Raw genomic sequence first — 576,716 nt, forward strand, 5'->3', positions numbered from 1 at the left:
ATGGACTGCATCCCAGAGTACTTAAGGAGGTGGCCTTGGAAATAACGGATACATTGACAGTCATTTTCCAACATTCCATTGACTCTGGATCAGTTCCAATGTAACCCCACTTTTTAAAAAAGGAGAGAGAAAACAGGGAATTTATAGACCGGTCAGCCTGACATCGGTAGTGGGTAAAATGATGGAATCAATTATTGAGGATGTCATAGCAGTGCATTTGGAAAGAGGTGACATGATAGGTCCAAGTCAGCATGGATTTGTGAAAGGGAAATCATGCTTGACAAATCTTCTAGAATTTTTTGAGGATGTTTCCAGTAGAGTGGACAAGGGAGAACCAGTTGATGTGGTATATTTGGACTTTCAGAAGGCTTTCGACAAGGTCCCACACAAGAGATTAATGTGCAAAGTTAAAGCACATGGGATTGGGGGTAGTGTGCTGACGTGGATTGAGAACTGGTTGTCAGACAGGAAGCAAAGAGTAGGAGTAAATGGGGACTTTTCAGAATGGCAGGCAGTGTGTAGTAGGGTACCGCAAGGTTCTGTGCTGGGGCCCCAGCTGTTTACATTGTACATTAATGATTTAGACGAGGGGATTAAATGTAGTATCTCCAAATTTGCGGATGACACTAAGTTGGGTGGCAGTGTGAGCTGCGAGGAGGATGCTATGAGGCTGCAGAGCGACTTGGGATAGGTTAGGTGAGTGGGCAAATGCATGGCAAATGAAGTATAATGTGGATAAATGTGAGGTTATCCACTTTGGTGGTAAAAACAGAGAGACAGACTATTATCTGAATGGTGACAGATTAGGAAAAGGGGAGGTGCAACGAGACCTGGGTGTCATGATACATCAGTCATTGAAAGTTGGCATGCAGGTACAGCAGGCGGTTAAGAAAGCAAATGGCATGTTGGCCTTCATAGCGAGGGGATTTGAGTACAGGGGCAGGGAGGTGTTGCTACAGTTGTACAGGGCCTTGGTGAGGCCACACCTGGAGTATTGTGTACAGTTTTGGTCTCCTAACCTGAGGAAGGACATTCTTGCTATTGAGGGAGTGCAGCGAAGGTTCACCAGACTGATTCCCGGGATGGCGGGACTGACCTATCAAGAAAGACTGGATCAACTGGTCTTGTATTCACTGGAGTTCAGAAGAATGAGAGGGGACCTCATAGAAACGTTTAAAATTCTGACGGGGTTAGACAGGTTAGATGCAGGAAGAATGTTCCCAATGTTGGGGAAGTCCAGAACCAGGGGACACAGTCTAAGGATAAGGGGTTAGCCATTTAGGACCGAGATGAGGAGAAACTTCTTCACCCAGAGAGTGGTGAACCTGTGGAATTCTCTACCACAGAAAGTTGTTGAGGCCAATTCACTAAATATATTCAAAAAGGAGTTCGATGAAGTCCTTACTACTCGGTGGATCAAGGGGAATGGCGAGAAAGCAGGAATGGGGTACTGAAGTTGCATGTTCAGCCATGAACTCATTGAATGGCGGTGCAGGCTAGAAGGGCCGAATGGCCTTCACCTGCACCTATTTTCTATGTTAAATCATGAACGGTTTTAATAGACTAAATAAGGAGAAACTCTTTCCAGTGGCAGAAGGGCTGGTAACCTGAGGAGATAGATTTATGGTGATTGGCAAAACCAGAGGTGACATGAGGAAACATTTTTTATGCAGCGATTATTGAGCAATCTGGAATGCACTGCCTGAAAGGGTGATGGAAGCAGATTCAATAGTAACTTTCAAAAGTGAATTGGATAAATACTGAAGGGAAATATTTACAGAGCAATGGGGAAAGTTCAGGGGAGTGAAACTAACTGGATAGCTCTACCATAAAGGTAACAAGGAGGGTCGATGAGGGTAGTGTTTGATGTGGTGTATATGGATTTTAGCAAGGCTTTTGGTAAGGTCCCACATGACAGACTGTCACGAAAGTAAAGGCCCATGGGATCCAAGGGAAAGTGGCAAGTTGGATCCAAAATTGGCTACGAGGCAGGAAGCAAAGGATAATATATTATGTCTGTAATGCACTTATGAATGACTCCAGGAGGCAACATTGTACACAAACTGTAGTGACCTTGGTCCTTTATTCGTAACTCCAGAGTGAGGCACGAGCATGGTGGGCAGCCTTTTATACTGGGCACTGCACACATAGAAAATAGGTGCAGGAGTAGGCCATTCGGCCCTTCGAGCCTGCACCGCCATTCAATGAGTTCATGGCTGAACATGAAACTTCAGTACCCCATTCCTGCTTTCTCGCCATACCCCAACATAAGAAATAGGAACAGGAGTAGGCCATACGGCCTCTCGAGCCTGCTCCGACACCTATGCAGGTGACCCTCAGGTCTCCCACCGCAGTGCCCTCTGGTGGACAGCCTCTACCACACGTGCAGGAAACCCCGGTCTCCACCAGTTGCACCCTCTGGTGGTGCCAGCATAGTATATACACTGTGTAAACATTATTGATGGTATCCGATGTACTAAGTCTCTATCTTATGCAACTAGGCAGTGACTACACAGAGCATATCTATGGTCTGCATATATAACATAATGGTCGATGGGTGTTTTTATTACTGGAAGGTTGTTTCCAGGGAGGTTCTGCAGGGCTCAGTACTAGGTCCCTTGCTTTTTGTGATATATATCAATGATTTGGACTTGAATATAGGGGGTATGACTAAGAAGTTTGCAGATGATACAAAAATTGGCCTTGTGGTTGATAATGAAGAAAGCTGCAGACTGTAGGAAGATATCAATGAACTGGTCAGATGGGCAGAACAGTGGCAAATGGAATTCAATCTGGAGAAGTGTGAGGTCATGCATTTGGGGAGGGCTAACAAGACAAGGGAATACACAATAAATGGTACGATACTGAGAAATGTAGAGGAACAGAGGGACCTTGCAGTGCATGTCCCAAGATCCCTGAAGGTAGCAGGACAGGTAGACTTGGTCTCCTTATCAAAGGAAGGATATATTTGCCTTGGAAGCGGTACAACGGAGGTTCACTACATTGATTCTTGGGATGAGAGGGCTGTCTTATGATGAGAGATTGTGTAGAATGGGCCTATACTCTCTGGAGTTTAGAAGAATGAGAGGTGATCTCATTCAAACATGCAATATTCTGAAGGGGATTAACAGGGTAGATGCTGAGAGGTTGTTTCCCCTGGCTGGAGTGTCTAGGATTAGGGGTCACGATATCAGGATAAGGGGAAGGCCATTTAAGACAGAGATGAAGAGGAATTTCATCATTCCGAGGGTTGTGAATCTTTGGAATTCTCTTCCCCAGAGGGTTATGGACGCTGAGTCTCTGATTATATTCAAGACAGAGATAGATAGATTTTGAGAGTTTAGGGGAATCAAGGGATATGGGGATAGTGCAAGAAAGTGGAGTTGAGATCGATGATCTTATTGAATGGCTGAGCAGGCTCGATGGGCCGTAGGGCCCATCCTGCTTCTATTTCTTGTGTTCTTAAAAGAGCCTTAATAGATAAAGGCTCTTTTATTTTAACAGTTTCTTTATCTATTATCTTATGGTGAGTGAGTCCAAAACAACAGGTCATAATCTTAAAATTAGAGCTAGGCCTTTCTGTGGTGATGAAAGGAAGCACTTTGTCACACAAGCTGGAACATATCCATGAGAGTAACCGAAGGTCTGAGGACTGAAATAATCGAGAGATAGAAAGGAGAAAAGGCCCAAAATGGAACAATCTGTACGAAGACATCAGGTAGTTTCCTCTCATCTTGGAGACATCAAATACTCGACACACTGTGTGTTTGAAAGAAAGCTGATTTATTTGACATATCAAAATATTAAACTCCAGCCTAGTTATAGTAGTTATTATCAGCAGAAACAAACGGCAACTGACAGAATGAACATGGTTCAGTCCTGGATGCGATTAACAGCAGTCATATGGGAATTTGATGGGTGTCTCAGCGGGTGGGATGAATCAGGTGAAACTCTTCCCACACACGGAGCGGGGGAATGGGAATGGCCTCTCCCCAGTGAGAGTACGTTGGTGTCTCAGCAGATCCTTTTTGCTTTGAAATCTCTTCAGTCAGACATTTAAAAGGTCTCTAATCAGTGTGAACCCGCTGGTGTATCAGCAGGAGGGATGACTGAGTGAATCCCTTCCCACACTGAGCAGGTAAACGGCCTCTCCCCAGTGTGAACTCGTTGGTGTGAAATGAGGTTGGATGACTCTGTGAATCCCTTCCCACACACAGAGCAGGTGAACGGTCTCTCTCCAGTGTGAATTCGCTGGTGTTTCAGCAGGCTGGATGACCGAGTGAATCCCTTGCCACACTCAGAGCAGGCGAATGGCCTCTCCCCAGTGTGACTGCGTTGGTGCATCAGCAGACCCCTTGTGCTTTTAAAGCACTTCTGACAGTCAGAACATTTAAAAGATCTCTTATCAGTGTGAACAAGTTGGTGTGAAGTGAGATTGGTTAACTGAGTGAATCCCTCCCCACACACAGTGCAGGTGAAAGGCCTCTCCCCAGTGTGAACTCGCTGGTGTATCAGCAGGTGGGATGACCGAGTGAATCCCTTCCCACAATCAGAGCAGGTGAACAGCCTCTCCCCAGTGTGAACTCGCTGGTGTCTCAACAAGATGAATGAGTGAGCGAATCCCTCTCCACACACTGAGCAGGTGAACGGCCTCTCCCCAGTGTGAACTCGCTGGTGTGTCAGCAGGTTGGATGGCTGAGTGAATCCCTTCCCACAATCAGAGCAGGTGAACGGCCTCTCCCCAGTGTGACTGCGTCGATGAGTTTCCAATGCTGATGGGCAATTGAATCCCTTCCCACAGTCCCCACATTTCCACAGTTTTTCCATGCTGCTGGTGTCCTTGTGTCTCTCCAGGTTGGACAATCAGTTGAAGCCTCGTCCACACACAGAACACATGTACGGTATCTCCCCGCTGTGAATAGTGCGATGTTTTTTCAGGCTGGGTAACTGGTTAAAGCTCTTTCCACAGTCAGTGCACAGGAACACTCTCACTCAGGTGTGTGCGTCTCTGTGCTTTTCCAGTCACACTGATGTTTGAAATCTTTTCCCACAGACAGAACAGACAAACATTTCTCCTTCCACAGTCAAAGGCTGACGATATTCAGATCCTGGTCAATTGAGTGACTCTGTCTGATCTTGACATGATGTTGGGTTTGAGTTTCCCGTCAGTAAAGCCTCCCCTTCTAATAACCTGTAAAAAGAGTTCACAAAAATCATCACCGAGTACAGGACAGAAATTCAGAACAGACAATTCTAGTTATCATAGAATCATACAAATTTACAGCACAGAAGGAGGACGTTTCGGCATATTGTGCCCGTGCCAGCTGACAAAGAGCTATCCAGCCTCATCCCACTTTCCAGCTCTTAGTCCGTAGCCTTGTAGGTTACTGCACTTCAAGTGCACATCCAAGCACCTTTTAAATGCTATGAGGGTTTCTGCCTCTACCACCCTTTCAGGCAGAGAGTTCCAGAACCCCTCCACCGTGTGTGTGAAAAAGTTTCTCCTCAAATCCCCTTTAAACCTCCTACTAATTACGTTAAACCCCCTGGTTATTGATCCCTCTGCTAAGGGGAATATGTCCTTCCTGTAATGTGGTGACCTGAACTGCATACAGTACTCTAGCTGTGGCCTAACTGGTGTTTTATACTGTTCAAGCATAACCTCCCTGCTCTTGTATTCTATGCCTCAGCTAATAACATTCTTAATCATACCCCCTACATTCGAGTCCAAATCATTGATTATATACCACAAAAAGCAAGGGATCCACAGGAAACAGCCTTTCAGTCACAAAAACACCCATCAACCATTACCCTTTACTCCCTGCCTCTGAGCAAATTTGATTCAACTTGCCACTTTGCCCTGAATCCCATGGGCTTTTACTTTCGTGACCAGTCTGCCATGTGGGACCTTATCAAAAGCTTTGCTACAATCCATATACACTACATAAAATACACCGCCCTCATCGACCCTCCTTGTTACCTCCTCAAAAAATGTAATCAAGTTAGTTAGACTCTACTTTCCCATAACAAATCCCATGCTGACTGTCCTTGATTAATCCGTGTCTTTCGGAATGAAGATTTATCCTGTCCCTCAGAATTTTTTCCAATAATTGAAAGTTCAAATTACTGAACTGAATTTTATTTTGTCATTCCATCGAGATTGGGGCTGGAGGGGCAATAAATAATATTAATATATTATTTTAAAACTCAGTGAGCAGACCTGTAATATGTACAATATCCAAGCTGACCAAAATCAGGCTGTATGGATTGGATTTGGAGACCAAATTTGGGATTACGGAGACATGGCTCCAGGATGACCAAGGTTGGGAACTCAAAATCCAGGGGTATTCAACATTCAGGAAGGATAGATAGAAAGGAAAAGGAGGTGGAATAGCATTGCTGGTTAAAGAGGAAATTAATACAATAGTAAGGAAGGACATTAGCTTGGATGATGTGGAATCTGTATGGGTAGAGCTGCGGAATACCAAAGGGCAGAAAACGATAGTGGGAGTTGTGTACAGACCACCAAACAGTCGTAGTGAGGTTGGGGACAGCATCAAACAAGAAGTTAGGGATGCATGCAATAAAGGTACAGCAGCTATCATGGGCGACTTTAACCTACATATAGATTGGGCTAATCAAACTGGTAGCAATACTGAGGAGGAGGAGGAGGATTTCCTGGAGTGTATAAGGGATGGTTTTCTAGACCAGTATGTCGAGGAACCAACTAGAGGGCTGGCCATCCTAGACTGGGTGATGTGTAATGAGAAAGGACTAATTAGCAATCTTATTGTGCAAGGCCCCTTGGGGAAGAGTGACCATAATATGGTAGAATTCTTTATTAAGATGGAGAGTGACAGTTAATTCAGAGACAATGATCGTGAACTTAAGGAAAGGTAACTTCGATGGTATGAGACATGAATTGGCTAGAACAGACTGGCGAGTGATACTTAAAGGGTTGACGGTAGATAGGCAATGGCAGACATTTAAATATCACATGGATGAACTTCAACAATTGGACATCTCTGTCTGGAGTAAAAATAAAATGGGGAAGGTGGCTCAACTGTGGCCGACAAGGGAAATTAGGGAGAGTGTTAAATCCAAGGAACAGGCATATAAATTGGCCAGAAAAAGCACAAACTTGAGGACTGGGAGAAATTTAGAATACAGCAGAGGAGGACAAAGTGTTTAATTAGGAGGGGGAAAATAGAGTATGAGAGGAAGCTGGCTGGGAACATAAAAACTGACTGCAAAAGCTTCTATGTGAAGAGAAAGAGATTAGTGAAGACAAACGTAGGTCCCTTGCAGTCAGATTCAGGTGAATTTATAATGGGGAACACAGAAATGGCAGACCAATTGAACAAACACTTTGGTTCTGTCTTCACGAAGGAAGACACGAATAACCTTCCGGAAATACTAGGGGACCGAGGATCTACCGAAAAGGAGGAACTGAAGAAAATCCTTATTAGTCAGGAAATTGTGTTAGGGAAATTGATGGGATTAAAGGCCGATAAATCCCCAGGGCCTGATAGTCTGCATCCCAGAGTGCTTATGGAAGTGGCCCTAGAAATAGTGGATGCATTGGTGATCATTTTCCAACAGTCTATCGACTCTGGATCAGTTCCTATGGACTGGAGGGTAGCTAATGTAACATCACTTTTTAAAAAAAGGAGGGAGAGAGAAAACGGGGAAAATCGCTACTGGGGAAAATGGGGAAAATTAATTATTAAAGATGTAATAGCAATGCATTTGGAAAACAGTGACAGGATCGGTCCAATTCAGCATGGATTTATGAAAGGGAAATCCTGCTTGACAAATCTTCTAGAATTTTTTGAGGATGTAACTAGTAGAGTGGACAAGGGAAAACCAGTGGATGTGGTGTATTTGGACTTTCAAAAAGCTTTTGACAAGGTCCCACACAAGAGATTGCTGTGCAAAATTAAAGCGCATGGTATTGGGTGTAATGTATTGACATGGATAGAGAACTGGTTGGCAGACAGGAAGCAGAGTGTCGGGATAAACGGGTCCTTTTCATAATGGCAGGTAGTGACTACTGGGGTGCCGCAGGGCTCAGTGCTGGGACCCCAGCTATTTACAATATACATCAATGACTTAGATAAAGGAATTGAGTGTAATATCTCCAAGTTTACAGATGACACTAAGCTGGATGGCAGTGTGAGCTGAGGAGGTTGCTAAGAGGCTGCAGGGTGACTTGGACAGATTAGGTGAGTGGGCAAATGCATGGAAAATGCAGTATAATGTGGATAAATGTGAAGTTATCCACTTTGGTGGCAAAAACGTGAAGGCAGAATATTATCTGAATGGCGGCAGATGAGAAAAAGGGGAGGTGCAATGAGACCCGGATGTCATGGTACATCAGTCATTGAAAGTTGGCATGCATGTACAGCAGGCAGTGAAGGCGGCAAATGGCATGTTGGCCTTCAGAGCGAGAGGATTTGAGTATAGGAGCACGGAGGTCTTACTGCAGTTGTACAGAGCCTTGGTGAAGCCACATCTTGAATATTGTGTAGTTTTGGTCTCCTAATTTGAGGAAGGACATTCTGGCTATTGAGGGAGTGCAGCGAAGGTTCACCAGACTGATATCCAGGATGGCAGGACTGGCATCTGAAGAAAGACTGGGTCGACTAGGCTTATATTCACTGGAATTTCGAAGAATGAGAGGGGATCTCATAGAAACATATAAAATTCTGACTGAACTGGACAGGTTAGATGCAGGAAGAATGTTCCCAATGTTGGGGAAGTCCAGAACCATGGGTCACAGTTTAAGGATAAGGGATAAACCATTCAGGACTGAGATGTGGAGAATTGAGAACCTGTGGAATTCTCTACCGCAGAGAATTGCTGATGCCAGTTTGTTAGGCATATTCAAGAGGGAGTTAGATATGACCCTTATGGCTAAAGGGATCAAGGGGTATGGAGAGAAAGCAGGAAAGGGGTACTGAGGTGAATGATCAGCCATGATCTTATTGAATGGTGGTGCAGGCTCGAAGAGCCGAATGGCCTACTCCTGCACCTATTTTCTATGTTTCTAAAACCACAACAAACCCTCAGTGTAGAATCACCCCCCATTTAGTAAACTCCGGAAGATATTTTTTCCAGTGATTTCTATTCATTTTAATTTATTGAATGTCGTTACTGAAGGGTTCAATTAATGTTCATTTCCCAAATGCAGCTCTGGACCCTCAGACTGAGCATTAATCCGGCCCTGGTGATTGATGGGAGCTCCGGACCAATAGGAAGAGTGGGGTGGAGCTGGAGGAGCGAGCGGTTGGTGCTCCAACCAGTGTGCGCGATGGGTGGGGCTTGCACCACCCAGTGGGAGGAGCTGAGCCCGGATCTCCCTCATTGGCTGTAACTCTGCCCCATTGTTAAAACTGATTTATCTCAAACTCCAGGAGAAAACTGGAGCTTTCTGTTGTGGCTTTAAATAGATGGAACCCTGTGGGGTGGAGCAAACATTGCAACATTTGGTAGTGAAATGGATTCATTCAGGACAGACAGCAGGGATTATTTCAGGAAATAACAGTGTAGTGAGAAAGGAAATGCAGTGGATGTTGTGCAAATGGATTGTCAAAAAGGTGCTAAACAGGAGGCTTGATGATACCATGTGCTTTAATTTTGCACACTAATCTTTTGAAAGTCCAAATACACCACATCGACTGGTTCTCCCTTGTCTACTCTATTAGTTACATCCTCAAAGAATTCTAGATTTGTCAAGCATGATTTCACTTTCATAAATCCAAATGCGCTGCTATTACATCTTTAATAATGCATTCCAACATTTTCCTCACTACCAATGTCAGGCTAACCGGTCTATAATTCCCTGTTTTCTCTGTCCCTCCTTTTTTAAAAGGTGTGGTTACATTAGCTATCCTCCAATCAATAGGAAGTGATCTAGAGTCTATAGAATGTTGGAAAATGACCACCAATGCATCCACTATTTCTAGGGCCACTTCCTTAAGTACTCTGGGATGCAGACTATCAGGCCCCGGGGATTTATCAGCCTTCAATCCCATCAATTTCCCGAACACAATTTTCTGACTAATAAAAATTTCCTTCAGTTCCTCCTTCTCACTAGACCCTCGGTCCCCTAGTATTTCTGGAAGGTTATTTGCGTCTTCCTTAGTAAAGACAGAACCAAAGTATTTGTTCAATTGGGCTGCCATTTCTGTGTGCCCCATTATAAATTCACCCGATTCTGACTGCAAGGGACCTACATTTGCCTTCACCAATCTTTTTCTCTTCACATATCTATAGAAGCTTTTGCAGTCAGTTTTTATGTTCCCTGCAAGCTTACTCTCGTACTCTATTTCCTCCCTCTTAAACAAACACTTTGTCCTCCTCTGCTGAATTCTAAATTTCTCCCAGTCCTCTGGTTTGCTGCTTTTTCTGGCCAATTTATATGCCTCTTCCTTGTATTTAACACCATCCCTAATTTCCAATGTTAGCCACTGTTGAGCCACCTTCCCAGTTTTATTTTTACGCCAGACAGGGATGTACAACTGTTGAAGTTCATCCATGTGATTTTCAAATGTCTGTCACTGCCTATCCACCGTCAACCCTTTCAGTATCATTCGCCAGTCTATCCTAGCCAATTCACGTCTCATACCATCGAAGTTACCTTTCTTTAAATTCAGGACCCTAGTCTCTGAATTAACTGTGTCACTCTCCATCTTAATGAAGAATTCTATCATATTATGGTCACTCTTCCCCAAGGGGCCTCGCACAACAGGATTGCTAATTAATCCTTTCTCATTACACATCACCCAGTCTAGGATGGCCAGCTCTCTAGTTGGTTCCTCGACATACTGGTCTAGAAAACCATCCCTTATACACTCCAGGAAATCCTCCTCCACCGTATTGCTACCAGTTTGGTTAGCCCAATCTATATGTAGATTAAAGTCGCCCATGATAACTGCTGTCCCCTTATTGCACGCATCCCTAATTTCTTGTTTGATGCCATCCCCAACCTCACTACTACTGTTTGGTGGTCTGTACACAACTCCTACTAGCGTTTTCTGCCCTTTGGTGTTCCGCAGCTCTACCCATACAGATCCCCCATCAACCAAGCTAATGTCCTTCCTTTCTATTGCGTTAATCTCATCTTTAATCAGCAACACTACCCCACCTCCTTTTCCTTCCTGTCTATCCTTCCTGAATATTGAATACCCCTGGATGTTAAGTTCCCAGCCTTGGTCACCCTGGAGCCATGTCTCCGTAACCCAATTACATCATATCCGTTAACAGCTACCTGACCTGCGCAGTTAATTCATCCACCGTATGACGAATTCTCCTCGCATTGAGACAGAGCTTGTTTTTAATTATACTCTTTGTCCTTTTAGAATTATGTTGTAATGCGGCTCTTTTTGATTTTTGCCTTGGATTTCTCTGCCTTCCACTTTTCCTCATCTCCTTTCTACCTTTTGCCTCTGCCCCCATTTTACTTCCCTCTGCCTCCCTGCATAGGTGCCCATCCCCCTGCCGTATTAGTTTAAACTCTCCCCAACAGCACTCCGCCCAAGGACATTGGTTCCAGTCCTGCCCAGGTGCAGCCCGTCCGGTTTGTACTGGTCCCACCTCCCCCAGAACCGATTCCAACGTCCCAGGAATTTGAATCCCTCCCTCTTGCCCCATTCATCAAGCCACGTATTCATCTTAACTATCATGCTATTTCTACTCTGACTAGCATGTGGCACTGGTCGCAATCCTGAGATTACTACCTTTGATGTCCTATTTTTAAAATTTAACTCTTAGCTCCCTAAATTCAGCTTGTAGGCCCTCATCCTGTTTTTTACCAATATCGTTGGTACCTATATGCACCACGACAACTGGCTGTTCACCCTCCCCCTCCAGAATGCCCTGCAGCCGCTCCAAGACATCCTTGACCTTTGCACCAGGGAGGCAACATACCATCCTGGAATCTCGATTGCGGCCACAGAAACGCCTATCTATTCCCCTTACAGTAGAATGCCCTACAACTATAGCTCTCCCACTCTTTTTCCTGCCCTCCTGTACAGCAGAGCCACCCATAGTGCCATGAACTTGGCTGCTGCTACCTTCCCCTGATGGGCCATCTCCCCCAACAATACCCAAAACAGTATATCTGTTTTGGAGGGAAATGACCGCAGGGGACCCCTGCACTATCTTCCTTCCACTGCGCTGCCTGATGGTCACTCATTCCCTATCTGCCTTTGTAACCTTTACCTGCGGTGTGACCAATTCACTAAACGCGCTATTCATGACATCCTCAGCATCGCGGATGCTCCAGTGAATCCATGCGCAGCTCCAGTGCCGCAATGCGGTCTGTCGGGAGCTGCAGCTGGATACACTTCCTGCACACAGTAGTCAGGGACACTGGAAGCCTCCCTGATTTCCCACATAGCACAGGAGGAGCATGACACGGGCCTGGGCTCTCCTGCCATGACTTTAACCCTTAAATTAACTTAATTTGGCATAATGCCAAAGGTTTCTTTCTGATAAGAAAAAGATAAAGAAAAAAGAAAAACTACTCGTCAATCAACCAGCCAATCACTTACCCGCTTGGTTGTGATGCCACACTTCGATTTCTTTTTACTTCTTTGTTTTACCTTTGGCCTTGATCTCCCGAACTGCCGCTCCTCCTCCCGAACTCCGCGCCCTTTTTATGGGCCTCGATCTCCGATTGCCGCTCCTCCTCCCGAACTCCACGCCCTTTTTATGGGACTCGATCTCCCGACTGCTGCTGCCGCCGCTCCTCCTCCCGAACTCCGTGGCCTTTTTAAGGGCCTCGATCTCCAAGGGTAGCAAGGGCACACAATGTACTCTGGATGGGGGACTTCCATGTCCATCACCAAGGAAGGCTCGAAAGTACCACTACTGAGCGAGCTGGTTGAGTCCTGAAGGACATATCTGCCAGAGTGGGCCTGCAACAGGTGGTGAGAACCAACACAAGGAAAAAAACCTACTTGACCTCGTCGTCACCAATCTACTCGTCACAGTTGCACCTGTCTACGACAACATTGGCAGTGATCACCAGACAGTCATTGTGGAGACACAGTCCCATCTTCATACTGAAGACACCCTCCATCATGTTGTGTGGCACTACCACCATGCTAAACAGGATAGATTCAGAACAGATCTAGCAGCTCAAAACTGGGCATCGGTAAGGTGCAGTGGGCCACAAGCAGCACCACAATCTGTAACCTCATGGACCGACATATCCCTCACTGTACCAGACTATCAAACCTGGTTCAATGAGAAGTGCAGAAGAGCAGCACCAAATGTACCTAAAAATGAGGTACCAATCTGGGGAAGCTGCAACACAGGACTACATGCATGCTAAGCACCGGAAGCAACATGATATAAACAGAGCTAGCGATCCCACAATCAACGAATCAGATCAAAGCTCTGCAGTCCTGCCACATACAGTCGTGAATGCACACAAGAACATACATAAGAACTAGGAGTAAGTCATTCGGCTCCTCAAGCCTGATCTGCCATTCAAAACAGAGAGTCGGGATAAATGGGTCACTTTCCGGTTGGCAAACAGTAACTAGTGGGGTGCCGCAGGGATCGGTGCTGGGGCCTCAACTATTTACAATCTATATTAATGACTTGGATGAAGGGACTGAGTGCAATGTAGCCAAGTTTGCTGAAGATGCAAAGAATGGTGGGAAAGCACGTTGTGAGAAAGCTGTTGCAAAGGGATATAAACAGGCTAAGTGAGCAGGCAAAAATTTGGCAGATGGAGTATAATGTGGGAAAATGTGAGGTTATCCACTTCAACAGAAAAAAAATAGAAAAGCAAATTATAATTTAAACGGAGAAAAATTGCAAAGTGCTGCAGTACAGAGGGACCTGGGAGTCCTTGTGCATGAAACACAAAAAGTTATGCAGGTACAGCAAGCAATCTGGAAAGCAAATGGAATGTTGGCCTTTATTGCAAGGGGGATAGAGTATAAAAGCAGAGTAGTCCTGCTACAACTGTACAGGGTATTGGTGAGGTCACATGTAGAGTACTGTGTACAGTTTTGATCTCCGTATTTAAAGGGAGGATATACTTGCACTGGAGGCTGTTCAGAGAAGATTTACTAGGTTGATTCTGGAGATGAGGGGGTTGACTTATGAAGATAGGTTGAGCCTATACGTTAAGAATGAGAGGTGATCGTATCGGAACATATAAGATAATGAGGAGGCTCGACAAGCTGGCTGCAGAGAGGATAATTCCATTCATAGGGGAAACTAAAACGAGGGGACTTCGGGCTCAATTTTCCCCAAAGCATTTTTTTGGTGTACTTGAAGAGTTACGCCCGATTTTTTTGGGGGCCCACATACGCCAAAAAAAAAAATTATAAGTTTCCCCATTGGATTTGTTCATTTTGGCGTGGCCTAACCCGACCTTTAGTTTTGGGGGCAGAGCCTTGATCTGCGCTAAAAAGATCGGGCTGCCATGGTAACCAGGGACACAATGCGAGCTGAAGCATACAGCCAGCTCCCAACACATTAAAATTGAAAACACATAGCAGCAACTTCTCGCTCTTGCTTGTGAGTAAACCGGGGACCAAGAATGGGACCAGACAGCCTTTGGGCAGGGTTGGAGATAAGTTGCTGCTGTGTATCCGGGCAGCTGCTGCACCAATTTCCTTAAATCTAGGGAACGTTTTTCAGCAGAGGCCACATACGCTGGCCTAAGCAGAACTGAAGTAACGCTCAGCTGGCCAAGCTTCCCTAATTGGCATAGGTGGCTGGTTACGCCCCCTTTGGCTGAAAGAAAACGGACCTAAAAAAATCGTAACTAGCTGACTTACATGTGCAAATTGATTGGGGAAACTGTGGTTTTTCAACTTTGGTCAAAAAGAGCAGCCTGCTCCAAAAAAACAGCACAAATTACTGGGGAAATTGAGCCCATAGTGTCAGAATAAGGGGCTGCCCATTTAAAATTCTGAGGAGGAATTTCTTCTCTCAGAGAGTTGTAAATCTGTGGAATTCTCTGCCGTAGAGAGCTGTGGAGGCTGGGTCATTGAATATATTTAAGGCAGAGATACAGATTTTTGAGTGATAAGGGAATAAAGGGTTATGGGGAGCGGTTAGGGAAATGGAGCTGAGTCCATGATCAGATCAGCCAGGACCTTATTAAATAGCGGAGCAGGCTCAAGGTGCCAGGTGGCCTACTTCTGCTCCTATTTCTTATGTTCAATAAGATCATGGCTGATTTTCTACCTCAACTCCACTTTCCTGCACTATCCTCATATCTCTGAATTCCCTTAATATCCTATGCTGGGTTCAGTTCTACACCTCACCAGTTTCTCTCCAATGTGACCCACGTGCCCAATCTCCCATCTGTGAACTTCGACAGGTTATTCCATTATCCTCATCTGGCACCTCATAGGTGCATTTTCCAGCAGGGTCAGTGGGTAAAGGCAACGCCCAGTGTAACAGTGATAGGAACAGGAGGGGCCCAGGTTTAATTCCTTCTGCATATCCTCCCAATCTAATCCCCTATAAAAGCTGTTTAGAAAAGTCAGAACATAGGAGCAGGAATAGGCCATTTGGTCCTTGAGCCTGTTCCGCCACTCAATTCTATCATGGCTGATCTGTAACTTAACTCTGTCCACCTGCCTTGGTTCCATCATCCTTAATACCTTGCCTAAGAAGAATCTATCAATCTCAGTTTTGAAATTTACAATTGGCCCCCAGCCTCAGTTTTATGAGGAACAGAGTTCCGGGTTTTCACTACCCTTTAAGAACATAAGAAATAGGAGCAGGAGTAGGCCATATGGCCATTCGAGCCTGCTCCGCCGTTCAATAAGATCATGGCTGATCTTGTACTTCAGCTCCACTTTCCCGCACTATCCCCATGATTCCTTTAGTGTCCAAACAGCTATCTATCGCAGCCCTGAATATACTCGATGACTGAGTATCCAGTGTCCTCTGAGGTAGAGAATTCCAAAGATTCACAACCCTGAGTGCAGAAATTTCTCCTCATTTCAGTCCTAAATGGCAGACTCCTTATCCTGAGTTTAAGAGCCCTAGTTCTAGACTCTCGAGCCAAGCGAAACAGACTCTCAGCATCTGTTTGAGGAAGTGCTTAACATTACCCCTGAATCTCAGTGGTGGGAAAATTATTGGAAAACATTTCTGAGGGACAAGATACATCTTCATTTGGAAAAACACAAATTAATCAAGGACAGGCAGCATGGATTTGTTAAGGGAAGGTCGTGTCTGACTACCTTGATTGAATTTTTCAAAGAGGTAACCTTGAGGGTTGATGAGGGAAGTGTGTTTGATGTAGTGTATGTGGATTTAGCAAAGATTTTGATAAAGTTCCACATGGCAGACTGGTCACGGAAGTAAAACCCCATGGGATCCACGGCAAAGTGGCAAGTTGGATCCAAAATTGGCTCAGAGGCAGGAAGCAAAGGGTAATGGATGATGAGTGTTTTTGTGACTGGAAGGCTGTTTCCAGTGTGGTTCTGCAGGGCTCAGTACTGGGTCCCTTGCTTTTTGTGGTTGGACTGGAGTGTTGGGGGTATGATTAAGAAGTTTGCAGATTACACTAAAATAGGCTGTGTGGTTGAGAATGAAGAAAAAACCTGCGGACTGCAGGAAGATATCAAATGTACTGGTCAGGTGGGCAGAACAGTGACAAATGGAATTCAATTCGGATAAGTATGAGGTAATGCATTTGTGGAGGTCTAACAAGGCAAGGGAATACACATTAAATGGTACGACATTGTAGAGGAACAAAGGGACCTTGGAATGCAGGTGCATAGATCGCTGAAGGTAGCAGGCCAGGTAGATAAGGTGGTTAAGGCAGCATATGGAATACTTGCCTTTATTAGTCGAGGCGTGGAATACAAGAGCAAGGAGGTCATGCTTGAACTGTATAAAACACTGATTAGGCCGCAGCTGGAGGACTGTTACAGGAAAGATGTGATTGCACTGGAAAGGGTGCAGAGGAGATTTAGAAAAATGTTGCCTGGACTGGAGAATTTTGGCTATGAGGAAAGATTGGAGATGCTGGGTCTGTTTTCTTTGGATCAGAGGAGGCTGAGGGGAGACCTGATTGAGGTGTATAAGATTATGAGGAGCCTGGATGGAGTGGATAAGACCTGTTTCTCTTGGCCGCGAGGTCAACAACTAGGGGGCATAGATTTAAAGTAATTGGGGGAGTGGGGGGGGGCTATAGAGGAGATATGAGGGAAAATTTATTTACCCAGAGGGTGGTGAGGGTCTGGAACTCACTGTCTGAAAGGGTGGTAGAGGCAGGAACACTCGCCACATTTAAAAGATACTTGGATGTGCACTTAAAGGGCCCAAGTTTCCACACACGCCTAGAACGGCGCAGTCCCGACCTGGACGCCCGTTTTTCGCGCCACAAAGTGCGCCTAAAAAAATCCTTGGTATTCTCCACCTACTTGCAGGTCCTCTGGCCCTCGGCGCAGCCAGCACGAGCTGTGGGGGGGGCGGAGCCAGGTCCCTGCGTTGAAAACAGTGCCGGGACCTCTGCACATGCGCGCTACAGTGCAGTAGCTCCAGGCGCCGAACTGTGAAGGAGGCGCCCGAAGCACGCAGCCCCTAGCCCTGGCAGAATGGCCTCACTGGGGCTGCGTGAATAAGGCTCTTCCCACGGCCAGCTCCTGCTCCCCCCCGCCCCCGACCAGACCCGACACTCGCTCCCCGCCCCCGCCCTGCCTCCGTACCAGACCCGACACTCACTCCCCGCCCCCACCCTGCCTCCGGACCAGACCCGACACCCGCTCCCTGCTCCCCCCCACTGCCTCCGGACCAGACCCGACACCCGCTCCCCGCGCCTCCGGACCAGACCCGACACCCGCTCCCCGCCTCCCCCTGCCTCCGGACCAGACCCGACACCCGCTCCTCCCCCCACCCCTGCCTCCGGACCGGACCAGACCCGACACCCGCGCCCCGCCCCCCCCCCGCCTCCTCCCCCCCCCCCGCCTCCTCCCCCCCCCCCCGCCTCCTCCCCCCCCCCCCCCGCCTCCTCCCCCCCCCCCCCCGCCTCCTCCCCCCCCCCCGCCTCCTCCCCCCCCCCCCGCCGCCTCCGGACCAGACCCGACACCCGCGCCCCCTCCCCCCCCACCCCAACCCAACCCAACGCCACCTACCTGTAAATCTGGTGCTGGGGACTCGCCGGCAGCCTTCGGTCCCGAAAGGCCTGCCTGAAGCACTTTCACACAGGTAGGAAGATGGTTTATTTAATCTTTTCTTTGCTTATAAATGTTTATTCAGGTTGGATTTATTTGTATAATATTTGTAGAAGTATAAATAAGGATTTATTGTATAATTTAATGACTTCCCTTCCCCCCCCCCACCTCGTTCTGGACGCCTAATTTGTAACCTGCGCCTGATTTTTTAATGTGTAGAACAGGTTTTTTCAGTTCTACAAAAATCTTCACTTGCTCCATTCTACTTTCGTTTGGAGTACGTTTTCACTGTGGAAACTTTCAAATCAGGCGTCAGTGGCCGGATATGCCCCCTTTTGAAGAAAAAATTCTGTTCCAAAGTAGAACTGTTATACCTGACTAGAACTGCAGAAAAAAAAATGTGGAGAATTGCGATTTCTAAGATAGTCCGTTCTCCACCAGTTGCTCCTAAAAATCAGGCGCAAATCATGTGGAAACTTGGGCCCAAAGTGCTGTAACCTACAGGGCTACGGACCAAGAGCTGGAAAGTGGGATTCGGCTGGATAGCTCTTGGTCAGCTAGTGCGGACACGATGGGCCGAAATGGCCTCCTTCCATGCTGTAAATTTCTACGATTCTAGGATTGAACGGCTTAGCTCTAATTTTAAGGTTGTGTCCCTTTGTTGAGGACTCCCTCACCAGAGGAAACAGTTTCTCTCGATCTACCTGATCAACTTATTGAATCATCTTAAACACTTCAATTAGATCATCCATTAATCTTCTATATTCAAGGAAATACAAGCCTAGTCATCACTGCAAGTACAAGATCATAGAAATTTACAGCACAGGAGGCCGCCATTCGGGCCATCATGTCCGTGCCAGCCAAATCCCACTTTCCATCTCTTGGCCCATAGCGTTGTCGGTTATGGCACTTCCAGTACGTTTTAAATGCTATGAGGGTTTCTGCCTCCAACACCCTTTCAGGCAGTGAGTTCCAGACCTCCACCACCTGCTGCATGAAAGTATGACTCCTCAAATCTCCTCTGAACCTTCTAATTACTTTAAATCCCCGATTATTGCCCTCTCTGCTAAGGGAAATAGGTCCTTCCTATCCACTCTATCCAGGCCCTTCATCATTTTATACACCACAATTAGGACTCCCCTCAGCCTTCTCTGTTCCAAAGAAAGCAACCCAATCTTTCCTCATAGTTAAAATTCTCCACTCAAGGCAACATCCTCGTAAATCTCCTCTGTACCCCCTCTAGTGCAATCACATCTTTCTTGTGATGTGATGACCAGAACTGCACGCAGTACTATAACTGTGGCCTAACTAATGTTTTATACAATTCAAGCATAACCTCCCTGCTCTTATATTCTGTGCCTCAGCTAATAAAGGCAACTATCCCATATGCCTTCTAAACCACCTTACCCACCTGTTCTGGTACCCTCAGTAATCTGGTGACACACAGTGGCAGGTTCCTATGTTCCTCTACACGTCTCAGTGTCCTACCATTTATTGTGTATTCTCTTGCATTGTTAGTCCTTCCTAAATGCATTCGCTAACATTTCTGCGGATTGAATTCCATTTGCTACTGTTCTACCCACTTGACCAGTCCATTGATATCTTCCTGCAGTCCACAGCTTTCTTCTTCAGTATCAACCACACGGCCAACTTTCATATAATCTGGAAACCTCTTAATTGTACCCCCTACATTCAAGTCCAAATCATTGATGTATACCACAAAACGCAAGGGACCTAGTAATGAGCCCTGCGGAACCTCACAGGGGTCACAAAACACCCATCAACCATTACCCTTTGCTTCCTGCCTCTGAACCAATTTTGGATCCAACTTGCCACTTTGCCTTGGATCCAATGGGCTTTTACTTTTGTGACCAGTCTGCCATGTGGGACCTTATCAAAAGCCTTGCTGAAATCCATACAGACTACATCAAATGCACCACCGTCATTGTTACCTCCTCAAAAAATGTAATCAAGTTAGTCAGACACGATCTTCCCTGAACAAATCTATGCTGGCTGTCCTTGATTAATCTGTGACTTTTTAAAAGAAGATTTATCCTGTCAGAATTGTTTCCAATAATTTTCCCACCACCGAGATTAGGCTGACTGGCTTGTAATTACTTGGTCTATCCCTTTCTCCCTTTTTAAACAAAGATACAACATTAGCAATCCTCCAACCCTCTGGCACCACAACTGTAGCCAGAGAGGATTGAAAAATGATGGGCAGCCTTTGCTATTTCTTCTTTTGCTTCTCTTAACAACCTGGGATACATTTCATCCGAGCCTGGGGATTTATCCGCTTTCAAAGATGCTAATACTTCCTCTCTCACTATGTTTATTACATCTAATATTTCATACTCATCGTCCCTGATTGCAATGTCCGCATCGTCCCTCTCTTTTGTGAAAGCAGACACAAAGTTATAATTATGAACCATACCCACGTCTTCCGCCTCCACATAGGTTTACTTTATGGCCCCGAATAGGCCCTACTCTTTTAGTTATCCTCTTGCTCTTAATGTATTTATCTTTGGGTTTTTCCTTGATTTTAATTGCCAATATTTTTTCATGCCTCTCTTTGCTTTCATAATTTCCTTTTTAATTTCACCCCTGCACTTTCTATACTCCTCTCCGGTTCTGCAGTATTGAGCACTCTGTATCGGTCATAAGGTTGTCTTGATTTCCTTATCCTGTTTGAGAGTGACTTACCCAAGTCTGAAACTAGAGTCTTAAACTTAAATAAAGCCAATTACATAGGTATGAAGGGCTAGTTGGCTAAGGTAGTTTGGAAAAATAGATTAAAAGGTATGGCAGTAGATAAGCAGCGGCTAACATTTAAAGAAATATTTCATAATTCTCAACAAAAATGCATTCCATTGAAAAATTAAAGCTCCACAGGAAAAGTGATCCATCTATGGCTAACTAAAAAAGTGAAGGATAGCAATGGATTGAAAGAAGCAGCTTCTAATGATGCAAAAAATAGTAAGCCTCATGATTCGCAGTTTCAGAAATCAGCAACAGATGACCAAAAAATTGATAAAAAGGGAAACAATTGAATGAGAGAAAACTAGCCAGAAATATAAAAACAGATTGTAAGAACTTCTACAAGTATGTAAAAAGAAAGAGTAGAAAAAGTAAACATTGATCCCTTAGAGGCTGAGACAGGAGAAATTATTATGGGCAATAAGGAAATGGCAGAAATGTTAAACAAATATTTTGTATTTGTCTTCACAGTAGAAGACGTACAAAACATACCTAAAATGGTGGGGAACCTAGGGTCTAATGAGGGTGAGGAACTTAATGTAATTAATATTTGTAGAGAAAAAGTACTAGAGAAACTAATGGGACTAAAAGCGGACAAATCCCCTGGACCAGACGGCCTACATCCTAGGATTCTAAAAGAGATCGCTGCAGAGATAGTAGGTGCATTGGTTTTGATCTTCCAAATTTCCCTAGAGTCTAGAGCAGTCCCAGCTGATTGGAAGATAGAAAATATAACATCGCTATTCAAGAAAGGAGGGAGAGAGGAGTGAGAGAGCAAACAGGGAACTACAGGCCAGTTAGCCGGACAACAGTTGTCTGGAAAATACTAGAATCCATTGTTAAGGAAGGACACTTAGAAAATCATAACATGATTAGGCAGAGTCAACATGGTTTTATGAAAAAGGAAGTCATAGTTGACAAATTTATTAATCTTTTTTGAGGATGTAACTAGCAGGGCAGATAAAGGGGAACCAGTGGATGTAGTATATTTGGATTTCCAAAAGGCATTCGATAAGGTGCCACATAAAAGGTTCTTACAAAAGACAAGGGCTCATGGATAAACAGAACTAGGAGCAGGAGTAGGCCATTTGGTCCCTCGAGCTTGCACTGCCAATTAATATCATGGCTGATCTGATCTTGGGCTCAGCTCCACTTCCCTGCCCACTCCCCAAAACCATTCACTCCCTTATCGTTCAAAAAATGGTCTATCTCCACCTTAAATATATTCAATGACCCAGTCTCCACAGATTTACGACCGAGAGAAGAAATTCCTCCTTATCTCAGTTCTAAATGGGTGACCCCTTATTTTTAAACTATGCCCCCTAGTTCTAAATTCCCCCACGAGTAGAAACATCCTCTCTGCATTTACCTTGTCGAGCCCCCTCGGTATCGTATATGTTTCAATAAGATCACCTCTCATTCTTCTAAACTCCAATTAATATAGGCACAACTTGCTGAAGCTTTCTTCATAAGTGAACACCTCCATCTCAGGAATCAACCAAGTGAATCTGCTCTGAACTGCCTCCAATGCAAGTATATCCCTCCTTAAATAAGGAGACCAAAATTGAATGCCGTACTCTAGGTGTGGTCTCATCAATACCCTGTACAGTTGTAGCAGGACTTCCCTGCTTTTATACTCTATCCCCATTGCAATAAAGGCCAACATTCCATTTTCCTTCCTGATTACTTGCTGTACCTGCATAGTAACTTTGTGTTTCATGCACAAGGAACCTCAAGTCCCTCTGTACTGCAGCATTTTGTAATCTCTCTCCATTTAAATAATAATTTGCTTTTTTCATTTTCCTGCCAAAGTGGATAACCTCACACTTTCCCTTGAAGATAATGTATTAGCATGGATAGAGGATTGGTTAATGAACAGAAAACAGAGAGCAGGGATAAACAGGTCCTTTGCAGGATGGCAGGCTGTAGCTAGTGGGGTGCCGCAAGGAACAGTGCTGGGGTCTCAGCTATTTACAATTTACATTAATGACCTAGATGAAGGGACTGAGTGCAATGTATCTACTTTTGCGGATACAAAACTAGGTGGGACAGTAAGCTGTGAGGAGAACACAAAAGTCTGCAAAGAGACATAGATAAGACTATGTTAGTGGGCAGTAAGGTGACAGATGGAATATAACGTAGGGAAATATGAGATTATTCACTTTGGCAGGAGGAAAAGAAAAACAGAATATCTTTTAAATGGTGAGAAACATTTAAATGATGGTGTTCAGAGAGATTTGGGTGCCCTCATGCAAGAAATACAGAAAGTGAGCATGCAGATACAGCAAGCAAAAAGGAAGGCAAATGGCATATTGTTCTTTATTGCAAGGGGGCTGGAGTACAACAGTAAGGAAGGCTTGCCACAATTGTACAGGGCCTTGGTGAGACCACATCTGGAGTACTGGCACAGTTTTGGTCTCCTTACCCAAGGAAGGATATACGTGTCTTGGAGGCAGTGAAATGAAGGTTCACTAGATTGATTCCTGGGATGAGGGGGCTGTCTTCTGATGAGAGATTGTGTAGAATGGGCTTATACTCTTTGTAGTTTAGAAGAAATGAGAGGTGATCTCATTGAAATACACAAGATTCTCAAGGAGATTAACAGGGTAGATGCTGAGATGTTGTTTTCCCTGGCTGGAGTGTCTAGAACTAGAGGGCAGTCTCAGGAAAAGGAGATGACCATTTAAGAACGAGATGGGGAGGAATTACTTCACTCAGAGGGTTGTAAATCTTTGGAATTCTTTGCCCCAGAGAGCTGTGGATGCCGAGTCTCTGAGTATATTCAACACAGAAAATAGGTGCAGGAGTAGGCCATTCTGCCCTTCGAGCCTGCACCACCATTCAATATGATCATGGCTAATCATGCAATTTTAGTACCCGATTCCTGCTTTCTCTCCATACCCCTTGATCCTTTTAGCCGTAAAGGCCACATCTAACTCCCTTTTGAATATATCTAACGAACTTGGCCTCAACAAGCTTCTGTGCTCGAGAATTCCACAGGTTCATAATTCTCTGAGTGAAGAAGTTTTTCCTCATCTCGGTCCTAAATGTCTTACCCCTTATCCTTAAGACTGTGACCCCTGGTTCTGGACTTCCCAAACATCGGAAACATTCTTCCTGCATCTAACCTGTCTAATCCCGTCAGAATTTTATAGGTTTCTATGAGACCCCCTCTCATTCTTCTAAATTCCAGAGAATAAGCCTAGTCGATCCAGTCTTTCTTCATGGGTCAGTCCTGCCATCCCGGGAATCAGTCTGGTGAACCTTCGCTTCAATCCCTCAAAAGCAAGAATGTCCTTCCTCAGATTAGGAGACCAAAACTGTACACAATGGTCAAGGTGTAGCCTCACCAAGGCCCTGTACAACTGCAGTAAGACCTCCCTGCTCCTATACTCAAATCCTCTCACTATGAAGGTCAACATGCCATTTGCCTTCTTCACCGCCTGCTGTACCTGCATGCCAACTTTCAATGACCGATGAACCATGACACCCAGGTCTCGTTGCACCTCCCCTTTTCCTAATCTGTCACCATTCAGATAATATTCCTGTTTTTGCCACCAAAATGGATAACCTCACATTATACTGCATCTGCCACACATTTGCTCACTCACCTAACCTGTCCAAGTCACCCTGCAGCCTCTTAGCATCCTCCTCACAGCTCACACTGCCACCCAGCTTAGTGTCATTTGCAAACTTGGAGATATTACATTCAATTCCTTCGTCTAAATCAGTAATGTATATTGTAAATAGCTGGGGTCCCAGCACTGAACCTTGCGGTACCCTACTCGTCACTGCCTGCCATTCTGAAAAGGATCCGTTTATTCCTACTCTTTGCTTCCTGTCTGCCAACCAGTTCTCCATCCACGAAAATACATTACTCCCAATACCATGTGCCTTAATTTTTGCACACTAATCTCATGTGGGACCTTGTCAAAAGCCTTTTTAAAGTCCAAATACAACACATCTACTGGTTCTCCCTTGTCCACTCTACTAGTTACATCCTCAAAAAATTCTAGATTTGTCAAGCATGATTTCCCTTTCATAAATCCATGCTGATTTGGACCGATCTTGTCACTGCTTTCCAAATGTGCTGCTATTACATCTTTAATAATTGATTCCAACATTTTCCCTACTACCGATGTCAGGCTAACAGGTCTATAATTCCCCGTTTTCGCTCTCCCTCCTTTTTTTAAAAAGTGGGGTTACATTAGCTACCCTCCAATCCATAGGAACTGATCCAGAGTCTATAGAATGTTGAAAAATGACCACCAATGCATCCACTATTTCTAGGGCCAGATCCTTAAGTACTCTGGAATGCAGACTATCAGGCCCTGGGGATTTATCAGCCTGCAATCCCATCAATTTCCCAACACAATTTCCTGACTAATAAGGATTTCCTTCAGTTCCTCCTTCTCGCTAAAACCTCGGTCCCCTAGCATTTCCAGGTGGTTATTTGTGTCTCCCTTAGTGAAGACAGAATCAAAGTATTTGTTCAATTGGTTTGCCATTTCTTTGTTCCCCATTATAAATTCACCTGATTCTGACTGTAAGGAACCTACATTTGTCTTCACTAATCTTTTTCTCTTCACATATCTATAGAAGCTTTTGCAGTCAGTTTTTATGTTCCCAGCAAGCTTCCTCTCATACTCTCTTTCCCCCCTCCTAATTAAACCCTTTGTCCTCCTCTGCTGAATTCTAAATTTCTCCCAGTCCTCAGGTTTGCTGCTTTTTCTGGCTAATTTATATGCCTCTTCCTTGGATTTAACACTATCCCTAATTTCCCTTGTTAGCTACGGTTGAGCCATCTCCCCCATTTTATTTTTACGCCAGACAGGGATGTACAATTGTTGAAGTTCATCCATGTGATCTTTAACTGTCTGTCATTGCCTATCCACCGTCAACTCTTTAAGTATCATTCGCCAGTCTATCCTAGCCAATTCGTGTCTCATACCATCGAAGTTACCTTTCTTTAATTTCAGGACCCTCGTTTCTGAATTAACAAGGCCGAGATAGATAGATTTTTGGACTCTAGGGGAATCAAGGGACTTGGAGCTCAGGCAGGAAAGTGGAGTCGAGGTCGATGATCAGCAATGATCTTATTGAAGCAGGGCCGAGGAGCCGTACAGCCTACTCCTGCTCCATGCAACCGTTCAGTGACAACCTTGACCCTGGCACCAGGGAGACAACATATCATCCCTGGAGTCACGTCTGCAGGCACAGAAGCGCCTGCCTGTTCCCCCAACTATCGAATCCCCTACCACTATTGCTCTTCCACTCTTCTTCCTCCCCTCCTGTGTAGCTGAGCCACCCATGGTGCCGTGGACTTCATCATAGGCAGTCCCTCGGAATCAAGGAAGACTTGCTTCCACTCCCAAAGTGAGTTCTCTGGTGGCTGAACAGTCCAATACGAGAGCCACAGACCCATTCACAGGTGGGACAGACACTCGTCAAGGAAGGGGGTGGGGCTGGATTGCCGCCCGCTCCTTCCGTTGTCTGCGCTTGACCTCCTCACGCTCTTTGCGTTGAGACTCGAAGAACTTTCTCCACTTCGGGCAGTCTTCACTTGGGTGCTGGCTGCACTCCCCAGAGTAACCATCGCTCAGAGGAAGAAATAAAATGAGGTCGTGAATCGGAGTTGAAAAATAAAATTAGTGAAGCATGATTAAATGAACGAGGAGAAGCAATATAAAATAAAGGGTACAATCCTAAAGGGGGTGCATGAACAGCAAGGTATGTGCACAAATCGTTGAAGGTGGCAGGACAGGTTGAGAAATCGGTTAAATTTAAAAAGCTTACGGGATGCTGGACATCACAGAGCCGTAGAGTTCAAAAGCAAGGAGGCAGTGATGAACCTTTATAAAACAATGGTTAGGCCTCAACTGGAGTAGTGTGTCCAATTCTGGGCACGGCACATTAGGAAGTGAAGGTCCCAGAGATGGTGCAGAAAAGATTTACAAGAATCATTCACGAGATGAGGGACTTCAGTTACGTGGAAAGACTGGAGAAGCAGAGTTTGTTCTCCTTAGAGCAGAGAAGATGGTGAGGAGATTTGATAGAGGTGTTCAAAATCATGAGGGGACTGGACAGAGTAGATAGAGAGAAACTGTTCCCATTGGCAGATGGGTCAAGAACTAGATGACAGAGATTTAAGGTGATTGGCAGAAGAACCAAAAAGGACAGAAGAAAAAAAATGTTTGCGCAGCGAGTGGTTAGAATCTGGAATGCACTGCCTGAAAGGGTGGTGGAGGCAGACTCAATCACAGCTTTCAAAAAGGGAGTTGGATAGGTATTGGAAAGAAAAACATTTGCAAGTGTAGGGTGAAAGGTTGGGGAGTGGGACATGCTGGGAGCCGGCCATGGGCTCGACAGGTCAAATGGGCTTCTTCCGTGCTGTAACCATTCTATGATGCTGTGAGCAGAACCACTCTTGTTCTCTGACTCAATGAAAAGCTGTCATAATTGTGAGCACATCATTTAAACCTGCCCTGCTCCAAGGAAAACTACTCCAGATGCTGCAGCTATGATTTTATTGAATGATGGAGCAGACTCGAGGGGCTAAATGGCCCACTCCTGGTCCTATTTCTCATGTTCTTATGTTTTCATGTTACTGGTCACCATCCTGTACTTGATGGCCTCCCTGCAGTAAGATGGACGCTACGCATGCTTCCTGCCCTGTGGCAGGACAATGGCGAGCGTTGTGACGTCAGAAAGCCCCGTCTTTCTCGCCCTATGTGCAGTCGGCCTTGTCCTGCCCAAAGATGGCGGCCGAATATCTTCCCTCCCCCCCTCCTAACCCGCCAGTAACCAAGGCCCGTCCACGCCCGAAGTTTTCCTACAGCCACCACCCGCCGACAATTCTGCCGCCAAACCTCACCATCCGTGCGTGTGTCCGCAGGAAACCTGGACGTGCTTACTTACCTCCTCCGCTGCGAAACGACCCTCTGCAGACAATCTCCCCCAATGGGCTGGCCCCGCGCCAGTGCCCATCTCAACCATCCGGGCCGCGAGCTGAGCCCGCCAAACAACCGTCGTCCCGCTTGCGCGCCGCCGCTACTCAGCCCGCAGCCAATGGCGAAGCCGCGCGAGGCATGAGCCCACCCAGCGCGCGCCAATCAGCGGCGGGGCTGCCGGATCAATCGGCGAAAAATACAGGGCGCGCCTTCCTTAAAGGGGCAGAGTCTCTGTGCTTGTTAAAAGGGAGAGTTTCTTTGAATTTTTTTATTACTTCAAACAGGTATGCCCCGCTTTGTGATTTGAAGAACGCACAGGTAATGAGGTCAGCACCAGTGACACCAAACCTCAATGCTCATATCAACATCTTGGAAAAGGTAAATGGAAGGCTGCAAAGTACTAGATGACGCCGTTTGAAGAGCAAGAAGCAACGGACAATCCTCAAAGGGGACTCTATCAGCTGGCACACAGACAGCACCCTTTGTTGAGGTGAGGTTTTATAGGGGGCACTTGTAAATTATATGGTCTTAATGCCCCCAAAAAAATCACAAAAGGAAAAAAAAACAAAAAAAAGGGCAGGTATAAGTGCCTGGAGTGTCCCCCAGATCGGGGGGCACTTGATTTAATGTTTATTTTGTCTCCCCCCCCCCCCCCCCCAAAAAAAAGAGTTGTTGAGGTAAGGCTCTGTCAAGAGCAGTTTTCTGTCTTCCAGGGGCCAAGGTAGCTGATGTCCGGGTTCGTGTGGATGAACTGATGAAAGGTGAGTGTCAAGATACTGTAGTAGGTTTACATATTGGAACTTACAATATTATGGATAGAAGTCCATTTGTTTTTGCAGGATTCCTACAAAAGCCTCATAGATGTCCTTCAGCAAAAGGGTGCAAGGGTCGTAGTCTCCGGGCTATTACTTTCTGAGCCATACAGGAGGGTGGGTATCACTACGGCCCTGTAGACCATAAGTTTGGTGCCAGATTTGAGGGCATGATCTTCGAACACTCTCTTCCTCAAACGGCCGAAGGCTGTGCTGGTGCAGTGGAGGCGGTGTGGAGGCGGTGTTGAACCTCGTCGTCGAGGTTCAACACCGCCTGGCTCCTGAGATATGGAAAGTTGTCTAGGGCCGTGGCATGGATCTTGATGACTGGGGGGGCAGTGCTGTGAGGCAGGGTCAGGTTGGTGGACCAAATACAATAGACAGCTCAAATCGCTGGAGAAATACCACCAACGGTTCCTCCGCCAGATCCTGCAAATTCCCTGAGAGGATAGACGCACCAACATCAGTGTTCTCGATCAGGTCAACATCCCCAGCATCGAAACACTGACTGCACTCGACTAGCTCCGTTGGGCAGGCCACATTGTCCGCATGCGCTCTACTCTTAACTCTTAGACAGCAAGCGAGCCCCAGGTGGGCAGAGGAAACTTTTCAAGGACACCCTCCAAGCCTCCTTGATAAAATGCAACATCACTACCGACACCTGGAAGTTCTTGGCCAAAGACCGCCCTAAGTGGAGGAAGAATAACTGGGAGGGCGCTGAGTACCTCCAGTCTCGTCGCCGAGAGCATGCAGAAAATAAGCACAAGCAACAGAAGGAGCGTGAGGCAAACCAGATTCCCCACCCACCCTATCCTCCAACGACTGTCGCACCTGCGACAGAGACTGTACTTCCCATATTAGACTGTTCAGTCACCTGAGAACTCACTTTTGGAGTGGAAGCAAGTCTTCCTCGATTTCGAGGGAGTGCCTATGAATGAATGAATGATCAGTCATGTCCAGATCGATGGAGAGGAATAGCCAAATCGTTGGATTCAGCATCTGGTTTTGGGACCCCTGCAACAAGAAGTTTCATTTCATCAATAATTGGGAGATGTTCGCTGGACCTTTAAATTGCTTTCATGTAAATGCAAGGAGTGTTAGAAGCAATTTGTTAGAATTGCAATCCTATGCTGTGGTGGAGAAGTTAGACAAATTGTATATTTCTCAGACATGGCTAGATGATGATGATGGCACAGACATTCACCTAAAGGGCGACAAGGGTTTCAGAAAGGTGAGGGTAGGTCATGGGGAGGTGGGGTTGCTATTTTTATCAGTAAGAATCTAATAGCTAGAGAGAGACTTGATCTTGCCTCAACAGGCACAGCTGAATCTATCTCGGTTCAAGTGGGCCAAACTCATGGGCAGGGATTAATTATTGGTAATTGTTACAGGCCCCCAGATCACACACTTAGAAACATAGAAAATAGGTGCAGGAGTAGGCCATTCAGCCCTTCAAGCCCTGCACCGCCATTCAATAAGATCATGGCTGATCATTCCCTCGGTACCCCTTTCCTGTTTTCTCTCCATACCCCTTGATCCCGTTAGCCGTAAGGGCCATATCTAACTCCCTCTTGAATACATCCAATCAACTGGCATCAACAACTCTCTGCGGCAGGGAATTCCACAGGTTAACAACTCTCTGAGTGAAGAAGTTTCTCCTCATCTCAGTCCTAAATGGCCTACCCCTTATCCTAAGACTATGTCCCCTAGTTCTGGACTTCTTCAACATCGGGAACATTCTTCCCGCATCTAACCTGTCCAGTCCCGTCAGAATCTTATACGTTTCTATGAGATCCCCTCTCATCCTTCTAAACTCCAGTGAATAAAGGCCCAGTTGATCCAGTCTCTCCTCATATGACAGTCCAGCCATCCCTGGAATTAGTCTGGTGAACCTTCGCTGCACTCCCTCAATAGCAAGAACGTCCTTCCTCAGATTAGAAGACCAAAACTGAACACAATATTCAAGGTGAGGCCTCACCACGGCCCTGTACAACTGCAGTAAGACCTTCCTGCTCCTATACTCAAATCCCCTAGCTATGAAGGCCAACATACCATTTGCCTTCTTCACCACCTGCTGTACCTGCATGCCAACCTTCAATGACTGATGAACCATGACACCCAGGTCGCGTTGCACCTCACCTTTTCCTATTCTGCCTTTGTGTTTTTGTCCCCAAAATGGATAACCTCACATTTATCCACATTATACTGCATCTGCCATGCATTTGCCCATTCACCTAACCTGTCCAAGTCACCTTGCAGCCTCTTAGCGTCCCCCTCACAACTCACACCGCCACCCAGTTTAGTGTCATCTGCACACTTGGAGATATTACACTCAATTCCCTCATCCAAATCGTTAATGTATATTGTAAAGAGTTGTGGTCCCAGCACTGAGCCGTGTGGCACTCCACTAGTCTTTCCCTGCCATTCTGAAAAGGATCCGTTTATCCCGACTCTGTCCTTCCTGTCGGTCAACCAGTTCTCTATCCACATCAGTACATTACCCCCAATACCATGCGATTTGACTTTGCACACCAATCTCTTGTGCGGGACCTTGTCAAAAGCCTTTTGAAAGTCCAAATACACCACATCCACTGGTTCTCCCTTGTCCACTCTGCTAATTACATCCTCAAAAAATTACAGAAGATTCGTCAAGCATGATTTCCCTTTCATAAATCCATGCTGACTTGGACCGATCCCGTCACTGCTTTCCAAATGGACTGCTATTTCATCCTTAATGATTGATTCCAACATTTTCCCCACTACTGATGTCAGGCTAACCGGTCTATAATTACCTGTTTTCTCTCCCTCCTTTTTTAAAAAGTGGTGTTACATTAGCTACCCTCCAGTCCATAGGAACTGATCCAGAGTCGATAGGCTGTTGGAAAATGATCACCAATGCATCCACTATTTCAAGCACCACTTCCTTAAGTACTGTGGGATGCAGACTATCAGGCCCCGGGGATTTATCAGCCTTCAATCCCATCAATTTCTCTAACACAATTTCCCGCCTAATAAGGATATCCTTCAGTTCCTCCTTCTCACTAGACCCACTGTCCCCGAGTACATTCGGAAGGTTATTCGTGTCTTGCTTCGTGAAGACAGAACCGAAGTATTTGTTCAATTGTTCCCCATTATAAATTCACCTGAATCCGACTGCAAGGGACCTACATTTGTCTTCACTAATCTTTTTCTCTTCACATATTTATAGAAGCTTTTGCAGTCAGTTTTTATGTTCCCTGCAAGCTTCCTCTCGTACTCTATTTTCCCCCTCTTAATTAAACCCTTAGTCCTCCTCTGTTGAATTCTAAATTTCTCCCAGTCCTCAGGTTTGTTACTTTTTCTAGCCAATTTATATGCCTCTTCCTTGGTTTTAACACTATCCTTAATTTCCCTTGTTAGCCACGGTTGAGCCACCTTCCCCGTTTTATTTTTACTCCAGACAGGGATTGCTGAAGTTCATCCATGTGATCTTTAAATATTTGCCATTGCTTATCCACCATCAACCATTTAAGTATGTTTTGCCAGTCTATTCTAGCCAATTCACGCCTCATACCGTCGTAGTTACCTTTCCTTAAGTTCAGAACCCTAGTTTCCGAATTAACTATGTCACTCACCATCTTAATAAAGAATTCTACCATATTATGGTCACTCTTCCCCAAGGGGCCTTGCACAACAAGATTGCTAATTAGTCCCTTCTCATTACACATCACCCAGTCTAGGATAGCCAGCTCTCTAGTTGGTTCCTCGACATATTGGTCGAGAAAACCATCCCTAATACACTCCAGGAAATCCTCCTCCACCGCATTGGTACCAGTTTGGTTAGCCCACTCAATATGTAGATTAAAGTCGCCCATGATAACTGCTGTACCTTTATTGCACATATCCCTTATTTCTTGTTTGATGCTGTCCCCAACCTCACTACTACTGTTTGGTGGTCTGTACACAACTCCCACTAGCGTTTTCTGCCCTTTGGTATTCCGCAGCTCCATCCATACCGATTCCACTTCATCCAGGCTAATGTCCCTCCTTACTATTGCATTAATTTCTTCTTTAATCAGCAACGCCACCCCGCCTCCATTTCCTCTCTGCCTATCCTTCCTAAATGTTGAATACCCCTGGATGTTGAGTTCCTAGCCGAGGTCACCCTGGAGCCATTTCTCCGTGATGCCAATTACATCATATCCGTTAACTTCTGTCATCGCAGTTAATTCATCCACCTTATTCCGAATACTCCTTGCATTGAGGCACAGAGCCTTCAGGCTTGTCTTTTCAACACACTTTGCCCCTTTAGAATTTTGCTGTGATGTGGCCCTTTTTGTTTTTTGCCTTGGGTTTCTCTGCCCTCCACTTTTACTATTCTCCTTTCTATCTTTTGCTTCTGCCTCCATTTTATTTCCCTCTGTCTCCCTGCATAGGTTCCCATCCTCCTGCCATGTTAGTTTAACTCCTCTCCAACAGCACTAGCAAACACTCCCCCCAGGACATTGGTTCCGGTCCTGCCCAGGTGCAGACCGTCCGGTTTGTACTGGTCCCACCTCCCCCAGAACCGGTTCCAATGTCCCAGGAATTTGAATCCCTCCCTTTTGCACCACTCCTCAAGCCACGTATTCATTTGAGCTATCCTGCGATTCCTACTCTGACTAGCACGTGGCATTGGTAGCAATCCTGAGATTACTACTTTTGAGGTCCTACTTTTTAAATTTAGCTCCTAGCTCCCTAAATTCGTCTCGTAGAACCTCATCCCATTTTTTACCTATATCATGGGTACCTATGTGCACCACGACAACTGGCTGTTCACCCTCCCTTTTCAAAATGTCCTGCACCCGCTCCGAGACATCCTTGACCCTTGCACCAGGGAGACAACATACCATCCTGGAGTCTCGGTTGCGGCTGCAGAAATGCCTATCTATTCCCCTTGCAATCGAATCACCTATCACTATTGCTCTCCCACTCTTTTTCCTGCCCTCCTGTGCAGCAGAGCCACCCACGGTGCCATGAACTTGGCTGCTGCTGCTGCCCTCCCCTGATGAGTCATCCCCCTCAACAGTACCCAGAGCGGTGTATCTGTTTTGCAGGGGGATGACCGCAGGGGACCCCTGCACTACCTTCCTTGCACTGCTCTTCCTGTTGGTCACCCATTTACTATCTGGCTGTGTACCCTTTACCTGCGGTGAGACCAACGTGCTATTCACGTCATTCTCAGCATCGTGCATGCTCCAGAGTGAATCCACCCGCAGCTCCAGTGCTGCAACACGGTCCGTCATGAGCTGGAGGCGGTACACTTCCCGCACACGTCTTCGTCAGGGACACTGGAAGCGTCCCTGACTTCCCACATAGTACAGGAGGAGCATAACACGTGTCCGAGCTGTCCTGCCATGACTTAACCCCGAGATTAACTTAATTTGGCAACAACAATGCTAAATGTTACTTACTGATATAGAAAAGAAAAAGAAAAACTACTCACCAATCACTTACCCCCTTGGCTGTGACCTTTCGATTTCTTTCTACTTCTTTTTGCCTCTCTGCTGCTGCTGCTGCTGCTGCACCAGCTGGGCCTTTATAGGCCTCTGCCGATCCCCGGACTCCCCGCTGCTCGCACTCCTGCCTCCGACGACTGCTGGGCCTTTTATAGGCCTCCGCCGATCCCCGGACTCCCCGCTGCTCGCACTCCCGCCTCCGATGACTGCTGGGCCTTTTATAGGCCTCCGCCAATCCCCGATGGACCTAGTGCGCACACATATCGCAGTGTGGGCTGGCCCGTGCTGCCCCTGGGCCCCTGGCCCCGATCTCACGCCTCTCGTGGCCCCCGATCACATCCCTCTACAATCTCTCGCCGCTCCTTCGCCCCGACCTCGCCTCGCCTGCTGTATCTGCCCACGCTTCAATCACCGAACTGGACCTTGATGACGTCAGTCTTCGCTCCCCCTCCTGCACCAGCTCGCGCTGCTCCCTGAAGTAGTATGCCTCCAAACTGCCCATGGCCGCCGCTCGCCGCACCTTTTATGGCCCCAACCTGCCACTGATGTTGGCACGATGGTTTACCTGCTGTTGTGGTGGAAAATGCAGCTGAAATATTTATTGAAAATACACAAGACTGTTTCCTGACTAAACATATTAATGAAGTAACGAGGGATAATCATATATTAGATCTTGTTTTTAATAGTGAGCCTGACCTCGTATCAGGCTTCCATGTGGGGGAACATCTGGGCAACAGTGATCACAATGTTATACGGTTCTAATTGGCTAGTAGAACTAAAGGTACTGAGAACCTGCAATTCATACCGGATTTCAGAAGAGCAAACTTCTCCAAAATGGCAGATGATTTGGAATGAGTAAATTGGCTAACCCTCCTTGATGGTGATTCGACCGATGTTGAATATAAATGGAAAGTTTTTAAGAATAAGATTAAAAAATGTGGAAAACAAACAGGTACCCAAAATCAAAAGAAGGAAATGTGGTAAGAAAAAGCCAAGGTAGCTGACAGGTTATGTACAAAGACAAATAAGATATAAACAGAAATGTTTCTACAAATTAAAAACATTTAATACTCAAATAAACAGAGTTGAATACAAGGAACAACTAAAGAAAATGAAGGCTGATATTAGATCAGGTTCATGGGGCTGTTACATTTCTTCAAGGAGGCTTTGAGTGAGAACATAAGAAATAGGAGCAGGAGTAGGCCATACGGCCCCTCAAGCCTGCTCCACCATTTAATACGATCATGGCTGATTTGATCATGGACTCAGGTCCACTTCCCTGCCCACTCCCCATAACCCCTTATTCCTTTATCGGTTAAGAAACTGTCTATTTCTGTCTTAAATTTATTCAATATCCCAGCTTCCACAACTCTCTGAGGCAGCGAATTCCACAGATTTACAAACCTCTGAGAGAAGAAATTCCTCCTCATCTCAGTTTTAAATGGGAGGCCCCTTTATTCTAAGGTTATGCCCCCTAGTTCTAGTCTCTCCTATCAGTGGAAACATGCTCTCTGCATCCACCTTGTCAAAACGCCTCATAATCTTATACGTTTCGATAAGATCACCTCTCATTCTTCTGAATTCCAATGAATAGAGGCCCAACCTACTCAACCTTTCTCATGTCAACCGCTTATCTCCAGAATCAACCTTGTGAACCTTCTCTGAACTGCCTCCAAAGCAAGGATATCCTTTCTTAAATATGAAAACCAAAACTGTATGCAGTAGTTCAGGTGTGGCCTCACCAATACCCTGTATAACTGTAGAAAGACTTCCCTGCTTTTATACTCCATCCTCTTTGCAATAAAGGCCAAGATTCCACTGGCCTGCCTGATCACTTGCTGTACCTGCATACCATCCTCCTGTGCTTCGTGCCCCAGGTCCCGCTATACTGCAGCACTTTGCAATTTTTCTCCATTTAAATAATAATTTGCTCTTCGATTTTTTTTTTGTCTGCCAAAGTGCAAAACCTCACACTTTCCAACATTATGTGCCATCTGCCAATTTTTTGCCCACTCACTTAGCCTGCCTATGTCCTTTTGCAGGTTTTTTTGTGTCCTACTCACACATTGCTTTTCCTCCCATTTTTGTATTGTCAGCAAACCTGTTACACTCGGTCCCTTCTTCCAAATCGTTACTATAGATTGTAAATAGTTGGGGTCCCAGCACTGATCCCTGCGGCACCCCACTAGTTACTGATTGCCAACCCGAGAATGAACCATTTATCCCGACTCTCTGTTTTCTGTTAATTAGCCAATCCTCTATCCATGCTAATATATTACCCCCAACCCAGTGAACTTTTATCTTGTGCAGTAACCTTTTATGTGGCACCTTGTCAAATGCTTTCTGAAAGTCCAAATACACCACATCCACTGGTTCCCCTTTATCCACCCTGTTTGTTAAATCCTCAAAGTATTCCAGCAAATTTGTCAAACATGACTTCCCCTTCATAAATCCATGCTGACTCTGCCTGACTGAATTATGTTTTTCCAAATGTCCTGCTACTGCTTCTTTAATAATGGACTCCAACATTTTCCCAACGACATATGTTAGGCTAACTGGTCTATAGTTTCCTGCTTTCTATCTTCCACCTTTTTTAAATAGGGGCGTTACATTTACAGTTTTCCAATCTGCTGGGACCTCCCCAGAATCCAGGGAATTTTGGTAAATTACAACGAATGCATCCACTATCCCTGCCGCTACTTCTCTTAAGACCCTAGGATGCAAGCCATCAGGTACAGGGGATTTATCTGCCTTTAATCCCATTATCTTACTGAGTACCACCTCCTTAGTGATTGTGTTAAGTTCCTCCCCACCTATAGCCTCTTGACTATCCACTGTTGGGATATTTTTAGTGTCCTCTACCGTAAAGATTGATACAAAATATTTGTTCAGAGTTTCTGCCATCTCCATGTCACTAATTCCCTGATCTCATCCTTTAAGGGACCAATATTTACCTTAAGCTACTCTTTTCCTTTTTATATACCTGTAGAAACTCTTGCTATATGTTTTTATATTTCGTGCTAGTTTACTTTCATAGTCTATCTTCGCTTTCATCACCATTTTTTTTTTTAAAGAGAAGGTTGTGGGTTGACATCACACTCCAGAGACTTGAACACAAAATCTAGACTGACACTCCATCGCAGTGCTGAGGGAGTGCTGCTCTGTTGGAGGTGCCATCTTTCAGATGAGATGTTAAACCGAGGTCCTGTCTGCTCTCTCAGGTGGATGTAAAAGATCCCACGACACAATTTCGAAGAAGAGCAAGGGAGTTATCCCTGGTGTTCTAGGGCCAATATTTATCCCTCAATCAACATCAGTAAAGCAGATTATCTGGTCATTATCACATTGCGCATATTGGCTGCCGCATTTCCTACTTTACAACAGTGACTACATTTCAAAATTAGGTATAAGCGTTTTGGAGCCACCAGTGATCGTGAAAGATGCTATATAAATGCAAGTCTGTCTTTCTTTATCTCGATGTTCAGAGAGGCCATTAATGGCCCTTTAGAATCATAGAATCGTTACAGCAAAGAAGGCCATTTGGATTTCGAGCACATGCCGACTCTCAGCTAGTCCCACTTCTCTGCCCTTTCCCCGTAGCCCTGCAAATATTTTTCCTTCCGATACTTATCCAACTCTCTTTTGAAAGATAAGATTGAGTCTGCCTCCACCACCCTTTCAGGTAGTGCATTCCAGACCCTAACCACTCCCTGTGTAAAAAGCTTTTACTTACATCGCCTTTGCTTCTTTTGCCAATCACCTTAAATCTGTGTCCTCTGGTTCTCAATACCATTGTATATCTTCCTCCAGTCTGAAAAACAACCGTTCACCACTATTCTGTGTTTCCTGTCACTTAGCCAATTTCATATCCATGCTGCCACTATTCCTTTTCCATGGGCTTCAACTTTGCCGGCAAGCCTATTTTGTGGCACTTTGTTGAACGCCTCTGGAAATCGATGTACACTACATCAACTGCATTACCCTCATTAACCCTCTCAAAAAACTCGATCAAGTTGGTTAAACATGATTTGACTTTAACAAATCCATGCTGGCTTTCCTTAATTAATCCACACCTATCCAAGTGACTGTTAATTTTGTCTCTGATCATTGTTTCTGAAAGCTTCCCTACTACCGAGGTTAAACTGACCGGCCTGTAGTTGCTGGGTTTATCTTTACACCCTCTTTTGAACAATGGTGTAACATTTACAATTCTCCAGCTCTCTGACACCATCCCTGTATCTATAGCGGATTGGACTATTATGGTCAGTACCTTTGAAACAGAGGAAGCTGACGGGAGATTTAAGTGAGGTATACAAAATTATGAGGGGCCCAGATAGATTGGATAGGAAGGACCTATTTTCCTTAGCAGAGGGTTCAATAACCAGGGGGCATAGATTTAAAGTAATTGGTAGAAGGATTTGAGAGGAGATGAGGAAAAGTGTTTTTACCCAGAGGGTGGTGGGGGTCTGAAACTTACTGCCTGAAATGGTGGCAGAGGCAGAAACCCTCATCACATTTAAAAAGTGCTTGGACATACACTTAAAGAGCCTTGACCTACAGGGTTACAGACCCAGTGCTGGAAGGTGGGATTAGGCTGGTAAGCTCTTTTTTGACCGGCACTGAATGGCCTCCTCTGTCACAATTTTTCTATGATTCTATCTCTGCGATTTCCACCCTCCATTCCCTCAGCATCCTAGGATCATCCCATCCGCTCCTGGTGATTTATCTAATTTAAATACAGCCAGCCTTTCTAATACCGCTATTAATTTTTAACCTATCAAGTGTCTCCACTACCTTCTCCTTCACTATGTCTATGGCAGCATCCTCTTCCTTGGTGATGACAGATGCAAAGTACCCTCAGATGCCATACCCTCAGCCTCCATGCATAGGTCTCCTTTTTGGTCCCTAACAGCCTCACCTTTCCTTTTACTATTTATATGCCTATAGAAGATTTTTGGATTACCTTTTATATTAGCTGCCATTCTATTCTCATACTCTCTCTTTGCCCCTCTTATTTTCTTTTTCACTTTTCCTCTGACCTTTCTATATATAACCTGATTCTCAGATGTATTAGCAACCTCACATTTGTCATACACGCTCTTTTTCTGCTTCATCATATTCTCTATCTGTTTTGTCATCCAGGGAGCCCTGCCTTTAGTTGCCCTGCCTTTCCGCCCGAGTGGGAATGTACCTCAACTGTACCTGAACTATTTCCTCTTTAAAGGCAGACTATTGTTCCATTACAGGATTGCCTGCCAATCTTTGATTTCAGTTTACCAGGGCCAGATCCGTTCTCATCCCACTGAAAATAGCCTTCCCCCAGTTAAACATTATTACTGTCGATTGCTCCCTGTCCCTTTCCATAGTTAATCTAAACCTTATGATACTATAAAGAAAGAAAAGATAGACTTGTATTTATATAGCGCCTTTCACAATCTCAGGACGTCACAAAGAGCTTTACAGCCAATGAAGTACTTTTGAAGCGTGGTCACTGTTGTAATGTGGGAAATGTGGCAGCCAATTTGCACGTAGCAAGATCCAACAAACAGCAATGTGATAATGACCAGATAATCTGTTTTTGTTATGTTGATTGAGGGACACCAGGGATAACTCCCCTGCTCTTCTTCAAAATAGCTCCCTGGGATCTTTCACATCCACCTCAGGGAGCAGAAGGGGCCTTGGTTTAACATCTCATCTGAAAGACGGCAACTCCCTCAGCACTGCACTCCCTCAGCACTGCACTGGAGTGTCCACCTAGATTTATGATCAATGTTCACCTACTGACACTTGCTCCACTTGACCTATCTCATTCCCCAGAACTAGATCCAGCAATGCCTCTTCCCTCATCAGGCTGGAAACATACTGATCAAGAAAGTTCTCCTGAATACCCTTCACAAATTCTTCCCCTTCTCTGCCCCTTACACTATCACTATCCAATCTATATTAGGATCGTTGAAGTCCCCTATTATTACTACTCTATAGTTCTTGCACCTCTCTGTTATTTCTCTGCAAATTTGCTCCTCCATATCTTTCCCACTATTTGGTGGTCTATAGAATACACCTAGTAGTGTAATGGCAACTCTATTATTTCTTAACTTTAGCCATATAGATTCTGTCCTGGACCCCTTCAGGACATTCTCTCTCTCCAGTACTGTAACATTCTTCTTAACCAATACTGTCACATCACCTGCTATCTTTCCTTTCCTATCTTTCCTGAGCATCTTATAACCAGGAATATTTCATACCCAATCCTTCGCTTTTTTGCGCCAGGTCTCAGTTATTGCCACAACATCATATTCCCATGTGGCTATTTGTGCCTGCAGCTCACTTACCTTGTTTACTATGCTTCGAGCGTTCACATAAATACACTGAAAACCCATCTTAGACCATCCTGTATTCTCTCTTAGTTGGACCCCATTTAATACCTTACTATTTCTTACTTTAGTGCTCTCTGCCTGTCTCAATCCTTTGAGCACTGTATTTCCCCTTTCTAATGTTACATCCTGGTGCCCCATCCCCCCTAGTTTAAACCCTCCCCAACAGCATTAGAAAACCTGCCGCAAGGATATTGGTTCCGGCTCTGTTGAGGTGCAACCTGTCCGGCCTGTACAGGTCCCACCTCCCACATAACCGGTCCCAATGCCCCAGGAATCTGAAGCCCTCCCTCCTGCACCATCTCTCCAGCCATGGGATGGGGGGGGGGGAAGGGGGGGGAGGAGGGGGAGGGGGGGAGGAGAAGGGGGGGAGGAGGGGGAGGGGGGGAGGAGAAGGGGGGGAGGGGAGGGGGGGAGGGGAGGGAGGAGAAGGAAGGAAGGGGGGAGGGGGAGGGAAGGAAGGAAGGAGAGGGGGGAGGGAGGCTGAACGGGCCCGGCCAGGCCCAAGACTTCGAGCAGGGCCCGTCCCCAGCACCAGATTTACAGGTAGGTGGCATTGGGTCGGGTCGGGAGCGCGGGTCAGGTGGGAGGGAGCGCAGGTCGGGTTGCGGGGGGTGGCGGAGGGGGGTCGGTTTGGGTCGGGTTCGGGGGGGGGGGTGCGGTTGGGACCACGGGTCGGGTCGGGGGTGGAGGGAGGTCGGGTCGGTTCAGTTGGGGGCGGGGGAAGGGAGGTCAGGTCGGGGAGGGGAGGGAGGGAGCGCGGGTCGGGGAAGGTCGGGGGCGGGGGGTGGGAGGTCGTGTCGGGTCCGGGGGGAGGAGGTTGGGAGCGCGGATCGGGTCTGGGGGGCGGAGCGGGAGTCGAGTCGGGTTGGGAGGAAGCAGGAGCTGGGCGTGGGAGGCAGCCTTATTCACGCAGTCCCAGTGAGGCCATTCGGCCAGGGCTAGGGGCTGCGTCCCTCGGCCCCTCCCACACAGTTTTGGGCGCCTGGAGCTACTGCACATGCGCGCCCACTGTAGCGTGCATGTGCAGAGGTCCCGGCACTGTTTTCAGCGCAGGGACCTAGCTCCGCCCCCTACAGCTTGTGCTGCGCCGCGCCTGACTCAAGAGGACCAGCAGAGAGCCGGAGAATCTGTAAGTTTTTTTTAGGCGCACTTTCTGGCGCGAAAAACGCCGTTCTAGGTGCGGCCCAAAACTTAGGCCCATAGAGTGTGGAAATTATGATGAACCTGTATAAAACACTGGTTCGGCTCCAACTGGAGTTTTGTGTCCAATTTTGGGCACCACACTTTAGGAAGGATGTGAAGTCCTTAGAGAAGGTGCAGAAAAGATTTAAAAGAATGATTCCAGGGATGAGGGACTTCAGTTACGTTGATTGACTGGGAATCTGGGGTTGTTCTCATTGGAGCAGAGACGATTGAGGAGATTTGATCAAGGTGTTCAAAATCACAAGAAGTCTGGATAGGGCAGATAGAGGGAAACTGTTCTCACTGGCAGAAGGGCCGAGAACCAGAAGACACAGATTTAAGGTGATTCTCAAAAGAAGCAAAGGTGACGTAAGAAAAAACTTTTTTAATGCAGCGAGTGGTTGGGATCTGGAATGCAATACCTGAAAGGGTGGTGGAAACAGACTCAATCTTATCTTTCAAAAGGGAGTTGGATAAGTATCTGAAGGAAAAAAAATTGCAGGGCTACAGGGAAAGGGAGAGGGCCTAACTGAGAGCCGGCATGGGCTCGTCGGGCTGAATGGCCTTCTTGTGTGCCACTGTAACCATTCTATGATTTTAATTTGTTGTTTCTCTGTTGGTCACTGAGCCCTGAAGCCCAGATGTTAGAGCAGATGACCAAAAGATTGGGCGAGGAGAACATAAGAATTCGGAGCAGGAGTAGGCCATTCGGCCCCTCGAGCCAGCTCCGCCATTCAATAAGATCATGGCTGATCTTCTACCTCAACTCCACTTTCCTGCACTATCTCCATATCTGTTGATTCACTTAAAATCCAAAAATCTCTGTCTTGAATATACTCAACGACTGAGTTTCCAAAGCTCTCTGGGGTAGAGAATTCCAAAGACTCACCACCCTCTGAGTGAAGAAAATTCTCCTCATCTCAGTCCTAAATGGCCAACCCCTTATTCTGAGACTGTGACCCCTGGTTCTAGACTCCCCAGCCTGGGAAACATCCTCCCTGCATCTACCCTGTCAAGCCCTGTAAGAACTTTGTATGTTTCAATGAGATCACCTCTCATTCTTCTACACTCGAGAGAATATAGGCCTAGTCTACTCAATCTCTCCTCATGGGACAATCCCCCACATCCCTGGAATCAGTCTGTTGAACCTTTGTTGCAGTCTCTCTCTATGGCAAGTATATCCTTTCTTAGGTAAGGAGTCCAAAACTGTACACAATACTCCAGGTGTGGTCTCACCAGAGCCCTATATTCGGATGTCTTACTCTTATACTCAAATCCTCTTGTATTAAAGGCCAACATACCATTTGTTTTTCTAATTGCTTGCTATACCTGAATGTTAGGTAGGTTTTAAGGAGCCTCTTCAAGGAGGAAAGTGAAGTGGAGAGGAGGAGCGATTTAGGGAGGGAATTCCAGAGCTTAAGACCGAGGCAGCTGAAGGCACGGCCATTGATAGTGGAGTAATTAAAATCGGTGATAGTCAAAAGGCCAGAATAAGTTGAGTACAGAATTCTAGGGGGACTATAGGGCAGGAGGAGATTACAGAGATTGAGAGGGGCGAGTCCATGGAACGATTTGAAAACAAGGATGAGAATTGTGAAATCGAGGTCTTGCTTAACTGGGACCCAATGTAAAGAAAGAACGAATTGCATTTATATAGCGCCTTTCATGACCACCAGACGTCTCAAAGCGCTTTTGAAGTGTAGTCACTGTTGTAATGTTGGAAACGCAGCAGCCAATTTGTGCACAGCAAGCTCCCACAAACAGCAATGTGATAAAGACCAGATGATCTGCTTTTTTTGTTATGTTGATTGAGGGATAATATTGGCCAAGACATCGGAGATAACTCCCCTGCTCTTCTTCAAAATAGCACCATGGGATCTTTTACGTCCACTTGAGAATCCAGACAGGACTTCGGTTTAACGTCTCATCCGAAAAACGGCACCTCCGACAGTACTCCCTCAGCGCTGCACTGAAGTATCAACCGAGATTTATGTGCTCAAGTTCCTGGAGTGGGATTTGAACTCAGAGCCTTCTGACTCCGAGGCAAGGGTGCTATCGACTGAGCCACAGCTGACACTGTTGGTCAGCAAGCACAGGGGTGATGGGTGAACGGGACTTGGATGAGAGTTAGGATATGCCAGCAGAGTTTTGAATGGGCTCCACTTTATAGAGGGTAGAACTAGGCCAGCAAGCCTGGAGTGTGTTGGAATAGTCAAGTCTAGAGATGATAAGGACATGGATGAGGCTTTAGGCAGGAGTTAAGTTGAGGTAGTGCGGAGACGGGCGATATTATGAAGGTGGAAATGGGCAGTCTTAATGATAGAACGGATATGAGATGGGAAGCACAATTTGTGATTAAATATGACACCAAGGTTGCGAACAGACTTGGTCAGCCTTGGACAGTTGCCAGGGAGAGCGATCAAATCAGTGGAAAGGGATCAGAGGTTGTGACGTGAACCAAAGACAATTACTTCAGTCTTCCCGATAATTAATTGGAGGAAATTTCTACTCATCCAGTGCTGGGTGTCGGTCAAGCCCATCATCACCATAGGCAGTTCCTCAGAATTGAGGAATATTTGCTTCTACTCTTAGCATGAGTTCTTAGGTGGTTGTACAGTCCAATACGAGAACCACAGTCATTGTCACAGGTGGGACAGACAGTGGTTGAAGGAAAGGCTGGGCAGGGAGTCTGGTTTGCCGCATGCTTCTTCCTCTGCCTGCACTTGATTTCTAAGTTCCTGGGCAACTATGGCGGTGTGGCATTCTGGTCTGTCGCTGTTGGGGTTGTCCATGAGGGTCCTGACGTTCCAGGTCCCGAACTTCATGTTAGAGGAGTGGAAGATGCCTGTGCGTGTGGTCAAGCAGTCCAATAGTATATATATTATATATTCAGGTAGCAGAATGGACGGAAAGATTGCTACAAAACAGAAATCCAAGTGTAGAAGTTTAAGAGATCTGTCATGATCTTATTGAACGGTGGAGCAGGTTCGAGGGGCCAAATGGCCTCCTCCTGTTCCTATTTCTTATGCAAGAGTGTTTCTTGTACTGGTGGAAAGTGAGAAGTGGTCTCCCACAGGGATCTGTGCTGCTGGGACCAATGCTGTGAACTTGGAGTATGGAGTCTGCATTTGAAGATGACACCAAATTGGATGGCATAGCTAATAATGTGGGGGGCTGCACTAATATACAGGAAGTCATAAACAGGCTTGTTTGTGGGCAGATAAATGGGGAATGAAATTGAATATTGTGAAATGTGAGCTGGTTCATTTTGGTAGAAGGAATAAGGAGACCACTTATTCCTTAGAAGAGAAGAAATTAAATGGACTAAGGTGCAAATAGACCTGGGAATACAGACACATAAAACTAGCAACACAAATTGGACAGACCATAAACAGCGCAAAGGAAATACTAGGGCTCATTTCTAGAACAAAATACAGAAGCAGGGAGATGATGTTCAATCTATATAGAACCTTGGTTAGACACAGTGAGCAGTTCTGGTCTCCACACTACAAAAAGATATTGAAGCACTGGAGAAAATGCTGAAAATATTTACTAGAATGTTACCAGAATCGAGAGGATGCAACTCTTAGGCAAGATTAAGCAGGCTTTTTTCTCAGGAAAAGAGGAGACTAAGAGAAGACCAGAGAAATATGAAGACGTTTGATTAGGGTAGTTGTGGAGAAACTTTTCATTTATGGGCGAGTCAGAACAAGGGGCAGAAACATAAGACAGTCATGAACAGATTAAATAAAGAATTAGGAAGAATTTATTTACTCAGAGTGGTGAGAATGTGGACCTCACTGCCATAAGGAGCAGTTGAAGCAGATTGCATTTAAGGGAAGGCTTGATGCATCCATAAGGGAGAAGGGAACAGAGGGATATTGGGGCAAGGAGGAATGAGATCATTAGAGTGAGAAGAGATTCGTATGGAGTATAAACACTGGCACAGACCAGTTGGGCCGAATGGCCTGTTTCTATGCTGTAAGTTCTATGTCTGTACAGCAGGGGTGGTTTAATACTTGGGCCGACGAGGCCCTGGGGTGCATTAATGCTCAGAGCTATGAGGTGGATTAATGCTCAGAATTATGTGGCCCTTGCCCATTGGGTGGTTTAATGCTCGGGCTGACTGGCCCTCCCCAGATTGGCTCACCAATTGGTGCATTCAATGGCGGAATCTTTACCTGGAGTCCCCCGCACGGCAGAAAGTGCCCTATCAATGACAACAGGAGCCCAATGCGCAGGCGCGGATCGGGCTGTGCTCTGAGCATGCGCAGTGCCAGTGGTGGAGATGGTCTGAGGCAGAAGAGACATTCCGCGAGGCGGTAGGAGCTTGTGGACGCAGGGGAGGAATTGGACACCTGGTTGGGCCGGGAAGCTTCATAATCACCTGGTGAAACATCAAGCCCCCCCAAAAAAGCCCACAGGCCTCGAATAAGAGCCCGCAGGTCCTGTGTCTGCACTGCAGTGATAGGCTCGGTCGCCCGGGGTAACTGGCCACCACCATGGACAGAGAGAGATCAGGGCACCTGCATGGCCATCTTGCTGAAGGCTTTCTCCCCGGGGACAGGCCAGGGCTACAGCGCCTACGTGTTCATCTTGGTACAAGAGTAGCGAGTGGGAGGGGCTTCAGGGTCCCAGTGACCAGAAGAGAAAATCATTGACTCATTGATTTTATTCTCAGTCTGCACACAGTGGGTGAAGAACTGAACCCAATGAGAACAGAGGGAGGGAGAAAACTGGATGGAGGAAAGAAATGATGGAGAGGGTGCGATGGGTTTGGGTTTCAGCACAGGGAGGAGGGAGAGTGTGTGGGACGGAGATTTACAGCTTTCGGGAAACAAGAGAGGAAAGAATGTTCCATAGAAACTAGAATTGTCTGTCCCCAATTTCTATCCTGCACTTCCAGTGCTGAGCTTTGTAAATTCCTTTTACAGGATATTAGAAGGGGAGGATGCGCAGATGGGAAACTCAAATTAAACATGATGTCAAGATGTGACAGAGCGACTCAATTCATCAGGACCTGAATATCAATGGCCTTTCAAAGTAGGAGAAATGTTTGTTTGTTCTGTCTGTGGGAAAAGATTTCAAACATCAGTGTGACTGGAAAAGCACCGAGACACACACACCCGAGTGAGAGTGTTCCAGTGCACTGACTGTGGAAAGAGCTTTAACCAGTTACACAGCCTGAAAAACATCACATCATTCACAGCGGGGAGAAACCGCACACGTGTTCTGTGTGTGGACAAGGCTTCAATTGATTGTTCAACCTGGAGAGACACAAGGACACCCGCACCACGGGGAAACCGCGGAAATGTGGGGACTATGGGAAGGGATTCAATTACCCATCTGAGCTGGAAACTCATCGACGCAGTCAAAGCGGGGAGAGGACATTCACTGAATTGTCCAGCCTGCTGATACACCAAAGTACTCACACCGGGAAGAGGCCATTCACCTGCCCCGTGTGTGGGAAGGGATTCATATGTGCATCCCACCTGCTGACACACCAGAGGGTTCACATTGATGAGAGACCTTTTAAATGCTGTGACTGTGGGAAAAGCTTTAAAACCTCTCTGGTACTAATTCAACACCAGTGAGTTCACACCGGGGAGAGGCCGTTCATCTGCCGTGTGTGTGGGAAGGGCTTCACTCGTTCATCCCAGCTCACTGCACACTAAGTTGTTCACACCAATAAGAGACTTTTTAAATGTTCTGACTGAAAAGAGCTTTAAAAACAGAAATGATCTGATGAAACACCAATGCACTCACACTGGGGAGAGGCTGTTCACCTGCTCCGTATGCGGGAAGGGATTCACTCAGTCATCCAACCTGCTGAGACACCAGTGAGTTCACAAGTGATTGCAGGGTTGGATTCTGCTGTTATTGTTGCTATTAGTCACATCCAGGACTGAACCATGTTCACTGACAGTTGAGTTTTGTTGCTACTGATGTAATTAATCACTATAACTGCACTGGAGTTTAATTTTCTGGATATTTGTCAAATAAATCAGCTTTGTTTCCTACATACAGTGAGTTGATTCATTGATTTCTCCAAGAGGAGACTAATTGGTGTCCTGTTACCGACTGTTCCATTTTTGAGCCTTTTCTCCTTTGTTAAAGGGAGACTTGTACCTGTATTTATAAAGTGTCTTTCACAACCTCAGGATGTCCCAAAGCGCTTTACAACCAACGAAGCACCTTTTAAGTGCAGTCGCTGCTGTAATGTAGGAAATGCAACAACCAATTTGCAGACAGTAGGCTCCCACAAATAGCAATGTGATGATGACCAGATAATCTGTTTTAGTGATGTTGGTTAAGGGATAAATGTTAGCCAGGACACTGGGGTGAACTCTTTTCTTTGAAATAACGTCATGGGATTTTTTTTATGCCCATTTGAGGTCAAATGGGGCCACGGTTCAACGTCTCATGTAAAAGACGGCACCTTTGACAGCGCAGCACTCCCTCTGGACTGCACTGGAATGTTGTCCGAGATTTTATGTACCAGGCTCTGGAGGTGGAGTTAAACCACAACCTACTGACTCAGAGACAAGAGTGCTGCCACTAAGCCACAACTAACACCTCATTACTCTGGATTATTTCAGTTCTCTTACAGTTGGTTACTCTCCTGGACAAGTCCGAACTCCCCATACTTTCCAGAACGCCTCACCTAGCCTTGGGATCCAGGGAAGGTATTGGTACACGCCGGTGTACCTGCCCTGGGAGTGTTTGATCGGATAGTGGATCATAGAAATTTACAGCACAGAAGGAGGCCATTCAGCCCATTGTGTCTGTGCCAGCCGACAGAGCTATCCAGCCTAATCCCACTTTTCAGCACTTGGTCCTAGCCCTATAGGTTACGGCACTTTAAGTGCACATCCAAGTACTTTTTAAATGCTATGAGTGTTTCTGCCTCTACCACCCTTTCAGGCAGTGAGTTCCAGACCCCCACCACCCTCTGGGTGAAAGGAATTCTCCTCAAATCCCCTCTAAAGCTTCTACCAATTACCTTAAATCTATGCCCCCTGATTGTTGACTTCTCTGCTAAGTGAAATAGGTCCTTCCTATCCGCTATATCTAGGCCCCTCATAATTATATACACCTCTGTTCCAAAGAAAACAACCTCAGCCTATAAAATCTTTCCTCACAGCTAAAATTATCCTCGTAAATCTGCTCTGTATCCTCTATAGTGCAATCTTTCCTGTAATGTGGTGACAAGAAACTGCATGCAGTACTCTAGCTGTGGCCTAACGAGTGCTTTATACAGTTCAAGCATCACCTCCCTGCTCTTATGTTCGATGCCTCGGCTAATAAAGGCAAGTATCCCGTATGCCGCCTTAACCACCTTATCTACCTGTCCAGCTACCTTCAAAGATCTGTGGACATGCATTCCAAAGTCCCTCTGTTCCTCTACACTTCTCAGTGTTCTACCATTTAATGTGTATTCCCTTTCCTTATTAGCCCTCCCCAAATGCATCACGTCACACTTCTCTGGATTGAATTCCATTTGCCACTGTTCTGCCCACTTGACCAATCCATTGATATCTTCCTGCAGTCTACAGCTTTCTTCTACATTATCAACAACACAGCCAATTTTAGTGTTATCTGAAAACTTCTTAATCATACCTGCTACATTCAAGTCTAAATCATTGATATATACCACAAAACGCAAGGGACCTAGTACTGAGCCCTGTGGAAGCCCACTAGATGGAGCTTTACTCTGTATCTAAACCATGCTGTACTTGGCCTGGGAGTGTTTGATGGAGAGTATAGAGTGAGTATCAAACCCATGTTGTACCTGCACTGGGAGGATTTGGGACACCGTAGAGGGAGCTTTATTCTGTATCTAACCTGTGCTGTATCTGCACTGGGAGTGTTTGAGTCAGTGTAGGGGGATCTTTATTCTGTATCTAACCTGTGCAGTGTTCGATGGAACAGTGTCGAGGGAGCTTCACTTTGTATCTAACCTGTGTTGTACCTGCCCTTGGAGTGTTTGATGAGAAAGTGTAGAGGGGGCTTTAATCTGTATCTAACCTGTGCTGTACTACATACCTTATTACATTAATATACTTGCAGAATGGGCATATAATTAGCAAATGAACTTCAACACCGATAAATTGTAGTACAGGTGCAACACCCCGAATCCGGAATTCCAAAAACTGGAATTGTCCAAAAACCAGACATTTTGCGCATCGCAGATGGAGTCATCCGGAATTATTGTCTGAAAACCGGACATTTTTGAGGCGGCCAAGATGGCGACATCGGGAAGCGAGGGATGAGGAAACCGGTAAAAAGCACAGCGCCGAGGGGCCGCGAGAATCAGCGGGTGGCGAGGAGCAGAGGATCGGCGGTTATTGGTGAGCGTCGTGAATCAGCGAGCGGCGGGAATCGGTAAGCGGCGAGGAGCGGAAGATCAGTGGGTGGCAAGGTCTGAAATCCGGTAAAACCCGAAATCCAGCACTGATTCAGCCCCAAGGATTCCGGATTTCAGACATCGTACCTGTATTGCATTTTGGTAACAAAAATAAGGAGGTCATTATTTGGAAAACAAGAATCTAAATGGGGCAGAAGAATAAAGTGATCTCGGAATACAAATACACAAATAACTAAAAGTAGCGACGCAGGTTAATAAGGCTGTAAAAAGAGAAAAGCAAGCACTTGGGTTTATTCCAAGAGAGATTTAATTGAAAAGTAGTGAAATTATGCTAAACTTGTATTGAACCTTGGTTAGACCACACTTAGAACATAAGAAATAAGAGCAGGAGTTGGCCATTTGGCCCCTCTCGCCTGCTCCACCATTCAATAAGATCATGACTGATCTGATATTGGCCTCAACCCCACTTCCTTGCCCGCTCCCCATAACCCTTGACACCCTTATCATTCAAAACTCTCTCTATTTCCACCTTAAATATATTCAGTGACCCAGCCTCCACAGCTCTCTGGGGTAGACTTGGGAGTACTCTATACAATTCTGGTCTCCATATTATAAAAAGGATATAGAGGTACTGGAGAGGGCGCAAATTAGATTTACAAGGATGATACCAGAAATATGAGTTTTTGACTATCAGGAAAGGATGAACAGGCTTGGGTCTCTTTTCTCTTGAAAAGAGAAGGTGGAGGGGTGACCTAATAGATACAGAGTGTTTCCACTTGTGAGGAAGAGTAAAACTATAGGCCATCAATACAAGATAGTCACCAAGAAATCAAATAGGGAATTCAGAAGAAATTTCTTTACCCAGAGAGTGGTGGGAATGTGGAACTCCCTACCACAGGGAGTGGTTGAAGCAAATAATTTAGATGCATTTAAGAGGAGGCTAGACAAGTATATGAGAGAGAAGGGAATAGAGGGTAGTGCTAATAGAGTTAGATGAGGAAAGACCGGAGGAGGCTCGAGTGGAGCATAAACATTGGCATCGACTGGTTGGGTCAAATGGCCTATTTCTGTGCTGTATTTCCCATGTGCCTGCCCCAGGAGTGTTTGACAGGACAGTGTAGAGGGAGATTTATTCTGCATCTAATCAGTGCTGTACCTGCCCTGGGCGTGTTTGATGAAACAGTGCAGAGGGAGCTTTATTCTGTATTTTACCCATGCTGTACCTGCTCCAGGCATGTTTGAAGAAACAGTGTAGAGGGAGCTTTATTCTGCATCTTTATTTTTATTCATTATGGGACGTTGGCGTTGCTGGTAAGGCCATCATTTATTGCCCATCCCTAATTGCCCTTGAAAAGATGGTGGTGAGCTGCTGCCTTGAACCGTTGCAGACCTGGTGGTGAAGGTACTCCCACAGTGCTGTTAGGGAGGGAGTTCCAGGAATTTGACTCGGCGACGATGAAGGAACGGTGATATACTTCCAAGTCAGGATGGTGTGTGACTTGGAGTGGAACTTGCAGGTGGTGGTGTTCCCATGCGCCTGCTGCCCTGGTCCTTCTAGATGGTAGAGGTCGCGGGTTTGAGAGGTGTTGCTGAAGAATCCTTGGCAAGTTGCTGCAATGCATCTTGTAGATGGTACACACTGCAACCATAATATGTCGGCGATGGTGGGAGTGAATGTTTAAGGTGGTGGATGGGGTACCAATCAAGCAGGCTGCTTTGTCCTGGATGGTATTGAGCTTCTTGAGTGTTGTTGGAGCTGCACTCAACCAGGCAAGTGGAGAGTATTCCATCACACTCCTGACTTGAGCATTGTAAATGGTGGAAAAGCTTTGGGGAGTCAGGCAGGGGGGGGGGGGGTGGGAGACATTCGCCGCAGAATACCCAGCCTCTGGCCTGTTCTTATTGCCATAGTATTTATGTGGCTGGTCCAAGTTAAGTTTCTGGTCAATGGTGACCCCCTGGATGTTGATGGTAGGGGATTCAGTGATGGTAATGCCGTTAAATGTCAAGGGGCGGTGGTTAGATTCTCACTTGTTGGAGATAGTCATTGCCTGGTATTTGTGTGGCGCGAATGTTACTTGCCACTTATCAGCCCAAGCCTAAATGTCGTCCAGGTCTTGCTGCATGCGGGCATGGACTGCTTCATTATCTGAGGAGTTGCGAATGGCACTGAACACTGTGCAATCATCAGCGAACATCCCCACTTCTGATCTTATGATGGAGGGAAGGTGATTAATGAAGCAGCTGAAGATGGTTGGGTCTAGGACACTGTACTGAGGAACTCTTGCAGCGATGTCTTGGGGCTGTGATGATTGACCTCGATACAACCACAACCATCTTCCTTTATGCTAAGTATGACTCCAGCCAGTGGAGAGTTTTCCCCTGATTCCCATTGACTTCAGTTTTACTAGGGCTCCTTGATGCCACAATGGCTCAAATCCGCGTCGAATTCCTGGTCAATCAGGTGGTTAATGGTGGCAGCATAGCCCTCCAGTACTGTAATCCCTTTGACTAAGCTCTCTGCTGCCCCATCGCCTTCTCGAGCAGCCCCTTTGGCTATGTCTGTCTGTCTTTGCAGCAACTTCCTGACTGTGTCTTTAAGACTTTCCGATTGTTCCTGTATAGCTTGTATGTCTAGGGCATGAGGTTCCCATGTTGACCCCTGTTAAGACGTCATTGATTAGACCCCGTTTCTGTCTGTGGGTCTGACCCGCTCTCAGAGGGCTCCGGTATCTGGAAGCCCCTGAGGTGTCTCGGGATTCTTTCAATACTATCTTAAGCATTCGGGTATACAATGCTCGCATCTTCGGGTCACATTTCTCTGGTAACCCTATGTCCATTAGGTTCACTATCACGGGTAATATTTCATGGTGCACATTTTCATACAATTGGCTAGGGACATGACCCGTCTTTATAAATGCAATTGTAATACCTGGGTCGAAATGTTCGTCCTGCCCTGACCCATACCATACTGGCATCAGGCTTATGATTTCTAACGTGTGAATCTATGTCATAGTATTCTTCCATTCTTTTTGTATAACATTCCTCAAAGTCCTTATGGTCATAATAATGATCACGATAATAGTTACGATCGCTAAGGGGTGTCCATATAGAGACACTAACAAGGTTACAGGATATACATGCCGTTCGGTGGGATATCACAGAGATTCCTAGCATTTTCAGTTGGACCCCCTTGCATCTTCGGATGGTGCCATTTGGTGGCAGACCAAAGTCCACCAGATCTCCTTCTGTCTGAAAGATCCCCAATATGTGGATTCCATCCCCCACAATTATTCGTCTGAATTCAGGATCCGTTGGGTCTTCCTCATGGTGTTGAAACGTTGTCTGGATCATCCATAACAGTATCATCATCCGCCAGGCCATCCTGTAAAAGGGGTGGATGCCCTTGAGCTGACCACTACATGTCAGTGTAGCTTTTCAACTGGGACCAATGTTTCCACCATCCTACTCCATTCATATTCACACATGCACACGTATCACCTCTGATCAATATCTCGTATGGTCCCGACCACTGCGGCGCGAATCTGGTTCATCCCGGTAACCCCTTAATCATTACTTTCTCCCCCACTTGGGGAAGGTCTGCCGGGAACTCTATCTCTTCTTGTTCGTCCCGGCCTGCCTATTGTTCTCTTACTTCCTGTCACATATCCTTAAGTTGCTTACTTAACTCCATTACATATCTTTTATTTGATCCCGTAGTGGGCCCACGTCGGACCCTCCTGTAATTATACCTTCGGGCAGTCGCATTGCCCGACCAGTCATAAGTTAATACGGAGTTAATCCTGTCATCCGGTTAGGGGTTGCCCTTTGTCTCATCAGGATAGCAGGTAGTAGCTCAGCCCAAGCCTGTCCAGTTTCTTGGATGGTTTTTGACAGGGCTGTCTTTATTGTCCGATTCATCCGTTCTACCATTCCCGAACTCTGTGGGTGGTAGGGGATGTAAAATTTTTGTTTGATGCCCAATATAGTGCATAGTAATTTCATCACCTGTCCTGTGAAGTGGGTTCCCTGATCGGAGTCTATTTGAGTAGGGTTGCCCCAGCGATGAATCACTTCCTCGGCTAAGATATGAGCTACTGTAGGTGCAGTACAGTTTCGGGTAGCAAAAGCTTTCCACCCACCGTGTAAACAAATAAATTATTACTCGACAGTATTTCTTTCTTCTTGGGCTTGGCAATGGTCCTGTGAAATCAATTTGTATATATTGTATACAAATATTGTACCTGTCTGTCTGATCTGGGCTTTCTTGGGATTGGCTTTAAATCCCACCCTTTGTAGGGTTTCTAAGATTTCTATGAGAGCTCCCGTGTGTCCCCGTTCATCCTCTGAGGCGATCAGCAGATCATCCACATACTGGAGGACTGTACTCCTGTAGGGCACTAGATCCACCTTCTCCAGGGCTTGACCTACAGTCCGGTTAAATATTGCCGGGCTATTGTGGAATCCCTGGGGCAGCCGTGTCCAGGTATACTGCCGATCTCCTACAGTAAAGGCAAATTTATCTTGGGATTCTCGTGCCAAGGGTATGGACCAGAATCCATTGGCTATATCCAGTACTGTGACTATTTTGTGTTCTGGTTTCAGCCCATTAAAGATTGTGGCCAGGCTAGCCACGATAATGTGCTGTCGAGGTGTTACTTTATTCAGGGCCGTGTAATCTATGGTCAGCCGGTATGAGTCATCTGGCTTACTGACTGGCCATACAGACGAATTGGTGGTACTTTCATCTTCCTGGAGGATGTCACTATCCAATAGATCCTGTACAATTTGTTTGACTGCCTCCTGGGCTTCGGGTTTTATTGGGTATTGGGCAGTCGGAGAGGCCTACAAAAGGCCAGCTGGTGCAGCTGCAGCAGGGAGAGAAGGCAAAAAAGTAGAAAGAAATAGAAGGGTGACGTCACAGCCAAGGTGGTAAGTGATTGGTGAGTAGTTTTTCTTTTTCTTTTCTTTATCAGTAAGTCACTTTTAAGCATTGTTGTTGCCAAATTAAGTTAATCTAAGGGTTAAGACACTGGAAGCGTCCCTGACGACTACATGTGCGGGAAGTGCATCCGCCTGCAGCACCTGACAGACCGCATGGCGGCACTGGAGCTGCGGGTGGATTTACTATGGAGCATCTGCGATGCTGAGGATGCCATGAATAGCACGTTTAGTGAGTTGGTCTTACCGCAGGTAAAGGGTCCATAGCCAGATAGGGAATGGGTGACCAATAGGAAGAGCAGTGGAAGGAAGGTAGTGCAGGGGTCCCTTGCGGTCATCCCCCTCCAAAACAGATACACCGTTTTGGGTACTGTTGAGGGGGATGATTCATCAGTGGAGAGCAGCAGCAGCCAAGTTCATGGCACCGTGGGTGGCTCTGCTGCACAGGAGGGCAGGAAAAAAAGTGGGAGAGCTATAGTGATAGGGGATTCAATTGTAAGGAGAATAGATAGACGTTTCTTCGGCTGCAACCGAGACTCCAGGATGGTTTGTTGCCTCCCTGGTGCAAGGATCAAGGATGTCTCTAAATGGGTGCCCGGCATTTTGAAGAGGGTGAACAGTCAGTTGTCGTGCATATAGGTACCAACGATATAGGTAAAAAATGGGATGAGGTCTTACAAGACAAATTTCGGGAGCTAGGAGCTAAATTTAAAAAGTAGGACCTCAAAAGTCGTAATGTCAGGATTGCTACCAATGCCACGTGCTAAACAGAGCAGGAATCGAAGGATAGCTCAGATGAATATGTGGCTTGAGGAGTGGTGCAGCAGGGAGGGATTCAAATTCCTGGGACATTGGAACCGGTCTGGGGGAGGTAGGATCAGTACAAACCGGACGGTCTGCACCTGGACAGGACCGGAACCAATGTCCTAGGAGGAGTGTTTGCTAGTGCTGTTGGGGAGGGGTTAAACTAATATGGCAGGGGGATGGGAATCTATGCAGGGAGACAGAGGGAAGTAGAATGGGGACAGAAGCAAAAGATAGAAAGAAGAAAAATAAAAGTGGAGGGCAGAGAAACCCAACGAAAAAAGCAAAAAGGGCCACATTACAGCAAAATTCTAAAGGGGCAAAATGTGTTAAAAAGACAAGCCTGAAGGCTCTGTGCCTCAATGCGAGGAGTATTCGGAATAAGGTGGACGAATTAACTGCGCAGATAGCAGTTAACGGATATGATGTAATTGGTATCACGGAGACATGGTTCCAGGGTGACCAAGGCTGGGAACTCAACATCCAGGGGTATTCAACATTTCGGAAGGATAGACAGAAAGGAAAAGGAGGTGGGGTGGCGTTGCTGGTTAGAGGAAATTAATGTAATAGTAAGGAAGGACATTAGCTTGGATGATGTGGAATCGGTATGGTTGGAGCTACGGAATACCAGAAGGCAGAAAACACTAGTGGCAGTTGTGTACAGACCACCAAACTGTAGTAGTGAGGTTGGGGACAGCATCAAACAAGAAATTAGGGATGCGTGCAATAAAGGTACAGCAGTTATCATGGGTGACTTTAATCTACATATAGATTGGGCTAACCAAACTGGTAGCAAGGCGGTGGAGGAAGATTTCCTGGAGTGTATTAGGGATGGTTTTCGAGACCAATATGTCGAGGAACGAACTAGAGGGCTGCCATCCTAGACTGGGTGATGTGTAATGAGAAAGGACTAATTAGCAATCTTGTTGTGCGAGGTCCCTTAGGGAAGAGTGACCATAATATGGTAGAATTCTTTATTAAGATGGAGAGTGACATAGTTAATTCAGAGACTAGGGTCCTGAAATTAAGAAAAGGTAACTTCGATGGTGAGACGTGAATTGGCTAGAATGGATTGGTGAGTGATAATTAAAGGGTTGATGGTGGCAAACATTTAAAGATCACATGGATGAACTTCAACAATTGTATATCCCTGTCTGGCGTAACAATAAAACGTGGAAGGTGGCTCAACCGTGGCTAACAAGGGAAATTAGGGATAGTGTTAAATCCAAGGAAGAGGCATATAAATTGGCCAGAAAAAGCAGCAAATCTGAGGACTGGGAGAATTTTGTAACACAACAGAGGAGGACAAAGGGTTTAATTAGGAGGGGGAAAACAGAGTATGAGAGGAAGCTTGCTGGGAACATAAAAACTGACTGCAAAAGCTTCTATAGATATGTGAAAACAAATGTCAGTCCCTTCAGTGAGATTCAGGTGAATTTATAATGGGGAACAAAAAAATGGCGGACCAGTTCAACAAATATATTGGTTCTGTCTTCACGAAGGAAGACACAAATAACCTTCCGGAAAAACTAGGGGACCGAGGGTCTAGTGAGAAGGAGGAACTGAAGGAAATCCTTATTAGACAGGAAATTGTGTAAGGAAAATTGATGGGATTGAAGGCCGATAAATCCCCGGGGCCTGATAGTCTGCATCCCAGAGTACTTAAAGAAGTAGCCCTAGAAATAGTGGATGCATTGGTGATAATTTTCCAACAGTCTATCGACTCTGGATTGGTTTCTATGGACTGGGGGGTAGCTAATGTAACACCACTTTTTAAGAAAGGAGGGAGAGAGAAAAGGGGTATTATAGACCTGTTAGCCTGATATCAGTAGTGGGAAAAATGTTGGAATCAATTACTAAAGATGAAATAGCAGCACATTTGGAAAGCAGTGACGGGATCAGTCCAAGTCAGCATGGATTTATGAAAGGGAAATCCTGCTTGACAAATCTTCTGGAATTTTTTGAGGATGTAACTGGTAGAGTGGACAAGGGAGAACCAATGGATGTGGTGTATTTGGACTTTCAAAAGGCTTTTGACAAGGTCCCACACAAGAGATTGGTGTGCAAAATTAAAGCACATGGTATTGAGAGCAATGTACTGACGTGGATAGAGAACTAGTTGGCAGACAGGAAGCAGAGTGTCGGGATAGACGGGTCCTTTCAGAATGGCAGGTAGTGACTAGTAGGATGCCGCAGGGCTCAGTGCTGGGACTCCAGCTATTTACAATATACATTAATGATTTGGATGAGGGAATTGAGTGTAATATCTCCAAGTTTGCAGATGACACTAAGCTGGGTGGCGGTGTGAGCTGTGAGGAGGACGCTAAAAGGCTGCAGGGTGACTTGGACAGGTTAGGTGAGTGGGCAAACGCGTGGCAGATGTAGTATAATGTGGATAAATGTGAGGTTATCCACTTTGGTGCCAAAAACATGAAGGCAGAATATTATCTGAATGGCGGCAGATTAGGAAAAGGGGAGGTGCAAAAAGACCTAGTGTCATGGTACATCAGTCATTGAAAGTTGGCATGCAGGTACAGCAGGCGGTGAATAAGGCAAATCGTATGTTCCGGCCTGAAACAGAGGGCCGGTTAGCAGCTTGTTGAGCCTGCGCTCTGGTGGTGAGAAGCTGCTGCGGTCCCGAGGGAAGATCTGTGGCACCGCCCAGGTTTGTCAGTCTGTTCATTGGCGGCAACACCCAGGTCAGCCCCGCCCACTGGGGGCCCAGCCCCAGCCCTCACGCACACCGATTGGTTGGAGGACCATCATCACCTGCCCCGAGTTTGCAAAGAGATTCACTAATTTATCCAAGCTGCTGAGGCACCAGCGAGTTCAGGGGTTGGTTTCTGCTGTTATTGTTGCTGTTAATCATATCCATTGACTGAACCATGTTCATTTTTGTACTTGGGGTTTGGTAAAACTGATATTAGTAACCCCGAAAACTGAGCTGGAATTCAATCTGTATCAATGTCAAATAAATCAGATTTGTTTCACAGTTTGTGTCGAATCCTTGATGTCTCGACAATAAGACGAACTGATTGAGGACTTGTTGCAAACTGTGTGGAATTCATCTGAGAACGGAGTTCCCGCAACTTTTTAAAAAGATGGAGCTACAAGATGTCCAAGTCTGACGGACAGAAATTTCTATTTTATCACAGGATCCACTCCAACCATCCAGGGCAGTGAGTCTCTGTAATATTGTTTTTTAACCTATGGGAAATGTTCTGTATCTGTTATTGTCACGGGCAAAGCGGCATGGTTACTTAAACATCAATTTAATCAAACTCAATGGGCAATTGGTCTCCAAAGGCAAGAGTCTCCTTAAAGCTGACGGTGTCGGCAGTTCTGCAGCTCATTTCTCACTGAGAGCGTGACAGAATGAGAAGCTTTAACAATAGCCGATGTTTCACAAAGGGAGACCTCAGCAGACCAAAGGACATTGGTGGAGTTTAATGGGCTATTTGTAACAGAAGGAAAGCTTGTCACTGCAAACAGACAGTTTAACAGTCTGCCCATGGCCCACTCTAACCCCCACCTTCTCTCGCTCTCTCTCTCTATTTATGGACACTGCTGCAGTAATTGCTCCTCTGACCTTTCCTCTCTTGTTCCTTCTGCACTTCTAATATATGGCCCTACACAATTTTGCTCCCTCTACATCCTCACTGTGCTGGAATCTACACCAGTCTCCCCGTTCTCTCCCTATTGAACTCAGTCTTCCCCTCCTGAAGTGCACAGGCTCCAAAATTGAAGGTTGGTGTCCCTTAGTCCCTACTCCTTGATTTACCTGCCCTTCTAAGAACATAAGAAATAGGAGCAGGTGTAGGCTATTTGAACCCTCGAGCCTGCTCCGCCATTTAATATGATCATGGCTGATCCGATCATGGTCTCGGGTCCACTTCCCTGCCCGCTCTCCATAATCTCTTATTTCCTTAATCGGTTAAGAAACTGTTTATCTCTGTCTTAAATTTATTCAATGACCCATCTTCCACAGCTCTCATGCAGTGAATTCCACTGATTTACAATGCTCAGAGAAGAAATTGCTCCTCATCTCAGTCTTAAATGGGTGGCCCCTTATTCTCTCCTCTTTTCCCCCTTGGTTGTGTTGCACACTCTAGGCCTTGGCCCTTCCCCGAGGATTTTCAATATGAACAGGGGGATGTGTGTTGAGACAGGATGTCCCAGCTCTCCACCTTTAAAGGAACAAGGAGAGGACCAGCTGGGCTGAATGGCATTGCTTTATGACATCACTGCAGTGCCTAGCAACCAACCTCCCTGAGCCCTGCTCATTATGGGCTGGGTTTAGCTCAGTGCTGTTACAGGAAGGGAAACAGGAGCAGGATTCGACCCGTGTGGAGCACAGGATTAATGGGGAGAGGTACAGGATCAATTTATACCTTATTGAGTGAGGAATATCATTATCCTGGATACTCCCTGTCTCTCAGTATGTGTTTGAGGGAGAAAGATGTCAGTAAAATTCCCTCTGTATCTAACCAGTGCTGTGCCCAACTGGACAGTGTTTGATGCTGGCACTCGGATGGCTAAAGATAACCCAAAGATGATCTGATAAACCCATCAGCTTCTCCCCTGGGCATAGATCCTGAAGGACAGGGAGTGTCTCTAATATTTTGGCCAGTGTCCTTGATCAAATTTAAACACCTCACTCACATTTCTTTTTTTATTCATTTATGGGATGTGGGCGTCGCCTCTCAACTCTCATTCTTCTAAACTCTAGAGAATATAGGCCTAGTCTATTCAATCTCTCCTCATCGGATAATCCCCCTATCCCAGGGATCAGTTCAGTGAACCTTCATTGCACTCCTTCAATGGCAAGTATATCCTTCCTTAGATAAGGAAACCAAAACTGTACACAATACTCCAGGTGTGGTCTCACCAGGGCCCTATGTGATTGCAGTAAAATGTCCTCACTCTTATACTTAAATCCTTTTGTATTAAGGGCCAACATACCATTTGCTTTCCTAATTGCTTGCTGCACTTGCATATTAACTTTCCGTGATTTGTGTACAAAGACAACCAAGTCCTTCTGAACACCAACATTTCCCAATCTCTCACCATTTAAAAAAAATGTTTTTCTATTTTTCCTACCAAAATTGATAACTTCCACATTTATGCACATTATATTCCATTTGCCATGTCCTTGCCCATTCACTTAGCCTGTCTATGTCCCCTTGAAGCCTCTTTACATTCTTCTCACAACTTACATTCCTACCTAGCTTTGTATCATCAGCAAACTTGAATATATTACATTTGGTCCCGGCATCCAAATCATTGATTTAGATTGTGAATAGTTGGGGTCCAAGCACTGATCTTTGTGGTACCCCACTAGTTAAAGCCTGCCAACTCAAAAATGAACCATTTATTCCGACTCTCTGTTTTGTGTCCGTTAATCAATCCTCAATCCATGCTAGTATATTATCCCCCAATCTCATGAGCCCTAATTTTGTTTAATAACCTCTTGTGTGGCACCTCATTGAATGTTGTGAAAATCTAAATACACTACATCCAGTGGTTCCGCCTTATCTATCCTGCTAGTTATAACCTCAAAAAACACCAACAGATTTGTCAAATACGATTTCCCTTTCATAAATCCATGTTGACTCTGCATAATCCCATTATTACTTCCTAAATGCCATGTAGCCACATCCTTAATAATAGATTCTAGCATTTTCCCTACTACTGATGTGAGGACTCCCTGTACAGCATGGGTTAGATACAGAGTAAATCTCCCTCTACCCTGTCCCAAACACAGCCAGAGCAAGTGTACCACATTTCCTACATTGCAATAGTAACGACAATTCAAAAGTACTTCATTGGTTGGAAAGCCCTTTGAGAGGAGCTGAAGGCAGGAATGTCACTATATAAATGCAAGTTCATGCCTTCTTCACAGCACAGGTTGCATACAGAGTAAAGGTTCCTTTACACAGCCCATGATCGGGTCACGGCGCAGGTACAGAATGGGTTAAATACAGAGTAATTTCTCCCTCTACACTGTCCCATCAAATAATCAAGGGGCAGATACAGCACAGAGTAAACCTCCCTCTAAGCAGTCCAGTCAAAAGCTCCCAGAACAGGTATTGCACAGGTTAACATAGAAAATAGGTGCAGGAGTAGGCCATTCAGCCCTTCGCACCTGCACCGCCATTCAATGAGTTCATGGCTGAACATGCAACTTCAGTTCCCATTCCTGCTTTCTCGCCATGCTCCTTGATCCCCCTAGTAGTAAGGACTACATCTAACTCCTTTTTGAATATATTTAGTGAATTGGCCTCAACAACTTTCTGTGGTAGAGAATTCCACAGGTTCGATACACAGTAAAGCTCCTTCTACAATGCCCCATCAAACACTCCAGGGCAGGTACAGTACGTGTAAGATACTGAATAAATCTCCCTCTACACTGTCCGATCAAACACTCCCATGGTAGGTACAGCACAGGTCAGATACAGAGTAAAGCTCCCTCTATGCTGTCCCACTGGACATTCCCAGGTAAGGATACAACACAGGTTAGATACAGATTAAATCTCCCAGGGTAGGTCATCATCATCATCATAGGCAGTCCCTCGAAATCGAGAAGACTTGCTTCCACTCTAAAAGTGAGTTCTCAGGTGCATGTGCAGTCCAATATGGGAATTACAGTCTCTGTCACAGGTGGGACAGAGAGTCGTTGGAGGAAAGGGTGGATGGGGTGTCTGGTTTGCCGCACGCTCCTTCCGCTGCCTGTGCTTGTTTTCTGCATGCTGTCGGCGTCGAGACTCGAGGTGCTCAGCGCCCTCCTAGATGCTCTTCCTCCACTTAGGGCGGTCTTGGGCCAGGGATTCCCAGATGCCAGTTGAGATGTTACACTTTATCAAGGAAGCTTTGAGGGTTCCTTGAAACGTTTCCTCTGCTCACTTGAGGCTCACTTGCTGTGTAGGAGTTCCGAATAGAGCATTTGCTTTGGGAGTCTTGTGTCAGGCATGCGAACAATGTGGCCCGCCCAACGGAGCTGGTCGAGTGCGGTCAGTGCTTCGATGCTGGGGATGTTGGCCTGATCGAGAACACTGATGTTGTTGCGTCGATCCTCCCAGTAGATTTGCAGGATCTTGCGGAGGCAGCGCTGGTGGTATTTCTCCAATGCTTTGAGGTGTCTACTGTATATGGTCCACGTCTCTGAGCCATATAGGAGGGCAGGTATCACTGCAGCACTGTGATAAGCTTGGTGCCAGATTTGAGATCCTGGTCTTTGAAAACTCTTTTCATCAGGCGACCGAAGGCTGCGCTGGCGCACTGGAGGTAGTGTTGGACCTAGTCATCGATGCCTGCCCTTGCTGATAGTAGGCTCCCGAGGTATGGAAAATGATCCACGTTGTCCAAGGCTGCGCCGTAGATTTTGATGACCGGGGGCAGTGCTATGTGGTGGGGTCAGGTTGGTGGAGGACCATTGCCTACAGATGTTTAGTATAAGGCCCATGCTTTCATACGCCTCCGTGAAAATGTTGACGATGGCTTGGAGTTCAGCCTCTGAATGTGCGCAGACCATGTACTGTAGTTCGATGACAAAGGATAGGACGACCTAGGATCTAGCCTGGAGACGACGAAGGTTAAACAGGTTCCCATTGGTTCTATAGTTTAGTTCCACTCCAGCGAGGAGCTTGTTGAGCGTGAGATGGAGCACTGCAGCGAGGAAGAGCATTGGCGCGATGACGTTGCCTTGCTTGACCCCGGTCTGGACGTGGATTGGGTCTATGGTGGATCCGTTGGTCAGGATCACAGCTTGCCTGTCGTTGTGGAGCAGGCAGAGGATGGTGACAAACTTTTGGGGGCAGCTGAAATGGAGGAGAACACTCCATAGTCCCTCACGGTTGACAGTGTCAAAGGCCTTTGTGAGGTCAAAGGCGGCCATGTACTGGGTTGATGCTGTTCCCTGCATTTCTTTTGTTGTTGTCGCGGGTGAAGATCAGTGGACGGAATCCTGTATTGTGACTCTGGGAGGAGCTCTTCAGCCACAGGGAGAAGATAGTTGAGGAGGATTCTAGCAATGACTTTCCCAGTGGCCGACAGCCTGGAGATTCCTTTGTAGTTTCTGCAGTCAGACTTGTCCCATTTTTTTGAAGGTGGCCACGATTATGGCATCTGAGATCTCCCAGCATGCTCTCCTCCTTCCAGATAAGAGAGATCCCAGGGCAGGTACTGCATTGGTTAGATACAAAAGAAAGAAAAGAAAGACTTGGATTTATATAGTGCCTTTCATGACCACCGGATGTCTCAAAGCACTTTACAGCCAAGGGAGTACTTTTGGAGTGTAGTTACTGTTGTAATGTAGGAATTGTGGGAGCCAATTTGCACACAGCAAACTTCTACGAACAGCAATGTGATAATGACCAGATAATCTGTTTTTTCTATTTTGATTAAGGGATAAATATTGGCCATGACTCCCCTGCTCTTAGAAATAGTGTCATGGGATCTTTTAATTCCACCTGAGAGCGCAGACGGGGCCTCAGTTTAGCGTCTCATCCAGAAGATGGCACCTCCAACAGTGCAGCACTCGCACAGCACTGCACTGGAGTGTCAGCCTAGATTTTTTTTTTGTGCTCCGGTCTCTGGAGTGGTACTTAAACCCACAACCTTCTGACTCAGGCGAGTGTGCTACCCACTGAGCCATAGCTGACACTGACAAAGTAAAGCTCCCACTACACTGTCCCATCAAACACTCCCAGGGCAGGTACAGCACTGGTTAGATACAGAGTAAAGTTCCTCTACACAGTTCATCAAGAACTGCCAGGGCAGTTATATCATGGGTTAGATACAGAGTAAGGTTCCATCTACACTGTCCTACCAAACATTCCCATGTACAGCATTGGTTAGATACAAATTAAAGCTCACTGTACACTGCCCCAAAAACTCCCAGGGCAAGTAAAGCGTGGGTTAGATACAGAGTAAAGCTCCATTGACACTGTCCCATCAAATACTCCCAGGGCAGGAACAGCACGGGTTAGATACAGCATAAAGCTCCTTCCACCCTCTCCCAAACACTCCCAGGGCAGGTACGGTATGGGTTAGATACCGGGTAAATCTCCCCCTACACTGTCCCATCAAACACTCCCAGGGCAGGTACAGCATGGGTTAGATACAGAGTAAGGTTCCTGCTACACTGTCCAACCGGACATTCACAGAGCTGGTACAATATGGGTTAGGCAGAGAGTAAAGCTCCCTCTACACCTTGCATAGGTTGGATACAGTCTAAAACTCTCTACACTGACCCATCAAACACTCTCAGGGTAGGTACAACAGCGGTTAGATACGGGGTAAAGCTGCCTCTGCACTGTCCTAAACAATCCCAGGGCAGGTACAAGAAGGGTTAGATACAAATTAAAGCTCCCTGTACACTTACCCATCAAACATTCCCAGGGCAGGTACAGTACAGGATAGATACACAGTACAACTCCTTCTATGCTGTCCCACCGGGCATTCCTAGGTGAGGATACAACACGGGTTAGAGACAGACTAAATCTCCCTCTACCCTGTCCAAAATACTCCTAGGGCAGGTACTGCATTGGTTAGACACAGAGTACAACTCCCTCTACACTGTTACACCGGACAGTCACAGGGCAGGTACAGCACGGGCTAGATACAAAAGAAAGAAATGAAAGACTTGGATTTATATATCGCCTTTCCCGACCACCGGACGTCTCAAAGCGCTTTACAGCCAATGCAGTACTGTTGGAGTGTAGTCACTGTTGTGATGTAGAAAACGCGACAGCCAATTTGCAAACAATCAAGCTCCCACGAACAACAATGTGATAATGACCAGATAATCTGTTTTTGTTATTTTGATTAAGGGATAAATACTGGCCAGGATTCTGCTCTTCTTAGAAATAGTGTCATGGTATCTTTTACCGTCCACCTGAGGGAGTAGACAGGGCCTCGGTTTAATGTCTCATCCGGAAGACGGCACCTCCAACAGTGCAGGACTCACTTAGCACTGCACTGGAGTGTCAGCTAGATTTTTTGGTGCTCCGGTCACTGGAGTGGGACTTTGAACCCACAACCTTCTGACTCAGAGGCGAATGTGCTACCCACTGAGCCAGAGCTAACACTGGCCCATCAACCAATCCCAGAGCAGGTACAGCACGGGTTAGATACAGGGTAAAGCTCCCTCTACACTGTCCCATGAAATTCTCCCAGGGCAGAGACAGCACGGGTTAGATACAGAGGAAAACTCCCTCTACGTTGTCCCAGCAAACACGCCCAGGGCAGATACAGTACAGGACCGATATGGAGTAAAGCTACCTCTACGCTGACCCACCGCTCAATCCCAGAGCAGGTACAGCACGGATTCAATAGAGTAAAGCTCCCTCTACGCTGTCCCAAACACTCCCAGGGCAGGTACTGCATTGGTTCGATACAGGGCATAGCTCCCTCTACACTGACCCATTAAAAAGTCCCAGGGCTGGTACTGCATTAGTTAGATACAGGGTAAAGGACCCTCTACACTGTCCTATGAAAGGCTCCAAGGGCAGGTACAGTACAGGATAGATACAGAGTAAAGCTTCCTCTACACTGACCCACCGCACAATCCTAGGGCAGGTACAGCATGGATTAGATAGAAAGTAAACATCCCGAATAAACAGTCCAGTCAAAAGCTACCAGAACAGGTACAGCATGGGTTAGATACAGAGTAAAGCTCCCTCTACACTGTCCAATCAACCACTCTTATGGCAGGTACAGCACAGGTTAGACACGGAGTATATCTCACTCTCCCCTGTCCCAAACACTCCCAGGGCAGATGCTGCATTGGTTAAATACAGAGGAAAGCTATGCTGTCCAGCAGACATGTCCATGGCAGGTACAGCATGGGTTATATACAGAGTCAACCTCCCTAGAAACAGTCCAATCAAAAGCTCCCAGAACAGGTACAGCACGGGTTAGATACAGAGTAAAGCTCCCTCTACACAGTCCCATCAAACACTCCCAGTGCAGGCACAGCACAGATTAAATACAGATTAAAACTCCCTCTACACTGTCCCAAACACTCCCAGGGTAGGTACTGCATTGGTTCGATACAGGGTAAAGCTCCCTCTACACTGACCCATCAGACACTCCTAGGGCAGGTACAGCATGGGTTAGATACAAAGTAAAGCTGCCTCGAGACTGTCCCAAACACTCCCAGGGCAAGTACAGCATGGGTTAGATACACAGTAAGGATCCCTCTACACTGTCCTCCTAGATATTCCCAGGGTATGGAGAGCAGAGTTAGATACAGAATATGGCTCTCGATAAACTGTCCTACTGGACAATCCCAGGGCATGTACAAAGTATTGGTTAGATACAAAGTAAAACTCCCTCTACACTGTCCCATCAAACAATCCCAGGGCAGGTACAGTACAGGATAGATACCAAGCAAAGTTCCCTCTACACTGCCACATACACTGACAGGGCAGGCACATCATGGGTTATATACAGAGCAAAGCTCCCTCTTCACTGTCCCACCGGACATTCCCAGGGCAGGTACAGCACTGATTATATACACAGTAAATCTCACTCTACACTGCACCATCAAACACACTCAGGACAGGTACAGCACAGGTTAGATACAGATTAAAACTCCCTCTACGTTGTCCCAAACACTCCCAGGACAGGTACTACTTTGGTTGGATACAGGGTAAATCTGCCTCTGCACTGTCCGATCAAACACTCCTAGGGCAGGTACAGCATAGGTTAGACAAAGAGTATATCTCCCACTACCCTGTCCCAAACACTCCCATGGCAGATACTATATTGGTTACATACAGGGTAAATCTCCCTCTACACTGTCCAATCAAGCACTCCCATGGCAGGTGCAGCACGGGTTAGATGCAGAGTAAAGCTGCCTCTACCGTTGTGTACATGCCCAGGTGTGTTTCAAGGAACAGTTAAGGAGGCAGTTTTACTCTGTATCTAACATATGCCGTACCTGCCCTGGGAGTGTTGAATGGGAAAGTGTAAAAAGTGATTTATTCTGTATCTAAGCTGTGCAGTATCTACCCTTGAATTATTTTATAGGATAGAGTAGGGGACGCTTTAATCTGAATCTAATCACTGCTGTACCTGCCCTGGGAGTATTTAACAGGACAGTGTAGAGGGAGCTTTTTGCTGTATGTTATCCATGTTGTACCTGCTCTGGGAGTGATGGGGCAGTGTAGAAGGAGCTTTACTCTGTATCTAACCCATACTGTATCTACCCCATGCTGTACCTGCCCTGGGTGTGTTTAACGGGACAGTGTAGAGGGAACTTTGCACTGTATCTAACCCGTGCTGTACCTGCCCTGGGTGTGTTTGATGGGAGATTTACTCTGTATCTAACATATGCTGTACCTGCCCTGGAGTTTTTGATGGACTGTGTAGAGGGAGCTTTACTCTCTATCTAATCCGTGCTGTGAAGAAGGCAGGAACCTGCATTAATAGAGTGACTTTCCTGCCTTCAGGTCCCCTCAAAACGCTTTAGAACTAATGAAGTACTTTTGAAGAGTCGTTACTCTTGCAATTATTTTAGTGAAAACAATAAATCAAATGCCCCCTTATTAAAGGGGCACTAGAACCGATAAGTTTCCCAATAAAACTTTGTAAAGAATAAACGGAGCAAATTAAAATTTGGTTGCTGGGGGTGATGATGCACGCCAGTCCCTCCGGCGCCCATCTCTTGCGGAAGGCTGCGAGCGTACCGGTGGACACCACGTGCTCCATCTCCAGGGACACCCTGGCTCGAATGTACCCGTGGAAGAGAGGCAGACATTCGGGCTGAACGACCGCCCGCTGCCTTGACCGGTTAATGGCCACCTTGGCCATGCCCAGAAGCAGTCCTACAAGGAGGCCTTCCGACCTGCCCGCTCCCCCACCCCCGCACAGGATGCCCAAAGATCAGAAGCGTGGGACTGAAGTGCAACCAAAATTTAAGGAGCAGCCTCTTCAAATAATGGAAGAGGGGCTGCAACCTCGTACATTCCACATATATATGGAACATGGACTCCTCTAGACTCGTTACTCTTGCAATGTAGGAAATGTGGTACACCTGCCCTGACAGTGTTTAGGACAGGTTAGAGGGAGATTTACTCTGTATCTAAACCGTGCTGTATGGGTAGTCCTAACATCAGTAGTATGGAAAATTCTAGAACCTATTATTAAGGACGTAGTAACATGGTACTTAGGAAATAATAGGATTGGGCAGTCAACATGGATTCATGAAAGGGAAATCGTATTTGACAAATCTGTTCGTGTTTTTTGAGGTTGTAACTAGCAGGATAGATAAGGGGGAACGAGTGGATGTGCTGTAATTGGATTTTTAGATCGCATTCGATGAGGTGCCATGCAAGAGGTTATTGAACAAAATTAGGGCTCATGGGATTGGGGGTAATATACTAGCATGGATTAAGGATTGGTTAACGGACACAAAACGGAGAGTGGGAATAAATGGGACATTTTTGGGGTGGCAGACTGTAATTAGTGGGGTACCACAAGGATCAGTGCCTGGGCTCCAGCTATTCACAATCTATATCAATGATTTGGATAAGGGGACCAAATGTAATTTATCCAAGTTTTCTGATGATACAAAGCTAGGTGGGAATGTAAGTTGTGAGGAGGATGCAAAGAGGCTGCAAGGGGATATAGACAGGCTAAGTGACTGGGCAAGAACATGGCAAATGGAATATAATGTGGAGAAAAGTGAAGTTATCCACTTTGGTAGAAAAAATACAAAAGCAGAGTATTTTTTAAATGGTGAGAGATTGGGAAATGTTGGTTTTCAGAGGGACCTGGATGTCCTTGTACACAAATCACTTGAAGTTAACATGCAGGTACAGCAAACAATTAAGAAAGTAAATGGCCTTTATTACAAGAGGATTTGAGTATAAGAGTGAGGGCATCTTACTACAATCACATAGGGCCCTGGAGAGACCGCACCTGGAGTATTGTGTACAGTTTTGGTCTCCTTATCTAAGGAAAGATAAACTTGCCATAGAGGGAGTGCAACGAAGGTTCACCAGACCTGGGATAGGGGGATTGTCCGATGAGGAGAGATTGAGGAGACTAGGCTTATATTTTCTAGAGTTTAGAAGAATGAGAGATGACACCCACATTCCATGAACAAATTTTAAAAGAGGTGTTAAAAGTTGATCAAGGACACCAGCCAAAATATTAGACACTCCCTGTCCTTCAGAACCTGTATATAGGGGAGAAGCTGATGGGTTTATCAGATCATCTTTGGGTTAAATGTTGTGCTCATCGAGCTGAGCACTGAGTGCCAGCATCAAACACTCTCCAGTCGGGCACAGCACAGGTTAGATACAGAGTGAACCCATCAGTTGCTCCCCGACACAGATACTGAGGGACAGGGAGTGTCCAGGACAATGACATTTCTCGCTCAATAAGGTATAAATTAATCCTGTACCTCTCCCCATTAATCCTGTGCTCCACACGGGTCGAATCCTGCTCCTGTTTCCCTTTCTGTAACAGCATTGAGTTAAACCCAGCCCATAATGAGCAAGGCTCAGGGAGGTTGGTTGCTAGGCACTGCAGTGATGTCATAAAACAGGGCCATTCAGCCCAGCTGATCCTCTCCTTGTCCCTTTAAAGGTGGAGAGCTGGGACATCCTGTCTCAAAACGCATCCCCCTGTTCATACTGAGAATCCCCGGGGAAGGGCCAAGGCCCAGAGTGTATGACACAACCAAGGAGGGAAAGAGGAGAGAAGGGGGAGATAAATCAAGGAGACGGGACGGAGGAACACCAAGCTTCAGTTTTAGAGCCTGTAGACTTCAGGAGGGGCAGACTGAGTTCAGTAGTTTCAGGATCCAGGGAGAGAACAAGTCGCAGGTGGGGAGACTGATGTGGATTTCAGCACAGAGGATGTAGGGAAAGTGAGATTGTGTAGGGCAGTGTCGGAGGGATAGGAGAGGAAAGGTCAGAGAAGCAATTACTGCAGCAGTGTCCATAAATAGTGAGAGAGAGAGAGAAGGTGGGGGTTTGAGTGGGCCATGGGCAGGCTGTGATCAGCATTCCTTCTGTTAAAAATAGCCTCCTGTAGCCCAGTGACACAAACAGCCCATTAAGCTCCACCAATGTCTTTTGGTCTGGTGAGGTATGTTTTGCTGATGATCAATAATTCATCAATAATTTCTGTCTCCGCAAATGAGAGAGACAATGGCCTCGAGCGGCTCTGTTTAACCCTTCACCAAGTTGCGGCCTTTGGGGGATTTTGGTCTGGTGAGGTCTCCCTTTGTGAAACATCAGCTGTTGTTAAAGCTTCTCATTCTGACATGCTCACAGTGAGAAATGAGCTGCAGAACTGCCGACACCATCAGCTTTAAGGAGACATTTCCCTTTGGAGATCCGATTGCCCATTGAGTTTGACTAAATTGATAAAGTAACCATGCTGCTTTGCCCTGTGACAATAACAGATTATCAAAATATTTCCCATAGGTTAAAAAAGAAATTACAGGAACTCACTGCCCTGAATGGTTGAAGTGATATAATAGAATTTTCTGTCGTGTTAGACTTGGACATCTTGTAGATCCATCTTTTAAAAAGTTGTGGGAACTCAGTTCTCAGATGGATTCCACACAGTCGAGACATCAAGGACTCGACTCACTTGACATTGATACAGATTAAACTCCAGCCCGGTTTTAGGGGTTACTAGCACCAGCTTTACAAAACCTCAACTGCGAGATTGAACTTGGATATGATTAACAGCAACAATAGCAGCAGATTCCAATCCCTGTACTCACTTGTGAATTCACTGGTGCCTCAATAGGTTGGATAAATTAGCGAATCCCTTTGCATGCTCGGGACAGGTGAACAGCCTCTCCCCAGTGTGAATTTGCTGGTGTGTCAGTAGATCCTTTGTGCTTTTAAAGCTCTTCTCACAGTCAGAACATTTAAAAGGTCTTTTATCAGTGTGAACAAGCTGGTGTGTCCTGAGGTTGGATGACTGAGTGAATTCCTTCCCACACATGGAGCAGATGAATGACTTTTCCCTGGTGTGAACTCACTGGTATGTTGGACACAGTAGGCTGGACGAGTGAGCAAATGTCTTTGCACAGTGAGAGCACCTAAACAATCTCTCTTCAGTGTAAATTTGCTGGTGTTTCAGCAGGTTTGATGATTCTTTGAAAGTTTACAGACAGTGAGAGCAACTGAACGGCCTCTTCCAGGTGTGACCGCGTTGATGAATTTCCAGCTGGGACAGGTAATTGAATCCCTTCACACAGTCCCCACATTTCCATAGTTTCTCCATGGTGCAGGTGTCCTTGTGTATCTCCAGGTTGGACAATCAGTTGAAGCCTCGTCCACACACACCGAACACGTGTACAGTTTCTCCCAGCTGTGAATGGTGCGATGTTTTTTCAAGCTGTGTAACTGGTTAAAGCTCTTTCCACAGTCAGTGCACTGGAACACTCTCACTCGGATGTGTGTGTCTCGGTGCTTTTCCTGTCACACTGATATTTGAAATCTTTCCCAACAGACAAACATTTCTCCTTCCACATTCAAAGGTCCTGATGAATGGAGTGACTGTGTCAGATCTTGATGTGATGTTGACTGTGAGTTTGCGGCCTGTAAATGCTGCCCCTCTCACAGCCTGTAACAGCAGTTTACAAAAGCCATCACAGAGTCCAGGATAGAAATTCACAACATTCTCTCCTCCTGGTTCCTGCCCAAGGGGGCCGCACATGCGCCCTGCTGCCCCCGGGGCACCCAGTGGGCGGGGCTGAGCCCGGATCACCCTCAATGAGCATGCGCGGGCGGTGCGACCTGCAAGAGGCAGAGCGGCAACAGCAGGTGAGAGAGGGGTGGAGGGAGGGGCTTAATAAACCCCGGGGGTACGCGGGCTTCACACACCGCGTGCGGCCCAAGCCCGAGAGAAAACTCCACATTATCCGCTTTCCCACAACTACCCGCAGGTGTAAGACACAAACTCCGGGACAACCCGGAAGTGCTGGGAAATCCCCCGCGGGTCAGGGAGTGTCTGTAAATGGGGGAGAAATGGTGACTGGTCAGGGAGCGTCTATAATGCACTTTGGAATTGTAAAAATAGGAATGGCAATATAAATGAAATGGTACAATTTTAAACGGGGTGCAGGAACAGAGACACCTGGGGGTGTATGTACACAAATTGAAGGTGGCAGAACAAGTTCATTTTAAAATAGCATTCAGGATCCTTGGCTTTATTAATTGAAGTATGGAATACAAAAGCAAAGAAGTTATGCCAAACCTTCATAAATCACTAATTCGAGCATTGTGTCCAATTCTGGGCACCACACTTTAGAAAAGACCTCAAGGTCTTGGAGAGGGTGCAGAGGAGATTTACAAGAATGGTGTCAGGGTTGAGGGGTTTCAGTTGCCTGTATCTGGAGACGCTGGGGCAGCGAAGGTTATGGGGAGATAATGTTCAAAATTATGAGGGTTTTTCATAGAGTCGATAGGATAGCAGATGTTTCCACTGGCAGGAGGGCTGGTAACTAGAGGAGACGGGATTAAAATAATTGGGTGAAAAGCCAGGGAGGACGGGTGCAGAGATTTTTTAAATCAGTGACTTATGATCTATAATGTATTGCCTGAAATGCTGGTGGAAGCAGATTCAATAGTAACTTTCTAAAGGGGGTTGAATAAATACTACCAAAGAAATATTTTCCAGGCTTATGGGGAAAGAACAAGGAGTGGGCCTAATTCAATGGTGCTTTCAGAGAGCTGCACAGGCACTGTGGACCGAATGGACTCCTTCTGTGCTGTATGATTCCTTGAAATGGTGACGGTCAGAGAGTGTCTGTATGAGAAGGTGAAATGGAGAGTGGTGAGGGAGAGCCCATCACCAAAACAGGGAGATGTTAGACAAGGAGAGCCAGTGTTGTAAAGAGGGGGAAAAAGCAGACACCCAGCAAAAGTCAGCACCCTTCAAGGGAGGAGAGGGAGGGGAACCAGTGAGTGTAGAACTGAACCCAGCCAGAGTCAGCACCTTCAGGGGAGGAGGAGGAGGGGTACCATTGAGTGTAGAACTGAACCCAGCCAGTGTCAGCACCTTCAGGAGAGCAGAGAGAGGGTAACCAGTGAGTGTAGCACTGAACCCAGCCAGTGTCAGCACCTAGAATTGTCTGCATTCAATTTCTATCGTGTATTCAGTCATGACTTCTGAAAATTCCTTTTACAGGATATGACAAGAGGAGGATTTGCAGATGGGAAGCTCAAATCGGACATCACGTCAGGATCTGACAGAGTAATTCGATTTATCAGGATCTGAATATCATCGACTTCGAATGTAGAAGGAGAAATGTTTTAACCAGTTACACAACCTGAAAAAACATCGCACCATTCACAGCGGGGAGAAACCGTACATGTGTTCTGTGTGTGGATGAGGCTTCAACTGATCATCCAACCTGGAAAGACACAAGGACACCCGCACCATGGAGAAACCGTGGAAATGTGGAGACTGTGGAAAGGGATTCAATTACCCATCCCAGCTGGAAACTCATCGACGCAGTCACACTGGGGTGAGGCCATTCACCTGCCCCGTGTGTGGAAAGGGATTCACTCAGATATCCCACATGCTGAGACACCAGCAAATTCACACAGGGGAGAGGCCGTTCACCTGCCCCATGTGTGGGAAGAGATTCACTAATTCATCTGAGCTTATGACACACCAGCGAGTTCACACTGACGAGAGACCATTCAGTTGCTCTCACTGCGGGAAGAGGTTCAGGCATTCATGCAACCTCATGTCACACCAGCGAGTTCACACCAGGGAAAGGCCGTTCACTTGCCCCATGTGTGGGAAGGGATTCACTCACTCATCCAGCTTTCTGAGACACCAACGAGGTCACACTGGGGAGAGGCCGTTTACCTGCTCCGTGTGTGAGAGGGGATTTATTAATTCATCCGAACTTCTGAGACACCGACGCATTCACACTGGGGAGAGACCATTCAACTGCTCCGTGTGCGGGAAGGGATTCACTCAGTCATCCCACCTGCTGAGACACCAGCGAGTTCACAGGTGACTGCAGGGGTTGGATTCTGCTATTATTGCTGCTGTTAATCACATCCAGGACTGAGCCATGTTTATTCTGACAGTCGGAGTTGTTTCTGCTGATAATAACCCTGTAACTTGGCTGGAGTTTAATATTCTGAATATATAGCTGATTGTGTTCTCGGGGCTGATGTGTCCTTTTAAGAACCATTGTCTGTGATCTTTCCCCTTAATTCAGGGACTCTCGTCAGAAATTAGTTTACAAAACATTATCAACTTTTACTAAATCTTTGGTACCAAATTTACAATTCAGTGTCTGAAAAATTCCACTGATTAACATCTCCAATTAGAAATGCTGATTAATCCTTGCTGACAATTCTTACTGACTTGCACATTACACACAGTGGCCCCTCCATTATCCACCAGAAAGAAGTGGAATGGAATTGGTGGGGAATCGAGAGTTTCCAAATGCTGCTCCTCCGTCTGATACAGCAATCCCCTCGGCACAGGAATGGAGACAAGTCCAATCCAAGTAACGGGCTGAGTTAAATTTTTCTGGGCCTGTGGGGTTGGTTCATATCAGACAGAAGGGCATTGATGTCCGTGACTGTGGGGCTAGTTTATATCAGACAGGAGGAGATTGGTGTCAGTCACTGTGGGGTTACATAACAAGGAATGTTACATAACCTGGCCCCTCGAGCCTGCTCCACCATTTAATAAGATCATGGCTGATCATGGACTCAGCTCCACTTCCCTGCCCGCTCCCCATAATCCTTTATTCCCTTATTGCTCAAAAATCTATCTATCTACGCCTTAAATGTATTCAATGACACAGCCTCCACCACTCTCTGGCGTAGAGAATTCCATAGATTTACAACCCACTGAGAGAAGAAATTCCTCCTCATCTCAGTTTTAAATAGACGGCCCTTTATTTTGAGACTATGTCCCCTAGTTTCCCCTATGAGTGGAAATATCCTCTCTGCATCCACCTTGTCGAGCCCCCTCATTATCTTATATGTTTCGATAAGATCACCTCTCATTCTTCTGAACTCCAATGAGTATAGGCCCAACCTACTCAACCTATCTTCATAAGTCAACCCTCTCATTTGCAGAATCAACCTAATGAACCTTCTCTGAACAGCCTCTAGTGCAAGTATACCCGTCCTTAAATACAGAGACTAAAACTGGACGCAGTACTCCAGGTGTGGCCTCACCAATACCCTGTACCATTGTAGCAGGACTTCTCTGCTTTTATACTCTATCCCCCTTGCAATAAATGCCAACATTCCATTTGTTTTCCTGATTACTTGCTGTGCCTGCATATTCACTTTTTGTGTTTCATGCACAAGGATCCCCAGGTCCCTCTGTACTGCAGCAGTTTGCAACTTTTCTCCATTTAAATTATAATTTACTTTTCTATTTTTTCTGCCATTATACTCCATCTGCCAAATTTTTGCCCACTAACTTAGCCTGTATTATATCCCTTTGCAGATTTTTTGTGTCCTCACAATTTGCTTTCCCACCCATCTTTGTATCATCAGCAAACTTGGCTACATTACACTCGGTTCCTTCATCCAAGTAATTTATATAGATTGTAAATAGTTGTAAATGGCTCAGAGACATGGGCCATGTACAGTAGACACCTCAAGTCGCTGGAGAAATACCACCAACGATGTCTCCGCAAGATCCTACAAATCCCCTGGGAAGACAGACGCACCAACTTTAGCGTCCTCGACCAGGCCAACATTCCTAGCATCGAAGCACTGACCACACTTGATCAACTCCGCTGGGCAGGTCACTCGTTTGCATGCCAGACACGAGGCTCCCAAGGCAAGTGCTCTACTCGGAACACCTTCACGGCAAGCGAGCCAAAGGTGGGCAGAGGGAAAGTTACAAGGACACCCTCAAAGCCTCCCTGATAAAGTGCAACATCCCCACCGACACCTGGGAGTCCCTGGCCAAAGACCGCTCTAAGTGGAGGAAGTGTATCCGGGAGGGCGCTGAGCACCTCGAGTCTCATCGCCGAGAGCATGCAGAAATCAAGCTCAGGCAGTGGAAAGAGCATGCGGCAAACCAGTCCCACCCACCCTTTCCCTCATCGACTATCTGTCCCACCTGTGACAGGGATTGTGGTTCTCGTATTGGACTGTTCAGCCACCTTAGGACTCATTTTTAGAGTGGAAGCAAGTCTTCCTCGATTTCGAGGGACTGCCTATGATGATGAAATAGTTGAGGACCCAGCACCGATCCCTGCGGCATCCCACTAGTCACTGATTGCCAACCAGAAAATGACCCATTTATCCCGACTGTTTTCTGTTAGTTAGCCATGCTACTATATTATCCCCAACCCTGTGAGCTTTTATCTTGTACAGTAACCTTTTATGTGGCACCTTATCGAATACCTTCTGGAAATCCAAATACACCACCTCCACTGGTTCCCCCTTATCCACCCTGCTCGTTACATCCTCAAAGGTTGATTTATATCAGACAGGAGGAGATTGGTGTCAGTGACCGTGGGGTTGGTTTATATCAGACAGGAGATTAGTGTAAATGCAGTGACGTCTCTTGCAAGGTTTTGCCCTGTGAAAATCCTGGTGGATAGTTGGGAATGTGGGTAATGGGGATCTCCAGTGTAAATAATTACAGAATCACAGCCCCCTTATCATGCACAGCGGAATTTTTACTCAGTCTCTAACCCATGCTGTACCTGCACTTGGAGTGTTTGATGTAGACGGAGCTTTACCCGGTATCTAACATTATCCGCTCCCACCCGCCGGCTCCCAGTTTCTCCCATTTTGCTCCAGCCCAAAGCTCAACAAAGTGGCCCCACGACAAACTCCAGGACAGGAACCAATTCGGGGAGCGTATGGAACTGAAGGGGAAATGGTGACTGGTCAGGGAGAGCCCATCACCAAAATTGCAGAGGGAAAGCCTATAGCGAATGAAAGGGTATTGGAAAGAGGGATAGAGCCAGAGTCAATACCTCCTGCGAAGGAGAGGGAGGGGAACGAGTGAATGTAGTACTGAACCCAGCCAGAGTCAGCACCTTCAGGCGAGGGGGAGGAGGGGACCAGTGAGTGTAGAGCTGAACTCAACCAGAGTCAGCACCTTCAGGGGAGGAGAGGGAGGGGAACCAGTGCATGTAGAACTGAACCCAGCCAGAGTCAGCACCTTCAGGGAATGGAGAAAGCTCAGCTGGAGGAAAAGAAAAGTTGGAGATGGTACAATGAGTTTGGATTTCAGCACAGTGGGAGGTAGAGTGAGTAAGATGATTATTTATATCTTTGGGGAAGAAGTTCAGAATTTCTAACCTGTACTTACAATGATGACTTTTGTAAACTCTTTACGGATCTAGCCCTGATAAAGGTCTTTAAAATTATGATAGCATTTGACAGGGTGGATGTAGAGATGTTTTCACTTGTGGGGCATCCAAAATTAAAGGCCATAAATATAAAATAGTCACCAGTAAATCCAATGTGGAATTCTTTCCCCAGTGGTTAGAATGCGAAACTCACTACCTCATGGAGTGGTTGAGACGAATAGCACAGATGTACTTCAGGGAAAGCTAGGTAAGTACATGAGAGAGAAAGGAATAGAAGGATATGCTGATCGGTTTGGATGAAGAGGGGTGGGAGGAGGTTCGTGTGTAGCATAAACATCAACACGGACCAGTTCAGCAGAATGGCCTGTTTCTGTGCTGCAGACTATGGCCCCTATTTTTGCCACAATTGTGCGCCACCTTTTGGCGTGAAATGCTCACTTTCCAACTTTCACCAAAGTTTGGATGCCGGCGCCGACCATGTGCGCCAGTTTAAAAATTTTTGCCGCAGACACGAGTCAAAATGGGATCGGGCGCTGTTTTTGTGAATCGATTTTGGCTGTCCACGATTTTTTTCAGCGCGGCGCACACTGCCCAAAAACCTCACAAAAACAGCATACGTTAACTTATGGAATCGGCGTGGCGCACTGGAGGACAGGAGCGAGGCAATAGAATACAAAATAAAATACTTTTTTTTTCCCACAGGGAACTCTCTTTGGAGCAAGGGAAGAAGATTTCCCGGGCCGAAAGGACTGCTCCCTCAGTCCCGCTGCAATCCCGGGCCGAATGGCCCCCCGCTCAGTCCCGCTCCCCCTGCGAGTTGAAGTTTGGGAACGAAAGGACCATTCGGCCGGGGATTGCAGCGGGTCCAGCTGAGGGGGGAAGCACTCCTTTCGGCCCGGGATTGCAGCGGGTCTAGCCAGGGGGTGGGAGCAATGGCCGCAAATCCACAGTGCGGGGGGGGGGGGGCGGTAGGCGGGGGGTGCTTGCAGTGGGGTAGCAGACCTTTTGGAGGAATGGGCTTCAGTTTGCTTCAGCGTCTATGGTTGCCCTGGCAACTTCAGCTTTTCGCACATGCCCAGAGGCACATCTGAGTGTGTCATAGGAACATTAGGAACCGGACGAGGCCTCAGCTACACCATTCAATTAGATCAGGGCTGATCTGTACCTTAACTCCATTTACCAGCCTTTATTCCACATCAGTAGAACACTTACCTAACAAAATCTATCATCTCAGGCTTGAAAGCTCTAATTGACCTCCAGCATCCACAGCCTTTTGGAGGAGAAAGTTCCACATTTCCACTACCATTTGTGTAAGAAAATACTGCCTTATTTCACTCCTGAATGACCTAGTTCTAACTTTTTAAGAATATGGTTTTAAGGTGTTTCATAAAGGAGCAGATAGAGGTTTAGGGAGGGAATTCCAGAGCTTAGGACCATGGCAGCTGAAAGCTCGGCCGCTGATGGTGAAGCAATTAAAATAGGGGATGGACAAGATGCCAGAATTGAAGGATATCCAGAATTGGATATCTGAGAATTGTAGGGCTGGAGGAGGTTGCAGAGATAGGGAGGAGTGAGGCCCTGGTGGGATTTGAAAACAACATAGAAAATAGAAAATAGTTGCAGGGGTAGGCCATTCGGCCCTTCAAGCCTGCACCACCATTCAATAAGATCATGGCTGATCATTCCCCTCAGTACCCATTTCCTGTTTTCTCTCCATACCCCTTGACACCTTCAGCCATAAGGGCCATATCTAACTCCCTCTTGAATATATCTAATGAACTGGCATCAACAACTCTCTGCGGTAGAGAATTCCACAGGTTCACAACTCTCTGAGTGAAGAAGCTTCTCCTCATCTCGGTCCTAAATGGCTTACCCATTATCCTTAGACTGTGACCCCTGATTCTGGACTTCCCCAACATCGGGAACATTCTTCCTGCATCTAACCTGTCCAATCCTGTCAGAATTTTATATGTTTCTATGAGATCCCCTCTCATTCCTCTAAACTCCAGTGAATACAGGCCCAGTCGATCCAGTCTCTCCTCATATGTTAGTCCTGCTATCCCGGGAATCAGTCTGGTGAACCTTTGCTGTACTCTCTCAATAGCAAGAACATCCTTCCTCAGATTAGGAGACCAAAACTCAACACAATATTCCAGGTGAGGCCTCACCAAGGCCCGTACAACAGCAGTAAGACCTCCCTGCTCCTAAACTCAAATCCCCTCACTATGAAGGCCAGCATGCCATTTGCCTTCTTCACCGCCAGCTGTACCTGCATGCCAACCTTCAATGACGGATGTACCATGACACCCAGGTTTCGTTGCACCACCCCTTTTCCTAATCTGTCACCACTCAGATAATATTCTGCCTTCATGTTTTTGCCACCAAAGTGGATAACTTCACATTTATCCACATTATACTGCATCTGCCATGCATTTGCCCACTCACCTAACCTGTCCAAGTCACCCTGCAGCCTCTTGGCATCCTCCTCACAGTTCACACTGCCACCCAGTTTAGTGTCATCTGCAAACTTGGAGATATTACACTCAATTCCTTCATCTAAATCATTGATGTATATTGTAAATAGCTTGGGTCCCAGCACTGAGCCCTGTGGCACCCAACTAGTCACTGCCTGCCATTCTGAAAAGGACCCGTTTATCCCGACTCTCTGCTTCCTGTCTGCCAACCAGTTCTCTATCCACATCAATACATTACCCCCAATACCATGTGCTTTAATTTTGCATAACAATTTCTTGTGTGGGACCTTGTTGCAAGGTTTTTGAAAGTCCAAATACACCACATCCACTCGTTCTCCCTTGTCCACTCTACTAGTTACATCCTCAAAAAATTCTAGAAGATTTGTTGAGCATGATTTCCCTTCCATAAATCCATGCTGACTTGGACTGATCATGTCACTGCTTTCCAAGTGTGCTGCTATTTCATCTTTAATAATTGATTTCAACATTTTCCCCAGTAGCGATGTGAGGCTAACCGGTCTATAATTCCCCGTTTTCTCTCTCCCTCCTTTTTAAAAAAAGTGTTGCGACATTAACCACCCTCCAGTCCATAGGAACTGATCCAGAGTCGATAGACTGTTGGAAAATGATCACCAATGGATCCACTATTTCTGGGGCCACTTCCTTAAGTACTCTGGGATGCAGACTATCAGGCCCTGGGGATTTATTGGCCTTCAATCCCATCAATTTCCCTAACATAATTTCCTGACTAATATGGATTTCTTTCAGTTCCTCCTTTTCACTAGACCCTCGAACCCCTAGTATTTCTGGAAGGTTATTAGTGTCTTTCTTCGTGAAGACAGAACCAAAGTATTTGTTCAATTGGACTGTCATTTCTCTGTTCCCCATTATAAATTCACCTGATTCAGACTGCAAGGGACCTACGTTTGTCTTCACTAATCTCTTTCCATTCACATATCTATAGAAGCTTTTGCAGTCAGTTTTTATGTTCCCAGCAAGCTTCCTCTCATACTCTATTTTCCCCCTCCGAATTAAACACTTTGTCCTCTTCTGCTGGATTCTAAATTTCTCCCAGTCCTCAGGTTTGCTGCTTTTTCTGGTCAATTTATATGCCTCTTCCTTGGATTTAACACTATCCCTAATTTCCCTTGTTGGCCACGGTTGAGTCACCTTCCCCATTTTATTTTTACTCCAGACAGGGATGTACAATTGTTGAACTTCATCCATGTGATATTTAAATGTCTGGCATAGCCTATCCACCGTCAACTCTTTAAGTATCATTCGCCAGTCTATTCTAGCCAATTCACGTCTCATACCATTGAAGTTACCTTTCCTTAAGTTCAGGACCCTCATTTCTGAATTAACTGTGTCACTCTCCATCTTAATAAAGAATTCTACCATATTATGGTCACTCTTCCCCAAGGGACCTCGCACAACAAGATTGCTAATTAGTCCTTTCTCATTACACATCACCCAGTCTAGGATGGCAGCTCCCTAGTTGGTTCCTCAACATATTCGTCTGGAAAACCATCCCTAGTACACTCCAGGAAATCCTCCTCCACCGTATTGCTACCAATTTGGTTAGCCCAATCTATATGTAGATTAAAGTCGCCGATGAAAACTGCTGTACCTTTATTGCACGCATCCCTCATTTCTTGTTTGATGCTATCCCCAACCTCACTACTACTGTTTGGTGGTCTGTATACAACTCCCACTAGCGTTTTCTGTCCTTTACTATTCCGCAGCTCGACCCATACAGATTCCACATCATCCAAGCTAATGACCTTCCTTACTATTGTGTTAATTTCCTCTTTAACCAGCAACGTTACCCCACCTCCTTTTCCTTTCTGTCTATCCTTCCTGAATGTTGAATACCCCTGGATGTTGAGTTCCCAGCCTTCGTTACCCTGGAGCCATGTCTCCGTAATCCCAATTATATCATATATTCGTTAATAGCTGCCTGCGCAGTTAATTCGTCCACCTGATTACGAATACTTCTCGCATTGAAGCACAGAGCCTTCAGATTTGTATTTTTAACACACTTTGTCCCTTTAGAATTTTGCTGTAATGTGACCCTTTTTGACTTTTGCCTTGGGTTTCTCTGCCCTCCACTTTTACTTTTCTTCTATCTTTCTTTTGCTTATGCCCCCATTTTACTTCCCTCTGTCTCCCTGCATAGGTTCCCATCCCCCTGCCATATTAGTTTAACCCCTCCCCAACAGCACTAGCAAACACTCCCCCAGGACATTGGTTCCGGTCCTGCCCAGGTGCAGACTGTCCGGTTTGTACTGGTCTCACCTTCCCCAGAACCGGTTCCAATCTCCCAGGAATTTAAATCCCTCCCTCCTGCAGCACTCCTGAAGCCACGTATTCATCTGAGCTATCCTGCGATTCCTACTCTGACTAGCACGTGGCACTGGCAGCATTCCTGAGATTACTACCTTTGAGATCCTGCTTTTTAATTTAACTCATAGCTCCCTAAACTCAGCTTGTAGGACCTCATCCCGTTTTTTACCTATATACACCACGACAAGTGGCTGTTCGCCCTCCCCCTCCGAAATGTCCTGCAGCCGCTCCGAGACATCCTTGACCCTTGCACCAGGGAGGCAACATACCATCTTGGAGTCTCGGTTGTGACCGCAGAAACACATATCTATTCCACTTACAGTATATCCCCTATCTTATAGCTCTCCCACTCTTTTTCCTGCCCTCCTGTGCAGCAGAGCCACCCACAGTGCCATGAATTTGGCTGCTGCTGCTCTCCCCTGATGAGTCATCCCCCCAGCAGTACCCAAAACGGTGTATCTGTTTTGCAGGGGGATGACCTCAGGGAACCCCTGCACTACCTTCCTTCCACTGCTCCTCCTGCTGGTCACCCATTCCCTCTCTGCCTTTGTAACCTTTGCCTGCAGTGTGACCAACTCACTAATCGTGCTATTCACGACATCCTCAGCATCGCGGATGCTTCAGAGTGAAAATTAAGGCGTCGCTATTCTTTTCTGTTAGTCATTAACCCCCACCCCCCATCCTGACTCTGTTAACCACGGATGGGTTGTGCCATGTGTTGTCATGTATTTCCTTGGCTGACGGAACAACATGTCCCACGTAGGAATGTGAAAGCTTCTGCTATCAGAATATGAACTTACCATTGGCCTAGCATGGTACCGACAAGTCTACTGCTCGAGCAATTTCCAGTGTTATCGGGTCTTTAGATATGTAGGTCTCTTAACAACTGCATAACTTATCTAGGAAAAGGCCTTCTCTTGACCTGAGTGTTTTATCATTTCAGTATCCTCTGACTTTGACTTTCCAAACTGTCTTATGTTCACACACGCAGACAAGATTCAACTTCCCCTTTTCTCCATTTTCGCTCTTTGGCTAAATGTTCAAGCAAAGCACGCTGGGTTACCCCGACTATTTGGGCCACTTTAAAATATTCTAACAGTGCAGAGTGGGAAGAGAAGCCATTGCAGGGGATAGATAAGAATGGAACGAGGTGAGGGCAGTCCCAACCAGAGGGACAATGGAGGAGAGGCATTGGAGGAGGCTGGTGTGGTCAATGGCTGCAGCCAGGTCGAGAAGGCTAGGGAAGGTTTAGTTTACCATGGTCACAGTCACTTAGGATGTCATTTGTGACTTTGACAAGGGCCGTTTCAGAATTGTGAAAAGAGCAGCAACCTGATTGGAGAAATTAAAACATTGAGTTGCAGAAAAGATGGGCCTGGATTTGGGAGGTGACAATACGTTCAAGGACTTTGGAAAGGGAAGGGTGGCTGGAGATGGGGCAGTAATTTGAAAGAACAGAGGGGATAAGAGTGGATTTTTGAGATGAGTGATGACAGCAGATTTGATGGGGAGGGGGACAGTACCTGAGGAGATGGATCTATTTATAATATCAGCTAACATAAGGGCCAGGAAGGGAAGTTGGGTGTCAGCAGTTTGGTGGGAATAAGATCGAGGGAGCAAGAGGTGGGTTTTATGGACAAGATGAGTTGGGAGAGGGCATGATTTGAGAAATCAGAGAGCGATGTAAGTTCAGGGCTAGAGCAGGGGGAAACTTGGCGGAAGTTTGGTCCAATGGGATAGGTACTATCACCTCCTCTTTCACCTCTACTCTGCAATCCCTCTCACCCCCAACTCCCCTTTCACACCTACTCTCCAACCCCCTTACCTCCAACTCTATTACCTCTACTCTCCAATAGCCTTCTCACCTGCAGCATCTCTTTCACCCCTAATCTCCAATCCCTTACTTACCCCTAATCTACATTAACTTCAATTGAAAGGAAACTGACAGATTGTAACAGTCAGGATTTGAAAGATATTTACAATGGTTTCATGATGTTCTTAGAGTTGGGATCTTTATTTTGTCCACTCGTTAGATAACAGACTTTCCCCTGTGAATGTAGAGCTGGATTATTGGACACCCTCAAAGCCTGCTTGATAAAATGCAATGTCCCCACTGACACCTGGGAATCCCTGGCCAAAGACCGCCCTAAGTGGAGGAAGTGCATCCGGGAGGGCGCTGAGCACCTTCAGTCTCATTGGCGAGAACATGCAGAAACCAAGCGCAGGCAACAGAAGGAGCTTGTGGCAAACCAGTCCCATCCATCCTTTCCTTCAACAACTGCCTGTTCCACCCGTGACAGAGACTATAATTCCCGTATTGGACTGTTCAGTCACCTAAGAATTCATTAATAGAGTGGAAGCAAGTCGTCCTCAATTTCGAGGGACTGCCTATGATGATGATGGATTATTGGGCCATGATGTGTTTACTTGTTCACCTTGTTGACATTAAACCTTTGCTAATTGTTTGATATGATCTATTTACTTGTTCTTTTTTTGCTAAATACATTTGCTGAGTGGAATTAAATTGAAACCAAGTTTGCAGGCATGATGCTCTATTCACACATCTGAGGTGAGAGAGATGTTGTGGGGCATACGCTAAGTCCAGTAGTTGAAAGAGATTAACAGACTGGGTTTTGTGTTAGTGATCCCGGGTGTGTTACTGATACCTTCCCTGGTACCAATGCTAGGAGAGGCACTCTGGAAGGTATGGGGGGCTGGGACATGTCCATGAGAGTACCGAAGATATGATATCTGAAATAATCTAGAGTTAGAAAGGAGATAAGGCCCAAAAAGGAGCAATCTATATCAGGACATCAGTTAGTCTCTTGTCTTGGAGAAATCAAATACTTGACACACTGTGTGTTTGACAAAAACCTGATATAGTTGAATAAACATGTTAAATCTTCGTAGAATAATTACCAGTCATTTTTAGACTGGAATCTTAAACCTGCCGTTTCACTTTCAGTCAGGACTAGATTACAGTTTTACTCCAATCTCTAATTTGACAGCACGTTTCTAGCATTCACCGTTGTTCTTCCAGACTCTAAACACAGTTGTAAAGGAGCCTTCTGTTCCATGCCTAGGAGCTCTGAACCGTGGAAGAGAGCGGCTGGGACATATTCCTTACATGCCTCAAGATTAACACGCACGGCGACTTTGCTGTCAGTGAACAGAGACGAGAAATCTACAACAATATGTTGAAAACAAAGCTGATTTATTCGGAAGATACCCAGAAAATTAAACTCCAGCCCAGTTATAGGGGTTATTAACATCAGCATAAACAAACCCCAACTGTCAGAATGAACATGGTTCAGCCCTGGATGCGATTGACAGCAGCAATAACAGCAGAATCCAACCCCTGCTGATACGTCCTTACTACACAGTATAAATGCACAGGAGGCCCATGCTTGAGAGAAGGTCAGTCTGTGACCTGTCCTTTATTCCTTAGCACTCAAGTGATGAAGGTGGGTGGAGCTTGCCCTTTTATACCTGAAGGTCCAGGTTAGGAGTGTCTCCCACCTAGTGTTGTTCTCACAGTGTACAACTTAGGTCAGTTTATACATGGGTTACAATGCTGGTTGAATACATGACATCACCTCCCCCCCCCAACGTCTTATTGGGATCACAGGTTGAGTCTCTCTGGTGGTTTACGCTCCCTTGTAGAGCGCCTGAGTTGGGGCTCCGGTTGTTGGGCGCTGGCCTGAGTGTCTGCTGTTTGCGGTGCCTCAGGCCTGTCTGGACTGCCCACAGTGACTGGGCTCTCCTCCCTTTGGTTCCGGTGTTCGGTCACCTGTGGTGGAGTGAAATTCTATATCGTGTTCTTCCTCTGCTTCTTCTATGGGGTTGCTGAACCTCCTTTATGTTTGATCCACATGTTTGCGGCAGATTTGTCCATTGGTAAGTTTAACTACCAGAATCCTATTTCCCTCTTTGGCAACCACAGTGCCTGCGAGCTATTTGGGCCCTGCAGCGTAGTTGAGGACAAAAACAGGATCATTTACATCAATACATCGTGCCCTCGCATTCCTGTCATGGTAGTGATATTATGACTGGCGCCTGCTCTTGACAATTTCTTTCATGGTGGGGTATATAAGGGATAATCGGGTTTTGAGTGTCCTTTTCATTAGTAGCTCTGCGGGTGGAACCCCTGTGAGCGAGTGTGGTCGGGATCTATAGGCCAACAGGAGGCGTGATAAGCGGGTTTGTAGGGAACCCCCTTGGAATCTGAGCATCCCCTGTTTGATTATCTGCACTGCTCGTTCTGCATGGCCGTTTGAGGCCGGCTTGAACGGTGCCGTTCTAACATGGTTAATTCCATTGCCTGCCATGAAGTCCTGGAATTCAGTGCTTGTGAAGCACGGGCCATTGTCGCTGACCAAGATGTCCGGTAGACCGTGGGCGGCGAACATTGCCCGTAGACTTTCTACCATGGCAGAGGATGTGCTTGAATTTAAAATGTCACACTCATCCATTTGGAGTAGGCGTCTACTACAACCAAAAACATTTTCCCCATGAAAGGATCTGCGTAGTCCACATGGATGCGTGACCAAAGCTTGGCGGGCCATGGCCAGGGGTTAGGGGGGCTTCCCTGGGCGCATGGCCCAGCTGGGCACACGTGTTGTACCTGCGAACACAAAAGTTCCAGATCTGCGTCTATCCCTGGCCACCAAACGTGTGACCTGGCAATTGCCTTCATCGTGACAATGCCCGGGTGCCCATTGTGGAGTTCTCTGATGAACACCTCTCTGCCCATCTGGGGCATGACTACGCGGTTTCCCCACAGTAGGCAATCGGCCTGAATCGAGAGTTCATCCTTGCGCCTGTGAAATGGTTTAAATTTCTCAGGGCATGCCCTGTATGTGGCTGCCCAGTCCCCATTCAGGACACATTTCTTGACTAGAGACAAGAGCGGGTCTCTATTTGTCCAGACTTTAATCTGACAGGCTGTCACGGGTGAGCCTTCGCTTCCGAAAGCTTCAACAACCATCACCATCTCAGCACCATGCTCGGTAGCCCCCTCAGTGGTGGCTAGTGGGAGCCTGCTGAGTGCATCGGCGCAGTTTTCGGTGCCCGGTCTGTGCCGAATTGTGTAGTCATAGGCAGCTAACGTGAGTGCCCACTTCTGTATGCGGGCCGATGCGTTTGCATTTATGGCCTTGTTGTCGGCCAAAAGGGACGTTAGGGGTTTGTGATCTGTCTCCAGCTCAAATTTCCTGCCAAACAGGTACTGGTGCATTTTCTTTACCGCATATACACATGCGAGCGCCTCCTTTTCTACCATCCCGTAGCCCCTTTCTGCCTGGGACAGACTCCTGGAGGCATAAGCTACCGGCTGTAACTGACCCTTGGCATTGACATGCTGCAACACACACCCGACACCATAGGACGACGCATCGCACGTTAACACAAGTTTCTTACATGGGTCATATAGCGTTAACAGATTGTTGGAACATAACAAATTGCGTGCTCTATTAAAAGCCCTTTCCTGGCTGTCCCCCCAGACCCATTTGCGACCTTTGCGTAGGAGCACATGTAGCGGCTCTAGCAGCGTGCTCAATTTGGGAAGAAAGTTACCAAAATAGTTCAAGAGCCCCAGGAACGAACGCAGCTCCGTTGTGTTACGGGGTCTGGGTGCTCTCTGGATCGCTTCCGTCTTGGATGCAGTAGGGCTGATCCCGTCTGCTGCTACCCTCATCCCCAGGAATTCTACCTCTGGAGCTAGGAAGACACACTTCGCCTTTTTCAGTCGCAGACCTACCCGGTCCAGTCTGCGTAGCACCTCCTCCAGGTTGTGGAGGTGTTCTTCAGTATCGTAACCTGTAATGAGGATGTCGTCATGAAAAACCACCGTCCCTGGAATCGACTTGAGGAGGCTTTCAATATTTCGTTGGAAGATCGCGGCAGCCGAGCGAGTCCCGAACGGACATCTGTTGTACTCAAACAACCCCTTGTGTGTCGTGATGGTGGTCAGCTTCTTCGACTCACTCACCAGCTCCTGGGTCATGTAAGCTGAGGTCAGGTCCAATTTTGAAAAAAGTTTGCCACCGGATAGCGTCGCAAAGAGATCCTCCGCTCTCGGTAGCGGGTACTGGTCTTGGAGTGACACCCGATTGATAGTGGCCTTGTAATCGCCACATATCCTGACCGACCCATCCGCCTTGAGCACCGGCACAATCGGGCTCGCCCAGTCACTGAGTTCGACTGGCGAGATGATGCCTTCCCTCAACAGGCGGTCCAATTCGCCTTAATCTTTTCCCGCATCACGTACGGCACTGCTCTGGCCTTGTGGTGTACTGGTCTGGCGTGCAGGTTTATGTGAATAACTACCTTGGCCCCCATGAAAGTGCCAATGCCGGGTTGAAATAATGAGTCAAATTTGTCCAGGACCTGTGAGCATGATACTCGCTCCACTTCCAGTTCATGACAGCAAGCCAACTCCTCCTCAGTAGTGCGGGACCGACCCTGGGACAATCCAGAGTGGCAGTCTGTTCTCCGAATCTTTGTGGGTCACGACTACCGTGGTACTGCCTAGCACCGGAATGATCTGCTTTGTGTAAGTCATAGAAACATAGAAAATAGGTGCAGGAGCAGGCCATTCAGCCCTTCTAGCCTGCACCGCCATTCAATGAGTTCATGACTGAACATGAAACTTCAGTACCCCATTCCTGTTTTCTCGCCATACCCTTTGATCCCACGAGTAGTAAGGACTTCATCTAACTCCCTTTTGAATATATTTAGTGAATTGGCCTCAACTACTTTCTGTGGTAGAGAATTCCACAGGTTCACCACTCTCTGGGTGAAGAAGTTTCTCCTCATCTCGGTCCTAAATGGCTTACCCCTTATCCTTAGACTGTGAACCCTGGTTCTGGACTTCCCCAACATTGGGAACATTCTTCCTGCATCTAACCTGTCTAAACCCGTCAGAATTTTAAACATTTCTATGAGGTCCCCTCTCATTCTTCTGAACTCCAGTGAATACAAGCCCAGTTGATCCAGTCTTTCTTGATAGGTCAGTCCCACCATCCCGGGAATCAGTCTGGTGAATCTTCGCTGCACTCCCTCAATAGCAAGAATGTCCTTCCTCAAGTTAGGAGACCAAAACTGTACACAATACTCCAGGTGTGGCCTCACCAAGGCCCTGTACAACTGTAGCAACACCTCCCTGCCCCTGTACTCAAATCCCCTCGCTATGAAGGCCAACATGCCATTTGCTTTCTTAACCGCCTGCTGTACCTGCATGCCAACCTTCAATGACTGATGTACCATGACACCCAGGTCTCGTTGCACCTTCCCTTTTCCTAATCTGTTACCATTCAGATAATAGTCTGTCTCTCTGTTTTTACCACCAAAGTGGATAACCTCACATTTATCCACATTATACTGCATTTGCCATTCATTTGCCCACTCACCTAACCTATCCAAGTCACTCTGCAGCCTCATAGCATCCTCCTCGCAGCTCACACTGCCACCCAACTTAGTGTCATCCGCAAATTTGGAGATACTACATTTAATCCCCTCGTCTAAATCATTAATGTACAATGTAAACAGCTGGGGCCCCAGCACAGAACCTTGCGGTACCCCACTAGTCACTGCCTGCCATTCTGAAAAGTACCCATTTACTCCTACTCTTTGCTTCTTGTCTGACAACCAGTTCTCAATCCACGTCAGCACACTACCCCCAATCCCATGTGCTTTAATTTTGCACATTAATCTCTTGTGTGGGACCTTGTCGAAAGCCTTCTGAAAGTCCAAATATACCACATCAACTGGTTCTCCTTTGTCCACTTTACTGGAAACATCCTCAAAAAATTCCAGAAGATTTGTCAAGCATGACTTCCCTTTCACAAATCCATGCTGACTTGGACCTATCATGTCACCATTTTCCAAATGCGCTGCTATGACATCCTTAATAATTGATTCCATCATTTTACCCACTACTGAGGTCAGGCTGACCGGTCTATAATTCCCTGTTTTCTCTCTCCCTCCTTTTTTTAAAAAGTGGGGTTACATTGGCTACCCTCCACTCGATAGGAACTGATCCAGAGTCAATGGAATGTTGGAAAATGACTGTCAATGCATCCGCTATTTCCAAGGCCACCTCCTTAAGTACTCTGGGATGCAGTCCATCAGGCCCTGGGGATTTATCAGCCTTCAATCCCATCAATTTCCCCAACACAATTTCCCGACTAATAAAGATTTCCCTCAGTTCCTCCTCCTTACTAGACCCTCTGACCCCTTTTATATCCGTAGCTTTGCGTCAGTCGGCGATAATTTTGGCCTCCTGGCCTTGGATGGCCACAACTTTTCGAACTGTTTGATACCCATCAGGGACTGGCTGGCACCCGTGTCTAACTCCATTGATACTGGGATGCCATTGAGGAGCACTTTCATCATTATCGGTGGCGTCCTGGTGTATGAACTGTATACGTGTCCACATGAACTCGCTGAACTTCAGCTTCCAGTGATTTCCCCCAGTGTCCATTTCTGCAATTTCTGCAGGTATTTTACTCATCTCTGCAAACTCCGGCTGAATGTATGCCTCCACGCCTCCAGCATGAGTTGCAGTTTGAAACAAAAGGTCCCTTGCCAGTCGATCGTCGTTGACTGCCCCTGTTATTGTCCTTGAGTGCACCATTAACAGGTGTTGATGGCCCCATTACTGGCTGCATTGTCCCTTGCAATGGCGTGAATCGCTGTTCAGCTTGCCATTGTCTCTGTTGAACTGCCCCTCTGGGTTCAACTACATGTTGGGGCATGCCTGACTGCCCTTGTCTGCCTGGAGAACTGTGTGCTGCTTTAACAATGTTGAATCTCTGTCCCAACCATTCCTTAACACAGTACCTCTCGTCTGTTCTGCTAGTGGCCATGCTCGCGTGGTTTAAATCCCAGTTTCTTGTCGCCATTGATACATCCTTACTACACAGTATAAATGCACACAAGGCCCATGCTTGAGAGAAGGTCAGTCTGTGACCTGTCCTTTATTCCTTAGCACTCAAGTGAAGGTGGGTGGAGCTTGCCCTTTTATACCTGAAGGTCCAGGTTAGGAGTGTCTCCCACCTAGTGGTCAGTGTTCTCATGGTGTACAACTTAGGTCAGTTTATACATGGGTTACAATGCTGGTTGAATACATGACACCTGCAGTCATATCTTGTTGGTGTTTCAGCAGGGTTATTGACTGAGTGAATCCCTCCCCACACTCAGCAGATGAATGGCCTCTCTCCAGTGTAAACTCGCTGGTGGATCAGCAGGCTGGCTGACAGAGTCAATCCTTTCCCACATATGGAGCAGGTGAACGGCCTCTCCCCAGTGTGAACTCGCTGATGCACCATCAAGCGGGAGGAATGAGTGAACCCCTTCCCACACACGGGGCATTTAACTGGTTTCTCTCTGTGAACCCACTGGTGTTCCACCAGGTTAGCAGACTGAGTGAATCCCTTGCTACACACGGGGTGAATGGCTTCTCCCTGGTGTGACTGTGTTGGTGTCTCCGCAGGTGGAATGAGTGCCTAAACCTCTTGCTGCATTTAGAGCACTTGAATGGTCTCTCGTCAATGTGAACTATCACGTGCTTCTGCAGACCAGATGAATTATTGAATCGCTTTCCACACACGGAGCAGGTGAATGACCTCCCCCTGGTGTGAACTTGCCGGTGTCTCAGCAGGTTCGATGAATGAGTGAATCCCTTCTGTTGCCCAAAACTCACTAGGTTTGTAGACAGTTTACTCGGTGGGTATTTAGTCACTACAGTCGCAATAATTTGGTGGGACTTCGAGTATTGAAAGAAAGTTGTCGACAAACGTTACGTTTAAACCAAATAAACTTTATTTCCCAAAGTAGAATTAAAGTAAAAACAATGTATAAAATAGCATATAAGCCTCACTATTTGTGCTCATATCACCCATTAACAGAGGTGATCAATCTCCACCACTGGTGCCCTGCTTTAAGCTCCTAGCTTAAGATCTGGTTTCTCTCGAGGGTGGTTCCTAGGTTCTCGCTGCCTAGGTGGGGTTTTCCCTCCTGGTTTATACTATTCTATAATCTGTCCCATCTCTTTGATTACACATTCGTCTGTGCCCTGATGATTAGTTTATACTTGTTACTGGCTATGCTATGGAAGGATTGACTAAACTTCAGTTTCAATTGGTAATTCAAGGCACCTTAACCTTACTCCCGGGTCTTCCCATCTTATGTTGCCATAGCCTGCATATTTCTACATTCCTTCCTTTGATCATGTTAAATCGAAGATTATCATGTCGTCATAAGGCCTCTCTCATCTTGATTTGTGCAAAGCTTGATAAACCGCTACATTCTCAAGTCTCAGCTTCAGCCCCTTTTCTAGTTTCAACATACATCTCCATGTGAGATATAAGCATACGAACACCACTACGATTAGGATCACTGCAACGTGAGAGAATATTCTGATGCAGGGATGGATCTTGATGTTGTTTCCCCATTTCCATATGTCGTCCCACCAGGTGTCTACTGGAATATTTTTTATGTCTTTTCCTATTCCTTTGGTATTTGTTCCACCTTTACATAGGTTTGATGTACTAATTCCAGCTGGCTGTGGATCCTAACAAATGCTCCTTTTCCACCGCGATATCATTATATTTGGCAACGAAGTCTCTCAGATGTTCCCTTAGTTTGTCGGTCACATTGATTTCCACAGCTGGCCTTCTTTCTATGTTGATGATTTCTTCATTCCCCAGTTTCATCGGTATTTGGGGATGTAGACAGAAGGTGGAATCCTTTATGGGGCATACTCTATTCCCTTTTTTCATTCGTGGTGATGAAGTAAGCCCCGTTTCCTTGGTAACTGGGGCAATTTACGGGTAGATTTCCTTTGAACCCACACCTGGCGGTGTTGGTGGAATAGATTTTGTATGGACATATCACCACTTGCTCTGTTTGTTCGCATTGATCAAGTCTGGTGCCGACCAAGGTGTCATTCTGTTCTACCGCATATGGCAACAGATATACCTTACCCAGACTCCTCCATGTATTCTCCCTATATTCTGGACCTCCACCAAATTCATCTTTCCTTGCTACCATAATTGGTATACCTATAACTGGACCCAAGGCGCTACTACTGTTACTGCCCTTGCAGTCCTTGTTGAACTTTACTAAGTTTCCTCAGTTCACAATTCTTAATGTGACCACCATAATAATCCTTGCTTCTGACTAGTCTGAACAGTTGGGTATTATTTATGCAGGTTGGTACTTTCCCCTGGTTAGCTAACATCAAATTTTCTCTTAGTTGATTCAAAATCCAATCCCCATAAACACTACATAACGTTCGGCTTTGTGTTATATTGTCCTGTCTCTGAGTTACCCGGATTATTTTATTGATGGTTTGAGCATGTCCTTCTAAAACTCTCACTATCCCTTCCTGTGTCTGAGCATCTTCCTTGCCTGCCTGTGATGAGGTTCACTGATTGTCGTTCAAATCCTTTAGGACTCCCTTGATCTGATTAATCAAAGTTTTAATCTTATCGTTCAAATTTGTTATATTCAGGGTATTTACAGTAACCATACCAGCACCATATACGGTGCCTATAACATTTAGTAATCCTCTCTTCCTTCTCATTTTTCCCTCGGTGGTACTATCTCCTACTTCTTGCTTGAGCAACACCTTAACTAAATTCGCATAGATCTGTTTCTGCTCCTTTGGACATCAGTCGGGCAATTTCATATTTAACATATTTAGCTCAAATGGTACTAGTTCGTACCGTACATTGTCATGCACAACCTTTCTTGCCGGTCTTATAACAACATCTCCCCTTATACCTGGCTTGTGTTTGGGGCAGTCCCAAACCGGAAGCGGGGTCGTAGTGATCGGGGCGATGGTCTGAACAATGAGTGGGGTAGTTGGCTCTGGGGTAGTAGGTGTCTGTAATACCCTGAACCACTATCTTCCCATGGTGTTTACACAAGCGCGTTGGTTTTAAGCTCTTCTGTGGGTTACTGATTATGTTTCTTACAGTTGGACTGCTGATAAGCTCTTAATGAACCTTCTTAAAATATTATCATTCCAAAGAGCAGTCCAATCCGCAAGAACACAACAGACTCATCTCCCCCAAAAAACATCCTTTTAAATACAGTTTAAATGGAATCACATAGACTGGATCTTTTCAAAAAATAAGATTGAATTATGCCCTTAAATTTATGATAAATTTCCCTTCCCGAGTGCTTGAGCAGCAACTCAAACCAATTTAGTTAGTCAATTTTAATTTCACAATAAGCTATGTCCAGCCTTTGTGATTTAACAAAACAAAAAGGTATCTGCACTGCATTTGGATGGAAGTTCTTTATCTTCCCTGTCGAGTATTGTGGAAGATAACACATGACTCCAAATCATTAACTCCAAGCATTTTTTTTTTAAAAGCAAAGTCTTAAGTTCAGTTTTGTCACCATGCTGCGACATTTGAGATCCATCATTGCAGATAAGGAGTTCAAACTCTTGAACATTACTGGAGCTTTTCTCCTTTGTTCGAGCAGAAGTTCAAGTTCGGTAACACCTTGAAGTCACTTCCATATTAAAGGTCCCTTTTGGTAATCAACACTCCTGCTTAGAAGAAAAGAAAAACATCCATTATGGCTTTCCTGCCATTCCAATGGGTTAATTCATCAATTCTGATCCCCTTTTTGATACTGAGGGAAACATCCACTCAAATTCAAAACTTAAAATGTTCTTAGCATTTTACAAATGCTCAGAATATTTACATTCAACTCTGCACAAGGTGTTGCTTTATGAAGTCTTCCCTTTTTTCCCGCATTTTAAAAGTTGAGACACAGACCATTACTTATTATAATCATTCTGTAAAGCATTCCATGCCTATCAATCGCATTCGCCTTTTTTCCCCCTGGTCACACATTCTTGAAATTGGTCAGAAATTTTTATTTTTAAAATACCAAATATATGTGATTGCCTCATGTCTGGAACTAGAGGTTTTTTCACACAATTTAAACCAACCAGAATTTCACTATGGCCATAAGAAAAGTCTGGTTTTAACAGGTTAATTAGCCTCAATAACTCCAATTAATTCAAACCAATCTCAAATTAACCAGTGCCAGTTGAGAAAACCTCTACAGACACACTTAAAGACAAATAAACATCCACATGCCTTTTTAAAAACAACTTTAAACTTTCTCGCTGAAAACATCAAAGATGTAAAGTCCTGTCCCCTCAGTACAGATTCACACGAGGCATGTAGGTCACTCTGGACCTGCACCTTTATTTCACAGCTCTGGAATGCTGCACTTGCTTGAGACCTGTCCTTATATACCTGTCTCTTAAGTGCACCCCTGGTGGTAAGGTATGCTGGTGGTTACAGGTCATATCTTATTACAGTCATGTATAGCATGTTAGGATACAGTTATATATAATAATGTGAGATACATGACATCACCCTCCCCCAAGGTCTTATTGTCTTTATAGGTTCAGTCTGTCAGGTGGTCTACACTCTCGCGTGGAGTGTCTGAGTTGTGGTTCAGTTGTTTGTCTTGGTGTCTGTTTTTCTTTTGGTGTGGTTGCTGGTATCTCGCCTGGGCTGTCTGTTTCGATTGGTGTGATTGTTGTTGACTCGCCTGGGCTGTGTGTTGGGATTGCCCTTTCCTCAGGTTGTTCCCTCTGTCTGTCCACCAGGTGTGGTGCGAGTTCCACATTGTAGTCTGCCTCTGGTTCCGCAGTGTTGTTGGTAAATCTGCTTTTGACTTAGTCGACATGCCTCCGGCAGGTTTTGCCATTGTCCATTTGTACTACCAGTAGCCTGTTTCCTTCCTTGCCCGTTACTGTCCCTGCAAGCCATTTGGGACCCCTGCCATAGTTTAGTACAAACACTTTGTCCCCTATCTCATTCCATCTCCCCCTCGAATTTCTGTCATGGTACTCAGTCAGCTTACGGTGCTTTGCCTCAACGATTTTGTGCATGTCTGGGAGGATTAATGAGAGCCTTGTTTTTAAAGTCCTTTTCATCAACAGTTGCGCTGGGGGGATCCCAGTCAGTGAGTGCGGACGAGATCTGTATGCCAGCAGCAGTCACGACAGGCAACCCTGCAGCGTGGGACCTTGGATTTTAAGCATGCTTTGTTTAATGATTTTCACTGCTCTCTCCACCTGGCCATTGGAGGCCGGCTTGAATGGTGCCGTCTTGACGTGATTTATGCTGTGATCAATTATAAAGTCTTGGAATTCTGCGCTGGTGAAGCACGGACCATTGTCACTGATCAATATGTCAGGGATTCCGTGCGTTGCAAACATGGTTGCGAGGCTCTCCACAGTGGTGGAGGTTGTGCTCGAGTTTAAAATGGTGCATTCGATCCACTTTGAAAATGCATCTACAACTACGAGGAACATTTTGCCCATGAATGGGCCCGCATAGTCTACGTGCACCCGCGACCACGGTTTGGTAGGCCAGGGCCAGGGACTCAGTGGAGTTGGGCATAAATGGTACACCTTCGGACGCAGAGCTCCAAGTCCTCGTCAATACCAGGCCACCAGACGTGGGATCTGGCTATGGCCTTCCTCGCGGTGGAGCTCCCGGACAACTGCCTCTCTGCCTTGCAGATGCATGACTACTCGACTGCCCCACATCAGGCAGTCTGCTTGTAGTGATAGCTCATGCATGCACCTGTGAAAGGGTTTTAATTCCTCGGGGCAGGCATCACGAGCCTCTGCCCAGTCACTGGTTAGGACACATCTTTTTAGTAAGGATAACTTGGGGTCGCTGGCCGTCCAGGCTCTGATTTGGTGAGCCGTCATGGGCGAACCTGTGGACTCAAAGGCATTGATTGCCATGACTATCTCACAGTCCTTTTTGTCAGACCCTTCCGTGGTCACCACAGGTAGCCTGCTGAGCGCGTTGGCACAGTTGTCTGTGCCTGGTCTGTACCTTATGGTATAGTCGTAGGACGCCAGCATGAGTGGCCACCGTTGAATTTGCATCGAGGCGTTGGCGTTTATTGCCTTGCTCTCGGATAGGAGGGACGTGAGGGGCTTGTGGTCGATTTCTAACGCGAACTTGGCCCCGAAAAGGTATTGGTGCATCTTTTTGACACCATACATGCATGCGAGCGCCTCCTTCTCTACCATTCCGTACCCGCGCTCCGCCCGCGAAAGTGACCTGGAGGCATAAGCTATGGGTTGCACTATTGACATGTTGCGCATCGTTGACGCATCACATGTGAGAACTAGCTTTTTACCTGGGTCAAAGAAAGTCAAAACACTGTTGGAACACAGAAGGTTGTGTGCCTTATTGAAGGTGCATTCCTGGGCGTCCCCCCAAAACCAATCGCACCCCTTCCTGAGTAGCACGTGGAGAGGCTCCAGCAGCATGCTTAAGTTCTACATAAAGTTCCGAAAGTAATTGAGTAGTCTGAGAAAGGCACGTAGTTCTGAGACATTCCGGGGCCTGGGTGCCAGGCGAATTGCTTCTCTTTTGGACTCCGTTGGGCGGATTCCATCAGCGGCAATCCTTCTGCCCAAAAATTCAACCTCGGGTGCGAGAAACAGGCACTTGGATTTCTTGACTCGTAGGCCTACCCGAGCCAACCGCTTTAGTACTTCCTCCAAATTACGGAGATGGGAGTCGGTGTCCCTGCCCATGATAAGTATGTCGTCTTGACATACAACCGTCCCCGGGATGGACTTGAGCAGACTCTCCATGTTGCGCTGGAATATGGCAGCTGCCGACCTGATGCCGAATGGGCATCGATTGTACATGAAAAGGCCTCGATGTGTGTTGATGGTGGTGAGTAGCTTGGATTCCTCGGTCAATTCTTGCATCATATCTGCAGATATGAGGTCTAATTTTGAGAAAAGTTTACCTCCAGCCAATGTGGCAAATAAGTCCTCTGCTCTGGGCAGTGGGTACTGGTCCTGTAGGGAGACTCTGTTTATGGTAGATTTGTAGTCCCCACAGATTCGTACGGATCCATCAGGCTTCATGACTGGGACGATGGGACTTGCCCAGTCGCGAAATTCCACAGGTGATATAATGCCTTCCCGCAGAAGCCTGTCTAGTTTGTGTTCAATCTTTTCCCTCATCACATAGGGTACAGCTCTGGCCTTGTGATGGACTGGTCTAACATCCTGTGTGATGTAGATTTTGACTTTGGCCCCTTTGAAAGTGCCCACACCTGGCTGAAAGAGATGTTCAAATCGCTTTGTAACTGTTGAGCAGGAAGTCCGTTCCTCTAATGACATGGCATGGACATCATCCCATTTCTAGGTTAGTTTTGCCAGCCAGCTTCTCCCCAGCAGTGCTGGGGGGTCTCCAGGGACAATCTACAGGGGAAGTCGGTTCACTGTCCCTTTGTGTGTGACAGAGAGCATGGCGCTGCCGAGGACTGATACGATTTTTTTGGTATAGGTCCTTAGTTTGGTGTCGACCCTTGTGAGTTTTGGTCTGTCTCTTTTATGTGGCCACAGTTGCTCAAATTGTTGCGCGCCCATGAGAGATTGACTTGCTCCCGTATCCAGCTCCATGTTGACAGATATCCCATTGAGTGGAACCCTCATCATTATAGGAGGCGTCCTGTTGTAGGAGCAGCGGCCATTGATCGTGTTGACCCGCTGTACATCGGTGTCCCGGGTACTGTCCACACCATCTTCTGGTCTGCTTTCCGTCCCATCCGATTCGTATACCAGCCGAGCTGCCGTTTTTTTGCACATGCGGGTCAAATGCCCTGTATAGTCACAATTTCTGTAAACAGCCTGCTGAAATCGACATCCCCTTGACGAGTGCCCACCCCCACACCTCCAGCACAGACCTGTTCCATTCTTCAAAGAGTTCCCAAAGAATGAGCTGCGACTGGCTGATCTCTCTTGAGCTTCTCTCAGTTTGTAGTTGATTGCTCGCATTGTGGGTTGATGAGCTGTGAACGGCCGTTCCTGTGGCCCTTGATGGCTTCTGCCTGCTGTCGAGAGCCTGTTCTCCTGGTTTTGTCTGTGTGTGGGAGTAGCAGCTTGTTTAGTGCTATGAACTTCTTGTTCCAATATTTTGTTAGTTGTCGTACCTGCATTGTAAATCAACCTCGTTTCTTCTTCCCCTACCAAGAATGTCTGTGCAACCAGTGCTGCTGCCTCTAAGGTCAGGTTCTTGGTCTCTATGAGCTTTCGGAATATGCCTGCGTGGCCTATTCCTTCAATGAAAAAGTCTCTCAGCATTTCTCTCCTCAGTTCATCGGAGAACTCACATAAACTAGCCAACCTCCGAAGTTCCGCCACAAAGTCGGGTATGCACTGGCCCACACAGCGTCTGTAGTTGTAGAACCTGTGTCTGGCCATGTGTAGGCTGCTCGCTGGCTTCAGGTGGTCTCTTACCAGTGTGCTCAATTCTTCAAACGACTTGCTTGCTGGTTTCTCGGGTGCCAACAGATCCTTCATTAAAGCGTATGTTTTTGAGCCACAGCTGGTCAAGAGATGGGCTCTTCTCTTGTCTGCCTTATCGTTGCCTAACCAGTCTTTGGTTACAAAGCTTTGCTGGAGCCTTTCTATAAAGTCCTCCCATTTGTCTCCCGCATTGTACTTTTCATCTGATCCGTTGTTCGCCATTCTGTGGATTCTGTAATCCCGTAACTCGTCGCCACTGTAAAGTCCTGTCCCCTCAGTACAGATTCACACGAGGCATGTAGTGAAGTCAAGGTCACTCTGGACCTGCACCTTTATTTCACAGCTCTGGAATGCTGCACTTGCCTGAGACCTGTCCTTTTCTACCTGTCTCTTGCAAGTGCACCCCTGGTGGTAAGGTATGCTGGTGGTTACAGGGCATATCTTATTACAGTCATGTATAGCATGTTGTGATACAGTTATATATAATAATGTGAGATACATGACAAAAGGTTTTTGCAGACAGGCTTACACAGACAACACATGTCATGACTTCTCAAACATCCATAGCAGCAAATTCTATGTTTTATTTCTCTTGGCACAACAGTTAGAAGCTTAAGTGTCGGGTTCACCTTCTTAGACACTGAAATGCTTTTCTATTTTTTTTGTCTCAAACAAACGGTTTACTGTTGTAAACACAATGCTTCCCTTCCATGCCTTGTACTCCCTTTTGGATCCCGCAGGGTCCTTCTTCCCACCTTGCTTCACCTTTTCCTGCAGCACATTACTGTCAGCTTTCAAATTTCTAAAACTGCTTTTGCAGCTGCTGAGGAGGATCTGCTTTAAGTTCACATCCCTCAACTCCGGGTTACCCCTCCAAAAATCCGTCCAGTGTCTATTAACATCCATCGGACCATCTGTGGAGTTAATGGGGCCTATATCCCAGCTCAATGCTGCCAATTCATCCTCATCACAGTTATTGATTGGTCCCGGGTGCTTCGGGAGCCGGCCAACCCTTATTATACTGGGCCCCATCAACGGGCTCCTTTCTCTCCTCATCCTAGTTTACCCCAACTTCCCCCGATGTCATAAGACAAGTGATACCCCTGGCCCCGGATAATGCTTGTGTCAACTTACTGATTTTTTCATTACAGGGCCAGTGATCGGCTTCTTCATATAACTGATTTTGAGCTACCCTGTATGCCACCTTTATATCTTTATGACCCTCAGTCTTGACAGCTCTCTCTGAGTTCCTATTTCCTTCCTGTCGCTGAGCCTGACACTGCCTTCTACTTTCGGTGGCCTGAAATTGCAGGTACTCGATCGTGTTTCTAGCCGTTTCTTCCTGCGCCTTTCTCTCCTGCTTTTTAATGCTCAAAATTTCTGTCAGCCGGTTCACTACGGCCTCTCTCTCTCCTGCCCTACTTTCTGATTCCTGTTTCTCCTTTTCTAAACGCTCAACTTGCTCCATGAGCATTTGAATTTGTTTCTGCATACATATTAACCAAATCACCTTTTCCTTCGATTTCTTATGTACGCTACTACCCGTCCACTCTACCGCTTTCTCATACGGACAGTCAGAGTGTAACATTTCTAGCACCCAGTGATCAGAAATGTTTACTTTTCCAAATACATACGAGGATATCCTATCCTCCATCGCGGGTTTCTTGCCCTTAACCCTGTCCATAATTATTGTTCTAAACCTTGAACGTCCTTTTAGTCGCCATACTGACTATCCTTAGTCCTGGTCGCTGACCAGTTCAAACACTGACTATCCTTAGTCCTGGTCCCTGACCAGTTCAAACACTGACTATCCTTAGTCCTGGTCCCTGACCAGTTCAAACACTGACTATCCTTAGTCCTGGTCGCTGACCAGTTCAAACACTGACTATCCTTAGACCTGGTCCCTGACCAGTTCAAACACTGACTATCCTTAGTCCTGGTCCCTGACCAGTTCAAACACTGACTATCCTTAGTCCTGGTCCCTGACCAGTTCAAACACTGACTATCCTTAGTCCTGGTCGCTGACCAGTTCAAACACTGACTATCCTTAGTCCTGGTCCCTGACCAGTTCAAACACTGACTATCCTTAGACCTGGTCCCTGACCAGTTCAAACACTGACTATCCTTAGACCTGGTCCCTGACCAGTTCAAACACTGACTATCCTTAGTCCTGGTCCCTGACCAGTTCAAACACTGACTATCCTTAGTCCTGGTCCCTGACCAGTTCAAACACTGACTATCCTTAGTCCTGGTCCCTGACCAGTTCAAACACTGACTATCCTTAGTCCTGGTCCCTGACCAGTTCAAACACTGACTATCCTTAGTCCTGGTCCCTGACCAGTTCAAACACTGACTATCCTTAGTCCTGGTCCCTGACCAGTTCAAACACTGACTATCCTTAGACCTGGTCCCTGACCAGTTCAAACACTGACTATCCTTAGACCTGGTCCCTGACCAGTTCAAACACTGACTATCCTTAGACCTGGTCCCTGACCAATTCAAACACTGACTATCCTTAGACCTGGTCCCTGACCAGTTCAAACACTGACTATCCTTAGACCTGGTCCCTGACCAGTTCAAACACTGACTATCCTTAGACCTGGTCCCTGACCAGTTCAAACACTGACTATCCTTAGACCTGGTCCCTGACCAGTTCAAACACTGACTATCCTTAGACCTGGTCCCTGACCAGTTCAAACACTGACTATCCTTAGACCTGGTCCCTGACCAGTTCAAACACTGACTATCCTTAGACCTGGTCCCTGACCAGTTCAAACACTGACTATCCTTAGACCTGGTCCCTGACCAGTTCAAACACTGACTATCCTTAGACCTGGTCGCTGACCAGTTCAAACACTGACTATCCTTAGACCTGGTCCCTGACCAGTTCAAACACTGACTATCCTTAGTCCTGGTCCCTGACCAGTTCAAACACTGACTATCCTTAGACCTGGTCCCTGACCAGTTCAAACACTGACTATCCTTAGACCTGGTCGCTGACCAGTTCAAACACTGACTATCCTTAGACCTGGTCCCTGACCAGTTCAAACACTGACTATCCTTAGTCCTGGTCCCTGACCAGTTCAAACACTGACTATCCTTAGACCTGGTCCCTGACCAGTTCAAACACTGACTATCCTTAGACCTGGTCCCTGACCAGTTCAAACACTGACTATCCTTAGTCCTGGTCCCTGACCAGTTCAAACACTGACTATCCTTAGACCTGGTCCCTGACCAGTTCAAACACTGACTATCCTTAGACCTGGTCCCTGACCAGTTCAAACACTGACTATCCTTAGACCTGGTCCCTGATCAGTTCAAACACTGACTATCCTTAGACCTGGTCCCTGACCAGTTCAAACACTGACTATCCTTAGACCTGGTCCCTGACCAGTTCAAACACTGACTATCCTTAGTCCTGGTCCCTGACCAGTTCAAACACTGACTATCCTTAGACCTGGTCCCTGACCAGTTCAAACACTGACTATCCTTAGACCTGGTCCCTGACCAATTCAAACACTGACTATCCTTAGTCCTGGTCCCTGACCAGTTCAAACACTGACTATCCTTAGACCTGGTCCCTGACCAGTTCAAACACTGACTATCCTTAGTCCTGGTCCCTGACCAGTTCAAACACTGACTATCCTTAGTCCTGGTCCCTGACCAATTCAAACACTGACTATCCTTAGACCTGGTCCCTGACCAATTCAAACACTGACTATCCTTAGTCCTGGTCCCTGACCAGTTCAAACACTGACTATCCTTAGTCCTGGTCCCTGACCAGTTCAAACACTGACTATCCTTAGACCTGGTCCCTGACCAGTTCAAACACTGACTATCCTTAGTCCTGGTCCCTGACCAGTTCAAACACTGACTATCCTTAGTCCTGGTCCCTGACCAATTCAAACACTGACTATCCTTAGACCTGGTCCCTGACCAGTTCAAACACTGACTATCCTTAGTCCTGGTCCCTGACCAATTCAAACACTGACTATCCTTAGACCTGGTCCCTGACCAATTCAAACACTGACTATCCTTAGTCCTGGTCCCTGACCAGTTCAAATTTTTACTTTCTTTTTTTCAATACTCTTTAAATTCACAGTCCCATCTGGGTCGCCAGTTTGTTGCCCAATACTCACTGTAGGTTTGTAGACAGTTTACTCGGTGGGTATTTAGTCACTACAGTCGCAACAATTTGGTGGGACTTCGAATATTGAAAGAAAGTCGTTGACAAATGTTAGGTTTATACCAAATAAACTTTATTTCCCAAAGTAGAATTAAAGTAAAAACAATGTATAAAATAGCACTTGTGCTCATATTACCCGTTAACAGAGGTGATCAGTCTCCGCCACTGGTGTCCAGCTTTAAGCTCCTAGCTTAAGGTCTGGCTTCTCTCTCGAGGGTGGCTCCTAGGTTCTCGCTGCCTAGGTGGGGTTTCCCCTCCTGGTTTATACTATTCTATAATCTGTCCCATCTCTTTCATTACACATTCGTCTGTGCCCTGATGATTAGTTTATACTTGTTACTGGCTATGCTAAGGAAGAACTGATTAAACTTCAGTTTCAATTGGTAATTCATTTCTATGTTCAAGGCACCTTAACCTTACTCTCGGGTCTTCTTATCTTATGTTGCCATAACCTGCATATTTCTACATTAGTCCTGGATGTGATTGATAGCAGCAATAACAGCAGAATCCAACCCCTGCAGTCATATCTTGTTGGTGTTTCAGCAGGGTTGATGACTGAGTGAATCCCTCCCCACACTCAGAGCAGATGAATGGCCGCTCTCCAGTGTAAACTCGCTGGTGGATCAGCAGGCTGGCTGACAGAGTAAATCCTTTCCCACACATGGAGCAGGTGAACGGCCTCTCCCCAGTGTGAACTCGCTGATGCACCATCAAGCGGGAGGAATGAGTGAACCCCTTCCCACACACGGGGCATTTAACTGGTTTCTCTCCTCTGTGAACCTACTGGTGTTCCACCAGGTTAGCGGACTGAGTGAATCCCTTAGTACACATGGGCCAGGTGAATGGCTTCTCCCTGGTGTGACTGTGTTGGTGTGTCTGCAGGTGGAATGAGTGCCTAAACCTCTTGCCACATTGAGAACACTCGAATGGTCTCTTGTCAATGTGAACTATCACGTGCTTCTGCAGATCAGATTGAACCGCTTCCCACACACGGAGCAGGTGAATGACCTCCCCCTAGTGTGAACTCGCTGGTGTCTCAGCAGGTTGGATGACTGAGTGAATCCCTTCCCACATACAGAGCAAGTGACCAGCCTCTCCCCAGTGTGACAGCGCAGCTAATTTTCCAGCTGGGAAAGGGACTCTAATCCCTTCCCACGGTCCTCACATTTACACTGTTTCTCCCTGGAGTGACTGCATTTGTGTGTTGACAGGCCAGATGATTGGTTGAAGCCTCTTCCACAAACTGAGCACGTGTATGTTTTCTGTCCGCTGAGATTGGTGCTTGTTCCTTCCATATTCAAAATCCAATGATATTCAGGTCCTGGTGAATTGAGTGACCCTGTCAGATCTTGACGTGATTTTTGGTTTGAATTTCCCATCTGTAAATTCTCCCCTTCTAGTTCCCTGTAAAAGGAGTTTACAAAAGTTATCACTGTATGTAAAGTCCTTACTCAACATGAAACCACATGAGGCACATCTGGGGACAACCTGCTCTCTTTACTTACAGGACTCCAAAGACCCCGTGTGGGACCTCCCTTTTTATACCTGTGTGATCAGGTAAGGAGTGTCTCCCACAAGTTCACCCCTTGTGGTCAAGGTGTGCATCTAGATTGAGTGTATACAGTAGTACAGTGGTGTTACATTGTGGTTGCATACATGACATCACCTCCCCCACCCCCCCCCCCCCTGCCGCTGCATTGGGATCATAGGTTTAGTCTTTCAGGTCTACGTTCCCTCGTGGAGCGCCGCAGTTGGGGTTCTGGTTGTTGGACACTGGCGTGAGTGTCTGTCACCTGTGGTGATTCCGGCCTGTCCGGGCTGACCGCAGGGACTGTGCATTCTTCTAATTGCTCTTGTTGCTCGTTCACTGGCGGTGTTTTGAGCTCCATCTCATGGTCTTCTTCAGGTACCTCCGTGTCAATGCTGAACTTTTTTTTTACTTGGTCCAGATGCTTACGGCATATCTGATCATTGTTGAGTTTTACCACGATGACCCTATTCCCTCTTTGTCAATTACAGTACCCTCAAGCCATTTGGGCCCCATGGCGTGATTGAGGTCGAATTCAGGATCATTTATTTCTATACACCTCCCCCTCGAATTACGGTCATGGTACTCGTTTTGTGACTTGAGCTTGCCCTCAACTATGTTGGTCAGGACTGGGTGAATGAGGGACAACTGAGTTTTGAGTGTCCGTTTCATTAGTAGCTCTGCGGGTGGGACTCCCGTGAGCGAGTGTGGTCGGGATCTATAGGCCAGCAGGAGGTGTGACAGGCGGCATTGTAGGGAGGGTTCTTGAATCCTGAGCAACCCTTGCTTAATGATTTGGACCGCACGTTCTACCTGGCCATTGGAGGGCGGCTTGAACGGCGCAGTCCTGACGTGGTTGATGCCATTGCCCAACATAAACTCTTGGAATTCATAGCTTGTGAAACATGGGCCATTATCACTAACCAGGATGTCCGACAAGCCATGGGTTGCAAAGATCGCACGTAGGCTTTCCACGGTGGTGGATGATGTGCATGAATTCAGAATGATGCACTCGATCCATTTCGAGTACGGATCTACTACAATAAGGAACATCTTACCCATGAACGGGCCCCAGTGTCCAGCTCCATGCGTACAGGGATGGCGTTTAATAAAACCCTCATCATCATTGGTGGCGTTTTGCTGTATGAACTGTGACTATTTGCCAGATGGACCCGCTGAACCTTGGCGTCCATCGATTTGCCCCAAAAGTCATCCTGGCTCAAAGAACCCTCTTCTGGTCCATCCGCCTCGTATATTAGTCTGGTTGCAGGCTTCCTGCACATTCGAGCTAAATGGCCACTGAGATTGCAGTTCCTGCAGACAAACTGTTGAAATCTGCACGATCTAGCTGAGTGTTTCCCCCACACCTCCAGCATGAGTTAAAGTTTCCATTGTTGGGGACAAAGGGACTATGGCCAACCATTCCACGCTGTGACTGCTCTTAAGTACCCTATTAGTGGGTGTCAATGGCCCCATCCCAGGCCGCATTGTCCACTGTGATGGCGTGAATGTTCGTTCAGCCTGCCATTGTCTCTGTTGCAGTCCTACTCTGGGGTCTATTGCTGCCTGGGGAATGTTGGACTGCCCCTGCCTGCCTGCTGGGCTCTGAGTTGCATTGATGATGTTGACTCCCTGATCCATCACTGCGTTAAAGGCAGTATTGCGCGCGTATATTATTTTCGTCTCTTCCTCCCCCGCCATGAAAGTTTGAGCCATCAACGCCGCCGCTTCCAAGGTCAAATCTTTGGTCTCAATTAATTTGCGGAAAATTCCCGCATGACCGATGTCCTTGATGAAGAAGTCCCTTAGCATCTCCCCCCTGAAGGCGTCTGTGAACTTACAGAGGCTGGCCAAACGCCAGAGGTCCGCTACGAAGTCTGGTATGCTCTGTCCTTCACGACGTCGGTGGGTGTAGAATCTGTGTCGGGCCATATGTATGCTACTCGCCCTTTTGAGGTGCTCCCCAATCAATTTGCTAAGTTCTTCAAAGGTTTTGTCCACCGGTTTTTCGGGTGCTAGTAAGTCCTTCATGAGCGCATAAGTCTTTGGTCCGCAGCTGGTGAAAAGATGAGCCCGTCGCTTGTCGGCCGCTGCATCCCCCAGCCATTGTTTCGTAACAAAGCTTTGCTGAAGCCTCTCAACAAAATCGTCCCAGTCTTCCCCAACACAGTACTGTTCCTCTGTGCTACCAGTGGCTATTCTCGTGGACCGTGAATTCCCGTTTCTCGTCGCCAATGTAAAGTCCTTACTCTACAGTATGAAACCACACGAGGCACATCTGGGGACAAGGTCACTCTGTGACCTGCTCTCTTTATTTACATATCTCCAAAGACGATGACCCTCTGTGGGACCTCCCTTTTTATATCTGTGTGATCAGGTAAGGAGTGTCTCCCACAAGTTCACCCCTTGTGGTCAAGGTGTGCATCTAGGTTGAGTGTATACAGTAATACAGTGGTGTTACAGTGTGGTTGCATACATGACAGTGTAAGTACAGGATAGAAACAAAATAGACAGTTAAAAACATAAGAAATAGGAGCAGGAATTGGCCATTCAGCCGCTTGAGCCTGCTCTGCCATTCAATACGATCATGGCTTATCTTCTACCACAAGTCCACTTGCCTACACTATCCCCATATCCCTTGATTCCCGCAGTATCCTAAAATCTATTGATTTGTGTCTTGAATATACTCAACGATTGAGCTTTCACAGTCCACAGGGGTAGAGAATTCCAAAGATTCACAACCCTCTGAGTGAAGAAATTTCTCCTCATCTCAATCCTAAATGGCCTATCCCTTATTCTGAGTTCAAGTGTGTATGGAACATTCTTTCCTCTCTTGTTGCCCCAATGCGTTTAATCCCCATCCCACACACTCTCCCTCCTCCCGGTGCTGAAACCCAAACATTTCACATTATCTAAAACTTTTTTTCCTTCTCTCCGAGGACCGCCCTCAGTGACCATTGAACATTTGAACTAAGACTGACCCTCACAGGACCAGCAGCTTCTAATAGGACTTCACCACATGCTCAATTGGATATGTTCATTGGAATCGTCCAGTGAGAGAGCTTGAGGAAACTGTGAGATAATTGTAAGGACAGGACAACTGTGACCAACATTGGCCCTGAAATCCTTCTTCCTGCGGGAGCCTTGCTAAAAATCAGAGAAAAGATGCACACTTACCTTTTGGTCGAACGCTTGCCAGAGATCGTGGACTCGAGGCCTCCTCTTCTTGTGCAACGGAGTGCGTTCACATTGGGACGTCCATAGGAGTCACGTGGGCCTGGACACCCAATCACGATAAAGTATTTTCTCATTCATAGTAATAGGAGTTTCGTAAGTCCGAAATTCTTATTACTATGAATGAGAAACACCCCCAAACACTATATAAAACATTTAAAAAAAACACCTCACATAAATACATTATAGAAATAAAAGTTGATAGAAATGTTTTTGAAAAAAAAAATTTGCCGATTTAAAAAAAAGTGTTAATTATGGTTTAAAATAAAATTATCTGAGTGGGCAGGGTTTTTAACATAAATATTTATTTTTAAATTGTATTTTATTCATATGTTTTTGATATGTTTTTAAACTCTTACGCTGGTAAAAGTAGACTATGCGCCTGCTTTTACCAGGAACAAGAATTTTAAGGACATTCACAGGGCAAGAGATGGGCAAATAGCCCAATCTCTGCCGTGTGAACGTCTTCACTCCCAAGATGTGGCCATCTGTCAAGCCAGAAATTTGACAGATCGGAAAAGCCAGTTTTCAGCGCATACGCATTGCAAGCCGCAATCCGGCTTTTTCGATGCCTCCCCGGGTCCGTACACACTCCGGGGAGGCTGGAATTTCAGGGCCATTATCTTTCATATTATAGTTTACAACAAGGATAATGAAGCTCTGAATGGCACACAATCAAAGACAGACTTAGAATTAAATGTTTCACTTGTGGAATAACAACTAACTGACAAGAGAGAGAAATGTGCAATAAGATAATGAAATAGAGAGTTATACTGATCTCATTAGGCCAATGGGAAAAGAACACGTTGTCAAATTCAGCGAATTAATTGAGTTATTATAAAGTTATAGGTTCTCATTAGTTTCTCCTATGTGCAGTTGTTAACTTTTGATATCACGATGTAATGTGAAAAAACAAGCTGTTGATCACATATCAGGGATAAAGGAAAGATATATGAATTCATACAATCATAGAAACTTACAGCACAGGAGACCATTTGGCCCATTGTGTAAGATAAAACTTGCCTGCATGTTGTGATAATGTTTTAATAATTCTTTTGTTTAACTGTATATGAAAAAAGTAAATAAAATGTGTGTAAGCTTAGCTAACCATGGTAATAACTGAGAAGCAAACCATCATGATAGATTGAGCCATTCTTATGTTAACCATTTTTTAACATTGATACAAGCTTCATTTAGAACTAGAATGATCAAGGCAAGAATATTAATAAAGGTATGCAGCATGTACCATTTCTTATCATAATTTTGTAAAGCCAAGCTCAGTAATGAAGTTTGTGTAAAAGTTCTCAAAGTGGAAATGAAGGAAGGGAGGATAGAGATAAAGGGAGGGTAGAGATAGAGAAGGTCAAAGGCAGAAGTCTTAGAATTATGTATTGTGAGGCTTCAACAGCTGCAGACTTTTACAGCATTTGAATGGGAGGAAAAAGGCATAAGAATAGCACTATTGAACTCTGGAGGCAGCGCAAAGACAGAGGAAGACTGGAAAACGACAGTCAACAGAACACAGCAAGAGACAGTGCCACAGTCAACTCAGTGGGCTGCCATTGATGTTTCGAAGAACAGACTGTCTATCACCTTGTTAAGTAATATTTCTTTGTACTATAAGTAAACTACTTAATAAAATCTGTTGTGCTTATTTACAATATATCTGTACCCAGTGATACGTCCTTACTATACAGTATAAATGCACATGAGGCCCATGCTTGAGAGAAGGTCAATCTGTGACCTGTCCTTTATTTCATAGCACTCAAGTGCTGGAAGTGGGTGGAGCTTCCCCTTTTATCTCTGAAGGTCCAGGTTAGGAGTGTCTCCCACAAGTTCACCACCTAGTGGTCATTGTTCTCAGTGTACAACTTAGGTCGGATTATGCATGGGTTACAATGCTGGTTGAATACATGACATCACCTCCCCCGCAAAGTCTTATTGGGATCACAGGTTGAGTCTCTCTGGTGGTTTACGCTCCCTTGTAGAGCGCCTGAGTTGGGGCTCCGGTTGTTGGGCGCTGGACTGAGTGTCTGCTGTTTGCGGTGCCTCAGGCCTGTCCGGACTGCCCACAGTGACTGGGCTCTCCTCCCTTTGGTTCCGGTGTTCGGTCACCTGTGGTGGAGTGAACTCTACATCGTGTTCTTCCTCTGCTTCTTCTATAGGGTTGCTGAACCTCCTTTTTGTTTGATCCACATGTTTGCGGCAGATTTGTCCATTGGTACGTTTAATTACGAGAATCCTATTTCCCTCTTTGGCAACCACAGTGCCTGCGAGCCATTTGGGCCCTGCAGCGTAGTTGAGGACAAAAACAGGGTCATTTACATCAATACATCGCGCCCTCGCATTCCTGTCATGGTAGTGATATTGTGACTAGCGCCTGCTCTCGACAATTTCTTTCATGGTGGGGTGTATAAGGGATAACCGGGTTTTGAGCGTCCTTTTCATTAGCAGCTCTGCGGGTGGAACCCCTGTGAGCGAGTGTGGTCGGGATCTGTAGGCCAACAGGAGGCGTGATAAGCGGCATTGTAGGGAACCCCCTTGGATTCTGAGCATCCCCTGTTTGATTATCTGCACTGCTCGTTCTGCCTGGCCGTTTGAGGCCGGCTTGAACGGTGCCGTTCTAACATGGTTAATTCCATTGCCTGCCATGAAGTCCTGGAATTCAGTGCTTGTGAAGCACGGGCCATTGTCGCTGACCAAGATGTCCGGTAGACCATGGGCGGCGAACATTGCCCGTAGGCTTTCTACCGTGGCAGAGGATGTGCTTGAATTTAAAATGTCACACTCAATCCATTTTGGAGTAGGCGTCGACTATGACCAAAAACATTTTCCCCATGAAAGGACCTGCGTAGTCCACATGGATGCGTGACCAAGGCTTGGCGGGCCATGGCCAGGGGCTTAGGGGGGCTTCCCTGGGCGCATGGCCCAGCTGGGCACACGTGTTGCACCTGCGAACACAAAGTTCCAGATCTGCGTCTATCCCTGGCCACCAAACGTGTGACCTGGCAATTGCCTTCATCGTGACAATGCCCGGGTGCCCATTGTGGAGTTCTCTGATGAACACCTCTCTGCCCATCTGGGGCATGATTATGCGGTTTCCCCACAGTAGGCAATCGGCCTGAATCGAGAGTTCATCCTTGCGCCTGTGAAATGGTTTAAATTTCTCAGGGCATGCCCTGTACGTGGCTGCCCAGTCCCCATTCAGGACACATTTCTTTACTCGAGACAATAGCGGGTCTCTATTTGTCCAGACTTTAACCTGACGGGCTGTCACAGGTGAGCCTTCACTTCCGAAAGCTTCAACAGCCATGACCATCTCAGCAGCATGCTCGGTAGCCCCCTCAGTGGTGGCTAGTGGGAGCCTGCTGAGTGCATCGGCGCAGTTTTCGGTGCCCAGTCTGTGCCGAATTGTGTAGTCATAGGCGGCTAACGTGAGTGCCCACCTCTGTATGCGGGCCGATGCGTTTGCATTTATGACGTTAGGGGTTTGTGATCTGTCTCCAGCTCAAATTTCCTGCCAAACAGGTACTGGTGCATTTTCTTTACCGCATATACACATGCAAGCGCCTCCTTTTCTACCATCCCGTAGCCCCTTTCTGCCTGGGACAGACTTCTGGAGGCATAAGCTACCGACTGTAACTGACCCTTGGCATTGACATGCTGCAACACACACCCGACACCATAGGACGACGCATCGTACGTTAACACAAGTTTCTTACATGGGTCATATAGCGTTACAGATTGTTGGAACATAACAATTTGCGTGCTCTATTAAAAGCCCTTTCCTGGCTGTCCCCCCAGACCCATTCACGACCTTTGCGTAGGAGCACGTGTCGCGGCTCTAGCAGCGTGCTCAATTTGGGAAGAAAGTTACCAAAATAGTTCAGGAGCCCCAGGAATGAACGCAGCTCCGTCGTGTTAAGGGGTCTGGGTGCTCTCTGGATCTCTTCCGTCTTGGACGCAGTAGGGCTGATCCCGTCTGCTGCTACCCTCATCCCCAGGAATTCTACCTCTGGAGCTAGGAAGACGCACTTCGTCTTTTTCAGTCGCAGCCCTACCCGGTCCAGTCTGCGTAGCACCTCCTCCAGGTTGTGGAGGTGTTCTTCAGTATCGTAACCTGTAATGAGGATGTCGTCCTGAAAAATCACCGTCCCTGGAATCGACTTGGGGAGGCTTTCCATATTTCGTTGGAAGATCGCGGCGGCCGAGCGAATCCCGAACGGACATCTGTTATACTCAAACAACCCCTTGTGTGTCGTGATGGTGGTCAGCTTCTTCGACTCACTCGCCAGCTCCTGGGTCATGTAAGCTGAAATTTGTCCAGGATCTGTGAACATGATACTCGCTCCACAGAGGAAATTGCATTGACATCGCTCCATTTCCAGTTCATGACAGCAAGCCAACTCCTCCCCAGTAGTGCGGGACTGTCCCCTGGGACAATCCAGAGTGGCAGTTTGTTCTCCGAATCTTTGTGGGTCACGACTACCGTGGCACTGCCTAGCACCGGAATGATCTGCTTTGTGTAATTCCGTAGCTGTGCGTCAATCGGCGATAATTTTGGCCTCCTGGCCTTGGACGCCCACAACTTTTTGAACTGTTTGATACCCATCAGGGACTGGCTGGCCCCCGTGTCTAGCTCTATTGATACTGGGATGCCATTGAGGAGCACTTTCATCATTATCGGTGGCGTCTGGTTTATGAACTGTATACGTGCTCCACATGAATTCGCTGAACTTCAGCTTCCAGTGATTTTCCCCAGGGTTCATTTCTACAATTTCTGCAGGTATTTTGCTCACCTCTGCAAACTCCGGCTGAGTGTGTGCCTCCACGCCTCCAGCATGAGCTGCAGTTTGAAACAAAAGGTCCCTTGCCAGTCGATCGTCCCTGACTGCCCCTGTTATTGCTAGTGGCCATGCTCGCGTGGTTTAAATCCCAGTTTCTTGTCGCCATTGATACGTCCTTACTATACAGTATAAATGCACACGAGGCCCATGCTTGAGAGAAGGTCAGTCTGTGACCTGTCCTTTATTTCATAGCACTCAAGTGATGGAAGTGGGTGGAGCTTCCCCTTTTATCTCTGAAAGTCGAGGTTAGGAGTGTCTCCCACAAGTTCACCACCTAGTGGTCATTGTTCTCAGTGTACAACTTAGGTCGGATTATACATGGGTTACAATGCTGGTTGAATACATGACACCCAGCGTGGTTTGTTGTGGTCATGGACAGGTCTCTTCTGACAGATCTTATAAATCTTATAATTATGCCTGTGCTGGCCCTTTGAAAGAGCAGTTGTGCTTAGTTCCACAAACCCATTTTTGTCTGTAACCCTGAAAGTTGCTTATTCTCAAGTACCTGTCCAACTTAAAAAAAAATTATTTATGGAATCAGCTTCTGCCACCTTTTCAGTTAGAGGAGTCGAGATCCCGACCATTTGCTAAGTGAAACTAATTCTTCTCATCTCCCCTCTACATCCTTTGCCAATGGTTTTGAATCCATGGCCTCTAGTTATTAATCCACTTGCCAGAGGAATATTTTTTCTCATTCTACTCTATCAAACCTCTTGTCACCTTGAAAACCTCTATTAGGTCATCTCTTGACCTTCTCTGCTCCAAGGAGAACAGTCCTAACTTTTACATCCTCTCCTCATAACTGGAGTCCCTCATTCCTGGAAATGTCCTGCTAAATCTCCTCTGTACCCTTTCTGTACTCTTTCCTGAAGTGTGGTGACCCGAATTGTCCATAATACTCCAGCTAAGGCCTAACCTAGGATTTATAAAGTTTTATATTCTATTCCTCTATTTATAAACCCAAGCCCTGGACAGTGCTTCAGGAGTTCCTCCGGACAGTGTCCTAGGCACGACCATCTTCAGCTGCTTCATCAATGACCTTCCCTCCATCATAAGGTAGAAGTGCAGATGTTTCCTGATGATTGCACAGTGTTCAGCACCATTCGCAACTCCTCAGACAATGGAGCAGTCCATGCCTGCATCCAGCAAGACCTGGACAACATTTAGGCTTGGGCTGATAAGTGGCAAGTAACATTCGCGCCACACAAGTGCCAGGCAATGACTATCTCCAACAAGACAGAATCTAACCACCGCCCATTGAAATTCAATGGCATTACCCCCACCATCAACATCCTGCGGGTCACCATTTACCAGAAACTTAACTGGGTCAGCCACATAAATATTATGGCTACAAGAGCAGGTCAGAGGCTGGGTATTCTGCGGCAAGTGTTTCACCTCCTGACTCCCCAAAGCCTTTCCACTATCTACAAGGCACAAGTCAAGCTCAACACCATCCAGGACAAAGCAGCCCGCTTGATTGGCACCCCATCCACCACCATAAACATTCAATACCTCCACCACCGGTGTGCCGTGGCTGCATTGTGTATTATCTACAAGATGCACTGCAGCAACTCGCCAAGGCTTCTTCAGCACCACCTCCAAAACCCACAACCTCTGCCACCTAGAAGGACAAGGGCAACAAGCGCATGGGAACACCACAACCTCCAAGTTCCCCTCCAAGTCACACACCATCCTGACTTGGAAGTGTATCGCCATTCCTTCATCATCGCTGGGTCAAAATCATGGAATTCCCACCTGAACAGCACAGTGGGAGTACCTTCACCACACGGACTGCAGCAGTTCAAGAAGGCAGCTCACCATCACCTTCTCAAGGGCAATTAGTGATGGGCAATAAATGTTGTTCTTGCCAACGATGCCCACGTGCCATGAAGGAAGTAAACATGCAAATCCCACATGTCCACAGTAAATGACACGAGGTCAGCCCGCTGGGTGGAACCTCGGGCGACCTAAGCTTGAACTCCGGTGTCTTCAGTCCCGACTGCCCCCTTACATCAGTCTCCCCCTCACTTTTATCCCCTGCAGTGATCCATCTCTGGCACGAGACTCTTTGTCTTCTCTGCTGGGTTTTGGTAGGAAACTGGAAAAAGACAGCTGGAACTTCTCTAATCTGTGATTTACAAGGACACTTTCCCTGGTTCCCAGCAGTTACTTCTCTTCAGTAATTTTCTCATTACAGGTACAACGTCCCGAAACCGGAAACCTCGGGACCAAGGCCATTTCGGTTTTCGGATTTTTCCGAATTTTGGAAAAGAAAACAGACGTCCCGAATCCAGAAACCCCTAGGCCGAGTTTTGGGTATTTTCGGATTTCGGAGAAGAAAATCCGACGTCCTGAATCCAGAAACCCTTGGGCTGACTTTCTGGTATTTCCAGATTTCGGAGACAATCCGACGTCCCGAATCTGGAAACCTCATGGACGATTTTCAGATATTTCCAGATTTCGGAGACAATCTGACGTCCTGAATCCGGAAACCCTTGGGCCGACTTTAGTTGGACCTCTCTGGTCCGGCACCCTTGGGGCTTCACCGGTGCGGGAACAGAGAATTTTCCAAACCACAGGAGGTCACGCTTACCAGTACCTGTTGACAGCCCCCAGACTCCTGAGCATGTGTGTGCATGCTGGCAGCTTGTGGGCGGCTACCTCAGCTGATCGCACTCACTGATTGGCAGCCATTCCAGCCGACAGTTGAACACACGTCTGAATGTCTTTGTCCACTGTCATGTTTTACTAAGAAAATTAAAGCTGCTTTAACAACTTTGAAGCCTCTTCTACTTTGCAGCAGTGCAGATATGCAGCATGGGCCCATTCAGCCTTGACTGTACCTCCAATCCAGGGCAAGTTCTCCCTCTCCCTCTTGATTACCAAGTTTGATTGGAGTACCGAAACAATTTGATTGACAGCCATTCCAGCAGCTCGCTAATATTCAGGTCTGATGAATGGAGTGACTCTGTCAGATCTTGACGTGATGTTTGGTTTGAGTTTCTCGTCTGCAAATACCCTTCCCCTTCTAATACCCTGTAAAAGGAGTTTACAAAAGTCATCACTGTAAGTACAGGATAGAAATTCACAACAGACAATTCTATTTTCTATGGAACATTCTTTCCTTTTAGTGTGTGTTTAAGTATTATATAACCTTAATCTGTGACCTTGACTGTCATGTATTCAACTATCATTGCAACCCATGTTTCGCTGACCTAAGTTGTACACCTTGAGAACATTGACCACAAGGGGGTGAACTTGTGGGAGACACTTCTAACCTGGACTTTCAGGTATAAAAGGGGAAGCTCCACCCACCTTCATCACTTGAGGTCTTGGTAATAAAGGTAACTGGTCACAGAGTGACCTTCTCTCAAGTATGGGCCTCGTGTGCATTTATACTGTATAGTAAGGATATATCATTGACTTTAGCGTTCCAACAATCTGATTGGTTTGGGGGAATAGAAAAAACATCTCAGCATTGATAAAGCATCCTCTAACATCCCCAACTGAGCTAACCTGCATTAACTACATCCAGTATTTGTGTCAGCTGTGGCTCAGGTGGTAGCACCCTCACCTCTGAGTCACAAAGTTGTGGATTCAAGTCCCACTCCAGAGACTGAGCACAAAAATCTAGGCTGACATTCCAGTGCAGTGCTGAAGGACTGATGGAAAAGATCACATGGCACTATTCCAAGCGGAACACAGGAGTTATCCCTGATGTCCTGGCAATATTTATCCTCAATCAACATCAGTAAAACAGATTATCTCGTCATTATCAAATTGCAAATTATTTGCCACGTTTCCTACATTACAAAAGTGACCACACTTCAAGAAGTACTTCATTGGCTGTAAAGCGCTTTGCGACATCCGGTGGTTGTGAAGGATGCTAAATAAATGCAAGTCTTTCTTTTTCTTTTCTGTGTGTCTTTTATTTCTATACTTTCTCCCATTGTGCCTTCTTTTGTCTACTGTCAGTTCCTCATCTCCCGTTCCTCACCCAACTTTACAGTTCATTTCTTGTGTGTAAGAAATCTGCCATATCTCCCAGTTCTGAAGAAGTGCTCTCCCTGTCCATTTCTTGTTCCTTTATAGACAACCACAACTTGGATCTATATAGCGCCTTTAACACTGTTAAATGGCCCATGGTGCTTCATAGGAGCATTATCAGAAAACATAAGAATTAGGAGCAGGAGTAGACCATTCGGCCCCTCGAGCCTGCTCTGCCATTCAATGAGACCGTGGTTGATCTTCTACCTCAACTCCACTTTCCTGCACTATCCTCATATCCCTTGATTCCATTAATATTCAAAAATCTATCGATCTCTATCTTGAATATACTCAAAGACTGAGCCTCCACAGGCCTCTCAGGTAGAGAATTCCAAAGATTCACCACCCTCTGAGTGAAGAAGTTTCTCCTCATCTCAGTCCTAAATGGCTGATCCCTTATTCTGAGACTGACCCCCTGGTTCTAGACTCCTCAGCCAGAGGAATCATCCTCCCAGCATCTGCACTGTCAAGCCCTGTAGGAATTTTGTATGTTTCAATGAGATCATCTCTCATTCTTCTAAACTCTAGACAATTTAAACATTTGACACTGAACCACATAAGGAAATATTAGGGTAGGTGACCAAAAACTTGGTCAAAAAGATAAGTTTTAAGGAATGTCTTAAAGGAGGTGAGAGGCGGAGAGGTTTCAGGAGGGAATTCCGGAGCTTAGGGCCCAGATAGCTGAAGGCATGGCTGTCAATGGTGGTGTAATTAAAATCGGGATGTGCAAGAGACCTGAATTGGGGGAGCACAGAGATCACAGAGGGTTGTAGGGCTGGAGGAGGTTACAGAGAATGGGAGGGGCGAGACCATGGAGCGATTTGAAAACAAGGATGAGAATTTTTAATTTGAGACTTCATGCCGTCACAATTTCTCCTTCCTTTACAGATGCTCCCTGACCAGTCACCATTTCTGCTACATTTTGTGAAATATTTAAAGATTTTTTTAAATCTTTGAAGGTGGCAGGACAGGTTAACAAAGCAGTTAAAAAAGCATAAAGGATCCTGGGCTTTATAAATAGAGGCACAGAGTACAAAAGCTGGGAAGTTATGCTAAACCTTTATAAAACACGAGTTTGACCTTAGCTGGAGGATTGTGTCCAATTCTGGGCACCACAATTTAGGAAGGAGGCAAAAGCTTTGGAGAGGGTACAGAAAAGATTTACTAGAATTGTTCCAGGGATGAGGGACTTCAGTTATGTGGAGAGACTGGAGAAGCTGGGATTGTGCTCATTACAGCAGAGAAGGGTAAGAGGAATTTTGTTAGAGGTGTATACAATCAATAAGGGTTTAGATAGAATAAATAGAGAAACTGTTTCCAGTGACTGATAACAAGAAGGCACAAATTTAAGGTGATTGGCAAAAATAGAGGTCACATGAGGAAAATCATTTTCACACAATGAGTGGTTAGGATTTGGATTCCAATGCCTGACAGGGAGGGTGGTGGATACAGATTCAATAGTAGCCTTCAAAAGTGAATTGGATAAATATTTGAAGGAGAAAAAATTGCAGGGATTTGGGAAAAAAGCGGGAGAGTGGGACTAACTGGATTGCTCTTTGAGAGATCCGGCACAGACTCAATGGGCCGAATGGCCGCCCTCTGTGCTGTAATATTCTATGATTAATTACAGATGCTCCCTACTCAGTCACCATTGTATCTTTATTTACAGACACTCCCTGGTCCATTACTATTTCCCTTTGATTTACAGATGCTTGCTGAGAGTTTGACGCCGACACTGCGCATGCATGGGCCGGTCCTTCGGACCGGAACGAACCCGGGAGCTGGCAGGCGAGGGAGAATGTTCCCCGGTTTGTTTTTGGACCTGGGGCCGCACTCGGTGTTTTTGCCCTCTGATTTTCTTTAATCCGCTCCCTGGAGCTCGCTGTCCTCCTCCGTTACCGCCTGGCGCCACTGCCCAACCGCACATGCTCAGCTCACACTGCCCAGGTGATTGATGGCAGCTCTGGACCAATAGGAAGAACGGGGCGGGGCCGAATGACCGAGCAGGCGATTGGTCCTCCAACCAATCGAAGTGTGCGAGGGGTGGGGCTTGCGGCACCCAGTGGGCGGGGCTGAGCCCGGATTTCCCTCACTGGTTGTGCATGCACAGTCGGGCGGGCGGTGAGGCCGTGGGTGGGAGATAGACCGTGGGAGGGAGCAGGTTAATAAGCCCCGGGGGGACGCGGGCTTCACACACACCGAGTGCGGTCCAGGCCCACGCCCAGGCCCAGGCCCGGGAGAAAACACTCCATGTTATCTGCTTTCTTCTCTTAGGCAGTCGCTCGGAGTCAAGGATGACATGCTTCCACACTAATATGAGTTCTAAGGTGACTAATGAGACCAACATGGGAGCCACAGTCTCTACCACAGGTGGGGCAGGTTGTGGATGAAGGAACGGATGGGTGGAGTACTTGATTGTTGTATGCTCCTTCTGCTGTTTGTACTTGGCTTCCGTGTGCTTCTGGCGAAGAGACTCGAAGTGTTTGGTGCCTTCTCGAATGCTCCTCCTCCACTTTGAGCGGCCTTGTGTGGGTGGGGATGTTACATTTTTTCAAGGAAGCTTTGAGGATGTCCATGAAGCATTTTCTCTGCCCTCCTGGGACTCGCTTGCTGTGAAAGAGCTCGGAGTAGAGTGCCTGTTTCGAGAATCATGTGTCAGGCATGCAGACTATGTGGCCCATCCATCGGAGCTGATTGAGTGTGTTCAATGCTTCGGTGCTGGGGATGTTGGCCAGAGCGAGAACACTGACGTTGGTACGTCTATCCTGCCAATGGATTTGCAGGGTTTTGTGGAGGCAGTGCTTGTGGTACTTCTTCAGTGCTTTGAGGTGCCTACTGTACATGGTCCATGTCTCTGAAGCATATAGGAGGGCGGGTATCACCACTGCTCTGTAGACCATGTGTAGTTTTTAACTACTTAGCAGCTTTTTGCCGCTTTGCTAATTATAGCAATTCAACTATTCTCAGGGTTTATATTTAATTCAAACTAGGAGACTCTTGTTCAGATTATAACAAATAATTTTAATAGGTATATTGAGTTAAAAACCACAGAGATTTATCAAGTAAATTTTGTTCTGTTACACAAAGTAATTCTTAACAAATTATAGTCACAGCCTGTTCTCGATAGCGTCCTCTTGAGAGACCGTGGTGCCGACTCCTTATTCTGTAGATTCTTTCTTCCTGTTTTCTTGATTCGCACTGCCTTCCCAGTAGAAGAGTTGCTTTCTTTATACACTTTTTGTGCCAACGTGGCAAGCTAGCAAAATATCTCATGTTTTCCATGTCTGAGCTTTGAAACCTTGAAAAGGGTCCGTTCCATCTCCTAGGCAGTCCCACTAATCTTCTGTACCTCCCACCAGCCTAAACATTCTCTGATAAGGTATGTCGAGCTAAGCAGAACCCAATGAACCTTGTTATTCTGTACTAAAGTTCAACACATTGTTTTAGTTACCTAGGATGGTTCATTTACCATCAAGCTTTGCTTCTTAGCCTTTCTTCATTTTAAAACCCATTTTATGTTATACGGCCATTTTCTATCATTTATAAGCACGGTTTACATACAATCAATGCATATAAAGGAAGTTACAAACATAAAGATTATTCATTAATTAAAGACGTGTAAAATAAGCTTCTTATTTCTAACTTCTAATATCTGTCAATAGGTGATATATTACAATCCCTACCTTGAGGTCGACGAAGTTCTGACTCCTCACAACCTCCTAATACTGATAAGCCCTTTAATCTGGACCATTTTATGTGTCCGATCAGTTCACTACCTTCAGTATCCACTCTGGTGACCAAAAGACTTTATTTTCCCTTAAAGTCTTGAATATCTAAAGTTTTCATTTTTATTCTTGTCTAATAGACTTTATGTGGTTATAACATTAAATCATGTTTGTGTCTGGTGTATTAGGTGTTTTAAATAGCAGGTGTATACTATTAAACATATTAACACTGTGAGTTGAACTATTACCAATAAATGTGAAATTATTCTAATCCAGGGAGTAATTTCTATATTAATCCCTATAATTTTTGGTTCCCTACCTTGTGGCAGTCGTGTTTGACTGGATATACTTTAATCAAACTTCTAATTTTACACAGTTCCGCATCCCTGATCCTGATCTGAGTCATTATCGTTTTTATACGATTCAAACCTAATACAAATTCAAACCGAATTCCCCTCTATCAATTTAACATCCTTCGACGGCATCTGTACACCTATCCCACTTCCGTCAAGTTTGAAGTAGGTATATTTTCCCCAAGCCTTAAAGGTATGCATGGCAGCTTCATTTTCCCGGTGGGTAGGTTTAACGAGTATCCCAATCCCTTCATGCTTTTTCCACCATCTAGGCCAATACAATTGGATGTATGCTTTACTTTCTGATGCTATCGAGCCTTGTTTTTAAAAAAAATTTCTCCCCACAATCCCCCACTCTTTTTCAGAAATCTCCATAACTTTGGGCCTTCCCTATTTCTTAACGGACATCTCACACATACTCCGTATTCTTTTATTTCCCATTGATCTACACCTTCCGTTATAGCACCACAACCTGCCGTATATTATGTTGGTACATTACTACCCTTCTTCATCCAAAGTGGGAAATGCCATCCATAGGGTTCATTATTAGTCTTTGTTTTTTTTATGTCCACCAAGAACCAGTGGTTTTGTTCCAAAAAAGAGGAGTTGAGTACATTTATCGTCTGAGACTGCTCTGCAGTCCTGGCACTTCATTTGATGTTTTTCCCACACTTCCGAGTATCAATAGAAATGTATAGATCCACATCATTCACCTGCAAGAAAACAAAACATAATATCTTTTAATTCTTAACAGTTTTCACCTGATTGATTTGGAACCATTTCAGTTTTGGTTCTCCCTTTGGGCCATACGGAACATTCAATAGGTACACAGCGGGGTTTAATTTATCAATTATTTGATGTGGACCCGTCCATTTTACATCAAAAGAATGTTTCTTTTGGAGTGAAATTCTGTAACATCACTTTGTCTCTGACATCATATTCAAATGGTCTTACCTTTTTGTCAAAGTTGTGTTTAATTTGGTTTCTTGACTTTCCAATGTTCTGGGCAACCAGTCTGTTTACTGTGTCCACGTGGTCTATCAGTGTCTGCAACCATTTCTGGCTACAAGGCTGTAATTTGAGTGGTGTGTTATGTCCCAGGGTTATGTGTCCTGGTATCCGCATTTGTCTTCCAGTCATAGCCTCATATGGACTTATTAGTCAGGAAATTGTGTTAGAGAAATTGATGGGATTGAAGGCCGATCAATCCCAAAGCCTGATCGTCTGCATCCCAGAATACTTAAAGAAGTGGCCCTAGAAATAGTGGATGCATTGATGGCCATTTTCCAACATTCTAAAGAATGTGGATCAGTTCCTATGGATTGGAGGGTAGCTAATGAAACCCTATTTTTTAAAAAAGGAGGGAGAGAGAAAACAGGGAATGATACACCAGTTAGCCTGACATCGGTAGTGGGGAAAATGTTGGAATCAATTATTAAAGATGTAATAGCAGCGCATTTGGAAAGCAGTCAGCATAGATTTATGAAAGGGAAATCATGCTTGGCAAATCTTCTGGAATTTTGTGAGGATGTAACTAGTAGAATGGACAAGGGAGAACTGGTGGATGTGGTGTACTTGGACTTTCAAAAGGCTTTTGACAAGGTCCCACACAAGAGATTAATGTGCAAAATTAAAGCATATGGTATTGGGGGTAATGTATTGACGTGGACAGAGAACTAGTTGGCAGACAGGAAGTAAAGAGTAGGAATAAATGGGTCCTTTTCAGAATGGCAGGCAGTGACTAGTGGAGTACTGCAAGGTTCAGTGCTGGGACCCCAGCTATTTACAATATATAGACGAAGGAATTGAATGTAATATCTCCAAGTTTGCAGGTGACACTAAGCTGGGTGGCAGTATGAGCTGTGAGGAGGATGCTAAGAGGCTACAGGGTGACCTGGACAGGTTAGGTGAATGGGCAAATGCATGGCAGATGCAGTATAATGGCGATAAATGTGAGGTTATCCACTTTGGTGGCAAAAACAGGAAGGCAGAATATTATCTGAATGGTGACAGATTAGGAAAAGGGGAGGTGCAACGAGACCTGGGTGTCATGGTACATCAGTCATTGAAAGTTGGCATGCAGGTACAGTAGGGGCTGAAGAAGGCAAATGGTATGTTGGCCTTCATAGCGAGAGGAATTGAATATAGGAGCAGGAAGGTCTTACTGCAGTTGTACAGGACCTTGGTGAGGCCACACCTTGAATATTGTGTACAGTTTTGGTCTCCTAATCTGAGGAAGCACATTCTTGCTATTGAGGGAGTGTAGCGAAGGTTCACCGGACTGATTCCCGGGATGGCAGGACTGACATATGAAGAAAGACTGGATCGACTAGGCTTATATTCACTGGAATTTAGAAGAATGAGAGGGGATCTTATAGAAACGTATAAAATTCTGACAGAATTGGACAGGTTGGATGCAGGAAGAATGTTCCTGATTTTGGGGAAGTCCAGAACCAGGGGTCACAGTCTAAAGATAAGGGGTAAGCCATTTAGGACTAAGATGAGGAGAAGCTTCTTCACTCAGAGAATTATGAACCTGTGGAATTCTCTACCACAGAAAGTTGTTGAGGCTAGTTTGTTAGATATATTCAAAAGGGAGTTAGATGTGGCCCTTACGGCTAAAGGGATCAAGGGGTATGGAGAGAAAGCAGGAATGGGTTCCTGAAGTTGCATGATCAGCCATAATCATATTAAATCGTGGTGCAGGCCTGAAGGACCGAATGGCCTACTCCTGCACCTATTTTCTATGTTTCTACCCTCGTCATCGCATGAGGAGTAGATCGTATTGCCATTAAACATAAAGGCATCGTGTTAGCCCATTGAGCGGGATGTTCTGTACATAATTTATGTAACATTGTTTTCAATGTCCGATTACCCCTTTCTACAATTCATGATGATTGCACATTCTTTAGCCAACTGATCGGCTGCATTATTGCCCTTGGTATGGGGCGAGGAATCTTTCTGGTGGGCACACACTTTACCTATGTGACTAGAGGCGAGTCGTTTCAGGAGCACTTCCCAAAGTTTATGGAGGAGACTAGAATGCAATAGAATTTTACCATTTGACGAATAGTACACAATGTTTTGGTATTGGAGCAAGGCCATAACTGCATTGCATACATAGCTGCTGTCTGACCAAATGTTTGTTGCTTCAGATGCTGTATGAAGGGCGGCGAAAATAACGGCTAGCAAATCTACTTGCTGAGATGAGTGGGTATTGCTTCTGAATCCCATTGACCAATCGGGATTATTCATATCAACGAGGGCACATCCCGACTGGGGGTGGCCTGATAGTAATATGATGAGCCGTCCACATTCTGTGCTTTTGGAATGGCACAGATTTCCACCAGGTTTATTTCCATGTCGAATGTAGGTAACGGGCACTGATGTGGACTCCCTTCATAAGCCAACATGAGTGGTAAAAGCGTTGTTCGTTTGGGAGTGATATCCAAATCTCGTTGTAACAATTCCAGTGTCCATTTACTGATTCGCTGGGAGGAAACCTTGGTATCTCCTGGTTTCAACAGGAGGTTTAGAGCCATGTGCGGTGAATGGAGGATTACTTCTTGTCATCCAGTGATATAGATGAACTGACTAACTGCCCAGAAAGTGGCTAAAAAGTGCCATTTGCACACTGTGTATTTATTTTCTGCTCCACTTAAAATTCGTGAAACGTAAGCAATAGGATGCAGAGATCCGTTTATCTGTTGCTCTTGACTTAAAACAGCAGTCAGGATGGAAGTGGTGGAGCCAACTTCCAAATGAAATGGTTTGGTACAATCTGGGTAGATAAGAGCAGTAGCCTGTATCGTGGCTTGTTTTAAAGTATTTACTGAGTTTGTCTGGCTATCTCCCCAGGCCAGCCGAATGTCTTCCTCATATTCATTTTTCAACAGTTCATACATGTCTGCAAAATTCGGAATGAAATTCCTTTGATATCTTACCAGTCCCAAGAAGGATTGCAGCGCTGTCTTTGACGCAGGCAAAGGAAGCCTCCGAATGGTGTCGACTTTTTGCTGATCAGGGCTGAGTCTTGTGGCTGAAATTTTTACCCCCAAAAAGGTAACTTCGTCCTGCAACAGCTGAGCCTTTTTTAGGTTTATCGTCAATCCTGCTTCCTGTAAAAGATCTATCAGTTCATTTAAGAGTAACAAATGTTCATCAATGTCTCTGTGGCCAGGAGAAGGTCATCAACGTATTGGAGGAGGGCTGATTACTTGGAGAATTTTCTGATCGAGCGTGACATGTATTTGTGAAAGATTGATGGTGAGTTATGGAAGCCTTGTGGCAGACACGTAAATGTGTATTCCTGTCCCTCAAATGTAAAAGCAAATTTATACTGGTTCTCTTTTGCAACTGGGATACTCCAAAAACCATTTGCAATGTTAAGAGTAGAAAACACAGTGGCTTTGGGTGGGGGGACAGATTCTAAGGATAAGGGGTAAGCCATTTAGGACCGAGATGCGGAGGAACTTCTTCACCCAGAGAGTGGTGAACCTGTGGAATTCTCTACCACAGAAAGTTGTTGAGGCCAATTCACTAAATATATTCAAAAAGGAGTTAGATGAGGTCCTTACTACTAGGGGGATCAAGGGGTATGGCGAGAAAGCAGGAATGGGGTACTGAAGTTGCATGTTCAGCCATGAACTCATTGAATGGCGGTGCAGGCTAGAAGGGCCAAATGGCCTACTCCTGCACCTATTTTCTATGTTTCTATGTTTCAGTAAGGACGGTGCCTGACTGACAGTTGGGCTCTGCCGAGGAGTTGATTTATTTAGCGCTCGGTAATCAACCGTAAGTCTCCAAGATTCGTCTGGTTTCCTAACAGGCCATACAGGGGAGTTAGTAGTAAAAGACGCATTTTCTCAAAACACCTTGTTCTTCCAATGAGGCAATGACTGTTCGTAAATATGGGATACTCTCCCTTGGAATAGGGTATTGTTTACAAGCATGATGAGGCGGGCCATTAATCTGCACTTCTCCCACCATCCTCCCACAGTCATGTTTAGATTTTGCGTGATCAGTAATTAAAGCATTAACAGCAGGCAGCCAGTGAACTAGCAGTTGCAACAGGGCAGGCTTTTTAATAGCACATGCTGAGTTACATCACTTTTCATATTCTTCTTTCTTCAGATACCTTTCCAGATTACTGTAAAAATACTGAATATAACTAAAGAAACATTAGTTTTTGTATTTAACAAACATCACAAACATATGCTACACAAAAGACAAAAGAGAGGGAAGCTTCCCTTAGCTTGTAGCTTTGAGAAATTTATGCAAGTTTTTAAAAAAAAAGGCACTTAGTATCTTTCAACCCAATGTAATCAATTTTTAAGTTTTCTTTTGACAAGTAAGTGAGTGTGTCGGAATTTTTTCAGCTTGCAATAACGAAATTGAAAAGACTGTGCTTTGTTACAATTTGAATTGATTTAAAATGAGACCACACATTTTTTTTTACTGTAATACAATTAAAACATCCAAATCATTTTTTTAGCAACTGTAACTTCAAGGCTGAAGTTTTATCTTTTGTTAAACAAACCCATCCTTTGTGCATTTCATCGCTCTGTAAATCATAATCAAAATAAATCCGCACCTGCGTTTCTAACTTAAAATCTAGTTAAATTCTAGGTACACAATGAACATTTATTTATATTTTTCCAGATCTAGTACAGCATTCCAAAGGGTTGAAAAAGCTTTCAGCTCCATGTCCGAAAAGTGGGGGAGCTAAAACAAGCATGCAGACAATCATTTCTCTTTTAAAAGACAGGCTTTCAGACAAATGAAACATTCATTAACTCCCACCTCAACTATTCCACAGTCAAGAAAATTTCCACACAAATACTTTCATTTAAAGACAGACATTCACACCAATTTTTCATTCAACAAAGCTTATCTTTCTCTTTCTCGACACAAAAGCTGAAGCTTCTGTGTCGGTTTTATTTTCTCCTTTTTTTATTAGTTTTTTTTTCAGCAACTTATTTTCTGGTTCCCTGGTTTTTTTCTTCCTTTGCTGAGTTCTTAGATCTTCCCACTCTATCTCCTACTCTCTTTGCTGCACTTTATGCTTATCCTGTTTCTCAAGTCACCACGCTATGCGCAGAGGTGGGTTGCGTTAGCCAGTTTCTAACCGGCTTCTTTAAGTTTAGTTTTTAAAGGCTGAGAACACTCATCTAGTGGTAGGTTGGGGTGACTTCAGTTCTAGTCACGATACTAACAGGTTTTTGGATTTTCTGTTGTTTGGCTGAATTTATTTTCTGCAATTCTTCATTCTTAGCTGAATTTTGTTTTTCCAATTCTGATATTTTATCCTCTAGTTCTGTCTTGATCTTTGATTCACGTTCTGTGAAGTATGAAGCTGCATAGGTGACTAGACTCATCGCCTTATCCAGCATCCATTTCTTAGCTTTAATTTGTTCATCAATAAAAGTGACCACATCCTTAAATGATTTTTCCCTAAGCAATCTACCATCAGTGTCTGCTTTGTCACATCTTTTCCCTAACTTTTTCTGATACTCTTCCCAGAGACACTCCTTTGGCATCTTAAAATTAATTATTTTTAATTAAGCTTCCTTAACGAAGATAATAGTCACTATCGGTTGACGTAAATCAACCCACCACATGGTTTGATCGGTGATCAAACGATCTGCCTTGCGACTGCTGTTTATACACAACAACCTGTTTTCAAATGGAGAGAACTTTTTTTTACAAGAGTCCCCAATTAACTTGTTTAATGAGTATATTGTATTTTGTCCATTCGTGGTCGCCAGATGTAGTTTTTAACTATTTAGCAGCTTTTTCCCACTTTGCTAATTATAGCAATTCAACTATTCTCAAGATTTATATTTAATTCAAACTAGGAGACTTTTGTTCAGATTATAACAAATAATTTTAATACAGGTATATTGAGTAAAAATAACAGACTTATCAAGTAAATTACGTTCTGTTACAAAAAGTAATATTTAACAAATTATAGTCACATTCTGTCCTCGATAGCGTCCTCTCGAGAGACCGTGGTGCCGACTCCTTATTCTGTAGATTCTTTCTTTCTGTTGTCTTGTTTCGCACTGCCTTCCCAGTAGAAAAGTTGCTTTCTTAATACCCTTTTTGTGACAATGTGGCAAACTAGCAAAATATCTCATATTTTCCATGTCCGAGCATTGAAACCTTGAAAAGAGTCCATTCCATCTCCTAGGCAGTCCCAATAATCTTCCGTAGCTCCCACCAGCCTAACCATTCATAAGATACACTGCCTTTCTACTGATAAGGTATGTCGAGCTAAACAGAACCTGATGAACCTTGTTATTCTGTACTAAAGTTCAACACATTGTTTTGGTTACCTAGGATGGTTCATTTACCATCAAGCTTTTCTTCTTAGCCTTTCTCCATTTTAAACCCCATTTTATGTTATACGGCCATTTTCTATCATTTATAAGTGAGTTTTACATACAATCAATGCAGATAAAGGAAGTTACAAATATAAAGGTTATTCATTAATTCAAGGCATGTAAAATAAGCTTCTTAATTCTAACTTCTAATATCTGTCAATAGGCGATATATTACACGAGCTTGGTGCCGGGTTTGAAATCTTGGTCTTCAAACACTATTTTCCTCGGGTGACTGAAGACTGCACTAGCACACTGAAGGCAGTGGTGGATTTCGTCATCCATATCTGCCTTCAAAATGGGCAGACATCAATGACAAAACCCAACACTGCCTTCAGTGCGCCAATCCGCTTTACAAACACTCGGTGTGGGTCTCAGGCCCCGAACAAGAACCTGCGGGTCCAGCGTTTGCCCCGAGTGGGGTGGCAGCTGCGGGGCTTTCTCCCGGTGACAGGCCCGGGGGAATGGCTGCCATCTTGATCGGCTCAGGGGGCAGCAGGGAGTATGTGCGGCCCCCTTGGGCAGGCACCAGGAGGAGAGAATGTTGTGAATTTTTATCCTGGACTCTCAGTGATGGCTTTTGTAAACTGCTGTTACAGGCTATGAGAGGGGCAGCATTTACAGGCCGCAAACTCACAGCCAACATCACATCAAGATCCGACACAGTCACTCCATTCATCAGTGTAATACCTTCAGGGAAGCACACAACACACAACTTGTAAGATGGCTGCAGTTCCGGCAACCTCCGACCTGCTGGTCAGGTGACCTGCTCTTTATTGAACAGCACTAGCTGCAGTAACACAGTGTAGAGCTACAGACATTACACTTCTCCCTCCTTAATGAAGAATTTATTACAACAAACAATCATCATACATAACTTGCATGGTTATACATAACAAAGGAGATGGACTTATTTTGCCATATTTATCTGTTTCGAAGAGGATACCTTCACTCTGAAACAGAACCTTCCAAACATGGTGTTGAATTTAAACTCATTCGAGACTAATCCTGAGGGAAGTTTTCCTCCAAGGGATGGCCTTGATTTCCATTTGAACTCTCTCTAACTTCAGACTGTTTGTTTTCTTGACTTGGACTCAGACTTAAATTCTGACTTTCTCTTGGATTTATTTGCAGTACATTGGATGTAGGATAAGCTACTGGTGTATCAAAACTATCTGATGAATCAGAAATAATTGACTCAACTACTTCCATGTCTGTGGATAAAATATGATCAATGTGAACAAACCTAACCTGTCCATTATCTAACATCTTGACCAAATAGGTGCGAGGACCACATATCTTCACCACTCTTCCTGGTAACCACTTTAACCATTTATGGTGATGGTTCTTCACTCTCATCTACTGGTTTAATTTCACACTTCTCTCTTTTACTCTACCTCTGTCATGATTCTCTTTCTGTCTTAATTGTGTCTCTTCTACAGACTGTGCCAAGTTTGGTTTTAACAACGAGAATCTGGTTCGTGGCTGTCGTTTGAAAAACAACTCTGCTGGTGTTCTACCAGTACTTGTGTGAGGAATATTACGATACGTTATTAGAAAATTAACCAAATTGTGGTCCAATGACAACTGTCATTTCTTTGGTTTTGGATCCAACATTTATTTGATGAGGGCACGTTTTACAATTTGTACAGTGCGCTCTGCTACACCATTCGAAGTAGGATGGTACGGTGGAACCTTGGTATGTTTCACACCATTTTTGCTCATGAATTGTGCAAATTCTTTTGACCGAAATTGTGGTCCATTATCCAAAACAATTTCTTCTGGGAGGCCAAATGAAGAAAATAATCTTTGCAAAATGTTTAATGTTTTATTTGTTGTTATTTTCTACATTGGAAACACTTCGACCCACTTCGAATGGCTATCAATCACAATGAACAATTGTTGTCCTTCTAGCTCAGCAAAATCAATATGTAGCCTTTGCCACATCCTGGGAAGCCAATTCCATGGCTGTAATGGTACTGATGATGGTTGCTTGCTTACCGATTGACATGTTGTACACTGACTTATGATGTACTCAATGGCTTGAAATTCCGCTAGAGGTCTTCCTGTGGACAAACTAAAGAAAAAAGGTAAAAAACTGCGCACTTACCTGTTGCTGCTGCGCTCGCTCTAACTTCCGAGCCTAAGGCCTTCACTCCTACACGTTGGAGCGCGTGCATGTCAGGACGTGCGCAGGGCTGGAGCTGTAGTCATATGGCTCTGAGCAGCCAATCAAGGTACAGTATTTTCTCATTCATAATAATGGGAACTTTATGAATGAGAACCACCCCTCCAACACACACAAAAAAAATCAATAAAAAATAGAAAAATACACAACATATTTAAGAATCATTTAAATTAAAGTTCTTATAAAATATATTTTCCCAATTTTTTTAAAGATGCCTTAATATAAATTTACCATAGTGGGGAGGGTTTTTAACAATAAAGTATGTTTTCATGTGTGTTTATTTAATTTAATTTAAATGTTTTTATGTATTTTTAAACACTTGCACCTGTAAAAGTAGGTTATATGCCTGCTTTTTCAGGCGCAAGATTTTAAAGGACATTTGCAGGGCAAGATATTTGTAAATATTGGAAATCTTGCCCTGCAAGTGTCCTCGCTCCCGATATGCGCGAGATCTGTCAAGCCAGAAACTTGGCTTTTCCGATGCCTTCACGGGTCCGTAGGAACTTTGTACGGACCCGGCACATCGGAATTTCAGGACTGATATCTTTATCAAGACCTGGCCACCATAAGTAACTGCGTGCAAAATTCTTGGTCAACCACATTCCCAGGTGTTGGTCATAGAGGTCTTCTAATAAGTTGGACCTGAATTTATTTGGTATAACCCCACATGATACAATCTTTATCAACTGATAATTCATTCCATAAGAATTAAGAATGAATGAATATCTTTGTCTATAACCTGGTTTGGCCACTCGTTTGCAATATAATCATACACCTTTGACATAACTGGGTCACGTTTGGTTGTTCTATCAATCTCTTCAGCTGTGACTGGCAGTTCATCAATGTATGAAAAAAGAACACCTCTTCCCTATCGGGTGTAACTTGTGATGGGGAAGGCAATCTAGACATAGCATCAGCATTACTGTGATCAGCTGATGGTCTGTATTCAATATCATATGTATATGCTGACAAAATCAAAGCCCATCTCTGCATTCGGGCTGCAGCTAATGTTGGAACTGGTAACTTTGGATGGAGGATTGCTATCAGGGGCTTATGGTCCACAACGAGAGTAAACTTACGACCATATAAGTATTTGTGGAACTTCTTGACCCCAAAAATAATGCCAAAGTTTCCCTTTCGATTGCACATAATTACGCTCACTGGCACTGAAAGTGCGTGAAGCAAAAGCAATTGGTCTCTCCTCCCCACTACATAATACATGAGAGATTACTGCCCAACTCCATACGGAGAGGCATCACATGCTAGCTTGATCTCCTGAGATACGCTATAGTGAACTAACATGGTGCTCTCTACTAAGTTGCATTTACACTCATTGAATTCTTTTGACCACTTCCAATGGACCTGTTTTTTCAATAGTTCATTCACTGGATGTAATACTGTAGCCAAATTTGGTAGGAACTTTCCATAATAGTTTAAAAGACCCAAAAACAATCGAAGTTCAGCGACATTCTTGGGAGTGGGTGCATTTCTGATTGCATCCAGTTTGTCCTTGGTTGGATGTAAACCATCTTTGTCTACTCTGTACCCTAAGTACTCCACTGAGTTTTGAAGTAACTCACACTTGCGAGCAGACATTCATACTCCATGCTTCTCGAGCCGTTTGAGGATTTCATTCAATATGTTATTATGAATTTGCCTATTTGGTGCTGAAATTAGTATGACATCTAAATAACATACTACCCCTTCAATACCTTGCAAAATCTGGTTCATTACCCCTTGGAATATAGCAGGGGCGGAAGACACTCAAAATGGTAGTCTATTAAATTGATATAGGCCTAGATGGGTATTTATAGTCAAGCATGACTTGGACTCCTCACCTAGATCAAGCTGTAAGTAGACATTCGTAAGATCCAACTTTGAGAAGATCTGACCACCTGTCAATGTTATGAACAAATCTTCTATATTTGGCAATGTATTGGGGACATTACCCTCTTGAATCTGGTTTACGGTTACTTTATAATCACCACACAATCTTACCTTACCATTGGACTTAGGTACTACAACAATGGGTGCAGCCCAATTACATTGATCTATCTTACAAATAATGTTCTCAGTCTCTAGTCTTTTTAGTTCTTGCTCAATTTTCTCCTTGAGTGCATATGGTACGGAACGTGGCTTGCAGTAAACCAATCTAGCGTCCTTCTGTACCCTGACACTCGCCTTGAAGCCTTGGATCGGACTGCCCGTTTCGCAGAACACCTTCAGATAATTCTTGATGATATCATCCTTTGATGCAAATCTCGTTTCAACACGAAAAATCTCACTCCAATCCAGCTTCAGTGATCCCAACCAATTTCTTCCTAGTAAGGCAGACTTGTCTCCTGCCAATGTGGATATCTGAACGGAATATATGGAATTAAGTAAAGTAAACGGGATATATGAAGATGTATAAGCCATGGAAGAATAGCTGGGAGAATGTCAGATTGCAAATAGTGCAACATCAGCATAGCTAACAGTCTGTCTCAAGGTTTCAAGTCACTAATCCTGCCAATAATATATAATTGTAACATGAAATACATCTGCAGAATTGCAAGGTCTCAGTAAATAGTCACACCATTAGATTGAAACATTTAGAGGCAATACTTGAGCTTTCAAGAAGAACATCTCATATAGATTGACTAATGAGTGGCTGAGTTAGACTGTCAATCCATTTGTATTTTGTTATCTGATTTCAAAACTGTATAACTGTTAACGCTTTACGATGTAACTTCACCTATCCGTAGGGAGTGTGTACGCTCTAGCCAGAGAGTATATCTTCTGTCTGATAGGTCTTACTGGCCGGTAATAAAGACTGCTTTGTTCAAAGCACAAGAGGTATTCGACTCAGTAATTTTACTGAACCAGATTGAGGTAAAAGAATCCAGGAATTAACATTTGGTGTCAGAAGTGGGATCTCAACGGACGACTGCCAAAAACTTGCGAATTAAGAGCCAGACTAGCCTTGGATGAGACGAGGGGAAAATGGCCACTGGAGTGAGTATGATTTCAATACTGCTCCAGTTTCCCCCGGTTTCAAAAGTCTGAGGAAAGTTTAGCCACTCGCTGGTTCTCAGGTAGTGTCTGAACGAGATCCAGGACAATCTGGTGAATACCTTTCAAACTTAGAATAGGGATAGAGATAGGGAAATTGTGCGATGACGCAAACCAAGCGGCGACTTGGAAAGGGAAAGATAGTTAGAGCTAGATAGGGATAGATGATCAATCATGGATCCAAAAAAAATTAATAGGAAAGAAAAGAGACTCTTATGAATGTCTGTTTAAATGAGAAATGCTTCTGTGACTTTTACTGTAAAAAAAAAGCCGGGGAGTTGTGGTTTGTTTTATCTCAAACAGAATGAAAGTTTGTTTTAACTCTTCGTAGTGTTGTCCTGTATGTGGGAAGTTTAAGAGTGTGAACCTTATTGAATTACGTATATTCGGATGATAAGTTGCGGAGCCAGGAAATGCCCAAAGGATAGATTTGTTAAAAAAAGAAAAAATTACATGGTCCCGGTGGTTAAAAAAAAAGAAAAACTTGTTGAAAGCAAGCATTCAGAGAAGGCACAGCAAAACAACTGAGATGGATTCAAAAGGATTTAAAAAAAAAAATTATATTAAATAACACGACCTTGAGGCTGGAACAATTGAGATAACGAAAAGCAGTCCACAGCCTACGTGCCAGACTTCTCTCTAGTTATAAAAAAAGTAACGTACTAAATAGGTGCCGAAAGAAAAAAAAATGTTCTGAGATTTTAAATTATGAAAAATATAAAATCACTCCTGTCCAATTGGCAGAAAAACTCCATTAAATTAGGGCTTTCATTGACTGATTGAATTTAAACTGCGCAGTAACGCGAAAGGATAGGGAAATTTGGAGACGGAAAGAAATTAATTGAGGCTCATAAGAAATCAAAATTAGAAAATTAGGCTCACAGGGAATAAAATGGGGATTTAAATAGAAGATAGGTGTTCAACTCAGGTACGACGTCGACCTTGTATATCACTTGGCCCGTCTAGGCTCTGATTGAATTAAAAAAAAAAAACCCCGCAGCAACTCGGAAGGTAGGGCCAAAGCGAACACGCAGTAACGTAAACGCGCAGTGAAGCGAACGCGCAGTGACGTCAACGCGCAGTGACGTAGACGCGCAGTGACGCCGACGCGTAGTGACGCAGAGGCGCAGCAACGCGAATCGCGAAAGTCAGTGCTAATGGCAGTAAGTCTGTAATTCTTAAAGTGTTTAGAGTTTTAAGTAAAGTTAAAGTATCTTAACTCGCGCGGCGACGCGAGCCACGGGTCGACGCGGATCGCGCGGCGACGTGAACTGCGAGGCAACGCGGATTGCGCGGCGACGTGAACTGCGAGGCGACGTGGTAGTTTAGTATTGAGATCGTGCGGCGACGTGGACCGTGCGGCGATGCGGGTAAGTGTTAGAAGTCTTTGTCTATTTTGTAAATCGCGCGGCGACGCGGGTACGTGTTAGAAATCCTTGTTTACCTTTTAAAGTTAAAGTATCTTAACTCGTGCGGCGACGCGAGCCACGGGTCGACGCGGATCGCGCGGCGACATGAACTGCGAGGCAACGTGGTAGTTTAGTATTGAGATCGTGCGGCGACGCGGACCGTGCGGCGATGCGGGTAAGTGTTAGTATTAGTAAAGTTTGGTTATTTGGAGTTAGTTAAAGTCCGTGTTAGTTCTGTAAAGTCTGTGTCTATTTTTAAGTTTGTTTAAATTGCATGACGACACGAACGCGTAGCGACACAGTAATACGAGGGGCAGTGTGAAAATGGGTAATCAGTTAGATAAAACCACGGATGCGGATAGTCCGCTACAAAAGCTATGTGAGGAATTCCCTGAAAGAGCTGAAGACTTTAGAAAATTATCAGGAGCCCTGAACAAATTATTAGGGGATGACCAGTGGCCTCTAAGTGACACGAGAAGCGTAGAGGTAAAAAAAAAAGCACAGGGATTAATTTGGAGAAGGGGACGAGGAAAAGGGGATAAAAAAATTTAATTGCAACCTGGCGACATTATTGTCAGAAATTAAAAGATGCATCACTTCTATCGAGTTGGCAAACAAATGCTATTAAATTAGGACTTGCATTGACAGAGGGAACACATGTTAAAACTGTAGACGTCTTTAAAAAAAAAGAATGAATGTGCGCACGAGAAACTTGCTAAGAGATCCTCTGGGACCTCTGAGAAAGGTATTGATCAACTACAAGTTAAAATGGCTGGCTTTGTGTTAACCGAGGCTGATGATGAAATTGATGAGTGGCCACTGACTCAGCGCCCAACGGCGCCTCCCGCACCCCCTGGCCTCTTGCTCCAGTCCTCTTCCCAACACCCTCCACCTAACACTCCGGTAAAAAGAGTTAGGAACAACCACATATCACCAAAGCAACAAACCCAAACTGACTCCTCATCCTCTGATAGCGATTCGGATCCCCAGTTTACAAGCAATATAGCCGAAAGGACCAGATCTCACACTCGAAAGGGCAGAACTATATCTCAACATCACAAACAGTCCCGTAAATCTTCTAGTCAACCTACCAGTCCAAGTTGTGAAAGATATAGCAAACACCCCCGCCGATCGAGATGCAGAACTGTCAAGCAGTCAGACAGCTCTGAAATATCCACCGGCCTAGAAATGATTTCCAAGATCCCAAAGTCCCGACACCAATTCCCTGTCAGACCAATGCCAAACCCTGATGCACAACAAGCTGCAGACCACCTCTCTATAGATGTCTGTGATCTTCAAACAACTATTTGATTGCTCACGCTATCCGGACAGATGGAAAGGGCAGTTAGATATTATTGGCAGAAAAAGAAAGGGGAGGGGGGAGGTGCGCCCCCAACCCGGGTCAAGACTGAATACGTGACTAGAAAGGAAGAGCCATCTCGGGAGGAAGGATCAATAGAACCGTAGTGTGGCATACAGGATTGGATGGATAAGCAAGGATACGGTTATACTAAACAACCAAACGGCCCGAGCCCTGCTAATAAACCTCCCTATTGTCCCCGGCATGGTATGGGAAGAGGCCGGGACTGGGTAAGAGGAATTGACTGTTTTAATTGTGGGCAGGAAGGACATTGGAATAAAAATTGCCCCTACCGTCAGCATGGAAAAGGAAGAGGAGGAAGAGGAGGGGGGCAAGGGGGGAGAGGAGGATCTTACACTAACTTCTCCCAGAACAACCCCTTTGGTCAATTGTCCCCCGATTGACTACGCAGCTTGATTGTGCAGGGATCCTCCCCGGACGACGAACCCATTCTGAATGAGTGGCAACCCTTTTTGATAGATACGGGAGCCTTCATGTCTTCTGTACAATCAAAGCTTAAACTCCCTGCTTCTACTGAAACACAGGAACTTTCAGGATTCCTGGGACAAATCTCGACATTCCCAGTGTCAGAACCGGTTAAAATGGGTTACCAGGAAGAATCGGTGGAACATCGAGTTGTTATCACAACCAATCTGGACTGTAACTTGATGGCTAGAGACCTCCTTTGCAAATTCCAGTTGCATTTGGAGTGTGGAGATAATGGGATTATTGTAAAACAGGAAACCCTTAAGCGGCAGTATTATACCACTAGAACCCCTCAGTGGTGGTCTCTGGACCTGCCGCAGGCACCCTGTCACGTGACCCTAGCATACGATCCCAGTGGAAAGAATCAGGACCTGCAGAACTTTTATCAGGATCACGAAGGGGAAGTGAAGGGAATTCTATTAAGGGCTAGAGTGACTGGACTGGAAAGAGAGGCAGATTTTGTGGAAGTGGATAAGAATCTGTGGAAACAGCCCCTAACAATGGCACCGCATATTGCTCGTGAAGTATTAGCCCCTCACCATGCTAAAGATTTGGGAGTTATGGTACACAAGGCCATAGATGAGGCTGACCCTACCAGCCGGGATGTGCAAATCGTAAAACATGGCCGAACAGTCCAATTTAATGGGGACCCCGAGAAAGTATTAACAACTCTACAGCATCATACTGGCTCGGACATTCCTGACTATGTGGATCCTCATGTGTGGGCAGAGGACCCCTCCGAAGTGGGTTATACTCCCATTAATTGAGATCCCAGTGCAGGGCAATGTGGACTGGCCCTCTATCCGACAGAACCCACTGAAATCACAGGCAATCCTAAACTGACTTTTCGGCACTGAACTGCAATTAATCCGGCCTGTTTTCTTACTGAGCCACCCCAAGATGAGGAAGAACCCAGTCATGATTGCTTATCTTTAATTTAAGAGGCCACATCAGTCAGGGAAGATTTAGTTGATGGAAGATCCAGACTGTATTCTTACTGAGCCACCCCAAGATGAGGAAGAACCCAGTCATGATTGTTTATGTATGTTGACGGAAGTACTTCTATTAATCCAGAAGATACACGAATCTCAGGATACGCCATAGTAAACCAGGAGAATCAGGTCTTGGAATCTGCTGCTTTGAAACCGCCTATTCTGCTCAACAAGCTGAACTATTCGCCCTCACCCAAGCCTGTATCTTGGCCAAAGATCTCAAAGTCAATATCTATACCGACTCTAGGTATGCCTTTGGGGTGGCGCATGATTTCGGACAATTATGGAAAAATAGGGGATTCCTAACCTCACAGGGGAATGAGATATCTCATAAACAGCTAGTATCTGATTTGTTGCAAGCCCTCATGTTCCCCAAACGCATTGCCATTGTACCAAGAGGCCAAACAGGCCTCTCGTGACCAACAGATGGTAGTGCCCAAAATTATGAGTCAGACTAAAAATCCTGCGAAGGATAAGTTAGCCTCGAAAAAAAAAACCAATACCAACCATCCAAGATGTTATAAAAGCACAGGAGGACGCTCCTGAAAAAGATAAACTGTTGTGGAAATATTATGCATGTACTTATGACAATGTTTCTAAACTCTGGACCACTCCCGCGGAACAGACTTGCATGTCTGACGAGTTGGCCTCATGGGTTACAGAATGTCTGCATTTTGCTACTCATTGTGGAGCAAGGGCAACAAGTGATACGCTTTTGGCTACTTGGTGGCACCCTAGACTCCAGGCGCTCACCCAGAACATCAGTAGTCATTGCCTGATTGGCCAGCAACATATTCCAGGGAAGGGAGTCCCCTGTGATTGGGGTAAAACGCCCCTACCTGAAGGTCCCTTTGAGACATTTCAGTTGAACTACATTGAATTGCAAAAAGTTCAGTGTTACAGATATGTGTTAGTAATAGTAGATGTGTTTAGCAGATGGATTGAAGCCTACCCTAACCTGGACGATAAGACTCAGACTGTTGTTAAGATGTTAATGAGGGAAATTGTTCCTAGATATGAGATCTCAGCTAGACTGATGACCACCTATGTTCTTTCTCTGACTCAGGCTCTGCGACTAGTTCACAACCAGGTTCAAGATGCTCACCTCGACCTCCCAGTTTTACCCGAATTGTCCCTCGTGGCACCAGGGAAGTATGGATTCGGAAGGGATTAGAGCCACAATAGGAGGGGCCTTTTTAGGTGTCACTCACTACCCCCACTGCAGCCAAGGTTGAGGGGAAAAGTGCCTGGGTTCACCTGCACCACTGCAAGCTCATCACCATTTAAACAAATTTTGCTGGTTAGTCTAATTCCTGTTTCTGTTCCAGATCTCCTCCTCCCTATAGCTGAACAAGGCAGTTGAAGGAGGATCAGTTTGAACTCTTACCTGTCAAACAGCCAAACACACTGACGGAAACCTGAAGGGAAACGTGAAAACAGAACTCTTTTTATCAGCTAAATAATTGGACTATTTATAAGATGAGACTGTGTCTGTATGCTACTGTCTGCATAATAGTGTTGATATATGACAGTTTTGGTGCACGGGAAGGAAGACAAAGGCGAGAGCTCCATGTAAACACCCTTTTGTATATGTCTTACGTTTATGCGGAAAAAGGGCACTTCACTAGATGCTGGGTGTGTTCACATATCCCTATACATTCTAAAGGGGGAATTCCTTTGCGCACCGTTCCCCTGATCCTAACTGAGACTGTTAGATGGATTCAAAGAAACGATATTGGAACAGGTAGCTAACCGCACTGCTGAGGCTCTGGAGGGCATCACAGCTGAAATGGTAGCGATAAGGACCGTAGCATTACAAAATCGAATGGCCCTTGATTACCTGTTAGCTGAGAAAGGGGGAACGTGTGCCCTGATAGGATCTGAATGTTGCACTTACATTCCTGATAGTTCAGGAAACATAACCCACCTTGCCGATCACATAAGGAGGGAGGTGAAGAAGTTATCCACACCAGCAAAAGAACTTAGCAGGTTTGATTGGTTTCTGGGTGGATCTTGGAGATCCTATCTAATACATGGCGCAATTGTTCTCCTCATAATAATTACCTGCTGTTTGATTGTTGGTTGCCTTAACCTCTGCTGTAAAGCAATGACAAGGTTAGCAGACCCTCTTGTGGTCAAGGGTTCCCGGGTTATGATCCAACAAACTAGAGAACTACTCAACAATGCAATACTCATAGAATGATCCTAAATGTTATCATAGAATGATAAAAGGGGGGATGTGGATATCTGAACGGAATATATGGAATTAAGGACAGTAAAGTAAACGGGATATATGAAGATGTATAAGCCATGGAAGAATAGCTGGGAGAATGTCAGATTGCAAATAGTGCAACATCAGCATAGCTAACAGTCTGTCTCAAGGTTTCAAGTCACTAATCCTGCCAATAATATATAATTGTAACATGAAATACATCTGCAGAATTGCAAGGTCTCAGTAAATAGTCACACCATTAGATTGAAACATTTAGAGGCAATACTTGAGCTTTCAAGAAGAACATCTCATATAGATTGACTAATGAGTGGCTGAGTTAGACTGTCAATCCATTTGTATTTTGTTATCTGATTTCAAAACTGTATAACTGTTAACGCTTTACGATGTAACTTCACCTATCCGTAGGGAGTGTGTACGCTCTAGCCAGAGAGTATATCTTCTGTCTGATAGGTCTTACTGGCCGGTAATAAAGACTGCTTTGTTCAAAGCACAAGAGGTATTCGACTCAGTAATTTTACTGAACCAGATTGAGGTAAAAGAATCCAGGAATTAACACCACTACTATTAGAGGTAAGCTCTGAACTTGATCTTTGTATTTCACCGGTACGGTGATACGACCTACCACTGGAATGTTCTCTGCTCTATCTTGGCTTTCTCCAATGGGAAAACCCGCAATTTGTCGCGGTATAGTGACTCCAGTACTACACTCACAGATGCACCAGTGTCGATTTCCATGGGTATCTTGAATCCTGCAACATCGATCTGGATTATGATACTTTTCGAATCGCCGTCCGTTAACCTCGTGCTCCTGATGATGTTCAACTCTAACATCTCCTCGTACTGTTGTTATTCTTCCATGCTATGTAGTCTCTGGGGATTTCTACTCCTAGCTTTGAAAGTTGGTTTACCCTTCAGTCGGCATGCCTTCACAAGATGCCCAGTTTTCCTGCAGCCGAAACACTCTGCCTTCACATATGGACAACTTTGAGCACTGTGTTGTCCCAGGCACCGATAGCAGGACGTCAATGCTCTGTTCCCATTTCCATTTTCTGAGACTTTGGGGCCCCACTGCCTTTTACTTTGAACCTGCAGGCAGTTCATCTCGTTTGTCTGATGACTGAAATTAGTATGAAATTCTTAGGAATATTGGTCGGCCATGCTCATCGACCTCTCTGTCTGACAAGCTAAATCAAAAGTCAAGTTAGGCGTCGTCAATAACTTTCTTCTGATCACATCATTTTTCATCCCACAAACAAAGCGGTCTTGCAACGCTAGGTTCTGAAAGCTCCGAAATTACAATGAATAGATAGCTTTTTTAATGCTACAATGTACTCACTGATATTTTCTTTGGCCTTCTGATTTCATATTCTTAATGATAACTTTCAGCAATTTCTAACAGAATGGGGCTGTAATGTTGTTCTAGCTTAGTTAAAATCTGTTTCAGCGTTGTATCCTTTGGCTTGTCAGGCACAAGCAAATTTATCTGCGTTTAATACAACTCGGTCCCAGCCTCAGTTAAGAATATAGCATTTTTTCGTTCCAACACCGCCCAGTTATTGTCTTCATTACTGGGAATTTCGATGATATTATTTGCAGCGAAAAACATTTCTAGCCGATCCACATATGCTCTGAAACTTTCACGGTCACGTTGAAATGCTCCCAAATGCCCCATAACGCCCATGGGGCAGCCATTTTGACTCTGGCAGTTTAAACAAATGTGCTCGTAATTTACCTCGGATTTGTAGCTGTTTCCAAAAACAGAGAATCTCTCAAAGTCTCTCTGGCGGCTAGCTGAAGCCTTCACCAACAAAAATTTCAGCTTTGTATTATCCGATTACATCCCATTCCCATCGCCAAATGTGCTATCTTCAGGGAAGCACACAACGCACAACTTGTAAGATGGCTGCAGGTTCCGGCAACCTCTGACCTGTTGGTCAGGTGACCTGCTCTTTATTAAACAGCACTAGCTGCAGTAACACAGGCATCCACAGTGTGGAGCTACAGACATTAGTATCAGGACCTGAATATCATCGACCTTTGAATGTGGAAGGAGAAATGTTTGTCTGTTCCATCTGTGGGAAAAGATTTCACTGAGATGCACACATCCGAGTGAGAGTGTTCCAGTGCACTGACTGTGAAAAGAGCTTTAATCAGTTACACAGCCTGAAAAAACATCGCTTCATTCACAGCGGGGAGAAACCGTACACGTGTTGTGCGTGGATGAGGCTTCAACTGATCGACCAACCTGGAGAGACACAAGGACACCCGCAAGATGGAGAAACCATGGAAATGTGGGGACTGTGGGAAGGGATTCCGTTCCCCATTGAAGCTGGAAACTCATTGACGCGGTCACACTGGGGAGAGGCCATTCACCTGCTCTGAGTGTGGGAAGGGATTCACTCAGTCATCGCATCTCACTGAACATTAGCTTGTTCACACTGATAAGAGACCTTTTAAATATGCTGACTGTGAGAAGTGCTTTAAAAGCACAAAGGACCTGCTGAAACACCAACGAACTCATACTGGGGAAAAGCCATTCACCTGCTCTGAGTGTGGGAATGGATTCACTCAGTTATCCACCCTGCTGACACACCAGCAAGTTCACATGTGATTGCAGTGGTTGGATTCTGTTGTTAGTGCTGCTGTTCACATCCAGGACTAAACCATGTTCAGTCTGACAGGTAGGGCTTGTTTCTGCAGCTGTTAAACTCCAGCCCAGTTGTAAGGGTTATTAAGGGTTTTAGTGTCCCCCTCCCCTTTTATAGGGGGCACTTGTAAAATATATGATTTTAATGTCCAAAAAAACCCACAAAAAACCCCCCTAAAAAAATACCAAAAAAAAACAACCAAAAAAAAGGGCATTTGGAAATGTTTGGAGTGTCCCCCAGATCGGGGAGCACTTGATCTAATGTATTTTGTTTACTCTAAAAGAGTTGTAAGGGTTATTAAGGGTTTTAGTGTCCCCCTCCTCTTTTATAGGGGGCACTTGTAAATTATATGATTTTAATGCCCAAAAAAATCACAAAAGGAAAAAAAAACACAACCCCCCCCCCCAAAAAAACAAAAAAAAAGGGCATTTGGAAATGTTTGGAGTGTCCCCCAGATCGGGGGGGGCACTTGATCTAATGTATTTTGTTTACTCTAAAAGAGTTGTAAGGGTTATTAAGAGTTTTAGTGTCCCCCTCCTCTTTTATAGGGGGCACTTGTAAATTATATGATTTTAATGCCCCAAAAAAAATCACAAAAGAAAAAAAAAACACAAAAAAACAAAAACAAAAAAAGAGGGCAGTTATAAGTGTTTGGTGTCCCCCAGATCGGGGGGCACTCGATCTAATGTTTATTTTGTACTACCTAAAAGAGTTGTAAGGGTTATTAATATTCTGAATATAGACTTTCATCTTTCCCACCTCGGTGTTTTCCATGGTTCAGAGTTCCTAGGCATGGAACAGAAGGCTCCTTCACAGCTGTGTTTAGAGTCAGGAAGAACAACGGTGAATGCTGGAAATGTGCTGGCAAATCAGAGATTGGTGTAAAACTGCGATTTGTTCCTGACAAAGTGAAATGGAAGGTTTAAATTTCCAGTATAAAAATGACTGGCAATCATTTAATGTGTTTGACTCTACCATTTTAAGGCAGGTGTTTGTTAACCCATTTAAAATACACCTGTTTAAAATAAATTGGTTAAAATCTGCATTTAAATAGCAGACGCAGGAGTTCACAGGCGCTTGTTAACTGCTGGTACAATTATACAACACACATTTGATCTCCAGTTAAAGGCGGACCTGCAATGTGTTTAAGGATTTCCCTGTTTTATTGATGTATGCGTGTTAGACATCAGGATAACTAAAAATACACGACCCGGAACATCCACGAGGGTGCGATCCCGACAGTTACTCTGGGATCACTCCCGCTGCGAAACTCCATCACTGACCCTGCTGAAAGTTGTAGGCTCAGGGAGTGGGGCCTCCAGGAGTGGACTGTATGAAGCCTGGGTTTTATTAGATCAGATTTAATATGAAGTAGTAATGATAAAAGTAAACTCTTGTGTGTTTTATATACATGTATGTTTAATATTAGTGGACTTTGTATTAGAGACTCGTGTCTAGTGAACTATTAGCTTGTAATCAGAACAGGCACCAATTATCCCTTTTAGGATGAAGCAGAACTGAGAACTCCACCTGTGTGTGGACTGAGCGGAACCATGAAGGCTATTTCTTTCTTTAAATGCCCCAGTAAAAGCACTTTGACATTGTTCTGCCTCGCAGATTCCTCGTAGCTCCAATGAAACAGGAAGCGGCTACTCGATAAAACCTAACCAACCATTCATTAGATAAATGTCTTTCAGCTTAATGGTTTGATTGGCTGAGATAAGCAGAATCACAGGGGCTGTACCGTATTGGGCTTTAAATATATGCACAGTTTGCAGCTCAGCTCAGAGAGCATCCGGGAAGAAGAAAGCTGACGGTTACAGCCAAAGTAGAACATCCTTTGGGCTGTCCCTGGAGAGGGAGCACGCGGAGTCCGCCGGTAAGCTGGAGACCGTCCACGACCGGGGGGCAGCAGAGGGACTGGACTCAATTGCAGGAACAGTATTCTGATTTAATTTAATTATAATTTGGCATTGATTGTGCCCCTTTTTAAAAAGGGGGCTCGCTCAGTAATTTGATATTGATTGATGACAGTGTAATCCTAATTGGCATTTTAAAAGAGTCGAACATTCTTACCTTCCAGGCTCGGCAATGATCAAAGTTCATGGATACAGCTTATTAGATAGAGTCTTACATAAATATTGTATGATTACTAATATATTCCTTTGTACAAAGCACGTCTGACTATTTTGCACTCATTTAACATTTGGGTTGTATTATTGTAGAATCTACATATTAAAAATCATGTCTGTGCTCAGGGGATTAAGATGTCTGGAGTGTTTCTTTGGAGATCTGAAACTCAACTCGAATAGCATAAAAACGCATAAGCATTGTAAGCAACGTCAGTCTGACATACACTGGAGTTTGGTATCAGTGACTCTGGGGTTGGGTTATATCAGACAGGAGGAGATTGGTGTCATTGACTGTGGGATTGGTTTATAGGAGATTAGTACAAAAGCAAAATACTGCGGATGGTAGAATCTGAAATAAAAACAAAATACTGGAAATACTCAGCAGGTCAGGCAGCATCTGTGGAGAGAAACAGAGTTAACATTTCAGGTCGATGACAAGCAAGAGTCTAACCATCGCCACTACACATTCAATGGCATTACCATTGCTGAATCCCCCACCATCAACATCCTGGGAGTCATCACTGGACCATCCACAAAACTCTGTGGCAACAAGAGCAGGTCAGGGGCTGGGTATTCTGTGGTGAGTCTCACCTCCTGGCTGCTGAAAATCTTTTCACTATCCACACCACTTGCCTGGATAAGTGCAGCTCCAACAGCACTCAGGAAGCTCGACATCATCAAAAAACAAAGTAGCCCGCTTGATTGGCACCACCTTAAACATTCAATCCCTCCACCACCAGCGTACTGTAGCTGCAGTGTGTACCATCTACAAAATGCACTGCAGCAACTTGCTAAAGCTTCTTCAGCAGCACCTCCCAAACTCACGACCTCTACCACCTAGAAGGACAAGGGCAGCAGGTGTATGGCAAACCCATCAACTCCAAGTTCCCCTCCAAGTCACACACCATCCTGACTTGGGAATATATTGCAGTTCGTTCATTGTCGCTGGGTCAACATCCTGGAACTCCCTCCCTAACAGCAGCGGTTCAAGAAGGCAGCACACCACCACCTTCTCAAGGGTGATTAGGAATGGGCAATAAATGCTGGCCGTGGGATTACGGAGACGTGGCTCCAGGATGATCAGGGCTGGGAACTCAACATTCAGGGGTATTCAACATTCAGGAAGGATAGAATAAAAGGAAAAGGAGGTGGGGTAGCATTGCTGGTTAAAGAGGAGATTAATGCAATAGTTAGGAAAGACATTAGCTTGGATGATGTGGAATCTATATGGGTAGAGCTGCAGAACACCAAAGGGCAAAAAACGTTAGTAGGAGTTGTGTACAGACCTCCAAACAGTAATAGGGATGTTGGGGAGGGCATCAAACAGGAAATTAGGGGTGCATGCAATAAAGGTGTAGCAGTTATAATGGGTGACTTTAATATGCACATAGATTGGGCTAGCCAAACTGGAAGCAATACGGTGGAGGAGGATTTCCTGGAGTGCATAAGGGATGGTTTTCTAGACCAATATGTTGAGGAACCAACTAGGGGGGAGGCCATCTTAGACTGGGTGTTGTGTAATGAGAGAGGATTAATTAGCAATCTCATTGTGCGAGGCCCCTTGGGGAAGAGTGACCATAATATGGTGGAATTCTGCATTAGGATGGAGAATGAAACAGTAATTTCAGAGACCATGGTCCAGAACTTAAAGAAGGGTAACTTTGAAGGTATGAGGCGTGAATTGGCTAGGATAGATTGGCGAATGATACTTAGGGGGTTGACTGTGGATGGGCAATGGCAGACATTTAGAGACCGCATGGATGAATTACAACAATTGTACATTCCTGTCTGGCGTAAAAATAAAAAAGGGAAGGTGGCTCAACCGTGGCTATCTAGGGAAATCAGGGATAGTATTAAAGCCAAGGAAGTGGCATACAAATTGGCCAGAAATAGCAGCGAACCTGGGGACTGGGAGAAATTTAGAACTCAGCAGAGGAAGACAAAGGGTTTGATTAGGGCAGGGAAAATGGAGTACGAGAAGAAGCTTGCAGGGAACATTAAGGCGGATTGCAAAAGTTTCTATAGGTATGTAAAGAGAAAAAGGTTGGTGAAGACAAACGTAGGTCCCCTGCAGTCAGAATCAGGGGAAGTCATAACGGGGAACAAAGAAATGGCAGACCAATTGAACAAGTACTTTGGTTCGGTATTCACTAAGGAGGATACAAACAACCTTCCGGATATAAAAGGGGTCAGAGGGTCTAGTAAGGAGGGGGAACTGAGGGAAATCTTTATTAGTCGGGAAATTGTGTTGGGGAAATTGATGGGATTGAAGGCCGATAAATCCCCAGGGCCTGATGGACTGCATCCTAGAGTACTTAAGGAGGTGGCCTTGGAAATAGCGGATGCATTGACAGTCATTTTCCAACATTCCATTGACTCTGGATCAGTTCCTATGGAGTGGAGGGTAGCCAATGTAACCCCACTTTTTAAAAAAGGAGGGAGAGAGAAAACAGGGAATTATAGACCGGTCAGCCTGACCTCAGTGGTGGGTAAAATGATGGAATCAATTATTAAGGATGTCATAGCAGTGCATCTGGAAAATGGTGACATGATAGGTCCAAGTCAGCATGGATTTGTGAAAGGGAAATCATGCTTGACAAATCTTCTGGAATTTTTTGAGGATGTTTCCAGTAAAGTGGACAAAGGAGAACCAGTTGACGTGGTATATTTGGACTTTCAGAAGGCTTTCGACAAGGTCCCACACAAGAGATTAATGTGCAAAGTTAAAGCACATGGGATTGGGGGTAGTGTGCTGACGTGGATTGAGAACTGGTTGTCAGACAGGAAGCAAAGAGTAGGAGTAAACGGGTACTTTTCAGAATGGCAGGCAGTGACTAGTGGAGTGCCGCAAGGTTCTGTGCTGGGGCCCCAGCTGTTTACATTGTACATTAATGATTTAGACGAGGGGATTAAATGCAGTATCTCCAAATTTGCGGATGATACTAAGTTGGGTGGCAGTGTGAGCTGCGAGGAGGATGCTATTAGGCTGCAGAGTGACTTGGATAGGTTAGGTGAGTGGGCAAATGCATGGCAGATGAAGTATAATGTGGATAAATGTGAGGTTATCCACTTTGGTGGTAAAAACAGAGAGACAGACTATTATCTGAATGGTGACAGATTAGGAAAAGGAAAGGTGCAACGAGACCTGGGTGTCATGGTACATCAGTCATTGAAGGTTAGCATGCAGGTACAGCAGGCGGTTAAGAAAGCAAATGGCATGTTGGCCTTCATAGCGAGGGGATTTGAATACAGGGGCAGGGAGGTGTTGCTACAGTTGTACAGGGCCTTGGTGAGGCCACACCTGGAGTATTGTGTACAGTTTTGGTCTCCTAACTTGAGGAAGGACATTCTTGCTATTGAGGGAGTGCAGCGAAGGTTCACCAGACTGATTCCCGGGATGGCGGGACTGACCTATCAAGAAAGATTGGATCAACTGGGCTTGTATTCACTGGAGTTCAGAAGAATGAGAGGGGACCTCATAGAAACGTTTAAAATTCTGACGGGTTTAGACAGGTTAGATGCAGAAAGAATGTTCCCAATGTTGGGGAAGTCCAGAACCAGGGGTCACAGTCTGAGTATAAGGGGTAAGCCATTTAGGACCGAGATGAGGAGAAACTTCTTCACCCAGAGAGTGGTGAACCTGTGGAATTCTCTACCACAGCAAGTAGTTGAGGCCAATTCACTAAATATATTCAAAAGGGAGTTAGATGAAGTCCTTACTACTCGGGGGATCAAGGGGTATGGCGAGAAAGCAGGAAGGGGGTACTGAAGTTTCATGTTCAGCCATGAACTCATTGAATGGCGGTGCAGGCTAGAAGGGCTGAATGGCCTGCTCCTACACCTATTTTCTATGTTTCTATGTTTCTATGACGCCCACATCCCGGAAGGAATAAAAATAACACTGCATTTCCTTTCTCACTACACTATTATTTCCTGAAATAATCCCTGCTGTCTGTCCTGAATGAATCCATTTCACTACCAAATGTTGCAATGTTTGCTCCACCCCACAGGGTTCCATCTGTTTAAAGCCACAACAGAAAGCTCCAGTTTCCTTCTGGAGTTTGAGAGAAATCAGCTTTAACAATGGGGCAGAGTTTCAGCCAATGAGGAAGAACCGGGCTCAGCCACGCCCACTGGGTGCCGCAAACCCCGCCCCTCCCACACTCCGATTGATTGGAGGACCAACCGCCCGCTCGGTCCTCCGGCCCCGCTCTACTTTTCCTTTGGTCCGGAGCTGCCGTCAATCACCCGGGCAGTGTGAGCTTGAGCATACGTGGATCTTGCAGCAGGCGCTGGCACATTAGGTAGGCGGGCTCAGGGAGTGGGTGAATAAACCCCAGCTCCGGGCTCCAGGGTGCAGTTATACACACCGTGAACATGATCCACCCGCCGGCTCCCGCTTTCTCCCAGCAAAGGGTGAGAGTGAGCTCCGGGACCGGCAGGGAATCAGTGAGCATCTGTAACTGAAGGGGAAATGACTCGGTATTTTGGAGCTTTGTTAGTGTGAAACATAGAAATTAGGTGCAGGAGTAGGCCATTCGGCCCTTCGAGTCTGCACCAGCATTCAATAAGATCATGGCTGATCATTCACCTCAGTATCCCTTTCCTGCTTTCTCTCCACACCCCTTGATCCCTTCAGCCGTAAGGGCCATATCTAACTCCCTCTTGAATATATCCAATGAACTGACATCAACAACTCTTTGCGGTAGAGAATTCCACAGGTTAACAACTCTCTGAGTGAAGAAGTTTCTCCTCATCTCGGTCCTAAATGGCTTACTCTTTATCCTTAGACTGTGACCCCTGGTTATGGACTTCACCAACATCGGGAGCATTCTTCCTGCATCTAACCTGTCCAGTTCTGTCAGAATTTTACATGTTTCTATGAGATCCCCTCTCATTCTTCTAAACCCCAGCGAATACAGGCCCAGTTGATCCAGTCTCTCCTCATACGTCAGTTCTGCCATCCCGGGAATCAGTCTGGTGAACTCCCTCAATAGCAAGAACGTCCTTCCTCAGATTAGGAGACCAAAACTGAACACAATATTCCAGGTGAGGCCTCACGAAGGCCCTGTACAACTGCATTAAGACCTCTCAGCTCCTATACTCAAATCCTCTAGCTATGAAGGCCAACATACGATTTACCTTCTTCACCGCCTGCTGTACCTGCATGCCAACTTTCAGTGACTGATGAACCATGACACCCAGGTCTCGTTGCACCTCCCCTTTTCCTAATCTGCCGCCATTCAGATAATATTCTGCCTTCATGTTTTTGCCACCAAAGTGGATAACCTCGGATTTATCCACATTATACTGTATCTGCCATGCATTGAACAAATGTATCACTGATTTTAATGGGACTCTTTCCGTATAGAGTGCCGCAGGGCTCAGTGCTGGGACCCCAGCTCTTTACAATATACATTAATGATTTGGATGAAGGAATTGAATGTAATATCTCCAAGTTTGCAGATGACACTAAGCTGGGTGGCGGAGTGAGCTGTGAGGAGGATGCTGAGAGGCTGCAGGGTGACTTGGACAGGTTAGGTCTGTGGGCAAATGCATGGCAGATGCAGTATAATGTGGATAAATGTGAGGTTATCCACTTTGGAGGCAATAACACGAAGGCAAAATATGATCTGAATGGCGGAAGATTAGGAAAAGGGGAGGTGCAACGAGACCTGGGGTGTCATGGTTCATCAGTCATTGAGAGTTGGCATACAGGTACAGCAGGCGGTGAAGAAGGCATATGGCATGTTGGCCTTCATAGCTCTGGGACTTGAGTATAGGAGCAGGGAGGTCTTACTGCAATTGTACTTGGTGAGGCCTCACCTGGAATATTGTGTTCAGTTTTGGTCTTCTAATCTGAGGAAGGACGTTCTTGCTATTGAGGGAGTGCAGCGAAGGTTCACCAGACTGATTCCAGGGATGGCTGGACTGATGTATGAGGAGAAACTGGATCAACTGGGCCTTTATACATTGGAGTTTAGAAGGATGAGAGGGGATCTCATAGAAACGTATAAGATTCTGACGGGACGGGACAGGTTAGATGCGGATAGAATGTTCCCGATGTTGGAGAAGTCCAGAACCAGGGGACACAATCTTAGGATAAGGGGTAGGCCATGTAGGACTGAGATGAGGAGAAACTTCTTCACTCAGAGAGTTGTTAACCTGTAGAATTCCCTGCCGCAGAGAGTTGTTGATGCCTGTTCATCGGATATATTCAAGAGGGAGTTAGATATGGCCCTTATGGTTAAAGGGATTGAGGGGTATGGAGAGAAAGTAGGAAATGGGTACTGAAGTGAATGATCAGCCATGATCTTATTGAATGACGGTGCAGGCTCGAAGGGCCGAATGGCCTACTCCTGCACCTATTTTCTATGTTTCTATGTTTCTATCCCTGCTCCTGCAAATATCGTGTGTCAGTGATCTCCCATCAAGGACACCCTTAAAGCCTCCCTGATGAAGTGCAACATCCCGACACCTGAGAGTCCCTGGCCAAAGACCGCTCTATGTGGGGAAAGTGCATCCGGGAGGGCGCTGAGCATCTCGAGTCTCATCACCGAAATCAAGCGCAGGCAGTGGAATGAGCGTACGGCAAACCTATTCCACCCTCCCTTACCCTCAACGACAATCTGTCCCACCTGTAACAGGAACTGTGGTTCTCGTATTGGACTGTTCAGCCACCTAATGAATCGTTTTAAGAGTGGAAGAAGTCTTCCTCGATTCCGAGTGACTGCCTATGGTGGTGATGATCACATTAATGTGCTTCTGCTGGGTGTGTGTGTTTAACAAAGTGCCCGAAGCCCTCACTGTAACTCTCGGGGTAAGTGGTCCCTGCATTTGGTCTCTGGATGCAAGTGGTCCCTGGATTTGGTCTCTCGGGGTAATTGGTCCCTGGATTTGGTCCCTTAGTGTTTGTGGACCCTGGATTTGGTTTCTCAGTGTAAATAGACCAAATCCAGGGAGCACTTGCACCCAGAGACCAAATCCAGGGACCAGTTATACCATGAGACCAAGTCCAGGGACCACTTACACTGAGACACCAAGCCCAGGGACCACTTACACTGAGACACCAAGTCCAGGGACCACTTACACTGAGACACCAAATCCAGGGACCACTTGCACTGAGGGATCAAATCCAGGGACCACTTACACTGAGACATCAAATCCAGGGACCACTTACACCAAGACACCAAATCCAGGGACCACTTACACAGAGACACTAAATTCAGGGACCACTTACACTGAGGGACCAAATCCAGGGACCACTTACACTGAGACACCAAATCCAGGGACCACTTACAATGGGAGAAACCAACTCCAGGGACCACTTACAATGGGAGACCAACTCCAGGGACCACTTACAATCACAGACCAAATCCTGGGACCAACTACATTGAGAGACCAAATCCAGGGACCACTTTCACCCAGAGACCATTTGCACCCAGAGACCAAATCCAGGGACCACTTCTTACACCCTAAAACCAAACCCACGGATCCTAGAGTTTGTCTTCCATTATAAGTGGTCCCTGGGTCACTTCTGGTAGCTGAGCAGAACCCGGGATAACCAGGTCTGCAGGGAACCGTCCGTCATGTGTTTCAAGCTCTGCTTGATAGTTTGGATTGCCCATTCTGCTTGACCATTGGATGCGGGCTTAAACCTGACATGTTTGATGCCATTGATGAACTTGTTGAATTCTGAGCTGGTGAAACATGGTCCATTGTCAGTAACAAAGACATCGGGCAAACCATGGGTGGCGATCATGGCCCGGAGGCTTTCAATGGTGGCAGTGGACGTACATCATGACATTATTACACATTCAATCCATTTAGCTTTCCTAGAAAGTGGCCAGCGAAATCTACGTGGACGCTGGACCACGGTTTGGAGGGCCATGACCACAGACTCAGTGGGGTCTCCCTAGGTGCATTGCTCAATTGTGAGCAAGTGTTACATTGGTGTACGCATGACTCCAATTCCGTGTCAATGCCGGGCCACCAAACGTGCGATCTGGCGATAGTCTTCATCATGATTATGCCTCGGTGGGAACTGTGAAGGTCATGGATAAACGTTTCCCTGCCTTTTTTTGGCAAAACCACGCGATTCCCACATAGGAGACAGTTTGATTGGATGGACATTTAATTCTTGTGTCGGTCGTGTGGCTTAATTTCGTCTTGCATTTCCCTGGGAACAGCCGACCATCTCACATTAAGGATGCAGCTTTTTACTAGTCATAGTATAGGGTCCTGGCTAGTCCAGGTCCTGATTTGGCGAGCTGTGATGGGTGACCCCTCACTCTCAAAAACATCCATTACAAGAAGCAAGTCTGCGGGTTGTGCCATTTCACCCCGGTGGTGAGCAATGGTAGCCGACTGAGGGCATCAGCACAGTGCCTAGTCAACGGATTACATAGTAATACGCAGATAATGTTAATGCCCATCTTTGGATGCGGGATGAAGCATTGGTGTTAATACCTTTGCTTTCTGAGAACAGCGAAATGAGCAGCTTGTGGTCGGTTTCGAGCTTGAACCGGAGGCCAAATAGGTATTGGTGCATTCTCTTAACCTTGTATACACATGCTAATGCTTCTTTCTCAACCATAATGTTGGCTTTTTCAGCCTTATATAAACTTCTGGACGCATATGCAACCGGTTGCAGTTTGCCTGACACATTGGCTTCCAGTAACACACAACCGACCCCGTACGAAGATGCATCACAAGCATGTACTAAACGTTTACACGGGTCATACAATAAAAGTAGCTTGTTAGAACATAGCAGGTTTCTGGCCTTATCAAAGACTGTCTCTTGAGATTTACCCCAAACCCAGTCGTCACCCTTACATAGCAATAAATGCAAAGGTTCCAGCAAAGTGATCAACCCAGGTAGAAAGTTACCAAAATAGTTGAGGAGTTCCAGGAACGAACGCAGCTCCGTCACATTCTATGGTCTGGGTGCATTCTTGATGGCCTCCGTCTTACAGTCCGTGAGTCTGATGCCGTCTGCCGCTATCTTTCTCCCCAAAAATTTGACCTCTGGCACCAGGAAAACACACTTGGGGTGTTTCAGACTGAGTCCCACTCTATCTAGTCGTTTTAGAACCTCTTCCAGGTTGTGTAAGTGTTCGGTGGTGTCACGATCAGTGATCAGGATGTTGTCTTAAAACACAACGGTGCGCGGAACCAATTTCAGCAGACTCTCCTTATTCCTCTGGAAGATGGCTGCAGCCTAAAAGGGCATCTGTGGTATATGAACAATCCTTTGTGCGTGTTGATGCACGTCAATCTTTTGGAAGATTCAGCCAGCTCCTGTGTCATGTAAGCAGAGGTTAGATCCAGCTTGGTGAACGACTTCCCCTCTGCTAACATTGCGAACAGGTCCTCCGCTTTGGGTAGTGGGTACTGGTCCTGTAACGAGACTCGGTTGATCGTTACCTTGTAGTCCCCACAGATTCTGACCGTGCCATCGTTTTTCAACATTGAACAATTAGACTGGCCCACTTGATGAACTCGACTGGCAATATAATTCCCTCTCGTTGAAGTCTGACCAGTTCGATCTCAACTTTCTCCTGCATCATATATGGAACCGCTCGGGCCTTGTGATGAATGGTCCGTGCATCAGGGACTAGATGGATCTGCACTTTGGCGCCTGTGACATTGCCAATGCCTGGCTCAAATAGCGACGGAAATTTGTTTAGCGCTTGAGCGCACGAGGCATCATCCACCGAAGATAGTTCTTTGATGTCGTCCCAGTTCCATCGGATCTTTCCTAGCCAGCTTCTGCCGAACAGCGTTGGACCATCGCCTGGTACAATCGATAGTGATGAATTATGCACAGCTCCATTGTACGATACCTTCACTGCTGCACTGCCAATGACTGGTATGAGCTCCTTGGTGTAAGTGCGCAGTTTTGTATGAATCGGGCTTAATTTTGGTCTTTGTACCTTGTTACCCCACAGTTTCTCAAAAGCCTTCTGGCTCATTATTGACTGACTCGCCCCCGTGTTCAATTCCATGGAAACTGGAATGCCATTTAATTTGACTTTCAACATTATCGGAGGGCTTTTGGTGGTGAAGGTGTATACCCCATACATTTCCTCTTCAGTCTCGGGTTGAGTTGTTTCTCTTACCCGTTCAGCGTGATCCACGCCGGATCGGTCATCTGCCGACTCTGCCACGTGGTGAGTCGCAGCACATTTGCACATTCGCTGGAGGTGCCCCATTGTTCCACAGCCCTTGCACACGTAGTGCTTGAATCGACATTGATGGACTCTATGATTACCCCTGCACCGCCAACATGGTGTTAATGGATTTGCATTCACGCCCCATGGCAGACTCTGAGTTATCCTAGGTCTGGCTCTGCCATGTACAGTTCTGCTTGCTGAAGGCGTTATTTTAGGCGCAGTACTTGCCGGTGAGCTTCGATGCTGAGAAGATATCTGCTTAGTGTTATCGTTCATGGACATGAAAGCCTGGGCTATCGTGATGGCCTTGCTCAGATCTCGGAATTCGGCAAACAGCAATTTGCAAAGAATGACCTCGTGGCCGATTCCAAGCACGAAAAAGTCCCGCAACACTTCCCCCAAAAATCCAGCAAATTCGCACTGTCCCGCAAGGCATCTTAGGTTGGCGACATAGCTTGCCACATCCTGGCCCTCGGAGCGATGGTGCGTATAAAAGCGACACCTGGCCATTAAGATGCTCTCCTTCGGCTTGAGGTTTTCCCGAACCAGCGTGCACAACTCTGTATATGTCTTGTCCGTTGGTTTCGTCAGTGCTAGCAGATTTTTGATGAGGCTATATATCGTGGACCGCAAACAGTGAGGAGAATCGCCCTGCGCTTGACTGCGTTACTGTCCATATCCAGCTCTTTGGCCACGAAGTACTGGTCAAGACATTCAACAAAGGCAACCCAATCATCACCCTCAACAAATCTCTCAAGAATACCAACGGCAGCCATAACTGCGTGAAAGTTCGTGATGTGTTACTTGCTGCCAATTGTTACGTTCAGAATAACTCCACAAGACTGTAAGCTCGAACTGATGTGACCTTAGTCTCTTTAATCAAACTCCAGAGTGCAGAAGCAGCATGGCAGACAACCTTTTATACTTGCTTGCACGAGGTGTGCAGGTGACCCTTGGGTCTCCAACAGGTGCACCCCCTGGTGGCAAGTCTTACACTATTATAACATTTACATACATAACAGTTGGTGATATATCTCCAGCTCCTTGAGGTGTCTACTATACATGGTCTATGCCTCTGAGCCATACTACAGGGCGGGTATTACTACAGCCCTGTAGACCATGAGCTTGGTGGTAGATTTGAGGGCCTGGTCTTCAAACACTCTTTTTCTCAGGTGGCCGAAGACTGCACTGGTGTACTGGAGGTGGTGTTGAATCTCCTCATCAATGTCTGCTTTTGTTGATAAGAGGCTCCCGAGGTATGGGAAATAGTCTACGTTGGCGAGGGCCGTGCCGTGGATCTTGATGACTGGGGGGCAGTGCTGTGCAATGAAGACAGGCTGGGGGACCTTTGTCTTACGGATGTTTAGTGTAAGGCCCATGCTTTCATATGCCTCAGTAAATATGTCAACTATATCCTGGAGTTCAGCCTCAGAATGTGTGCAGACGCAGGCGTCGTCTGTGTACTGTAGCTCAACGACAGAGGTCGGGGTGATCTTGGACCTAGCCTGGAGGCGTTGAAGGTTAAACAGCTTCCCACTGGTTTTGTAGTTTAGTTCCACTCCAGCGGGGAGCTTGTTGACTGTGAGGTGGAGCATGGCAGTGAGGAAGATTGAGAAGAGCGTTGGAGCGATGAATCAGCCCTGTTTGACCCCGGTCCGGACGTGGATTGGGTCTGTAATGGATCCGTTGGTAAGGATCACTGCCTGCATGTCGTCGTGGAACAGGCGAAGGATGTTGACAAACATTTGGGGGCATCCGAAACGGAGGAGTATGCTCCATAGACCCTCGTGGTTGATAGTGTCAAAGGCCTCTGTAAGGATGAAAAAGGCCATGTATAAGGGCTGGCGCTGCTCCCTGCATTTTTCCTGCAGCTGTCACACTGCAAAGATCATGTCTGTTGTGCCCTGTAGGGGACGAAATCCGCACTGTGATTCTGGGAAGAGCTCCTCGGCCACAGGGAGAAGACGGTTGAGGAGGACTCTAGCGACAACTTTTCCAGTGGCTGATAGCAGGGAGATTCCCCTGTAATTGCCGCAGTCGGACTTGTCCCCTTTTTTAAAGATGGTCACAATCACTGCATCTCTGAGATCTCTGAGATCTCCCAGCATGCTCTCCTCCCTCCAGATGAGAGAGATGAGGTTATGTATCCGCACCAGCAGTGCCTCTCCGCCATACTTTAGTGCCTCAGCAGGGATTCCATCCGCTCCTGTAGCCTTGTTGTTCTTCATCTGTCTTATGGTTTTGCCTACCTCGTGCAGTGTTGGGGTTTCACTGAGGTGGTGGCGGGTAGCATGCTGCAGGATGGAGTCGAGAACACTCGAGTCAAAGGCAGAGTATCGATTGAGGAGATCTTCGAAGTGCTCCTTCCAGCAGGCCCTGACTGCCTCGGTGTCCTTGATGAGTGTTTCCCCGTTCTTGGCCAGCAATGGGGTGGGGCTTGGGAGTTTGGATTGTAGGTGGCTTTGACTCCGATGAAGAATCCTCGCATATCATGTCTGTCGACCAGTTGTTGTATCTCCTGTGCTTTCTCCATCCACCACCTGTTATTTAGGTACCGGGATTTTTGTTGGACCTCAGCCATGAGCCTCCTGTAATGTTGCTTTGCTGCACCCGAGTTGGGTTGTTGCTTGAAGCTCAGAAATGCTCTGTGCTTGCAATCTATTAGCTGTTAGATCTCCTGATCATTCTCATCAAACCAGTCCTGGTGTTTCCTGGTTGAGTGAACAAGTGTCTCTTCGCAGACACTGGTTATGGAGGCTTGAGGGCAGACCAAGTGCTGTGGGCATTCAGCATCTCAGGGTCATCAAGGCAAGCCAGGTTATCTGTGAGGCACTGGCTGTATAGGGCTCTCTTAGCTGGGTCTTTAAGTGCCCCAGCATTGACTTTTTTGCGGCACTGCTTCTGCTGTCCCCTCCGCTTTGGGGCTATGTTAATGTCGATGATGGATCGGATTAGGCGATGGTTTGTCCAGCAGTTGTCAGCTCCTGTCATGGCGCAGGTGATGCGCACATCCTTGCGACCCCTGGCTCGGAGGATGACATAGTCGAGCAGGTGCCAGTGTTTGGAGCGAGGGTGTTGCCATGATGTCTTGTATTTCTCCCTCTAGCGGAACAGGGTATTGGTGATGAGAAGTTCATGTTCTGAACATTTTGTCAGGAGTAGGATACCGCTGGAGTTGGCTTTCCGTTGCATCGAGTGTTGGGGTGTACGCACTGATGACTGTGGCGCATTGGTTCCGGGATAGGGTGAGTCGAAGAGTCATGAGGCGTTCGTTAACCTCGTAGGGGGAGTCTTTGAGGCGATCGATCAGCTCATTTTTGATAGCGAAGTCGACTCCGTGAAGGCGGCGTTCTTCCTCTGGTTTTCTTTTCCAGAAGAAGGTGTAACCTCCACCTTGTTCCTTGAGCTGGCCTTCCCCTGCCCGCCGGGTCTCGCTTAGGGCGGCGATGTTGATATCAAAGCGTCTAAGTTCCTGGGCAACTATGGCGGGGCGGCGATCCGGCCTGTCGCAGTTGGAGTTGTCCATGAGTGTCCTGACGTTCCAGGTCCCGAACTTCATGTTAACGGAGTGGAAGTGCCTGTGCGTGAGTTCTTTTAACGTGGAGTGGGTGGCCATTGTACACCAGCCACCACACGGGTTTAGCTGAGCAAGGACTTGGTCCAGTGGCAAGGGGGTCCAAGACGACTGGAGACCAGGCACTGCTGGATGAGCCGAATTACCTACGGCGAGATGTTGGCCGCAAGCTCGGCGCCGAGTAATGCCCTTGATGGAAGGTGGCATGAGGCTTGGTTGGGGGCAGGCATTCGGAAGGTCAGCTGTCTGCTGGAGATCCGAGTGGGAGGTCAGCAAGGAATAGGAGGGTGGAAGAGTCATAGCCATGATGCTCACCAGTAGAAGAGGCCAGGTCACCAGTGAGGAAGGAGAGATCTAGCCGTCAATGAGAAGAGGGATGTAGGCCCGCCGCAGGAGGGATGCGAGTCCTCCGCTGGAGAGATGTAGGCCTGCCGCACGAGGGCGGGGGGTGATGTCCCGGTCGCCTGGTCGGAGGCACAGCTGCTCACCAGACGTCGTCATGAGTAACCCGGTTTCAAATGACTGAAAATAATGCTAATAAAACACACCAAACTATTTTCTAGTTAGATTGAGATGCAGCATTCAATTCCTTAATAAAAAAATTTTGAAAGAAAATAATTCTTGAAAGTTCCTCCACGTTGTTTAAAAGTTTCTTCAGAAGTTTTAAAAGTTTCTCCAGAAGTTTTAAAAGTTTCTCCAGAAGTTTTAAAAGTTTCTACCGAAGTTTTAAAAAACTTTTCGCAAGTTATTTAAAAGTTTCTCCAGGGGTTTTAAAAGTTTCTCCAAGTTGTTTAAAAGTTTCCCAAGTTGATTAAAAGTTTCCCAAGTTGATTAAAAGTTTAAAATGTAAGTCAGTAGTAAGCTACCTCCCTTGGTACTTTTCCATGGGTGCTGCCAGCCCTCTGCAGCTGCACAAAGCCCTGGCCAGACCACACTTGGAGCACTGCGGGGAAGTGGAAGCCCAGTCGTCTCCGAAGGGGGCCTGAATGCCTGGACGCCGCTGAGGAAAGGTCTGGATTCCGCCGGGGGCCCGAATGCCTGGACGCCCGCCGCCAGGGGTCCGAACGCCTTCGTTCCTGAATTGGCCTTGGGATCACCCCGGACAGCTGGCTGTCGGCCACTCCTCCCCTGCTTCCAAGGCGCTTCTGATCTGATCCAGTGCAACACCCTGGGTTTATGGCAACAGTCTGTTTACAACATTGTCTTCAGCAGAAGTAAAGGCCACCTTTCACAGTTAAAAGGGGAGTAAACAATGGTTAGTAACTCGTTTCTTCTCTCTTGCATTTAACAATTAAATGGAAACTGGGATCCGATATCGCGTGGGAAACCCGGAAATAAGTTCAGCGCGTCCGTCAGTGACTTTTTAACTCAATCACCTCATTATAATTTCACTTCCAGGTTTGCCATCAAATCCGCGGCAGTGGGCGTGATGAGCTAAATGGTCCCTGGATTTGGTCTCGGGGTGTAAGTGGTCCGTGGATTTTGACTCAGGGTGAAAGTTGTCCCTGGATTTGGTCTCTCAGTGTAAGGGGCCCTGGATTTGGTCTCAATGTAAGAGGTCACTGGATTTGGTGTCTCAGTGTAATTAGTCCCTGGATTTGGTCCCTCAGTGTAAGTGGTCCCTGGATTTGGCCTCTCATTGTAAGTGGTCCCTCGATTTGGTGTCACAGTGTAAGTTTTCCCTGAATTTGGTCTCTCAGTGTAAGGGGCCCTGGATTTGGTCTCCAGATACAAGTGGTCTCTGGATTTATTCTCTAAGTGTAATTGGTCTCTGGATTTGGTCTCTCATTGTAAGTGGTCCTTTGATTTGGTGTCTCAGTGCAAGTGGTGCCTGGATTTGGTGTCTCAGTGTAAGCGGTCCCTGAATTTGGTGTCTCAGTGTAAGTGTCCTTGATGAGTGAATTTGGTGTCTCAGTTTAAGTGGTCCCTGGACTCGGTGTCTCAGTGTAAGTGGTACCTGGACTTGGTGTCTCAGTGTAAGTGGTCCCTGGATTTCGTCTCATGGTATAATTGGTCCCTGGATTTGGTCTCTCAGTGGAAGTGGTCCCTGGATTTGGTCTCCCAGTGGAAGTGGTCCCTGGATTTATTCTCTCAGTGTAAGTGGTCCCTGAATTTGGTCTCTGGGTGTAAGTGGTCCCAGGATTTTGTGTCTCAGTGTAAATGGTCCCTAGATTTGGTCTCCTATTGTAAGTGGTCCTGGTCTCTCAGTGTAAGTGGTCCCTGGATTTGGTCTCTGGGTGTAAGTGATCCCTGGATTTGGTCTCTCAGTGTAAGTGGGCCCTGGATTTGGTGTCTCAGTGTAAGTGGGCCCTGGATTTGGTGTCCCAGTGTAAGTGGTCCCAGGATTTGATGTCTCAGTGTAAGTGGTCCCTGGATTTGGTCTCAGGGTGTAAGTGGTCCCTAGATGTGGTCTCAGGGTGTAAGGTGTTGTGTACAGAAGAACTCCACGAGGCTGATTACTGTGAGCTAAACTTAGTGTGACCTTAGTCTTCTTTATTACAACTCCAGAGTGCCTAAACAACATGGCAGCCAACCTTTTATACTGGCCCTGCATGTGTTTGCAGGTGACCATTAGGACTCCAAAAGTCATGCCCTCTGGTGGCAAGTATTACATGGTTACATACATAACATCATTCCCTCCCCAAAGTCTTCGGTACAAGTTATTTACATGTTGAGGTGATCCGGAGCCCTTCACTCCCTGGTTGATTGTCTAAGTTCAAACTCTGGTGTGTGTGAGTTGACCGGACCATTGCTGCACTGTACCGCGGCTGGTCTGACCAGACTGTCAGGAACGGTGGGTTCATCCTCGTGATTGACAGCGAGGTCGATTGCTGGTTAGGTGTGTGTTGGTGGATCGTCGATGGTGACGTCCTCATTCCTGGTTGTCAGTAACTCGCAATTTGGTCTGATCTAAATGTTTCTGCATGTTTGCCCATTTAACACTTTGATTATAAACACCCTATTCCCTTCCTTGGCCAAAACAGTGCCAGCTTGGGACCATGACCGTAATTCAGGACAAACACAGGGTTGTTAACATCAATGTCACGTGAAACAGCCGCGTGATCGTGGTACATGTCTTGCCGGTGTCACTGGGTTTCCACGTGATCATTAAGATCCGGGTGGACTAGGGAGAGCCTGGTTTTGAGGGCTCTCTTCATTAACAATTCTGCCGGGGGAACCCCGGTGAGCGAGTGGGATCGCGTTTGGTAGCTGAGCAGAATGCGAGACAAGTGGGTCTGCAGGGAGCCGTCCGTCACGCGTTTCATGCTCTGCTTGATTGTTTGGACTGCCCGCTCTGCTTGACCATTAGACATGGGCTTAAACGGAGCAGACCTGACATGCTTGATGCCATTGCAGCTCATAAACTCATTGAATTCCGAGCTGGTGAAACACGGTCGTCGGGCAAGCCATGGGTGGCGAACATGGCCCGGAGGCTTTCAATGGTGGCTGTGAACGTGCTGGATGACATAATTATGCATTCAATCCATTTGGAATAAGTGTCCACAACTACTAAAAACAGCTTTCCTAGAAAGGGGCTGGCAAAATCTACATGGATCCTGGACCACGGTTTGGAGGGTCATGACCAGCCTTCCTTGGTGCATTGCTCAGTTGCGAGCAAGTGTTGCACTGATGCACGCATGACTCCAAATCTGAGTCAATGCCGGGCCACCAAACATGTGACCTGGCAATTGCCTTCATTATGACTATGCCTGGGTGAGTGCTGTGTAGGTTGCGTATAAACGTTTCCCTGCCGTTTTTTGGCAAAACCACGTGATTACCCCATAAGAGATAATACGACTGGATGGACATTTCATCTTTGCGTCGGTGAAGTGGCGTAATTTCATCTTGCGTTTTCCCGGGAATGGCCGACCAGTTCCCATTTAGGACGCAACTCTTTATTAATGATAGCTCAGGACCCTGGCTGGATGATCCTTCGCTCTCAAAAGCATCCATGACCAGTAGCAAGTCTGTGGGCCGTGTCATTTCAACCCCAGTGGTGGGTAATGGTAGCCGGCTGAGAGCATCGGCACAATTTTCAGTGCCTGGTCTGTGGCGGATAACATCGTCATAAACAGATACTGTTAGTGCTCAGCTTTGGATGCGGGACGAAGCATTGGTATTTATACCTTTGCTCTCTGAAAACAGTGAAATGAGTGGCTTGTGGTCGGTTTCAAGCTCAAACCGAAATCCAAATAGGTATTGGTGCATTTTCTTAACCCCTTATACATGTGCTAATGCCTCTTTCTTGACCATATTATAGGCTCTCTCAGCCTTAGACTTCTAGACGCATATGCAACCGGTTGCCCGATACATTGTCTTGCTGTACACACAGCCGACCCCATATGATGAGGCGTCACAAGCTAGCAGTAAACGTTTACATGTGTCATAGTGTACAAGTAATTTATTTGAACATAACAGATTCCTGGCCTTCTCAAAGGCTGTGTCCTGAGATTTGCCCCAAACCCAGTCATCACCCTTATGTAGCAACATGTGCAAAGGCTCTAACAACGTGCTCAACCCGGGTAGAAAGTTACCGAAATAGTGGAGGAGTCCCAGGAACGAATGCAACACCGTCCCATTCTGTGGTCTGGGTGCATTATTGATGGCCTCTGTCTTTGAGTCCGTGGGCCTGATGCCGTCTGCTGCAATCTTTCTCCCCCAAAATTCGACTTCTGGCGCCAGGAAAACACGCTTGGAGCCTGAGTCCCACTCTGTCTAGGCGACTTAGAACCTTTTCCAGGTTGTGTAGATGTTCGATGGTGTCACGACCAGTGATCAGGATGTCGTCTTGAAACACAACGGTGTGCGGAACCGATTTCAGCAAACTCTCCATGTTTCCCTGGAAAATGGCTGCAGCCGAGCGAATCCCGAAAGGGCACCTGTGGCATATAAACAGCTCTTTATGTGTATTGATGCACGTCAGTCCTTTCGAAGATTCAGCCAACTCCTGTGTCATGTAGGCAGAGGTTAGGTCCAACTTGGTGAATGACTTTCCCCCCCGCTAACGTTGCGAACAGGTCATCCGCCTTGAGCAGCAGGTACTGGTCCTGTAGTGAGACTCGGTTAATCGTTACCTTGTAGTCTCCGCAGATTCTGACCGTGCCATCGCTTTTCAACACCGGAACAATTGGACTGGCCCACTCATTGAACTCGACTGGCGATATGATTCCTTTGCATTGCAGTCTGTCCGGTTCGATCTCGACTTTCTCCCTCATCATGTACAGAACCGCCCGAGCCTTGTGATGGATGGGCCGTGCATTGGGGGCCTAGATGGATCTGTACCTTGGCGCCTGTGAAGTTGCCGATGCCTGGTTAGAATAGCGAGGGAAACTTGCTCAGCACTTGGTAACACGAGGCGTCATCCACTGAAGATAGTGCTTTGATGTCGTTCCAATTCTATCTAATCTTTTCTAGCCAGCTTCTGCCGAACAGCATTGGGACATTGCCTGGAACAATTCACAATGATAGGTCATGCACAGCTCCATCGTACGATACCTTCACTGCCGCACTTCCAATGACTGGTATGAGCTCTTTGGTGTAGGTACACAGCTTTGCATTAATTGGGATCAGTTTGGACCTTTGTGCTTTATTGCCCCAGTTTCTTGAAACCCTTCTGGCTCATTATTGACTGACTCGCACCTGTGTCCAACTCCATGGATACTGGAACTCTGTTTAATTTGAATTTCAGCATTATAGGAGGGCTCTTGATGGTGATGGTATGTACCCCATACACTTCTTCCTCAGGTTGAGTTGCCTGTGCTGTGTGATTCGCGCCGGATCGATCATCCTTTGCCACGTGGTATGTCACAGCACGTTTGCACATTCGCTGGAGGTGCCCCATCGTTGTGCAACCTTTGCACACGTAGTGCTTGAATCGACATTGATGGGCCCAATGATTACTCCCGCAGCGCCAACACGGTGCTAATGGATTCACATTCACCCCTGATGGCGGACTCTGAGTCATCACAGGTCTTGCAGATGTATAGGCCCTGCCATATGCAGTTCGGCCTGCCAGCGACGTCATTTTATGCACAGTACTTGCCGGTGAGCTTCGATGTTGAGAAGATATCTGTTTGGTGTTATCATCCGTGGCCATGCATACCTGGGCGATAGCGATGGCCCTGCTCAGGTCTAGGGTTTCGGCAGCCAGCAGCTTTCGAAGAATGACCTCATGGCTAATGCCCAACATGAAAAAGTCCCGCAGCATTTGCCCCAATGCAGCTCCAAAATCGCAATGTCCCGCGAGGCGTCTCAGGTCGGCGACATAATCCGCCACGTCCTGGCCACCGGAGCGATGGTGTGTGTAAAAACAATACCTGGCCATGAGGATACTCTCCTTCGGCTTGAGATGGTCCCGAACCAGCGTGCACAACTCTGTATATTCCTTCTCCATTGGTTTTGTCGGTGCAAGTTGATTTTTGATGAGGCCGTATATTTTAGGCCCACAGACGGCGAGGAGAATCGCCCTGAGCTTGACCGCGTTAGTGTCTCCTTCCAGCTCGTTGGTCACGAAGTACTGGTAGAAACGCTTGACGAAGACTTCCCAATCATCATCCTCTACAAATCTCTCCAATATTCCAATGGCAGCCATGGTTGCGTGAAGGTTCGCATTCTGTTGTGTATACAATTGTGTATAGAAGAACGCCACGAGGCTGAGTACTGTGAGCTAAACTTAGTGTGACCTTAGTCTTCTTTATTACAACTCCAGAGTGCCTGAACACCATGGCAGCCAATCTTTTATACTGGCCCTGCATGTGTGTGCAGGTGATCATTAGGACTCTAACAGTCGCACCCCCTGGTGGCAAGTATTATATGGTTAACATATATAACATAATTTGGTTTTGATGTCTCAGTGTAAGTGGATTTGGTGTCTCGGTGTAAGTGGTCCCTGGATTTGGTCCCTCATTGTAAGTGGTCCCTTGATTTGGTGTCACAGTGTAAGTTTTCTCTGGATTTGGTCTCTCAGTGTAAGGACCCTGGATGTGATCTCTCAGTGTAAGTGGTCCGGGGATTTGGTCTCCGGATGCAAGTGGTACCTGGATTTGGTCTCAATGTAAGAGGTCCCTGGATTTGGCGTCTTGGTGTAAGTGGTCGCTGGATTTATTTTCTCTGTGTAAGTGGTCCCTGGATTTGATCTTTTGGTGTATTTGGCCCCTGCATTTGGTCTCTCATTGTAAGTGGTCCCTTGATTTGGTGTCTCAGTGCAAGAGGTCCCTGGATTTGGTTTTGCAGTGTATGCAGTCCCTGGATTTGGTGTCTCAGTGCAAGTGGTCCCTGGATTTGGTCTCTCAGTGGAAGTGGACCCTGGATTTGGTGTCTCGGTGTAAGTGGTCCCTGGATTAGATCTGTCAGTGTAAATGGTCCCCGGATTTGGTCTCTCGGAGTAAGTGGTCCCTGCATCTGGTGTCTCGGTGGAAGTGGTCCCTGCATTTGGTCCAGGGTATAAGCGGTCCCTGGATTTGGTTCCTGGGTGCAAGTGGTCCCTGGATATGGCCTCTGAGTGCAAGTGGTCCCCGGATTTGGTCTCATGGTATAAGTGGTCCCTGGATTTGATCCCTGAGGGTAAGTGGTCCCTGGATATGGCCTCTGAGTGCAAGTGGTCCCCGGATTTGGTCTCATGGTATAAGTGGTCCCTGGATTTGATCCCTGAGGGTAAGTGGTCTCTGGATTTGGTGTCTCAGTGTATGTGGTCCCCTGGATTTGATATTACAGTGTAATTGGTCCCGGGATTTGGTCTCTCAGTATAAGTGGTCCCTGGATTTGGTGTTTCAGTGTAAGTGGTCTCTGGATTTTGTGTCTCAGTGTAAGTGGTCCCTGGATTTGGTCTCAGGGTATAAGTGGTCCTGGGATTAGCTCTCGGGGTTCATCTGGTCCTTGGATTTGGTGTCTCAATGTAAGTGGTCCCTCGATTTGGTTTCTCTGTGTAAGTGGTCCCTGGATTTGATCTCTCGGGGTAAGTGATACCTGGATTTGGTGTCTCTATGTAAGTGATCCCGGGATTTGGTGTCTCAGTGTAAGTGGTCCCTGGATTTGGTCCCTCAGTGTAAGTGGTCACTGGAGTTGGTGTCTCAGTGTAAGTGGTGGCTGGATTTGGTCTCTCAGTGGAAGTGGTCCCTGGATTTCATCTCCCATTGTAAGTGGTACCTCGATTTGGTGTCTCAGTGTAAGTGGTCCCTGGATTTGGTTTCTCACTGTAAGTGGTCCCTGCATTTGGTTTCTCAGTGTAAGTGGTTCCTGGATTTGGTTTCTCAGTGGAAGTGGTCCCTGGATTTGATCTCTCAGTGGAAGTGGTCCCTGCATTTGGTCTCTCAGTGTAAGTGATCCCTGGATTTGGTCTCTCAGTGGAAGTGGTCCCTGCCTTTGGTCTCTCAGTGTAAGTGGTCCCTGGATTTGGTCTCTCAGTGGAAGTGGTCCCTGCATTTGGTCTCTCAGTGTAAGTGGTCCCTGGATTTGGTCTCTCAGTGGAAGTGGTCCCTGCATTTGGTCTCTCAGTGTAAGTGGTCCCTGGATTTGGTCTCTCAGTTGAAAAGGTCCCTGCATTTGGTCTCTCAGTGTCTCAGTATAAGTGGTCCCTGGATTTGGTGTTTCAGTATAAGTGGTCTCTGCATTTGGTCTCTCGGTGTAAGTGGTCCCTGGATTTGGTCTCTCAGTATCACTGGTCCCTGCATTTGGTCTCTTGGTGTAAGAGGCCCTGGAATTGGTCTCTCAGTGTCTCAGTGTAAGTGGTCCCTGGATTTGGTGTTTCAGTATAAGTGGTCTCTGCATTTGGTCTCTCGGTGTAAGTGGCCCTGGATTTCGTCTCTCAAGTATCAATGGTCGCTGAATTTATTCTCTCTGTGTAAGTGGTCCCGGGATTTGGTCTCTCAGTGTAAGTGGTCCCTGGATTTGGTGTCTCAGTGTAAGTCGTCACTGGATTTATTCTCTCAGTGGAAGTGGTCCCTGGATTTCTCTCTCAGTGGAAGCGGTCCCTGGATTTGCTCTCTCAGTATAAGTGGTCCATGGATTTGGTCTCTCAGTATAAGTGGTCCCTGGATTTGGTCTGTCATTGTAAGTGTTCCCTGGAATTGGTCCCAGGATGTAAGTGGTCCCTGGATTTGGGGTCTCGGGTCAGTGGTCCCGGGATTTGGTCCCGGAGTGCAAGTGGTCCTTGGATTTGGTGTCTCAGTGTAAGAGGTCTCTGGATTTGGTATCTCATTGTAAGTGGTCGCTTGATTTGGTGTGAATTGGCTAGGATAGATTGGCGAATGATGCTTAAGGGGTTGACAGTGGATGGGCAATGGCAGACATTTAGAGACCGCATGGATAAACTACAACAATTGTACATTCCTGTCTGACGTAAAAATAAAAAAGGGAAGGTGGCTCAACCGTGGCTATCAAGGGAAATCAGGGATAGTATTAAATCCAAGGAAGTGGCATATAAATTGGCCAGAAATAGCAGCGAACCCGGGGACTGGGAGAAATTTAAAACTCAGCAGAGGAGGACAAAGGGTTTGATTAGGGCAGGGAAAATGGAGTACGAGAGGAAGCTTGCAGGGAACATTAAAATGCACTGCAAAAGCTTCTATAGATATGTAAAGAGAAAAAGGGTAGTAAAGACAAACGTAGGTCCCCTGCAGTCAGAATCAGGGGAAATCATAACTGGGAACAAAGAAATGGCAGACCAATTGAACAAGTACTTTGGTTCGGTATTCACTAAGGAGGACACAAACAAACTTCCAGAATTTAAAAAGGGTCAGAGGGTCTAGTAAGAAGGAGGCACTGAGGGAAATCTTTATTAGTCGGGAAATTGTGTTGGGGAAATTGATGAGATTGAAGGCCGATAAATCCCCAGGGCCTGATGGTCTGCATCCCAGAGTATTTAAGGAGGTGGCCTTGGAAATAGCGGATGCATTGACAGTCATTTTCCAACATTCCATAGACTCTGGATCAGTTCCTATGGAGTGGAGGGTAGCCAATGTAACCCCACTTTTTAAAAAAGGAGGGAGCAAGAAAACAGGGAATTATAGACCGGTTAGCCTGACATCAGTAGTGGGTAAAATGATGGAATCAATTATTAAGGATGTCATAGCAGCGCATTTGGAAAGAGGTGACATGATAGGTCCAAGTCAGCATGGATTTGTGAAAGGGAAATCATGCTCGACAAATCTTCTGGAATATTTTGAGGATGTTTCCAGTAGAATGGACAAGGGAGAACCAGTTGATGTGGTATATTTGGACTTTCAGAAGGCTTTCGACAAGGTCCCACACAAGAGATTAATATGCAAAGTTAAAGCACATGGGATTGGGGGTAGTGTGCTGACGTGGATTGAGAACTGGTTGTCAGACAGGAAGCAAAGAGTAGGAGTAAATTGGTACTTTTCAGAATGGCAGGCAGTGACTAGTGGGGTACCGCAAGGTTCTGTGCTGGGGCCCCAGCTGTTTACATTGTACATTAATGATTTAGACAAGGGGATTAAATGTAGTATCTCCAAATTTGCGGATGGCACGAAGTTGGGTGGCAGTGTGAGCTGCGAGGAGGATGCTATGAGGCTGCAGTGTGACTTGGATAGGTTAGGTGAGTGGGCAAATGCATGGCAGATGAAGTATAATGTGAATAAATGTGAGGTTATCCACTTTGGTGATAAAAACAGAGAGACAGACTATTATCTGAATGGTGACTGACTAGGAAAAGGGGAAGTGCAACAAGACCTGGGTGTCATGGTACATCTGTCATTGAAGGTTGGCATGCAGGTACAGCAGGCGGTTAAGAAAGCAAATGGCATGTTGGCCTTCATAGCGAGGGGATTTGAGTACCTGGGCAGGGAGGTGTTACTACAGTTGTACAGGGCCTTGGTGAGGCCACACCTGGAGTATTGTGTACAGTTTTGGTCTCCTAACTTGAGGAAGGACATTCTTGCTATTGAGGGAGTGCAGCGAAGGTTCACCAGACTGATTCCCGGGATGGCGGGACTGACATATCAAGAAAGACTGGATCAACTGGGCTTGTATTCACCTGAGTTCAGACGAATGAGAGGGGATCTCATAGAAACGTTTAAAATTCTGACAGGTTTCGACAGGTTAGATGCTGGAAGAATGTTCCCAATGTTGGGGAAGTCCAAAACCAGGGGTCACAGCCTAAGGATAAGGGGTAAGCCATTTAGGACCGAGATGAGGAGAAACTTCTTCACCCAGAGAGTGGTGAACCTGTGGAATTCTCTACCACAGAAAGTTGTTGAGGCCAATTCACTAAATATATTCAAAAAGGAGTTAGATGTAGTCCTTACTACTAGGGGGATCAAAGGATATAACGAGAAAGCAGGAATGGGGTACTGAAGTTGCATGTTCAGCCATGAACTCATTGAATGGCGGTGCAGACTCGAAGGGCCGAATGGCCTACTCCTGCACGTATTTTCTATGTTTCTATGTGTCAGGGTGTAAGTGGTCCCTGGATTTGTTGTCTCAGTGTCAGTGGTCACTTGATTTAGGGTCTTGGTGTAAGTGGTCCCTTGATTTGGTTTCTCAGTGTAAGTGGTAATGGATTTGGTCTCTCAGTGTAAGGGGTCTGTGGATTTGGTCCCAGGGCGTAAATGGTCCCTGGATTTGGTGTCTTAGTGTAAGTGGTCCCTGTTGTGTATCTGTAAAGCATGCACTCCCATGTTCCACCACCAGGGAGCGCATCCTCTGAAGTCCCGAGGGATCCCAGCATCCCTTGGGAGCACTGTATATAAGCCGGGCCCTAAGGCCTGTTCCTCACTCTGGAGTGTCTTAATAAAGACTGAGGTCATTGTTACTTTAACCTCCCTGTGTGCAGCCTCATCTGTGTTAGGAACACAATAACTGGCGACGAGTATACGAATCCAACACAAAGATGTAGCAAACTGTGGGCATCCTGGAGAAGTTCTCAGAGGGTGAGGACTAGGAAGCCTATGTCGAACGGCTAGACCAGTACTTTGTAGCCAACGAGCTGGATGGAGAAGGAAGCGCTGCAAAAAGGAGAGCGGTCCTCCTCACGGCCTGCGGGGCACCGACCTACAGCCTCATGAAGAATCTTCTGGCTCCGGTGAAATCCACAGATAAGTCATATGAGGAGCTGTGTACACTGGTTCAGGAGCATCTTAACCCGAGGGAGAGCGTACTGATGGCGAGGTATCGGTTCTACACGTGCCAGCGATCTGAAGGTCAGGAAGTGGCGAGCTATGTTGCTGAGCTAAGGCGACTTGCAGGACAATGTGAGTTTGATGGCTACCTGGAGCAAATGCTCAGAGACTTTTTTGTACTGGGCATTGGCCACAAGACCATCCTCTGAAAACTTTTGACTGTAGAGACACCGACCCTCAGTAAGGCGTTTATGTCCACCAGTGATAACACCAAACAAATCTCTCAGCACACAAGTGCTAGCAATGTTCATAAATTAACTGGAACTGTGTTTGCGAGCAGAAATGTACAGGGCAGAAACCATGAGTCTGCAACTGCCAGCAGGCCTCAGGTGGCCCAGATGACTTAGAGTCCGCAACAAAAGATGACTGCAAGGCAATTCATACCTTGTTGGCATTGTGGAGGCTTCCATTCAGCCTATTCATGCCGCTTCAAAGGGTATGTTTGCAAGAGCTGTGGAACAATGGGGCACCTCCAACGAACTTGCAGATGAGCTGCAAGCTCTACAAAACCTGCTAACCACCACGTGGCAGAGGAAGATCGGTCCATGGTGGATCAAAGCAATTTCGAGCCTCAGAGAGAGGAGGCAGATGCTGAAGTACACGGGGTGCACACATTTTTGACGAAATGTCCACCTATAATGCTAAATGTAAAATGGAATGGCTTACCCATAGCCATGGAACTGGACACTGGCACTAGCCAATCCATCATGAGTAAAAAGATGTTTGAGAGATTGTGGTGCAACAAGGCACTCAGACCAGCCCTGAGCCCCATCCACACGAAACTGAGAACGTACACCAAAGAGCTTATCACTGTACTGGGCAGTGCCATGGTCAAGGTCACCTACGAGAGCACGGTGCACGAACTGCCACTCTGGATTGTCCCGGGCGATGGCTCCACACTGCTTGGAAGGAGCTGGCTGGGCAAAATCCACTGGAACTGGGATGACATCCAAGCGCTATCACATGTCGATGAGGCCTCATGTACCCAGGTTCTTAACAAATTTCCTTCCCTTTTTGAGCCAGGCATTTGAAACTTTTCCGGGGCGAAGGTGCGGATCCACTTGGTCCCAGTGGTATGACCCATTCACCATAAGGTGCGTGCGGTACATCACATGATGAGGGAGAGAGTGGAAATCAAGCTGAACAGGCTGCAACGCGAGGGCATCATCTCCCCACTGGAATTCAGCGAGTGGGCCAGCCCAATTGTTCCAGTACTCAAAAGTGATGGCACGGTCAGGATTTGCGGCGATTATAAAGTAACTATTAATCCTTTCTTGCTTCAGGACCAATACCCGCTATCTAAGGCAGACGACCTATTTGCGACACTGGCAGGAGGCAAGACGTTCACCAAGCTCGACCTGACTTCGGCCTACATGACGCAGGAGCTGGAGGAGTCTTCGAAGGACCTCACCTGCATCAACACGCACAAGGGACTGTTCATCTACAATAGATGCCTGTTTGGAATTCAGTCGGCTGCAGCGATTTTCCAGAGAAACATGGAGAGCCTACTCAAGTCGGTACCACGCACGGTGGTTTTTGAGGATGACATATTGGTCACGGGTCGGGACACCGTCGAGCACCTACAAAACCTGGAGGCGGTCCTCCAGCGACTGGTTCACGTAGGGCTTCGGCTGAAGAGGTCGAAATGCGTCTTCATGGCAACAGAAGTGGAGTTTTTGGGGAGAAAGATCGCAGCGGATGGCATTCGGCCCACAGATGCCAAGACAGAGGCTATCAGGAACGTGCCCAGGCCACAGAACGTCACGGAGCTGCGGTTGTTCTTGGGACTCCTCAACTATTTTGGTAACTTCCTATCGGGGTTAAGCACCCTCTTAGAGCCCCTACATGTGTTATTGCGTAAAGGTGAGAACTGGGTATGGGAAAAAAAAACAAGTAATTGCTTTTGAGAAAGCCAGAAACATTTTATGCTCCAACAAGCTGCTTGTATTGCATAACCCGTGTAAAAGACTTGTGCTAGCATGTGATGCGTCATCGTACGGAGTCGGGTCTGTATTACAACAAGCTAACGTTGCGGGGAAGTTGCAACCTGTAGCCTATGCCTCCAGGAGCTTGTCTAAGACTGAGAGGGCCTACAGCATGATTGAGAAAGAGGCATTAGCGTGTGTGCTCGGGGTAAAGAAAATGCATCAGTACCTGTTTGGCCTCAAATTTAAGCTGGAAACCAATCACAAGCCCCTCACATCCCTGTTCGCTGAAAACAAGGGGATAAATATTAATGCCTCAGCCCGCATACAAAGGTGGGCACTCGCGCTATCAGCATATAACTATACCATCTGCCACAGGCCAGGCACCGAGAACTGTGCGGATGCTCTCAGTCGGCTACCATTGCCCACCACGGGGGTGGAAATGGCACAGCCTGCAAACTTGTTGATGGTGGCGCAGCCCGCAGACTTGTTGATGGTCATGGAAGCGTTTGAAAATGATAAATCACCTGGCATGGACATGGATTAGGACTTGAACCAGCCAAGATCCTCTGCTCTCCCTAGTAAAAAAACTGTACTGCATGGGAGCTGGGCCAGCATCCCCTTTGAAATGAAAGAGCTAATCAGGCCGTTCCAGCGGCGAAAGGACAAGCTGTCCATTCAGGCAGACTGCCTGTTGTGGGGTAACCGCGTAGTGCTACCCAAAAAGGGCAGAGAGACGTTCATCTCAGATCTCCACAGCACACACCCGGGTATAGTAATGATGAAAGCGATAGCCAGATCCCACGTGTGGTGGCCCGGTATCGACTCTGACTTAAAGTCCTGTGTACGGCAATGCTGCGTATGTGCTCAGTTGAGCAACGCGCCCAGAGAGGCACCACTAAGTTTGTGGTCCTGGCCCTCCAGACCATGGTCGAGGATCCATGTCGACTATGCGGGCCCGTTTCTCGGTAAAATGTTCCTGCTGGTGGTGGATGCTTTTTCAAAATGGATTGAATGTGAAATAATGTCGGGAAGTACCGCCACCGCCACCATTGAAAGCCTGAGGGCAATGTTTGCCACCCACGGCCTGCCTGACATACTAGTCAGTGACAACAGGCCATGTTTCACCAGTGCCGAATTTAAAGAATTCATGACCCGCAATGGGATCAAACATGTCACCTCGGCCCTGTTTAAACCAGTCACCAATAAGCAGGCAGAGTGGACAGTACAAACAATCAAACAGAGCCTTAAACGAGTCACAGAAGGCTCACTCCAAACCCGCCTGTCTCGAGTACTGCCCAGCTACCGCACGAGACCCCACTCGCTCACAGGGGTGCCCCCGGCTGAGCTACTCATGAAAAGGACACTTAAAACCAAACTCTCTCTGGTTCACCCCAACCTGCATGATCAGGTAGAGAGCAGGCGGCAGCAACAAAATGTAAACGATGGTCACGCCACTGTGTCACGGGAAATTGATCTGAATGTCCCTGTGTATGTGCTAAACTATAGACATGGTCCCAAGTGGATCACAGGCACGGTGATAGCTAAAGAAGGGATTAGGGTGTTTGTAGACAAACTAGACAATGGACAAGTTTGCAGAAAGCACCTGGACCAAACGAGGCAGCGGTTCACAGAGTGCCCTGAACAACCCACAGCAGACACCACCTTTTTCGAGCCCACAACACACACCCAAAGGGTCAACGACACCACCCCGGACCAGGAAATTGAACCCACACGCCCAACAGCCCAGCAAGGCCAGGCTCACCCAGCAGCCCTGCAAGGCCAACAACATGCCAGCCCAGTGAGGGCACAGCCAACACACCAGAACAGACATTTGTACCGAGGTGGTCCACCAGGGAAAGAAAGGCTCCCGACCGCCTCACCTTGTAAATAGTTTTCACTTTGACTTTGGGGGGAGTGATGTTGTGTATCTGTAAGGCATGCACTCCCATGTTCCGCCACCAGCGAGCGCATCCCCTAAAGTCCCAAGGGATCCCAGCATCCCTTGGGAGCACTGTATATAAGCCGGCCCCTAAGGCCTGTTCCTGAATCTGGAGTGTCTTAATAAAGACTGAGGTCACTGTTACTTTAACCTCCCTGTGTGCAGTCTCATCTGTGTTCGGAACACAACAGTCCCTGGATTTGGTGTCACAGTGCAAGCGGCCGTGGATTTGATCTCTCTGTGTAAGTGGTCCCTGGATTTGGGGTCTCGGGGCCAGTGGTCTCTGGATTTGGTGTCTCAGTGGAAGTGGTCCCTGGACTTATTCTCTCAGTGGAAGTGGTCCCTGGACTTATTCTCTCAGTGGAAGTGGTCCCTGGATTTATTCTCTCAGTATAAGTGGTCCCTGGATTTGGTGTCACAGTGTAAGTGGTCCCTGGGTTTGGTGTCTCGGCATAAGTGGTCCCTGGATTTGGTCTGTCAGTGTAAGTGGACCCTGGATTTATTTTCTCATTGTAAGTGGTCCCTGGATTTTGTGTTTCAGTGTAAATGGTCTCTGGATTTGGTCTCAGGGTGTAAGTGGTTCTGGGATTTGGTCTCGGGCTGCAACTGGTCCTTGGATTTGTTGTCTCAATGTAAGAGGTCCCTGGATGTGGTGTCTCAGTGTAAGTGGTCCCTGGATGTGGTGTCTCAGTGTAAGTGGTCCCTGGATGTGGTGTCTCAGTGAAAGTGGTCCCTAGATTTGGTCTCTCAGTGTAAGGGGTCTGTGGATTTGGTCCCAGGGCATAAGTGATCCCTGGATTTGGTCTTGGGGTGAAAGTGGTCCCTGGATTTGGTCTCAGCGTGTAAGTGGTCCTGGGATTTGGTCTCGGGGTGCATCTGGTCCTTGGATGTGATGTCTAAATGTAAGATGTCCCTAGATTTGATCTCGGGGTGTAAGTGGTCCCTGGATTTGGTGCCTCATTGCAAGTGGTCTGTGGATTTGGTCGCAGGCTACAAGTGGTTCCTGAATTTGGTGTCGGGGTGTAAGTGGTCCGTGGATTTGGTCTCTCGGGGTAAGTGGTCCCTGGATTTGATCTCTCTGTGTAAGTGGTCCCTGGATTTTGTCTCTCTGTGTAAGTGGTCCCTGGATTTGGGGTCTCAGTGTAAAGGGCCCTGGATTTTATCTCTCTGTGTAAGTGGTCCCTGGATTTGGGGTCTCAGTGTAAAGCGCCCTGGATTTTATCTCTCTGTGTAAGTGGTCCCTGGATTTGGGGTCTCAGTGTAAAGCGCCCCGGATTTGGTCCCCCAGTATAAGTGGTCCCTGGACTTCATCTCCCATTGTAAGTGGACCCTGGATTTGGTGTCTCGGTGTCAGTGGTCCTTGGATTTGGTCTGTCAGTATAAGTGGACCCTGGATTTATTCTCTCATTGTAAGTGGTCCCAGGATTTATTTTCTCATTGTAAGTTATCCCTGGATTTATTTTCTCACTGTAAGTGGTCCCTGGATTTGGTCTTGGGTGCATCTGGTCCTTAGATTTTGTGTCTAAATGTAAGAGGTCCCTAGATTTGGTTTCTCAGTGTAAAGTGCCATGGATTTGGTCCCCCAGTATAAGTGGCCCCTGGATTTCATCTTCCATTATAAGTGGTTCCTGGAATTGGTCTCTCTGTGTAAGTGGTCCCTGGATTTGGTCCCAGGGCGTAAGTGGTCCCTGGATTTGGTCTCATGGTGTAAGGGGCCATGGATTTAGTGTCTCAGTATAAGTGGTCCCTGGATTTGGTCTCAATGTAAGAGATCCCTGGATTTGGTGTCTCGGTCTAAGAGGTCCCTGGATTTGGCCTTTCAGTGTAAGTGGTCCCTGGATTTGGTCATGCTGTGTGTGGTCCCTGGATTTGGTCTCTCATTGTAAGTAGTCCCTGGATTTGGTCTCTAGGGGTAAGAGGTCCCTGATTTTGGTGTCTCTGTGTTAGTGGTCCCTGGATTTGGTCGCTTATTGTAAATGATGCCTGGATTTGATCTCTCTGTGTAAGTGGTCCGTGGATTTGGTGTCTCGGTGTCAGTGGTCGTTGGATTTGGTCTCAGGGTGTAAGTGGTCCCTGGATTTTGTCTCTTGGGATATGTGGTCTCTGGATTTGGTGTCTCAGTGTAAGTGGTCTTGGGATTTGGTCTCCGGGTGCAAGTGGTCCCTAGATTTGATCTCTCTGTGTAAGTGGTCCCTGGATTTGAGATCTCAGTGTAAGTGGTCCCTGGATTTGGCATCTCAGTATAAGTGGTCGCTGGATTTGGTCTCAGGGTGTAAATGGTCCCGGGATTTGATCTCTCGGGATGCAAGTGGTCCCTGGATTTGGTGTCTCGGTATAAGTGGTCCCTGGATTTGGTGTCTCGGTTGAAGTGGTCCCTGGATTTGATCTCTCATTGTAAGTGGTCCCTGGATTTGGTGTCACATTGCAAGTGGTCCCTGGATTTGTTGTCTCAGTGTAAGTGGTCCCTAGATTTGGTGTCTCAGTGTAAGTGGTGCGGGGATTTGGTCTCCAGGTGCAAGTGATCCCTGGATTTGGTGTCTCGGTGTAAGTGGTCCCTCGATTTGGTGTGTCAGTGTAAGTGGTCTGTGGATTTGGTTGCAGGCTGAAGTGGTCCCTGAATTTGGTCTCTCAGTGGAAGTGGTCCCTGGATTTGGTCTCTTGGTGTAAGTGATCTCTGGATTTGGTCTCTCGGGGTAAGTGGTCTCTGGATTTGGTGTCTCAGTGTAAGTGGTCCCTGGATTTGGTCTCTTAGTGTAAGTGGTCCCTGGATTGGTGTCACAGTGTAAGTGGTCCCTGGATTTGATCTCTCTGTGTATGTGGTCCCTGGATTTGGACTCAAGCATTATTGGTCACTGGATTTGGTCTCAGTGTTATTGGTCCCTCGATTTGGTGTCTCAGTGTAAATGGTCCGGCGATTTGATCTCTGGGTGCAAGTGGTCCCTGAATTTGGCCTGAATGTAAGAGGTCCCTGGATTTGGTGTCTTGGTGTAAGTGGTCCCTGCAGTTGGTCTCGGGTTGCAAATGGTCCCTGGATTTGTTCTCTCACTGTAAGTGGTCCCTGGATTTTAAGTCTCGGGGTGGAAGTGGTCCCTGGATTTCGTGTCTCAATGTAAGTGCTCCCTAGATTTGGTATTTTTAGTGTAAGTGGTCCATGGATGTGGTCTCTCATTGTAAGTGGTCCACGGATTTGATCTCATGGTATAAGTGATTCCTGGATTTGATGTCTCAATGTAAGCGGTACCTGGATTTGGGGTCTCAGTGTAAGTGGTCCCTGGATTTGGTCTCAAGGTGTAATTAGTCTCTGGATTTCTCCATATCCCTTTATTCCCCAAAATATTCATAACCCTCTGAGTGAAGAAATTCATCCTCATCTGTACAGGGAGGGGGAGGAGAAATGTCAAAAGAGCGATAGTTATAGGGGATTCTATTGTCGGGGGAGCACACAGGCATTTCTGCGGCCACAGTCGAGATTCCAGGATGGTATGTTGCCTCCCTGGTGCCAGGGTCAAAGATGTCACCGAGCGGCTGCAAATCATTCTAAATGGGGAGGGTAGACGGCCAGATACCATGGTCTATGTTAGCACCAATGACATGGGTAGAATGAGGGATGAGGTCCCTAAGGCAGATTTTAGGAAGTTAGGGCAGATAATAAGAAGCAGGACCTCAAATGTAGTAATCTCTGGGTGCCACATGCTAGTGAGTACAGAAATAGGAGGATAGAGTTAATGAATGTGTGGCTGGAGAGATGGTGCACGCAGGAGGGCTTTGGATTCCAGAGGCATAGGGACCGCTTCTGGGGGAGGTGGGACCTGTACAAGATGGGCGGGTTGCACTTCAACAGAGTTGGGACCAGTGATCTCACAGGAGGTTAAAAAGACAAGCCTGAAGGCTCTGTGCCTCAATGCGAGGAGTAAGGTGGAAGAATTAACTGCGCACTTAGCAGTTAACGGGTATGATGTGATTGGCATCACGGAGACATGGCTCCAGGGTGACCAAGGCTGGGAACTCAACATCCAGAGGTACTCAGCATTTAGGAAGGATAGACAGAAAGGAAAAGGAGGCGGGGTGGCGTTGCTGGTTAAAGAGGAAATTAACGCAATTGTAAGGAAGGAAATTAGCTTGGATGATGTAGAATCGGTATGGGTGGAGCTATGGAATACCAAAGGGTAGAAAACGCTAGTGGGAGTTGTGTACAGGCCACCAAATAGTAGTAATGAGGTTGGGGACAGCATCAAACAAGAAATAAGGGATGTGTGCAATAAAGGTATAGCAGTTATCATGGGTGACTTTAATTTACATATGGATTGGGCTCACCAAACTGGTAGCAAGTTGGTGGAGGAAGATTTCCTGGAGTGTATTAGGGATGGTTTTCTAGACCAATATGTCGAGGAATGAACTAGAGGGCTGCCATTCTAGACTGGGTGATGTGTAATGAGAAAGGACTAATTAGCAATCTTGTCGTGCAAGGCCCCTTAGGGAAGAGTGACCATAATATGGTAGAATTCTTTATTAAGATGGAGAGTGACAGAGTTAATTCAGAGACTAGGGTCCTGAAATTAAGAAAAGGTAACTTCGATGGTGTGAGACGCGAATTGGCTAGAATGGATTGGTGAGTGATAATTAAAGGGTTGACGGTGGCAAACATTTAAAGATCACATGGATGAACTTCAACAATTGTTCATCCCTGTCTGGCGTAAAAATAAAACGTGGAAGGTGGCTCAACCGTGGCTAACAAGGGAAATTAAGGATAGTGTTAAATCCAAGGAAGAGGCATATAAATTAGCCAGAAAAAGTAGCAAGTCGGAGGACTGGGAGAAATTTAGAATACAGCAGAGAAGGACAAAGGGATTAATTAAGAGGGGGAAAACAGAATACGAGAGGAAGCTTGCCGGAAACATAAAAAATGACTGAAAAAGCTTCTATAGATATGTGAAGAGAAAAAGATTAGTGAAGACAAACATAGGTCCCTTGCAGTCGGATTCGGGTGAATTTATAATGGGGAACAAAGAAATGGCAGACCAATTGAACAAGTACTTTGGTTCTGTCTTCACAAAGGAAGACACAGATAACCTTCCGGATGTACTAGGGGTCCGAAGGTCTAGTGAGAAGGAGGAACTGAAGGATATCCTTATTAGGCGGGAAATTGTGTTAAGGAAATTGACGGGATTGAAGGCCGATAAATCCCCAGGGCCTGATAGTTTACATCCCAGCGTACTTAAGGAAGTGGCCCTAGAAATAGTGGATGCATTGGTGATCATTTTCCAACAGTGTATCGACTCTGGATCAGTTCCTATCGACTGGAGGATTGCTAATGTAACACCACTTTTTAAAAAAGAAGGGAGAGAGAAAACGGATAATTATAGACCAGTAAGCCTGACATCAGTAGTGGGGGAAATGTTGGAATCAATCATTAAGGATGAAATAGCAGCACATTTGGAAAGCAGTGATAGGATTGGTCCAAGTCAGCATGGATTTATGAAGGGGAAATCATGCTTGACAAATCTTCTTGAATTTTTTGAGGATGTAACTAGTAGAGTGGACAGGGGAGAACCAGTGGATGTGGTGTATTTGAACTTTCAAAAGGCTTTTGACAAAGTCCCACACAAGAGATTGGTGTGCAAAATCAAAGCACATGATATTGGGGGTAATGTACTGACATGGATAGAGAACTGGTTAGCAGACAGGAAACAGAGAGTCAGGATTAACGTGTCTTTTTCAGAATGGCAGGCGCTGACTAGTGGAGTGCCGCAGGGCTCAGTGCTGGAACCCCAGCTCTTTACAATATATATTAATGATTTGGATGATGGAATTGAGTGTAATATCTCCAAGTTTGTAAATGACACTAAACTGGGTGGCGGTGTGAGCTGTGAGGAGGACGCTAAGAGGCTGCAGGATGATTTGGACAGGTTAGGCGAGTGGGCAAATACATGGCAGATGCAGTATAATGTGGATAAATGTGAGGTTATCCACTTTGGGAGCAAAAACACGAAGGCAGAATATTATCTGAATGGTGGTAGATTAGGAAAAGGGGAGGTGCAGCGAGACCTGGGTGTCATGATTCATCAGTCATTGAAGGTTGGCATGCAGGTACAGCAGGCGGTGAAGAAGGCAAATGGCATGTTGGCCTTCATAGCTCGGGGATTTGAGTATAGGAGCAGGGAAGTCTTACTGCAATTGTACAGGGCCTTGGCGAGGCCCCACCTGGAATATTGTGTTCAGTTTTGGTCTCCTATTCTGAGGAAGGACATTCTTGCTATTGAGGGAGTGCAGCAAAGGTTCACCAGACTGATTCCTGGGATGGCAGGACTGACATATGAGGAGAGACTGGATCAACTGGGCCTGTATTCACTGGAGTTTAGAAGGATGAGAGGGGATCTCATAGAAACATATAAAATGCTGACTGGACTGGACAAGTTAGATGCAGGAAGAATGTTCCCGATGTTGGGAAGTCCAGAACCAGGGGACATAGTTTTAGGATAAGGGGTAAGCCATTTAGGACTGAGATGAGGAGGAACTTCTTCACTCAGAGAGTTGTTAACCTATGGAATTCCCTACCGCAGAGAATTGTTGATGCCAGTTGATTGGATATATTCAAGAGGGAGTTAGATATGGCCCTTGCGGCTAAAGGGATCAAGGGGTATGGAGAGAAAGCAGGAACGGGGTACTGAAGGAATGATCAACCATGATCTTATTGAATGGTAGTGCAGGCTCGAAGGCGGATGGCCTACTCCTGCACCTATTTTCTATGTTTCTATGTAGGAGGATTTGCTAGTGCTGTTGGGGAGGGTTTCAAGTAGCTTAGCATGGGGATGGTAACCAGAGAATAGATTCCGTGGGGAGAGAGGCAAAGTTGGAATTGGGCAGCAGAAAAGTAGAAAGTGAATTTGGGAGACAGAGGAAACAAGGGCTGGAAAATAGACAACAAGGGAGTTTGGTAATACTAAATTGTATATACTTCAATGCAAGGAGTATAGGGAATAAGGCAGATGAGCTGAGTGCGCAGATAGACAATTGGGAATCCAATATAGCTATTACTGAGACATGGCTGAAAGAAGGGCAGGTATGGCAGCTCCTGGTTACAGGGTTTTCAGACGGGATAGAGAGTGGGGTAAAAAAGGAGGGGGGCGGGCGGGTGTTGCAGTATTATTTAATTGCAGCTGTGAGAAGGGATGATTTGTTAAGAGGGGTTATCAAACAAGGCCATATAGGTTAAATTGAAGAACAAAAAAGGGGCGATCACACTTCTGGGAGTATACTATAGACCCCTAAACAGTCAGAGGGAGATAGAAGAACAAATAATGTGGGCAAATTGCAGTGAAGTGCAAAAACTATAGAGTTGTAATAGTGGGGGGATTTAAACTACCCTAATATTAACTGGGAAAAAAGGAGTGTGAATGTTACAGCGGGTGCAGAATTCCTAAAATGCATTCAGGAGACCTTCTTTAGCCAGTATGTAACAAGCCCAACAAGGGAGGGGCCAGTTCTGGACTTGGTTTTGGGGAATGAAGAGGGGCAGGTGGAAGGGGTATCAGTGGGAGAGCATTTTGGTGCTAGTGATCATAATTCAGTAACATAGTAGTTATGGAAAAGGAGAAAGGTGGACCAGGAAAAAAAGTTCTCAATTGGGGTAACACCAATTTTGCTGAGCTGAGATGGGATTTGGTCAAAGTGGACTGGAAACGGCTACTTGACGGTAAATCAGTGTCAGAGCAGTGTCAAGGAGGAGATCCTGAGGGTGCAGAACAAGTATGTTCCCTTAAAGAAAAAAGGTGGAGCTAACAAATCCAGAGCCCCCTGGATGTTAAGGGACATGTAAGGGTAAGTTAAAGAAAAAAAGGGAAGCTTATGACAGATACCGAGAACTCAAAACTGCAGAAACTCAAAGGGGTACAAAAAGTGCAGGGGTGCAATTAATATATCAGAGCAAAGAGAGAGCATGAAAGAAGGTTGGCAAGTAAAATCAGGGAAAACCCAAAGATGCTTTATAAATACATTACGAGCAAGAGGATAACTAGTGAAAGAGTAGGAACTATTAGGGACCATAAAGGGAATCTGTGTTTCGAGGTAGAAGATGTGGGTATGGTTCTTGATGAATAATTTGCATCTGTTTTCATAAAAGAGAGGGGCGATACAGATTTTGCAATGAGGGAGGAGTGTGAAATATTAAACAAGATAAACATAGTGAGAAAGGAAGTATTAAGGGGCTTAGCAGCTTTGAAAGTGGATAAATCCCCAGGCCCAGATGAAATGTATCCCAGGCTATTAAGAGAAGCAAAATAGGAAATAGCAAAGGCCCTGACCATCATTTTCCAGTCCTCTCTGGATACAGATGTGGTGCCAGAGGACTGGAGGACTGCAAATGTTGTACCTTTGTTTAAAAAGGGAGAAAGAGATAGACCAAGTAATTACAGGCCAGTCAGCCTAACCTCAGTGGTGGGAAAATTATTGGAAAAATCATGAGGGACTAGATCAATCATCATTGACATGGATTAATCAAGGACAGTCAGCATGAATTTAATAAGGAAAAGTTGTGTTTGACTAACTTGATTGAATTTTTCGAGGAGGCAACCAGGAGGGTCGATGAGGGCAGTGCGTATGATGTAGTGTATATGAATTTTAGCAAAGCTTTTGATAAGGTCCCACATGGCAGACTGGCCACGAAAGTAAAAGCACATGGGATCTTGGACAAAGTGACAAGTTGGACCTAAAATTGGCTCAGAGGCAGGAAGCAAAGGGTAATGGTTGATGGGTGTTTTTGTGACTGGAAGGCTGTATCCAGTGGAGTTCCGCAGGGCTCAGTGCTGGGTCCCTTGTTTTTTGTGGTATATATCAATGACTTGTTGGGGGTATGATTAAGAAGTTGAATGAATGTTGGGGGTATGATTAAGAAGTTTGCAGATGACACTAAAATAGGCTCTGTGGTTGAAGAAGAAAGCTGCAGACTGCAGGATGCTATCAATGTACTGGTCAGGTGGGCAGAACAGTGGCAAATGGATTTCAATCTGGATAAATGTGAGGTCATGCATTTGGGGAGGTCTAACAAGGCAAGGGAATACACATTAAATGATACGACACGAAAAGTGTAGAGGAACAAAGGGACCTTGGATTGCAGGGCCACAGATCCCTAAAGTAGCAGGCCAGGTAGATAAGGTGGTTAAGAAGGCATATGGAATATTTGGCCTTTATTAGTCGAGGCATGGAATACAAGAGCAAGGATGTTATGCTTGAACTGTATAAAACACTGGTTAGGCTGCAGCTAGAGTACTATATGCAATTCTGATCACCACAATACAGGAAAGATGTGATTGCACTGGAAAGGGTGCAGAGGAGATTTACAAGAATATTGCCTCAGCTGGAGAATTTTGGCTATGAGGAAAGATTGGAGATGCTGGGTCTGTTTCCTTTGGAACAGAGGAGGCTGAAGGGAGACCTGATTGAGGGGCCTAGATAGAGTGGATAGGCAGGACCTGTTTCCCTTGGCAGATGGGTCAACATCCAGGGGGCATAGATTTAAAGTAATTGGGGGGAGATTTATAGGAGATATAAGGGGAAATTTCTTCACCCAGAGTGTGATAGGGGTCTGGAACTCACTGCCTGAAAGAGTGGTAGAGGCAGAAAGCCTCACCACATTAAAAAAATACTTGGATGTGCACATAAAATGCTGTAACCTACAGGGCTACGGACCAAGAGTTGGAAAGTGGAATTAGGCTGGATAGCTCTTGGTCGGCGGGCACGGACACAATGGGCCGAAATGGCCTCCTTCCATGCTGTAAATTTCTATGATTCGATGACTCCAGCCAGTGGAGAGTTTTCCCCCAGATTTGCATTGACTTCAGTCTTACTCGCGCTCCTTGATACCAAACTCAGTCAAATACTGCCTTGATGTCGAGGGTAGTTCCTCTCACCACACCTCTGAAATTCAGCTCTTTTGTCCATCTTTGGACCAAGACTGTAATGAGGCCTGGAGCCGAGTGGTTCTGGTGGAACCCAAACTGGGCATCGGTGAGCAGGTTATTGGTTAGTAAATGCTGCTTGATTACACTGTTGACGACACTTTCCATCATTTTGTTGATGATTGAGAGTAGACTGATGGGGCGGCAATTGGCTGGATTGGATTTGTCTTGCTTTTTGTGGACAGGACATACCTGGGCAGTTTTCCACATTGTTGGATAGATGCCAGTGTAGTAGTTGCACTGGAACAGCTTGGCTAGAGGCGCAGCTAGTTCTGGAACACAAGTCTTCAGCACAACAGCCGGGATGTTGTCGGGGGCCCATCATTGTCATAGGCAGTCCCTCGGAATCGAGGAAGACCTGCTTCCACTCCCAAAGTGAGTTCTTTGATGGCTGAACAGTCCGATACGTGAGCCACAGACCCTGTTACAGGTGGGACAGACATTCGTCGAGGGAAGGGGTCGGTGGGGCTGGTTTGCCGCGTGCTCCTTCCGCTGCCTGCGCTTGGCCTCTTCACGCTCTTTGCATTGAGGCTCAAAGAGCTCAACACCCTCGTGGATGCACTTTCACCACCTCAGGTGGTCTTCGGCCAGGGTCTCCCAGGTGTCAATGGTGATGTCGCACTTTACCAGGGAGGCTTTGAGGGTGTCCTTATAACGTTTCCGCTGTCCTCCTTTGGCTCGTTTACCACGAAGGAGCTCCACATAAAGCATTTGCGTAGGGAGTCTCGTATCTGGCATGCAAACTATGTGGCCTGCCCAGCGAAGCTAATCGAGTGTGGTCAGTGCTTCAAACTGGGGATGTTAGCCTGGTCGAGGACACTGATGTTGGTGTGCCTGTCCTCCCAGGGGATTTGCAGGATCTCGCGGAGACATCGTTGGAGATCTATCTCCAGCGACTTGAGGTGCCTTCTATACATCGTCCATGCCTCAGATCCATACCGGATGTTGGGTATTACTACAGCCCTGTAGACCATGAGCTTGGTGGTAGATTTGAAGGCCTGGTCTTCAAACACTCTTTTCCTCAGACGGCTGAAGGCTGCACTGGATGCAATGTTGAATCTCCGCATCAATGTCTGCCTTTGTTGATAAGAGGCTCCCGAGATATGGGAAATGGTCCACGTTGTCAAGGACGAGTCATGAATCTTGATGATTGGAGGGCAATGCTGTGCGGTGGTGACAGGCTGATATCCTTTGCTGTATCCAGTGCGCACGGCATTTCTTGATATCACGTGGAGTGAATCGAATTGACTGAAGACTGGCTTCTGTGATGGTGGGAACCTCAGGAGGAGGCCGAGATGGATCATCCATTCAGCACTTCTGGGTGAAGATGATTGTAAATGCTTCAGCCTTGTCTTTTCCACTCACGTGCTGGGCTCCGCCATCATTGAGGATGGGGATATTCATGGAGCCTCCTCCTCCCGTTAGTTGTTTAATTGTCCACCACCATTCACGACTGGATGTGAAAGGACTGGAGAGCTTTGGTCTGATCCGTTTGTTGTGGGATCACTTAGCATTGTCTATAGCATGCTGTTTCCACTTTTTAGCATGTATGTAGTCCTGTGTTCATTACGAGCTTATTTGTGGCATTTCAATATACCAATGCCACTGCCCATTAGTTACAAACATTTTAAATAGCTCTGTGGAGACTTGGCAGGCAGAAGGCCTAGGGCAATGCACCAGGGGTAAATTAGAACAGGATATACAAGGTGTACCTGTTATCAGGATCAACTGAGATTGGTGGAAGTCAGGAATTTTTCAGCCTAAAGAGTGCAGAAACTTTTGACTATGAATTACTGGCATTTGACCTAGATAATGCTGGACTGGCCTTTGACTGAATGTGGTACTATGAAACCCCTCGGATATTTTTTCCCTCGCCCACATGAGGGGTTCTTTGTTTGCCATTTTAGTGGAGGAAGTGGAGCAGTAGGAGACGGTGGGGGAAAGAAGGGGAGGCAGAATGAGGAGAATGCACTCTTCAAGATATTACCCTCCCCAAGGAATTTACAGGTCCCTTAGTGGGGAGGTCAGTTAGAAAATGCGCATCACCAAAGAGGCGATAGGGGAACTGTACCAGCTACTACATGAAGGATGAAGGTCACAACTGCATTAAAAGTTTATACCACTTTCTCATTTCAGGCAGCCAGGGGGTACAGTGTAATATCAGCCACGGTGCCATCAGGGCATATATTTGTAATTGACACTCTCCCCTCCCAGAGAACTGTGAATTTCATCCAATTTGGCATCACAAAAAGGCAGCAGTAAGATAGGGCCATCCAGTTTTACTGCATCGCTTAGTCTCCCAAAGTGCAGGAAGCAGTAGGTGCCATCCATTTTGCTTTATGAATTCCTATGGTTAACCTACTCAACTTCTTGAACAGAAAGGGCGACCACTCTTTAATTGTCCAGATTGTGTGTGACAACATGCGAAGAATCCTCCATATTAATGCAGGATTTGCTGAAAGTTTGCATGATGCATTCATTCTGCCTGAGAGCTGCGGCAGGCTCTCGGTACACTAATACATGGCGGAGGAGCGGCAAATGATCATAGTGGAGGTGCGGGGCCGAGAAGAGCCGAGGGCCCAAGGGCAGCACAGGCCAGCCCACACTGCGATATGTGTGCGCACTCGGTCCGTGCAGCAGAGCAGGTCTCCAGTCGTCCTGGTTTACCCTTGCCACTGGATAAAGGCCTAGCTCTGTCAAGCCCGTGTGGTGGCTGATGTGCAATGGTCACCACACGTTAAAAAAATCCACGCACAGGTATCTTCCACCCCTGGAGTTCAGGACTGGAATATCGGGTCCTCCATTGAAACATCTATGAACTCATCCCTTTTGGTGTGGAAGCAAGTCATCCTTGTTCGAGGGTCCGCCTATGATTATGATGAGTCCTGTGTTACAGCTTCGCCAGGTTGGCATCTCATTTTTAGGTACGCCTGGTGCTGCTCCTGGCATGCTCTTCTACATGCTTCATTGAATCAGGTTGGTCCCCTGGCTTGATGGTAATGGTAGAGTGAGGAATATGCTGGAACATGAGTTACAGATTGTGGTGGAATACAATTGTGCTACTGCTGATGGCCCACAGCACCTCATGGATGCCCAGTTTTGAGTTGCAAGATCTGTTCTCAATCTAGCCCATTTAGCACGGTGATAGTGCCACACAACATGATGGATGGTGTCCTCCGTGTGAAGATGGGACTTTGTCTCCACGATGACTGTGCGATGATCACTGCTACCAATGCTGTCATGGACAGATGGATCTGTAACAGGTATATTGGTGAGGTCAAGTAGGTTTTTCTCTCGTGTTGGTTCTCTCACCTCCTGCTGCAGGCCCAGTCTTGCAGCTATGTTCTTCAGGACTCGGCCAGCTCAGTCAGTAGTGGTGCTAACGAACCACTCTTGATGATGGACATTGAAGTTCTCCACCCAGAGTACACTGCTACTCTCAGTGCTTCTTCCAAGTGGTGTTCAACATGGAGGAGTACTGATTCATCAGCTGAGGCAGGGTGGTAGGTAGTAATCAGCAGGAGGTTTCCTTGCTCATGCTTGATCTGAACTCATGAGACTTCATGGGGTCTGAAGTGAATGTTGAAGACTCCCAGGGCCACTCCCTCCAGACTGTATACCACTGTGCCACCTCTGGTGGGTCTGTTCTGCTGGTGAGACAGGACATACCCAGGGATGGTGATGGATAATTCTGGGACATTGGCTGAAAGGTATGATTCTGTGAGTATGACTATGTCAGGCTGTTGCATAACTATTCTATGGGACAGCTCTCCCAATTTTGGAACAAGTCCCCAGATGTTAGTGAGGAGGACTTTGCAGGGTCGATTGGGCTGGGTGTGCCATTGTCATGTCCGTAGCCGGTGCTGAGGTTGATGCCGGGTGGTCTGTCCAGTTTTATTCTTATTATTTTTCATAGCGGTTGTGTACAACTGAGTGGCTTGCTAGGTCATTTCAGAGGGTGGTTAAGAGCAAACCACATTGCTGTGGGTCTGGAATCACATATTGGCTAGAACGGGTAAGAACAGCAGATTTCCTTCCACCTTTGATAGAGTGGATACAGAGATATTTTTCTACTTGTGGTGAAGAGCATAACTAGAGGCCATCAATATAAGATAGTCACCAAGAAATCCAAAAGGAAATTCAGAAGAAAATTCTTAACTCAGAGTGGTGAGAATGTGGAACTCACTACCGCGGGGAATGTTTAAAGTGAATTGTATAGATGCATTTAAGGGGAGGCTAGATAAGCATATGAGGGAGAATGGAACAGAGGGTTATGCAGATAGATTTAGATGAGGAAAGACGGGATTGGCTCTAATGGACTGGTTGGGCCAAATGGCCTGTTTCTGTGCCGTATATCCTATGTAATCCATGCTAGTATATTACCCCCAATCCCATGAGCCCTAATTTTGTTTAATAATCTCTTATATAGCACCTTATCAAATGCCTTCTGTAAATCCAAATAAACCACATCCACTGGTTCCCCCTTCTCTACTCTGCTAGTTGCAACCTCAAAAAACTCTGAGATTTGTGAAACATAATTTCCCTTTCATAAATCCGTGTTGACTCTGCCCAATCCTATTATTATTATTTTCTAAGTGCCCTGTAAACACGTCCTTAATAGTAGATACTAGCATTTTCACTACTACTGATGTCAGGCTAACTGGTCTGTAGTTCCCCATTTTCTCTTTCCCAGCTTCAGAAAGGTGGAATGTTAATCTTGCACATTGTGTGACATGCTGAGCACCCGGCCAACATTTTATCAGCACACCTTCTTCCAAATAGTGTTTTCAATTTTTGTTCTGAAACCATTGTTTTATGATAGATTCCAGTCCCCGCAGGGGTCTGGGTTCCCATTCCCAGTCAGTGTAGAACCGAACCCAGCCAGAATGAGCACCTTCAGGGGAAGAGAGAGAGGGGAAGCAGTGAGCGTAGAACTGAACCCAACCAGAGTCAGCACCTTCAGGGGAGGTGAGAGAGAGAGGAATCATTGAATGTAGAACTGAATCCAGCCAGAGTCAGTACTTTCAGGGGAGGAGAGGGAGGGGAACTGGTGAGTATAGAATGGAACCCAGCCAGAGTCAGCACCTGCAGGGGAGGGAGAGGGAGGGGAACCAGTGAGTGTAGAACTGAACCCAGCCAGAGTCAGCACCTTCAGGGGAGGAGAGAACATAAGAAATAGGAGCAAGTGTAGGCCATTTGGCCCCTCGAGCCTGCTCTGCCATTCAATAAAATCATGGCTGATCTGATCTTGGGCTCAGCTCCATTTCCCTGCCCGCTTCCCATAACCCTTCACTCTCTTATCACTCAAAAATATGTCTATCTCCACCTTAAATATATTCAATGACCCAGACTCCACTGCTTTCTGGGGCAGAGAATTCCACAGATTTACAAAACTCTGAGAGAAGAAATTGCTCCTCATCTCAGTTTTAAATGGGCGACCCCTTATTCTGAAACTATGCCCCCTAGTTCTAGATTCCCCCACAAGGGGAAACATCCTCTCTGCATCGACCTTGTTGAGCCCCCTCAGTATCTTATATGTTTTAATAAGATCACCTCTCATTCTTCTAAACTCCAATGAGTACAGGCCCAACCTGCTCAAGGGGTCAGAGGGTCCAGTAAGAAGGAGGAACTGAGGGAAATCCTTATTAGTCGGGAAATTGTGTTGGGGAAATTGATGGGATTGAAGGCCGATAAATCCCCAGGGCCTGATGGACTGCATCCCAGAGTATTTAAAGAGGTGGCCTTGGAAATAGCGGATGCATTGACAGTCATTTTCCAACATTCCATAGACTCTGGATCAGTTCCTATCGAGTGGAGGGTAGCCAATGTTACCCCACTTTTTAAAAAAGGAGGAAGAGAAAAAACAGGGAATTATAGACCGGTCAGCCTGACATCAGTAGTGGGTAAGATAATGGAATCAATTATTAAGGATGTCATAGAAGCGCATTTGGAAAGAGGTGACATGATAAGTCCAAGTCAGCATGGATTTGTGAAAGGGAAATCATGCTTGACAAATCTTCTGGAATTTTTTGAGAATGTTTCCAGTAGAGTGGACAAGGGAGAACCAGTTGATGTGGTATATTTGGATTTTCAGAAGGCTTTCGACAAGGTCCCACACAAGAGATTAATGTGCAAAGTTAAAGCACATGGGATTGGGGGTAGTGTGCTGACATGGATTGAGAACTGGTTGTTAGACAGGAAGCAAAGAGTAGGAGTAAATGGGTACTTTTCAGAATGGCAGGCAATGACTAGTGGGGTATCGCAAGGTTCTGTGCTGGGGCCCCAGCTGTTTACATTGTACATTAATGATTTAGACGAGAGGATTAAATGTAGTATCTCCAAATTTGCGGATGATACTAAGTTGGGTGGCAGTGTGAGCTGCGAGGAGGATGCTATGAGGCTGCAGAGTGACTTGGATAGTTAGGTGAGTGGGCAAATGCATGGCAGATGAAGTATAATGTGGATAAATGTGAGGTTATCCACTTTGGTGGTAAAAACAGAGAGACAGATTAGGAAAAGGGGAGATGCAACGAGACCTGGGTGTCATGGTACATCAGTCATTGAAGGTTGGCATGCAGGTACAGCAGGCGGTTAAGAAAGCAAATGGCATGTTGGCCTTCATAGCGAGGGGATTTGAGTACAGGAGCAGGGAGGTGTTGCTACAGTTGTACAGGGCCTTGGTGAGGCCACACCTGGAGTATTGTGTACAGTTTTGGTCTCCTAACTTGAGGAAGGACATTCTTGCTATTGAGGGAGTGCAGCGAAGGTTCACCAGACTGATTCCCGGGATGGCGGGACTGACATATCAAGAAAGACTGGATCAACTGGGCTTGTATTCACTGGAGTTCAGAAGAATGAGAGGAGATTTCATAGAAACGTTTAAAATTCTGATGGGTTTAGACAGGTTAGATGCAGGAAAAATTTTCCCAATGTTGGGGAAGTCCAGAACCAGGGGTCACAGTCTAAGGATAAGGGGTAAGCCATTTAGGACCGAGATGAGGAGAAACTTCTTCACCCAGAGAGTGGTGAGCCTGTGGAATTCTCTACCACAGAAAGTTGTTGAGGCCAATTCACTAAATATATTCAAAAAGGAGTTAGATGTAGTCCTTACTACTAGGGGGATCAAGGGGTGTGGTGAGAAAGCAGGAATGGGGTACTGAAGTTGCATGTTCAGCCATGAATTCATTGAATGGCGGTGCAGGCTCGAAGGGCCGAATGGCCTACTCCTGTACCTATTTTCTATGTTTCCATGTCTATGTTTCTTCAAAAGTTAACCCCTTCACTTCAGGAATCAACTTAATGAATCTTTTCTGAACTGTGTCCAATGCAAGTATATCCTTCTGTAAGAGAAGACCAAAACTGTACGCAGTACTCTCGATGTGGCCTCACCAATACCCTGTTCAGTTGTAGCAGGACTTCTCTGCTTTTATACTCTATCCCTCCTGCAATCAAGGCCAATATTCCATTTGCCTTCCTGATTACTTGCTGTATCTGCATACTAACTTTTTGTGTTTAATGCACAAGGACCCCCAGATGCCTCTGTACTGCAGCAATTTGTAAGTTCTCTCCATTTAAATAAGAATTAGCTTTTTTATTTTTACTGCCAAAGTGAATAACCTCACACTTTCCCACATTATACTCCATCTGCCAAATGTTTGCCCACTCACTTTGCCTGTCTATATCCCTTTGCAGATTTTTTTCTGTGCTGCTCATAACTTGCTTTCCCACCCATTTTTGTGTCATCAGCAACTTGGCGACATTACACTTAGTTCCTTCATCCAAGACATTAATATAGATTGCAAATAGTTGAAGCCCCAGCACCGAGGGAGGGGAACCAATGAGTGTAGAACTGAACCCAGCCAGAGTTGTTGGCGGAAATTGGGAGTTGAGGACAGACAGTCTTGAGACGTGTGATGTGTTTGGATTTCAGCACGAGGAGAGTGTGTGTGGGACAGGGATTTACAGCTTTGGAGGAACAAGAGAAGAAAAAATGTTCCATGGGAACTAGAATTGTCTGTTTTGAATTTCTGACCTGTACTTAGTGATGAGTTTTGTAATCTCCTTTTACAGTGTATTAGAAGGGGAGATTTGCAGACGGGAAACTCAAATCAAACATCACTTCAAGATCTGATGGAGTTTCTCGATTATTCAGGACCTTAATTGCATCGGCCTTTGTATGTGGAAGGAGAATTGTTTGTTTGTTGTATCTATGGGAAAAGATTTCAAACATCAATGTGACTGGAAAAGCACCGACACACACACACATGTTCCAGTGCACTGCCTGTGAAAAGAGCTGTAACCAGTTACACAGCTTGAAAAAACATCTCACCATTGACAGCAGGGAGAAACCACACACAAGTTCTTTGTGTGGACGAGTCTTCAACTGATCGTCCAATCTCGAGATACACAAGGACACCCGCACCACGGAGAAACCGTGGAAATATGGGGACTGTGGGAAGGGATTTAATTACCCATCCCAGCTGGAAATTCATCAATGTATTCACACTGGGGATTAGCCGTTAATCTGCTCTGAGTGTGGGAAGGGCTTCACTTGTTCATCCAACCTGCTGATACATCAGCGAGTTCACATTGGGGAGAGGCCGTTCATCTGCTCCGTGTGTGGAAAGGGATTCATTTAATCACCCGGCCTGCTGAGACACCAGCAAGCTCACAAATGACTGCAGTGTTTGGATTCTACTGTTATTGCTGCTGTAGATCCCAACTCTAAGAACATCTAGAATCTGTTGTAAATATCTTCCAAATCACATCCTGACCGCATCATCTCCATTCTGACAGTTGGGGTTTGTTTCTGCTGATGGTAATAACCCCTATAGCTGGGCTGGAGTTTAACATTTTGATATTTCAAATAATAGTCTGTCGCTATTTAATGCCTCCAAGATAAGAGAGTAATTGATGTCCTGTTACCGACTGCCCATTTTTGGGCCTTTCTACTTTCTAACTCTACATTATTTCAGGTTTCATACCTTCGGTTATTCTCCTGGACAAGTCCCAGCTCCCCATACCTTCCAGAATGCCTCTCCTAGCCTTGGTATCCAGGGAAGGTCTCGGTAACATGCCCGGGATCACTAAACACAAAATCCAGAGCTATATTCACAGGAGAAAGTCTGTTATCTAACTCCTCGAGTGGACAGAATAGAGAAAGATCCCAACTCTAAGAACATCTAGAATCTGTTGTAAATATCGTCCAAATCCTGACTGATACAATCTGTCAGTTCCCTTTCAATTGAAGTGAATGGAAGATGAGAGGAGTGTTGGCATATGGAACTTGGATATTTTTATCATAGAATGGTTAGATCAGAAATATTATGTTAGGATAAGGAAAGTCTAGAGACTAATGGTTTGTGCTTGCCACAGGAATGCCACCGTGTTTTTACATGCTTCTAATGTTGTTGATGTATGCTGAAGAAAATGCAGACTTGTGTCTCTGGACTATGCAGTAGCCAGAGGTGACCATATTATTCAATGCCAGCTCCAGTTTGATAAGAGGCTGATGGCATAGCAAGAAATCCAGCAGTTATCTCCAGACATCGAATGTCGCAGCATGCTGACAAAATTGCACTTAAGACTTTAATGTATTGGGTTAAATTATTGGGATCGATTGTTATAGAATTGAAGTGTTATACAATGGAAAAGTAGTGAAATGATGCTAAATTTGTATCGAACCTTGGTTAGACCACACTTGGGAGTACTGCGTACAATTCTGGTCACCATATTATCAAAAGGATATAGAAGCACTGGAGAGGTGCAGAGAAGATTTACAAGGATGATACCAGAAATACAAGGGTATATATATACGGAAAGGATGGGCAGGTCTCTTTTCTCGAAAAAAGGCTAAGTGGTGATCCAGTAGCGGTCTTTAAAATTATGAATGGTTTTGATAGACTAGATGCAGAGAGAGAGTTTCCACTTGTGGGGAAGAACAAAACTAGAGAGCATCAATATAAGATAGTTACCAAGAAATCAAATAGGGAATTCAGAAGAAACTTCCTTACCCAGAGAGTGGTGAGAATGTGGAACTCGCTACCACAGGGAGTGGTTGAAGTGAATAATATAGATGGATTTATGGGGAGGTTAGAAAAGCATATGAGGGAGAAGGGAATAGAGGGTTATGCTGATGGAGTTAAATGAGGAAAGACAGGAGGAGACTCGAGTGGAACATAAATGCTGGCATGGACTGGTTGGGCCGAATGGCCTGTTTCTGTGCCATATATCTGATGTAATCCTGTTGTCCCAGACACACTGCTTAAAGTGGAAGATAAATGACTTGCATCCAAACGCAATTGTTACTTTTGTCTTCTCTGTAAAATCACAGTCTGGGCATAATATGTGAAATTAGAATTGATTATACAAAATGCTAAGAGTTGCTGTTCAAGTACATAGGAAGGGAAATTTAGCTGATTAATTTTGAAAGGTCCAGTCTATGCGGTTCTGTCCAAACTATGTATTCAGAAAGAAGTTTTTGGGGGTGATTGTTGTGTTAAAGGTAATTAATATTCTTCATCTTGCAGACTGAATTGTTCTCTGGCATATTTTGGGGAATAAAACAAGAGGTTCGTTTACATAAAATTAAACAAAATGGGTTGAAACTTGGATCAAGTGGGAATGTTTGATTTATGATATTGTGTTAGACAGTAAAGTTCCTCCGGGGCTCATGAATGAAATGGTGAATACTGTATAAAATTTAATGAGAGGAAGTGAGTGAGGATATAAGATGAAAACAGGAAAATTACACCACCAGATGGGAATTTTTCTAAATTATTGTTCTTGGGTGAATTGGCATAAATCACCTAGGTGGAATCTGGTATTAATGTAAATTCTTGTGAAAGACGGAACTGTAGTACATTGAAGAGCTTTCTCTTCGAGATGTTTGTGTACATTGCCTATACTGAACAATAAGAAAACTGAATTTGATAGCCTGGCCACTACCTGAGACAGTGCGACCATGCAGACAGAGATGAGCAAAGATCTCCAGACACCCCACGATCTTTTGATAAGGTCACCTGAAAGCCCAAGAATGGCTTGGATCAGATGTCACGTGTGGTATGATATTGTGCGTGTGTGTGCGTGTGTGTAAACAAACGAGTCTCAGACATAAGAAGAACATAAGAAATAGGAGCAGGAGAAGGTCATACAGCCCCTCGAGCCTCCCCTACCATTCAGTAAGATCATGGCTGATCTTTGACCTCAACTCACTTTCCATGGATTCCACTGGTGTCCAAAAAATCTATCTATCTCAGCCTTGAATACACTCAATGACTGAGCTTCCACAGCCCTCAGGGGTAGATAATTCCAAAGATTCACAATCCTCTGAGTGAAGAAATTCTCCTTATCGCAGTCGTAAAAGGCTGACCCCTTATTCTGAGACTGTGCCCCCTTGTTCTAGACTCTCCAGCCAGGGGAAACATCCTCTCTGCATCTACTCTGTCAATCACCCTCAGAATCTTACATGTTTCAATGAGATCACCTTTCATTCTTCTAAACTCCAGAGAGTATAGGCCTGATCTACTCAATCTCTCCTCATAGGACAACCTTTCATCCCAGGGATCAATCTAGTGAATCTTTGTTGCCCCGTCGCTAAGGCAAGTATATCCTTCCCAATCGCAAAGTTTGAGGTCATCAATGGCAGAATGAGTGTTCTGAGGAATGGACACTCTGTGGTATTAAGCACTCCAAACTCAGGTATTACACAGCTCATTGAAGTGTAGAGTTCCCCTCCATATAATGCCTCAACAGCTCTCAAAAGAACACCAGCATCACTTACTGCACATAAATCAATCTAGTTTAATAGCCTACACTACTCAGAATTACCCATTTAGTGTTGAATTAGTGCCAGTTTTGTCCTATGGACTTATGCCCATTGGGAACTGTATTATGACTGATCAAACTCATTTTACTTATGACCTTTAGCAGCTATCAGAGAAGACACACTCATTCCATCTGTCGGGATGGATTTCAACCCACACTGCCTCAATTAAAGAAGTGTTCGAGCAAACTGTGCCACTCAATCGCTATAATGATCATGAGCCCTACAATAGGTGAAAGATAGAAAATACAATTATCGTAGACTTTAAGAACGACACCACAATGCATAGCTCATAAATAGATCTGCATGCAAGCATAAAACGTTCTTTAATTAATGCTTTCACAGCTCAGCTTACTGAATATAGTGGAACAGCACATCAGTCATCTTCTGTAGAAGCAATGTCTTATCGAAGGATTTTGCATAAACAAGTGTTTACAATTGGGTACAACTCTATTGTGACAGATGAGTTACAGATAGAGGAAATTGGTCTTTTTTTATAAAATAAATTTATTTACTCAGAAATTAGTGAGAATGTGAAACTGGCTACCACACGGAATGGTTGAGGTGAATAGCAAAGATGTATTTAAGGGGAAGCTAGATAAACCCACAAGGGAGAAAGGAATTGAAGGATATGCTGACAAGGTGAGAAGTATGGTGGGAGGAGGCTTGTGTGACTGGCATAGACCAGTTGGACTGAATAGCCTATTCCTCTGCTGTAGATTCGATGCATCTCTATGTAATTATGCACAGTGCAAGCGACAGACTTTCAACTTGTTGCGGTGTAAGGTTGCAAGTCAGCTGAAAACCACCCAATTTTCAATTGTATTGATTTCAATATAAATGAAAGCTGGATGGTTTCTCTAACACTTGGCTGACTTACAACACTAGCTTTACGCCTGGGTAGCAAGTTGAAAATCTACCCCGATGTATCAGATTTATTTGTGCATTTACCAGAATTGAACAATATGTTCTGATTTTCTCCACTAATTTGATGGTAATGTGGTGCCACAGGGCTGCGATGCACAAGCACCGAATGCCATTTGTGGATGTTTAGCTGCTCAACCAGTGGTCCTTAATGGGCTTGCTAGAGGCCGCTCAAAAAAAGGCCACAAAACTTCCAAACGTTTGTTTTTGTGGCGTAGGAAGGAGTAAATGTGCTCCTCCTGGTTCCACAAAACATATGCGGACCACTGCTGGCTCTCTCCATCCTATCCCCATTGTTTCCCGCCCCTGTTCTCAATCCTGGGCCTCTGTTCTCAATCCTGGGCCTCAGCATGGCCGAAAACCCTTAAAGCTCCGACAGGCTAGTGGAGGAGCCTGATTGGCACCTGATTTATTGAGGCACAAGGATGAATGTAGTCCAGTCCTCACGGAACTTGGGTCCCATTGAGTTCAGTTTCTAAAATACTAAAGTGGGATTTGAACATCACTTCTGGGTTGCTGTAAAGTAGATATCAATGATTTATATGCACAGTTCTATTTTTAAATCAAAAGCTCATCAGTTGAATACTCAGTTAATGCCGTGGGCAAAAGTAAAGGCGTGTGGTACAATGCGATAAGATCAATCCAAGCCATGCATTACTCCAAGACTAGTCAGAAAGAAAAGAACTTGCATTTATATAGCGCTTTATACGATCTCAGGACGTCCCAAAGCACTTTACAGCCAATGATGTACTTTTGAAGTGTAGTCACTTGTAATGTGGGAAAGCAGCAGCCAATTTGCACACAGCAAGTTCCCACAAACAGCAATGAGAATGACCAGATAATCTGTTTTCGTGATGTTGATTGAGGGATATATATCGGCCAGGACATGGTTGAGAATTCTTATTCTGCCATGGGATCTTTCACATCCACCAGAGAGACCAGACCTTGTTTTAACAGCTTATTTGAAAGAAAGTGCAGCACCCCGTCAGTACTTCACTGGGATAAGTACTAGATAACATGCTCAGTTATTGACAACAGCACAATATGAAATGGCTACTGTGGCTCAGGAAAGTAAGACAACTTTTTAAATCATCAGGGCCATCGCACATTCTCCATAGAGAAACTGACTTTGAAATAATCAGGATAGAGTTAAACACATTGCTACCTGTCAGAGGCATTAAAATCAAAAGTAAAGACAATGCTAATCAAATTAGGATTTCCTTACAGCTAGAATGGTCATCAGTTTCAAGGCCCCCACCAAGCACTGAACAAAAAGCTAGTAGGGTCAAAACAAAAAAAATCAGGCTGTCTCTGTCTGGCCAAGGTGGCCATGGCTGTATACAAATCAGCTACAAGCTGAAGGTGGGAGACAAGGAGGCCATACCTTACAGGTGCCATAACAAAACATGGATCCAAGTGAGAGGTGACCTCCATGAGGAAGCAGAGGACCTCAAAAGGGTTAGGTTTGGAATCAGTGATAAACCGAGGTATAGCCTCTCAAAAGCATAATTTCGGTGGTTATAGAGAAAGGGCCCTAAATCAGGCTCCTTGTGAAGATTGGGGGTCCCATATGTGGGACACTAGGAAGACTCCCCTGAACCAGGTGGGATGGGACACACCTTGATCCCAAATACTAAATTGGTCGTGGAATTAATAGGGTTCAGTTAAAGAGTTGGTATCACAGCAGGCCAATGAGTAATTCAAGAATATTGTAAAATACTTCAATACAAACTTAAAAGGTAATGATAGCAGGCTATTTTAAAGTAAGAAATGCTTAATGTTGATAAGTATTGATCTGCCAAGTACAAATGCTGATGGTGATTGAAGAAGGATTTTAAAATCCCTCTATGGGGCCCAAGTTTCCACACGCGCCTAGAATGGCGCAGTCCCGACCTGGACGCCCGTTTCTCGCGCCACAAAGTGCGCCTAAAAAAATCCTCCGTATTCTCCAGCTCCTTCAGGTCCTCTGGCCCTCGGCGCAGCCAGCACGAGCTGTGGGGGGGGCGGAGCCAGGTCCCTGCGCTGAAAACAGTGCCGGGACCTCTGCACATGCGCGCTACAGTGGGCACGCAAGTGCAGTAGCTCCAGGCGCCAAACTGTGTGGGAGGGGCCCGAAGCACGCAGAACCTAGCCCTGGCTGAATGGCCTCACTGGGGCTGTGTGAATAAGGCTCTTCCCACGGCCAGCTCCTGCTCTCCCCCCCCCCGACCAGACCCGACAACCGCTCCCCGCCCCCCCCCCCCGCCTCCGGACCAGACCTGACACCCGCTCCCCCCGCCTCCGGACCAGACCAGACCCGACACCCACTCCCCGCCCCCCCCTGCCTCCAGACCAGACCCTACACCCGCTCCCCCCCGCCCGACTGGACCCGACCCGACCCGCGCTCCTGTTCCCGCTCCCCGCCTCCCCGTCTGGACCCGACCCGACCCGCGCTCCTGTTCCCGCTCTGCTCCCCCCCACCCCCGACTGGACCCGACCCGACCCGCGCTCCTGTTCCCGCTCCCCGCCTCCCCGTCTGGACCCGACCCGACCCGCGCTCCTGTTCCCGCTCTGCTCCCCCCCACCCCCGACTGGACCCGACCCGACCCGCGCTCCTGTTCCCGCTCCCCGCCTGGACCCGACCCGACCCGCGCTCCTGTTCCCGCTCCCCGCCTGGACCCGACCCGACCCGCGCTCCTGTTCCCGCTCTGCTCCCCCCCACCCCCGACTGGACCCGACCCGACCCGCGCTCCTGTTCCCGCTCCCCGCCTGGACCCGACCCGACCCGCGCTCCTGTTCCCGCTCTGCTCCCCCCCACCCCCGACTGGACCCGACCCGACCCGCGCTCCTGTTCCCGCTCCCCGCCTCCCCGACTGGACCCGACCCGCCCCGCGCTCCTGTTCCCGCTCTACCACCCCCCACCCCTGACTGGACCCGACCCGACCCGCGCTCCTGTTCCCGCTCCCCGCCTCCCCGACTGACCCGACCCAACCCGCGCTCCTGTTCCCGCTCCCCGCCTCCCCGACTGGACCCAACCCGACCTGCGCTCCTGTTCCCACTACCCGACTGGAACCGACCCGCGCTCCTGTTCCCGCTCTGCCCCCCCCACCCCCGACTGGACCCGACCCGATCCGCGCTCCTGTTCCCGCTCCCCGCCTCCCCGACTGGACCCGACCCGTGCTCCTGTTCCCGCTCCCCGCCCCCCCCCGACTGGACCCGACCCGACCCGCGCTCTCTTGGCCCAAGTTTTAGGTAATAAACGGTGTACATTTTACTCTCAACAGACTGTGTGTGTGAGTCAGATTATTTGATCTCAAATTCGTCCACAACAGTGATCATATGTGGGACTAAAAACAAGACAACCCATCTCACAAAACGAACTGTACCTGTCCGAGCCAGCAAAAGAACCCAAATGTTCATGGACTCGAAGTAATTGAATCAGGAAATGTATTATATAACAATATGTGTTTTGAAATTGTTAATTGAAATCGAAAGTGTTAAACATGAGCTTGAATCTGTCAACTAGATTATGTGAAGGGATATATTCACAATTAATAGACAATATGGTAAGAGAATTAGTAAAGGATGTGTTAGTAAAGCTTCAGGGATTCTGGTCATTGCATCATGCTGTGTAAAGGACATAAAAAATATATGAAAAGGGAAGGCAGGGGCACTAAGGAAGTCAGGATTATTAAAGACAAAGGATATAAATCACTTTGCCAAGAGGTAACATAACTGCTAAAAAACAAAAAAAGTGGGACATGTTGGCATATGAACCTTGGTTAATTAAGCTTCAGAAAGGGGTTCATGTTTAATACATTCGATAGAGGGAAAAATGTGATTTGTATCATTAGAGAGAGAGAGGTTTCACTTAGTAACAGCTGGTGTATTGTGACCAACCTACCATCGATATTCATAATTGAATGTTTGGATTATATTAGGATAAGGAAAGTCCAGAACAAGTGGTTTATGCTCACCGTAGCAAGGTCACGATGTGTGTTGTTGATATAGACTTGTGTCTCTGGACTATGCAGTAGCCAGAGATGACCATATTAGGCAATGCTGCTCCAGCTTGATGAGAAAATAGTGTATAAATGTAAGCGTTTTCCTTTGTTGGTAGCACGGAGATACCCATGCCTCGGTCCACGTGCTCCATCTGTGACTATACTCCGCTTGTAAATTGCTTTTTATGCTGAAGTTAAAGAATAAAATTATTATAAACAGAAGACGGAATTCATTACTACTCAAGTGAACAAACAGACATTCATTTTAAGTCAACCCTTGTTTTTTTTTTAATCTTTGTAACTTCAAAACTTCCTCAGGAGTTAAAAATCTGTTAACAGCAGAAATCATTAATAAAGCTATCATTATTATCCTTGAATAAAACATAGTTTAGTTAACATCAATAATTCCAATTTAATTTGGACCAATATTTTATTAACTAAACACAATACAGAGCAGATAAAATAAAACAAAATAGCATATGCTTGCAGAAGACAATACATGATGCCAGCATTACCTTTAGGTGCTTTTCCAAATGACTGCAAAAATACTGAATATAACTGGAATGAAACCAAATCAGTGGCAGGGAGCAACTTCCCATATTCCTTGTCCCGAGCACACTCTTGTCAGGTTAGCCATGCTTAACAAACCGATCGCACAACTACTGGTAGGAGATTAGTCCTACACCTCCAGAGATTCTCCTTCCTGGATCGATAGCCTGGCCGAGAAAAATTAGTTGGCCACGGATCTTAGGACCCCAGTTCCACTGAACAAAATGTTTATAATTACTATCGGTCAAGTCGTCCTTCCGCAGTCGCCAATTTGTGGAGTTCCTGGGTCTGTGCCAATCAGCCCTTTCACTCCGAAGTTCCAAAAGATTTGACTTGACCCATATTGGTGACAGTAATTATAATTTATTCGGTGACAGTGAGACTCTCTGTATTACAGTATCAGAGCAGTAGTTAAACAAGGCGCAATCAAGGTTTCTATTATCCGTTGGGCACTGGGTGGAAGACACAATCTCCACAGGTCAACCCCCCCATCAGACCTGGTCTCCAGGTTTGATGTGTATGGGTCCGGTGTGATGTGTATGGGTCCTCCATCAACCCAAAATCCTCCTCACCGTGTCTGGTGGATGTTCCCAAGCTTCTTGCTGAATGCCTTTACAACCTAAGTGTTTGAGAGACCCCTTTCTATACTTCTTCCCAGCTAAACCTATGGGGAGCAGTTATCCCCGAAACCCCCCTGTCCAATTTCAGAGATGCCACGTACTTAATGACCTAATCATCCTGTCTGCCCCTGTCGGGTCCTCATGACACCCTGACATCATCTGTTTTTGATCATCAAGACCCATATCTGGGTTAGTTACGGCAACACAAATGGACCATGTCTCCATATGCTGTCCTTGCCACTTGCCTATGTTTTTAATTCTGTGCAGATATAAGATTCCACACAGCGGCAGCCACATATGACCTTGATGGTTGTGTTCTCACAGACAAGTTGTCTGTTTTTTACTTTTAAAATCTTAGTTAATGGAGGCCCAACGCCTGCATCTAAAATCTAACCGCTTCTACCCAGGGCATATTACAGTGGTTTTAAAAACATGATTATAAGTTTAGCAATAACATAATGAAATATTTAAACTACAATTAATAATAGAATCAACTGATTTAATCCATGTTAGTTGGTTGGGAGACTCCATATCCAACCCCAGTCATCCCAACTTCTCTTTCATTCCTCACTTACCCCTAATCTCCAATCCCCTCTCATCTTCCATTCACTTCAATTGAAAGGAAAACAACAGATTTTATCAGTCAGGATTTGAAAGGAATTTACAACAGATTCTAGATGTTTATAGAGTTTGGATCTTTCTCTATTCTGCCCACTCGAGGAGTTAGATAACAGACTTTCTCCTGTGAATATAGAGCTGGACTATTGGGCCGTAATGTGTTTACTTGTTCATCTTGTTGATTCTTAACCATTGCCAATTATTTGATGTGATTTGTTTACTTGTGTGATCTGGCGACCTGGAGGGTCTGGAGCTGGCTTAAGGGGCTAATAGGATAGTAGCATTGCTACATCATCATCATAGACAGTCCCTCGGAATCGAAAAAGACTTGCTTCCACTCTTAAAATGAGTCCTTAGGTGGCTGAATAGTCGAAGTCACAGGTGGGACAGATAGTCATTGAGGAAAAGGGTGGGTGGGACTGGTTTGCCACACGCTCTTTCCGCTGCCTGCGCTTGATTTCTGCATGCTCTCGCCGATGAGATTCGAGGTGCTCAGCGCCCTCCCGGATGCACTTCCTCCACTTCGGGAGGTCTTTGGCCAGGGACTCCCAGATGTCAGTGGGGATGTTGCACTTTTTCAGGGAGGCTTTGAGGGTGTCCCTGTAGCATTTCCTCTGCCCATCTTTGGCTCGTTTGTCGTGAAGGAGTTCCGAGTAGAGCACTTGCTTTGGGAGTCTTAATGTGCTGATGTGATGAGAACCAGTGATTATTCCATCACGTGTAAGTCAGAAAGACCTTTTAATGGATGCTGTAGCTATGTTAGTAACAAGCCATTTTAATCGCAAGGCATGACGGGAAGCTTGGCCATTTATAAGCTAAAATTGTTAAAACCATAGGCTTCAGCAGTTTAGAACAAAGGACAATGGCACAGAAATTGCAGCTTCTCCGGGTCCTTAGGAAGTTTCTAGGGACCCGGGAAGGCATTGGAAATGCCGGTTTCCAGCGCGCAACGTGCATGTGCTGAAAACCGGCTTTTCCGATCTGTCAAGTTTCTGACTTGACAGATCCTCCGTATCTTGGGAGCGAGGACATTTGCCAGGGCAAGATTGCGGGATTTACGCATATCCTGTCCAGAAATGTCCTTAAAACTCTTGCGCCTGCATAGCCTACTTTTACAGGCATAAGAGTTTAAAAACACACAAAAATATAATTAAATTAAATTTAAAAAACACATTATTTTTAAAAACTCTGCCCACTACGTTACATTTATTTTTAACCATAATTAAAACTTTTTTAAAAATTGGCAATTTTTTCTTCTTAGATCAACTTTAAATTATGTAGTGTATTTATGTGAGATTTTAAAAAAAATGTTTTATGTAGTGTTTCTCATTCATAGTAATAGGAGTTTCTGATTTACGAAATTCCTATTACTATGAATGAGAAAATACTTTACCGTGATTGGGTGTCCAGGCCCATGTGACTCCTGCGGACGTCCCAACGTGAACGCGCTCCGTTGCGCAAGAAGAGGAGGCCTCGAGTCCGGGATCTCTGGCGGGCATTCGACCAAAAGGTAGGTGCGCATCTTTTCTCTTATTTTTAGTTGAACGCCCACTGGAAGAAGAAACGGGGATTTCTGGGCCATAAAGTTGAACTTGTGACTTCAGATATGGTGTTTGACGAACCACAGAAAATGAGATGAAACTGAAACATTTGAGATAACGGAAAGTAGCTTTCAAAGCCTACGTGCTAGACTCTGTTCTAGTTATGGAAAAGACATAGGCGTAGACATTAACAGGGCCAATGGTTGAGCAGCTGTCAGTCTCAGTCATTTATGGATGTTTGCGATCTTTGTAAATTGTCGAGCTTATGCTTCCGCCCAATCATGTATAAAATCTGATGTAATTGTTCGATCAGAGAGAGTCTTTGCTTTGCTAAAGTTCTCTCCCCTGCTTGCTTGTAATAAAGTTTCTCTCATCATAGCTGACCCATGACTCCAGGTGGTTTCTTTCCACAACATTGTTCGTATTTTTTTAAAAACACTTGCTGAGTGGATTCAAATTTAAATTGAAACCAGGTTTGCAGGCATGATGCTCTATTCACACATCGAAGGTGAGAGAGATGCTGTGAGGCACTCGCTAAGCCCAGTAGCTGAAAGTGATTAACAGACTGGGTTTTGTGTTTAGTGATCCCGGGCATGTTACCGAGACCTTCCCTGGATATCAAGGCTAGGAGAGGCACTCTGAAAGGTATGGGGAGCTGTGACTTGTCCACGAGAGTAACCAAAGGTCTGAGAACTGAAATAATCTCGAGTTAGAAAAGAGTGAAGGCCAAAAAATGGAGCAGTCGGTAACAGGACATCAATTAGTCTCCTCTTATCTTGGTGACATCAAATATAGACACACTGTGTATTTTAAATATCAAAATATTAAACTCCAGCCCAGTAAAAGAGATTATTAACATCAGCAGAAACAAACTCCAACTGTCAGAATGAACACGATTCATTCAGTATGTGATTAACAGCAGCAATAACAGCAAATGCAACCGCTGCAGTCACTTGTGAACTCGATGGTGTTTCAGCAAGTGGGATGACTGAATGAATCCTTTCCCACACACAGAGCAGGTGAACGGCCTCTCCCCAGTGTGAACTCGCTGATGTGCCAGCAAGTGGGATGACAGAGTGAATGCTTTCCCACACTCAAAGCAGGTGAATGGCCTCTCCCCAGTGTGAACTCGTTGGTGTGTCAGCAGGTGCGATGACATAGTGAATCCTTTCCCACACTCAGAGCAGGTGAATGGCCTCTCCCCGGTGTGAGCTCGCTGGTGTCTCAGCAGGCTGGATGACAGAGTGAATCCCTTCCCACACTCAGAGCAGGTGAACGGCCTCTCCCTGGTGTGAACTCGCTGATGTCTCAACAGGTGGGATGACTGAGTGAATCCCTGCCCACACTTGGAGCAGGTGTATGGTCTCTCCCCAGTGTGAACTCGCTGGTGTTTCAGCAGGTGGCATGACTGAGTGAATTCCTTCCCACACTCAGAGCAGATGAACGGCCTCTCACCAGTGTGAACTCGCTGGTGTTTCAGCAGGCTAGATGACTGAGTGAATCCCCTCCCACACTCAGAGCAGGTGAATGGCCTATCCCCAGTGTGAACTCGCTGGTGAGTTTGAAGGTGGGATGACTGAGTGAATCCCTTCCCACACATGGAGCATGTGAATGGCCTCTCCCCAGTGTGAACTCGCTGGTGTTTCAGCAGATCGGATGAGTTAGTGAATCCCTTCCCACACTTAGAGCAGGTGAACGGCCTCTCCCCGCTGTGACTGCGCCGATGAATTTCCAACTCAGATGGGGAACTGAATCCCTTCCCACAATCCCCACATTTCCACGGTTTCTCCGTGGTGCGGGTGCCCTTGTGTATCTCCAGGTTGGACGATCAGTTGAAGCCTCGTCCACACATAGAACACGTGTACGGTTACTCCCCGCTGTGAATGATGCGATGGTTTTCAGGCTGTGTAACTGGTTAAAGCTCTTTCCACAGTCAGTGCACTGGAACACTCTCACTCGGGTATGTGTGTCTCGGTGCTTTTCCAGTCACACTGATCTTTCAAATCTTTTCCCACAGACAGAACAGACAAACTTTTCTCCTTCCACATTCAAAGGGTGATGATAGTCAGGTCATGAGGATAATCTGTCAGATCTTGATGTGATGTTTAGTTTTGAGTTTCTCGTCTGCAGATCCTCCCTTTCTAATACCCTGTAAAAGGAGTTTACGAAACTCATCACTTTAAGTACAGGACATAAATTCAGAACAGACAATTCCAGTTTCTATGGAGCATTCCTTTCTCTCTTGTTCCTCCAAAGCTATAATTCCCCATCCCACACAAGGTCCCTCCTCATTGAGCTGAAATTCAAACACATCGCCCATCTCAAGACAGTTTGTACTTCGCCGCAAGTTTTCACCACCAACTCTGGCTGGGTTCAGTTCTACAATCACTGGTTCCCCTCCCTCTCCTCCCCTGAAGGTGCTGACTCTGGCTGGGTTCAGTTCTACATTCACTGGTTCCCCTCCCTCTCCTCCCCTGAAGGTGCTGACTCTGGCTGGGTTCAGTTCTACACTCACTGGTTACCCTCTCTCTGCTCCCCTGAAGGTGCTGACTCTGGCTGGGTTCAGTGCTATACTTGTACGTAAGTAAAATATTGCAACTGCTGGAAATTTGATGTAGAAGCAGAATCTACTGGAAATATTCATCCGAACTCCTTCTGCAATCCACATTGAACTAAGATTCATCTCAGGGATCAGTTCTGAGCACAGGATGGCCAAATCTGGGGCACTTCTGTTACAATTCTGTGGGCTGTAAACCATAACCCCGGCACTTACCAGCACCTTCAGGAGAGATGCTGAGAAAGCCCCTGTGTGCAGAGTGAGAATAAAATCAATGAGTCAATTATTTTCTCTCCCGGTCACTGGGATCCTGAAGCCCTGTCTACCCTTTGTTCCTTTACAAAGATGGCTGCGCAAGCGTTGTACTGGCCGACCATCATCATCATAGGCAGTCCCTCGGAGTCGAGGAAGACTTGCTTCCACTCTTAACATGAGTTCTTAGGTGGCTGTACAGTCCAATATGAGAACCATAGTCTCTGTCACAGGTGGGGCAGATAGTCGTTGAGGGAAGGGAGGGTGGGACTGGTTTGCCGCGCGCTATTTCCGCTGTCTGCGCTTGATTTCTGCACGCTCTCGGCGATGAGACTCGAGGTGCTCAGCGCCCTCCCGAATGCACTTCCTCCACTTAGGGTGGTCTTTGGCCAAGGTCTCCCAGGTGTCAGTGGGGATGTTGCACTTTATCAGGGAGGCTTTGAGGGTGTCCTTGTAACGTTTCCGCTGCCCACCTTTGGCTCGTTTGCCGGGAAGGAGTTCTGATTGGAGCGCTTGCTTTGGGAGTCTTGTGTCTGGCATGCGGACAATGTGGACTGCCCAGCGGAGCTGATCAAGCATGGTCAGTGCTTCAATGCTGGGGATGTTGGCCTGGTCGAGGACACTAATGTTGGGGATTTGTAGTATCTTGCGGAGACATCGTTGGTGGTATTTCTCCAGTGACTTGAGGTGTCTACTGTACATGGTCCATGTTTCTGAGCCATACAGGAAGGCGAGTATCACAACAGCCCTGGCCAATGAATGAAGCTGAAGGCACACAAAACATCGTTTTGGGCTCCTCCAGTGTGACTAGGGCATGTTCTCCCCACAGGGCATGCTGGGTAATAGCCCCGCCATTGAAAGTCCCAATTAGTGAATGGAGAATGAATGTGATCCAATTGAGAGAAAATTAATCAATCATTCACACAGAAACCCAAGTGCATGGGCACTTTGCCATGGTTCAATCCTGGATATGATTAAAGCAGAATCCAAATCCTGTGCTGCCAGAAACCAGTTCCAGTCTCATCGTGTTTGTTGTCATTGGACAGTGAGAAGTGGAAGCAAAGCCGGACAGCAAGAATTTATACAAAGAGCCTCTATTGCAGGCACCAGGTGAGAAGTGTGAAAGACACATTTTAAACAGCGGCTCTTTGTTTTTGGTTGAACGGTTAGTCCCATGGCAGAGGGAAATAGCAATCTGAGCTGTGTAAAAGTCCGTGCTCTATCGGGTTGTCCCATTCATGAAGCAGTGCAGGGGTTGGGTTGTGTCTGGATGTCACTAAATTGCTCTAAAACTGCCCTGTACACTTGGTGTGCAGAAGCTGGGTGCTGCAGTACTGCAGTGGAGTCAGGCACTGACACTGTTTGTATTGCTGGCTTTCATTTGCGAACATTGATAATGATTACTAATTGAACGATTACATTCATCACTTTAGTATTTTCTACCTCTCCTGTTCTTGAATTATCAGAGATACATTTTCATCCTACAGGCATGTAATTGAAGGAACCGGAACAGATGTGAAGTTTCCTCCACCTGAGACATAATGAACAGTGCAACCAGCTCCTCCTCACACACAGTAGGTACGGTGTCACTCACAGAGTGCAGGTACACAGGCAGGATATCAGTTCCATAGTCACAGACAGCAGAAATAGTCAGTCCCACACTGATACCAAGTTCCAGATATACATTTTCATTCCAGCAATCCTGCAGAGCATGAGAGACAGAAGTTGTTAATATTTCACCCCAACTATTGACAGGCAATCCCAGTCAAAAAATACACAGATTATTAGATGGAAAGGGGCTATGTTAATCTCACAATAGTGCAGCCTTAGCGACAAATTAAATATCAAAGAGAACAGGCAAATAGTATCTGAGAGGCATAGAATAAATCCTCATAAAATACCCAAGACTACAAACTTATCCACACATTACATGCCAGTCTAAGAACTCATGAAGAGTCACACTGAAAGATGCAGAATGAGTTCCACACACGCACAGTACCAGACACTCAGAGATACAAAATGAATCCTACACTCACACAGTACCAGAGACGGAGAGATATAGAATGAATCCCATACACACACAATACCAGACACTCAGAGATACAGAATGAATCCTACACTCACACAGAATGCTAGAAACAGAAAGGTACAGAATGTATCCCACACTCACACAGAGTACTAGAGGTTGAAAGATACAGAATGTATCCCAAACTCACATTAAGTGGCAGATATCATCCAAAGAAGAATTAATCCCACAGTCACATTCAGAATAAGGGATAATCACATGAAATATCTGAGGCAGAGAGCTACAGAATGAATCCCACACTCATACACAGTACCAGAGACTGACAGATACTGTATTAATCGCATACTCAGACACAGTACCAGAGACTGACAGACAGTGTATTAGTCCTACATTCACAGTAGGGCTAGTGTCTTGCATACAGAATCAGACCCACACTCGCACATATTACCAAAGATTGAACAATATAGAATCAGTACCACACTCACTTACTGAGACAGCGACTGACAGATACAGAATGAATCTGATTCACACAAAGTACCACAGATGCAGCTTGAATCCCACAATCATATACTGTTCTAGAAATGAATAGTGACATCTCTTCTTCTTAGGCAGTCCCTCAGAGTTGAGGATGACTTGCTTCCACACTCAGAATGAGTTCTCATGTGGCTGATGAGTCCAATGCGGGACCTACAGTCTGTCACAAATGGAGCAGACGGTAGTTGAAGGAACGGGTGGGTGAGGTGCTTAGATTGCCATGTGCTCCTTACACTGTTTACGCTTGGCTTCACGTTGCTCTCAGCATAGAGACTCAAGGTGTTCGGCGCCTTCCCGGATTCTTTACCTCCATTTTGTGCGATACTGGGCCAGGGATTCCCAGGTGGCGGTGGGGGATGTTGCAGTTTTTCAAGGAGACTTTGAGGGTGTCTTGAAGCGTTTCCTCTGCCCACCTGGGGCTCGCTTGCTATGTTGGACCTCCGAGTAGAGCGCTTGTTTTGGGAGTCTCGTATCGGGCATGCGGACGATGACCTTGATCGAGGGTTGTCAGTGCTTTGATGCTGGAATGTTGGCCTGAGCGAGAAAGTTGATGTTGGTGTGCTTATCCTGACAATGGATTTGCAGGATTTTGCGGGAGGCAGCGTTAGTGGTACTTCTCCAGTGCTTTGAGGTGCCTGTTGTACATAGTCCATGTCTCTGAGGCAGATAGGAGGGTGGGTATCACTACTGCTCTGTAGACCATGAGTTTGGTGCCAGGTTTGAGGTCCTGGTCTTCAAACACCCTCTTCCTCAGGCGACCGAAGGCTGCACTGGCACACTGAAGGCGGTGTTGGACTTCATCAATGATGTCTGCCCTTGTTGACACTAGGCTTCCAAGGTAAGGAAAATGGTCCACGTTGTCCAAGGCCACGTCATGCATTTTGATAATCGGGGAGCAGTGCTGTGTGGCGAGCGCAGGTTGGTAGAGGACCTTCGTCTTACTGATGTTTAGTGTAAGGCACATGCTCTCGTACGCTTCAGTGAAGGTGTTCACGATGACTTGAAGTTCGGCCTCCAAGTGTGTGCAGACGCAGGCGTCGTCTGCATACTGTAATTCAATGGCAGAGAATGGGATGACCTTGGATCTGGCCTGCAGGCGGTGGAGGTTGAACAGTTTTCCGTTTGTTCTGTAGATTAGCTCCACTCCAGCGGGGAGCTTGCTGAGGGTGAGATGGAGCATTGCAGAAAGGAATGTCGAGAAGAGCGTTGGTGCAATGACACAGCCCTGCTTGACCCCGTTCCGAACGTGGGTCTGTGGTGGATCCGTTGGTCAGAATCATGGCTTGCATGTTGTCGTGAAGCAGGCGACAGATGGTGACAAACTTTTGGGGACAGCCGAATTTGAGGAGGACGCCCTCATGGTTGACAGTGTCAAAGGCCTTTGTGAGGTCAACAAAGGCCATGTACAGAGGTTGGTGCTGTTACCTGTATTTCTCTTGGATTTACCATGCGGTGAAGGTCATGTCTATTGTGCCCCTTAGTGGGTGGAATCCGCATTGCGACTCTAGGAGGAGTTCTTCAGCCCCAGGGAGAAGGTGATTGAGGAGGATTCTTGCAATGACTTTCCCTTTACCGTGTCTCTGAGATCCCCGGCATGCTCTCCTCCTTTCAGATGAGAGAAATGAGATTGTGTAATCGTGCCAAAAGTGCTTCTCCACTGTGTTTTAGTGCTTCGGCAGGGATTCCATCTGCACCTGAGGCCTTGTTGTTTTTCAGTTGATGGATGGCCTTTTCTACCTCATGCCGGGCTGAGGTTGTGCTGATGTGGTGGTGGCTATTATGCTGTGGGATGGAGTCGAGGACACTCACATCGAAGACAGTCTTAGTTGAGGAAATCTTCGAAGTGCTCCTTCCTGCGAGCACTGACTACCTCTCTGTCCTTGATGAGTACCTCTCTGTTCTTGGCCAGCAGTGGGGTAGGGCCTTGGGTGCTTGGGCTATACGTGGTATTGACTGCACTGAAGAATCCACGTATGTCGTGGTTATTGGCTAGTTGCTGGATCTCCTGCGCTTTCTCCATACATCATCTGTTCTTTAGGTCGTGAATTTTTTGTTGGACCTCAGCCTTCAGACGTCTGTAGAACTGCTTTCTTGCACTCGAGTTGTGTTGCTGTTTCCAGTCCAAGAATGCCTTGCGCTTGTGGCTTATTAGCTCCTGGACCTCTTGGTTGTTCTCGTCCATCCAGTCTTAGTGTTTCCTGGTCGAGTGACTGAGCGTCTCTTCGCAGGTATTTATTATGGAGGCCTTGAGGGGTGACCAGGCACTATGGACATTCTGCATCTCTGGATCACTGGGAGTTGTCAGATTGGCAGTGAGGCGCTGGCTGAACAGTGCTTTCTTAGCCGGATCATGGAGTGCTCCAGCGTTCATTTTCCTGCAGCATTGTTTCTGTTGCTGTCACTGTTTTGGGGCTACGTGGCCGGCAGGGAGGCGGGGCTTGGGCCCAGTGTCTTGTGGAGTGCTGGCAAAGGGACGCATGTTTGTTTGAGCGTGCATGCATGAGCAATGGGAGTTTCAGCGTGCGTGAATGCATAGTGCAACAGGAAGCTTGGCAATCTGCCAATTAAAGGGAGAGCGTCCTCAGTATCATTGATAATGGAGCATATGTAAAGGTAAGGTTTGAATATTGATTTTTGTGTGGCTGAGGGAGCGGAAAGGAGTGCTGGATAGGTGGAAGAAAGGTGAAAAGTGTGATTTATGAACATTACCTGAGTGTGAGTCCAATAGACAAATGGTGCAAGAGCGTGCAAGACGAACAAAGAATTTCCTCCATGAGGAAGTGGAGAAATTAGTGACTGTAATTGAGAAGAAATGGCTGGAGCTGGATATCAGCAAGAGTGGTCCGTCAAAAGTTTCACCCAAGGAAATGAGAAAAAGATGGAACCTAGTTGCAGAAGAATTCACCGCAGGGGTCAATACCACAAGATCTAGAAGCCAGTGCAAGAAGAAATGACAGAACATTGGTCAAGTAGTGAGTGTAAGTAATATCTTCATCTTTAAATGAATTGCAATGGAAAATGTGACCATCTGTATGTGTCCCACCCATCAGAAGTGCACCATGTCTGAAAATTAATATTTTCATCTTTGCAGAAGAAAATAGCCCACAAAAAAAGAGAAAGACTTAGAAAAGGACAGGGTCCGCTAAATCTGCACCAACTATCACCCCTGGAACAGAGGGTTGCTGCCTTGCTGAGTCGCACCGGCAGAAAAAGAATCAGCTCTGCACAAGCTGGACCCACACGCGAGGGTGAGGGCGAGTCATTAAAATAGTTACCCTTCAAATCAACCTGCTGACTGGCCTGCTAGGTGTCACACTACTCAGGCCATACATCCTGCCCCCTCCTTTGCTGCTAACCATTTGACTGTTCTGTTGTATTTTGCAGAAGAAGACAATCCTCAACATCCTGAAGATCCACCAGAGGAAATGTGTGCATGGGAGAATGCTGACGGCGATATGGATCAGTCCATAGTACAGGGCATCACACTGCCAGAAACCTCCATGAGCTCCTCGGCAACATTCCATGGGTTAACACCTTCCGAGGTCGCGGGTCCCAGTGGCGGTCGTGAAATGCATCTTGGGACACCCAGTCCCCCACCGTCCCAGCCTGCATCTCACACTGGAGGGGTGCCACCAGGCAGACCCATGGCGAGGGGAAAGAGAAGCCGATCAGTCTCTCCTGAGATTCTGCCCTCAGCAGAGGTTAATCAGGTTGTGTCATTGGGTGCGGAGACCAATACCCTCACAGATCACGCGTGGCGGTCGTCAGTGGGGTGCGTGATGAGGTAGCGACACTGTCGGGTGAAATCTCTGCACTGAGACGGGAAGTGAGGGCGAGCATTTCAGAGGGTGTACAAATGATGGCAGGATACCATGAGGGAGCTAGCTTCTACAATAAGGGCACAAAGGCCGGATACTCATATGCCACTCCCACTTCAATCCACGCACCAGCCACTGGTCAGACCCAAGCCGGGCCCCCAACCAATCCCCCACGACCATCACCGACTCTATGAGGAAGTGTACTTTCCCCGAGATGTGGATGAGGGATGGGTGCAGACCGTTTTTTGCTGTTGTTGCTGTTGTTGTTGTTGTCATTGAAGTGCACTGTAAAATATCCAATAAAAGATATTTTGCATTAAAACTGAATCAATGACCCTTAGGACCACGCAACATTTAGGGACAACTGTAAAAAGTAAAAATCCCTCACCCCAACAGTCATGCGTGCCTGCCGCCCCTAGCCCTAGCGGGAGGGCTAGCCGGTGCGTTCTGCTGTCGGCAAGGTAGGACTGCTCTATTTTCAGTAGCTGATTTATCTTTCATTTATTTTTGATGATGTGCAGCTGTTGTGCTGAAGATGTTGTAATGTTGTGCTGATGTTGTGAAGGTCTGTAGTGCTTTAGAATCCTCTAACTCACCTTCCCTCCCCCACCCCCCATCACTGCGCTGATTTCTTAAATGTAGGTAAGGTTTTTCTGTGCCTGAAAAAGTGGCCACATACACTGGCCTAAGTTAGTTTGGAGTAACTTTCAGCTGGCCAAATTTGCTTCTATGGCTTGTCACGCCACCTTTTAGAGAAAACAAACTAAACTAGAAAAAAAGCTAACTAACTGACTTACACTGGAGCAAGTTAAATGGGGAAATTTGCGATTTTTAAGTTACTCCAAAAAAAGCTACTTACTCCAAAAAAAACAGGGCAACTCTTGGGGAACTTTGAGCCCATGGGAACCACACAGCCTATTTTTGTTCCTCGTTCAACCACACAGCCTATTTTAGTGTCATCTGCAAACTACTTGATCATACCCCCAACATTCAAGTACATTTCATTGATATATACCACAAAAAGCAAGGGGCCCAGCACTGAGCCCTGCGGAATGCCACTGGATACAGCCAGTCATAAAAACACCCATCAACCATTACCCTTTGCTTCCTGCCTCTGAGCCAATTTTGGATCCAACTTGCCACTTTGCTTTGGATCCCATGGGCTTTTACTTTCGTGACCAGTCTGCCATTTGGCATCTTATCAAAAGCTTTGCTAAAATCCATATACACTACATTATACACACTGCCCTCATTGACCCTCCTGGTTACCTCCTTGAAAAATTCAACTGAGTTAGTCAGACACGACCTTCCCTTAACAAATCCATGCTGACTGTCCTTGATTAATCCCTGTCTTCACAAATGAAGATTTATCCTGTTCCTCAGGATTTTCCCAATAATTTCCCCAGTATGAGGAAAGATTGGAGATGCTAGGTTTGTTTTCTTTGGAACACAGGAGGCTGAGGAGAGACCTGATTGAGGTGTATAAAATTATGAGGGGTCAACAACCAGGAGACATAGATTTAAAGTAATTGGGGGGGAGGTTTAGAAGAGATATGAGAGGAAATTTCTTCACCCAGAGGGTAGTGGGGGTCTGGAAATCATTGCCTGAAAGTGTGGTAGAGGCAGAAACCCTCACCACATTAAAAAAAATACTTGAATGTGCACTTAAAGTGCCGTAACCTACAGGGCTACGGACCAAGAGCTGGAAAGTGGGATTAGGCTGGATAGCTCTTGGTCGGCCGGCGTGGACACGATGGGCCGAAATGGCCTCCTTCCATGCTGTAAATTTCTAGGATTCTTCTATGATTCTATATCCTTTGCTGTTATGAAATGTGTGTATATTTTAATAAGCCACACATCATTGCTCATGTCTGCTACAACTGTGGAGAAAGGTGATGTGTAAAGAGATGGTTTTTGTAAGCAAAATTAAAACAAGGAAACAGTATCAATGTATGATAGTGACACAGCCTTGTGGTCACAGTCAGAACAATGCACAGATATCCTTGTGATTAGATAGAAAGAGGGATGAGGGGCTGGAAGCAGATATTAGGGAGCTAAGAAAGGGATTGTAAAGCAGGACCCCAAAGCTAGTAATCTCTGGTTAATCTCGATTCCACGAGCTAATGTGTATTTCAATAGGAAAATAGAGCAGATGAATGCATGGCTGGAGAGATGGTGTCAAAAGGAGGGCTTTAGATTCTTGGGACATTGGGATCAGTTCTGAGGGAGATGGGACCTGTACAGGCCAGACGGGTTGCACCTCAAAAGAGCTGGGACCAATGACCTCATGGTGCGGGGCGGGGGGGGGGGGGGGGAGCTGCGGCGGTTGCTAGTGCTGTTGGGGAGGGTTTAAGCTAATTTGGCAAGGGGATAGGTACCAAGATATAGCATTCGAAAGGAGAAACAAAGTGCACAAAGGTTTGGGAGAGACAGATAGCACTAGAGAAAGAACTAATACAGTATTAGGTGGGGTCAGTCTAAAAGAGAATACTAAATATCCCTGGATATAAGGTGTTCAGGAAAGATAGGGGATATGGGAGGTGGTGTGGCAGTATTGGTTAAGGAGAATATTACAGTGCTGGAGAGAGAGAATATCCTGGCGGGGTCAGGGACATCATCTATTTGGTTAGAGTTAAGAAACAATAGAGGTGCCGTAACACTACTAGGTGTATTCTATAGGCCGCTAACTAGTGGGAAGGATATAGAGGAGCAAATTTTCAGGGAAATTACAGAGAGGTTCAAGAACTGTAGAATAGTTATAATGGGGGACTTCAACAATACTAATATAGACTGGCAGAGAGTGGGAAGAATTTCTGAAGTGTGTTCTCCAAATTTCCGGATGACACTAAGTTGAGTGGCAGTGTGAGCTGCGAGGAGGATACTATGAGGCTGCAGAGTGACTTGGATAGGTTAGGTGAGTGGGCAAATGCATGACAGATGAAGTATAATGTGGATAAATGTGAGTTTATCCACTTTTGTGGTAAAAACAGAGAGACATACTATTATCTGAATGGTGACAGATTAGGAAAAGGGGAGGTGCAACGAGACCTGGGTGTCATGGTACATCAGTCATTGAAGGTTGGCATGCAGGTGCAGCAGGCAGTTAAGAAAGCAAATGGCATGTTGGCCTTCATAGCGAGGGGATTTGAGTACCTCGGCAGGGAGGTGTTACTACAGCTGTACAGGGCCTTGATGAGGCCACACCTGGAGTATTGTGTACAGTTCTGGTCTCCTAACTTGAGGAAGGACATTCTTGCTATTGAGGGAGTGCAGTGAAGGTTCACCAGACTGATTCCCGGGATGGCGGGACTGAATTATCAAGAAAGACTGGAAAAACTTGGCTTGTATTCACTGGAGTTCAGAAGAATGAGAGGGGACCTCATAGAAACGTTTAAAATTCTGACGGGTTTAGACAGGTTAGATGCAGGAAGAATGTTCCCAATGTTGGGGAAGTCCAGAACCAGGGGTCACAGTCTAAGGATAAGGGGTAAGCCATTTAGGACCGAGATGAGGAGAAACTTCTTCACCCAGAGAGTGGTGAACCTGTGGAATTCTCTACCACAGAAAGTTGTTGAGGCCAATTCACTAAATATATTCAAAAAGGAGTTAGATGAAGTCCTTACTACTAGGGGGATCAAGGGGTATGGTGAGAAAGCAGGAATGGGGTACTGAAGTTGAATGTTCAGCCATGAACTCATTGAATGGCGGTGCAGGCTCGAAGGGCCGAATGGCCTACTCCTGCACCTATTTTCTATGTTTCTATCTTGATCAGTACGTTTCCAGCCCAAAGAGGAAGGTGGCATTGCTGGATCTGTTTCTGGGGAATGAAGTGGGGCAAGGAGAGCAAGTGTCAGTCGGTAAATGTTTTGGGAACAGTGATCACAGTATCATTAGGTTTAGACTAGCTATGAAATAGGACAAAGAGCAATCTAGAATAAATATACTTAATTGGAGGAAAGCCAGTTTCAGTTGATTGAGAATGGATCTGGCCCGGGTCAGTTGGGATCGAAGATTGGCAGGCCAACCTGTAATCGAACAATGGGCTGCCTTTAAAGAGATGGTTCGGGTAAACTCGAGGTACATTCCCATGAGGGGGGATGGTAGGGCAACCAAAGCCAGAGCTCCCTGGGTGACGAAAGAGATAGAGAGCAAAATAAAGCAAAAAAAGGGGCATCTAACAGACGTCACATTGAGAATTCAAGTGACAACCAGGCTGCATATGGAAAGTTCAACAGGGAGATGAAAAAAGGAAATAAGAGGGGCAAAGAGAGAGTATGTGATTAGATTGGCAGCTAACATAAAAGGGAATCCAAAAGTCTTCTATAGGCATATAAATAGTGAAGCAGTAGTAAGAGGAGGGGCAGGGCCGATTACGACTAAAATGAAGACCTACGCATGGAGGCAGAGGGCATAGCTGAGATACTAAAGAAAGACTTGCATTTATATAGCGCCTTTCACGACCACCAGACGTCTTAAAGCGCTTTATAGCCAATGAAGTACTTTTGGAATGTAGTCACTATTCGAGGCAGTCAGCGCTCTTTGAAGAGCTCCTTAACCAAGACTCTGTCTTCGACGTAAGTGTACTCGACTCCATCCCACAGCATGCTATGCACCACCATCTCAGTACAATCCCAACCTGGCATGAGGTTGAAAAGGCCATTTGACAACTGAAGAACAACAAGGTCTCAGGAGCATATGGAATCCCCGCCGAAGCACTAAAACATGACAGCAAAGCACTATTGGCCTGAACACATGAGGTCATTTCACTTATTTGGAAGGAGGAGAGCATGCCAGGGGATCTCAGAGATGCCGTAATCGTGACCATCTTCAAGAAAGGGGATAAGTGTGATTGTGGCAACTACAGAGGAATTTCCCTGCTGTCTACCATAGGGAAAGTTTGCGTAAGAATCCTCCTCAACTGCCTTCTCCCTGTGGCAGAAGAGCTCCTCCCAGAGTCGCAATGCGGATTCCACCCACTAAGGGGCACAATGGACATCATCTTCACCATGCGACAAATTCAAGAGAAATGCAGGGAATAACACCACCTCCGTACATGGCCTTCTTTGACCTGACAAAGGCCTTTGACACTGTCAACTGTAAGGGATTATGGAGCGTACTCTTAAAATTCGGTTGTCCTCAAACATTTGTCACCATCTTCACGATGACATTGCAAGCCGTGATCCTGACCAACGGATCCACCACAGATCCAATTCAGGTACGAACCGGGGTAAAGCAAGGCTGTGTCATTGCATCAATGCTCTTCTCGATCTTCCTTGCTATAATGCTACATCTCACCGTCAGTAAGCTTCCCGCTGGAGTGGAGATAATCTATAGAACAAACGGGAAACTGTTCAACCTCTGTCGCCTTCATACCAGATCCAAGGTCATGCCAACCTCTATCATCGGATTACAATATGCAGATGAAGCTTGCGTCTGCGCTCACTCGGAGGACGAACTCCAAACCATCATCAAACACACTCACTGCTGCGTACGAGAGCATGAGCCTTACACTAAACATCTGTAAAACAAAGGTGCTCTACCAACCTGCCCCCGTCACACAGCACTGCCCCCCGATTATCAAAATTCATGATGAGGCCTTGGACAACGTGGACCATTTTCCATAAATCGGGAGCCTACTGTCAAAAAGGCAGACATTGATGGTGAGGTCCAACACCGCCTTCAGTGTGACAGTGAAGTCTTTGGTCACCTAAGGAAGAGAGTGTTTGAAGACCAGAACCTCAAAACTGACACAAAGCTCATGGTCTACAGAGTGGTAGTGATACCTGCCCTCATATATGCTTCTGAGACATGGACTACATACAGCAGGCACATCAAAGCACTGGAGAAGTACCACCAAAGCTGCCTCCAGAAGATCCTGCAAATTCTATGGCAGAATAGGCACACCAATGTCAGTGTTCACGTCCAGGCCAACATCCCCAGCATCGAAGCATTTGATGACGCTCAATCAGCTCCAATGGACGGGCCACATTGTCCGATTGCCCGATACGAGACTCCCAAAGCAAGCGCTCTACTCGGAGCTCTGACACGGCAAACAAGCCTCACGTGGGCAGAGGAAACATTTCAAGGACATGCCCAAGGCTTCCTTGAAGAAGTTCAACATCCCCGCTGATACCGGCAAATCCCTGGTGCAAGATCGCTCAAAGTGGATGAGAAAAATCCGGGAAGGCGCCGAACACCTCGAGTGTCTTCGCCGGGAGCAAGCGCAAATGGCAGAAGGAGCGCATGACAACCCAAGCACTTCAACAAACCGGCACTTCAACCAACGTCCTTTCAACCACTGTCTGTCCAACCTGTGACAGAGACTGTAGTTCCTGCATCGGACTTATCAGTCATCTGAGAACTCATTTTTAATATGGAAGCAAGTCATCCTCAACTCTGAGGGATTGCCTATGATGATGATGAGTCACTGTTGTAATGAGTACTAAATGAGTACTTTACATTTGTCATTACCAAGGAAGGAGATGCTGCCAAAGTCAGAGTGAAATAGGAGGTAGCTGAGATACTGGATGGGATAACAATTGATAAGGAGAAGGTACTAGAAGGGCTAGCTGTACTTAAAGTAGATAAGTTACCAGGACTGGATGGGATGTATCCTAGGATGCTTGAGGGAAGTAAAGGTGGAAATTGCGGAGGTACTGGCCATAATCTTCCAATCCTCCTTGAATATGGGAATGGTGCCGGAGGACTGTTCATAATAGGGTGGAAGGATAAATCCAGCAACTACAGGCTGGTCAGTTTAACCTCGGTAGTGGGGAAGCTTTTAGAAACGATAATCTGGAACAAAATTAACTGTCACTTGGACAAGTGTGGATTAATTTGTTAAAGGCAAATCGTGTCTAACTAACTTGATTGAGTTTTTTGATGAGGTAACAGAGAGGGTTGATGAGGGCAATGCGGTTGGCATGGTATATATGGATTTCCAAAAGGCGTTTGACAAATACGCTTGCCAGCAAAGTTGAAACCCATGGAATTAAAAGGGACAGTGGCAGCATGGATATGAATTTGGCTAAGTGACCGTAAACAGAGAGTAGCGGTGAACGGTTGTTTTTCGGACTGGAGGAAGGTATACAGTGGGGTTCCCCAGGGGTCGTTACTAGAACCATTGCTTTTCTTGATATATAATGACATAGGGCTCCATTTTTCCCAAGCCCGTTTTCTGGCGTATTGCCAGAATTACGTCGGGTTTTCTAGGCCAGAAATATTTTGCCAAAATTTCCCCGATCTATAATTTAAATTTGGTGCCGCGCAGCGTGTCCAGTTGCCTCAGGGGATGGAACCTGCTGTCTGTACCAAAAAACAATGCCACACCTTCTGCGCATGCACTGGGAAAAAAGTTACCTTTTTGACGTAGTTCCAATGGAAGCAAATGCTTAGTACAGCTCGGATTTGGCAATCGGCCATTTTTAAAGAGCCAGTTGTGTGTGTCTGTGAGAAGGAGTGCTGTGAGAGCATTGGAAAAATCACAGCTGGAGCAATACAAGATGCAACGCCGAGCAAGGACCAAGAATTTTTTCCTGGAAGAAGTAGAGGCACCAGTTACTGTGATTGAGAACAGTAGGCAGGAGCTGGATACCAGCAGAGGTCACATAAAAGTTCCACCAAAAGAAATGAAGATACGCTGGAACCAAGTTGCAGAAGATTACTGCGCAGAGATCTGGAAGTAAAAAGAAATGGCAGGACCTTGGTCAAGTAGTTAGTGTCAGTAATATTTTCATTTATTCAATGCAATTATAAATGTGACCAGCTGTATATGTCCCACCCAGCAGAAAGACACCCTCTCTAAAAAGTTGTATATTCATCTTTGCAAAGGAAGGTGGCACACAACAAAAGGTAAAGAACTCGAACAGGAGGAGGCCCGGCAAATCTGCACCCACTGATACCCTTGGAAGAAAGGGTTGCTGCTTTGATGGGTCCTGCCTGGAAAAAAGTAATCAGTACTGCACAAGCTGGGCCCAGACTCGAGGGAACATAAGAACATAAGAATTAGGAACAGGAGTAGGCCATCTAGCCCCTCGAGCCTGCTCCGCCACTCAACAAGATCATGGCTGATCTGGCGTGGACTCAGCTCCATTTACCCGCCCGCTCCCCATAACCCTTAATTCCCTTATTGGTTAAAAATCTTTCTATCTATGATTTGAATACATTCAATGAACTAGCCTCAACTGCTTCCCTGGGCAGAGAATTCCACAGATTCACAACCCTCTGGGAGAAGAAATTCCTTCTCAACTCGGTTTTAAATTGGCTCCCCTGTATTTTGAGGCTGTGCCCCCTAATTCTAGTCTCCCCGACCATTGGAAACAACCTCTCTGCCTCTATCCTGTCTATCCCTTTCATTATTTTAAATGTTTCTATAAGATCACCCCTCATCCTTCTGAACTCCAACGAGTAAAGACCCAGTCTACTCAATCTATCATCATAAGGTAACCCCCTCATCTCCAGAATCAGCTTAGTGAATCGTCTCTGTACCCCCTCCAAAGCTAGTTTATCCTTCCTTAAGTAAGGTGACCAAAACTGCACGCAGTACTCCAGGTGCGGCCTCACCAATATCCTATACAGTTGCAGCAGGACCTCCCTGCTTTTGTACTCTATCCCTCTCGCAATGAAGGCCAACATTCCATTCGCCTTCCTAATTACCTGCTGCACCTGCAAACTAACTTTTTGGGATTCATGCACAAGGACCCCCAGGTCCCTCTGCACCGCAGCATGTTGTAATTTCTCCCCATTCAAACAATATTCCCTTTTACTGGTTTTTTTTCCAAGGTGGATGACCTCACATTTTCCGACATTGTATTCCATCTGCCAAACCTTAGCCCATTCGCTTAACCTATCTAAATCTCTTTGCAGCCTCTCTGTGTCCTCTGCACAACCCGCTTTTCCACTAATCTTTGTGTCATCTGCAAATTTTGTTACACTACACTCCGTCCCCTCTTCCAGGTCATCTATGTATATTGTAAACAGTTGTGGCCCCAGCACCGATCCCTGTGGCACACCACTAACCACCGATTTCCAACCCGAAAAGGACCCATTTATTCCGACTCTCTGCTTTCTGTTAGCCAGCCAATTCTCGATCCATGCTAATACATTTCCTCTGACTCCGCGTACCTTTATCTTCTGCAGTAACTTTTTGTGTGGCACCTTATCGAAAGCCTTTTGGAAATCCAAATACACCACATCCATCGGTACACCTCTATCCACCATGATCGTTATATCCTCAAAGAATTCCAGTAAATTAGTTAAACATGATTTCCCCTTCATGAATCCATGTTGCGTCTGCTTGATTGCACTATTCCTATCTAGATGTCACGCTATTTCTTCCTTAATGATAGCTTCAAGCATTTTCCCCACTACAGATGTTAAACTAACCGGCCTATAGTTACCTGCCTTTTGTCTGCCCCCTTTTTTAAACAGAGGCGTTACATTAGCTGCTTTCCAATCCGATGGTACCTCCCCAGAGTCCAGATAATTTTGGTAGGTTATAACGAATGCATCTGCTATAACTTCCGCCATCTCTTTTAATACCCTGGGATGCATTTCATCAGGATCAGGGGACTTGTCTACCTTGAGTCCCATTAGTCTGTCCAGCACTACCCCCCGAGTGATAGTGATTGTCTCAAGGTCCTCCCTTCCCACATTCCCGTGACCAGCAATTTTTGGCATGGTTTTTGTGTCTTCCACTGAAGACCAAAGCAAAATAATTGTTTAAGGTCTCAGCCATTTCCACATTTCCCATTATTAAATCCCCCTTCTCATCTTCTAAGGGACCAACATTTACTTTAGTCACTCTTTTTCGTTTTATATAACGGTAAAAGCTTTTACTATCTGTTTTTATGTTTTGCGCAAGTTTACTTTCGGAATCTATCTTTCCTTTCTTTATTGCTTTCTTAGTCATTCTTTGCTGTCGTTTAAAATCTTCCCAATCTTCTAGTTTCCCACTAACCTTGGCCACCTTATACGCATTGGTTTTTAATTTGATACTCTCCTTTATTTCCTTGGTTATCCACGGCTGGTTATCCCTTCTCTTACCGCCCTTCTTTTTCACTGGAATATATTTTTGTTGAGCACTATGAAAGAGCTTCTTAAAAGTCCTCCACTGTTCCTCAATTGTGCCACCATTTAGTCTGTGTTTCCAGTCTACTTTAGCCAACTCTGCCCTTATCCCACTGTAGTCCTCTTTGTTTAAGCATAGCACGCTCGTTTGAGACACTACTTCCTCACCCTCAATCTGTATTACAAATTCAACCATACTGTGATCACTCATTCCGAGAGGATCTTTTACTAGGAGATCGTTTATTATTCCTGTCTCATTACACAGGACCAGATCTAAGATAGCTTGCTCTCTTGTAGGTTCTGTAGCATACTGTTCTAAGAAACAATCCCGTGTGCATTCTATGAATTTCTCCTCCAGGCTACCCCGTGCGATTTGATTTGACCAATAGTTATGTAGGTTAAAATCCCCCATGATTACTGCCATTCCTTTTTCACATGCCTCCATTATTCCCCTGATTATTGTCCGCCCCACCGTGAAGTTATTATTTGGGGACCTATAAACTACGCCCACCAGTGACTTTTTCCCCTTACTATCTCTAAAGGGTAAGTCCTGCAAATTCCTGCGAGCTATGTGACTGTTCTGTTATATTTTTCCAACCCTGAAGAAGATTCAGACAAGGATGAGTCTGAAGAGGAAAGCATCTTCCAATCCCACCCTCCAGACCAAGAACATGGGGGTGAGGGGGAGGGGATGGAGTTGGATGAAGCTCCCACTGTTGTACTGAATATGGAGGAGGTGCCGCTCATGGAGGTGCCAGCCCCTTCTATGACGAGTGGTTTTAGTGTTGGTCGGACATTCCATTGTTTCACATCTTCCAAGGTCGTGGGTCCCAGTGGTGTGGTGCAGCGAGGCACACCCAGGGCCCCACCGTCCCAGGCTGCGGGTTCCAGTAGTATGGTGTGAGCCACACCCATGGGGAGGAGGGGAAGGAAAGCTCGACCACGCTCTCCTGAAATGCAGGATGTAACAGATGTGATTCAGATGATGCCATTGAATGCGGAGAGCAGAGATCTTACCCGATCACTCCTGGACACCATCAGTGGGGTGAGTGATGAGGTAGCGGGACTGTCGTGAAAAGTAACAACACTCTCATGAGAAATGGGAATGATATCCGGGACCATCAGTGAGGGAATTGTGGCCATGAGGGAGACATTGTCAGAGGTAGTGCAAACCACGCCACTGGCCATTAGGGAGGAATTGTTGCAGGCCGCTGAGACACTGTCAGAGTGTATGAGGGACGGCATGTTGGAGTTAGCTGCTGCAATAAGGGAACACGCCCAGACCCCGCGCCCATTGACTGAATCAACTGCCACTCCCACTGCAATCCCCACACCAGCTTCTGAAGAGTCCCAAGCCGGGCCCTCCAACTTGCCGCCTGACGCCTCCCATCCTCAAGAGGTGCGCAGTACCAGAGATGTTAGAAGGAATAAGCTTGGTATCAAGCCCAGAAACACTGCGCCATCGCCTGCGGGCAGTGGTGGTGGAGAGTCCAAGACCAAGTGCAGTGGACGGTGTTAGAATAAGGGGGATGAGAGATGGGTGCAGCCTTTCTTTGCTCCTGTTGTTGTTGTTGTTGTTGTTATTGTTACTGTTGTAACTGTTCTCAAATTAAAAGTTTTTTTAAGTTATGTAAATTTACAAGTTTATAAGTGATCTGAAAGTTTTTAAGTGATCTTAAAGAGTGATCTTAAAGTGAAGTTTGATACAAGAATAATTTTATTGAAGTTATTGTAAACTTTTGAATAAAATATATTTTATATTAAAACTGAACTATGTTCCATTAACACAACACAACATTACGGAATAGCTCCAAACAGTAAACATGTCCATGTGGAATGATTGTTGCTGAGCCCTCAGGGACTCCTCTCTCGCCCCCCACCCCCCTTGAGTCTTGTGACCTCTCTCCCCCTCTCCGGGCTACAAGCCGTAAGATCATCTCTCTCTCTCCCTCCCCGGGCTACAAGCCATAAGATCGTCTCTCTCTCCCTCTCCCTCCCCCTCCCCGGGCTACAAGCCATAAGATCGTCTCTCTCTCTCCCTCCCCTCCCCGGGCTACAAGCCGTCGGATTGGCTATCCCTCTCCCTCCCTGGGCTACAAGCCGTAAGATCAGCTATCTCTCCTTCCTCTCCTTTCTTCCCCCCACCCCGCCCCCTCCACGGCTTGTTTTGTAGCCAAACCCCGAGCCACTATGTCTGGACGTGAGGCCGATTTTGCCGGCCAAACCTACAACCCTCCAGGCCTTCTTCAAGACGTTCGCTGGTGGCGTGAGCGAGTAAAAAAATGAGTAAAATTGTGAAATCCAACAAATTTACACTTCTACGTTGACAGGTTAAAAAAAAGTTGAACTTTATTATTGATTTTGACAGTGTTCTTGACTTCCTCCAAAATCTTCAATTTAAAAACAATGGCGTCTTTCAGCGCAGATTTGTGAATGTGCGCTGGTTTTCTTAACTCACCTGAAGGTTTTTCGGGAGTGGCCAGATACGCCAACGTAATAGAAAAAAATGTTGGTCAAACTGCAAACAATTGAAAAAACTGGCCTAGAGAAATCGTAACTAAGCAGAGCGCAGGGGGAAAGTTTGAAAAAAATAAATACGCCAAAAATTTGACACAATACGTCAAAAAAAGCAGCCTACTCCAAAAAAACGGCACAAATCACTGGGGAAAATTGAGCTCTTAGATTTGGGAGTACAGGGCACAATTTCAAAATTTGCAGATGACAGAAAAATTTGAAGTATAGTGAACAGTGAGGAGGATAGAGATAGACTTCAAGAGGACATTGACAGGCTGGTGAAATGGGCGAAACATGGCAGATGGAATTTAACGTAGAAAAGTGCTAAGTGATACATTTTGGTAGGAAGATCGAGGAGAGGTAATATAAACTAACAGGTACAATCCTAAAAGGGTTGCATGAACAGAGAGACCTGGGGGTATGTGTGCACAAATCACTGAAGGTGGCAGGGCAGGTTGAGAAAGCAGTTAAAAAAGCATACGGGCTCATGGGCTTCATAAATAGAGGTATAGAGTACAAAAGCAAGGAAGTTATGATGAATCTTTATAAAACACTGTTTCGGCCTCAACTGGAATATTGTGTCCAATTCTGGGCACCGCACTTTAGGCAATATGCGAAGGCCTTAGAGAAGGCACAGAAAAGATTTACAAGAATGATTCCAGGGATGAGGGACTTCAGTTACATGGACAGACTGGAGAAGCTGGGGTTGTTCTCCTTGGAGCAGAGAAGGTTAAGAGGAGATTTGATAGATATGTTCAAAATCATGAGGGTTCCGGAGTGTCTAGAGAGAAACTTTTCCCATTGCTGGAAGGGTCAAGGACCAGACGACACAGATTTAAGGTGACTGGAAAAAGAACCAAAGGCGGCATGAGGAAAAACTTGTTTATGTAGTGAGTGGTTAGGAACTGGAATTCATTGCCTGAAAGTGTGGTGGAGGCAGATTCAATTGTGGCTTTCAAAAGGGATTTGGATAAGCACCTGAAGGAAAACAATTTGCAGGGTTACAGGGAAAGGACGGGGGAATGGGACTAGCTGAGTGCTCTTGCAGAGAGCCAGCACAGGCTCGATGGGCTAAATGGCCTCCTGTGTAATCATTCTATGATTCTATGATTATGGTTTGAGCAGGGTCAGGTCACGAATGTAATAAATAACTTCAACATAAATACCGCCAATGTAATCGCAGCTTGTTAGAAAGACCTGGGGAGAAGAGAGCTCTGAATCCACTGTATTATCCTTGTTCTCCGGATCAGGTAACTATACTATGTATTTTTGCAGTGCTGTTAATAAAGTCTGTTGTTGTGAGCTTGTGTCTGAAACCACAATTCAATTTTAGAGCCAACAGAATGAACAAGTAAACACATCATGACCTAATACTCTAGCTCTATATTCACAGGAGAAGGTCTGTTAACTAACTCCTCGAGTGGGCAGAATAAAGAAAGATCCAAACTCACAGAGCCCCTCAAAGCATTTATAAATACAAGAGAGGGATTGGGGAGTAGGGGTGAAAGGAGTTGGGCTGATGGGGGGTTGGAGAGTGGGGATGACAGAGGAGTTGGGGTGAGGGGGTTTACTGCTCATTAATGGACTGTTGAACTATAATGGGGTTTGTTTTTTCTTTAAAATATTTAGAATTGTGTGTTTAACTGAAGTCAGACGCAGGGCTGCAGTTACTCATGGGCACTGGGCTGTTTCTAGTGAATGAATGTGGCCAGTGTTAGTGGGGAATAGATTTGTGTGGGATCATTCTGTGTTAAACACATTGCTGGGCTGTGGGTTTGCCTCTGTCCCAGTGGAGAACTGCTGTTGAAACACAAACCCACCTGAGAGTTAAACCCCGTGGGCAATCCCTCAGTGACGTCACTGTGGCTGGGGTAAAGTTTCCTTCCCGTCTGTCCAGGGCCAGTTACACTGAGACAGCAAATCCAGGGACCATTTACACTGCTCAGGGTTAGACTTTCAGCACATCATCGCCCATTTATCGCCCACATAAGTGCTGAGATGCAGGCTATCGCCCATATTTGCTGAAAAGTGGAAACTAGCGCCCGATTATAGCCCATTTATCGCCGGCCCAACTTTTGGCACACATGAATGAGCTGCATCGCCCGGCCTATTTACAAAAAATATATATGACGTCATCCTCGTGCAAGACCAAGAATAGTGCTTATAATGGAAACTTGCGTCCGATTATGGCCCAGATTGTCGCCGAGCGCTACTTTCGGCATTTCGCTCACAATTCGCCTAAATGATCGCTGGCCCAAAAAGACGCTGAAGAAAAGCTGCAGTAACTCGGCACCACTCAGCACTACAGGAAGGATCTGTAGTAAAAGGCTGTAAGGAGAATCAATTTGTGAATGATTTTAAGGGTCTTTTTGACTCTTGCCAATCATCTAATCACATTTGTATTTGTTGAGGACAAATTAAGGACATTTATATCGATTTATAGTGATGGGCCCTGTAATTTCTCAACCAGTATTGATCACTAATCACATGCTGCAGAATAGAGATGGGAGAATAAAATGAGAAAAGTTACATACAAGTACATTGCTGTAATATCAGGGTTAATATTAATTATGCTCTGGTCCACACAAGTAGAAACAGAACTAGGGTATGTAATTCCACGAGGAAGGAAACGGAGTTCACCTCAGTTGGTTGATAGATTTTATTTTATAAAGCAACAGGGGCTGGAATAAAAGGTTCTATTATGTTATTGATGGGGACCAGGTCCCCTGTTCTCTCTGTCAACCCGTGGGAAAAGTTCTTTGCCTGAAAAAAAACGCGCATGCACAGAACGCCAGCCTTGCAATGGACGCCAGCCTTGCACGACTGAATAGATCGCTAAAGCCCATTTCACATCGCTAAGGCAATCTCCCAAATTAAAAAGGTAAAACTAGCGGTTTTTGAAATGGGCAATATTCCTGCGATCCTGACAAATAAAAAAAGCACTAAGGCCAGAAATATCGTCCATTCTTGGGCAATAGCGACCATAGTGGAAAGTCTAGCCCTGAGACTATAAAAGGGAATCAGAGAGCCTCAGTATGGGGAATGGTCATGGTGATGAATCCAGCTCTAGTGAGAGTGAAAGACGGGTAATGAAATCAGATGGCGACTGGTGGGGTCTGGTGACAGGTTATTGTCAGAAGCCTTTTTCAGGTAGGCCGATGATTGGATGTAACCAGCGCAATACCTGGATCCACCTGTTCTTGTCCCAAAGTCCCAAGGTCGAATATCTTCTTATATAGAAATGTTGAGTTGTGAAAGAATGGAGGAAATGAAAGAAAGTTCCTTGAATGAACAATTCATGAGGCTCTTCTGTGATGTGTCTGTGTGAAGTTTTAAAAAAAGGACACAACTGCTGCCAACGAACCACAAGTACTTGCGCATGCGCATTCCCAGTGTTTTTACGGACTTCCCAAAATGAGGAATAAAGAAGCGGATTTGGAGAATTCTGTTAGAAACATTTATTTTAAAATAAAATTCAAACTGTGAGTTTAATTTCAAAAGTTGTTGTTTGTCCTTCGAGACAGCGGTTCTTAAACTGGAAAAATCACCAGTAACATTAATCAAACTTGTGTAACATAAATTAATCCAACCACAGTAACATGAATGAAACTTTATTAGTGATGTGCTTCAGCACTTCTCAGATCCTCCGTCTGTTGTGGTGAATGTTAATTTTAAAATTTGGAACGTGACAGTTATGTACGGCATCCGGTTCGTTGGCAGGAGTCACTCCGTTTGGAAAATAGAAGCTTGGTGAGCTACCTTCCAATCTCGGGGAACAATTCTTAACTCTTTCGAGCTGATGAAGATACGGGCAAGGGGCTGACATCCCTTTAAACACTCCAGGGTGGATATCACCTGGATCTGGAGTGCCTCAAGGTTGACCTGCATGGCAACTTTACTATCAGTGAAGAGATAAGAAAGTCCAAAGTGCCGTTTACCCCTCTCAGTGTGGCCCTGAAAGATTGTGTCCGGGCTGAATTTCTGTTCCTGCCATATGATCCTTCCCCCAGATTGTCCTTTCTGAGCTCCAGCCAGGTGATGCTAAACACTCAGATGAGAAAGACAAAAATCTACAGCAATATGTTTAAAACAAAGCTGATTTATCTGACATCTAATCAGAAAATTAAACTCCAGCCCAGTTATAGGGTTATTAACATCAAGCAGAAAAAAACCTCAACTGTCAGAATTAACATGATTCAGTGCTGAATGTGATTAATAGCAGCAATAACAGCAGAATCTAACCCTTGCAGTCACTTGTGAACTCACTGGTGAACGTGTGAATCCCTCCCCACACACAGAGCAAGTGAACGGCCTCTCCCCAGGGTGAAGTTGCTGGTGTGCCAGCTGGTTGGATCTTTGAGTGAATCCCTTTCACACACAGAGCAGGTGAACGGCCTCTCCCCTGTGTGAACTCGACGATGAATTTCCAGCTGGGATGGGTAATGGAATCCCCTCCCACAGTCCTCACATTTCCACGGTTTCTCCATGGTGCGGGTGTCCTTGTGTCTCTCCAGGTTGGATGATCAGTTAAAGCCTCGTCCACACACGGAACACGTGTACAGTTTCTCCCCGCTGTGAATGGTGCGATGTTTTTCAGGCTGTGTAACTGGTTAAAGCTCTTTCCACAGTCAGCGCACTGGAACACTCTCACTCGAGTGTTTGTGTCTCGGTGCTTTCCCAGTCACACTGATGTTTGAAATGACAGAACACCCCAGTTTTCTCCCTCCCTCTACTCTGGGTTCAGTTCTACATCCCATATGTACAGAGTGAGAATAAAATCAAGGACGCGCTAATTTGTGCCGCATTGTCTCTGATTGGCTCTCCATTATCACATGACCTATTGCTGATTGTGCCCCTTGGAGCATAAGCCACATCCTGAAGTGCCTCTGGAATGTGCAACTGGAACCGCCCAACCCAAGTTCTGACTGATTTTGCAAAGTGTAATTCGGTCCATTCTGACTTCAGAAGCCAGAGAGGACAGATCTCCACCAACCCAGCAAAAGCCTCCCAAGTTCCAGCCGAAGTCCCTTAACCCAGCGCAAGTACTGCCATTTCTCTCTCCCCCCACCCGCCGCCTCTCCCGGGGGGATGCGTGCTTCACACACACCGAGTGCGGCCCCAGGCCCGAGAGTAAACACTCCACGTTATCCGCTTTACAAACACCCGGTGTGGCCTCAGATATCGAACAAGAAACTACGGGTCCGGCGTTTGCCCCAAGCGGGGTGGCAGCTGCGGGGCTTTCTCCCAGTGACAGGCCCGGGTTAATGGCCACCGTCTTGATCGGCTCAGGGGGCAGCAGGGTGCATGTGCGGTCCCCTTGGGCAGGAACCAGGAGGAGAGAATGTTGTGAATTTCTATCCTGGACTCTCAGTGATGGCTTTTGTAAACTGCTGTTACAGGCTGTGAGAGGGGCAGCATTTACAGGCCGCAAACTCACAGCCACCATCACATCAAAATCTGACACAGTCACTCCATTCATCAGGACCTGAATATCATCGGCCTTTGAATGTGGAAGGAGAAATGTTTGTCTGTTCTTTCTGTGGGAAAAGTGCGACTGGAAAAGCACCGAGACACACACACCTGAGTGAGAGTGTTCCAGTGCACTGATTGTGGAAAGAGCTTTAACCAGTTACACAGCCTGAAAAACATCGCATCATTCACAGCGGGGAGAAACTGTACACGTGTTGTGTGTGTGGACAAGGCTTCAACTGATCGTCCAACCTGAAGAGACTCAAGGACACCCATACCATGGAGAAACCGTGAAAATGTGGGGACTGTGGGAAGGGATTCAGTTACCCATCCCAGCTGGAAACTCATCGATGCAGTCATACTGGGGAAAGCCTACAAATCCCCTGGGAGGACAGACGCACTAACATTAGTGTCCTCGGCCAGTCCAACATCCCCAGCATTGAAGCACTGACCACACTTGATCAGTTCCGCTAGGCAGGCCACATTGTTCGCATGCCTGACACAAGACTCCCAAAGCAAGTGCTCTACTCGGAACTCCTTCACGGCAAACGAGCCAAAGGTGGGCAGAGAAAACGTTACAAGGACACCCTCAAAGCCTCCTTGATAAAGTGCAACATCCCCTCTGACACCTGGGAGTCCCTGGCCAAAGGCCGCCCTAAGTGGAGGAAGTGAATCCGGGAGGGCGCTGAGCACCTTGAGTCTCATCGCCGAGAGCATGCAGAAAACAAGCGCAGGCAGCGGAAAGAGCGTGCGGCAAACCAATCCCACCCACCCTTTCCCTCAACGACTAGCTGCCCCACCTGTGACAGAGTCTGTGGTTCTCGTATTGGACTGTTCAGCCACCTAAGAACTCATTTTAAGAGTGGAAGCAAGTCCTCCTCGATTCCGAGGTACTGCCTATGATGACTGGGGAGAGGCCGTTCAGTTGCTCTCACTGCCTGAAGACTTTCAAAGAATCATCGAACCTGCTGAAACACCAGCAAATTCCTACTAGCAGAGACCTGCTCAATGTGTGAGAATGGATTTTCTCAATCCAACCACCCCCGGTACACTAACGAGTTCACACTGACGAGAGACCATTCGGGTACTCTCACTGTGCAAAGAAATTTGCTCACTCATCCAACCTGCTGAAACACCAGCAAGATCAAAGAAGGGAGAGGTCGTTCACCTGCTTGGTGTGTGGGATGAGATTCACCCAGTTATCCAACCTCCGGACACATCAGCGTGTTCAAACTGATTGACCTCTTAAATGTTCTGACTGTGGGAAGAGCTTTAAAAGCGCAAACGATCTGCTGACACACCAGCGAATTCACACTGGGGAGAGGCAGTTCACCTGCTCCGAGTGTGCAAAGGGATTTACTAATTTATCCAAAATCCTGAGATATCAGCGAGTTCACAAGTGACTACAGGGTTTGGATTCTGCTGTTAATCACATCCAGGATTGAACCATGATCATTCTGACAGTTGGGGTTTGTTTCAGCTGATGTTAATAACTCCTATAACTGGGCTGGATTTTAATCTGTATCAATGTCAAATAAATTAGCTTTGTTTCCCACACACGCGGTGCGTTGAGTTGTTGCAATCTGTGTGGAATTCATTTGAGAACTGAGTTGCCACAATTTTTTAAAAGATGGATCTACAAGATGCCCAAGTCTGACAGGACATAAAATTCTATTACATCAGAGGGTCCACTTCAACCATCCAGGGCAGTGAGTCCCTGTAATATTGGATGTTAACCTATGGGAAATATTCTGATAATCTGTTATTGTCACAGGGCAAAGCAGCATTGTCAGTTTAACATCAATTTAATCAAACTCAATGTGCAATCTGGTCTCCCAGGGAAAACGTCTCCTTAAAGCTGACGGTGTTGGCAGTTTTGCAGCTCATTTCTCACTGAGAGCGTGTCAGAATGAGAAGCTTTAACAACAGCTGATGTTTTACAAAGGGAGACCTCAGCAGACCAAAGGATATTGGTGGAGTTTAATGAGCTGTTACTGGGCTACAGGAGGCTATCTTTAACAGAAGGAAAGCTGGACACAGCTAACGGGCAGTTTAACGTAGCCAAGTTTACTGATAATACAAAGATGGGAGGAAAAGCAATGTGTGAGGATACAAAAAAATCTGCAAAAGGACATAGACAGGCTTAAATTTGGGCAAAAATTTGGCAGATGGAGTATAATGTTGGAAAATGTGAGGTCATGTAGTTTGGCAGAAAAAAATCAAAGAGCAAGTTATTTAAATGGAGAAAGATTGCAAAGTGCTGCAGTACAGCAGGACCTGGGGGTACGTGTGCATGAAACACAAAAGGATAGTATGCAGGTACGGCAAGTGATCAGGAAGGCCAATGGTATCTTGACCTTTATTGCAAAGGGGATGGAGTATAAAAGCAGGGAAGTCTTGCTACAGCTATACAAGGTATTGGTGAGGCCACACCTGGAATACTGCGTAATTTTGATTTCCATATTTACGAAAGGATATACTTGCTTTGGAGACAGTTCAGAGAAGGTTCACTAGGTTGATTCCGGAGATGAGGGGGTTGACTTATGAGGAAAGGTTGAGTAGGTTGGGCCTCTATTCTTTGGAATTCAGAAGAATAAGAGGTGATCTTATCGAAATGTATAAGATTATGAGGGGGCTTGACAAGGTGGATGCAGAGAGGATGTTTCCACTGATAGGGGAGACGAGAACTAGAGGGCACGATCTTAGAATAAGGGGCCACCCATTTAAAACAGAGATGAGGAGAAATTTCTTCTTTCAGAGGGTTGTAAATCTGTGGAATTCGCTGCCTCAGAGAGCTGTGGAAGCAGGGACATTGAATAAATTTAAGACAGAAATAGACAGTTTCTTAAACGATAAGGGGATAAGCGGTTATGGAGAGCGGACAGGGAAGTGGAGCTGAGTCCATGATCAGATCAGCCATGATCTTATTGAATGGCGGAGCAGGCTCGAGGGGCCATGTGGCCTACTCCTGTTCCTATTTTTTATGTTCTTATTAACAGCCTGTCCATGGCCTACTCAAACCCCCACCTTCTCTCTCTCTCACCATTTATGGACACTGCTGCAGTAATTGCTCCTCTGACCTTCCTCTCATGTCCATCTTACGCCCTTAATACACGGCCCTACACAATCTCCCTCCCCCTACATCCTCATTGTGCTGGAATCCATAACCAGTATCCCCATTTGCTGCTTGTTCTCTCCCTGGATCCTGAAACTACTGAACTCACTCTTCCCCTCCTGAAGTCTACAGGCTCTAAAACTGAAGCTTGGTGTCCCTCAGTCTCGTCTCCTTGATTTATCCCTCCTTCTCTCCTCTTTTCCCCCTTGGTTGTGTTCCACGCTCTGGGCCTTGGTCCTTCCCCGGGGATTCTCAGTATGAACAAGTGTGTTGAAACAGGATGTCCCAGCTCTCCACCTTTAAAGGGACAAGGAGAGGACCAGCTGGGCTGAATGGCCCTGCTTTATGACATCACTGCAGTGTCTAGCAACCAACCTCCATGAGCCCTGCTCATTATGGGCTGGGTTTAATTCAATGCTGTTACAGGAAGGGAAACAGGAGCAGGATTTGACCCGTGTGGAGCACAGGATTAATGGGGAGAGGTACAGGATCAATTTATACCTTATTGAGTGAGAAATGTCATTGTCCTGAACACTCCCTGTTCCGCAGTGTCTATGTCTGAGGGAGAAGGATGTCAGTAAAGTTCCTTCTACATTGCCCTGGGAGTGTTTGATGGGGCAGTGTAGAGCGAGCTTTACTCTGTATCTAATCCATGCTGTACCTGCCCTGGGAGTGTTTGATGGGACAATGTAGAGGGAGCTTTACCCTGTATTTAACCCATGCTGTACCTGCCCGGAGAGTGTTTTATGCTAACACGAGTTGCTCACATCGATAAACATACCTTTTAACTGAAAGATGATACAAGATAAACCCATCAGTTTCTCTACTGGACGCAGATCCTGAGGGACAGTGAGTGTCCCGAACATTTTAAACACCTTCCTCCCATCTCCTCTTATCCTTCTTTATTCTAATCAAAAGAGTCCCCGTTTCTCTCATCTCTCCTCCGAACAAAAGCCTCTTGTCTGTGGTACAATGTCAGTGAATCTCTTCTGCACCCTCTCCATGGCCTTGGCATCCTTCCCAAAGGCTCGTCGGAGGAGGAGTTCGGGCAGTTGAGCAGCGGGAGTCCAGGGTCGGAGAGGCCTATAAAAGGCTTGTCGAGGAGGAGTTCGGACAGTCAAGCAGCGGGAGTCCGGGGTCGGAGAGGCCTATAAAAGGCTTGTCGAGGAGGAGTTCGGACAGTCAAGCAGCGGGAGTCCGGGGTCGGAGAGGCCTATAAAAGGCTTGTCGAGGAGGAGTTCGGACAGTCAAGCAGCGGGAGTCCGGGGTCGGAGAGGCCTATAAAAAGCTCATCGAGGAGGAGTCCGGCCAGTCAAGCAGCGGGAGTCCAGGGTCGGAGAGGTCAGGCGATACAACTGCAGCAGGGAGGCAAAAAAGAAGTAGAAAGGAATCGAAAGGTGACGTCACAGCCAAGGGGGTAAGTGAGCGGCTGGTGATTGGTGAGTAGTTTTTCTTTTGCTTTTCATTATCAGTAGGTAACCATTAGCATTATTGTTGCCAAATTAAAGTTAATCTAGGGGTTAAGTCATGGCAGGAGAGCTCGGACACGTGTTATGCTCCTCCTATACTATGTGAGAAGTCAGGGATGCTTCCAGTGTCCGTGACGACTACATGTGCGGGAAGTGTATCTGCTTGCAGCACCTGACAGACCGCATTGCGGCACTGGAGCTGCGGGTGGATTTGCTCTGGAGCATCCACGATGCTGAGAATGATGTGAATAGCATGTTTAGTGAGTTGGCCACACCGCAGGTAAAGGGTACACAGCCAGATAGCAAATGGGTGACCAACAGGAAGAGCAGTGGAAGGAAAGTAGTGCAGGAGTCCCCTGCGGTCATCCCCCTGCAAAACAGATACACCGCTTTGGGTACTGTTGAGGGGGATGACTCATCAGGGGAGAGCAGCAGCAGCCAAGTTCATGGCACCATGGGTGGCTCTGCTGCACAGGAGGAAAGGAAAAAGAGTGGAAGAGCTATAGTGATAGGGAATTCTATTGTAAGAGGAATAGACAGATGTTTCTGCGGCCACAACCGAGACTCCAGGATGGTATGTTGCCTCCCTGGTGCAAGGGTCAAGGATGTCTCAGAGCAGGTGCAGGATATTTTGAAGGGGGAGGGTAAACAGCCAGTTGTCGTGGTGCATATAGGTACCAATCATATAGGTAAAAAATGGGATGAGGTCCTACAAGAGAAATTTAGGGAACTAGGAGCTAAATTAAAAAGTAGGACCTCAAAGGTAGTAATCTCAGGATTGCTACCAGTGCCACGTGCTAGTCAGAGTAGGAATCGCAGGATAGCTCAGATGAATACGTGGCTTGAGGAGTGGTGCAGAAGGGAGGGATTCAAATTCCTGGGACATTGGAACCGGTTCTGGGGGAAGGTGAGACCAGTACAAACCGGACGGTCTGCACCTGAGCAGGACTGAAACCAATGTCCTAGAGGGAGTGTTTGCTAGTGCTGTTGGGGAGGGGTTCAACTAATATGGCAGGGGGATGGGAACCTATGCAGGGAGACAGAGGAAAGTAGAATGGGGGCAGAAGCAAAAGATAGAAAGAAGAAAAGTAAAAGTGGAGGGCAGAGAAACCCATGGCAAAAAGCAAAGAGGGCCACATTACAGCAAAATTCTAAAGGAGCAAAGGGTGTTAAAAAGACAAGCCTGAAGGCTCTGTGCCTCAATGCGAGGAATATTCGCAATAAGGTGGACAAATTAACTGCGCAGATAGCAGTTAACGGATATGATGTAATTGGCATCACGGAGACATGGCTCCAGGGTGACCAAGGCTGGGAACTCAACATCCAGAGGTATTCAACATTTAGGAAGGATAGAAAGAAAGGAAAAGGAGGTGGGGTGGCGTTGCTGGTTAAAGAGGAAATTAATGCAATAGTAAGGAAGGACATCAGCTTGGATGATGTGGAATCGGTATGGGTGGAGCTATGGAATTCCAAAGGGCAGAAAATGCTAGTGGGAATTGTGTACAGACCACCAAACAGAAGTAGTAAGGTTCGGGACAACATCAAACAAGAAATTAGGGATGCGGGCAATAAAGGTACAGCAGTTATCATGGGCGACTTTAATTTACATATTGACCGGGCTAACCAAACTGGTCGCAATGCGGTGGAGGAGGATTTCCTGGAGTGTATTGGGATGGTTTTCTCGACCAATATGTCGAGGAACCAACGAGAGAGCTGGCTATCCTAGACTGGGTGATGTGTAATGAGAAAGGACTAATTAGCAATCTTGTTGCGAGGCCCCTTGGGGAAGCGTGACCATAATATGGTAGAATTCTTTATTAAGATAGAGAATGACACAGTTAGGGTCCTGAACTTAAGGAAAGGTAACTTTGATGGTATGAGATGTGAATTGGCTAGAAAAGACTGGTGAGTGATACTTAAAGCGTTGTCAGTGGATAGGTAATGGCAAATATTTAAAGATCACATGGATGAACTTCAACAATTGTTCATCCCTGTCTGGAGTAAAAATAAAACGGGGAAGGTGGCTCAACCGTAGCTAACAAAGGAAATTAAGGATAGTATTAAATTTAAGGAAGAGTCATATGAATTGGCCAGAAAAAGCAGCAAACCTGAGGACTGGGAGAATTTTATAATACAGCAGAGGAGGACAAAGGGTTTAATTAGGGGGGGGGGGGAAATAGAGTATGAGAGGAAGCTTGCTGTGAACATAAAAACTGACTGCAAAAGCTTCTATAGATATGTGAAGAGAAAAAGATTAGTGAAGACAAACGTAGATCCCTTGAAATCAGATTCAGGTGAATTTATAATGGGGAACAAAAAAATGATGGACCAGTTAAACAGATACTTTGGTTCTGTCTTCACGAAGGAAGACACAAATAACCTTCTGGAAATACTAAGGGACCGAGAGTCTAGTGAGAAGGAGAAACTGAAGGAAATCCTTATTAGGCGGGAAATTGTGTTAGGGAAATTGATGGGATTGAAGGTTGATAAATCCCTGGGGCCAGATAGTCTGCATCCCAGAGTACTTAAGGAAGTGGCCCTAGAAATAGTGGATGCATTGGTGATCATTTTCCAACAGTCTATCGACTCTGGATCAGTTCCTATGGACTGGAGGGTAACTAATGTAACACCACTTTTAAAACTGAGATGAGAAATTTCCTCAGTCAGAAGGTTGTAAATCTATGGAATTCTCTGCCCCAGAGAGCTGTGGAAGCTGGGTCATTGAATATATTTAATACAGAGATAGACAGATTTTTGAGCGATAAGGGAGTAAAGGGTTAGGGGGAGCTCCCTGTGTTAGGAACACAATAACTAGTGACGAAAATACAAATCCAACGCAAAGATGCAGCAAACTGTGCGCATCCTGGAGAAATTCTCGGAGGGTGAGGACTGGGAAGCCTATGCTCAACGGCTAGACAAGTACTTTGTAGCCAACGGGCTGGAAGGAGAAGGAAGCGCTGCAAAAAGGAGAGCGGTCCTCCTCACAGTCTGCGGGACACCGACCTAGAGCCTCATGAAGAATCTTCTGGCTCCAGTGAAACCCACAGATAAATCGTATGAGGAGCTGTGTACACTGGTTCGGGAGCATCTTAACCCGAGGGAGAGCGTGCTGATGGAGAGGTATGGGTCCTACACGTGCTAGCGAAGGTCAGGAAGTGGCGAGCTATGTCGCCGAGCTAAGGCGACTTGCAGGACAATGTGAGTTTGATGGCTACCTGGAACAAATGCTCAGAGACTTTTTTGTATTGGGCATTGGCCACGAGATCATCCTACGAAAACTTTTGACTGTAGAGACACCGCTCCTCAGTAAGGCCATTGTGATAGCACAGGCGGTTATGTCCACGAGTAATAACCCCAAACAAATCTCTCAGCACACAAGTGCTAGCAATGTTCATAAATTAACTGGAACTGTGTTTGCAAGCAGAAATGTACAGGGCGGAACCTACGAGTCTGCAACTGCCAGCAGGCTTCAGGTGACCCAGATGACTCAAAGTCCGCAACAAAGGATGAATGCAAGGCAATTCACACCTTGTTGGCATTGTGGAGGCTTCCATTCAGCCTATTCATGCCGCTTCAAAGGGGATGTTTGCAAGAGCTGTGGAACAATGGGGCACCTCCAACAAGCTTGCAAACGAGCTGCAAGCTCTGCAAAACCTGCTAACCACCACGTGGCAGAGGAAGATCGGTCCATGGTGGATCAAAGCAATTTCGAGCCTCAGAGAGAGGAGGCAGATGCTGAAGTACACGGGGTGCACACATTTTCGACGAAGTGTCCACCTATAATGCTAAACGTAAAATTGAATGGCTTACCCGTAGCCATGGAACTGGACACTGGCGCTAGCCAATCCATCATGAGTAAAAAGGCGTTTGAGAGACTGTGGTGCAACAAGGCATTCAGACCAGCCCTGAGCCCCATCCTCATGAAATTGAGAACGTACACCAAAGAGCTTATCACTGTCCTGGCCAGCACCATGATCAAGGTCACCTACGAGGGCACGGTGCACGAACTGCCACTCTAGATTGTCCCGGGCGATGGCCCCACACTGCTTGGAAGGAGCTGGCTGGGCAAAATCCGCTGGAACTGGGTTGACATTCGAGCGCTATCACATGTCGATGAGGCCTCATGTACCCAGGTTCTGAACAAATTTCCTTCCCTTTTTGAGCCAGGCATTGGAAACTTTTCCAGGTGAAGGTGCGGATCCACTTGGTCCCAGAGGCACAACCCATTCACCACAAGGCACGAGAGATACCTCACATGATGAGGGAGAGTGGAAATCGAGCTGGACAGGCTGCAATGCGAGGGCATCATCTCCCCACTGGAATTCAGCGAGTGGGCCAGCCCCATTGTTCCAGTACTCAAAAGTGATGGCACGGTCACGATTATAAAGTAACTAATGATCGTTTCTCGCTACAGGACCAATACCCGCTACCTAAGGCAGACGACCTATTTGCGATGCTGGCAGGAGGCAAGACGTTCACCAAGCTCGACCTGACTTCGGCCTACATGATGCAGGAGCTGGAGGAGTCTTTGAAGGGCTTCACCTGCATCAACACGCACAAGGGACTGTTCATCTACAACAGATGCCCGTTTGGAATTCGATCGGCTGCAGCGATCTTCCAGAGAAACATGGAGAGCCTACTCAAGTTGGTACCACACATGGTGGTCTTTCAGGACGACATATTGGTCACGGATCGGAACACCGCCGAGCATCTGCAAAACCTGGAGGAGGTCCTCCAGCGACTGGATTGCGTAGGGCTGCGGCTGAAGAGGTCGAAATGCATCTTCATGGCAACAGAAGTGGAGTTTTTGGGGAGAAAGATCGTGGTGGACGGCATTCGGCCCACAGACGCCAAGAAGGCGCCCAGGCCACAGAATGTCACGGAGCTGCGGTCATTCCTGGGACTCAACTATTTTGGTAACTTCCTACCGGGGTTAAGCACCCTTTTAGAGCCCCTACATGTGTTATTGTGCAACGGTGAGAACTGGGTATGGGGAAAAAAACCAAGTAATTGCTTTTGAGAAAGCCAGAAACATTTTATGCTCCAACAAGCTGCTTGTATTGTATAACCCGTGTAAAAGACTCGTGCTAGCATGTGACGCGCCGTCGTACAGAGTCGGGTGTGTATTACAACAAGCTAACATTGCGGGGAAGTTGCAACCTGTCGCTTATGCTTCCAGGAGCTTGTCTAAGGCCGAGAGGGCCTACAGCATGATTGAGAAAGAGGCATTAGCGTGTGTGTTCAGGGTAAAGAAAATACATCAGTACCTGTTTGGCCTCAAATTTGAGCTGGAAACCGATCACAAGCCCCTCACATCCCTGTTCGCTGAAAACAAAGGGATAAATAATAATGCCTCAGCCCGCATACAAAGGTGGGCACTCACGCTATCAGCATATAACTATACCATCCGCCACAGGCCAGGCACTGAGAACTGTGCGGATGCTCTCAGTCAGCTACCATTGCACATCACGGAGGTGGAAATGGCGCAGCCTGCAAACTTGTTGATGGTGGCGCAGCCCGCAGACTTGTTGATGGTCATGGAAGCGTTTGAAAATGATAAATCACCTGTCACCGCCCGCCAGATTAGGACTTGGACCAGCCAAGATCCTCTGCTGTCCCTAGTAAAAAACTGTGTACTGCATGGGAGCTGGGCCAGCATCCCCGTTGAAATGCAAGAGCCAATCAAGCCGTTCCAGCAGCGAAAGGACGATCTGTTCATTCAGCCAGACTGCCTGTTGTGGGGTAACCGCATAATGCTACCAAAAAAGGGCAGGGAGACGTTCATCTCGATCTCCACAGCACACACCCGGGTATAGTAATGATGAAAGAGATAGCCAGATCCTACATGTCGTGGCCCGGTATCGACTCTGACTTAAGAGTCCTGTATACGGCAATGCTCAGAGAGACACCACTAAGTTTGTGGTCCTGGCCCTCCAGACCATGGTCGAGGATCCATGTCGACTATGCTGGCCCGTTTCTCGGTAAAATGTTCCTGGTGGTAGTGGATGTTTTTTCAAAATGGATTGAATGTGAAATAATGTCGGGAAGCACCGCCACCGTCACCATTGAAAGCTTGAGGGCCATGTTTGCCACCCACAGCCTGCCTGACATACTGGTCAGTGACAACGGGCCATGTTTCACCAGTGCCGAATTTAAAGAATTCATGACCCGCAATGGGATCAAACATGTCACCTCGGCTCTGTTTAAACCAGCCTCCAATGGGCAGGCAGAGCGGGCAGTACATACCATCAAACAGAGCCTTAAACGAGTCACAGAAAGCTCACTCCAAAGCCGCCTGTCCCGAGTACTGCTCAGCTACCGCACGAGACCCCACTCGCTCACAGGGGTGCCCCCGGCTGAGCTACTCATGAAAAGGACACTTAAAACCAGACTCTCGCTGGTTCACCCCAACCTGCATGATCAGGTAGAGAGCAGGCGGCAGCAACAAAATGTAAACGATGGTTGCGCCACTGTGTCAGGGGAAATTGATCTGAATGACTCTGTGTATGTGCTAAACTATGGACATGGTCCCAAGTGGATCGCGGGGATAGCTAAAGAAGGAAATAGGGTAGTTGTAGTCAAACTAGACAATGGACAAATTTGCAGAAAGCACCTGGACCAAACGAGGCTGCGGTTCATAGACTGCCCTGAACAACTCACAGCAGACACCACCTTTTTCGAGCCCACAACACACACCCAAAGGATCAACGACACCACCCCGGACCAGGAAATCGAACCCATCACGCCCAACAACCCAGCAAGGCCAGGCTCACCTAGCAGCTCAGCGACGGCACAGCCAACACACCAGAACAGACATTTGTACCGAGGTGGTCCACCAGGGAAAGAAAGGCTCCCGACCGCCTCACCTTGTAAATAGTTTTCACTTTGACTTCACTGGGGGCGGGGTGGGGGGCGGCATGGAAAGTGATGTTGTGTATCTGTAAAGCATGCACTCCCATGTTCCGCCACCAGGTAGCTCATCCCCTGAAGTCCCAAGGGATCCCAGCATCCCTTGGGAGCACTGTATATAAGCCGGCCCCCTAAGGCCTGTTCCTCACTCTGGCGTGTCTTATTGAAGACTGAGGTCACTGTTACTTTAACCTCCCTGTGTACAGCCTCATCTGTGTTAGGAACACAATACTAACTTTTAAACTTGTAAATTTACATAACTTACAAAAAACTTTTATTGAGAACAACAGTTACAATAATAATAACAGCAGCAGCAAAAAAAAAAGACTGCACCCATCTCTCCTCCACCTTATTTGAAGACTGCCCGCCGCGCTTGTTCTTGGTTACTCCACCACCCCTGTCCGCAGGCGGTGGTGCAGTGTTTCTGGGGTTGGTACCAAGCTTATTCTTTCTAAGATCTTAGGTAGTGTGCACTTGTTTGAAGGGGCGGGGGCAGGCAGCAACGTGGAGGGCCTGGCTTGGGGCTCTTCAGAGGCTGGTGTGGGGATTGGAGTGGGAGTAGCAGTTGATTCTGTCAACGGGCGCAGGGTCTGGGCATGTTCCCTTATTGCAGCAGCGAACTCCAACATGCACCCTGACAGTGTCTCAATGACCTGCAACATTCCCTCCCTCATGGTCACTGACATGGTTTCAGCCGAATGAAATATTACCTCACTCATGGTCCCGGACATTATTCCCATTTCTCGTGAGATTGCTGTTACTTCTCCCGACAGCCCTGCTATCTCATCACCCACCCCACTGATGGTGTCCAGAAGTGGTCTCATAAGCTCAATGCTCTCCCCCATTCATTGCCATCATCTGAAGCACATCTGTTAGATCCTGCACCTCAGCAGAGCGCGGTCGAGCACTCCTTCTCCTCCGCCCCACAGGTGTGGCTCGCATCCCATCACTGGGACCCGCAGCCTCGGAAGGTGGGGCCCTGGGTGTGCCTCGCTGCACCCCACCATTGGGACCATCAGCCTCGGAAGATGCGGTCCTGGGTGTGCCGTGTGCCTCGCTGCACCACAGCCTCGGGCAGTAGGAAACCATGGAATGTCCCACCAACACTCAAACCACTAGTCACGGAAGGGGCTGGCATCTCAATGGGCAGCATCTGCACATCCTCCAAAGTCAGTAAAACAGTGGGGGCTTCATCAATCTCCATCCCCTCCCCCTCACCCCCATGCACTTGATCTGGAGGGTGGGATTGGAAGATGTTGTCCTCTTCAGGCTCGTCTACGTCTGAATCTTCTTCTGCATCGTCAGGGTTAGCCTCAAGTTCTGCAACATATAACAGAACAAATGATTAGCAGCAGAGGAGGGGGCAGGGTGGGTGGCATGAGTAGGCTCACACAGCGCAGGCAGCAAGCTGATTTGAAGAATCATGATGAATTATAGCACATTGCATCAACCGAAGCGTAGCTGACGGAGACATTCCCATGAACCGAAGCATGGCTAGCCCACGCAGTACTTAACATTTAGGAAAGCCAGACTGTGGAATTTGCAGGACTTACCCTCTCCCTCGAGTGTGGGCCCAGCTCGTGCAGCAGTAGTTGCTTTACTCTAGGCAGGATCCATCAAAACAGCGACCCTCTCTTCCAAGGGTGTCAGTGGGTGCAGATTTTCCCGGCTTCCTCCTGTTCAAGTTCTTTCCCTTTTGTTATGTGCCACCTTCCTCTGCAAAGATGAAAATGTAACTTTTTAGAGAGGGTGTCTTTCGGCTGGGTGGGACGTATACACTGGTCACATTTACAATTGCAATTCCATTGAATAAATGGAAATATTACTTACATTAACTACTTGACCAAGGTCCTGCCACTTCTTTTTACACTGGCCTCCAGATCTCCTGGTGGTCACCATTGCGCAGTAATCTTCTGCAACTTGGTTCCAGCGTTTCTTCATTTCTTTTGGTGGAACTTTTGTGAGATCCCTGCTGCTGTCCAGCTCCTGCCATCTGGTCTCAATCACAGTAACTAGTGCCTCCACTTCATCCTGTAAGAAATTCTTGGTCCTTGCATTACGCTGCATCTTGTATTGCAGCTCCGATTTTTCAATGCTCTCACACAGCACTCAACGTTCTCTCACACACAACTGGCTCTTTAAAAATGGCCAATTGCAGACCCGGAGCAGTTCTGCGCATGCGCGCCCATTGAAATGTCAAAAACTTATTTTTTCCCCCGTACATGTGCAGAAGGTGTGGCACGTTTTTTCGGCGCAGACAGCCGGCTCTAGCCCCCGAGGCGGCTGGACACGCTGCGTGGTGCCAAATTTGAAAAATACATCGGGGAAACTTTGAATATTTTTGGCGCATTTCTGACCTAGAAAAACAGACGTAACTCTGGCAATACACCAAAAAATGGGCTTGGGCAAAATTGAGCCCTATATCTGTTTCTCTCTCCACAGACACAGCCTGACCTGCTGGGTATTTCCAGCATTTTCTGTTTCTATTTCAGATTTCCAGCATCCACAGTATTTTGTTTTTGTAATTTCATGGCTCTTTCAGTCAGCTGCACAGGCACAGTGGGCCGAATGGCCTCCTTCTGTGCTGTATCATTCTATGATTCTATGAAGTGTCAGTTTAATGCAATTTAAGAAGCATCAGGGGGTTTGTGTAAGAATTTAACCGCGTATCGAGCCAATATGTCTAGGTTATGTAAACTGGGCATGTTCACACTGGGAAAGAGGTCGAGAGGAGATAGGATTACTGTTTTTAGGATTCTAAAGGGACTAGATAATGTAGAACACGACAAGTAATCTCACCTTGTCCAGAACAGCAGAACCAGCGGACATGGCCTGCACTTGAAGGGGATAAATTCAAATCCAATCTGTGGAAACAATATTTCAGTCAGTGAGTGGTCAATCTATGGGACAGGATCCCTAGAGAGATGGTGGAAGCAGTTATTGTTGATTTACTCAAATGTAAATTGGACAAATTTTCATTCATAGAATAACATTTTAGGACACAGTATGTGAGTAATTTGAGACATGATGTGTGGCAAGTGTAGAATGCTTGGGAGGAACAGGTGACTTTGGTCCTATAGTTCCTAAAGCTCTCCACCATTGGGGTTTACCTCGCCTCATGTCTGGATCTGTTGTAGACTCATTGGTAGAGATTGATTGGTGTGATTGGTCAACAACTCCATTGTCATTTACCATGGGACTACCAGGATGGTATAAGGCCATTTAGACGAGAACTGAAATAATCCAGAGTAAGAAAGGAGAAAAGGCCCAAAAATGGAGCAGCCAGTAATAGGACATCAATTCGTCTCCTCTTATCATGGAGACATCACAGACTCGACACACTGTGTTTGAAACAAAGCTGATTTATTTGACATTTATCCAGAATAACAACCCTATAACTGGGCTGGAGTTTATCAGCAGAAACAAACTCCAACTGTCAGAATAAACATGGATCAGTCCTGGAAGTGATTAACAGCAGAATCCAAACCCTGCAATCACTTGTGAACTCGCTGGTGTCTGAGTAAGGAGGATGACTGTGTGAATCCCTTCCCACACACCGAGCAGGTGAACGGCCTTTCCCCAGTGTGAACTCGCTGATGAATCAGCAGGTTGGATGAATCAGCGAATCTCTTGCCACACACAGAGCAAGAGAATGGTCTCTCTCCAGTGTGAATGCGTTGATGTTTCAGCAGACCATTGTGCTTTTAAAGCACTTCTCACAGTCATAACATTTAAATGGTCTCTTATCAGTATGAACAAGTTGGTGTTCGGTGAGGTAGGATGACTGAGTGAATTCCTTCCCACACACAGAGCACATGAATGGTCTCTCACCAGTGTGAACTCACTGGTGTGTCAAAAGGTCGGATAAATCAGTGAATCCTTTCCCACATAGTGCATATGAACGGCCTCTCCCCAGTGTGAACTCTCTGGTGCCTCAACAGATGGGATGATCGGGTGAATCCCTTCCTACACATGGAGCAGGTGAACAGCCTTTCCCCAGTGTGAATGCGTTGGTGTTTCAGGAGGTGCTGTTTGCTTTTAAAGATCTTCTGACAGTCAGAACATTTAAAAGGTCTCTTATCAGAGTGAGCTCGCTGCTGTGTCAGGAGGTTTGATGAAGCATTAAATCCCTTCCCACATTCATGGCAGGTGAACGGTCTCTCCCCAGTGTGAACTCGTTGGTGTGTATTGAGGCTGGATGACTGAGTGAATCCTTTCCCACATGCAGAGCAGGTGAATGGCCTCTCCCCAGTGTGACTGCGCCGATGAGTTTCGAGTTCAGACGGGTAATTGAATCTCTTCACACAGTCCCCACATTTCCATGGTTTCTCTGTGGTGCGGGTGTCCTTGTGTCTCTCCATGTCGGACAATCAGTTGAAGCCTCGCCCACACACACAACACGTGTACGGTTTCTCCCCGCTGTGAATGATGTGATGTTTTTTCAGGCTGTGTAACTGGTTAAAGCATTTCCAGTCAGTGCACTGGAACACTCTCACTCGGGTGTGTGTGTCTCGGTGCTTTTCCAGTCACACTGATGTTTGAAATCTTTTCCCATAGACAGAACAAACATTTCTCCTTCCACATTCAAAGGCCGATGATCTTGAGGTCCTGATGAATGGAGTGACTGTGTCAGATCTTGATGTGATGGTGGCTGTGAGTTTGCGGCCTGTAAATGCTGCCCCTCTCACAGCCTGTAACAGCAGTTTACAAAAGCCATCACAGAGTCCAGGATAGAAATTCACAACATTCTCTCCTCCTGGTTCCTGCCCAAGGGGGCCGCACATGCGCCCTGCTGCCCCCTGAGCCTCTCAAGATGGCGGCCGTTCCCCCGGGCCTGTCACCGGGAGAAAGCCCCGCAGCTGCCGCCCCGCTCGGGGCAAACGTCGGATCCGTAGGTTCATGTTCGAGTCATGATGGCTACACCTGGTGTTTATAAAGCCTCCCCGCCGGTTCCATTGCTCCGCCGCCTCCTCCCCGATGTGGAATCTTCTCTCAACACTCCGTCTTCATCGCCCGACTGGCGGCACTACGCACGCGCCGGACCCGCCCCCGTGCATGCGCACGAGGCTCCTGCAGCATTGATCGGGCCTGTTCCCGCGCGCAGTCCATTCTGGGTAATATTAACCCACTCACATTGTTGTTGAACAAAATGGCGAACTGCAGGGAGGACAGAGATACCTTTGGAGTAGGGAATAGGAGGAGCAACTGTGTGGTACAGAGTTGGAGAATCTACCAAACGGAGTGGCTTGCTAAACAGAGCGGAAAGGGGAATTTGGTGAGATTAGGAATTGGATGCTGAGGGGGAAGGAGGTGCTTAGTAATTTAAACCAGGGAGCAACAGTAAATAATAAGTAATCACACTGAAGGACACAAAACGTGACGTCATAATCAACATGGCAGAACGAGCAAATTAAGATAAGTACATCTGTAAGTTCATCGAGATACCTTTGTGTGTTAGTGCCTTGGTTAGTGTTAAGCTTGACTTAGTAAGGATTTATTAGTGCAAGTCAAAGGAAAATGAGAGTAAACGAAAAAGGTAAATGATTACATTATAATTGCATTTAAAGATGCTCAAAACTGATAATAGCAAAGTAATTAATCACAGTGGAAGAAATAAACTGCAGATAACAAAATAAAAATGCATTCATTCATTAATAAACACCAAGCAGTGAGTTGGCATTGTAGTATCTGGGAGTTTGTGAACAATGAGACTGTTCCAGACTGCCACATCCACAGCAAATGTCTCTGCCTCATGACATTCCATGCCCGAGTCGGTGAGCTGGCGTCTGAGCTAGAGACACTCTGACACACAAAGAGTTACTCTATAATTTACTCGAGTACAGTCACACAACAAAAGGAAGCACAGATGCAGGAAGAGGAGAGTGTGACTGTCAGTCAGCCAGGTAAGGGGAACATGGGAGAGGAAGTGAAGGAGGTCGAACAGACTCTGCTCCTGTCTAATAAAGTACTCAATACCTGTGAGAATAAGGAGAAAGACTGTGGGAAGGACAGCCAGAATGCTACCCAAGGCACCGTGAAATAGGAGGGAATCCAAGGGGAGGAGGTGCAGAGTGGAAAGATTGTAGTTATAGAGAATTCTATAATTAGGAGGATAGAGAGTACAGGTACTCATTTGCAGTCAGGATTGAGAGTCCCGAAGTATGTGTTGTCACCCAGTGCAAGGGTAAGGGACATCTTGAAATGACTGGAAATGGAGGGGGAGGCTCCAGCTATTGTGCTCCATGTTGGAAGCAACGACAAAGGAAATATTAGGGAAGAGGTCTTGCTAAGTATCAGGAGTTAGAAGCTAACTCCTAGGTATAGGACCTCACAGTAAATAATCTCAGAATTATTACCTGAGCTACGATCAAATTAACATGGGGTCAAACAGATTTGGAAAGTCAACACATGGCTAAAGGAGTGGTGGGGAGAGGGGGGGGGGCAGGACAACTGCTAGAGATGATAACCTTACAAAAGAATCAGGAAGAGAGTAAAGAACAAACTAAAGGAAGGAATAAGAAAACATGAATGATCAGATGAAGTCAAAGAGCATGAAGCTAAAATAACTACTAAATACAAAGGGAGGAATAATAAATAAAAACAATTTAAACTATTATACAGCAATGCACAAGGTATTCAAAACAAAATGGATGAAGTGGAGGCAATAATTTGTAGAGGATCCAGATATAGTAGGATGACAAACATGGCTACATAGAGAAGAGGATTGGCAACTAAATAATGCCGGATACAGCACATTTGGGAAGGAAAGAGAGGTGGAGTAGCTGTACATGTTAAAGATAACATAATGGTGTTAGAAAAAAAAGTGTAACCAGCAGTAAGGTAGTTACAGAATCTACATGGATTGAGTTAAAAGATGTGATCCATCACCCTAATAGGAGTATTACTATAGTCCACCAAATAGCAGATGGGAATTGGAGGAAGAACTATGTAGGCAAATCTATGAGGTGGCTTAGGCATAGAATAATAATCATGGGAGATTTTAACCCCCCTTATAATCTGGCTACCATTTAAAGCATAATCTAATTTTCTACTTTTTCCTACCAAAGTAGGTAACTTCACACTTGTTCACATTATATTCTTCATGTATACATTATATTCTATCTGCCATGATGTTGTCCTTCTCACAGTTTACTTTCCCACCGAACATTATATCATCAGCAAACTTGTATACATTACACACGGTTCCCTCATCCAAACCATTGATATAGATTGTAAATAGCTGAGGCACAAGCACCGATCCTTGCGGCATCCCACTAGTTACAGCCTGACAACACACAAATTACTCATTTATTCCTACTCTGTTTTCTGTCCGTTAATCAATCCTCAATCCATTCTAATATATTACCCCCAATCCCATGAGCTCGAATTTTGTTTAATAACCTCGTGTGGCACCTTATCAAATTCTTTATGAAAATCCAAATGCACTACATCCACTGGTTTCCCCCTTGTACCCTGTTAGTTACAGCCTCAAAAGCCTATTAGATTTGTCAAATACGATTTTCCTTTCATAAATCTGTGTTGACTCTGCTCAATCATATGATTTTCTAAATGTCCTGTTACCATGTCCCTAATAGATTTTAGCATTTTCCCTTGCATTAATGATTTGGACTTGGGAATAACTAACTCAGTTTGCAGATTATACCAAACTAGGAGGTATAGCTAATACTGAGCAAGAATGTAACATAATACAAGATGACATTTAAAAACTTGCAGACTGGGCAGTTAAATGGCAAATGAACTTTAACATCGATAAATGCGAGGTGATGCACTTTGGTTGGAAAGACAGAAATATCACCTGCCCCTTTAGAAAATAACAAACTGAAAGGGATAAAAGAACAAAAGGTGAATAAATCATTTGCAAGCAGCATCACAGATCAGCAAAGCAATTAAAAATGTTAAAACAGTAGGATTTATTTCAAGGTGTATAGAATTCAAAAGTAGTGAAGTTATATTAAACTTGTATAGGACCTGGTCAGGCCAAACTTTTCACAGGCGTACTGTGCACAGTTCTGGTCTCCCTATTATAAAACTGAAATAGAGGGAATGGAGAACGTGCAAAAAAGATTTACAAGGATGGTACCAGAACTGACAGATAACAGCTATCGGGAAAGATTGAACAAGTTGGGTCTTCCTGAGAAAACAGAAGACTTCGAGGTGACCTGATAGAAGTCTTTAAAACAATGAATGGGTTGGACAGGGTAGATGTGGCTAGGGAACATAGTTTGTGGCAGGGACCAAAAACAATGGCTTTTGTATTCCCAATATTCAATTGGAAAAAATTTCTGCTGATCCAAAACTGGATGTCAGACAAGCAACAATTTAGAGACCATGGAGGGGCACTATGTACTATATGTGGGAAGTCAAGGACGCTTCCGATGTCCCTGACGACTACATGTGCGGGAAGTGTATTCGGCTGCAGTTCCTAACAGATCGCATTGTGGCACTGGAACTGTGGGTGGATCCACTCTGGAGCATCCACGATGCTGAGAATGCTGTGAATAGCACATTTAGTGAGTTGGCCACACTGCAGGAAAAGGTTACACAAGCAGATAGCAAATGGGTGACCATCAGGAAGAGCAGTGGAAGGAAGGTAGTGCAGGGGTCCCCTGCGGTCATCCCCCTGCAAAACAGATACACTGCTTTGGGTACTGTTGAGGGGGATGACTCATCAGGGGAGAACAGCAGCAGCCAAGATCATGGCACCGTAGGTGGCTCTGCTGCACAGGAGGGAAGGTAAAAGAGTGGGAGAGCGATAGTGATAGGGGATTCTATTGTAAAGGGAATAGATAGGCATTTCTGTGGCCGCAATCGAGACTCCACGATGGTATGTTGCCTCCCTGGTGCAAGGGTCAAGGATGCCTCGGAGCGGCTGCAGGGCATTTTGAAGGGGTGGGTGAACAGCCAGTTGTCGTCGTGCATACAGGTACCAACGATATAGGTTAAAAAAAACGGGATGCGGTCCTACAAGCAGAATTTAGGGAGCGAGGAGTTAAATTTTAAAAGTAGGACCTCAAAAGTAGTAATTTCAGGATTGCTACCAGTGCCACGTGCTAGTCAGAGTAGGAATTGCAGGATAGCTCAGATGAATACGTGGCTTGAGGAGTGGTGCAGAAGGGAGGGATTCAAATTCCTGGGACATTGGAACCGGTTCTGGGGGAGGTGGGACGTGGGACCAGTACAAACCGGATGGTCTGCACCTGGGCAGGACCGGAAACAATGTCCTCGGGAGAGTGTTTGCCAGTGCTGTTGGGGAGGGGTTCAACTAATATGGCAGGGGAATGGGAACCTATGCAGCGAGACAGAGGGAAGTAGAATGGGGGCAGAAGCAAAAGATAGAAAGAAGAAAAGTAAAAGTGGAGGGCAGAGAAAGCTAAGGCAAAAATCAAAAAGGGCCACATTACAGCAAAATTCCAAAGGGGCAAAGAGAGTTAAAAAGACAAGCCTGAAGGCTCTGTGCCTCAATGCGATGAGTATTCGTAATAAGGTGGACAAATTAACTGCACAGGCAGCTATTAACGAATATGATATAATTGGGATTATGGAGACATAGCTCCAGGGTGACCAAAACTGGGAATTCAACATTCAGGAAGGATAGACAGAAAGGAAAAGAAGGTGGGGTAGCGTTGCTGGTTAAGAAGGAAATTAACGCAATAGTAAGGAAGGACATCAGCTTGGATGATGTGGAATCGGTATGGGTGGAGCTGTGGGATACCAAAGGGCAGAAAACGCTAGTGGGAGTTGTGTACAGACCACCAAACAGTAGTAGTGAGATTGGGGACAGCATCAAACAAGAAGTTAGAGATGCGTGCAATAAAGGTACAACAATTATCATGGGCGACTTTAATCTACATATAGATTGGGCTAACCAAACTGGTAGCAATACTGTGGAGGAGGATTTCCTGGAGTGTATTAGGGATGGTTTTCTCGACCAATATGTCGAGGAACCAACTGGAGGGCTGGCCATCCTAGACTGGGTGATATGTAATGAGAAAGGACTAATTAGCAATCTTGTTGTGCGAGGCCCCTTCGGGAAGAGTGACCATAATATGGTAGAATTCTTTATTAAGATGGAGAGTGACAGTTAATTCAGAGACTAGGATCTTGAACTTAAGGAAAGATAACTTCGATGGAATGAGGTGTAAATTGGCTAGAATAGATTGACAAATGATACTTAAAAGGTTGACTGTGGATAGGCAATGGCAAACATTTAAAGATCACATGGATCAACATCAACAATTGTACATTCCTATCTGGAGTAGAAATAAAATTCTTGTAAACAGCAATGGCTAGCAGTAGTCCACTTGGTGGAGCTATACAATATACTTCTCCCTCCTGAATGAAGAAGTAATTATAACAAAATAGTCATCATACAATAACTTGCATGGTTATACGTAACAAAAGTTGGTGAGAGGGGAGCGACCTGTCAAAAGCCCAGCGGGAGATCGAGAGCCAGCGGCAGTTGGTGAGAGGGGAGCGACCTGTCAAAAGCCCAGCGGGAGATCGAGAGCCAGCGGCAGTTGGTGAGAGGGGAGCGACCTGTCAAAAGCCCAGCGGGAGATCGAGAGCCAGCAGCAGTTGGTGAGAGGGGAGCGTCCTGTCAAAAGCCCAGCGGGAGATCGAGAGCCAGCGGCAGTTGGTGAGAGGGGAGCGACCTGTCAAAAGCTCAGCGGGAGATCGAGAGCCAGCGGCAGTTGGTGAGAGGGGAGCGACCTGTCAAAAGCCCAGCGGCAGTTGGTGAGAGGGGAGCGACCTGTCAAAAGCCCAACGGGAGATCGAGAGCCAGCGGCAGTTGGTGAGAGGGGAGCGACCTGTCAAAAGCCCAACGGGAGATCGAGAGCCAGCGGCAGTTGGTGAGTGGGGAGCGACCTGTTAAAAGCCCAGCGGGAGATCGAGAGCCAGCGGCAGTTGATGAGAGGGGAGCGACCTGTCAAAAGCCCAGCGGGAGATCGAGAGCCAGCGGCAGTTGGTGAGAGGGGAGCGACCTGTCAAAAGCCCAGCGGGAGATCGAGAGCCAGCAGCAGTTGGTGAGAGGGGAGCGACCTGTCAAAAGCCCAGCGGGAGATCGAGAGCCAGCGGCAGTTGGTGAGAGGGGAGCGACCTGTCAAAAGCCCAGCGGGAGATCGAGAGCCAGCGGCAGTTGGTGAGAGGGGAGCGACCTGTCAAAAGCCCAGCGGGAGATCGAGAGCCAGCGGCAGTTGGTGAGAGGGGAGCGACCTGTCAAAAGCCCAGCGGGAGATCGAGAGCCAGCGGCAGTTGGTGAGAGAGGAGCGACCTGTCAAAAGCCCAGCGGGAGATCGAGAGCCAGCGGCAGTTGGTGAGAGGGGAGCGATCTATAAGAGGCGACCGGTGCAGCTACAGCGGGAGAGAAAGCAAAATAGAAGTAGAAAGTAATCAAAAAGTGACGTCACAGCCAATGGGGTAAGTGATTGGCTGGTGATTGGTGAGTAGCTTTTCTTTTCTTTTTTATATCAGTAAGTGAACTACAACATTGTTATTACCAATTTAAGGGTATCTAAGGTTAAGACATGGCAGGAGAGCTCGGCCATGTGATATGCTCCTCCTGTACCATGTGGGAACTCGGGGACACTTCCGGTGTCCCTGGGCGCTACGTGTGTGAGAAGTGTATCCGCCTCGAGCTCTTGACGGTCCGCGTTGCGGAATTGGAGCTGAGGGTGGATTCACTCTGGAGCATCCACGATGCTGAGAATGACGTGAGTATCACGTGTAGTGAGTTGGTCTTACCGCAGGAGAAGGGTCCACAGCCAGATAGGGAATGGAAGACCAGCAGGAAGAGCAGTGCAAGAAAGATAGTGCAGGGGTCCCCTGTGGTCATCCCCCTGCAAAACAGATACACTGCTTTGAGTACTGTTGGGGAGGATGACTCATCAGGGGAGGGCAGCAGCAGCCAAGTTCATGGCACCGTAGGTGGCTCTGCTGCAAAGGAGGGCAGGAAAAAGAGTGGGAGCGCGATAGTGATAGGGGATTCGATGGTGAGGGGAATAGATAGGCGTTTCTGCAGACGCAACCGAGACTCCAGGATGGTATGTTGCCTCCCTGGTGCAAGGGTCAAGGATGTCTCGGAGCGGGTGCAGGACATTCTGAAATGGGAGGGAGAACAGCCAGTTGTCGTGGTGCACATTGGTACCAACGACATAGGTAAAAAAAGGGATGAGGTCCTACGAAAAGAATTTAAGGAGCTAGGAGCTAAATTAAAAAGTAGGACCTCAAAAGTAGTAATCTCGGGATTGCTACCAGTGCCACGTGCTCGTCAGAGTAGGAATCGCAGGATAGCGCAGATGAATACATGGCTTGAGCAGTGGTGCAGCAGGGAGGGATTCAAATTCCTGGGGCATTGGAACCGGTTCTGGGGGAGGTGGGACCAGTACAAACCGGACGGTCTGCACCTGGGCAGGTCTGGAACCAATGTCCTAGGGGGAGTGTTTGCTAGTGCTGTTGGGGAGGAGTTAAACTAATATTGCAGGGGGATGGGAACCTATACAGGGAGACAGAGGGAGACAAAAATGAGGCAAAAGCAAAAGACAGAAAGGAGATGAGGAAAAGTGGAGGGCAGAGAAACCCAAGGCAAAGAACAAAAAGGGCCACTGTACAGCAAAATTCTAAAAGGACAAAGGGTGTTAAAAAAGCAAGCCTGAAGGCTTTGTGTCTTAATGCAAGGAGTATCCGCAATAAGGTGGATGAATTAACTGTGCAAATAGATGTTAACAAATATGATGTGATTGGGATTACGGAGACGTGGCTCCAGGATGATCAGGGCTGGGAACTCAACATCCAGGGGTATTCAACATTCAGGAAGGATAGAATAAAAGGAAAAGGAGGTGGGGTAGCATTGCTGGTTAAAGAGGAGATTAATGCAATAGTTAGGAAAGACATTAGCTTGGATGATGTGGAATCTATATGGGTAGAGCTACAGAACACTAAAGGGCAAAAATCGTTAGTGGGAGTTGTGTACAGACCACCAAACAGTAGTAGTGATGTTGGGGAGGGCATCAAACAGGAAATTAGGAGTGCATGCAATAAAGGTGCAGCAGTTATAATGGGTGACTTTAATATGCACATAGATTGGGCTAGCCAAACTGGAAGCAATACGGTGGAGGAGGATTTCCTGGAATGCATAAGGGATGGTTTTCTAGACCAATATGTCGAGCAACCAACTATGGGGGAGGCCATCTTAGACTGGGTGTTGTGTAATGAGAGAGGATTAATTAGCAATCTCATTGTGCGAGGTTGGGGAAGAGTGACCATAATATGGTGGAATTCTGCATTAGGATGGAGAATGAAACAGTTAATTCAGAGACCATGGTCCAGAACTTAAAGAAGGGTAACTTTGAAGGTATGAGGCATGAATTGGCTAAGATAGATTGGCTAATGATACTTAAGGGGTTGACTGTGGATGGGCAATGGCAGACATTTAGAGACCGCATGGATGAATTACAACAATTGTACATTCCTGTCTGGCGTAAAAATAAAAAAGGGAAGGTGGCTCAACCGTGGCTATCTAGGGAAATCAGGGATAGTATTAAAGCCAAGGAAATGGCATACAAATTGGCCAGAAATAGCAGCGAACCTGGGGACTGGGAGAAATTTAGAACTCAGCAGAGGAGGACAAAGGGTTTGATTAGGGCAGGGAAAATGGAGTACGAGAAGAAGCTTGCAGGGAACATTAAGGCGGATTGCAAAAGTTTCTATAGGTATGTAAAGAGAAAAAGGTTAGTAAAGACAAACGTAGGTCCCCTGCAGTCAGAATCAGGGGAAGTCATAACGGGGAACAAAGAAATGGCAGACCAATTGAACAAGTACTTTGGTTCAGTATTCACTAAGGAGGACACAAACAACCTTCCGGATATAAAAGTGGTCAGAGGGTCTATTAAGGAGGAGGAACTGAGGGAAATCTTTATTAGTCGGGAAATTGTGTTGGGGAAATTGATGGGATTGAAGGCCGATAAATCCCCAGGGCCTGATGGACTGCATCCCAGAGTACTTAAGGAGGTGGCCTTGGAAATAGCGGATGCATTGACAGTCATTTTCCAACATTCCATTGACTCTGGATCAGTTCCTATGGAGTGGAGGGTAGCCAATGTAACCCCACTTTTTAAAAAAGGAGGGAGAGAGAAAGCAGGGAATTATAGACCGGTCAGCCTGACCTCAGTAGTGGGTAAAATGATGGAATCAATTATTAAGGATGTCATAGCAGCGCATTTGGAAAATGGTGACATGATAGGTCCAAGTCAGCATGGATTTGTGAAAGGGAGATCATGCTTGACAAATCTTCTGGAATTTTTTGAGGATGTTTCCAATAAAGTGGACAAAGGAGTACCAGTTGATGTGGTATATTTGGACTTTCAGAAGGCTTTCGACAAGGTCCCACACAGGAGATTAATGTGCAAAGTTAAAGCACATGGGATTGGGGGTAGTGTGCTGACGTGGATTGAGAACTGGTTGTCAGACAGGAAGCAAAGAGTAGGAGTAAATGGGTACTTTTCGGAATGGCAGGCAGTAACTAGTGGGGTACCGCAGGGTTCTGTGCTGGGGCCCCAGCTGTTTACATTGTACATTAATGATTTAGACGAGGGGATTAAATGTAGTATCTCCAAATTTGCGGATGACACTAAGTTGGGTGGCAGTGTGAGCTGCGAGGAGGATGCTATGAGGCTACAGAGTGACTTGGATAGGTTAGGTGAGTGGGCAAATGCGTGGCAGATGAAGTATAATGTGGATAAATGTGAGGTTATCCACTTTGGTGGTAAAAACAGAGAGACAGACTATTATCTGAATGGTGACAGATTAGGAAAAGGGAAGGTGCAACGAGACCTGGGTGTCATGGTACATCAGTTATTGAAGGTTGGCATGCAGGTACAGCAGGCGGTTAAGAAAGCAAATGGCATGTTGGCCTTCATAGTGAGGGGATTTGAGTACAGGGACAGGGAGGTGTTGCTACAGTTGTACAGGGCCTTGGTGAGGCCACACCTGGAGTATTGTGTACAGTTTTGGTCTCCTAACTTGAGGAAGGACATTCTTGCTATTGAGGGAGTGCAGCGAAGATTCACCAGACTGATTCCCGGGATGGTGGGACTGACCTATCAAGAAAGACTGGATCAACTGGGCTTGTATTCACTGGAGTTCAGAAGAGTGAGAGGGGACCTCATAGAAACGTTTAAAATTCTGACGGGTTTGGACAGGTTGGATGCAGGAAGAATGTTCCCAATGTTGGGGAAGTCCAGAACCAGGGGTCACAGTCGAAGGATAAGGGGTAAGCCATTTAGGACCGAGATAAGGAGAAACTTCTTCACCCAGAGAGTGGTGAACCTGTGGAATTCTCTGCCACGGGAAGTGGTTGAGGCCAATTCACTAAATATATTCAAAAGGGAGTTAGATGAAGTCCTTACTACTCGGGGGATCAAGGGGTATGGCGTGAAAGCAGGAAGTGGGTACTGAAGTTTCATGTTCAGCCATGAACTCATTGAATGGCGGTGCAGGCTAGAAGGGCTGAATGGCCTGCTCCTGCACCTATTTTCTATGTTTCTAAAATGGGGAAGGTGGCTCAACCGTAGCTAACAAAGGAAATTAAGGATAGTGTTAAATCCAAGGAAAAGTCATATAAATTGGCCAGAAAAAGCAGCAAACCTGAGGACTGGGGGAAATTTAGAATTCAGCAGGGGAGGACAAAGGGTTTAATTCAGAGTGGGGAAATAGAGTATGAGAGGAAGCTTGCCGGGAATATAAAAACTGACTGCAAAAGCTTCTATTGATATGTGAAGAGAAAAAGATTAGTGAAGACAAATGTAGGTCCCTTGCAGTCAGATTCAGGTGAATTTATAATGGGGAAGAAAGAAATGGCAAACCAGTTGAACAAATACTTTGGTTCTGCCTTCACGAAGGAAGACACAAGTAACCTTCTGGAATTACCAGGGGATTGAGGGTCTAGTGAGAAGGAGGAACTGAAGGATATCCTTATTTGGCGGGAAACTGATGGGATTGAAGGCCGATAAATCCCTGGGGCCAGATAGTCTGCATCCCAGAGAACTTAAGGAAGTGGCCCTAGAAATAGTGGATGCATTGGTGATCATTTTCCAACAGTCTATCGACTTTGGATCAGTTCCTATGGACTGGAGGGTAGCTAATGTAACACCACTTTTTAAAAAAGGAGGGAGAAAGAAAACGGATAATTATAGACTGGTTAGCCTGACATCAGTAGTAGGGAAAATGTTGGAATCAATTATTAAAGATGAAATAGCAGTGCATTTGAAAAGCAGTGAAAGGATTGGTCCATGGATTTATGAAAGGGAAATCATGCTTGACAAATCTTTTGAAATTTTTTGAGGATGTAACTAGTAGAGTGGACAAGGGAGAACCAGTGGATGTGGTGTATTTGGACTTTCAAAAGGCTTTCGACAAGGTCCAAAACAAGAGATTGGCGTGCAAAATCAAAGCACATGGTATTGGGGGTAATGTACTGATGTGGATAGAGAACTGGTTGTCAGACAGGAAGCAGAGAGTCGGGATAAACGAGTCCTTTTCAGAATGGCAGGCAGTGACGAGTGGGGTGCTGCAGGGCTCAGTGCTGGGACCCCAGCTCTTTACAATATACATTAATGATTTAGATGAAAGAATTTGAGTGTAATATCTCCAAGTTTTCAGATGACACTAAACTGGGTGGCGGTGTGAGCTGTGAGGAGTACACTAAGAGGTTGCAGGGTGAATTGGACAGATTAGGTGAGTGGGCAAATGCATGGCAGTTGCAGTACAATGTGGATAAATGTGAGGTTATCAACTTTGGTGGCAAAAACACAAAGGCAGAATATTATCTGAATGGCGGCAGATTAGAAAAAGGGGAGGTGCAACGAGACCTGGGGGTCATGGTTCATCGGTCATTGAAAGTTGGCATGCAGGCAATGAAGGCGGCAAATGGTATGTTGGCCTTCATAGCTAGGGGATAGAAACATAGAAAATAGGTGTAGGAGTAAGCCATTCGACCCTGCACCACCATTCAATAAGATCATGGCTGATCAGTCCTTCAGTACCCCTTTCCTGCTTTCTCTCCATACCTCTTGATCCCTTTCGCCGTAAGGGCCATATCTAACTCCCTCTTGAATATATCCAATGAACTGGCATCAACAACTCTCTGCGGCAGGGAATTCCACAGGTTAACAACTCTGAGTGAAGAAGTTTCTCCTCATCTCAGTCCTAAATGGCCTACCCCTTATCCTAAGACTATGTCCCCTGGTTCTGGACTTCCCCAACATTGGGACATTCTTCCCGCATCTAACCTGTCCAATCCCGTCAGAATTGTATATGTTACTATGAGATCCCCTCTCATTCTTCTACCATCGGTGGTCCTGTCTTCTGTTGCCTAGGCCCTACACTCTAGAATTCCCTCCCTCTGCAGGTAGGAGGTTTAGAGGGGAATTCTCTTCACCCAGAGGATGGTGGGGGTCTGGAACTCAATGCCTGAAAGGGTGGTAGAGGCAGAAACCCTCACCACATTTTAAAAAGTGCTTAGATGTGCACTTGATGTGCTGAAATTACAGGGCTATGGACCAAGAGCTGGAAAGTAGGATTAGAACATAACATAAGAAATAGGAACAGGAGTAGGCCGTACGGCCCCTCGAGCCTGCTCCGCCATTCAATAAGATCATGGACTCAGCTCCACTTTCCCACCCGCTCCCCATTTGGCTGGATAGCTCTTGGTTGGCCAGCACAGACAGGAAGGGGCGAAATGGTCTCCTTCCGTGCTGTAAATTTCAGAGATTCTATATCTCTCCGCCTCAGTATCAAATTATCCTGAGAAGTGCCTTTGGACGTTTTACTATGTTAAAAGAGCTATGTAAATATAAGTTGTTATAAGGTGATTAAGAACCTATTGCCCAGGTTGGTGTGTGAGGTGATGAAGAGCCTGTTGCTCAGGTTAGTGTGTGAGGTGATAAAGAGCCTGTTGCTCAGGTTGGTGTGTGAGGTGATAAAGAGCCTGTTGCTCAGGTTGGTGTGTGAGGTGATGAAGAGCCTGTTGCTCAGGTTGGTGTGTGAGGTGATAAAGAGCCTGTTGCTCAGGTTGGTATGTGAGGTGATAAAGAGCCTGTTGCTCAGGTTGCTGTGTGAGGTGATAAAGAGCCTGTTGCTCAGGTTGGTGTGTGAGGTGATGAAGAGCCTGTTGCTCAGGTTGGTGTGTGAGGTGATGAAGAGCCTGTTGCTCAGGTTGGTGTGTGAGGTGAAGAGCCTGTTGCTCAGGTTGGTGTATGAGGTGATGAAGAGCCTGTTGCTCAGGTTGGTGTGTGAGGTGATGAAGAACCTGTTGCCCAGGTTGGTGTGTGAGGTGATGAAGAACCTGTTGCTCAGGTTGGTGTGTGAGGTGATGAAGAGCCTGTTGCTCAGGTTGGTGTGTGAGGTGATAAAGAGCCTGTTGCTCAGGTTGGTATGTGAGGTGATGAAGAACCTGTTGCCCAGGTTGGTGTGTGAGGTGATAAAGAGCCTGTTGCTCAGGTTGGTGTGTGAGGTGATAAAGAGCCTGTTGCTCAGGTTGGTGTGTGAGGTGATAAAGAGCCTGTTGCTCAGGTTGGTGTGTGAGGTGATGAAGAGCCTGTTGCTCAGGTTGGTGTGTGAGGTGATAAAGAGCCTGTTGCTCAGGTTGGTGTGTGAGGTGATGAAGAGCCTGTTGCTCAGGTTGGTGTGTGAGGTGATAAAGAGCCTGTTGCTCAGGTTGGTATGTGAGGTGATGAAGAACCTGTTGCCCAGGTTGGTGTATGAGGTGATGAAGAACCTGTTGCCCAGGTTGGTGTGTGAGGTGATGAAGAGCCTGTTGCTCAGGTTGGTGTGTGAGGTGATGAAGAGCCTGTTGTCCAGTTTGCTCCATCGCCCAGGCACTGGGACACTGAAGCCCCGCCTACTCATTGTTCCTGCCCAAGGTGCCTACGCATGCGCCGTGACCCCGCCATGTGCAAGATGGCGGCCAGTGACCTCGCTCACCCGGGCCTGTTACCGCGGGCAAACGCAGGTCCTGTGGGTTCTTATTCTGCCCCTGAGGCCTACAGAAGGTGTTTATGAAGCTTCGCAACCTACTCACGAGTCCACATCCTCCCCAGCGCCCACAATCGCTTACCTTCTCCCCGAAGCATTTGTTCTACTGACGTAATTCTTCTCCACCCGCGCATGCTCAGTGAGGAAGATCTGGGCTCAGCCACGCCCCTCTCGTACTCCGATTGGTTGGAAGACTAACCGCCCGCTCGGGCCTCCAGCCCCGCCCCCGCTTTTCCGATTGGTCTGGAGCCGCCACCAATCACCCGGGCAGTGTAAGCTGAGCATGCGCGGGCAGTGAGGCAGCGGGTGACAAGTGGGCGGAGGGAGGGAGCTAGTTAATAAACCCCGGGGGCGCCGGGGCTTTACACACACACACTAAGTGCGGGGCCAGGCCCGAGAGAAAACTCCACATTATCCGCTTCACACGCACCTTGTGTGGGCCTCAGGCCCCGAACAAGAACTTGCGGGTCCGGCGTTTGCCCCGGGCGGGGCTTTCTCCCGGTGACAGGTTTGGGGGGACGGCCGCCATCTTGAGAGGCTCAGGGGGGAGCAGGGCGCATGTGCAGGAACCAGGAGGAGAGAATGTTGTGAATTTCTATCCTGGACTCTCAGTGCTGTAACAGGCTGTGAGAGGGGCAGCATTTACAGGCCGCAAACTCACAGCCACCATCACATCATCACTCCATTCATCAGGATCTTTGACTGTGGAAGGAGAAATGTTTGTCTGTTCTGTTTATGTGAAAAGATTTCAAACATCAGTGTGACAGGAAAAGCACCGAGACACACACCCGAGTGAGAGTGTTCCAGTGCACTGACTGTGGAAAGAGCTTTAACCAGTTACTGAGCCTGAAAAAACATCGCATCATTCACAGCCGGGAGAAACTGTACACGTGTTCGGTGTGTGGACGAGGCTTCAACTGATCGTCCAACCTGGAGAGACACAAGGACACACGCACCACGGAGAAACCATGGAAATGTGGGGACTGTAGGAAGGGATTCATCTGAGCTGGAAACTCATTGACGCAATCACACCAGGGAGAGGCCATTCACTTGCTCTCGCTTTCAAAAAATTGTCGTACCTGCGAAACATCAGCAAATTCATACTAGTGAGGGGCCATTTACCTGCTCAGTGTGTGAGACGTGATTCACTCGGTCACCTAACCTGCTGACCCACAAGCGAATTCACACTGGGAAGAGGCCATTCTCCTGCTCAGTGTGTGGAATGAGATTCACTCAGTCATCCAAACTCAGGACACACCAGCTTGTTCACACTGATAAGACACCTTTTTAATGTTCTGACTGTGAGAAGAGCTTTAAAAGCACAGACGATTTGCTGACACCAGCGAATTCACACTGGGGAGAGACCATTCACCTGCTCCATGTGTGCAAAGGGATTCACAAATTTATCCAACCTACCTCAGTGAGTTCACAAGTGAGTACAGGGGTTGGATTCTGTTATTGTTACTGTCAATCATATCCAGGTTGAACCATGTTCATTCTGGCAGTTGGGGTTTGGTAAAGCTGATGTTAGTAACCCCTATAACTGGGCTTGAGTTTAATCTGTATCAATGTCAAATAAATCTGGTTTGTTTCACACACACGCAGTGTGTCGAGTCCTTGATGTCTCGACAATAAGATAAGCTGATTGAAGACTTGTTACAAACTGTGGAATCCATCTGATAACTGAGTTCCCACAACTTAAAAAAAATGTATCTACAAGATGTCCAAGTCTGACAGGACAGAAAATTCTATTATATCACAGGGTCTATTTCAACCATCCAGGACAGTGAGTCCCCATAATATTGCTTTTTAACCTATGGGAAATATTCTGATAACCTGTAATTGTCACAAGGCAAAGCAGCATTGTTAGTTTATCAATCTTCTAAGGGAAAGGTCTCCTTAAAGCTGACGGTGTAGGCAGTTCTGCAGCTCATTTCTCACTCAGTGTGTCAGAATGAGAAGCTTTAACAACAGCCAATGCTTCAAAGGACATTGGTGGAGTTTAATGGACTGTTTGTATCACTGGGCTACAAGAGGCTATTTTTAACAGAAGGAAAGCTTGTCACAGCAAACACAGTTTTACAGCCTGTCCATGGCCCACTCTAACCCCCACCTTCTCTCTCACTATTTATGGACACTGCTGCAGTAATTGCTCCTCTGACCTTTCCTCTCTTGTCCCTCCTACACCCCGAATACACGACCTGACACAATCTCCCTCCCCCTACGTCCTCTGTTTTGGAATGTACACCAGTCTCCCCACCTGCTACTTGTTCTCTCCCTGGATCCTGAAACTATTGAACTCAGTCTGCCCCTCCTGAAGTCTGCAGGCTCTAAAACTGAAGCTTGGTGTCCCTCAGTCCCGTCTCCTTGATTTACCTCCCCTCTCTCCTCTTTCCCCCTTGGTTGTGTCACACACTCTGGGCCTTGGCCCTTCCCTGGGGATTCTCAGTATGAACAGGGGGATGTGTGTTGAGACAGGATGTCCCAGCTCTCCATCTTTAAAGGGACAAGGAGAGGACCAGCTGGGCTCAATATCCTTGCTTTATGACATCACAGCAGTGCCTAGCAACCAATCTCCGTGAGCCCTGCTCATTATGGGCTGGGTTTAGCTGTGCTGTTACAAAAAAAAACAGGAGCAGGATTCGACCCGTGTGGAGCACAAGATTAATGGGGAGAGGTACAGGATCAATTTATACATTGCGTGAGAAATGTCATTGTCCCGGACACTCCCTGTCCCTCAGTATCTGTGTCGGGGAGCGACTGATGGGTTCACTCTATATCTAACCCGTGCTGTGCCCGACTGGAGAGTGTTTGATGCTGGCATTCAGTGCTCAGCTCGATGAGCACAACATTTAACCCAAAGATGACCTGATAAACCCATCAGCTGCTCCCCTGGATATATGTCCTGAAGGACAGGGAGTGTCTAATATTTTGGCCAATGCCCTTGATCAACTTTAAACACCTCGCTCACCTCTCTCTTTTTAATTAGTTCATCGGATGTGGGCGTCGCCGCTCAACTCTCATTCTTCTAAACTCTTGAGACGAGAGGCCTAGTCTACTCAATCTCTCCTCATCGGACATTCCCCCCACCCCAGTAATCAGTCTGGTGAACCTTTGTTGCACTCCCTCTATGGCTAGTTTATCTTTCCTTGGGTAACAAGACCAAAACTGCACACAATACTCCAGGTGTGGTCTCATCAGGGCCCTATATAATTGCAGTAAGACGTCCTTACTCTTAGACTCAAATCCACTTTCAATAAAATCACGAGGAGTGGCCGAGCATCGCGAGACCTGACCAGAGCGGCGGCAGCAGTTTGAAACAGCGGCAGATCGGGAGGAGCGGGCTGCAGCAGCGACAACAGTAAGGAACAAAAAGTACAAAGAATCGAAATCGCAGGTAAGTGATTGGCTGGTGGATTGGTGAGTATTTTTCTTTTCTTTAAAAAAACCTTGGGTATTGGTGTGAGTTAGGAATTGCAATTAATAGATAAGTGATTTTTATTATCTAAGGAGAACTAATTAATTAAATCAGCTGTTTGCTGAATAGCAGCTGGGTGTGTTTTGCTAAGGTTTAGAGTTTAGTTCTACTCGATAGTTGCAAGTCTAACTAGAGGGATGGCAGGACAGCTCAGTCCCGTGGATTGCACATCCTGTGGCATGTGGGAAATCCTGGACACTTCGTGCAGCCGGGACGACCACGTGTGCAGGAGGTGTCTCCAGCTGCACCAACTCGAGCTCCGTATTTTGGAACTTGAGCAGCGGCTGGAGTCACTGCGGTGCATTTGTGGGACTGAGAGCTACGTGGATAGCAGGTTTCTAGAAGTGGTCACCCCGCAGCTTAAGAGTGTGCAGGCAGAGAGGGATTGGGTGACCGCTGGACAGAAGAGGACGACTAGGCAGGTAGTGCAGGAGTCCCCTGAGTCCATTTTGCTCTCTAACCGCTACTCTATTCTGAGTACCGGTGGGGCGATGGTGGCTCTGGGGAATGTAGACAGAGCCAAGTCCACGGCAATACAGGTGGCTCAGCTGCCTGGGTGGGGTGGGGGGGAAGAAGAATGGAAGAACTATAGTGGTAGGGGATTCGATAGGGGAGCAGACAGATGTTTCTGCGGCGGCAGACGCGACTGCAGGATGGTTTGTTGCCTCCCTGGTGCCAGAGTCAAGGATGTCACTGAGCAGCTGCAGGGCATTCTGAGGGGAGAGGGTGAACAGCCAGAGGTTGTGGTCCATATAGGGACCAATGACCTAGGTAGAAATAGGGATGAGGTCCTGCAGGCAGAGTTTAGGGAGCTAGGAGAGAGATTTAAAAAGCAGGACCTCAAAGATAGTAATCTCCGGATTACTTCCAGTGCCACGAGCTAGTGAGTACAGAAATAGGAGGATAGAGCAGATGAATACGTGGCTGGAGAGATGGTGCAGGTGGGAGGGCTTTAGTTTCCTGAGGCATTGGGACTGCTTCTGGGGGAGGTGAGATCCTGTATAAGCCGGACGGGTTGCACCTCAATAGAGCCGGGACCAATATCTTTGCGGGGGGGTGTGCTAGTGCTGTTGGGGAGGGTTTAAACTAGCTTGGCAGGGGGATGGGAACCTGAAACTAGATTTAGTAGGGAGGAGAGTAAAGCTGAAATTAGAAAGCAAAAATAAAGTGAGTTAGAAGGAGAGAGGAAACAAGCAGGAAAAAAAAAATGTAAAGGCTCTTTGTCTAAATGCACGTGGTATTCGTAACAAAATAGATGAATTAACGGCACAAATAGATACAAATTAGTATGATTTGATAGCCGTTACAGAGCCATGGTTGCAAGGTGATCAGGACTCGGAACTAAATTTTCAGGGATACTTGACAATCTAGAAGGACAGACAGACAGGAAAAGGAAGTGGGGTAGCTCTGTTGATAAAGAATGGAATCACTGCAATAGTGAGAAATGATATTGGCTCAAATGATCAGGATGTTGAAACAGTTTGGGTGGAGATGAGGAATAATGGGCCCAAATTTCCCCAGGAGTTGCTCCGTTTTTTTGGAGCAACTTGATTTTTCTGGAGTATCTTTTTAATTGCAATTCTGGCCATTTAATTTGCGCCAGTGTGAGTGAGTTAGTTAGGTTTTTTAATAGTTTAGTTTTTTTTTTCAAACGGGGGCGTTCCCAGCCACTTATGCCTGTTTTGGCCACTTAAGCGCATTTTGTCAGCACATAGTTGCTCCAAACTAACTTAGGCCAGAGTAAGTGTCCACTTTTGTACGTTCTGAAAAACGGGCAGGCAGCGGCTGGTCTCTGCGGCACGCCACTTGGCCCGGGATAGGGGCTGCGAACATCGCATCGTCCTTTCGGCCAGGGATACGGTCGCCCGGAGACAGGGCGCACTGGGAGCCCCAGGAGCTACTGCACACGTGCGCAGCTGCAGGCACTCTTTTCAGCGCAGCGCAGGGCTGTGGCTCTGCCCCCCCCTGCTGCTTCTGCTGTGCTGCGCCGAGTCCAAAGCAGGCCTGATCATGGTGGAAAATACCAAGGTAAATATTAGGTGCGTTTTTCGTTCTAGAACCTCTTGGAGGTGCGCCGTCTACGAATCGGTTGAAACTTGGACCCAATAAGGGGGAAAAGTCACTGGTAGTCGTAGTCTATAGGCCCCATAACAGTAGCGACTCTGTTGGTCAGAGTATAAACCAGGAAATAGCGGGGACTTGTAAAAAGGGAACAGCAATAATCATGGATGATTTTAACCTCCATATTGATTGGACAAATCAAAATTGGTCTGAGTAGCCTTGAGGAAGAGTTCATCGAGTGCATAAAGGACAGGTTCCTTGAGCAGAATGTAACTAAACCAACCAGGGGGCAGGCTATCTTAGAGCTGGTTCTGTGTAATGAGACAGGATTAATAAACAATCTCCTAGTAAAGGATCCCCTTGGAATGAGTGATCATAACATGGTTGAATTTCAAATTCAGATGGAGGGTGAGAAAGTTGGATCTCAAACCAGCACACTAAGCTTAAATAAAGGAGACTACAAAAGTATGAAGGCAGAGTTGGCTAAAGTGAACTGGGAAAATAGATTAAAGTGTAGGACGGTTGATGAACAGTGGCGTACATTTAAGGAGATATTTCTCAACTCTCAGGAAAAATATATTCCAGTGAGGAGAAAAGGGTGTAAGAGAAAAGATAGCCATCTGTGGCTAACTAAAGAAATAAAGGACAGTATCCAATTAAAAACAAGGGCATACAAAGTGGCCAAAACTAATGGGAGGACAGAAGATTGGGAAGCTTTTAAAAGCCAGCAAAGAATTACTAAAAAAAATGATTAAGAAAGGGAAGATAGACTATAAAAGTAAACTAGCATGAAATATAAAAACTGATACCAAGCGTTTTTATAGGTATATGAAAAGTAAAAGAGTGGCTAAAGTAAATGTTGATCCCTTTAGAGGATGAGACCGGGGAATTAGTAATGGGGAACATGAAGATGGCAGAAACTCTGAGCAAATATTTTGTATCAGTCTTTACAGTAGAGGATACTAACAGTATCCCAACAGTAGATAGTCAAGGGGCTAGAGGAGGGGAGGAACTTAACACAATCGCAATCACTAAGGAGGTTGTACTCAATAAGATAATGGGACTAAAGGCGGATAAATCCCCTGGTCCTGATGGCTTGCATCCTCGGGTCTTAAGAGAACTAGCGGCAGGGATAGTGGATGCATTGATTGTAATTTACCAACATTCCCTGGATTCTGGGGAAGTCCCAGAAAATTGGAAAACCGCAAATGTAACGCACCTATTTAAAAAAGGAGGCAGACAAAAAGCAGTTAGCTTAACATCTGTGGTTGGGAAAATGTTGTACTCCATTATTAAAGAAGCAGTAGCAGGACATTTAGAAAAGCATAATTCAGTCAGGCAGAGTCAGCATGGATTTATGAAAAGGAAGTTATGTTTGACAAATTTTCTGGAATTCTTTGAGGATGTAATGAACAGGGTGGTAAAGGGGAACCAGTGGATGTGGTGTATTTGAACTTCCAGAAGGTATTTGACAAGGTGCCACATAAAAGGTTACTGCACAAGATAAAAGTTCACTGGGTTGTGGGTAATATATTAGTATGGATAGAGGATTGGCTAACTAACAGAGTCGGGATAAATGGTTCATTCTCGGGTTGGCGATCAGTAACTAGTGGGGTGCCGCAGGGTCAGTGCAGGGACTCCAGCTATTTACAATCTATATTAACGATTTGGAAGAAGGGACCGAGTGTAACGTAGCCAAGTTTGCTGATGATACATAGATGGGAGGAAAAGCAATGTGTGAGCAGGACAGAAAAAATCTGCAAAAGGACATAGACAGGCTAAGTGAGTGGGCAAAAATTTGGCAGATGGAGTATAATGTTGGAAAGTGTGAGGTCATGCAATTTGGCAGGAAAAAAATCAAACAGCAAATTATTATTTAAATGGAGAAAAATTGCAAAGTCCTGCAGTACAGCGGGACCTGGGGTACTTGTGCATGAAACACAAAAGGTTAGTATGCAGGTACAGCAAGTGATCAGGAAGGCCAATGGAATCTTGGCCTTTATTGCAAAGGGGATGGAGTATAAAAGCAGAGAAGTCTTGCTAGTTATACAGGGTATTGGTGAGGCCACACCTGAAATACTGCGTACAGTTTTGGTTTCCATATTTAAGAAAGGATATACTTGCTTTGGAGGCAGTTCAGAAAACGTTCACTAGGTTGATTCTGGAGATGAGGGGGTTGACATGAGGAAAGGTTGAGTAGGTTGGGCCTCTACTCATTGGAATTCAGAAGAATGAGAGGTGAACTTATCGAAACGTAAAAGATTATGAGGGGGCTTGATGAGGTGGATGCAGAGAGGATGTTTCCATTGATGGGAGAGACTAGAACTAGAGGGCATGATCTTAAAATAAGGGGCTGCCCGCCCATTTAAAACTGAGATGAGGAATTTCTTCTCCGAGGGTTGTGAATCTGTGGAATTTGCTGCCTCAGAAAGCTGGGTCATTGAGTAGATTTAAGACAGAGCTAGACAGTTTCTTAACCGATAAGGGAATAAGGGGTGATGGAGAGCGGACAGGGAAGTGGACCTAAGTCCATGATCGGGTCAGCCATGATCGTATTAAATGGCAGAACAGGCTCGAGGGACCGTATGGCCTACTCCTGCTCCTATTTCTTATGTTCTTATGTAAAGGCCAACATACCATTTTCTTTCCTAATTGCTTGCTGTACCTGCATGTTAACCTTCAGTGATTTGTATACAAGGACACCCAGGTCCCTCTGAACACCAACATTTGCCAATCTCTCACCATTTAAAAAATACTCTGCTTTACTATTTTTCCTACCAAAGTGGTAACTTCACATTTCTCCACATTATATTCCATTTCCCATGTTCTTGCCCATTCACTTAGCCTGGCTATATCCCCTTGAAACCTCTCTTCATCTTCCTCGCAACTTACATTCCCACCTGGTTTTGTATTATCAGTATACTTGGATATATTTGGTCATCCAAATCATCTATCTAGATTGTGAATAGCTGAGACTCGAGCACCAATCCTTGTGGTACCCCCTGCCAACCTGAAAATGACCTGTTTTATTATTCTTCTCGATTTTCTGTCCATTAACCAATCCTTTATCCATGCTCATATATTATTACCCCCAATCCCATGAACCCTAATTTTGTTTAATAACCTTTTGCATGGCACCTTATCAAATGCCTTCAGAAAATCTAAATACACCACATCGACTGGTTCCTCCTTATCTATTCTGCGAGTTACAACCTCAAAAACGCTAAAAGATTTCTCAAATATGATTTGCCTTTCATAAATCTGTGTTGACTCTGCCCAATCCTATTATTACTTCCTAAGTGCCCTGTTACCATGTCTTAATAGATTCTAGCATTTTCTCTAGTACTGATGTCAGAACTACCCCCGTACAGCATGGGTTACATAGAGTAAATCTCCCTCTACCATGTCCCAAACGCTGTCAAGGCAGGTATAGCACGGGTTAGATACAGAGTAAATCTCCATCTACCCTGTCCCAAATACTACCAGGGCAGGTATATCCGTCATCACAGTCTGAACTTGCAGCACTCCGCTCGCTCAGATCCAACCCCAACCTTGTCATTAAACCAGCTGACAAGGGGGGCACTGTTGTTGTTTGGCAAACCGACCTCTACCTTGCAGAGGCTGATCGCCAATTCGCTGACACCTCCTTCTACCTCAGCCTGAACCATGGCCCCGCCACTGAACATCAAGCCATCATTTCACAGACCGTCACTGACCTCATCTTCTCTAGAGTTCGTCCCTCCACAGCCACCAACCTCATAGTACCCCAACCCCGCACAGCCCGCTTCTACCACCTTCCCAAGATCCACACTGCCCTGGTAGACCCATCATTTCAGCCTGTTCTTCTTATCTTGACTTTCTTTTTCTCTTCCCTTGTCCACTTTCTTCCTACCTACATCTGCGACTCCTCTGACGCCCTTTGTCACTTTAATAGTTTCCAGTTTCCTGGCCCCAACTGTCTCCTTTTCACCATGGATGTCTAATCGCTCTACTTCCATCCACCACCAGGATGTCCTGAGGTCACTTTGCTTCTTCCTTGAGGCCCAACCAGTCCCCATCCATCACCATCCTCCCCCGCCTGGCTGAACTTGTTCTCATGCTGAACAACTTCTCCTTTAACTCCACTCACTTACTCCAAATTAAAGGTGTTGCTATGGGAACCCGCATGGGTTCTAGTTATGCCTGCCTTTTCATGGGATATGTGGAACATTGTTTGTTCCAGTTCTACTTGGGTCCCCTCCCGCATCTCTTTCCGGTACATTGATGACTGTATCGGTGCCGTTTCCTGCTCTCGCCCTGAACTTGAAAGTTTAATTCACTTTGCATCCAATTTCCACCTTTCCCTCACCTTCGCGTGGTCCATCTCCGACTCTTCCCTTCCCTTCCCTTCCTCGACTTCTCTGTCTCCATTTCTGGGAATAGACCTTCGACCAGTATCCACTATAAGCCCAATGACTCCCACAGCTACCTGGACTACACTTCCTCCCACCCCACATCCTGTAAGGACTCCATTCCATTCTCCCAGTTTCTCCACCTCCGTCGCATCTGCTCTGACGACCCCACCTTTCACACTAGTGCCTCTGACATGTCTTCCTTTTTCCTCAACCGAGGATTCCCCTCCACCGTGGTTAACACTCAGCCATGTCCGTTCTATTTCCCTCACCTCTCTCTCAGCCCTTCCCCTCCCCCTCAGAACTATGACAGGGTTCCCCTTGTCCTCACCTTTCACCCCACCAACCTCCATGTTCAACAGATCATCCTCCGCCATTTCCACCACCTCCAGCGTGATCCCATCACCAATCACATCTTCCCCTCCCCTCCCCTCTCAGCATTCTGCAGGGACCGCTCCCTCCGTGACACCCTGGTCCATGCCGCAGTCACCCCCAGCATTCCCTCCGCTTCCCACGGCACCTTCCCGTGTAAGCGCAGGAGATGCAACACATGCCCTCTTGCCTCCTCCCTTCCCACTATCCAGGGCCTCTCACATTCCTTCCAGTTGAAACAGCGATTAACTTGTTGTACTTTCAATTTAGTATACTGTATTCGCTGCACACGATGTGGTCTCCTCTACATTGGGGAGACCAAACGCAGATTGGGTGACTACTTTGCTGAACACCTCTGTTCAGTCTGTAAGTGTGACCCTGAGTTTCCGGTCGCCTGTCACTTTAATTCTCCGCTCCATTCCCACTCTCATATCTCTGTCCTCGCTCTCCTCCACGGTTCAAATGAAGCTCAATGCAAGCTCGAGGAACAGCATCTCATCTTTCGTTTAGGCACATTACACCCTTCTGGACTCAACATAGAGTTCAGCAATTTCAGAGCATAACCTCTAGCCATCTGGCTCCCTTGCCTCACCCCCCCCCACCCCCATCTTATGTTTTTTTTCCTCCTTTCCTGTCTTTTTTTTCTCTTTGTCTTGAATAGCTGGTGGGTATTACTATGCCATTCACACCCTATCCAGATTAACCTTTTTCTAACCTCTATCATTACAATTTCAATTCGGCCCATCATCCCTTTTGTCTCTCTAATCTCTTCTACCTTCCACTCTATCACAGACTTTCCCTTTTATTCTTAAAAATAGAAACATAGAAAATAGGTGCAGGAGTAGGCCATTCAGCCCTTCGAGCCTGCACCGCCATTCAATGAGTTCATGGCTGAACATGCAACTTCAGTACCCCATTCCTGCTTTCTCGCCATACCCCTTGATCCCCCTAGTAGTAAGGACTACTTCTAACTCCTTTTTGAATATATTTAGTGAATTGGCCTCAACAACTTTCTGTGGTAGAGAATTCCACAGGTTCACCACTCTCTGGGTGAAGAAGTTTCTCCTCATCTCGGTCCTAAATGGCTTACCCCTTATCCTTAGACTGTGACCCCTGGTTCTGGACTTCCCCCAACATTAATAAGAACATAAGAATTAGGAACAGGAGTAGGCCAGCTAGCCCCTTGAGCCTGCTTCGCCACCCAACAATGGCTGATCTGGCCGTGGACTCAGCTCCACTTACCCGCCCGCTCCCCATAACCCTTAATTCCCTTATTGGTTAAAAATCTTATCTATCTGTGATTTGAATATATTCAATGAGCTAGCCTCAACTGCTTCCTTGGGCAGAGAATTCCACAGATTCACAACCCTCTGGGAGAAGAAATTCCTTCTCAACTCGGTTTTAAATTGGCTCCCCCGTATTTTGAGGTTGTGCCCCCTAGTTCTAGTCTCCCCGACCAGTGGAAACAACCTCTCTGCCTCTATCCTGTCTATCCCTTCATTATTTTAAATGTTTCTATAAGATCACCCCTCATCTTTCTGAACTCCAACGAGTAAAGACCCAGTCCACTCAATCTATCATCATAAGGTAACCCCCTCATCTCCGGAATCAGCCTAGTGAATCGTCTCTGTACCCCCTCCAAAGCTAGTATATCCTTCCTTAAATAAGGTGACCAAAACTGCACGCAGTACTCCAGGTGTGGCCTCACCAATACCCTGTACAGTTGCAGCAGAACCTCCCTGCTTTTGTACTCCATCCCTCTCGCAATGAAGGCCAACATTCCATTCGCCTTCCTGATTACCTGCTGCACCTGCAAACTAACTTTTTGGGATTCATGCACAAGGAAAAAGAAAACTTTGCAACAACTTTATCATTTCTGCAAGGAGTTGGAGAGAGGGGGAAAAACCAACAACATCCAGTGTGGAAGGAGGGAGACTCTACAATTCTACAGGTCGGGTGGCACGGATACATGTTTTATGTTTTCGCAGGTAAACTCAAAAGAGTTTCATGCACAAGGACCCCCAGGTCCCTCTGCACTGCAGCATGTTGTAATTTCTCCCCATTCAAATAATATTCCCTTTTCCTGTTTTTTTTTCCCCCAAGGTGGATGACCTCACATTTTCCGACATTGTATTCCATCTGCCAAACCTTAGCCCATTCGCTTAACCTATCTAAATCTCTTTGCAGTCTCTCTGTGTCCTCTACACAACCCGCTTTCCCACTAATCTTTGTGTCATCTGCAAAATTTGTTACACTGCACTCTGTCCCCTCTTCCAGGTCATCTATGTATATTGTAAACAGTTGTGGTCCCAGCACCGATCCATGTGGCACACCACTAACCACCGATTTCCAACCCAAAAAGGACCCATTTATCCCGACTCTCTGCTTTCTGTTAGCCAGCCAATTCTCGATCCATGCTAATACATTTCCTCTGACTCCGCGTACCTTTATCTTCTGCAGTAACCTTTTGTGTGGCACCTTATCGAATGCCTTTTGGAAATCTAAATACACCACATCCATCGGTACACCTCTATCCACCATGCTCGTTATATCCTCAAAGAATTCCAGTAAATTAGTTAAACATGATTTCCCCTTCATGAATCCATGTTGCGATTGCTTGATTGCACTATTCCTATCTAGATGTCCCGCTATTTCTTCCTTAATGATAGCTTCAAGCATTTTCCCCACTACAGATGTTAAACTAACCGGCCTATAGTTACCTGCCTTTTGTCTGTCCCCTTTTTTTAAACAGAGGCGATACATTAGCTGCTTTCCAATCCGATGGCACCTCCCCAGAGTCCAGAGAATTTTGGTAGATTATAACGAATGCATCTGCTATAACTTCCGCCATCTCTTTTAATACCCTGGGATGCATTTCATCAGGACCAGGGGACTTGTCTACCTTAAGTCCCATTAGCCTGTCCAGCACTACCCCTCTAGTGACAGTGATTGTCTCAAGGTCCTCCCTTCCCACATTCCCGTGACCAGCAATTTTTGGCATGGTTTTTGTGTCTTCCACTGTGAAGACCGAAGCAAAATAATTGTTTAAGGTCTCAGCCATTTCCACATTTCCCATTATTAAATCCCCTTTCGCATCTTCTAAGGGACCAACATTTACTTTAGTCACTCTTTTCCGTTTTATATATCGGTAAAAGCTTTTACTATCTTTTTATGTTTTGCGCAAGTTTACATTCGTAATCTATATTCCCCTTCTTTATTGCTTTCTTAGTCATTCTTTGCTGTCGTTTAAAATTTTCCCAATCTTCTAGTTTCCCACTAACCTTGGCCACCTTATACACATTGGTTTTTAATTTGATACTCTCCTTTATTTCCTTGGTTATCCACGGCTGGTTATCCCTTTTCTTACCGCCCTTCTTTTTCACTGGAATATATTTTTGTTGAGCACTATGAAAGAGCTCCTTAAAAGTCCTCCACTGTTCCTCAATTGTGCCACCGTTTAGTCTGTGTTCCCAGTCTACTTTAGCCAACTCTGCCCTTATCCCACTGTAGTCCCCTTTGTTTAAGCATAGTACGCTCGTTTGAGACACTACTTCCTCACCCTCAATCTGTATTACAAATTCAACCATACTGTGATCACTCACTCCGAGAGGATCTTTTACTCAGAGATCGTTTATTATTCCTGTCTCATTACACAGGACCAGATCTAAGATAGCTTGCTCCCTTGTAGGTTCTGTAACATACTGTTCTAAGAAACAATCCCGTATGCATTCTATGAATTCCCCCTCAAGGCTACCCCGTGCGATTTGATTTGACCAATCGATATGTAGGTTAAAATCCCCATGATTACTGCCGTTCCTTTTTCACATGCCTCCATTATTCCCTTGATTATTGCCCGCCCCACCATAAAGTTATTATTTGGGGGCCTATAAATTACGCCCACCAGTGATTTTTTTCCCCTTACTATCACTAATCTCCACCCACAATGATTCAACATTTTGTTCATTCGAGCTAATATCGTTTCTCACAACTGCCCTGATATCATCTTTTATTAACAGAGCTACCCCACCTCCTTTCCCTTGTCTATCTTTCCGAATTGTCAGATACCCCTGTATGTTTAATTCCCAGTCTTGGCCACCCTGCAACCACGTTTCTGTAATGGCCACCAAATCATACCCATTTGTAATGATTTGTGCCGTCAACTCATTTACTTTTATTTCGAATGCTGCATGCGTTTAGGTAGAGTGTTTTCATACTAGTTTTAAACCATGATTTTTAGTTTTGACCTCTCCTGCAGCCCCTTTATATTCATATATATTGTCCCTTCCTATCACCTTGTGATTTACACTTACCTCAGTGCTACTCTGCTCTGTTGCCTCCTGCCTTTTGCATTCTTTCTTGGGTTTCTATTCATCTGCGCTCTCACCCACTCTAACTAGCTCAGAGCCCTCTCCTGGGTTCCCATCCCCCTGCTAAGCTAGTTTAAAGCCCTCCCAACCGTACTATCAAAAGCACCCGCGAGAACATTGGTCCCGTCTCTGTTGAGATGTAACCTGTCCGACTTGTACAGGTCCCACCTTCCCCAGAAGCGGTCCCAATTGTTCCGGAAACTAAAGCCCTCCCTCCTACACCAATGGGAGATTGGAGAGCACCAGTTCCAACTGACACGGGACAGGAGAGTGGAGAGCACCAGTTCCAACTGTCATAGGACAGAGAGTGGAGAGCACCAGGCTTTGTGTCTTAATGCAAGGAGTATCCGCAATAAGGTGGATGAATTAACTGTGCAAATAGATGTTAACAAATATGATGTGATTGGGATTACGGAGACGTGGCTCCAGGATGAGCAGGGCTGGGAACTCAACATCCAGGGGTATTCAACATTCAGGAAGGATAGAATAAAAGGAAAAGGAGGTGGGGTAGCATTGCTGGTTAAGGAGGAGATTAAGGCAATAGTTAGGAAGGACATTAGCTTGGATGATGTGGAATCTATATGGGTAGAGCTGCAGAACACCAAAGGGCAAAAAACGTTAGTGGGAGTTGTGTACAGACCTCCAAACAGTAGTAGTGATGTTGGGGAGGGCATCAAACAGGAAATTAGGGGTGCGTGCAATAAAGGTGCAGCAGTTATAATGGGTGACTTTAATATGCACATAGATTGGGCTAACCAAACTGGAAGCAATACGGTGGAGGAGGATTTTCTGGAGTGCATAAGGGATGGTTTTTTAGACCAATATGTCGAGGAACCAACTAGGGGGGAGGCCATCTTAGACTGGGTGTTATGTAATGAGAGAGGATTAATTAGCAATCTCGTTGTGCGAGGCCCCTTGGGGAAGAGTGACCATAATATGGTGGAATTCTGCATTAGGATGGAGAATGAAACAGTTAATTCAGAGACCATGGTCCAGAACTTAAAGAAGGCTAACTTTGAAGGTATGAGGCGTGAATTGGCTGAGATGGATTGGCGAATGATACTTAAGGGGTTGACTGTGGATGGGCAATGGCAGACATTTAGAGACCGCATGGATGAACTACAACAATTGTACATTCCTGTCTGGCATAGAAATAAAAAAGGGAAGGTGGCTCAACCGTGGCTATCAAGGGAAATCAGGGATAGTATTAAAGCCAAGGAAGTGGCATACAAATTGGCCAGAAATAGCAGCGAACCTGGGGACTGGGAGAAATTTAGAACTCAGCAGAGGAGGACAAAGGGTTTGATTAGGGCAGGGAAAATGGAGTATGAGAAGAAGCTTGCAGGGAACATTAAGACGGATTGCAAAAGTTTCTATAGATATGTAAAGAGAAAAAGGTTAGTAAAGACAAATGTAGGTCCCCTGCAGTCAGAATCAGGGGAAGTCATAACGGGGAACAAAGAAATGGCGGACCAATTGAACAAGTACTTTGGTTCGGTATTCATGAAGGAGGACACGAACAACCTTCCGGTTATAAAAGGGGTCGGGGGGTCTAGTAAGGTGGAGGAACTGAGGGAAATCCTTATTAGCCGGGAAATTGTGTTGGGGAAATTGATGGGATTGAAGGCCGATAAATCCCCAGGGCCTGATGGACTGCATCCCAGAGTACTTAAGGAGGTGGCCTTGGAAATAGTGGATGCGTTGACAGTCATTTTCCAACATTCCATTGACTCTGGATCAGTTCCTATGGAGTGGAGGGTAGCCAATGTAACCCCACTTTTTAAAAAAGGAGGGAGAGAGAAAACAGGGAATTATAGACCGGTCAGCCTGACATCGGTAGTGGGTAAAATGATGGAATCAATTATTAAGGATGTCATAGCAGTGCATTTGGAAAGAGGTGACATGATAGGTCCAAGTCAGCATGGATTTGTGAAAGGGAAATCATGCTTGACAAATCTTCTGGAATTTTTTGAGGATGTTTCCAGTAGAGTGGATAAGGGAGAACCAGTTGATGTGGTATATTTGGACTTTCAGAAGGCGTTCGACAAGGTCCCACACAAGAGATTGATGTGCAAAGTTAGAGCACATGGGATTGGGGGTAGTGTACTGACATGGATTGAGAACTGGTTGTCAGACAGGAAGCAAAGAGTAGGAGTAAATGGGTACTTTTCAGAATGGCAGGCAGTGACTAGTGGGGAACCGCAAGGTTCTGTGCTGGGGCCCCAGCTGTTTACACTGTACATTAATGATTTAGATGAGGGGATTAAATGTAGTATCTCCAAATTTGCGGATGACACTAAGTTGGGTGGCAGTGTGAGCTGCGAGGAGGATGCTGTGAGGCTGCAGAGCGACTTGGATAGGTTAGGTGAGTGGGCAAATGCATGGCAGATGAAGTATAATGTGGATAAATGTGAGGTTATCCACTTTGGTGGTAAAAACAGAGAGACAGACTATTATCTGAATGGTGACAGATTAGGAAAAGGGGAGGTGCAAAGAGACCTGGGTGTCATGGTACATCAGTCATTGAAGGTTGGCATGCAGGTGCAGCAGGCGGTTAAGAAAGCAAATGGCATGTTGGCCTTCATAGCAAGGGGATTTGAGTACAGGGGCAGGGAGGTGTTGCTACAGTTGTACAGTGCATTGGTGAGGCCACACCTGGAGTATTGTGTACAGTTTTGGTCTCCTAACCTGAGGAAGGACATTCTTGCTATTGAGGGAGTGCAGCGAAGGTTCACCAGACTGATTCCCGGGATGGCGGGACTGACCTATCAAGAAAGACTGGATCAACTGGGCTTGTATTCACTGGAGTTCAGAAGAATGAGAGGGGACCTCATAGAAACATATAAAATTCTGACGGGGTTAGACAGGTTAGATGCAGGAAGAATGTTCCCAATGTTGGGGAAGTCCAGAACCAGGGGTCACAGTCTAAGGATAAGGGGTAAGCCATTTAGGACCGAGATGCGGAGGAACTTCTTCACCCAGAGAGTGGTGAACCTGTGGAATTCTCTACCACAGAAAGTTGTTGAGGCCAATTCACTAAATATATTCAAAAAGGAGTTAGAAGTAGTCCTTACTACTAGGGGGATCAAGGGGTATGGCGAGAAAGCAGGAATGGGGTACTGAAGTTGCATGTTCAGCCATGAACTCATTGAATGGCGGTGCAGGCTAGAAGGGCCGAATGGCCTACTCCTGCACCTATTTTCTATGTTTCTATGTTTCTATGTTCCAACTGTCGCAGGAGAGTGGAGAGCACCAGTTCCAACTGTCACAGGAGAGAGAGTGGAGAGCACCAGTTCCAACTGTCACAGGACAGAGAGTGGAGAGCACCAGTTCCAACTGTCACAGGACAGAGAGTGGAGAGCACCAGTTCCAACTGTCACAGGACAGAGAGTGGAGAGCACCAGTTCCAACTGTCGCAGGAGAGTGGAGAGCACCAGTTCCAACTGTCGCAGGAGAGTGGAGAGCACCAGTTCCAACTGTCGCAGGGGAGTGGAGAGCACCAGTTCCAACTGTCACAGGAGAGAGAGTGGAGAGCACCAGTTCCAACTGTCGCAGGAGAATGGAGAGCACCAGTTCCAACTGTCGCAGGGGAGTGGAGAGCACCAGTTCCAACTGTCACAGGAGAGAGAGTGGAGAGCACCAGTTCCAACTGTCACAGGATGGGAGAGTGGAGAGCACCAGTTCCAACTGTCACAGGAGAGAGAGTGGAGAGCACCAGTTCCAACTGTCACAGGACAGAGAGTGGAGAGCACCAGTTCCAACTGTCACAGGAGAGAGAGTGGAGAGCACCAGTTCCAACTGTCACAGGAGAGAGAGTGGAGAGCACCAGTTAAAACTGTCACAGGATGGGAGAGTGGAGAGCACCAGTTCCACTGTCACAGGCGAGAGAGTGGAGAGCACCAGTTCCAACTGTCACAGGAGAGAGAGTGGAGAGCACCAGTTCCAACTGTCACAGGAGAGAGAGTGGAGAGCACCAGTTCCAACTGTCACAGGAGAGAGAGTGGAGAGCACCAGTTCCAACTGTCACAGGACGGGAGAGTGGAGAGCACCAGTTCCAACTGTCACAGGAGTGAGAGTGGAGAGCACCAGTTCCAACTGTCACAGGAGTGAGAGTGGAGAGCACCAGTTCCAACTGTCACAGGAGTGAGAGTGGAGAGCACCAGTTCCAACTGTCACAGGACGGGAGAGTGGAGAGCACCAGTTCCAACTGTCACAGGAGAGAGAGTGGAGAGCACCAGTTCCAACTGTCGCAGGAGAGAGAGTGGAGAGCACCAGTTCCAACTGTCACAGGAGAGAGAGTGGAGAGCACCAGTTCCAACTGTCACAGGAGAGAGAGTGGAGAGCACCAGTTCCAACTGTCACAGGAGAGAGAGTGGAGAGCACCAGTTCCAACTGTCGCAGGAGAGTGGAGAGCACCAGTTCCAACTGTCGCAGGAGAGAGAGTGGAGAGCACCAGTTCCAACTGTCGCAGGAGAGTGGAGAGCACCAGTTCCAACTGTCACAGGAGAGAGAGTGGAGAGCACCAGTTCAAACTGTCACAGGACGGGAGAGTGGAGAGCACCAATTCCAACTGTCACAGGAGAGAGAGTGGAGAGCACCAGTTCCCACTGTCACAGGATGGGAGAGTGGAGAGCACCAGTTCCAACTGTCACAGGAGAGAGAGTGGAGAGCACCAGTTCCAACTGTCACAGGAGAGAGAGTGGAGAGCACCAGTTCCAACTGTCGCAGGAGAGAGAGTGGAGAGCACCAGTTCCAACTGTCGCAGGAGAGTGGAGAGCACCAGTTCCAACTGTCGCAGGAGAGTGGAGAGCACCAGTTCCAACTGTCACAGGAGAGTGGAGAGCAGCAGTTCCAACTGTCGCAGGAGAGTGAGTGGAGAGCACCAGTTCCAACTGTCGCAGGAGAGAGAGTGGAGAGCACCAGTTCCAACTGACACGGGACAGGAGAGTGGAGAGCACCAGTTCCAACTGTCACAGGACAGAGAGTGGAGAGCACCAGTTCCAACTGACACGGGACAGGAGAGTGGAGAGCACCAGTTCCAACTGTCACAGGAGAGAGAGTGGAGAGCACCAGTTCCAACTGTCACAGGACAGAGAGTGGAGAGCACCAGTTCCAACTGTCACAGGAGAGAGAGTGGAGAGCACCAGTTCCAACTGTCACAGGAGAGAGAGTGGAGAGCACCAGTTCCAACTGTCGCAGGAGAGAGAGTGGAGAGCACCAGTTCCAACCATCACAGGACAGAGAGTGGAGAGCACCAGTTCCAACTGTCGCAGGAGAGAGAGTGGAGAGCACCAGTTCCAACTGTCGCAGGAGAGAGAGTGGAGAGCAGCAGTTCCAACTGTCGCAGGAGAGTGAGTGGAGAGCACCAGTTCCAACTGTCGCAGGAGAGAGAGTGGAGAGCACCAGTTCCAACTGTCGCAGGAGAGAGAGTGGAGAGCAGCAGTTCCAACTGTCGCAGGAGAGTGAGTGGAGAGCACCAGTTCCAACTGTCGCAGGAGAGAGAGTGGAGAGCACCAGTTCCAACTGTCACAGGACAGAGAGTGGAGAGCACCAGTTCCAACTGTCGCAGGAGAGAGAGTGGAGAGCACCAGTTCCAACTGTCACAGGACAGAGAGTGGAGAGCACCAGTTCAAACTGTCACAGGAGAGAGAGTGGAGAGCACCAGTTCCAACTGTCACAGGACAGAGAGTGGAGAGCACCAGTTCAAACTGTCACAGGAGAGAGAGTGGAGAGCACCAGTTCCAACTGTCACAGGATGGGAGAGTGGAGAGCACCAGTTCCAACTGACACAGGAGAGAGAGTGGAGAGCACCAGTTCCAACTGTTACAGGACAGAGAGTGGAGAGCACCAGTTCCAACTGTCACAGGATGGGAGAGTGGAGAGCACCAGTTCCAACTGACACAGGAGAGAGAGTGGAGAGCACCAGTTCCAACTGTCACAGGACAGAGAGTGGAGAGCACCAGTTCAAACTGTCACAGGAGAGAGAGTGGAGAGCACCAGTTCCAACTGTCGCAGGAGAGTGGAGAGCACCAGTTCAAACTGTCACAGGAGAGAGAGTGGAGAGCACCAGTTCAAACTGTCACAGGAGAGAGAGTGGAGAGCACCAGTTCAAACTGTCACAGGACAGAGAGTGGGGAGCACCAGTTCAAACTATCATAGGACAGAGAGTGGAGAGCACCAGTTCCAACTGTCACAGGAGAGAGCGTGGAGAGCACCAGTTCCAACTGACACGGGACAGGAGAGTGGAGAGCAGCAGTTCCAACTATCGCAGGAGAGAGATTGGAGAGCACAGCTTCTTTCTTCCCCTCCCCCATTCAGTGCTTATGAATGTGCTCTTTTTGAACATTCGGCAGTTCTGACAAAGGGTCTTCGACCTGACTGTTTTTCCCTGCACAGATGCTGCCTGACCCGCTGAGATTTCCAGCATTCTGTTTTTATTTCAGATTCCAGTATCCGCAGTATTTTCCTTCTTACAGGTATATGACGGGTTAGATACAGAGTAAAGCTCCCTCTGCACTGTCCCATCACACACATCCAGGGCAGATGTACAATATTTCCTACATTGCAACAGTAACTACACTTCAAGACTACTTTATTGGTTGAAAAGCGCTTTGGGAGGACCTGAAAGCGGCAAACTCATTATATAAATGGAAATTCCTGCTGCCTTCACAGCACGGGTTAGATACGGAGTAAACCTCCCACTATAAACAGTCCAGTCAAATGCTCCCAGGGTAGGTACAGCACGGGTTAGATACTGATTAAATCTTCCTCTACCCTGTAACAGTCCCCGGGAAGATACTGCGTTGGTTAGATACGGAGTAAAGCTCCCTCTACGCTACCCAACGGACATTCCCAGGCAGGTACTGTACAGGGTAGTTGTAGAGTAAAGTTCCCTCTGCACTGTCCCATCAAACACTCCAGGACAGGTGCAGTATGGGTTAAATATAGAGTTAATCTCCCTCTAGAGACCAAATGAACAAATACTTTGGTTCTGTCACCACTAAGGAAGACACGAATAACCTCCCGATAATACTAGGGGACCGAGGGTCTAGTGAGAAGGAGGAACTGAAGAAAATCCTTATTAGTCAGGAAATGGTGTTCGGGAAATTGACGGGATTGAAGGCCGATAAATCCCCAGGGCCTGATAGTCTGCATCCCAGAATACTTAAGGAAGTGGCCCTAGAAATAGTGGATGCTTTGGTGGTCATTTTCCAACATTCTATAGACTCTGGATCAGTTCCTATGGATTGAAGAGTAGCTAATGTAACCCCACTTTTTAAAAAAATGAGGGAGAGAGAAAACAGGGAATTATAGACCAGTTAGCCTGACATCGGTGGTGGGGAAAATGCTGGAATCAATTATTAAAGATGTAATAGCAGCGCATTTTGAAAGCAGTGACAGGATCGGTCCAAGTCAGCATGGATTTATGAAAGGGAAATCATGCTTGACAAATCTTCTCGAGTTTTTTTGAGGATATAACTAGTAGAGTGGATAAGGGAGAACCAGTGGATGTGGTGTATTTGGACTTTCAAAAGGCTCTTGACAAGGTCCCACACAAGAGATTGGTGTGCAAAATTAAGCAACATGGTATTGGGTGTAATGTATTGACGTGGATAGAGAACTGGTTAGCAGACAGGAAGCAAAGAGTGGGAATAAATGGGTCCTTTTCAGAATGGCAGGCAGTGACTAGTAGGGTGCCGCAAGGTTCAGTGCTGGGACCTCAGCTATTTACAATATACATTAATGATTTAGACGAAGGAATTGAATGTAATATCTCCCAAGTTTGCAGATGACACTAAGCTGGGGGACAGTGTGAGCTGTGAGGAGGATACTAAGAGGCTGCAGGGTGACTTGGACAGGTTAGGTGAATGGGCAAATGTATGGCAGATGCAGTATTATGTGGATAAATGTGAGGTTATCCACTTTGGTGGCAAAAACAGGAAGGCAGATTATTATCTAATGGTGGCAGATTAGTAAAAGGGAAGGTGCAACGAGACCTGGGTGTCATGGTACATCAGTCACTGAAGATAGGCATGCAGATACAGCAGGCAGTAAAGAAAGCAAATGGCATGCTGGCCTTCATAGCAAGAGGATTTGAGTATAGGAGCTGGGAGGTCTTACTGCAGTTGTACAGGGCCTTGGTGAGACCACACCTTGAGTATTGTGTGCAGTTTTGGTCTCCTAATCTGAGGAAGGACACGTTTGCTATTGAGGGAGTGCAGCGAAGATTCACCGGACTAATTCCCGGGATGGCAGGACTGACATATGAAGAAAGACTGAATCGGCTAGGCTTACACTCACTGGAATTTAGAAGAATGAGAGGGGATCTCATAGAAACATATAAAATTATGACTGGACTGGTTAGATGCAGGAAGAATGTTCCCGATGTTGGGAAGTTCAGAACCAGGAGTCACTGTCTAAGTCTAAGGATAAGGGATAAGCCATATAGGATTGAGATTAGGAGAAACTTTTTCACCCAGAGAGTTGTGAACCTGTGGAATTCTCTACCACAGAAAGTTGTTGAGTCCAGTTCGTTGGATATATTCAAGAGGGAGTTAGATGTGGCCCATATGGCTAAGAGGATCAAGGTGTATGGAGAGAAGGTGGGTGTGGGTACTGAAGTTGCATGATCAGCCATGATCATATTGAATGGCGGTACAGGCTCGAATCGCCTGCTCCTGCACTTATTGTCTATGTTTCTACATTGTCCCATCAAGCACTTCCAGGGCAGGTATAGAACATGAAAGATGCAGAATAATGCCCCCACTACGCTCTCCCATCAACCATTCCGAGGGCAGGTACAGAATGGTTTAGAATATAAGAAACAGGAGCAGGAGTCGGCCATATGGCCCCTTGAGCCTGCTCCGCTATTTAATACAACCATGGCTGATCTGGTCATGGACTTGGGACCACTTCCCTGCCTGTTCCCCATAACCCCTTATTTCCTTATCGGTTTAGAAACTGTCTAACTCTGTCTTAAATTTATTCAATGTTCCAGCTTCCACAGCTCTCTGAGGCAGCGAATTCCACAGATTTACAACCCTCTGAGAAAACAAATTCCTCCTCATCTCAGTTTTAAATGGGCAGCCCCTTAATCTAAGATTATGCCACCTAGTTCCTGTCTCCCCTATCAGTGGAAACATCCTCTTTGCATCCACCTTGTCAAATCCCCTCAATCTTGTACGTTTCGATAAGATCACCTCTCATTCTTCTGAATTCCAATGATCAATAACCATAACTCAACCTACTTAACCTTTCCTTATAAGTCAACCCCCTCATCTCAGGAATCAACCTAGTGAACTTTCTCTGAACTGCCTCCAAAGCAAATGTATATTTTTGTAAATATGGAAACCAAAACTGTACGCAGTATTTCAGGTGTGGCCTCACCAATAACCTGTATAACTAGCAAGACTTCCCTGCTTTTATACTCCATCCCCTTTGCAATAAAGGCCAAGATTCCTTTGGCCTTCCTGATCACTTGCTGTAGCTGCATACTAACCTTTTGTGTTTCATGCACAAGTACCCTCAGGTCCCGCTGTACTGCAGCACTTTGCAATTTTTCTCCATTTAAATAAGAACTTGCTCTTTGATTTTTTTCTGCCAAAGTGCATGACCTCACACTTTCCAACATTATACTCCATCTGCCAAATTTGTGCCCATTCACTTAGCCTGTCTATGTATTTTGAAGATTTTTTGTGTCCTCACACATTGCTTTTCCTCCCATCTTTGTATCGTCAGCAAACTTGGCTACGTTACACTCGGTCCCTTCTTCCAATTCGTTAATATAGATTGTAAATAATTGGGGTCCCAGCAATGATCCCTGCGGCACCCCACTAGTTATGGATTGCCAACCCGAGAATGAACTATTTATCCCGACTCTGTTTTCTGTTAGTTAGCCAATCCTCTATCCATGCTAATGTATTACCCCCAACCCCGTGAACTTTTATCTTGTGCAGTAACCTTTTATGTGGCACCTTGTCAAATGCCTTCTGGAAGTCCAAATACACCACATCCACTGGTTCCCCTTTACCACCCTGTTCGTTACGTCCTCAAATAATTCCAGCAAATTTGTCAAACATGACTTCCCCTTCATAAATCCATGCTGACTCTGCCTGACTGAATTATGCTTTTCCAAATGTTCTGCGACTGCTTCATTAATAATGGATTCTAACATTTTCCCAACCAAGATGTTAGGCTAACTGGTCTATAGTTTCCTGTTTTTTGTCTGCCTCCTTTTTTAAATAGGGGCATTACATTTGCAGTTTTCCAACTCCCTCCAAACAGTGCAGTCAAAAGCTGCCAGAACAGGTATTGCAGGGGTTCGATACAGAGTAAAGCTCCCTCACCACAGTCCCATTAAACAATTGCAAGGCAGCGACAGCATGGGTTAGATACAGAGAAATACTCCCCCTTGGCTGACCCATCAGATACTCCTATCGCAGGTACAGCACGGGTTAGAGACAGAGTATAGCTCCCTCTGCACTGTCCCATCAAAAATTCCCATCACGAGTTAGATACAGAATAAAACTCCCTCTATGCTGTCCCATCAACACAGGTACAGCACGTGTTAGGTACGGAGTAAAGCTCTCTATGCTGTCCCGTCAAACACTCCCATCACAGGTATAGCACGGGTTAGATACAGAGTAAAGCTCCCTCTACGCTGTCCCATCAAATACTCCTAGGGCAAGTACAGCACGGGTTAAATATAGAATAAATCTCCCTGTACATTGTGGCATCAAACACTCCCCAGGGCAGCTACAGTACATGTAAGATATAGAATACTGCTCCCTCTATGCTGTCCCATCAACCACTCTAAGGGCAGGTACAGAATGGTTCAGTTAAAGAGTTAACCTCCCTCCAAACAGTACAGTCAAAAGTTCCCAGAGCAGGCATTCCTGGGGTTAGATACAGAATAAAGCTCCCTCTACATTGTCCCATCGAACACTCCCAGGGCAGCTTCAGCATGGGTTAGATACAGTGTGAGTCTCCCTCTACGCTGTCCTATTAAACAATCGCATGACAGTTACAGCATGGGTTAGATACATAGTAAAGCTTCCTCTCGGCTGTCCCATCAAACATTCTCATCACAGGTACAGCATGGGTTAGATACAGAGTAAAGCTCCCCCTACGCTTTCCCATCATACGCTCCCAGGTAGGTACAGCACAACTTAGATACTGATTAAATCTCCCTCTACCCTGTACCCAAACAGTCCCAGGGCAAGTACTGCATTGGTTAGATACAGAGTAAAGCTCTCTCTATGCTATCCCATCAAATACTCGCAGGGCAAGTACAGCACGGGTTAGATACAGAGTAAAGCTCCCTCTACACTGTCCCAAGGCAGGTACTGCATGGGTTAGACACACATTAAATCTCTCTTTACCCTATCCCAAACACGCACAGGGCAGGTACTGCTTTGCTTAGATATGTAATAAAGCTCCTTCTACACTGACCCATCAAACATTCCCAGGGTAAATACAGTGTAAACATCCCTCTACATTGTCCGATCAAATACTCGCTGTGGAAATACAGCGAGGGTTAGATAGAGAGCAAAGCTCCCTCTACACTGTCCTATCAAACACTTCCCAGGGCAGGTACAGCACGAGTTCGATACAGAGTAAAGCTCTCTCCATGCTGTCTCATCAAATACTTCATGGGCAGGTACAGTACGAGTTAGATACAGAGTAAAGCTCCCTGTACATTGTCCCATCAAATACTCCCAGGGCAGATATAGCACAGGTTAGATACAGAGCAAAGCTCCTACTACGCTGTCCCATCAAGCACTCCCAGGACAAGTAGAGCATGGGTTAGATACACAGTAAAGCTCCCTCTACACTGTCCTATCAAACCCTCGCAGGGCAAGTACAGCAAGGAGTAGATACAGAGCAAGGCACCATCTACGCTGTCCTAAACACTCCCAGGGCAAGTACAGCATGGATTAGATACAGAGTAAAGCTCCCTCTACATTGTCCCATCAGACACTGCCAGGCAGATGCAGCATAGGTTTGATACATCTTAAAACTGCCTCTAAACATGTCCCAAACACTCCCAAGGCAGCTCCCGCGTTGGTTAGATACAGGGTAAATCTCCCTCTATGCTGTGCCATCATACATGCCCAGGGCAGTTACAGAATGGGGTTAGATACAGAGTAAAGCTCCCTCAACACTGTCCTACCAGATATTCCCAGTTCAGGTACAGCATGGGTTATATACTGATTAAACCTCCCTCTACACTGTCCCACTGGACATTCCCAGGCAGGTACAGCACTGGGTAGATACATATCTTGGGTAATCATTGTTATATATGTAAACCTGTAAATACCTTGTTTAACCACCAAAGGGTTCATCCCCTGGAGTCCCAAGGGATCCCACAATCCCTTGGGAGCACCAGTACATAAGGAGGCCTCACAGGCTGGAGAGGCACTCTGGAGACCTGTAATAAAGGACTACGGTCACACATTACTGTGAGCTTACAGTATCTGGTCAGATTCTTTATTCAAGACATAACAACTGGCGACGACATACCGATGACGAACCCCACTGCAACAATGCAGAGAACCGTGGGCACCTGGAGAAATTTTCAGAGGGAGATGATTGGGAAATCTTTGTGGAGCGACTCAACCAATACTTCGTGGCCAACGAGCTGGAAGGAGAAGCGAACGCTGCCAAACGAAGGGCAATCCTCCGATCCTCCTCACTGTTTGCGGGGCACCAATGTATGGCCTCATGAAAAATCTGCTCGCTCCAGCGAAACCCACAGAGAAGTCATACGATGATTTGTGCACAGATCTGGGAGCATCTAAACCCGAAGGAAAGCATTCTGATGGCAAGGTACCGGTTCTACACGTACAAGAGGTCTGAAGGCCAGGAAGTGGCAAGCTACGTCGCCATGCTAAGGCGCCTTGCAGAACATTGCGAATTTGAAGGACACTTGGAGCACATGCTCAGGGACGTCTTTGTACTTGGCATTGGCTATGAAGTAATACTTCGCAAACATTTGACTATAGAGACCCCAACCTTGAGTAAAGCCATAGCGATAGCCCAGGCATTCATCGACACCAGTGACAATACCAAACAAATCTCTCAGCACACGAGTGCTGCTGCAAGTACTGTGAACAAAGTAATGTTGTTTTCAAATCGTACCATACAGGGCAGGACTCACATGCCTGCAGCTGCATGTCCACAGATGTCTGAGTCTCCATCAAGGGTGGTGAATGCAAGGCCATTAACACTTTGTTGGCGCTGCGGAGGTGATTATCGTTTCCATTCATGCCGCTTCAAAGGATACGTTTGCAAGGGCTGTGGAACAATGGAACACCTCCAATGTATGTGCAGGCAAGCTGCAAACCCTGCTAATCCTGCAAACCACCATGTTGCAGCGGAGGACAGATCCACGGTGGATCACGATGAACCAGAGCCTCAGAATGAGGCAGCGGTATATGGGGTGCACACATTTACCACAAAGTGTCCCCTGATAATGCTGAAGGTTGAATTAAATGGACTCCCGTTGCCAATGGAGCTGGACACGGGCGTTTAACAGCCTGGGATACATTTCATCCGGGCCTGGGGATTTATCTACATTCAAAGCTGCTAAGCCCCTTGAGTATTGTATGCTGTTTTGGTCTCCTAATCTGAGGAAGGACATTCTTGATATTGAGAGAGTGCAGCGAAGGTTCACCAGACTGATTCCCGGGATGGCAGGACTGACATATGAAGAAAGACTGGATCGACTAGGCTTATATTCACTGGAATTTAGAAGAATGAGAGGGGATCTCATAGAAGCATATAAAATTCTGATGGGATTGGACAGGTTAGATGCAGGAAGAATGTTCTCGATGTTGGGGAAGTCCAGAACCAGAGGTCACAGTCTAAGGATAAGGGGTAAGCCATCTAGGGCCGAGATGAGGAGAAACTTCTTCACCCAGAGAATTGTGAACCTGTGGAATTCTCTACCACAGAAAGTTATTGAGTCCAGTTTGTTAGATATATTCAAAAGGGAGTTAGATGTGGCTCTTAGGGCTAAAGGGATCAGGGGGTATGGAGAGAAAGCAGGAGTGGGGTACTGAAGTTGCACAATCAACCATAATCATATTGAATGGCTCGAAGGGCCGAATGGCCTGCTCCTACACCTATTTTCTGTTTCTATGTTTCTATGTTAATACTTCCTTTCGCAACATGTTTATCTTCTCTAATATTTCACACTCCTCCTCCCTCATTGCAAAGTCTGCATCACCCCTCTCTTTTGTGAAAACAAATGCAAAGTATTCATTAAGAATCATGGCCATGTCTTCTGCCTCCACATACACATTTCCTTTATGGTCTCTAGTAGGCCCCACTCTCTCATTATCCTCTTACTCTTAATGTATTTGTAAAACATTTATCTGATTTTGCTTGCCAGCATTTTTTCATGCTCTCTTTGCATGCTCTCTTTTTGCTTTCCTGATTTTTTTTAAATTGCACCCCTGCACTCCTCTAGAGTTTCTGCAGTATTGAGTTCTCGGTATCTGTCATAAGCTTCCTTTTTTTTCTTTATCTTACTCTCTATGTCCCTTGACATCCAGGGGGCTCTAGATTTGTTAGCCCCACCCTTATTTTTTAAGAGAACATACTTGTTCTGTACCCTCAGGATCTCCTCCTTGAATGCCTCCCACTGCTCTGACACTGATTTACAATCAAGTAACCACTTCCAGTCGATTTTGGCCAAATCCCATCTCCCCTCAGCAAAATGTGCTTTACCCCAATTTAGAACCTTTATTCCTGGTCCATCTTTGTCCTTTTCCATATCTACCCTAAATCTTACTGAATTACAATCACTAGCACCAAAATGCTCTCCCACTAGCACCTGTTCAGAGAAGGTTCACTAGGTTGATTCTGGAGATGAGGGGGTTGACTTATGAAGATATGTTGAGTAGGTTGGGCCTATATTCATTGGAGCTCAGAAGAATAAGAGGTGATCTTATCGAAAGATATATAAGATAATGAGGGGGCTCGACAAGGTGGATGCAGAGAGGATATTTCCACTCATTGGGGAAACTAAAACTAGGGGGCATAGTCTCAGAATAAGGGACTGTCCATTTAAAACTGAGGAGAAATTTCCTCTGAGGGTAGTAAATCTATGGAATTCTTTGCCCCAGAGAGCTTGGAGGCTGGGTCATTGAATATATTTAAGGTGGAGATAGACAGATCTTTGAACGATAAGGGGTAAAGGCTATGGTGCGCAGGCAGGGAAGTGGAGCTGAGTCCATGATCAGATCGTCCATGATCTTATTAACTGGCGGAGCAGGCTCGAGGGGCCAAATAGCTTACCTTTGCTCCTATTTCCTATGTAAGACAAAATAGATAACTTTGACATTGAGCCACAAAAGAAGAAATTGAGGCAGATGACCAAAAGCTTAGTTAAAGAGGTAGGTTTTAAGGAGCGTCTTGAAGGAAGATAGAGAGGTGGAGAGGTTTCGCGAGGGAGTTTGTGCTTAGGGCTCAAACAGCTGAAGGCACGGCCACCGATGGTTGAGCAATTATAATGAGGGATGTTTAAGAAGGCAGAATTTGAGGAGCGCAGACATCTTGTGGGGTTGAAAAAGATTACAGAGATAGGGAGGGACAAGCCATGGAATGATTTGTAAACAAGGATGAGAATTTTAAAATCGATGCGTTGTTTAACCGGTAGCCAATGTAGGTCAGAAAGCACAGGGGTGATGGGTGATCGTGACTTGGTGCGAGTTAGGACATGGGCTGCTGAGCTTTGGATGCCCTCAAGTTTACATAGTGTAGAATGTGGGAGGCCAGTTAGGAGTGAGTTGGAGTAGTCAAGTCTAGAGGTAACAAATGCACGAATGAGGGTTTAAGCAGCAGAAGAGCTGAGGCAGGGGCGGAGGCGGGCAGTATTACGGAGGTGCAAAAAGGCGGTTTTAGTTATGCCGCGGATATGTGGCTGCAAACTAATTTCAGGGTCAAATATGACACCTTGGTTGCGAACAGTCTTGTTCACCCTCAGATTGATGCTATGGAGAAGGTTGGAGTCAGTGGCTAGGGAATGCAGTTTGTGGCGAGGACCAAAGATAATGGCTTCGGTCTTCCCAGTATTTAATTGGAGAAAATTTGTGCTCATCCAGTACTGGATGTCGGACAAGCAATCTGACAATTTAGATACCAAGCAGGGGTCGAGAGAAGTGGTGGAGAGGTAGAGCTGGGTGTCATCAGTGTACATACGGAAACTGACTTCGTGTTTTCAGATGATATCGCCAAGGGGCAGCATATAGATGAGAAATAGGAGGGGGCCAAGGATAGATGCTTGGGGGACACCATAGATAATGATGTGGGAGTGGGAAGAGAAATCATTACAGGAGAATTTCTGGCTATGATTGGATAGATAAGAATGGAACCAGGTGAGTGCAGTCCCACCCAGCTGGATGATGGTGGAGAGGCGCTGGAGGTGGATGGAGTGGTCAACTGTGTCAATGGCTGCAGACAGGATGAGGAGGGATAGTTTATCTTTGTCACAGTCACAAAAGATGTCATTTGTGACTTTGATGAGAGCCGTTTCGGTACTGTGGCAGGGGCAAAAAACAAAATTCAGGGAAAGATGGTTACGGATTTGGGAGGCGACAACACGTTCAAGTACTTTGGACAGGAAAGGGAGGTTGGTTAATGGGGCTTAGCGAAGTGGGTCAAGGGTTGTTTCTTTGAGGAGAGGGGTGATGACAGCAGATATGTGGCTGGAGAGATGGTGCAGGTAGGAGGGCTTTAGTTTCTTGAAGCATTGGGACCGCTTCTGGGGGAGGTGGGACCTGTACAAGCCGGACGTGTTGCACCTCAATAGAGCCGGGACCAATATCCTCGTGGGGCGGAGTGGGGTGGGGGGAGGGTTTGTTAGTGCTGTTGGGGAGGGTTTAAACTAGCTTGGCAGGGGGATGGGAACCTGAAAATAGATCCAGTAGGGAGAGGAGTAAAGCTGGAATTAGAAAGCAAAAATAAAGAAAGTGAGTTTGAAGGAGAGAGGAAACGAGCAGAAAAAAAGGGTAAAGAAACACATTTAAAGGCACTTTGCCTAAATGCACGTAGCAAATGATCAGGATGTTGAAAAAGGTTGGGTGGAGATAATGAATAATATAGGGAAAAAGTCACTGGTGGGCATAGTTTATAGACCCCCTAACAGTAGCAACTCTGTTGGTCGGAGCATAAACCAGGAAATAGTGGGACTTTGTAAAAAGGGAACAGCAATAATCATGGGTGATTCTAACCTCCATATTGATTGGACAAATCAAATTGGTCAGAGTAGCTTTGAGGAAGAGTTCATAGAGTGCATAAAGATAGATGAGTTGATGGCACAAATAGATACAAATGGGTATGATCTGATAGCCATTACAGAGACGTGGTTGCAAGGTGACCAGGACTGGGAATTAAATATTCAGGGGTATTTGACAATCCGGAAGGACAGACAGAAAGGAAAAAGAGGTGGGGTAGCTCTATTGATAAAGGATGGAATCAATGCAATAATGAGAAACTATATTGATTCAAATGATCAGGATGTTGAAAAAGGTTGGGTGGAGATAATGAATAATATAGGGAAAAAGTCACTGGTGGGCATAGTTTATAGACCCCCTAACAGTAGCAACTCTGTTGGTCGGAGCATAAACCAGGAAATAGTGGGACTTTGTAAAAAGGGAACAGCAATAATCATGGGTGATTCTAACCTCCATATTGATTGGACAAATCAAATTGGTCAGAGTAGCTTTGAGGAAGAGTTCATAGAGTGCATAAAGGACGGATTCCTTGAGCAGTATGTAACAGAACCAACCAGGGGGCAGGCTATCTTCGATCTGGTCCTGTGTAATGAGACATGATTAATACACAATCTCCTAGTAAAGGATCCCCTTGGAATGAGTGATCATAGCATGATTGAATTTCAAATTCAGATGGAGGGTGAGAAAGTTGGATCTCTAACCAGCATACTGAGCTTAAATAAAGCAGTCTATGAAGGTATGAGGGCAGAGTTGGCTAAAGTGGACTGGGAAAATAGATTAAAGTGTAGGACGGTTGATGAACAGTGGCGTACATCTAAGGAGATATTTTACAACTCAGGAAAAATATATTCCAGTGAGGAGAAAAGGGTGTAAAAAAAAAAGATAGCCATCCGTGGCTAACTAAAGAAATAAAGGACGGTATCCAATTTAAAAACAAGGGCATATAAAGTGGCCAAAACTAGCACGAAATATAAAAACCGATAGCAAGAATTTCTATAGGTATATAAAAAGGAAAAGAGTGGCGAGAGTAAATGTTGGACTCTTGGAGGACGAGACCGGGGAATTAGTAATGGGGAACATGGAGCTGGCAGATACTCTGAACAAATATTTTGCATCAGTCTTTATGGTAGAGGATACTAACAATATTCCATCAGTGGATAGTCAAGGGGCTATAGGGGGGGGAAGAATCACAATCACAATCACTAAGGAGGTGGTACTCATAAATAAAATGGGACTAAAGGCAGATAAATCCCCTGGACTTGATGGCTTGCATCCTAGGGTCTTAAGAAAAGTAGCGGCAGGGATAGTGGATGCATTGGTTGTAATTTACCAAAATTCCCTGAATTCTGGGGAGGTCCCAACAGATTGGAAAACTGCAAATGTAATGCCCCTATTTAAAAAAAGGAGGCAGACAAAAAACAGGAAACTATAGACCAGTTGGACTAACATCTGTGGTTGGAAAAATGTAGTCCATTATTAAAGAAGCAGTAGCAGGACATTTGGAAAAGCATAATTCAGTCAGGCAGTCAGCATGGATTTATGAAAGGGAAGTCATGTTTGACAAATTTGCTGGAATTCTTTGAGGATGTAACGAACAGGGTGGATAAAGGGGAACCAGTGGATGTGGTGTATTTGGACTTCCAGAAGGCATTTGACACAGTGCCACGTAAAAGATTACTGCACAAGATAAAAGTTCACGGGGTTGGGGGTGATATATTAGCATGAATAGTGGATTGGCTAACGAACAGAAAACAGAGAGTTGGGATAAATGCCAATCCGGGAATGAACCAATCAGTGATCAGTGCTGGGACCCAAACTATTTACAATCTATATTAACGACTTGGAGGAAGGGACTGAGTGTAACGTAGCCAAGTTTGCTGACTATACAAAGATGGGAGGAAAAACAATGTGTGAGGAAGACACAAAAATCTGCAAAAGGACAAAGACAGGCTAAGTGAGTAAGCAAAAATTTGTCAGATGGAGTATAATGTTGGAAAGTGTGAGGTCATGCAGAAAAAAAATCAAAGAGCAAGTTATTATTTAAATGGAGAAAGATTGCAAAGTGCTGCAGTACAGCGGGACCTGGGGGTACTTGTGCATGAAACACAAAAGGTTAGTATGCAAGTACAGCATGTGATCAGGAAGGCCAATGGAATCTTGGTCTTTATTGCAAAGGGGATGGAGTATAAAAGCAGGGAAGTCTTGCTACAGTTATACAGGGTATTGGTGAAGCCACTCCTGGAATACTGCGTGCAGTTTTGGTTTCCATATTTACGAAAGGATATACCTGCTTTGGAGGCAGTTCAGAGAAGGTTCACTAGGTTGATTCCGGAGATGAGGAAAGGTTGAGTCGGTTGGGCCGCTACTCATTGGAATTCAGAAGAATGAGAAATGATCTTATCGAAACATAGAAGATTATGAGGGGGCTTGACAGGGTGGATGCAGAGAGGGTGTTTCCACTGATAGGGGAGACTAGAACCAGAGGGCATAATCTTAGAACAAGGAGCCACCCATTTAAAACTGAGATGAGGAGAAATTTCTTCTCAGAGGGTTGTAAATCTGTGGAATTCGCTGCCTCCGAGAGCTGTGGAAGCTGAGACATTGAATAAATTTAAGACAGAAATAGACAGTTTCTTAAACGATAAGGGGTTATGGAGAGCGGGCGGGGAAGTGGATCGGAGTCCATGATCGTATTAAATGGTGGAGCAGGCTTGAGGGGCCGTATGGCCTACTCCTGTTCCTATTTCTTATGTTCTTATTTGAAGGAGAGAGGAACAGTACCTGAGGGGAAGAGAACCATTAACAATGTTGGCTAACATGGGAGCCAAAAAAGGAAGTTGGGTGGTCAGCAGTTTGGTGGGAATAGGGTCAAGGGAGCAGGAAGTGGGTCTCATGGACAAGCGGTCCTTGGAGAGATCAAGAGGGGAGATCAAAGAGAAACTAGAGAAAGATATGAGTTTAGGACCAGGGCAGGTGGGAGCATCAGATGAAATCTGGCCCTGTGAGCTAGGGGAAGGAAGGGAACTCGCAGAGGCAGCTGATGGGATGGTCTCCATCTTTGAGACAAAGAAGTCCATGAGCTCCTCACACTTGCTGGTGAATGTGGTGGAGACAGGGGAGAGGGGTGTAAGGAGATGGTTAGCAGTAGAGAATAGTAGCCTGGTGTTATTTTTGTGTTCTAGAATGATCCTGGAATAGTGAGCAATTTTTGAAGACAAGAGTAGAACCCGATAATGTTATGTGTTCGGGCCAGATCTGGCGGTGAATGGCTAAACCAGTTGTCCGCCACTTCCATTCAAGCTCTTTTGACTTGAAGGAGCGAAGATGAGGGCTGCACCGGGGGAGCGGCCAGCATGGGACAGAGTAATCTTTTTAATAGGGACTAGGGCATGAAAGGTGGTGGTAAGGGTGTGGTTGAGCAGATCAGTGGCTGCAGAAATGTCATTGTTAAAAGAGGGCCATAGGTTGGACAGTTTTGCATTGATAAGTGCAGTTGTAAGAGAGTTTGGAGAGAGTTTTCTCCAGGGGCGGATGCAGAAGGAATTAGGTTTTGATTGGGGAAGGGGAATGTGGGTCGAGAGTGATGCAAGGAAATGGTTGGAATAGCAAGGCCATGAGAAATTGCAAGGGCAAGGGGATAATCTTTAATATGGGTTGAGGAATTTACATGGACGGAGAGATTAAGGGAGGACAGGCGGGTAGTGAACTCAGAGCAGAGAGAGCATGATGAATTGAGATGGAGGTTGAAGTCATCGAGGATGAGAAATCTCTCGGTGCATAGGCTGAGGGCGGAAAGCTTTGAGGATATATCAGTGATCATTTTTATCATACTTGGGTGGGCGGTGTATATATGGTTTCCCTTTATCTACCCTGCTAGCTACATCCTCAAAAAACTCTTAATAAATTTGTCAAACACGATTTCCCTTTCATAAAACCATGTTGACTCTGCCTAATCATGTTATGACTTTCTAAGTACCCTGATACCACTTCCTTGATAATGGATTGCAGCATTTTCCCAATGACTGATGTTAAGCTAACTGGTCTGTAGTTCCCTGTTTCATTTCCTCCTTTCTTGAATAGCGGGGTTATATTTGTTACCTTCCAATCCGCTGGGACTGTTCTGGACTCTAGGGTATTTTGAAAGATCAAAACCAATGCATCCACTATATCTGCAGCCACCTCTTTTAGAACCCTAGGATGTAGGCCATCTGGTCCAGGGGATTTATCGGCTTTTAGTCCTACTGTATTCGTTTCTCTAGTACTTTTTCTCTACTTATATGAATTTCATTAAGTTCCTCAACCTCATTAGACCCTTGGTTCCCAACCATCTCAGTGTGAAGAGAGATACAAAATATTTGTTTAACGTTTTTGCCATTTCCTTATTCCCCATAATAATTTCTTGTGCCTCAGCCTCTAAGGGACCAATGTTTACTTTTGTTACTCTCTTCCTTTTTACATAGTTGTAGAAGCACTTACAATCTGTTTTTATATTTCTTGCTAGTTTTCTCTGTCTTTTTTCTATTTTTAACAATTTTTTGGTCATCTTTTGCTGGTTTATAAAACTCTCTCAATCTTCAGGCTTACTACTATTCTTCACAACATTATAAGCTTCTTCTTTCAATCTAATGCTATCCTAAACTTCTTTAGTTAACCACAGATGGATCACTTTTCCTGTGTAGCTTTTGTTTCTAAATGGAATGTATTTTTGTTGAGAATTATGAAATATTTCTTTAAATGCTAGCCACTGCTCATCTATTGCCATACCTTCTTAATCTATTTTTCCAACCACCTTAACCAGCTTGCCCTTCATACCTATGTAATTGGCTTTATTTAAGTTTAAGACTCCAGTTTTGGACTTGGGCAAGTCACGATCAAACGTAATGTGAAATTTTATCGTATTGTGATCACTTTGCCCCAGAAGATCCTTTACTAAGAGATTGCTAATTAATCCTGTCTCATTACACAATACAAGATCTAAAATAGCCTGCTCACTGGTTGGTTCCATGACCTATTGTTCTAGGAAACTGTCCCTAATGCATTCAATGCACTCGTCCTCCAGACTAACTTTGCCAATTTGATTTGTCCAGTCTATATGAAGATTAAAGACCCCCATGATTATTGGATTACCTTTGTTACAAGCTCCTACTATTTCTTGATTAATATTCTGTCCAATGGTATAGCCACTGTTAGGGGGCCTATATACTACTCCCACCAGTGTTTCTGTCCCTTGTTATTCCTCTTCACCCATAATAATTCTACTTCCTGATCCACCGAGCCGAGATCCTTTCTCTCTACTGTCCTTATTTCATCCTTTATTATCAGGGATACCCTACTCCTTTGCCATTCTGCCTGTCTTTTCAAAATGTCAAGTACCCTGGAGCATTTAGTTCCCAACCTTGGTCACCTTGCAACCACGTCTCTATAATGGCTATCAGATCATACCCATTTATTTCTATTGGTGCCGCCAATTTATCTATCTTCTAACGAATGCTGCGTGCATTCAGATAAAGAGCCTGTAATTTTGTCTTTTACCATTTTCCCCTACTCTGACCCTACTTTCTGGTACACTCTTATGTTTATATGCTCTGTCTCTTCCTGTCACACGCTGGACGCTAGCTATCATTAGCCCTATCGCTACCCTGCACTATTGCCTTGTCCTTCTCCTTTAACTTTCTAAATTTCTGCTTGCCCCCTCCCCTGCTAAACCACCACAACCACCACCACACTGTTTTATTCGTTTTCCAGGACACTGGTCCCAGCATGATTCAAGTGAAACCCGTCCTAACTGAACAGCTCCCTATTTCCCCAGTACTGATGCCAGTGCCCCCATGAATTGAAACCCAATTTGTTTTCCCCACCGAAGCCTCTCTTTGGGCACTCCGAGGCCGGTAGTTTAGCCACTACTCCTCTGATCCCGTTCTGAGTAAAACTATTCCATCAAACACTCCCAGGGCAGGTACAGCACGGGTTAGATACAGAGTAAAGCTCCCATTATATGTCAAATAAATCAGGTTTGTATTAAACACCTCGGGATGGAATTTCAGTCGCGCCTCTGTTGCACATGAATCCAGGCAGAGCGGTAAATTTGGCGCTGGGAGATGTTATGCGTCTTCAGCTGCAAACTTTATCAGCTGGGCCCCGAGTGTGGAGCAGAGCGCTAAGGGAGGCATTCCACACCTCTTTGAGGGCACTAGGCCGCTGGGCAACTGAAAATCCCAAGCTAGACCGCCATCCTCGGAGAGCCCAAAGAGAGGCTTCCATGGGAAAAAAAAATTGGCAGAAAAAACACCAAAACATTCCCAATACCTTACTGATGCCACATCAATATAAATCACAGAAATAGAACAAGAACAATCACGCTTATCTCAGATAGGCATTCCTTCCCTCACTGCGGCCAGTACAGCTTGGACCGTCAGCTTTCCCAAGTGGTCACACGAGGAGGCACTGTGGGGCGCTCCGGATTGCATGCAAAACTAATTTCAAAACTGTCACAACCAGGGGCATTGCACACCAGCTCGCCTCAGCTGAGTGGCAGTGCTCTGTGCCCCCCGCAACCCCAACACTGAACGTCCAGGTGGGGCGCTGGAAGCTGACGCCCCACCGGGAAGTGATTTCCGTCGCCATTACTGCCCCTCCAGGTAGCAAACAGGTGGATCCAGCCATTGTTTTAGATTTTGCATTTTCCCACATGAGTGTTTAGCATCACCTGGCTGGACCTCAAAGGACAATGTGGGGGGAGGATCGTACGGTGGGAACAGAACTTCAGCCTGGACACAGTCCTTCCGGGCTACACTGAGGGGCAAATGGCGTTTTGGTTTTTCTCGTCTCTCTTCACTGATCGCAAACTCTCTGTGTAGGTTAATGTTGGGGCAAGTAAGAAATGTGTCCCAGCCACACTCTTCCATGGTTCAGAGCTAGGCACAGAACAGAAGGCTCCTTTACAAGTGTTTCGAGTCGGGAAGAACAACGGTGAATGCTGGAAACGTGCTGTCAAATCAGAGATTGATGTAAAACAGCGATCTGTTCCTGATTGAAAGTGAAAGGGCGGGTTTATGTTTCCAGTCTAAAAATGACTGTGGTAATTGTTCTACTCAGATTTAACATGTTTGTGTGACAGTCCTGAATCTACCATTTTAAGGCAGGTGTTAACTCATTTCAAATAAACCTGTTTGAAATAAATTGGTTAAAATCGGCATTAAAATAGCAGGCGGAGAAGTTCACAGGAGCCGGTTAACTGCTGGTACAATTATACAACAGACAGTTGATCCCCAGATAAAGAAGGACCTGCAATATATTTAAGGATTTCCCTGTTTTATTGACGTGTATGTGTTAGACATCAGGATAACTAAAAATACACGACCCGGAACATCCAAGGGGATGCGATCCTGACAGTTACTCTAGGATCATTCCGCTGCAAAACTCCATCACTGATGAACGGGGCTCTGTGAGCTCCTTGCCTGTATCTTCAACAGTTTGATAAGTCAGGAATTGTTCCCTGAGATTGGAGGGGTCAATAACCAGGGGGCATAGATTTAAGGCTTTCGGTAGATAATTGCCCATTTAACACCAATATAAGTGCCGAAATTCAGTTTATCGCCCATATTTGATGATAAATGGAAACTAGCGTCCGATTATTGCCCATTTATCGCCGGTGCAACTTTCGGCATACAGGAATGAGCTGAATTGCCCAGCCTATTTTAAAAAAAAATCTGATGTCCTCACTCGTGCAAGGCCCATAGTACTGTTTATAATGGAAACTAAAGCCCAAATATCGTCCAGATTATCGCCGTGCTACTTTCAGCATTTCACCCAAATGATCACTCGCCCGAAAAAACGCTCAAGAAAAGCTGCACTCACCTGACCTTAATCCGACAGTATGGAAGAAATTTAATAAAAGGCTGCTTGAAGTGGATGGGTGCATTGAAGTAATTCGTGAGTGATTTTAAGGGCGTTTTAGAATCTTGCCAATCATCTAATCACATTGTGATTAATTTTGAGTATTTGTTGAGGAAAATTTAAGAATTTTGAAGACTGATTAAGGCACTTATAGTGATGGGACCTGTAATTTCTCAAACAGTATTGATGACTACTCACATGCTGCAGAATAGAGATAGGAGAAGGTTTATTGTAGAGTATTATGTGCCCAATCAAAGAGGTGGCAGACTGCTGAGAAGGAGGAGACGTTACACCCAACGCATTTACAGGGATAAACGATCGTACCTGGACTTGTCCGATAACACGTACGTTAGAAGGCTGCGCTTCCGAAAGGAGGTCATCAGTGAGAGATGCCAGCTAATTAAGGGAGATCGGGAGATCTGCAGCCTACCAGCACCATCAGAACTGTAGCAGTTTCCTTCTGCAAATTGGGCTCCTTTCAGGCCTCAGTTGACGACATTTGTGGTATCTCTCAGCACGCCTCACATTGCTGCATTCGACAGGTGACTGAAGCTCTTTACGCAAACAGGATAGACTTTATAAATTACCCTATGACCAGGGAGGCACATAGTGAGAGAGCTTTGGGGTTTTTGAGAATAGCAAACTTCCCCAAATTGCGGGCGCAATAGACCTTATGCACATCGCCCTGCGAGCACCTTTACAGGATGCAGAGGTGTTTCGGAACCAAAAGGGATTCCGTTCCCTGAATGTGCAGCTCGTTGTCGACCACAAGCAAATAAGCATGGCAGTAAATTTTCCAGGGAGCATCCATGATGCGCACATCTTGCGTGAAAGCATGTCTATGACCTGTTTAAGAGTCAGCCACAAGGTCATGGTTGGATGCTGGGGGATAAAGGATATGGTCTTGCCAGCTGGCTCATGACCCCCCCCCCCCCCACCCCCGGCGTAAGCCCCAGACAGAAGCCGAGAAGCGCTACAACGAAAGTCATATAGCCACACGCAATATCATCGAAAAGATAATAGGAGTGCTGAAGTGCCTGGACCACTCAGGAGGCAACCTACAATACAACTCTGACCAGGTCACTGAGTTCTTTGTGGTGTGCTGCATGTTGCATAACCTAGCTATCAGGAGAGGACAACAATTGCCAGATGGGACCGCTGGTCCACCTCAGGAAAGAGGGGAGGTAGAAGTGGAGGACGAGGAGCTCTGGGAGGTCAATCAGCCTGGCGATGAACCCATGCCCCCACCCCCACCCACGCTACTGGAAAAGCCCCGTGGTAGTTACGCAGCTGCAAGACTGTTGCGTCAGCAGCTCATAAATGAACGCTTTGCGTGAAGTTATGTTGGTGACAGTTACAGTTGTGTTACGTTTCAGCCTTGCCTGGCCTGGCCCTTGTATTGTACCTTACCTTATTAGAAGACACTGCACAGCCTCCCGTTGTACCTGGGGAGTTGGAAAACATAACTGAGGTGCGTAGAGGGGGAGACATGAGAATGCTTGCACTGTGCAGGCATATGTATGAGGAGCAACACTGCAATAAATGTGAACGAGAGACGTTACATATAATTAACATGAGAGTACAGAAGAGTACAGAAGCTGCATGCATAACATTACATCATTCATATGTTATAATCAAATGGCATTAAATTACTTTAAATTACCACTGGTTAACACATTACTCACGTGGCGTAAGATCTGCACCCATGGGTGGCAGAACGATTATGCGTGCCTACTAAGGCTGCGGCACACTCCTTGAGATCAGTCAATGCGTAAAGATCAGCAGGCCCTCCTCCGGTCCACCTCCACTCTGCCTGATTATTAGGTATCTTCCTCTGCAAACGTGACAAGAGCATGGTATAAGCTAATTGGAGGATGAAACACAACAGTTATTGTAATCCACAATTAGTCACCCCACATGCTATTCATCTTTAACGTTATATGCTAATACGGTTTGTATCCAATGGATGCATGGTTATAACATCTGCATTCAGAGAAAATATTTAATAGATCGTGTTTAGGAACTAATGCTTAACAGCAACCCTCCCGCATACACTCTCCAGGAAAGGCCCCATCCCTGGGCCGTGCCATTCGGCGCCTGAGGGGAGGGAGCCGGGTTATTACAATCGATGGAGATCCCCGAGGGGGGGTAAATCAGAACCGCTGAGCTCGGCAATGACAGGACCATGGGGGGTTGGGGGGGCACCGTGTCTCTGGGCTGTGATAGGAGGCCTCCATGTGGCTGAAGCTAATGTCCCAAAGTATCCCAGGGCAGACAGTGAGCCAAGGCAGCTCTTCCCCAGTTCAGGCTGGATCACTGTGTGACTGACAGCAGCTGGAGAGACTCACACCGTCTGGGCAAAGCTGACTGGACCCCTCAGCACTCAGTCGTGCCCCCATCCACCAAGCTAACCAAAAAGGAGACGGTGCCCAAGTTAAAGATTTGCACACAGCATACAAGCAGCGATATCATTTAATAATTCTCCTTCTAAACTAAAGTGGTAGAAATGCCAAGTGTTTGCGGTCTGTCTGCTCCCAGTCATTCCTTTGGCCCCAATTTCCGATCAAAGCGTTTAAATAATAATTAATACTGTCGATTAAGTTGAAGGCATCTCAGCAACATTAGAGTTAAAGGGCGCAGGTTCTGACCCTAGTCCAAATCCTAACAGGGAGCTACCCAAGATTACCCAGCTTAATTACAATCCGGCAGATTTACATTCTAATTAATGAGTCAGTGCATCATTACAATTATAAATTTAATAATTTAATAATTTAATACTTACTCTTGTGGATGAAACAAGACTGTTCCAGCGCTTGCGGGTCTGACTCTCTTATATCATGGGTTGCCAATGATACTATCGCGGCAATATCCGCCCATATTTGTTGATATACACTTGGGGGGGAGTGTTTCCCACGCCCACCCAGGGTTAATTGGCCCCACGAAGTCTCTACCTCATGGACTAAGGCCTCGTTCGCTTCTTCGGAGAAGGCTTTCGCTCTCCTTCTCCCTCCAACCTCCCCAACACTTCCTCCCGACTCCTCGTGTTCCATCTCCATGTTATCCGATTACTTTTTTTCTCAATTCCTTCAAATTCACAAGCCTCCACAAACCTTCCTTCAAAAATCCTTTCTCTCTCTCCCACCCTTTGCCTTCTGAGCATGCGCAGATGACCTCTGACCTCCCGAATCACGGGAAAAGTTCTTTGCCTGAAAAAAAAAGCGCATGAGCAGAACGACCGTTGCTATGGACGTCAGCCTTGCATGACTGAATACATCGCTATCACCCATTTCACATCGCTAAGGCTATCACCCAAATTAAAAAGGCGAAACTAGCAGTTTTAAAAATGGGCGATATTCCGGCGATCCTGAAAAAAAACACTAACTGTGGAAATATCTCCCATTTTGGGACGATAGCGATCATAGTGGAAAGTCTTACATAGAAACATAGAAATTAAGTGCAGGAGTAGGCCATTCGGACCTTCGATCCTGCACCACCATTCACTAAGATCATGGCTGATCATTCACCTCAGTACCCCTTTCCTGCTTTCTCTCCATACCCCTTGATCCCTTTAGCCGTAAGGGCCATATCTAACTCCCTCTTGAATATATCCAATGAACTGGCATCAACCAACTTTCTGCGGTAGGGAATTCCACAGGTTAACAACTCTCTGAGTAAAGAAGTTTCTCCTCATCTCAGTCCTAAATGGCTTACCCCTTATCCTTAGACTATGTCCCCTGGTCCTGGACTTCCCCAACATCTGGAAAATTCTTCCTGCATCTAACCTGTCCAGTCCCGTCAGAATTTTATAGGTTTCTATGAGATCCCCTCTCGTGCTTCTAAACTCCAGTGAATACAGGCCGAGTCGATCCAGTCTCTCCTCATATGTCAGTCCTGCCATCCCGGGAATCAGTCTAGTGAACCTTCGCTGTACTCCCTCAATAGCAAGAACGTCCTTCCTCAGATTAGGAGACCAAAACTGAATACAATATTCCAGGTGAGGCCTCACTAACGCCTTGTACAACTGCAGTAAGACCTCCCTGCTCCTATACTCAAATCCCCTAGCTATGAAGGCCAACATACCATTTGCCTTCTTCACCACCTGCTGTATCTGCATGCCAAGTTTCAATGACTGATGTACCATGACACCCAGGTCTCGTTGCACCTCCCCTTTTCCTAATCTGCCGCCATTCAGATCATATTCTGCCTTTGTGTTTTTGCCACCAAAGTGGATAACCTCACATTTATCCACATTATACTGCATCTGACACGTGTTTACCCACTCACCTAACCTGTCCAAGTCACCCTGCAGCCTTTTGGCGGCCTCCTCACAGCTCACACCGCCACCCAGCTTAGTATCATCTGCAAACTTGGAGATATTACACTCAATTCCCTCATCCAAATCATTAATGTATATTGTAAATAGCTGGGATCCCATCAACATTTGGAGCTAACCCTTAAAGTAGTTGGTAGAAGGATTAGAGAGGAGATGAGGAAGCATTTCTTCACCCAAAGGGTGATGGGAGTCTGGAACTCACTGCCTGAAAGGGCGGTAGAGGCAGAAACCCTCATCACGTTCAAAAGGTACTTGGATATGCACTTAAAGAGTCATAACCTACTGGGCTATGGATCTAGTGCTGACATTTTCCATGATTCTATAAATAGTTTCTATTTTCCAAATCAGGGACAAATCAGAGCCAGAAAGCTATAGGCGCATCAGTGTGACCTCGATCACAGGGAAGATGCTTGAAGGGAACCCAAGAGATGCTGTTTATGATCACTGGGGAAGAGAAGGGGCCATTAGAAATACTGACATGGCTTCCGGAAAAGGAGGTTGTGTCTTACAAACTAGTTTGAGCTTGTGAAGAAGTTGCCAGGTTGGTGGATGAGGGGAATCTATTTGACATTGTCTACCTCAGAGGTGTCAAACACATTTTCTATGGTGGGCCTGATCTGATATCCTGGCACTTGGTGTGGGCCACATTCAGCAAAAGTTATTATAATAGATGAAGATAAACTATATCGGTACTTACTTACAGTTAGATTTTATTTCCTGCTCCTGTTACTTCCGATCCTGCCAACTCTGAGCTTGAACCATTGCATCAACATTTGGAGCAAATGACTGGGCTCAGCCCTATCTTTGATAAAAACACGAGGACTCCTTGTCACCACAGAACCTTGTGTCGCCACCACTGACCCTGGAAGTGAATTCCACAGCCTCACAACTCTCTGTGGAAAGAAGTTTCTCCTGATCACTGTTCTAAATCACTTAGATTTAATCTGGTATCTGTGGCTCCTTGTCTTGACACCTCAACCACTGGAAACAGCTTGCTTCTATCGACCACATCCCATCTTTCACCATTTTAAACATTTATATCTTATTGCCATGGAATATGTGCTGAATACAAGAAGGATGTGTCCCAGCAGAAAGGAGACAAAGTCAGAATGGGCCAGAGACTGAGTGACTGACCATTCTGGTCAGGAATGCATCGATCTTGTTTGACTTCCTGTACTCCTGATTTGTTTACAACCATAACTGTCTGCCTCGGTGATTATTAGCGATAACCCAAAAGCACACAATACTCTCTGCTGCACACACCTTGTAAACATTATTTCTCGACCTCCACAGCGAGGAGGAAAACTGCAAGAAGAGGGGAAACGAGAAGCCCTTCCTTCCCATGGCAATCTGCGTGCTTTACTCTGCAACCTTTACTCTTCAAATCAAATAACTCCCTGCGGGCTCTTTTCAAGGTTTCTTTGGTGACATTTTTCACACAGTTTGGAAATATTGACAACACGACCGACTTGCATCATCATTGACATCACTATGACTATTGACAACACAATCCACCTGCATCATTAGTGACATCACTATGACTATTGACAACACAACCCACCTACATCATAGATGACATCACTATGACTTGACAACGCAACCCACCTGCATCATCAGTGACATCACAATAACTATTGACACTGAACAATTTAGGGTTTGTGGTTGGGGTCTTGGGGTTCGGGACAGGTGTTACATTTAAGGGTTCATGGTTATGGTCAGGACTAGGGGTTAGTAGTTAAGATTAGAGGTTAGTGGTTATGCTTATGGGGTTAGGTTAGGGATAGAATCTACTTTTGACAACGCTAGTGTGACTAGATGCATCCTTTTGCATTTCATGTTTTTTAACGTCACAGAAGATTCTCTTAACAGGCTGAGAGAAACAAAAGAGGAAATAGCAGAGGCTCTGATCATCATTTTCCAGTCCTCTCTGGATACTGTGGTGCCAGAGGACTGCTAACATTGTACCTTTGTTTAAAAAGGGAGACAGGGATAGTCCGAGTAATTACAGGCCAGTTAGCCAAACCTCAGTGATGGAAAAAAATCCCCAGCGACAGGTTAAATCTTCATTTGGAAAGACATGGATTAATCAAGGACAGTCAGCATGGATTTGTCAAAGGAAGATCGTGTCTGACTAACTTGATTGAATTTTTCGAGGCGGTAACCAGGAGGGTCGATGAGGGCAATACGTATGATGTAGTGTATATGGATTTTAGCAAAGTTTTTCATAAGGTCCCACATGGCAGACTGGTCACGAAAGTAAAAGTCTATGGGATCCAGGGCAAAGTGGCTATTTGATCCAAAATTGGCTCAGAGGCAGGAAGCAAAGAGTAATGGTTGATGAATGTTTTTGTGATCATTGGGGTTCCGCAGGGCTCAGTGCTGGGTTCCTTACTTTTTGTGGTACATATCAATGACTTGGACTTGAATGTTGGGGTATGATTAAAAAGTTTGCAGATGACACTAAAATAAGCTGTGTGGTTATGCTTGAACTGTTGTAAGTGGTTTCCCTTAGGTGTTTGACGCATCCCCACGTTACTCTAGTTCTAGACCTGGGAGTGATTACTGTACTGAACAGATGAATGAGTCACGGACAAATACCTCGGTCTCAACCGGCAATGCTTTATTAAAGCTAAACACATATCTGCACCCAGTAAAACCACACACACCCTGGTGTGTAAAACAAACAAATGCAGTACAATACACAGTGTGTCCTGTCTAACAGGCCCCTAACGCGAAGTACCCCAACGACTAAAACACCTCCCCTGTAAACCCTTAAGAATTTGGTTGGGAGAACGCACAATACCCCCTCATACCGTAGCTGTGATCTTAAAAGATGTGTATGCAGAACTGCTCACCGATTTCACTGGCTTACTCGCTGCTTCTTCCGACGAAAAGGTGTCTCTTCTGGTTTCTTCGCTCCGCCACAATATGGAGGGTTAGATTCTTGTAGGGGCGAAGCAGCGAGGCAAGAGCAAGAGCTATGTCCACATGGCATGCTTTTATCCCAAGTTCGTTTGTCTTTTCAGGCTGAATAAAGTTTGTTTCGAGGCTTCCTGTGGGTATGTCTTCTGCTTTTACCCAATAAAGTTCCTTGTTTTCGAGGCTTCCTGTGTTTGAGTCCAGTGATGGGTTTTCGCTTCCAGGCAGGCTTAATGGCTCTCTATTGTTCTGGTAACTCATCCAAGTAATCACTGATTGATATGGTCACCTTGCCTAACAATGGACTCCATTAGCCCACCTCCTGCCTTATGTTGGCCATTGTCATTCCAGACTCCTTGCCCATCATTCTCAGTCCAACATGGAGCCGCACAAACAGCTTCCAGCTTTCTTTCTGTGGTAAGAAAAGTATTAAATGCAATGTCCAGACAATGTCCAATAAATGCTTGGGGGTTCGATGCTTCCAGTCTTTACACTGTATAAAACACTGGTTAGGCCGCAGCTGGAGTACTGTGTGCAGTTCTGGTCACTACATTACAGGAAAAATGTGATTGCACTGGAAAGGATGCAGAGGAGATTTACAAGGATGTTGCCTGGGCTGGAGAATTTTGGCTATGAGGAAAGATTGGAGGGTCTGTTTTCTTTGGAACAGAGGAGGCTAAGGGGAGACCTTATTGAGATGTAGAAAATTATGAGGGGCCTGGATAGAGTGGATAGGAAGGACCTGTTTCCCTTGGCAGAGGGGTCAACAATCAGGGGGCATAGATTAAAAGTAATTGGGGGGGGGGTTGAGAGGAGATATGAGGAGAAATGTCTTCACCCAGAGGGTGGTGGGGGTCTGGAAGTCACTGCCTGAAAGGGTTGGTAGAGGCAGAATCCCTCACCACATTTAAAAAATACTTGGATGGGCACTTAAAGTGCCATAACCTACAGCGCTACGGACCAAGAGCTGGAAAGTGGGATCAGGCTGGATAGCTCGTGGTTGGTCAGCGCATTCACGATGGGCTGAAATGGCCTCCTTCTGTGCTGTAAATTTCTATGATTCGATGATTCACAAAACAGCCTCAAGAATTGTTTATTCAAGCAACCTTCTTTCTCACCCGTGCCTGATTTCCTCCGTTCTTTCACATCTTGACATTTCCCAGAGAAAACGACATCAGAGACATTAGACATTGTGATTTTGGGACAAGATCAGGCGGATCCAGGATTTGCGCAGGTTACATCCAATCATCGGCCTGCCTGAAAAGGGCTTCTGACTATAACCTGTCACCAGACCCCACCAATTGCCATGTGATTCCGCCGTCATATCTTCTTCCATTACCAGCCTTTGGTCCTCCTGGAGTTGGTTTCACCACCAAGACCATCCCCAATACTGAGGTTCTCTGATTCCCATTTATAGTCTCAGTGTAAGTGGTTCCTGGATTTTGTGTCACAATATAAATGGTCCCTGGATTTGGTGTCCCAGTATTAGTAATCTCTGGATTTTGTGTCCCAGTGTAAATGCTCCCTGAATTTGGTGTCTCAGTGTCAGTGGTCCCTGGATTTGGTGACTCAGTGTAAGTTGTCCCCACAGAGTTGATTTCCGAGGCCCTGCCCTCTCATAGGGTTCCCGAGGCCCCACTCCCACACAGAGCAGGTTCCCATGCGAGGCCCACTGAGTCAGGATATAAAGAGACCATGCGCTGTTCCTCCTCCCACTGCCTGGGGGAATGGGGAAGATATTTAAAAGGACAGTGACTCCCCTTTTTCTGCATATTTATATTTAAACAACAGTCTCATTTATCTTGGAGTAAGGAGGTATTCACTAACAGAACTCCTATTAATAGTCGCTCCCTTCTGAACTGTGTAGTGATTGTAAACCTGTTTCTTTCAGTGACTTGAGCCTTTCTGAAATATCTCACTATTTTTGAAGATCCATTTGACTTGATTGTTTAATTTTGAAAGACTTCAGATGGGAACCTCAAACAAACTGTCATGTCATGATTTCACAGGTTCACCAGAGTCATCAGGCTTTGGATATAGAAGGTAAAAACAGCAATCACAGCGGGGAGAAACAGAACACGTGTTCTGTGTGTGATCGCACCTTCAACCACTTCTCTAGCCTGTGAGACTCTTCCACCCACATGCATCAACAGTGTAAATGTGGGGACTGTGGGAACAGATTAATTTGCCCGTCTGAGGTGGAAACTCATGGATACAGTCACACCGGGTAGAGGCCGATCACCTCTGAGTGTGGAAAAAGATTCACTCACATCTCACCTTCTAGCACACTAGCATGTTTGCAATGTGGAGAATCCATTCACTGCTCTGTATGTGGAAAGGGATTCAATCGATCATCCCATTTACTGATACAAGAGCACAGTCACACCAGCGAGAGACTGTTTAGGTATTTCACGTGTGGGAAGGGATTCACTCCATTGTTCCAACTGTTGACACTCCCGAGTGTCCACATTGGGAACTGTTGCTTTAAATACTCTTACTGTGAGTAAAGGTTTCACATTTCAAAGCAGCTGATGCACAATCAGCACCTTCATACTGGAGAGAGGCTGTTTAAATATTCTGTGTGTGGGAAGAAATTCACCCCACATGCTGAGACACCAGTGAGTTCACGTGTGACTGCAGGGCTTCGATTCTGCTGTTATCCAAGACTGAACCATGGGAGAATGCCCATCCACTTGAGGGTTTTTATGTGAATTATTGATTAATTCTATCACAATCGGATCACAGAAAATAATTCTCCATTCATTAATTGTGGCGTTCAATGGCGCCACTGTTACCTAGCATGCCCCGTGGGGGTGAATGTGCCCTATTCACACTGGAGGAGCCCAGCACGCAGATGCAGGGCCGTGCGGTATTTGGAACAGGTGCAGTGTGACTTTGATCAGAGCTGTGGGGATGCTGGAGATGGAGAGTCTGGAGTAAAAACAGAAAAAGCTGGAAATCTCAGCAGCTCAGGCAGCATCTATGGAGAGAAATCGAGTTAACGTTTCGGGTTGATGACCCTTCGTCAGAACTGGCGAATGTTCAAAATGAACAGATTCTTAAGCAGCACTGAAAGGGGGTGGGGAGTAAAGAACAAAAGGGAAGGTCTGTGATAGGGTGGAAGACAGGAGAGATTGAGAGACAAAAGGGATGATGGGCCGACTTGAGATGGTAATATCAGAAGTTAGAAAAAAATAAGAATGTATGAGAAAGTTGGGTCAAAGCAGTGAAAAATGGTAAAAAGACAAAACTAAAAGCTCTTTATCTGAATGCACGCAGCATTCATAACAAGATGGTTGATGTGCAGACATTTAAGGAGATATTTTATAACTCTCAACAAAAATATATTACAGAGAAGGAAATACTTTAAGGGAGAAACACCCGTGGCTAACTAAGGAAATAAGGGATGGTATCAAATTGAAAACAAGGGCATACAATGTAGCCAAGACTGGTGGGAGACTGGTGGATCAGGACATTTTTAACAACCAGCACAGGACAACTAAAAAAATAATAACGAGAGAAGATGGATTATGAGAGTAAACTAGCAAGAAATATAAAAACAGATAGTACGAGCTTTTACAGGTACATAAAAAGGAAGAGGTTAGCTAAAGTAAACGTTGGTCCCCTAGAGAATGATACTGGGGAATTAATAATGGGGAACAGGGAAATGGCAGAGACTTTGAACAAATATTTTGTATCGGTCTTCATGGTAGAAGACACTAAAAAGATCCCAATAATAGATAATCAAGGGGCTATAGGGAGGGAGGAACTTAATATAATCACTATCACTAGAGAAAAAGTACTTGGTAAAATAATGGGACGATAGGTGGACAAGTCCCCCGGACCTGATGGCCTCCATCCGAGGGTCTTAAAAGAAGTGGCTACAGAGATCGTGGATGCATTGGTTACAATCTACCAAAATTCCCTGGAGTCTGGAGAGGTCCCAGCGGATTGGAAAACTGCAAATGTAACACTCCTATTTAAAAAAGGAGGGAGACAGAAAGCAGTACACTATAGACCAGTTAGCCTAACATCTGTGGTTGAGAAAATGCTAGAGTCCATTATTAAGAAAGTGGTAGCAGGACATTTGGTAAATCATAATACAGTCAAGCAGAGTCAGCATGGTTTTATGAAAGGGTAATCATGTTTGACAAATTTGCTGGAGTTCTTTGAGGATGTAACAAGCAGGGTGGATAAGGGGGAACCAGTGGATGTGGTTTATTTGGATTTCCAGAAGGTGCACAAGAACTCATGGGGTTGGGGGTAATATATTAGCATGGATAGAAGATTGGCTAACTAACAGAAAACAGAGAGCCGGGATAAATGGGTCATTTTCCAGTTGGCAAACGGTAACTAGTGGTGTGCCACAGGGATTGGTGCTGGGGCCTCAACTATTTACAGTCTATATTAATGACTTGGATTAAGGGTTACTGCACAAGATAAGAGCTCACAGGGTTAGGGGTAATATATTAGCATGGATAGAAGATTGGCTAATGTAGCCAAGTTTGCTGATGATACAAAGCTGGGTGGGAAAGCAAGTTGTGAGGAGGACACAAAGAATCTGCAAAGGGAAATAGACAGGCAAACATTTGGCAAAGGGAGTATAATGTGAGAAAGTGTGAGGTTATCCAGTTTGGCAGGAAAAACAAAGAACAAATTATTATTTAAATGGAGAGAGATTACAAAATGCTACAGTACAGAGGGACCTGGGGTCCTTGTGCATGAAACACAAAAAGTTAGTATGCAGGTACAGCAAGTAATCAGGAAGGCAAATGGAATATTGGCCTTCATTGCCAGGGGGATGAAGGATGAAAGCGGGAAAGCCCTGCTACAACTGTACAAGGTATTGGTGAGACCACATCTGGAATACTGCGTAGTTATGGTTTCCTTATTTAAGGAGGGATATACTTGCATTGGAGGCAGTTCAAAGAAGGATCACTAGGTTGATTCCTGAAATGAAGGGGTTTACATGTGAAAGATTGAGCAGGTTGGGCCTATACTCATTGGAGTTTAGAAGAATGAGAGGTGATCTTATTGAAACATATAAGATACTGAGGGGGCTCGACAAGGTAGATGCAGAGAGGATGTTTCCATTTGTGAGGGAATCTAGAACTAGAGTAAGAATAAGTGGTTGCCCATTCAGAACTGAGATGAGGTGGAATTTCTTCTCTCAGAGGGTTGTAAATCTGTGGACTTCTCTGCCGCAGGGAACTGTCGAGGCTGGGTCATCGAATAATCTTATTGAATAGCCATGATCTTATTAAATGGCGGAGCAGGCTCGAGGGGCCAACTGGCCTACTTTTCCTCCTATTTCTTATGTTATGTTCTTATTAGTTTAGAAAGGGAGTGAATGGCAGGGTAATTACCAGCTGCCATGGGAAAAAGAGTGAGAGAAAAAATACATTAGAGCAAAATATGGACAGAGGTTAAAGTCTGTTAATATTGAGTCCAGAAGGCTGTAAAGTGCCTAAACAAAAGATGAGATGCTGTTCCTCGAGCTTGCGTTGAGCTTCATTGGAACAGTGTAGGAGTCCGAGGACGGAGAGGTCAGAGTGGGAGTGGAGCGGAGAATTAAATTGACAGGTGCCTGGATGCTCGGGGTCACGCTTATGGACTGAACGGAGGTGTTCCGCAAAGCAGTTACCCAATCTGCATTTGGTCTCCCCAAAGGAGAGGAGTCCACATCGTGAGCAGCGAATACAGTATACTAAATTGAAAGAAGTACAAGTAAATCGCTGTTTCACCTGGAAGGAGTGTTTGAGGTCCTCGGCAATGGGAAGGGAGACAGTGTGGGTCTGGAGACCCAGTTTTGCAGCGGATGAAAGGTGGTGGGATGCAGGGGTGGTGGTTGGGCTTCATAAGCATCTGGCGTAAGCCGCAAGTCCTGAATAGGTTCCACGTTTGCAACTCCGGTGCTTTTTCCCAGGAGCAGGCCCAGGTTAAGGACACAACTATTTGTACTAATAAAATACCCGCTGTGTCTCTGATTGGCTCTTCATCATTACATGACCTATTGTTGATTGGTCCCCTCAGAGGATAAGCCCAAGTTCTGACTGACTTTGCAAATTGTAATTTGATCCATTCTGACTTCATAAGCCATAGAGGACAAATCTCGAACAGCCCAGCAAAAGCACCCAAGTTTCAGCCGAAGTCCCTTGGCCCAGCGCAAGTGCATCCCTCCCCCAGCCGAAGTGGAGCACATCCGTGGCCATTTTAGTATAGAAGCAGAGAGTGGGCGGGGCTTCAGGGTCCCAGTGACCAGGAGAGAAAATCATTGCCTCATTGATTTTATTCTCACTCTGCACACAGGGGTTGTAGCATTGAACTCAACCAGAGCAGAGGGAGGGAGGGAGAAAACTGAGGATGGAGGAAAAAAATGTTGGAGGTGGTGCGATGTGTTTGGATTTCAGCACAGGGAGGAGGGAGAGCGTGTGGGATGGGAATTACAGCCTTGGGGGAACAAAAGAGGAAAGAATGTTCCATAGAAACTAGAATTGTCTGTCCTCAATTTCTATCCTGCACTTCCAGTGCTGACTTTTGTTAACTCCTTTCACAGGATATTAGAAGGGGAGGATTTCAGACGGGAAACACGAACCAAACATGATGTCAAGATCTGACAGAGTCACTTGATTCATCTGAATATCATCGACCTTTCAATCTGGAAGGAGAAATGATTGTCTTTAGGAAAAGATTTCAAACATCAGTGTGACTGGAAAAAGCACCGAGATTACACACACCCGAGTGAGAGTGTTCCAGTGCACTGACTGTGGAAAGAGCTTTAGCCAGTTACACAGCCTGAAAAATATCACACCATTCACAGCGGGTTGTTACCGTACACGTGTTCTGTGTCTGTGACGAAGCATCAACTGATCATCCAACCTGGAGAGACACAAGGACACTCGCACCATGGAGAAACCGTGGAAATGTGGGGACTGTGGGAAGGGATTTAATTACCCATCCCTGCTGGAAACTCATCGACGCAGTCACACTGGGGAGAGGCCGTTCACCTGCTCCGTGTGTGAGAAGGGATTCACTCGTTCAGATCACCTTCTAACACACCAACGAGTTCACACTGGAGAGAGGCCGTTCACCTGCACCGTGTGTGGGAAGGAATTCACTCGGTCATCCAACTTCACTGAACACCGGCATGTTCACACTGATGAGAGACCTTTTAAATGCTCTGACTGTGGGAAAAGCTTTAAAACCTCTCGGGAACTAAGTCAACACCAGCGAGTTCACACCGGGGAGAGGCCGTTCACTTGCTCTCAATGCGGGAAGAGGTTCACGAAGTCATCCACCTTGCTGACACACCAGCGAGTTCACACTGGCGAGAGACCATTTATCTGCTTCATATGTGGGAAGGGGTTTGTTTCATCATCTTATCATCTGAGCCACCAGCGAGCTCACACTGGAGAGAGGTCGTTCATCTGCTCTGAGTGTGGGAAGGGATTCACTAATTCACCCGAACTTCTGGCTCATAAGCAAGTTCACACCTGGGAGAGACCTTTTACCTGTTCCGTGTGTGGGACGGGATTCACTCGCTCATCCCAGCTCATTGCACACCAACGCATTCACACCAATAAGAGACCGTTTAAATGTTCTGACTGTGAGAAGAGCTTTAAAAGCAGAAATGATCTGATGAAACACGAACGCACTCACACTGGAGAGAGGCCGTTCATCTGCTCCGAGTGTGGGAAGGGATTCACTGATTCATCCACCCTGCTGACACACCAGCGAGTTCACACTGGGGAGAGGCCGTTCACCTGCTCTGAGTGTGGGAAGGGATTCACTCAGTCATCCAACCTGCTGAAACACCAGCGAGTTCACACTGGGGAGAGGCCATTCACCTGCTCTATGTGTGGGAAGGGCTTCACGCAGTTATCCAACCTGCTGACACACCAGCGCGTTCACACTGGGGAAAAGCCGTTCACCTGCTCCGTGTGTGGGAAGCGATTCACTCAGTCATCCAACCTGCTGACACACCAGCGAGTTCACAAGTGACTGCAAGTTTTAGATACTGCTGTTATTGTTGCTGTTAATCACATCCAGGACTGAACCATGTTCACTGACAGTTGGGGTTTGTTGCTGTTGATGTAATTAATTCCTGTAACCGGGCTGGAGTTTAATTTTCTGGATATGATAGAATCATAGAGTGGTAGGGATGGACAGATTTTTGAACAATAAAGGAGTCAAGGGTTATGGGGAGCGGGCAGGGAAGTGGAGTTGAGGCCAAGATCAGATCAGCCATGATCTTATCGAATGACGGAGCAGGCTCGAGGGGCCAAATGGCTTACTTCTGTTCCATTTGGCCTGTCAAGTCCGTGCTAGCTCTCTGCAAGAGTACTTCAGCTAGTCCCTTTTCCCATAGTCCTGCAAATCTTTTTCTTCAGGTACTTATCCAATTCCTTTTTTAAAAGCCACGATTGAATCTGCCTCCAACTCCCTCTCAAGCAGTGCATTACAGATCCTAACCACTCGCTGCGTAAAAAAGTTTTTCTTCACGTTGACTTTGGTTCTTTTGCTAATCACCTTGAATCTGTGTCCTCTGGTTCTCGACCCTTCCACCATTGGGAACAGTTTCTCGCTATCTACTCTATCAAGACTCTCCATGATTTTGAACAGCTCGATCAAACCTCCTCTCAACCTTCTCTGCTCCAAGGAGAACAACCCCAGCTTCTCCAATCATCCACGTAACTGATTTCCCTCATCCCTAGAACCTTTCTTGTAAATCTTTTCTGCACCCTCTATCAAACAACTGTCAAATAAATCAGCTTTGTTTCTGTTGTATATGCTGACTATGGATGTATTCTATGTGTAGTCACTGTGAGATTGTATAAAATGGAGACTTATTTACCTGATGTACTATCAATAAGGTTCACACCGTGTACATACATGCTGTACATGCTGGCACCACTAGAGGCTGCAACTGGTGGAGACCGGGGGTTTCCTGCCCTGGTGGCAGGGCCCTGTATAAAAGGTTGCACACCATGCTTGCACAGTACTCTGGAGTTTGGAATAAAGGACCAAGGTCACTACAGTTCAAGTACAACACATTGTCTTGTGGAGTCATTCATAACTACACTATAGACATAACAACTGGCGACGAGAATAAGGACTTTCACGATCATGGCTACCTTTGGCACACTAAAAGACTTTGCAGAGGGTGATGATTGGGATGCCTTCACGGAAAGGCTCGAGCAATATTTTGTGGCAAACGACCTGGCAGGGGAGACGGACACATTGGCGGAGAAGCGCAAGGCTATACTGCTGACCAGTTGTGGGCCCGAGGTCTACCGCCTTGTTAGGGACTTGCTGACCCTCACGAAGGCCAAGGATAAGACATATAATGAGCTGACTGAACTAATTCACGACCAACTTAAACCAAAGGAGAGCATCCTCACGGCCAGGCACAGATTCTACACACACTGCAGACCTGAGGGCCAGGAGATTGCAAAATATGCTGCCAACCTCAGGAGACTTGCGGCACCGAGTGATTTTGGCATGCACCTCAACGAAGCATTGCGAGACATCTTCGTTATAGGAATTGGCCATGAGGGCCTCCTTCACAAGCTATTATCTGCCGACACCACAGTCAACCTGCAGAAGGCCATCAGCATCAGTCAGGCGTTCATGACCTCGACCTGCAGCACCAAGCAAATCATTCAGCCTGTGGACTCAAACTCGGCAAGTACTATACACAGAATGGTGCCTTTCACAGGTAAGACTGTAGAACGTGGCTCTGTCCAGGGCAGAGAGCACCGACCTCAAGGTGCCAGAACTCAGAGTCCACCGAGGGGTGCAAATCGAATAGCACCATGCTGGCGTTGCAGAGGAAACCATAGAGTTCACCAGTGTCGGTTTGCTGAGTACGTGTGCAAAGCCTGCAACATGAAGGGCCACCTCCGGCGTATGTGTAAAAGAAATACGACTCACCGTCTGGCAGAAGAGTCGGTAGATGACTTTGAATCCGGCGGGGAGTATGATGATTTGGCCAGAGAGGCAGCTCAGCCCCAAGAAGAAGTGTATGGAGTGTATACCTGCACCACCGATTGTCCTCCAGTGAAGATGGAAGTTGAGATAAACGGCGTTCCAGTCTTCATGGAAGTGGACACGGGAGCGAACCAGTCAGTGATGACTCAGGATGCCTTCGAGAGGCTGTGGAACGAAAAACAACCCGAGTTGGTTCCAGTACAGGAAAAGTTGCGCACCTACACCAAGGAACCAATCCCAGTCCTTGGTAGTGCGGATGTAAGTGTAATCCACAATGGCGTGGTGCATAAGTTACCTCTGTGGATTGTTGCAGGTGATGGCTCAATGCTACTCGGAAGAAGGTGGATGGGGAAGATCCAGTCGAAATGGGAAGACCTCTTCACTCCAGCAATCAATGTCCCCTGTGCTCAGAGGCAGAGCAAAACCTTACCTTCGCTTGGGCCAGGCACCAGAGAACAGACCAGCGCAGCACCTGAGGCACAGACTGTCCACCACGACCGCGTGGCAATGATCCGACCGGAACGATCTAAAAATACCAGTGACAGGACTTCTGGGGAGGAAGATCGAATTCACAGGTACTCTTCCAGCGTTTGTGGCAGAATCGCGGGAGAGAAGGATCAAGGCAGTCAACCTCGAGAACCGAGACAAGATGGCGTTCCTGCTGCAGCGAGGAGCATCGTGGCTGAAAAAAAAGATGGCCGTGGCAACATCACGAGGTGCAATGCTGAGGGACCAACACCTGGAGTCCAACAAAGGATCTGATTGGGGTAAAGCCAGCCGGGTTCTCTTAAAGGAGACCCGCAACCAACTGAACTTAAAGAGACATTGTATGCATGGCAATCAATGTAACGAACCGATTAAGATTGTGAACAGAATGTTGTTGCGAGATGTCAGTACTAGTCCTAATGTAAAGAACCAAATGTTGTTGCGTGATGTTGGGAATAGAGTGTCCCCAAGAGCAGCAAGCGAGCGAATTCGGGAGGGTAAGGGCGCTGAGCCTGATACCCTGCCCCACGCTGCAGGCACCTGATGGCACCATTCGCCCGGACCTGGAAATGAAAACGGCGCCAATACGCGCAGTCGGCCACTGTTGCCCACCACTTGGGTGGCGATGGCGAACCCCTGGGCCCAGCCGCCTCCCCAAATGAGTTCCCCAAATGGGACCTGGAACAGCCAGGTTCCAATACCGTGAGAGAGCAGGCAGAAGATTTTGCAGCCTTCAAAGGAGGACAGAGAAGCCACACACATCTGTGGCTCTGCCCACCATTAGGTAACGGCAAAGGCCCTGAGTCCTGGCTCAGTGAGCGAACCAAGCCCACCCCGCTAGCAGGGGACGCAGCGCTGCGATCAGACGACTAGGACCCCATCCGGTTGCTCTGGAACTAGCGTCCTCGCATACCTGTACTGCTGCCTCAGTACTGACCATGACTAAACCATGAATGCAATCTACCCATCCCAACTGTAAAACGTAATGAATGTAAGTCACGGAACCAAGGTGTCACGATACAAACGGGAATTTTTTTTTTCCTTTCTTTGTACATGCACTGTGTCTGATCCTATATGTTAATGTAACGGGCCAGCTGCATGATCTCTCTGTGGGGGGGGGGAGGGTAGAGGAATGGATGTATGTAGCCATGGACACACACATGGATCACACCCAGAACCCATTGGAATCTCCACTGCATCATCGAACCATCCAATCTGATCACCACTACCCAACGTTGTGGCAAAAAGACTTGGGGGTTAACAGGGAGAGAGCCAAACCAAAGCACAGCCAAGGTGCAAGGGCTATTGGCACTTAAGTCTGGGGAGAGCTAAGCCAGAGCACATAGTGCAAAGGTAATTGGCACAAAGGACTTGGGGGAGAGTGATGTTGTATATGCTGACGATGGATGTACTCTATGTGTAGTCACTGTGAGATTGTATAAGATGGAGACTTGTTTATCTGATGTACTATCAATAAGGTTCACACCGTGTACATACATGCTGGCACCACTAGAGGGTGCAACTGGTGGAGACCGGGGGTTTCCTGCCCTGGTGGAAGGGCCTTGACAAAAGGCTGCACACCATGCATGCACAGCACTCTGGAGTTTGGAATAAAGGCCCAAGGTCACTACAGTTCAAGTCTTGTGGAGTCATTCATAACTACACGATAGACATCACAGTTTTCTACATACAGTGAGTCGATTCCTTGATTTCTCCAAGAGGATTGATGTCCAAATTGATGTCCTGTTACCAACTGTTCCATTTTTCAGCCTATTTTCCTTTGTTAAAGGAAGACTTGTATTTATAAAGTGCCTTTCACTACCTCAGGATGTCCCAAAGCCCTTTACAACCAATGAGTTACCTTTTAAATGCAGTCGATGCTGTAATGTAGGAAATGCAGCAACTAATTTGCACACAACAGGCTCCCACAGACTGCAGTGTGATAATGACTAAATAATCTGTTTCAGTGATGTTGGTTGAGGGATAAATATTCACCAGAACACCGGGGAGAACTCCTTCTACTCTATCCAACTTGTGCTGTACCTGCCCTGGGAATGTTTGGGACAGTGTAGAGGGAGCTTTACCCTGTATCTTAACCATACTGTACTTGGCCTGGGAATGTTTGACGGGGAGTGTTGAGCGAGCTTTACTCTGTATCTAAACTGTGCTGAACCAGCCCTGGGAGTGTTTGATGGGACAGTGTAGAGTGAGCTTTACTCTGTATCTGACCTGTGCTGTACCTGCCCTGCGAGTGTGTGATAGGATAGTGTAGAGGGAGGATAGTTTAGTATATTGTATTCGCTGCTCACGATGCGGTCTCCTCTACATTGGGGAGACCAAGCATAGATTGGGTGATCGCTTTGCAGAACACCTCCGTTCAGTCTGCAAGTGTGACCCTGAGCTTCCAGTCGCCTGTCACTTTATTTCTCCACTCCATTCCACTCTGACCTCTCCGTCCTCGGTCTCCTACACTGTTCCAATGAAGCTCAACGCAAGCTCGAGGAACAACACCTCATCTTTTGTTTAGGCACTTTACAGCCTTCTGGACTCAACATCGAGTTCAACAATTTCAGAGCGTAACCACTGCCAATCTTTGGCTCCCTATCATTCTCCCGCCCCCCCCCCCCCCACCCCCACACCCCCGGGGCTTGTTTCTTTTTTTCTCCTTGTCTCTAATGGCAGCTGGTCATTATACAGCCATTCACACCCTATCTTGACTAAAGTTTTTCTCACTCCTGCCATTACCATTTCAATTTGGACCATCATCCCTTTTGTCTCTCTAATCTCTCCTGTCTTCCAACCTATCACAGACCTTCCCTTTTGTTCTTTCTTCCCCTCCCCCTTTCAGTGCTTATTAAGAATCTGTTCTTTCCGATCATACTCCAGTTCTGATGAAGTGTCATCGATCCGAAACATTAACTCTGCTTCCTCTCCACAGATACTGCCTGACCCGCTGAGATTTCCAGCATTTTCTGTTTTTATTCCAGATTCCAGCATCCGCAGTATTTTGCTTTTGTATAAGTGAAGAGGGAGCTTTACTGGTATCTAGTTGTGCTGTACATGCCCTGGAAGTTTTTGATGGGACGGTGAAGAGGGAATTTTACTCTTTATCTAACCTGTGCTGTTCTTGCCCTGTGATTGTTTAATGGGGCTGTGTAAAGGGAGTTTTACTCTGTATTTAACCCCTGCAATACTGTTTTGGCAGCTTTTGACTGCACTATTTGGAGGGAGGTTTATTCTGTATCTAACCTGTGCTATACCTGCCCTGGGAATGTTTGATGCGACAGTGTTGTAGGATTGAGCTTATTTCTCTCTTGATACTGTTAATTGTTATATGAGAAATGTGTGACGGGTAAGCTTGGCTAAATGTTGTATAAGTGCTATGAGAAGCCAAGAAGCAAAGCATGATGGTAAATTAAGCTAATGTAATGCTTAGTGCAAAGTTTTAACGTACGAAGTGCTGACCAAGTATAGACTACAGTTGGCATCTGTGAAAACTCATGTAAAGCTGTTTGTGCAAGAGCTTGCAGAATAAGGAACAAAGCAGGCAGCCACATAGGCGAGTGCGATACAAACCACAGAAGGAATGTTGATAATTGCAGAAGTACAGATTGTCAGGTGTACCGTGGGCACCCAGACAGCTGCCGACTGTCACGTACACTCGAGGGGAGAAAGATTTAAGAGAGGAACACAGCAACCCATCGGCGCGCAGAAACAGAGAAGAATATCTTCAGTCAACAGAACACATTAGGAAAGAGCCTGCCCCCCAGTCACTCGGAGGGCTTCGCTGAGGTTCCAAGGAACAGACTGTGACTATCGCCTCGTTAAGTATCACCTCTCTGTACTAAGAAGTAAATTGCTTAATAAACCTGTTGCATTTGTAAACAATATACCTGCATCCTGCATGGTTTGTTTTAGTCACAAATAAGTCTAGTAAAAGAGGTATTCAAAACCTAGTGTAGAGGGAGCTTTACTCTGTATCTAACCCGTGCTGTAATCTTCCAAAATTTCTTATGAGGCTCGGTATCAAATTTTTTTTTCCGTCTTATAACACCCCTGTGAAGTGTCTTGGAACATTTTACTTTGTTAAAGGTGCTATATAAATACAAGTTATAGAATCATAAAAATTGACGGCACTGAAGGAGACCATTTCGGCCGATCGTGTCCGCGCCAGCTGACAAAGAGCTAGCCAGCCTAATCCCACTTTCCAGCTGTTACGCCCCTTCAAGGGCATATCCAAGAACTTGTTAAATGTGGTGAGGGTTTCTGCCCCCACCACCCTTTCAGGCAGTGAGTTCGAGACCCCCACCACCCTCTGAGTGAAAAAAATTCCCTCAAATCCTCTCCAAACCTCCTATCAATTACTTTAAATCTATGCCCCCTGGTTGTTGACCCCTCTGCTAAGGGAATCAAGTCCTTCCTATCCACTCTATCTGAGCCCCTCATAATTTTATACACCTCAATAAGGTCGTCCTCAGCCTCCTCTGTTCCAAAGAAAACAAACCCAGCCTGTCCAATCTTTCCTCACAGCTAAAATTCTCCAGTCCAGGCAACACCCTCGTAAATCTCCTCTCTAATGTCTCTCTGTAGAGAGTCAAATCCCCTCTCTAATGCAATCACACATTTCGTGTAATGTGGTGACCAGAACTGCACGCAGTACTCGAGCTATGGCCTAACTAGTGTTTTATGCGCTTCAAGCATAACCTCCCTGCTTCTTGTATTCTATGCCTTGGCTAATAAAGGCAAGTATTCTGTCTGCCTTGTTGTTGTTTATGTACAGTACCTGGGGCTGAGCCTTTTGGTGATGATTTGAATTTGATGTCCTCGAGTTACTGACTCACCGACTAGTGGAAATAGTTTTTCCTCATTTACCTGATCAAATTTTGACCACTCCCTCAGATCTCCAATTACCCTTTGTTCTAATGAAAAGAGCCCCAGTTTCTCCAATCTCTCCTGATAACTAAAGCCTCTCTTCCCTGGTATCATCTCAGTGAATCTCTCTGCACCCTCTCCATGGCCTTGACATCCTTCCTGGTGGAAGATGTCCCAAAACCTGACACAATATTGGAACTGCAGCCTAACCAATGATTTGTACAGGTTTACATGACCTCTGCCCTTTTGTACTCTGCACCCCTATTTGTAAACACTAAGATCCCATGTGTTTTAAACCACTTTATGAACATGCCCTCCCACTTTTAAAGGTTTGTATATCTGAAGCCCTTGTAGGTTTTAGACATATTAACATAACGTGGCTAAAACACATTGACATCAAATAGCTGAATAATGTGCATTATGGGAAAGAGAAGTTTAGTCTGAGTGAGAAAATCAAACCGGTACTTCACTGCAGACAGGTCGCTATGGCAACATTGATAAGACATTCCATTCACTGAACCCACTGGTTGGAATCTGTAATCAGATCAGGGGAAAGAACAGGGTTTGTCTGTTATTAACCACAATATAAGCTTAAACCAGAGTGAGTAATAGAATAGATTAGATTATAATGTGTGATGTTTATACCTATAATTGTGAAACTATAAGAAATAACCACTAACAGCAGTCAGGGTAGTTTAGTGATAATGAGAAAATTACTGAATAAAAGTCACTGCTGGGAACCAGGGAAAGTGTCCTTGTAAATCACAGATTAGAGAAGTTCCAGCTGTCTTTTCCTCGCTTCCCGCCAAAACCCAGCAGAGAAGACAAAGAAGAGTCCGGTGCCAGAGATGGATCACTGCAGGGTATAAAAGTGAGGGGGAGACTGATGTAAGGGGGCAGTCGGGACTGGAGACACCGGAGATCAAGCTCAGGGCGCCCGAGGTTCCAGCCAATGGGTTGACCTCGTGTCAGTTACAGTGGACACACGGGACTTGCATGTTTACTCTGATTGATGGCTCAATATAAGGTATGGTAGAGGACAGAGAATATGCTCATCTTATATTTCTTAAGATATTAAAGTTACTGACACTAGATTCTAAGCCTTCTAATTAATAAGACAAGACATTGGCTAGAATCTTACACATCTTCACTGTTCTACTCATCCACTCCTTATAAATGTTTCACATTTAATGTACATTTTATCTTTTTCTAACTCATAAAATGTATCAATTCATTTCTTGACATGTAATTTGATCTGACATCTACCCGCCCCATTTACTCACCTGTGAACTCACACTGAAGTCACTTACAGTCCTCTTCATAGTTGTCTATGGAACCTCTTTTGGTGTCATCTGGAGATTTTGATCTTGTGCCCCATATACCCAAGCCCAGATCATTTCTCTATATTGAGAAGAGCAATGGTCCTCACACTGACCCTGGGGGATACCACTGTTTACATCCCCAGTCTGAAGAACATCCATTTAACCACTACGCTCTGTGTTCTGCCTTTTACCCAACTTCCTATCCACGTGCCCCACTCCCTTTAATACCGTGAGCCTTAATTTGATCAACAAGCCTCCTGTCCGGCAGCTTATCAAAGACACAACGTAGAAACATAGAAAATAGGTGCAGGAGTAGGCCATTCGGTCCTTCGAGCCTGCACCACCATTCAATATGATCATGGCTGATCATGCAACTTCAGTACCCCATTCCTGCTTTCTCTCCATACCCCTTGATCCCTTTAGCCGTAAAGGCCACATCTAACTCCCCTTTGAATATATCCAATGAACTGGCCTCAACAACTTTCTGTGGTAGAGAATTCCACGGGTTCACAATTCTCTTGAGTGAAGAAGTTTCTCCTCATCTCAGTCCTAAATGGCTTACCCCTTATCCTTAGACTGTGACTCCTGGTTCTGGACTTCCCCAACATCGGGAACATTCTTCCTGCATCTAACCTGTCCAATCCCGTCAGAATTTTATATGTTTCTATGAGATCCCCTCTCATTCTTCTAAATTCCAGTGAATATAAGCCCAGTCTTTCTTTATATGTCAGTCCTGCCATCCCGGGAATCAACCTGGTGAACCTTCGCTGCACTCTCTCAATAGCAAGAATGTCCTTCCTCAGATTAGGAGACCAAAACTGCACACAATACTTAAGGTGTGGTCTCACGAAGGCCCTGTACAAATGCAGTAAGACCTCCCTGCTCCTATACTCAAATCCCCTCGCTATGAAGGCCAGCATGCCATTTGCTTTCTTTACTGCCTGCTGTACCTGCATGCCTACCTTCAATGACTGATGTACCATGGCACCCAGGTCTCATTGCACCTCCCCTTTTACTAATCTGTCACCATTCAGATTGCATACACTGCATTTCCCTTCTCACTACACCGTGATTTCCTCAAATCCCTGCTGTCTGTCCTGAATGAATCCATTTCATTAGCACATGTTGCAAAGTTTGCTCCACCCCACAAGGTTCCATCTGTTTAAAGCCATAACAGAAAGGTCCAGTTTCCTCCTGGAGTTTAAGAGAAATCAGTTTTAACAATGGGGCAGAGTCTCAGCTAATGAGGGCAATCTGGGCTCAGCCCCGCCCACTGGGTGGCACGAGCCCCGCCCCTCGCACACTCCAATTGATTGGAGGACCAACTGCCCGCTCAGTTCTCCAGCCCCGCCCCTGATCTTCCTATTGGTCCGGAGCTGCTGTCAATCACCTAGGCAGTATGAGCTGAGCAGCGGGGTGGTGGGGCGACTGTCGGTGAGGCAGCGGGTGAGGGATGGGCGGAGGGAGGGAGTTCATAAACCCCAGGGGGACGCGGGCTTCACACACACCGAATGCGAGGCCAGACCGAGAGAAAACTCCACATTATCTGCCTCCCCACAACTAGCCGCCAGTTTCAGTTACCCGGAAGGGCTGGGAAATCCCCAGTGAGTCAGGGAGCGTCAGTAACTGAAGGAGAAATGGTAACATTTCTAGGAGAAACACTCACCAAAAATGGGAGATATTACAGAGGGAAAGCTAAGATGGAATGACAGAATATGGGAAAGAGGGATGGAGGCAGAGTCAGCATCTTCTGAGAAGGAGAGGGAGGGAAACCAGTGAGTGCAGAACTGAACCCAGCCAGAATCAGCACCTTCAGGGGAGAGGGAGGGGAACCAGTGAGTGTAGAACTGAACCCAGCCAGAATCAGCACCTTCAGGGGAGAGGGAGGGGAACCAGTGAGTGTAGAACTGAACCCAGCCAGAGTCAGCATCTTCAGGGCAGAGGGAGGGGAACCAGTGAGTGTAGAACTGAACCCAGCCAGAATCAGCACCTTCAGGGGAGAGGGAGGGGAACCAGTGAGTGTAGAACTGAACCCAGCCAGAATCAGCACCTTCAGGGGAGAGGGAGGGGAACCAGTGAGTGTAGAACTGAACCCAGCCAGAATCAGCACCTTCAGGGGAGAGGGAGGGGAACCAGTGAGTGTAGAACTGAACCCAGCCAGAGTCAGCATCTTCAGGGCAGAGGGAGGAGAACCAGTGAGTGTAGAACTGAACCCAGCCAGAATCAGCACCTTCAGGGGAGAGGGAGGGGAACCAGTGAGTGTAGAACTGAACCCAGCCAGAGTCAGCACCTTCAGGACAGAGGGAGGGGAACCAGTGAGTGTAGAACTGAACCCAGCCAGAATCAGCACCTTCAGGGGAGGAAGAAAACTCAGTGAGAAGGAAAAAATGTTGGAGTTGGTGTGATTAGTTTGGATTTCAGCACAGGAAGGAGGGAGAATGTGTGGGATGGGGATTTACAACTTTGGGGGAACGAGACAGGGAAGAATGCTCCATTGAAACTAGAATTGTCTGTTCTGAATTTCTGCCCTGTACTTACAGTGCTGACTTTTGTAAACTCCTTTTACAGGTTATTATAAGGGGAGAATTTGCAGACGGGAAATTCAAACCAAACATATAGTCAATGTCTGACAGATTCATTCCATTCTTCAAGAACTGAATATCATCGGCCTTTGAATGTGGAAGGAGAAATGTTTGTTTGCTCTGTCTGTGTGCAAACATCAGTGTGACTGGAAAAGCACTGAGATACTCACACCCGAGTGAGAGTGTTCCAGTGCATTGACTGTTGAAAGAGTTTTAAACCGTTACACAGCCTGAAAAAACATTGCACCATTCACAGCGGAGAGATACCGTATACGTGTTCTGTGTTTGGACGAGGCTTTAACTGATCGTCCAACCTGGAGATACACAAGAACACCCGCACCACAGAGAAACCGTGGAAATGTGGGGACTCATCGACGCAGTCATACCGGAGAGAGGCCGTTCAGCTGCTCCACGTGTGGGAAGGGATTCGCTGATTCATCCCACCTTCTGAGACACCAGCAAGTTCACAACTGACTGCAGGGGTTGGATTCTGCTGTTAATCACATCCAGGACTGAGCCATGTTCATTCTGAAAATTGGGCTTTGTTTTCCCTGGAGTTTAATTTTATGGATATCTGACAAATAAATCAGCTTTGGTTGGAACACACAGTGTGCCAATTCTTTGATTTATCCTAGATAAGAGGAGACTAATTGATATCCTGTTACTGACTGTTTCATTTTTGAGTCTTAAATAAAGACTTGTCCTTATTTAGCACCTTACATGACCTCAGGATGTCCCAAAGTGCTTTACAGCCAATGAAGTACAACAACATCACAGTATATTTGAAATGCATTCACTGTTGCAGTATAGGAAATGTGGCACATGAATTGCGCACAACAAGCTGCCATGAAACCAATGGCCAGATAATCTGTTTTAGTGATATTGGTTGAGGGCCGATGGAGGTCTTGGTTGAATGACTCATCCAAAAGATGGCAATTCTGACAGTTCAGCGCTCTCTCAGAACTGCATTGGAATGGCAGCCTAGATTTTGTGCCCATGTCTCTAGAGGTGGACTTCAACCCATAACCTACTTACTCAGACGAGAGTGCTACCACTGAGCCACGACTACCACCTGATCATTACTCTAAATTATTACAGTGCTCTCATGGACAAGTCCCAGCTCTCCATACCTTCCAGAGTGCCACTCCTAGCCATGGTATCCAGGGAAGGTATTGGTAACATGTCCATGTACCTGCCTGGGAATGTTTGATGGGACTGTGTAGAGGGAGCTTTACTCTGTATCTAACCTGTGCTGTCCCTGAGTGGAGAGTGTTTCAGTCTGACACTAGGTGCTCAGAATACCTGATTCCCCAGCACTGACCTCACATCCATCACCTCAATGAGAACAACATTTAATCCAGAGATAAGAGAAACCCATCAGTTTCTCCTCAGTCACAAATCCGGAGGGACAGTGAGTGTCCTGAACATAGAAACATAGAAACATAGAAAATAGATGCAGGAGTAGGCCATTCGGCCCTTCTAGCCTGCACCGCCATTCAATGAGTTCATGGCTGAACATTCAACTTCAGTACCCCATTCCTGCTTTCTCGCCATACCCCTTGATACCCCTAGTAGTAAGGACCTCATCTAACTCCTTTTTGAATATATTTAGTGAATTGGCCTCAACAACTTTCTGTGGTAGAGAATTCCACAGGTTCACCACTCTCTGGGTGAAGAAGTTCCTCCGCATCTCGGTCCTAAATGGCTTACCCCTTATCCTTAGACTGTGACCTCTGGTTCTGGACTTCCCCAACATTGGGAACATTCTTCCTGCATCTAACCTGTCTAACCCTGTCAGAATTTTAAATGTTTCTATGAGGTCCCCTCTCATTCTTCTGAACTCCAGTGAATACAAGCCCAGTTGATCCAGTCTTTCTTGATAGGTCAGTCCCGCCATCCCGGGAATCAGTCTGGTGAACCTTCGCTGCACTCCCTCAATAGCAAGAATGTCCTTCCTCAGGTTAGGAGACCAAAACTGTACACAATACTCCAGGTGTGGCCTCACCAATGCCCTGTACAACTGTAGCAACACCTCCCTGCCCCTGTACTCAAATCCCCTTGCTATGAAGGCCAACATGCCATTTGCTTTCTTAACCGCCTGCTGCACCTGCATGCCAACCTTCAATGACTGATGTACCATGACACCCAGGTCTCTTTGCACCTCCCCTTTTCCTAATCTGTCACCATTCAGATAATAGTCTGTCTCTCTGTTTTTACCACCAAAGTGGATAACCTCACATTTATCCACATTATACTTCATCTGCCATGCATTTGCCCACTCACCTAACCTATCCAAGTCGCTCTGCAGCCTCACAGCATCCTCCTCGCAGCTCACACTGCCACCCAACTTAGTGTCACCCGCAAATTTGGAGATACTACATTTAATCCCCTCATCTAAATCATTAATGTACAGTGTAAACAGCTGGGGCCCCAGCACAGAACCTTGCGGTACCCCACTAGTCACTGCCTGCCATTCTGAAAAGTACCCATTTACTCCTACTCTTTGCTTCCTGTCTGACAACCAGTTCTCAATCCATGTCAGTACACTACCCCCAATCCCATGTGCTCTAACTTTGCACATCCATCTCTTGTGTGGGACCTTGTTGTACAGTGTGTTCGATAGTTCAACCCTGGGTCTGGGCCTTTCGGCAATGATTTGAATTTGATGCCCTCGAGTTACTGACTCACCGACTAGTGGAAATAGTTTTTCCTCATTTATCTGATTAAATTTTGACCACCTCCTTCAGATCTCCAATTACCCTTTGTTCTAATGAAAAGAGACCCAGTTTCTCCAATCTCTCCTGATAACTAAAGCCTCTCTTCCTTGGTATCATCTCAGTGAATCTCTCTGCACCTTCTCCATGGCCTTGACATCCTTCCTGGTGTAAGATCCCCAAAACTTGACACAATATTCTAACTGCTGCCTAACCAATGATTTTACAGGTTTTTGTAATCCACACCCCTATTTATAAAATCTAAGATCCCATGTGCTTTTAACCACTTTATTAACTTGTCCTCCCACTTTTAAAGATTTGTGTATCTGAACCCCTTGTATGTTTTCGAGATATTAACATAACATGGCTAAAACACATTGACCTAAGATGTCTGATATAATGTGCATTATGGGAAAGAGAAGTTTAGTCTGAGTTAGAAACTCAAACAGGCGCTTCACTATAAAAGTGAGGTGATGCTGATATAAGGAGACCGTCGGGACTTTAAAAAAATTCGTTCCGGGGCTGTGGGAATCGCTGGTAAAGCCGACATTTATTGCCATCCTTAATTCCCCTTGAGAAGGTGGTGGTGAGCCGCCTTCTTGAACCGCTGCTGTCCGTGTGGTGAAGGTACTCCCACAGTGCTGTTAGAGCGAGAGTTCCAGGATTTTTATCCAGCGACGATGAAGGAACGGCGATATATTTCCAAGACAGGATGGTGTGTGACTTGGAGGGGAACTTGCAGGTGGTGGTGTTCCCATGCGACTGCTGCCCTTGTCCTTCGAGGTGGTAGAGGTTGTGGGTTCGAGAGGTGCTGCCGGAGAAGCAGTGGCGAGTTGCTACAGTACATCTTGTAGATGGTACACACTGCAGCCATGGTACGTCAGTGGTGTAGGGAGTGAATGTTTAAGGTGGGGGATGGGGTGCCAATCAAGCGGGCTGCTGTTTCCAGGATGGCGTTGAGCTTCTTGAATGCTGTTGGAGCTGCACTCATCCAAGCAAGTGGAGAGAATTCCATCAAACTGGACTGTGGAAAGAGCTTTAACCAGTTACACAGCCTGAAAAGACATCGCACCATTCACAGCGGGGATAATTAAGTTTGTGGATGAGGCTTCAACTGATCATCCAACCTGGAGAGACACAAGGACATCCACACCACGGAGACAATGTGGAAATGTGTGGACTGGGAAGTGATTCAATTACCTGCCTGAGCTGAAAAATCATCAACACAGTCACATTGGGGAGAGGCTGTTCACTTACTCCGTGTGTGGGAAGGGATTCACTCGTCCATTCTCCAGACACATCAGCGAGCTCACACTGATGGGAGATTATTCAGCTGTACTTACTGTGGGAAGAGGTTCAAGCAGTCATCCAAACTCATTCTACACCAGCGAGTTCCCATCGGGCAGAGGCCGTTCACCTGCTCCGTGTGTGAGAAGGGATTTAATTGATCATCGAAGCTGCTGAGACACCAGCGAGTTCACATGTGACTGCAGGGATTGGATTCTGCTCATAATCATATGCAGGACTGAACCATGTTCATTCTGACAGTTGGGGTTTGTTTCTGCTGATGTTAATAACCCCTATAACTGGGCTGGAGTTTAATATTCTGGATATAGCTGATTGTGTTCTCGGGGCTGCAGTGTTCGTTTAAGAACTGCTGTCTGATTTTTTTTTCTTAATTTCTAATGAGGGTCCCAAAATTATTTTACAATAAAATTATAAACTTTTATTTCAATCCTAAATTGATCTTTGGTACAAAATCTTCAATTCAGTGGCTGAAAGGTTCCACGGATTAACATCTTCAATTAGAAAGTGCTGATTAATCCTCACTGATAATTCTTACTGACATGCACATTACACACAGCAACCCCTCCATTATCCACCAGAAAGAAGGAGAATGGAATTGGTGGAGAATCAGTGTCCCCAAATGTTGCCCCTCCCGTCTGGCACAGGAATGGAGACAAGTCCAGTCAAAGTAATGGGATGAGTTAAATGTATTTACTCAGACGGGTGGGAAGTGGTGTTCCACAGGGACTGGTGCTGGGACCACAGTTGTTCACCATTTACATGAATTATTTGGACTTGGGAATCAGAAGTACAATTTCAAAATTTGCAGATGGCACAAAATTGGGGATGTAGTTAATACTGAGGAAGACTGCGATCCTTGTAGAATTATTCAGCTGTGTTAATTAAATGGCAGTGTCGTCTTTTAATTTGCTTTGACTGATTACATCACTATATAGTTATGTGAAAAACAAAAATCATTAACAGCTCCCAATTTCAGAATTGTCAGATTCAAACTCAACTTTTTCCAAGTACAATCTAACACTTCAAAAATTGTAATGGATGTAGGCGAGATATTGGGACTGTTGTCTAACACAATCCAAACACAGTAACACAAACAGATGGGCAAGTGCAGCTTCACAGCGAATCCTTCCAAGCCTCACTAAAAACTGGCAGACTGGCAAATCATTGTTAACTAATGGAGTTGTGATCTTTGTAAATTAAGAATGGATATGTATGGAAATGTGTCAAAGAGTTCATTAACAGAGTGGGGCACCATCTCCCTTTGATTTCTGTTTCTGAAACCAGACAACAGAAAAAGAAGCACGACATAAACAGATTCTTCAGGTGTTCGACATCACACTTCAGAACAACACGTCTGCCAGCTCTTGCCACAAACCTCAGTACAGTCAACCTTTCAGTAGCTGCAGACCTTATTTAAATATCTAGCAGTTGGTAGTTGCCCCCCAGTTATCAAGATCCATGGCGCGGCCCTGGACAACGTGGACCATTTCCCATACCTCGGGAGCCTCTTATCAACAAGAGCAGACATTGATGAGGAGATTCAAAACTGCCTCCAGTGCGCCAGCGCAGCCTTCGGCCTGACCACAGTGGGTGAACTTGCGGGAGACACATCTCACCTGGGTTTCCAGGTATAAAAGGGGAGGTCCCACCCAGGGTCAGCACTCCTTGGTCCTGGCAGTAAAGGTGAAGGTCACAGAGTGACCATGTCTGATATATCTATGCCTCGTGTGAGTTTGTAGTAAGGTGCAGGGACACTCCATTTGGCGACGAGAAACGGGAATCACCGAACCACGAGGATGGCCACCAGTGGCACAGAGGAATGTTACTGTGTGGGTGAGGACTGGGACGACTTCGTGGAAAGACTCCAGCAGAGCTTTGTCACAAAGGACTGGCTGGAAGAGACAGCGGCTGACAAACGGAGGGCGCATCTACTGACCAGCTGCGGACCACAGACGTATGCGCTGATGAAAGACCTGCTCGCACCCCAAAAGCCAGCGGACAAGTCCTTTGAAGAGCTCAGCCAGCTGATCAGTGAGCATCTTAAGCAAGCGAGTAGCATATACATGGCCCGGCACCGGTTCTACTCTCACCGGCGTCGGGAGGGACAAAACGTCTCGGACTTCGTGGTGGAACTGCGGCGCTTGGCCATTCTCTGTAAGTTCTCCGATGCCTGCAGGGGGGAGATGTTAAGGGACTTTTTCATCGAGGGCATTAATCATGCCGGCATTTTCAGGAAGCTCATAAAGACTAAGGACTTGACTTTCGAAGGGGCGGTGTTGATAGCTCAGACCTTTATGGCAGGGGAAGAGGAGACCAAGCTAATTTACGCATGCAGCCCTGGTCCAAACGTGGCGATGGACCAGAGAGTTAACATGGTGAACGCGGCTCGGGACCCCGCAGGTAGGCATGGGCATTTCAAAACCACCCAGACAGCAACAGGCTCCAGAGTGGGCCTGCAACAAGGACAATGGAAAGGGAATCGGCAATTCATGCCATCTCGAGGAACAATGCGTCCCGTGATGGGATCATTAACACCCACCATCAGAGTGCTTAGAAACAGCCAAATGGGCAATCAGAGAGAAATGCCTGGTAATCGTCCTTTTGTTAACAGCAATCTCAATCTCAGCTCATGCTGGAGGTGCGGGGGTAGACACACTGGGAGAAGCTGCAGGTTCCAGCAATATACCTGTAGGATTTGTAATGTCAGTGGACACTTGGCCAGGATGTGCAAAAAGGCAGTAGCGAGGCTAATCTGCGAGACAGAGGAACCAGACGAGACGTCTGCAATGCAGGATGAGGCCTAAAGCTATAGATGCTGAAGTTCAGCGGGTTCATGTGGCTGATGTCCACAGCTCATACACTAAAACGCCACCCATGATGATGAAAGTCTTACTCAATGGCATCCCAGTGCACATGGAGCTGGATACTGGAGTTAGCCAGTCACTCAGGAGCGCCCAACAATTTGAGACTATGGCCACACAGAGTTAGCAGGCCCAAACTGGAACGCATTGAGACGCAGCTACGGATGTACACCAAAGAGATCATCCCAGTGCTGGGCAGTGCAAACTTGGTGGTAACACATAATGGATTTACAGAACCGGCTGCCACTCTGGATCGTTCCGGGAAATGGCCCCGTGCTCTTGGGGAGGAGTTGGCTAGCTGAGATGAATTGGAAATGGGAGGATGTGCACGTCATTTCATCCGTGGAGCGAAGTTCATGCTCACAGGTCCTGCAAAAATTTGAGTCACTGTTTCAACTGGTGTCGGAACGTTCAAGGGCACTAAAGTAGTGATACGCATCACTCCGGACGCCAGACCAGTGCACCACAAAGCCAGAGCGGTGCCGTATGTGATGCGTGAAAAAAATTGAATGTGAACTGGACAGGCTGCTCAGAGAAGGCATAATTTTGGCCGTTGAATTCAGCGACTGGGCAAATCCCATCGTTCCTGTCCTCAAAGCAGATGGCTCGGTTCGGATTTGTGGCGACTACAAAGCCACCATCAACCGAGTATCGCTGCAAGACCAATACCCGCTTCCGAGAGCGGAGGACCTTTTTGCCATGCTGGCAGGTGGCAAGCTGTTCACGAAGCTGGACCTCACTTCGGCCTACATGACTCAGGGACTGGCTGAAGAATCCAAGCTTCTGACCACCATCACGACGCACAAGGGATTATTTTTCTACAACAGGTGTCCGTTTGGCATTCGTTCGGCAGCAGCCATCTTTCAGAGAAACATGGAAAGCTTGCTCAAATCCATTCCTGGAATGATCGTATTCCAAGATGACATTCTCATAACGGGTCGAGACACCGAAGAACACCTCCACAACCTGGAGGAGCTGCTACGCCGATTGGATCGGGTAGGCTTGCGGCTGAAAAAGGCCAAGTGTGTGTTTTTGGCTCCAGAGGTCGAGTTCCTGGGCAGGAGGGTTGCCGCAGACGGGATCCGGCCCACTGAGTCAAAAACTGAGGCGATTCGCCGGGAGCCCAGGCCCGGCAACATGTCGGAGTTGCGATCATTCCTGGGAATTTTGAACTATTTTGGGAACTTTCTGCTGAACTTAAGCACATTGATGGGACCGTTACACATGCTCCTGCATAAAGGTTGTGAATGGTTTTGGGAGGACTGTCAAGAACGGGCTTTCAATAAGGCGAGGAACCTGCTGTGTTCCAACAAACTGTTGACTTTGTATGACCCTTGTAAAAAACTGGTCTTAACATGCGATGCGTCATCCTACGGGGTTGGGTGTGTGTTGCAGCAGGGTAACAATGACAGCCGACTCCAACCGGTGGCTTACGCCTCCAGGTCACTCTCCCAGGCAGAGCGCCGAGATGGTCATGGCCGTTGAGGCTTTTGACACTGCAGGCTCCCCCATCACAGCCCGCCAGATCAAACTCTGGACCAACAGGGACCCCTCCTATCCATGATAAAGAAATGTGTCCTGACTGGGGACTGGGCGCCCGCACACAGGGCATGCCCCGAGGAAGTCAGATCGTTTCAGAGACGGATGGATGAGCTCTCCATCCAAGCCGACCGCCTGCTATGGGGCAGCCGGGTAGTCATGCCCCAGAAAGGAAGGGAAGCGTTCATCAGGGAACTCCACAGCGAGCACCCTGGCATCGTGTTAATGAAGGCCATTGCCCGGTCACATGTATGGTGGCCAGGGATTGACTCAGACCTGGAACACTGGGTTCGCAGGTGCACGACGTGTGCCCAGCTGGACAATGCCCCCAGGGAGGCCCCACTCAGCCCGTGGCCCTGGCCCACCAGACCATGGTCACGTATTCACTTAGACTATGTGGGCCCGTTCATGGGGAAAATATTCCTAATCGCTGTCGATGCATACTCGAAGTGGATTGAGTGCACCATATTGAACTCGTGCACGACATCCATCACAGTGGAGAATCTACATATGGTTTTCGCGACCCATGGCTTGCCGGACATCCTGGTCAGCAACAATGGCACGTGTTTCACCAGCCATGAATTCCAGGAATTTATGTTGGGCAATGGTATCAAGCACGTCCGGACAGAGCTGTTCAAGCCGGCTTCCAATGGCCAGGCGGAACAGGTGGTCCAAGTCATAAAACAGGGCATGCTACGCATCCAAGGACCCTCCCTTCAGTACCGCCTATCGCGCCTCCTGCTGGCCTACAGGTCCCGCCCGCGCTCACTCACGGGAGTCCCGCCAGCAGAACTCCTCATGAAACGCACGCTCAAGACGCAGCTGTGCCTCATTCACCCAGCCCTGGCAGACATTGTTGAGGGCAAGCCCCAGTCCCAAACCGAGTTTCACGATCGAAACTCAAGGGCGAGGTGTATAGAAATAGATGACCCGGTATTTGTCCTCAACCATGCTTTGGGACCCAAGTGGCTTGAGGGCACAGTAATTGGCAAAGAAGGGAATAGAGTCATGGTCAGACTAAACAATGGGCAGATATGCCGCAAACACTTGGACCAAGTAAAGAAAAGGTTCAGTATAGACACGGAGGAACCTGAAGAAGAGCATGAGATGGCACCCACACCACTGCCAGCGTAAGAGCAACAAAGACAGTCCTCAGCATGCACAGTCCCTGCGGCCAGCCCGGACAGGCCGGAATCACCTCACGTGACACAGACGCGTGCCGAGGCTCAGCCGCCAGAGCCACAACTGCGGCGCTCCACGAGAGAGCGTCGACCACCTGATAAGTCTTAACCTCTGAAACAAAAAGACTTAAGGGGGGAGGTGATGTCATGTATTTAACCATCTTGCAATGACATAGTCATGTAACTGTAACTCATGTACACTGCACCTGAACCCTAGAAATGCACACTCTGACCACAGGGGGTGAACTTGCGGGAGACACTCCTCACCTGGGTTTCCAGGTATAAAAGGGGACGTCCCACCCAGGGTCAGCACTCCTTGGTCCTGGCAATAAAGGTGAAGGTCACAGAGTGACCGTGTCTGATATATCTGTGCCTTGTGTGAGTTTGTAGTAAGGTTCAGGGACACTACAAGAACATTTAAAAGGTCTCACAGCAGTGTGAACATGCTGGTATGCCAGCAGGTGGAATGAACGAGTGAATCCCTTCCCACACTCAGAGCAGATGAACTGCCTCTCCCGGGTGTGACTTCACTTGTGTCTCTCCAGATGGATGACTGGCTAAAGCCTCGTCCACACATAGAACACGTGTACGGTTTCTCACCGCTGTGAATGGTTCTTTTTGCTTCCAGAGGGTGATGAATCAAGTGACTCTGTCAATCTTGATTTGATGATTGGTTTGAGCTTCCCGTCTGCAAATTCTCCCCTTCTTACACCCTATAAAATGAATTTAAAACACGAAAAAGGGAGCATGAGAGAGAGCCGAGAAAAACACAAAGGCAGGTTGTGAAACTAAACTTAATGAATCTGGTAATTTGTGCAGCCGGCAGTATAAAAAAGTAACCATGAGAGTTGTCGGATTGTCGTAAAAACCCAACTAATGACCTTCAGGGTAGGAAACCTGCCACCCTGTCTGGGCCTGCACAAGATTCTGGCCTCTATGGGAGGAGAGAGAGAAGTGGGAGGCTGTGAAAGAGCGAGACTATATACATCTGCAACTGAACAGGGCTTCTTTGACTGAACCTCCCAAACCTGTGACATCCATCACCTCGAAGGACAAGGGCAGCAGGCGTATGGGTATACCATCACCTGCAAGTTACCCTCCAAATCACGCACCATCCTGACTTGGCAATATATTGCCTTCCCTTCATCGTCACTGGGTCAAAATTCTGGAACTCCTTAGGTAACAGCACTGTGGGAGTACCTTCACCACACGGTCTGTAGCAGTTCAAAATCGGTGACTCACCACCACCTTCTCAAGGGCAATTAGGGATGGACAATAAATACTGGCCTTGCCAGCAACACCCATATCCTGGAATGAATAAAAAATCTGTATATGTAAACTAGATGGAAAGCCTCTGCAGAAATACCTGTTCCTAAAATAATACTTTTACATTGTGCAGACAGGGTCTGTTTAACAATCTAATCGCCCCCAGAATCCACCTCCCTTGACAATCCCACATGGGAAATTGTTTGTCCTACTGGGCTCGAAACCCAGCAGCTTCTCCTTCATCTCCACTCAGCACAAACTGATGCAACAAACGGACCTACACAGGAGGCCAGGGACCGACTTCCACATCCAGGGGCCACCCCGATACAGAGTGGCCTGGAATTGCTGGGCCTGCTGTCTAAATGCAAGTTGTTGATTTCCTTGTGTGGGGGAGGCGCTGCCCCCTGGGTTTCTTGGTGCCGGGGCCCTGGCCGCGCGTCCACCCGCTAAGCCCGGCGGCTCTGACTCGAGCCCTGAGACCCGCTCTCAGTGCTGCTGAGGCCACGCTCGCCCCGCTCAGTCTCCCGGAGCCGCACCGTGCATGCTCCACGCATGAAGGTGACCTCCGGGCACCAGCCCTTCCCGCACCTGCGCGTTGCACCCTTGCTGATGGGGTTAGGGCGTATTCCACCGCGCGGAGCACGCCATAATCTCAATTCACTCCACCAAAACTGAAAGTGGTGCATTTGGAGTGGAGAGACACGCTGTGTAATCGGGCATAAACACTCCTGCACAGCCCAGACATCACTTGGCGTAAAATTAATATATTAATTGTAACAATTGGTTTGATTTTAAATAGTTTACTTTATATAATGAGCCATGTATCTTTAATTATATTTCCCAACTCAGATCCATGGCCTCATTAATTTTCTTCCTCTGAGTCCCTGAACCTCATCTGGTAGCGTAATGTTGGTGAGTGGTGATTGATTGCCCTGGGAACCAACAGGAAGAGAGCTCAGAGGCCGAGGGCCAAGGGAGCAGCGTGTTCTGCAACCAATCGCGGTGCTTGAGGGTTGAACCTAAGTCAGTCTGTCAGGTGAGTCAGTGTGAACCTCTGTTAAATGATCTATCTTTTAAAAGTTAACTCAAGATTTCTTTTGTCAACAAAACAGTTTAACATTTGTCAGTATTTTGTTTCCCTGGAGTCTCTAGTATGAGTTCCAGGCACTTCAGTGCCAAGTGAACCAAGTGTTAAAAAGATCATTAATTTCCCTCTTTCCATGTCACTGTTAGTTAAAGGTACAGGGATTGTTTTCCCCTTATTCTGCATCTGTTTGAGGAAAAACAGTGACTGGGGCCGAACCCCACCATCATGCAGCACCTTCAGGAGTGAAATGGAGAAAAATGCAATGAATCTGGATTTCAAACAGCAAGGATGTGACGAGGAGGGAGAGAGTGTTGGACAGGGGATTTACAGCTTAGGGGCAAGAGAGGCAAGAATGTTCCAGAGAAACTTACAGTGATGATGTTTGTAAATTATGAGGATAGATTGCAGAAACTAGGCTTGTATTCTCTTAAATATAAAAGATTAAGGCGTGATCTAATTGAGATGTTTAAAATGATTAAAAGAGTTGATCGGGTAGATAAAGAAACTATTTCCTCTGGTGAGAGAGTTCACAACAAGGGGTCATATGCTTAAAATTAAAGCTAGGCAGTTCAGGAGTGATGTTAGAAAGCAATTCTCCACACAAAGGGCAGTGGAAATCTGGAACTCTCTCCCCCCAAAGCTGTTGAGGCTGGGGGTCAATTGAAATCTCAAAACTGCGTGTGCTAAAATTTTGTTATGCAAGGTTATTAAGGATTATGGAATTAAGTTGGTTGGATGGAGTTAATATACCAGATCAGCCAAGATCTAACTGAATGGTGGAACAGGCTCAAGGGGCTGAATGGCCTACTCCTGTTCTTATGTTCCTGCTAACAGTGCTGACTTTTGTAAATAGCTTTTACGGGGGATTAGAAGGGGAGGATATGCAAAAAGAATTAAACCTTGGCCCTTCCTGTTCCTATCACTTAGTCACACTGGTCGGTGCCTTTACCCACTGAGCCATTGGGAGGAGGGTCCAGTGACCCTGCTGAAAAATGCACGTGTGAGGCATCAAGTGAGGACAGTGAAATAGCTTGTCGACACTCACTGTCGAGGTTCATTCATGTAGATTGGGCACATGGGTCACATATTGGAGAGAAACTGGTGAGTGTAGTACTGAACCAAGCCAGATTCAGCACCTTCAACAGAGGAGAGGGGAACCAGTGAGTGTAGAACTGAACCCAGCCAGATTCAGCACCTTCTGGGGAAGAGAGGCGAGGGGGGTAAAAAGTAAGAATTTGTGCAACTGTTGACCTCAGTCTTCCCCTTTCTGAAGTCTACAGGCTCTAAAACTAAAGTTTGGTGTCCCTCAGCCCCTACTCCTTGATTTATCCCCCCTTTTCTCCTTCTCTTTTTCCCCTTGGTTGTGTTGCACACTCTGGGCCTTGGCCCTTCCCCAGGGATTCTCAGTATGAACAGGGGGATGTGTGTTGAGACAGGATGTCCCAGCTCTCCACCTTTAAAGGGGCAAGGAGAGGACCAGCTGGGCTGAATGGCATTGCTTTATGACATCACTGCAGTGCTTAGCAACAACCTCCCTAAGCCCTGCTCATTATGGGCTGGGTTTAGCTCAGTGCTGTTACAGGAAGGGAAACAGGAGCAGGATTCGACCCGTGTGGAGCACAGGATTAATGGGGAGAGGTACAGGATCAATTTATACCTTATTGAGTGAGAAATGTCATTGTCCTGGACACTCCCTGTCCCGCAGTGTTGATGTCTGAGGGAGAAGGATGTCAGTAAAGTTCCCTCTACACTGCCCTGGGAGTGTTTGATGGGGCAAAATGGAGGGAGCTTTACTCTGTATCTAACCCATACTGCCCCTGGGAGTGTTTCATGGGACAGTGTAGAGGGAGCTTTACTCTGGATCTAATCCGTGCTGTACCAAAAATAAATGTTGACATATTGCAAGTGCCTAAACTTGCAGAGGCCTCTTCGGGCGCGTGCGCACATCGTATGTACCTGGAGAGGCCGCAATTTATGGTCCAATATTTCAGTGAGTGAGTGGGAAATCTATGGGACAGGCTCCAAGGGAGATGGTGCAAGCAGTTAGTGTTGATTCATTTCAATGCAAGTTGGAGAGATTTCATTCATAGAACAACATTTTGGGACACAGTATGTGATTTGGTCCTATGGTTCCCAAAGCTCTCCACCACTGGGGTTTACCTCGCCTCATGTCTGGGTCTGTTTTAGACTCATTGGTAGAGATGGAATGCTGGGATTGGTCAACAACTCTATTGTCGTTTACCATGGGACTACCAGGATGGTAGAAGGCCAATTTGATGTTTATAAGAACATAAGAAATAGCAGTATGAGTAGGCCATACGGCTCCTCGAGCATTCTCCACCATTCAATAAGATCATGGCTGACCATCGACCTCAAATACACTCTCCTGCCCGATCCCCATATCCTTTGATTCCCCTATAGTCCAAAAATCTATCTATCTCAGCTTTGAATATATTCAATACCTCAGCATCTACAGCCCTTTGGGGTAGGCAATTCCAAAGATTCACCACCCTCTGAATGAAGAAATTCCTCATCTCAATCTTAAATGGTGAACCCATTATCTTGTGACTATGCCCCCTAGTTCTTGATTCTCGAACCAGGGGAAACAATCTCTCAGCATCTACCCTGTCAATCGCCCTTAAAATCTTATATGTTTCAATGAGATGACCACTCGTTCTTCTAACGTCCAGCGAGTATATGCCCAATCTGCTCAACCTCTCCTCAATGAACAACCCTCTCATCCCAGGAATCAATCTGGTGAACCTTCGTTGGACCACCTCTAAGGCATGTATGTCCTTTCTCAGATAAGGAGACCAAAACTGTGCACAGTACTCCACCAAAATCCTGTACAATTGTAGCAAGACTTCTTCTCTCATACTCCAACCCCTTTGCAATAAAGGCCAACATGCCATTTACCCTTCTAATTGTTTGCAGTACCTGCATGCTAACTTTCTGGCTTTCCTGTACGAAGACACCTACATTGCTCTAAACACCAACATTTAATATTTTCTCACCATTTCAAAATATTCCTATCCTTCCGACTAAAGTGAATAACATCACATTTCTCCACATTAGACTCCATCTGCCAGCTTATTGTCCACTCACTTAACCTGTCTATATCTTTTTGCAGGCTCTTTGTGTCCTCCTCACAACTTATTTCACAACTTGTATCATCAGCATACTTGGATAATTGCACTCGGTCCCTTCATCTAAGTCGTTAATATCAATTGTAAATAGCTGATGCCCAAGCACTGTTCCTTGGAGCACTCCACCAGTTGTAGCCTGCCAACCGTAAAATGTCCCATTTCTCCCTACTCTCTGTTCTCTGTCCGTGAACCAATGCTCTATCCATGCTAATATATTACTCAACCCAATGAGCTCTTATCTTGCGTAGCAACCTTTTATGTGGCATCTTATCAAATGCCTTTTGGAAATCCAAATATACTACATCCACTGGTTCCCTTTTATCTACCCTGCTAGTTACATTCTCAAAAAACTCTAAAAAATTGTTAAACGATATTTCCCTTTCATAAAACCATGTTGACTCTGCCAAATCATATCAAGATTTTCTAAGTGCCCTGTTACCAGTTCCTTAATAATGGATTCCAGCATTTTCCTGCCGACTGATATCAGACTAACTGGCCTGTAGTTCCCTTTTTTCTCTCTCCCTCCTTACTTGAATAGCGAGGTTACATTTGCATCCTTCTCATCCGCTGGGATCATTCTAGAATCTAGGGAATTTTGGAAGATCACAGAGCAGGTACAGAATAAAGCTCCCTCAACACGAGGGGTGTCAAACTCATTTTCTATGGTGGCATGATATCCTGGCACTGCCCATGTTCAGCAAAGGTTATTAAAATAGGAATAGATGAAGATAAACTATGTCGGTCCTTACTTACATTTAGAGTTTTTTCACTGCTACTGCTGCTCCTGATACCTGGCACCTCTCGATATTGCTCCTTATATCTGGCACTTCTCTATACTGTTTCTGATACCCGGCACCTCTTGCTACTGCTCCTGATACCCGGCACCTCTCGATATTGCTCCTGATACCCGGCACCTCTCGATATTGCTCCTGATACCTGGCACCTCTCGATATTGCTCCTGATACCTGGCACCTTTCGATATTGCTCCTTATATCTGGCACTTCTCTATACTGCTCCTGATACCTGGCACCTCTCGATATTGCTCCTTATATCTGGCACTTCTCTATACTGTTCCTGATACCCGGCACCTCTTGCTACTGCTCCTGATACCCGGCACCTCTCGATATTGCTCCTGATACCCGGCACCTCTCGATATTGCTCCTGATACCTGGCACCTCTCGATATTGCTCCTGATACCTGGCACCTTTCGATATTGCTCCTTATATCTGGCACTTCTCTATACTGCTCCTGATACCTGGCACCTCTCGATATTGCTCCTTATATCTGGCACTTCTCTATACTGTTCCTGATACCTGGCACCTCTCGATATTGCTCCTTATATCTGGCACTTCTCTATACTGTTCCTGATACCTGGCACCTCTTGCTACTGTTCCTGATACCCGGCACCTCTCGATATTGCTCCTGATACCTGGCACCTCTTGCTACTGTTCCTGATACCCGGCACCTCTCGATATTGCTCCTGATACCCGGCACCTCTCGATATTGCTCCTGATACCTGGCACCTCTCGATATTGCTCCTGATACCTGGCACCTTTCGATATTGCTCCTTATATCTGGCACTTCTCTATACTGCTCCTGATACCTGGCACCTCTCGATATTGCTCCTTATATCTGGCACTTCTCTATACTGCTCCTGATACCTGGCACCTCTCGATATTGCTCCTTATATCTGGCACTTTTCTATACTGTTCCTGATACCTGGCACCTCTTGCTACTGTTCCTGATACCCGGCACCTCTCGATATTGCTCCTGATACCTGGCACCTCTCGATATTGCTCCTGATACCCGGCACCTCTTGATATTGCTCCTGATACCTGGCACCTCTTGCTACTGTTCCTGATACCCGGCACCTCTCGATATTGCTCCTGATACCTGGCACCTCTCGATATTGCTCCTGATACCCGGCACCTCTTGATATTGCTCCTGATACCCGGCACCTCTCGATATTGCTCCTGATACCTGGCACCTCTCGATATTGCTCCTGATACCCGGCACCTCTTGATATTGCTCCTGATACCCGGCACCTCTTGATATTGCTCCTGATACCTGGCACCTCTTGCTACTGTTCCTGATACCCGGCACCTCTCGATATTGCTCCTGATACCTGGCACCTCTCGATATTGCTCCTGATACCCGGCACCTCTTGATATTGCTCCTGATACCTGGCACCTCTTGCTACTGTTCCTGATACCCGGCACCTCTCGATATTGCTCCTGATACCTGGCACCTCTTGCTACTGCTCCTGATACCCGGCACCTCTCGATATTGCTCCTGATACCCGGCACCTCTCGATATTGCTCCTGATACCTGGCACCTCTCGATATTGCTCCTGATACCTGGCACCTTTCGATATTGCTCCTTATATCTGGCACTTCTCTATACTGCTCCTGATACCTGGCACCTCTCGATATTGCTCCTTATATCTGGCACTTCTCTATACTGTTCCTGATACCTGGCACCTCTCGATATTGCTCCTGATACCTGGCACCTCTCGATATTGCTCCTGATACCTGGCATCTCTCGATATTGCTCCTGATACCTGGCACCTCTCGATATTGCTCCTGATACCTGGCATCTCTCGATATTGCTCCTGATACCTGGCATCTCTTGCTACTGCTCCTGATACCTGGCACCTCTTGAACCATTGCATCAACATTGGGAACAAATGACTGGGCTGCAGCCTGTCTTGGATAAAAACATGAGGACCACTGTGTCTGTAGTGTGTACCATCTACAGCAGCAAGTCACCAAGGCTTCTTCGACAGCACCTTCCAAACCCACAACCTCCACCATGTAGAGGGACAAGGACAGCAGGTGCATGGGAACACCAGCACCTCCAAGTTCCCCTCCAAGTCACGCACCACCCTGACCTCAGCATTGTGGGAGCACGTTCGCCACATGGACTGCAGCATGGTTCAAGAAGGCGGTGACTCACCACCACCTTCTAAAGGGGCAATTAAGGATGGGCAATGAATGCTGGCCTGGCTCGCACACTTCCCAAGAATGAATGAACACAGTGAGAAATAAGCTGCAGAACTTTAAGGAAATGTTTCCCTTTGGAGATCGGATTGCCTATTGAGTTTGATTAAAGTAATAATGCTGCTTTGCCTCATGACAATAACAGATTATCAGAAATTGGAAGTTAAGATTTGGACATCTTGTAGATCCATCTTTTTAAAAGTTGTGGGAACTCTGTTCTAAGATGGATTCCACTCAGTTCATAACAAGTCCTTAATCAAGTCGTCTTATCATTGAGATATCAAGGACTAGTCGCACGGTATTTAAAAGAAGGCTGATTTATTTGACATTGATACAGAATATCAAACTATAGCCCAGCTATAGGGTAATTAACATCAACAAAAACAAACCCCAACTGCCAGAATGAACATGTTTCAGTACCGGATGTGATTAACAGCAGAATCCAACCCTGCATTCAATTGTGAACTCGCTGGTGTGCCAGCAGGTTGGATGACTGAGTGAATCCCTTCCCACACACAGAGCAGGTGAACGGCCCCTCTGCAGTGTGAATTCGCTGGTGTTTCTGAAGATTGGATGACTGAGCGAATCTCTTCCCACACATGAAGCAGGTGAATGGCTCTCCCCGGTGTGACTGCGTCGATGAGTTTCCAGCTGAGACAAGGAATTGAATCCCTTCCCACAGTCTCCACATTTCCATGGTTTCTCCGTGGTGCGGGTGTCCTTGTGTCTCTCCAAGTTGGACGATCAGTTGAAGCCACGTCAACACACACAACACGAGTACGGTATCTCCCCGCTGTGAATGGTGCGATTTTTTTTCAGGCTGTGTAACTGGTTAAAGCTCTTTCCACAATCAGTGCACTGGAGCACTCTCACTCGGGTGTGTGTGTCTCGGTGCTTTTCCAGTCACACTGATGTTTGAAATCTTTTCACACAGTCAGAACAGACAAACATTTCTCCTTCCACATACAAAGGCCAATGTTCTTCAGGTCCTAATGAATCGATTGACTCTCAGATCTTGATGTGGTGTTTGGTTCGAGTTTCTCATCTGCAACACCCTGTAAAAGGAGTTTACAAATGTCATCACTGTAAGTTTAGGACAGAAATTCAGAACAGACGATTCTAGTTTCTATGGAATAGTCTTTCCTCTTTGGAGAGGTCCCAGTGCATTTGAAAACCACGAATGTAACACGCCTATTGAAAAAAGGGAGACAGGAAACCAAAGACCAGTTAGCCTAACATCTGTCGTTGGGAAAATGCTGGCGTCCATTATTAAGGAAGCAGTAGCAGGATATTTGGAAAATCATAATGCAGTCAAGCAGAGTCAGCATGGTTTTATGAAAGGGTAATCATTACGACAGATTTGCTGGAATTCTTTGAGGATGTAACGAGCAGGGTAGATAAGGGCGAACTAGTGGATGTGGTGTATTTGGATTTCCAAAAGACATTTGATAAGGTGCCACATGAAAGGTTACTGCACAAGATAAGAGCTCATGGGGTTGGGGGTAATATACTAGCATGGACAGAAGATTGGCTAAGTAACTGAAAACAGAGAGTCGAGATAAATGGATCTTTTTCCAGTTGGCAACTGGTAACTAGTGGGGTGCCACTGGGATTGGTGCTGGGGCCTCAACTATTTACAATCTATATTAATGACTTGGATGAAGGGACCAAGTGTAATGTAACCAAGTTTGATGATGATACAAAGATGGGTGGGAAAGCAAGTTGCAAGGAGGATGCAAAGAATCTGCAAAGGGATATAGACAGGCTAATTGAGTGGGCAAACATTTGGCAGATGGAGTATAATGTGGGAAAGTGTGAGGTTATCCATTTCGGCAGGAAAAATAAAAAAGCAAATTATTATTTAAATGGAGATTACAAAGTGCTGCAATACAGAGGGACCTGGGGGTCCTTGAGCATGAAACACAAAATGTTAGTATGCAGGTACAGCAAGTAATCAGGAAGGCAAATGGAATGTTGGCCTTTATTGCAAGGGGGAGAGTGTATAAAAGCAGAGAAGTCCTGCTACAACTGTGCAGGGTATTGGTGAGACCACACCTGGAGTACTGCATACAGTTTAGGTGTCCTTATTTAAGGAGGTATATACTTGCATTGGAGGCAGTTCAGCAATGGCTCACAAGGTTGATTCCTGAGATGAGGGGGCCGAATAAATCCCTTTGCACACTCAAGGCAGGTGAATAGTCTCTCCCAGAGTGAGTGCCTTGATGTGTCTGCGGGTCCCTTGTGCTTTTAAAGCTTTTCTCACAGTCAGAGCATTTAAAAGGTCTCTTACCAGTGTGAACCTGATGGTGTCTCAGCAGGTTGGATCTCTGAGTTATTCCCTTCTCTCACACGGAGCAGATGAATGGCCTCTCCCCAGTGTGACTGTGTCGATGAGTTTCCAGCTCAGATGGGGAACTGATTCCGGATTTCCATGGATTCTCCATGGTGCAGGTGTCTTTTTGTCTCTCTAGGTTGGACGATCAGTTGAAGCCTCGTCTACACACAGAAAACGTGTATGGTTTCTCTCCGCTGTGAATGATGCTTTTTGCTTCCATATTTCTTATGTTCGTTTATTGAAAGATCGATCATATACAGGTCCTGATGAATCGAGTGACTGTCAGATCTTGATGCGGTGTTCGATTTGAGTTTCCCATTTAATACCCTTCTAATACCCTGTAAAATTAATTGAAAACTTGAAAAAAAGGAGTATGAGAGAGAACCCACAAAAAAAGGCAGGTTAGTAATTTGAATTTAATTAATCTGCTATTTGTGGGGCCTGCACTAGAACAAAGTGACCTTGAAAGCAGCCAGATTGTCATAAAAACCCAACTAGTTCACTAATGTCCTTCAGGGAAGGGAACCTACCACATGGACTGGGCCTACACAAGAATCTGGCCTCTATGGGAGGAGAGAGTAAGAGGTGGAAGGGGCGAAGGAGAGGAACTTTATGCATGTGCAACTCAACCATAACTTTGGCACAACCTCCCAAACCTGCGACCTCGGGAGTTCGGGAGTTCGGGAGTTCAGGAGTCCAAGAGAATGAGTTCAGGAGTCCGAGAGTTCGGGAGTTCAGGAATCTGAGAGAGAGAGTTCAGGAGTCCAAGGCGCAGGAGGCCCGGATGCCAGTGAGCAGCGGGAGGCCTGGAGGTCGACGAGGAGCTCACTTCTGGCGAAGAGCTCACAGCCCTCGTCCGGGCAAGTAAGCGATTGGCTGGTTGATTGGCAATTATCTCTCTTTCTCTTTTATAACAGATAAGTCTAATTAGAGGGATGGCAGGGCAGCTCAGTCCTGTGGAGTGCATGTCCTGCGGCATGTGGGAAGTCCCGGATGCTTCACGAAGCCTAGACAACCATGTGTGCAGGAGGTGTCTCCAGCTTCAACTACTCAAGCTCTATGTTTTGGAGCTTGAGCAACGGCTGGAGTCAATACGGTGCATCCGCGAGGCTGAGAGCTACGTGGCTAGCACGTTTCAGGAGGTGGTCACCCCGCAGCTTAAAAGCATGCAGGTAGCGGGGAAGTGGGTGACCACCAGACAGATGAAGAACACTAGACAGGTAGTGCAGGAATCCCCCTCATGAGTCCATCTTACTTTCCAATCCATACTCTCTTCTCAGCACCAGTGAGGGCGATGGTGTCTCTGGGGAGTACAGCCAGAGCCAAGACCAAGGCGCCATGGGTGGCTTAGCTGTACATGGAAGAGGGACAAAGAATAAAAGAGCTGTAGTGGTAGGGGATTCAATAGTTATGGGAATAGAAAGACGTGACTCCAGGATGGCAAGGTGCCTCCCTGATGCCAGGGTCAAGGATGTCACAGAGCGAACGCACGGCATTCTGGGGGGGAGAGGGTGAACAGCTGGAGGTCGTGGTCCATATCGGGACCAATGACATAGGTAGAACAAGGGATGAGGTCCTGCAGGCAGAATTTACGGGGTTAGGAGAAGAATTAAATGGTAGGACCTCAAAGATAGTAATCTCGGGGTTACTACCGGTGCTATGTGCTAATGAGTATAAGAATAGAAGGCATGGCTGGAGAGTTAGTGTAGGAAGGAGGGCTTTAAATTCCTGAGGCATTGGGACCGCTTCTGGGGAGATGGAACCTGTACAAACCGGACGGGTTGCATCTTAACAGCGCCAGGACCAATTCTGGCCATTTCGGGAAGTTTGGCCAGCTGAGAGTTACTCCAGTTTTTCTTAGGCCTCTGCAGAAAAACCTTCTGGAGAATTAAGGCAATCTGCGCAGGTAAGGAAATCAGCGCAGGTAAGTGCAGCAGATGTCCGGACAGCAGCAGCAGGAAAGGTAAGAGAGAGTTGGAGAGAGTGGGGGGAAGCCTTTCAGGTATAGTTAGGTGCGGGGACCGGGAGGGTGGAGGCCATTCCACCTGGGATAGGGGCAGGGGAGCAGACTAAGAGGCCACTCGGCCTGGGATATGGGCGGAGGAGCGGCCGGCAAGCCACTTGGCGCAAGGGGCGGGCGGGGGAGCAGACCGGGAGTCCCTTTGGCCTGGGATGGGGCGGGGATCGGCACTGGCATTGGGAGGGGTGGACACTTTAATAATTGGAGGTAAGTTGCTGCAATGTATTTTAATGTGGTTTTAAGTTGCTGCAATGTATTTTAATGTGGTGTAAGCTGGCTGTATGTTTCACTTTCCAACCTCAGCTCGCATTGTGTTTCTGGTTACCATGGCAACCCAATCTTTTTGGCGCAGATTAAGGCTCCACCCCCAAAACTAAAGGACAGGTTAGGCTGCGCCAAACTGAACAAATCAAACAGGGAAACTTAGAACATTTTTAGTTGGCGTACTTGAGCCCCAAAAAAACGGGCGTAACTCTTCAAGTATGCCAAAAAAAAGCTTTGGGGAAAATTGAGCCCAATGCTGTTTTACATTGTGCGGCGTGTCTGTTCAGCAACCTAATCTCCCAGAGAATCTACCTCGGTTGACAGTCTCACATTGGAAATTGTTGGTCCTATAATTGCCTGGGCCCTAAGCTCTGGAACTCCCTCCCTAAACCTCTCCGCCTCTCTATGTCTCTTTCCTCCTTTAAGACGCTCCTTAAAACCTACCTCTTTAAACAAGCTTTTGGTCATCTGCTGTAATTTCTTCTTATGTGGCTCGGTGTCAAATTTATCTGTTTGTCTTATAACACTGCTGTGAGGCGCCTTGGGACGTTTTACTATGTTAAAGGCGCTATATAAATAGAAGTTATTTACTGGGCTCAGAAGTACTGCTTCTCCTCCATCTCCACTCCAGCTCAAACTGATGCAACAAACAGACCTAAACAGGAGGCCAGGGACTGACTTCCGCATCCAGTGGCCATTCCCCCGGGCCTGCCACTGGGAGAAAGCCCCGTAGCTGCCGCCCCGCTCGAGGCCGGACCCGCAGGTTGTTGTTCGGGGCCTGAGGCCCACACAGGGTGTGTGTAAAGCGGATAATGTGGAATGTTTTCTCCCGTGCCTGGGCCGCACGCGGTGTGTGCGAAGCCCGCGTTTCCCCGGGGTTTATTAACCCGCTCCCTCCCTCCGCCCATCTCTTACGCGCTGCCTCATCGTCCGCCCGACTGCGCATGCTCAGACACTGAGGGAGATCCAGGCTCAGCCCCGCCCACTGGGTGCCGCAAGCCCTGCCCCTCACACTCCAATTGGTTCGAGGACAACCGCCTGCTCGGTCCTCTAGCCCCGCCCCCACTCTTCCTACTGGTCCGGAGCTGACATCAATCATCCAGGCAGTGTGAGCTGAGCAGGTGCGGTCGGGCGGAGGCGCCAGATGGTGACGCAGGAGGAGAGCGATCTCCAGGGAGCGGGTTAAAGAAACTCTGAGGGCAAAAACACCGAGTGCGGCCCCGGGTCCGAATACAACCCAGGGAACATTCTCCTCCGTGGTGAGAACCACCTGCAATGGTGCAGGTTCAGGTACAGATCTTTCCTCACTGCGTATTCGCATTGGTGTTGTGGGACCTGCAAAACACAACTGAGCTTATTGAATTTATTAGAACAGAAGAGTACACATTCTTGTGCTGTGCTGGCATATGAAGGAGGAGCATCACTGCTACAATAAATGAGACCAGAGAGTTACATAATAACGCATCACACGGTAGTACATATGGTGGTAAATCCGAGTTGAAATTCAGTGACCCAGAGAGCTGTGGAGGCTGGATCAGCCGGAGATAGACAGAATGATAAGGGAGTGAAGGTTTATGGGGAGCGGATAGAGAAGGGGACAGATGGCCAGATCACCTGCTCCTGCACTTCTCTCTTGTCAACCTGAGAGTAGCACAGAGGCTGCATGGGAATCAGGATAGCTGCATGCATAACATGCCATCATTCGTATATTATAATGAAATGACGTTACATTACTTTAACACTGCTTGACGCATTACTCACATGACACAAAGGAGGGCTCTGCCTCACCACGGGTGGCCGAGTGAGTGTGGTTGCCGGCCAGTGCCACAGCGCATTCCTCCAACTCGGTGAGCTGACCTAACTGTGCGGGCCCTCCTCCTGTGTGCGTGCGCTCAGCCCGATTCTTAGATATCTTCCTCTGCAAACAAAGAAACATAGAAAATAGGTGCAGGAGTAGGCCATTCGGCCCTTCGAACCTGCACCGCCATTCAATAAGATCATGGCTGATCATTCCCTCAGTACCCCTTTCCTGCTTTCTCTCCACACCCCTTGATCCCTTTAGCCGTAAGGGCCATATCTAACTCCCTCTTGAATATATCCAATGAACTGGCAGCAACAACTCTCTGCGGCAGGGAATTCCACAGGTTAACAACTCTCTGAGTGAAGAAGTTTCTCCTCATCTCAGTACTAAATGGACTACCCCTTATCCTAAGACTGTGTCCCCTGGTTCTGGACTTCCCCAACATTGGGAACACTCTTCCCGCATCTAACCTGTCCAGTCCCGTCAGAAGCTTATATGTTTCTATGAGATCCTCTCTCATCCTTCTAAGCTCCAGTGAATAAAGGCCCAGTTGATCCAGTCTCCTCATATGACAGTCCAGCCATCCCTGGAATCAGTCTGGTGAACCTTTGCTGCACTCCCTCAATAGCAAGAATGTCCTTCCTCAGATTAGGAGACCAAAACTGTACACAATATTCCAGGTGAGGCCTCACTAAAGCCCTGTACAACTGCAGTAAGACCTCCCTGTTCCTATACTCAAATCCCCTAGCTATGAAGGCCAAAATACCATTTGCCTTCTTCACCGCCTGCTGTACCTGCATGCCAACTTTCAATCACTGATGAACCATGACACCCAGGTCTCGTTGCACCTCCCCTTTTCCTAATCTGCCGCCATCCAGACAATCTGCCTTCGTGTTTTTGCCCCCAAAATGAATAACCTCACATTTATCCACATTATACTGCATCTGTCATGCATTTTCCCACTCACCTAACCTGTCCAAGTCACCCTGCAGCCTCTTAGCGTCCTCCTCACAGCTCACACCGCCACCAGTTTAGTGTCATCTGCAAACTTGGAGATATTACACTCAATTCCTTCATCTAAATCGTTAATATATATTGTAAAGAGCTGGGGTCCCAGCACTGAGCCCTGCGGCACCCCACTCGTCACTGCCTGCCATTCTGAAAAGGACCTGTTTATCCCGACTCTCTGCTTCCTGTCTGCCAACCAGTTCTCTATCCATGTCAGTACATTACCCCCAATACCATGCGCTTTGATTTTGCACACCAATCTCTTGTGCGGGACCTTGTCAAAAGCCTTTTGAAAATTCAAATACACCACATCCACTGGTTCTCCCTTGTCCACTCTGCTAGTTACATCCTCAAAAAATTCCAGAAGATTCGTCAAGCATGATTTCCCTTTCATAAATCCATGCTGACTTGGTCCGATCCTGTCACTGCTTTCCAAATGCATTGCTATTTCATCCTTAATGATTGATTCCAACATTTTCACCACTACTGATGTCAGGCTAACCGGTCTATAATTACCTGTTTTCTCTCTCCCTCCTTTCTTAAAAAGTGGTGTTACATTAGCTACCCTCCAGCCCATACGAACTGATCCAGAGTCGATTGACTGTTGAAAAATGATCACCAATGCATCCACTATTTCTAGGGCCACTTCCTTAAGTACTGTGGGATGCAGACTATCAGGCCCCGGGGATTTATCGGCCTTCAATCCCATCAATTTCCCGAACACAATTTCCCGCCTAATAAGGATATCCTTCAGTTCCTCCTTCTCGCTAGACCCTCGGTCCCCTAGTACATCCAGAAGGTTATTTGTGTCTTCCTTCATGAAGACAGAACCAAACTACTTGTTCAATTGGTCTGCCATTTCTTTATTCCCCATTATAAATTTACCTGAATCCGACTGCAAGGAACCTACGTTTGTCTTCACTAATCTTTTTCTCTTCACATATTTATAGAAGCTTTTGCAGTCAAGTTTTTATGTTCCCTGCAAGCTTCCTATCATACTCTATTTCCCCCCTCTTAATTAAACCTTTAGTCTTCCTCTGTTGAATTCTAAATTTCTCCCAGTCCTCAGGTTTGTTGCTTTTTCTAGCCAAATTATATGCCTCTTCCTTGGCTTTAACACTATCCTTAATTTCTCTTGTTAGCCATGGTTGAGCCACCTTCCCAGTTTTATTTTTACTCCAGACAGGGATGTACAATTGCTGAAGTTCATCCATGTGATCTTTAAATGTTTGCCATTGCTTGTCCACCGTCAACTCTTTAAGTATCACTCGCCAGTCTATTCTAACCAATTCATGTCTCATACCATCGAAGTTACCTTTCCTTAAGTTCAGGACCCTAATTTCCGAATTAACTGTGTCACTCTCCATCTTAATAAAGAATTCTACCATATTATGGTCACTCTTCCCCAAGGGGCCTCGCACAACAAGATTGCTAATTAGTCCCTTCTCATTACACATCACCCAGTCTAGGATGGCCAGCTCTTTAGTTGGTTCCTCGACATATTGGTCTAGAAAACCATCCCTAATACACTCCAGGAAATCCTCCTCCACCACATTGCTACCAGTTTGGTTCGCCCAATCAATATGTAGATTAAAGCCGCCCATGATAATTGCTGTACCTTTATTGTACACATCCCTTATTTCTTATTTGATGCTGTCCCCAACCTCACTACTACTGTTGGTGGTCTGCACACAACTCCCACTAGCGTTTTCTGCCCTTTGGAATTCCGCAGCTCCACCCATACCAATTCCACATCATCCAGGCTAATGGCCCTCCTTACTATTGCATTAATTTCCTCTTTAACCAGCAACGCCACCCCGCCTCCTTTTCCTTTCTGTCTATCCTTCCCAAATGCTGAATATCTTTGGATGTTGAGTTCCCAGCCTCGGTCACCCTGGAGCCATGTCTCCGTGATGCCAATGACATCATACCCCTTAACTGCTATCTGCGCAGTTAATTCGTCCACCTTATTCCGAATATTCCTCGCATTAAGGCACAGAGCCTTCAGGCTTGTCTTTCTAACACACTTTGCCCCTTTAGAATTTTGGTGTAATGTGGCCGTTTTTGTTTTTTGCCTTGGGTTTCTCTGCCGTCCACTTCTACTATTCTCCTTTCTATCTTTTGCTTCTGCTCCCATTTTGTTTCCCTCTGTCTCCCTGATAGGTTCCCATCCCCCTGCCATATTAGTTTAACTCCTCCCCAATAGCATTAGCAAACACTCCCCCTAGGACATTGGTTCCGGTCCTGCCCAGGTGCAGACCGTCCGGTCTGTACTGGTCCCACCTCCCCCAGGACCGATTCCAATGCCCCAGGAATTTGAATCCCTCCGTTCTGCACCACTGCTCAAGCCACGTATTCATCTGAGTTATCCTGCGATTCCTACTCTGACTAGCATCCTGAGATTACTACAAGAGCATGGCATAAGCTAATTGAGTAGGTACTATCATGGAAAGAGAACAGTTTCCAACATTATATGCAAATAAGGTTTGTATCCACAATTGATGCATGGTTATAACAAAGATCGTGTTTAGGATCTAATGCTTGACACAAACATCTCTCTCGACTACAATCTCCCTTGGATTTAACACTATCCAGGCCCCTCATAATTTTATACACTTCAATCAGGTCTCCCCTCAGCCTCCTCTGTTCCAAGGAACACAAACCCAGCCTATCCAATCTGTCCTCATAGCTAAAATTCTCCACTCCCGGCAACATCCTCGTAAATCTCCTCTGTATCCTCTCCAGTGCAATCACATCCTTCCTGTAATGTAGTTAATGCAAGTTAGCTCAGTTGGAGATGTTAGAGGATGCTTTATCAATGTTGAGATGTTTTTTCTATTCCCCAAATCAATCAGATTGTTGGACCATTAAAGTCAAGGTTCACAGATTAAGTTTATATAATACTTAAAATCACATACTAGAAGGAAAGAATGTTCCATAGAAAATAGAATGTCTCTTCTGAATTTCTATCCTGTACTTATAATGATGACTTTTGCAAACTCCTTTTCCAGGGTATTAGAAGAGGAGATTTGCAGACAGGAAACTCAAACCAAACATCACATCAAGATCTGACAGTCATTCGATTCATCAGGACCTGAATATCATTGGCCTTTGAATGTGGAAGGAGAAATATTTGTCTGTGGGAAAAGATTTCAAACATCAGTGTGACTGGAAAAGCACCGAGACACACACACCCATGTGAGAGTGTTCCAGTGTACTGACTGTGGAAAGAGCTTTAAACAGTTACACAGCCTGAAAAACATCACACCATTCACAGAGGGGAGATACCGTACACGTGTTGTGTGTGTGGATGAGGCTTCAACTGATCATCCAACCTGGAGATACACAAGGACACGCGCCCCACGGAGAAACCGTGGAAATGTGGGAACTGTGGTAAGGGATTCAATATCCCGCCCCAGCTGGAGGCCCATCATCACAGTCACACCGGGGAGAGGCCGTTCACCTGCTCCGTGTGTGGGAAGGGATTCACTGGCAATCCTATCTGCTGACATACAAGCGACTTCGCACTGGAAAGACTGTTCACCTGCTCTGTGTGTGGGAAAGTATTCACTCTGTCATCTAGCCTCACTTCACACCAACTTGTTCACACTGGTAAGAGACCTTTTAAATGTTCTGACTGTGAAAAAAACTTTATAAGCATAAGGGATCTTCTGACACGCCAGCGAGTTCACACTGGGGAGAGGCCGTTCACCTGCTCCATGTGTGGGAAGGGATTCACTCAGTCATCCACTTTTTGAGACACCAGCGAGTTCACAAGTGACTGCAGTGGTTGGATTCTGCTGTTATTGCTGCTGTTAGTCACATCTAGAACTGAACCATGTTCATTCTGGCATTTGGCATTTGTTTCTGCTGATGTTAATAACCCGTATAACTGGGCTGGAAATTAATATTTTCATATCTGTCAAATATATTAGGTTTGTTTCAAACACAGTGTGTCAGGTTCTTGATTTCTGGAAAATAAGAGGAGGCAAATTTATGTCTTGTTACAGACTGCTCCATTTTGTGATGTTTTCTCCTTTCTAACTCTAGATTATTTTGGTTCTCATGCCTTCGGTTACACTCATGGACAAGTCCCAGTTCCCCATACCTTCCAGAATTCCTCTCTTAGTCTTGAATCCAGGGAAGGTATCGATAACATGTCCGCGTACCTGCCCTGGAAATGTTTGATGGGGCAATGTATCTAACCCGTGATGTACCTGTCCTGGGAGTGTTTAAAATAAATATAAACAAAAAGGCTAATGAAATATTAACCTTTGTGACTAGAGGGCTAGAATATAAAGTAGAGGAAGGTCTGCTACAGATATTGATAGCCCTGGTTATACACTTCTGGGCATCCTAACCACCGCCCCCCCACCCCCCTCACTCTCTTCCCCCCGCCCCCTGTCTCTCTTCTCCCCCCGACTCTCTCCTCGTCCAACTCTCTCCCCTCTCCCCTTTGCCCCCACCCCCCCGACTCTGCAGCCTAACTAATGATTTGTACAGATTTACATGACCTCTGCCCTTTTGTACTCTACACCCCTATTTATACAAACTAGCAGTCAATGTGTTTTAAACCACTTTATCAACTTGTGCTCCCACTTTTAAAGATTTGTGTGTCTGATCCCTTGCTTCCTACAATACAGTACTGACAGTGACTACATTTTAAAAGTACTTAATTGGCTGTAAAGCACATTGCGATGTCCTGAGGTTGTGAAGAGTGCTGTATAAATGCAAGACCTTCTTGTATGTTTTTGAGCTACTAATGGCGATAATTCATATGACAGAAAATGTCTGATATAATGTGCATTATGGGAAAGAGAAGTTTAGTCTGAGTTAGAAACTCAAACAGGCGCTTCACTACAGACAGGTCGCAATAGCAACATTGATAAGATATTCCATTCCAGTGAATTGACTGGTTGGAATCTATAATCAGATCAGGGGAAAGAACAGGGTTTGTCTGTTATTAACCACATTATAAACTTAAACCAGAGTGAGTAATAGAATAGATTAGATTATAATGTGTGATGTTTATACCTATAATTGTGAAACCATAAGAAATAACCACTAACAGCAGTCAGGGTAGTTTAGGGATAATGAGAAAATTACTGTCGAAAAGTAACTGCTGGGAACCAGGGAAAGTGTGCTTGTAAATCACAGATTGGAGAAGTTCCAGCTGTCTTTTCCTCGCTTCCTGCCAAAACCCAGCAGAGAAGACAAAGAGGAGTCCGGTGCCAGAGATGGATCACTGCAGGGTATAAAAGTGAGGGGGAGACTGATGTAAGGGGACAGTCAGGACTGGAGACACCAGAGATCAAGCTCAGGGCGCCTGAGGTTCCAGCCAGTGGGCTGACCTCGTGTCAGTTACTGTGGACACGCGGGACTTGCATGTTTACTCTGATTGATGGCTCAATATAAGATACGCTGGAGGACAGAGAATATGCTCATTTTATATTTCTTAATAAGCTGCTGACACTAGACTCTCGAATCTGCTCATTAATAACACAATGCATTAGCATTAAATCTTACACCTCTTTGCTGTTCTACTCCTCCACTCCTTTTAAATGTTTCCCATTTAAATGTACATTTTATCTTTTTCTAACTTATAAAATGTATCATCTCATATTTCTTGGCATGTCGTAGATCTGACATCTATCTGCCCCATTTACTCACCTGTGTATATCACACTGCAGTCACTTACAGTCTTTACAGTTGGCCATGGTCCCTATTTTGGTCTCATCTGGAAAGTTTGATCTTGTGCCCCATATACTCAAGTGCAGATAATTTCTCTATATTGAGAAGAGCAATGATCCCCACACTGACCCTGGGGAACACCACTGTTTACATCCCTCCAGTCTGAAGAACATCCATTAACCACTACTCTCTGTTTTCTGCCCCTTACCTAACTTCCTATCCACGCTGCCCCACTCCCTTTAATACTGTGAGTCTTAATTTGATCAGTGCTGTGCGCATTGTCCGTATGCCTGATACAAGACTCCCGAAACAAGGACTCTACTCCGAGCTCCTTCTCGGCAAGCGAGTTCCAGGAGTGCAGAGAAAGTGCTTCAAAGACATCCTCAAAGCCTCCTTGAAAAAATGTAACATCCTCACCGACTCTTGGGAATCCCTGGCTCAAGACCGCTCCTGGAGGAGAAGCATCCGAGAAGGCGCCGAATACTTCAGGTTTCTTCGTCGGGAGCACATGGAAGCCAAGTACAAACGAACAGAAGGAATGCAAGACAAATCAAGACAAATTGCCCCACCTGTGATAGAGTCTATAGATCCCACATAGGACTCTAGTCACCTTAGAGCTCATAATGGTGTGGAAGCAAGTCATCCTTGACCACAGGGGACTGCCTAAGAAGAAGTAATTTGATCAACAAGCCTCCTGTTCTGCACTTTATCAAACACCTTTTGACAATCCATCTACACAACATCCACTATATTTCCTTTCTCACTAAACTGTGTTATTTCCCCAAATAATCCCTGCTGTCTGTCCTGAATGAATCCATTTCACTACAAATGTTGCAATGTTTGCTCCACCCCACAGGGTTCCATCTGTTTAAAGCCACAACAGAAAGGTCCAGTTTTCACCTGGAGTTTAAGAGAAATCAGCTTTAAAAATTATGCAGAGTTTCAGCCAATGAGGGAGATCCGGGCTCAGCCCCGCCCACTGGGTGCTGAAAGCCCCGCCCTTTACACACTCCGATTCGTTGGAGGTCCGTCCGCTCGGTCCTCCACCCTGCCCCGCTCTTACTATTGGTCTGGAGCTGCCTTCAATCACCCAGGCAGTGTGAGCTGAGCATGCGTGGGTGGCGACTGCGGGTGAGGCAGCAGGTGAGAGAGATGGGCAGAGGGAGCAGGTTAATAAACCCGGGGGACGCAGGCTTCACACACACTGAGTGTAGGTTCAGGCTCGAGAGAAAACACTCCACATTATCCACCTCCCCACAACAGGGAGGTTATGCTTGGACTGCATAAAATAATAGTTAGGTCACAGCTAGAGAACTAGTGCAGTTCTGGTCACCACATTACAGGAAAGATGTGATTGCATTAGAGAGGGTACAAAGGAGACTTATGAAGATGTTGCCTGACTGGAGAATTTTAGCTATGAGGAAAGATTGGAGATGCTGGATTTGTTTTCTTTGGAACAGAGGAGGCTGAGAGGAGACTTGATTGAGGAGTATAAAATTATGAGGGGCCTGGATAGAGTGGATAGGAAGGACCTGTTTCCCTTGGCAGAGGAGTCAACAATCAGTGGGCATAGATTTAAAGTAATTGGGGGGAGGTTTAGAGGAGATATGAGGGGAAATTTCTTCAACCAGAGGGTGGTGGGGGTCTGGAATTCATTGCCTGAAAGGGTGGTAGAGGCAGAAACCCTCGCCACATTTAAAAGATACTTGGATGCGCACTTAAAGTACCGTAACCTACAGGGCTACGGACTAAGAGCCGGAAAGTGGGATTGGGTGGATAACTCTTTGTTGGCCAGCGTGGACATGATGGGCCGAAATGGCTTCCTTCCATCTGTAAATTTCTATGATTCTCACTACCCGGTAGTTTAAAACACAAACTCCGGGACAACCAGGAAGTGCTGGGAAATCCCCAGCAAGTCAGGGAGTGTCTGTAAATGAAGGAGAAATTGGGAGCATCTGTAAATGAAGGAGAAATGGAGATTGGTCAGGTAGTGTCTGTAAATGAAGGGGAAATGGTGACTGGTCATGGATCATCTGTAAATGAATTGGGAACTGGTGACAGGTCAGGGAGTGTCTGTAAATGAAGGAGAAATGGGGACTGGTGAGGGAGCGCCTATAAATGAAGAAGAAATTGTGACATTTCTAGGAGAACTCCCATACCAAAAATGGGAGATATTACAGAGGGAAAGCAAGTCGGGAAGGACAGAATATTGGATCAGGGATAGAGCCTGAGACAGCACCTTCTGGGAAGGAGGGTGAGGGGAACCAGTGAGTGTAGAACTGAATCCAGCCAGAGTCAGCAGCTTCAAGGGAGAGAGAGTGAGGGGAACCAGTGAGTGTAGAATTGAACTCAGCCAGAGTCAGCACCTTCAGGGAAGGAGAGCGAGGGGAACCAGTGAGTGTAGAACTGAACCCAGCCAGAGTCAGCACTTTCAGGGGAGGAGAGCGAGAGGAACCAGTGAGTGTAGAACTGAGGATGTAACTAGTAGAGTGGACAAGGGAGAACGAGTGGATGTGGTGTATTTAAACTTTCATAAGGCTTTTGACAAGGTCCCACACAAGAGATTGGTGTGCAAAATCTAAGAACTTGGTATTGGAGGTAATATACTGACGTGGATAGAGAACTGGGTGGCAGACAAGAAGCAGAGAGTCGTGATAAATAGGTCCTTTTCAGAATGGCAGGCAGTGACTAGTGGAGTGCCGCAGGGATCAGTGCTGGGACTCCAGCTCTTTACAATATACATCAATGATTTAGATGAAGGAATTGAGGTAATATCTCCAAGTTTGCAGATGACACTAAACTGGGTGGCGCTGTGAGCTGTGAGGGGGATGCTAAGAGGCTGCAGAGTGACTTGGACAGGTTAAGTGAGTTGGCAAATGCATGGCAGATGCAGTATAATGTGGATAAATATGAGGTTATCCACTTTGGGGGCAAAAACGCGAAGACAGAATATTATGTGAATGGCGGCAGATTAGGAAAAGGGGAGGTGCAACGAGACCTAGGTGTCATGGTTCATCAGTCATTGAAAGTTGGCATGCAGGTACAGCAGGCGGTGAAGAAGGCCAATGGTATGTTGGCCTTCATAGCTAGGGGATTTGAGTATAGGAGCAGGGAGGTCTTACTGCAGTTGTACAGGGCCTTGGTGAGGCCTCACCTGGAATATTGGTCTCCTAATCTGAGGAAGGACGTTCTTGCTATTGAGGGAGTGCAGCGAAGGTTCGCCAGACTGATTCCGGGATGGCAGGACTGACATATGAGGAGAGACTGGATCAACTGGGCCTTTATACATTGGAGTTTAGAAGGATGAGAGGAGATCTCATAGAAACATATAAGATTCTGACGGGGCGGGACTGGTTAGATGCGGGTAGAATGTTCCCGATGTTGGGGAAGTTCAGAACCAGGGGACACAGTCTTAGGATAAGGGGTAGGCCATTTAGGACTGAGATTAGGAGAAACTTCTTCACTCAGAGCATTGTTTACCTGTGGAATTCCCTACCGCAGAGAGTTGTTGATGCCAGTTCACTGGATATATTCAAGAGGGAGTTAGATATGGTCCTTACGGTTAAGGGGATCAAGGGGTATGGAGAGAAAGCAGGAAAGGGATACTGAGGGACTGATCAGCCATAATCTTATTGAATGGTGGTGCAGGCTCGAAGGGCCGAATGGCCTACTACTGCACCTATTTTCTAGGTTTCTATGAACCCAGCTAGAATCATCACTTTCAGGGGTGGAGAGGAAGGGGAATCAGTTGTGTGGAGCTGAACCCAGTCAGCGTCAGCACCTTCAAGGAAGGGAGAGAAGTCGACTAAAAGGGAAAACTTTGAAGCAGGTGCGATGGGTTTGGATTTCAGCACAGGAAGGAGGGAGAATGTGTGGGATGGGGATTTACAGCTTTGGGGGAACAAGACAGGGAAGAATGTTCCATAGAAACTAGAATTGTCTGTTCTGAATTTCTGTCCTGTACTTTCAGTGCTGACTTTTGTAAACTCCTTTTTACAGGGTATTAGAAGGGGTGGATTTGCAGATGGGAAATTCAAACCAAACATGACGTCAACATCTGACAGAGTCTCTCAAATCATCAGGACCTGAATGTCATCAGCCTTTGAACGTGGAAGGAGAAATGTTTATCTTTTCTGGTTTTGGGAAAAGATTTTAAACATCAATGTGACTGGAAAAGCACTGAGACACACACCCGAGTGAGAGTGTTCCAGTGCACTGATTGTGGAAAGAGTTTTAACCAGTTACACAGCCTGAAAAAACGTCACGCCATTCACAGCGGGGAGAAACCGTACATGTGTTGTGTGAGTGAGTGGACGAGGCTTCAACTGATCGTCCAACCTGGAGATATACAAGGACACCCACACCATGGAGGTGTGGAAAGGGATTCAGTTCCCCATCCCAGGTGGAAATTCAACGGTGCAGTCACAGCAGGGAGAGGCCGTTCACCTGCTCTGAGTGTGGGAAGGGATTCACTAACTCAGCCGACCTGCTGACAGACCAGCAAGTTCACACTGGGGAGAGGTCGCTCAGCTGCTCTCAATGCGGAAAGAAGTTCAGATGTTCATCCAACCTCACTGACCACCACCAAGTTCACACTGGGGAGAGACCATTCACCTGCTCCCTGTGTGGGAAGGGATTCACTTGTTCCTCCCACCTCACTGAACACATGCATATTCACACGGGAGAGAGACCATTCACTTGCTCTGTTTGTGGGAAGAGATTCACTCAGTCATCTGACCTCACTGCACACCAACTTTTTCACACCAATAAGAGGCCTTTTAAATGTTGTGTGAGAAAAGCTTCAAAAGCATAAATAATCTGATGAGACACCAACACACTCAAACTGGGGAGAGGCCGTTCACCTGCTCCGTGTGTGATCCATCCAACCTTCTAACACACCAACGAGTTCACAACTGACTGCAGGGGTTGGATTCTGCTGTTAATCACATCCAGGATGGAAACATGTTCATTCTGACAATGGGGCTTTGTTTTCCCTATAACTGGGCTGGATATCTAACAAATAAATCAGCTTTGGTTCAAACACACAGTGTGTCAATTCCTTGATTTCTCCAAAATGAGAGACTAATTGATATCCTGTTACCGATTCGCAGAAATATGCAGGCTATGGCAACAAGAGATGGGAAGACCCGAGAGTAAGGTTAAGGTGCCTTGAACATAGAAATGAATTACCAATTGAAACTGAAGTTTAATCAATTCTTCCTTAGCATAGCCAGTAACAAGTATAAACTAATCATCAGGGCACAGACGAATGTGTAATCAAAGAGATGGGACAGATTATAGAATAGTATAAACCAAGAGGGGAAACCCCACCTAGGCAGCAAGAACCTAGGAACCACCCTCGAGAGAAGCCGGACCTTAAGCTAGGAGCTTAAAGCAGGGCACCAGTGGTGGAGATTGATCACCTCTGTTAACGGGTAATACGAGCACAAGTGCTATTTTATACATTGCACTTTAATTCTACTTTGGGAAATAAAGTTTCTTTGGCTTAAACGTAACGTTTATCAATGACTTTCTTTCAATACTCGAAGTCCCACCAAATTTTTGCGACTGTAGTGACTAAATACCCACCGAGTAAACTGTCTACAAACCTAATGAGTTTTGGGCAACACGATTGTTCCATTTTTGAGCCTGTTCTCCTTTGTTCAATAAAGACTTGTCCTTATGTAGCACCTTAATTGACCTCAGGATGTCCCAAAGTGCCTGACAGCCAATGAAGGACAACAACATCAAAGTACATTTGAAGTGCATTCACTGTTGTTATGTAGGAAATGTGGCAGCCAATTTGCGCACAGCAAGCTGCCATGAACAGCATTAGCCAGATAAGCTGTTTTAGTGATATCGGTCTAGGGCTGATGGGGCCTCGGCTCATCCAAAGATGACAGCTCTAACAGTGCAGCATTCCTCAATACTGCATTGGAATGTCAACCTAGATTTTGTGCCCAAGTCACTAGAGGTGGACTTGAGCGAACAACGCACAAAATCAGAGATGAAACTGCTACCACTGAGCCACAACTAACACCCGATCATTAATCTAGTTTATTTTAGTTCTCATACCTTCAGTTATTCCCACAGACAAGTCTCAGCTCCCCATACCTTCCAGAATACCCCTCCTAGCCTCGGTATCCAGCAAATGTATCAATTATATGTCCATGTACCTGTCCTGGGAGTGTTTGACAGAACAGTGTAAAGAGAGCTTTACTCTGTATCTAACCCATGTTGTACCTGCTCTGGAAGTACTTCATGCGACAATGTAGAGGGAGCTTTACTCTGTATCTAACCCGTGCTGTACCTGCCCTGGGAGTATTTGATTGGGCAGTGTGGAGGAAGCTTTACTCTGTATCTAACCCATGCAGTACCTACCCTAGGAGTGTTTGATGGGAGCATATAGAGGGAGCTTTAATCTGTATTGAAACTGTGCTATACCTGTCCTCAGAGTGTTTGATGAGAAAGTGTATAGGAAGCTTTACTCTAAATATAACCCATGCTGTAGCTGCCCTGGGAGTGTTTGATGGAAGAGTGTAGATGGAGCTTTTCTCTGTATCTGACCCGTGCTGTAGAACACTAGGTGCTCAGAATACCTCATTCCCCAGCACTGACATCCATCACCTTGATGAGAACAAAAATGAACACAAAGAGAAACCCATCATATTCTCCCCAGACACCAATCTGGAAAGGCAATGAGCGTCCCGAACATTATTGTACAGGGCGCTCGATAGTTCATCCCTGGGTCTGAGCCTTTTGGTGATGATTTGAATTTGATGCCCTCGAGTTACTGACTCACCGACTAGTGGAAATAGTTTTTCCTCATTTACCTGATCAAATTTGACCACCTCCCTCAGATCTCCAATGACCTTTTGTTCTAAAAAGAGCCCGAGTTTCTCCAATCTCTCCTGATAACTAAAGCCTCTCTTCCCTGGTATCATCTCAGTGAATCTCTCTGCACCCTCTCCATGGCCTTGACATCCTTCCTGGTGTAAGATGCTCCAAAACCTGACAATATTGGAACTGCAGCCTAACCAATGATTTGTACAGGTTTACATGACCTCTGCCCTTTTGTACTCTGCACCCCGATTTATACAACCTAGGATCCCATGTGTTTTAAATCACTATCAACTTTCCCTCCCACTTTTAAAGGTTTGTGTATCTGGACCCCTTGTAGGTTTTAGAGATTTTAACACAACATGATTAAAACACATTGAGTTAAATGGCTGATATAATGTGCAATATGCGAAAGAGAAGTTTAGTCTGAGTTCGAAACTCAAACAGGCGCTTCACTACAGACAGGTCGCCGTGGCAACATTGATAAGACATTCCATTCACTGAGCCAACTGGTTGGAAACTGTAATCAGATCATGGGGAAAGAACAGGGTTTGTCTGTTATTAACCACATTATAACCACATTAGGAGCTAAATTAAAAAGTAGGACCTCAAAAGTAGTAATCTCGGGATTGCTACCAGTGCCACGTGATAGTCAGAGTAGGAATCGCAGGATAGCTCAGATGAATACGTGGCTTGAGCACTGGTGCAGCAGGGAGGGATTCAAATTCCTGGGGCATTGGCACCGGTTCTGGGGGAGGTGGGACCAGTACAATCCAGACGGTCTGCACCTGGGCAGAATCGGAACCAATGTCCTCGGGGGAGTGTTTGCTAGTGCTGTTGGGAAGGAGTTAAACTAATATGGCAGGGGGATGGGAACCAATGCAGGGAGACAGAGGGAAACAAAAAGGAGGCAAAAGCAAAAGACAGAAAGGAGATGAGGAAAAGTGGAGGGCAGAGAAACCCAAGGCAAAGAACAAAAAGGGCCACTGTACAGCAAAATTCTAAAAGGACAAAGGGTGTTAAAAAAACAAGCCTGAAGGCTTTGTGTCTTAATGCAAGGAGTATCCGCAATAAAGTGGATGAATTAACTGTGCAAATAGATGTTAACAAATATGATGTGATTGGGATTACGGAGACGTGGCACCAGGATGATCAGGGCTGGGAACTCAACATCCAGGGGTATTCAACATTCAGGAAGGATAGAATAAAAGGAAAAGGAGGTGGGGTAGCATTGCTGGTTAAAGAGGAGATTAATGCAATAGTTAGGAAAGACATTAGCTTGGATGATGTGGAATCTATATGGGTAGAGCTGCTGAACACCAAAGGGCAAAAAATGTTAGTGGGAGTTGTGTACAGACCTCTAAACAGTAGTAGTAATGTTCGGGAGGGCATCAAACAGGAAATTAGGGGTGCATGCAATAAAGGTGCAGCAGTTATAATGGGTGACTTTAATATGCACATAGATTGGGCTAACCAAACTGGAAGCAATACGGTGGAGGAGGATTTCCTGGAGTGCATAAGGGATGGTTATTTAGACCAATATGTCGAGGAACCAACTAGGGGGGAGGCCATCTTAGACTGGGTGTTATGTAATGAGAGAGGATTAATTAGCAATCTCGTTGTGCGAGGCCCCTTGGGGAAGAGTGACCATAATATGGTGGAATTCTGCATTAGGATGGAGAATGAAACAGTTAATTCAGAGACCATGGTCCAGAACTTAAAGAAGGCTAACTTTGAAGGTATGAGGCGTGAATTGGCTGGGATGGATTGGCGAATGATATTTAAGGGGTTGACTGTGGATGGGCAATGGCAGACATTTAGAGACCGCATGGATGAACTACAACAATTGTACATTCCTGTCTGGCATAAAAATAAAAAAGGGAAGGTGGCTCAACCGTGGCTATCAAGGGAAATCAGGGATAGTATTAAAGCCAAGGAAGTGGCATACAAATTGGCCAGAAATAGCAGCGAACCTGGGGACTGGGAGAAATTTAGAACTCAGCAGAGGAGGACAAAGGGTTTGATTAGGGCAGGGAAAATGGAGTATGAGAAGAAGCTTGCAGGGAACATTAAGACGGATTGCAAAACTTTCTATAGATATGTAAAGAGAAAAAGGTTAGTAAAGACAAACGTAGGTCCCCTGCAGTCAGAATCAGGGGAAGTCATAACGGGGAACAAAGAAATGGCGGACCAATTGAACAAGTACTTTGGTTCGGTATTCACGAAGGAGGACACAAACAACCTTCCGGTTATAAAAGGGGTCGGGGGGTCGAGTAAGGAGGAGGAACTGAGGGAAATCCTTATTAGCCGGGAAATTGTGTTGGGGAAATTGATGGGATTGAAGGCCGATAAATCCCCAGGGCCTGATGGACTGCATCCCAGAGTACTTAAGGAGGTGGCCTTGGAAATAGTGGATGCATTGACAGTCATTTTCCAACATTCCATTGACTCTGGATCAGTTCCTATAGAGTGGAGGGTAGCCAATGTAACCCCACTTTTTAAAAAAGGAGGGAGAGAAAACAGGGAATTATAGACCGGTCAGCCTGACATCAGTAGTGGGTAAAATGATGGAATCAATTATTAAGGATGTCATAGCAGTGCATTTGGAAAGAGGTGACATGATAGGTCCAAGTCAGCATGGATTTGTGAAAGGGAAATCATGCTTGACAAATCTTCTGGAATTTTTTGAGGATGTTTCCAGTAGAGTGGACAAGGGAGAACCAGTTGATGTGGTATATTTGGACTTTCAGAAGGCTTTCGACAAGGTCCCACACAAGAGATTGATGTGCAAAGTTAGAGCACATGGGATGGGGGTAGTGTGCTGACATGGATTGAGAACTGGTTGTCAGACAGGAAGCAAAGAGTAGGAGTAAATGGGTACTTTTCAGAATGGCAGGCAGTGACTAGTGGGGTACCGCAAGGTTCTGTGCTGGGGCCCCAGCTGTTTACACTGTACATTAATGATTTCGATGAGGGGATTAAATGTAGTATCTCCAAATTTGCGGATGACACTAAGTTGGGTGGCAGTGTGAGCTGCGAGGAGGATGCTGTGAGGCTGCAGAGCGACTTGGATAGGTTAGGTGAGTGGGCAAATGCATGGCAGATGAAGTATAATGTGGATAAATGTGAGGTTATCCACTTTGGTGGTAAAAACAGAGAGACAGACTATTATCTGAATGGTGACAGATTAGGAAAAGGGGAGGTGCAAAGAGACCTGGGTGTTGTGGTACATCAGTCATTGAAGGTTGGCATGCAGGTGCAGCAGGCGGTTAAGAAAGCAAATGGCATGTTGGCCTTCATAGCAAGGGGATTTGAGTACAGGGGCAGGGAGGTGTTGCTACAGTTGTACAGGGCATTGGTGAGGCCACACCTGGAGTATTGTGTACAGTTTTGGTCTCCTAACCTGAGGAAGGACATTCTTGCTATTGAGGGAGTGCAGCGAAGGTTCACCAGACTGATTCCCGGGATGGCGGGACTGACCTATCAAGAAAGACTGGATCAACTGGGCTTGTATTCACTGGAGTTCAGAAGAATGAGAGGGGACCTCATAGAAACATTTAAAATTCTGACGGGGTTAGACAGGTTAGATGCAGGAAGAATGTTCCCAATGTTGGGGAAGTCCAGAACCAGAGGTCACAGTCTAAGGATAAGGGGTAAGCCATTTAGGACCGAGATGCGGAGGAACTTCTTCACCCAGAGAGTGGTGAACCTGTGGAATTCTCTACCACAGAAAGTTGTTGAGGCCAATTCACTAAATATATTCAAAAAGGAGTTAGATGAGGTCCTTACTACTAGGGGGATCAAGGGGTATGGCGAGAAAGCAGGAATGGGGTACTGAAGTTGAATGTTCAGCCATGAACTCATTGAATGGCGGTGCAGGCTAGAAGGGCCGAATGGCCTACTCCTGCACCTATTTTCTATGTTTCTATGTTTCTAAACCAGAGTGAGTAACAGATTAGATTATAATGTGTGATGTTTATACCTATAATTGTGAAACTATAAGAAATAACATAACTAACAGCAGGCAGGGTAGTTTAGGGATAATGAGAAAATTACTTAAGTAAAGTAACTGCTGGGAACCAGGGAACGTGTCCTTGTAAATCACAGATTGGAGAAGTTCCAGCTGTCTTTTCCTCGTTTCCTCGTTTCCTTCTCTAACCCAGCAGAGAAGACAAAGAAAAGTCCGGTGCCAGAGATGGATCACTGCAGGGTATAAAAGTGAGGGGGAGACTTATGTAAGGGGGCAGTCGGGACTGGAGACACCGGAAATCAAGCTCGGGACGCCCGAGGTTCCACCCAGTGGGCTGACCTCGTGTCAGTTACTGTGGACACGCGGGACTTGCATGTTTACTCTGATTGATGAGTCAATATAAGGTACGGTAGAGGACAGAGAATCTGCTCATCTTATATATCTTAAGATATTAAAGTTGCTGACACTAGGCTCTCTAACCTGCTCATTAATAAGAAAGGCACTAGCAAGAATATTACACCTCTAAGTCTGTCTGCTCCACGACCCCCTTTAAATTTTTTTACATTTAATGTACATTTCCTCTCTTTTTCTTCCTCCCAAAATCTGTCACATCACATTTCTCTGCATTAAATTTCATCTGACTTCTACCTGCCCCATTTGCTAACCTGTGTATATCACACTGAAGTCACTTAGTCTTCACAGTTGGCCATGGTCCCACCTTTGGTTTCATCTGGAGATTTTGATCTTGTGCCCTTTATACCCAAACCCAGATCATTACTTTGTATTGAGAAGAGCAATGGTCCCCACACTGACCCTGGGGAACACCACTGTTTATATCCCTCCAGTCTGAAGAACATCCATTAACTGCTACTCTCTGTTTTCTGCCCTTTACCCAGCTTCCTATCCAAGCAGCCCCACTCCCTTTAATAATGTGAGCCTTAATTCAATCAACAAGCCTCCTGTCCGGCACTTTATCAAACACCTTTTGACAATCCTTCTACACAACAGCATTTCCTTTCTCACTTCACTGTGTTGTTTCCCCAAATAATCCCTGCTGTCTGTCCTGAATGAATCCATTTCATTACCAAATGTTGTAATGTTTGCTCCATCCCATAACAGAAAGCTCCAGTTTCCTGCTGGAGTTTGAGAGAAATCAGCTTTAACAAGGGGGCAGAATTTCAACCAATGAGAGAGATCCGGGATCAGCCCCGCCCACTGGGTGCCGCAAGCCCCACCCCTCTCTGATTGGCTTTCCATTATCACATGACCTATTGCTGATTGGTCCACTTGGAGGATAAGCCACACCCTGAACTTTCTCTGGAATGTGTGAATGGAACCTCCCAGCCTAAATTTGCACATCGTAACATGATCCATTTTGACTTCAGAAGTCAGAAAGGACACATCCCTCCCCCAGCGCAAGTGCATGACCTTACACCCCCTCCCCACCATAAATGGGGCATTGTGTACAGATTGATAACAGCTTTGTTGGGTATGAAGTCAACAGTGAGTGTCGTGACTTCTGGATTTCATCCACTCCAATGATATCCCTTATAGGGGGTTGTAAGAGCGTGATCCATCTTGCCTCAGTTTCCTCTCTCCCCTCCGATCCCACCTGTGTCTCTCCCACCCCCCCACCCACCCCTAGGCTCTCCCTCTCCCCCAGTCTCTCTCTCTCTGCGCCCCCCGTCTCTCTTCCCCCCCCACTCCCGACTCTCACTCTCTCCCCCCCACCCCCGACTCTCTCTCTCCCCCCAACCCCGACTCTCTCTCCCTTCACCCCCCGTCTTTCTCTCTCCCCCCGCTCATCCCTCTCTTACCGCCCTTCCCCTCCATCCCTCTCTCCCTCCCCGTCCCTCTCCTTCCCCTCCCCCCCGTCCCTCACCCTCCTCCCCCCCACCGTCCCTCTCTCTTCCCCCCCCTCCACCTGTCTCTCTCTCCCGCACCCGTCTCTCCCCCCCCGTCCCTCACCCTCCTCCCCCCCACCGTCCCTCTCTTCCCCCCCCCTCTCTCTCTCCCCCTCCCCGTCTCTCTCTCTCTCACCCCCAGCCCTCTCTCGCTCTCTCCTCCAACCCCGTCAATCTCTCTCCCTCCCACCACCGTCTCGCTCTCTCCCCCTCTCTCTCTCCACTCCACCCCCGCCCGTCTCTCTCTCCCTACCCCCCCTTCTCTCTTCCCCCCCCCCCAGTGTCTCTCTCCCCCCCCCAGTGTCTCTCTCTCCCCCATGTCTCTCTCTCCCCCCCCCAGTGTCTCTCTCTTCCCCCCCCCCAGTGTCTCTCTCCCCCCCCCCCCAGTGTCTCTCTCCCCCCCCCCAGTGTCTCTCTCCCCCCCCCCCCCCCAGTGTCTCTCTCCCCCCCCAGTGTCTCTCTCTCCCCCCCCAGTGTCTCTCTCTCCCCACCCCCCCCCAGTGTCTCTCTCTCCCCACCCCCCCCCAGTGTCTCTCTCTCCCCCCCCCCCAGTGTCTCTCTCTCCCCCTCCCCCCCGTGTCTCTCTCTCCCCCCCCAGTGTCTCTCTCTTCCCCCCCCCCCCCCCCAGTGTCTCTCTCTCCCCCCCCCCCCCCAGTGTCTCTCTCTCCCACCACCAGTTTCTCTCTTCCATTCCCCTCTCGGCCACTCGCGACATCTCTCCCCGTCGGCCCTATCGAAGGCTCGGAGCTGCGCTGCTCGGAGGCTCGGCACAGTAGAGGCAACATGGTCAACGGTTCGGAGGATGGATCGGCGCTGCAGATGGGCGCATGCGCAGAAAAGGGCTAGTGTAAATTGCACTGGGAGGGGCGGAGTCGGAGACTATTTGTCCTAACTCTTGCTTCTGTGCATCCTTCGGGAGACGCGTGTGCAAAAGGGAGACTTAGTACAAATAGCTACTTCATTTTAATAACCCTATAACTGGGCTGAAGTTTAATTTTCTGGATATATAGCTGATTGACTTGACGGGGCTGCAGTGTTCATTTAAGAACCACTGTCTGGTCGTTCCCTTTAATTTCTAATGAGAGACCCTAGATTATTTTACAATAAAATTATGAACTTTTACTTCAATCCTAAAATGATCTTTGGTACAAAATCTACAATTTAATGTCTGAAAGCTTTCATTGATTAACATCTTCAATAATCAGCCATGATCTTATTGAATAGTGGTGCAGGCTCGAAAGGCCGAATGGCCTACTCCTGCACCTATTTTCTATGTTTCCATGTTTCAATTAGAAAGTGCTGATTAATTCTTGCTGACAATTCTTACTGACTTGCACATTACACACAGTGATCCCTCCATTATCCACCAGAAAGAAGAGGAATGGGAATTGGTGGAGAATCGAGTCTTCAAATGTTGCCCCTCCCGTCTGATACAGCAATCCCCTCGGCATAGGAATGGAGACAAGTCCAGTCAAAGTAACTGGGTGAGTGAAAGGTATTTACTAAGATGGGCGGAAGGTTCCACAGGGATCGGTGTTGGGACCACTGTTGTTCACCATTTACATAAACGGTTTGAACTCGGGAATCGGAAATAAAATTTCAAAATTTGTTGGTGACAACAAATTAGGAGGTATAGTTAATATTGAGGAAGACTGTGACAAAATGCAAGAAGACATTAACAAACTTGCAGATCAGTGTGAGGTGGTGTGTTTTGTTAGGAATAATAAAGAGGCCACACACTACTTGGAAAATAAGAGTCTAAATAGGGTAGAGGAGCAGAGGAATCTTGGGCTACAGATACACAAATCACTAAATGTAGTGACGCAGGTTAATACAGCCATAAACAAAGCACTGGGGTTCATTTCTAGAGGGAGAGAATTGAAAAGAAGCAAAGTTATGTTAAACTTGAACTGAACCTTGGTTGGATGACACTTGGCGTACTGTGCACAGTTCTGGCCTCCATATTATAAAAAGGATATAGATACACCGGAGAAGGTACAAAAAATATTTGCAAAGATGATCCTAAAACTGAGAGGATATCATTATCAGGAAAGGCTGAGCAGGCTGGGGGCTCTTTTCTCTCGCAGGCGGTTCCGGGAGACGGTAGGAGATTGTGGGCGCAGGGGACGAATTTTACCCGCGGGTGGGCTGGAAGCTTTATAAACACCCGATGTGGGCCTCAGGCTCTGAATAAGAGCCCACAGGCCCCGTGTTTGTCCCGCAGTAACTGGCCCGGCCGCCCGTGTGAGCAGGGTCACTGGCTGACATCTTGGCCAGGAACAGAGTGGGCGGGGCTACACGGTCTCTGTTCCAAACTGGGTCCCAGTGCCCGGGAGACAGAGGGTCCTGGTCAACAGCTTTTAATCACCTTCGAATCAGAGCGTGGTTACAGCACGAAAGGAGAACATTTGGCCCGTCAAGCCCATGCCGGGTCCCTGCAAGAGCGCTTCAGCTAGACCCACACCCCCACCTTTCCTGGTAGCCCAGTAAATTTCTCCCTTTTGAAAGCAATGATTGAGTCTGCCTCCTCCACCTTCAGGCAGTGCATTCCAGATCCTGACCACTCACTGCGTAAAAAGTTTTTTTTTTCTTGAGTCGCCTTTGGTTCTTTTGCCAATCACCTTAAATTTGTGTCCTCTGGTTCTTGGCCCATCTGCTAATGGTAACAGTTTCTCTCTATCTACTCTGTTCAGACCCCTCATGATTTTGAACACCTCGATCAAATCTCGTCTCAATCTTCTCTGCTCTAAGGAGAACAACCTCAGCTGCTCCAGTCTATCTACGTAACCAAAGTCCCTCATCCCTGGAATCATTCTCGTAAATCTTTTCTGCATCCTCTCTGAGGTCTTCACATACTTACTAAAATGCGGTGCCCAGAATTGGACACAATACTCCAGTTGAGGCCGAACCAGTATTTTATACAGGTCCTTCATAATATCAACACTTTTGTACTCTATGATGCCCAGGATCTCGTAAGCTTTTTTAACTGTTTTCTCAACCTGCCCTGCCACATTTAATGATTTGTGCACATATACCCCCCAGGTCTCTGTGTTCATGCACATCCTTTAGAAATGCACCCTTTAGTTTATATTGCCTCTCCTCATTCTTCATACCAAAATGTATCACTTTGAACGTTTCTGCATTAAGTTTAATCTGCCATATGTCCACCCATTTCACCAGCCTGTCTATGTCCTCCTGAAGTCTATCACTTTCCCCCTCACTGTTCACTATATTTCCAAGTTTTGAATCATCTGCAAATTTTGAAATTGTGCCCTGTACACCCAAGTCTAAATCATTAATATATATCAAGAAAAGCAGTGGTCCTAGAACCGACCTCTGGGGAACACCACTGTATACCTTCCTCCAGTCCGAAAAACAACCGTTCGCCACTACTCTGTTTCCTGTCACTTAGCCAATTTCGTATCCATGCTGCCAGTCCTTTTTATTTCATGGGCTTCAACTTTGCTGGTATTGGTAACACGCCCGGGATCACTAAACACAAAACCCAATTTGTTGATCACTTTGAGCTACTGGTCTTAGCGTGTGCCCCACAGCATCTCTCTCACCTTTGATGTGTGATTGAAGCATCACGCCTGCAAACCTGGTTTAAGTTTATATCCAATCAGCAAATATATTTAAGAAAAGCCTGTAGGCTGATGATGCACTGTTAAGATGCCAGTGTGCTGCTGGTTTGCTCGGCATTTTGCCTGTAATGGAACATTTTTCCCAGTGTAATCTTTGCTGTAATGAAATGTTTGTCTTTTAATAAGCCTCACATCCTTGCTCATGTCTGCTGCAATTGTGTAGAAAGGGGATGTGTAAAGAGAGGGTGTATGGAGATGTGAAATAAGGAAACGGTGTGTGTGTGTGACAGTGACACAGCCTTGTGGTCAGTCAGAACAATGCACCGATATCCTTGTGGTTATGGTTTGAGCAGGGTCAGTTCACCAATGCTCAAGCTAAGAGGCGCCAGGGATTAGGAGCAGTGGCAGTAAATAAAATCTGATATGGTTTATCTTCATTTATTCTTATTTTAATAACATTTTGCTGAATGTGGCCCACCCGAAGTGCGAGGATATTGGAACAGGCCCACCATGGAAAGTGAGTTTGACACCCCTGAGGTAGACAATGTCAACTGGATTCCCCCCATCCACCAACCTAACAGCTTCTTCACAAACTCAGGCTAGTTTGTAAGACGTGACCTTGTTTTGCAGAAGCCGTGTTCAGTATCTCTAATAGCCCCTTCCCTTTCCCCATGATCGAAAACAGCATCTCTTGGGATCCCTTCAAGCATCTTTTCTGTGATCGAGGTCACATTGATGGGCCTTTAGTTCCATGGTTCGGATTTGTCACCAATTTGGAAAATGGGAACTGTGTATGCTACCTTTCCATCTTGGAACAATTCATGACTCTATTGAGCTGTTGAAGATATGGGCAAGGGGCTCACAGAGCATCCGTCCCATCTCTTTAATCACCCTTGGGTGGATCTCATCTGGACCTTACACGCGTCAAGATTAACCCGCACGGCGACTTTGCTGTCAGTGAAGAGAGACGAGAAAGATCAAAATGCCATTTGCCCCTCTCAGTGTGGCCTTGAAAGACTGTGTCCAGGCTGAAGTTCTGTCCCCGGTGTATGATCCTCCCCACCACCCCCGGCCCCAGATTGTCCTTTCTGAGCTCCAGCCAGGTAATGCTAAACGGTGGGAAAGACAAAAATCTACAGCAATGTATTGAAAGTAACGCTGATTTATTTGCCTATATCCCAAATATTAAACTACAGTCCAGTTACAGGAGTTATTAACATCAGCAGAAACAAACCCCAACTGTCAGAATTAACACGGTTCAATCCTGGATGTGATTAACAGCAGAATCTAATCCCTGCAGTCACATGTGAACTCGCTGGTGTCTCAGCAGATTGGATGACTGAGTGAATCCCATCCCACATTCGGAGCAGGTGAACGGCCTCTCCCCAGAGTGAACTCGCTGGTGTGTCAGCAGGTTGGATGACTGAGTGAATCCCATCCCACACTCAGAGCAGGTGAACGGCCTCTCCTGAGTGTGAATTCGCTGGTGTGTCAGCAGGTGGGTTGACCGAGTGAATCCCTTCCCACACTCAGAGCAGGTGAACGGCCTCTCCCCAGTGTGAGTGCGTTGGTGCACAGTGAAGTTGGATGACTGCCTGAACCCAATCCCGCAGTGAGAGCACCTGAACCGTCTCTCCCCAGTGTGGACACGTTGATGGCGCGTCAGTTCCCCAGAACTTTTATAGCACTTTCCGCAGTCCGGGCATTTAAATGGTCTCTCATCAGTGTGAACTCGCTGGTGTCTTAGCAGGTGGGATGGCCGAGTGAATCCCTTCCCACACATTGAGCAGGTGAACGGCCTCTTCCCAGTGTGAACTCGCTGGTGTGTCAGCAGGTGGGATGACCGAGTGAATCCCTTCCCACACATGGAGCAGGTGAATGGCCTCTCCCCGGCGTGAACTCGCTAGTGTGTCAACAGGTTGGATGACTGAGTGAATCCCTTCCCACACTCAGAGCAGATGAACTGCCTCTCCCGGGTGTGACTGCGCTTGTGTCCCTCCAGTTTGGATGATCGGCTGAAGCCTCGTCCACACACAGAACACATGTATCGTTTCTTCCCACTGTGAACAGTGCTTTCTGCTTCCACATTCAAATGCCGATGATATTCCAGTCTCGATGAATCGAGTGGCTCCGTCAGCTCTTGACGTGATGTTTGTTTTGAGTTTTGCGTCTGCAAATCCTCCCCTTCTATCATGCTGTAAAATTATTTTTAAACAGGAAAAAGGGAAAGTGAGAGAGAACCCACAAAAACACAAAGCCAGGATGCGAAATTAAGTTTAATCAATCTGGTAATTTGTGGGGCCGGCAGCAGAATAAAGTGACCATAAAAGCTGCCGGATTGTCGTAAAAACCTATCTGGTTCACTAATGTTCTTCAGGGAAGGGAATCCACCTCCCGTGACAGTCCCACATGGGAAATTGTTGGTCCTACTGGGCTCAGAAGTACTGGAAGCTAAACCCAGCAGCTTGTCCTCCATCTCCACTCCAGCTCAAAGTGATGCAACAAACAAACCTACACAGGAGGCCAGGGACCGTCTTTCGCATCCAGCGCCCAGCCTGATACAGAGCAGCTTGGAAATGCTGGGCCTGCTGTATAAATGCAAGTTGTTGTTTTCCTTGTGTGGGGGAGGTGCAGCCCTCTGGGTTCCTAGTGCTGGGCGCAGTGGTTTTGACTCGGGGTCTGAGAGTGTTGCTGATTCCGTGCTCACTCCGCTCAATCTCAGAGCCTGGGAGGGTGGAGCTCTCTGGAGACCAGCCCTTCCCGCACCTGCGCGCTGCTCCCTACTGATGGAGATAGGGCATACTCCACCACACTGAGCATTCTGGGTAAGACCTTCCGCCATTCAAAGAGCATGGGACAGCACAGAAGAAGGCTGTTTGGTCCATCATGCCTGTTCTGGCTCTTTGTTGGAGCTATCCAATGAGCTTCACTCCTCTACTCTTTACCCATAGCTCTGTTTATTTTTCCCTTCAAGTATTTATCCGATTCCCTTTTGAAAGTTACTATTCAATCTGCTTCCAGACAGAGCATTCCAGATCACAACAACTCACTGCGTTAACAAATGATTCCACATTTCACCTCTGGTTCTTTTGCTAATCATCTGACATCTGGCTCCTTTAGTTACCAACCCTTATGCCACTGGAAATACTTTCTCCATATTTACTCTATCAAAACTGTTCATGATTTTGTACACCACTATCAAATCTGCTTTTGCCCTTTTCTGCTCCCCAGAGAAAACCTTCTCCAGTCTCTCCACATAACTGAAGTCCCTCATCCCTGGCACCATTCCTTTTGCACCCTCTCTAAAACCTTGACATCATTCCTAAAGTGTGGTGCCCAGAATTTAACACAATACTCCAGCTGAGGCCTAACCAGTGTTTTATTAAGGTTTAGCATAACTAAATATCAGATGCTAATATTTCTGTGATGGGGTTTAAAAGGGAGAGGTCTAACCAGTCAGTTGGATGTGTAAATGATACTGTGAACCGAAAGAAGCACATTTGGATTGGAGAGCCATGAGACAGGCTGTGTAACTGGGCACAAACTCTCTGCACAGCACACACATCACTTGTTTCCCACCTAGCACGAAAGGAACGTTACTTGCACCAATTCATTTGATTTGATGTCAAATAGTTTAGTATAGAAATGGAATCATGTTTCTATAATTGTTTTCCCAACTCAGATTCAAGGCCTCAATTTTTTTCTTCGTCTGTGTACAGTCCGAGGATTGAAACCCTGGGACTGTACATGGGGATTCTAACCCTGGGACTGTACGTGGGGATTCTAAACCTGGGACTGTACGTGGGGATTCCAGCCCTGGGACCGTAAATGGGGATTCCAGCCCTGGGACCGTAAATGGGGATTCCAGCCCTGGGACTGTACATGGGGATTCCAGTCCTGGGACTGTACATGGGGATTCTAACCCTGGGACTGTATATGGGGATTCCAGCCCGGGGACCGTAGATGGGGATTCTAACCCTGGAACTGTACATATGGATTCCAGCCCTGGGACCGTTCATGGAGATTCCAACCCTGGGACTGTCGAAGGGGCATTCCAACCCTGGGACTGTCGAAGGGGCATTCCAGCCTTGGGACTGTACAAGGGGACTCTGCTCTGGGCTCTAGTTACAAATGTGTTACAAATCGGTAGTGGGTAAACTGATGGAATCAATTATTAAGGATGTCATAGCAGCGCATTTGGAAAGAGGTGACATGATAGGTCCAAGTCAGCATGGATTTGTGAAAGGGAAATCATGCTTGACAAATCTTCTGGAATTTTTTGAGGATGTTTCCAATAAAGTGGACAAAGGAGAACCAGTTCATGTGGTGTATTTGGACTTTCAGAAGGCTTTTGACAAGGTCCCGCACAAGAGATTAATGTGCAAAGTTAAAGCACATGGGATTGGGGGTAGTGTGCTGACATGGATTGAGAACTGGTTGGCAGACAGGAAGCAAAGAGTAGGAGTAAATGGGTACTTTTCAGAATGGCAGACAGTGACTAGTGGGGTACCGCAAGGTTCTGTGCTGGAGCCCCAGCTGTTTACATTGTACATTAAGATTTAGACGAGGGGATTAAATGTAGTATCTCCAAATTTGCGGATGACACTAAGTTTGGTGGCAGTGTGAGCTGCGAGGAGGATGCTATGAGGCTGCAGAGTGACCTGGATAGGTTAGGTGAGTGGGCAAATGCATGGCAGATGAAGTATAATGTGGATAAATGTGAGGTTATCCACTTTGGTGGTAAAAACAGAGTGACAGACTATTATCTGAATGGTGACAGATTAGGAAAAGGGGAGGTGCAACGAGACCTGGGTGTCATAGTACATCAGTCATTGAAGATTGGCATGCAGGTACAGCAGGCGGTTAAGAAAGCAAATGGCATGTTGGCCTTCATAGCGAGGGGATTTGAGTATGGGGCAGGGAGGTGTTACTACAGTTGTACAGGGCGTTGGTGAGGCCACACCTGGAGTATTGTGTACAGTTTTGGTCTCCTAATTTGAGGAAGGACATTCTTGCTATTGAGGAAGTGCAGCGAAGGTTCACCAGACTGATTCCTGGGATGGCGGGACTGACATATCAAGAAAGACTGGGTCAACTGGGCTTGTATTCACTGGAGTTCAGAAGAATGAGAGGGGATCTCATAGAAACGTTTAAAATTCTGACGGATTTAGACAGGTTAGATGCAGGAAGAATGTTCCCAATGTTGGGGAAGTCCAGAACCAGGGTTCACAGTCTCAGGATAAGGGGTAAACCATTTAGGACCGAGATGAGGAGAAACTTCTTCACCCTGAGAGTGGTGAACCTGTGGAATTCTCTACCCCCGAAAGTTGTTGAGGCCAATTCACTAAATATATTCAAAAAGGAGTTATAGTCCTTACTACTAGGGGGATCAAGGGGTATGGCGAGAAAGCAGGAATGGGGTACTGAAGTTGCATGTTCAGCCATGAACTCATTGAATGGCGGTGCAGGCTCGAAGGGCCGAATGGCCTACTCCTGCACCTATTTTCTATGTTTGTATGTAAACCGTAAGCTCGGCACTGACCAGCGTCTTTACGCGAGATTGTGAGAAATCCAATGTGTGGAGAGTGAGAATAAAATAAGTGAGGTAATGCACTGCTGTCGCTGGCACTAGGACCCGGTTAGAAACAGATACTGAAGCCCCGCCCACGCGCATCCGATTTGCTACTCAGATTCAAGATGTCGGCGCACTGAACCTTGCCGCCTCCCTGTTAGACTGGGCCTGTGACCGGAAGAAACCCCCAGATGCAAACGTGGGCCAATCAGTTTATTATTCACGGCTTGCGACATACACTAGTTGTTTATGAAGCCTCCCCGTCCACCCGTGGGTCCATTACTCCCCTCCGCACCGCTGAATCTTACCGCGTTGCCCGGAGCCAACGTGCACCCTACTATCTCTCCGCCATTACTCGCACCGCGCATGCTCCAAACCAAGGTGGGCTCCTGCAGTCTGTGTGCAGCATATTCTCCCGCGAGGAATGCTGGGTCAGCAGCACGCCATTGAAAGGCCGCATTAGTGAATCAAATATAATTTTATGTGACTGCTTTCAGCACTGAACAATGTTCATTCTGGCAGCTAGAGTTTGTTTCTGCTGCTGTTAATAACCCCTATACCTTGGCTGGAGATTAATATTCTGCATAAATATTGAATAAATCCATTTTGTTTCAAACACTGTGTCGAGTATTTCACTTCTCCATAAGAGGAGACTAATTAATGTTCCATTATCGACTGTTACATGTTGGGCCTTTTACTCTAGATTATTTCACTTCTCACCTTCGACCACATCAAATCCCAATCTTGTTCTGTTTGAGTATACGACTTGTGGGTGCCATAGACTAAACTGTCAACTGCGAGGGGCTAGGGAGCATCCTCCTCTGTTTTGGCTACCCCCAAAAGTTCGGCACCATCCTCCGCCTGTTCCACGACGACATGCAAGCTGTGATCCTGACCAATGGATCCATTACTGACCCAATCTATGTCGGGACTGGGGTTAAACAGGGCTGCGTCATCTCGCCAACCCCTCTTCTCAATCTTCCTCGCTGCAATGCTCCACCTAACACTCAACAAGCTCTCTGCTGGAGTGGAACTAAACTACAGAACCATTGGAAACCTGTTTAACCATCATCATCTCCAGGCCAGCTCCAAGACCGTCCCAACTTCTGTCGTCGAACACAGTACGCGGACAACGCTTGCGTCTGCCCACATTCAGAGACTGAACTCCAAGTCATAGTCAACATCTTCACCGAGGCGTACGAAAGCATAGGCCTTACATTAAACATCCGTAAGACAAAGGTCCTCGACCAACCTATCCCTGCCACACAGCACTGCCTCCCCAGTCATCATGATCCATGGCTTCGCCCTGGACAACGTGGACCACTTTCCATACCTCGGAAGCCTCTTATCAATAAGGGCAGAAATCAACGATGAGATTCAACACCACCTCCAGCGCAGCAGCACAGCCTTCGGCTGCCTGAGGAAAAGAGTGTTTGAAGATCAGGCCCTCAAATTTGCCACCAAGTTCATTGTCTACAGGGCTGTAGTGATACCTGCTCACTTGTATGGCTCAGAGATGTGGACCATATACAGTAGACACCTCAAATCGCTGGAGAAATACCACCAACGATGTCTCTGCAAGATCCTGCAAATACCTTGGGAGGACAAACACACCAACGTTAGTGTCCTCGACCAGGCCAACATCCCCAGCAGCGAAGCACTGACCACACTCGACCAGCTCTGCTGGGCGGGCCACATTGTTTGCATGCCTGACACAAGACTCCCAAAGCAAGCCCTCTATTCGCAACTCCTACATGGCAAGCGAGCCCAAGGTGGGCAGAGGAAACCTTTGAAGGACAGCCTCAAAGCCTCCTCGATAAAATGCACCGTGTAATTGGTTCCTCGATTTGGTGCCGCAGTGTAAGTGGTCCCTGGATTTGGTGTCACAGAGTAATGCCCCCTGAATTTGGGGTCACAGTGTAAGTGGTCCCTGGATTTGCTGCCTTACTGTATGTGGTTCCTGGATTTGGTGTCACAGTATAAGTGGACCCAAGGATTTGGTGTCGATAACACTTATTTACTGGGACTGAGGGCAGACCCGCAGCCCAGCAATGTGTTCAGCACAGAATGATCCCACACAAATCTATTCCCAATTAACTGTGTCCACATCAATTCACCAGAAACAGCTCAGTGCCTGCAATTAACTGCAGCTCTGTGTCTAACTTCAGTGAAACATACAATTCAAAATATTTTAAAGAGAAAATAAACCCCATCATAGTTCAACAGAGGCGAATAATGGGCAGTAAATCCCCTTCACTCATACACCTCCTTTACCCCTACTCTCCAACCCCCCTCACCCCAACTCCTCTTTCACCCTACTCTCCAAATCCCTCACTCCAACTCATCTTTCACCCCTACAGTTTCATTTTTACCATTACTTATGCTAATCATCCACACTGAAGGTAAATATGAGGAGCTTCTGTGTGATGCTGCAGTGATCACTGGACAATAAAGTGCAGAGACTGGTGGGTTGCTGCTCATTATCTTCGGTGTGATTCAATCCACTTTCCCACTGAATATTGTGGACAGAAATGGTCACCTTGGAAATGGAATGGTCAGTGTGACATCACTTTCTAAACAAGAGCACACAAGACAATGGGTTATCAATAAATGTTGAAGGTATTAAACACTGCAATTACATGGTAAATAAAAGGAAATAAAATGCTGAAAAATCATTGGTGAAAATAATAATTTATCTCTGTGGAATTGAATAGCAAACATTAAGAATGATGTGTTTTGTTTTCACATATGCAAACATATATATATATATTTCAAAGACTTTGTGTATGCTCGTTTCAGTTGTTCTGCTTGACCCGATGAACATAAAATCCTGTGGACATTAGGACCCTGCGGCAGCCCATCTGGCAGTGCTTGCTCGGTCAAGATATAAAGTCATCCTCCTTTACGAATTTCCCTTTAACAAAAAAGGGGCAATCAGACAGCTTGGTGTGTATTAGAGGAGAGAGAGAGGAGCAAATATGTAGGCACATTTCTCAGAAGTGCAAAAATAACAGGGCAGTAATAGTAGGGGCTTTCAACCATCCAAACATTAACTGGGATAAAATCAGTGTAAAAGGTATAGAGGGTGCAGAATTCTTAAAATTCATTCAGGAGAACTTTTTTTTGGCAAGTATGTAGCAAGCCCAACAAGAGAGGGGGCAGTTTTGAACTTAGTTTTCGCGAATTAAACTGGGCAGGTGGAAGGTGCAATTGTGGGAGAGTGTTATGGTGGTAGTGATCATAATTCAGTTAGCTTTAGCATAGTTATGGAAAAGGACAAAAACATTCTCAATTGAGGAAAAGCCAATTTTACTAAGCTGAGAGGTGATTTAGCAAAAGTAACTGTAAACAGGTATTTGAAGTTAAATCAGTTTCAGAACAGTGGGAGGCATCAAGGAAGAGATCGTGGGGATTCAGAGCAAGTATGTTCCCACAAAAGAAAGAGGGTGGACTCCCAAATCAAGAGCCTCCTGGATGTCAAGGAGCATACAGGGTAGGATAAGGAAAAAATGGAAAACTTTTGTCAGATACCGAGAGCTCAAGACTGCAGAAAGTTGAGAGAAGTATAGAAAGTTAAATTAAAAGGGAAATTAGGAAAGCAAAGACAGAGCATGAAAAAGTATTGACAAATAAAATCAAGGAAAACCCAAAGATGTTTTATAAATACATAAAAAGCAAGAGGATAACTAAGGCCTATTAGAGCCCAAAAAGGTAACCTGTGTGTGTAGGCAGAAGATGTGAGTATGGTTCTTAATGAATACGTTATGTCTGTCTTCACAAAAGAGAGGGGCAATTCAGACATTGTAGTTAAGGAGGTGAAATATTAGAAGAGATAAATGTAGTGAGAGGTGAAATATTAAGGGATTTAACATCTTTGAAAGTATATACTTTGCCAGGCCCGGATGAAATGTATCTCTGGCTGTTAAGAGAAGTAAGGGAGGAAATAGTGGAGGCGCTAACCATCATTTTCCAATCCTCTGGCTACAGGTGTGGTGTTGGAGGACTGGAGGACTGCTAACGTGGTACTATTGTTTAAAAAGGGAGAAAGGGATAGACTGAGTAATTACAGGCCAGTCAACCTAACCTCTGGGGTAGGCAAATTAATGGAAAAGATTTTGAGGGACCGTATTAATCACCATTTAGAAAGACATGGATTAATCAAGCACAGCATGGATTTGTTAAGGGAAGATCATATCTGACTAACTTGATTGCACTTTTTGAGGAGGTAACAAGGAGGGTCGATGAGTGTAGCACATTTGATGTTTTCTACATTGATTTTAGCAATGCTTTTGACAAGTCCCACATGGCAGACTGATCAGAAAAGTAAAAGCCATTGGATCCAAAGGAAAGTGGCAAGTTGGATCCAAAATTGGCTCAGTGGCAGGAGGCAAATGCTAATGGTTGACGGGTGTTTTTGTGATTAGAAGGCTCTTTCCAGTGGAGTTCCGCATGGCTCAGTACTAGGCCCTTTGCTTTTTGTGGTATACATCAATGATTTAGACTTAAATGTAGGAGTCATGATTAAGAAGTTTGCAGTCGATACAAAAATTGGCTGTGTGGTTGATAATGAGGAAGACAGCTGTAGACTGCAGGAAGATATCAATGGACTGGTCAGGTGGGCAGAACTGTGCCAAATGGAATTAAATCCGGAGAAGAGTGAGGTAATGCATTTGGGGAAGGCTAACAAGGCAAGGTAATACACAATAAATAGTAGGCCACTGAGAAGTGTAGAGGAACAGAGGGACCTTGGAATGCAGGTCCACAGATCCCTGAAGAAAGCAGGACAGGTAGATAAGGTGGTTAAGAAGGCATACGGAATACTTGTGTTTATTAGCTGAGGCATAGACTACAAGAGCAGGGAGGCCATACTTGAACTGTATAAAACACTAGTTAGGCCACAGCCAGAGTACTGCGTACAGTTCTGGTCACCATATTACAGGAAAGATGTGATTGCAGTAGAGAGGTTCAGAGGAGGTTTGCAAGCATATAGCCAGGACTGGAGAATTTTAGCTATGAGGAAAGATTAGATAGGCTGAAGTTGTTTTCTTTAGAACAGAGGAGGCTGAGGGGAGATTTAATTGAGATCTATAAAATGATGAGGGGCTTAGATAGAGTGGATAGGAAATACCTATTTTCCTTAGCAGAGAGATCAATAACCAGGGGCCATAGATTTAAAGTAATTGGTAGGATTAAAGGGACGTGGAGAACTTTTTTCACCCAGATGGGAGTAAGGGTCTGGAACTCACTGCCTGAAAACGTGTTAGAGGCAGAAATGCTCATCACATTTAAAAAGTACTTGGATGTGCAGTTGAAGTGCTGGAATGTACAAAGCTATGAACCAAGAGTTGTAAAGTGGGATTATGCTGGATAGCTCTTTTTTTGGCCGGCACAGATATGATGGGTGGAATGGACTTTCTGTGCTGTATATTTCTATGATTCTTTGATTCTAACTATATAGTGATGTGATCACTCAAAGCAAATTAAAAGATGACGCTGCTATTTACTTAACACAACTGAATAATTTGACAAGAATGCTATCGCAATCTTCCACAGTATTAACATGTCCCCCAATTTAGGTGTCGTTGAAACATTTTGAAATTGTACTTCTGATTCCCAAGTCCAAAATATTTATGTAAATGGTAAACAACAGTGGTCTCAGCACTGCTCCCTGTGGAACACCACTTCCCACTTTCTGCCAGTCTGAGTAAATACCTTGAACCCTTACTCTCTGTTTTGTGTTCTATCCCTCCAAGCCAGCTTGCTCTCTCGTTAAACTGTGGCCGCATCTGCTCTCTCAATGGATGTAAAAGATCCCATGGCACTATTTTGAAGAAGAGCAGGGGGGCCAATATTTATCCCTCAATTAACATAACAAAAACAGATTTACTGGTCATTATCACATTGCTGTTTGTGGGAATTTGCTGTGCAGAAATTGGCTGCCATGTTTCCTACCTTACACCAATGACCAAAAAGTTGGCTGTAAAGCGCTTTGAGATGTACGGTGGTCGTGAAAGGCGCGATATGAATGTAAGTCTTTCTTTCATTCCATTCTGCTCCCTGCTCCCCGCTCCACATGCTCTGACCTTAGTCATGAGGCTATCGAAAGCCTTTAGAAAATCCAAGTATATTTCATGCTGGAATGCTGGCAACACTCAGCAGGTGAGGCAGGATCTGTTGTGAGAACAAGAGCAGTTAATGTTTCCGGTGTGGACCAACGTGCCCGCTAAGCTATGCAGCCGCTCAGTGGTCTGTAGGACCTGCGCAGGCCACTCACCAGCTTTTACATTGAAGAAACCGCGCATGCACGGAAATTTGAATGGGCTGCGCAGCCAGTTAAAGGGAGTGTGCATCCTAAAATAAAAATTAGAGGGAAGATTGGTGTGGACCCTTTGTCAACTCCTGTGTTCTCTCTCTGAGTTGCTGAGTGTTTGCAGCATTTTCTGCGTTGCCTGAATTTTGATGTAGGTTCTGTCAGTTGATGATTTGTACCTTACCTGTTGCTGGAATAGCTGCTGGTCCGTGGAGTACTGTGGATGGGTTGTAGGTTCCCCATGGTTCTTGGTCTTGGCTTGGTCATCATCAAGCAAAGCATGTCTCTTTGCATGCAGTCATAGAAGTTTTCAGCACAGGAAGAGGTAATTCATAGAAACATAGAAAATAGGTGCAGGAGTAGGCCATTCAGCCCTTCGAGCCTGCACCGCCATTCAATGAGTTAATGGCTGAACATGCAACCTCAGTACCCCATTCCTGCTTTCTCGCCATACCCCTTGATCCCCCTAGTAGTAAGGACTACATCTAACTCCTTTTTGAATATATTTAGTGAATTGGCCTCAACAACTTTCTGTGGTAGAGAATTCCACAGGTTCACCACTCTCTGGGTGAAGAAGTTTCTCCTCATCTCAGTCCTAAATGGCTTACCCCTTATCCTTAGACTGTGACCCCTGGTTCTGGACTTCCCCAACATTGGGAACATTCTTCCGGCATCTAACCTGTCTGAACCTGTCAGAATTTTAAACGTTTCTATGAGATCCCCTCTCATTCTTCTGAACTCCAGTGAATACAAGCCCAGTTGATCCAGTCTTTCTTCATATGTCAGTCCCGCCATCCCGGGAATCAGTCTGGTGAACCTTCGCTGCACTCCCTCAATAGCAAGAATGTCCTTCCTCAAGTTAGGAGACCAAAACTGTACACAATACTCCAGGTGTGGCCTCACCAAGGCCCTGTACAACTGTAGCAACACCTCCCTGCCCCGTACTCAAATCCCCTCGCTATGAAGGCCAACATGCCATTTGCTTTCTTAACCGCCTGCTGTACCTGCATGCCAACCTTCAATGACTGATGTACCATGACACCCAGGTCTCGTTGCACCTCCCCTTTTCCTAATCTGTCACCATTCAGATAATAGTCTGTCTCTCTGTTTTTATCACCAAAGTGGATAACCTCACATTTATCCACATTATACTTCATCTGCCATGTATTTGCCCACTCACCTAACCTATCCAAGTCACTCTGCAGCCTCATAGCATCCTCCTCGCAGCTCACACTGCCACCCAACTTAGTGTCATCCGCAAATTTGGAGATACTACATTTAATCCCCTCGTCCAAATCATTAATGTACAATGTAAACAGCTGGGGACCCAGCACAGAACCTTGCGGTACCCCACTAGTCATTGCCTGCCATTCTGAAAAGTACCCATTTACTCCTACTCTTTGCTTCCTGTCTGACAACCAGTTCTCAATCCATGTCAGCACACTACCCCCAATCCCATGTGCTTTAACTTTGCACATTAATCTCTTGTGTGGGACCTTGTCAAAAGCCTTCTGAAAGTCCAAATATACCACATCAACTGGTTCTCCCTTGTCCACTTTACTGGAAACATCCTCAAAAAATTCCAGAAGATTTGTCAAGCATGATTTCCCTTTCACAAATCCATGCTGACTTGGACCTATCATGTCACCTCTTTCCAAATGCGCTGTTATGACATCCTTAATAATTGATTCCATCATTTTACCCACTACTGATGTCAGGCTGACCGGTCTATAATTCCCTGTTTTCTCTCTCCCTCCTTTTTTAAAAAGTGGGGTTACATTGGCTACCCTCCATTCGATAGGAACTGATCCAGAGTCTATGGAATGTTGGAAAATGACTGTCAATGCATCCGCTATTTCCAAGGCCACCTCCTTAAGTAGTCTGGGATGCAGTCTATCAGGTCCTGGAGATTTATCGGCCATCAATCCCATCAATTTCCCCAACACAATTTCCCGACTAATAAGGATTTCCCTCAGTTCCTCCTTCTTGCGAGACCCTCTGACCCCTTTTATATCCGGAAGGTTGTTTATGTCCTCCTTAGTGAATACCGAACCAAAGTACTTGTTCAATTGGTCTGCGATTTCTTTGTTCCCCATTATGACTTCCCCTGATTCTGACTGCAGGGGACCTACGTTTGTCATTACTAACCTTTTTCTCTTTACATATCTATAGAAACTTTTGCAGTCCGTCTTAATGTTCCCTGCAAGCTTCCTCTCGTACTCTATTTTCCCTGCCCTAATCTTTTACATATCTATCGAAACTTTTGCAGTCCGTCTTAATGTTCCCTGCAAGCTTCCTCTCGTACTCTATTTTCCCTGCCCTAATCAAACCCTTTGTCCTCCTCTGCTGAATTGTAAATTTCTCCCAGTCCCCGGATTCACTGCTATTTCTGGCCAATTTGTATGCCACTTCCTTGGCTTTAATACTATCCCTGATTTCCCTTGATAGCCATGGTTGAGCCATCTTCCCTTTTTTATTTTTACGCCAGACAGGGATGTACAATTGTTGTAGTTCATCCATGCGGTCTCTAAATGTCTGCCATTGCCCATCCACTGTCAACCCCTTCAGTATCATTCGCCAATCTATCCTAGCCAATTCACGCCTCATACCTTCAAAGTTACCCTTCTTTAAGTTCTGGACCATGGTCTCTGAATTAATTGTTTCATTCTCCATCCTAATGTAGAATTCCACCATATTATGGTCACTCTTCCCCAAGGGACCTCGCACAACGAGATTACTAATTAATCCTCTCTCATTACACAACACCCAGTCTAAGATGGCCTCCCCCCTAGTTGGTTCCTCGACATATTGGTCTAGAAAACCATCCCTTATGCACTCCAGGAAATCCTCCTCCACCATATTGCTTCCAGTTTGGTTAGCCCAATCTATATGCATATTAAAGCCACCTATGATAACTGCTGCACCTTTATTGCATGCACCCCTAATTTCCTGTTTGATGCCCTCCCCAACATCACTACTACTGTTTGGAGGTCTGTACACAACTCCCACTAACGTTTTTTGCCCTTTGGTGTTCTGCAGCTCTACCCATATAGATTCCACATCATCCAAGCTAATGTCTTTCCTAACTATTGCATTAATCTCCTCTTTAACCAGCAATGCTACCCCACCTCCTTTTCCTTTTATTCTATCCTTCCTTAATGTTGAATACCCCTGGATGTTGAGCTCCCAGCCCTGATCATCCTGGAGCCACGTCTCCGTAATCCCAATCACATCATATCCGTTAACATCTATTTGCACAGTTAATTCATCCACCTTATTACGAATACTCCTTGCATTAAGACACAAAGCCTTCAGGCTTGTTTTTTTTAACACCCTTTGTCCTTTTAGAATTATGATGTAGTGTGGCCCTTTTTGTTTCTTGCCTTTGTTTACTCGGCCTTCCACTATTACTTTTTACCTTTCTACCATCCGTTTCTGACTCCATATTACTTCACCCTATCTCGCTGCATAGGTTCCCATCCCCCTGCCATATTAGTTTAAACACTCCCGAATTGCATTAGCAAATGTTACCCCTAGGACATCAGTTCCAGTCCTGCCCAAGTGCAGACCGTCCCTTTTGTTCAGGTCCCACTTCCCCCAGAACTGGTTCCAATGTCCCAGGAATTTGAATCCCTCCCTCTTGCACCACTGCTCAAGCCACGTATTTATTCTAACTATCCTGCTCCCTCTACTCTGATTAGCACGTGGCACTGGTAGCAATCCAGAGATTACTACCTTTGAAGTCCTACTTTTTAATTTAACTCCTAGCTCCCTAAATTCAGCTTGTAGGACCTCTTCCCGCTTCTTACCTATATCGTTGGTACCTACATGTACCACGACAACTGGCTGTTCACCCTCCCTCTCCAGAATGCTCTGCAGCCGCTCCGAGACATCCTTGACCCTTGCACCAGGGAGGCAACATACCATCCTGGAGTCTCGGTTGCGGCCGCAGAAACTCCTATCTATTCCCCTTACAATAGAGTCCCCTATCACTATAGCTCTCCCACTCTTTTTCCCACCCTTCTGTGCAGCAGAGCCAGCCACGGTGCCATGAACTTGGCTGCTGCTGCCCTCCCCTGATAAGTCATCCTCCTCAACAGTACCCAAAGCGGTGTATCTGTTTTGCAGAGGGATGACCGCAGGAGACCCCTACACTACCTTCCTTGCACTGCTCTTCCTGCTGGTCTTCCATTCCCTATCTGGCTGTGGACCCTTCACCTGCGGTAAGACCAACTCGCTACACGTGCTACTCACGTCATTCTCAGCATTGTGGATGCTCCAGAGTAAATCCACCCTCAGCTCCAACTCCGCAACGCGGTCTGTCAGGAGCTGGAGGCGGATACACTTCTCCCACACGTAGTCGTCAGGGACACCGGAAGTGTCCCTGAGTTCCCACATGGTACAGGAGGAGCATAACACGTGACCGAGCTCTCCTGTCATGACTTAACCCTTAGATTAACTTAAATTGGCAACAACAATGCTAAAGTTTACTCACTGTTATAGAAGAGAAAAAAGAAAAGCTACTTACCAATCAACAGCCAATCACTTACCCCCTTGTTTGTGACGTCACCTTTCTGTTTCTTTCTACTTCTTTTTTCCCTCTCCCTATAGCTGCACCGGCTCGTCTCTCCACGCACCTCCCGACGCCTCTCGCGGCCTTTTGTAGGCCTCTCACTGACCCCAGACTCACGTCTCTCCACACACCTCCCGACGCCTCTCGCAGCCTTTTGTAGGCCTCTCGCTGACCCCGGACTCACGTCTCTCCACCCATTCGACCCATTATGCCTGTGCAGTCTCTCCAAGAGCTATCTACTTGGTCCTTTCCCTATATTGTTTCAAATTATTTCTTCTCCCAACATTTTCCCACTCACCTTTTTAAAAGTTATTGTGAATCTTGTTTCTGGTGGAGCATTTTATATCCTAACAATCCAGTGTGTAAAAAGTAAAGTAAATTTTCCATCCTCTCCCTTCATTCATTTGACAATAATCTGAAGTTTATGCCCTTTAGTTACTTGCTCAGCAACCAGTTTCACTGTATCAGAATGTTGAGCAGGCACCAGAATGATGAGCAGACCCAGTTTCTGTAATCTGTTATCATAAGTGAAGCCTCTCATGCCTGGTACCACCAGATCTTTGTTATCTTGGCAAAGATGCCCAAACCTGTACACAATATTCTAACCAGCCTAACCAATGAGTTTCAGACACTGAGTTGTAGATGTTATACCAAAGATCAATTTAGGATTGAAGTAATAGTTCCTAATTTTATTGTGAACTAATTTCTGATGAGAGTCTCTGAATTGAGGGAAAGATCATAGACAGCGGTGCTTAAATGGGCACTGCAGCCCCGAGAACACAATCAGCTATATATCCAGAATATTAAATTCCAGCCCAGTTATACATGTTAGTCACATCAGCAGAAACAAACCCCAACTATCAGAATGAACATGGTTCAGTCCTGGATGTGATTAACATCAGCAATAACAGCAGAATCCAACCACTGCTGTCAATTATGAACTCGCTGGTGTGTCAGTGGGTGGGATGACTGAGTGAATCCCTTCCCACACTCAGAGCAGGTGAATGGCCTCTCCCCATTGTGAACTCCCTGGTGTCGCAGCAGATTGGATGAACGAGTGAATCCCTTCCCACATTCGGAGCGTGTGAATGGCCGCTCCCCAGTGTGGCTACGTCGATGAATTTCCAGCTGGGACGTGTAGTTGAATTACTTCCCACAGTCCTCACATTTCCACGGTTTCTTCATGGTATGGGTGTCCTTGTGTATCTCCAGTTTAGGAAATCGGTTGAAGCCTTGTCCACACACAGAACATATGTACGGTTTCTCCCCGCTGTGAATGATGCAATGTTTTTCAGGCTGTGTAACTGGTTAAAACTCTTTCCACAGTCAGTGCACTGGAACACTCTCACTCGGGTGTGTGTGTCTCGGTGCTTTTCCAGTCACACTGATGTTTGAAATCTTTTCCCACAGACAGAACAGACAAACATTTCCCATTCTACATTCAATGGACGATGATATTCAGGTCCTGGTGAATTGAGTGACTCTGTCAGATCTTGACATGATGTTGGGTTTGAGTTTCCCGTCTGTAAATCCTCCCCTTCTAACAACATGTAAAAGGAGTTCACAAAAATCATCACCAAGTACAGGACAGAAATTCAGAACAGACAATTCTAGTTTTCATAGAATCATACAAATTTACAGCACAGAAGGAGGCATCGGCCCAACGTGCCTGTACCGGACGATAAAGAGCTATCCAGCCGAATCCCACTTACCAGCTCTTGGTCTGTAGCCTTGTGGGTTACGGCACCTCAAGTGCATATCCAAGCTATGAGGGTTTCTGCCTCTACCACCTTTTGAAGTAGTGAGTTCCAGACCCCTACCACCCTCTGTGTGAAGAAAATTCTCCTCAAATTCCCTTGCAACCTCCTAACAATTACTTTAAATCGGTGCCCCCTAGTTATTGACCCCTCTGCTAATGGGAATAGGTCATAACATTATGCACCTCAGTCTCCTCTGTTCCAAAGAAAACAATCCTATCCTAGCCAATCTTTCCTCATAACTAAAATTCTCCAGTTCAGGCAACATCCTCGTTAATCTCTTCTGTACCCTCTCTTTCATGTAATGTGGTGATCAGAACTGCACTCAGTACTCTAGCTGTGATCTAACTAATGTTTTGTACAGTTCAAGCATTACCTCCCTGCTCTTGCATTCTATGCCTCGGCTAATAAAGGTAAGTATTCCGTATGCCTTCTTAACCACTTTATCTACCTCAACACAAAAGTATGCGAATGTTGGAATCTGAAATAAAAACAGGAAAAGCTGGAAATCTCAACGCGTCAGGCAGCATCTGTGGAGAGAAACAGAGTTAACGTTTCAGGTCGATGACCCTGGAAAAGTTTGCGATGTAACAGATTTTTAAGGAAGTGCAGGGGCAGTGAAAAGGGGAGGGGAGGAAAGAACAAAAGGGAAGGTCTGTGACAGGGTGGAAGGCAGGACTGATTTAAGAGACAAAAGGGACGATGGGTAAAAATAAGGTGGTAATGGCACAAGTTAGGAAGAGTCTGAATAGGGTGTGAATGGTGGAATCATCACCAGCTGCCATGTGAAACAAAGATAAAAATAAAAGGGTGGGACGGAATTTGTAAAAACAAAAATGGAGGAAAGGGAACAGAATATGGGCAGAGATTATTGTCTGAAATTATTGAACTCAATGCTGAGTCCGGAGGCTGTAAAGTGCCAAAACAAAAGATGAAGTACTGTTCCTCGCACTTGCGTTGAGCTTCATCGGAACATTGTAGGAGGCCGAGGACGGAGATATCGGAGTGGGAGTGGTTGGAGAATTAAAGTGACAGGTGACTGGAAGCTCGGGGTCACACTTACAGACTGAATGAAGGTGCTCCGCAAAGCGGCCACCCAATCTGTGTTTGGTCTCCCCAATGTAGAAGAGACCACGTCCTGAGCAGCAAAAATTGAAAGAAGTACAAGTAAATTGCTGTTTCACCCTGAAGGAGTGTTTCGGGCCCTGGCCAGTGGGAAGGGAGGAGGTAAAAGGGCAGATGTTGCATCTCCTGCGCTTGCATGGGTAGGTGTCGTGGGAAGGGGAGGGGTGCTGGGGGTGACTGTGTTATGTATCAGGGTGTCGTGAAGAGAGCGGTCCCTTCGGAATGCTGAGAGGGTGGGGAGGAGAAGATATGATTGGTGGTGGGACCACGCTGGAGGTGGCGGAAATGGCAGAGAATGATCCATTAAACGTGGAGGCTGGTGGGGTGAAAAGTGAGGACAAGAGGAACCCTGCCGTGGTTCTGAGAGGGAGGGGAAGGGGTGAGAGCAGAGGTGCGGGAAATAGAATGGACACGGTTGAGGGCCCGAGCTTCTGGTCGCCTGTCACTTTAATTCTCCGCTCCTCTCCCACTCTGACCTCTCTGTTCTTGGCCTCTTACACTGTTCCAATGAAGCTCGAGGAACAGCATCTAATTTTTTGTTTAGGCACTTTACAGCCTTCTGGATTCAACATCGAGTTCAATAATTTCAGACCGTAATCTCTGCCCAAATGGCGGATGGGAATCCTCGGTTGAGAAAAAAGGAAGACATATCAGAGGCACTAGTGTGGAAGATGGCGTCGTCAGAACAGATGCGACAGAGATGGAGAAACTGGGAGAATGGAATGGAGTCCTTCACGGATGTGGGTGGGAGGAACAGTAGTCCAGGTAGCTGTGGGAGTCAGTAGGCTTATAGTGAATGTTTGGCAATAGCTTATTTTCAGAAATGGAGACAGAGAAGTCAAGGAAGGGAAGGGAAGTGTTGGAGATGGACCATGTGAAGATGGGGTAAGGGTGGAAATTGGATGCAAAGTGAATGAAATTTTCTAGTTCAGGGCGAGAGCAGGAAACGGCACCGATACAGTCATCAATGTACCGGAAAAAGAGGTGAGGAAGGGGACCCGAGTAGGACTGGAACAAAGAATGTTCCACATATCCCATGAAAAGGCAGGCATAGCTAGGAACCTTGCGGGTTCCCATAGCAACACCTTTAATTTGGAGGAAGTGAGTGTAGGCAAAAGAGAATTTGTTCAATGTGAGAACTTCAGCCCAGCGGAGGAGGGTGGATGGGAACTGGTTGGGCCTCTATTCAAGGAAGAATCAGAGCACCTATAGGCCTTGCTGGTGGAGGATGGAGGAGGGATTGGACATTCGCGGTGAAAAGGAGACAGGGACAGGAAACTGGAAACTGTTAAAGTGACAGAGGGCGTCAGAGGAGTTTGTGGATATAGATGGGAAGAGACTGGACAAGCCGAGAAAAAATAGAGTCGAGTGAGGAAGAAATCAGTTCCGTGGGGCAAGAACAGGCTAAAACGATGGGTCTACCGGGACAGTCCTGTTTGTGGATCTTAGGAAGGAGATAGAAGCGGGCTGTGCGGGGTTGGGGAACTATGAGGTTGGTGGCTGTGGAGGGAAGATCTCTAGAGGAGATGAGGTCAGTGATGGTCTGGGAAATGATGTATTGATGTTGAGTAGCAGGGTCATGGTCCAGGGGGAGGTAGGATGAGGTGTCAGAGAGTTGGGTGGTACATTCTGTATCTCGCTGCAGGCTGGGTGAGGCAGCCACCATTAAATGTCTTGATCTTCCACCTGATGGAATGCGATTGGAAGCAGGTAAAATGCATTTGGTGCATGGACAACAAAATAAACTGAAACCCCAGTGCTTGATGTCATTAAAAACTGTCACACTCAGCATAAACGTGCCACCAATTTGGTCAACTCTGGAAAATAATGTTTATTTAATGTTCAGCTTAACCTTCAATTAATGTTGATCTTCCAACTGCAGCTCACTCTGATTGCACTGATGGATGACAATTGCCATCACCCATTTAGAGGGAAGCACATCACCCCTTCTTAAAGGGCACAACCAATAAAGACAGTAACTTAAACATAATTAAAAGGAAACTTAACAGATTAAATTAGAGCTCTTTCTGCTGGGGTGATGATACACTCCAGTCCCTCTGGTGCCCACTCGTTGTGGAAGGCCAACTACAGCTCAGCATTAACCCGGCCCTGGTGATGGATGTGAGCTCCGGACCAATAGGAAGAGCGGGGGCGGGGCTGGAGGACTGAGCAGGCAGTTAGTCCTCCAACCAATCGGGGTGTGTGAGGGGTGGGGCTCGTGGCACCCACTGGGTGGGGTGAGCCAGGATCTCCCTCATTGGCTGAAAATCTGCCCCAATTAAAGCTGATTTCTCTCAAACTCCAGGAGGAAACTGGAGCTTTCCGTTGTGGCTTTAAACAGATGGAATCCTGTGGGGTGGAACAAACATTGCAACATTTGGTCGTGAAATGGATTCATTCAGGACAGACAGCAGGGATTATTTCAGGAAATAACACAGTGTAGTGGATGTTGTGTAGATGGATTGTCAAAAGGTGTTTGATAAAGAGCCGGACAGGAGGCTTGTCGATCAAATTATGGCTCATGGTATTAAAGGGAGTGGGGCAGTGTGGATAGGAAGCTGGTAAAGGGCAGAAAACAGAGAGTAGTGGTTAATGGATGTTCTTCAGACTGGAGGGATGTAAACAGTGGTGTCCCCCAGGGTCAGTGTTTGTCGTGCTGTCCTTTAGATGCTGCCCTTTGTAATGTGCTGTTCCGACCTGCACTAATTAGTCTCCCTCCGAATTTAGTGTCATCTGCAAAACTGCATATACAACTCTGCTTCTTCATCTAAGCCATTAATAAATGTGGTGAAAGACTGAGGCCCCAGAACAGATCCCTGGAGGTCACCATTTGTCACATCCAGCCAATCTGAGTGCGTACCTTTCATCCCCACTCTCTGGCCCCTACCACCTGACCAATTCCCTCGCTGCCTAAAGGTTGTCTCCAATTCCGAGTACTCACAGTTTCACCAGTAATCTTTTGTGCGATGCCCTATGGAAAGCTTTCTGCAAGTCCCTATAGACAACATCCATTGACATTCCCTATCTACTTTATTAATGACCTATTATCATAGATTCATACAATGCAGAAGGGGGCTATTCATCCCATTGAGTCTGTGCCGACTCTTTGAAAAGCTGAGCAATTAGTCCCTCTGCCCCGCAATTTCTCCCTTTCAAGTACTTATCCAATTTTTTCTTGATAGTAACTATTGAATCAGTTTCCACCACTTTTTCAGACAGAGCAATCCACGTGGATAGGAACACAGAGAGCAGCGATTGATGGATGATCTTTATCCAATAATTATGGTGTCCCCGAGAGTCAGTGTTGGAACCATTGCCCTTCTCAATATAGAGAACTGATCTGAGCTTTGGTAGATGGGTCACAAGATCAAAATCTCCAGGTAAGACCAAAATGGGGTTATAGCTCACTGTAAAAAGAAATGTAATGACTTCAGTGTGACATAAAGAGGTAAGTAAATGGTGCAGGTAGATGTCAGGTGAAATTTGATACAGAGAAATGGTAGGAAAAATGCATTAAACAGTAAACGTTTAAAAGGAATACAGGAGCAGAGAGACTTTGGGTGTAAGATTCTAGCTGATGCCTTGTCTTATTAATTAGTAGGTTTGAGAGTCCAGTGTCAGTGTTAGCGCCGTAAGGTTAGAAAATCCACGGCCGCATTTTATTGGAACACCCTAAGGACAAGAAAACTAAGATGGGATCGTTCTATACATTTTAAATGAACATTTTTGGCCAAGTAAAATCCTCAGACCAGACAGGCTGGGAAACGTGTGGGTGGATACAGACATTGTGGAGATTGGCTCACAAGCGAGACAGAGGCACTGGCCAATGGGGGAAAAGTGAATTCAGGCAGGCCAATCAGGGGTCGAGTCGGGCCTGAAGCGGGGAGATCCTCAACCAATGGGGTCTACCCGACCCAGTTTGAAAATATGACTCACCCCTAATGAATGTGGACCATCATCTACCTAATTAATATGGACAGTGGACAATGGACCAGCAGACGTTGAGGCACTAATGTGCACTGAAACAATACTCCTGTCCTCACACCCACCGGTACCTGTGACATCTTCTGATTAAATATTCAAAGCTATCTCCCCGCCCAAACTTACATAATGGACCACCAACTGAGTTTGAGTGCGAAAAGGCCAAAACTAAATTGGTTATAGGACCTACAGAACCACCAGGGGTGTAGAAGCAGCAGGGTGTGGAAGCAGCTGGAGAGGTTGGAGGTTTTGGAAGGCGGGGGTAGTTTTGGAGAGGGGGGAGGTTTTGGAAGTTGGAGAGCTTGGAGCTTGCAGCTTGTATCGAGAGAGAGCTCTCTCTCCCGCTCCACCAGAGAAGAAGCAGCAGTTCCGCAGACGAAGCCACCGAGACTAAAAACCAGCAGGCAGTGGCAGTGACTTCCCACAGCTGAGCTGAGCAAAGAAACCAACCAGAGGTTGAAGGTTGGAGCCAGCTTTTGGGAGTTGAGTCAGCTTTTCACAGGGCCCTTGCTCTGGGGAAGGTGTGCTTAACTCCAGCAGCTTTTTGCTTAGGAGCCAACCGAGAGGCAAATAGAAGACGCAACATCGAGGAGGAAAACCGAACAGACCAACAACGTAAAACCCACCCCAGAGGGACCCCGAGCTGAAATTAGTGCCCCCAGGACCCCGGAGTTGATAGGATTGTGAGTATAGCCCAAATCCCCTCACAGACTCAATTTAGGATAGGAATTGGTAAGAAGGGTGGAAGTGGGAGGTGGGGTTGTGTATGAGTGGAATGTTTTAACCTCTTATTTTCCCCTTCCCTGTTGCGAGATTTTTCGTGTTGTTGAGTGAGATTGTGCTATTACTGCTATTTATGACCTCTTCCTATGCCCTCTATCTTGGTGGTTACTATTCTAAATAAACAACATTAGCCATTTTGTACTCTTACCCACTGTGTCTGGTGCCTTGTTACTCACCCATCCTCATAAATCACACGTACAGAACCCCAGGGGAGTGTGGATTCGAACCCACACCCTGAGCTCCCCTTACAATGGCGACCACAAAGATGGGACGTGCGTTGAGTGAGGCTGAAGAGACAGCCAGTCTTGGTGGAGAGGAGTATAAAATGGAGGGCAGGATTGTTAGGTATGTAACAGCAAGGATAAACTGCTCAAGGAAGTGGGTGCAGACGCTGCTGAGGGCTGAACGGCCTGAGAACGCAGCAGCCAGGTGGACCCAGAGTAAATTATAAAAGATCAGTGGAAAAGGCAGTGTGGCTGATGTGCTTTCAGAAGCAAATACAGGTCTTGGACAGGCAGGTAGACGTCCTGCAGACAGAGTTAGCTGAGCAGAGAGAGGAACTAGTAAAGACCAGCAAAGAAAGGGAAAAGCTGGATCAGGATTTAAAGTGGGAGAGACAGGAACGAGAGAGAGATGGAGAAAGCTATCGCAACCACAGGGAGTACCTTCAGTCCCAGGTAACTGAGGGATAAGGTTACGTCAGGGGATTGCAGGAGGAACTTGCCCAGGCTCAGAACCAGGGGAGGTTGGGAGAGGGTAAGAGTCTCCAGCTACAGGCTGCACTTCAGGCGTGCCACAGCAGGGCAGAGGCGGATCATCGTTCCTTTCAGGAACAAATTGATCGGCTCACCCTGGCTCTGGCTGAAGCCAAAGCAGCCCTTGTTCTAGCCGGAGCAAAAGCTCTGGAAGTGCCCGAGACTCGAATCCCCACCCGGCCTGACACCAAAGCTCTGGCCCTAGCTGAGGTAAAAGCCCTTGGCTGGGCTGAAAGCAAGGCACCCAGTAAAGGAGTGGTGTGCCTTATCAGCCCAGCCGAGGTGCGGAAGGGGGAGTATAGTGAAACAAGCTGTGGGGAGGAGGATAGGGAGGAAGAATCCTACAGGCCCTCTCCCACAGCCCCATTGGGGATCCCGGAGGAGAGGCAGGGTGAAATGCTGGAATCTAAACCTCCGGGACCAGCTCCAATGTATCCCATCAGGCAGAGTAGATTCGGACCACCCACAGTGGGTCAGGCTGAGGGTCCCCTACAGAAGCAATACGTGCTTCCCCACAGTACGACCCAGCTGCGGCAGATGGTGGCCCATGTGAATAAACTTACCCGAAAAGGAGACCCCTCTGTCCACTTTATGAAAGTAGAGCAGGTAGGAGACATAAATGACTGCGAAGAGGCCGAACGGAGCAAACTGCTCCTGTTCTCACTGGACCCAGCCCTGTGTCAGGATCTCTCTGCTGAGAGTAAGAGGGGTCAGTGAACAGTGGCCGCTCTCCAGGAGAATATCCTGGAGGCCATGGTGTTGAACGATGGCTGTCCGTTCGACCGGGTACAGGCCACTGTCCAGAGACCCGGGGAGACCCCCCAGGCGTTCGCTGATCGACTGTGGCCAGTGTATGAGGAAGCCAGTGGGGGGAATTTGGACCGAACCCAGCTGGATGCACACCGACGTGGTCGCTGGCTGCGTGCACTGGTGGCAAACAGTCTACCGGAGTTGTGCGCCCAGGCCAACCTGTGGTTAGATTTCAGAGACCCCCAAGCCACAGAGGAGACGTTGCTGAGGCAGCTGACCCTCTCTTTTCGCAATGGCAGAATCGGGGGGGAGAAACCCACCAAGGGGAAGGTGTGTGAGATCCGTCCCGGCTCTGATAAGAGAGAATGGAGGCAAGAAGGGAATTGGCAGGCAGGCAGAGAGGTGGTTTGCTACGGGTGCGGGAAGACAGGGCACATGAGGAGGGAATGCCGGGATCTGAGGCAGGAAAAGAGAGGTCCACAGGCCCAACCTCAGCCCCAGTCCCCGCGGCCAGAAGCCCTCCCAAGCCAGCTGTGCCCAGCCCTGCCGCCCCACTCGAGGGTCTCCTCGCGGCTCTGCAGTCACTCTTTACACAGACTGGGAAGGTCGCAGCCGTGACCGGGGGAGAAGTTCCTCAGGCCCAGACCAACACCTCCCAATGACTAGACCCCAAGGAACCCGTGAACCTCTGCCCGGTCACCTATGATGCGTGGAACAGACCACGTGTCATGATGGGGGTTGTAGGGATCCGGGGGGAGTAATTGCTGGACACAGGGGCCTCGTGCACCCTGGTTCATGTCGACGACCCGACCACCTCTGCCCTATCCAGTGGGATTCCCTACTGCCTAACCAGCTCCACTGGAGAAGAACGCGAGGGCTTCTTCTCCAAACCACTGCAGATACACATAGGCACCCTCCACACCATGTGGAAGTGTGTCCTTCTGCTGTGGGACGGAGTGGGTAAAGGCATCCTAGGGGCAGATTTCCTCAGCGGCCAGAAAATTCTGGTCGATCTGAGGAACCACTGTCTGTGGGGCACAGCTGACACCGGGGAGGGGGAAGGTACAGCAGTCATCCAGGGGAAGCAGGGGAAGGGTTCCCTCTGCACTGTAAAGCCGAAGGAGGGATATGACCTCGGCGCTCTGGTAGACGGCTCCCCGATGATCTATCAGGCTTTTGTGCGGGCCAACCTGGCAGCATTTGCCAGGCATAAGCACAACTGTGGACGGGTAAATGGGGTCGAGGTCAGAGTAGATGGGGACCCCATTTCTAAGCCCCAGAAGCAGTATAATTTTCCAAGGGAGGCTGAGGCAGACCTAGAGATCGCATTGGTATCTCTGGTCGGACAGGGAGTGTTGAGACCAATAGCCACACATGTGAACTCTGCACTTTGGCCGGTTAGGAAAACGGACAATTCTTGGAGGGCCACAGTGGACTATCGAGTCCTCAATAAAAATATCCCTGTCTGTGCGCCCACAGTGGCAGCCGTAGCCAACCTAGTCGCAGCCATCCCCGCGTCCGCAGCCGTCTTTACGGTGCTGGACATCTCGAATGGGTTCTGGTCCATCCCGCTGCGGCGGGAGGACCAGTAAAAATTCGCCTTTACATTCAAAGGACAGCAGTATACCTGGAACTGTTTTCCCCAGGGCTTCCACAACAGTCCGAGCATTTTTCATCAGTGTATGGCCAACTGCCTGAAAGAGTTGAGCAGACCCAGACAGCTGGTCCAGTATGTGGACAACCTCCTGCTATTCTCCAATTCGGAGGAAGAGCACGGTCCCCTGCTGGCAGAGCTGTTGGGACTGCTGCACGAGGAGGGTTTTAAATAAACCCTAAGAAGGCACAGATCGGCCAGACAGAGGTAAAATTCATGGGGCTGACTGTGCGGGCAGGGGAGAGAGCCATTGATGAGGCTAAGAGGAGGGCAGTTCAGGAGTTACTGGCTCCGACTACAGTTACAGGGGTGAGGTCGTTCCTGGGTCTGACCGGTTACTGCAGGACTTCATTGAAGATTACGCAGCCATTGCAGCCCCCCTACTCCGGCTCCTGCACAAAGGCGTGGAGTGGGAGTGGGATGAGGACTGCGATGCAGTGTTTACCTTCCTCAAGGGAGACCTGCAGAAAGCTCCGGCCCTGGGAGCGGTAGATGAAGGCGAGGAATTTTTCCTGGAGGTAGCAGCCAGCGGGGATAACTTAAGTGCTGTGCTGATGCAACAGTGGCACGGCCAGCTGAGGCAGGTGGTCTACTCCTCCAGGGTCCTCACTGAGGTTGAGAGGGGTTACTCAAACTGTGAAAGGCATCTGCTGGCCACCCACTGGGCTGTGAAGCGGTCGCAGGTGTTTACAGGAGTGTCCCCAATCACCCTCCTCACCCATCACACCCCCACCCAGATGCTGCTGGATGGGAGAATTAAGGATGGGACAGTGAGCAGCGCACGCATTGCTCACTGGACCCTCCTGCTCTCACAGATGGATTTGAGAGTAAAAGGGATGTGTGAGCCCCGACTGGCAGTCGACATGCTGTACCCCGGGAAAGTCCACCATTGCTCCGTTGAGGGGGTCTGGGACGTGGACATAAGGCTCCAGGCGGGGATCCATCCCCACGGCCGGGAGATCTATGTTGACGGGTCCAGCACGGTGGTGGCAGGGGAAAGGCTCACAGGGTGCGGAATTTATGATTTATGCACAAGGGAGCGCAGGGGTGGCTTTAGCTCCGGACCTCCAGCAGGTACAGGCGCAAGATCCCGTCCTCAAGTTCGTCATGGACAAGCTGACTGCGGGAGAAAAGGTCGAAGGACCATAAGGAGGCACAGGCATCCATGTTAGGGAGAAGATGTTGTTTAAAGGAGAGCAGTGGATAGTGCCCCAGCAGCACCAGAGGGAGTTCCTTCAGCTGGCCCACGCAGGCCCTGGAGCTGGACACCCCGGACCGGAGGTCACCTGGCAATGGGTGGAACAGGTCGGGTGGTGGCCCCAGCTCCAGGAAGACACTCGTGAATTTTGCGCGAACTGTCTTATCTGTGCAACCAATAATCCAGATCCCCAGAAAAGAAAGGTGTCTCTAGGACACGCAAGGAGGGTAGAGGGACCATGGCAATCGATACAAATCGATTACATAGGGCCCCTACCTGTGGCTAAGGGAGGGTACCGGTACTGCCTGGTTTTGGTGGACACTTTCACAAAGTGGGTTGAAACCTTCCCTTGCCGAACAGCCACAGCAGCGGGGACCGCCAGGATATTGGTTAGGGAGATGTTCTCCAGGTGGGGACTTCCACAGTACGTGAAGTCCGACCGCGGGAGCCACTTCACGGGACAGGTCATACAGGCAACCCTTAAGGTGCTGGGGATTGAGGGGAAGTGGCACGTCGCCTACAACCCCCAGTCCTCGAGGCTAGTGGAGCGTATGAATAGGACTTTGAAAGAAAAACTCAGGAAGGAGACTGAGGATTCCCCGCAGAGGTGGGTGGAGAGGTTGCCCCTGGTTTTGATGGGGATCCGGGCCAGCCAGTCGAAAAGCACGGGGTATTCCCCATACGAGCTCATGACTGGAAGAGCCATGCGAACCCCCACCCATGTACTTGCCCCGGTCCTGATGGAAGCTCAGGTAATCGAGGTGAATAGGGACCGCTTTACCAAGAGTCTGTTGGAGCACCTCAGCAAATTCACTGGCAGGCAGCCGCTAACATGGGGAAGCAGCATCAGACCAACCGATTGCTGCTGGAACCGAGCAAACACCACGAGTGGCAGGTGGGGAACCAGGTCATGGTCTACAACTTTGCCAGGGTGGGAGTCTTTGAGCCACTATACATGGGGCCTTACAGCATTGTCGACAAGGCAAGCCCCATGGTATACGCGGTCAAGATGCCCCGCCGGGTTAAATGGTTTCACATTAACCAACGTAAACTGTTTAACCCCAACAAGGCAAAACCTCGTGGGAAAGGACAGCCCGGAGGGATAATCCCGACGGGAAGCCCAGGCCCCCAGCCCACCACTGCAGCCCCACCAATCCTACCACAAGGAGCAGTGAGTTGCTTCACAGGTACAAACTACCCACAGATTTGGGACCCACAGGAAGGGGGATTCCCACCTTACATATGGGACGAGGACTCACCTCCACCCGTTAGGAGATACGCTCGGACTCCGCAGCCAAAGGTGTCACTGTCCGGAGCAGCCTGTTTTACTTTCCCGAGAGATTCTAGGGGAAAAGGGCCGCGCAGGGCAGGCAGCCAGTCACTGGACGTGATCCCGCAGCCAAGGTCTCCTGACGGGGAAGGGGTTGTACCGGAGACAGGGGCCGCCGACAGTGAGGAGCCTGTCGGGGCTAGCCTTGCCTTCGGTGCGGACAGCCCAGAGCCTGCAAGCGAGATAGTGGCAGCGGATCCCAGCAGTGAGTGGTCCCTGGAAGAACGAGAGTCTCCTGATAGGGAAGGGATTGTACTGGAGGAAGGGGCCACCGACAGTGAGGAGCCTGTTGGGGATAACCTAGCTTTTGGTGCAGACAGTCCAGAGCCTGCAGGAGAGAGGGTGGCGGATTGTTCCAGTAGTGAGTGGTCCCTAGAAGAACTGAGGAAACGCTGTGAGAGTATTAGCTGCGAGTGGTTTTGGATGGAACCCTTATACAACCCAAAGCCCCCAGAGGATATGGGAGTCCCCAGCAGTGAGGAGCCTGCCGGGGGAATTTTCGTTGCTCCCGAGGGCAGTGAGCCATCCCTGGAGGGGGTGAGGAGCTGTACCATCCCAGTAAGCACCACCCGAAGCTCGGGGGACACCTTGGCAGGGGAGACAGAGGGGCCGCGGAGGTCGGTCCGGCCCAAGAGACCAAGGAGAGGTGGTCTCCCCTCTACATTCCCCCGCATAAAAGGAAAATCAAGGAGCGTCCCAGGGATTAGCACAGCCACCCGGGAAGGGTGGCAAGCAGGTTAAAAAGGAGAGCAGTAGGTGTGTACAGATATATATAAAGTTTTCTCTAGTGTAGTGGGGCTCAGGTGGCCTCTGCAATATCGGGAATATAACAGTGAGGCTTTTGAGCCAATAGGATAGGGAGCCTGGACGTTTTTTTTTCACTTCCTCTTTTGTGTAAAGTTTGTTTGTTGTTTCAAGTATTTATTAGTTGAAACCCCTTGACTTCCACAGTAAAATTGCAGTTTGCAGTCAGACTGATAGGCACACACCGTTTAAATCCGTGCAGGGGTACTGTAAGGTGTAGACAGAATGGAAAATGGGGGAGGGATGAGCCAGGGGACTCAGGGTTTTGAACCAAATAAGGTTTTGTCTTTCAGAAGAGGAACCAGAGATGAGGAAAATCCTGCTCCTGTGCACCTACATCAGAATGTGCATCGGCTACCGGGGAGAGACTGAAGAAGCCATTATTTTTGGATGCTCAGGGGGGCAGGTACTGATTGTCACCACAGGAGAAGGGACACCAGGGGTAGAGGGGACCGCAATATATACCCACAGGGGAAGGTGGCCACGGTGGTTGGGGTCCAATTCCACTAGATACTCCAGCCACCCCGGGGTCACGTATGGGGAAGCATCAGTCTCTTGCCCCAGCATTGAGGTGACCGCATCCCGGGTTAGGGTAGTGGTTGGGAAGAGGGTTCGCCTGACCTGTAAGGGGCACATCCCGGTGGGAAGGTGGTGGTGGCTCAGGAAGCTGAGCAAGGACATGGGAAACCCGACAGCAGATTGGGAGAGACTGGACAACAGCACCTACCGGACAATCACGGGCACCCAGAGGGGAGTGAGTGTGTGTTGGGATAAATGGTGGGAGGCGGAGTTAGGAGTGTGTGTGTGCATGTGGGGATCGGAGAAGATATGCCCGGCAGGCATCTCCATAGTGTTCTCCCGACAGTGGCGGGATGAAGGGAAGGGGATGGAATGGGACCGGAGCATGGTCGCATGCATAGTAAGCCACCCCAGCTCCATCCACGTCACCGAGTTAAGCGCACACCCCAGACAGCCCCTGCCCACAGACCCGACAGAACTAACTGACACGGACAGATGCCCTACCACTACCCAGGGACCAGAGAATGGTTTGGTTTTGGTTCCCACGGACAAGCTGCTATACCAGGGAGTCCACTACGCCGTGGCCTCCGTCATCCTAAACCTTACCGAGATGCACCCACCTAAGTGGTGCCCAAAAGAGACAGAATGCCTCTACCAGGCTCTCCTTCGAGAAATGTTCAGGACATTCTACGAGCTCGATTTTGGCTATTTGAATAAGACTTTGCTGTATTGTCTACAACCCAAAGACAACGTCAAACCGAAAAGACACAGAAGAGGGATCTGGAATGATGTTTTCACCGGTTTCAACACTGGGGCATCAATGATTAAGAGCATGGACAATTATGTCGCACATTTCGGATACCACATTCCATTTTTACCAGGAGCACCTGACAGATCTGTTCAAAGCAGCACAAAAATCCCAGAAACATTATTTCACCCTACAACAAAAAAACAGTAAAATTGGGAGCCCAGATAACTGACTTAAATTCAAGGCCCTGGTGGGATTGGGGGTTGGTTGTAGAGGTCCCGGCCTGGGACCACATCCTCTCTCACACCCTGGTAGTGGTACAGCTGATCATCGTAGCTGATTTGTTGGCGATCCGCTGCCAGCTGAGGAGAAAGGGCCATCGTTTAAAAATTGAGAAAGCTATGCGGGAGGCCAAGTCAAAGGCCAAACGAAAAGGGAGGGCTAGCAAATCTATGCAGTATGACGGGACTGATTGTACGAGCCGAATGTATTGCACTGTAAAGAAAAGTCTGTCCCTTGTAAAAGGTCCATACCTCCCTATCTGTAATACTATGATGTGTGATACTATGTACTATTATGATTTTGGTGAAGGGTATTGGTTGAGAAGCATTTTTACATTTTCAGTATTATATTGATTCCAAATGTATGATTACCATTGGTGCATTTTAATGTTTTATCGTGGGTTTAGGTAAGATTTTGGAAAGATTGGCTCTTTGAGAGGGAAAAGGTTCTGCTTCACATTTTGAAAACACCCTGAGACAGAGTGTTTTAATGGGGGAGTGTAAGGTTCGAAAATCCATGGCCGCATTTTATTGGAACACCCTAAGGACAAGAAAACTAAGATGGGATCGTTCTATACATTTTAAATGAACATTTTTGGCCAAGTAAAATCCTCAGACCAGACAGGCTGGGAAACGTGTGGGTGGATACAGACATTGTGGAGTCTGGCTCACAAGTGAGACAGAGGCACTGGCCAATGGGGGAAAAGTGAATTCAGGCAGGCCAATCAGGGATCGAGTCGAGCCTGAAGCGGGGAAATCCTCAACCAATGGGGTCTACCCGACCCAGTTTGAAAATATGACTCACCCCTAATGAATGTGGACCATCATCTACCTAATTAATATGGACAGTGGACAATGGACCAGCAGACGTTGAGGCACTAATGTGCACTAGAAACATAGAAACATAGAAACATAGAAAATAGGTGCAGGAGCAGGCCATTCAGCCCTTCTAGCCTGCACCGCCATTCAATGAGTTCATGGCTGAACATGAAACTTCAGTACCCCCTTCCTGCTTTCTCTCCATAACCCTTGATCTCCCGAGTAGTAAGGACTTCATCTAACTCCCTTTTGAATATATTTAGTGAATTGGCCTCAACTACTTTCTGTGGTAGAGAATTCCACAGGTTAACCACTCTCTGGGTGAAGAAGTTTCTCCTCATCTCGGTCCTAAATGGCTTACCCCTTATCCTCAGACTGTGACCCCTGGTTCTGGACTTCCCCAACATTGGGAACATTCTTTCTGCATCTAACCTGTCTAAACCCGTCAGAATTTTAAACGTTTCTATGAGGTCCCCTCTCATTCTTCTGAACTCCAGTGAATACAAGCCCAGTTGATCCAATCTTTCTTGATAGGTCAGTCCCGCCATCCCGGGAATCAGTCTGGTGAACCTTCGCTGCACTCCCTCAATAGCAAGAATGTCCTTCCTCAAGTTAGGAGACCAAAACTGTACACAATACTCCAGGTGTGGCCTCACCAAGGCCCTGTACAACTGTAGCAACACCTCCCTGCCTCTGTATTCAAATCCCCTCGCTATGAAGGCCAACATGCCATTTGCTTTCTTAACCGCCTGCTGTACCTGCATGCTAACCTTCAATGACTGATGTACCATGACACCCAGGTCTCGTTGCACCTTCCCTTTTCCTAATCTGTCACCATTCAGATAATAGTCTGTCTCTCTGTTTTTACCACCAAAGTGGATAACTGAAACAATACTCCTGTCCTCATACCTACTGGTACCTGTGACATCTTCTGATTAAATATTCAAAGCTATCTCCCCGCCCAAACTTACACAATGGACCACCAACTGAGTTTGAGCACGAAAAGGCCAAAACTAAATTGGTTATAGGACCTACAGAACCACCGGGGGTGTAGAAGCAGCAGGGTGTGGAAGCAGCTGGAGAGGTTGGAGGTTTTGGAAGGCGGGGGTAGTTTTGGAGAGGGGGGAGGTTTTGGAAGTTGGAGAGCTTGGAGCTTGCAGCTTGTATCGAGAGAGAGCTCTCTCTCCCGCTCCACCAGAGGAAGAAGCAGCAGTTCCGCAGACGAAACCACCAAGACTAAAAACCAGCAGGCAGTGGCAGTGACTTCCCACAGCTGAGCTGAGCAAGGAAACCAACCAGAGGTTGGAGTCAGCTTTTGGGAGTTGAGTCAGCTTTTCACAGGGCCCTCGCTCTGGGGAAGGTGTGCTTAACTCCAGCAGCTTTTTGCTAAGAGCCAACCGAGAGGCAAAGAGAAGAAACCGACGCAACATCGAGGAGGAAAATCGAACCGACCAACAATGTAAAACCCACCCCAGAGGGACCCCGAGCTGAAATAAGTGCCCCCAGAACCCCGGAGTTGATAGGATTGTGAGTATAGACCAAATCCCCTCACAGACTCAATTTAGGATAGGAATTTATAAGAAGGATGGAAGTGGGTGGTGTTGTTGTGTGTGAGTGGAATGTTTTAACCTCTTATTTTCCCCTTCCCTGTTGCGAGATTTTTCGTGTTGTTGAGTGAGATTGTGCCATTACTGCTATTTATGACCTCTTCCTATGCCCTCTATCTTAGTGGTTACTATTCTAAATAAACAACATTAGCCATTTTGTACTCTTACCCACTGTGTCTGGTGCCTCATTATTCACCCATCCTCATAAATCGCACGTACAGAACCCCAGGGGAGTGTGGATTCGAACCCACACCCCAAGCTCCCCTTACAGCGCGAATGAATCCTGGAAGAATCACTCGTCACTCTGGTCGGTTCCAAACATCAAAACGGTTTTATTTACGCCGGCGGGGAGAAAGCCTCTGGGTAACTCCAGGCACTCCTCTCTGTTGAACAAAGAAATTCATTGATATTTATATGTTTTACAACTGTTTACTACAATTACTCAGCCCATTTCGGCTGGACACAATCCAATCATAATGAGTATAGATTACATATAGGTTTATTTGGGCCAATGGAATTGGCCCCTAAGTAGCAGGGGACTGCGTAAACACTTCATGTTCAGCTAGGGGGTTACTCATGGTCTCGTGATGTTTTCCAAGTCCCCCCTCCCCCCCTTATCTAATGTCCTTGGGTTCTGTGTGCGCATAGCCTCCTTATCTTAATACTATTACAGGAGTACCATTGTTTAGCATTTTACCAGGACACCTTGTCTGGGGGTCTGGATGTTGTTGATTAGAGACATCTGCTGAACATGCCTTTTTGTATATTCCTGTGTGAGGAAATGCAGTTAAGTCAGTTAACTAGGAATGTGGTCAAGTGGCTAGCTAAGTTCCCCTAATGCTTTGTGGAATCTCTGGCAGCCATTTTATATGTACCTTGGAGGTGCCTTTGCCTTAGGAAATGCCCTCAACAATCCCCCCTTTTGGTAAGTGACTAGTCCTAGTCCCTTTAACCGACATTATTTGTTACCCCATTTATTGTTTTACATACCACCCGGTACTCCCTGCCTCAATGTGCTGGCCAGTCACGTGGTTTCAGGAGTTCCGGTGCTTAGATCAAATTGATATAGTTCAAATTATCCTGTCCTCTGATAGACAGATCTCCTTGTTTACTTGAGCTCTGGTTCTGATTCTCCTTTGTCGTGCATAATGCCTGCAGGATCGACAGACCATAACACCCCCTGTTAGCGCCAAGACCAGCTGTACCCCGACCAGTATGTGTGATATTATTCGAATCCAGGGGTGGATGTTTACATTCATCCCCCAGTTCCAGATCTTCCTCCACCAACTCTGGTTTTGTAACTCTAATTCGGTATCCTTTTCCAGTATTTTAATCTTTGTCTGTAATTGGTGGTAGAGCTTGACAGACTGGCCCACGCTGAGTCTTAGTTCCATCAATACCTCGGCTAAATGTGGGATCGGGGTCTGCTCTGGCTCGTCATAATCCTGCAGGTGATCGTGGAGCTGATCGGTGACGTTAATGATTTCGGTACCTCAGCGCCTAACCTGGATAATGCGGGCTTGTCCTATTGTGACAGGTCCTGGAGGTGTAAAGCAAAAGTTTGGCTGTGGGATCTGGCACTGTAGGCCATTGTACTGATAAGAGCGTTCCGTGGTAGAGACACTGTACTTCCCTTTGCCTTCGTAACCTGTTCTGCCAAAATGTGTGGGGGCAGGTACTATTTCTAATACGCATCCATCGGTTCGATTGAACCCGCACTTGTCTAGTTCTCCTTGTCCCACTGGGTGAGGGCACACTGTGATGTCACCCCTTTGCTTGCATCCCGTTAGGGAGATCCCATAGAATGTGTTGTCTCTGCGGACAGCAGAGATTGCGGTCAGATAGTAACAGAGGGAGGTGTTTTTCCGTATGATCCCAATATTCTCCAGTTGATAAAAGGGAAATGGCCCTGAGCCTTGTGTGACTATAGGGATCACCAGGACTATTCCCGCTCCGGCAGCTTTGCCCATTGGGCAGTTTGGGATCACTGGATATACTCTGATCAGTCCCTTCAGTTTGGCCAACTGAGCCAGATGTGGGCTGTCTATCCAGTCTGGCAACTCCCCCCTTTGGATCTGATCAAGGTTGTGTCATATCTGTCCCACCATCCATAAGCCATAAGCGTGACAGAGTTGTCCCTTTAAGTTGTCCACCTTTTCGTTTAGCCCTTGTCTATCCAGTGAGTTTACTATGGAGGTTCCGGTGTTAAAACCGGTAGCAGCATCATTAACTATTACTCCCTTGGTCCTATGAACTTGCTCCTGTCCTCGGAATCTACTGGTGCCCATGGCATCGGCAGCCTGCTACATTACAACCTTACTTAATACACTATACATATTTCTTGCTTGTTCCGTACACTATTCCGGCATTCGTATGTCTGAGATATTGATCAGAACAGGCATAATTTCATGCTTAACATTATCATATAGCCATGCGTTAAAATAAGTTCTGTCCTTGCTCCAGTCTTTGGCTGTTGGGATGCATATTCATTCAGTTAAATTAAACAAAACCCCATCGTTCATGTAGTTGTGTCTTTCCTGCGTGTGCTGTATCTCTCGTAGTCCATCTGTATAATCCAGTGCTTGCGTGGGCCTTAAGGTTCCCAGTATCATGAGTCTCCAGAGTCGAAGTAGCCACTGCAGTCCCATCTCGGTGAGTGTTTTATCTGCAAATTTTAAACAGATAGCCTGGTCGTCACCAGGTGTTAGGTTCTGGTCTACTCATCTTTTATCCATGCATGTCGAGGTCACTCTGTGAAATCGGAGGTAAGGGTTAGGTTATCCATATTCTTTATAGTCGTACCATCTCTATCACTTCATGTTCCTGTCTGAGCTGCCGTCGGTTTTGCATTTGAGCCTGTTGTGTTCTCCTTAACCATTACCTTCGCGCCCGCCTTGGCGATTATAGCCAAGGAGTTTATCACACCACCTTCGTCCTCCTCCTTCTGCCTTTCCCAGACCTCCTGTCTCATACCTTTCAACTGCTCACTCAATTCCCTCACATAATTTCTCGTGGGGGCCTAAGTCGGCTCCTCCTGTCACTATTCCTTCTCGTAACCTCATTGCCTCACTCAAGGTGGTTTTAAGGGTCCGATTCATTCTCTCTACCATCCCTGAATTCACGGTTGATATGGGATATGAAACTTCTGCTTTCATCACTTGACCCGTGAAATGAGTCCCTTGATCCAAGTCAATCATGTGATAATAGGACTGCCTCCCATTTAGCATTTCCACCAGTCTGTGTTTTGTGTGCAGTATGATTTCTCCTGTCAGTATGACAGGCTGGCTAATTTTGACTGCCCAAGTGGCACAATCCAGTGCGGCCACGCATCTGGACAGACCGGCTGCCACTGGTGATCGCTGTGTCGAATAGTAAGCTACGGGTCTCATCCTATCCCCATGCATTTATGTCACCACGGTTCCATAGAAGCCTCCCTGGTTCTCACAATATACATGGAACGGGAGATCCATATTCGGGAGTCCCAGCCCTGGAGCTGCCATTAGGGCTTCCTTCAGATTATCGTATGCTGCTTTTTGTTTGGGGCCCCACTCTAAAGTGTCTAAGGATGGTCTTCTCCCTTTCACTAGCCGCTGTATTGGTTCTGCAATTGCCGCGGTTAGGTACAAAATTCCTGCAATAATTAAAGAGCCCCAGTACCTTACACACCCCTCAGACTGTTTTTGTCGGGGCATAATCCTAATGGCCTCCTTCCTGTCATTGGACATGGTCTTAGTTCCTTGGGATATTTCGTGTACCAGGTACTGTATCACAGCTTGTCCAATTTGTGCCTTTTTGGGATTTACTTTAAATCCTGCTTTCCGTTATCTCAAATGTCTTTTCCATAACTAGAACAGAGTCTAGCACATAGGCTTTGAAAGCTGCTTTCCGTTATCTCAAATGTTCCAGTTTCAAGGTCATTACATTGCCCTTTGTTCTAAACTGCTAAAGCCTGCCGTTTTAACATTTTAATTTTTCCAAAGTCCCTTTTACACTTTCGCAGATAGCTCACCACTTGCCCAGGAATTTGACATGATCCCTGAAGGTATTTCTAGATTGTTTCCAAACCTTTTAGTTTTATTTCTTTTTTTCTAAGAGTTCAGATTTAACCTTTTATTTTAAATGTATCGCATTTTGTTATACTTTTTCTTAACCAGTGGTACTTGAAACCTTCACAACAAAATTAACTCTTCACTGTTCCCATCCTAATTTATGCTCCCCTTTTGTAGTATTTGTATTTATTGTTGAATTACAAAATGTCAAATGTGATAATACTGTTTTTTTTAAGATCAGACTGCTCCTTTATGCTTATAGTGATTCACAGATCACAGAATGCAAAGTACTTGTTTTATAATTATGTGCCTAACTTCTGTTTTCGAAGCTAAACATCAAAAACTCTAAACTTTTGTTCTGTAACTTCAATTTTGTGATACAGTATCTCATAAATTAGATCTTTTTAAGCTTCAGCTTCTGACGCAGTATGTGTACTTTTATTAAAAAGGTTTCCAAACCCAAGATTTTCCAATACAACCAAAATGTTTATCAAGGAGAATCACCTGAAATATCTCAAAATCCCAATTCAAATATTGTACTGCCAATCTTTTATTTAAAACTCTTTTTACTGAGCTAGAAGCTTTCACGTCAAGGTTTTACACAAATGAAAATGGGAGCATACTTCCCCAGCCCGCAGCCTCGAGAGATCCACACAGGCTTTTTTAAAAGGCATTACAACTTCCCTTCTCTGTTCTTTATCTCATTCCTAGACTAAATTTATTGTCTTTCAACCCAATGTAATCAATGATTGCATGTTTTCTTTTGACAAGAAAGTGAGCATGTCGAATTTACAAAAAAACAACGGGACCATGTATTTTTTTCTCTTTTGCTCAACAAACCTATCCTTTGTGCATTTCCTAGCTCCGTAACTTATCATCCGAATAAATCCGCAACTGCGTTTCTAACTTAAAATGTAATTCAATTCTAGATTCACACTTTCTTAAAACTTCCCACATACAGGACAACACTACGAAGGGTTAAAAAAACTTTCACTCTGAAAAAGTGGGTGGAGCTAAAACAAACAGACAACTCCACCATTTTTTCAAACATGCTTTCAGACACATGAAAAATTCATTAATTCCCACCTCAAATACTCCGCAGTCAAAAATCACACAAGCACTTTCATTTAAAGACAGACATTCACAAAAGTCTCTTTTCATTCAACAAAGTTTATTAATTGTTTGGCCGGCTCTATTTTTGGATCCATAAGTCACTTAAGCTCTTCACTATCAGTTTTTTTTTATGGCATTACGTAATTACGCAAGTTACATTTAATACATGATGATAGATTAATACATGATTGATTTACTTTCTCTGTTAATTTTACATGGGCTCGAAGAATCAGAACCCAGGCCTTTTCTTCCTTATCTTTCTTTTCATTCTTCCACCACTCCCGCTTGTCAGCTGATGGTTTGTGGGGTTTCCAGTCTGATTTTATCATCTTTTCTATTACTTTCTTCTGTTTCTCCGCCAGGTAGCGGGTAAGGGACCATTCTGGCCCCCACTCGAGTTTTGTCTGTTCATTGGCTATTCCTGGGTAGGATTAGAACCGTTAGGAATCTACTCTCCGAGGTCCGCTTTCTGTCTAGCGCAACTTGTAGTAGACCGTCTCCTGGCTAGCTGTTGGGTCACAAGTCTGTCACGATGTCTTTTTTATACCAGGCTTATGATACAATTCTTAAATACTTTAAGCAATTCCCGATAGCACTCTATGTCTCCTTAACGAACTATCTACCACCGTTTTGCCTGTTTGTCCGACCCTATTCACAGGTTTGATATTCGTCAGTCACTAGGCACCACCCGGCCCCGGGATTAGTTTGAATATACTCACCCGGTGTTTCCACGGGTATCAAGCGACCTCCGAAATATCCTGCCGACTATGCCACTGTTAGCGCGAATGAATCCTGAAAGAATCACTTGTCACTTGGGTCGGTTCCAAACGTCAAAACAGTTTTATTTACGCCGGCGGGGAGAAAGCCTCTAGGTAACTCCAGGCACTCCTCTCCGCCGAACAAATAAATTCATTGATATTTATATGTTTTACAACAGTTTACTACAGTTACTCAGCCCATTTCGGCTGGACACAATCCAATCATAACGAGTATAGATTACATATAGGTTTATTTGGGCCAATGAAATTGGCCCCTAAGTAGCAGGGGACTGCGTGATCACTTCATGTTCAGCTAGGGGGTTACTCATGGTCTTGTGATGTTTTTCAAGCCCCCCCCTTATCTAATGTCCTTGGGTTCTGTGTGTGCATAGCCTCCTTATCTTAACACTGTTACAGGAGTACCATTGTTTAACATTTTACCAGGACATCTTGTCTGGTGGTCTGGATGTTGTTGATTAGAGACATCTGCTGAACATGTCTTTTTGTGTGTTCCTGTGTGAGGAAATGCAGTTATGTCAGTTAACTAGGAATGTGGTCAAGTCGGCTAGCTAAGTTCCCCATATGTTTTGAGGAATCTCTGGTAAGCCACGTTATACGTACCTTGCAGGTGCCATTGCCTTAGGAAACGCCCTCCAACAATCAGCAACTTTAATATCTTAAGAAATACAAGAAGATAGAGAATGAGTAGATTCTCTGTCCTCTACCGTACCTTGTATTGACCCATCAATCAGAGTAAACATGCAAGTCCCGCGTGTCCACAGCAACTGACACGAGGTCAGCCCACTGGATGGAACCTCAGGTGCCCTGAGCTTGATCTCCGGTGTCTCCAGTCCCGACTGCCCCCTTACATCAGTCTCCCCCTCACTTTTATACCCTTCAGTGATCCAGCTCTGGCACCGGACTCCTCTTTGTTTTCTCTGCTGGGTTTTGGCAGGAAGCGAGGAAAAGACAGCTGGAACTTCTCCAATCTGTGATTTACAAGGACACTTTCCCTGGTTCCCAGCAGTTACTTTTCTTCAGTAATTTTTCTCAATATCACTAAACTACCTTGTTGTTGCCAGTTCATTAGATATACTCAAGAGGGAGTTAGATATGGCCCTTACAGCTAAAGGGATCAAGGGGTATGGAGAGAAAGCAGGAAAGGGGCACTGAGGTGAATGATCGGCCATGATCTTATTGAATGGTAGTGCCGAATGGCCTACTCCTGCACCTATTTTCTATGTTTCTATGTTTCTATGTAAACTACCCTGCCTACTGTTAATTATGATACTTCTGATAGTTTCACAATTATAGATATAAACATCACACATTATAATCTAACCTATTCTATTACTCACTCTGGTTTAAGTTTATAATGTGGTTAATAACAGATAAACTCTATTCTTTCCCCTGATCTGATTACAGATTCCAACCAGTTGATTCAGCGAATGGAATGCCTTATCAGTGTTGCCATGACGACCTGTCTGCAGTGAAGCGCCTGTTTTAGTTTCTAACTCAGACTAAACTTCTCTTTCCCATAATACACATTGGCTTGGAAATTGCGACGTCCCGGGCCCGTATGAAGTTTCTACGCACCCAGGAAGGCATTGGAAAAGCCGGTTTTCAGCGCGCAATGCGCATGCACTAAAAACCAGCTCTTCTGATCTGTCAAGCTGGAGCTTGACAGATTGTAGCCAGATCGGGAGCAACGATGACAGATCGGGAGCGAGGACATTTGTACGGGCAAGATTGGGCTATTTTCCCATATCTTGCCCAGCAAATGTCCTTAAAAATCTTGTGCTGAAAAAGCAGGTGCATGGCCTACTTTTACAGGTGCAAGTGTTTTAAAACACACAAACACAATTGTAAAATAAATTATAAATACATAGTTTATTGATTAAAAACTCTCCCCACTACGGTAAGTTTATTTTTAACCATAATTAAAAAAAACTTTTTTAAAAATCGGGAAAATATTTTATTTTTATAAGATATAATAACTTTAATTTCAATTAATTTGAAATATGTGTGGTATGTTTTTTATTTTTTATTATTTTGTGTGATTGGTTTTGTTCCCATTAATAGCACTGAGAACTCATAGATACGCAAGTCTCAGTGCTATTAATGGGAACCTGTGATATACTTACCTGATTGGCTGAGCAGTCACACATGACTGCATCTTCTGCGTCGGAACCCTCTGGGCGGGAGCGCGTTTCACAGTGTGGGAGGAGAAGGCCTCCCTATCGGAAATCAGGGCGACTCCTAGACCACCAGGTAAATTCATAAAAAATCTCCAACGAGGAGAAGACCCCCAGAGGAATTTCTGCCCCAATATATCAGACATTTGATGGCAATGTATTTTAGCCATGTTATGTTAATATCTCTAAACCCTTCAAGGGTTCATGTACACAAATCTTTAAAAGTGGGAGAACGAGTTGATCAAGTTGTTTAAAAAACTATTAACCTTCGCGTTACACTCATAATAAATGGTGAGACTGAGTACTGTGTGTAATGAGCAAGTGTGACCTTAGCTCCTTTATTAAGGTTCCAGAGTGCAGTTCCTCGTGGGTGGCCTGCTTATATACTGTGCTCCCAAGGGATGCTGGGATCCCTTGGGACTCCAACAGGTAGGCATTCTGGTGGATAGGTTTGATGCAGGTTACAAGGGGTTAAATACATAACATCACTCCCCCGTGAAGTCAACAGTACACTTATTTACAAGGTGAAACAACCTGGGGCTTTGCGCTCCCTTGTCGATCGTCTCGGTACAAATGCTGGTTTGGATGGGTTGGTCAGTTCTTCACTGGGCTGTTGGGCAGCTGGCCTTGCCGGGCAGCTGCGGATGATGAGTTCGGTTTCATGGTCAACTAAGATGTCAGTTGCCACTTGTGTGTGTGTTGGAAGATCAAAGTTGGTGGTGTCCTCTTCAGGTTGTTCGTAGCTGTTGGTGAACCGCAATTTGATTTGGTCCAAATGTTTTCTGTGCGTTTGTCCATTGGTCACTTTGACCTGAAATACCCTACTCCCCTCTTTGGCTGTGACCGTGCCAGTGAGCCATTTGGGACCTTGTCCATAATTGAGCACAAACACAGGATCATTGATCTCAATATCGCGTGACAAATTTGCGCGGTCATGATACACACTTTGTTGATGCCACTTGTCCTCCATGATCATGTAGATCAGGGTGGACAAGAGAGAGCCTTGTTTTAAGTGCCCTCTTCATGAGTAGCTCAGCTGGGGGAATCCCGGTGAGTGAGTGGGGTCTGGTGAGGTAGCTGAGCAGTACTCGGGACGACCGGGTCTGCAGGGATCCTTCCGACACATGTTTCAAGCTTTGCTTGATGGTCTGAACTGCCCGTGCTGCCTAGCCATTGGATGCGGGTTTCAACGGGGTACATGTGACATTTTTGATCCCGTTGCGGGTCATGAATTCTCTGAATTCAGCACTGGTGAAGCATGGCCCATTGTCGCTGACTAGGACATCAGGCAAGCCGTGCGTGGCAAACATGGCTCGTAGGCTTTCAATGGTTGCCATGGATGTGCTTACTGACATTATTGCACATTCAGTTAATTTTGAGTAAACATCCACGACAACCAAAAACATTTTGCCCAGGAATGGGCCCGCAAGGTCTACATGGATCCTCGACCATGGTTTGGAGGGCCACAACCACATACTTAGCGGTGCCTCTCTGGGTGCATTGCTCAACTGAGAGCAAGTGTTGCACTGGCGCATGCATGACTCTAAATCTGAGTCGATGCCAGGCCACCACACGTGAGATCTGCCGATGGCTCTCATCATTACGATGCCTGGGTGGGTGTTGTGCAGTTTGCAAATAAATGTGTCTCTGTCTTTCTTGGGCAAGACCACGCGATTGCCCCACAAAAGACAGTCCGTCTGCAGGGACAGCTCACCTTTGCGTCTGTGGAACGGCTTAATCGCTTCCTGCATCTCCACTGGGACACTGGACCAGCTCCCATGGAGGACACAGTTTTTTACCAAGGACAGTAAAGGATCCTGGCTGGTCCAAGTCCTGATCTGGCGGGCCGTAATGGGGGATTTCTCGTTTTCAAATGCCTCCATGACCATGAGCAAGTCCGCTGGCTGTGCCATTTCCAACCCGGTGGTGGGCAATGGTAGCCGACTGAGAGCATCTGCGCAGTTCTCTGTACCCGGTCTGTGGCGGATTACATAGTTGTATGCTCACAGCGTGAGCACCCATCGTTGGATGCGGGCAGAGGCATTGGTATTAATCTCTTTGCTCTCCAAGAATAGCGATATGAACGGCTTGTGGTCAGTTTCAAGCTCGAACTTGAGGCCAAATAACCACTGGTGCATTTTTTCTACCCCGTACACGCACGCCAGAGCCTCTTTTTCAACCATGCTGCAGGCCCTTTTGGCCTTGGACAAACTCCTGGATCCATAGGCAACTGGTTACAAAATTCCCGATTCATTAGCCTGTTGTAATACACACCTGATCCCGTATGATGACGCATCACAAGCTAACACCAATCGTTTACATGGGTTATACAGGAAAAGCAATTTGTTAGAACACAATAAATTTCTGGCTTTCTTAAAGGCAGCTGCTTGTGAGTTCCACCACACCCAGTCGTCTCCCTTGTGCAGCAGCGCATGTAGGGGTTCTAGCAGGGTGCTTAACCCAGGTAGAAAATTACCGAAGTTGTTAAGGAGTCTCAGGAACGACTGCATCTCCGTCACGTTCTGTGGTCTCGGCGCATTCTTGATGGCCTCCGTTTTGGCGTCGGTGGGTCTGATACTGTCTGCTGCGATTCTCCTTCCTAAGAATTCGACATCCTCTGCCAGGAAAACACACTTCGAGCGTTTCAACCTGAGCCCCACGTGATCCAACCGACTAAGATCCTCCTCCAGATTCTTCAAGTGCTCCATGGTGTTCCGACCTGTAACCAATATGTCATCCTGGAAGAGCACTGTGCTAGGAACCAACTTGAGCAGGCTCTCCATGTTCAACTGAAAGATTGCTACGGCCGACCGCATCCCGAATGGGCACCGGTTGTAGATAAACAGACCTTTGTGCGTGTTGATGCAGGTGAAGCCTTTCAAAGACTCCTCTAGCTCCTGCGTCATGTAGGCCGAGGTCAGGTCCAGCTTGGTGAATGTCTTCCCTCCAGCCAGGGTCGCAAATAGGTCGTCTGCCTTGGGTAGCGGGTACTGGTCCTGTAGCGAAAAACGGTTAATCGTTACTTTATAGTCCCCACAAATTCTAACCATACCGTCCTCCTTGAATACCGGGACAATTGACTGGCCCAATTGTTGAATTCCACCGGCGCGATGATGCCTTCATGTTGTAGCCTGTCCAGCTCGATTTCCAGTTTTTCACGCATCATGTATGGTACCTTGAGGTGGATGGGTCACGGGAACTAAATGGATCTGCACTTTCGCCCCCGAAAAGCTTCCAATGCCTGGCTCGAATAACAAAGGGAACTTGCTTAGAACCTGGGTATATGCGGTGTCGTCGACGGACAAAAGTGCTCGGATGTCGTCCCAGTTCCAGTGGATTTTCCCCAGCCATCTTCTGCCAAACAGCGTGGGGCCATCCCCTGGCACAATCCACAGCGGGAGTTTGTGTACTGCTCCATCGTTGGAGACTTTGACTTCAGCACTGCCAATTACAGGGATTAGTTCCTTGGTGTAAGTCCTTAGTTTGGTGTGAATGGGGCTGAGCTTGGGCCTGTGTGCCTTCTTCCCCCACAGCCTGTCGAAGGCCGTTTTACTCATTATGGACTGACTCGCCCCCGTGTCCAGCTCCATAGACACTGGAATACCGTTCAGTTCAACTTTCAACATTATTGGTGGACACTTCATAGTGAATGTGTGTACCCTGTACACCTCTGCCTCTTCAGTATGAGTTCCAATGCTGTCTGATCCTCTGTGGATCGATCTTCCTCTGCAATGTGGTGGTTTGCAGGGGTTGCAGCTCACCTGCACATTCGTTGGAGGTGTCTCATTGTTCTACAACCATTGCTCGCATAGCGGCATTGATGGGGCCGGTGATCATCCCCGCAGCACCAACAGGGTGTTAACTGCCTCGCATTAACAGATGATGGCGGACTCTGGGTCAATTGAGGTCGGGCCACAGCAGCTGGCGTGTACGTTCTGCCCTGTACATTTCTGCTCAAAACCAACGTTACTTTATGCACGGTACTGGCTGAAACTTCTTCGTTTTGCGAAATCTGCTTGGTGTTGTCTCTGGTGGACATAAATGCCAGGGCTATCGTTATGGCTTTACTTTGATTCGGAGTTTCTACAGTCAACAGTTTGCGAAGGATTGTCTCGTGTCTGATGCCCAATACAAAAAAGTCTCTGAGCATTTGTTCTAGGAATCCCTCAAATTCACAATGTCCTGCAAGGTGCCTTAGTTCGGCGACGTAGCTCACCACTTCCTGGCCCTCCGATCGTTGACACGTGTAGAACCGATATCTCGTCATCAAAACGCTTTCCTTAGGATTTAGGTGCTCCCGGACCAGCGTACACAGTTCTTCGTAGGATTTCTCTGTTGGTTTTGCCGGAGCCAGGAGATTCTTCATGAGGCCATAGGTTGTTGCCCCACAGACAGTTAGGAGGATCGCCCTTCGTTTGGTCGCATTCTCATCCCCTTCCAGCTCATTGGCCATGAGGTATTGGTCGAGTCTCTCCATGAAGGCCTCCCAATCGTCCCCCTCTGAGAACTTCTTCAGGATGCCGACTGTTCTTTGCATTTTCGCGCAGTTGTTCGTTACCTCGTCGCCAATTGTTACACTCATAATAGATGGTCAGACTGAGTACTGTGTGTAATGAGCAAGTGTGACCTTAGCTCCTTTATTAAGGTTCCAGAGTGCAGGTACCTCGTGGGTGGCCTGCTTATATACAGTGCTCCCAAGGGATGCTGGGATCCCTTGGGACTCCAACAGGTGGGCCCTCTGGTGGACAGTGTGATGCAGGTTACAAGGGGTTAAATACATAACACTAAGTTTGATAAATCGGGTGATGAGCATAAATCATTGCTTGGGTTGCGTTACGAATATTGTGTCAAGTTTTGGGGCATTTTACTCTGGGACATATGTCAAGGCTGTGGAGTATTTGCAGAAGCGATGCACTGAGATGATACCAGGGACAAGACACTTCAGTTATGAGGAGAAAGAAACTGGGGCTGTTTTCTTTACAACAAAGAAGGATAAGAGATGTGTGGGGTGGGGGGTGTGGACGTTTAAAATATTTGAACACTAACTGTTATTCAGGATCTGTATCCAGGGGAGAAGCTGATGGGTTTATCTTACATCATCTTTCGATTATAAAATGTGTTCATCGATGAGAGTAACTAGTGTCAGCATCAAACACTCTCCGGTCCAGTAAAGCATGTGTTAGATACATCATAGGCAGTCCCTCGGAATCGAGGAAGACTTGCTTCCACTCCTGAAGTGAGTTCTTTGGTGGCTGAACAGTCCAATACGAGAGCCACAGACTTTGTCACAAATGGGACAGACAGTCGTTGACGGAAGGGGTGTGTGGGATTGGTTTGCCGCACTCTCCTTCCACTGCCTGCGCTTGACCTCTGCACACGTTCGGCGTTGAGACTCGAAGTGCTCAATGCCCTCCTGGATGCACTTCCTCCACTTAGGGCGGTCTTTGGCCAGGGACTCCCAGGTGTCTGTGGTGATGTCGCACTTTATCAAGGAGGCTTTTAGGGTGACCTTGTAACATTTCAGCTGCCCACCTTTGGCTCGTTTGCCGTGAAGGAGCTCCGCATAGAGCACTTGCTTTGGGAGTCTCGTGTCTGGCATGCGAACTATGTGGCCTGCCCAGCGAAGCTGATCGAGTGTGGTCAGCGCTTCAATGCTGGGGATGTTAGCCTGGACGAGGACACTGATGTTGGTGCACCTGTCCTCCCAGGGGATTTGCAGGATCTTGTGGAGACATCGTTGGTGATATATCTCCAGCGACTTGAGGTATACTATACATGGTCCATGCCTCTGAGTCATATAGGAGGGCGGTATTACTACAGCCCTGTAGACCATGAGCTTGGTGGTAGATTTGAGGGGCTGGTCTTCGAACACTCTTTTCCTCAGGTGGCCGAAGGCTGCACTGGCGCACTGAAGGCGGTGTTGAATCTCCGCATCACTGTCTGCTTTTGTTGACAAAAGGCTCCCGAGGTATGGGAAATGGTCCACGCCGTGGATCTTGATGACTGGGGGGCAGTGCTGTGCGGCGAGGACAGGCTCGTTGAGGACCTTTGTCTTACGGATGTTTAGCATAAGGCCCATGCTTTCATATGTCTCAATAAATGCATCGACTATATCCTGGAGTTCAGCCTCAGAATGTACGCAGATGCAGGCATCATCCACGTAGTGTAGCTCAACGACAAGGGGTTGGGGTGATCTTGGACCTGGCCTAGAGGTGGCGTAGATTAAACAGCTTCCCAATGGTGAGTTCCACTCCAGCGGGGAGCTTGTTGACTGTGAGCATGGCAGCGAAGAAGATTGAGAAGAGGGTTGGAGCAGCCCTGTTTGACCCCGGTCCGGATATGGATTGGGTCTGTAATAGATCTGTTGGTAAGAATCCCGGCCTGCATGTCGTTGTGGACAGGCGATGTTGACAAACTTTTAGATGCAGAGTAAAGCTTCCTCTACACTGTCCCATCAAATACTCCCAGGGCTGGTGCAGCACAGGTTAGATACAAAGTAAAGCTCCCTCCAACTGTCCCATCATACACTGCCAGGACAGGTACAGTATGGGTTAAATACAGAATAAAGCTCCCTTCACACTGTTCCATCAGACACTTCCAGGGCAGGTACAGTAAGAGTTACATATACAGTAAAGCACCCTCTACGCTGTCCCATCAAACATTCCCAGGGCTGGTACAGCACGGGTTAGATACAAAGTAAAGCTTCCTCTAACTGTCCCATCATACATTGTCAGGACAGGTACAGTATGAGTTAGATACAAAGTAAAGCTCCCTCTAACTGTCCCATCATACACTGTCAGGACAGGTACATTATGGGTTAGATACAAAGTAAAGCTCCCTCTAACTGTCCCATCATACACTGCCAGGACAGGTACAGCACGGGTTAGGCACAGTGTAAAGCTCCCTCTACACTGTCCCATCAAACACTTGCAGGGCAGGTACAGCAAGAGTTACATACACAGTAAAGCACCTTCTACACTGTCCCATCAAACATTCCCAGGGCAGGTACAACACAGGTTAGATACAGAGTAAAGCTCCCTTTGCACTGTCCCATCAAACACTCCCAGGGCAGGTACACGGGCATGTTACCAATACCTTCCCAGGATCCCAAGGCTTGGAGAAGCGCTCTGGAAAGTATGGGGAGCTCGGACTTGTACATGAGAGTAACTGATGGTAAGAGAACTGAAATAATCCAGAGTAATGAGGTGTTAGTTGTGGCTCACTCTTGTCTCTGAGTCAGTAGGTTGTGGGTTCAACTCCACCTCCAGAGCCTTGAGTATAAAATCTAGGCCGACATTCCAATGCAGTACAGAGGGAGTGCTGCACTGTCAGAGGTGCCGTCTTTCACATGAGACTTTCAACCGAGGCCCCATCAGACCTCTCATATGGCCGAAAAAGATCCCATGACGTTAATTCAAAGAAAGAGGACTTCACCCCAGTGTCCTGGTGAACATTTATCCCTCAACTAACATCACTGAAACAGATTATCTGGTAATTATCACATTGCAGTCTGTGGAAGCCTGCTGTCTACAAATCGGTTGCTGCATTTCCTACATTACAGCATTGACTGCACTTAAAAGGTACTTCATTTGCTGTAAAGCACTTTGGAACATCCTGAAGTGGTAAATGGTACTACTTTATAAATACAAGTCTCCCTTTAACAAAGGAGAAAAGGCTCAAAAATGGAACAGTCGGTAACAGGACATCAATTAGTCTCCTCTTGGAGAACTCAAGGAATCGACTCACTGCATGTAGCAAACAAAGCTCATTTATTTGACAGTTGTTTGACAGAGGGTGCAGAAAAGATTTACAAGACTGCTCCCTGGGATGAGGGTCTTTAGTTACATGGATTGACTGGAGAAGCTGGGGTCGTTAGAGCAGAGAAGGTTGAGAGGAGATTAATAGAGGTGTTCAAAATTGTGAGGGGTCTGGACAGAGTAGATAGAAACTGTTTTCATTGGTGGAAGGGCCGAGAACCAGAGGACACAGATTTAAGGTGATAGGCAAAAGAACCAAAGGCGACACGAGGTAAATATTTTTTACACAGCGAGTGATTAGGATCTGGAATGCACTGCCTGAAAGGGTGGTGGAGGCAGATTCAATCGTGGCTTTCATAAAAGGAATTGGATAAGTTCCTGAAGGAAAAGATTTGCAGGACTACGGGGAAAGGGTGGGGGAGTGGGACTAGCTGAGGTGTTATTGCAGAGAGCCAGCACAGGCTCGACGGGCCGAAAAGCCTCCTTCTGTGCCGTAACCATTCTATGATCCTATGATATCCAGAAAATTAAACTCCAGTTCAGTTATAGGGATTAATTACACCAGCAGGGGAAATAAAGTGCTCAAATAATTGGGAGAGGCAGTGAACACTAAAGTAAGAAATAGTAAGGTATTAAGCGTTGTCCAACTAAGAGAGAATACAGGCTGGTCTAAGATGGATTTACAGTGTATGTATGTGAACGCACGAGGCATAGTAAACAAGGTAAGTCACTGCAGGCACAAATAGCCACATGGGAATATGGTGTTGTGGCAATAACTGAGACCTGGCTCAAAAAAGGGAAGGATTGGATATTAAATATTCCTGGTTCTGGAAAGATAGGGAAGGAAAAATAGGAGGTGGTGTGACAGTATTGATTAAGGAGAATGTTACAGTGCTGGAGAGGGAGGATGTCCTGGTCAACGACAGAATCTATGGGGCCGATTTTGATGAACCTACTGCTGACTGCCGCTGACATTCCTCTGAAACATCCACCCAGTGCCACTTTCGACATAGCCTGGAGCGCGCGGGAGGGGAGAGCTGCCGGGACGCGCCCGCCAATGCCAGCGGACGGCCGATGCGTGTAAGTGACCTCCCGCCCGCCGAGATGTCGGCGGCAGGATGGCGGTGGATTGCTGCGTGGAAGCTGGTCTATCCTGAATGGTGTCAAGATCCTGTAAAAAAGGTAAGTGGAATGTTTTAAATTATTTCTTTGCGGATACTTACCTGGATGGGGTCCCCTGAAGGTCCTCAGATGCTTTTATTTTGGTCGGTGATCATTTTTATTTTTACATCCTTGACCCTCCTTGGGCCGGACTCCATTCTCGGCGGCACTTGGGCGAGAATTAGACCTCCCACTCGCTGCCGCCCAGATTGGCGGCGTACGTCGTTGATTTGCCACATGCCGACCTTCGAGGGACCTCGGCGATGAAAACCCCGCCGAAAATACCATCTCGTACCTCAGCAGCCATCAACGGCATTTGGGCGGGCGGGGGCCTTGTCCAAATTCGGCCCCTATATGTCTAGAGTTAAGAAATAATCATCATCATCATAAGCGGTCCCTCGAACGAGGATGACTTGCTTCCACATGAGTTCACAGATGTTTCAATGAAGGACCCGATGTTCCAGTCCTGAACTCCAATTGAAGGGGTGGAAGATGCCTGTGCGTGGATTTTTTTAACGTGTGGTGACCGTTGCACATCAGCCACCACATGGGCTTGACAGAGCTAGGTCTTTAATCCAGTGGCAAGGGTTAACCAGGACGACTGGAGACCTGCTCTGCTGCACGGACCTAGTAAGCTCACAAATGGCAGTGTGGGCTGGCCCGTGCTGCCCCTGAGCCCTCAGCTTTTCTGGGACCCGTAACCTCATTTGCCGCACCTCTGCCACGATCTCTTGTCGCTCCTCCGCCACGAAACACTCGCCGCACCTCCGCCATGATCTTCCGTCGCACCTCCGCACGAAACATTCGCCGGACCTCAGCCACGATCACCCACCAAATCTCAGCCATGATCCCTCATCACTTCTCCTCCTCGATCACTAGCCGCACCTCCGCCACGTCCTTCATAAGAACATAAGAACATAAGAATTAGGAACAGGAGTAGGCCATCTAGCCCCTCGAGCCTGCTCTGCCATTCAAAAAGATCATGGCTGATCTGGCCGTGGACTCAGTTCCACTTACCCGCCCGCTCCCCATAACCCTTAATTCCCTTATTGGTTAAAAATCTATCTATCTGTGACTTGAATACATTCAATGAGCTAGCCTCAACTGCTTCCTTGGGCAGAGAATTCCACAGATTCACAACCCTCTGGGAGAAGAAATTCCTTCTCAACTCGGTTTTAAATTGGCTCCCCCGTATTTTGAGGCTGTGCCCCCTAGTTCTAGTCTCCCCAACCAGTGGAAACAACCTCTCTGCCTCTATCTTGTCTATCCCTTTCATTATTTTAAATGTTTCCAAAAGATCACCCCTCATTCTTCTGAACTCCAAAGAGTAAAGACCCAGTCTACTCAATCTATCATCATAAGGTAACCCCCTCATCTCCGGAATCAGCCTAGTGAATCGTCTCTGTACCCCCTCCAAGGCTAGTATATCCTTCCTTAAGTAAGGTGACCAAAACTGCACGCAGTACTCCAGGTGCGGCCTCACCAATACCCTATACAGTTGCAGAAGGACCTCCCTGCTTTTGTACTCCATCCCTCTCGCAATGAAGGCCAACATTCCATTCGCCTTCCTGATTACCTGCTGCACCTGCAAACTAACATTTTGGAATTCATGCACAAGGACCTCCAGGTGCCTCTGCACCGCAGCATGTTGTAATTTCTCCCCATTCAAATAATATTCCCTTTTACTGTTTTTTTTCCCAAGGTGGATGACCTCACATTTTCCGACATTGTATTCCATCTGCCAAACCTTAGCCCATTCGCTTAACCTATCTAAATCTCTTTGCAGCCTCTCTGTGTCCTCTACACAACCCGCTTTCCCACTAATCTTTGTGTCATCTGCAAATTTTGTTGCACTATACTCTGTCCCCTCTTCCAGGTCATCTATGTATATTGTAAACAGTTGTGGTCCCAGCACCGATCCCTGTGGCACACCACTAACCACCGATTTCCAACCCGAAAAGGACCCATTTATCCTGACTCTCTGCTTTCTGTTAGCCAGCCAATTCTCTATCCATGCTAATACATTTCCTCTGACTCCGCGTACCTTTATCTTCTGCAGTAACCTTTTGTGTGGCACCTTATCGAATGCCTTTTGGAAATCTAAATACACCACATCCATCGGTGCACCTCTATCCACCATGCTCGTTATATCCTCAAAGAATTCCAGTAAATTAGTTAAACATGATTTCCCCTTCATGAATCCATGTTGTGTCTGCTTGATTGCACTATTCCGATCTAGATGTCCCACTATTTCTTCCTTAATGATAGCTTCAAGCATTTTCCCCACTACAGATGTTAAACTAACCGGCCTATAGTTACCTGCCTTTTGTCTGCCCCCTTTTTTAAACAGAGGCGTTACATTAGCTGCTTTCCAATCCACTGGTACCTCCCCAGAGTCCAGAGAATTTTGGTAGATTATAACGAATGCATCTGCGATAACTTCCGCCATCTCTTTTAATACCCTGGGATGCATTTCATCAGGACCAGGGGACTTGTCTACCTTGAGTCCCATTAGCCTGTCTGCTTTACCAGGGCCCCACCAATGCTCCTGCCCACGCTCTAAACAGTGACCTGGGTCCTGATGACATCACCCAGTCGCCCACTTCGAACACTTTGAGCAGCTCGCACTGGAAGTTGTAGTGGTATGCCGCTCCAGCTCTTTTTCTAGCCCCAACCTGTAGAGGTGTTCTATTATAAGAAATAACAGATGTGCTATTACACTACTAGGCGTATTCTATAGACCACCAAATAGTGGGAAAGATATGGTGGAGCAAATTTGCAGAGAAATTACAGAGAGGTACAAGAACTATAGAGTAGTAATAATGGGGGACTTCAACTACAGGCAGCTCTCGATTATCCGGATCGCTCGGGGATTTGGCAATTCTGGATAAACGAAGTTTCTGATAGGGCGAGTTTACATTTTAAAGTTAACACTTTAATGAATAAATACAATCAGCTACAAACAGTAACAAGGCAGTTAAGTATACAAAAGATGGACATTGCCAGCATGCATGTACTTCCCCCGGAGTGTAAGCGCGGAGGGACGAATGCTGCACTGGGAGTGGCTGCAGGTGGCCTCAAGGAGGAGATTGTCTAGTTCCGGGGTTCCGGAGCGCACTCTCCAGGCTGCGTTCTGTGCCTGGAACCTGGTGCCGGCACTGCCCCCGTTCCCAACGTCAGCGGCAGCCACGAGAGACAGCGGCTGCAGCAGTGTGCGCACACACATACCAGCAAAGCAAGGGCAGAGGAGGGTGAACTTCTGTATTCAGTTTTTAGATTTTTACGGTAGATTTTCTGAGTCCTTGCTCATGGTGAGTGTCACATTGTGCAATTGTTAGCGATTTTGCAACAGAATTTTAAATTCCGTTACAGCGGGTTTTCCGTTAGGTCCGTATCCAGATAAACGAGCGTGCACTGTATCCTAATATAGACTGGGATCGTAATAGTGTAAAGTGCAGAGAAACGGAAGAATTTCTGGTGTGTTCAGGAGAACCTTTTTGATCAGTATGTTTCCGGCCCGACAAGGGAGGAGGCATTGCTGGATCTGGTTCTGGGGAATGAGGTAGGTCAAGTGGAGAAGTGTCAGTAGGTGAACATTTAGGGAACAGTGATCATAAATCTAGGCTGACACTCCAATGCAGTGCTGAGGGAGTGCTGCACTGTTGGAGGTGCCGTCTTTCGGATGAGACGTCTGCTCTCTCAGGTGGATGTAAAAGATCCCATGGCACTATTTCGAAGAAGAGCAGGGGAGTTATGCCCAGTGTCCTGGCCAATATTTATCCCTCAATCAACATAACAAAAACAGATTATCTGGTCTTTATCACATTGCTGTTTGTGTGAGCTTGCTGTATGCAAATTGGCTGCCGCATACACATTACAACAGTGACTACACTTCAAAGGTACTTCATTGGCTGTAAAGCACTTTGAGACATCCTGAGTTTGTGAAAGACGTTATATAAATGCAAGTCTTTTCTTTCCTTATAGTATCATAAGGTTTAGATTAACTATGGAAAGGGACAGGGATCAATTTACAGAATAATGTTTAACTGGGCTAAGGCCAGTTTCAGTGTGATGAGAACGGATCTGGCCCTGGTAAACTGGAATCAAAGATTGGCAGGCAATTCTGTAATGGAACAATGGTCTACCTTTAAAGAGGAAATAGTTAAGGTACAGTTGAGGTACATTCCTGGTGTGTATGTATAATATAAGTATACTCCCTGTTGTGTCCTTACATACTACTATAAAGTGACACGAGGCACATTCTGCAGACAAGGTCACTCTGTGACCCTAACCTTTATTCACAGGACCAAGAAGTGCTGACCCTGCGTGGGACCTCCCTTTATATACCTGGATGACCAGGTGAGGTGTGTCTCCCACAAGTTCACCCCCTGTGGTCAAGGTGTGCATTTCTTAGGTGTATATAGTATGCAGTGTTATTACATGAAGGCTACAGTTACATGAAGGTTACATACATGACATCACCTCCCCCCAACATCTTATGGGGTCAAAGATTAAGTCTTTCGGGCGGTCGGCGCTCTCTCGTGGAGCGCCGCAGTTGGGGCTCTGGTTGTTGAGCCTTGGCATGTGTCTCTGTCACCTGTGGTGATTCCGGCTCGTCCAGGCTGGCCGCAGGGACTGTGCATGCTGCTGAAAGTTCCTGTTGCTCGTTCACTGGCAGTGATGTGGGTAACATCTCATGATCTTCCTCAGGTTCCTCAGTGTCCATGCTGAACCTTTTTTTTACTTGGTCCAGATGCTTGCGGCATATCTGTCCATTGTTAAGTCTGACCACTATGACCCGATTCCCCTCTTTGCCAATTACAGTACCCTCAAGCCACTTGGGCCCCAAAGCGTGATTAAGATCAAATACAGGCTCATCGATTTCTATACATCTCCCATTTGAGTTACGGTCATGACACTCATTTTGGAACTGGCGCTTGCCGTCAACAATGTCTGACAGGACTGGATGAATGAGGGACAGCCGAGTTTTAAGTGTACGTTTCATGAGTAGTTCCACGAGTGGGACTCCCGTGAGCGAATGCGGTCGGGACCTATAGGCCAGCAGGAGGCGGGATAGGCGGCATTGAAGGGAGGGTCCTTGAATCCGGAGCATGCCTTGTTTTATGATTTGGACCGCACGTTCCGCCTGGCCATTGGAAGCCGGCTTGAACGGTGCTGTCCTGATATGTTTGATGCCATTACCGGACATGAACTCCCGGAATTCATAGCTAGTGAAACACGGGCCGTTGTCGCGAACCAGGAGGTCCGGCAAGCCGTGGGTCGCAAAGACCGCACGCAGACTCTCCACAGTGGTGGATGTCGTGCACAAATTCAATATGATGCACTCGATCCATTTCGAGTACGCATCAACAACAATGAGGAACATTTTCCCTATGAACGGGCCCGAGTAGTCTATGTGAATACGTGACCATGGCCTGGTGGGCCAGGGCCACGGGCTGAGTGGGGCCTCCCTGGGGGCATTGCCCAGCTGGGCACACGTCGTGCACCTGCGAACACAGTGTTCCAAGTCTGCATCAATTCCTGGCCACCACACATGTGACCGGGCAATGGCCTTCATTAGCACGCTGCCTGGGTGCTCGCTGTGGAGTTCCCTGATGAATGCTTCCCTTCCCTTCTGGGGCATGACTACCCGGCTGCCCCATAGTAGGCAGTCGTCTTGGATGGAGAGCTCATCCATCCGTCTGTGAAACGGTCTGACCTCCTCGGGGCATGCTCTGTGATCGGGCGCACAATCCCCAGACAGGACACATTTCTTAATCAAGGATAGGAGGGGATCTCTGTTGGTCCAGATTTTGATCTGGCGGGCTGTGATGGGGGAGCCTGCGCTGTCAAAAGCATCGACAGCCATGATCATCTCAGTGCTTTGCTCCGCTGCCCCCTCAGTGGTGGCAAGTGGAAGCCTGCTGAGCACGTCAGCGCAATTTTCGGTGCCTGGCCGGTGCCGTATGGTGTAGTCATACGCAGCCAGCGTGAGAGCCCATCGCTGTATGCGAGCTGACGCATTGGCATTGACAGCTTTGCTGTCTGACAACAGGGATGTTAACGGCTTGTGGTCCGTTTCTAACTCGAACCTTCTGCCAAAAAGGTACTGGTGCATCTTTTTCACCCCGTAGACACATGGGAGTGCTTCCTTTTCAACCATCCCATATCCCCTTTCTGCTTGGGAGAGCGACCTGGAGGCATAAGCCACAGGTTGGAGTTGACCCTCATCATTACTCTGCTGCAACATGCACTGAACCCCATAGGATGATGCATCACGTGTTAAAACCAATTTCTTACAGAGGTTGTACAGGGTCAACAGCTTATTGGAACAAAGCAGGTTCCACGCCCGATTGAAAGCCCGTTCCTGACAGTCCCCCCAAAACCAATCGCAACCCTTACGCAGGAGCATGTGCAGCGGCTCCAACAATGTGCTTGAGTTCGGCAGAAAGTTCCCAAAATAGTTCAAGAGACCTAGAAATGTTCGCAACTCCGATGTTTTGCCGGGCCTGGGCGCACGACGAATCACCTCCGTTTTGGATTCGGGAGGCCGGATCCCGTCTGCAGCAACCCTCCTGCCCAAAAACTCAACCTCTGGGGCCAAAAACACACACTTGGACTTCTTTAGTCGCAGGCCTACCCGGTCCAGTCGGCGTAGCACCTCCTCCAGGTTGTGGAGGTGTTCCTCGGTGTCTCGACCCGTGATAAGGATGTCGTCTTGGAATACGATTGTTCCAGGGATGGATTTGAGCAGGCTTTCCATGTTCCTCTGGAAGATAGTGGCTGCTGAACGAATGCCAAACGGACACCTGTTGTAGACAAACAGCCCCTTGTGCGTGGTGATGGTGGTCAGTAGCTTGGATTCTTCGGCCAGTTCCTGGGTCATGTAGGCTGAAGTGAGGTCCAACTTGGTGAACAGCTTGCCGCCTGCTAGCGTGGCATAAAGATCTTCTGCTCTCGGAAGCGGGTATTGGTCTTGTAGTGACACTCGGTTGATAGTGGCCTTGTAGTCACCACAGATCCTGACCGAGCCATCTGTCAGATTGAAATAGTGACTCAAATTTTTGTAGGACCTGTGAGCATGAACTTCGCTCCACAGATGAAATGGCGTGCACATCCCCCCATTTCCAGTTCATCTCGGCTAGCCAGCTCCTCCCCAAAAGCGCGGGACCATTTTCCGGGACAATCCAGAATGGCAGCCAATTCTCTGATCCATTATAAGAACATAAGAACATAAGAACATAAGAATTAGGAACAGGAGTAGGCCATCTAGCCCCTCGAGCCTGCTCCGCCATTCAATAAGATCATGGCTGGTCTGGTCGTGGATTCATCTCCACTTACCCGCCCTCTCCCCGTAACCCTTAATTCCCTTATTGGTTAAAAATCTATCAATCTTTGACTTGAAAACATTCAATGAGCCAGCCTCAACTGCTTCCTTGGGCAGAGAATTCCACAGATTCACAACCCTCAGGGAGAAGAAATTCTTTCTCAATTTGGTTTTAAATTGGCTCCTCTGTATTTTGAGGCTGTGCCCCCTAGTTCTAGTCTCCCCTACTAGTGGAAACAACCTCTCTGCCTCTATCTTGTCTATCCCTTTCATGATTTTAAATGTTTCTATAAGATCACCCCTCATCCTTCTGAACTCCAACGAGTAAAGACCCAGTCTACTCAATCTATCATCATAAGGTAACCCCCTCATTTCTGGAATCAGCCTAGTGAATCGTCTCTGTACCCCTTCTAAAGCTAGTATATCCTTTCTTAAGTAAGGTGACCAAAACTGCACGCAGTACTCCAGGTGCGGCCTTACCAATACCTTATACAGTTGCAGCAAGACCTCCCTGCTTTTGTACTCCATCCCTCTCGCAATGAAGGCCAACATTCCATTCGCCTTCCTGATTACCTGCTGCACCTGCAAACTAACCTTTTGGGATTTGCCGGTGCTTTTAGTGTCCCCCTCCCCTTTTATAGGGGACACTGGAAAAATTTGATTTTAGCGCCCCAAAAAAAACCAAAAAAAAGAAAAAAAAAAGGGGCCTTGAAAATGTCTGCTGTGTCACCCAGGCGGGTGGCATGGTTTTAATGTTTATGTTTATTTTCAGGTAAACTCAAAAGAGTTTCATGCACAAGGACCCCCAGGTCCCTCTGCACCACAGCATGTTGTAATTTCTCCCCATTCAAATAATATTCCCTTTTCCTGTTTTTTTTCCCAAGGTGGATGACCTCACACTTTCCGACATTGTATTCCATCTGCCAAACCTTAGCCCATTCGCTTAACCTATCCAAATCTCCTTGCAGCCTCTCTGAGTCCTCTACACAACCCGCTTTCCCACTAATCTTTGTGTCATCTGCAAATTTTGTTGCACTACACTCTGTCCCCTCTTCTAGGTCATCTATGTATATTGTAAACAGTTGTGGTCCCAGCACTGATCCCTGTGGCACACCACTAACCACTGATTTCCAACCGGAAAAGGACCCATTTATCCCGACTCTCTGCTTTCTGTTCGCCAGCCAATTCTCTATCCATGCTAATACATTTCCTCTGATACATTATGTGTGACCACCAACATTGCACGGCCTAACACTGGGATGATCTCTTTTGTGTACGTCCGTAATTGCGTGTCAATGTGTTCTAGTTTGCGTCTGCTCGCTCTGAGTGGCCATCGTTTCTCGAATTGTTGGACACTCATAAGTGACTGGCTGGCCCCTGTGCCCAGCTCCATGTGTACTGGGATGCCGTTTAATAGGACTTTCATCATCATAGGTGGCGTTTTTGTATATGAGCTGTGGATGTTTGCCACATGAACCTGCTGAACTTCAGCGCCCATTGCTTTGTCCCAAGCATCAACCTGCCTTGCAGACCCCTCTTGTGGTTCATCTGCCACGTAAATTAGCCTCGCTGTGGGCTTCCTGCACATTCTGGCTAAATGTCCCCTGAGGTTACAATTTCTACAGATAAATTGTTGAAGCCGACATGTTTTTGCAGCATGTCTGCCCCTGCACCTCCAGCATGAGCTGAGATTGTTGTGAACAACAGGGCTATTACCAGGATTCCTCTCTGATTGTCTCTTTAAATTACTCTTGGGCACTCTGTTAGTGGGTGTCAATGGTCCCATCCCGGGATGTATTGTCCACTGTGATGGTATAAATGTCCATTCAACCTGCCATTGTCTCTGTTGAGGACCCACTCTAGAGTCTGTTACTGCCTGGGTGGTGTCGAATTGCCCTTACTGCCTGCGGGGTTCTGAGTCGCGTTTACAATGTTAACTCCCTTATCCATCGCCACGTTGGAAGCAGAGTTGCGCGCGTATATTATCTTGGTTTCCTCCTCCCCTGCCATAAAGGTCTGAGCCATCAACGCCGCCGCTTCCAAGGTCAAGTCCTTGGTCTCAATTAGCTTTTTGAAAATCCCGGCATGACCGATGCCCTCAATGAAGAAATCCCCGAACATCTCCCCCCTGCAGGCGTCTGTGAACTTACAGAGGCTGGCCAAGTGGCGAAGGTCCACAACGAAGTCCGGTGTGCTCTGTCCTTCCCGACGTCAGTGTGTATAGAATCGGTGTCAGGCCATGTGTATATTGCTCGCCGGTTTGAGGTGCTCACCGATCAGTTTGCTGAGCTCTTCAAAGGTTTTGTCCGCTGGCTTCTCTGGTGCGAGCAGGTCTTTCATCAGCGCGTACGTCTTAGGTCCACAGCTGGTCAGTAGATGAGCCCTTCGCTTGTCAGCTGCTGCATCTCCCAGCCAGTCCTTCGTGACAAAGCTCTGCTGGAGCCTCTCAATGAAATCGTCCCAGTCTTCACCAACACAGTACTGTTCCCCTGTGCTACCGGTGGCCATTCTCGTGGGTCGTGAATTCCCGTTTCTCATCGCCAAATGTTGTGTCCTTACATATTACTATAAATTGACACGAGGCACATTCTGCAGACAAGGTCACTCTGTGACCCTAACCTTTATTCACAGGACCAAGAAGTGATGACCCTGCATGGGACCTCCCTTTATATACTTGGATGACCAGGTGAGGAGTGCCTCCCACAAGTTCACCCTCTGTGGTCAAGGTGTGCATTTCTTAGGTGTATCCAGTATGCGGTGTTGTTACATGAAGGTTACAGTTACATGAAGGTTATATACATGACACTCCCTGTACACTCAATGTACAGTTACATAAGACTTCACACTGTATACACTATGCTTGTACCATCAGTGGGTGCAACTGGTGGAGACCTAGGGGTCACCTGTACACGACAGGTAACTGGGTATAAAAGGGAGCTCACCATGCTGTACCCTCACTTAGGAGCTGTAATAAATGGACTAAGGTCACCACAGTTCAAGTACTTGCCTCGTGGCGTCATTACTCGAGTGCTTACAGACACAACAACTGGCGACGAGATTACGAATTTCCATGCAAAAATGGCTAACCTTGGCGCGTTTCAACAATTCGCCAATGGGGAAGATTGGGAGACCTTTGTGGAAAGGCTCGAACACTAGTTCATTGCGAATGACCTGGTGGGAGACACACCGACCTCGCTGGCTGATAAGCGCAGAGCTATCCTGCTCAGCAGTTGTGGGCCCAATGTCTATGGCCTCATCAGAAACTTGCTAGCCCCAGCGAAGACAATGACCAAAATATATGTGGAGCTCGTAACGATGATACAGGAACAACTCAAACCTAAAGAGAGCATCCTCACAGCCAGACACTGGTTCTACACCCATCAGTGGCCCGAAGGCCAAGAAATGAACTGAGGCAGGGGCAGAGACAGGAGATGTTAGAGGTGGAAGTTGGCAGTCTTGGTGATGGGGAGAATATTTCAAAAGCTTAAATTTAAATTTAGATTTCTCCAGAAGACTGGCCATGCAAAGGCATTAAAATGTAACCCTGTCTTGCACTGGTATCTGAAAATGTTGGTAGAAGTTTGAATAATTTTAAGCTCATTTCACTTGTACTGCAGCACACATTGCTAACATTTACTTCAATGGCTTCAATGTGCTTTAAAAAATGCATAAGGTGATTTGTGCCATGTTTTTTTTACTATATTGCTTTTAACAATATAGCTATTAGCATTTGCACAAGAGACATGGGAAAATTGGACAAGATTTATGCTGGTGCAAAGCCACCAATATAAATGGAACTTTTATTATTTTTTGTTAACTTTGTTATTTATCCCTCTAATGAAAATTACCTTAATAGTCATGAGACAGCAGTGGACTGGTTGGGTAGCAAAGCATCCTCAACAAAGCCTCTCTTCGGGTTTGTTTTTCCACATGACTGAGGAACAATCAGCTCTTCTACATGGAGCCCTTCTCCTGTTCCTGGGAAAATTGTGGGAAACTTAGTATTTGCATAATCGTCTTCAGTGCTATTGTGGGCGGGCTTTAGATGCCAATGCACAGTGTCACATTTAGGGTTGGAATGGCCACCTGTCCAGAACTAATGAACTTAGCCTTTGTGTAACATTGTCTGTTTTCACAGCAGCCCTTGTGTATAATGAATAACTTGATTTAATATTAGAAAAACTATGATTCTGTTAATGTTTGCATAGTGTCTGAATGCTTTCAGAACCAAATTTCCATTTCAGCATGCCACACGGTAACATTTTTCTCTGCTGCAATAAGTTTTAAAGTTAGTCTTTGTGATTTTTTTTCTCATGAATATTAAATAGGAGCAGGAAAAGGAATCAAAAGAATGTCTATAAAATGATCTAAATAAGTTACAATGTCTTCTTGCTTGACTTCCCTGTATATTTTTAACTGGTCCTAACTCAGTATGGCACTAAAGTATATAAAACAAAATTAAAACTAGTTTATTGAAGTGTGTGCCTGGTAATCAAATCTTGAATGTAGATGATAGATTTCCAACAGTGGTCCACTGGCCCTAGAGGTCCATAAGATTGTCAAATTTGCCTGCCTAGGACCAGGCATAGCATTTTATGAGCACATTATCTTTAATTCATGTTTTCCTTATATTTTCTGAATTTGTTGACTTTGTACAACAGTTTGCAGTTACATAGCAACTTTGATGCAGAAAATATCCTGGCCACTTCATAGAAGTGTAAGGTAATTTATAAAAGGAACAAATGCCAAACAATGATGGGAAAGTTAGAAGTGACTTAAAATTGGATTGAAAAGGTAGGTTTTTAAAGGCGGAGGGAAAAAGGGGGTGGGTGGATGAAGTTCCAGAGAGGACTGAGGTAACTGAAGGCTCCGCCACCAATGCTGGGATGAACAGAGGGATAGAAGGCAAGAATTGGAGGACCAAAGAATGCTGGAGGGAGTTGCAGGGGTAGGGCCATGGCAGGTTTTGAAGATGAAAATGTTGAATTCATTATGTTGGGGTATGGGGAGCCAGTGTAGGTCAGTGAGTACAAGAGTGATGGGCAAGTGGGATTTAGTGCTGGACAGAATGATCATGGCTCCATATTAAGCAGGCTGGAATTTATGGAGGATGGGAGACAGGCAAGAAGGATGTTTGAGAAATTGTGTCTAGGAGAGACAAAAGAATGGATGAGGGTTTCAAGGCAGCAGGAGCGGAGGTAGGTGGTGTTTGGAAGTAAATTAGAGAGGCAGCTGGGGAAAAGGTTTCTCCAGGGACAAATGGTGCAGTTGGTAGAGTTGCGGGATGGAATCTGGGTATAAGGAAATTGGAGAAATAGTCAGATAACCGTGTTACTTTGGAAGGGCGGGTATCACTACTGTCCTGTAGACCATAAGCTTGGTGCCAGATTTGAGGTCCTGGTTTTCAAACACACTCTTCCTCAGGTGATAGAAGGCTGCACTGGTGCACTGGAGGCAATGTTGGACCTCGTCGTCGTTGTCTGCCCTTGCTGATGGTAGGCTCCCGAGGTATGGAAAATGGTCCACGTTGTCCAAGGCCGCGCCATGGATTTTGATGACCGGGGGACACGAGACTCCCAAAGCAAGCACTCTACTTGGAACTCCTACATGGCAAGCAAGCCCCAGTGGGCAGAGGAAACTTTTTAAGGACGCCCTCAAAGCCTACTTAATAAAGTACAACATCCCCACTGACACCTGGGAACCCCTGGCCCAAGGCTGCCCTAAGTGGAGGAAGAGCATCCGGGAGGGCGCTGAGCACCTCGAGTCTCATCGCCGAGAGCATGCAGAAATCAAACGCAGACAGCGGAAGGAGCATGCGGCAAACCAGACACCCCACCCACCCTTTCCTCCAACCGCTGTCTGTCCCACCTGTGACAGAGACTGTAATTCCCATATTGGACTGTTCAGTCAGCTGCGAACTCACTGAGTGGAAGCAAGTCTTCCTCGATTTTGAGGGACTGCCTATGATGATGATGACTTTGGAAGTGGAAAGGCAACATGAGATGGCAATGGGTATAGATTGGGAGAGTTGTGAAGGATGATTGAGTGCAGGCAGGAGAGCAAAAAAAAGTTGGAGCAGAGGAGGTTAAGGGAGTTTGTTGGTTGTTATTGAGGATCGAGGGTTATTATGTGGATACTGATAGAATTTCTCTGAAGCGGTTGTTTTGAATCTTGGGAATAGGTGTATGATGAGGATTTAAAATAAGAGGCGGGATGAATGGAAAAATATGAGGTACTTAAAGGATCAAAAGGTACTAGATAAGCATGGGAAGCGGCCATAATTGGGAATTAGTGACACAAACTTCCCCAGGTCTCCTCTCTACTCGAACCCTAACCGCATCTTTCTCTAGTTTCACTCCTATCTCCCCTCATCACCCTCTCCAAGCTCAACTTGCCCATGACAACCATTACCTGCTCTATTGACCCTATTCCCAGTAAACAGTTGACCACCCAACTTCTCTTCCTGGCCTTCATGCTAGCTGATTGGTTCCCTCTCCTCAGGTACTGTGCCCCTCTATTTCAAACCTGCCGTCATCACTCCCCTCCTCAAAAAGCCTACCCTTGACCTCTGTCCCTACAGCCCCATCTTCAACTTCTCTTTCCTCTACAAAGTCCTTGAATGTGTTGTGGCCTCCCAAATCCATGCCCAGCTTTCCCATAACACCATGTTTGAGCCTCTACAATCAGGTTTCTGCCACTGCCACAACACTGAAGGGGCCCTAATCAAAGTCGCAACCTTATCAAAGTCATAAATGGCGTTCTATGTGACTGACCATGGTGCACTGTTCCTTCTCATCCTTCTCTATCTGCCTGCAGCCTTTGACATATTTGACCATCACCATGTTCTTCCAACGCCTCTCCTCTGTTCTCTAGCTAAGTGGGACTGTCCTTGCCTGTTTCCACTATTACCTTTCCATTCGTAGCCAGAGAATTTCCTGCAATGGCTTCTCTTCCTGCTCCTGTAACATTACCTTGAAGTCCCCCAAGAAACTATCCTTGGTCCCCTCCTATTTCTCATCTACATATTGCTCTTCGGCGACATCATCCGAAAACAATGGCAGGTTTCACGTGTACGCTGACTACGCTCAGTTCCACCTCACCACGACATGTCTTGGCTCTTCCACTGCCTCTTGTGTTGTCAAACTCCGTTCCTGGATGAGCTGAAATTTCCTCCAGCTAAACATTGAGAAGATCGAAGCTATTGTCTTTGGCCCCTGCTGCAAACTCCGTTCCCTAGCTACCGATTCCATCCCCCTCCTTGGCCACTGTCTCAGGCTGAATCAGACTTTTCGCAACCTCTGAGGAGCTGAGCTTTCGACCCCATATCCTCCCCATCACAAAGACTGCCTACTTCCACCTCTGTAATATCACTCATATCCGCTCCTGCCTCAGCCCATCTGCTGCTGAAACCTCATCCATGCTTTTGTTATCTCCAAACTCGACTATTCCAAAGCTTTCCTGGCTGGCCTCCCATTTTTCACCCATCATCAACTTAAACTCTGCTGTCTGTATCCTAACTTACACCAAGTCCTGTTCACCCAGCAACCCCTGCGCTAATTGACCTGACTTGGACGGGTTAGGTGAGTGGGCAAATGCATGGCAGATGCAGTATAATGTGGATAAATGTGAGGTTATCCATTTAGTGGGCAAAAACACGAAGGCAGAGTATTATCTGAATGGCGGCAGATTAGGAAAAGGGGAGATGCAACGAGACCTGGGTGTCATGGTTCATCAGTCATTGAAGGTTGGCATGCAGATACAGCAGGCGGTGAAGAAGGCAAATGGTATGTTGGCCTTCATAGCTAGGGGATTTGATTATAGGAGCAGGGAGGTTTTACTGCAGTTATACAGGACCTTAGTGAGGCCTCACCGGGAATATTGTGTTCAGTTTTGGTCTCCTAATCTGAGGAAGGACGTTCTTGCTATTGAGGGAGTGCAGCGAAGGTTCACCAGACTAATTCCAGGGATGACTGGACTGTCATATGAGGAGAGACTGGATCAACTGGGCCTTTATTCACTGGAGTTTCGAAGGATGAGAGGGGATCTCATAGAAACGTATAAGATTCTGACGGGACTGGACAGGTTAGATGCAGGAAGAATGTTCCCGATGTTGGGGAAGTCCAGAACCAGGGGACACAGTCTTAGGATAAGGGGTAGGCCATTTAGGACTGAGATGAGGAGAAACTTCTTCACTCAAAGTTGTTAACCTGTGGAATTCCCTGCCACAGAGAGTTGTTGATGCCAGTTCATTGGATATATCCAAGAGGGAGTTAGATATGGCCCTTACGGCTAAGGGGATCAAGGGGTATGGAGAGAAAGCAGGAAAGGGGTACTGAGAGAATGATCAGCCATGATCTTATTGAACGGCGGTGCAGGCTTGAAGGGCCGAATGGCCTACTCCTGCACCTATTTTCTCTGTTTCTAAATCGCAAAACATGCTGCAGACCTCAGACGATTGGCTGCACCATGTGATTTTGGCGACCACCTCACCGAAGCTCTGTGGGACTTCTTCGTTATTGGAATCGGCTACAAGGGCCTTCTCCACAGGCTGCTTTCGGTGGACACCACGGTCACCCTGCAGAAGGCAATTAATGTGAGCCAGGCATTCGTGGTCTCGGCCTTCGATTCCAAGCAGATGACTCACCCCCAAAACTCTAACCCGGCAAGTACTGTGAATTGACTGGCACCTTTTAGAGGCAAGGCTGCTATAAGTAGTCTCAGGGAAGAGAGAACAGAACCCCGAGTCCCGCAACCCTGAGTCCGCCACATGGGGCCAACCGGCTAACCCCATTCTGGCGCTGTGGAGGAAATCATAGGGCCCACCAGTGCCGCTACAAAGACTATACATGCAAAGGCTGTAACACGAAGGCCCACCTCCAGCGAATGTGGAAGAGAAATTGTACTCATCGAGCCGATGAAGAGTTGGCCGATCATCCGGATTCTAGCGACGATGAAGAGAGAGTCCATGAGGCAGCTCAGCCCCAAGATGAGGTGTATGGAGTGTTTACCTGCACCACCGAGAGTTCACCGTTGAAAATGGAAGTCGAAATCAACGGTGTTCCAGTCACGATGGAGGTAGACACAGGGGCGAGCCAGTCACTGATGAATCAGGCGGCCTTTGAGACCCTCTGGGACAATCCAGTCAAACGACCAAAAATGATCTCGATCCAAGTGAAGCTGCTCACCTACGCAAACGACACCATCCCAGTTGTTGGCAGCGTGGATGTCCAGGTGTCCCATGATGGCGCGATGCACAAGTTACCTTTGTGAATTGTTGCTGGGGATGGTCCAACGCTGTTAGGAAGAAGATGGATGAAAAAGATCCATTGGAGCTGGGAAAACCTCCAGCCTCCGGCGATCGAAGTCCTCCACGGCCCAGAAGTTGGATCCAGCACAGCACCTGAAAATTCAGCCGCTCAACTCGACTGCGTGGTGACGACACAGACCGCTCAACCCAACAGCAAGATGATCCAGCCGAAACGACCCGACCTCACCTTCCAGGATCCAGTGGCAGGACTGCAGAGGAAGAAAATCGACGCAGAAGACAACTTCCCTGCTTCCATGACACAACCTGTGAAAAAAAGGATCGCCGCAGTCTACCTCGTGGAGGGAAAGAAGATGGCGCCCAAACGACGAGGTGAAGCGCCTGAAGTAAAGATGGTGGCAGCCAGATCATGAGGGGCAGTGTTGATGGAGCAATATGTGATGCCGAGCAGCGAACCGGATTGGGGTAAAGATTGCAAGGCCCTCTTAAAGGAGACCGGCAACCCATCACAATTAAAGGGACAGTTCCACTCTTTTTACAGCGATGCCGGTGATAATGTAAGAGATGTAATTGACAAATTCAAGTATGTAAATGTAACTAACCAGATTAAGTCGGGCGATTGCGATTGGAACCAATGTATTGTGAGAGTAAATGAAGTGATGATGTGTGATGCTGGGTTCTATATGCACGCCGACAAAACCATGGGCAACCTCAGAAACACCCAGGCCCAGCGGGCTATCCGACCATGTAGCCTGCGCCTCCAGGAACAATGTGATGCCCCAGGGAGTGTGGCCACACACACAGGGAGCATACCAGCTGCAGGGCCAGTGATCAGAGGACGGTAAAGGCACCACTACAGGTACCCTGCCCCTGATTGGCCCTACCTCTCTGGCCACCAGGGCCAGTACCGGGAGCAAGAGGCTAGCACCCTCCAGTTTTTCCAACAGGACCTGGGATGACCAGGCTCCTACTACCACTGAAGGGCAGCAGGGAGACACTGCAGTCCTCAAAGGAGGACAGAGAGGCCACACACTCCTGTGGCTCTGCCCAACACTAGGCAACGTCAAAGGCCCTGAGACTCAGCCAGGTGAGCGATCTAAGCCCATCCAGCTCGCAGGGGCGCAGCGCCGCCATCAGACAACCTGGACACAGTCCGGTCACTCTGAAACTAGCGTCCTCACCCACCTGCGCCTACACCCCAGGGGCAAGACTGTGATACCATGTGTGTACCTTACCTGTAAAATTTACTTGTTCCAGTAATGCAGAACCCAAACAGTGATGTAATTAATCCCATGCTTTTTTTTTCTGTTCTTTCTTTCTATACATGTATGCAAATGCAGATGTCGAGCCACACACATGGTCTATGTATGGGGGGGTGGGGGGGGAATGGATGTATGTAGCCATGGACACACATGGATCACACCCAGAACCCACTCAATCCCCCACTGCAACTTCCAACCGTCCACTGCTGACCATTTCCCAATGTAGTGGCAATAAGGACTTGGGGGTCTACAGGGAGAGAGCCTCGCCAAAGCATAGACAAGGTGCAAGGGCTTTGGGCACTCAAGTCTAGGGCCAGAGCACATAATGCGAAGGCCAGTGACACAAGACTTAGGGGGGAGTGATGTTGTGTATGTATAATATAAGTAGATATCCTGTACACTCAATGTACAGTTACATAAGACTACTGGATGTACTTTCACACTGTATACACTGTGCCTGTACCACCAGAGGGTGCAACTGGTGGAAACCTCGGGGTCACCTGTACAATGCAGGTAACCAGGTATAAAAGGGAGCTCACCTTACTGTACCCTCATTCAGGAGCTGCAATAAATGGACTAAGGTCACCACAGTTCAAGTACAATACCTCGCCTCGTGGAGTCATTACTAGAGTGCTTACAGACACAACAATTCCCACTCGGGCGGAAAGGCAGGGCAACTAAAGGCAGAGCTCCCTGTATGATGAAACAGAGAATATGATGAAGCAGAAAAAGAGCGTGTATGACAGATGTGAGGTTGCTAATACATCTGAGAATCAGGCTATATATGGAAAGGTCAGAGGAGAAGTGAAAGAGAAATTGAGGGGCAAAGAGAGAGTACAAGAATAGAATGGCAGCCAACATAAAAGGTAATCCAAAAGGCTTCTACAGGCATATAAATAGTTAAAGTGGTGGGGCCGATTAAGGGCCAAAAAGGAGACCTATGCAAGGAGGCAGAGGGTACGGCTGAGGCTATAAATGAGCACCAATGAAGAGGATGCTGCCATAGACATAGAGAAGGAGGAAGTAGTGGAGACATTTGATGGGATAAAAATTGAAAAGAGGTATTAGAAAATCTGGCTGTATTTACAGTAGATCAATCACCAGGAGCGGATGGGATGCATCCTAAGATGCTGAGGGAATTGAGGGCAGAAATCGCAGAGGTCTTGGCCATAATATTCCAATCCTCCATAGATATGGGGATGGTGCCAGAGGACTGGAGAATTACAAATATTGCACTATTGTTCAAAAAAAGGAAGGATAAACCCAGCAACTACAAGCCGGTCAGTTTAACCTCAGTAATAGGGAAACTTTGAGAAACAGTAATCAGAGACCGGGAGGAGCGGCCTTGCATCACGAGACCTGACCAGAGTGGGGGCTTCAAAAGGTGGAGACAGTTCCAGAGGAGCTGGAGATCGGGAGGAGCGGGCTGCAGCAGCGACAACAGTAAGAGACAAAAAGTAAAAAGAATCAAAATCGAAGTGTGACATCACAGCCAGGCATGTAAGCGATTGGCTGGTTGATTGGTGAGTATTTTCTCTTTATTTTTTTTTTAAAACCTTGGGCATTGGAGTAAGTTAAGAGCTGAAATTAAATAGATAAGTGGTATTTATTATCTTAAAAAAAACTAATTAATTAAATCCGCAGTTTGCTGAGTAGCGGCTGGGTGTGTTTTGCTAAGGTTTAGAGTTTAATTCTACTCGATAGTTCCGAGTCTAAGTGGAGGCATGGCAGGGCAGCTCAGTCCCATGGATTGCACATCCTGTGGCATGTGGGAAGTCCCGGGTGCTTCACGCAGCCTGGAAGACCACATGTGCAGGAGGTGACTCCAGCTGCACCAACTCGAGCTCCGTGTTTTGGAACTCGAGGAGCGGCAGCTAGAGTCACTGTAGTGTATCCGCGAGACTGAGAGCCACATGGATAGCACATTTCTAGAGGTGATCACCCCACAACTTAAGAGTGTGCAGGCAGAGAGGGAATGGTTGACCGCCAGACAGAAGAGGAGGACTAGGCAGGTAGTGCAGGAGTCCCCTGAGTCCATCTCGCTCTCCAACCGGTATTCTCTTCTGAGTACCAGTGGGGGCAATGGTGCCTCTGGGGAGTGCAACCAGAGCCAAGTCCATGGGTGGCTCAGCTGCATGGGGGGGAGGAAGCAGAATGGAAGAGCTATGGTGGTAGGGGATTCAATAGTCAGGGGAGCAGACAGGCGTTTCTGCGGCGGCAGACATGACTCCAGGATGGTTTGTTGCCTCCCTGGTGCCAGGGTCAAGAATGTCACCGAGTGACTGCATGGCATTCTGGGGGAAGAGGGTGAACAGCCAGAGGTCGTGGTCCATATCAGGACCAATGACATAGGTAGGAAGAGGGATGAGGTCCTGCAGGCAGATTTTAGGGAGCTGGGAGAGAGATTAAAAAGCAGGATCTCAAAGGTAGTAATCTCCGGATTACTCCCGGTGCCACGAGCTAGTGAGTACAGAAATAGGAGGATAGAGCAGATGAATGCATGGCTGTAGAGATGGTGGAGGAGGGAGAGCTTTAGATTCCTGAGGCATTTTGATCATTTCTGGGGGAGGTGGGACCTGTACAAGCCGGACGGGTTGCATCTCAACAGAGCCGGGACCAATATCCCTGTATCCCTGTCTGGCGTAAAAATAAAAAAGGGAAGGTGGCTCAACCGTGGCTATCAAGGGAAATCAGGGATAGTATTAAAGCCAAGGAAGTGGCATACAAATTGGCCAGAAATAGCAGTGAACCTGGGGACTGGGAGAAATTTAGAACTCAGCAGAGGAGGACAAAGGGTTTGATTAGGTCAGGGAAAATAGAGTACAAGAGGAAGCTTGCAGGGAACATTAAGACGGACTGCAAAAGTTTCTATAGATATGTAAAGAGAAAAAGGTTAGTAAAGACAAACGTAGGTCCCCTGCAGTCAGAATCAGGGGAAGTCATAACGGGGAACAAAGAAATGGCAGACCAATTGAACAAGTACTTTGGTTCGGTATTCACTAAGGAGGACACAAACAACCTTCCGGATATAAAAGGGGTCAGAGGGTCTAGGAAGAAGGAGGAACTTTGGGAAATCCTTATTAGTCGGGAAATTGTGTTGGGGAAATTGATGGGATTGAAGGCCGATAAATCCCCAGGGCCTGATGGACTGCATCTCAGAGTATTTAAGGAGGTGGCCTTGGAAATAGCGGATGCATTGACAGTCATTTTCCAACATTCCATAGACTCTGGATCAGTTCCTATGGAGTGGAGGGTAGCCAATGTAACCCCACTTTTTAAAAAAGGAGGGAGCAAGAAAACAGGGAATTATAGACCGGTCAGCCTGACATCAGTAGTGGGTAAAATGATGGAATCAATTATTAAGGATGTCATGGTGTAAATTCCTGGATTCTTTTACCTCAATCTGGTTCAGTAAAATTACTGAGTCGAATACCTCTTGTGCTTTGAACAAAGCAGTCTTTATTATACTGGCCAATAAGACCTATCAGACAGAAGATATACCCTCTGGATAGAGCGTACACACTCCCTACGGATAGGTGAAGTTACATCGTAAAGCGTCAACAGTTATACAGTTTTGAAATCAGATAACAAAATACAATTAGATTGACATTCTAACTCAGCCACTCATTAGTCAATCTATATGAGATGTTTTTTATGAAAGCTCAAGCATTGCCTCTAAATGTTTCAATCTAGTGGTGTGACTACTAACTGAGACCTTGCAATTCTGCAGATTTATTTCATGTTACAATTAGATGTTATTGGCAGGATTAGTGACTTGAAACCTTGAGAAAGACTGTTAGCTATGCTGATGTTGCACTATTTGCAATCTGACATTCTCCCAGCTATTTTTCCATGGCTTATACATTTTCATATATCCTGTTTACTTTACTGTCCTTAATTCCATATATTCCGTTCAGATATCCACATCCCTCCTTTTATCATTCTATAATAACATTTAGGATCATTCTAGGAGTATTGCATTCATCCGTTCGCACATCCTTTCCAGAATCATATTATTGTTGAGTAGTTCTCTAGTTTGTTGGATCATAACCCGGGAACCCTTGACCACAAGAGGGTCTGCTAACCTTGTCATCATTACTTTACAGCAGAGGTTAAGGCAACCAACAATCAAACAGCAGGTAATTATTATGAGGAGAACAATTGCCCCATGTATTAGATAGGATCTCCAAGATCCACCCAGAAACCAATCAAACCTGCTAAGTTCTTTTGCTGGTGTGGATAACTTCTTCACCACCCTCCTTATGTGATCGGCAAGGTGGGTTATGTTTTCTGAACTATCAGGAATGTAAGTGCAACATTCAGATCCTATCAGGGCACACGTTCCCCCTTTCTCAGCTAACAGGTAATCGAGGGCCATTCGGTTTTGTAATGCTACGGTCCTTATCGCTACCATTTCAGCTGTGATGCCCTCCAGAGCCTCAGCAGTGCGGTTAGCTACCTGTTCCAATATCGTTTCTTTGAATCCATCTAACAGTCTCAGTTAGGGTCAGTGGAACGGTGCGTAAAGGAATTCCCCCTTTGGAATGTATAGGGATATGTGAACACACCCAGCATCTAGTGAAGTGCCCTTTTTCCGCATAAACGTAAGACGTATACAAAAAGGTGTTTACATGGAGCTCTCGCCTTTGTCTTCCTTCCCGTGCGCCAAAACTGTCATATATCAACACTATTATGCAGACAGTGGCATACAGACACAGTCTCATCTTATAAATAGTCCAATTATTTAGCTGATAAAAAGAGTTCTGTTTTCCCGTTTCCCTTCTTCAGATCTCCGTCAGTGTATTTGGCTGTCTTACGGGTAAAAGTTCAAACTGATCCTCCTTCAACTGCCTTGTTCAGCTATGGGGAAGAGGAGATCTGGAACAGAAACAGGAATTAGACTAACCAGCAAAATTTGTTTAAATGGTGATGAGCTTGCAGTGCTGCAGGTGAACCCAGGCACTTTTCCCCTCAACCTTGGCTGCAGTGGGGGTAGTGAGTGACACCTAAAAAGGCCCCTCCCATTGTGGCTCTAATCCCTTCCGAATCCATACTTCCCTGGTGCCACGAGGGACAATTCGGGTAAAACTGGGAGGTCGATGTGAGCATCTTGAACCTGGTTGTGAACTAGTCGCAGAGCCTGAGTCAGAGAAAGAACATAGGTGGTCATCAGTCGAGCTGAGATCTCATATCTAGGAACAATTTCCCTCATTAACACCTTAACAACAGTTTGAGTCTTATTGTCCAGGTTAGGGTAGGCTTCAATCCATCTGCTAAACACATCTACTATTACTAACACATATTTGTAACACTGAACTTTTTGCAACTCAATGTAGTCCAACTGAAATGTCTCAAAGGGACCTTCGGGTAGGGGCGTTTTACCCCAATCACAGGGGACTCCCTTCCCTGGATTATGTTGCTGGCCAACCAGGCAACGACTACTGATGTTCTGGGTGAGCGCCTGGAGTCTAGGGTGCCCCCAAGTAGCCAAAAGTGTATCACTCGTGGTCCTTGCTCCACAATGAGTAGCAAAATGCATACATTCAATAACTCATAGAGCCAACTTGTCAGACATGCAAGTCTGTTCCGCGGGAGTGGTCCAGAGTTTAGAAACATTGTCATAAGTACGTGCATAATATTTCCACAACAGTTTATCTTTTTCAGGAGCGTCCTCCTGTGCTTTTATAACAGCTTGGATGGTTGGCATTGGTTTTTCTAAGGCTAACTTATCCTTCGCAGGATTTTTAGTCTGACTCATAATTTTGGGCACTACCATCTGTTGGTCACGAGAGGCCTGTTTGGCCTCTTGGTCAGGACAACGATTCCCTATATCAACCAGAGAATTTCCGGTAGTATGGGCGGTACATTTGACAATGGCAATGCGTTTGGGGAACATGAGGGCTTGCAACAAATCAGATACGGAAGTACTTCTATTAATCCAGATACTAACTGTTTGTGAGATATCTCATTCCCCTGTGAGGTTAGGAATCCCCTACTTTTCCATAATTGTCTGAAATCATGGGCCACCCCAAAGGCATACCTAGAGTCAGTATAGATATTGACTTTGAGATCTTTGGCCAAGATACAGGCTTGGGTGAGGGCGAATAGTTCAGCTTGTTGAGCAGAATAGGCGGTTTCAAAGCAGCAGATTCAAAGACCTGATTCTCCTGATTTACTATGGCGTATCCTGAGATTCGTGTATTTTCTGGATTAATAGAAGTACTTCCGTCAACATACATATACAATCATGACTGGGTTCTTCCTCATCTTGGGTTGGCTCAGTAAGAATACAGTCTGGATCTTCCATTGGTACATCAACTAAATCTTCCCTGACTGATGTGGCCTCTTAAATTAAAGATATGCAATCATGACTGGGTTCTTCCTCATCTTGGGGTGGCTCAGTAAGAAAACAGGCCGGGTTAATTGCAGTACAGTGCCGAAAGGTCAGTTTAGGATTGCCTGTGATTTCAGTGGGTTCTGTCGGATAGAGGGCCAGTCCACATTGCCCTGCACTGGGATCTCAATCGGATCAATGGGAGTATAACCCACTTGGGAGGGGTCCTCTGCCCACACATGAGGATCCACATAGTCAGGTATGTCCGAGCCAGTATGATGCTGTAGAGTCGTTAAGACCTTCTTGGGGTCCCCATGAAATTAGACTGTTCGGCCATGTTTTACGATTTGCACATCCCGGCTGGTAGGGTCAGCCTCATCTATGACCTTGCGTACTATAACTCCTAAATCTTTAGCATGGTGAGGGGCTAATACTTCACGAGCAATATGCGGTGCCATTGTTAGGGGCTGTTTCCACAGATTCTTATCCACTTCCACAAAATCTGCCTCTCTTTCCAGTCCAGTCACTCTAGCCCTTAATAGAATTCCCTTCACTTCCCCTTCGTGATCCTGATAAAAGTTCTGCAGGTCCTGATTCTTTCCACCGGGATCGTATGCTAGGGTCACGTGATAGGGTGCCTGCGGCAGGTCCAGAGACCACCACTGAGGGGTTCTAGTGGTATAATACTGCCGCTTAAGGGTTTCCTGTTTTACAATAATCCCATCATCTCCACACTCCAAATGCAACTGGAATTTGCAAAGGAGGTCTCTAGCCATCAAGTTACAGTCCAGATTGGTTGTGATAACAACTCGATGTTCCACCGATTATTCCTGGTAACCCATTTTAACCGGTTCTGACACTGGGAATGTCGAGATTTGTCCCAGGAATCCTGAAAGCTCCTGTGTTTCAGTAGAGGCAGGGAGTTTAAGCTTTGATTGTACAGAAGACATGAAGGCTCCCGTATCTATCAAAAAGGGTTGCCACTCATTCAGAATGGGTTCGTCGTCCGGGGAGGATCCCTGCACAATCAAACTGCGTAGTTAATCGGGGGACAATTGACCAAAGGGGTTGTTTCTGGGAGAAGTTAGTGTAAGATCCTCCTCTCCCCCCTTGCCCCCCTCCTCTTCCTCCTCTTCCTTTTCCATGCTGACGGTAGGGGCAATTTTTATTCCAATGTCCTTCCTGCCCACAATTAAAACAGTCAATTCCTCTTACCCAGTCCCGGCCTCTTCCCATACCATGCCGGGGACAATAGGGAGGTTTATTAGCAGGGCTCGGGCTGTTTGGTTGTTTAGTATAACCGTATCCTTGCTTATCCATCCAATCCTGTATGCAACACTACGGTTCTATTGATCCTTCCTCCCGAGATGGCTCTTCCTTTCGAGTCATGTATTCAGTCTTGACCCGGGTTGGGGGCGCACCTCCCCCCTCCTCTTTCTTTTCCTGCCAATAATATCTAACTGCCCTTTCCATCTGTCCGGATAGCGTGAGCAATCAAATAGTTGTTTGAAGATCACAGACATCTATAGAGAGGTGGTCTACAGCTTGTTGTGCATCAGGGTTTGGCATTGGTCTGACAGGGAATTGGTGTCGGGACTTTGGGATCTTGGAAATCATTTCTAGGCCGGAGGATGTTTCAGAGCTGTCTGACTGCTTGACAGTTCTGCGTCTCGATCGGCGGGGGTGTTTGCTATGTCTTTCACAACTTGGACTGGTAGATTGACTAGAAAATTTACGGGACTGTTTGTGATGTTGAGATATAGTTCTGCCCTTTCGAGTGTGAGATCTGGTCCTTTCGGCTATATTGCCTGTGAACTGGGGATCCGAATCGCTATCAGAGGATGAGGAGTCAGTTTGGGTTAGTTGCTTTGGTGATATGGGGTTGTTCCTAACTCTTTTTACCGGAGTGTTAGGTGGAGGGTGTTGGGAAGAGGACTGGAGCAAGAGGCCAGGAGGTGCGGGAGGCACCATTGGGCGCTGAGTCAGTGACCACTCATCAATTTCATCATCAGCCTCGGTTAACACAAAGCCAGCCATTTGACTACGTAGTCGGTCAATACCTTTCTCAGAGGTCCCAGAGGATCTCTTAGTAAGTTTCTCGTGCGCACATTCTTTTTTTTTTTAAAGACGTCTACAGTTTTAACATGTGTTCCCTCTGTCAATGCAAGTCCTAATTTAATAGCATTTGTTTGCCAACTTGACAGAAGTGATGCATCTTTTAATTAATTTTTTTTTTAACAATCCCTGTGCTTTTTTTTTTACTACCGCTACGCTTCTAGTGCCACCTAGAGGCCATTGATCATCTCCCAATAATTTGTTCAGGGCTCCTGATAATTTTCTAAAGTCTTCAGCTCTTTCAGGGAATTCCTCACATAGCTTTTGTAGCGGACTATCCGCATCCGTTGTTTTATCCAACTGATTACCCATTTTCACACTGCCCCTCGTATTACCGTGTCGTTACGTGTTCGTGTCGTCGTGCAATTTAAACAAACTTAAAAATAGACACAGACTTTACAGAAACTAACACTGACTTTAACTAACTCCAAATAAACAAACTTTACTAATGCTAACACTTACCCGCATCGCCGCGCGGTTCGCGTCACCGCGCGACACTTAAAACTCCCACGTCGCCCCGCAGTTCACGTCGCCGCGCAATCCGCGTTGTCTCGCAGTTCACGTCGCCACGCAATCCGCGTCGACCCATGGCTCGCGTCGCCGCGCGAGTTAAGATACTTAAAACTTTAAAAGATAAACAAGGACTTCTAACACTTACCCGCGTCGCCGCGTGGTTCGCGTCGCCACGCGATTTCAATACAAGATAGACAAAGACTTCTAACACTTACCCGCGTCGCCGCACGGTTCACGTCGCCGCGTGATTTAAATACTTAAAACTCTAAACACTTAAGACTTACAAAGACTTACTGACATTAGCACTGACTTTCGCGATTCGCGTTGCTGCCCCTCTGCGTCACTATGCGTCGGCGTCACTGCGCGTCTACGTCACTACGCGTTAGTGTCGCTGCGCGTTCGCGTCGTTTGCGCATCTGCGCCGCTGCGCGTTCACGTCGGCCCTACCTTCCGAGTTGCTGCGAGTTTTTAAATTCAATCAGAGCCTAGACGGGCCAAGAGATATACAAGGTCGACGTCGTACCTGAATTGAACACCTATCCTCTATTTAAATCCCCATTTTATTCCCTGTGAGCCTAATTTTCTAATTTTGATTTCTTATGAGCCTCAATTAATTTCTTTCAGTTTCCAAATTTACCTATCCTTTCGCGTTACTGCGCAGTTTAAATTCAATCAGTCAATGAAAGCCCTAATTTAATGGAGTTTTTCTGCCAACTGGACAGGAGTGATTTTTTTTTTTTACTGCAGTGGAATTTTTTTCATAATTTAAAATCTCAGAACATTTTTTTCTTTCAGCACCTATTTAGTACGTTACTTTTTTTCCATGACTAGAGAGAAGTCTGGCACGTAGGCTGTGGACTGCTTTTCGTTATCTCAATTGTTCCAGCCTCAAGGTCGTGTTATTTAATATAATTTTTTTTTAAATCCTTTTGAATCCATCTCAGTTGTTTTGCTGTGCCTTCTCTGAATGTTTTCTTTCAAGTTTTTCTTTTTTTTTTAACCACTGGGACCATGTAATTTTTTTCTTTTTTTTTAACAAACTTATCCTTTGTGCATTTCCTGGCTCCGTAACTTATCATCCGAATATACGTAATTCAATAAGGTTCACACTCTTAAACTTCCCACATACAGGACAACACTACGAAGGGTTAAAACAAACTTTCATTCTGTTTGAGATAAAACAAACCACAACTCCCCGGCTTTTTTTACAGTAAAAATCACAGAAGCATTTCTCATTTAAACAGACATTCACAAGAGTCTCTTTTCTTTCCTATTAATTTTTGGATCCATGATTGATCATCTATCCCTATCTAGCTCTAACTATAATCTATCTTTCCAAGTCGCTGCTTGGTTTGCATCATCGCGCAATTTCCCTATCTCTCTATCCCTATTCTAAGTTTGAAAGGTATTCACCAGATTGTCCTGGATCTCGTTCAGACACTACCTGAGAACCAGCGAGTGGCTAAACTTTCCTCAGACTTTTGAAACCGGGGGAAACTGGAGCAGTATTGAAATCATACTCACTCCAGTGGCCACTTTCCCCTCGTCTCGTCCAAGGCTAGTCTGGCTCTTGATTCGCAAGTTTTCGGCAGTCGTCCGTTGAGATCCCACTTCTGACACCAAATGTAAATTCCTGGATTCTTTTACCTCAATCTGGTTCAGTAAAATTACTGAGTCGAATACCTCTTGTGCTTTGAACAAAGCAGTCTTTATTATACTGGCCAGTAAGACCTATCAGACAGAAGATATACCCTCTGGATAGAGCGTACACACTCCCTACGGATAGGTGAAATTACATCGTAAAGCGTCAACAGTTATACAGTTTTGAAATCAGATAACAAAATACAATTAGATTGACATTCTAACTCAGCCACTCATTAGTCAATCTATAGGAGATGTTTTTTATGAAAGCTCAAGCATTGCCTCTAAATGTTTCAATCTAGTGGTGCGACTACTAACTGAGACCTTGCAATTCTGCAGATTTATTTCATGTTACAATTAGATGTTATTGGCAGGATTAGTGACTTGAAACCTTGAGAAAGACTGTTAGCTATGCTGATGTTGCACTATTTGCAATCTGACATTCTCCCAGCTATTCTTCCATGGCTTATACATTTTCATATATCCTGTTTACTTTACTGTCCTTAATTCCATATATTCTGTTCAGATATCCACAATAGCAGCGCATTTGGAAAGAGGTGACATGATCGGTCCAAGTCAGCATGGATTTGTGAAAGGGAAATCATGCTTGACAAATCTTCTGGAATTTTTTGAGGATGTTTCCAGTAGAGTGGACAAGGGAGAACCAGTTGATGTGGTATATTTGGACTTTCAGAAGGCTTTCGACAAGGTCCCACACAAGAGATTGATGTGCAAAGTTAAAGCACATGGGATTGGGGGTAGTGTGCCGACATGGATTGAGAACTGGTTGTCAGACAGGAAGCAAAGAGCAGGAGTAAATGGGTACTTTTCAGAATGGCAGGCAGTGACTAGTGGGGTATCACAAGGTTCTGTACTGGGGCCCCAGCTGTTTACATTGTACATTAATGATTTAGACGAGGGGATTAAATGTAGTATCTCCAAATTTGCGGATGACACTAAGTTTGGTGGCAGTGTGAGCTGCGAGGAGGATGCTATGAGGCTGCAGAGTGACTTGGATAGGTTAGGTGAGTGGGCAAATGCATGGCAGATGAAGTATAATGTGGGTAAATGTGAGGTTATCCACTTTGGTGGTAAAAACAGAGAGACAGACTATTATCTGAATGATGACAGATTAGGAAAAGGGGAGGTGCAACGAGACCTGGGTGTCATGGTACATCAGTCATTGAAGGTTGGCATGCAGGTACAGCAGGTGGTTAAGAAAGCAAATGGCATGTTGGCCTTCATAGCAAGGGGATTTGAGTACAGGGGCAGGGAGGTGTTGCTACAGTTGTACAGGGCCTTGGTGAGGCCACACCTGGAGTATGGTATACAGTTTTGGTCTCCGAACTTGAGGAAGGACATTCTTGCTATTGAGCGAGTGCAGCGAAGGTTCACCAGACTGATTTCCGGGATGGCGGGACTGACATCAAGAAAGATTGGATCAACTGGGCTTGTATTCACTGGAGTTCATAAGAATGAGAAGGGATCTCATAGAAACATTTAAAATTCTGATGGGTTTAGACAGGTTAGATGCAGGAAGAATGTTCCCAATGTTGGGGAAGTCCAGAACCAGGGGTCACAGTCTGAGGATAAGGGGTAAGGCATTTAGGACCAAGATGAGGAGAAACTTCTTCACCCAGAGAGTGGTGAACCTGTGGAATTCTCTACCACAGAAAGTTGTTGAGGCCAATTCATTAAATATATTCAAAAAGGAGTTAGATGTAGTCCTTACTACTAGGGGGATCAAGGGGTATGGCGAGAAAACAGGAATGGGGTACTGAAGTTGCATGTTCAGCCATGAACTCATTGAATGGCGGTGCAGGCTCGAAGGGCCGAATGACCTACTCCTGCACCTATTTTCTTTGTTTCTATGTTTCTATTTGACAATTCGGAAGGACAGACAGAAAGAAAAATGAGGTGGGGTAGCTCTATTAATAAAGGACGAGATCAGTGCGTTAGTGAGAAATGATATTGGCTCAGACGATCAAGATGTTGAATCAGTTTGGGTGGAGATAAGGAATAATGAAGGGAAAAAGTCGCTGGTGGGTGTAGTCTATAGGCCCCCTAACATTAGCTACACTGTTGGACGGAGTATAAATCAAGAAATAATAGAGGCTTGTAATAAAGGAACGGCAATTATCATGGGCGATTTTAACCTTCATATTGATTGGACAAAGCAAATTGGCCAGGGTAGCCTTGAGGAGGAGTTCATAGAGTGCATCCGGGATAATTTCATTGAACAGTATGTTGCGGAACAAACCAGGGAACAGGCTATCTTGGATCTAGTACTGTGTAATGAGGCAGGATTAATAAATGATCGCATAATAAAAGATCCTCGAGGAATGAGTGACCATAATATGGTTGAATTTCGGTTGGAGGGTGAGAAAGTTGGTTCTCAAACCAGGGTCCTAAGCTTAAATAAAGGAGACTACAAAGGTATGAGGGCAGAGTTTGCTAAAGTGGACTGGGAAAATAGATTAAAGTGTGGGACGGTTGTTGAGCAGTGGCGGACATTTAAGGAGATATTTCATAACTTGCTACATAAATATATCCCAATAAGAAGGAAAGACTGTAAGAGAAGGGATAACTATCCGTAGGTAACTTAGGAAATAAGGGATGGTATCAAATTGAAAAGAAGGGCATCCAATGTGCCCAAGACTAGTGGGAGGTCAGAGGATTGGGAAATGTTTTAAAAGTCGACAAAGAACGACTAAAAAAATGATAAAGAAAGGGAAGATAGATTATGAGAGTAAACTAGCACGAAATATAAAAACAGATATTAAAAGTTTCTACTGGTACATAAAAAGGAAAAGATTTGGCTAAAGAAAATGTTGGTCCCCTGGAGGATGAGACTGGGGAATTAATAATGGAGAATAGGGAAATGGTAGAGACGTTGAACAAATATTTTGTAATGGTCTTCACGGTCGAAGACACTAAAAACATCCCAATAGTGGATAATCAAGGGGCTATAGAGAGGGAGGAACTTAATACAAACACTATCACTAATGAAGTAGTACTCGGTAAATTAATGGGACGAAAGGCGGACAAGGTCCCTGGACCTGATGGCTTACATCCTAGGGTGTTAAAAGAAGTGGCTGCAGAGATAGTGGATGCATTGGTTGTAATCTACCAAAATTCTCTGGATTCTGGGGCGGTCCCAGCGAATTGGAAAACCACAAATGTAACACTCCTATTTAAAAAAGGAAGCAGACAAAAAGCAGGAAACTATAGACCAGTAAGGCTAACATCTGTCGTTGGAAAAATGCTGCAGTCCATTATTAACATATAAACATAGAAACATAGAAAATAGGTGCAGGAGTAGGCCATTCGGCCCTTATAGCCTGCACCGCCATTCAATGAGTTCATGGCTGAACATGCAACTTCAGTACCCCATTCCTGCTTTCTCACCATACCCCTTGATCCCCCTAGTAGTAAGGACTTCATCTAACTCCTTTTTGAATATATTTAATGAATTGGCCTCAACAACTTTCTGTGGTAGAGAATTCCACAGGTTCACCACTCTCTGGGTGAAGAAATTCCTCCTCATCTCGGTCCTAAATGGCTTCCCCCTTATCCTTAGACTGTGTCCCCTGGTTCTGGACTTCCCCAACATTGGGAACATTCTTCCTGCATCTAACCTGTCTAACCCCGTCAGAATTTTAAACGTTTCTATGAGGTCCCCTCTCATTCTTCTGAACTCCAGTGAATACAAGCCCAGTTGATCCAGTCTTTCTTGATAGGTCAGTCCCGCCATCCCGGGAATCAGTCTGGTGAACCTTCGCTGCACTCGCTCAATAGCAAGAATGTCCTTCCTCAAGTTAGGAGACCAAAACTGTACACAATACTCCAGGTGTGGCCTCACCAAGGCCCTGTACAATTGTAGCAACACCTCCCTGCCCCTGTACTCAAATCCCCTCGCTATGAAGGCCAACATGCCATTTGCTTTCTTAACCGCCTGCTGTACCTGCATGCCAACCTTCAATGACTGATGTACCATGACACCCAGGTCTCTTTGCACCTCCCCTTTTCCTAATCTGTCACCATTCAGATCATAGTCTGTCTCTCTGTTTTTACCACCAAAGTGGATAACCTCACATTTATCCACATTATACTTCATCTGCCATGCATTTGCCCACTCACCTAACCTATCCAAGTCGCTCTGCAGCCTCATAGCATCCTCCTCGCAGCTCACACTGCCACCCAACCTAGTGTCATCCGCAAATTTGGAGATACTACATTTAATCCCCTCATCTAAATTATTAATGTACAATGTAAACAGCTGGGGCCCCATACAGAACCTTGCGGCACCCCACTAGTCACTGCCTGCCATTCTGAAAAGTCCCCATTTTCTCCTACTCTTTGCTTCCTGTCTGACAACCAGTTCTCAATCCATGTCAGCACACTACCCCCAATCCCATGTGCTTTAACTTTGCACATTAATCTCTTGTGTGGGTCCTTGTCGAAAGCCTTCTGAAAGTCCAAATATACCACATCAACTGGTTCTCCCTTGTCCACTCTACTGGAAACATCCTCAAAAAATTCCAGAAGATTTGTCAAGCATGATTTCCCTTTCACAAATCCATGCTGACTTGGACCTATCATATTACCTCTTTCCAAATGCACTGCTATGACATCCTTAATAATTGATTCCATCATTTTACCCACTGCCGATGTCAGGCTGACCGGTCTATAATTCCCTGTTTTCTCTCTCCCTCCTTTTTTTAAAAAGTGGGGTTACATTGGCTACCCTCCACTCCATAGGAACTGATCCAGAATCAATGAAATATTGGAAAATGACTGTCAATGCATCCACTATTTCCAAGGCCACCTCCTTAAGTACTCTGGGATGCAGTCCATCAGGCCCTGGGGATTTATCGACCTTCAATCCCATCAATTTCCCCAACACAATTTCCCGACTAATAAGGATTTCCCTCAGTTCCTCCTCCTTACTAGACCCTCCGACCCCTTTTATATCTGGAAGGTTGTTTGTGTCCTCCTCAGTGAATACCGAACCAAAGTACTTGTTCAATTGGTCTGCCATTTCTTTGTTCTCCGTTATGACTTCCCCTGATTCTGACTGCAGGGGACCTACGTTTGTCTTTACTAACCTTTTTCTCTTTACATATCTATAGAAACTTTTGCAATCCGTCTTAATGTTCCCTGCAAGCTTCTTCTCGTACTCTATTTTCCCTGCCCTAATCAAACCCTTTGTCCTCCTCTGCTGAGTTCTAAATTTCTCCCAGTCCCCGAGTTCGCTGCTATTTCTGGCCAATTTGTATGCCACTTCCTTGGCTTTAATGCTATCCCTGATTTCCCTTGATAGCCACGGTTGAGCCACCTTCCCTTTTTTATTTTTACGCCAGACAGGAATGTACAATTGTTGTAGTTCATCCATGCGGTCTCTAAATGTCTGCCATTGCCCATCCACAGTCAACCCCTTCAGTATCATTCGCCAATCTATCCTAGCCAATTCACACCTCATACCTTCAAAGTTACCCTTCTTTAAGTTCTGGACCATGGTCTCTGAATTAACTGTTTCATTCTCCATCCTAATGCAGAATTCCACCATATTATGGTCACTCTTCCCCAAGGGGCCTCGCACAACGAGATTGCTCATTAATCCTCTCTCATTACACAACACCCAGTCTAAGATGGCCTCCCCCCTAGTTGGTTCGTCGACATATTGGTCTAAAAAAACATCCCTAATGCACTCCAGGAAATCCTCCTCCACCGTATTGCTTCCAGTTTGGTTAGCCCAATCTATGTGCATATTAAAGTCACCCATTATAACTGCTGCACCTTTATTGCACGCACCCCTAATTTCATGTTTGATACCCTCCCCAACATCACTACTACTGTTTGGAGGTCTGTACACAACTCCCACTAACATTTTTTGCCCTTTGGTATTCTGCAGCTCTACCCATATAGATTCCACATCATCCAAGCTAATGTCCTTCCGAACTATTGCCTTAATTTGCTCCTTAACCAGCAATGCTACCCCACCTCCTTTTCCTTTTATTCTATCTTTCCTGAATGTTGAATACCCCTGGATGTTGAGTTCCCAGCCCTGATCATCCTGGAGCCATGTCTCCGTAATCCCAATCACATCATATTTGTTAACATCTATTTGCACAGTTAATTCATCCACCTTATTGCGGATACTCCTTGCATTAAGACACAAAGCCTTCAGACTTGTTTTTTTAACACCCTTTGTCCTTTTAGAATTCTGCCGCACAGTGGCCCATCCTGTTCCCCGCCCCGGGCCTCTCCACCCCCCATCTCCCCTCCGTCTCCTGCCTCTGCCTCCCTTTTGTCTCCCTCTGTCTCCCTGCATTGGTTCCCATCCCCCTGCCATATTAGTTTAAATCCTCCCCAACAGCCCTCGCAAACACTCCCCCTAGGACATTGGTTCCAGTCCTGCCCAGGCGCAGACCGTCCGGTTTGTACTGGTCCCACCTCCCCCAGAACCGGTTCCAATGCCCCAGGAATTTGAATCCCTCCCTGCTGCACCACTGCTCAAGCCACGTATTCATCTGCGCTATCCTGTGATTCCTACTCTGACTATCACGTGGCACTGGTAGCAATCCCGAGATTACTACTTTTGAGGTCCTACTTTTTAATTTAGCTCCTAGCTCCTTAAATTCGTTTCGTAGGACCTCATCCCTTTTTTTTTACCTATGTCGTTGGTACCAATGTGCACCACGACAACTGGCTGTTCTCCCTCCCTTTTTAGAATGTCCTGCACCCGCTCCGAGACATCCTTGATCCTTGCACCAGAGAGGCAACATACCATCCTGGAGTCTCGGTTGCGGCCGCAGAAACGCCTATCTATTCCCCTCACCATTGAATCCCCAATCACTATTGCTCTCCCACTCTTTTTCCTGCCCTCCTGTGCAGCAGAGCCAGCCATGGTGCCATGAACTTGGCTGCTGCTGCCCTTCCCTGATGAGTCATCCCCCTCAACATTACCCAGAGCAGTGTATCTGTTTTGCAGGGGGATGACCACATGGGACTCCTGCACTACCTTCCTTGCACTGCTCTTCCTGTTGGTCTTCCATTCCCTATCTGGCTGTGGACCCTTTCCCTGCGGTACGACCAACTCGCTACACGTGATACTCACATCATTCTCAGCATCGTGGATGCTCCAGAGTGAATCCACCCTCAGCTCCAACTCCGCAACGCGGACCGTCAGGAGCTTGAGGTGGATACACTTCCTGCAGATATAGTCGTCAGCGACACTGGTGTCGTCCCTGAGTTCTCACATGGTACAGGAGGAGCATAACACTCGACCGAGCTCTCCTGCCATGACTTAACCCTTAGATACACTTAAATTGGCAACAACAATGTTAAAAGTTACTCACTGATATAGAAGAGAAAAAAGAAAAACTACTCACCAATCACCAGCCAATCACTTACCCTCTTGGCTGTGATGTCACCTTTTGATTTCTTTCTACTTCTTTTTTGCCTTCTCCCTGTAGCTGCACAAGTCATGCCTTTTATAGGCCTCTCCACGCACCTCCTCGATGCTGCTCCCGACTGCCGCCGACGCTGGGCCCCGGACTCCCTGCTGTGACTTTTATAGGCCTCTCCACGCACCTCCTCGATGCTGCTCCCGACTGCCGCCGACGCTGGGCCCCGGACTCCCTGCTGTGCCTTTTATAGGCCTCTCCACGCACCTCCGACGCTGCTCCCGACTGCCGCCGACGCTGGGCCCCGGACTCCCTGCTGTGCCTTTTATAGGCCTCTCCACGCACCTCCTCGACGCTGCTCCCGACTGCCGCCGACGCTGGGCCCCGGACTCCCTGCTGTGCCTTTTATAGGCCTCTCCACGCACCTCCTCGACGCTGCTCCCGACTGCCGCCGACGCTGGGCCCCGGACTCCCTGCTGTGCCTTTTATAGGCCTCTCCACGCACCTCCGACGCTGCTCCCGACTGCCGCCGACGCTGGGCCCCGGACTCCCTGCTGTGCCTTTTATAGGCCTCTCCACGCACCTCCTCGACGCTGCTCCTGACTGCCGCCGACGCTTAAGGAAGCAGTCGCGGGACATTTGGAAAAGCATGATTCAATCAAGCAGAGTCAGCATGGTTTTATGAAATGGAAATTGTTATATATGTAAACCTGTAAATACCTTGTGTAGCCACAAGCAGGCTCACCCCCTGGAGTCCCAAGGGATCCCACAATCCCTTGGGAGCACAGGTTCTTAAGGAGGCCTCACAGGCTGGAGAGGCACTCTGGAGATCTGCAATAAAAGACTAAGGTCACACTTTACTTTGAGCTCACAATATCTGGTCAGATTCTTTATTCGTACATAACAACTGGCGACGAGATACAGATGACGACCCCAACAATGCAGAGAACAATGGGCATCCTGGAGAAATTTTCGGAGGGAGATGATTGGGAAACCTTCGTGGAGCAACTCGACCAATACTTCGTGGCCAACGAGCTGGAAGGAGAAGCGAACGCTGCCAAACGAAGGCCGATTCTCCTCACTGTCTGTGGGGCACCAACGTGTGGCCTCATGAAAAATCTGCTTGCTCCAGCGAAACCCACAAGAAATCGTACGATGATTTGTGCACACTGGTCCAGGAGCACCTGAACCCGAAGGAAAGTGATCTGATGGTGAGGTACCGGTTCTACACCTACAAAAGATCTGAAGGCCAGGAAGTGGCGAACTATGTCGCCGAACTGGGACGCCTTGCAGGCCATTGCGAATTTGAAGGACATTTGGAGCACATGCTCAGGGACTTTTTCGTACTTGGCATTGGTCATGAAGTGATACTTTGCAAACTTTTGACTGTGGAGACCCCACTCGCTCACTGGGATTCCACCCACTGAACTGCTCATGAAAAGGGCACTTAAGACAAGGCTCTCGTTAGTCCACCCTGATCTACATGAACAGGTACAGAGCAAGCGGCTTCAACAAAGTACATATCATGATAGAGCAAATGTGTCACGCGAAATTGAAATCAATGATCCTGTATTTGTGTTGAACTATGGACAAGGTCCCAAGTGGCTTCCCGGCACTATTGTGACCAAAGAGGGGAGTAGGGTTTTTTGGGTCAAACTTTCAAATGGACTCATCCACCGGAAACACTTGGACCAAATCAAACTCAGATTCACGGGCTATCTAGAGCAACCCACTTTGGACCCTACCTTCTTACACACCAGTGGCAATCGACTCCGCGGTTGACCACGAAGCAGAACCCATCACCCGCAGCTGCCCAGCAGGACTCACCACACCAGGCAGCTCAGCAAGGCCAGCTGCACAGCAACCCAGCGAGAGCCCAACAAACGATTCACCAAAACCAGCATTTGCACCGAGACGATCAACCAGGGAAAGAAAGGCCTTAGATCGACTCACCTTGTAAATAGTTACACTATTGACTTTGGAGGGGGAGTGTTGTTATATATGTAAACCTGTAAATACCTTGTATAGCCACCAGAGGTCTCACCCCCTGGAGTCCCAAGGGATCCCACAATCCCTTTGGAGCACAGGTACTTAAGGAGGCCTCACAGGCTGGAGAGGCACTCTGGAGACCTGCAATAAAAGACTACGGTCCCACTTTACTCTGAGCTCACAGTATGTGGTCAGATTCTTTATTCATACATAACAGAAATCATGTTTGACAAATTTGCTGGAGTTCTTTGAGGATGTAATGAGTAGGGTGGATAAGGGGGAACCAGTGGATGTGATGTATTTGGATTTCCAGAACGCATTTGATAAAGTGCCATATAAGAGGTTACTGCACAAGATAAAAGTTTACAGGGTTGGGGGTAATATATTAGCATGGATAGAGGATTAGTTAACTAACAGAAAACAGAGAGTCGGGATAAATAGGTAATTTTCCGGTTGGCAAACGGTAACTAGTGGTGTGCCACAGGGATGGGTGCTGGGGCCTCAACCATTTACAATCGATATTAATGACTTGGATGAAGGGACCGAGTGCAATGTAGCCAAGGTTGCTGATGATACACAGATGGGTGGGAAAGCAAATTGTGAGGAGGACACAAAAAATCTACAAAGGGATATAGACACAGGCTAACTCGCACACAAAGGAGGGGAAGAGAGGGTTATAAAAGAAACACACGTTCCCATATTTTGAACCAAAGTAGCCTGTGCGATGCACCAACTGAATCATGTCTATATCCTCTCAGTTGGTGAATATTGTCTTGGGGCTCAGACATGCTCAAGAAACTGAAGGGCGCTCTTGACTCTTTCTATCCTCCCACCCAATATAATGTTGCTTTTTCAAATGTTGCTCTATTTTCATTAAAAGGTAAATTTTGGAGGGGAAAATTTCATTCACTCTGAATCAAATTTCCACCCTTCACATAGTCCATCTCTAACTCTTCCCTTCCCTTCCTCGACTTCTCCGTCTCCATCTCTGGGGATAGGCTTCCGACCAGGGTCCACTATAAGCCCACTGACTTCCACAGCTATCTGGACTATACTTCTTCCCACCCTGCATCCTGTAAGGACTCCATTCCATTCTCTCAGTTTCTCTGTCTCCGTTGCATCTGCTCTGACGACGCCACCTTTCACAATAGTACCTCTGACATGTCTTCCTTTTTCCTTAACCAAGGATTCCCCTCCGCCGTGGTTAACATGGCCTTGACCATGTCCGTTCTATTTCCCACACCTCTGCTCTCACTCCTTCCCCTCCCTCTCAGAACCATGACAGGGATCCCCTTGTCCTCACCTTTCACCCCACCAGCCTCCACGTTCAACGGATCATCCTCCGCCATTTACACCGCCTCCAGCGTGATCCCACCACCAATCACATCTTTCCATCCCCTCTCAGCATTCTGAAGGGACAGCTCCCTCCGCAACACCCTGGTCCATTCTGCAGTCACTCCCAGAAGCCCCTCCCTATCCCATGGCACTTTTCCGTGTCAGTGCAGGAGATGCAACACCTAGAACATAAGAACATAAGAATTAGGAACAGAAGTAGGCCATATGGCCCCTCGAGCCTGCTTCGCCATTCAATAAGATCGTGGCTGATCCGATCATGGATTCAGCTCCACTTCCCTGCCCGCTGCCCATAACCCGTTATCTCCTTATCGTTTAAGAAACTGTCTATTTCTGTCTTAAATTTATTCATTGTCCCAGCTTCCACAGCTCTCTGAGGGAGCGAATTCCACAGATTTACAACCATCTGAGAGAAAAGAATTTCTCCTCATCTCTGTTTTAAATGGGCGGCCCCTTATTCTAAGATCATGCCCTCTAGTTCTAGTCTCCCCCATCAGTGGAAACATCCTCTCTGCATCCACCTTGTCAAGCCCCCTCATAATCTTTCGATCAGATCACCTCTCATTCTTATGAATTCCAATGAGTAGAGGCCCAACCTACTCAACCTTTCCTCATAAGTCAACTCCCTCTGCTCTGGAATCAACCTCGTGAACCTTCTCTGAACTGCCTCCAAAACAAATATATCCTTTCGTAACTATGGAAACCAAAACTGCACGCAGTATTCCAGGTGTGGCCTCACCAATACCTTGCAGAGCTGTAGCAAGACTTCCCTGCTTTTATACTCTATCGCCTTTGCAATAAAGACCAAGATACCATTGGCCTTCCTGATCACTTGCTATACCTGCATACTATTCTTTTGTGTTTCATGCACAAGTACCCCTAGGTCCCGCTGTACTGCAGCACTTTGCAATCTTTCTCCTCCCTTCCCACTATCCAGGACCCCAAACACTCCTTCCAGGTGAAGCAGTGATTTACTTGTACTTCTTTCAATTTAGTATACTGTATTCGCTGCTCACGATGTGGTCTCCTCTACACTGGGGAGACCAAGCATAGATTGGGTGACCGCTTTGCGGCACACCTCTGTTCAGTCCACAAGTGTGACCCCGATCTTCCGGTCGCCTGTCACTTTAATTCTCCACCCCATTCCACTCTGACCTCTCCGTCCTCGGTCTCCTACACTGTTCCAATGAAGCTCAACGCAAGCTCGAGGAACAGCTCCTCATCTTTTGTTTAGGCACTTTACAGCCTTCTGGACTCAACGTCGAGTTCAACAATTTCAGAGCGTAACCACTGCCAATCTTTGGCTCCCGATCATTCTCCCCCCCACCCCCCCACCTCCCACCCACACCCCCGGGGCCTGTTTCTTTCTTTTTTCTCCTTGTCTCTAATGGCAGCTGGTCATTATCCTACCATTCACACCCTATCTTGACTAAAGTTTTTCTAACTCTCGGCTTACCATTTCAATTTGGACCATCATCCCTTTTGTCTTTCCAATCTCTCCTGCCTTCCACCCTATCACAGACCTTCCCTTTTGTTCGTTCTTCCCCTCCCCCTTTCAGTGCTTCTTAAGAATGTGTTCTTTCTGAATACTCTCCAGTTCTGACGAAGGGTCGTCGACCCGAAATGTTAACTCTGTTTCTCTCTGCACAGGTGCTGCCTGACCCACTGAGATTTCCAGCATTTTCTGTTTTTATTCCAGATTCCAGCAGCCGCAGTATTTTGCTTTTGTATTAGTGAGTTTAATGAGGTTTTGTATATAAATGCGCGGGCGGGAGATAAATAAAAAATAAAGTACAAACCGGAGCGTCCAATCGCACCCTCGGCACCGAGTGGATTGAGCGGCCGCAGCAAGTTGTCTTCTGTGGTGTGAGTGAACTGGGCCACGTGATCAACCCTACGGCCATGACTGACGTGGGATCCGACCAATAGGGAGAGAGAGAATGGGGCTTGGAGGACAGAGGTGGCAGCGGGTCCTCCAACCAATTGGGGGGCCCGAGGGGCGGGACAAGTGTAATACAGCAGAGGGCACTCGTCTGAGTTTACATAGGATTACATTACCTAGGCTATATGGCACAGAAACAGGCTATTTGGCCCAACCAGTCCATGCCGGCGTTTATGCTCCACTCGAGCCTCCTCATCTGAATCTATCAGCATAACCCTCTATTCTCATCTCCCTCATGTGCTTGTCTAGCCTCACCTTAAATCCATCTATACACTTTACTTCAACCACTCATTGTGGTAGCGAGTTCCATATTCTCACCACTCTTTGGGCAAAGAATTTTCTTCTGAATTCCCTATTGGATTTATTTTTGACTATCTTATATTGATGACCTCTAATTATGTTTTTACCCACACGTGGAAACATTCTCTCTGTGTCCACTAACCTTTCACAATTTTGAAGACCTCTATTAGGTCACCCCTCAGCCTTCTTTTTTCAAGAGAAAAGTGACCCAGCCCGTTCATCCTTTCCTGATATGTATACTCTTGCATTTCATGTATTAGGACTCAGGTATGTTAGTGGAGCAATGCAGAGGGAACTTTACGCTGCATTGTTTTTTACTCCCTTAGCACTGCCCCGGAGGGGCTGCCTGGAGGTTTGGACTCCAGTCTCTGGAGTGGGACTTCAACCCACAACCTCTGACTCAGAGGTGAGAGTGCTACCACCTGAGCCATGGCTGACACTCTGTATCTAACCAGTGCTGTACCTGCCCTGGGAGTGTTGATGGGACAGTGTAGAGGGAGCTTTACTCTGTATCTAACCCATGTTGTGGGAAGCATCAATCAGACTCGGGGTGATCAGGACCTTGTTCTGGGAAAGTTGAAGATGTTCTCGTTCTTCTTGCTGGAATGTCGCTCGTGGATCTCCTGGCAATTGCTGTAAGTCTTGATGTTTTCTACCCTTACCTTCCTGAGTCTGTTGCTGGGCAGAATTCAATATATAGACTAGTTTATCCAATAGTTCAACAGCCGCCTTATCTCTTCCTTTGTTACATCTCACCTTTTACAACTGTCACCAGATTGTGCGAGCTTTGACCTTGAACACTCTAGCAGGCTGCAATCAGTCTGCCATTGTGTTCCGTTCTGGGCATTGCACCTCAGGAAGGATATATTGACCTTGGAGGGGGCGCAGAGTCACCAGAATTATACCGGGTCTGATGGGGTTCAATTATGAGGACAGGTTGCACAGCCTAGGCTGGTAATCCCTCAAGTACAGAAGGTTAAGGGCTGATCTAATTGAAGTGTTTAAGATGGTTAAAGGATTTGATAGAGTAGATGGAGAGAAACTATTTCCTCTGGTGGGGGCAGTCCAGAACAAGCGAGGGGTATTATCTTAAAATCACAGTTGGGCAGTTCGGGGTGATGTCACAATGGGCCATTCGGGGGTGATCAGAGTTGGGCCGTTCGAGGTGTGATGTCAGAGCTGGGCCGTTCGAGGTGTGATGTCAGAGCTGGGCCGTTCGGGGTGTGATGTCAGAGCTGGGCCGTTCGGGGGTGATGTCAGAGCTGGGCCGTTCGGGGTGTGATGTCAGAGTTGGGCCGTTCGGGGTGTGATGTCAGAGCTGGGCCGTTCGGGATGTGATGTCAGAGCTGGGCCGTTCGGGGGTGATGTCAGAGCTGGGCCGTTCGGGATGTGATGTCAGAGCTGGGCCGTTCGGGGATGATGTCAGAGCTGGGTCGTTCGGGGTGTAATGTCAGAGCTGGGCCGTTCGGGAGTGATGTCACAATGGGCCATTCGGGGGTGATGTCACAATGAGCCATTCGGGGGGTGGTCAGAGCTGAGCCGTTCGGGGGTGATGTCAGAGCTGGGCCGTTCGGGGGTGATGTCAGAGCTGGGCCGTTCGGGGGTGATGTCAGAGCTGGGCAGTTCGGGGGTGATGTCAGAGCTGGGCCGTTCGGGGATGATGTCAGAGCTGGGCCGTTCGGGAGTGATGCCACAATGGGCCATTCGGGGGTGATGTCACAAAGAGTAGTGTAAATCTGGATCACACTCCCCCAGAAAGCTGCTGGGGTCAGGGGTCAACAGAAAATATCAAACAGAGATGGACAGATTTTTGTTGGGTATGGGTATTAAGACTCACGGAAACAAGGTGGATAGATGGAGTTGAGATACAGATTAGCTGTGATCTGATTGAATGGTGGAATAGGATCGAGCGGCTGAACAGCTTCTTCCTGTTCCTAGGTTCTTTCCCCACCCTGTGCAGATTATGAATCTCCATCACCTGCAGTAGCAGTGAGTGAAGGGGATTTAGACCATCTGTGACCAGACCATAACCACAAGCCCATCTGGTTATCACACCTATACGGTCCATAAGGTTATTATTAGATTCACACCTCGGCAGTGTGCCTTTACTTGTCTGGCGAGAGAATTAATTAAGGCAGATTAGCTAAGGGCACAGAAAGACACGTGGGATTACAATGTTATAGCCGTTACTGAGACATGGCTGAAAGAGGGACAGGAATGGCAGCTCAACATTCCTGGTTACAGGGTTTTCAGAGGTGAAGGTGGTCACCCCACAGCTTAAGAGTGCGCAGGCAGAGAGGGGATGGGTGACCACCAGACAGAAGAGGAGGACCAGGCAGGTAGTGCAGGGGTCCCTGGAGTGCATCTCACTTTCCAATCAGTTTTCAGTAGTGAATACTGGTGAGGACGATGGTTCCTCTGGGGAGTACAGCCAGAGCCAGGTCCATTGCACCACGGGTGGCTCAGCTGTCCGGGAGGAGGAAGAAGAACGGAAGAGCAATAGTGGTAGGGGAATTGATAGTTAGGGGAGGAGACAGGCGTTTCTGTGGCCACAGACGTGACTTCAGGATGGCATATTGTCTTCCTGGTATCAGGGTCAAGGTTGTCACTGAAAGGTTGCAAGACGTTCTGAAGGGGGAGGGTGAACAACCAGAGGTCATGGTCCATATCGGCACCTATGACATAGGAAGAAAGTGGGATGAGGTCCTGCAGGCAGATTTTAGGGAGCTAGGAGAGAGATTGAAAAGCAGGACCCAAAAGGTAGTAATCTCCATATTACTCCTGGTGCCACGAGCTAGTGAGTACAGAAATAGGAGGATAGAATGGATAAATATGTGTCTAGAGAGTTGGTGCAAGAGGGAGGGCTTAGATTCCTGAGGCATTGGGACCGTCTCTGAGGGAGTTGGGACCTGTACAAGCTGGACGGGTTGCACCTCAACGGAGCTGGGACCAATATCCTCACGGTGGGGAGGCGGGGTGTGGGGGGGGGGGCAGGGGCGGTGGGTGGGTGGGGCTTGCTAGTGCTTTGGGGGACGGATGGGAACCTAAGAACATTGTCAGAAGGGAGAGAAGCCAAGCTGGAAATGGAAGGCAGAAAATTAGTAAGTGAGTTTAGAAGGCAGAGGAATCAAAGATTAGAAAATGGACAACAAGGCAGTTTGACAGTGCTAAATGGTATATGCTTTAATACAAGGAGTCTAGGAAATAAGACAGATGAGCTAAGGGCACAGATGGGAAGGAGAGAGGAAACAAGCAGAAAAAAAGGGTAAAAAAACTAATTTAAAGGCACTTTGTCTGAATGCATGTAGCATTTGTAACAAAATAGATGAGTTGACGGCACAAATTGAGACAAATAAGTATGATCTGTTAACCATTACAGAGACGTGGTTGAAAGATGACCAGGACTGGGAATTAAATAGTCAGGGGTATTTGACAATCCGGAAGGACAGACAGAAAGGAAAAGGAGGTGGGGTAGCTCTATTGATAAAGGATATAATCACTGCAATAGTGAGAAACTATATTGGCTCAAATGATCAGGATGTTGAAACAGTTTGGGTGGAGATAAGGAATAATAAAGGGAAAAAGTCACTGGTGGGCGTAGTCTATAGGCCCCCTAACAGTAGCAACTCTGTTGGTCGGAGCATAAACCAAGAAATAGTGGGGGCTTGTAAAAAAGGAACAGCAATAATCATGGGTGATTTTAACCTCCATACTGATTGGACAAATCAAATTAGTCAGGGTAGCCTTGAGGAAGAGTTCATAGAGTGCGTAAGGGATGGGTTCCTTGAGCAGTATGTAACAGAACCAACCAGGGGGCAGGCTATCTTTGATCTGGTCCTGTGTAATGAAACAGGATTAATAAACAATCTTCTAGTAAAAGATCCCCTTGGAATGAGTGATCATAGCATGATTGAATTTCAAATTCAGATGGAGGGTGAGAAAGTTGGATCTCTAACCAGCATACTAAGCTTAAATAAAGGAAACTATGAAGTTTTGAGGGCAGAGTTGGCTAAAGTGGACTGGGACAATAGATTAAAGTGTAGGACGGTTGATGAACAGTGATGTATATTTAAGGAGATATTTCACAACTCTCAAGAAAATATATTCCAGTGAGGAGGAAAGGGTGTAAGAGAAAAGATAGCCACCCGTGGCTAACTAAAGAAATAAAGGATGGTATCCAATTAAAAACAAGGGCATACAATGTGGCCAAAGCTAGTGGGAGGATAGAAGATTGGGAAGCGTTTAAAAGCCAACAAAGAATGACTAAAAGAATGATTAAGAAAGGGAAGATAGACTATGAAAGTAAACTAGCACGAAATATAAAAACAGATAGCAAAAGTTTCTGCATGTATATAAAAAGAAAAAGAGTGTCTAGAGCAAATGTTCTCAGAGGACAAGACTGGGGAATTAGTAATGGGGAACATGGAGATGGCAGAAACTCTGAACAAATATTTTTTATCAGTCTTTACGGTAGAGGACACTAAAAATATTTCAACAGTGGAGTGTCAAGAGGCTATAGGGGGGAGGAACTTAACACAATCACAATCACTAAGGAGGTGGTACTCAGTAAGATAATGGGACAAAAGGCGGATAAATCCCCTGGACCTGATGGCTTGCATCCCAGGGTCTTAAGAGAAGTAGCAACAGGGATAGTGGATGCATTGGTTGTAACTTACCAAAATTCCCTGGATTCTGGGGAGGTCCCAGCAGATTGGAAAACTGCAAATGTAATGCCCCTATTTAAAAAAGGAGGCAGACAAAAAGCAGGAAACTATAGACCAGTTAGCCTAACATCTGTAGTTGGGAAAATGTTGGAGTCCATTATTAAAGAAGCAGTAGCAGGACATTTGGAAAAGCATAATTCAGTCAGGCAGAGTCAGCATGGATTTATGAAGGGAAAGTCATGTTTGACAAATTTGCTGGAATTCTTTGAGGATGTAACGAACAAGGTGGATAAAGGGGAACCAGTGGATGTGGTGTATTTGGACTTCCAGAAGGCATTTGACAAGGTGCCACATAAAAGGTTACTGCACAAGATAAAAGTTTATGGGGTTGGGGGTAACATATTAGCATGGATAGAGGATTGGTTAATGAACAGAAAACATAGAGTCGGGATAAATGGTTCATTCTCGGGTTGGCAATCAGTAACCAGTGGGGTGCCGCAGGGATCAGTGCTGGGACCCCAACTATTTACAATCTATATTAACGACTTGGAAGAAGGGACCGAGTGTAACATTGCCAAGTTTGCTGATGATACAAAGATGGGAGGAAAAGTAAAGTGTGAGGAGGACACAAAAAATATCTGCAAAAGGACATAGACAGGCTAAGTGAATGGGCAAAAATTTGGCAGATGGAGTATAATGTTGGAAAGTGTGAGGTCATGCACTTTAGCAGAAAAAAAATCAAAGAGCAAGTTATTATTTAAATGGAGAAAGATTGCAAAGTGCTGCAGTACAGCGGGACCTAGGGGTACTTGTGCTTCAAAAAAAAAAGGATAGTATGCAGGTGCAGCAAGTGATCAGGAAGGCCAATGGAACCTTGGCCTTTATTGCAAAGGGATGGACTATAAAAGCAGGGAAGTCTTGCTACAGTTGTACAGGATATTGGTGAAGCCACACCTGGAATACTTCGTGCAGTTTTGGTTTCCATATTTATGAAAGGATATACTTGCTTTGGAGGCAGTTCAGAGAAGGTTCACTAGGTTGATTCCGGAGATGAGGGGGTTGACTTATGAGGGAAGGTTGAGTAGATTGGGCCTCTACTCATTGGAATTAAGAAGACTGAGAGATGATCTTATCGAAACGTATAAGATTGTGAGGGTGCTTGACAAGGTGGATGCAGAGAGAATGTTTCCACTGATAGGGGAGACTAGAACTAGTGGGCATAATCTTAGAATAAGGGGCCGCCCATTTAAAACAGAGATGAGGAGAAATTTCTTCTCTCAGAGGGTTGTGGATCTGTGGAAGTCGCTGCCTCAGAGAGCTGTGGAAGCTGAGACGTTGAATAAATTTAAGACAGAAATAGACAGTTTCTTAAATGATAAGTCAATAAGAGATTATGGAGAGTGGGCAGGGAAGTGGACCTAAGTTCATGATTGGATCAGCTAAAATCATATTAAATGGTGGAGCAGGCTCGAGCGGCCGTATGGCCTACTCCTGCTCCTATTTCTTATGTTCTTATGTTCTTATAGACTTGTGGGATTATGATATGATAACCGTTAATGAGACATGGATGAAAGAAAAACAGGAATAGCAGCTCAACATTCCTGGTTACAGGGTTTTCAGATGAGATAGAGAGGGAGATAAAAAAGCAGGGGTGGTCGTAGTATTGGTTAAAGAAATAATTACAGCTGTGTGGAGAGATGATATGTTAGAATGATCATCAAATGATATGGGTTGAACTAAAGAACAAAAAAGGGGCACGACTGAGAGTGTACTACAGACTCCCACACAGTCATGGGAGATAGAAGAGCTACTTTGTAGGCAAATTTCTGATAAGTGCAAAAACAATAGGGCAGTAATGGTAGGGGATTTCAATTACCCAAATATTAACTGGGATACTATCAGTGTAAAAGTTACAGAGGGCACAGAATTCCTAATTTGCATTCTGGAAAACCTTTGTTAGTCAATAAGTAGCAAGCCCAATGTTATGTATGTAAACTTTTATTTACCTTGTACAGCCACCAGAGGACTCATCTCCTGGAGTCCCACGGGATCCCACAATACCTTGGGAGGACAGGTCCTTTGGGAGGCCTCCCAGGCTGGAGAAGCACTCTGGAGACCTGCAATAAAAGACTACGGTCACACTTTACTTTGAGCAGACAGTATCCAGTCAGACTCTTTATTCATATAAAACAACTGGCGATGGGATATAGATGCAGAGAACAGCAGAGGGCATCCTGGAGAAATTTTCGGAGGGAGATGAGTGGGAAACCTTCGTGGAGCAACTCGACCAATACTTCGTGGCCAACGAGCTGGAAGGAGAAGAGAACGCTGCCAAACGTAGGGAGATCCTCCTCATCGTCTGCAGGGCACCAACGTATGGCCTCATGAAAAATCTGCTTACTCCAGTGAAACCCACAGAGAAATTGTACAATGATTTGTGTACACTGGTCCAGGAGCATCTGAACTCAAAGGAAAGTGTTCTGATGGCGAGGTACCGGTTCTACACCTTCAAAAGGTCGGAAGGCCAGGAAATGGCGAGTTATGTCGCCGAGCTAAGACACCTTGCAGGACATTGTGAAGTTGAAGGACATTTGGAGCACATGCTCATAGACTTTTTCGTACTTGGCATTGGCCATGAAGTGATGCATCGCAAACTTTTGACTGTAGAGACCCCAACCTTGAGTAAGGCCATAGCGATAGCCCAGGCGTTCATTGCCACCAGTGACAATATTAAGCAAATCTCTCAGCACACAAGTGCTGCTACAAGTACTGTGAACAAAGTGATGTTGTTTTCAACGTACAGGCCAGGCCCCACTTGCATGCAGCTGCACGTCGCAGATGACTCAGAGTCCACCATCAAGGGTGATGAATGCAAGGCCATTAACACCTTGTTGGCGCTGCGGGGGTGATCATCGTTTCCATTCATGCCGCTTCAAAAGGTATCTTTGCAAGGTCTGTGGAACAATGGGACACCACCTATGTATGTGCAGGCGAGCTGCAACCCCTTTTAATCCTGCAAACCACCATGTTGCAGAGGAGGACAGATCCATGGCGGATCACGGCGAACCAGAACCTCAGATCGAGGAGGCAGAGGTATATGGGGTGCACACATTTACCACAAAGTGTCCCCCGATAATGCTGAAGGTTGAATTAAATAGACTCCCGGTGTCAATGGAGCTGGACATGGGCGCGAGCCAGTCCATTATGAGCAAAAAGACTTTCGAAAAATTGTGGTGCAGCAAGGCCTCAACGCCAGTCTTGACTCCCATTCGCACAAAACTGAGAACTTACACAAAGGAACTGATTCCCGTAATCAGCAGTGCTACTGTAAAGGTCTCCTATGATGGAGCTGTGCACAAGCTACCACTCTGGGTGGTACCGGGAGATGGTCCCATACTGCTCGGCAGGAGCTGGCTGGGAAAGATACGCTGGAACTGGGACGACATCCGAGCGCTCTCGTCCGCTGACGACACTTCGTGTGCCCAGGTCTTAAACAAGTTCCCTTCGTTGTTTGAACCAGGCATTGGGAAGTTCCAAGGAGCAAAAGTGCAGATTCACCTAATTCCGGGAGCGTGACCCACCATCACAAGGCGAGAGCGGTACCGTAAATGATGAGAGAGAGGGTGGAGATCGAGCTGGACCGGCTGCAACGAGAGGGCATCATTTCGCCGATCGAATTCAGCGAGTGGGCCAGTCCGATTGTTCCACTCCTCAAGGGAGATAGCACCATCAGAATCTGTGGTGATTACAAAGTAACTATCAATCATTTCTCCCTGCAGGATCAATACCCACTACCAAAGGCTGACAACCTTTTCACTATGCTGGTGGGAGGAAAGACATTCACGAAGCTGGACTTCACCTCAGCCTACATGATGCAGGAGCTGGAAGAATCATCGAAGGGCCTCATGTGCAACAACATGCAAAGGTCTCTTCATTTATAACAGATGCCCATTTGGAATTCGATCAGCCGCGGCGCTATTCCAGAGAAAGATGGAAAGCTTACTGAAGTCGGTCCCGCGCACGCTGGTCTTCTCGGACGACATCTTGGTTATAGGTCGGGACACAGTCGAGCATCTACAGAACCTGGAGGAGGTTCTTGGTCGACTCAACCGCATGGGGCTCAGATTGAAACACTCGAAGTACATTTTCCTGCTTCCTGAAGTGGAGTTCCTGGGGAGAAGAATCGCGGCAGACGGCATCAGGCCCACTGATTTGAAGACGGAGGTAATTGAGAATGCACCGAGGCCACAGAACATGACGGAGCTGCGGTCATTTCTAGGACTCCTGAACTACTTTGGTAACTTCTTACCGGGTCTCAGCACACTGTTAGAACCACTGCCTGTCTTACTGTATAAAGGGGATGAATGGGTATGGGGCAAAAGCCAAGAAAATGCCTTTGTAAAAGCTAGAAAATTGTTATGCTCAAACAAATTGCTTGTGTTGTATGATCCATGTAAGTGTTTAGAACTAGCATGTGATGCGTCGTCATACGGTGTCGGGTGTGTATTGCAACAAGCTAATGAATCTGGGAAATTGCAACCAGTTGCTTACGCATCCAGGAGTCTATCTAAGGCTGAGAAAGCCTACAGCATGATTGAAAAAGAAGCATTAGCTTGTGTCTATGGGGTAAAGAAAAATGCATCAATATCTATTTGGACTAAAATTTGAATTGGAAACGGACCATAAGCCACTAATATCCCTGTTTTCCGAGAGCAAGGGGATAAATACGAATGCATCGGCCTGCATCCAGAGATTGGCGCTCACGTTGACTGCACACAACTACGCCATCCGCCACAGGCCAGGCATAGAAAACTGTGCCGATGCTCTCAGTAGGCTGCCATTGCCCACCACGGGGGCGGAAATGGCGCAGCCCGCAGATCTAGTCATGGTTATGAAAGAATTTGAGAGTGAGCAATCACCCGTCACAGCCCAACAGATTAGAACCTGGATGAGCCAGGACCCCTTACTGTCCCTATTAAAAAATTGTGAGCTTCACGGGAGCTGGTCCAGTGTCCCAGTAGAAATGCAGGAAGAGATAAAGCTGCACCAGCGGTGCAAAGATGAAATGTCTATACTGGGAGATTGTCTTCTGTGAGGCAATCGGGTAGTGGTCCCCAAGAAGGGTAGAGACACTTTCATCAGTGACCTCCACAGTACCTACCCAGGCATCGTAATGATGAAAGCGATAGCCAGATCCCACATTTGGTGGCCCGGTATGATGCGGACTTAGAGTCCTGTGTGCATAGATGTAACACATGCTCGCAGTTAAGCAATGCACCCAGGGAGGCGCCATTAAGTTTATGGTCTTGGCCCTCCAAACCGTGGTCCAGGGTCCATGTCGACTATGCAGGCCCATTTTTGGGTAAAATGTTCCGAGTGGTTGTAGATGCGTACTCCAAGTGGATTGAAAGTGAGATAATGTTGGCAAGCACGTCCACTGCCACCACTGAAAGCCTGCGGGCCATGTTTGCCATGCACGGACTACCTGATGTCCTTGTGAGTGACAACGGGCCATATTTTACCAGTGCCGAGTTCAAAGAGTTCATGACCCGTAACGGGATCAAACATGTTACATCTGCCCCGTTCAAACCAGCATCCAATGGTCAGGCAGAGAGAGCAGTGCAAATTATCAAGCAGGGCTTGAAGAGGGTAACTGAAGGCTCACTGCAGACTTGCCTATCCCGAGCTCTGCTTAGCTACCGCATGAGACCCCACTCGCTCACTGGGATTCCACCTGCTGAACTGCTCATGAAAAGGTACTTAAGACAAGGCTCTCGTTAGTTCACCCTGATCTACATGAACAGGTAGAGAGCAGGCGGCTTCAACAAAGTACATATCATGATAGCACAAATGTGTCATGCGAAATTGAAATCAATGATACTATATTTGTATTGAATTATGGACAAGGTTCCAAGTGGCTTCCCGGCACTATTGTGGCCAAAGAGGGGAGCAGGGTGTTTTGGGTCAAACTTTCAAATGGACTCATTCACCGGAAACACTTGGACCAAATCAAACTCAGATTCACGGGCTATCCTGAGCAACCCATTTTGGACCCTACCTTCTTTGACCCTCCAACATACACACAAGTGGCAACTGACACCGCGGTTGGCCATGAAGCAGAACCCATCACCCACAGCAGCCCAGCAGGACTCACCACACCAGGCAGCCCAGCAAGGCCAGCTGCACAGCAGCCCTGCGAGGGCCCAACAAATGATTCACCAAAACCAACATTTGCACCGAGACGATCAACCAGGGAAAGAAAAGACCAAGATCGAATCACCTTGTAAATAATTACATTGTTGATTTTGGGGGAGTGTTGTTATGTATGTAAACTTGTATTTACCTTGTACAGCCACCAGAGGGCTCATCCCCTGGAGTCCCAAGGGATCCTACAATCCCTTGGGAACACAGGTACTTAAGGAAGCCTCCCAGGCTGGAAAGTTACTCTGGAGCCTGTAATAAAAGACTATGGTCACACTTTACTTTGAGCTCACAGTATCCAGTCAGACTCTTTATTCATATACAACACCCATCAAGAGTGTGTGTGTGTGCAGGGGGGCGGGGATCAGTTCCGGATTTAGTATCAGGGAATGAAGCTGGGCAGATGGAAGGAGTAGCAGTGAGTGAGCATTTTTGTGGTAATGAGCATAAGTCAGCTAGTTTTAGCATAATTATGGATAAGAACAAAGAAAAAATGGGAGTAATGGTTCTAAATTGGGCGAACGCCAATTTTACTAGGCTGAGAAGTGATTTAGCAAAAGTGGACTGGAAAGTGGACTTGAAGGTAAATCAGTGCCAGAGCAGTGGGAGGGATTCAAGAGGGAGGTATATGGAGTTCAGGGTAAACATATTCCCACAAAGAAAAAGGGTAGAAGTGCCGAATGTAGAGCCCCCTGGATGACAATGTACATACAGGGTAAGATAAGGGACAAAGGAAGTCTATATCAGATATCGAGAGCTCAATACTGCAGAAAGCCTAGAAGAGTATAGAAAGTGCAGGGGTGAAATTAAGAAGGAAATTAGGAAAGCAAAAAGAGGGCATGAAAAAATACTGGTAAATAGAATCAAAGAAAACCCGAAGATGTTTTACAATTACATAAAGAGCAAGAGGATAACGAAGGCAAGAGTAGGGCCTATTAGGGACCAAAATAGTGATCTCTCTTTGGAGGCGGAGGATGTGGGTAAGGAACTAAATTAATACTTTATGGCTGTCTTCACAAAAGAGGGGGACGATGCCAATGTTGAGGTTCAAGAGGAAGATATTGAAATATTGGACGGGTTAAACATAGTAAGAAAGGATGTATTAAGGGGTTTAGCATCCTTGAAAGTAGATTAATCGCCAGGACCAGATGAAATATATCCAGGGCTACTAAAAGAAGCAAGGGAGGAAATTGCAGAGGCTCTGACCATCATTTTTCAATCTTCCCTGGCTACAGGAGTTGTGCCAGAGGATTGGAGAACTGCTAACATTGTACCATTGTTTAGAAAGGGAGAAAGAGATAGATGAGTAATTACAGGCCAGTCAGCCTAACCTCAGTGGTGTGAAAATTATTGTAAAAAATTCTGAGGGACAGGAAAAATCTTCATTTAGAAAGACACGGATCAATCAAAGATAGTCAGCATGGATTTGTTAAGGGAAGGTCGTACCTGACTAACTTGATTGAGTTCTTTGAGAAGGTAACAAGGAGAGTCAATGAGAGCAGTGTATTTGATGTCGTTTACATGGATTTTAGCAAGACTTTTGACAAGGTCCCACATGGTAGGCTGATCAAAGAAGTAAAAGACCATGAGATCCAAGGGAGAGTGGCAAATTGAATCCAAAATTGGCTCAACGGCAGGAAGCAAAGGGTAATGGTTGACGGGACCTTTTGCGATTGGAAGGCTATTTCTAGTGGGGTTTCACAGGGCTCAGTATTCGATCCCTTACTTTTGGGATATATATTAATGATTTAGACTTAAATGTAGGAGGCATGATAAAGACATTTGCAGATGAAAAAAATTGGACGTGTGGTTGACAGTGAGGAGGAAAGCTCTAGACTGCAAGAAGATAGTGATGGACTGGTCAGGTGGACAGAAAAATGGAAAATGGAATTCAATCCAGAAAAGTGTGAGGTAATGCAATTAGGAAGGGACAACAAGGCAAGGAAATACCCAATAAATAGGAGGATAATGAGAGGTGTGGAGGAACAGAGGGACCTTGGAGTATATATCCACAGATCCTTAAAGGTAGCAGGACAGGTTGATAAGATAGTTAAAAAGGCATACGGAATGCTTTCCTTTATTAGCCGAGGCATAGAATACAAGAACAGTTAGGCCACAACTTGAGTACTGCGTGAAGTTCTAGTCACCACATTACAGGAAAGATAAGATTGCACTAAAAGGGTGCAGTTGTACGAGAATGTTGCCAGGATTGGAAACCTTTAGCTATGAGGAAAGATTGGATAGGCTGGGGTTATTTTCCTTGGAGCAGCGGAGGCTGAGGGGAAATTTAATTGAGGTGTATAAAATTATGATGGGCCTAGATAGAGTGGTTTAGAAGGACCAATTTCCCTTAGCAGAGGGATCAATAGTCAAGAGGCATAGATTTAAAGTAGTTGGTAGAAGGATTAGAGGGGAGATGAGGAAACATTTCATCACCCAGAGGGTGGTAGGGTCGGGAAGTCACTGCCTGGCAGAGTGGTAGAGGCAGAAACTTACACCACATTTAAAAGGTACTTGGATGTGCACTTAAAGAGCCATAACCCACAGGGTTACAGACCAAGAGCTGGAAGCTGGGATTAGGCTGGGTAACTCTTTTTCGACTGGCATGAACACGATGGGCCTCCTTCTGTGTCGTAATTTTCTATGATTTTCTATGATTTCTGTTTTGTAGCCATCTTTTCATAAAAACACGCTGCTTGACTCCACACAGCCTGACCTTTGACACCAGATAATCTGACCTTTGGTCGTTTTGTAGATTGTACATATTGCAGACACAGTGCACCAGTGGTGGAGGGAATCGATATTGAGTTGAAGTGGACTTCTCTGTCCCATGTGTTTTGATGTATTGCCAGTGTCATTTTTCATCCCTTTACGCTTTGAAAAAAAAATTGGTGCCAGCTTATTCAAGCCATTAGCAGCTTCTCAGGTAGGACACACAAAAAACCGTGCCTCGCAGGATTCCCTCTGAATAACATTTCTACACTGAGTTTAGAAAACACAATTAGTAAACATTTAGTAATTAAACCAGACTTGGCAGGGCCTGAGGTACAAGTTAGTATCTGAAAAGTGGCAGCCACCGTACTTGGCACAATGGCGTTGGGACTGGGCATGTGAGATTCTGTATAATTTATTGATTAATTTTGTTAATGGTCTCTCCAGCCCCAATCATGCTGGAATGTTAAAAAAAGTTCTTCACCAATTGGGTTTTTCAATGACGGGGCATTTACCTAGAATCCTTGATGCGGCAGAAAGTGCTCTATCAATGACTACAGGAGCCCAGTGCGCATACGCAGGACTGGACTGTGCTCTGGGCATGCGCAAGGCGAGTGGTAGCGATAGTTTGAAGTGGAAGAGATGCTGTATATGAACCACTTTTCTGAACCAAACAGGAGGGCAGGTGCCACTACAGCCCTGTAGACCATAAACCTCAAATCACTGGAGAAATACCACCAACGATGTCTCCGCATGATCCTGCAAAACCCCTGGGAGGATAGATGCACCAACATCAGTGTTCTCGATGAGCCCAACATCCCCAGCATCGAAGCACTGACCACACTCGATCAGTTCTGTGGAGTGGGGCCACATTGTCCACATGCCCGACACAGACTCCCAAAGCAAGCTCCCGACTCGGAACTCCTACATGGCAAGCAATCCTCAGGTGGGCAGAGGAAATGTTTCAAGGACACCCTCAAAGCCTCCTTGATAAAGTGCAACATTCCCATCGACACCTGGGAATCCCTGGCCAAAGACCGCCCTAAGTGGAGGAAGAGCATCTGGGAGGGCGCTGAGCACCTCGAGTCTTGTCGCCGAGAGCATGCAGAAAACAAGCGCAGGCAGCGGAAGGAGCGTGTGGCAAACCAGACTCCTCATGCATCCTTTCCTTCAACGATTGTCTGTCCCACCTGTGACAGAGACTGTAATTCCCGTATTGGACTGTTCAGTCACCTGAAAACTCACTTTGAGAGTGGAAGCAAGTCTTCCTCGATTTCGAGGGACTGCCTATGATGATGATGATGGTGGAAGAGATGCTTCCATGAGGCAGTAGGAGATTGTGGGCGGAGTGGAGAAATTGGACCCTGGTGGTCTGAGAAGCTTTATAAAAACCGGGTGCAGTCCACGGGCCCCGACTAAGAGCCCACAAGTCTCGTGTTTGCACCGCAGTGACAGGCCCAGCCACTCGGGTGAACGGGGTCACTGGCCACCATATTGGACAGGGTGGGATCACGGCACATGCGGGACTATCTTGGCCAGGAACACAGAGTGGGTGGGGCTTCAGCGTCCCAGTGACCAGGAGAGAAAATCATTGACTCATTGATTTTATTCTCACTCTGCACAAAGGGAATGTAGAACTGAACCCAAACAGAGTGGAGGAAAGGAGAAAACTGGCAGTGCAGGAAAAAAATGTTGCCGATGCTGTGGTAGGTTTGGATTTCAGCACAGGGAGGTGGGAGAGTATGTAGGATGGAGATTTACAGCTTTGGGAGAACAAGAGAGGCAATATTGTTCCACAGAAACTAGAATTGTCTGTTCTGAATTTCTACCCTGTACTTACAATGGGAACTTTAGTAAACTCCTTTTACAGGCATTTGAAGATAGGAATTGCAGACGTGAAACCAAAACCAAACATCACAACAAGATCTGACAGGGTCACTCGATTCATCAGGACCTGAATATCATCGGTCTTTGAATATTGAAGGAAAAATATTTTTCTGTTCTGTCTGTGGGAAAAGATTTCAAATACACACACACACACGAGTGTGAGTGTTCTAGTGCACTAACTGTGGAAAGAGCTTTAATCGGTTACACAGCCTGAAAAAGTCTGCCTGTGGGGACAGCTTTAAAAGCTCAGCGGGACTCATTAAACACCAGCGAGTTCACACTGATGAGTGACTGTTTAGTTGCTCCAACCTTATGGCACACCAGTGTGTTCACACGAGGGGGAGGCTGTTCATCTGCTCTGTGTGCGTGAAGGGATTCTGTCAGTTATCCAACCTGCTGAAACACCAGCGAGTTCATATGTGACTGCAGGGGTTGGATTCTGGTGTTTATGCTGCTGTTAATCACATCTCGGACTGAACCATATTCATTCTGTCAGTTGAGATATTTTTGTTGGGATTATTAACACTTCTAATAATCCCTCTAACTGGGGTGGAATTTAATATTAAAAAATAAAGAAAGACTTGCATTTATATAGCACCTTTCATTACCACCAGACGTCCCAAAGTGCTTTACAGCCAATGAAGTACTTTTTAAAAAGTGTAGTCACTGTTGTAATGTAGCAAATGCCGCAGCTAATTTGGGCACAGCAAGCTCCCCCAAACAGCAATATGATAATGACCAGATAATCTGTTTTAGCGATGTTGATTCTGGATAGTTGCCAAATAAATCAGCTTTATTTTAAACGCAGTGTGTCAATGCCTTGGTTTTTTTCCATGATAAGAGGAGACTAATTGATTTCCCGCTACCGATTGTTCCATTTTTGGGCCTTTTCTCCTGTCTTATTCTCAATTATTTCAGTTCTCATAAATTTGGTTACCCTCGTGGACAAGCCCCGACTACCCATACCTTCCAGAGTGCCTCTCCTAGCCTTGGTATCCCCAACCCTAAATTTAGCACCCTAACTGGAACCCCGGTTCCGAACCCTGACTCCTAACTGTAAGATCCTAACCTGAATCACTAACATAATCCCTAATCCCAACCCCTGACTGTATCACCTTAACCACAGATTTACGTCTATCACTCAAAACAGAGAGTAGGGATAAACGGTCTTTTTCACATTAGCGGGCTTTAACCAGTGGGGTACTGCAAGGATCAATGCTGGTGCCTCAGCTATTTACAATTTATATTAATGACTTAGATGAAGGGACCGAATATAATGTATCCAAGTTTGCTGACAATACAAAGCTAGATGGGACAGTAAACTATGAGGAGAACACAAAGCATCTGCAAAGAGATATAGATAGACTTAGTGAGTGGGCAGTAAGGTGGCAGATGGAGTACATTGTAGGGAAATGTGAGGTTATTCACTTTGGTAGGAAGATTAGAAAAACAGAATATTTTTTAAATGGTGAGAAACTTAAATGTTGGTATTCAGTGGGGTTTGGATGTCCTTGTGCATGAAACACAGAAAGCTAGCGTGCAGGTGCAGAAAGCAATAAGGAAGGCAAATGGCATGTTGTCCTTTATTGCAGGGCGGTTGGAGTATAAGGATAAGGAAATTGTACAGGGCCTTGCAGCATCATCATCATCATAGGCAGTCCCTTGGAATCGAGGAAGACTTGCTTCCGCTACTAAAGTGAGTTCTTTGGTGGCTGAACAGTCTAACACAAGAGCCACAGACCCTGTCACAGGTGGGACAGACATTCGTCGGGGAAAGGGGGGGTGGGGCTGATTTGCCGTGTGCTCCTTCCACTGCCTGCGCCTGACCTCTTCACGCTCGTAGTGGTAAGATTCGAAGAGCTCAACGCCGTCCCAGATGCACTTTCTCCACCTAGGGCAGTCTTCGACCAGGGTCTCCCAGGTGTCAGTGGTGATGTCGCACTTCACCAGGGAGGCTTTGAGGGTATCCTTGTAATGTTTCCGCTGCCTACCTTTGGCTCGTTTGCCATGAAGGAGCTCCGCGTAGAGCAATTGCTTAGGGAGTCTCATGTCTGGCATGCGAACTAAGTGGCCTGCCCAGCGAAGCTGATCGAGTGTGGTTAGTGCTTCAATGCTGGGGATGTTAGCCTGGGTGAGGACACTGATGTTGGTGTGTCTGTCCTCCCAGGGGATTTGCACGATCTTGCGGAGACATCATTGGTGATATATCTCCAGCGACTTGATGTGTCTTCTGTACATCGTCCATGCCTCTGATCCATACAGGAGGGCGGGTATTATTACAGCCCTGTAGACCATGAGGTTGGTGGTAGGTTTGAGGGCCTGGTCTTCGAATACTCTTTTCCTCAGGCGCTGAAGGCTGCACTGGTGCACTGGAGGCGATGTTGAATCTCCGCATTAATGTCTGCCTTTGTTGACAAGAGGCTCCCAAGATATGGGAAGTGGTCCACTTTTTCGAGGGCCGCGCCGTGAATCTTGATGACTGGGGTGCAGTGCTGTGCGGCGAGGACAGGCTGATGGAGGACCTTTGTCATACGGATGTTAAGCGTAAGGCCTATGCTTTCATATGCCTTGGTGAATACATCAACTATCCTGGAATTCAGCCTCAGAATATGCGCAGACGCAGGCGTCGTCCGCGTACTGCAGCTCAACGACAGAGATTTGGGTGATCTTGGACTTGGCCTGGAGGCGGCGTAGGTTAAACAGCTTCCCACTGGTTCTGTAGTTTAGTTCCACTCCAGCGGGGAGCTTGTCAACAGTGAGGTGGAGCATGGCAGCGAGGAAGATTGAGAAGAGGGTTGGAGCCCTGTTTGACCCCGGTCTGGACGTGAAATGGGTCTGTAATGGATTCGCTGGTAAGGATGTGCAACCACACCTGGACTACTGTGCACAGTTTTGGTTTCCTTATCTAAGGAAGGATATACTTGCCTTGGAGCGGTGCAAGGAAGGTTCACTAGATTGATTCCTGGGAGGGTAAGGCTGTATTATGATGTGAGATTGTGTAGAATGAACCTATACTCTGTGGAGTTTAGTAGAATGAGAGGTGATCTCATTGAAACATACAAGATTTTGAAGGGGATTGACAGGGTAGATGCTGAGAGGTTGTTTCCCCTGGCTGGAGTGTCTAGAACTAGGGGGCACAGTCTCAGGATAAAGGATAGGCGATTCAAGACAGAGATGAGGAGCAATTTCTTCACTCAGAAGTCTGTGGATGCTGAGTCTCTGAATATATTCAAGGCTGAGATGGATAGATTTTTGGAGTCCAGGGGAATCAAGGGATATGGAGATCAGGCAGAAAGTGGAATTGGGGTCGATGATCAGCCATGATCTTATTGAATGGCGGAGCAAGCTCGAGGAGACTTTTGGCCTACTCCTGTTCCTATTTCTTATGTTCTTATGATGCCTAAAGTGCCTAAAATAGTAATTGTGCTGTCATCGGGGTGCAGAGGTCAACGGTCAAGTTATTTTAAAAATATATTTTCCTCTCCTCACTTCCTAGTCCAAATGCGCCTCTCCGTTGCTCACCCAAGAGCCATAGTATTAGTTAGAGGACAGGCCGCTGATCGGCGTGAAACAATCAACTATGAGGAATCGCAACAGTACGTACCCAGAATGCGGCACGGTTCAGAATACGCCCTATTTGAATGACTTGGGGCCCAGTGCGCAGGCGCAGGTTGCGGCCGCCTGGAGGACGATGGCAGTGGGAACAGAGCGGGACCGGTAGGACAGGGCGGGATAGGCGGACAGGACAATTAAACACAAGGCGGGGTTATAAACCCCGGGAGTGGCCTCAGAATCTAATCACCGTCCCCGGGGCCGGGGTCCATCAGCTGCAGGGCGGCAGCTTTGAGACTTTCTCCCGGGGACAGAGGAGGAATTGGACCGGCGGGTAGGCCTCAGGCCCTGGGTCAGAGCCCACAGGCCCCATGTTTGCTTCGCGTTGACAGGCCCGGCCCCCATCTTGGGCAGGGCGGGGTCACCGGCCGCCATCTTGGGCAGGGCGGGGTCACGGCGCATGCGCTGCTATCTTGGTCAGCAACAAAGGGTGGGCGGGGTTTCTGGTTCCCAGTGACCAAAAGAGAAAATCATTGACTCATTGATTTAAGAACATAAGAAATAGGAACAGGCCCCTCAAGCCAGCTCCGCCATTCAGTAAGATCATGGCAGATCTGATCCAAGCCTCAACTCCAGTTCCCTGCTTGCTCCCCATGACCTTTCACTACCTTATCGTTCAAAAATCTGTCTAACTCCACCTTAATGACGGGGCCGGGGGTGGCGGAGAAAACTGGGAGTGGAGGATAGAATGCTGGAGATGGTGCAACAGGTTTGGATTTCAACATAGGGAGGAGGGGGAATGTGTGGGATGGAGATTTACAGCTTTGGGGGAACAAGAGAGTAAAGAATGTTCCATAGAAACTAGAATTTTCTGTTCTGAATTTCTATCCTGTACCTACAGTAATGACTTTTGTAAACTTTTTTTTACAGCGTATTGGAAGGGATGAATTTGCAGACTGGAAACTCAAACCAAACATCATGTCAATATCTGACAGAGAGTCACTCGATTTATGAGGACCTGAATTTCATCAGACTTTGAATGTAGAAGAAGAAATGTTTGTTTGTTCTGTCTGTGGGATAGGATTTCAAACATCAGTGTGACTGGAAAAGCACTGAGGCACACACACCCAAGTGAGAGTGTTCCAGTGCACTGACTGTGGAAAGAGCTTTAACCAGTTACACAGCCTTGAAAAACATCGCACCATTCACAGCGAGGAGAAATTGTACCCGTGTTCTGTGTGTGGACGAGGCTTCAACTGATTGTCCAACCTGGAAAGACACAAGGCCATCCACTCCATGGAGAAACCGTGGAAATGTGGGGACTGTGGAAAGGGCTTCAATTACCCATCTGAGCTGGAAACCCATCGACGCAGTCACACTGGGGAGAGGCCGTTCACCTGCTCCGTGTGTGGGAAGGGATTCACTCAGTCATCCAGCCTCCAGACGCACCAGCGAGTTCACACTGGGGAGAGGCCATTCATCTGCATTGAATGTGGGAAGGGATTTAATGCTTCATCAAACCTCCTTACACACCAGCTTGTTCATACTGATAAGAGACCCTTTAATTGTGCTGACTGTGAGAAGAGCTATAAAAGCAAAAAGGATCTGCTGACACACCAGCGAGTTCACACTGGGGAGAAGCCATTCACCTGCTCTGTGTGTGGGAAGGGATTCAGTCAGTCATCCCACCTTTGGACACATCAACTTGTTCACTCTGATAACAGACCTTTTAAGTGTTCTTACTGTGAGAAGAGCTTTAAAAGTAAAAAGGAGTCACTGACACACCAACGCACTCACACTGGGGAGAGGCCATTCATCTGCTCTGTGTGTGGGAAGGGATTCACTTGTTCAACTCATCTTCAGACACACCAACAAGTTCACACTGATGATAGACCTTTTAAATGTTCTATATGTGAGAAGAATTTTAAAAGTAAAAAGGATTTACTGACACATCAACACACCCACACCGGGGAGAGGCCGTTCACCTGCTCCGTGTGTGGGAAAGGATTCTCTCGTTCATCCCACCTGCTGAGACACCAGCAAGTGCACACCGGGGAGAGGCCGTTCAGTTGCTCCATATGTGGTAAGGGATTTACTCAGTCTTCCTACCTTCTGACACACCAGCGAGTTCACACTGGGGAGAGACCGTTCACCTGCTCCATATGTGGGAAGGGATTCACTCAGTCATCCCACCTCACTGATCACCAACTTGTTCACACTGATGAGAGACCTTTTAAATGTTCTGACTGTGAGAAGAGATTTAAAAGCAGAAAGGATCTGCTGACACACCAGCGAGTTCACACTGGGGTGAGGCCATTCACCTGCACTGAGTGTGGGAAGAGATTCACTCAGTCAAATAACCTCCTGAGACACCAGCGAATTCACAAGTGACTGCAGGGTTTGGATTCTGGTGTAATTGCTGCTCTCATCACATCCAGGACTGAACCATGTTCATTCTGACAGCTGGGTTTTGTTTTTGCTGATGTTAATAACCCCTATAACTGGGCTGGAGTTTAATAGTTTGTATATATGTCACAAAAATCTGCTCTCTTTTTTAAAAACTTTGTTGTAGATTACTGTCTTTCCCACCTGAGTATCTCCTGGCTGGAGCTCAGAAAGGACAATCTGGGGGGAGGATCGTACAGCGGGCACAGAACTTCAGACTGAGAGGGGCAAATGGCACTTTGATCTTTCTCGTCTCTCTTCACTGACAGCAAAGTCGCTATGCATTAAACGTGAAGCCTGTAAGGAATATGTCCCAGCTGCTCTCTTCCATGGTTCAGAGTTCCTAGGCACAGAACAGAAGGCTCCTTTACAACTGTGTTTCGAGTCGGGAAGAACAGCGGTGAATGCTGGAAACGTGCTGTCAAATCAGAGCTTGGTGTAAAACTGCATCATCATCTTCATCATCATAGATAGTCCCTTGAAATGAGGATGACTTTAAAGGATGAGTTCACAGGTGTTTCAATGAAGGACCTAATATTTCAGATCCCAAACTACATCCTGAAGGGTGGAAGATGCCTGTGCATGGATTCTTTTAACGTGTGGTGGCCGTTGCACACCAGCCACCACAAGGGCTTGACAGAGCTAGGTCTTGGTCTAGTGGCAAGAGTTAACCAAGACGACTGGAGACCTGCTCTGCTGCACGGGCCCAGCGCACACAAATTGCAGTGTGTTGTGTTCCTGACTGAAAGTGAAATGGCAAGTTTAAGTTTCCAGTCTAAAAATGACTGGTAATTATTCCACGAAGATTTAAGGAGTTTGTGTGATAGTCCTGAATCTATCATTTTAAGCAGGCATTAATTGATTTAACATAAACCTGTTTAAAATAAATTGATTAAAGTCTGCAAAAAAATAGCAGACAGAGGAGTTCACAGGAGCCTGTTAACTGCTGGTACAATTATACAACACACATTTGATCTTCCAGATAAAGAAGGACCTGCAATGTGTTTCCAGGAATTCCCTGTTTAATTGATGTTTGCATGTTAGAAACCAGGATAATTAAAAATACACAGAACCGAAATATCTATGGGGGTGCGATCCCGACAGTTACTTTGGGGTCACTCCCGCTGCGGAACTCCACCACTGACTCTGCTGAAGGTTGTAGGCTCGGAGTGGGCCCTGGAGTGGAGTGGACTCTCCGCTCCAGGGCCCACTCCCTCCAGGAGTGGACTGTAAGAAAGATGGGTTTCGGTATCCTGACAAATGCATGGTGAGGAACCAGAGGAATCCTTACTGAGGAACCGTCTGAGGTTTTACCTGCTAGCGTAGGTCTAGGGGTGATTGATGCCCGACTCGCTGAACTGTCCTATATTAAACCCAGTTCAAAAGAAGATAAATTCAGTTTACAGAATAGGGAGAAACATCACCCACAATTGAGGAAGACAAAAGCAGCCATTAGAGAAGCTGAGAGATATTTGGAAAAGAAGATGAAGCACAATTGTGGTAATAATAGCAAAAGCTTATCCAGCTACGTCAGGAGTCAAAAGACATAGTTACATAGAGTTAGAGAGAGTCTACAACACCAGAACAGGCCTTTCGACCCAACCAGTCTGTGACTGTGTTTATGTTCCACATGAGCCTCCTCCCACCACTCTTCATTTCACTCTAACTTCATCAAACAGTTGCAGGACAGAGAGTGGAGAGCACCAGTTCAAACAATTTTAGTCTTTAACTAAGGGCAGAGGCATATACTAAAAACTTTAGTTAATTAATCTAATAACTAGATGCATGGCAGGGCAGCTCGTTCCCATGGAGTGCCCCATCTCCAACCTCCCTTTCCTGTCCAAAGTACTTGAACGTGTTGTCACCTCCCAAATCCGTGACCATCTTTCCATGAATTCAATGTTTGAATCCCTTCAATTTAGTCTCCGACCCTGCCACGATACTGAAATGGCTCTCATCAAAGTCACAAATGACATCCTTTGTGACTGTGACAAAGGTAAACTATCCCTCCTTGTCCTTCTGGACCTGTCAACAGCCTTTGACACAGTTGACCACTCCATCCATCTCCAACGCCACTCCACCATCGTCCAGCTGGGTGGGACTGCACTCGCCTGGTTCCATTCTTATTTATCCAATCGTAGCCAGAAAATCTCCTGCAATGGCTTCTCTTCCCACTCCCGCTTCGTTACCTCTGGTGTCCCCCAAGGATCAATCCTTGGCCCCATCTTACTTCTCATCTATATACTGCCCCTTGGCGATACCATCCGAAAACACAGTCAGTTTCCACATGTATGCTGATGACACCCAACTCTACCTCTCCACCACTTCTCGCGACCCCTGCTTGGTGTCTAAATTGTCAGATTGCTTGTCCGACATCCAGTACTGGATGAGCAGAAATTTTCTCCAATTAAGTATATAGAAGACCGAAGCCATTATCTTTGGTCCCCGCCACAAACTGCGTTCTCTAACCACTGACTCGATTCCTCTCCCTAGCATCAATCTGAGGGTGAACAAGAATGTTCGCAACCTAGGTGTCATATTTGACTCTGAAGCGAGTTTCCAGCCACATATCTGCGGCATAACTAAAACTGCCTTTTTCCACCTCTCTAACATTGCCTGCCTCCGCCCCCGCCTCAGCTTTTCTGCTGCTGAAACCCTCATTCATGCCTTTGTTACCTCTAGACTTGACTACTCCAACTCACTCCTGACTGGCCTCCCCCATTGTAAACTTGCGGTCATCCAAAACTCAGCAGCCCATGTCCTAACTTGCACCAAGTCCCAATCACCCATCGGCCCTGTGCTTGCTGACCTACATTGGCTCCCGGTTAAACAACGCCTCGATTTCAAAATTCTCATCCTTGTTTACAAATTACTCCATGGCCTTGCCCCTCCCTATCTCTGTAATCTTTTTCAGCCTCACAACCCCACAAGATGTCTGCGCTCCTCAAATTCTGCCCTCTTGAACATCCCACATTATAACTGCTCAACCATCGGTGCCCGTGCCTTCAGATGTTTGGGCCCTAAGCTTTGGAACTCACTCCCTAAACCTCTCCGCCTCTACTTCTCTTTCCTCCTTTAATATGCTCCTTAAAACCTACCTATTTAACCAAGCTTTTGGTCATCTACCTTAATTTCTTCTTTTGTGGCTCGGTGTTAACTGAAGCTGTTTTGTCTTAAAATACTGCTGTGAATCGCCTTGGGGCGCTTTGCTACGTTAAAGGCGCTATATAAATACAAGTTATTATTATTGTTACTATGTGGGAATGCCTGGACGACCGCATGTGCAGAATGTATTGACAGCTGCAGCAACTCGAGCTCTAGGTTTCGGGCTTGAGTGGCAGCTGAAGTCATTGCAGTGCCTCCATGAGGCTGAGAACTTTGTGGATAGCACATTTCTAGAGGTGACCACCCTGCAGATTAAGAGTGCGCAGGCACAGAGGGAATGGGTGACTGCCAGACAGAAGAGGAGGACCAGGCAGGTAGTGCAGGAGTCCCCTGAGTGCATCTCGCTCTCCAACCAGTATTCTGTTCTCGGTACTGATGGGGGGCGATGGTTCCTCTGGGGAGTGCAGCCAGAGCCAAGTCCACCGCATCATGGGTGGCTCAGCTGCAGGGCGGGGGAGCGGGGGAAGAAGAAGAGTCGAAGAGCAATAGTGGTCGGAAATCCGATAGGGGAGCAGACAGGCATTTCTGTGGCCGCAGACGTAACTCCAGGATGGTATGTTACCTCCCCGGTGCCAGGGTCAAGGTTATCACTGAGTCGCTACAATACATTCTGGGGGGAGAGGGAAAACAGCCAGAGGTCATATTGGTACCAGTGACATAAGTAGAAAGATGAGGACCTGCAGGCAGATTTGAGGGAGCTAGGAAAGAGATTAAAAAGCAGGACCTCAAAGGTAGTAATCTCTGGATTACTCCCGATGCCACGTGCTAGTGAGTACAGCTATAGAAGGATAGAGCAGATGAATACTTGGCTGGAGAGATGGTGGAGGAGGGAGAGCTTTAGATTCCTGATGCATTGGGACCGGTTCTGGTGGAAGGTGGGATCTGTACAAGCCGGACGGGTACACCTCAACAGAGCTGGAATAATATCCTCGTTGGGGGGGGTTGCTATTTCTGTTGGGGAGCGTTTAAACTAGCATGGCAGGGGGATGGGAACCTGAGAATAGATTCAGAAGAGAGAGAAACAAAGCTGAAATTGGAAAACAGAAGGATAGAAAGTGAATTTGGAAGACAGAGGAAACAAGGGTTAGAAAATAGACAAAGGAGTTTGGCAGTGTGAAATGGCATATACTTCAATGCAATGAGAGCACAGATAAGACACTTGGGAGTACGATATTATAGTTATTACTGAGACATGGCTGAAAGAAGGGCAGGTATGGCAGCTGAACATTCTTGGTTACAGGGCTTTCAGACAGGATTGGGAGGGGGGGGGGGGTAAAAAAGGAAGGGGGTCCCAGAAACAATTGCAGCTGGATGATAAGTTAGAAGGATCATCAAATGAGGCCATATGGATTGAACTGAAGGAACAAAAAACAAGCGAGCACACTGCTGGGAGTGTACTATAGACCCCAAACAGTCAGAGGGCGATAGAAGAGCAAATATGTAGGCAAATTTCTGATAAGTCCAAAAACTATAGGGCAGTAATAGTAGGGGATTTCAACTACCCTAATATTAACTGGGATAAAATTAGTGTGAAAGGTATAGAGGGTGCAACATTCCTAAAATGCACTCAGGAGAACTTTTTTAGCCAATATGCAACAAGCTCAACAAGGAAGGGGGCGGTTCTGGACATAGTTGGAGGGAATGAAGCTGGGCAGGTGGAAAGGGTATCAGTGGGAGATCTTTTTGGTGCTAGTGATCTTAATTCAGTTAGATTTAGGGTAGTTATGCAAAAGGATAAAGATAGACCAGGAATAAAAGTTCTGAATTGGGGAAAAGCTAATTTTGCTAAGCTGAGATGGGATTTAGCCAAGGTGGACTGGAAACAGCTACTCAAAGGTAAATCAGTGTCAGAGAGCAGTGGGAGGCATTCAAGGAGGAGATAGTGAGAGTTCAGAGCAAGTATGTTCACTTAAAGAAAAAGGGGGTCTAACAAATCTAGAGCCCCCTGGATGTCAAGGGACATACAGGGTAGGATAAAGAAAAAAAGGGAAACTTATGACAGATACCAAGGGCTCAATACTGCAGAAACTCTAGAGGAGCATAGAAAGTGCGGGGTGCAGTTAAAAAGGAAATTAGGAAAGCAAAGAGAGAGCATGAAAAAAATTTGGCAAGTAAAATTAAAGGAAAACCCAAAGATGTTTTGTAAATACATTAAGAGCGATAACTAAAAGAGTAGGGCCTATTAGAGACCATAGGTAATCTGTGTGTGGAGACAATGGTTCTTAATGAATACTTTGCATCTGTTTTCACAAAAGAGAGGGGCAATGTAGACATTGCAATCGGATGAGGAGTGCGAAATATTAGTGAATAAACATAGTGAGAGAGAAAGTATTAATCTCCAGGCCCAGATGAAATGTATCTATTAAGAGAAGCAAAAGAGGAAGTAGCAGAGGCACTGACCATTTTCTAATTTTCACTAGCTGCAGGTGTGGTGCTGGAGGACTGCGAACGTTGTACCTTTGTTTAAAAAGGGAGAAAAGAATAGACCGAATAATTACAGGCCAGTCAGCCTAACCTCGGTGGTGGGAAAATTACTGGAAAAAATTCTGAGGGACAGGATAAATCTTTATTTAGAAAGACATGGATTAATCAAGGACAGTCAGCATGGATTTGTTAAGGGAGGGTCGTGTCTGACTAACTTGATTGAATTTTTTGAGAAGGTGACGAGGGTCGATGAAGGTAACACGTTTGATGTAGTCTATATGGATTTTGACAAGGCTTTTGATCCCACATGGCAGACTGATCATGAAAGTGAAAGCCCATGGGATCCAGGGCCAAGTGGCAGTTTGGAATCCAAAATTGGCTCAGAGGCAGGAAGCAAAGGGTAATGGCTGATGGGTGTTTTTGTGACTGGAAGGCTGTTTCCAGTGGAGTTCCGCAGGGCTCAGTATTAGATCCCTTGCTTTTTGTGGTATATATCAATGATTTAGACTTGAATATAGGGGCTATGATTAAGAAGTTTGCAAATGATACTGAAATCGGCTGTGGTTGATAATGAAGCAGGTAAGCAGAACAGAAGCAAATGGAATTCAATCCGGAAAAGTGTGAGGTTATGCATTTGGGGAGGGCTAACAAGGCAAGGGTATACACATTAAATAATAACTTTTATTTATATAGCGCCTTTAATGTAGTAAAATGTCCCAAGGTGCTTCACACAGTCTTACAACACGTTAGATATTGACAAGGGATGGAAAGAGAAAAAGCGGGAGAAGGAAGTGTAAAAGAGGTAAAAGGCTCGGGTCTAAATGGTAGGATACTGAGAAGTGTAGAGGAACAAAGGGACCTTGGAGTGCATGTCCACAGATCCCTGAAGGTAGCAGGCCAGGTAGATAAGGTGGTTAAGAAGGCATATGGAATACTTGCTTTTATTAGCCAAGGCATAGAATACAAGAGCAGGGAGGTTATGCTTGAATTGTATAAAACACTAGTTAGACCACAGCTAGAGTACTGCGTGCAGTTCTGGTCACCATATTACAGAAAAGATGTGATTGCACTAGAGAGGGTACAGAGGAGATTCACCAGGATGTTGCCTTGGACTGGAGAATTTTAGCTATGAGGAAAGATTGGATAGGCTGGGGTTTTTATTTTAGAACAGAGGAGGCTAAGGGGAGACCTTATTGAGGTGTATAAAATTATGAGGGGCCTAGATAGAGTGGATAGGGCAGACCTATTTCCCTTAACAGAAGGGACAATATACAGGGGCTATAGATTTAAAGTAATTGGTAGATTTAGAGGGGATTTGAGGGGAAATTTATTTACCCAGAGGGTGTTGGGCATCTGGAACTCACTGTCTGAAAGGGTGGTAGAGGCAGAAACCCTCACCATATTTAAAAAGTACTTGGATGTGCACTTGAAGTACCGTAACCTACAGGGCTATGGACCAAGAGCTGGAAAGTGGGATTAGGCTGGATAGTTCTTTGATAGCCGGCACAGACACAATGGGCTGAAAGGCCCTCCTTCCGTGCTGTGAATTTCTATGATTCTATGGACCCTGCTAGCATTATCCTTCTATTCCTTTCTCCCTCATGTGCTTATCCTTCAATGCAGCTATGCTATTTGCCTCAACCACTCCTTGTGGTAACACATTCCGCATTCTTACCACTCTGTGTAAACAAGTTTCTCCTGAATTCCCTATTGGATTTATTAGTGACTATCTTATATTTATGACCTGTAGTTTTGGACTCCCCCATGAGTGGGAAATTTTTTATCCATGTCCATCTTGTATAATCTTTTCATAATCTTAAAGACATTTATAGATTACCCATCGGCCTTCTCTTTATTCCAGAGAAAAGAGCCCCCAGCCTGTTCAACCTTTCCTGATAAGTATATCCTCTCAGTTCTAGGATCATTCTTGCAAATCCTTTTTCCACCTTCTCCAGTGCCTCTATATCCTTAGCATCGAAGCACTGACCACACTCAACCAGCTCCATTGGGCGGGCCACATTGTCCGCATGCCCGACACAAGACTCCCAAAGCAAGCGCTCTACTCGGAACTCCTACATGGCAAGCGATCCCCAGGTTGGCAGAGGAAACGTTTCAAGGACAGCCTCCTTGATAAAGTGAAACATCCCAATCAACACCTGGGAGTCCCTGGCCAAAGACCGCCCTAAGTGGAGGAAGAGCATCCGGGAGGGCGCTGAGCACCTCGAGTCTCGTCGCCGAGAACATGCAGAAAACAAGCGCAGGCAGCGAAAGGAGAGTGTGGCAAACCAGATTCTCCACCCACCCTTTCCTCCAACGAATGTCTGTCCTACCTGTGACAGAGACTGTAATTCCTGTATTGGACTGTAGAGTCACCTGCAAACTCATTTTGAGAATGGAAGCAAGTCTTCCTCGATTTCAAGGGACTGCCTATGATGATATCCTTTTTATAATATGGTGACCAGAGCTATGACCAGGGCTGTCGTAATACCTGCCCTCCTGTATGGCTCAGAGACATGGACTATGTGCAGTCGACACCTCAAGTTGCTGGAGAAATATCACCAAAGATGTCTCTACAAGATCCTACAGATCTCCTGGGAGGACAGGCGCACCAACATCAGCGTCCTCACTCAGGCTAACATCCCCAGCATTGAAGCACTGACCACACTCGATCAGCTCCGCTAGGCAGGCCGCATAGTCTGCATGCCAGACACGAGACTCCCAAAGCAAGTGCTCTACTCTGAGCTCCTTCATGGCAAACGAGCCAAAGGTGGGCAGCAGAAATGTTACAAGGACACCCTCAAAGCTTCCCTGATAAAGTGCAACATCCCCACTGACACCTGGGAGTCCCTGGCCCAAGACTGCCTTAAGTGGAGGAAGTGCATCCGGGAGGGCACTGAGCACCTCGAGTCTCAACGCCGAGAGCATGCAGAAATCAAGCACAGGCAGCGGAAAGAGCTTGCGGCAAACCAGTCCCATCCACCCCTTCCCTCAACGACTATCTATCCCACCCGTGACAGAGTCTGTGGCTCTCGTATTGGAATGTTCAGCCACCAAAGAACTCACTTCAGGAGTGGAAGCAAGTCTTCCTCGATTCCGAGGGACTGCCTATGATGATGATGTACATTACGCCAAGTGTCGTCTAGACAAAGTTCTATACAAGTTTATAAATTCTATCCCTCTAGAAATGAACCCCAGTGCTCGGTTTGCTTCTGTTATGGCCGTATTAACCCACGTTGCTACTTTTAGTGATTTGTGTATCCCTCTGCTTCTCTACCCCATTTAGAGACTTATCTTCCAAATAATGTGCAACCTTCTTATTCATACCAAAAAGCACCACCTATCTTAAAATTCATTTGCTAATTACCTTCCCATTCTGCAAATTTATTAATGTCTTCTTGCACTTTGTGAGTCTTCCTCAGTATTAATTCTACATCCCAATTTGATGTCATTGTCAACTTTTGAAATTGTACTTTCAGAGTCCAAACCGTTTATGTAAATGGTGAACAGTGGTCCCAGCACCGATCCCTGTGAAACACCATTTCCCACCTTTTGCCAGGCTGAGTAGTTGCTCTTAACCCTTACTCTCGGCTTTCTGTTTGTAACCAGCTTGCTATCTGTAACAGTGTGTAAGATATACAAGAGGGCCAAGGTCGGGCCGTGTTGAGTGAAGGGCCTGGCAGCAGAATGGATGGAAAGACGGCTACAAAACAGAAATCAGAGGGTTGGCGTTAAGGGAAGTTTGTTGACATATTTTCATCCATTCTGATACCTGATCTTTGACTCCACGCAGCCTGACCTTGGTCATCGTAGACCATACAAACTGCAGACACACTGCACCAGTGGGGGTGGCTATTGAGTCCTGTAGCAGGGCACTGATTAAATGTATTTCTCTGTCCATGAGTTTTGAAGCATCGCTAATGGCGTTGTTCATCTCTTTCCACCTTTAGAAAAAACCTTCCTGCCAGTTTGTTAAAGCCATTAACTGCCTCTTGGGTGGGACACACTAATAAATGAGGCCTTGTAAATTTCCCTCAGAATGACAGGCCTGAACCTGAGTTAGAAAACATTTAGCAATTAAACCAGACTGGGCCGGCCTGAGGTTAAAAGTAACGGAAAATTGGCGGCTAGCGTACTTCACACCGTGATTGAGGACCAGGGTACTCGGGTTTCAGTTTCAATCAGATGGGCGGGTCATCTTGCCATCCGGCGGAGGTCCAAAATAGAAGGCTTTCTACACGGGGGTCCTTCCCTGCACCATTGGGGATCTAGGGTGGAAAGTGCTACACGGAGCAGTCATGTGCAAGTTTCTCAGTGCCTACCAGACTCCAAGGCCAGATGTGCTTTTTGCAGCCTTAAGAACACGTCCCAGTATATATTCAGTGTGAGAGGTTTAGACCCACGCTCCTAATCTTTGGCTGCCCAGTGCGGAAGGAGGTGGGTAAGCCGGAGGATCGAAGGACCAAATGGCCTACTGCAGCTCTTATTTCTTATGTTCTGGTATACACCACATGCTTCCTCTTTAGGGTCATCCAGGCACAGACCTGCTCTTGGGCCTGGCTAAAACAGCAATTTGGAGGTCCAGGATGGGCGGGGCCACATGGGGGGTGGGAGTCATCCTGGCTGCCTGCCTCTCTTCCACAGTCTTGTCTGTGCCCGGATGACCCTAAAGAGGGAGCATGTGGTGTCTACTAGAACATAAGAACATAACAAATAGGAGCTGGAGTCGGCCATTCGGCCCTTCGAGCCTGCTTCGCCATTCAGCAAGATCATGGCTGATCTTATACCTCAACTCCACCTTCCCGCATTATCCCCATATCTCTTAATTCCCTTAGTTTCCAAAAATGTATTGACCTCTGTCTTGAATATATTCAACGACTGAGCATCTACAGCTCTCTGGGGCAGAGAAATCCAAAGATTCACAACCCTTTGAGAAAAGAAAATTTTCCTTATCTCAGTCTTAAATGGTCAACCACTTATTCTGAGACTGTGACCCCGTGTTCTAGATTCCCCAGCCAGGGGAAACATTTTCTCAACATTAGCCCTGTCAAGCCCCTTAAGAATTTTATATGTTTCAATTAGATCACCTCTCATTCTTTTAAACAGTCGGGAATATAGGCCTGGTCTACTCAATCTCTCCTCATAGGGCAATCCCCTCATCCCAGGAACCCGTCTAGTGAATCTTTGTTGCACTCTGTCTAAGGCAAGAATGTCTTTCCCTAGGCAAGAAGGCCAGAACTGTACACAGTACAGGTTTGGCCTCACCAATGCCCTGTATAATTGTAGTAAGACTTCTTTACTCTTATACTCTAATCCCTTTGTAATAAAAGCCAACATACAATTTGCTTTCCTAATTGCTTGCTGTACCTGCATGTTAACTTTCTGTTTTCAAGGACACCCAGGTCCATCTGAATACAAACATTTCCCAGTCTCTCACCATTCAACAAAAATTCTGCTTATTTGTTTTTCCGACCAAAGTGAATAACTTCACACTTCCCCAAATTGTATTGCAATTTCCATGTTCTTGCCCACTCAGTCAACCTGTCTATATATCGCTGCAGCCTCTTTGCATCCTCTTCACAGCTTACTTTCCCACCTAACTTTGTATCATCAGCAAACTTGGATACGTTACACTCAATCTCTTCATCGAAGTCATTAATGTGGATTGTAAATAGCTGAGGCCCAAACACTGATGCTTGTGGTACCCCGCTAGTTACAGCCTGCCAACCTGAAAAAAGTCCTGTTTATTCCTACTCTCTGTTTTGTCCATTAACCAATCCTCAATCCATGCTAATATACTACCCCCAATCCCACGAGTCCTAATTTCATGTAATAGCCTCTTGTGTGGCACCTTATGAAATGCTTTTTGAAAATCCAAATTCACTACATCCACTGGTTCCCCCTTATCCTACTAGTTCCATCTTCAAAACACGATTTCCCTTTTATAAAACCATGTTGACTCTGCCTAATCATACGCTTGATACCTTTCATGACCACTGGGCATGGACGGTCTCAAGAGGTGACAATTGATTCCCACAATCACAATATGATTTAATTATTAATTGTGTGTTTGTCACAAATAGATTTTTGTCCATTTTGCATAGAAATACAAATGCTGTGCTAGACATGTTAAACTACTAGATATTTAAATCAGGGCTGCAGCTACTGAAAGGTTGATTGTACTAAGGCTTGTAGCAAGAGTTGGCTGACATGTTGGGCTCAATTTTCCCCAAGCCCGTTTTCTGGTGTATTGCCAGAGTTACACTGGGTTTTTAATGCGCCAGAAAAACATGTCCAAACTTTCCCTGATGTTTCTACTGTAATCCAGAGCCGCGCAGCATGGATAGTCGCCTCGGGGTGGAGCCTGCGGTCTGCGACAAAAAACGCAGCCGGGCCTTCTGCGCATGCGCAGGAAAAAAAACTTATGTTCTTGACGTTGCTGAAATGGCCACGCATGAGCAGTAGAGCTCCGAGTTTGCAATCGGCCATTTTTAAAGAGCAAGTTGTGTCTGCGACCCTCTCTGGTCCACTGTGGCCCCCGAGTGCATGCCTTCCCGGTCTGCTGTGGCCCTGAGTGAATGCCGGTCAGTGCGCTCCCTCCCCCGCCAACCCTCTCCGATCCCCGAGTGAGGTGCCTTCCTGGTCCAGGTCCACTCCGCTTCCCGCCCCTAGCCCAGGCCGAATGGCCTCCGATTTACTTACCTTCGCTGATTTTTTTTAACTCTCTGCAAGGGTTTTCTCGAGAGAGAGACCATATACACTGGCCGAAGCAGAAATAGAATAACTATCAGCTGGCCAGAATTGGTGTAGGTGGCTGGTTACGCCCCCTTTAAATGAAAAAAAGTAACTAATTGAGTTGGGGAAACTGGATTTTTAAGTTCGGCCAGAAAAAGCAGCCTGCTCCAAAACAACGGCAAACATCACTGGGGAAAATTGAGCCCTGTTCTGAAGTGTGATGCCTCACACTTTGAAGAGTTTGTTTATGTCGTGTTGTAATTACCTTTTTCTGTTGCCTGGTGTTAGAAATAGAAATTAAAGGGAGATGATGCCCCACTCTGTTAATGAACTCTTTGACACATTTCCATGTATTTCCTTTCTTAATTTACAAAGATCACAACTCCCATTAATTAACAATGAAATGCCAATCTGCCAATTTTTAGTGAGGCTTGAAAGGATTCGCTGTGAAGCTGCACTTGCCCATCTGTCTGTGTGTCACTGTGTTTGGATTGTGTTAGACAACAGTCCCAATATCTCGCCTACATCCATTACAATTTTTGAAGTGTTAGATTGTACTTGGAAAAAGTTGAGTTTGAATCTGACAATTCTGAAATTGGGAGCTGTTAATGATTTTTGTTTTTCATATAACTATATAGTGATGTAATCAGTCAAAGCAAATTAAAAGATGACGCTATTTACTTAACACAGCTGAATAATTGGACAAGGATGCTATCACAGTCTTCCTCAGTGTTAACTACACCTCCCAATTTTGTGTCATCTGCAAATTTTGAAATTGTACTTCTGATTCCCAAATCCAAATTGTTCATGTAAATGGTGCACAACAGTGGTCCCAGCACCGGTCCCTGTGGAACACCACTTCCCACCTTCCACCCATCTGAGTAAATACATTTAACTCACCCAGTTACTTTGACTGGACTTGTTTCCATTCCCGTGCCAGATGGGAGGGGCAACATTTGGGGACACTGATTCTCCATCAATTCCATTCTCCTTTCTGGTGGATAATGGAGGGGTCACTGTGTGTAATGTGCAAGTCAGTAAGAATTGTCACGGAGGATTAATCAGCACTTTCTCATTGCAGATGTTAATCCGTGGAACCTTTCAGCCACTGAATTATAGATTTTGTACCAAAGTTTATTTTAGGATTGAAGTATAAGTTCATAATTTTATTGTAAAATTTCAGGGTCTCTCATCAGAAATTCAGGGGAAAGATTAGTCAGCGGTTCTTAAACAAACACTGGAGCCCCAAGAACACAATCAGCTGCATCCAGAATATTAAACATCAGCCCAGTTATACATATTAGTAACATCACCAGAAACAAACCACAACTGTCAGAATGAACATGGTTCAGTCCTGGATCTGATTAAGAGCAGAATTCAACCCTTGCAGTCACTTGTGAACATAGAAACATAGAAAATAGGTGCAGGAGTAGGCCATTCGGCCCTTCGAGCCTACACCACCATTCAATAAGATCATGGCTGATCATCACCTCAGTACCCCTTTCCTGCTTTCTCTCCATACCCCTTGATCCCTTTAGCCGTAAGGGCCATATCTAACTCCCTCTTGAATATATCCAATGAACTGGCATCAACAACTCTCTGCGGTAGGGAATTGCACAGGTTAAAACTCTCTGAATGAAGAAGTTTCTCCTCATCTCAATCCTAAATGGCTTACCCCTTATCCTTAGACTATGTCCCCTGGTTCTGGACTTCCCCAACATTGGGAACATTCTTCCTGCATCTAACCTGTCCAGTCCCATCAGAATTTTATATGTTTCTATGAGATCCCCTCTCATCCTTCTAAACTCCAGTGAATACAGGCCCAGTCGATCCAACCTCTCCTCATATGTCAGTCCTGCCATCCCGGGAATCAGTCTGGTGAACCTTCACTGCACTCCCTCAATAGCAAGAACGTCCTTCCTCAGATTAGGAGACCAAAACTGAACAAAATATTCCAGATGAGGCCTCACTAAGGCCCTGTACAACTGCAGTAAGACCTCCCTGCTCCTATACTCAAATCCCCTAGCTATGAAGGCCAACATACCATTTGCCAGCTTGACCGCCTGCTGTACCTGCATGCCAACTTTCAATATCTGATGTACCATGACACCCAGATCTCGTTGCACCTCCCCTTTTCCCAATCTGCCGCCATTCCGATAATATTCTGCCCTCGTGTTTTTGCCACCAAAGTGGATAACCTCACATTTATCCACATTATACTGCATCTGCCACTCGTTTGCCAACTCACTTAACCTGTCCAAGTCACCCCGCAGACTTTTAGCATCCTCCTCACAGCTCACACCGCCACCAGCTTAGTGTCATCTGCAAACTTGGAGATATTACATTCAATTCCCTCATCCAAATCATTAATGTATATTGTAAATAGCTGAGGTCCCAGCACTGAGCCCTGCGGCACCCCACTAGTCACTGCCTGCCATTCTGAAAAGGACCTGTTTATCCCGACTCTCTGCTTCCTGTCTGCCAACCAGTTCTCTATCCACGTCAGTACATTACCCCCAATACCATGTGCTTTAATTTTGCACACCAATCTCTTGTGTGGGACCTTGTCAAAAGCCTTTTGAAAGTCCAAATACACCACATCCACTGGTTCTCCCTTGCCCACTCTACTAGTTACATCCTCAAAAAAATTCGAGAAGATTTGTCAAGCAGGATTTCCCTTTCATAAATCCATGCTGACTTGGACCGATCCCATCACTGCTTTCCAAATGCGCTGCTATTTCATCTTTAATAATTGATTCCAACATTTTCCCCACTACTGATGTCAGGCGAACCGGTCTATAATTACCCGCCTTCTCTCTCCCTCCTTTCTTAAAAAGTGGTGTTACATTAGCTACCCTCCAGTCCATAGGAACCGATCCAGAGTCTATAGACTGTTGGAAAATGATCACCAATGCATCCACTATTTCTAGGGCTACTTCCTCAAGTACTGTGAGATGCAGACTATCAGGCCCCGGGGATTTATCGGCCTTCAATCCCATCAATTTCCCGAACACAATTTTCCATCTAATAAGGATTTTCTTCAGTTCCTCCTTCTCACTAGACCCTTGGTCCCTTTAGTATTTCTGGAAGGTGATTTGTGTCTTCTTTCGTGAAGACAGAACCAAAGTATTTGTTTAACTAGTCCGCCATTTCTTTGTTCCCCATTATAAATTCACCTGAATCTGATTGCAAGGGACCTACGTTTGTCTTCACTAATCTTTTTCTCTTCACATATCTATAGAAGCTTTTGCAGTCAGTTTTTATGTTCCGAGCAAGCTTCATTTCATACTCTATTTTCCCCCTCCTAATTAAACCCTTTGTCCTCCTCTGCTATATTATAAAATTCTCCCAGTTCTCAGGTTTGCTGCTTTTTCTGGCCAATTTATATGCCTCTGAGATTTAACACTATCCTTAATTTCCCTTGTTAGCCACAGTTGAACCACCTTCCCAGTTTTATTTTTACTCCAGACAGTGATGTACAATTGTTGAAGTTCATCCATGTGATCTTTAAATATTTGCCATTGCCTATCCACTGTCAACGCTTTAAGTATCACTCACCAGTCTATTCTAGCAAATTCACGTCTCATACTATCGAAGTTACCTTTCCTTAAGTTCAGGACCCTAGTCTCTGAATTAACTCTGTCACTCTCCACCTTAATAAAGAATTCTACCATATTATGGTCACTCTTCCCCAAAGGGCCTCGCACAACAAGGTTGCTAATTAGTCTTTTCTCATTACACATCACCCAGTCTAAGATGGCCAGCTCTCTCGTTGGCTCCTCGACAGATTGGTCTAGAAAACCATCCCTAATACACTCCAGGAAATCCTCCTTATCGCATTGCTACCAGTTTGGTTAGCCCAGTCAATATGTAGATAAAAGTCGGCCATGATAACTGCTGTACCTTTATTGCACACATCCCTAATTTCTTGTTTGATGCTGTCCCCAACCTTACTTCTACTGTTTGGTGGTCTGTACACAACTCCCACTAGCGTTTTCTGCCCTTTGATATTCCGTAGCTCCACCCTTACCGATTCCACATCAAGCTAATGTCCTTCCTTACTATTGCATTAATTTTCTCTTTAACCAGCAACGCCACCCCACCTCCTTTTCCTTTCTGTCCTTCCTAAATGTTGAATACCCCTGGATGTTGAGTTCCCAGCCTTGGAGCCATGTCTCCGTGATGCCAATTACTGAAGTTGCATGTTCAGCCATGAACTCATTGAATGGCGTTGCAGGCTCGAAGGGCCGAATGGCCTACTCCACCTATTTTCTATGTTTCTATATCCGTTAACTGCTGTCTGCGCAGTTAATTCATCCACTTTATTGCAAATACTCCTCGCATTGAGGCACAGAGCCCTCAGACTTGTCTTTGTAATACTCTTTGCCCCTTTAGAATTTTGCTGTAATGTGGCCCTTTTTGCTTTTTGCCATGGGTTTCTCTGCCCTCCACTTTTACTTTTCTTCTTTCTATCTTTTGCTTCTGCCCCCATTCTACTTTCCTCTGACTCCCTGCATTGGTTCCCATCCCTCTGCCATATTAGTTGAACCCCTCCCCAACAGTACTAGCAAACACTCCCCCTCGGACATTGGTGTGTCAGCAGGGTGGTTGATCGATTCAATCCTTTCCCATACACGTAGCAGGAAAATGGCCTCTCTCCAGTGTGAACTCACTGGTGTTTCAACAGGTTGGATGATTGAGTGAATCCCTTCCCACACACGGAGCAGATGAATGGTCTCTCTCCGATGTGACTGTGTTGATTTTTCAGCTCATACGGGTAATTGAATCCCTTCCCACAGTCCACACATTTTCTCCGTGGTGCGGGTGTCCTTGTGTATATCCAGGTTGGACGATCAGTTGAAGCCTCGTCCACACACCGAATACGTGTACAGTTTCTCCCCGCTGTGAATGGTGCAATGTTTTTCAGGCTGTATAACTGGTTAAAGCTCTTTCCACAGTCAGTGCACTGGAACATTCTCACTCAGGTGTGTGTGTTTCGGTGCTTTTCCAGTCGCACTGATGTTTGAAATCTTTTCCCACAGACAGAACAGACAAACATTTCTCCTTCCACATTCAAAGGCCGATGATATTCAGGTCCTGATGAATGGAGTGACTGTGTCAGATCTTGATGTGATGGTGGCTGTGAGTTTGCGGCCTGTAAATGCTGCCCCTCTCACAGCCTTAACAGCAGTTTACAAAAGCCATCACTGAGAGTCCAGGATAGAAATTCACAACATTCTCTCCTCCTGGTTCCTGCCCAAGGGGGCCGCACATGCGCCCTGCTGCCCCCTGAGCCGATCAAGATGGTGGCCGTTCCCCCGGGCCTGTCACCGGGAGAAAGCCCTGCAGCTGCCGCCCCGCTCGGGGCAAACGTCGGACCCGCAGGTTCTTGTTCGAGGCCTGAGACCCACACCGGGTGTTTGTAAAGCGGATAATGTGGAGTTTTCTCTCGGGCCTGGGCCCGCACTCGGGGTGTGTGTGAAGCCCGCGCCTCCCCCCCAGGGTTTATTAACCCGTTCCCTCCGCCCATCTCTCACCCGCTGCCTCACCCACAGTTGCTCCACCGCCCGCGCCTGCTCAGCTCACATTGCCCGGGTGATAGACTGCAGCTCCGGCCCAATAGGAAGAGCAGGGCATGGCTGGAGGACTGAGTGGGCGGTTGGTCCTCCAAAGAATTGGATTGTGTGAGGGCGGGCTTGCGGCATCGAGTGGGCGGGGCTGAGCCCGGATCTCCCTCATTGGCTGGAACTCTGCACCATTGTTAAAGCTGATTTCTCTCAAACTCCAGGAGGAAACTGGACCTTTCTGTTGTGACTTTAAATAGATGGAACCCACTGCGGTGGAGCAAACATTGCAACATTTAGACATGAAATGGATTCATTCTGGACACACTGCAGGGATTATTTGGGGAAATAACACATTGTAGTGAGCAAGGAAATGCAGTGGATGTTGTGTAGATGGATTATCCAAAGGTGTTTGATAAAGTGCTGGACAGGAGGCTTGTTGATCAAATTAAGGCTCACGGTATTAAAGGGAGTGGGGCAGTGTGGATAGGAAGTTGGGTAAAGGGCAGGTAAAAAGAAACCACACTTCTTTCGTATGGTAGTAGCAAAGCAAATCAAACGTCAGTATTTAAGTCCGATATCCAGGCCAAAGCTTCCGGTGTAACAGCATAGTTATCTTGTAGTCTGCCTGCAAATTTCCTCTGAGGGCAGTGCTCAATGATGTGCTCCAGGGTCTGATTAGGAGCTCCACAGTCGCATGATGGGGATGCTTTAATCTTCTACCTATGGAGAAGGTGGCAGCATCTACCATGACCAGTTCTGAGGCAGTTGATGGTTGTCCAATGTTTGCGAGGAAGGTTTGATCCTTCAGGCTGCACTGTGAGGTCCTCTATAAGGAATCCATTCCATATGTCACAGTTCTTCCAAGCATTTTGCCATCGGTCATCAAGGCTGAGGGGAGAGCACTGAAAGGCTTCGGCAATGGTCCAAAATAGCCTTCTAGATTTGAGACGGGTTGATGGTAGGTTGTTCAGGTTGGCCTGGATCATCATATCTTTGCTGGTGTCGTGGTTGAATGCAGTCTCGCAGCGTAGATGTGGTAGTGTGATGTTTGCAAGCACGGGGAGCCAAGGTGTTGATGTCGATAAAAACGTACTGGTGATAATTCTCATAGTATAATTCACCTGGACATCAACAGATTTGACTTGCGGACTTGATAGCCATGCCGGAGAGCAGTACTCCGCTGTACAGTACACCAGGGTGAGTGCTGCCATAGGGAGAGTTTGAGCGTCTGCACGGCATGTGGATCTGGTGAGTTTCTGGATCAAGTTGATCTGACTCTTTAGTTTCTTCCCAAGGTTCTGGAGATGTTGTCAATACGACAGGGAGGAGGAGTTTTTGGCATGGTTTAGTTTTGCGCCGCAAAAGGAGACTTTCAAAGCTTGGTTTGCTTGATAGGTGTTGAGGTGGAATGTTCAGGTGACATTCTTTTGCGGATTTGACCGAAGTCGCCATCAGTGGAAGTAGACCGCCATGTTCTGTAACTCACTGGTCAGGGTCTCGACAGTGATGGACAGATTTGTGTTTTGCATGCTCAAAGCAATGTCATCAGCGTATATGAACTTGCAGGACTCTGTTTCGGGCAGATTACTGGTGTTAATGTTGACTAACATTCGTGTCAGGACAGAACCCTGTGAGAATCCGTTGTTCAATGTCCTATATCTGCTCTTCTGGCTGCCAGAGTATATACAGAAGCGTCGGTTGCTAAGCATGGAGTTGAGGAGATGGATTGTTGTTCTGCAGGGTAAATGGTGGAGAGCTTGAAAAGGAGTCCATGCTTCCACATGGTGTCATACGTCGCCGACAGGCCCACGAGTGCTATGTTCTTGAGCAGGCACTGGAAGCCTGCTTCGATGTGTTGTTAAAGCTACCACTTGGTCGCAGCAGTTATAGCCGCTCCGGAAGTCCGCTTGCTCCTTAGGGGTGGTTGGCTCTGATGGGGAGTCTGTAGAGTAGTAGCCTCTCCAGCATTTTATATCAAGTACAAAGTAAGGAGATCGGGCAGTAGCTGGAGGCTTCACAAGCATTCTTCCCCTGCTTCAGGAGGGCAATTATCTTCGTCTCCCTGCAAATAGGTGGAATTTTACCTGTTGCCAGTACCTCAGAAGGAGGTCAACCATCTCTTCGCTTTGGGTCTCAGTGCTTTTAAGAATTCTGGGTAAACATCAGAGAATAGTGGTGAATGGATGTTATTCAGAGTGGAGGGATGTAAACTGGTGTATCCCAGGGTCAGTGTTTATCGTGATGTCCTTAATGTCCCTTTGTACTTTGTTGCTCCCATCTGCACTACTTACTCTCCCTCCTATTATAAAAACGGAAAATGCTGGAAATACTCAGCAGGTCAGGCAGCATCTGTGGAGAGAGAAACAGCGTTAACGTTTCAGGTCGATGACCATTCGTCAGAACTTTAAAAAGTTAGAGATGTAACAGATTTTTACCAGGTGCAGAAGCAGGGAAGGAAAGCACAAATGGGACGGTCTGTGATCAGGTGGAAGGCTGGAGTGGTTAAATGCTGCAAATGGGAATGGCTTGAATTATCAACAGCTGCCCTCTTGGAAAAAATAGGGGCAGAGGTTATGGTCTGACATTGTTGAACTCAATGTGGAATCCAGAAGGCTGTAAAGTGCCGAATCAAAAGGTGGGGCGCTGTTCCTCGAGCTTACGTTGAGCTTCGTTGGAACAGTGTAAGAGGCCGAGGACTGAGAGGTCAGAGTTGGAGTGTGGCAGAGAATTAAAGTGACAGGCCACTGGAAGCTCGGGGTCACACTTGCGGACTGAACAGAGGTATTACGCAAAGCTATCTCCCAATCTGCGTTTGGTGCCGTGAGAAGGGGAGGGGTGCTGGGGGTGATTGAGGAGTGGATCAGGGTAACACGGAAGGAGCGGTCCCTTTAGAATACTGAAAGCGGAGGGGAGGGGAGGGGAAGATGTGATTGGTGGTGGGGATCATGCTGGAGGTGGCGGAAATGGCAGAGGATCATCCATTGAACGTGGAGGCTGGTGGGGTGATAGGTGAGGACACGGGGAACCCCATCTGTTATATATGTAAACTTGTATTTAATCTGTACAGCCACCAGAGGGTTCATCCCCTGGAATCCCAAGAGATCCTATAATCCCTTGGGAACACAGGTATTTAAGGAGGCCTCACAGGTTGGAGAGGCACTCTGGAGACCTGCAATAAAAGACTGAGGTCATACTTTACTTTGAGCTCACAGTGTTCAGTCTGACTCTTTCTCCATACATAACACCATCATGGTTCTGAGAGGGAGGGGAAGGAGTGAGATGAGAAGTACAAGAAATGGAATGGACATGGTTGAGGGCCATGTCAACCATGATAGAGAGGAATCCTCGGTTGAGGAAAAAGACATATCGGAAGCACTAGTATGGAACGTGGCATTATCAGAACAGATGCGGCAGGGACAGAGAAACTTGGAGAATAGAGAGAGCCCTTACAGGAAGCAGAGTGGGAGTCAGTGTATGTTTGTCGATAGCCTATCCCCAGAAATGGAAACAGAGTCAATCTCCCCAAAAGGTCAGTGTGGACAGTTAGAAACTTCTCCTGGTGATTGTGTGCCTGCAGGACTTGGCTTCACTCCAGTGTTTAAAGGCATGTAGTGCTTGCCTCACACCCAGGGGGCAATGTGTGGAAATTCCAGGGGCAGTGAGGACACGCCCGGAAATACTCCAGAGCAGTGAAAGCCCACTGGGCTCCAGCATATCCTCATCGCAAAAGGCTGGGAAAGGTCAAATTGAAAACCATGTTTGCAGGCATGATGCTCTATCCACACATTGAAGGTGAGGGTGATGCTACTAAGTCCAGTCGCTGAAAATGATTAACAGACTGGATTTTGTGTTTAGCGATCCCGAACGTGTTACCGATATCTTCGCTGGATACCAAGGCTAGAAGAGGCACTCTGGAAGGTGTGGGAAGCTGGAACTTGTTCATGAGAGTAACTGAAGGTATGGAACCTGAAATAATCTGGAGTTAGAAAGGACAAGAGGTCTAAAAATGGAACAGGTGGTAACAGGATATCAATTAGTCTCCTCCTTTCTTGGCGATGTCAAGGACTCAACACACTGTGTTTGAAACAAAGCTGATTTATTTGACATATATGCAGAATTTTAAACTCCAGCCCAGTTATAGGGGTTATTAGCATCAGCAGAAACAAACCCCAACTGTCAGAGTGAATATGGTTTAGTCCTGGATGTGATTATCAGCAGCAATAACAGCAGAATCCAACTCCTGCAGTCACATGTGAACTCGCTGGTGTGTCAGTAAGTGGGCTGACCGAGTGAATCCATTCCCACACACGGAGCAAGTGAATGGCCTCTTCCCCAGTGTGAACTCGCTGGTGTGTCAGCAAGTGATCATCATTGGCAGTCCCTCGAAATCGAGGAACTCACTCTAAAAGTGAGTTCTTAGGTGACTGAACAGTCTAATATGGGAATTAGACAGTCATTGAAGGAAAGGGTGGGTGGGAGTCTGGTTTGCCGCACGCTCCGCAAGTGAGATGACCGAGTAAATCCCTTTTCACAAACGCAGCAGGTGAACGGCCTCTCCCCAGTGTGACCTCGCTGATGTGCAATGTCGTTGGATGACTGCGTGAACCTTTTCCTGCAATGAGAGCAACTGTACGGTCTCTCGTCAGTGTGAACTCGGTGATGTTTCAGGAGGATGGACAAGAGAATGAATCCCTTCCCACACAGAAAGCAAATAAGTGGCCTCTCCCCGGTGTGACTGCGTCGATGAGTTTCCAGCTGGGATGGGTAATTGAATCCCTTCCCACAGTCCCCACATTTCCAAGGTTGCTTTCCGGTGTGACTGCATTTGTGTATCTCCAGGTTGGACGATTAGCTGAAAGCTCGTCTACACACAGAACACATGTACGGTTTCTCCCCGCTGTGAATGGTGCGCTCTCCTTCCACATTCAAAGGCCGCTGATATTCAGGTCCTGATGAATTGATTGATTCTGTCCAATCTTGATGTGATGTTTGGTTGGATCTTCCTGTCTACAAATCCTCCCCTTCTCATACCCTGTAAAATGAATTCAAACAGCAAAAAGGGAGTATGAGAGATAACCCACGAAATACAAAGGCAGATAGTGAAATTGAGCTTAATGAATCTGGCCATTTGTGGGGCTGGTACTAGAAAAAAGTGACTATGAAAGCTGCTGGATTGTTGTAAAAACTGAAGTGGTTCACTCATGTCCTTCAGGGAAGGGAACCCACCACCCGGTCTGGGCCTACACAAGATTCTGATTCTATGGGAGGGGGAATGGTGAAGGAGAGGGACTTTATACACCTGCAACTCGACCATAACTTTGGCAGAACCTCCAAAACCCATGACTTCCACCACCTTGAAGGACAAGGTGCATGGGAACACCATCCCCTCCAAGTTCCTCTCCTCGTCTCACACCATCCTGACTTGGACCTATATCACCGTAACTTCATCATCGCTGGGTCAAAATCCTGGAACTCTTTATCTAACAGCATTGTGGGAGTATCTTCACCACTCGGACTGCAGCAGTTTAAGAAGGCGGCCCACCATCACCATCTGAATGGGCAACTGAGGGTTGACAATATATGCTGGCCTTGCCAGCGATGACCACAGCCCATGAATGAATTCAAAAGTCAGCATATGCAAAATGGATGGAAATCCTCGACAGAAATACTTGTTCCAAAACAATACTCTTTTACATTGTACTGCTGAGCAACCTGATCTATTTCCCTTGACAGCCCCACATGGGAAATTGTTGGTCCTACTGGGCTCAAATGTACTTGGCGTAAAACGCAGTAGCTTCTTCTCCATCTCCACTCCAGCTCAACACAGGAGTCAGGGCCTTAAATCTTCAATAAAGCGAGAAAATACTGGAAACACTCAGCAGGTCAGGCAGCATCTGTGGAGAGAGAAAGGGAGATGACCTTCCGTCAGCGCACGATAAAACACTTTGCGACAGTCACTGACTGATGGCGGCCGCAGGACCCACAATTCTTCATGCCCCAGAAAACGCTCTGATTCCCCCGCTGAGAGTATGCATGCGCCGCGGACCCGCAGGCCATTCTGGGAGCGCCGGAGTCCTGTCCATGGTCCCGAGTCAAACTCGAGTGAATCGGTGAAAGATTCCCCTCGCTCTCCTCCGCGCATGCTCAGCTCACACTGCCCGGGTGATAGACGGCAGCTCCCGACCAATAGGATGATTGGGACGGGGCTGGAGGACCGAGTGGGTGGTTGGTCCTCGAACCAATAAGAGTGCGAGAGGCGGGGCTTGCTGCCCGCCCCCAGTGGACAGGGCTGAGCTCGGATCTCCCTCAGTGTCTGAGCATGCGCGGGCAGTGAGGCAGCGGGTGAGAGATGGGCGGAGGGAGCAGGTTAATAAACCCCGGGGGGGGAGGCACGGGCTTCACACACACCGTGTGCGGCCCAGGCCCGAGAGAAAACTCCACATTATCCGCTTCACACACACCCAGTGTAGGGCTCAGGCCCTGAACAAGAACCTGTGGGTCCGGCGTTTGCCCCGAGCGGGGCGGCAGCTGCAGGGCTTTCTCCCGGTGACAGGTCCGGGGGAACGGCCGCCATCTTGATCGGCTCAGGGGGCAGCAGGGCGTATGTGCGGCCCCCTTGGGCAGGAACCAGGAGGAGAGAATGTTGTGAATTTCTATCCTGGACTCTCAGTGATGGCTTTTGTAAACTGCTGTTACAGGCTGTGAGAGGGGCAGCATTTACAGGCCGCAAACTCACAGCCACCATCACATCAAGATCTGACACAGTCACTCCATTCATCAAGACCTGAATATCATTGGCCTTTGAATGTGGAAGGAGAAATGTTTGTCTGTTCTTTCTGTGGGAAAAGATTTCAAACATCAGTGCGACTGGAAAAGCACCGAGACACACACCCGAGTGAGAGTGTTCCAGTGCACTGACTGTGGAAAGAGTTACACAGCCTGAAAAACATTGCACCATTCACAGTGGGGAGATACCGTATATATGTTGTGTGTGTGGACGAGGCTTCAACTGATCGTCCAACCTGGAGATACACAAGGACACCCACACCACGGAGAAACCGTGGAAATATGGAGACTGTGGGAAGGGATTCAATTAACAGTCTGAGCTGGAAACTCATCGACACAGTCACACTGGGAAGAGGCCGTTCACTTGCTCCGTGTGTGAGAAGAGATTCACTCAGTCATCCAGACTCCAGTTACACCAGCGAGTTCACACTGACGAGAGACCTTTTAAAAACTCTGACTGTGGGAACTGCTTTAAAATCTGCAGATTTAATTAAACATCAGTTCGTTCACACTGACGAGAGACTGTTCAGTTGCTCTCACTGCGAGAAGAGCTTCAGGCAGTCATCTCACCTCATTCAACACCAGCATGTTTACACTGGGGAGAGGCCATTTACTGTGTGTGGGAAGGGATTCATTCATGCATCCAACCTTCGGACACACCAGTGTGCTCACACTGGGGAGAGGCCGTTCATCTGCTCCGTGTGTGGCAAGGAATTTAATCAATCACCTCACCTGGTGAGACACCAGCGAATTCACAAGTGACTGCGGGGGTTGGGTTCTGCTGCTAATCACATCCTCTGTGTAAAGTCCTGTCCCCTCAGTACAGATTCACACGAGGCATGTAGTGAAGTCAAGGTCAATCTGGACCTGCACCTTTATTTCACAGCTCTGGAATGCTGCACTTGCCTGAGACCTGTCCTTATATACCTGTCTCTTGCAAGTGCACCCCTGGTGGTAAAGTATGCTGGTGGTTACAGGTCATATCTTATTACAGTCATGTATAGCATGTTAGGATACAGTTATATATAATAATGTAAGATACATGACATCACCCTCTCCCAAGTTCTTATTGTCTTTATAGGTTCAGTCTCTCAGGTGGTCTATGCTCTTGCGTGGAGAGTCTGAGTTGTGGTTCAGTTGTTTGCCTTGTTGTCTGTTTTTCTTTGGGTGTGGTTGCTGGTATCTCGCCTGGGCTGTCTGTTTCAATTGGTGTGATTGTTGTTGACTCGCCTGGGCTGTCTGTTGGGATTGCCCTTTCCTCAGGTTGTTCCCTCTATCTGTCCACCAGGTGTGGTGCGAGTTCCACATTGTAGTCTGCCTCTGGTTCCGCAGTGCGGTTGATAAATCTGCTTTTGACTCGGTCTACATGCCTCCGGCAGGTTTTGCCATTGTCCATTTGTACTACCAGTAGCCTGTTTCCTTCCTTGCCCATTACTGTCCCTGCAAGCCATTTGGGACTCCTGCCATAGTTTAGTACAAACACTTTGTCCCGTATCTCATTCCATCTCCCCTTCGAATTTCTGTCATGGTACTCAGTCAGCTTACGGCGCTTTGCCTCAACGATTTCGTGCATGTCTGGGAGGATTAATGAGAGCCTTGTTTTTAAAGTCCTTTTCATCAACAGTTGCGCGGGGGGGATCCCAGTCAGTGAGTACGGACGAGATCTGTATGCCAGCAGCAGTCGCAACAGGCGACTATGCAGCGTGGGACCTTGGATTTTAAGCATGCCTTGTTTAATGATTTGCACTGCTCTCTCCACCTGGCCGTTGGAGGCCGGCTTGAATGGAGCCGTCTTGATGTGATTTATGCCGTGGTCAATTATAAAGTCTTGGAATTCTGCGCTGGTGAAGCACGGACCATTGTCACTGACAAATATGTCAGGGATTCCGTGCGTTGCAAACATGGTTGTGAGACTCTCCACAGTGGTGGAGGTTGTGCTCGAGTTTAAAATGGTGCATTCGATCCACTTTGAAAATGCATCTACAACTATGAGGAACATTTTGCCCATGAATGGGCCCGCATAGTCTATGTGCACCCGCGACCACGGTTTGGTAGGCCAGGGCCAGGGGCTCAGTGGAGCCTCCCTGGGGGCATTGCTGAGTTGGGCACAAATGGTGCACCTTCGGATGCAGAGCTCCAAGTCCGTGTCAATACCAGGCCACCAGATGTGGGATCTGGCTATGGCCTTCATGAGAACGATCCCCGGGTGCTCGTGGTGGAGCTCCCGGACAAATGCCTCTCTGCCTCGCAGAGGCATGACTACTCGGCTGCCCCACATCAGGCAGTCTGCTTGTAGTGATAGCTCATGCATGCGCCTGTGAAAAGGTTTTAATTCCTCGGGGCAGGCATCGCGAGCCTCTGCCCAGTCACCGGTTAGGAAACATAGAAAATAGGTGCAGGAGTAGGCCATTCGGCGCTTCTAGCCTGCACCGCCATTCAATGAGTTCATGGCTGAACATTCAACTTCAGTACCCCATTCCTGCTTTCTCGCCATACCCCTTGATCCCCCTAGTAGTAAGGACCTCATCTAACTCCTTTTTGAATATATTTAGTGAATTGGCCTCAACAACTTTCTGTGGTAGAGAATTCCACAGGTTCACCACTCTCTGGGTGAAGAAGTTCCTCCGCATCTCGGTCCTAAATGGCTTACCCCTTATCCTTAGACTGTGACCTCTGGTTCTGGACTTCCCCAACATTGGGAACATTCTTCCTGCATCTAATCTTTTTACTAAGGATAACGTGGGGTCGCTGGCTGTCCAAGCTCTGATTTGGCGAGCCGTCATGGGCGAACCTGTGGACTCAAAGGCATTGATTGCCATGACTATCTCACAGTCCTGTTTGTCAGACCCTTCCGTGGCCGCCAGGGGTAGCCTGCTGAGCGCGTCGGCACAGTTGTCTGTGCCTTATTGTGTAGTTGTAGGACGTCAGCATGAGTGCCCACCTTTGAATTCGCGCCGAGGCGTTGGCGTTTATTGCCTTGCTCTCGGATAGTAGGGACGTGAGGGGCTTGTGGTCGGTTTCTAACGCGAACTTGGCCCCGAAAAGGTATTGGTGCATCTTTTTGACACCATATATGCACGCGAGCGCCTCCTTCTCTACCATTCCGTACCCGCGCTCCGCCCGTGAAAGTGACCTGGAGGCATAAGCTATGGGTTGTAATTTTCCCCGCACTATTGACATGTTGCAAAACGCACCCGATCCCATACGCTGACGCATCGCATGTGAGAACTAGGTCAAAAAGTCAAAACACTGTTGGAACACAGAAGGTTGCGTGCCTTATTGAAGGCGCGTTTCTGGGCATCCCCCCAAAACCAATCGCACCCTTCCTGAGTAGCACGTGGAGATGCTCCAGCAGCGTGCTTAAGTTCTGCATAAAGTTCCCAATGTAATTGAGTAGCCCGAGAAAGGCGCGCAGTTCTGAAACATTCCGGGGCCTGGGTGCCAGGCGAATTGCTTCTGTTTTGGACTCTGTTGGGCGGATTCCATCAGCGGCAATCCTTCTGCCCAAAAATTCAACCTTGGGTGTGAAAAACAGGCACTTGGATTTCTTGACTCGTAGGCCTACCTGATCCAACCGCTTTAGTGCTTCCTCCAAATTATGGAGATGGGAGTCGGTGTCCCTGCCCGTGATAAGTATGTCGTCTTGAAATACAACCGTCCCCGGGATGGACTTGAGCAGACTCTCCATCTTGCGCTGGAATATGGCAGCTGCTGACCTGATGCCAAATGGGCATCGATTGTACATGAAATGGCCTCGATGTGTGTTGATGATGGTGAGTAGCTTGGATTCCTCGGTCAATTCTTGCGTCATATACGCAGATGTGAGATCTAATTTTGAGAAAAGTTTACCTCCAGCCAATATGGCAAATAAGTCCTCCGCTCTGGGCAGCGGGTACTGGTCCTGTAGCGAGACTCTGTTTATGGTAGATTTGTAGTCCCCACAGATTCGTCCGTACGGATCCATCAGGCTTCATGGCTGGGACGATGGGACTTGCCCAGTCGCTAAATTCCACGGGTGATATAATGCCTTCCCGCAGAAGCCTGTCTAGTTCATGTTCAATCTTTTCCCTCATCACATAGGGTACAGCTCTGGCCTTGTGATGGACCGGTCTAGCATCCTGTGTGATGTAGATTTTGACTTTGGCCCCTTTGAAAGTGCCCACACCTGGCTGAAAGAGATGTTCAAATCGCTTTATAACTGTTGAGCAGGAGGTCCGTTCCTCTAATGACATGGCATGGACATCATCCCATTTCTAGTTTAGTTTTGCCAGCCAGCTTCTGCCCAGCAGTGCTCGGGGGTCTCCGGGGACAATCCACAGGGAAAGTCGGTTCACTGTCCCTTTGTGTGTGACAGAGAGCATGGCGCTGCCGAGGACTGGTACGATTTCTTTGCTATAGGTCCTTAGTTTGGTGTTGACCCTTGTGAGTTTTGGTCTGTCTCTTTTATGCGGCCACAGTTGTTCAAATTGTTGAGCGCCCATGAGAGATTGACTCGCTCCCGTATCCAGCTCCATGTTGACAGATATCCCGTTGAGTAGGACCCTCATCATTATAGGAGGCTTCCTGTTGTAGGAGCAGCGGCCATTGATCGTGTTGACCCGCTGTACATTGGTGTCCCGGGTACTGTCCCCACCATCTTCTGGTCCGCTTTCCGACCCATCCGATTCGTATACCAGCTGTGCTGTCGTCTTTTTGCACATGCGGGCCAAATGCCCTGTATATTCACAATTTCTGATAGCAGCCTGCTGAAATCGACATCCCCTTGACGAATGCCCACCCCCACACCTCTAGCGCAGACCTGTTCTATTGTTTAAAGTGTTCCCAAAGAATGAGCTGCGTCTGGCTGATCTCTCTTGAGCTTATCTCACTTTGTAGTTGATTGCTCGCATTGTGGGTTGATGAGGTGTGAACGGCCATCCTGTGGCCCTTGATGGCTTCTGTCTGCTGTCGAGAGCCTGTTCTCCCGGTTTTGTCTGTGTGTGGGGGTAGCAGCTTGTTTAGTGCTGTGAACTTCTTGCGATATTTCGTTAGTTGTCGTACCTGCATTGTGAATCAACCTCGTTGTTTCTTCCCCTACCAAGAATGTCTGTGCAACCAGTGCTGCTGCCTCTAAGGTCAGGTTCTTGGTCTCTATGAGCTTTCGGAATATGCCTGCATGGCCTATTTCTTCAATGAAAAAGTCTCTCAGCATTTCTCTACTCAGTTCATTGGAGAACTCACATAAACTAGCCAACCTCCGAAGTTCCACCACGAAGTCGGGTATGCTCTGGCCCACACAGCATCTATAGTTGTAGAACCTGTGTCTGGCCATGTGTAGGCTGCTCGCTGGCTTCAGGTGGTCTCTTACCAGTGTGCTCAATTTTTCAAACTACTTGCTTGCTGGTTTCTCGGGTGCCAACAGATCCTTCATTAAAGCGTATGTTTTCGAGCCACAGCTGGCCAAGAGATGGGCTCTTCTCTTGTCTGCCTTATCGTCGCCTAACCAGTCTTTGGTTACAAAGCTTTGCTGGAGCCTTTCTATAAAGTCCTCCCAATTGTCTCCCGCATTGTACTTTTCATCTGATCCGTTCTTCGCCATTCTGTGGATTCTGTAATCCCGTAACTCGTCGCCACTGTAAAGTCCTGTCCCCTCCGTACAGATTCACACGAGGCATGTAGTGAAGTCAAGGTCACTCTGGACCTGCATCTTTATTTCACAGCTCTGGAATGCTGCACTTGCCTGAGACCTGTCCTTATATACCTGTCTCTTGCAAGTGCACCCCTGGTGGTAAGGTATGCTGGTGGTTACAAGTCATATCTTATTACAGTCATATATAGCATGTTAGGATACAGTTATATATAATAATGTAAGATACATGACACTCTGTTTGTTTCTGATGATGTTAATAACCCCTATAACTGGGCTGGTTTAACTTTCTGCCCATATGTCAACAAAACCACTTTTGGTGTAAACACCCACTGTGTGTGTTCTTCATTTCTCCAAGATGAGAGACTAACTCCTGTTACCGACTGTTCCATTTTGGGGCCTTTTCTACATTCTAACTCTAGATACCTTCCAGAGTGCCTCTCCTAGCCTTGGGATCCAGCAAAGGTATCAGTAACACGTCTGGGATCATTAAACACAAAATCCAGTTAATCACTTTCAGCTACTGGACTTAGCGTGGGCCCCACAGCATCTCCCCCACCATTGTGTGCATAGAGCATTTTAAATTTACTCAGCAAATATATTTAACGGAACCCTGCAGGCTGATGAGATACTGTTAAGGTGCCAGTGTGCTGCTGGACTGCTCTGCATTTTGCACTGTCGGAAGTGCCGTCTTTCAGATGAGACATATTCCATCTGCTCTTAGATGGACATAAAAGATCTATGACGTTATTTCTAAGAGCATGAACATGATCTCTGGTGTCCTGGCCAATATTTAACACTAAAACAAACAGATCATCTGGTCAGTATTACGTTGCTCTTTGTGGGAGCTTTCTGTGTGCAAATTGGCTGCCGCGTTTTCAGCATTACAATAGTAACTACACTTCAAAAATACTCCATTGGCCGTGAAGCGTTTTGGGACATCCTGAGGTCATGAAAGGCGCTATATAAATGCAAGTCTTTTCTCTGCATTGTGCCTGTAATGAACATGACTGAACATTAATCCCAGTGTGACCTTTGCTGTTGTAAAATGTGAGCCTCGTGTCATTGATCATCGCACCTGGAATACTGCGTGCAATTTTGGTTTCCATGTTTACGAAAGGATATAGTTGCTTTGGAGACAGTTCAGAGAAGCTTCACTTGGTTGATTCCGGAGATGAAGGGGTTGACTTATGAGGAACAGTTAAGTAGGTTGGGCCTCTACTCATTGGAATTCAGAAGAATGAGAGGTGATCTTATTGAAACGTATAAGATTATGAGGGGGCTTGACAAGGTGGATGCAGAGAGGATGTTTCCACTGATGGGGGAGACTAGAACTAGAGTGCATGATCTTAGAATAAGGGGCCGCCCATTTAAAACTGAGATGAGGAGAAATTTCTTTTCTCAGAGGGTTGTAAATTCCATTGACTCTGGATCAGTTCCTATCGAGTGGAGGGTAGCCAATGTAACCCCACTTTTTAAAAAAGGAGGGAGAGAGAAAACAGGGAATTATAGACCGGTCAGCCTGACCTCAGTAATGGGTAAAATGATGGAATCAATTATTAAGGATGTCATAGCAGTGCATTTGGAAAATGGTGACATGATAGGTCCAAGTCAGCATGGATTTGTGAAAGGGAAATCATGCTTGACAAATCTTCTGGAATTTTTTGAGGATGTTTCCAGTAAAGTGGACAAGGGAGAACCAGTTGATGTGGTATATTTGGACTTTCAGAAGGCTTTCGACAAGGTCCCACACAAGAGATTAATGTGCAAAGTTAAAGCACATGGGATTGGGGGTAGTATGCTGACGTGGATTGAGAACTGGTTGGCATACAGGAAGCAAAGAGTAGGAGTAAATGGGGACTTTTCAGAATGGCAGGCAGTGACTAGTGGGGTACCGCAAGGTTCTGTGCTGGGGCCCCAGCTGTTTACATTGTACATTAATGATTTAGACAAGGGGATTAAATGTAGTATCTCCAAATTTGCGGATGACACTAAGTTGGGTGGCAGTGTGAGTTGCGAGGAGGATGCTATGAGGCTGCAGAGTGACTTGGATAGGTTAGGTGAGTGGGCAAATGCATGGCAGATGAAGTATAATGTGGATAAATGTGAGGTTATCCACTTTGGTGGTAAAAACAGAGAGACAGACTATTATCTGAATGGTGACAGATTAGGAAAAGGGGAGGTGCAATGAGACCTGGGTGTCATGGTACATCAGTCATTGAAGGTTGGCATGCAGGTACAGCAGGCGGTTAAGAAAGCAAATGGCATGTTGGCCTTCATAGCGAGGGGATTTGAGTACAGGGGCAGGGAGGTGTTGCTACAGTTGTACAGGGCCTTGGTGAGGCCACACCTGGAGTATTGTGTACAGTTTTGGTCTCCTAACTTGAGGAAGGACATACTTGCTATTGAGGGAGTGCAGCGAAGATTCACCGGACTGATTCCCGGGATGGTGGGACTGACCTATCAAGAAAGACTGGATCAACTGGGCTTGTATTCACTGGAGTTCAGAAGAATGAGAGGGGACCTCATAGGAACGTTAAAAATTCTGACGGGTTTGGACAGGTTGGATGCAGGAAGAATGTTCCCGATGTTGGGAAAGTCCAGAACCAGGGGTCACAGTCTAAGGATAAGGGGTAAGCCATTTAGGACCGAGATGAGGAGAAACTTCTTCACCCAGAGAGTGGTGAACCTGTGGAATTCTCTACCACAGAAAGTAGTTGAGGCCAATTCACTAAATATATTCAAAAGGGAGTTAGATGAAGTCCTTACTACTCGGGGGATCAAGGGGTATGGCGAGAAAGCAGGAAGGGGGTACTGAAGTTGCATGTTCAGCCATGAACTCATTGAATGGCGGTGCAGGCTAGAAGGGCTGAATGGCCTACTCCTGCATCTATTTTCTACGTTTCTATGTTTCTATCATACACAGACATACTGTGTCCCCTGGTTCTGGACTTCCCCAACATTGGGAACATTCTTCCTGCATCTAACCTGTCTAACCCCGTCAGAATTTTAAACGTTTCTATGAGGTCCCCTCTCATTCTTCTGAACTCCAGTGAATACAAGCCCAGTTGATCCAGTCTTTCTTGATAGGTCAGTCCCGCCATCCCGGGAATCAGTCTGGTGAACCTTCGCTGCACTCCCTCAATAGCAAGAATGTCCTTCCTCAGGTTAGGAGACCAAAACTGTACACAATACTCCAGGTGTGGCCTCACCAAGGCCCTGTACAATTGTAGCAACACCTCCCTGCCCTTGTACTCAAATCCCCTCGCTATGAAGGCCAACATGCCATTTGCTTTCTTAACCGCCTGCTGTACCTGCATGCCAACCTTCAATGACTGATGTACCATGACACCCAGGTCTCTTTGCACCTGCCCTTTTCCTAATCTGTCACCATTCAGATAATAGTCTGTCTCTCTGTTTTTACCACCAAAGTGGATAACCTCACATTTATCCACATTATACTTCATCTGCCATGCATTTGCCCACTCACCTAACCTATCCAAGTCGCTCTGCAGCCTCATAGAATCCTCCTTGCAGCTCACACTGCCACCCAACTTAGTGTCATCCGCAAATTTGGAGATACTACATTTAATCCCCTCGTCTAAATCATTAATGTACAGTGTAAACAGCTGGGGCCCCAGCACAGAACCTTGCGGTACCCCACTAGTCACTGCTTGCCATTCTGAAAAGTCCCCATTTACTCCTACTCTTTGCTTCCTGTCTGACAACCAGTTCTCAATCCATGTCAGCACACTACCCCCAATCCCATGTGCTTTAACTTTGCACATTAATCTCTTGTGTGGGACCTTGTCGAAAGCCTTCTGAAAGTCCAAATATACCACATCAACTGGTTCTCCCTTGTCCACTCTACTGGAAACATCCTCAAAAAATTCCAGAAGATTTGTCAAGCATGATTTCCCTTTCACAAATCCATGCTGACTTGGACCTATCATATTACCTCTTTCCAAATGCACTGCGATGACATCCTTAATAATTGATTCCATCATTTTACCCACTACCGATGTCAGGCTGACCGGTCTGTAATTCCCTGTTTTCTCTCTCCCTCCTTTTTTAAAAAGTGGGGTTACATTGGCTACCCTCCACTCCATAGGAACTGATCCAGAGTCAATGGAATGTTGGAAAATGACTGTCAATGCATCCACTATTTCCAAGGCCACCTCCTTAAGTACTCTGGGATGCAGTCCATCAGGCCTTGGGGATTTATCGGCCTTCAATCCCATCAATTTCCCCAACACAATTTCCCGACTAATAAGGATTTCCCTCAGTTCCTCCTCCTTACTAGACCCTCCGACCCCTTTTATATCCGGAAGGTTGTTTGTGTCCTCCTCAGTGAATACCGAACCAAAGTACTTGTTCAATTGGTCCGCCATTTCTTTGTTCCCCGTTATGACTTCCCCTGATTCTGACTGCAGGGGACCTACATTTGTCTTTACTAACCTTTTTCTCTTTACATATCTATAGAAACTTTTGCAATCCGTCTTAATGTTCCCTGCAAGCTTCTTCTCGTACTCCATTTTCCCTGCCCTAATCAAACCCTTTGTCCTCCTCTGCTGAGTTCTAAATTTCTCCCAGTCCCCGGGTTCTCTGCTATTTCTGGCCAATTTGTATGCCACTTCCTTGGCTTTAATGCTATCCCTGATTTCCCTTGATAGCCACGGTTGAGCCACCTTCCCTTTTTTATTTTCACGACAGACAGGAATGTACAATTGTTGTAGTTCATCCATGCGGTCTCTAAATGTCTGCCATTGCCCATCCACAGTCAATCCCTTCAGTATCATTCGCCAATCTATCCTAGCCAATTCACGCCTCATACCTTCAAAGTTAGCCTTCTTTAAGTTCTGGACCATCGTCTCTGAATTAACTGTTTCATTCTCCATCCTAATGCAGAATTCCACCATATTATGGTCACTCTTCCCCAAGGGGCCTCGCACAACGAGATTGCTAATTAATCCTCACTCATTACACAACACCCAGTCTAAGATGGCCTCCCCCCTAGTTGGTTCCTCGACATATTGGTCTAAAAAATCATCCCTTATGCACTCCAGGAAATCCTCCTCTACCGTATTGCTTCCAGTTTGGTTAACCCAATCTATGTGCATATTAAAGTCACCCATTATAACTGCTGCACCTTTATTGCACGCACCCCTAATTTCATGTTTGATGCCCTCCCCAACATCACTACTACTGTTTGGAGGTCTGTACACAACTCCCACTAACGTTTTTTGTCCTTTGGTATTCTGCAGCTCTACCCATATAGATTCCACATCATCCAAGCTAATGTCCTTCCGAACTATTGCCTTAATTTGCTCCTTAACCAGCAATGCTACCCCACCTCCTTTTCCTTTTATTCTATCTTTCCTGAATGTTGAATACCCCTGGATGTTGAGTTCCCAGCCCTGATCATCCTGGAGCCACGTCTCCGTAATCCCAATCACATCATATTTGTTAACATCTATTTGCACAGTTAATTCATTCACTTTATTGCGGATACTCCTTGCATTAAGACACAAAGCCTTCAGGCTTGTTCTTTTAACACCCTTTGTCCTTTTAGAATTTTGCTGTACAGTGGCCCTTTTTGTTCTTTGCCTTGGGTTTCTCTGCCCTCCACTTTTCCTCATCTCCTTTCTGTCTTTTGCTTTTGCCTCCTTTTTGTTTCCCTCTGTCTCCCTGCATTGGTTCCCATCCCTCTGCCATATCAGTTTAACTCCTCCCCAACAGCACTAGCAAACACTCCCCCTAGGACATTGGTTCCGGTCCTGCCCAGGTACAGACCGTCCGGTTTGTACTGGTCCCACCTCCCCCAGAACCGGTTCCAATGCCCCAGGAATTTGAATCCCTCCCTGTTGCACCACTGCTCAAGCCACGTATTGATCTGCGCTATCCTGCGATTCCTACTCTGACTATCACGTGGCACTGGTAGCAATCCCGAGATTACTACTTTTGAGGTCCTACTTTTTAATTTAGCTCCTAGCTCCTTAAATTCGTTTCGTAGGACCTCATCCCTCTTTTTACCTATGTCGTTGGTACCAATGTGCACCACGACAACTGGCTGTTCTCCCTCCCTTTTTAGAATGTCCTGCACCCGCTCCGAGACATCCTTGACCCTTGCACCAGGGAGGCAACATACCATCCTGGAGTCTCGGTTGCGGCCGCAGAAACGCCTATCTATTCCCCTCACCATTGAATCCCCAATCACTATTGCTCTCCCACTCTTTTTTCTGCCCTCCTGTGCAACAGAGCCAGCCACGGTGCCATGAACTTGGCTGCTGCTGCCCTCCCCTGATGAGTCATCCCCCTCAACAGTACCCAAAGCTGTGTATCTGTTTTGCAGGGGGATGACCACAGGGGACTCCTGCACTACCTTCCTTGCACTGCTCTTCCTGTTGGTCTTCCATTCCCTATCTGGCTGTGGACCCTTTCCCTGTGGTACGACCAACTCGATACACGTGATACTCACGTCATTCTCAGCATCGTGGATGCTCCAGAGTGAATCCACCCTCAGCTCCAACTCCGCAACACGGTCTGTCAGGAGCTGGAGGCGGATACACTTCCCGCACACGTAATCGTCAGGGACACCGGAAGTGTCCCTGAGTTCCCACATGGTACAGGAGGAGCATAACACCCGACCGAGCTCTCCTGCCATGATTTAACCCTTATATACACTTAAATTGGCAACAACAATGTTAAAAGTTACTCACTGATATAGAAGAGAAAAAAGAAAAACTACTCACCAATCACCAGCCAATCACTTACCCTCTTGGCTGTGACGTCACCTTTTGATTTCTTTCTACTTCTTTTTGCCTTCTCCCTGTAGCTGCACAAGTACGCCTTTTATAGGCCTCACCAACGGACCTCCTCGACGCTGCTCCCGACTGCCGCCGACACAGCCTTGTGATCCCAGTCAGAACAATGTACAGATCTCCTTGTGATTAGGTGGAAAGAGGGCTGAGGTGCTGCAGGCAGATTTTAGGGAGCAAGGAAAGAGATTAAAAAGCAGGACCTCAAAAGGTAGTAATCTCTGGATTACTCCTGGTGCCACGAGCTAGTGAGTATAGAAATAGGAGGATAGAGCAGATGAATGCGTGGCTGGAGAGATGGGGCATTGGGTTCTGCGGGAGGTGGGACCTGAACAGGCCGGACGGGTTGCACCTGAACAGAGCCGGGACCAATGCCCTCACGGGAAGGTTGCTAGTGCTATTGGGGAGGGTTTAAACTAATTTGGCAGGACACCAGGATGCAGCATTAAAAAGGGGAAACAAAGTGCACAAAGGATTGGGAGAGACAGATAGCACTAGAGAAAGAAACAGTATGGTATTAGGTGGGGTCAGACTGAGAGAGAATACTAAATATTCCTGGATATAAGATGTTCAGGATAGATAGGAAAGATAGGAGGTGGTGTGGCAGTATTGGTTAAGGAGAATATTACAGTGCTGGAGAGAGAGGATGTCCTGGAGGGGTCGAGGACATAATCTATTTAGTTAGAGTTGAGAAACATTAGAGGTGCCATTACACTACTTGGTGTATTCTATAGGCCGCTAACTAGTGGGAAGGATATAGAGGAGCAAATTTGCAATGAAATGACATCGAGGTGCAAGAACAATTGAGTCGTGATAATGGGGGACTTCAACTATCCTAATTATAATCTGGGATAGTAATAGTGTGAAAGACAGAGAGGGGGAAGAATTTCTGAAGTATGTTCAGGAGAAGGTTCTTGATCAGTGTGTTTCGGCCCAGCAAGGAAGGAGGCATTGTTGGATATGGTTCTGTGAAATGAGGTAGATCAAGGAGAGCAAGTGTCAGTAGGGAAACATTTTGGGAACAGTGATCACAGTATCAATAGGTGTGGAAAGATAGCTATGGAAAAAGACAGGGAGCAATCTAGAGTAAAAGTACTGAATTGGAGGGAGGGCAATTTCAGTGCGATGAGAACAGATCTGGCCCGGGTAAATTGGAATCAATGATTGGCAGGCAAAACTGTAATTGAACGATTGGCTGCCTTTAAAGAGGAGATGATTTGGGTACAGTCGAGGAACAGTCCCACAAGGGGGAAAGGTAGGGCAACTAAAGTCAGAGCTCCCTGGATGACAAAAGAGATAGAGAGTAAGATGAAGCAGAAAAAGGGGGTTTATGGCAGTTGTCAGGTTTAGAATACAAGTGAGAATCAGGCTGAATATAGAAAGTTCAGAGGGGAAGTGAAAAAGAAAATAAGAGGAGCAAAGAGAAAGTATGCAAATAGATTGGCAGCCAACATAAAAGGGAATCCAAAAGTTTTCTATAGGCATATAAATAGTAAACGGGTAGTAAGAGGAGGGATGGGGCCGATTATGGACCAAAAAGGAGACCAGCGCATGGAGGCAGAGGGCAGGGCTGAGGTACTAAATGAGTACTTTGCATCTGTCTTCACCAAAGTCATAGTGAAAGAGGAGATACTGTACAAGATAATAATTGATAAAGAGAAGGTAATAATTGATGCTGGCTGTGCTTAAAGTAGATAAGTCACCAGGACCAGATGGGATGCATCCTTCGATGCTGAAGGAAATTAAGGAGGAAATCACAGAGTTCCTGGCCATAATATTACAATCCTCCTTAGATACATGGGTGGTGCCAGAGGACTGGAGAATTGCAAATGTTACACCCTTGTTCAAAAAATGGTGCAAGGATAAATCCAGCAACTACAGGCCAGTCAGCTTAACTGCGGTATTGGGGATACTTTTAGAAATGATAATCAGGGACAAAGTTAACAGTCATTTGGACAAATGTGAATTAATTAAGGAAAGCCAGCATGGATTTGTTAAAGTTAAATCATGTTTCACTAACTTGATCGAGTTTTTTGATAAGGTTACAGAGAGGGTTGATGAGGGTAATGCAGTTGACATGGTATACATGGACTTCTAAAAGGTGTTTGATAAAGTGCCACATAATAGACTTACCAGCAAAGTTGAAGCCCATGGAATAAAAGCGACAGCGGCAGCATGGATACGAAATTGGCTCAGTGGTGAATGATTGTTTCTCGGACTGGAGGAAGGTAAACGGTGGTGTTCCCCTGTAAATTCCCGGATTCTTTTACCTCAATCTGGTTCAGTAAAATTACTGAGTCGAATACCTCTTGTGCTTTGAACAAAGCAGTCTTTATTACCGGCCAGTAAGACCTATCAGACAGAAGATATACTCTCTGGATAGAGCATACACACTCCCTACGGATAGGTGAAGTTACATCGTAAAGCGTTAACAGTTATACAGTTTTGAAATCAGATAACAAAATACAAATGGATTGACAGTCTAACTCAGCCACTCATTAGTCAATCTATATGAGATGTTCTTCTTGAAAGCTCAAGCATTGCCTCTAAATGTTTCAATCTAATGGTGTGACTATTAACTGAGACCTTGCAATTCTGCAGATGTATTTCATGTTACAATTATATATTATTGGCAGGATTAGTGACTTGAAACCTTAAGAAAGACTGTTAGCTATGCTGATGTTGCACTATTTGCAATCTGACATTCTCCCAGCTATTCTTCCATGGCTTATACATTTTCATATATCCCGTTTACCTTACTGTCCTTAATTCCATATATTCCGTTCAGATATCCACATCCCCCCTTTTATCATTCTATGATAACATTTAGGATCATTCTAGGAGTATTGTTGAGTAGTTCTCTAGTTTGTTGGATCATAACCCGGGAACCCTTGACCACAAGAGGGTCTGCTAACCTTGTCATCATTACTTTACAGCAGAGGTTAAGGCAACCAACAATCAAACAGCAGGTAATTATTACGAGGAGAACAATTGCCCCATGTATTAGATAGGATCTCCAAGATCCACCCAGAAACCAATCAAACCTGCTAAGTTCTTTTGCTGGTGTGGATAACTTTTTCACCTCCCTCCTTATGTGATCGGCAAGGTGGGTTATGTTTTCTGAACTATCAGGAATGTAAGTGCAACATTCAGATCCTATCAGGGCACACGTTCCCCCTTTCTCAGCTAACAGGTAATCGAGGGCCATTCGGTTTTGTAATGCTACGGTCCTTATCGCTACCATTTCAGCTGTGATGCCCTCCAGAGCCTCAGCAGTGCGGTTAGCTATCTGTTCCAATATCGTTTCTTTGAATCCATCTAACAGTCTCAGTTAGGGTCAGTGGAACGGTGCGCAAAGGAATTCCCCCTTTGGAATGTATAGGGATATGTGAACACACCCAGCATCTAGTGAAGTGCCCTTTTTCCGCATAAACGTAAGACATATACAAAAAGGTGTTTACATGGAGCTCTCGCCTTTGTCTTCCTTCCCGTGCACCAAAACTGTCATATATCAACACTATTATGCAGACAGTAGCATACAGACACAGTCTCATCTTATAAATAGTCCAATTATTTAGCTGATAAAAAGAGTTCTGTTTTCCCGTTTCCCTTCTTCAGGTCTCCGTCAGTGTATGGGAAAGAGGAGATCTGGAACAGAAACAGGAATTAGACTAACCAGCAAAATTTGTTTAAATGGTGATGAGCTTGCAGTGGTGCAGGTGAACCCAGGCACTTTTCCCCTCAACCTTGGCTGCAGTGGGGGTAGTGAGTGACACCTAAAAAGGCCCCTCCCATTGTGGCTCTAATCCCTTCCGAATCCATACTTCCCTGGTGCCACGAGGGACAATTCGGGTAAAACTGGGAGGTCGAGGTGAGCATCTTGAACCTGGTTGTGAACTAGTCGCAGAGCCTGAGTCAGAGAAAGAACATAGGTGGTCATCAGTCTAGCTGAGATCTCATATCTAGGAACAATTTCCCTCATTAACACCTTAACAACAGTTTGAGTCTTATTGTCCAGGTTAAGGTAGGCTTCAATCCATCTGCTAAACACATCTATTATTACTAACACATATTTGTAACACTGAACTTTTTGCAACTCAATGTAGTCCAACTGAAATGTCTCAAAGGGACCTTCGGGTAGGGGCGTTTTACCCCAATCACAGGGGACTTCCTTCCCTGGATTATGTTGCTGGCCAACCAGGCAACGACTACTAATGTTCTGGAGTCTAGGGTGCCCCCAAGTAGCCAAAAGCGTATCACTTGTTGCCCTTGCTCCACAATGAGTAGCAAAATGCAGACATTCTATAACCCATGAGGCCAACTCGTCAGACATGCAAGTCTGTTCCGCGGGAGTGGTCCAGAGTTTAGAAACATTGTCATAAGTACATGCATAATATTTCCACAACAGTTTATCTTTTTCAGAAGCGTCCTCCTGTGCTTTTATAACATCTTGGATGGTTGGCATTGGTTTTTCCGAGGCTAACTTATCCTTCGCAGGATTTTTAGTCTGACTCATAATTTTGGGCACTACCATCTGTTGGTCATGAGAGACCTGTTTGGCCTCTTGGTCAGGACAACGATTCCCTATATCAACCAGAGAATTTCCGGTAGTATGGGTGGTACATTTGACAATGGCAATGTGTTTGGGGAACATGAGGGCTTGCAACAAATCAGATACTAACTGTTTATGAGATATCTCCTTCCCCTGTGAGGTTAGGAATCCCCTATTTTTCCATAATAGTTCAGCTTGTTGAGCAGAATAGGCGGTTTCAAAGCGGCAGATTCCAAGACCTGATTCTCCTGGTTTACTATGGCGTATCCTGAGATTCGTGTATCTTCTGGATTAATAGAAGTACTTCCGTCAACATACATAAACAATCATGACTGGGTTCTTCCTCATCTTGGGGTGGCTCAGTAAGAAAACAGGCCGGATTAATTGCAGTACAGTGCCGAAAGGTCAGTTTAGGATTGCCTGTGATTTCAGTGGGTTCTGTCGGATTGCCCTGCACTGGGGTCTCAATCGGATCAATGGGAGTATAACCCACTTGGGAGGGGTTCTCTGCCCACACATGAGGGTCCACATAGTCAGGTATGCCGGAGCCAGTATGATGCTGTAGAGTCCTTAAGACCTTCTCGGGGTCCCCATGAAATTGGACTGTTCGGCCATGTTTTACGATTTGCACATCCCGGCTGGTAGGGTCAGCCTCATCTATGGCCTTGCGTACCATAACTCCCAAATCTTTAGCATGGTGAGGGGCTAATACTTCACGAGCAATATGCGGTGCCATTGTTAGGGACTGTTTCCACAGATTCTTATCCACTTCCACAAAATCTGCCTCTCTTTCCAGTCCAGTCACTCTAGGCCTTAATAGAATTCCCTTCACTTCCCCTTCGTGATCCTGATAAAAGTTCTGCAGGTCCTGATTCTTTCCACTGGGATCGTATGCTAGGGTCACGTGATAGGGTGCCTACGGCAGGTCCAGAGACCACCACTGAGGGGTTCTAGTGGTATAATACTGCCGCTTAAGGGTTTCCTGTTTTACAATAATCCCATCATCTCCACACTCCAAATGCAACTGGAATTTGCAAAGGAGGTCTCTAGCCATCAAGTTACAGTCCAGATTGGTTGTGATAACAACTCGATGTTCCACCGATTCTTCCTGGTAACCCATTTTAACCGGTTCTGACACTGGGAATCCTGAAAGTTCCTGTGTTTCAGTAGAGGCAGGGAGTTTAAGCTTTGATTGTACAGAAGACATGAAGGCTCCCGTATCTATCAAAAAGGGTTGCCACTCATTCAGAATGGGTTCGTCGTCCGAGGAGGATCCCTGCACAATCAAGCTGCGTAGTCAATCGGGGGACAATTGACCAAAGGGGTTGTTTCTGGGAGAAGTTAGTGTAAGATCCTCCTCTCCCCCCTTGCCCCCCTCCTCTTCCTCCTCTTCCTTTTCCATGCTGACGGTAGGGGCAATTTTTATTCCAATGTCCTTCCTGCCCACAATTAAAACAATCAATTCCTCTTACCCAGTCCCGGCCTCTTCCCATACCATGCCGGAGACAATAGGGAGGTTTATTAGCAGGGCTCGGGCCGTTTGGTTGTTTAGTATAACCGTATCCTTGCTTATCCATCCAATCCTGTATGCAACACTACGGTTCTATTGATCCTTCCTCCCGAGATGGCTCTTCCTTTCTAGTCACATATTCAGCCTTGACCCGGGTTGGGGGCGCACCTCCCCCCTCCCCTTTCTTTTCCTGCCAATAATATCTAACTGTCCTCTCCATCTGTCTGGATAGCATGAGCAATCAAATAGTTGTTTGAAGATCACAGACATCTATAGAGAGGTGGTCTACAGCTTGTTGTGCATCAGGGTTTGGCATTGGTCTGACAGGGAATTGGTGTCGGGACTTTGGGATCTTGGAAATCATTTCTAGGCCGGAGGATGTTTCAGAGCTGTCTGACTGCTTGACAGTTCTGCGTCTCGATCGGCGGGGGTGTTTGCTATGTCTTTCACAACTTGGACTGGTAGATTGACTAGAAGATTTACGGGACTGTTTGTGATGTTGAGATATAGTTCTGCCCTTTCGAGTGTGAGATCTGGTCCTTTTGGCTATATTGCTTGTAAACTGGGATCCGAATCGCTATCAGAGGATGAGGAGTCAGTTCGGGTTTGTTGCTTTGGTGGTATGGGGTTATTCCTAACTCTTTTTACCGGAGTGTTAGGTGGAGGGTGTTGGGAAGAGGACTGGAGCAAGAGGCCAGGGGGTGCGGGAGGCGCCGTTGGGCGCTGAGTCAGTGACCACTCATCAATTTCATCATCAGCCTCGGTTAACACAATGCCAGCCATTTTAACTCGTAATTGATCAATACCTTTCTCAGAGGTCCCAGAGGATCTTAGTAAGTTTCTCCTGCGCACATTCTCTTTTTTTTTTAAGACGTCTACAGCTTTAACATGTGTTCCCTCTGTCAATGCAAGTCCTAATTTAATAGCATTTGTTTGCCAACTTGACAGAAGTGATGCATCTTTTAATTTCTGACAATAATGTCGCCAGGTTGCAATTAAATTTTTATCCCCTTTTCCTCGTCCCCTTCTCCAAATTAATCCCTGTGCTTTTTTTTCCCTACCTCTACGCTTCTAGTGTCACCTAGAGGCCACTGGTCATCCCCTAATAATTTATTCAGGGCTCCTGATAATTTTCTAAAGTCTTCAGCTCTTTCAGGGAATTCCTCACATAACTTTTGTAGCGGACTATCCGCATCCGTGGTTTTATCCAACCGATTACCCATTTTCACGCTGCCCCTCGTATTACTGTGTCGCTACGCGTTCGTGTCATCGTGCAATTTAAACAAACTTAAAAATAGACACAGACTTTACAGAAACTAACACTGACTTTAACTAACTCCAAATAACCAAACTTTACTAATGCTAACACTTACCCGCGTCGCCGCGCGATTTAGGATACTAAAACTACCACGTCGCCTCGCAGTTCACGTCGCCGCGCAATCCGTGTTGCCTCGCAGTTCACGTCGCCGCGCAATCCGCGTCGACCCGTGGCTCGCGTCACCACGCGAGTTAAGATACTTAAAACTTTAAAAGATAAACAAGGACTTCTAACACTTACCCGCGTCGCCGTGTGGTTCGTGTCGCCGCGCGATTTCAATACAAAATAGACAAAGACTTCTAACACTTACCCGCGTCGCCGCGCGATTTCAATACTTAAAACTTTACTTAAAACTCTAAACACTTAAGACTTACAAAGACTTACTGACATTAGCACTGACTTTCGCGATTCGCGTTGCTGCGCCTCTACGTCACTACGCGTTGGCGTCACTGCGCGTCTACGTCACTGCGCGTTTACGTACTGCGCGTCTACGGCACTGCGCGTTCGCTTTACTGCGCGTTCGCTTCCCTGCGCGTTCGCTTCGGCCCTTCTCCTCTCGGCCACACGCTCGCACCGCTGCGCGTCTCGCGTTGTTTGTGCGTCTGCGCCGCTGTGCGTTCGCGTCGGCCCTACCTTCCGAGTTGCTGCGAGGGTTTTTTAAAAAAAATTCAATCAGAGCCTAGACGGGCCAAGTGATATTCAAGGTCCCTTCGTCGTACCTGAATTGAACACCTATCCTCTATTTAAATCCCCATTTTATTCCCTGTGAGCCTAAGTTTCTAAATTTGATTTCTTATGAGCCTCAATTAATTTCTTTCAGGCTCCAAATTTCCCTATCCTTTCGCGTTACTGCGCAGTTTAAATCCAATCAGTCAATGAAAGCCCTAATTTAATGGAGTTTTTCTGCCAATTGGACAGGAGTGATTTTATTTTTTTTTTACTGCAGTGGAATTTTTCTCATAATTTAAAATCTCAGAACATTTTTTTTTCTTTCAGCACCTATTTAGTACGTAACTTTTTTTTATGACTAGAGAGAAGTCTGGCACGTAGGCTGTGGACTGCTTTTCGTTATCTCAATTGTTCCAGCCTTAAGGTCGTGTTATTTAATATAATTTTTTTTTAAATCCTTTTGAATCCATCTCAGTTGTTTTGCTGTGCCTTCTCTGAATGTTTTCTTTCAACAAGTTTTTCTTTTTTTTTTAACCACCGGAACCATGTAATTTTTTTCTTTTTTTTCAACAAACCTATCCTTTGTGCATTTCCTGGCTCCGTAACTTATCATCCGAATATACGTAATTCAATAAGGTTCACACTCTTAAACTTCCCACATATAGGACAACACTATGAAGGGTTAAAACAAACTTTAATTCTGTTTGAGATAAAACAAACCACAACTCCCCGGCTTTTTTTCTACAGTAACAATCACAGAAGCATTTCTCATTTAAACAGACATTCACAAGAGTCTCTTTTCTTTCCTATTAATTTTTGGATCCATGATTGATCATCTATCCCTATCTAGCTCTAACTATAACCTATCTTTCCAAGTCGCCGCTTGGTTTGCGTCATCGCGCAATTTCCCTATCTCTATCCCTATTCTAAGTTTGAAAGGTATTCACCAGATTGTCCTGGATCTCGTTCAGACACTACCTGAGAACCAGCGAGTGGCTAAACTTTCCTCAGACTTTTGAAACTGGGGGAAACTGGAGCAGTATTGAAATCATACTCACTTCAGTGGCCATTTTCCCCTCGTCTCGTCCAAGGCTAGTCTGGCTCTTAATTCGCAAGTTTTCGGCAGTCGTCCGTTGAGATCCCACTTCTGACACCAAATGTTAATTCCTGGATTCTTTTACCTCAATCTGGTTCAGTAAAATTACTGAGTCGAATACCTCTTGTGCTTTGAACAAAGCAGTCTTTATTATACTGGCCAGTAAGACCTATCAGACAGAAGATATACTCTCTGGATAGAGCGTACACACTCCCTACGGATAGGTGAAGTTACATCGTAAAGCGTCAACAGTTATACAGTTTTGAAATCAGATAACAAAATACAAATGGATTGACAGTCTAACTCAGCCACTCATTAGTCAATCTATATGAGATGTTCTTCTTGAAAGCTCAAGCATTGCCTCTAAATGTTTCAATCTAATGGTGTGACTATTAACTGAGACCTTGCAATTCTGCAGATGTATTTCATGTTACAATTATATATTATTGGCAGGATTAGTGACTTGAAACCTTAAGAAAGACTGTTAGCTATGCTGATGTTGCACTATTTGCAATCTGACATTCTCCCAGCTATTCTTCCATGGCTTATACATTTTCATATATCCCGTTTACCTTACTGTCCTTAATTCCATATATTCCGTTCAGATATCCATACCCCAGGGGTCGGGACCAGGACCACTGTGTTTCTTGATATATATCTTAATATGGCAGAAGGGTCAAGATTCAGAGGACACAGATTTAAGGTGATTGGCAAAAGATTTTTACACAGCGAGTGGTTAGGATCTGGAATGCACTGCCCAAAAGGGTGGTGGAGACAGACTTAATTGTATCTTTCTAAAGGGAGTTGGATAAGTATCTAAAGGAAAAACAATTGCAGGGCTAAGGGAAAGGGCAGGTGAGTGGGACCAGCTGAGAGTCGGCATGGGATTGATGGGTCGAATGGCTTTCTTCCGTGCTGTAACCACTTTATGGGCCCAAGTTTCAGGCCGCGGCTAGAACGGCGCAGCCCCGACCTGGACACCTGTATTTCGCGCCACAAAGTGCGCTTAAAAAAAACTTACAGATTCTCCGGCTTCCTGCTGGTCCTCTTGAGCCGGGCGCAGCGCAGTACCAGCAGTGGGGGGGCGGAGCTAGGTCCCTGCGCTGAAAACAGTGCCGGGACCTCTGCACATGCGCGCTACAGTGGGCGCACATGTGCAGTAGCTCCAGGCGCCCAAAACTGTGTGGGAGGGGCCCGAAGCACGCAGCCCCTAGCCCTGGCCCAATGGCCTCACTGGGGCTGCGTGAATAAGGCTGCCTCCCACGTCCAGCTCCTGCTTCCTCCCGACCCGACCCGACTCCCCCCCCCCCCCCCCCCCCCCCCCGGACCCGACCCGACCCGCGCTCCCCACCACCCCCCCCCTCCCTCCCTCTCTCCCACCACCCCCCGACCCGACCCGCGCTCCCCACCACCCCCCCCCCCCTCCCTCCCTCTCTCCCACCACCCCCCCGACCCGACCCGCGCTCCTGCCCCACCCGGACCGGACACAACCCAACCTGACCTCCCTCCCCCCCCCGACCCAAACCGAACCGACCTCCCTCCACCCCCCCGACCCGACCCGATCCAACGCCACCTACCTATGAATCTGGTGCTGGGGACGGGCCCTGCCCGAAGTCTTGGGCCCGGCCGGACCCGGCCCGTTCAGCCTCCCCCTCTTCTCCTTTCCCCCCCTTATCCTTTCCCCCTTCTCCTTTCTCCCCCCCTTCTCCTCCCTTTCCCCCCCTTCTCCTTCCCCTTCTACCCCCCTCCTTCCCCTCCTCCCCCCCTTCTCTTTCCCTTCTCCTCCTCCCCCCTTTCCCTTCTCCTCCTCCCCCCTTTCCCTTCTCCTCCTCCCCCCCTTCCCTTCTCCTCCTCCCCCCCTTCCCCTTCTCCTCCCCCCCTTCCCCTTCTCCTCCTCCCCATCCCCTTCTCCTCCTCCCCCCTTCCCCTTCTCCTCCTCCCCATCCCCTTCTCCTCCTCCCCCCTTCCCCTTCTCCTCCGCCCTTCCCCTTCTCCTCCCCCCTTCCCCTTCTCCTCCCCCTTCCCCTTCTCCTCCCCCCTTCCCCTTCTCCTCCCCCCTTCCCCTTCTCCTCCCCCTTCCCCTTCTCCTCCCCCTTCCCCTTCTCCTCCCCCCCTTCCCCTTCTCCTCCTCCCCCCCTTCCCCTTCTCCTCTCCCCCTTCCCCTTCTCCTCTCCCCCTTCCCCTTCTCCTCCCCCCTTCCCCTTCTCCTCCCCCCTTCCCCTTCTCCTCCCCCCTTCCCCTTCTCCTCCCCCCCTTCCCCTTCTCCTCCCCCCTTCCCCTTCTCCTCCCCCCCTTCCCCTTCTTCTCCTCCCCCCTTCCCCTTCTCCTCCTCCCCCTTCCCCTTCTCCTCCTCCCCCTTCCCCTTCTCCTCCTCCCCCCTTCCCCTTCTCTTCCTCCCCCCTTTCCCTTCTCCTCTCCCCCCTTCCCCTTCTCCTCCCCCTCCCCCTTCTCCCCTTCCCTCCCCCTTCTCCCCTCTCCCTCCCACCCCTCCCCCTGCCCCCCTCCTCCCCTCCCCTCGCTATTAGAAACACAGACACTGACAGACAGAGAGTGAGAGACACACACAGACAGACAGAGAGATAGAGACACTGACAGAAACACACTGGGGGGCGGGGGGGGGGGGGGGGGTGACATCCCAGCACGCTGTTGGAGGGCTCCCGGTGCTGCAGTCGGTAAGTAGAAAATATTTATTTATTAATTAAAAAAAAAATTATTTCTTCTTAATTTTTTTTGATTGATTTATTGGTTGATTTATTGATGTTTTTATCATTTATTATTGATGATGGCTCTTTATTTGTAAAACTGAAGTGTTTAATGTTTGTAAACTTCCCTTTAAACCCCCCCCCTCCCCCATTCCCTACGCCTGATTTTCTGAAGTGTCGACAATGTTTTTTGGAGCGTACAAAAATCTTCACTTACTCCATTCTAAGTTAGTTTGGAGTAAGTTTTCACTGCCGAAACTTTGAAAACAGGCGTAAGTGGCCGGACACGCCCCCTTTTGAAAAAAAAATTCTGTTCCAAAGTGAAACTGTTCTAACTGACTAGAACTGGAGCAAACTAAATGCCGAGAATTTGAATTTCTAAGATACTCCGTTCTACACCAGTTGCTCCAAAAAATCAGGAGCAACTGAGGCCGAAACTTGGGCCTTATGATTCTATGATTAATGACTTAAACTTGGAAGTACAGGGCACAATTTCAAAATTTGCAGATGACACAAAACATGGAAGTATAGTGAACAGTGAGGAGGATAGTGATAGACTTCAAGAGGACATAAACAGGCTGGTGGAATGGGCAGACACGTGGCAGATTAAATTTAATGCAGAAAAATGCAAAGTGATACATATAGACAGGCTAAGTGAGTGGGCAGGAACATGGAAAATGGAATAGAATGTGGAGAAATGTGAAATATAACCTTTGATATGAAAAATAGAAAAACAGAATATTTTTTTAAACGATGAGAGATTGGGAAATGTTGGTGCTCAGAAGGACCTGGGTGTCTTTCCACACAAACTACTGAAAGTTAACATGCAGGTACAGCAAGCAATTAAGAAAGTAAATGGTATGTTGGCCTTTATTATAAGAGGATTTGAGTAAAGATGTCTTACTGAAATTATATAGGGCCCTGGTGAGACCACACCTGGAGTATTATGTACAGTTTTGGTCTCCTGAGCTAAGAAGGATATATTTGCCATAGAGGGAGTGCAACGAAGGTTTACCAGACTGATTCCTTGGATGGGGGGGACTGTCCTATGAGGAGAGATTGAGTAGACTAGGTCTATATTCTCTAGAGTTGATCTAATTGAAACATACAATATTCTTACAGGACTTGACAGGGTAGATGCAGGGAGGATGTTTCCCCTGGCTGGGGAGTCTAGAACCAGGGGTCACAATTTCAGAATAAGGGGTCAGCCATTTAGGACTGAGGTGAGGAGACATTTCGCCACTCAAAGGGTGGTGAATCTTTGGAGTTCTCTACCCCAGCGGGCTGTGGAGGCTCAGTCTTTGAGTATATTCAAGACAGAGATGAATAAATATGTGGCTACTAAGGGATCAAGGGATATGGAGATAGTGCAGGAAAGTGGAGTTGAGGTAGAGGTTCAGCCATAATCTTATTGAATGGTGGAGCAGGCTCAAAGGGACGAATGGCCTACTCCTGCACCTAATTCTTACATTCTTATTTTGGTAGGAAGAACGAGAAGAGGCAATATAAACAAAAGGGTACAAGTGGGTGCATGAACAGAGAGACCTGGGGGTATATAAGAACATAAGAAATAGGAGCAGGAGTAGGCCATTTGGCCCCTCGAGCCTGTTCCGCCATTCAATAAGTTCATGACTGATCTGATGTTGACCTCAACTCCACTTCCCTGCTCGATCCCCATAACCCTCAACTCCCTTAGCATTCAAAAACCTGTCTATCTCCACCTTAAATATATTCAATGACCCAGCCTCCACTGCTCTCTGGGCCAGAGATTATTATTATAATTAAACATTATTGGGCCCTACTCTTGTCTACAAAAACTGCTCAGTATTTCAGGATCATTCTGGATTGCAAAAATAATCCCTGGCTACCATTCTCTACTGCGAACCATCTCCTTAAACCCCTCTCCCCTGTCTCCACGACATACCTCCAACAAGAAGTGTGAGGAGCTCATGGACTTCTTTGTCTCATAGATTGAGACCATCCGATCAGCTGCTTCTGTGAGTTCCCTTCCTTCACCTAGCCCACAGGGCCAAAGTTCATCTGATGCTCCCACCTGCCCTAGACCTAAACTCATATCTTTCTCTAGTTTCTCTTTGATCTCCCCTCTTGATCTCTCCACGCTCATCTTATCCATGAGACCCACTTCCTGCTCCCTTGTCCCTATTCCCACTAAACTGCTGACCACCAAAGTTCCTTTCTTGGCTCCCATGTTAGCCGACATTGTTAACGGTTCTTTCTCCTCAGGTACTGTTCCCATCTCCTTCAAATCTGCGGTCATCACCCCTCTCAAAAAAAAAACCCTTGACGCCTTTGCTTGCAAGCTATCGCCCCATCTCTAACCTCCCTTTCCTGTCCAAAGTACTTGAACGTGTTGTCAGCTCCCAAATCCGTGATGATCTTTCCCTGAATTCAATGTTTGAATCCCTTCAATCTGGTTTTCGCAGATTGTACCAAAATGGCTCTGATCAAAGTCACAAATGACATCCTTTGTGACTGTGACAAAGCTAAACTATCCCTCCTCGTCCTCCTGGACCTGGCTGCAGCCTTTGACACAGTTGACCACTCTATCCTCCTCCAACACCTCTCCACCATCATCCAGCTGGGGGGACTGCACTCGCCTGGTTCCATTCTTATCTATCTAATCGTAGCCAGAATATCTCCTGCAATGGTTTCTCTTCCCACCCCAGCATCGTTACCACTGATGTCCCCCAAGGATCGATCCTTGGGCCCCCTCCTATTTATCATCTATATGCTGCCCCTTGGCGACATCATCTGAAAACACGGAGTCAGTTTCCACATGTACGCTGACGACACCCAGCTCTATCTCACCACCACTTCTCTCGACCCTGTTTGGTATCGAAGTTGTCAGATTGCTTGTCTGACATCCAGTACTGGAAGAACAGAAATTTTCTCCAATTAAATATATAGAAGACCGAAGCAATTATCTTTGGTCCCCGCCACAAACTGTGTTCTCTAACCACTGGCTCCATCCCTCTCCCTAGCATCAGTCTGAGGGTGAACAAGAATGTTCACAACCTAGATGTCATATTTGACCCTGAAATGAGTTTCCGGCCACATATCTGTGGCATGACTAAAACTGCCTTTTTCTACCTCCCTAACATTGCCCGCCTCTGCCCCTGCCTCAGCTCTTCTGCTGCTGAAACCATCATTCATGCCTTTGTTGCCTCTAGACTTGACTACTCCAACTCACTCCTGGCTGGCCTCCCACATTCTACACTACATAGATTTGAGGTCATCCAAAGCTCAGCAGCCCGTGTTCTAACTTGCACCAAGTCACAATCATCCATCACCCCTGTGCTTTCTGACCTACATCGGTTCCTGGTTAAGCAAAGCCTTGATTTCAAAATTCTCATCCTTGTTTACAAATCACTCCATGGCCTTGCTCCTCCCTATCTCTGTAATCTTTTTCAGCATCTCAACCCCACAAGATGTCCGTCCTCCTCAAATTCTGGCCTCTTGAACATCCCTCATTACAATTGCTCAACCATCGGTGGCTGTGCCTTCAGCTGTTTGTGCCACAAGTGCTGGAACTCCCTCCCTAAACCTCTCCACCTCTCTTTCCTCCTTTAAGACGCTCCTTAAAACCTACCTTTTTAACCAAACTTTTAGTCATCTGCCTTAATTTCTTCTGGTGTGGCTCGGTGTCAAATTTATGTGTTTTGTCTTATAACACTGCTGTGAAGCGCCTTGGGACGTTTTACTACGTTAAAGGCGCTATATATTTAAAAAGTTGTTGTTGTAGAGAATTCCAAAGATTTACGACCCTCAGAAGAAATTCCTCCTCATTTCCGTTTTAAATGGGCAACCCGTATTCTGAATCTATGCCCCCTAGTTCTAGATTTCCCCATGAGGGGAAACATCTTCTCTGCATCTATCCTGTTAAACCACCTCAGAATCTTATACATTTCAATAAGATCACCTCTCATTCTTTTAAACTCCAATGAGTATAGGCATAACCTGCTCAACCTTTCTTCATAAGTCAACCTCTTCAGCTCAGGAATCAACTTCATGAACCTTCTCTGAACTGCCTCCAATGCAAGTATATCGCTGCTTCAATAAGAAAAATAAAACTGTATGCAGTACGCCAGGTGTGGCCTCACTCAACACCCTGTACATTTGTAGCAAGACTTCCCTACTGATATAATCCACCTCCTTGCAATAAAGGCCAACATTCCATTTGCCTTCTTAATTATTTGCTGCACCTGCATGCTAACTTTTTGTGTTTCATGTATAAGGATCTCCAGATCCCTCTGTTCTGCAGCACTTTGTAATCTCTCCCCATTTAAATAATAATTTGCTTTTGTTTTTAGATAGAGGAATAGTATATGAAAGCAAGGATACCATGCTAGAACTTTATAAATCAGTGGTTAGGCCTCAGCTGGAGTATTGTGGACAATTCTGGCACCACACTTCAGGAAAGATGCAAGGGCCTTGGAAAGGGTACAGAGGAGGTTTACCAGAATGTTACCAGGGATGAGGGATTTCAGTTATGAGGAGAGGTTGGAAAAATTAGGATTGTTCTCCTTGAAACAGAGAAGGTTAAAAGGTAATATATATGCACAAATCATTGAAGGTGGGAGGGTAGGTTGAGAAGGCATGCAAGATCCTGGGCTTCATAAATAGAGGTATGGGGCCCAAAATTACACATGGACTTTTTTTGGTGCAGTTGTAGAGGTATGTCCAACTGGGCCAAAAAAAAAGTTCCAAGTTTCGCCGGCATAACCTTTCATTTTGGAGCAGCGCAGATTATCCTTAAGCTCTGTGGGTGGAGCTTAAGGTCTGCTCCGAGAAACCGAGGTTACCAGGGTAACGAGGGACACACTGAAGGGCTGAGGCACAAATAAAGCATTTCCCCTTTGTAAAATAGATCACTCACTTAAATCTCAATACAGCTGTATATGAAACCAAGAGCCTATGAATGATATGTAGAGAAATGTTGCACAACATGCAAGTGTTCACATCATAATGCCCAAACTTAACATGAAATTCCTTTATTCCTTTTCGGTAATGAGATGAAGCAAACTTTATCAATTCTCCTTTCAGATGCAACACTTAAAAATGATCATGAATTCAGATTCAGGGTTCTGTGAACCACGTCTCCAGTCCTTCAAGAGCTTTTGTAATGGCAGTTAATAGCACCTCTACAGTGCCGTTGCAATCCCGGGCCGAAAGGTTGTGTCTTCAGCTCCACTAAAACAATTGCGTCTTCTCTGCGCTGATTTTCTTAAATGTAGGTAAAGTTTTTCAGAACTTTGCCCCGTTTTTGAAAAAATCCTACTTGGCCAAACTCGCTTAAATGGCCAGAAATGGTGCACCCGGCATCTTCCACCCCCAGTGACGTCAAAAAATCGGGAACTAAAAAAATCGGATGTAAGTACTTTAGAATGGTGCAGAAACTTTGGTGAAATTTGCAGATTTTAGTCTGCTCAAAAAAAAACAGCATAGGCCAAAAAAACGACACAGAACGGTGCTGAAAATTCAGCCCATAGAGTACAAAGGCATGGAAATTATGAGGAACCTTTATAAGAACATAAGATCATTGACTTTTTTCTATTTTTCCCTGATAGTGCTTTCATCGCTGATGCCCTGTTATCTTTGTTACTCTTTCTTTCCCTTCCTGACCTACTCTGCTTATTTTTACTCCAAATTCTGCTATGTTCTAGAGCCTTGACATGTCTCTTGCTGCTTTTAAATTTACTCTTTCCTGAATCCTCCCTGAATTTATGGCCTCTAGTTATTGACCCTCTCGCCACCGGGAATCTTTTTTCCTTATTTACACGATCAAAATCTCGGGTCATCTTGAAAACCTCTATTGGGTCATCTCTTAACCTTCTCTGCTTCAAGGAGAACAGTCCCAACTTTTCCAACCTCTCTTCATAACTGAAGTACCTCATCCCTGGTAACATCCTGATAAACTTCCTCTGTATCCTTTCTAAGGCCTTTGCATCTTTCCTGAAGTGTGGTGCTCAGAATTGTCCACAATACTCCAGCTGAGGCCTAACCACTGATTTATAAAGTTCTAGCACAATCTCTTTGCTTTTATATTCTATTCCTCTATTTATAAACACAATTAACCCATTATTGTTTTTTTCATATTTGTGGTGCTCTGGGGCACTTGCCTTAACTTGTTCCCATCCGGTAACACTGGGGTAACTTAGTGCCACCCTTACAGGTAGTGAAAAAAGCCCCAATCTCAATCGGAGCCCAGTGCGTAGGCATGCGACAGCATTGGACATTGTGCATCCGCCATGCAAGTGGGGGAGACGGATGGAGGTGGTTCTGGGAGGCGGTAACAGATTGTGGCCGCAGGTCAGGAATTGCACCCGTGGATGGGTTAGAAAGCTTCATAAATATCTGGTATAGGCCTCAGTCCCCGAATAAGAGCCCACAGGCCCCATGTTTGCTCCGCAGTGACAGGCCCGGCCACCCGAGTGAGTGAAGACACTGGCCACCATCGTGGGCAGGACGGGATCATGTGGTATGCGTGGCCATCTTGGTACAGGAACAAAGAGTGGGCAGGGCTTCAGGGTCTCCGTGACCAGGAGAGAAAATAATTGGCTCATTGATTTTACTCTCACTCTGCACACCAGAGAGGCAGACCTGAACCCAACCAAAGTAGAGGGAGGGAGAAAACTGGGGGTGGAGGAAAGAAGTGTTGGTGATGGAGTGATGGGGTTGAATTTCAGCACAGGGAGGAGGTAGAGAATGTGTAATGGGGATTTACAGCTTTGGGGAGACAAGAGAGAAAAGAATGTTCCATAGAAACTAGAATTGTCTGTTCTGAATTTCTATCCTGCACTTAAATGATGATTCTTATAAACCTCTTTTACAGGGTATTAGGGGAGGATTTGCAGTTTTCATCTCCTTATTTAAGGAGGGATATACTTGCATTGGAGGCAGTTCAGAGAAGGTTCATTAGGTTGATTCTTGAGATGAAGAGGTTGACTATGAAGAAATGTTGAGCAGGTTGGGCCCATACACATTGGTGTTTAAAAGAATAAGAGGTGATCTTATTCCCAATGTTGGGGAAGTCCAGAACCAGGGGCCACAGTCTAAGATAAGGGGTAAGCCATTTAGAACCGAGATGAGGAGAAACTTCTTCACCCAGAGAGTGGTGAACCTGTGGAATTCTCTACCACAGAAAGTTGTTGAGGCCAATTCACTAAATATATTCAAAAAGGAGTTAGATGTAGTCCTTACTACTAGAGGGGATCAAGGGGTATGGCAAGAAAGCAGGAATGGGGTACTGAAGTTGCATGTTCAGCCATGAACTCATTGAATGGTGGTGCAGGCTCGAAGGGCCGAATGGCCTACTCCTGCACCTATTTTCTATGTTTCTATGTTTCTATCTCATTGAAACATAAAAGATTCTGAGGAGGCTTGACAGGGTAGATGCAGAGAGGATGATTCCCCTCATGAGGACTCTAGAACTAGGGGGAATAGTTTCAGAATAAGGGGTCTCCCATTTAAGACAGCGATAAGAGGAATTTCTTTTCTTAGAGGGTCGTGAATCTTTGTAATTCTCCACCCCAGAGAGCAGTGGAGGCTGGGACTTTGAATATATTTAAGGTGGAGATAGACAGATTTTTGAATGACAGGGGAGTCCAAGGGTTATGGGGAACAGGCAGGAAAATGTAGTTGAGGCCAACATCAGATCAGCCATGATCTTATTGAATAGCAGAGCAGGCTCGAGTTAAACAATTCATCAGGACCGGATTCAATTGGTCCTCGAATCGTCTGGCACACCAGCGAGTTCACACATGAGACACCTTTTAAATCTTCTGAGTGTGGGAAGTGTAAAGTCCTTACTCTACAGCATGAAACCACACGAGGCACATTCTGGGGACAAGGCCGCTCTGTGGGCCCAAGTTTCCACATGATTTGCGCCTGATTTTTAGGAGCAACTGGTGGAGAACGGACTATCTTAGAAATCGCAATTCTCCACATTTTTTTTCCTGCAGTTCTAGTCAGGTAGAACAGTTCTACTTTGGAACAGAATTTTTTCTTCAAAAGGGGGCGTGTCCGGCCACTGACGCCTGATTTCAAAGTTTCCACAGTGAAAACGTACTCCAAACTAACTTAGAATGGAGCAAGTGAAGATTTTTGTAGAACTGAAAAAACCTGTTCTACACATTAAAAAATCAGGCGCAGGTTACAAATTAGGCGTCCAGAACGAGGTGAGGGGGGGGAAGGGAAGTCATTAAATTCTACAATAAATCCTTATTTATACTTATACAAATATTATACAAATAAATCCAACCTGAATAAACATTTATAAGCAAAGAAAAGATTAAATAAACCATCTTCCTACCTGTGTGAAAGTGCTTCAGCCATCGTTCGTTGCCGCGGGGGGTGGGGAAGGAAACCGCCGTTTGTTGCCGCGGAGGGGAGGGAGGGGAAGAAAACCGGCGTTTGCCACTGCGGAGGGGAGGGAGGGGAAGGAGACAGCGGTTTGTTGCCGCGGAGGGGAGGGAGGGGAAGGAGACAGCGGTTTGTTGCCGCGGAGGGGAGGGAGGGGAAGGAGACAGCGGTTTGTTGCCGCCGCAGAGGAGAGGGAGGGGGAGGAAACCGCCGTTTGTTGCCGTGGAGGGTGGGGAGGGGAAGGAGACAGTGAGAAGGGTAGCCTCAGTGCTGATGTGCTGATGGCAATGTGCTTTTATTAAAAAATGTTCAAAAATTAAACAGCTACAAAGAACTACAAAAATGGCTGAGTGCCAATGTTTTTTTCACACTGCACGTGTGCGAACGCTCCAACGCGCACGCGCAGCGTTGCCGGCAGGAAAAAAACTAATTTAAATAGTACCCGCCCCCTCCCACTTACAAAATCGGCGCGAGTGTAGGCTCCGCCCCCCTGGGCGCTGCGCCAGACAGACAAGGAGCTGCAAAGCGCTCGAGAATAGCGCGTTTTTTTTCTGGCGCTGTTTTAGGCGCGAAAAACAGGCGCCCAGCTCGGAGGGGCGCCCGTTTTTTATCCTGTGGAAACTTGGGCCCTGTGACCTTAACTCTTTATTCACAGAACTCCAAAGACGATGACCCGGCGTGGGACATTCCTTTTTATACCTGTGTGATCAGGTAAGGAGTGTCTCCCACAAGTTCACCCCTTGTGGTCAAGGTGTGCATCTAGGTTGAGAGTATACAGTAATAAGTGGTGTTACATTGTGGTTACATACATTACATCACTTTCCCCCCCAAAGTCTTATAGGGATCATAGGTTTAGTCTTTCAGGTGGTCTACGCTCCCTCGTGGAGCGCCGCAGTTGGGGCTCTGGTTGTTGGACACTGACGTGAGTGTCTGTCACCTGTGGTGATTCCGGCCTGTCCGGGCTGACCGCAGGGACTGTGCATTCTTCTGATTGCTCTTGTTGCTCGTTCACTGGCGGTGTGGTGAGCTCCATCTCATGGTCTTCTTCAGATTCCTCCGTGTCGATGCTGAACTTTTTTTTTTACTTGGTCCAGATGCTTCTGACATATCTGACCATTATTGAGTTTTACCACAATGACCCTATTCCCCTCTTTGTCAATTACAGTGCCCTCAAGCTATTTGGGCCCCATGGCGTGATTGAGGACGAATACAGGATCATTTATTTCTATATATCTCCCCCTCGAATTACGGTCATGGTACTCGTTTTGTGACTTGCATTTGCCCTCAACTATGTCGGTCAGGACTGGGTGAATGAGGGACAACTGAGTTTTGAGTGTCCGTTTCATTAGTAGCTCTGCGGGCGGGACCCCTGTGAGCGAGTGCGGTCAGGATCTATAGGCCAGCAGGAGACGCGATAGGCGGCATTATAGGGAGGTTCCTTGAATCCTGAGCATACCTTGCTTAATGATTTGGATCACACATTCCGCCTGGCCATTGGAGGCCGGCTTGAACGGTGCAGTCCTGATGTTGTTGATGCCATTGCCCGACATAAACTCTCGGAATTCGTAGCTTGTGAAACATGGGCCATTATCACTAACCAGGATGTCCGGCAAGCCATGGGTTGCAAAGATCGCACATAGGCTTTCCACAGTGGTGGATGATGTGCATGAATTCAGAATGATGCAGTCGATCCATTTCGAGTACGTATCTACCACAATAAGGAACATCTTACCCATGAACGGGCCCGCGTAGTCAACATGAATGCGTGACCATGGCCTGGTGGGCCAGGGCCACGGGCTGAGCAGGGCCTCCCTGGGGGCATTATCCAGCTGGGCACACGGCGTGCACCTGCGAACACAGTGTTTCAAGTCTGAATCAATTCCAGGCCACCAAACGCGTGATCGGGCAATGGCCTTCATCAGCACAATGTCTGGGTGCTTGCTGTGGAGTTCCCTGATGAATGCCTCCCTGCCCTTCTGGGGCATAACTACCTGGCTGCCCCATAGTAGGCAGTCGGCTTGGATGGAGAGCTCATCCACCTGTCTGTGGAATGGTCTGACCTCAGGCCATGCTCCATGTGCGGGCGCCCAATCCCCAGTCAGGACACATTTCTTAATCAGGGATAGGAGGGGATCTCTGTTTGTCCAGATTTTGATCTGGCAGGCTGTGATGGGGGAGCCTGCGCTGTCAAAGGCATCGACAGCCATGACCATTTCGGCGCTTTGCTCCGCTGCCCCCTCAGTGGTGGCCAGTGGAAGCCTGCTGAGTGCATCAGCGCAATTTTCAGTGCCGGGACGGTGCCGGATGGAGTAGTCATAAGCAGCCAGCGTGAGAGCCCATCGTTGTATGCGAGCTGATGCGTTGGCATTGATAGCCTTGCTGTCTGACAACAGGGATGTTAATGGCTTGTGGTCCGTCTCTAATTCAAACTTCCTACCAAAGAGGTACTGATGCATTTTTTTTACACCATAGACACAAGCAAGCGCTTCCTTCTCGACCATCCCATATCCCCGTTCTGCTTGAGAGAGCGACCTGGAGGCATAAGCCTCAGCATTGCCCTGCTGCAACACATACCCAACCCCATAGGACGATGCATCACATGTCAGAACCAATTTTTTACAGGGGTCATACAGGGTCAACAACTTGTTTGAACAAAGTAGGTTTCGTGCCCGATCAAAAGCCCATTCCTGACAGTCCCCCCAAAACCAATCACAACCCTTACGCAGGAGCACGTGTAGTGGCTCCAATAACGTGCTCAAGTTCGGCAGAAAGTTCCCGAATAGTTCAACAGTCCCAGGAATGAACGCAACTCCAATGTGTTGCAGGGCCTGGGTGCTCATCGAATCGTCTCTGTTTTGGATTCGGTGGGCCAAATCCCATCTGCAGCAATCCTCCTGCCCAGAAACTCAACCTCAGGAGCTAAGACTTCTTGAGTCGCAGGCCTACCCAGTCCAGTTGGCGTTGTACCTCCTCCAGGTTGTGGAGGTGTTCCTCGGTGTCTCGACCGGTGATGAGGATGTCGTCTTGGAATACGATCGTTCCAGGAATGGATTTAAGCAGGCTTTCCATGTTTCGTTGAAAAATCGCGGCCGCTGATTGAATGCCAAATGGGCACCTGTTATAAATGAACAGTCCCTTGTGCATGGTGATGGTGGTCAGTAGTTTAGATTCGTCGGCCAGTTCCTGGGTCATATAGGCTGAAGTGAGGTCCAACTTGGTGAACAGCTTGCCGCCTGCCAGCGTGGCGAAGAGGTCCTCCACTCTCGGGAACAGGTATTGATCTTGTAGGGACACCCGATTGATGGTGGCCTTGTAGTCATCACAGATCCTGACAGAGCCATCCTCTTTTAGGACGGGAACGATGGGACTCGCCCAGTCGCTGAATTCAATAGGCGAGATGATGCCCTCTCTCAACAGCCTGTCCAATTCGCTCTCGATCTTTTCCCGCATCACATACGGCACCGCTCTGGCTTTGTGGTGCACTGGCCTGGCGTCCGGTGTGATGTGTACCACTACTTTAGTGCCTTTGAAAGTCCCGACGCCAGGTTGAAATAGTGAATAGAATTGTTGTAGAACTTGTGAGCACGAACATCGCTCCACAGATGACATTGTGTGAACATCCCCCCATTTCCAGTTCATCTCGGCTAACCAGCTCCTCCCCAACAGTGCAGGACCATTGCCCGGGACAATCCAGAGCGGCAGCCGATTCACTAATCCATTGTGTGTGACAACCAACATTGCACTGCCTAGCACCGGAATGATTTCTTTAGTGTAAGTCCGTAATTGTGTCTCAATACGTTGTAATTTGGGTCTACTGGCTTTAAGTGGCCATAGCTTCACAAATTGCTGAACGCCCATGAGTGACTGGCTGGCCCCAGTGTCCAGCTCCTTGCGTACTGGGATACCGTTTAATAAAACCCTCATCATCATTGGTGGCGTTCTGGTGTATGAACTGTGAATATTCGCCACATGGACCCGCTGAACCGCGGCGTCCATCTGTCCCAAAAGTCATCCTGCCTCAAAGAACCCTCTTCTGATCCATCTGGCTCATATATTAGTCTGGTTGCAGACTTCCTGTACATTCGAGCTAAGTGGCCACTGAGATTGCAAGATCTAGCTGAGTGTTTTCCCCCACACCTCCAGCATGAGTTAAAGTTTCCATTGTTGGGAACAAACGGATTATGGCCAGGCACTCCACGCTGACTGTCCCATTGACTGCTCTTAAATACCCTATTAGTGGGTGTCAATGGCCCCATCTCAGGCCGCATTGTCCACTGTGATGGCGTGAATGTTCGTTCAGCCTGCCATTGCCTCTGTTGAAGTCCTACTCTGGGGTCTATTGCTGCCTGGGGAGTGTCGGACTGCCCCTGCCTGCCTGCAGGGCTCTGAGTCGCATTGATGATGTTGACTCCCTGATCTATCGCCGCGTTAGAGGCAGAATTGCGCGCGTATATTATTTTCGTCTCTTCCTCCCCCGCCATGAAAGTTTGAGCCATCAACGCCGCCGCTTCCAAAGTCAAATCCTAGGTCTCAATTAATTTGCAGAAAATTCCCGCATGACCGATGCCCTCGATAAAGAAGTCCCTTAGCATCTCCCCCCTGCAGGCGTCTGTGAACTTACAGAGGCTGGCCAAACGCCAGAGGTCCGCGACGAAGTCTGATATGCTCTGTCCTTCACGACGTCGGTGGGTGTAGAATCTGTGTCGGGCCATATGTATGCTACTCGCCGGTTTGAGGTGCTCCCCGATCAATTTGCTAAGTTCTTCAAAGGTTTTGTCCGCTGGCTTTTCGGGTGCTAGTAAGTCCTTCATGAGCGCGTAAGTCTTTGGTCTGCAGCTGGTCAAAAGATGAGCCCTTCGCTTGTCGACCGCTGCATCCCCCAGCCATTCTTTCGTAACGAAGCTTTGCTGAAGCCTCTCCACAAAATCGTCCCAGACTTCCCCAACACAGTACCATTCCTCTGTGCTACCGGTGGCCATTTTCGTGGGCCGTGAATTCCCGTTTCTCGTCGCCAATGTAAAGTCCTTACTCTACAGCATGAAACCACACGAGGCACATTCTGGGGACAAGGTCACTCTGTGACCTTAACTCTTTATTCACAGGACTCCAAAGACGATGACTCTGCGTGGGACCTCCCTTTTTATACCTGTGTGATCAGGTAAGGAGTGTCTCCCACAAGTTCACCCCGAGTGGTTAAGTTGTGCATCTCGGTTGAGAGTATACAGTAATACAGTGGTGTTACACTGTGGTTACCACATCCCAGGAACGAGTAAAATAATGGCAGTGAGATGCAGGAGGGAGATAAGCATCCCTAATCAGGAAGAGATTTTCTGATACTGTTGCTGAATCTCAATTATATCAGACACTCTTCGAATGCTCTAGCTAGGAATTCCCTGTGAAATCAGCCCAAAAATGAATAGACAAATTGCCTAAAGTGGGCCTCGAACTCCCCCGAGTGTTATTGAGCTCCAGAAAGCATGAACGGCCCAGGCTTCAGCACAGGCCTGTGTTCTGTTAGTTCCACACACTTGGTATGATACTGAGCCCCACGCAGAGCAGGATGGGCCCAGGATCCAGAATTAGCTGATCCCACCCAGTGTGGGACTGAGCCCCACAGTATGGGGCATCCCAAGGCTTCATTCCCGCTCTGTGCTGACATTGATTATCGCACCTAGTGTAGTGCTGGGCTCCACAGCTTCCAACAGTGGCCTGTGCTGCACATGCTGATCTCCCCCAGCTTGGTATTGAGCTGCACAATGTAGTTTGGACACATGCTTCATCACTGACCTGTGGTGTGTTACTTTTCGCCTCACTCGTGCTATACTGAGTCATGCAAAGCAGGACAGGTCCAGGCTTCATCCCTCGCCTGCGCTGAGGTAGCAGATAACACCCGGTGTTGTACTGAACCTCACACAGAGCAGGATGGGCCCAGGAACATGCCACAGCTTGTGATGTGTTAGCTCATCTGATTGGTGAGTTACTGAGTCACAAGGGGCAGGAAAGGTCAATGAGTTAACTATGGTCTATGCTGAAATATCTGATCTCACCTACTGTCTGGGTATATGTCTGGTGTCCTATAGTAACTGTCTGAGTTTCAGTAGGAGATCCTGGGTCTGAGCAGTAGTTTGGGTTTGTGTTGGTGCTTCCTGGGTCTGTGCTTTAGATCCCGGGCCTGTGTAAGAGCTGGCTGCATCAGGGTAGGAGCTGACTGGACCTTTATGCTACACCTGGATAGGTTCTCTCTAGGTTTATGTAGCAGCATCTAGGGTCTATGAAGAAGCTGACAAAAGGTCATTGAATTGAAATGTTAGCACTGTTTCTCTCTCCACCAAGGCTGCCTGACCCATCGATTACTTCCAGCATTTTCTGTCTTCATTTCAGATTTCCAGCATCTGCAGGATTTTACTTTTGTTTCAACAAAGACGCTGCCTGGGTCTGTGGAGAAGTATCTTTAACTGTGTAGAATGTGTCTACGCCTGTGTTCAAGCTGTCTGAGTCTGTGTAGGAGTTTCTGGGCCGGTGTCAGACTGTGTAGGATTGTCTGGTTCTGTGCTGCAGCTCGCTGTGTCAAAGTTGGGGCTGACTGTCACTGTGAGAGCTATCCTGCTCTGTGTAGATGCTGTCTTGGACGTTGTTGGAGCTGCGTGGGTCTGTGTAAGAATTGTCTCTGTCTGTGTAGGAGCGTCTGGATCTGTGAGGGAGTGCCTCGGTCTGTGCTGGAGCTCCCTGGGTCAGTGTGGGAGCTGTCTGGGTATGTTTTGGAGCTTTTGATTCATTGTCAGTGCTGTCATAGTCTGTGAATTCAGGTGTCTGGGTCTCCTAAAGGAGCTGTCTGGGTCCATGTAGGACCATTATACTCATTTCTAAGAACTGTCTGCGCCCGTGTAAGAACGGACTATGTCTGTGTAGGATCTCTTTGGTATGTATGGTTGCTGCCTGGGCCAGGGTAGAGCTGCCTAGGTCTATGTAAGAGAGAACAGATCTATGTAGCAGCTTCCTCTGCCTGTGAAAGGAACTGTCTGGGTCTACATAGGAACGTTTATGCCTGTGGTGTTGCTCCTTGTTTCAGTTTAGGAGCCGCTGGGTTCCATGTAGGAGATGTCTGTGTCGGAGCTGTTTGGAACAGTGTTGGAGTTGTCTGGGGCTGATGAGGACATGTTTGGCCCTGTGTCAGTGATGCTGGTTCTGTGAAAGGACTATCTGACTCTGTGCACAAGTGTTCTGGGACTGTGTAGGAGGTTGTCTCGGTCTGCACAGGAGTATCTTTATCTGTGTAGTAGTGTCTGGGTCGGTGTAAGAGCAGTACTCCTCTGTGCAGTAGCTGTGTGGGTAGATGTAGCAGCTGTCTGGGTCTGTGTAGGGATTGTCTGGGTCTGTGCAGGAATTGCATTGATCTTTATAGACAGAAAAGCCTCCCTTATTGGGCTAAGATTTGCTCTGAGATTACAGCATCCCTGTCCACTCCTGCGCTGTGCGAGGGACATTTCCAGGTTTAAATTTCCATACGGTGTGAGTTGGTGATCAGGGGCAATAGGCGCCTCAGTGACACTGGGTGGGACAGGGGTGAATGTGCCCAGGCCCGGTCCCTAATATGACGATGAGGGAGGAAACATGATGGGAGGTACTGGTTGAGGCAGAGCGGTTCTGGTGAAAGCCCAGGAATAATGTAGTAATCATTTGGATTAAGCAATGCAGTGAAGACTGCGTTTGTTCTGGAGGGCTTAATTAGAATGGGCTGAATAGCTTTCCTCATGGGTAAGGGTCTTGTGACAAATGTGCCCTCCCCAGTCTTCAACATTATTTACCTTAATGACTTGCTTCCACTCCAAAAGTGAGTTCTTAGGTGACTGAACAGTCCAATACGGGAATTACCGTCTCTGTCACAGGTGGGACAGACAGTCGATGGTGGGTGGGACTCCTTCCGCTGCCTGCGCTTAGTTTCTGCATGCTCTCGGCGATAAGACTCGAGGTGCTCAGCGCCCTCCCAGATGCACTTCCTCCACTTAGGGCGGTCTTTGGCCACCGACTCCCAGGTGTCGGTGGGGATGTTGCATTTTATCAAGGAGGCTTTGACGGTGTCCTTGAAATGTTTCCTCTGCCCACCTGGGGCTCGCTTGCCGTGTAGGGGTTTCGAGTAGAGTGCTTGCTTTGGGAGTACAGTATTGCACCACCTGGTAGTGCAGCTTCCTCCTGTAGCTGCTGTATAGAACCAAATGCTCCCTCTGCTGGCTGTTGCGCAGTACTGCTGTGTATGATCAAACCTGGTCCAACGCCGACATCTGCTTCTGTCTGTGTCTTAACTGGAAGAGGAGAAGGAAGGGTGGAGTTGTTTCATGAGGAGTGCAGCTCCCAGCAAATGTAACCTCGCTATTCAAGAAAGGAGGGATAGAGAAAAAAAAGAATGAACTACAGGCCAGTTAACCTAACATCAGTCGTTGGGAAAATGCTGGAATTCATTATTAAGGAAGTGGTATCAGGGCACTTAGAAAATCATAATATGATTAGACAGAGTCAATATGCTTTAATGAAAGTGAAATCGAGTTTAACAACTTTTTAGAGTTTTTGGAGGATGTTACTAGCAGGGTAGATAAAGGGGGACGAGTGGGTGTAGAATATTTTGATTTTCAAAAGGCATTTGATAAGGTGCCACATAAAGATTGCCATGCTCATGGGGTTGGGGGTAATGTATTAGCATGGATGGAAGATTGGTTAATGGATTGAAAACAGAGAGTAGGGATAAACGATACATCACCAGGTTGGCAGGCTGTAACTAATGGGGTGCCGAAAGGATCAGTGTTTGGGCCCCAGCTATTTCTAATCTATATCAATGACTTAATTGAAGGGGCCGAGTGCAATGTATCCAGGTTTACAAAGCTAGGTGTCAAAAACATGATTTTTCTTAAATCCGTGGATTTCTTTAGTGCAGTTCAGTACTGTTGTGACTAGTTTACAAGAACAACAACGAAAATTTAACTCTCAGTTTAATGCATGGTATCCAGCTTGGTTTCAATACCCACGAACTGTGACTCCGATATTGCAATAGCGGGCAGTATCTGGATTGCATTGTTTACACTTCAGTCCGATGAGATTTCATCACAACCCCTTCAATAGAATTTTTCCACAAATGCTGCCTGACCTGACATTTTGAGGGAGAAGGAAAACAGCATTAGTTGTGGTGGATGTGGGAACAAATGACATTGGAAAGCAAAGGAATGAGTTCCATCAGTCAAAGTTTCAGGAGCAATTGAGGAAATTAAAGAGCAGATTACTCCCAGTGCCCCACACAAGTGATTATAGCAACAGTAACGTGTGCCTGGTCATCAGAAGCCTGGGACATTGGGACCAGTTCTGGCACAGGGGGGACCTGTTACAATTGGATGGGTTAACATAGAAACATAGAAAATAGGTGTAGGAGTAGGCCATTCGGCCCTTCGAGCCTGCACCACCATTCAATAAGATCATGGCTGATCATTCACCTCAGTACCCCTTTCCTGCTTTCTCTCCATACTCCTTGATCCCTTTAGCCATAAGGGTCATATCTAACTCCCTCTTGAATATATCCAATGAACTGGCATCAACAACTCTCTGCGGTAGGGAATTCCACAGGTTAACAACTCTCTGAGTGAAGAAGTTTCTCCTCATCTCAGTCCTAAATGGCTGACCCCTTATCCTTAGTCTATGTCCCCTGGTTCTGGACTCCCCCAACATCGGGAACATTCTTCCTGCATCTAACCTGTCCAGTCCCGTCAGAATTTTATATGTTTCTATGAGATCCCCTCTCATCCTTCTAAACTCCAGTGAATACAGGCCCAGTCGATCCAGTCTCTCCTCATATGTCAGTCCTGCCATCCCTGAAATCAGTCTGGTGAACCTTCGCTGCACTCCCTCAATAGCAAGAACGTCCTTCCTCAGATTAGGAGACCAAAGCTGCACACAATATTCCAGGTGAGGCCTCACTAAGGCCCTGTACAACTGCAGTAAGACCTCCCTGTTCCTATACTCAAATCCCCTAGCTATGAAGGCCAAAATACCATTTGCCGCCTTTACCGCCTGCTGTACCTGCATGTCAACTTTCAATGACTGCTGTACCATGACACCCAGGTCTCGTTGCACCTCCCCTTTTCCTAATCTTCCGCCATCCAGATAATATTCTGCCTTTGTGTTATTGCCACCAAAGTGGATAACCTCACATTTATCCACATTATACTGCATCTGCCACACGTTTGCCCACTCACCTAACCTGTCCAGGTCACCCTGCAGTCTTTTAGCGTCCTCCTCACAGCTCACACTGCCACCCAGCTTAGTGTCATCTGCAAACTTGGAGATATTACACTCAACAGTTGTACTTTGGTTCGGTATTCACTAAGGAGGACACAAACAACCTTCCGGATATAAAAGGGTCAGAGGGTCTAGTAAGGAGGAGGAACTGAGGGAAATCCTTATTAGTTGGGAAATTGATGGGATTGAAGGCCGATAAATCTCCAGGGCCTGATGGACTGCATCCCAAAGTACTTAAGGAGGTGGCCTTGGAAATAGCGGATGCATTGACAGTCATTTTCCAACATTCCATTGACTCTGGATCAGTTCCTATCGAGTGGAGGGTAGCCAATGTAACCCCACTTTTTAAAAAAGGAGGGAGAGAGAAAACAGGGAATTATAGACCGGTCAGCCTGACCTCAGTAGTGGGTAAAATGATGGAATCAATTATTAAGGATGTCATAGCAGCGCATTTGGAAAGAGGTGACATGATAGGTCCAAGTCAGCATGGATTTGTGAAAGGGAAATCATGCTTGACAAATCTTCTGGAATTTTTTGAGGATGTTTCCAGTAGAGTGGACAAGGGAGAACCAGTTGATGTGGTATATTTGGACTTTCAGAAGGCTTTCGACAAGGTCCCACACAAGAGATTAATGTGCAAAGTTAAAGCACATGGGATTGGGGGTAGTGTGCTGACGTGGATTGAGAACTGGTTGGCAGACAGGAAGCAAAGAGTAGGAGTAAATGGGTACTTTTCAGAATGGCAGGCAGTGACTAGTGGGGTACCGCAAGGTTCTGTGCTGGGGCCCCAGCTGTTTACACTGTACATTAATGATTTAGACGAGGGGATTAAATGTAGTATCTCCAAATTTGCGGATGACACTAAGTTAGGTGGCAGTGTGAGCTGCGAGGAGGATGCTATGAGGCTGCAGAGTGACTTGGATAGGTTAGGTGAGTGGGCAAATGCATGGCAGATGAAGTATAATGTGGATAAATGTGAGGTTATCCACTTTGGTGGTAAAAACAGAGAGACAGACTATTATCTGAATGGTGACAGATTAGGAAAAGGGGAGGTGCAACGAGACCTGGGTGTCATGGTACGTCAGTCATTGAAGGTTGGCATGCAGGTACAGCAGGCAGTTAAGAAAGCAAATGGCCTGTTGGCCTTCATAGCGAGGGGATTTGAGTACAGGGGCAGGGAGGTGTTGCTACAGTTGTACAGGGCCTTGGTGAGGCCACACCTAGAGTATTGTGTACAGTTTTGGTCTCCTAACTTGAGGAAGGACATTCTTGCTATTGAGGGAGTGCAGCGAAGGTTCACCAGACTGATTCCCGGGATGGTGGGACTGACCTGTCAAGAAAGACTGGATCAACTGGGCTTGTATTCACTGGAGTTCAGAAGAATGAGAGGGGACCTCATAGAAACGTTTAAAATTCTGATGGGTTTAGACAGGTTAGATGCAGGAAGAATGTTCCCAATGTTGGGGAAGTCCAGAACCAGGGGTCACAGTCTAAGGATAAGGGGTAAGCCATTTAGGACCGAGATGAGGAGAAACTTCTTCACACAGAGAGTGGTGAACCTATGGAATTCTCTACCACAGAAAGTTGTTGAGGCCAATTCACTAAATATATTCAAAAAGGAGTTAGATGAAGTCCTTACTACTAGGGGGATCAAGGGTTATGGAGAGAAAGCAGGAAGGGGGTACTGAAGTTGCATGTTCAGCCATGAACTCATTGAATGGCGGTGCAGGCTAGAAGGGCCGAATGGCCTACTCCTGCACCTATTTTCTATGTTTCTATGTTTCAACAGTGCTTGGACCAATGTCCTCGTGGGAAGGTTAACTACTGCTGCAGGGAGAGTTTAAACTTAATTGGCAGAGGGATGTGCACCAGGATGAAACATCTGTAGTTGTTGAAATTATGCCCTGTGTACCCAAGTCCGGGTCATTATTATATATCAAATAGAGCAGTGAATGTGACCTCAGGTAGCGCATTATAGCCTATCCCTGGGAAACGATATACCACGGCCTGGCCAAACCTTCCCATACACCGAGCACACACACAGGGAAAATAGGCACAGCAGCATTTGTCGAGGAACCACAGTGAGTCAAATGTTCTTTTACCTGTCATAATTGTAAATACATTTTGGTGTCTCTGTGTTTTGTTGTATATAAATATATTTTGTTTATCTGTGTTAGTCTTTATGTATTTGGTTGAAACATTTTTATTTATAATCATATTGCGGTGCATCTGTGTTCGTTATAAATGTATTTTCTGTGTATATCTTTGTATGTTTGTTACTTGTAAGTAACTCGTAAATAAATGCAAATACAATTATAACACAGAGATAATCAGAGATATGTCCATAAGTAAAACAGAGATACAAACAATACATTTGTAGTAACATAGATAGGAACACAAATAATTTGATAACTGATGCAGCTATGCACAATTTCATTTACAACTCACAGAGAGATACATTTATAAATATCTTGCATGTATATCTAAATTCATTAGAACTAATAAACAGATACACACAAATATAAAGCAGGGCTTTGGTGAAAAATCAGTGGAGTCTGAATAATTGATCGCTTCTTGCAGAGAGCCGGCACACACACGATGGGATGAATGGCTGCCTTCAGTGCTGAATGATTTGATGATTCCATGACTTCTTGCTGAAAAGACAGGTGGACAAGGCAGCTGCATGATGGGAACACTGACACCTTGCGGCACTTTCATGCTGCTGTCGTGGTGCAATCGGTTAGATTATGGTACTTATATAGTAGTGCAGGCTCGGGAAATGACGAGGTTGTGAGTTTGAGTCTCATATAAAACATTGAACGCTTTTGCTTGTGACATTTCTATAGGATTCGAAGGTGCAATTGGTGAGTCTCCAAATTTTATTGAATTATTAGCTGTTCCATGTGAGCACTCAGGTTCCTTGGCCCACAGTGTTGCAAGAGCGGATGAGAGTTAACTTATTTATAGGAGGGAGTGGAGGCGCTTTCACTCTTAAAGCATTAACTCTGATGTAAAGAATAATGTGCAGAAACAGACTCGATTCCAACACACTGACAAAACATTTGTCACAAACGGGAAGATGAGCAAACTCACTGGTTATCTGCATTTGTAGCTGCAGCATGTTCAACAGAAACAAGGATTCTCCTGAACACGTTGCTGAGAATTTTTCGCTCAGTGGCACAATTGCTCGCGCATTGGACTTCTCGCTAATTCTATTGCACAGAAACTTTCAAATGTCGTCAATTGGAATCCTACCAAAGTCCAATTTTAGACAGGGTTCTTTGGTTCCAGTTGACTTATATTAGAGTGATGAGAATGCTGAGACACACGACAATGTAGAGCTATTAATTCTGCAAAGTCTAATTTGATAATACAAGCCGTAAATTCAAAGCTAGTTTTGTAAAGAGAATCTGATATTGTTGACTTGAAATGGTCAGCATTGCTCACATAGCAGTCGGATGTCTGTGTCCAGTCAGAAAGCTGTCCGAAAGAACATGCAGTCTGGCAGAGCTGGACCTCCAGCAGGTTGACTTTTCTGCTAAGCAGACCATCAACCTCCTTCTTTAAAATGGTTCTCCAGTTCAGTTCAGAGGGGAGTAAGAATCATGAAAGTGGGATGGGGCTGGGGCCATTTATATGGCAGGAAGTGTTATGTCTTGAATAAAGAGTCAGACTAGATACTGCAAGCTCAAAGTAAGGTGTGACCGTAGTCCTTTATTACAGATCTCAGAGTGACTCTCCAGCCTGTGAGGCCTCCTTATATACAGGTGCTCCCAAGGGATTGTTGGATCCCTTGGGGACTCCAGGGGATAAGCCCTCTGGTGGTTAGACATGGTATTTACAGGTTTACATAGATAACAACACTCTCCCGCGCCCCCCCCCCCCAAAGTCAATAGTGTAACTATTTACAGTGTGAGTCGATCTGGGGCCTTCCTTTTCCTGGTTGATCATCTCGGTGCAAATGCTGGTTTTGGTGAGTCGTTTGTTGGGCCCTTGCTGGGCTGCTGCGCAGCTGGCTTTGCAGGGCTGCTGGGGGTGGTGAGTCCTGCTGGGCTGCTGCGGGTGATGGGTTCTGCTTCGTGGTCAACCACTGGGTCGGTTGCCACTTGTGTGTGTGTTGAGGGGGTCGGAAAAGGTGGAGTCTATTGTGGGTTGTTCTGGATAGCCCGTAAATCTGAATTTGGTTTGGTCCAAGTGTTTCCTGCAGGTGAGTCCATTTGAGAGTTTGACCACAAACACCCTACTTCCCTCTTTGGCCAACACAGTGCCAGGAAGCCACTTGGGACCTTGTCCATAGTTCAACACAAATACAGGATCATTTATATCAATTTCACGTGACACATTTGCGCAATCATGATATGTATTCTGTTGAAGCCGCCTGCTCTCTACCTTTACATGTAGATCAGGGTGTACTAATGAGAGCCTTGTCGTAAGTGCCCTTTTCATGAGCAGTTCAGCGGGAGGGACCCCAGTGAGCGAGTGGGGTCTTGTGCGGTAACTAAGCAGGACACGGGATAAGTGAGTCTGCAGTGAGCCTTCAGTTACCCTTTTCAAGCTCTGCTTGTTTGAACTGCTCATTCTGCCTGACTGTTGGACGCTGATTTAAACGGGGCAGATGTAACATGTTTGATCCCATTGCGGGTCATGAACTCCTTGAGCTCGGCACTGATAAAGCACGGCCCATTGTCACTTACAAGGACATCGGGCAGGCCATGCGTGGCAAACATGGCCCGTAGGCTTTCAATGGTGGCAGTGGACGTGCTTGCCAACATTATCACACATTCAATCAATTTGGAGTGCGCATCTACAACCACTGAAAACATTTTTCCCAAGAATGGGCCTGCATAGTCGACATGGACTCTGGGCCACGGTTTGGAGGGCCAGGACCATAAACTTAGTGGTGCCTCCCTAGGTGCATTGCTTAACTGGGAACATGTATTTCATTTGTGCACACAGGACTCTAAGTCTGCATCGATACCAGGCCACCGCATGTGGGATCTGGCTATCACTTTCATCATTACAATGCCTGCGTGGGTGCTGTGGAGATCACTGATGAAAGTATCCCTGCCCTTTTTTGGCACAACTACCCAATTACCCCATAGGAGGCAGTCTGCCTGTATAGACATTTCACCTTTGCACCGCTGGTACGACTTTATTTCCTCCTGCATCTCTAACGGGACACTAGACCAACTCCCATGGAGCACACAGTTTTTTACTAAGGACGGTAAGAGGTCCTGGCTCGTCCAGGTTCTAATCTGTCGGGCGGTAACAGGTGATTGCTCACTCTCAAAAGCTTCCATTACCATAACTAGATCTGCAGGCTGTGCCATCCTCACCCCTGTGGTGGGCAATGGTAACCGACTGAGAGCATCGGCACAGTTTTCTGTGCCTGGCCTGTGGCGGATGGCGTAGTTGTATGCGGATAACGTGAGCGCCCATCTCTGGATGCGGGCCGATGCATTCGTATTTATCCCCTTATTTTCAGAAAAGAAGGATATAAGCGGCTTATGGTCAGTTTCCAATTCAAATTTGAGCCCGAACAGATATTGATGCATTTTCTTTACCCCATAAACACACAGTAATGCTTCTTTTTCTATCATATTGTAGGCCCTCTTGGCCTTAGACAGACTTCTAGATGCATAAGCAACCGGTGCAATTTCCCAAATTCATTAGCTTGTTGCAATACACACCCAACCCCGTATGATGACGCATCACATGCTAGTACCAAATGTTTACATGGATCGTACAACACAAGCAATTTGTTTGAACATAACAGCTTGCTAGCTTTCTCAAAGGCATTTTCTTGGCTTTTACCCCATACCCATTCATCTCCTTAACGCAGTAAAGAGTGCAGGGATTCGAACAATGTGCTAAGACCCGTTAAGAAGTTACCAAAATAGTTCAGGAGTCCTAGAAACGACCGTAGCTCCGTCACGTTCTGTGGTCTCGGTGCATTCTTGATTGCCTCCGTCTTTGAATCGGTGGGCCTGATGCCGTCCGCCGCGATTCTTCTCCCCAGGAACTCTATTTCAGGCGCCAGGAAAATGCACTTTGAGCGTTTTAGCCTGAGCCCCACACGATTAAGCCGACTAAGAACCTCCTCCAAGTTCTGCAGGTGCTCGACGGTGTCCCGACCTGTAACCAAGATGTCGTCCTGGAAGATCACAGTGCGTGGGACTGACTTCAGCAAGCTTTCCATGTTCCTCTGGAATATTGCTGCGGCCAATCAAATCCCAAATGGGCATCTGTTGTAAATGAAGAGACCTTTGTGCGTGTTGATGCAGGTGAGGCCTTGCAAAGATTTCTCCAGCTCCTGCGACATGTAGGCAGAGGTCGAGTCCAGCTTCGTGAATGTTCTCCCTCCCGCCAGCGTTGCAAATAGGTCGTCTGCCTTCGGTAGCGGGTATTGATCCTGCAGTGAGAAACGATTGATAGTTATTTTATAATCACCACAGATTCTGACAGTGCCATCTCCCTTGAGGACTGGAACAATCGGACTGGCCCACTCATTGAATTCGATCGCCGAATTGATACCTTATCGTTGCAGCCTGTCCAGTTCGATCTCCACCCTCTCTCTTATCATGAAGGTACCGCTCTCGCCTTGTGATGGATGGGTTGCGTCCCTGGAATCAAATGGATCTGCACTTTTTCTCCTTGGAACTTCCCGATGCCTGGTTCGAATAGCGAAGGGAACTTGTTTAGGACCTGGGCACATGAGGTGTCGTCGACGGACGAAAGCGCTCGGACATCGTCCCAGTTTCAGCGAATCTTTTCCCAGCCAGCTCCTGCCGAACAGCGTGGGGCCATCGCTCGGTACCACCCAGAGTGGTAACTCGTGCACCGCTCTATCATAGGAGACCTTTATGGTAGCACTGCCGATTACGGGAATCAGTTCCTTTGTGTATGTTTTCAGTTTAGTATGAATGGGAGTCAGGACTGGCCTTGTGGCCTTGCTGCACCACAATTTATCGAAAGTCTTTTTGCTCATTATGGACTGGCTTGCGCCCGTGTCCAGCTCCATGGACACCGGGAGTCCATTTAATTCAACCTTCAGCATTATCGGGGGACACTTTGTGGTAAATGTGTGCACCCCATATACCTCTGCCTCCTCAGTCTGAGGTTCTGATTCGTCGTGATCCACCGTGGATCTGTCCTCCTCTGCAACATGGTGGTTTGCAGGATTAGCAGGGTTTGCAGCTTGCCTGCACATATGTTGGAGGTGTCCCATTGTTCCACACCCCTTGCAAACGTATCCTTTGAAGCAGCATGAATGGAAACGATGATCACCCCCGCAGCGCCAACAGGTGTTAATGGCCTTGTATTCACCACTTGATGGTGGACTCTGAGTCATCTGTGGACGTGCAGCTGCAGGCATGTAAGTCCTACCCTGTATCTTTCGATTCGAAAACAACGTTACTTTGTTCATAGTACTTGCAGCAGCACTCGTGTGCTGAGAAATTTGCTTGGTATTGTCATTGATGGCGATAAACGCCTGGGCTATCGCTATGGCTTTACTCAAGGTTGGGGTCTCTACAGTCAAAAGTTTGCTAAGTATTACTTCATCGCCAATGCCAAGCATGTGCTCCGTGTCCTTCAAATTTGCAATGTCCTGCAAGGCGCCTTAGCTCGGCGACGTAGCTCGCCACTTCCTGGCCTTCAGACCTCTTGTACGTGTAGAACCGATACCTCGCCATCAGAACACTTTCCTTTGGGTTTAGATGCTCCCGGATCAGTGTGCACAACTCATCGTACGACTTGTCTGTGGGTTTTGCTGGAGCGAGCAGATTTTTCATGAGGCCATACGTTGGTGCCCCGCAAATGATGAGGAGGATCGCCCTTCATTTGGCAGCGTTCGCTTCTCCTTCCAGCTCGTTGGCCACAAAGTATTGGTCTAGTCGCTCCACGAAGGTTTCCCAATCATCTCCCTCCAAAACTTTCTCCAGGATGCCCACAGTTCTCTGCATTGTTGTGGTGAGGTTCATCATTTGTATCTCTTCGCCAGTTATTATGTCTTGAATAAAGAGTCAGACCAGATACTGCAAGCTCAAAGTAAGGTGTGACCGTAGTCCTTTATTACAGATCTCAGAGTGCCTCTCCAGCCTGTGAGGCCTCCTTATATACAGGTGCTCCCAAGAGATTGTGGGATCCCTTGGGACTCCAGGGGATAAGCTCTCTGGTGGTTAGACAGGTTTACATACATAACAGGAAGTGTAGGGGGAAGTTTCCCTTTCTTGCAGTTGCAGTTTTTGCTGCAGAATTTGTTTGCACCGCTCGCCACTCAGTCAGTTAGTTCATTTGGCATTTCAAGAAGAATGGCCCAGATATTGCGGTTGGAGGCTTCATCCGAGCGGATGCCTCCGACCACAAAAATATCTACGAAAGTACCTGGTGGTCACGGAGGTTTGAAGACTTGCGGTCCTGGGGCTCTACACAAAGGCCTTTGTTGTGGCCCACGTATCCTAGCAGCGTATGAGCTTTTATATGCATCACTGGGATCACATGGGCTGGCCCAGCCTATCATAGTAGGGGGATCCCATTCATACTTATGTGAGTTCCGTATGTACGGAGCTGACATAAATTTGAAGGGGGATTCCCCCAAACACACAGAAGCACTGAAAATAACATAAAAATTCACAGATTTCAACAATAAAAATGTAATTAAATTCATTATTTTAAAGAAAATTGTAATTGTTTGAAAAATAAATTGACATATTTTAAAGGATCTAAAAATAAACTTACCTTATTTAACAGGATTTTAAATGTTTAAATTGTTTATAAATATATATTTTTCTGCACTTTAAAAGTTTGATGCTGATAAAAGCAGATGTAAGGCCTACTTTTATCAGTCGGAAGAATTTGAAGGACATTCCCTGTGCAGGAGTTAATCAGATCGTCCAAATCTCCGCCAGTTCAAGCCCTTTACTTTCAGATGCAGTGGATCTGTCAGAAGAATTTTTGACAGATCACAAGTACAGGGTTTAGGTGCATGCATTTTGCATACCTGAACCCGGAAGTCAAGGGGACCCCGCGGGCGCCTGGGCGCCTCGTACGCACCCAAGGGGAGCGCGATTTCAGGCCCGATAGGAATTCAGCGTGACTTAGTCAGATTGCCTGGTATAGTGGACAAGGTGCTTGTTTTCGGTGTGTATCACGATGTTATCAGAAAATTGAAATTTTGAGTCTGGTCGCGGTCGGTTTGCACATTGGGTTTCAACGTGGGTCGGACCTGAACATTTCTAACAATCTATGACCTCATTCAACCGAAATACCTAAATTCCTTTTACTCACAGAAGCTGACTGTATATTTTCAACACTGCGGGTCTGGATGCATGGGCAGGTCTTGTGGTAAAGAGGACTTTTGTGCACATTTTTCTCTTTGGATCTCATCTTTTTTTTAATCTCGTCATTTCACTCTCGCCGAGCGAACTGAACAAGCAAGGTTCAATCTCCGATTCGCGATCTCTGTTCCACGTTCATTCAAGAAGGTGAAGAATTCCAATGGTCCGTGTTAATTTTAGCAAGGTATGAACAAAAACGGGGCACAGACCTGTGGTTTTGAGAAGATTTGGATTCAAAACCTATTTTATGTAAGATTCAGTCAAATGCTGGGAAGGTTTATCAGCATCAAATATTTAACACAATGAATGAGCACAATGGATTAACTGTCCATCGCCGTAAACTCGCGTCGACCGTCTACGACAATTCAGTCATTCCATTTCCTGCTTTTTGCATCCAAACAGAAATACTCTGCAAGAAAGTCCCCTTCACTGCTTGTCCTGCCCGTTCTCCCAGATCAACAGTGTTCAAAATGTACAATCAGCTTCTGTAAGTAAAAGGGACTTCCGTTACTTCAGGAAGGCTGTAAACTGCCTATTCGAATGATGTGGGCACCACTTTTAATCAGACCAGGCAGCTTATCCACGCCGGACTGATTCCCGGCCCAATACAGACCCCTGTACAGTTAGACCACATTTAGTGTACCGTGTGCAATTCTGGTCGTCATATTATAAAAAGGATACAGAGGCACTGGAGAGAGTGCAGATAAGGTTTACAAGGATGATACCAGAAATACGAGGATATACTATCAGGAAAGGATAAACTTGAAACGAGAAGGCCGAGGGGTGCCCTAATAGAGGTCTTTAACATCATAAAAGATTTTGAAAGAGCTAATACAGAGAAAGTGTTTCCACTTGTGGGGAAGAGCATAACTAGAGGCCATCAATATAAGATAATAACCATAAAATCCAACAGGGAATTCAGAAGAAACTTCTTTACCCAGAGAGTGGTGAGAATGTGGAACTCGCTACATTCCACATGTAGCAAATAATATAGATGCATTTAAGGGACAGTTAGATAAGCATATGAGGGAGATGGGAATAGAGGGTTGTGCTGATAGATTTAGATGAGGAAAGACTGGAGGAGGCTCGAGTGGAGCATAAACGCCGGCATGGACTGGTTGGGCCGAATGGTATGTTTCTGTGCCGTATATCCTATGTAATCCTATGAAATCGGCACGCGTGAGACCAATTCATACATCAGCTTCTCACATCTTTTCAGCGCTAGAGAAAGCAGCACTGACTAATATACAAGGCAGAGGCTGTCTCTAGAAGATGTGGAGATTGACGATGAGCCGAGCACATGGGTGCAGAAAGAAAAATGTAAAGATCCTGCATTGGCCGGAATCGAACACTGGGTAAGAAGTCAAATGAAACACAGTGCTGAATACATCGCAAAGCCATTCATTTTACTCAGTTTGTTGGTTTTCACGTTACTCCTGTGAAGCTCTGGGATTTTGGACGATGTGGGAAAAACGATGCAAATTCACACATTTTTAATGTAAAGTATTTAAGTTTTCTGCAATGCCGATCAGCTGTGAGAAGTTGATTTTTTGACAGAAACCTAGTGGGTTCATCCAGGATTTGAACTTGGAACCTCTCGCATCTCAGCTGTGAAAATTCCAAAGTGAGAATCAAGCCATTATAAAACGAGCAACCGATAAAAAGCAGTGCAACTCATTGCATATTGAAAGCTTATATTCTGACGGTGCTGAAGAAAGTTACTTGGCCAATTGTGAAGACAAATAAAAAAGCAGGCCCCGCTGGGAGTCAAACCCAGGATCTCCTGTTTACTCGCTAAGCCACAGAGCCAAATCACACCTTTAATGCCTTGCCTCCATGCACTGATATCTATTAGCTACTTTTCACTGCTTGTTGGGGTCTCGGGCTGCTTTGTATTAAAGCAACTCTCTTGTTTATTCCGCCACGCGTGCTGATGCTGTCTGTATCTTTCTCTGCTTTTATTTCTGTGCCAATCTGTGGGATGATTCTGAATGAATACCTTGGTGCGAGTTAGGACAATAGCAGCCAAATTTTGGATGCCAGCTAGGAGTGCGTTGGAATAGTCAAGTCTAGAGATAACAAAGGCATGGGTGAGGGCTTCAGCAGCGGATGGGATGAGGCAAGGGCAGAGACGGGCGATGTTACAGAGGTGGAAATAGGCTGTCTTAGTTATGCTACGAATATGTGGTCGAAAGCTCATTTCAGGGTCAAATATGACACTGAGCTTGCGAACAGTCTGGTTCAGCCTCAGACAGGAGTTGGGGAGAGGGATGGGGTCCGTGGCTAGGGAACATGTGAGGACCCCTTTATCAAAATTCTCAGCAACGTGTTCAGGATAATCCTTGCTGTGTTGAATATGATTCAGGAAACATGTACAGATAACCCGTGAGTTTACACATCTTCCTGTTTGTGACAAATGCCTTGTCACTGCGTTTAATTTGTGTCTTTTTCAGGCCCATTTTTCTTAACATCAGAGCTACTGGTTTAAGAATGGAAACGGCCCCAGTCCTTCCTATAAAAAAGTAATACTAAGGTGCTACTGTAAAACTCGCAGTTAGTCTAGCAAAATTTTGTGCCAGTGGAATCCATGAGCTGGCTCACAGGGCAGCGCCAATAAGTAGATAAAGTTTGGAAACACACCAATTGTAATGCTAGAAATGTCACAAGAAAACCTGTAAGCTGCTCTAGGTGAGGCACGAACTCACAACCTCGGCATTTCCCGAGCCTGTATTGTCATATAAGTACTGCGCACTGACCTGTTGCACCTCTGGAGCTGCGTGCAGGCACTGGGAGGTATCAATGCTCCCTTCATACAGCTGCTTGCTCCACCTGTCTGATAAACAAGAAGACATAGGGCTAGATTTTCCACTTGGTGGCAAAGGCCCCAAAAAATGGACTTCGTTGCAGCGATCTGGGACGTATTGCCCATGCTGATCGCTGGCACAAGGCCCATTTTCTTTTTAGCGATTTTCCACTCGGCCTTACCCCGGCGATGTCAAATAGGCAATCTGATTTCTCACAATCGCCCAAAGAAAATGGATGTGAATGAAAAAAAAAAGCTTTCCTAGCAGCGCTATACTGCGCATGTGTAGCTTGATTTTTTTTTAGGTTGATTTTCTTTGCCGTGTGTTGCGAGGTCAGGGGTCATCACACATGCTCAGAAGCTCTGTGAGGGTCAGGGAGAGAGAGAGAGAGGAGAAAACATTTTGTGGTTGAACGCTCTGATTTATCTGTTAATAATCGACATTCTTCGAATTTTTTTTCTATTTAAAATAATTTTCTGTACTGTTAGTTACACTGACAATAATTTAGCAAGTAAAAAATATTAGAAACAAAACTGATAATTACTGGTAATTCAAGTAAAAAATTTATCAGTACCAATTTGTTTAATAAAAATGGAGGGATCAGTTGAGAGGTGTAGGGCCAAGCCCTTCAGTGAGGAGGCCAATGAGGCCCTCATGAATGTTGTCAGCACCAGGTGGGAGGATCTGGCATGGGGTGGGCATGGGAAACCTCCACCCCTTACATATCGCAGGATTTGGTCTGACATTGCCGACGTGGTCATGTCGGCATCTAATGAAGCGCAAATGGTGGAACAGCCTACTGGCAGCTGCGAGAGTAAGTTGAAATTTATATTTATGTATTATTTAATGATCTATGGAAATTGTAACTAGAATCTGCAATGTTATTTTGTTACATTTAAACATAACTAAATTATGAATAAATTTATGCACCACAGCATAAAGTTGAATGTTATAGTATGAAATATGTTATTTTATTCGTATGCAACGTAATGCTAATTTGTAATTGAACATTTAAATCTGTCAGTCTTAAATGTCTTCAATGTCTTAAATTTCCTGATCCATTTGCTTATGACGTGCAATGTTATCGTATCATTTATAGAAGAAGATATCTATCAACTATCGTGAGCAATGCAAGCCAGGCGGGGACTCTGCCATGATGCACTGTTTAAGTGCTTACGAGGAGCCTGCGGTGGTCTTGGTGGGGCCAGAAAGCCGTTCGGTCACAACCCGTGGTGTGGCCGAACCCACTCTTGAGACACGTGAGTACTGAGAACTGTGCATTGTGCAATGTGTGAATCATTAGTAAAGACTAAATATATCATAGTTACGCATGTAATGTTATGCAATTATAATATAATTTGATGTTATGCAATTATAATGTAATGTTATGCAATTATAATGTAATTTGATATATAATGGTGATGTACTATAGATGTTCGAATGAGGTCATGTTAGGTCATGTAAAAACCTGGTGATCCCTTGTGCATATGGGGTAATGGAAAGCATTGTAATGTTTTGAGTTCGTGAAAAATTGTAATGCATTGATTTGAATTGTTAAACGTTGTTTATCAATTTAAAGGTCAAATGGCCGTCAAGTCAGTGGAGTCCACTACCACTGAACCGTCTCAAACATCACAGGAGGATGAAGAAGAAGAGGAGCCACTGCAGGAGGAGGAGGAGGAGACGGAAGAAGAAGAGATTTTTTTTGTGGGCGGGGAACAACCTGTGGCCATCTCGGTTGAGATGGAAGAAGCACTGGGACCAAGCGGTGTGCAGGTGGCGACGCCAAGGCGGATATATTGCAAACGCCGACCCCAGGGAGGTCCGGTCAGCATAGCGAGCAATTGCCTACCATGGAGGACCAGACAGAGAGCTTGATTTCCCTGTGCAGGGAGATGGTCGCGCTTGGTCGCGACCTTATCCAGGGGTTCGCGGGATTCTCTACAAACTGGAGACAATTCTCTGCAAACTGGAGCCAGTTTCCAGCATCCGGGAGCGAGTTCTGCCAGAACTTCTCGAACTGGTCTTCCGAGCAGTCAGATTGCAAGGGAGAACTTGGAGGCTATTTAGCAGCAGACAGCCGCAACCAATGCCCTACGGCATGCGTTGCTGGCTGGACACGGCGCTGCACCCCAAGGTGTCGTGTCTGCTCGTAGCGAAACCCCGAGCACACAAGCGAGTACGAAGGGCACAGTTCCCCCTGACTCGGAAGTAGAGCCTCAGGCTTCTGCTTCCGCTCCATCACCTCCACCACGGCAGGAAGTGTTGCTGTCCCACTCTGCACGACGGCTTGGTGTCAGTCTGCATAGATCAAAACGGGCGGGTGGGGTGCGAACACGGGGTGGGGCTGGACCTGGAGGGAAACATGGCTGCAGGTATGGAGGGGGGCGTTACAGTTTGTTCACTTGTTCAATTGTTCTTGTTCCTGTTTTGTTGGTTTTGTTTGTTGTTATTGGTTAATTGTTACTTGTTAATTGTTGACATTTTGTATTTGAGGGAAGGGTGGGTTGGTGTGGGGTGCGGGGAGCAGGGGGGTATGGAGGGGTAGTTTTTCAATTTTTATTTGTGTTTTCGTTAATGAAAAAAAAATGTTTTAATTCAATAAATTGTGTGTGTCTTCTCTCTTAGTTAGTTATCAACTATACAGATGTTATTCCATATCTGAACATTCTACTAATATACGAGTACTTTAGTAACACCTTCTAATAAATTCTATTATATAAAACCTATTCACTAAAAAAACATAATACCGATATGAAAAATTACAGCTCTCATCCTCATTAAATTCTATTGTATAAAACCTAATTATATAAAACCAAATGTAATGATAACTATATGAAAACTTACAGCTCTCAGTAAATTATACTATATAAAACCTATTTAATAAAAATAACGTAATAATACCTATTTATATTCCCTGTCTCAATATTCTGAGTACAACTAGCTCTCTAATTAAATCACAACTAATCCTCTACCTTTCCACTGAAGTCAAAATGGAGTCCGTAGTGCCCATTTTCCTTCTCTTAGGTCCAGAAAAAGCAATTATTTCTCAGCTCTGTTTTGGGCCTTACATCGGCCCAGCAAAAAGCATACTAGGTGCTGAAACTTGGGAGGGGCCTTGTGTGGGCTATAATTTCGACGATCTTCTCGGCGATCAAAGTGGAAACTTAGGCACCTGTTTTTCGGGCGATATTTTGTGCCTAGTTTCCACTTTTTGCTCAAAATGGGCAGTAGAGGTCCATTTTGGGCCATATATGGGCCATAACTGGGCGATGTGAAGTGGAAAATCTAGCCCATAGAATCATTGGTCTCCTTCTGTGCTGAATGATTCTTTCATCCCATCGTGTTCTCTGCTCCCACACCACTGATTTTGTGCCGTAGCTTTCTATTTGTGTGCATCTGTTTATTAATTATAATGCAGGAAGGATATATTTGCCTTAGAGTGAGTGCAACATAGGTTTACCAGAATGGGACCTGGACTCCAAGGAGAGATTACACAAATTAGGGTTGTATTCCTTTGAAATTAGAAGCTTAAGGTTTGATTTTATCGAAGATTTCAAGATATTAAGGGGAACTGATAGTGTAAGCAGAGAAACTTTTTCTGCTGGTTGGGGAATCTCGAACTAGGGGGCATAGTCTAAAAATTAGAGCCTAAAATGAAATTAGGAAACACTTCTACTCACAAAGTGTTGTAGAATTTTGGAACTCTCTTCTGCAAACAGCAATTGTTGCTAGATCAATTGTTAATTTTAAATCAGAGATTGATAGATTTTTGTTAACCAAAGGTATTGAGGGATATGTGTCAAAGGCAGGTACATGGAGTTAGTTCGCGGAACTGCCATGAATGGCGGAACAGGCTCGAGGGGCTGAATGGTTTATTTCTGTTCTTACGTTCCTGTATTCCTATCCTCCCATTTGTGCAGTTGTACACATTTCGGGAATAGGCAGGTCTGATTAATTTACAGGGAAACATTCAGAACATATCTTCAAGTCTGCCACTCAGCCACAAAGAAGCGCAAACTCTCTGATTCATTCATTCAGAAATGACCGTGAAGATGGAGATTCAGAAATAAACACAGACAGGGGGACCTACAATACCATCAGTGATGAAAGTGCTGTTATCAGAGAATGCAGGTTCAAGGCCCATGGCTGCCGTTTTATACATTAGGCAACACCTTTCCCTATATGCTCCAAATCTGTTTTATAGCCGACACTTTCTAACTCAGAGTCCTCAATCCATCCGGCATCTCTGCATCCAGGGACGTGATCTGCTCTTGCGCTGAGGTTTACTTATAGAAGATAATTCTACATTTTCAACATTGTCGAATGCTCATTCCCTAAAAGGACGAAGCCAAAGAAAATGAGGGAGTTCCATAGAATTACCTATCAGAAATCTATCACTCAGTGTCAAAAGCTCCACTTGATCCCAACTTTCACAGCCTTTTGGGGGAGAGAGTTTCATATATCCATTTCCTTCCTGTGAAAAAGTGCTTCCTGATTTCCCTTCTTTTTGATTCACCCACCAGAGGAAATAGTTCCTCTGAATCTACCCTATCTAATACCTTTAACATTTTAAACACCTTGGCAAGCTGGGAAACGGAATTTGTTACAAAGGGCTGTGAGACAGTGGAATGCAATAGCCCAGAGCAGCAGCTTTAAAGCAAGGTTTAAAAACCGGCAGCGTGTGGGAGGATGGAGAGAGAGGCAAGAGAGCCACAGGTTAGATTGCCTTGGCAAGCACTGGCCCCGAATCCACTTTCAATCCCCCATTGTATTTGAAAAACATTTAATGTCATATTCATACATTGATGTATTTGAGTAATAGATGAGATTTGACGCTTTCTCGGGTCTAAAATAACTGCTTTATATATTTATATATTTGAACCCAACCGCTGTGATCACTGTGATTCTTTTCGATTTGATGAATTTGCAGCAAATTAAATATCACAAAACCATTATTGCCAATTGTAAACTGGGT

The 576,716-nt window shown here is 46.4% G+C and overlaps 5 protein-coding genes, 3 long non-coding RNA genes and 2 pseudogenes across 15 annotated transcripts; 4 read left to right on the forward strand and 6 right to left on the reverse strand.

The window, feature by feature from the left end:
* Positions 1 to 3,764: 3,764 nt before the first annotated feature.
* Positions 3,765 to 72,520, reverse strand: LOC139269914 (zinc finger protein 551-like). Of its 3 annotated transcripts, none has more exons than XM_070888404.1 (2): positions 71,584 to 72,520; positions 3,765 to 5,191 (listed from the first exon to the last, which is right to left on the reverse strand). In XM_070888404.1, exon 2 carries the CDS (start codon positions 4,825 to 4,827, stop codon positions 4,072 to 4,074), a length of 756 nt encoding a protein of 251 aa, XP_070744505.1. In that variant the 5' UTR covers positions 4,828 to 5,191; positions 71,584 to 72,520; the 3' UTR covers positions 3,765 to 4,071. The 3 variants fall into 3 exon arrangements, 2 of the variants coding, with proteins under 2 accessions (XP_070744505.1, XP_070744504.1); XM_070888403.1 differs by lacking the exon at positions 71,584 to 72,520 and adding an exon at positions 27,843 to 28,023; XR_011594370.1 differs by lacking the exon at positions 3,765 to 5,191 and adding an exon at positions 59,253 to 64,016.
* Positions 28,092 to 85,420, forward strand: LOC139269759 (zinc finger protein 239-like). Of its 4 annotated transcripts, none has more exons than XM_070888392.1 (3): positions 28,092 to 28,364; positions 74,001 to 74,840; positions 85,016 to 85,420. In XM_070888392.1, the coding sequence occupies exons 2-3, from the start codon at positions 74,254 to 74,256 to the stop codon at positions 85,302 to 85,304; spliced, it is 876 nt and encodes a 291-aa protein (XP_070744493.1). In that variant the 5' UTR covers positions 28,092 to 28,364; positions 74,001 to 74,253; the 3' UTR covers positions 85,305 to 85,420. The 4 variants fall into 4 exon arrangements, 2 of the variants coding, with proteins under 2 accessions (XP_070744493.1, XP_070744494.1); XM_070888393.1 differs by lacking the exon at positions 28,092 to 28,364 and adding an exon at positions 72,613 to 72,634; XR_011594336.1 differs by lacking the exons at positions 74,001 to 74,840; positions 85,016 to 85,420 and adding an exon at positions 46,657 to 47,726.
* Positions 85,421 to 105,253: 19,833 nt separating this feature from the next.
* LOC139262592 (zinc finger protein 229-like) lies at positions 105,254 to 208,611 on the reverse strand (annotated as a pseudogene).
* A 412-nt stretch (positions 208,612 to 209,023) lies between these two features.
* Positions 209,024 to 263,786, reverse strand: LOC139269979 (uncharacterized). 2 transcript variants are annotated; one of them, XR_011594384.1, is made up of 4 exons: positions 263,717 to 263,786; positions 246,415 to 247,448; positions 246,138 to 246,300; positions 209,024 to 210,364 (listed from the first exon to the last, which is right to left on the reverse strand). It is a non-coding gene; the product is annotated as an uncharacterized lncRNA (long non-coding RNA). The 2 variants fall into 2 exon arrangements; XR_011594383.1 differs by lacking the exon at positions 209,024 to 210,364 and adding an exon at positions 244,908 to 245,904.
* On the reverse strand, positions 247,931 to 249,788 carry LOC139261249 (zinc finger protein 436-like). Its single transcript, XM_070877060.1, has 2 exons — positions 248,463 to 249,788; positions 247,931 to 248,285 (listed from the first exon to the last, which is right to left on the reverse strand). The coding sequence occupies exons 1-2, from the start codon at positions 248,943 to 248,945 to the stop codon at positions 248,079 to 248,081; spliced, it is 690 nt and encodes a 229-aa protein (XP_070733161.1). The 5' UTR covers positions 248,946 to 249,788; the 3' UTR covers positions 247,931 to 248,078.
* Positions 249,919 to 325,055, forward strand: LOC139269666 (zinc finger protein 235-like). 2 transcript variants are annotated; one of them, XM_070888388.1, is made up of 2 exons: positions 249,919 to 250,011; positions 317,248 to 325,055. In XM_070888388.1, the coding sequence occupies exon 2, from the start codon at positions 317,598 to 317,600 to the stop codon at positions 318,690 to 318,692; it is 1,095 nt and encodes a 364-aa protein (XP_070744489.1). In that variant the 5' UTR covers positions 249,919 to 250,011; positions 317,248 to 317,597; the 3' UTR covers positions 318,693 to 325,055. The 2 variants fall into 2 exon arrangements, with proteins under 2 accessions (XP_070744489.1, XP_070744488.1); XM_070888387.1 differs by lacking the exon at positions 249,919 to 250,011 and adding an exon at positions 263,971 to 265,066.
* A 23,290-nt stretch (positions 325,056 to 348,345) lies between these two features.
* LOC139269957 (uncharacterized) lies at positions 348,346 to 353,586 on the reverse strand. Its single transcript, XR_011594375.1, has 3 exons — positions 353,108 to 353,586; positions 350,335 to 350,717; positions 348,346 to 349,099 (listed from the first exon to the last, which is right to left on the reverse strand). It is a non-coding gene; the product is annotated as an uncharacterized lncRNA (long non-coding RNA).
* Positions 353,587 to 353,775: 189 nt separating this feature from the next.
* On the forward strand, positions 353,776 to 365,811 carry LOC139269946 (uncharacterized). Its single transcript, XR_011594373.1, has 3 exons — positions 353,776 to 353,953; positions 358,484 to 359,084; positions 365,163 to 365,811. It is a non-coding gene; the product is annotated as an uncharacterized lncRNA (long non-coding RNA).
* A 12,796-nt stretch (positions 365,812 to 378,607) lies between these two features.
* On the reverse strand, positions 378,608 to 414,998 carry LOC139262698 (zinc finger protein 436-like; annotated as a pseudogene).
* Positions 414,999 to 489,640: 74,642 nt separating this feature from the next.
* LOC139269692 (zinc finger protein 235-like) lies at positions 489,641 to 493,102 on the forward strand. The gene is made up of 2 exons (XM_070888389.1): positions 489,641 to 489,691; positions 490,457 to 493,102. The coding sequence occupies exon 2, from the start codon at positions 490,823 to 490,825 to the stop codon at positions 491,915 to 491,917; it is 1,095 nt and encodes a 364-aa protein (XP_070744490.1). The 5' UTR covers positions 489,641 to 489,691; positions 490,457 to 490,822; the 3' UTR covers positions 491,918 to 493,102.
* The last annotated feature ends 83,614 nt before the right edge of the window (positions 493,103 to 576,716 follow it).

The sequence above is a fragment of the Pristiophorus japonicus genome, chromosome 1 (assembly GCF_044704955.1).
Source record: "Pristiophorus japonicus isolate sPriJap1 chromosome 1, sPriJap1.hap1, whole genome shotgun sequence".
Lineage (NCBI taxonomy): Eukaryota > Metazoa > Chordata > Chondrichthyes > Pristiophoridae > Pristiophorus > Pristiophorus japonicus.

Bases quoted from the DNA above. Each gene is read 5' to 3' on its own strand.
- LOC139269914 (XM_070888404.1), bottom strand. From the start codon at position 4,827: ATGGAAAAACTGTGGAAATGTGGGGACTGTGGGAAGGGATTCAATTGC.
- LOC139269759 (XM_070888392.1), top strand. From the start codon at position 74,254: ATGGAGAAACCGTGGAAATGTGGAGACTGTGGAAAGGGATTCAATTAC. The intron at 74,841-85,015 runs GTGACTGCAGGG...CTGTGAATGTAG, and splicing joins AGACACCAGCGAGTTCACAG to AGCTGGATTATTGGACACCC.
- LOC139261249 (XM_070877060.1), bottom strand. From the start codon at position 248,945: ATGGAGAGACACAAGGACACCCGCACCACAGAGAAACCATGGAAATGT. The intron at 248,286-248,462 runs ATTCACTGATTT...GTGCTTTAAAAG, and splicing joins TATGCACTATGTGGGAAAGG to CACAATGGTCTGCTGAAACA.
- LOC139269666 (XM_070888388.1), top strand. From the start codon at position 317,598: ATGGAGAAACCGTGGAAATGTGGGGACTGTGGGAAGGGATTTAATTAC.
- LOC139269692 (XM_070888389.1), top strand. From the start codon at position 490,823: ATGGAGAAACCGTGGAAATGTGGGGACTGTGGAAAGGGCTTCAATTAC.